The following is a 464,614-nucleotide window of genomic DNA, read 5'->3' as shown; positions in this document are numbered from 1 at the left end:
TCCTGGCAGAAGCCACTTGTGCAGAAGATCAACACAGCTCTTCACAATGGGAGAGGTTGCAGCTTTCAGGTCCCACTGCAGCGTCTAGAACAATTCCATCACGGTGCCCTGGGGCATATGGAGCCTGCACCTTTCACGTCTCCTGGAAATGGAGTTGGAGTTGAGAAACTTCTGGACCTCCTGTGGACTCCACATATCTTGAGGTGCCATGCAGCAGTGCCCTCTCTCTGAGCTGGGTACTTCTTATCCTCCATGCAATCCTGCTGCTGCTCCTGGTCTGAGTGCCACATGTGAATGAAAAGGGAGTGTCCACAGTGCAACTGCACCCTTCGAATGCTCCACCCACATCAAACGCTGAACTTATCATCACATCCCACACAGATAATTGTTACACTTGCATGATAGATGAGGACTTGGACTGTTTGTTCACACCCGACCTTTGGAAGTTGCCATTTTCCTTCTCTATCCCCATACCTGTTGATGCCATTAGCGTCCAGAAATCTAAAAATTTTTGTTTTGAACACAATTTTTTACCTTCCATAGCCCTCTGGGGTAGAGAAATCTAAACATTCACCACTTACTGACTGAAGACATTTCTCCTCATCTCAGTTTTAAATGGTCTCCTCTTACTCTGAGACCATGTCCTATGGTTCTGGTAAGATCCACCAGCCAGGTAAAAATCCATCCCGTTATATCCTGTAAGGTCTTGGTTTGTATTAATTAGGTGACGTCTTATTTTTTGAAACTAAACAATAAAGCCTCAAACTCCTTTCATAGGACAATCCCTCCAGCCCAGGGATTAGTCTGGTCAACACCCTTTGCCCTCCATTTATGGCAAATATGTTTTTCCTCAGATAAGGAGACCAAAAATGTACACTATACGCCAGATAAGGTCTCATCAAAGCTCTATCCAAATGCAGGAGAAAGTGAGGACTGCAGATGCCGGAGATCAGAGTCAAGCGGGTGGTGCTGGAAAAGCACAGTAGGTCAGGCAGAATTCAGGGAACAGGAGAATCAACATTTCGGGCATAAACCCTTCATCAGGAATCACCAGTGCTTTTTCAGCACCACACTCTCGACTCTGCACCAATGCAGCAAAATATCTTTACTTGAGTACCCAAATCGCCTTGCACTGAAGGCCTACATACTATAATTGTTTTCTGCTGCTGTAGGCTTAGGTTTAGTAGATAATGAACAAGCACACCCAGGATCTTCTGTACACTCACACTTCCCAACTTCTCAATGTTTAAAAAGAACTCTATCCTTTCTACCAAAGTGACTGTTTTAACATTTATTCCATTATATTTCATCTGCTGTGTTCTTGTCTATTCACTTGGCCTATCCAAGTCCCCTTGGGGCTCCCTGCATCTTTGTCGAGGTTTACATATTCATTGAATTCTATATGATCAGCAAATTTGAAAATATTACATTTGGTCCACACACTATGATTATTTGTAAAGACTGTGAACAATTGCTACTTCAGGAATGGTATCCCATTAGTAACAGCTTGCTATCCTGTGAGCAATGCATTTACTTCTGTCCTGTTTTCTGAGTTTCATTAACCGATTCTCAATCCATTTCAGCACATTATCTCAATTTTATTTACTTATATCCAGTGCGAGCCCTTACCCTTATCAACCCTGAGGGAAAAACCCTACTTAAATGCACATCTCTGTGACATTATGGGGCAATTTCTTTTATCATGACCAATCCACCTAATCTGGAAATCTTTGGACAGAGGGAGGAAACTGGAGGAAACCCACACACACACACGGGGAGAATGTGCAAACTCCACACAGTCACGCAAGGCTGGAATCGAACCAAGATCCCTGATGCTGTGAAACAGCTGTAATAACAGCTGTGCCACTATGTTGCCCGATATGCAATGACGAATCATCATAGTAGGCTAAAATTCTGGTTGAATGATTCCAGATCAACAATCTTGTCCACGCCTGTCAATAGGAAGGGAAAAGATGAGATTCTAAAGGGAGAATATAGAAAGTTAAGCAGAAATTTAAGAAGGAGGTCCTTGAGGGTAGTAACATCTGGATTACTCCCGGTCCTATGAGCTAATGAGGGTAGGAATAGGAGAATAAGCAGATGAATGTATGGCTGAGGAGCTGGTGTATGGGAGAAGGATTCACCTTTTTGGATTATTAGAATATCTTCTGGAGTAGAAGTGACTTGAACTGGAAAGCGACCAATATGCTGGCAGGGAGATTTGCTAGAGCTGCTTGGGAAGATTTAAACTAGTAAGGGGGTGGGGGGAGGATGGGTTGGTGGGGGGGGGGGGAGGAGCGTGGGGGCGGTGGGACCCAGGGAAAAGAGATCAGTCTGAGATTGGTACAGTTGGGAAAAGGAGTGAGTCAAACAGTCAGGGCAGGCAGGAACAAAGAAGAGAACAAGGTAGGACTGATCAATTAAACTGCATTTATTTCAATGCAAGAGGCCTAACAGGGAAGGCAGATGAACTCAGGGCATGGTTAGGAACATGGGACTGGGATATCATAGCAATTATGGACATGTGGCTCAGGGATGGACCGGACTGGCAGCTTAATGTTCCAGGATACAAATGCTACAGGAAGGACAGAAAGGGGGGCAAGAGAGGAGAGGGGAGTGATGTTTTTGATAAGGGATAGCATTATAGCTGTACTGAGGGAGAATATTCCTGAGAATACATTCAGGGACATTTTTTGAGTTCAACTGAGAAATAAGAAAAAGATGATCACCTTATTGGGATTGTATTATAGACCACCTAATAGCGGGAAGCTGAGAAACAAATTTGTAAGGAGATTTCAGTTAACTATAAGAAAAATAGGATGGTTATGGTAGAAGACTTTAACTTTCCAAATGTGGACTGGAACTGCCATTAGTGTTAAGGGTTTAGATAAGAGGAATTTTTCTGATTCAATATGTGGATGCACCAAGTAAAGAAGGTGAAAAACTTGACTGACTCTTGGGAAATAATGCAGGGTGTCAGTGGGGGAGCACTTTGGAGCCAGCGATCATAGTTCTATTAGGTCTAAATTAGTGTTGGTAAAGGATAGACCAGATCTAAAAGTTGATGTTTAAAATTGGAGAAAGGCCAATTTTGATGGTATTAGGCAAGAACCTTTCAAAGGCTGATTGGGGGCAGATGTTCACAGATAAAGGGGCAGCTGGAAAATGTGAAGCCTTAAAAAATGAGAAAACAAGAGTCCAGAGACAGTATATTCTTGTTAGGGTGAAAGGCAAGGTATAGGGAATGTTGGATGACTAGAGAAATTGAGGTTTAGGTTCAGAAAAAGATAGACAGGATAGATCGAGTGAATCCTTAGAAGAGTAAATGATTATATAAATGATTTGGATGTGAGCATAAGAAGTATAGTTAAGTAAGTTTGCAGATGACACCAAAATTAGAGGTGTAGTGGACAGCGAAGAAGGTTACCTCAGATTACAATGAGATCTGGATCAGATGGGCCAATGGGCTGAGAAGTGGCAGGTGGAATTTAATTCAGATAAATGTGAGGTACTACATTTTGGGAAAGCAAATCTTAGCAGGACTTAATCACTTAATGGTAAGGTCCTAGGGAGTGTTGCTGAACAAAGATACCTTGGAGTGCAGGTTCATAGCTCCTTGAAAGTGGAGTCGCAGGTAGATAGGATAGTGAAGAAGGTGTTTCATATGCTTTCCTTTTTTGGTCAGTGTATTAAGTACAGGAGTTTGGATGTTATGTTGTGGCTGTATTGGACATTGGTTAAGCCGCTGTTGGAATATTGCAAGCAATTCTGGTCTCCTTCCTATTGGAAAGATGTTGTGAAGCTTGAAAGGGTTCAGAAAAGATTTACAAGGATGTTGCCAGAGTTGGAGGATTTGAGTTGTAGGGAAGAGGCTGAATAGGCTGGGGCTGTTTCCTGGAGTGTCGGAGGCTGAGGGGTGACCTTATAGAAGTTTATAAAAGCATGAAGGGCATAGATAGGATAATTAGACAAAGTCTTTTCCCTGGGGTATGGGAGTCCAGAACTAGAGGGCATAGGTTTATGGTGAGAGGTGAAAGATATAAAAGAGACCTAAGGGGCAACGTTTTCACGTAGAAGATGGTGCATGTATGGAATGAGCTGCCAGAGAAGTTGTGGAGGCTGGTACAATTGCAGCATTTAAAAGACGTCTGCATGGGTATATGGATAAGAAGGGTTGAGAGGGATACAGACCAAATGCTAGCAAATGGGACTAGATTAAGTTCAGATATCTGGTTGGCATGGACGTGTTGGACCGAAGGGACTGTTTCTGTGCTGTACATCTATACAACTCTTCTCTCTGACTTCCGTGATTGAATAATATAGTTAATGCCTTAATACAGTCCCTTGGCATCAAATAGAAATTGACATTCAGCAAACATTTTCCAATCAGTGCGTTCAGTAGCACTAGGAACTGACAAAATATTTGACAATGAAAATTATTGAAGTGAACATAACAGAAACATCTCATTGCGTCATTTATCTTTACTTTGTACAAAACTAACGGAAATGTCAGTCAAATGCTGTTCAGGCAATGACAAGCCCAAACCATTCTTTCTTTTGAAGATTCAGCCAGATTCTCAGTTTTATGAAAGAAAGTGGCTGACAGACTTTTTTTGGAGAATTTGGCTGCAGCGAGGCTGATTCCAGTGTAGCAATCTGCATACAGTCAAAACAAAGTGTCTTTCGAAAGGTGTTCAATGACTAATTCGAGGGAAATTTTTCAAAATGCTTCTCAGGAAATTAGATCATTTACATCAAGTCTATGGTAGGGTAGATAGTTGATGGAATGTCATAGGAATGGATTTGAGTTGAGGAAGAAATATGTTGGCAGATTATGGAAAGATGCATTAAAAACAGAGTTAAAAATCACACAACACCAAGTTATCGTCCAACAGGTTTAATTGGAAGCACTAGCTTTTGGAGCTTTGTTCCTTCCTTGGAAGGAGCAGCATTCCAAAAGCTAGCGCTTCCAATTAAACCTGTTGGACTATAATCTGGTGATGTGTGATTTCTAACTTTGTACACCCCAGTCCAATACCGGCATCTCCAAATCAATAAAAACAGAGTTGACGTAGTGGGTGACTTTAATTTCCCCAGCATTGACTGGGACTCCCTTCAATTACAAAGCTGAGACGGGGCAGCATTTGTTAAGTGGGTCCAAAAGGGTTTCTTGAAACAGCATGTGTGTTGTCCAACTATGAATTCTTGTATCTGAGTGCAATCCTATTTAGTCTGTGCCAATTGCTACATTTCAGGTGCCTGTTACTAATACGAGGTGTGTCTCTAGCTGATCATTATCAGTGAGCAGCACACTGACACTAAATGACTATCACATTAGTTTCCCTTCTGCCATGTACATTTACATCAAAACATCATAAATTATTTGCTTTTAAAGATAATCATAGAAAGAGACATGATGGGACTGAGGTTTCTCCTACATAAGCTTATTACATCAGTCATCAGATGTAGAAAGGATCTGTATTTGCTACTTCACAGTTTGAACAAAAATCAAAATTATATCTCACTTTCATCTGGAAGTCTCAGGTTGGATGAGTAATGAGCATGAGCTGAGGATGATGTCCTTCCATTGAGCAAATTTAATGTCATTGCTTTCAATACATTTGCTCAGTGTTAACAAGAAATGCATTAATCTGTTTCTATGAAAATTTCGGTTAAGATGGAACAGGTTTAAAAACAGAGATGAGGAGAAATTCTCTCAAAGAGTCGTGAATCTGTGGAATTCACTCATATAGAATATGGTGAATGCTGGGACATTGAGTAATTTAAAGGAGGATTTAGACAGCTTGTTTAATTAATAATGGGTTGAAGGGTTATGAACAGCGAGCAGTAAAGTAGAATTAAAGCTGAGATGATGTCATTCATAATTATATTAAATGGGTGGGTTACTCTTCGCAGAGTTGATGTGGACTTGTTGGGCCAAAGGGCCAGTTCCCACACTGTAGGGATTCTATGATACAACAACATTAGTCAGCATCAATGACTGGAAAGTGCAATGATCTTTAAAGGTAATGAGAAAAAAAAATCAATAAAATAACCTGCGTGACTTTTTCTGTGGGCCCATCATTCTTTTTTTCTTCACCTTCTCCTCCCCAACTCAATCATGGCTTTCGTCTCATTAGTTGATACTTGATACTTGTTTTGAGTGATTGCTTTGTAAAGCATCTCTATTCAATCTGACAACTCACTTGACAGTTATTTCCTCATCCCATTCTCACCGAAAAACTTAAAGTAACCAGGCAAAGTTTCATGGTTTTGAGAAAGAGAAATCATGCTGAACTAATTTATCTTATTTATTTATACAAACGTCTTGTATGAATGAACCAAAGCTATGGTTAACAAATTTGCTGATGATATAATGATAGTAAGTCATGAAGAGGATGTAAGAAGGCTACATAAGGATGGAGAAGATTAAGTGAGTGGACAAAAGATTGAGAAGAGGAGTATAATGTGGGAAAATCTGAAATTATACATTTTGTCAGGAAGAATAGAAAGAAAGTAAAAATTACCTAAATGGTGCAAGAGCTCTGAGATACAGAGAGATGAGGGTGTCCTTATTCATGAATCACAAAAGTTTAACATTCAAGTGAAACAAATAATTAGGAAAGCTAATAGCATTTTATCACATATTGGGAGGGAAATAGAATACAAAAGGGGGTGATTTAGTTACAGAGGACACCACAGGCTCTGAGATAATATCCCGAGTCTTGTGTACACTCTAAGCCTCCTTATTTGAAGAATGATGTAATTGTTTTGGAAGTAGTTAAAAGGAGATTTGTGAGACTAATATCTGGAATGAATTGGCTGTTTTATGAGGAAAGGTTGAAACATCTATGTCTGTAGATGCTGGAATTTAGAAATGTGAGAGGGATCCTGATTAAAATACTTATGTCCCTGACAGGTCTTGACATGGTGAATGTGGAAAGGACATTTCCTCTTGTGAGAGAATCTGATTCTCAGAGTCACTATTTAGAAATAAGGGGTCATCTATTTAAGACAGAAATACAGCATTTTTTTTCTCTCTCAATGAGTCTGTAGGAACCCCTTTCTGGAAAAGTCATGGAAGCAAAGTCTTTGAATATTTTTAAGGCAGTGATGGTGAAATAACCACAGTGAGGCTAAGATCCTGTCACCAAGTCACCCTTTGCTTACATGTGCACAGTACATGAACTCTGACCAGCCAGCTCAAAATCAGTCCCTAGAGTGAGAGATTCTCTGAATCTCATGTTTATATCTCTCAACCAGGGCTCCCTGATCAGCCCAGAATAACATCTCCAATGAAAGAACTTATAATCAATAAGACCCATCTTGCCCTTGTTCCAATTCCTAAAGGTGGATTAATTCTTGATATACAAAGGAATGAAAGGATATTGGCATAGCCATAAGTGTGTAGTTGGGGTTAGAATTAATTCAGCTGAAAACGTGTTGCTGGAAAAGAATCCATGTTCTTACTAAATGGCAGGCAGGCCTGAGGGACCAAATGACTTACTTCTACTCTTAACTCCAGTGCTTATGTGTGCTTGGTGAACACCTCATCTTTCAATTAGGCACTTTCCAAGTCAAAACATGTATTCACATTTTTTCAGACATCAGGTCTTGATGATTGCTTTGATTTTGCCATTTCAAGCTCCTTTAGAACCAGCTTTCATTTTTCTCGACTTTATATTACCACAATTGCTTTGCTGCATCAACCTTTTAGTCCATGAAACATTCTTGTATTCCACTCAAGCACAGAAATCCACTTTAGTTATTTCCTCCCTCCTTCCATTTTTCTGACTCTATGCTTAATTGCTTAAAGCATTTTTTTTGGTCTGCTTCCAAATTATTGCTTAGCTCTGATTTGAATTTCCCATTTACAATTAAAATGATGAGCAAATATCGTAACACAAGCTTTACCACAGCTCAGGGCGAGTTTTCTTATGCAATCTTTTGCCTTTCATTTTATTAATTGTGCAAGTTAATCTGTTGAATCAATGTTTTGGTGAATCTCATTGTAAGTGAGACAGAAGTGCTCACCACTGCTGGGGATTTCTGACTTCCAAGCCTCTGGAACTATATTTAAAACCCTGTTTGCTCTACTGTGACATCTAGGAATGGCAGTTTGTTATTGTTTTCCACCTCTTTGGTTTGTCTGTAGATTTTGTTGTTGAAGGTGAAGTGTGTGGTATGGCATAGGTCCAGTAGCTTGATGATGCTGTCCTTGCTGCATCTGCTTACAGATTTGCCAAGGAGGTACACCAAAGACTAAATTACTTAGTAGAAGACTCACGTGACTCCATCCACTCCACCCAAGAATTCCTGAAGACCAAAGACATTAAGATAGAAGAGGATGAACTAATGGTCTCCTTTGATATAACAGCCCTGTTTATGTCAATCAACATTAATCTGGCCAAGGACTACACTATTAGAAGACCCAAAGACACATACTCCAAACACCACTAACTTCATCAGCAAGGACAGTATCATACTGGAGCTATGCCTTACTGCACACTTCACCTTCAACAACAAAACCTACAGATAAACCAACAGAACACCGATGGGATCTCCGATATCAGGGTTCTTAGCAGAGGCAGTAATGCAGTGACTCGAATAAACAGCTCTGCCAACCATACAACCCAAGCTTTGGGCCCGCTACATGGATGAGCCCTTTGTCATCACTGAACCAAACAAATTAGAGGAAACCTTCAAGACCATCAATAATACCCTTATTGGCATAACATTCACTAAAGAGAAGGAAAACAACAACAAACCTAATTGCTGTGTTCTGCACAATTGGAGCAGGCAACTAGGCAATGTGATAGATGTTGAGCAGCCAAGGAACAGGAGAAATCATCCAAAGTGAAGGGTGAGGATATTGAACAGGAGAAAGTTCTCCTTGTGGATGACAGAGCTCAGCTACATCAACAGCTACAAGACAGACAGGACTTGATTGATACCCAGTTCCCAACAATGCTAGGTGGGTGCAAAAAAACCATCGTGAACTGTTAAAGTTGTCACTCCAGCAGCTGGTTTGCATTGTGGGAGGGGCCTGCTAACTGGATTTGTTTCCTTTCTGTTCACATTTCTGTCTGGAGACCTCCCTCACTTCTCAGCTGCCACTCCATAGAGGTGAGAGGGGGCTAATATTAAAATCTGTTACTTTGCCAGAGGTAGCAGCACCCATGTGCCCTCATCAGCAAGTGACCCAACCATATTAAAGTTGCAAATGATGATGTCCCTATTGCTAATTGTGGGATTACGATCAGATCTGACTAGTGACACCGCACCACTCTACACACAAGGCTGGAGGTTGTGAGCACTTCTAGACACACAAAAATGTGCAGGTTAGGTGAATTGACCATGCTAAATTGCCCATAATGTTAGGTGAAGGGATAAATGTAGGGGAATGGGTCTGGGTGGGTTGCGCTTTGGCAAGTCGATGTGGACTTGTTGGGCCGAAGGGCCTGTTTACACATTGTAAGTAATCTTAAAAAAAAATTGGAAAAGCTATCTCACAGACTAGTCAAGCAATAGCCTGACACTGACATGATCAAGGAATCATATCTCACAGAAATACCTGAAAGAACACAATCACCATCCTGAATATGTTCTGTCCCAGTGGCAGGACAGGGACATCAGATGGCACAGTGGTAAATAGTCAGGAAGGAAATGCCGTGGGAATCCTTAACACTTACCCTGGACCCCACATAATCTCAGGTCTATTGATTACTTCCTATCCTCTGCCCAGAGACTGATGAAGAAGGCATCTTCCATTATGAACACCATTTGGAGGGAGCACTGAGAGTCGCAAGGGCAGAGAATGTACTCTGGGTAAGGCCTTCAATGAGAAGCACCATGAATGGTTCAGCAGCACCACTACTTGAGTCTGAAAGGAAGGAGCTTCTATATTGGGTCTGCAGCAAGTGGTTATGGAACAGACATGAGGGAAAATTTTACATGCGCCCATCTTCATCTGTCACAGATGCTGTGGGCTATCAACAGCATCAGAATTGTATTTAACCATTGTCTGTAACCTCACAGTCTGGCATGTCCACTGACTCTATCATACAATCAAACCAAGAGTCTAACTCTGGTTCAATGAAGAATGTAGGGGAGATTAGCAGGAGAAACACCAGACATATCTAAAAAATATGAACCTGGTGAAGGTACAATACTTTTTGCATGCCAAACTGTGGAAATAGCATAAAATTAACATGTCAAAGCTCTGAAGTCCTACCATATCCAGTTGTGAATCCTGATGGGTAATTAAGCAGCTAATAATCAACAAATATCCCCATCCTAAGAGATGGGAGAGTTCAACACAGCCCCACACACTTTTGGAGGAAACTGGCGCACCCAGAGCTAACCCTCACAGACACAGGGAGAATGTGCAAACTCCACACAGAGAGTCACCTGTGTGGGAATTGAACCCAGATCTCTGGCATTGTGAGGCAGCAGTGCTAACCACTGTGCCACCGTGCTGCCCACAAGCCCCTAGATATTAGTAAGAAGGACTTTGCAAAGTTGACAGGGTTGTATTTGCTGTTTTCATTTCCAGTTTCTAGATTAATGCTGGGTTGTCTGGTTAGGATTCCCTTTTGGTTAGGATTTGTAGGGATTTGATTCACTGAGTGATTCACTAGATTATTTCAGAGAGTTGTTAAGAGTCAAATATCTTGATGTGGGTCAGGAATCATATCTAGACAGACGAGGTTAGAGACATTACTGAGCCAGATGTGTGTTTCTGACAATGAGCAATGGTTCCACAGTTACAATTTGATGAGTTTTATTGTTCAAGATTTTTTAATGGTAAATTAAACTTTTAAAGCTTGCCTTAGTGGAATATAACTCATTTCCTAGAACATTAGCCTATGGTGGGATTCATGATCTAGTGACATTAACACTGCGCCACCACCTCCGAATCTGGCAAACCATTATTTCAAAATTAATATGGCTTTAGAAGAATTTTGTATTCCATTCCATATTAGCTGCTAGTCTTTTAATTCTTCTTTGTTCTCTTTTTTGATTTTCCATTTCCCCTGTCAACCATTATCTTCATCTCTTTCATCATCCAAGCAACTCTGGATTAACTTGTCCCGTGTGTTCCCTTTATGGGAATATCCTTTGACTGTGAGCAAACTATATTTTCTGTAAATGTAGGCCATTATTTGGTTATCATTTTACCTGACAATATTGGACTCCAAGTAGTCAATTTACATAGAACTTGGCTTTTCCTTAATGAAATATTTTTACTCTAGATTATGTCTTCATCCTTTCCATAGGCATCATAAACCAATGATTTCCGTCTGTCACCTAAATGGTCTCCCATTCATATTTGATCCACTTGGCACACCTCAATTCCAAAATCCAAGTCTAATATTGGACTGAAAATATTTGCTGGTGAAAATTTTCCTGAACACCCTACACGTAAAAACTCTTGTTCCTCTCCAACCTTTGCATTATCACTATATGTCTGTGATCTATTATTCTTGCACTATTTGCCAGTTTCTTTGAAAAGTTGTCCCTGTACATCTTCCCCATGTGTCGATGGGCTATAGACTGCAATGCAACTGCTATATTTTATCTCTTACACTGACCAAATGGATTCTGTCCTTGACACATGTCAACAATTTGTTCACAATTTGCTTTTATGCTTCTGGCTGGCATTCTTCAGATAAGAAGTGGTTAGTTTTTCACTTTTGACTGATAACAAAACTGTGCTATCATTGTGTTTAGGAGTCATGAGTCACTTAATTTGCCTTGTTTAATACTGTTTTGTCTGTTTCAACCACTTGAAAATACAGCAGATCATTGTAATAATTGTAAGATACCATTTCCTAAAGCGTTTTCTGCACATTTTTTTTGACGTACAGATTTTTGTTTTGCATCTGTGTAGAAAGGACTGTTGGAATTTATCCAACACTGAGGAACATTGCATTGATAGACATACGATGGGCTCAAATCTTTTGTTTTTAGGTTAGATATTCAGGAATAACATCTACAAAACTGGAGACCCAGGGTGTGGGTGGGGGCTTGTTATTGTAAGTTTGAAAATGGTAATGGTGACTGGCAGCTTATGTTAAATCTTCTAAATTATTTTGCATTTAATCAATAAAAATAAAAGTTGGGAAACCCATAACTTCTCATGCCTGCATTTTATGCCAAGGTATACATCTAACTCAAGGGGTTGCATGGTGGCTCAGTAGTTAGCACAGTTGCCTCATGGCACCAGGGACCCAGATTTGATTCCAGCCATGGGCAACTGTCTGTGTGGGGTTTGCATGTTCTGTCTGTGTCCATGTGGGTATCCTCCGGGTGCTCCAGTTTCCTCCCACAGTCCAAATTGTCCATTCTAAATTGCCCATAGTGTTAGGTGCATTAATCAGAGGGCAATGGGTCTGGGTGGGTTACTCTTTGGAGGGTCGGTGTGGACTTGTTGGGCCAAAGGGCCTGTTTCCACATTGCAGGGAATCTAATGGAAATTACAACGTAATTCTTAAAGGTAAAGACAACTCCAGGATTCTTGCTATCTTGAAGTAGGACTTTTGAGAAGATATAAGCCACACAGATATATGCAAAGTATCACTGATCCTGATGGCAGGTGGAAACTGTTGTACTTTGTGTTCTCTCATTAGTAGCTGAGTGTAACTTGAAAGTTCTGAGCAGTTTTGAGCAACTCTGATTTGTCAGGAGATCAAAGGATTCATTGAATTATATGTGTAACAGATACAAGGAATTGTGAGAGCAAGTCTAGAAGTGTAACATACTCCATGAAGTTCAGCTTGTATATCTTGTGACAGTATTATGAACCCTTGCTAGCTCAGTAGGTATAACGTCCATGCTGATCTGAACCTTAACAGACCAGACTGTTTAATTAGTTGTTCATAATCAGGAAGACAACAAAAACAACAAATCCATTTATATAGTGCTTTCAAAGCAGAAGTCATCCTAACATACATTTTATTGGAGCTTATCAAACAAACTTTAACACCAACTTACTTAAGAGCTTATAAGAGCAGATGATCAAAACCAGTTCTGAGGAAGGGTCCATGGATCCGTTAACTCTGATTTCTCTCCACAAATGCTACCAGACCTGATGAACTTTTATGGCAATTTCTGTTTTTGTTTCTGATTTCTAATATCCATAGTTCTTTCAGTTTTTATGGACCAAAACCTTGGATAGTGTTAATTTCTAAGAAATGCCTTATAAGAAGCATTCTTCTAAGGAGGAGTGCATGACTCAGATATTGGCTAATAGGGAAACAACCTGAGTCAGCGAACTCAGAGGTGATTGAAGAACTGGACTTGGTATGTGTTAGGATGCAGGCAGCAAAGTTTTGTAGGAGGAGTTTATGGAGGATGGAAGATGGGAGAACAATCAGGAGTGCATTGGAATAGTCAAGTCCAGAAAGTAGTGGCATGAATGAGTGTTTCAGGAACAGATGAACAATGGAAGGAATGGAATCGAGAGATGTTGTCAGGGGACTACAGTGGCTGTGATAACCTTATGACAAGGAGAGGAAACTCAGCCAGACTCATGCTGCGTCTAAAAGTTGCTCAGTAATTCCTGCCAGATATTATTTATTTTAAAATATTCAGTGAAGAAAGGTTAAGTTTCTATTGTCACTCATTGGATGCCACTTTCCCTTTTGGTTTCTAATGGGCAAGCATATTCCATGGTGACTAACATACTGCGCCCCAGTGGCAAGATAGCTCACTGAATCACCCACCAATCAACTCATTAAAAGTTAACAGGAAAGTGAGGGCAGATATCTCACTCTATCACAGACTTTGACATTGATGACCTGGGTCATCATAAGCTGCCAGATAATCAAATGTTGGCAGCTCCTGCATCCTAAAGACATCAGTCAAAGCCAACTCCTGGAGGGACTAATTGTGAGGTTGCAAGTCTGTTTTAATTCTGCTCACTGTGTGGAGGTCATGTGGAGAGTATTGTGGTGTTTCAGATGCAAGGACAAGTCGATCGCTTTCAGGTATCACCATCTTGCCCCCACATCCACGCTTTCAATTGCTCCCAGATTGCTGTGTGAATTATGATGTTGTGACAGTAATGAGAACCTGACTCAAGGGAGAGCAAACCTGACTGCTAAACATTCCTGGCTGCATCATGTTCACAAAAGACAGGAAAGGAAAGCAAAAGGGACAGGATGCACAAAGAGAAAATTGCCGAGGGAAAGGATCATTCTGGTAATTCAAGGACTGAATTGGCTAGAGCTAAGGAACGAGTAGGGTGTAACTCCGTTGCCTAAGCAATATGTGATTACCAGCTGAAATAGCTCCAAAGAGGTCAGTATCCCATCATCAGATCACTCTTCATTTACACATGAAGTGCTCTTACTTCTAGTACTGCCTTATTTGGAGTCAGCCCTTAGTAACAGAAGCTCTGACATTCCTCTTTTTACCTGCAAGTCAGGGGTCCCAAATTGGACCAGATTAACAGCCTCAGTCAGAATCTCATCTTCTATGAAGTCCAACCGTCTGATCTCATTGCCCTCACAGAATCCCTGCCTGTCTGAGTCAAGGACATAGTTGACTCTTTTTCTTGGAGAGACTTATGAAGTGTGTTAGTACTGGGGAAGGTTCCTCTGACTCAGCATCCAATGCGGGTGGTGTGTGACATACAGTAGCTCGCCTTTTGTGTCAGGAATGTATCGGTAGAATTTCACTTTCTTCTTTTGGTGGCAAAAGCACCGAGGCAGCAGCTCCATTCACCATGTCCATCTCTGATTAAGACGTGCCAATGCTTGATGAAGAAAGTGAACCCATGGGTTCTGGCAGCCTTTCTGACTGTTCTGAGGGGTAGGGCACATTTTGCTCCTGCACAGTTTGCAGGATTGAAGCATTCATAGGGTACTCGTTCAGGACTGTTGCACCAACCTGAATGTTATATGACACTGAACCTAGCCTCATATTGACCATGCTTCTTACCTGTGCAGGGCCATTACCTTGATTCTTGCATCAAACGTCATAACCTGTACTAACCTGTGTTTGGGACCATGTCAAAAATTTAAAACCATAACAGTCTACCACTGGGGGTACCACAGGTGGTGTATTTGCTAACGAGAGCTGGATCAAAGCATCCACATTCACTGCTCAGCCTCCCAGATGGTGTTCTAACTTGTAATAATAAGCATTTAATATTATACTCCACTGCTGAATGGGCGACATAGACTTCTACTCTTTGAGCAGACCAAGTAGGGTTTTGTGGTCTGTGACTGTCATGAATTTTTGTCCATTAGGGTATTGGGGGAACTTCCTGACTCCAAATATGGTCATAAAGCCTCCCTTTCTCTATCTGGAAATCCTCATCCAACTGCACTGCAAGAATGAAAAATCTTTGGCGGGTAGGATCAAGGATAACCCCAAGGCCTTTTACACGTATGTGAAAAACATTAGAATGACGAGAACGAGGGTAGGTCCGATCAAGGACAGTAGTGGGAGACTGTGTATTGAGTTGGAAGAGGTAGGAGAGGTCTTGAATGAGTACTTTTCTTCAGTATTTACAAATGAGAGGGACCGTATTGTTGGAGAGGAGAGTATGAAACGGACTACTCTAGAGGAGATTCCTCTTTTTACCTGTCAGTCAGGGTAAGCTAGAGGAGATACTTGTTAGGAAGGAAGATGTGTTGGGCATTTTGAAAAACTTGAGGATAGACAAATCCCCCTGGCCTGATGGGATATATCCTAGGATTATGTGGGAAGCAAGAGAGGAAATGGCAGAGCTGTTGGCAATGATCTTTTCGTCTTCACTGTCAACGGGGGTGGTACCAGGGGACTGGTGAGTGGACAATGTTGTGCCCCTGTTCAAAAATGGGAATAGGGATAACTCCGGGAATTACAGGCCAGTTAGTCCTACTTCGGTGGTAGGCAAAGTAATGGAAAGGGTACTGAGGGATAGGATTTATGAGTATCTGGAAAGACACTGCTCGATTAGGGACAGCCAGCACGGATTTATGAGGGGTAGGTCTTGCCTTACAAGTCTTATTGAATTCTTTGAGGAGGTGACCAAGCATGTGGATGAGGGTAGAGCAGTGGATGTAGTGTATATGGATTTTAGTAAGGCACTTGATAAGGTTCCCCATGGTAGGCTTATGCAGAAAGTCAGGAGGGATGGGATAGTGGGAAATTTGGCCAGTTGGATAGAGAACTGGCTAACCGGTCGAAGTCAGAGAGTGGTGGTAGATAGTAAATATTCAGCCTGGAGCCCAGTTACAAGTGGAGTTCCGCAGGGATCAGTTCTGGGTCCTCTGCTGTTTGTAATTTTTATTAATGACTTGGAAGAGGGAGTCGAAGGGTGGGTCAGTAAATTTGCAGACGATATGAAGATAGGAGGAGTTGTGGATAGTGAGGAGGGCTGTTGTCAGCTGCAAAGGGATTTAGATATGATGTAGAGCTGGGATGAGGAGTGGCAGATGGAATTCAACCTTGTCAAGTGTGAGGTTGTCCATTTTGGAAGGACAAATAAGAATGCGGAATACAGGGTTAATGGTAGGGTTCTTAGTAAGGTGGAGGAGCAGAGGGATCCTGGGGTCTATGTTTATAGCTCTTTGAAAGTTGCCACTCAGGTGGATAGAGCTTGTAAGAAGGCCTATGGTGTATTAGGGTTCATTAGCAGAGGGATTGAATTCAAGAGTTGTGAGGTGATGTTGCAGCTGTACAGGACCTTGGTAAGGCCACATTTGGAGTACTGTGTGCAGTTCTGGTCGCCTCACTTTAGGAAAGATGTGGAAACTTTGGAGAGGGTGCAGAGGAGATTTACCAGGATGTTGTCTGGAATGGAGAATAGGTCGTACTAGGACAGGTTGAGAGTGCTGGGCCTTTTCTCAGTGGAATGGCGAAGGATGAGGGGTGACTAGATAGAGGTTTATAAGATGATCAGGGGAATAGATAGAGTAGACAGTCAGAGACATTTTCCCCAGGCACAACAGAGTGTTACAAGGGGACATAAATTTAAGGTGAAGGTTGGAAGGTATGGGGGGATGTCAGGGGTAGGTTCTTTACCCAGAGAGTGGTGGGGGCATGGAATGCGCTGCCTGTGGGAGTGGCAGAGTCAGAATCATTGGTGACCTTTAAGCGGCAATTGGATAGGTACATGGATAGGTGCTTAAGCAAGGACAAATGTTCGGCACAACATCGCGGGCTGAAGGGCCTGTTCTGTGCTGTATTGTTCTATGTTCTATGTTCTATGTTCTAATGCATGGTTGATGTTCAGCTTTGTGAAGGGCAACCCTCTCACCAGCTTGGTGTATAAATCCTCTATCCGAAGGATTGGGTAGTTATCCAGTTGTGAAAAGCAGTTTGATATTTGTTTAAAATCCTCACAAATGTGTACTGACCGTCGGGCTGCACTTTCCGCACATTGACTTTCCAATTATAAAGCCAATTGTAGTGCCTGCTTGAAGTCCAGTTGGGCTTCAGCTAGTAGGGATTTTTGCATGGTTACATCATTAATCCTACATGCCAACCAGTTTGTAACAATCTCATTAAGGGTTATGTCAAGTTCACATGCTTCTGCCAGTTATCTTAACCCAGACAAAAGTTCCAACACGATTCCCCAAGTTCTCAAATTGCCAAGTAAAAATGACAGCGACTCAAAATTATAGGCGGCTCGGAATTGTAATATTCCTTAACTATCTTCATCAATTCTTGAAAGGTTTTAGTATCTGCCATCTCAGCGAAAGTTAATTTCCTAATAACTGAAAAAGCTGCGGGTCCACAAGTTGCCAGGAGAATTACTTGTTGCTTTTCATCTGCACAATGTCTTTGCCTGAAAAAAAAACATTCTTTTCACATTCTAGGCCCAGTCTTCAACAGCAGGATCGAATGAGAACAGCTTCCTAAACGAAACCATGACGTAAGAAATGCTTACTGCAACTCAAAGATGACTGCTGTGAGTGGATTTCTTCTGGAACGTGCTCTATTCCCATCGCCACTGAAAAAACTCCAGAAAGGGTAGAATCCCTTCACTAATCACCCTTTATTTACACATGAAAAGCCCTCGCCTTCAGTACTGTCTCATTCAGAATTAGCCCTCAAAGTAACAGAATTTCTGACACTCAAAAGACCAAAAGACATAGGAGCAGAAATTAGGCCATTCAGCCCATTGAATTTGCTCCACCACTCAATCACAGCTGATAAGTTTCTGAATCTCATTTCCCTGCTTCCTCCCTATAACCCTTGATCCCCTTGATACTCAAGAACCTTTCAGTCTTAGTCTTAAATATACTCAATGATTTGACCTCCAAAGCACTCTGTGACAATAAATTCCATAGATTCACCACTCTTTGGCTGAAGAAGTTTAGATTAGATTAGATTAGTGTGGAAGCAGGCCCTTCGGCCCAACAAGTTCACACTGACCCGCCGAACCCACCCAGACCCATTCCCCTACATTTACCCTTTCACCTAACACTACGGGCAATTCACCTAACCTGCACTTTTTTGGACTGTGGGAGGAAACCGGAGCACTCGGACGAAACCCACACAGACACGGGGAGAACATAGCTGAAAATGTGTTGCTGGTTAAAGCACAGCAGGTCAGGCAGCATCCAAGGAACAGGAAATTCGACGTTTCGGGCACAAGCCCTTCATCAGGAATGAGCAAAGTGTGTCCAGCAGGCTAAGATAAAAGGTAGGGAGGAGGGACTTGGGCGAGGGGCGATGGAGATGTGATAGGTGGAAGGAGGTCAAGGTGAGGGTGATAGGCTGGAGTGGGGTGGGGGCGGAGAGGTCAGGAAGAAGATTGCAGATTAGGAGGGCGGTGCTGAGTTCCAGGGAATCGACTGAGACAAGGTGGGGGGAGGGGAAATGAGGAAACTGGAGAAATCTGCGTTCATCCCTTGTGGTTGGAGGGTTCCCAGGTGGAAGATGAGGCGCTCTTCCTCCAACCGTCGTGTTGTTATGTTCTGGCAATGGAGGAGTCCAAGGATCTGCATGTCCTCGGTGGAGTGGGAGGGAGAGTTAAAGTGTTGAGCCACGGGGTGGTTGGGTTGGTTGGTCTGGGTGTCCCAGAAGTGTTCCCTGAAGCGTTCTGCAAGTAGGCGGCCCATCTCCCCAATATAGAGGAGGCCACATCGGGTGCAGCGGATGCAATAGATGATGTGTGTGGAGGTGCAGGTGAATTTGTACGGGGAGAACATGCAAACTCCACGCAGAGAGTCACCTGAGGTGGGAATTAAACCTGGGTCTGTGGCGCTGTGAAGCAGCAGTGCTAACCACTGTGCCACCGTGCTGCCCATGGTTTCTGCTTATCTCCATTCTGAAAGGTCTTCACTATACTCTAAGGCTGTGCTCTCGAGTCCTAGTCTCTCCTACCAATGGAAACATCTTCACAACATCTAGTCTGTCCAGGTTATTCAGCATTCTGTATGTTTCAATTAGGTCACCTCTCATCCTTCTAAACTCCATCGGCATAAACCCAGAGTCCTCAAACTTTCTCCATATATTAGGCTTTTCATTGCTGGGACCTTTCTCATGAACCTCCTCTGAACACACTCCAGATCCAGTACATTCTTCCTGAAATGTGGGGCCCAAAACTGCACACAATACTCCATCATTACATTTGCTTTTCTAACTACTGACTCAACCTGCAAGTTTACCTTGAGACAATCCAGCACTTGACCTCCCGAGTCTCTTTGCTCTTCAGACTTATGAATTTTCCCCAGATTTAGAAAATCCAATGCCTGTATTCTACTGATTAAATTGCATGACTTTCCCACATTGTACTCCATCTGCCAATTCCTTGCCCACTCTCTGAACCTGTCCAAATCTTTCTGCAGCCTCCCCACCTCCTCAATGCTACATGTCCCTCTACCTGTTCTTTTTTCATCTGCAAACTTAGCCAGAATGCCCTCAGTTCCTTCATCTAGATCATTAATGTATAAAGAGAAAAGTTGTGGTCCCAACACTGAGCTTTGCGGAACACGACTTGTCACCGGCTGCTATCCCCACTCTATGCTTTCTGTCAGATGTTTCCTGTTCCTTGGATGCTGCCTGACCTGCTACGCTTTTCCAGCAACACATTTTCAGCTCTGATCTCCAGCATCTGCAGACCTCACTTTCTCCTCGCTTTCTGTCAGATAGCCAAGTTTCTATCAATGCTAGCACCTTGCGTCTGACACCATTAGCCCAGTTTCCTAGTCAGTAGCCCCCTGTGCGGCACCTTGTCAAAGGCCCTCTTGAAGTCCAGATAGATAACATCCATTGGCTCTCATTGTTCTAACCTGCTCATTAAAGAATTCTAGCAGATTTGTCAGGCATGACCTGTCTTTGATGAAATCATGCTGACTTTACCCTATTTTCGCGTACACTTCCAAGTATTCCGAAATCTCATACTTCACAACCGAGGTTAGGTTAATCAGTCTGCAATTTTCCTTCTTTTGCCTTACTCATTTTTTATCTGTCAGCCAAGGCTTCCTGATTGGAATAGATTAACAGTCCAAGCAGGAACTGGTATTTTATGAGGTCCAACAGGCTGATCTCATTACAATCACTACACCAGTCAATGGGAAGGATGTGGGAGAAATTGCAGCGAGGTGAAACCTCATAGACTAGTTATTATGCGGACTTTATTCAGCCATCTACACACTGGGAGAGTGTAAAGTGGATGAGGGACAAGTATTCTTCCATTGTGTTCAGGAAAGGTTCCCACAGGAGTATGTGATGAGTCCAACAATAATAGAGGCACTGCAGGATCTGGTTCTTGAGAATGAGGAGGGCCAAGTATTTCAATTACCACTGGGGGGATTGCTTGGGAGATAGTTCAACGTAGTGTTTAAAAGCAAAAAGCATGAATCAGCTATGAGAGTTTTAAATTCAGATGAGGCCAACTTTCACGAGCTGAGACAGACACTATCCATGGTAAACTGGGAAATGCTGCTAATGGGTGAAGCAGCTGAAGAAAGTGGAGGATATTTGAAAAAATGTTTAATACAAAACCTGCTGAGAAGGAAAAGCTTCACTTTACAGAGAAACAAAAACAGTCATGGATAACTAAAAAGATAAGGGATAGCATAAAACTTAAAGAAAGGGCTTATAAAAATGTAACAAGCAGCATCCATCTACTGAATAGGAAATATACAAAGATCAACAAAGGACCACTAAGTAACTTATAAGAGCTTATAAAAAGGATTATGAACGAAAATTCGCTAGAGAAATCAAAATTGGTAAGAATAAATTTTATACTCACATAAAGGGAAAGCAGGTGGTCAGGAACAATACAGACCCACTAAAAGCTACAAGTGGAGATATTGGCAATGACTCTGGGAAAATGGCAGACATATTGAATAATTATTTTGCTTCAGTATTTATAGCAGAAAACGTGGAAGCCCTGAGGAAATTAATAGTGGATGGGGAACAGGAATTGAATTAAATTGATGTAAGTAGAACATTGGTGATGAGGAAATTAATGAAATTAGAGTGAAAAATGCCAGGGACCTAACAATTTCCTTCCTAATGGAAGTAGGGGTGCACGTGGTAGGTGCTGTAACTATAATTGTTCAAAGTTCCCTAGAGACCTGACTCTTCCCTCAGATTAAAAAAGTGCATATGACACTTCATTTCTTAAGAGGGGTGAAAGAGGAGAACCGTGGAATTACTGGCTATAATCAAAGATGGGGTAACTGAACAACTTGAACAATCAGTTAATCAGACAGAGCTAGCATGGATTCATAACAGGATTCATCACATGGCTGACAAACCTGATTGAATTTTTTGAAGAGATGCCTAAGGCAGGAGACAGAAGAATGTCTCTGGATATTGTTATAAGGAATTCCAGAAGACATTTTCTAAAAATCTCACATAAGAGACTGTTAATGAAGGTGGAACACCATGGAAGTGAAGGCAAATTACTGACATGGCTGGGAAATTGGCAAGTGGCAGGTGACAGAAAGTAGGGATAACCCATTATCAGATTGGCAGGATGTGACTAATGGTGTCCAGCATGGACCTGTGTTACAGTCTCAATTATTCATATTAGTTATTCATTCATTATTCATTATTATTTAGTACTGGATAACAACATAGAAACTCATATATCTAAATTTGCTGATGATATAAAGTTAGGTTGTATTATAGACAGTACAGAATAAACGTTTGTGAGAAGATTTGTAGCTCGGATGCTCGTTGTTGTGGCTCTGTTCTATTATAGGACAGGCCAAACAGAAAACAGCCAGGGAATTCCTAGAAGCATGGCACTCATCCACGAATTCGATTAACAGACACATCGACCTAGACCCTATATACTGGCCACTGCAGCGGATAGCTACTGACAACTGGAAGTGGCAGATTCAAACCAGTATAAATGCCGGAGGAATCAGCACAGAAGCGCTTCACAGCAGGCTCCCAAGCACTGAAGATGTCACCTAGAAAGGGGACGAAACGTTTGCAAGAAAAACTCCCAGCTCGGCGAACAGAACCACAACAGTACAGAATAAAATTACAAAGGAATATTGATAGACTGAGTGATTGGGCAAATTTGTGGCAGATGGAGTTCAATATAAGAAAGTGTGAGGTTATCCATTGTGGATGAAAAAAGGATAGATCAAGATACTTTCTAGATGGTATGAAGTTAAATATATTGGATGTCCAAAGAAATTTGGGGATTCAGGTGTATAGATCTTTAAAATGTCATGAACAGATGCAGAAAATAATCAAGAAATCTAATGGAATTCTGGCCTTTATATCTAAAGTTCAAGGATGCAGAACTTATGCTTATGTTATGCAAAACCCTGGTTACATTTCACTTGGAGTACTGTGAGCAGATCTGGGCACTAGATCTTAGAAAAGGTATATTGGCCTTAGAGAAAGTACAATGCAGGCTTACAAGAATGAGACCTGGACATTAAGAGTTAAAGTTAGGAAGGGAGATTATACAAATTAGGTCTGTATTCTCCAGAATTCAGAAGATTAAAGATTTCAAGGTATTAACATGAAAAGACAGGTAAATAAAGAAAAACTATTTCCACTGTTTGGGGATTCAAAAACAAGGGGCATAGCATGAGAATTAGGGCCAGAAAGTTCAGGAGAGATGCTAGGAAGCACTTCTAAGGGTGATAGATGTTTGGAATCTCTTCCACAAACAGCAGTGGATGCAGAATTAGTCATTACTTTTAAATCTGAGCTAGATAAATGTTTGTTAAATAAAAGACATAAGAGCCAATGACAGGTACATGGAGTTAGACCACAGGACAACCATAATTCCATTGAATGATGGACCAGGCTTGGGAGGTTGAATGGCTGACTACATTTTCTACGTGATCATTGTATACTATGGTTTGGAATGATTGTGTCAATTCTGAGTAAGAATAATCAACTGGTGGAGAGCCAACTGTAAAGGGGCAAGAACAGGTCTAGAGCTTTGTTGTGGAAAAATACATTAGCGGAACAATGGGCTACTTTCAAAGAGGAGATGGATCCGGCACAGTCAAAGTATATTCCCACAAAGTGGAAAGATAGAGTAAAACTCTTGAGCTCCCAGGATCTCAAAGAGATCAGAAATTAAATGAAAGAAACAATGTTCTTATAACATGTGACTGGTTGTAAGTACAATAGTGAACAAAGCTGTGTATAGAAGATTCATAAAGGAAGTGATAAAGTAAATAAGAGAACAAAGAGGGACCATGTAAATGGGTTGACAGTGAATATAAAGGGAAATACTACTATCTTTAAGAAGCACATCAATTGTAAAAGAATGATGAAAGCAGATGAGGCTTGGCTGAGTTTTCTAATGAATACTTTGCATCTATCTAAACTCATGAGGAAGATACTGTCTGGGCCTTGGTGACAGGAAAGGAAACTTTAGCAGGCTCGAAAATTGCTAAAGGCGAGATATTGGATAAACTGTTATTGACTGAAGTTGATAAGACAGTGGTGCTAGATGAGATACATCTAAGGATATTGAAAGAGATGAGTGGATATTGAAGAGGCACTGGCAATTAGCTTTCAATTTTCCCTGGATTTGTGAGGATGAATGAGGGCATGAGAATTGCGAACAATTTGCACCTTCAAAAAAATTGTTAAGTCAGACACAGTTCAATCAGCTTAACTTCAATGCTGGAGACAATTATTTAGGAGAGGATTAATAGTCACCTGGGAAAATGTGGGTTAATTCGGAAATATTAGCAGGGATTTGTGAAGTAAAAATTGTAGTCTAATAAATTTTCTGGAGCTTTCTGAAGAGGTAGTAGGGCGGGTTGATAAGGGGAAGTCTGTTATTATGGTGTATATGAACTTCAAAAGGTATTTGATACGTTAGCACACAACAGATTTGTCAAGATAGTGGTCGGTCATGAAATAAAAAAGTCAGCAGCAACATGGATACAAAGATAATTAGGGGATAGGAAAGCAGAGAATAATGGTTAATAAGAAGATTTGTAGCTCAGGTTGGTGATAAATACGTAAATTAGCTCGCTGACCTTGAAAGTTTGTTTTCAGAGGTTTCATCATCATGGTAGCCCAGAAATCTACCAACATACTTAAACAGTGACTAATGAAGCTAAAGGATTCAATAGATACCACCAGCAAAACTAACATAATTTACAAGATACCATGCAAGAACTGTAAAAAAAACCCTACATCAGACAAATTAGCAGGAAACTTGCCACCAGGATGCATGAACACCAACTGGGCACCAAAAGATATGAAAGTGTGTTGCTGGAAAAGCGCAGCAGGTCAGGCAGCATCCAAGGAGCAGGAGAATCAACATTTCGGGCATGAACCCATCTTCAGGAATCATGCCCGATACGTCGATTCTCCTGCTCCTTGGATGCTGCCTGACCTGCTGCGCTTTTCCAGCAGCACATTTTCAGCTCTGATCTCCAGCATCTGCAGTCCTCACTTTCTCCTACCAAAAGATATGACCCACTATCACTAGTTTCTATACATACAGACAAAGAAGGACACCACTTTGACTGGGACAACACATACAGCCCAGGATAGGCGAAACAAAGACATGCATGGGAATTCTTAGTGGCATGGCTTTCTAACCAGAACTCCATCAATAAACCCTATCTACCTTCCCTTTAAAAAAAGAACTGGAAATGACATCACCCACTTTAAGAAACAAGACCTATAAATAGAGAGATGGGACATGCCACCAGCACTTCACCAGAGACTCTCACTGATGATGTTACCTAGTATGGTGACAAAACGTCTGAAAACAAACTTTCAAGCTCAGTGAGCTAACCTACATACTTATCATCAACCTGAGCTAAAACTCTTCTCAAAAATCGTTATGGGCATACATATCCATCCATGACTTGCAGAAGTTCAAGAATGCAGCTCGCTATCCCCTTCTTAAGGACAATTATAGATGGGTAATAAATGTTGGCTTGGACACCAACATGTACATTCCATGAAAGAATATAAAGTAAAGAATTTTGCTTCTTCTGCTATTGTGTTATGATTGAGGCCAATAATTTCAGTGAAATGTACCAATAAAGACAAGGATGCATTTTGGCCTCGCGACTAAGATCTAAGCCCAGCTAATAGCCTGAATCCTCATAAGGTTTTTGAGTTTCCTAAGTTTTTCTAAGAAAAAAACATTTTAAAGTTAAATAATTACTTACTTAATTAATTAAGATTGGTATTCAAGAGTCAGTGGATTGGAAGATTCCTGGGTTAGACTTGCTCCTAACCTTAACACCCAGGTAAAGGAACACAATAAATTCTGCAGCTGTTATGCCAATGGATTGAATAGATTAATCTGAAGTGGTACTTATGCTCACTTGTCTTGTGCCATAGAGTCATACAGCATGGAATCAGACCCTTTGGTCCACTTGTCCATGCCGACCAAGTTACCCATACTAAACTAGTCCCACTTGCCTGTGTTTAGCCCATATCCCTCTAAACCTTTCCTATTCACGTACCTGTCAAATGTCTTTTAAATGTTGTAACTGTACCTGCATCTACCTCTTCCTCCAGAAGTTCATTCCGCATACGAACCACACTCTGTGTGAAAACTTGTCCCCTTGGTCCCTTTTAAATCTTTCTTCTCACACCTTAAAAATATGCCCTCTAGTTTTTAACTCCCCTGAAGGAAAAGATCTTTGCTATTCACCTTATCTATGCCTGTCATAATTTTAAATATCTCAATAAGCTCAACCCCTAATCTCATATGTTTCAGCCTATCCTTATAACTGAAATCTTCCAGTTGTGGTAACATCTTTGTTTTTTGCACCTTCTCCAAATCAATAATGTGCTTCCTATAGCAGGGCAACAAGCTGTACACAGTACTCCAAACGTGGCCTCACCAGTGTCCCTTACAAAAGTTTCATAAGAACATAAGAAATAGGAGCAGGAATAGGTCATTTGGCCTGATAAGCCTGCTCCGCCATTCAATAATATCATGGCTGATCTTTTCATGGACTCAGGCCCACTTATGCGCCCACTCACCATAGCCCTGGAATCCTTTACTGTTCAAAAATCTATCTATCTTTGCCTTGAAAGCATTCAACAAGGTAGCCTCAACTGCTTCACTGGATATGGAATTTCACAGATTCACAAATCTTTGGGTGAAGAGGTTCCTTTTCAACACTTCCCCTTATTTTGAGGCTCTGCCCCCTAATTCTAGTTTCACCTGCTAGTGGGAACAACCTTCATGCTTCTATCTTATCTATTCTCTTCATAATTTTACCTGATTCTATAAGATTCCCCCCCCCCCCGCCCCCAAGGATTGTTTAAATCTCCCTAAGGTGGATGAGGTAGCTACACTGGCAGGTAGGGCATTCCACACCCTTACTATTCTCTGCATAAAGAACCTACCTGTGACATCTGTCTTAAATCTATCACCCCTCAATTTGTAGTTATGCCCTCCTGTACAAGCTGACGTCATCATCCTAGGAAAAAGTCTTTCACTCTCTATCCTATCTAATCCTCTGATAATCTTGTATGTCTCTATCAAATCTCTCCTTAGCCTTCTTTCCAATGAGAACAGACCCAAGTCTCTCAGCCTTTCCTCATAAGACCTTCCCTCCAGACCAGGCAACATCCTGGGAAATTCCCTCTGCACCTTTTCCAATGCTTCCACATCCTTCCTTGTAATGGGGCGATCAGAACTGTACTCAATATTCCAAGGGTGGCAGCACCAGTGTTTTGTATAGTCGCAGCATGATATTGTGGCTCCAGAACTCAAACCCTCTACCAATAATACCTAACACACCGTATGCCTTCTTAACAGCATTATCCACCTGGGTGGCAACTTTCAGGGATTTATGCACATGGACTCCAAGATCCCTCTGCTCATCTACACTACCAAGAATCTTTCCATTGACCGAATACTCTGCCTTCCTGTTATTCTTCACAAAGTGCATCACCTCACATTTAGTTGCATTGAACTCCATTTGCCACATCTCAGCCCAATTCTGCAGTTCATCCAAGTCCCTCTGCAACCTGTAACATTCTTCCAAACTGTTCACTATCCCACTGACTTTAGTGTCATCTGCAAATTTACTAACCCATTCACCTCTGCCTGCATCTAAAAATGACAAACAGCAGTGGTCGCAAAACAGATCCTTGTGGCACACCACTAGTAACTGGACTCCAGACTGAATATTTTCCATCAACCACCACTCTCTGCCTTCTTTCAGAAAGCCAGTTTCTAATCCAAACTGCTAAATTATCCTCAATTCCATGCCTCTGCATTTTATCCATCAGCCTACCATGTGGAACCTTATCAAAGGCTTTACTGAAGTCCATTTATACCATGTCAACTGCCCTACTCTCATCTACATGCTTGGTCACCTTCTCAAAAAACTCAATGAGGTTTGTGAGACATGACATGCCCTTGACGAAACCACGTTAACTATCTGAAATCAAATTGTTGCTTGCTAGATGATTATAAATCTTATCTCTTATAATCCTTTCCAAAACCTTTCCTACAACAGAAGTAAGGCTCACTGGTCTATAATTACCTGGGTCATCTCTGCTGCCCTTCTTGAACAAGGGCACAACATTTTCAATCTTCCAATTCTCAGGTACTAAACCTGTAGACAATGATGACTCAAATATCAAAGCCAAAGGCTCTGCTATCTCCTCCCTAGCTTCCCAGTGAATCCTCGGATAAATCCCATCCTGCCCAGGGGACTTGTCTACTTTCACTCCTTCTAGAATTGATAACATTTGTGCGTAACTAACCACAACCCTTCCTAGTCTAATACCTTGTACCTGATTCTTCTCCTTTATAATATTCTCCTTTTCCTGAGTGAACACCGATGAGAATGTTCATTTAGCATCTCTCCGATCTCTACAGGGTCCACACTCAACTTTCCTATTTTCAACTGTAGCAACATTACGGCTGAAGAGCGACCAGAGTGGACTGCCAAATTGTAACTCAAAGCAACTTAAAATTTGTATAATTATTTTAGCACCAGTTTAACTTGTAAACATTATAAATAGAACATATTAAAACACTGGACAAATGCACTATGTTACGATTTTTATTAAAAAAAACACATCAGCACAAATAAAAAAGATTTTTCCATTCTATTTTCATGCAAACATCCTTAAATCAATTTATTGACAGGAAACATTTCACTCTTGGAAATTAAACAATGGATGCAGCTTGGCAATATTCTCAGTGTTATTTCCTGCTCCCTTGCATACAAGAAGTATAAAGTCTGTTTATACAAAAATAGCCAAAGTCATGGCAGCTCCAAGGAAATTCCCTGCCTTCCTTTTTGAATTAAACAGTGCTGTTGGTCCTTGAAGTTAAACATTTCTTAAATTTAACTAACATTTATATACATTTGGTATAAAGTGATAACAAGCTGTCTAATGTGTATGACAAGGCCAAGTCATTACACTAGAGAAGTGATTCAGTTGAAGATCACATTTAAAATTATTTGATCCAGGAGTTAAGGCCTTGTGCAAAAGAAAATTATTTTACTTGCTGAACCTTCATCCTAGATAGATGTCCCTGTTTACAGCTAGAAATCAAAATGGCAGTGCACAGGGTCCATTTATTCGCCTTCCTTTGGTATACTGCATTCTGGTATGCCCATCTTCAGACAATATATACACCCTCGGGGCAGAGGTGAAAGATTTCTTTTTGCACCGTGCGCAGTATAATCTTAAACCTGAATGTAAACACCACGTCAATTACTTTGGTACATTTCGCATAGGATGCCATGTTTTGCATCTCGTATTTAAAACTTCAGAGTCTACCATGAAGTTACAGTGTATACATGATAATAAAAGTAATAATATACATCAGCCTGCACTGTGGGATTACATCATCTTATAAAATTTGACTGAGATCTGTAGGCAGAACTAATCTTTAAAGACTAAACAATATCTGCATCAAAATATTCACAATTCGATTGAAATAGAGATTATTATTTTCATTTCACTAACAATTTGAAAACAACAATTGCAAATTAAAAAAAGGGTTAATTTTGATTTTGAATGATAGCGTGTGACATGTGATATTGATGTGATCATGCATCAAACATTAACTTCAAAGAAATGGCAATAAGAGGTGTTTAAAGAATGGTTGCACCAAAACTGCAAAAGTAATAAAGGATCGAAGGTATGTTCTTTTAAAACATGTGGTCTGACTTCTTGTATTGGCCACAAAGTGGATGGTTATGGGACTGCAGTCTTTTGCTTCAAATGCAGATCTTCAGCCTGCTGATAAAGATCTCCTGCATCTACTGTGGTTGAGGTGAAAAATGGCTCTGCTTTGCACATTTCTTTGTGGTTATACCTTTTCCTTTGTCTTCATTTTAAATTTAGATCTGAGTAAATCTTTGGCCTGCCCCCAGGGAAAGCTCATTGACTAAGCAATTCAAATCTACTGCTCTATCCCGACACTTTTATCCAGGAAAGTGAACATTTCTTCATCGGCAACAGATCAGAAAGTTGACTTTATAATATTTTGTTCCTAAGAGAAATATAATTGAAAGGTGAGCAATTTGTGGAGTAGTACACTAAAAGCCATAAAATAGAGTAGAAATAACGGTGATAGATATATGTGCTGTTAGATATAAAGCTGTAATGAGAGTTGCCCTGTTTCTCCACAGACTGTGCTGTACTAGTGTCTCACTGAGAAGCCAGTATTCATATTTATGAAATAAACATCCCAATTCATGCTTCCTAGTTTACGGCAGGTTATGGCCCTTCTAATTATCTTCTTCTACTATCGATTTTACCTTTTTAACATATGGATTACAATGAAATTATATTGGCGCTTTAATAAGAGGTCAGAAGTTCATTGAAGAATATGGGTTGCTGTGTTGCCCCTAAAAATATTAAATCCATTTTTGTCAAATAACTGTTCTTTATCTCAGCTCAGATGCCAAGATGAAGTCTACATTTTTTAGCTGGTTGATGCTGGCATATTGGTAATGTCACTTTATTACTAATCCAAATGCCAAGACTGCTGTTACAGAGACATGGCTTCAAATCCCAGCTATTATTGGTGCAAAAATAGAAATTGCTGGAAAAGCTCAGCAGATCTGGCAGCATCTGTGGAAAGAAATCAGAATTAACGTTTTAGGTCGAGTGACCCTTCCTCAGAACAGTGAGTTCTGAGGTAGAGTCAGTCAACCTGAAACATTAATTCCACAGACACTGCCCAACCTGTTGAGCTTTTCCAGCAGTTTCTGTTTTTGTTTCTGATTTACAGCATCCACAGTTCTTTCAGCTTTTATTAATGGTGGCTTTTGGTGGAATTCAAATTTACTTAAATTCCGGATTTGAAAGCTAGTCTAATGCTGACTGTGTAGCCATTGCCAATTGTTATAAAAAAATCTGGTTCACTAATGCCCACTAGGGAAGGAAATCTACCCCTTCCTGGTCTGGTCTACGTGTAACTCCAGGTATACAGCACAGTGATTCACTCTTAACTTTGCCCTGGAATGGTTTAGCAAGCCACTCAGTTCGAGGATAATTAAGGGTGGGAAATAAATGGCATACTTGCCTCTGACACCTAGATTCCATGCAGAAATACAGGAGCACACAGTAAAGTATAAATGAATAATCTAGGCTGACTCTGTGTCTCTCTCTAAATCCCCTATGACAGTAGATTAGGGGCAGTAGAAATCTTGCACTGGACCAGATTTCTGGAATTTTTGACACAAGGCTGTGATGATACGGCCTGCTAGATTTCTGAATGATAATTTTCCCTCCTTCAGTCCTTCAGTTTTGCTCTTTATTGCCTTCTATCATTCCATGCTTCCAAATTTGTCTTCTTACTTTATCAAAATATATACCTCACCATTTCTGACTTCTTTGTTTTCTGACCCCCAGTACTAATGCCTATTGTTCTTGTTATATACAATTGTTCATTAAATCACATGTCTGATGATCTAAATATTCTAGAAATAAACTGGTTGGAAAATTTGGAGTATGTACACCTGCTACCATTTATAAGATCACATTCAGCTGCCATCTTTAAAAAAAGTCTCGATTTAAGTATATGCTTACATTTGCGACTAAATGCGGAAAATGTTATGACAACCATTTTAAATCTACAAAATGAAAAAGCATCTGTCAAAGTACATAATCACTATAAAAACTGAGCAGGATCTTTATAATTGACATTACTAAGAAGACTCTACAATCACCAGGAAAAGTATCTTTTTGAAGTCCAGCAAAAAGGGGTGTGATCATTATTTGTTATAATTAAAATAACTGTCCAAAGGAGAACAGGTGTAACTTTGCGATGCTTAAAAGTAATCAGCTTGAATGATGCATAGAATATAAAGCATTTCAAATAGTTTAAAATATACAAATACATTTTTAGTAGTTTGAAAAACTGTTAAATATTTACAAAATATTAACAAATGCAGAGATTGGATAATATTTTTCTCATGCAAGACACTGTCAATGACTTTCATCATGAACACAATTTTACAACTTTTATTATGTCTGCCATGATATTGTTGGATTGTTGTAATATAGAAGATTTTGTTTTCTATTGTGCTTCTAGGGTTGGTTTGTGAACTTCTCACATCTTCTCTTTTAAAGGTCTTTTGAAAAATCCAGCCTGGAAAGAAATCAAAGTCTGTAGTTATTATGACGACAAATCATTACTTTACAGTAATTAAGATTTAAGAGTAGGCATTTATAGAATTAGTAAATGCTAGATTAGGCTTGCATGGTTTCCTCCTTCTACTGAAGAAGCCTGAGGCTTTTGGTGTACCTTTAAAAGTCAAATAAATGAATGTCGACATATTCAAATTAATCCAACCTCTGCCCTTTCCGTAATGACACAAGTTATGAGATTCCATGACAATGCCAGTAAAGCCATTGTGGCAGCAAGGGTTTAAACTGACCAGAAAAACCCTTCAAGGAAACAATTGTAATTCATTTCAAATCATAGTTGAAGCATAACAAGGTCAGTGATGCAGCTGTTAGAGAGCTAGAACTGCCACTGCAAGACCCCTCCTGTCTTACAATACTTTACGTTTTTATTACCACTGTCTCAAAGAGTATTACCATATCTCCCTTGCTGATTCCTGGGTGGAATGGGAACAGCAATATTAAGCAGGAAATTGGCCAGCTTTGCTGGACTGTGCCATCTACCAACATATCAATATGGCAGGTTGAGAACGGAGTGCCACAGCAATGGAGGATGGAATTTGATGGGTTGAAATATGCCACTGGAGAGCATAATTTTATCCATTCTTATACTAACATAAATTAACTGCAATTCATTTTGTAATGTCAACTTTTAATTGCTAATTGAATGTCACAGAAAAAGTATATATTTTGGGCAAAAGGACTGTATTTATCAGTCTGGCATTTTCCTAGATCCGGGACTTTGTTGAGAGGGCAGAGACTGCAAGTATGCAATGAGGGAAGGCCACAATCTAACACACTTCTCACAAAATGCAGAAATGGGCTGAACCAGAATATAAAATGGTGTATGATATTGTTGTGTGTCACTACCAAGAAGGCTTGGATTCAAGTCCCAACTGCTCTAGAGTTGTGTCATAACACATCTGAACAGATCTGAGAAATATGAATTCAAACTTCCAAACATTGTGAGTTCTTATTGCTTGGTAGCAGTGTCCCTACCTCTGAACCAGGAGACCCAGGTTCAAGTCCCATCTCCTCTAGAGGCGTGTAAAATTGTCTACGAATAGGTTGATACAGGAAATACAGAAACCTTTGGATTGTCGTGAGCAGAAAATGCTTAACATGACATGTATTTCCAAAATAGTATTGGAAGACATGACCACTGCACAGTCTTTATGGATAGAAAGTCTCATCTTCACACTGGTAAAAACTTACATCATGTTGAGTGGTCACTGTGCTAAATGAGACAGGTTTTGAAAGGTAACTCGAGACTGAGAATCCTTGAGATTATAGGTCATTAACAGCTGTAGAATTTTACTCCAACACAATGTGCAACCTTATAGCACTCTAACATTACCATCAACCCAGAGGATCAACCCTAGTTTAATGAAGAGTACTAGATGGTATATCAGGAGCAGTATCAGGCATTCCTAAAAAAATGAGGTGTCAACAGGGTGAAGTGACACAACGGACTACTTGCATAAGCAGCAAGTGAGAGACAAAGTTGAGCAATGTGCACCATCTACAAAATGTACTTCAGAAATACGCCAAGACTCCTAAACTAACACAACACCTTCCAAAATGGAACATGGCTGCTCTAGGACAAGCTCTCAAGACACTTAGCCTGGTCCGGTTATGACATGGGCTGCTTTCAGCAGAGCTCACCCACTCTCTCCTCCTCTCAGCTCTCATCAATAGTGAATTCTAATCAATGTGAAAGCAGACCATTCAGCCCATCAGGTCCACACTGACCCTCTGAATAGCATTCTACCAGACTCACCCCACTACCCTGTAACTCTGCATTCATGGCTAATCCCACTTAGCCTTTATATCCTGGGATGCTATGGGCAACCTAGCAAGGCCACTCCACCTAGCCTGCACATCTTTGGACTGAGGGAGGAAATAAGAGCACCCAGAGGAACTCAAACAGACATGGGGAGAATGTGCAAAGTTCACACAGACAGTTGGCCGAGCGTGGAATCAACCCAGGTCCCTGACACTGTGAGGCAGCAGTGCTAACAATTGAACCACCATGCTGCCCACTTATTGTCACTTATTCAGCTTTTCCTCTGTCCCAGTTTGCTGTCCACTACCCCCTATGGTTTACCCATACTTTTCATATCTCTCCCTCTCTGGACTCCATCTCCACCTATTTGTCACCTTTCTCCTTGCCCCCAACTTTATTTTCATAGCTGCTAACAATTCTGATGAAGGGTTGCTGGGCCAAGAATGTCAACTCTGCTTTCTCTCCACAGATGCTCCTAACTGTTGGGAAACTCCACTGATTTCTGAATTTATGGTAGGCCTCAGAGCCTGCAGATCTGGGTTCGGGTCCTACCCAATCTGGAGAGAAGTGTGTTTGAACAGGCTGATAGAAATAGTTATAATACAAGTTGAGTATTATACCAGATTCACTTACCTTCCACAGTGCAAATATTGCAAGTGCTAGAAGCAGCAGGCCAGCAAGAACACTGAGTATAATCACCCAGATTGGGACACCTCCATGGGATTCTTTCGATACAGTTAAAGTCACCTGCAAGTTGAAAAATTTCTATGAGCGTTTCAGAAAAATTAAGCTAAGGTTAAATATTCTGATAATGTCATTATTCTTCAAGGTTATCTTTACGCATGTCATTATTATTTGAATTAAAGTGAGATTGAAGGGAGCCACGCTTTTAAAACTGAATGAGAGTTATATGGCGAGTTTAAAAATAACTACATTGTATTCAATTTTTTAAGCCCCTTAATCATTTCTTTAACAACAAAAAATTCAGTTGTTTCCGGAACTTGCTTCCACAGTCTCTGTCCACTCTTCACATTCCACGTGGTGAATTTTAAACCTCTAATCAACCTTCCCTTTCTTGGTTTTGAGATTGTGCTCCTGACCGCATATTTTGCTCTTTGTGACATGGGTTTCTTCTGTATTTGACTGGTTAAAACTCACAACTCTAAACATACTGAAATCTTGCATTTAATAAAAATCAAATTGGTTGCTTGGAACTGAAGCTCTAGATCTCCCACAAGATCACAGTTTTGTTAGGGAATGGGTCTAGTTGGAGTTCAGCTAACGTGAAGGATGAGAGTTTGATTTCAGACAGTTTTTTTGCAGCTTGATGCTTTGCATAATTTCAGCACACAATGTCATATGCAACATGGAAGTCAACCAATGTTTATATTTGGTTGCGTAGCTGCCACCTTCCTCAATTTGTGACTGGATCTAAAGGGCTACTTTGCTAGAGGAAAGCCACAGGGTAAAAATGAGGTGTTGTTATAAACACAACATAGTTTATTGCATGATATCAATCAGACATAAGTTACACTAGTCAAATAGACATTGGCTGAGAATTTCCCACTCACTTTTCTAATTGTGCCAAGAAAATGTGCCAAATTTCCTACTGCTCAGGAAATATAAGTATTTTGCCCTATCAGGCATCTCAGCACCAATATGCCAGGTCTTCAAAAACTTTCGGCCTCTGGTCCTGAGGCAAGGTTGACCAAGTCCAACTTTGAAGGGGATCTAGAGGCGAAAAGATACATTTTATCTTTCTTTTCCTCACAGATGGGTATCCCAAGAGATGAAATTTGTGGAAAGGGGGTGGGGAGAATTTGAGGCAAGGGCATGGGCTGGTTGTCCATCATCTATGCCTCCACCTGGCCACCAGCTCTAATCGTTGGCAAGTCGAGGCCTCCTTGCTCAGCATTTAATTGCAGAAGGGACGAACAAGGCATGAATGTCTCTCCAGTGCAAACTCATCTAAATACTTTCCCTTCCTGTCACCTCTCCTATAGCAGCTCCAGGAATAACAAAAATCCACCCATTGTTATTAAATTTATTAGGAGACCTGCTACAACAGGTGAGACCCTTCCAGACTCTGCCTTTCTCTGTCTAAGCTCTTATAGCATTATTAGATTAGGTGGAGCTTAATATGGTCTTCAACATTAACCCTTTCAGAGTTATTGCCTAACACAACACTCTCCAGATTTGCAGTGAAATTACACCTGGTAGAGTAGGCCTGGAGTAGGAAATGCCTGGAACAGTAGTCAGAGGAGACGAGTAATGGGAGCAAAATCAGAAAAATACATGATGATCATATAACGAAGTTAGAATCACATGATTGCATGGAGGGAGGTGAAAGTGAGTTGAATTTTAACCTAGTGCTGAGAGACTGAGTGTATAGATTAAATTGCAAATATAGGGTCGTTGTAGAATGTTCTACAAAATCCAGCAGCATTACTTTAGGGGATTAGTGAGTTAGAAGCAAAATGCAGAAGAAAACTAGAGACAACTTTGACGGACAATCGGGAGTGGAGGGCTCACCAGCAAGGGTGAAGTTGAACATGGACATGGATAGGAGACTTTGTGTGGAGAATTGTTAGGTTAGAAATACGAGCGTTTGCTCGGAGCATAAGAAAATAATAGTAAGAGCAAGAAACTTGAAAGGGTTCAGAAAAGATTTACAAGGATGTTGCCAGGGTTGGGGGATCTGAGCTACAGGGATAAGCTGAACAGGCTGGGGCTGTTTTCCCTGGAGCCTCAGAGGCTGAGGGGTGACCTTACTGAAGTTTACAAAATTATGAGGGGCATGGATAGGATAAATAGACAAAGTTTTTTCCCTGGAGTCGGGGAGTCCAGAACTAGAGGGCATAGGTTTAGGGTGAGAGGGGAAAGATATAAAAGAGACCTAAGGGGCAACTTTTTCATGCAGAGGGTGATACGTGTCTGGAATGAGCTGCTGGAGGAAGTGGTGGAGGCTGGGAGAATTGCAGCATTTAAGAGGCATTTGGATGGGTATATGAATAGGAAGGGTTTGAAGGGATATGGGCCGGGTGCTGGCAGGTGGGACTAGATTGTGTTGGGATATCTGATTAGCATGGACGGGTTGTTTCCATGCTGTATATCTCAATGACTCTATGATAGTGTGGGAGTGACATGGGTATGCGACACTAATACTTCCCAGCAATAATCATTGCAGTGCTCATTATAGATGCTCATGGGAGTTCCAAAGACTTAACATTTTATCCCTGCTTCCTGGTCAATTGCCTCTTCCTGTCAGCATTGGACCAGAGTTCATATAATAAGACAAAGAACTGTGGATGCTGGAGATCTGAAGCAAAAACAGAAGTTGCTGTAGAAACTCAGCGGGTCTGGCAGTGTCTGCGAGAATAGAGCAAAGTTAACATTTGAGTCTGGTGTTGGTCTTCATCAGAACAGGACAGAGCTTGATGAAGTCAAAAACTCCTGCACACTCCTCCAAAACTGTTTGCTATGACTTGCTCCTGCTCTGGTGCCTCCTACCTCAACTTCAATAAAATGATTAAGTGACTGATGTCTCCTTGCTATCTTTAAGGGTAATGAATTATGCTAATGGAGAACTGTAGCATTATATTATGTCATGGAATGAGTGGCAAATTTTCCTCATGATACATTAGCCTGCTCTATCTACAATATTGATATTCCCCACAAAGAATATCCTTCCGCAGTGTTGTGAAACTAAATTTTCCTATTCTGTAGAATACCAAGAATAAGTCTATTTTCCTCTCATTTTAGCTTGTGAAAACCACCAGCTCCATATGCAACAGAAACAGCTTGAATTCCTTTGCTCTTATTCCTTTTATTTTGGATTCCCACCTCAACCTCACTTTATTACATTGTTTCTATTTCCATTGCATGGCACTGCTCAATCATGTCTATGTTCTCCACTCTCCCAGATTTTTGCATTTTTTTGTTTCTTTATTCGCAGGTATTTACTTCTCGTCAATTTAGAGATAGCGAGGACTGCAGCTGCTGGAAAGACAGAGTGTAGAGCTGGAAATAGCACAGCAGGTTAAGCAGCATCAGGGGAGCAGAAGAGTCGATGTTTCAGATCGGGGCCCTTCATCAGGATCTCTCTTGTCATCCAGCCCATCACTGCTCTTCATCGTGGATATTTTAATGTCACAGTCTAGGTTGGAATTTCCTCTGAACAAGCCCTTGACTATAATTGTGGTTCTATCTGCAACCTACAAAGTTGCCATTGTGAAACACATCACTGTCTAGCTATATTAATCTCAACTGCCCAATAGTCTTGACTGTTAATCTTCCCACCCACTGTGCTTACAGGCTATTAGACTTGGCATCCTCCTTCTGATTCCACTCATGCCACCTTTACTGTTCCCTCCAGAACATTCTGTCATGTACAAGATTCAAATCTTCCAGGGCCTTCTTCTTGATGGATTTATTGATGTGTTTACTTTGAATTAGTAGGCGGAATGAAGACCACATGGAAAAATGTTGCAAGCCAGTGTTGGCCAGTAGCTTTTCAGTGGAAAACACTGAGATTGGAACAGATCAAGGACCTCTCCCTTCACTTCCAACCCAGCACCCAGTTAACTCTACTGTACCAGTCAAGAAGACTGACACTGTTGTCACCTGGCAGGAACAATGTTCATTATGGTGGTGTTGTGAGAAGACCCCTAAATATTTGAATTGAAGAAGAGTCAGATTGGACTTGAAATGTTAACTCTGTTCCTCTCTCCAGAGATGCTGCCAGACCTGCTGAGTTTCTCCTGCATTTTCTCTGTGTGTTTTAGATTTCTACCACTTGTAACATTGTGCTTCTATACTTTCCGTTCTATCCATATAGTTTTTAATCAATAAATTACTGTGAATTATACTTTGATTTTTCTCAATTCTTATTTTGAGCTCTAAACTGTGTTCTATCACTTTTAGCCTTTCTTTAACTCTAACTGTCTACTGTTCACTGCAGTCCCACACTGAGATTCTCTCCTTTCCTTCTTCCCTCAGGTATCATACTGAATTATTCCTTCAACTTAGTGATTAGTTCTCCATCTCAGCTGACTGTGCCAACAGGGGAATTAGGTAAAAACAATGACTGCAGATGCTGGAAACCAGAGTCTAGATTAGAGTGGTGCTGGAAAAGCACAGCGGTTCAGGCAGCAACCAAGGAGCAGTAAAATCGATGTTTCGGGCAAAAGCCCTTCATCAGGAATATAGGGGAATTTCCAATGCTATTTGCTCAATTGTCTGCTATAAATTAGTGGAAGAGCTGCAAAGGCCTAGGGAAAATGATGTGATTTCATTTCTAAGGAACTTTATGGCTCACTTTCTGAGGTTACACTTATAAAGTGAACCTTTAGTGAGAGTCAGCTAATGTCAAATCCCAAATCATGAGCGTCAGCAATTATAACAAAGTAAAAAGGTATTTACTCACCATTGTTCTTTCTGTTGTTTTGTTTAGTACCACCAGTGATGATTCTTCAATTTTGAGTGTAGCAGTAATATTTAGGCCTATTGAATTAAATTTTGCCTGCAATGACAAAAGCAAATTAAGTCTCCAGACTCACAAAAACAAGTCCATTGACAGTTTGACTATATTCTGCCAAAGTGGTGTTGCTGAGGCTTGCAGAATGGCCAGCCCTCTGACTTGGCCACCAATATAGAGAGCCCGCTTACTATCATTATCAGACCAATGCTCATGTTGTCAACTCTTTGGCTTAAAAAAAATGAAACTCTTACTATCTATTTTTATGTAAGCTATGTTCTGAATACTTGGTAAGAAAAAAAGCAGCTAGAGCCAACAAAGATGAAAGTAAGAGAGCAAAAAAGGCAAAATACTGACAAAAGTAACATTGCAAGAAGATCCAAAATTTCAAGTGAGAGATCAAACTCTTTAAGGAAGCTTTCACGCATGATTTTCATAAATATAACTCAGTGCTAGGGTTTGATATGTTATAGAGGTATGTGAATATTGTAATGCAAAAGGCATCTTCAATGTGTTACGCAAGTGTTAATGAACAATTGCAATGCTTAGTTAATCCACTGCTTGTTGTCCTAATGGAAAAAAACAAACACAAGTATTCTTGATGAACATCAGAAAATAGAACAGCTGAGTAGCATTGCCAAGAATTCTCTTTATTTACAGATGCTGCTTTTGACAATGACAAAACAGTCACAACGTTCACAAATATTTAGGAAATAAATGTAGATGTTGATCTTGTTCCTATGTTTTGTGAGTAACACTGCTGATGCAGAAAATGATTCGTAGAAATCACACAGTAAAAATGGCAAATCTAATTAAACTGTAGTCATGCCAAGTAAAGAACATGAAAAGTAATTGTGTCACAATTATACAAAATAGAGACAATTGATCTGTAAATTCTATTGAATCACTGAATTGTCATGGTGCAGGAGTAGACCATTTGGCCCATTGTGTCTATCCCATTTCTATGACCTAGTGCCAATTGCCTGTCTTTTTTCCCAGTTCCCTGCACACCATTTCTATCCAGAATATAACATTTTTGGATCCTTTTGGTTGTGATTGGGATTGGGATATAAGGTTTCATTTTGAGACCACAACTAATATTTTGATATTTTGGACCATCAGAATTACAATTATTGCAGTTATCTAATTATTGGTCAATTTAATATCTGAGACATTTGCAGACTGAAATTATTTTTAAAAAGGACCAAAACTACTGTCTTAAAATGGCTACAGGCCTTATCTGACTGCATAGGTGGGCTAATTTTCATGAAATCAATACGGATTAAACAAAGAACACTATGAGTTTAAATGAACACTTTACCCTTTACCTGGCAATGAAACCAATCAGGACCCCATCTCAGACATGAAAATCTTCCTTATCTATTATTTGATTTACACAATTATGAGAATCTTCCAAGGTTGGGGATGAAACATCACCAATAATTAACAAGCCTGAACACCAATTAATTTCACAATTGGAATAAACAACCAGCCTGCTGTGAGGAACATAGAAACATTAGTAAGCTATCCTTGGGCCTACTCTGCCATTCAATAAAATCATGGCTGATCTGTGCATAACTCCATATAGGTAAAAACGAGGACTGCAGATACTGGAAACCCAAGTCTGGGTTAGAGTGGTGCTGGAAAAGCACAGCAGGTCAGGCAGAATCCAAGGAGCAGGAAAATTGCCATTTCGGGTAAAAGCCAACTCCATATGCATGCCTTGGGCCCATTTCCCTTGAGACTCTTGCTAAATAAAAAAATGTCCATCTCAGATTTAAATTTAACAACTCAATTAACGTTGATCGCCATTTGAGGAAGAGAATTCCAAATCTCCACTACTCTTTGTATGTAGGAGTGCTTTCTAACATCTCTTCTGAACATCTTCACCCTAATTCTTCAACTATCCCCTGGTTCTAGAATCCTCAAACAGTGGAAATAGTTTGTCTTTATATACCCTGTCTTTCCCTGTCAATATCTTGAAGACTTGGTTAGACTATGCCTTAACCTACTAAATTATAGAGAATAAAGGTCCAATGTGCCTAATCCCTCCTCATAACTTAAGCCATAAAGTCCAAGTATCATCCTTGTAAACCTGGGTTGAATTCCCTCCAGGGCAAACATCCAGTACTCCAAGTGGGATCTAACTAGAGTTTTGTATAAATGTAGCATAATGTCTACACCCCTATATTCTTTAGATATAGAGACCAGCATTCCATTAGCCTTTCTGTCTATTTTCTGCACCTGTTTGTGGCATTTCAAAGAGTGATGCACCTGAACCCTGAAATTCCATTGGAAATAGACAGTATTTAATTTTGAGCCTTCTGAAAAATACCCTGATCGATCCTTTATCGGTCTGAAATGGATAACCTCACACTCACTTGTATTAAAATCCATCTGCCACAGCTTTGTCCATTCACTTAATCTGTCAATATCCTGTTGTAATTTTATGCTGTGGTCAACACTGTCTACGAGGCTGTCCAATTTTGTCATCAGCAAATTTGGATATTTGGTTTTTTTGTGCCATGATCTGAGTTGCTCATGAATATCCTAAATAATTGAGGCTCTAACACCAATCCCTGTTGGACACTAGTCGCATCCTGCCAGTTTGAGTACTTACGCATTATTCCTGATGAAGGGCTCTGGCCCGAAACATTGAATTTCCTGTTCCTTGGATGCTGCCTAACCTGCTGTGCTTGAACCATCAACACATTTTCAGCTCTGATCTCCAGCATCTGCAGACCTCACTTTTTACTCCATTATTCCAACTGCCTGTTTCTAGCCACATAACTAATTTCTTCTCCATGCCTATAAGTTTCCCTCTCAATTTCATGGGCTTCCTCCTTACATAACAATCCCTTGTGTGAGACTTTGTCAAAAGCCTTCTGGAAGTCCCTATGAAAAATATCTATTAATTTACCTCTATCCACCACCCTTGTCAGCTCCTCAGGTTTGTCAGGCATGACATACCTTTCATGAATCCATGCTGACTCTGCCCGATTAACTGAAAGATTTTGAGATGATTAGTTATCATATTCTTGATTATAGACTCCAACAATTTCGCCATCACAGATATCAGGCTAACTGGCCTGTACTTTCCTGGTTTCCTTCTGTCACTGTTCTTAAAGATCTGTGTGACATGACCAAATTTCCAATTCAGAGGTACAGCTCTTGAATCAAGAGAATCCTGAAAGATTATGGTTAGGTCACCTGCATCGTACCCTCCTGCCTCCTTTAATATCCATGGACGGAAACCACCCATTCCTGGGGATTTGTCACTCTTCAATTTCATTAATTTCCCTATTATAGATGATTTACTCAAGCTAATTTCATTTTCACCCTCTTCCTGATCCTCAGTTAATTTCTTTTAGCAAGATTTCTAGCAAGCTATCTTCCTTTCCTGCTGTCATTACTGAAGCAAAATAATTGTTCAGCATGTCTGCCATTTCCCAACGATCATTGACAATGTACCCATTCTCAGCCTTCAGTTGGCCAGAAGTACTCTTAACCAGCCACCTTCCCTTTATATAACTATAAAATCTCCTCTTTTTATTTTTATGTGCTTTGCAAGTTTCCTTTCATAACCCTTTTTAGCTGCTGTTATAAACTGCTTTGTGGGTCTCTGTATTTGTCCCACTCTGTGAGATCTGTACTGTTCTTTGCATTTTTGTAAGCCTTTTATTTTAATTTTATGCTGTGTCTTACCTCCTTAGATGTCCATAGCTGTTTGTTTTTGGAGAGAACTTGCTTCTTTTTAGCATTAAATACTTCTTTGAACATCCTGCACTGTTCCTCATTGTTTTACCTCTTCACTATTTCCCAGGGTACTGTGGACAGTCTCTGCCTCATCCTATTAAACGTTTGCATTATTTAAATAAAAATTCTAATTTCTGATCTTTGCTGGTCTCTTACAAATGCTACATGAAACTCAAAAAATGTTATGATTACTATTTGACTTCACATTGTTCGTATTTATCTTAGAAGGTTGAATAGCAGGAACCCGGTTTATCTCATCTTACCAGATTGTAACAATAAAAAAAATTGTGAAATAATTTATTTCAGAATGGTAGCATTGCGTCAATTTATGTATTGGTGCTTCATATTTGTGGAATTAAAACTGTTAATTAAAATAATTGCATGAAAGAAACAAATTATTGAACTTCTTAAGGAAATTTGTTGGATTACAAAATGCTTTGAATAAATAACCTCATCCAAATATTTTCAAGATCTGATATTCCACTTTAATACTTATGTCTTTTAGTCTTTATGACTGTAATGTAAACATCTCAGATTGTGACTCCATTGAAGTATTTTCTTCGTCTCATTTTTTTGAAGAAAATGTATTTCCATCCCTTTTTTTTCCCAGATACAGAATGGGTTGACCAGACTGCAGAAAGACCACAATGGCAATTTTGGCAGAAATATGAATTATACTTCTGTTCATGCAAGCTTTGTAATCAGTGAATCCACTTTACTTACTTTAACAAAAGAAGGTTTCCATATTCTCAATGACATTTTAAACTTGATCAGACTTGATGGATATATAGTACAGGAGAAGTTAGCACATCCTTCATTATTTTCACATATCTGTTCGGCAATGTAGAAAAGGCAGTTGTCAATGAAATCATCAATGTTTGTCAGAGAATACCACTTTTCACTATTAGTTACCTTTAGGAAATAGAAGCATATAAAAATGGGATTTTCTGTTGTATACCATAATGTCAGTGCTCCATCTTGTTTTTTTTAATGATGAGCATCATTGCCACATCAGATCTAGAGTTCCCCTGTGCAAGCTGTGATAACTGCGTTTACAATTAAATTACTTACTAGGTTATCACAATGGTCATGAAGTGGTGGTTTTCATGCCTCTGTCCATGTTGAAATTCCCAGTGTGTGTAATTGATATGGCCCTGGGTTGAGAGTGTGGGCAGCGAACTCACATCCAGCATTCCTTCCTTGCTTATACCTTTGCAAGGGCAGGCACTTTGAACTCTTGCTAATTCTACATAGTCAGGGCTTTGATATTAGGAGACATAATTTATAGCATCCCATTGCAGTTGAGTTCCAATGGGTTGCCCAGTTTGGATTTGGGAATATTTGATGGATAAGTTCAATTTGTGATGATACCTTCGCAATTCATAATGTAATGTGTTAGGTAGGATTAACACTCAGGCAAATGTAAGATGGATGCAACACTAAAATGTTAGATAGAAATAGCTCTCAGGCTGATGTGGCCGGGGGCCCCCAGAGGGGGAAACAGACACGAGGTCTGAGGAAGATAACTGAACCAGTGGAAAAGTACTGAAAGAGCAGTAAAACTTGGGAAAACAGAACAAAGGGGCCATCTGGTACATAGCAAGTTGAGCTAACTGATAGCCAAATAAGGCATGTTAGAACACTGATAAGAGACTGGGGCCAATGACAAACTATAGAACCGACCATTACCAAATAAGGGAACGGTGCAGGAATAAGGGGGGTATAAGAATAGACAACTTAGAACAAAGGGTTAGAACGCCTTCTCCAGCAAGCCTGATACCTTGCTGTAACTCGATTCTCTCTCGAATAAAGCAGTCTGTTTCTTAAAATCCGTCCCCGTGTTCGTTTCGGAGGAATGAGACACCGGGTCAGATTTTAAGAAACAGACTGCTTTATTCGAGAGAGAATCGAGTTACAGCAAGGTATCAGGCTTGCTGGAGAAGGCGTTCTAACCCTTTGTTCTAAGCTGTCTATTCTTATACCCCCCTTATTCCTGCACCGTTCCCTTATTTGGTAATGGTCGGTTCTATAGTTTGTCATTGGCCCCAGTCTCTTATCAGTGTTCTAACATGCCTTATTTGGCTATCAGTTAGCTCAACTTGCTATGTACCAGATGGCCCCTTTGTTCTGTTTTCCCAAGTTTTACTGCTCTTTCAGTACTTTTCCACTGGTTCAGTTATCTTCCTCAGACCTCGTGTCTGTTTCCCCCTCTGGGGCCCCCCGGCCACATCAGCCTGAGAGCTATTTCTATCTAACATTTTAGTGTTACATCCATCTTACATTTGCCTGAGTGTTAATCCTACCTAACAAATGTGTATGAGAAGTTACATATGTAAGCAATACACTGATTAATAAGAGGCCTTATCTTTTAAAACACAAGTAACCATTAGTAAATTAACTAGCATTATGAAAGTGCTCAGATGCATTGCGGCACTTTGTCCAGTATTGAATTAACATTTAAATGTGCCATCAGGACCATACATCTTTATTTTTGCATTTATTTAAAGTCCATATATAAGTCGAGGCTTTGAAACAGTTGAAGGGATATCTAATGATTGAAAACACATCTGCTAAGTCTTCATAAAAATGGAGGATGCTTATCTATTTATACACCTGTAAAATTTCCATTGCTTTGAGTCAGGCAGGGTTTGTGCAATGGGATTTCATTCTGAATGCTTGGCTGAGCTCTCCAAGATTTGTAAATAGATTTTGGTCAGTAGGAGTTGCTAACAGCTGTGAGGTAGATGGCGAGATTGTGCTTTAAATAAGGTTTTGAATAGTCATTTGTTTATTTTGAAGCAAAAACAGAAATTCTTGGAGAAACTAAGCAGGTCTGGCAGCATCTATGGAGAGAAACACTCAGTGACTCTTCAGGAGAGTTCGAATGCCCATGGAAATGCCTCACTGAAGGCAGGCAGGCCTCCAAAGCTGCCAACTTTGTTTCAGTTTTGGCCTGTTTCCAGACTTGGGGACTCCAATACCAGCCCATCTTCTCTTCACCATTCTGCCAGTCTAGATACTACTGGGAAGGTGAGTTTGCAATATTGGGTTATGGCTCAATACATGATACTGTTTCCAGGATAAAACCCTGGGCTGAAATGCCAATCCTGGTATTTCTGTACCTATTGGCATTGTCTGATCACTATGTGCACTGCAGCAGTTCAGGCAGAAGGTTTGCCATCACCACCTTAGGGGGAGCTAGGGATAGATTAAACAAAAAAACCTTCTCGTTCTGGCTTCACCAACAATGCACATGAAAATAGTATCAGACAGATTACAATCAGGTCCTTATTCCAAAATATATTTGTCAACCTATTTCTTAAAATTTAGGTCACATAGTCATTTATACCTAGCTAACAGTTCACAACTTACATTTATTGGTTAAATTTTAGCTTGCAGAATTGCACAATACATTTTAATTTTAACTCTCAACTCTTAAATTGTTAATCCAGTATTATATGCACTCCTTTACCCTGTTCTATTGAATCGCACAAAATCTGACAAGACTGTAATTACCCCAACTGAGTTGATGAAGTACTCTTCCACTGGAGATGGTTTGTGAGGGTTTTTAGCTTGTATCTTCAAGGGATCCACGAATTGAGAGTCAAGGCAACTGACTGTATTATTCTGCCAGGTGGAACGGAAATAAATTGAAACATGTTTTGAAAAAAGCAAAGGTCACAGACATCTATAAGCACAACTTAGTGGAGATACTATTGGAAATGACATAGAAACATATCCATGGGAGGTGATAGTGAAGCAACCTTAATGAAGCCACATTAAACTATAATTATGTGGCTAAAATTAAAATTGTGAGATGTTGTGAAACCTCTCTTATTGCATTAAGGTATTGAGTCAATGGGTAGTTTTTGCTGTATCAGCCTGTAATTTTACTCTCTATTAAGATAAATACTTAAATTTAACTCAGCTAACCACTTTAATACCGCGGCTTCAAGAATAGTAGGGGATTTTAAATTTCCAATCGTATACTGGGATTGCCAGTGTTAACAAATTCCTCTCCATCTAATCCTTTAAGTGTGTGGAAGTACCTACCTGAGAAGGAGCAAAACTTGACTTTCATTTAGGAAATCAGGCAGGGCAAGTGACTGAGGTGTCAGTGGAGGAGAGCTTTGGAGCCAGTAACCATAATTCTATTTGTTTTAAAACAGTGATGAAAAAGGATAGATCTGACCTAAAAGTTAAATTCTAATTTGTAGAAGGCCAATTCTGACAGTATTAGGCAAAAACTTTCAAGAGCTGACTGAGGGCAGATATTTGCAGGAAAAGGACAACTGGAAAATGGGAAGTCTTCAAAAATGAGATAATGAGAATCCAGAGACAGTATCTTCACCTTAATGTGAAAGATAAGTTCAGTAGGTGTAGGGAAGGCTGGATGGCTAGAGAAATTGAGGATTTGGTCAAGAAAAAGATCACATATGTCACGTATAGACAGCAGGGATTGAGTGAATTCCTAAGAGAGTATAAGGGCAGTAGGAGTATACTTAAGAGGGAAATCAGGTGGACCAAAAGGGGATATGTGGTAGCTTTGCCAAATTGGGTTAAGGAGAATTCAAGGGAATTCTGCAAATACATTAAGGACAAAAGAGTAACAAGGGAGATATTGGGACCCCTTAAAAATCAGCAGGGCCGCTTATGTGTTGAACCATATGAGGTAGGTGAGATACTAAATGAATATTTTGCATCAGCGTTTACTGTGGAGTGGGATGTGGAAGCTAGATAATGTAGCAAAATAAATAGTGATATCTTAAAAAGTGTCCATATTACAGAGGAGATGGTATTGGATGTCTTAAAGTGCATAAAAGTGGATAAATCCCTGAGACCTGATCGGGTGTCCCCTAGAATTCTGTGGGAAGGTAGGGAAGTGATTGTTGGGCCCCTTGCTGAGATATTTGCATCATCAATAGCCATGAGTTAGGTACCAGAAGACTGGAAGTTGGCTAATGTGGTGCCACAATTTATGAAAGATGGTAAGGAAAAAGCAGGGAACTACAGACTGGTGAGATTGACTTCGATGGTGGGCAAGTTGCTGAGGGAATTATGCGGGACAGGATTTATATGTTTTTGGAAAGGCAAGGCCAGTTTAGGGATAGTCAACATAGCTTTGTGCATGGGTAATCATATCTCAGTAACTTAATTGAGTTTTTTGATGTAGCGAAGAAGATTGATGAGGGCAGAGCGATGAATATGTTCTGTATGGACTTCAGTAAGGCATGTTATGGACTAGGCCAGACCACTTAAAACATTCTTGACCAGGCAACCCACACCATAACTTTACAATTTGTTTCAGTAACTGTACAGTTCAAATTTTGTGAGAAGATTTGTAGCTCAGGTGCTCGTTGCTGTGGTTCTGTTCACCGAGCTGGGAATTTGTGTTGCACACGTTTCGCTCCCTGTCATGGTGACATCCTCAGTGCTTGGGAGCCTCCATTGAAGTGCTTCTGTGTTGTTACAAGCGGCATTTATAGGGGTTTGCCTCTGCCACTTCCGGTTGTCAGTTCCAGTTGTTCGCTGCAGTGGCGGGTATATTGGATCCAGGTTGATGTGTTTGTTGATAGAATCTAGGAATTCCCTGGCTGTTCTCTGTTTGGTTTGTCCTATAATAGCTGAAAATGTGTTGCTGGAAAAGCACAGCAGGTCAGGCAGCATCCAAGGAGCAGGCGAATTGACGTTTTGGACATGAGCCCTTCTTCAGGAATGAGGAAAGTGTGCCAAGCAGGCTAAGATAAAAGGTAGGGAGGAGGGACTTGTGGGAGGGGTGTTGGAAATGCGATAGGTGGAAGGAGGTTAAGGTGAGGGTGATAAGGTGAGGGTTTTTGTCCTATAATAGTAGTCTTGTCCCAGTCGAACTCATGTTGCTTGTCATCTGCGTGTGTGGCTACTAAGGATAGCTGGTCGTGTTGTTTCATGGCTAGTTGGTGTTCATGGATGCGGATCATTAGCTGTCTTCCTGTTTGTCCTATGTAGTGTTTTGTGCAGTCCTTGCATGGGATTTTGTACACTATGTTAGTTTTGCTTATGCTGGGTATCGGGTCCTTTGTCCTGGTGAGTTGTTGTCTGAGAGTGGCTGTTGGTTTGTGTGCTGTTATGAGTCCTAGTGGTCGCAGTAGTCTGGCTGTCAGTTCAGAAATATTCTTGATGTATGGTAACGTGGCTAGTCCTTTGGGTTGTGGCAGATCCTCATTCTGTTGTCTTTCCCTTAGGCATCTGTTGATGAAATTGCAGGGTATTCGTTTTTGGTGAATACGTTGTAAAGGTGTTCTTCAGGGCAGAAATGGCTAACACAAGGGGTCATAGTTTTAAGCTGGTTGGAGGAAAGTATAGAGGGGATGTCAGAGGCGGGTTCTTTACACAGAGAGTTGTGAGAGCATGGAATGCGTTGCCAGCAGCAGTTGTGGAAACAAGGTAATTGGGGACATTTAAGAGACTGCTGGACATGCATATGGTCACAGAAATTTGAGGGTGCATACATGAGGATCAATGGTCAGCATAACATTGTGGGCTGAAGGGCCTGTTTTATGCTGTACTGTTCTGTTCTATGTAGACTTAATTATGCTGTTCTGAATATACACAACAGTCCCAGTAAGCAAACTCCTTAAAAACCAGTATAAATGGAACCCATGCTTAAAGGTTAAAGTTAGAAGGGCAGAAGAAGAGAGAGAGAGTTTCCACACAGCTTGCTGTTGAACTCCCAACTCGTTCTTGACTGAACTGGTCAGCCAGAAAGCTGACCACTCCCCTTTCATTATACAGGTCACTTATAAAACATGACCACTTTGGCCTCTCAATTCCCTTTAATCTCTGTACCAAACCAGTCTAATCAGCACCAGGAGCAGTTTATTACCCCTCCAACAAAAAAAATCCAAGGACACAGTCACCTTGAGAAAAGGAACAGCTTTTAGAAAAAAGAAACCAGCTTTGTGACACCTCCCACCTTAAAAGAAACTGAACCATCAATACCAAAAGATGGCTTAATTTTTAAAACCCTTCAAAGTCCTGGTTAGTAGTCTAAACACACATATACCCTATTGAAACTATAAACATGCAAACATGCACAAACCACATGCAAATTCAGGCCATCGCACACCTGCCACTGAACACCTCCATATCTCATTTGAGTCTCAATGATGCATCGGCAATCACCTTTTCTTGACCTGTCACATGCACAATTGTCAAAATGAATGGCTGCAACAATGAGCTCCATCTAACACTCTGGCACTTTTGTCCTTAAATTTTTCCACAAATGTCGATGAGTTATGATCAGTGTATACGATTGTCTCAGGAGCATTGCTGGTAATATAAGCACTGAAATGTTGTAATGCCAACACCAAGCTTAAAGTCTCTTTCTGAACCGTTAAATATTTCTGCTGATGAACGTTTAACTCCCTGGAAAAATACCTGATGAGACTTTCTATTCCCACGTCATCCTCCTGTGGAGCAAAACACTGACATCCACATCACTGGCATCGAGAGCCACCTTGAAAGGCTTTGTCTAATCAGGTCTGGCCAATACTGGGACAGTGGTTAACACGGGTTTTAGGCTGTCAAATGCCTTTTGATAGTCCGCTGTCCACTGAAACTTCTTGCCTTTTTTTAACAATTTGGTGAGTGGAGCAGCCACTCTGCTAAAGTTCGGCACAAACTTATGATAAAATCTACTCAATCCCAGGAACTGTAGTACTGCTCTTTTTGTCCATGGTGTGGGAAATTCCACAATTACTTTCGTTTTTGTTTCCTGTGGGGCCATTCGTCCAGGTCCTATAACATGGCCCAGGAAGATGACTTGGGCTTTGGCAAATTCACTTTTAGCTCGGTTTACCACCAAGCCTGCCTTCTGAAGTCGACCGAACAAGTCTGATAAACGCTGTAAATGTTCCTTCCACGAGTGTCTAAAAATCACCAGGTCATCAATGTAAACAACACAGTTGGGTAATCTGGCAATGACCTTATTAGTCAGTCTCTGAAACATGGCTGGAGCATTTTCATGCCAAATGGCATGACTTTGAACTGATATAGTCCATTTAGCATTACAAAAGCTGGAACTGCTTTTGTTCTCTCTTACAGAGGTACTTGCCAGTTGCCTCTGAGCAAGTCCAACTCAGGGATGTAAGTTGCTTGTCCCACTTTTACAACATAGTCCTCCAACCATGGAACTGGATATGCACGAGTGTTTTTAACGGCGTCGACTTTGCTATGGTCCACACATAACTGTCAGGTGCCATCTGGCTTTGACACCATGACTATGGGTGAGCTCCAGTCACCGTAACTCACTTCAATCATGCAATTTTGGAGCATGCAATCTATGTCCTTCTGGACCTCTGCCAACTTTAAAGGGTTACTCCTATAAGGAGTTGCTTAATCAGAACAGCATCTCCTATCTCTACATCATGCACAATTAGGTTAGCACTTCCCAGTTTATTTCCGTATGTTTCCCCATGTGATAGTGATAACTCTTTCAAGTCATTTTGATCTTCTTGTGAAGGTAACTCAATAATTTATTCCAATTTTTGACAACTTCCTCATTGTCCAATTTGATTTAAGGAATGTCCAATTCAGAATCCTCTGAACCTGGTTCTTCCTTCTGTGCTGTAATCATAAACATTTCCTCTTGTTTTCCTTCCTTATTAAAATATCTTTTGAGCATATTCACATGACACATTCTGAGATTTCTTCCTGTCTGGAGTCCTTATCAAGTAATTCACTTCACTCAATTTCGTTTAGATTTGATAAGGTCCACTAAACCTTGCTTTTAAAAGTTCACCTGTTCCTGGAAGTAACACCAATATCTTATCCCTAATTGCAAAATTACAAATTTGCGATTTGTTACCCACTTCCTGTTTTATTGTATGCTGTGATACTTTTAAATGCTGTGTACTCAACTCTCAAGCTCTATTTAATCATTCTCTAAAATTTGACACAGTCTAAATGAGTGGTCTCTGAATTATTAATTTATCCTTAATCAATTTTAATGGTCCTCTTATGCCTCTATAATCTTGTGACCACACAATCATCGAAAATTCCTGAATAAAGGTGCTGTATTTCTTCAGTTGCTTGTGTCTCAACTAGAGTAGGCAGCACACCTACCGGTGAATCGGCTATATCATTTGCAAGGACAATTGTATTCCTGGAGCTGAGAATTTGTCCAGTACTCCTACCACAAATTCTCCACTCTTCTCTGGACTCTCTAACCTCATGTAACATAACTGAGCGCTGTTTGTCTCACCATGAATTCCTGTTACCAGCACCCTTTTTGGTAATAATCCCTCAGGAATGTGTATCTCCTCATCTTTCAGCATTACAGACTGAGAGGATCCTATGTCCCTTAATATTGTCATGTCCTTACCTATTACTCCTGGCCTATGTGAATAAATTTTACCCTTGCATATATATATTTTTAAGCAGATCTAGCACTTCTTCCTTATTCAACCTCTGATTTTCTTGTATATTCTGAGGCAGTTGCCTAACTTCCCTTGTGCTTTTTGTTACTAGTCCAGCAAAACATCTAGGCTTGTCTGGATTTCCGACATCTGGCTTTCTCCTAGTCCACCAATACAGTGATTTTGTGTGGCCCAATTTATTACAATGAAAACACTGGAGCCTTTTAACTTCTTTGTACCCCTCCAGGGGTTCTTTTTTACCCTGTGGTAAGTTATCCTTATGATCTTCACTGAGATCTAGCTTTCCCTTTCCACGTGAGGATTTCTCTTTGCCCCAATTTCTATTCCTCATGGACTGAAACTGATTCTGGAAGCCAAACCGTGTTTTATGGATCAGCTCATAATCATCAGCCACTTCAGCTGCTAACCTTGCTGCTTTAACTCTCTACTTTTCCATATGAGTTTGCATTACTTCCTCACTGAGCCTACCCTCAGCTTTTATCTCCAGCCTTTTAAGCTGACTTTCCTTTTTAAGTGTCAGTTTTTACAGTTCAAACACTCTCTCTTTTTCTTTCTCTGCTCTCTCTTTTTGCCCTCTCCTGCTGCTCTTTTCCCCTCTCTTCTGCTTTTAATTGTAACTCAAATTGAGTCATTTCTGCTGCCCTTTCCTTACCTCTCGCCTCTAACTCAAGTTGCTTCATTTGCAAATTAATTCTTGCCATCTCTATAGGTTCTGATGGTTTCTCCAGCAAGTTTGGACGCTGAGCTACTGCTGTAATTATCTTCCCATTCCTAACAGAAGCAGGCAGTTCCAATTCCAGCTTCTCTGCTAATTCCTGCAGCTTGGTCTTATTCACCTTTTGCAAAACGTTGAAAGTCACTGCATCCACATTCAGAAAACTTTTGGCAACTGAAAGAGCCATTACTATCCCAAGCTTTGTCTATCCAACTGAGCCAGCACCCAAAATAAAGACACTACAACCTACCACTCGCTGTTTAAAATCCCACAAAGAGCTCCCAAACAGTTACAGACTAGGCCAGATCACTCAAAACATTCTTGCACAGGCAACACAAACCATAACTTTGTAAGTTACTTCGGTAAGTGCACAGTGAAAGTTACCCACAGTAAGTTAGCTAGGTTGACTTCTAGGTTTTAAAACAGATAGAAATTTATTCACAAAATTACATAATGAAACACAAAGCACAGAATAAAGAACCCAACAGAGCTCAGTCTATCCAAACAGTCCTAATAAGCAAACCCCCTTGAAAACTAGTATAAATGGAACAGGCGCTTACAGGTTGAAGTTAGAAGGACAGAAGGGGAGAGAGAGAGAGAGAGAGAGAGAGAGAGAGAGGTTCCACACAGCTCACTGTTGAACCCCTAACTAGTTTTGGACTAATCTGCTCAGCTAGAGAGCTAACCACTCCCCTTTCATTACACAGGTCACTCCTAAAACTTGACCACTTTGGCCTGAAGCCTCATCTGTTTACACATAAACAAAAAGGTTTCTCAACACCCTTTAAACTCTGTACCAAACCAGCCTAATTGGCAATGTAAGTCAGAACAAAAAATCAATGACAGTCTCCTTGAGAAAAGAAACAGCTTTTAGAAAAAAGGAACCTGCTTTGTGACAGGCATTTGACAAGACTCCTTATGGTAGACTAAGGAGAGGGAGTACTTGGAATACAGGGAGACCTGGCTCTTTGGATACAGAACTCGCTCGAAGGTAGGAGACAGAGGGTGGTGGTGGAGGATTGCATTTTTGACTGGAGGCCTGTGACCAGCGGTGTGCCACAAGGATTGGTGCTGGATCCACTGCTTTTTGTCAGTTATATCAGTGATCTGGATGTGAAAAAGAAGGCATATTTAGTAGTTTGCAGATGACACCAAAATTGGTGATGTAGAGGACTGCAAAGAAGGTTACCTTAAAGTACAATGGGACTTTGATCAGTTAGGCCAGGGAGTGACAGATGGAGTTTAATTTGGATAAATGTGAGGTTCTGCATTTTGCAAAGGCATATCACGATAGGAGTTATATACTTATATTAAAGTCCTGGAAAGTGTTGCTGAACAAAGAGACCTTGAGGTGCAGACTCATACTTTCTTGAAAGTAGAATCAAAGGCAGATGGGTAGTGAAGAATTCACTTGGTAAGCTTGCCTTTACTGATCAGTGCATTGAGTATAAGAGTGGGGAGGTCATGTTGTGGCTGTACAGGACTTTTGGAATACTGCATGCAGGTGTGGTCTTCCTGAGATAGGAAGGATGTTGTGAAACTTGAAAGGGTTCAGAAAAGATTCATAAGAATGTTGCCGGGTTAGAGTTACAGTGAGGGGCTGAATAGGCTGGGACTATTTTCTTTGGAGTTGTGGAGGATAAAGTGTGACTTTATAGAAGTTTATAAAATCATGAGTGTTACGGATAAGGTGAATTGCAAGGTATTTTCCTCAGGGTAAGGGGAATCCAAAACTATAGGTTACAGGTTTAAGTCAAGAGGGGAAATACTTAAAAGCACATAAGGGGTAACTTTTTCATGCAGAAGGTGGTGCATGTATGGAGTGAGCTGCCTGAGGAAGTGGTGGAGGCTAGTACAATGGCAACATTTAAAAGACATCTAGATGGGGATATGAATAGCAAGGATTTAGAGGGATATGGGCCAAATGCTGGAAAATGGGACTAGACTAATTGGGGTTATCTAGTTGGCATTGATGAGTTAGACTGATGGGTCTGTTTCCATACTGTACACCTCAATGACTCTGGGAGGTTGGAGGCTGGGGATTGTGTGATGAGTCACTCACTTGCTGCCTTCCCAAAGCCTGTTCACCATCTCCAAGGCAGAAATCAGGAGTATGACGAAACACTCCCCACTTGCCTGGATGGGTCAGCTCCAACTATCCTCAAGAAGCTCAACATCATTCAGGACAAAGCAACCTATTTGATTGGTAACTCAATGGCATGGAAATAGATTGAAGTCACCCATATAAAAACGAAAGATAGCAGATATTGAAAATGAGAAATAAAAATAGAAAACTTTTGAAATACCCAGCAAGAGCATCCCCTTTGCAATCTTTGCAATTTCCAAATATTTATGGGATATTGTGTCGAGTTGCTGAGGCATTAGAATTTAAGCTAGGAGAAAGTGAAGATTGCAGATGCTGGAGATCAGAGCTGAAAATGTGCTGCTGGAAAAGCGCAGCAGGTCAGGCAGCATCCAAGGAGCAGGAGAATCAACGTTTCGAGCATGAACCCTTCATCAGGAATGAGGAGAGTGTGCCAAGCAGGCTAAGCTCCAGCTTTTTAGGTGACTTTTTTGAGATTAATTTCTCTGCTTCATCATATCATTATTGGAATGATTTGTTTGCAATGACTTTCACAGACCAATTCCAGATGGGTTTTTCCAATGATCGGCAGTGGGTTAATGGTTATCATTAAACTTCTATTTCCAGATTATTATTGAATTTAAACTCTGGCACCTGTCATGATGTGATTCAAACCCAGGTCCACAGAACATTGCCTGGGTCTCAGGATTAATAGTCTACTGATAATAGCATTAGGCCATTGCCTATCTGTGTATTAATACTTATGGCAGCTTTTGAATGATCACATAGGAAAGTCAGAAAATAGAATCCAAAATGAAGAATCTGTATAGATACACCATAACACCGTAATACAGATCAGAGATAAGCTACAGGATTTCAGTGCAGATCTCTGATCTATGTTTCTACTAATCACCACTCCATGCTAGGAAAACAGATACCTGAAAAAAAACCTATGATGATTAATAACTGGATAATTAAATAAATTTTCATATTCTAGAGTAAAAATGAGACATTCAGGCCTTGTTCACCATATTAATTTCACTGACTGAAAAACAAAATCAACCATCAAAGTATAAAAGGTAACTTACAGAAGAAAACGTAATTCCTGTCAAATATAGAAGAGTATTGTTCGCAGGAGAGGTGTATGGGAATGTTATAGTCATTCTAAGGTATGGAATTGGAAAAACCCCATCATTGTGGATCTGTGAGCAAAACAAAAAGATTTCATTTTAGGAGCATTTAATCTTTCAGAAGTGTTTTAATTAGTGGTAGTGACATGTCACATTGCTTTCAGGCAGAAATGATTGGTGCTTCAGGATCAGTTACTCAAACATTGTACAACATAGTTGTAGAGGTGAAATTCATTCTGTTGCTAGTTTTAATGAAAAGCAAGCATGGGTGCAAAAATATCTCAGTTATGTACACATTCAGTGCTCACCAATATTTTTATCTAGGCATGGAAAAATCTATTTAAGTTACCACTTTCTATTTCTAAATTTCAGTTTAGTGCTGTAGTCACATCAAAATTCTGTACACAGTTTCCCTCAGTGATGAAGACTTGGAGAGAAGTGGCAGATATGTGACTTTGACCAGTAGGTAATACAATTCTAGCTTCATTGATTTTGCTAGGGCTCACAACACACTTAGCACTTTCCACTGACAGTCTGCAATCTGTTTTATTGGGAAAAAAGATTAAAATGTTGCAAAATTTGATAGCCTTTAAATGTACGCGGGGATCATGATATGCTACTCATTGCTTTTGTTTGCTTCCACACAAATTCCATGTTGCACGATAATGTAACTGATTGTGGCAAATACTTCCATCTGACTTCACCTGACAAAGGAGCAGTGCTCCAGAAGCATGTGATTGCAAATCAACATGTTGGAGTATAACATGTTGTCATGGGACTTTTGATTTTGTCCACCTCAGACCAACACTGGCCCCTCTGCATTGTGGTGAGTAGTCCTTGCTAAGTGCATCAGTTAAATCCAGTCTGCATCTCTTAAAGGGGAGATGCATTCTGGCTGGGCCAGCAGGTGGAAATCATTCAATTAGCAATCTCAATATAGAAGTATTGTGAGGAGTTGAATTTTGCCCACAATGGTTGGAGGTAGGAGTGAGGACCAAGTTCCAAATCTAGCTCTGATGCAAATATTATTAAAACTCAGATTTTCATCAGGCTAAACCCTTGGAAATGTGGCTTGGTGGTGAATTAAATCCAAATGAGAGTTGGCTGGAAAACCAGCTATGAGTCCTTTGGGGAATGCCCAGTGAAGTTAAATACCATCTGGGTACTTAATTGGTCAATGGTGGTTTTTCCTAAGGATTGAAGATTCAAGGGACAGAAATCATTTCCCTGAGAACTGACAGCAACTCTCCATTGCAATTGTGTCACTGCGGGAGCAGTGGTAACTGCTGACAATGTACCCACCAGGAACCCAGGATCAGTGAGGGAACCAGACTGCTGGTGAACAAAGATAATGGGTGTGGGGAAGGATCAGACGAAAGGATTCAGGGTGGCTGCAAGCAGCATCTCCCCACCTCCTGATGCCAATCTATTCCTCAATTAGGCACCACAAGCCTTTTAATGAGGGGCTGTCTTCTCACCTCTATCCCAGAGTCCACAGGCAAACCTTTTGGGGTCCCCTGTGAGGACTGCCCTGCCAACTGCTGATCGAATACCTGTAACAGTGGGATTAGTGTCCATCCGATCGGCAGGAAAGACCTATTGGTCTGCCAGAAACACTGACACCCCAGGCTACCAGTAGGTGGTCTCCTCCAGTAAGCTGATCTGCACCCTACCCCCATCACAGTGAAGCCTGGAGGCTGCCTGAATATCCCAATTATTACCAACTTTTATAAGACTCTTAATTAATCTCATGACCTGACTGCTATTGTTTAATGCATTTACTTTGAAAGAGTGAATGTAAATCCGATGGTGTCACATGCATTATACAAGGCAATCAGAGAACCTTCAATGAAGTTCCAATGGCAACAGATGTGTCATAACTAGTTTTAGGTAGTTTTAACTAATAATATCTATCCAGCCAATGGAACGTACACTGATTGGTGTCATGACAATAAGCTGCCTCTTGCTTTGTAAGACAAGTGCTTGTTGTTAAAAGTCAATGGTCTGTTCTCTATCACTAGCCCCCACTGGACAGGCCTTAGACTGCTCATGGAAAGGAGGATTGGTGGGAGTATTATTGCAACCACTCAGAACCCTGTAAAAACATGGTGAGCTGTCATGGGCTTCGTTGCTGAAATATCTCAAAATAACAAGAGCTGAGAGAATTGATTTTATCCTGGAGAGGAAAAAAAATCCGAAGACACGTGAGTTTATCACTTTGAGAACATAGACCATTTGACAGTAGCTGAAACATATAAACCGATAAGCAGTCAGCAGCATTCATGGATGCAGTAAGACAGTAAAGGTAGCAATCCAGTGGAAAACTTTTACCTCCAAGCGGATAAGAGGAGCAGCCACATGAGAATAAAGTTAGCTACACTGAACAGAAAACATTTTTAGAGACAATGTTCTTAATTCTGTTTCAATCATTGTAAAAAATTATTTGAAGTTGGTGAAGTTCCAAACAAGTCTAATTATATACAAAACAACATAAGTACCAAGTGATAGATATAGCTAAGTGATTCCATAACCAAGGGCAGTTCTAAGCTTTGCAGTCATGCCACATCCAGTTATGACTGATCATGAACGAATAAAAAACAACTCACTAGACGAGGACGCTTCACAAACAACCCCTTTCTCAATAATGAGGGAGCCAAGTACATTAGTGCAAAAGAATAGCCTGAAATATTTGCAACAGCCTTCAACCAGAAATGCTGTGTCGATGATTTATCTCAGCTTAATCTAAAGTACTTAACAAGACCCATTGTGGCCGGCTGGTCCAGAAGAATTAGTCATAACTAGTGAGTTAGCAAGTTGGATGCAAAATTGGCTTGGTCATAGAAGACAGAAGGTAATTGTACAGGAGTATTTTTCTGCCTGGAGATCTTGTATTCTGCAAGGATCAGTGCTGGGAGCTCTCTTGTTTGCAATATATAATATATAAATGATTTGGATGAAAATGTAGGTGGTTGATTACTAAGTTAGCAGACAACATGAAATTTGCTGGAGTTGTGGATACTGAAGAAGATTGTTAAAGGATGCAGTTGGAAATAGATCACTTGGAAAGTTGGATGGTGAAATGGCAGGTGGAATTTAATTCAGCCAAGTGTGAGTTGGTGCATTTTGGGAGGTCAATTACAAGAGGATAGTATACAGTAAATAGCAGGACCCTTAGGAGCATTGATAAACAGAGAGATCTTGTGGTCCAAGTCCATAGCTCCACAAAACTGGCAACACAAAGATAAGGTGGTAAAAATGGCATATAGTATGTGTGCCCTCATTAATCAGGTCACTGAACATCAAAGTGGCGAAACCATGTTGCAACTGTATAAAGCTTTAGTCGGGTGCAGAATTCTGGTTTCTGCACCAAAGAAAGGATGTGGAGGATTTGGAAAGGATGCAAAGAGGTTTAGCAGGATATTGCCTGGATTGGAGAGCATTAGCTATAAGGAGAGGTTGGACAAACTTGGACTATTATCACTAAAGCATTGGAGGCTGAAGGGCAACTTATTAAGTGTATAAAATTGCTTGTGGAAGGTGGTAGTGAGTTGCCTTCTTGAACCAATGCAGTTCATGTGATGCAGTTAGACTCATAGTGTTGTTCGGTAGGGAATTCCAGGATTTTGATCCAGCGAATTGAAGGATAAGTGATATATTTCCAAGTCAGGACAGTGTGTACTTTAGAGGGGAATTTGCAGGTGGTGATGTTCCCACGTATCTGCTGTTCTTTGAGATGGAAGTGATTGTGGGTTCAAATGGTGCTGAGTAAGGGCCCTTGGACAATCTCTGAGGTGCATTTTGTACATGCTACACACTGCTGCTGCTAAGTCTTGATGGTGGAGGGAGCAGATGCAGTGCCAATGTAGCAGGCTGCTTTATCCAGGTTGGCATCAAGCTGCTTGAACATTGTTCCAGCTGCATTCACTGAGGAAAGTGGGAAGTATTCCATTCAACTCTTGATGGGTTATTTAAATGGTGGAGAAGCTGTGTTTCCTTGATTGCTAGCTTCTGGCCTGCTCTTGGAACCTCAGTTCGTATGTAGCTAGTCCAGTTCAGCTTCTGGTAAATGTAATTCCCCAGGCTATTGTGGGTGGCGCATTCAGTGATCTCAGTGAGTCTCTGTCTCAATGCAATCCCCAGGTCATCTCCTCTGCCCCGACTCTTTGCTACCTTCCCCCACCCTCCTCTCTGGCCTATCACTTCCATCCCCACCCCTTCCCCTATTGTACTCTTTGCTACCTTCTCCCCAGCAACACCCCACCCCCACCCCTACCCCCCCACTTATCTCTCCACCCTGAAGGCTCCCTGTCTCCATTCCTGATGAAGGGCTTTGGTCCGAAACGTAGATTTTCCTGCTCCTCGGATGCTGCCTGACCTGCTGTACTTTTCCAGCGCCACTCTAATCTAAACGCTGGTTTCCAGCATCTGCAGTCCTCACTTCTGCCTGATACCATCAATTGACAAGAGGCCATTTTCTCTTGCTGAGGACAGTCATTGTCAGTTATTGTGTGAATAAGCTCAAACCTGCATATTGTCCAGGTCTTATTGCATTTGGTGATAAACAGCTTAAGTATCTGAAGAGTTGTGAATGGTGCTGAACATTGTATAGATCTTGCATGGGTTCCGCTCCACTTTGATGGGGTCTCCTGTAGATGAAGGCTGATGAGTACACATTGAAATTGGATTGGTGAGCCTGTCACAAAGTCCCGATTTAATATGCAAGAGGAGGGCTTGTGATATGGTGGTCAATATTCCTACATCTATGTTGGAAACTTTGGGTCCAAGTCCCACTCCAAGGCTTGACAGCCAATGAAAGTGTGTTGAAAATACAGTTGCAGGTTCCATCCAAACTTCTGAATCATTCTGACATGCACCAGTAGTACACAGTAAGAGCAGGAGAGATTCTTGGTCAATCATATATGGAATTGGAGCCTCTATTCTCTCTGTCCAAGTGTCTTGGCTACATCTTACATGTATAAATGTCAATTATAGAGTCATAGAGATGTACAGCATGGAAACAGACCCTTCGGTCCAACCCGTCCATGCCGACCAGCTATCCCAACCCAATCTAGTCCTACCTGCCAGCACCCGGCTCATATCCCTCCAAACCCTTCCTATTCAATTACCCATCAAAATGTCTTTTAAATCTTGCAATTGTATCACCCTCCACCACTTCCTATGACAGCTCATTCCATACACGTACCCCCCTCTGCATGAAAAGGTTGCCCCTTAAGTCTCTTTTATATCTTTCCCCTCTCACCCTAAACCTATGTCCTCTAGTTCTGGACTCCCCGACCCCAGGGAAAATACTTTGTCTATTTATCCTATCCATGCCCCTCATAATTCTGTAAACCTCTATAAGGTCACCTCTCAGCCTCCGACGCTCCAGGGAAAACAGCCCCAGCCTGTTCAACTTATCCCTGTAGCTCAAATTCTCCAACCCTGGCAACATCCTTGTAAATCTTTTCTGAACCCTTTCAAGTTTCACGACATCTTTCCGATAAGAAAGAGACCAGAATTGCACGCAATATTCCAACGGTGACCTAACCAATGTCGTGTACAGCTGCAACATGCCCTCCCAACTCCTGTACTCAATACTCTGACCAATAAAGGAAAGCATACCAAACATCTTCTCTACTATCCTATCTACCTGCGACTCCACTTTCAAGGAGCTGTGAACCTGCACTCCAAGGTCTCTTTGTTCAGCAACACTCCCTAGGACCTTACCATTTAGTGTGTAAGTCCTGTTAAGATTTGCTTTCCCAAAATGCAGTACCTCGCATTTATCTGAATTAAACTCCATTTGCCACTTCTCAGCCAATTGGCTCATCTGGTCCAGATCCTGTTGTAATCTGAGGTAACCCTCTTCGCTGTCCACTACACCTCCAATCTTCGTGTCATCTGCAAACTTACTAACTGTACCTCTTATGCTCGCATCCAAAACATTTATGTAAATGACAAAATGTAGAGGACCCAGTACCGATCCTTGTGGCACTCCACTGGTCACAGGCCTCCAGTCTGAAAATCAACCATCCTCCACTACCCCCTGTCTTCTACTTTGAGCCAGTTCTGTATCCAAATGGTCAGTTGTCCCTGTATTCCATGAGATCTAACCTTGCTAATCAGTCTCCCATGGGGAACCTTGTCAAACACCTCACTGAAGTCCATATAGATCACATCTACTGGTCTGCCCTTATCAATCCTCTTTGTTACTTCTTCAAAGAACTCAATAAAGTTTGTGAGATATGATTTCCCATGCACAAAGCCATGTTGACTATCTCTAATCAGTCCTTGCCTTTCCAAATACATGTACATCCTGTCCCTCAGGATTCCCTCCAACAACTTGCCCACTACCGAGGTCAGGCTCATCTGTCTATAGTTCCCTGGCTTGTCTTTACTACCCTTCTTAAACAGTGGTACCACGTTTGCCAACCTCCAGTTTTCCGGCACCTCACCTGTGACTATCAATGATACAAATATCTCAGCAAGAGGCCCAGCAATCGCTTCGCTGCCTTCCTACAGAGCTCTCGGGTACACCTGATCAGGTCCTGGGATTTATCCACTTTTACCAGTTTCAAGATATCCATCACTTCCTCCTCAGTAATCTGGACATTTTGCAAGATGTCACCATCTATTTCTCTACAGTCTATATCTTCCATATCCTTTTCCATAGTAAATACTGAGGCAAAATATTCATTTAGTATCTCCCCCATTTTCTATGGCTCCACACAAAGGCCGCCTTGCTGATCTTTGAAGGGCCCTATTCTCTCCCTAATTACCCTTTTGTTCTTAGTATATTTGTAAAAACCCTTTGGATTCTCCTTAATTCTATCTGCCAAAGCTATCTCATGTCCCCTTTTTGCCCTCCTGATTTCCCTCTTAAGTATACTCCTACTTCCTTTATACTCTTCTAAGGATTCACTCGATCTATCCTGTCTATACTTGACATATACTTCCTTCAACTCAGATTCCTCGCATCTCCTTGGTTGAGCCAGTTGATTAAATGGCCAGTGTGACTGGGTTGGTGGTAACAACACTGGGTCAATGCCTGCTGTGGAGGGACGGATTCAGGATATGCCTCCTTTCCCTATCCATTGGGGAGGTCATCGCATTGGATTTGTCATCAGACAGACAGCTCAAGAAGAAAAAAAAATGTCAAGGCTCATGGAGTATCACCGTACCAACTTGGCACAAGGCAGAGAGGAAGTACCCATCCTTTCCAGTATGGATGTGGTGGCCCAAGTGTGATGCAATATTTGACAGCCAAGACTTTAACTTCCAAGGCAAGGCGGGTAGAAACCACTGAAAAGTTCACTTGCTCTCCACAAGTGAATAGAATCATAGAATCTTCCAGCACGGACACAAGCCCTTTGGCCCAAACAGGTCCATGCCGACCAAAATGTCCATCCACGCTAACACCATTTGCTTGCACTTAGAACATAGAACATAGAACAGTACAGCACAGAACAGGCCCTTCAACCCACGATGTTGTGCCAACCATTGATCCTCATGTATACACCCTCAAATTTCTGTGACTATATGCATGTCAGCAGTCTCTTAAATGTCCCCAATGACCTTGCTTCCACAACTGCTGCTGGCAATGCATTCCATGCTCTCACAACTCTCTGTGTAAGGAACCCACCTCTGACATCCCCTCTATACTTTCCTCCAACCAGCTTAAAACTATGACCCCTTGTGTTAGCTATTTATTCCCTGGGAAATAGTCTCTGGCTATTGACTCTATCCATGCCTCTCATTATCTTTTATACCTCCATTAGGTCCCCTCTCCTCCTCCTTTTCTCCAATTAAAAAGGTCCGAGCTCAGTCAACCTCTCTTCATAAGATAAGCCCTCCAGTACAGGCAGAATCCTGGTAAACCTCCTCTGAACCCTCTCCAAAGCATCCACATCTTTCCTATAATAGGGCGACCAGAACTGGGCACAGTATTCCAAGTGCGGTCTAATCAAAGTTTTATAGAGCTGCAACATGATCTCACGACTCTTAAACTCAATCCTCCTGTTAATGAAAGCCAAAACACCATATGCTTTCTTAACAACCCTGTCCACTTGGGTGGCCATTTTAAGGGATCTATGTACCTGCACACCAAGTTCCCTCTGTTCGTCCACACTGCCAAGAATCCTATCCTTAATCCTGTACTCAGCTTTTAAATTCGACCTTCCAAAATGCATCACCTTGCATTTATCCAGGTTGAACTCCATCCACCTCTCAGCCCATCTCTGCATCCTGTCAATATCCCGCTGCAGCCTACAACCTTTGTGTCATTTGCAAACTTGCTGACCCATCCTTCAATCTCCTCATCCAAGTCATTAATAAAAATTACAAACAGTAGAGGCCCAAGGACAGAGCCCTGTGGAACACCGCTCACCACTGACTTCCAGGCAGAATATTTTCCTTCTACTACCACTCGCTGTCTTCTGTTTGCCAGATAGCTGTATCTGTAATTCTGTATCCAGATAGCTAAGTTCCCCTGTATCCCATTCCTCCTGACCTTCTGAATGAGCCTACCATGGGAAACCTTATCAAATGCCTTGCTGAAGTCCATATACACCACATCCGCAGCTCGTCCCTCATCAACTTTTCTAGTCACATCGTCAAAGAACTCGATAAGGTTTGTGAGGCATGACCTGCCCCTCACAAAGCCGTGTTGACAGTATTTAATCAAGCCATGCTCTTCCAGATGGTCATAAATCCTATCCCTCAGAATCCTTTCTAACACCTTGCAGAAGACAGATGTGAGACTGACTGGTCTGTAATTTCTGGGGATTTCCCTTTTTCCTTTCTTGAAGAGAGGAATTACATTTGCCTCTCTCCAGTCCTCAGGTATGACTCCAGTGGAGAGCGAGGATGCAAAGATCTTCACAAGTGGCAAAGCAATTGCATTTCTTGTTTCCCAAAGCAGCCGAGGATAAATCTGGTCCGGGCCTGGTGACTTGTCAATCTTAATGTTTGACAAAATTTTCAGCACATCTGCTTCCTTTATCTCTATCCATTCCAGCATGCACACCTGCTCTTCAAAGGTTTCATTCACTACAAAGTTCATTTCTTTCGTAAAGACAGAAGCAAAAAACTCATTTAGGGCCTCCCCTACCTCCTCAGACTCCACACACAAATTCCCTATGCTATCCCTGATCGGCCCTACTCTTTCTTTGACCTTCTCTTATTCCTCACGTAAGTGTAAAATGCCTTTGTGTTCTCCCTAATCCGTTCTGCCAAGCCTTTCTCGTGCCCCCTCCTGGCTCTCCTCAGACTATTTTTGAACTCCTTCCTTGCCTGCCTGTAATCCTCTAGAGCTGAGCTTGACCCTAGCTTCCTCCACCTTATGTAAGCTACCTTCTTCGTTTTGACGAGAAGCTCCACCGCTCTCGTCATCCAAGGTTCCTTTATCTTACCACTTCTTGCCTGTCTCAAAGGGACATATTTATTCATCACTCGCAACAACTGTTCCTTAAACAGTCTCCACGTGTCTATAGTGCCTTTACCATGGAACAATTGCTCCCAGTCCATGCTTCCTAATTCATCTCTAATCACATTATAGTTTCCTCTTCCCCAGTTAAATATCTTTCCATTTTGCCTAATCCTCTCCTTCACCATAACTATGTAGAATGTGAGGCAGTTGTGGTCACTATCACAAAAATGCTCTCCCACCACAAGATCTGATACCTGTCCTGGCTCGTTTCCGAGCACCAAGTCTAGAACGGCCTCTCCCCTCATTGGCCTGTCAACGTACTGAGTTAGGAAACCCTCCTGAACACACCTTACAAAAACAGCTCCATTCAAATCTTCTGCTTGAAGGAGGTTCCAAACAATATTGGGAAAGTTAAAGTCACTTGTCCCTATCCTTCTTAACCTTTCCTATCCTTGTATTTGTCCAAATGCTTTTTAAATGCCTCAACTATTTCCCCTGGCAGCTCACAGATGGTGCATCACCATCTATGTAAAAATGTTGCCCCTCAGGCTCCCTTTTATTCTTTCTTCTTTGACCTTAAACTGATGTCCATGATTTCCCTGGGAAAAAGACTGAGTGCAGTCACCCTGTCCATGCCTCTCATGCTCCTTTACATTTCTATTAGATTCACCCTCAGTCTCCCATGCTCCAAAGAAAAAAGTCCTAGCTTGTCCAACCTCTGCATATAACTCAGACCATTGAATCCTGGCAACATCCTTGTAAATTTCTTCTGTACTTTTTCTAGCTTAATAACATCCTTCCTATAACAAGGTGGTCAAAACTGAACATAACACTCCAAGTGCAGTCTCACCAATGTCCTGTATAACTGCAACATAACTTCCTGACTTCTATACTCAGTGCCCTGACTGGTGAAGGGCAGTGTGTCAAAAGCCTCCTTCGCTGCCCTGTCCACCTGTGACTCCACTTTCAGAGAACCGTGAACCTGAACTCTAAGATCCCTCTGTTTCACTACACCTCTTAAGGTCCTATCATTCACCATGAAACTCCTACCTTGATTTGATTTTCCAAAATGTAACACCTCACACTTATCTATATTAAACACCATTTGCCATTTCTTGGCTTACTTCCCCAGCTGATCAAGATCCTGCTGCAATTTCTGATAACCTTCCTCTCTGTTCACAATGCCACCTATTTTAGTGTCATCAACAAACTCATTAATCATGTCTTATACATTCTCATCCAAAATGGACTTTTTTCTTTACAGCATGGGAGACTGAGGTTGAATATAATAGAGATGTATAGGATCATGAGACGCATGGATAGGGTGAATGTACTCTGTCTTGTTCCCAGGGCTGAGGAGTCAAGGACATCAGTTTAAGGTCAAAGAGGAAAGAATAAAAGGAACTTGAGGGTCAACTTTTTTACATATATAGTGATACACCATTTTGATAACAAACAGTAATGGACTCAGTAGTGACCCCTGAGGCACTCTACCAGTCACCGACCTCCAGGCCAACAAGCATCCTTCCACTATTACCCTTTACTTCCTGCCATCAAGCCAATTTTGTATCCAATTTGGCAGCTCCCCTTGGATTCAATATAGACTGCATCTACCACCCTGCCTTCGTCAATCTTCCTGCTCACTTCATCAAAGAACTCCAACAAATTTGTGAGGCATGATCTCCCACTCGCAAAGCTATGCTTACTACTCCTAATCAAACACTGATTTTCCAACTGCATGAACATATAAAATAAATTGCATGAAATATTACCTACACATCTTCTAGCAGGTAAACTATAGATACCTCATCACCTTCTCTTTCTGGAGAAGGGGGCTCATAAATAGTCAGTCCTTATGGGGGTTACAGGAAATTGAGCAAAATAATGTAAATCATTTAAAAATTTAGTGATCATAACTGAAATCTTTTAGCATCAGTTACCTCCTCTATCCTTGCATGTTTCCTGAATTTGACAGTTAATTCTTTGTAGTCTCACAGACAAAAATATGTCTGATAACATCCTTGTCATTTACACAACTTTCTGTCAAATATTTGCCACAACATAATGATGTGCTCTTTCTATATTCAAAGTTCACGTGTTATTTGACATATAGCTGGGGTAATGGAGGGACAAACAAGGAATTATGAACTTTCTGTGAATCTATAATAAACAAACGATAGTAAAATGCTCACAAACGGCTGCTCGATTTCATATCAGGTTAGTGCTTTATCTGCTACTTAATGAAAATGTTGCTCTTGCTTACCATATAAGTGATGTCTGCTGCATCACCAATCTCCTCTGTCGTTTTAATAACATCAGGAATTGTCTCATTGGCTGCTATTTTAAAATGGTCGTCCTTTATAGTCCTAAGATAAGAAAAAAACTTTTGAACACAAAACAAATGTTTGTTGGTTTTGTTTTGTTTTGTTTTTCAGTCAATGGCATGTTTACTTTGTCGTCTTGGTAAGATGTAACAATTTCAGTAACCGTGTGGCCAGTTTTGTCACTGAAACAGCCAATGTTATAAATTTGTGCTTTAAAGATAAACTCTCCAAACATACGTCTGTAATAAGTTAAAAATCACACAACACCAGGTTATAGTCCAACAGGTTTAATTGGAAGCACACTAGCTTTCGGAGCTTCGCTCCTTCATCAGGTGATAGTAGAGACTACTATAACTTTGTACACCCTAGTCCAACACAGGCATCTCCAAATCAAGTCTGTAATGGCATTGTAGGTTTAATTGATACTCTATCAATTCAACACACCAGCTAATATATGCTTTTTAATGCCTTCTATGCAAATATATTTTACTAGCTAAATATAACAAACTTTAAAACGATTAACAAAAATAAGTTTTAAGTTCTTACAAACATACAGTGCGATTATTAAACATTGATAGTGCCTCCTAGTTGATATGTTAGTGTGTAGGTCACTCCGAAATTGCTAACATTTATATGGAGTAGTATTCACACAACAGGCAGTCAAGATAATCATATGACAAATTTTGAGCTTGTTGTTTCTCATATAAATTTTAGTTCTGCCTTCATTCGCATCTTAAACTGATGTGGTTTCAGCAGACAGAGAGTTGTTACTGTTTTATCTTGTGCTTTAAGCCAATACTGATCCTTGTGCATTGAGATACCAGTCTGGAGTTTCTCTGGGCTGTAGGATTATGCACATAAACTGTCCCTGAGGCTGTTTCTTCCTTATCTCTAAGAGATCTCTCTTCCTGATATATTGTAAAACTCATTTTTATTTATAGAACAAATTACTGCAGATGTTGGAATCTGTACTGAAAACAAAAAAAACGCTGAAGATCACAGCAGGTCAGGCAGCATCCATGGAGAGAGAGCAAGTTAATGTTTTGATTTTGATGAAGAGTCATCTAGACTTGAAACGTTAGCTTGGTCTCTCTCCATGGATGCTGCCTGACCCGTTGTGATCTCCAGCTTTTGTTGTTTTCAGTTCTTTGTTTACATTTGTATATTGCAGCTTGCTAGTGTATTGTGTAAGACCTCTTCTTTTACAATGCTCATTCTAGACTGGTATCTTCTCTTATATTTAGTTGTTGCCAAACTTAATTTTATCAGTTACATTATCAACATTTACATGAATCTCAGCATCCTACAGCAAGTACAGCCTAGTTCTCTCAAACTGTAAGGACATGTTACCTTGAAAAGAGCAGTCCAGCTTCATACAATATTGGAACTGAGATGGTGACTTCATTGTCATGTAATGTTTCATTTTGTTCATTGCTGTCACTGAAATGTTAGAAATAGAATTTACACTTCACAAAATCTTTTCTTTTGTAGTTACAACTTAAAACAAACGTTAAAATTTTAAACTGGTATGTTTTACCTTAACAAACACACATAATTACAGCTCCAAACTATTTCTACTAGAATGCTACATGTTAATTTGTTGCAACAAAATATGATTTCATTCATATTTTAGAACCTTTGGAAACTGTATTCCAATGTGGTTAGTTTTCTAAGTCAGCATTATTTATTCAAGTAATTTTTAATGTGGAACTTTTATCTACATTTAAGCATAATACCATTTGTAACAATGCAACATTAAATGAAATCCATTTTCTTGTGCATTTTTCTGTACCTTGTTGCTTCCAGGTGTAAGTGAACATCACTGAGGAGATGAGAGGTATGGAACTCAAATTTCATTTTAAAAGAAACCTAAAAAAATGACAGAAGAGCAAAGAAATAAACCAGAACAGCACTGTCAGAAAAAAAGGTTCAGACAATTGCCATCAATTCCCATCAGCCTGTGCATTCTTATTTGATCGAAATTTCTAATCTCTTCTCTTCAAAAACATTAAAGTTATTGAACTGGTTTATGATCACTTTTCTTGGTCTTTCCTATTATGCTGGACTTTAACTTACCTGACCCATCATAGACAGGGAATTTCGGTAAGGAAATTGTGAACCTAGGAATCGATTTTGGAGGAAGAAGGGAAAGTTGGTCAGGGATAGGTTATGTTTTGATTTAGGAGGACAATGTCAGGAATGGGAATGTCAATGTCAATGCTAGGGTCCTTATGTGGGGGAAAAGTGGAAATTGGAGATCTGACCAAGGGTAACAGATGGGGTTCAGTGGCAATGATGGGAATTTGGAGATCTGTGGGAAGAAGAGACATGGTGTTTTTGGAGGGATCAGAGGAGATACTGAGTGAAAGGAGATCCCAACCATAGGAGCTTGTTCAGAGACCTAACAAACTTGAGGTTTGAAGATGTGGGGCTAGAGGCTAAAACCCTCAAGGAAGCTGGCTTTGTCAAAGAGGGTTATTGGTATCTGGGAAAGACATTAGAGGTCTGAGATGCAGAGGTAAGTTGGGAAGGTTCATAGACCTGGATGGAGATCTTGTAGGGAGCAGAGAGGCTAGATTAAGAAGATGGCGAAAAGATATGAATGTGTTAAAGTAGCTCTTGCCAGAGCTTGCAGCCCCATTATAATATCTAAAGCGTCATCCCAGCTCCTTGAAGTAGACATTTTTATTTTCTCACATTCCATAAGATTAGGAGCAGAATACATCATTCAGCCCACTGAATCTTTGAGAATAGCAATTGGGATGTCATGTTGAGATGGTAAAGAACATTGGTGAGACCTCTTCTGGAGTACTGTGTGTAATTCTGGTCGCCCTGTTATAGGAAGGATAGTATTAAATTGGGGAGGGTTCAGAAAGATTTACTAGGATGTTGCCAGGACTGGAAGGTTTGAGACATAAAAGCAGGCTGGATAGGCTGAGACTTTTTTGACTGGAGCATAGGAGGTTGATGGGTGATTTTATAGAGGTCTATAAAATCATGACAGGCACAGATAAGGTGAACGGCTCCTTAGAATGGGTGAGTTCAAAACTAGTGGGTGTACTTTTTAAGGTGAGATAAGAAAAGGACATGAGGGGCAACGTTTTTTACACAGTGGTTTGTGTGTGGAATCAACTGCCAGAGGAAGTGGTGGCTGAGGGTACAGTTATTACATTTAAAAGACATTTGGATAAGTACGTGAATAGAAAGGGTTTGGAGGAATATGGGCCAAATACAGGCAAGTGGAACAATTTAGTTTGGGAATATGGTCAACATGGACTACTTGGACTGAAGGATTTGCTTCCATGCTGTATGATTCTATACCTCAATGTGTCTGCTCCATCATTCGATCATGGCTGAGATGTTTCACAACCCTATTCTCCTGCCTTCTCTTCAAAACCCTTGATCCCCTTATTAATCAAGAACCTATTGATCTGTTTTAAATACACTCAGTGACCTGGCCTCCACAGCCTTCTGCAGCAATGAGTTCCACAGTGTTACCACTCTCCAGCGGAAGAAATTCCTCATCTCAGTACTAAAGAATCATTCCTTCATCTTGAGGCTGTACCCCTGGGTCCTGGTCACTCTTACTAGTGGAAACATCTTCTCCATATCTGCTCTAACCAGGCTTCTCCATATCTTTTAAGTTTCAATCAGATCCTCCCTCATCCTTCTAAACTCCATAGAGTACAGACCAAGAGCCCTCAACTGCCCCTCATATGACAATCCTTTCCTTTCTGGGATCATTCTTGTAAACTCCTGCAATAATGTTCTATTGCTGAGATGACTGACCATCACAAACTACAAGCATCTTCCTTTGTGGTTTGCGTGAGTAGACAGAGCAGAGTCCCCTCCCCCAATTCTGATTGACTGCAGTATTCTCGGGCTCCTTGTTGCCAGTTAGATGCTGCTTGGTGTCCAGGGCAGTCACCTTTATTTCTTCTTTTGATCTCAGCTCTTTTATCTAAGTTTGAATGAAGGCTGTAATGAGATTAGAAGCTTAGATGGCCTGGCAGAACACAACTGTGCATCAAAGAGTAGGTTTGTGTTGAATTAGTGCCACTTGATAGCTCTGTCAAGACTGTTTTACCACTTTCCTGATATTTGAGAGGTGACTGATGAAGCAGTAATCTGAATTGGATTTGTCCAGGGTACTGTGGACAGGACAAAACCGGGTAATTATCCACTTATTCGGGTAAATGCCATTGTAACTGTACTGAAATAGTTTAGTTAGGGACTTGACAAGTTCTGAAGGACAAGTCTTCAGTACTATTCCTGGAATATTATCAGGTGCCACATCCTTTTGAGTATCCAATGTCTGTCTTCATCCATTCCATGGTATCACGAGGTGTAAATCAATTTGAATCTTTATTGAATGACAGAAGATCCTCAGGTGCTTTGATAGGGTGAATGTAAAATGTTTGATTTCTCTTCTGAGAGAGTAGAGAACAAGGGGTCACAGTTTAAAAATTAGAGATGCACAGACAAGGAGTTTATTTATTGTACAGTGGCTCATGAGTCTTTGGAACTTTCTTCCACAAAAAATAATGGATGTAGAGTTTTTGAGTATTTAGTAAATCAGCGGTAGATAGATTCTTGGTAATCGAAGATATGAATGATTATCACATGTAGGCAGGATCGAACAGTAAGCAGATCAGCATGGTGTGGAGTATCACAGGATCATAGAATCCCTACGGTATGGAAGCAGGCAATTCAGCTCATCAAATGCACACTGACCCCCTGAAGAGCAGCCCACCCAGACCCTACCCAGGTAAACCTTGAGGTTGAGTGGCCTTCCCTGATCTGCTCCTGTTTCAAATCTTTGTCGGAAGGTTGGCATCTCTGAGGTTGCAAATTTTAATTGCAACTTGCAGGTCCTCTCTCCCTTTGGCCACTGATAGATCTACCCAAATTACTTTCTTGTAAGGCCTGGACCCTCCACAATTGTTAGGGTCAGTATGGTGGTGGTAGTTTGGAAGGGGGGAGGGGGTTCCTTCTGGCATACCTTTAGTGGCCCTGCTAAGCACGAGAGATTTTGTCTTCTGATTGACTGGTGACTCCAGATAAGTGGGCCTTCTACCCATGGGTGCTTAATTCCAGGAGAAAACTCAGCTGTGGCCTCCTTGTGTGACTGGCATGTTCATCAGATAACCTTCCAACAAAGATGCAATGTGGGACTCTCACTGGCTCTACAGCCACAGCAAGCTTACCTCAGATTACAACGCGATCTTGATCGGATGAGCCAATGGAGCTGAGAAGTGGCAGTTGGAGTTTAATTCAGATAAATGTGAGCTGCTACATTTTGGGAAAGCAAATCTTAGCAGGACTTATCGCTGAACAAAGAGACCTCAGAGTGCAGGTTCATAGCTCCTTAAAAGTGAAGTTACAGGTAGATAGGATAGTGAAGAACATGCTGGGTATGCATTCCTTTATTGGTCAGAGTATTGAGTACAGGAGATGGGAGGTCATGTGAGGCCAGTTTTAGAATATTGCGTGCAATTCTGGTCTCCTTCCTATCGGGAAAGATGTTGTGAAACTTGAAAGGGTTCAGAAAAGATTTACAAGGATGTTGCCAGGGTTGGAGGATTTGAGCTACTGGGAGAGGCTGAACAGGCTGGGGCTGTTTTCCCTGGAGCGTTGGAGGCTGAGGGGTGACCTTAAAAGAGGTTTACAAAATCGTGAGGGACATGGATAGGATAAAAAGACAAAGTCTTTTCCCTGGTGTGGGGGAGTCCAGAACTAGAAGGCATAGGTTTAGGGTGAGAGGGGAAAAGATATAAAAAGACCTAAGAGGCAACCTTTTCACGCAGAGGGTGGTACGTGTATGGAATGAGCTGCCAGAGGAAGTGGTGGAGGCTGGTACAATTACAATATTTAAAAGGCATCTGGATGGGTGTATGAATAGGAAGGGTTTGGAGGGATATGGGCTGGGTGCTGGCAGGTGGGACTAGATTAGATTGGGATATCTGGTCGGCATGGACGGGTTGAACCAAAGGGTTTGTTTCCTTGCTGTACATCTCTATGACTCTAAGATTCAAGAAGCACTGAAATTGTACATATGTCAACTACGCTCTTTTGAATCACGCACTAAAACACCGTCCAACTTCCTGTATTTACTTAAACCCAAACAATTATGTCAATTTCAATCCACAATTTGTGGTAATGTGTAAAATTGATAAAGCTCGTGGAATACATGCAAGCTATTGAACCATCAATAAACCAGCTATTTGCTAAAAAAAGGGAAATATTTAAAAAGTGCAAGTGATACATTAAATTGTGAAGAAATTTTATTGAAGTGATTTCTTGCTTTTGAAAGCAATGCACTGCCTTCTGGATAGCAAAACTGAACAGTTCCTACCTCTGCTCCAGGCATGAGAAATGGATATCCCACTTTACATGTCACATTGTTGGATTCTGATGGCATGCAATCATCATTTTGCTTTAAGGAAACCAAAAGACATGTAAATTCATTGTTTTCATAGAATAATTAAATCAGTTAAAATGCATTGATTATCGACTTTTTGCTGTAAAGTTGTCACTGTTCTCTTACTGTTTTATTTTTGTCCCTCACTAGAGGGATTCTTTGCATTATGAACTGCTGCTCAGTCACTACTTCACAGCTTCTGTCGACATTTCTCTGTAGATGAACTGGAATATATATGGGAATGGAAACAGCAGTTTCAAAGCTCTGCAAGGTACTGCAGAGTCATGCAGAAGCACCTGCAACTATCTTGTCTCTGGGACGCAATATCTCTCATTTAAAACAACTTTAATCCAAGTTAGTCTGATTTATGAGAAATAAATAGAAATCATTGTTGGAAAAAAGTTGATAATTTCATGTACATATTCAGTGACAACTTCAAATGAATTAAAAATTCATCATTCAGTGATATCAGAATAAACACTACAAATTATTCATCACCACTCCATTTATGATCACCTATGCGTAACTGAAAACTAATCTTCCATTCAGTTTTTTCACAAATGTAATACAAAATCAAGTCCAACTTAGTTGACTGTCAATATGGATTCAAAAATCAGGATATTATAAGTTTAGTGCTTTATACTTAAGACATGTTGGAAATTCAGATTTTCTACTGTTACCATCATTGTAAGCCCTGCAAAATGCAATGACTGAATTGAAAGTGATGGACTACTAGAGTATACCTCTGTAACAGCATACCTAAAGCTGTTTGAGACACATTAGAGCATGAAACAAAGACTCTCTAGAGTAATCTATCCTTTTAGTTTTCTTGAGAGTTGATGTTATTATTTACTTGAGTAGTTGTTTGATAGAGCCTTATGGCCTCCAGGATTTGCACTCATTCAAAGCCATTTTCTGCTGCCTAATCCACTCATCAAAGTAAGCTCTCAGAATTGAAGAAGGATTCCCAGCATCAAACTAATTATTTCACGAAATAATCTAATTTCAGCAGGCAAACAAATTTAGACCATTTATGCACATAGCTATAATCAAGCAGTGCTATGGAGGAACACTTAGATTTACAATTACAGGAGCTAAGGCACTATTATGTGAAGTGGAGAAAAAGAGACATGCCCTATTTATCACTCAGAAGGAAGTCTTCAACATTACCTGCTTGATAGCAACATAGTGCATTATTATTAATGACACTGCCAAATTATGAAACACTACATTGACCTCAGTAAACCAGAACTATTGGTCATATTTGACTCAAAGCTTAACTCTGTTCCTCCCTTCATTGCTGCTGACAGACCTGTTGAGAATTTTGAGCATGTTGTGTTTTTATTTGATACATTTCACAAACTCTTTAATTCTCCTAATGAAAAGCGAACCTTATAGTTCTTTTAATGCGTGCCTTGCATATTTATGCTGCAGTGTTTCACCAGTTCAGATTTCAACTAATCATTGAAAATATGTTGGTGTAGTGACATATTAAAAGGTCCCCAATTAAAAGTGCCTTCACTCTAAAGCCAACTACATCAGATGTGATCTCATATCTGTGAACATGGGATTGCTGCAGGATGGTCATTTGATTTGATTAGATTCCCTACAGTGTGGTAACAGGCCCTTTGGGTCCACACAGACCCTCCAAAGAGCAACCCGCCCAAACCCATTTGCCCACCTAATAACAACTCCTGACTAATGCACCTAACGCTATGGGGAGTTTAGCACAACCAATTCACCTGATCTGCACATCAATGGATCATGGGAGGAAACCCCACGCAGACACTGGGAGAATGTGTAAACTCCACACAGTCACCTGGGGCAGGAATCGGACCCAGATCCCTGAACGTTGTAAGGCAGCAGTGCTAACCACTGGGCCACCATGCCGCCCCAGGATTTGAGTGTCATTCTACTTGCTCCTGCTTTGCCTCTAGCTTGCAGGTAAGGTATCCAAAAAATAATAAATCTGACACTGACATAGGTCCCTGCATCTGTAAACCTTTGAGTTGTTAAGGGTGCCGAAAAATGGACATTTTAATAGTTGATTGTACTTCAGAATCTACTTAATTACCTGTAAAAGAGCTTTGGGAAAACTATCAATCATGAAAGGCACTATATGAATGCAATTTTTCTTTCCATTATCTTTGTATTGAAAGCAGAGATGAATTGATGCTCTCACAGGGTTGGAGATCAATAACACTGCAAGCATATTCTTTTTCCACCTCCCGATTAATTTTCACTCAGGTACACAGAATACTGCCATAAAGTGTAAATAATATTCGAAGTGAAGTTACAGAACCAGCATTCTCACGACATTTATTTCTGGCAGTGGTCAGGGAGTTTAACATTAGCAAAATAAAACTAGTAGATGACGCTTTCTTTATTGCAGATTATCAATCTCATTGTTCCCTGTGAAACACGGATCAATAGGAAAGCTGATCAGGGCAAAGGATCCCATTCAATTGGCATTGCATTCAATGCGTTCAACATTCACTCTCTCCACCACTGACACACAAGTGTACCATCGACAAGATGCACTTCAGAAACTTACCAAGTTTCCTTCGACCAGCACCTTACAAAACTGGAAGATTTACTATCTAGAAGGACAGAAGCTGCATTCACATGGGATTGACACCGACTGCGAGTTCTATTCCAAGGCAGGCACCATCCTGACTGGGAAATATGTCACTTTTCCTTCAGTGTCGTTAGGTCAAAATCATGGAACTCCTTCCAGCATCATTGTGTGTGTACCTTTACTGGAAGGACTGCAGTGATTCCAGAAGGCAGTTTACCACCAGCTTCTCCAGGGCAATTAGTGATGGACAATAAATGGCAGCATTGATGCCCATATTCAATAAACAAATCAAGAAAAAGACCTCTGTACCAATGCATACAGACACTAAGTTTATCAATAACACTATAGTTTCCTTACCTCAACTCCAGTGAAATATATATTTTTAGAAAAGGTCACAGTTATTCTTGAGTTGTAGGCATTTTCCTTTTGGTTTATTAATTTAATCGCCACACTGAACTTCTTCTGATTGGATTGAACGATGTGGGGTTTCATTCTGCAATTTAAGATCAGTATTTGTCATTTTAAGATAATATAGAAATACAATTTTTAATTGAAAAATTGAAGCAGTGGGGTAGGACGCAGAATATCATTGACCTTTGAAGAAACCATGGATTTATTAATTTCAGAGCTAAAAATGTGTTGCTGGAAAGGCGCAGCAGGTCAGGCAGCATCCAAGGAGCATGAGAATCGACGTTTCGGGCATGAGCCCTTCTTCAGGAATGAGGAGAGTGTGTCCAGCAGGCTAAGATAAAAGGTAGGGAGGAGGGACTTGGGGGAGGGGCTGTGGAAATGCGATAGGTGGAAGGAGGTTAAGGTGAGGGTGTTAGGCCGGAGTGGGGGTGGGGGCGGAGAGGCCAGGAAGAAGATTGCAGGCTAGGAAGGCGGTGCTGAGTTCAAGGGTTGGGACTGAGAGAAGGTGGGGGGACGGGAAATGAGGAAACTGGAGAAGTCTAAGTTTCTAAGTGGGGAATGGGTTGAGAAACTTATCAGCCAGGATTGGCCTAATTACTGCACTGTCTTATGGTCTTACGATATCTATCGCTGTGATCCCTCATTCTCCATGCCATCTTATCCCCAAATATCTACCCCTCCCATGGTGCCTCACACCCTCTGGGCCAACCTATGCTAGTTAATTACCCACTCCCTTGACTCTTTGTTGTCCATATAATAACTTAGTGCCATTTCACAATCTGTAACTACCACCTTTTGTCCTTATGTTTGTTATGCTAACTTACCTTGAATCCCTCATAGGAAGATCATAAAGTCCATGCAGAGTTGAGATTTAATAAAAATCCACTAAAGGATGTTATGTGTATATTGCATACTTCACTATATTGAAAAAAAGGGTCATTCATAAAAATCCATTTACTACATTTACATCATTTCAACTACATAATGTCTTATAACAACAAACATTTCATTTAAGTGACCAACCTCTTGTAACAATAAGCATTTGAAGTTAGAGTCAAGAGTGTGGTGTTGGAAAAGCAAAGCAGGTCAGGCAGCATCTGAAGAGCAGGAGAATCAATGTTTTGGGCATAGGCCTTTCATCAAGAAAGTGTTGATTTTGAATTTGAATTTGAATCTAGAGTTCTCTTTCAAGACATAAAGAACTATTTGGATTTGTCACTTGAGCAATGAAATAACAGGAACCTTGCTGCAATAATTGATGTAAAATAAGTTGTGCAACAGTAATTCAGTAAATGAGACAGTCAGGCCACACAAAAAAAACACAGTAAAATAGCCTTTTTTATGTGTAACACTCCAGACTTTTTTTTTTGAAATATGTAAAGTGCAGGAGTATAAAAATCCTTGGCATTTCCCTTTGAAAGTTGCTTTTGAGAGTACCCCTTGGCACTTTTCACAGATCGCCTTGATAGATGCCGATCTCATTTTTGCGGGTCCTCCTCTTGATGGTTGCTTTTCACAGTTTTGAGAGTTGATTTGTCAGGTTTGTTGACAGCTCCAATGAACTTGACAGACAATGACTTAAAATACTTTCTTTGCACATTCGTTCCTACTTTTAACAATTCCAAAGGTCAACTGAAGAAGGTGTCCCAGGATCAGACCAAATGGATACCCTATTTCTCTGAAAGGGGATTCTCATTATCCAAAGAAACGCACAAAGGTCAGGCCAGCTCTTGCCAGGGCTTCTATGTACACTACAATCATTGTAAGAAATAACAAAAATGTTATGTTCCCTGTGCATAAAAAGGTAGAGAGGAAATCAAGAGTAATAAGGTGAAACCTGAAATGATATTCGACATTTGTTTAACTAATTTATTTTGTAATCTTCCTTACTTATTATTCTTCAAGTCTGTTTGTGCTGTAAGTGTCAGATCATTGATGCATTCTTCATCTTCTCCACAATCCTTTGTGAAAGATACCTGATGAAGTACATTTTTAACAGTAGAATTACAGAATACATAAACAAACTAAGCTGCAGTGATTAGAAATTTGCTCAGTATGAGAAATAACCTGGTTGTGGAATGAGAAGCTATTTGGACCTGTTTGAGCTGAACAATAACTGCAGCTTTTTCAGCCCTTCTGGGGACACGTGTCACAATAGCAAAGCTGTACGCTAAATATAAATGTAAACAATCTGCATATAGAACAGTTTATCCTGCAGTACAACATGTAATTATACTTTAAAGACGTGAACTCCATCTAAAACCAAAAATACTGCTTCTGCAGCAAAATAAAAGAGTACCAATCAGCTCCATACATATCATTGCTACTCAGCCTAATTTAGCAGTACTAATCTTTTACCTGAAAGAGCAGTCACGATATGGAAACATGGCAAATAAAAAGTCCTTTTCCTTAAGGTAATATGGAATAGATATGGATTATATTACTGTAACTTTAACATTAAAACCATATTAAAGATAGCTACTTAATATTACCTGAGTAAGTGATGCCTACATTCCATGAATAAATAAAAAGATCTATTGGATGCCCTAAAATTAACTGGCTCAAAAATTACAACCTTTATGTAAGGTTGTGGGGTTGGATAATGAGTAGCATATCTGTTACATTTTAATTCAGAAATGTTGAGATTTTTTAAAAAATCAATTTTTAAAATATTCCGACCATTGTTGCTCGCTTTTATCTCTTGACTGAATGTTTCTGAGTTGATATAAGGTCTGTATTATTCATTTGCCATGATGCCAGCTGATGGTAATACTGGACAAATCTGATTCCAGAGTGAGGAATCAAATGCATTAAAGGTGTGAGTTAGAGTCTGTCTGTATCCCATTCTTGAGTCAGACTAGTTCAATTTCCAAAGTGGAATTTATAAAATTTATAAAATTTACATGGATTGACTGCCTGCAGATCATACAGGTGACCCCATTTTAAGAAAATGATTTATTTCTATTGAACAAAAGACTGACAAAAAAGACAATTGGGAAAGATCTTATTATAAGTAGCAAATGTATTTAACACTTTGTTCCAACATATCTTTTACAGACACTCAACCCCAGTGAAGTATCATTCCTATCTTTACTTAAAAATAATCAAACAACTGATGAGGTTATAAATATTTCCTTACAGCAACTTTTTGCTGATTTACCACATGATTCTTTCTTCAAAGACAACCTAACTTAATCACTTTTTCACTGAACTCTAAGGAAATATGTTTTGCCACTAAGTCCGACTGTTTTTAAGCTGCTTATCAGCGTATCGACCGGCATGGATCTTCTCTTCTAAATGGATACTGCTTCTGGCTACCTTTGGCTACCTCTTTCCCTTGTTCAAGAAAGGATCAAGACAAAAGATGGAAAATTATAGGCCAATTAGCCTAACCTCAGTTGTTGGTAAAATTCTAGAATCCATCATTAAGGATGAGGTTTCTAAATTCTTGGAAGAGCAGCGTCGGATTAGAACAAGTCAACATGGATTTAGTAAGAGGAGGTCATGCCTGACAAACCTGTTGGAATTCTTTGAAGAGCTGACAAGTAGGTTAGACCAGGGAAATCCAGTGGATGTGGTCTATCTAGACTTCCAAAAGGCCTTTGATAAAGTGCCACACGGGAGGCTGCTGAGCAAGGTGAGGCCCATGGTGTTCAAGGTGAGTTACTGGTATGGATTGAGGATTGGCTGTCTCACAGAAGGCAGAGAGTTGGGATAAAAGGTTCTTTTTGGGAATGGTAGCCAGTGACAAGCGGTGTCCCACAGGGTTCAGTGTTGGGGCCGCAGCTATTCACGTTCTTTATTAATGATCTGGATGAAGGGACTGGGGGCATTCTAGCGAAGTTAACTGATGATACAAAGTTAGGTGGACAGGCAGGTAGTACTGAAGAAGTAGGGAGGCTGCAGAAGGATCTAGACAGTTTGGGAGAGTGGTCCAGAAAATGGCTGATGGAATTCAACGTGAGCAAATGAGAGGTCTTGCACTTTGGAAAAAAGAATACAAACGTGGACTACTTTCTAAATAGTGAGAAAATTCGTAAAGCCAAAGTACAAAGGGATCTGGGAGTGCTAGGCGAGGATTCTCTAAAGGTAAACATGCAGGTTGAGTCCATGATTAAGAAAGCGAATGCAATGTTGTCACTTATCTCAAGAGAGTTGGAATATAAAAGCACCGTTGTGCTACTGAGACTTTATAAAGCTCTGGTTAGGCCCTATTTGGATACTGTGTCCAGTTTTGGTCCCCACACCTCAGGAAGGACATATTGACACTGGAGCGTGTCCAGCGGAGATTCACATGGACGATCCCTGGAATGGTAGGTCTAACATACGAGGAACGGCTGAGGATCCTGGGATTGTATTCATTGGAGTTTACAAGATTGAGGGGAGATCTAATAGAAACTTACAAGATAATACATGACTTGGAAAGGGTGGACGCCAGGAAATTGTTTCCGTTAGGCGAGGAGACTAGGACCCATGGACATAGCCTTAGAATTACAGGGGGTAAATTCAGAACAGAAATGCGGAGACATTTTTTCAGCCAGAGAGTGGCCTGTGGAATTCATTGCCGCAGAGTGCAGTGGAGGCTGGGACGCTAAATGTCTTCAAGGCAGAGATTGATAAATTCTTGATGTCACAAGGAATTAAGGGCTACGGGGAGAATGCGGATAAGTGAAGTTGAAATGCCCATCAGTCATGACTGAATGGCGGAGTGGACTCAATGGGCCGAATGGCCTTACTTCCATTCCTATGTCTTATGGTCTTAAGGCCTTATGGCCTTTATTTTTCTTCTGAATCATTAAAGAGACAAGAAATGGCTTTGAATTACAGGTCTACAACATGGTCTTTTTCAATCTTATACCAAATTTTCTGCCAACTTAGTTAAGGTCTAATTTCTGTCCTGTTTAAAGACCAACGGGAAATTATAGGATGAAATTTTCTGTGGTGAGAATTATATACATACATTTGAAATAGGAACAGAAGTAGGCCACTCAGCCCTCAAGCCTGGTCCACTAAGAAGGAAGATCATGGCTATTCTGTTTGTGTTTCAAATTTCATGTTCCCATCTAGCCCTGATAACCTTCGACTCTCTTGTCTAGCAAGAATCTATGATACGCAGGAGCCATGCTGCATCTATGATATGCTGGGGTGTACAAAGCTAAAAATGACACAACACCAAGTTAGAGTGCAACAGGTTTATTTGGAAACATTAGCTTTTGGAGTGCTGCTCCTTCATCAGGTATCTATGTAACAGGACCATAGACACAGAATTTATAACAGAAGATTACAGTGTCATGCAACTGAAATGATATATTGAGCAAACCTAGATTGCTGTTAAGTTTTTCCTCTTTTAGAATGGGTTTGCTGGTTTTGGTTCATTTCTATGTAAATCCTAGAACTTCCTTTAAATCACCTTCTCACGATAACTTAAGGTTTTATAAACAAAAGTGACATCTCAGCTCAGATAATGCATTAAATGTGTGAGGAGAGAGTCTGTCTGTATCCCAGTCTTGAGTCAGAGTGGTTCTATTTTCAAAGTGGAATTTATGAAATATTACATGGATTGACTACCTGCAGATCATAAAGGTCACCCCACTACACTAGTTTCTCTCTCTCTTTTTCTCTCTCTTTCTCTCTCTCTCTCTTGCACACACAGGCTTATACTCCACCACATTCACATGCACGCTTTACCAAGAATGCACACATGTAAATACGCACACTTACATGATTTGGAGATGCCAGTGGGGTGTACAAAGTTAAAAATCATACAACACCAGGTTTAATTGGAAGCACTAGCTGACGAAGGAGCAGCATCACGAGAGCTAGTGCTTCCAATTAAACCTGTTGGACTGTAACTTGGTGTTGCGATTTTTAACTTTGTTCTCTCTCTCTCTCTCTCTCTCTCTATCTCTCTCTAACTCTCGCTCTCATGTGTATACACACACACACAATTAAGTGTATGGGGAGAAATTATATTTGCAGATACATTCTATTTTGCTCAAAAAGTGCACAATCTACAGGCAGTCAATCCATGTAATATTTCATAAATTCCACTTTGGAAATAGAATCAGTCTGACTCAAGATTGGAATACAGACAGATTCTAACCTCACACCTTTAATGCATTGTCTGAGCTGAGATGTTACCTTTTTTTATAAAACCTTAAGTCACAGTGTCAAGATAACTTAAAAGAAGTTTGGGGATTTACATATTAATGAACCAAAATCTGCAACCCATTCTAAAAGATGAAAGACTTAACAGCAACCTAGGTTTGTTCAATATATCATTTGCATGACAGTAACTTTTGCTAGAAAGTCTGTGTCTTGTGGTCCTGCTGCACAGCTACCTGAAGAAGGAACAGTGCTCCAAAAGCTAATACTTCCAAGTAAACCTGTTGGATTATAACCTGGTGTTGTGATTTTTAACTTGAGCAAGAATCTAGTGCATGATGGCTCAGTGGTTAGCACTACTGCCTCACAGCGCCAGGGACCTGGATTCGATTACCGCCTGGGCGACCGTCTGTGTGGAGTTTGCATATTCTTCCTGTCTCTGCATGGGTTTCCTCCCACAATCCAAAGATGAACAAGTTAGATGTATTGGCAATGCTAAATTGCACATAGTGTTAAGTGCATTAGACAGGAGTATGTATAGGTTAGGGGTATGGGTGGGTTATACTTCAGAGGGTTGGTGTGGACTTGTTGGGCTGAAGAGCTTGTTTCCACACTGTAGGGAATCTAACCTAATCTATTCACCTCTGTGTTAAAATATTCAATGAACTCACATCAGCCACCTTCTAAAACAAAGGATTCTAATGTCATACAATCTTCTGAGTCAGAAAGAAAAGCTCTTCATTTCTGCCCAGAATGGGGGTTTCCTAATTCTTAAACTGTGTCCACTAGTTCTGGACTCAGGGACAACAGAGAACCTCCTTTTCACCTCCACCTCGTCAAGACCATTCAAATCTTACACACTTCAACCAAGCCACCAACAATCTTCTAAATTCAAGTGGGAACAAGTCCAATCTATCCAATCTCTCTCTTATAAACTAACCCTTAAATATGGCACAATATTGGAGATGTGGTCATACTAATGCCCTGTATAACTGAGGCATGTCATCCTTAAGTCTATGTACATTTCTGCTTGCAATTAAGGATAGCATCCCATTAGCCTTCTTGATTAAGTGTTGTAGCCACACACAAATATTTTGTGAAAATCTAGATCTCACTACACTTTGGAATTCCTCAGTCATTTTCCATTTATTTAATACTTTGCTTTATCATTCTTCTTACTAGAGTGAACAGCACATTATTCCACAATGTACTTCATCTGCCTGATTTTTGCCTACACTCAGCCTATTAATAGCTGTCTGCAAAATCCTTACGTTTTCTTCACAATGTACTTTCCTTGTCATATGAGTGTCACCTGAAAATTTAGCTACAATATCTCATCTACATCAACGACGTACACTGCGAAGAGTTCAAGCACCAAAACCTGTGTGAATCCACTCATCTGAATGATGAACCTGTGGAATTCTTTACCACAGTGGGCTAATGAGGCCGGATTGTGAAGTATACTTAAGGCTAAGATCAGATGATTTTAAATCATTAAGCGAGTCGGGGGTTATGGGCCTAAGATAGGAAAGTGGAGTTTCAGATTATCAGATCAGCCATGGCTTTGTTGAATGATAGGATGGACTTAATGAGTCAAATGAACAACTTCTACCCTTATGGTCTTTCCTAGTTGGACACAGCCTTCTGCAGCTCCTGTAGTCATTTCTGCTCTGAGTGGTAAATGGTGGGCCTGCCTAGATACTCTGGGAATTTCTCCTAGTTATAATAAAAACAAAATAAAAACAAATTCCATCATTTACTCCCAAGACCACCATACGCTTCATGGACTATCCAAGTCAACTCTTGCCAATCTCCGCCTCTCTACCCAACTTCGTGGCCTCTCAAAAAATCATGCCAATCTATAAGCTTTTACCCACACTATGACCACTTCAACTCCCTACATCAAATTAGTGTCATCTCATGTCTACCCACAATACACTACTAATCCCATTGCTCCTCATAAGACCTAACCCAATTTAAGTCAAACCATTCCCCTACTCACCACACTTTGCCCTTATACAATCAATGCCAACACACCCAGTATCAACCACGGACAGATTTAAGAGCTCTGCTGAGATGAATTGGACTTCTAAGTTTATATTACAGACTTCACTATCTTTAATGATATATCAGGGTTTACAATTTGTTTCATCAAATACGTTTCGAATAAGAAATGTTTGACTCACTTCAAAAACCCAAAAGATTGTAGAAGTTACAGAACATTAAATTACCAAAGCTTTCCTTTCATTTGATAAGCTGGTATCTAGAACTGGTCCTTCCTCTGGATTTGATAATGCAAACTCCACCAGAATCTCCACGGGGTTCAGAAAATCTGGAGCATCCTGAAAAATAGCCAAAGGCAAAGAAGTCACATTTGAGGATGGGCAGTCACACACAAACAGTAGTGACACACCAGGAGACACAGAGCAGTGGGACACAGAGCAGTGGGACACAAACAACAGCCATACACATTGATGTATCAAATGCAAGTATTATTTAAAAGTAGTCACATGATGAACACTAAACTAATGTCTGCTTAAAATAACACCACACTGGTCGGTATCCCATCACCAAATCAATCTTGTGAGTTCTTGACATTGATCCAGCTTCCTCAGATCCAGCTCTGAGTGACAGGCTTATATCTGTCAGCCAGGACTCCCTAATTGGGGCTGTTAACCTGGTCCAATCAGGGAATTCATATTCGATGAGGTCCACATGGCTGACCTTTGTTACAATCGCTACAATGCTCAAGTCACTACTGTTGAAAGGTCAGTGTACTGAAAGCTTGGAGATAATTTGTATCACCAATGAAAGAGGGTTGGGTCAAATGAGATGCAAACTTTTAGAAATCTTAAAGCTGACATCACCCTGGATCAAACCTTTCCACTTCCCAGTATAATGGAGAGTGGGGCTGGGTGACACATAGACATAGACATAGAACATAGAACGTTACAGTGCAGTACAGGCCCTTTGGCCCTCAATGTTAAGCCGACCTGTGATGCTCAACTAACCTACACCATTCCATTATTATCCATATGTATGTCCAATGTCCATTTAAATGCGGCGAGTCTACTACTGTTGAAGGCAGACCGTACCTTGCCCCTACTACTCTCAGACTGAAGAAACTACCCCTGATAACTGTCCTAAATCTATAACCCCTCAATTTAAAGCTATGTCCCCTCATGTTAGTCTTCACCATCTGAGGAAAAAGGCTCTCACTGATAACCCTATCTAATCCTCTGATTATTTTCTATGTCTCGATTAAGTTACCTCTCAACCTTCTTCTCTCCAATGTAAACAGCCTCAGTTCCCTCAGCCTTTTCTCATAAGACCTTCCCTCCATACCAGTCAACATCCTAGTAAATCTCCTCTGAACCCTTTTCAAAGCTTCCAGATTCTTCCTGTAATGCGGTGATCAGAACTGCACGAAATACTCCAGGCGCGGACTTACCAGTGTTTTGTACAGCTGAAGCATGACCTCATGGCTTTGGAACTCAATCCCCCCACCAATAAATGCCAACTCACCATATGCCACCTGAACAACCCTATCAACCTGGGTGGCAACTTTCAGGGATTTATGCACCTGGACACCAAGATTTCTCTGTTTATCTACACTGCCAATAATTTTAACATTAGCCCAATACTCTGCATTCCTGTTATTTCTTTTGAAGTGAATGACCTCTCACTTTTTCCACATTAAATTCCATTTGCTACTTCTCAGCCCAGCTTTGTATCTTATCTATGACCCTCTGTAACCCACACCATCCTTGGGCACTATCCACAACCCTGCCTATCACTAAAGGGGTAACACTAAGCAAACTTGATGGTATAAAAATAAATAAGTCGCCTGGTCCTTATGGAATGCATCCCAGGGTGCTGAAAAAAATGGTGCGAGTTATAGTAGATGCGCTAACGGTAATTTACCAAAATTCACTGGACTCTAGGCAGGTTCCGATGGACTGGAAGACAGTGAATGTCACATCATTGTTTAAAAAAGGGGGTAGACAAAAGATGTAAACCATAGTCCAGTTAGCTTAACACCTGTAGTCTGGAAAATGAGAGAGGCTATAATGAAAGAAGAAATAGTGAGACATCTGGATGGAAAGGGTTCCATCAGGCAGACACAGCATGGATTCAGGAAGGGAAGATCATGTTTGACAAACCTACTGGAGTTGTTTGAGGATTTAACAAATGCAATGGATGGAGGGGAACAGGTGAATGTTGTATACTTGGATTTCCAGAAGGCGTTCAATAAGGTGCCACATAAGAGACTCATCCATAAGATAAGAGTACATGGATTTGTGGGGAATGTATGAACATGGATAGAGGACTGGTTAACCAATAGAAAGCTGAGAGTTAAGAAAATGAGTGTTTCTTTGGTGGAGATCAGTGATGAGCAGGGTGCCGCAGGAGTTGGTGTTAGGCCTGCAACTGTTCACGATATGTATAAATGATAGGGAAGAGGAGACCGAGTATAACACATCCAAGTTTGCTGATGACACAAAATTGAGTGGAAAGGCAAACTGTGCAGAGAATGTGGATGGTCTGCAGAAAGATTTAGATAAGTTTTGTGAGTGGGCAAGGATCTGGCAGATGGAGTACAATATTGGTAAATGTGAGGTTATCCACTTTGGAAATAAAAATAGTAACTCAGAATATTATTTAAATAGTGTAAGATTGCAGCATGCTGTCGTGCAGAGGGACTGAGGAGTGCTCTTTTATCAATCGCTTAAAAGTTGATTTGCAGGTGCAACAGGCAACCTGGAAGGCAAATGGAATATTGTTTTTCACTGTTAGAGGGATTGAATTTAAGAGCAGTAAGGTTCTGCTGCAATTGTCCAAGGTGTTGGTGAGGCTGCACGTGGAGTATTGTGTGCAGTTCTGGTCTCCTTACTTGAGGAAGGATATACTGGCTTTGGAGAAGGCAGTGCAGAGGAGGTTGACCAGGTTGATTCTGGAGATAAGAGGGTTACCTTATGAAAAAGGCTGCGCCCCTTGGAACTGTATTCATTAGAATTTAGAAGAATGAGAGGAGATCTTATAGAACCATATAAAATTATGAAAGTGAAAGATAAGATAGAGACAGGCAAGTTGCTTCCACTGGTAGGTGAGACTAGGACTAGGGGACATGGCATCATGATTAGGGGGAGTAGAATTAGGACAGAGATGAGGAGGAACTGCATTTATTGAGATTGGTGAATCTCTGCCCAAGGAAGCAATGGAGGCAACTTCATTAAATATATTCAAGACACAGTTGGATGGCATTTGCATGGTAGGGGAATTAAGGGTTATGGAGATAATGCAGGTAGGAGGAGCTGAGACGATGGATAGATCAGCCATGATCTAAATGAATGGCAGAGCAGGCTCAACAGGGCAAATGGCCTACTCCTGCTTCTCTTACTATGAAACTATGAAACCTTGCTAGCCTGGAAACACTAAGGTCAGTAATAATAGTAGAATTTTACCTGTTTGAAATTAATTAGCTCATTGAAGCAAGGGGTATTGAACATGAACCTGAGACCCTGAAGGAGTTTCTGGCTCAGTATTGTACTCAAGGAGTTGCAATCATTTGAGTCATTGGGAAAAAAAGTTTGTCAGTTCTATAAAAGAGAATTATGATTTACTTGCCAACATGTAGAAGATGTGTTCAGCACAGCTATATAAAGGTAGAGTGATATTTCCTCGGATATTTCTTTCATGTATTTTCCTAAACAGCCCTCTGGAGGTACGGCGTGCAGAGTCTAATGTGATGTTGTATTCAATAACTGTAATGGAAAATAAAATGAAACATATTTACAGCTAAATCCTGAACTAGATGCATAGTTGATGCAAAGCCTCTGTTGACTGTTTATTTTCTATTATATTGCACTTATCAATCAACAAACAAAATGGAAAATTGCTAGATTACAGATGATTGGGTGATAGGTTGGACACAAATTTTATTTTTAAAGTCACTAATTAGTTCAGACATTGCACTTGCACTAACACAGTAAAAACAATCCTAATCATAATGGGAAAGTTAATATTTTACAAAATCTATGAATGAAGAGAGTTTGAATCTTTCCTGGTTTACACACTAGTTGATGTTAATTTACTCTGTCTAATACTGGAGCCCATTAGCACTAAATAGGCTAGTTCAACTGTGCTGCCAACAGAGTGATATCAGAAGAGATTATTAAAATGAGTGGAGAAAAGCTCTTCCTCTGTGTGAACAGTACATGTGAACAAACTCCTGACTATTTTACTGCCAGCTGATAACTTACCTGTCCAGGGTATTTATGCTGTATCATCTATAGGCATGTCAGCATTTGGTAAGAGATCACAGATGATGAACTAACATCCCAGAATTTCTCAATATTTATACACACCAATTTCACACATGAAACTCAGCAATTAGATGAGAAGTCATTTTGATGATTCATGAGATTTTAATCATGACTAGATTTTTCAATGGAAAAATTTCTCACAATCTAATTTATTGATTAATTATTAATTAACTAGATTCCATACATTATTTACAAACATCAAATAGCTAATCTATAGATTAAACTATTTATGTGATATTGTCTTGATTGACCAAGAGCTATTTGTGAGAATAGTAGAATTTGTTCACAGGCTCATTTACATTAGCTTTATTGCTAAATGAATTGATGTGAATAATGCAATTGCCAAAGACTTATTAGTCATAGTTCCTTCATTAAACAATATTTTGCTCTGGCCAAGAATATTCTATTGTACAGCGACATAAACTGTTCTTATGTACTCTATGATTGAATATAAGCCTTAGTTTACACACACTATCCAATTTATGGTTTAAAACAGATTGAGGTTTATTGTCAGGTCAGAAAATGCGTACTGTCATAAAAGGCAGACAAAACAAAAACAATCTTGAGCCAATGATGCTAATTTAAGAGTAGGCCCCAGCTACTTCCTCTCTTGCCTCCCTCAGCAACCTGAGATTAATCCCATCCAGTCCTGGGATTTGTCCACCTTAATACCCTTTAGCCGAGCCAACACATCTTCCCTCCTTATGTCAATGTGATCCAGAGTAAACAAACTTCTATCTCTAATCTCAACATTCATCATGTCTCTCTCCTCAGTGAACACCGATGCAAAGTAATAATTGAGAATCTTACCCATTTTCTCAGGTTCGACTCACAACCTTCCTTCCTTATCCTTTTGTGGACCAATCCTTTCTCTAGTTACCCTCTTAGTTCTTATATATGCATAAAAGGCCTTGGGATTCTCCTTAATTCTGCTCACTAAAGTTATTTCATGACTCCTTTTAGCCCACTTGATTCCTCGATTAAGATTGGTTTTACTCTCCCGATATTCCTCCAAGGCCCGTTCTGTTCTTAGCTGCCTGGACCTTATGTACGCTTCCCTTTTCCTCTTAGCTAGTTGCATGATTTCTCCTGTCACCCACGGTTCACAAGTCTTGCCTTTCATATCCCTTGTTTTCAAAGGGGCATGCCTATCCTGCACTATCTTCAACCTATCTTTGAAAGCCTCCCACCTATCAAATGTGGATTTCCCTTCAAATAGCTGCTCCCAATCTACATTTCCCAGTTCCTGCCAAATTTTGATATAATTGGCCTTGATCCGGTTTAGTACTCTTCTCTTAGGACCTCACTCATCTTTGTCTATGAGTAATCTAAAATTTACAGAATTGTGGTTACTATTCCCAGAGAAATCCCCCACTGCAGCTTCTACCACCTGCCCTGGCTCATTCCCCAACACCAGGTCCAATATAGCCTCTTCCCTCGTCGAACTATTGACAAGCTTTCCTGGACACTTCTTACAAATTCTGCTCCATATAACCACTGACACTAAGTGTATCCCAGACAATGTTAGGAAAATTAAAATCTCCCATGACCAGTACCCTGTTGCCTCTACATCTTTCCATAATCTCTTTACCTATTTGTTCTTCTACCTCACGCTCACTGTTGGGAGGCCTGTAGTACAGCCCCAACAATGTAACTACTCCCTTCTTATTTCTCAGCTCTAATCATAATGCCTCACTGCCTAAGCCCTCCATAGTGTCTTCTTTTAGCAGAACCGTGGTGTCATCCTTGACCAACAATGCAACTCCTTTCCCCTCTTTTATTACCTACTCCCCCACCCCGTTCTGTCTGAAGCATCTATATCCTGGAACATTTAGTTGCCAATGATGCCCTTCCTTCAACCAAGTCTCTGTGATCACAATAACGTCATACTCCCAGGCACCAATCAAAGTGCTAAGTTCACCTGCCTTACCCATTATGCTCCTTGCATTAAAATATATGCACTTCAGGCTGCCAGTTCTTTTGCATTCATCTGCTCTCTGCCTGCTCTTCCACTTGGTAATGCTAACTTCATGATCCTTCCAGTCTCTAGTTTCCACCTCACTGTCTACTAGCCTTCTCTTTTGGTTCCCAGCCCCCTACCACATTAGTTTAAAACCTTCACAACAGCAGTAGCAAAAACTCCCCCAATGACATTAGTTCTAGTTTGGTTCTGGTGTAGACCATCCAATTTGTAATAGTCCCACCTTCCCCAGAACTGGTCCCAATGTCCCACAAATCTGAAACCCTGCCTCCTAACCATCCCTCAAGTCACATGTTCACCCTGCCTATTCTTTCATTTTTACCCTGGCTAGCATGTGGCACTGGTAGCAATTCTGTGATCACTACCTTTGAGGTCCTCCTCTTTAACTTCTCTCCTAGCTCCCTGAATTCTGTTTTCAGGACTCATCTCATTTTTTACTTATATCATTGGTGTCTATATACATCAAGACAACTGGCTGTTCACCTTCCCTTTTCGGAATGCTGTGCAGCCAGTCGGTGACATCCTTGACCTGAGCACCTGGGAGGCAACATACCATCCGAGATGGACAGTATGTTTCAGCCACAGAACCGCCTATCTACTCCTATTACAGTAGAATGCCCTATGACTACGGCCCGCCGAGTCTTTTTCCACAGTGCCATGCTCCTGGAAACTGCTGTTGGTGGGTAGTCTCCTGTGAGTGCCTGCTGTTGGCACTGATTGGTGGATGATGTAATGTTTGGAGTCTATACATAGAGTTGTAGAGTCATAGAGATGTACAGCATGGAAACCGACCTTTTGGCCTAATTTGTCCACGCCGACCAGATATCCTAAATTAATGTAGTCCCATTTGCCAACATTTGGACCATAAGCCCTCTAAACTCTTCCTAGTCATACACCCATCCAGATGTTTTTAAAATGTTGTAATTGTACCAGCCTCCACCACTTCATCTGCCAGCTCATTCCATATGCACACCACCCTCTGCGTGAAAAGGTTGCCCCTTAGGTCATAAAGTCATAGAGATGTACAGCATGGAAACAGACCCTTGGGTCCAAGCCGTTCACACTGACCAGATATCCCAACCCAATCTAGTCCCGCCTGCCAGCACCCGGCCCATATCCCTCCAAACCCTTCCTATTCATATACCCATCCAGATGCCTCTTAAATGTTGCAATTGCACCAGCCTCCACCACTTCCTCTGGCACCTCATTCCATACACATACCACTCTCTGTGCGAAAAAGTTGCTCCGTATGTCTTTTTTATATCTTTCCCTTCTCACCCTAAACCTATGCCCTCTAGTTTTGGACTCCTGCTCCCTCGGGAAAGACCCTTGTCTATTTATCCTATCTATCTATCCCCCTCATGATTTTATAAACCTCTACAAGGTCATCCCTCAGTCTCCGACGTTCCAAGGAAAAGAGCCCCAGTCTATTCAGCCTCTCCCTATACCTCAAACCTTCTAACCCTGGCAACATCCTTAGAAATCTTTTCTGAACCCTTTCCAGTTTCACAACATCCTTCCCAAAATGGGGAGACCAGAATTGCATGCAGTGTTCCAGAAGTGGCCTAACTAATGTCCTGTACAGCTGAAACATGACCTCCCAATTCCTATACTCAATGCCCTGACCAATAAAGGCAAGCACACCAAATGACTTCTTGACTATTCTATCTAACTGTGACTCTACTTTCAAGGAACTATGAACCAGAACATGAAGGTCTCTTTGTTCAGCAACACTCCCTAGGACCTTACTATTTAGTGTATAAGTCCTGCCCTGCTTTGCCTTTCCAAAATGCACCATCTCACATTTATCTAAATTAAACTCCATCTGCCACTTCTAAGCCCATCTGATCAAGATCCCATTGTAATCTGAGGTAACCTTCTTCGCTGTCCACTACATCTCCAATTTTGGTGTCATCTGCAAACCTACTAACCACGCCTCCTATGTTCACATCCAAATCATTATAAATGACAAAAAGCAGTGGACCTAGCACCAATCCTTGTGGCACACCATTGGTCACAGGCCTCCAGTCTGATAAACACCAGCCTCTGTCTTCTACCATTGAGCCAGTTCTGTAGTTGTCCCAGTATTGCATGTGATCTAATCTTGCTAACCAGTCTTCCATAGGGAATCTTGTCAAATGCCTTACTGAAGTCCACATAGATCATGTCCACTACTCTGCCCTCATTAATCATTTTTGTTACTTCATCAAAAAACTCAATCAAGTTCGTGAGACATGATTTCCCATGCACAAAGCCATGCTGACTATCCCTAATCAGTCCTTGCCTTTCCAAATACATATAAATCCTGTCCCTCAGGATTCCCTCCAACAACCTGCCCACCACCAATATCAGGCTCACTGGTCTATAGTTCCCTGATTTTTCCTCACCATCTTTCTTAAATAGTGGTTCCACATTAACTAACTTCCTGTCTTCTGCCACCTCACCTGTAACTACTGATGATACAAATATCTCACCAAGCGGTCCAGCAATCATTTCCCCTGCTTCCCACAGAGTTCTAGGGATGATCTGATTAGACCTTGGGGATTTATGCACCTTTGTGCATTTTAAGCCATCCAACACCTCCTCCTCTGCAATATGGACATTTTGTAAGATCTCACCATTTATTTCCCCATGTTCTTTATTGGCATATCCCTCTCCAAAGTAAACACTGATGCAAAATACTTACTTAGTATCTCCCCATCTCCTGCAGTTCCACACATAGGCAGCCTTACTAAATTTAAGGGGCCCTATTCTCTCCCTAGTTAGCCTTTTATCCTTAATGTAATTGTAGAATCCCTTTAGATTCTCCTTAACCCTATTTGCCCTCCTGATTTCCCACTTAAGTATACTCCTACCACCTTTATGCTCTTCACGGGATTCACTTGATCTCTGCTGTCTATACCTGACATATGCTTCCTTCTTTTTCTTGATGAAAACCTTAGTTTCTCTAGTCATCCAGCATTCCCTACACCTACCAGCCTTGCCTCCACCATAAAAGGAATATACTGTCTCTGGACTCTTGTTATCTCACTTTTAAAGGCTTCTCATTTTCCAGCTGTCTCTTTACATGCGCACATCTGCTCCCATCCAAGGTTTGAAAATTATAGAATAATAGAACCATACAGCATGGAAACAAAACACTTTGGTCTGAACCAGTCCATGCTGAATATAAACCCAAACTAAACTAGTCCCAGCTACCTGTTCCTGGCCCTTCAAACCTTTCCTATTTGTGTATCCATCCAAATGTCTTTTAAACATTGTCATTGTAACCACATTCACCACTTCTCAGGAAGTTCATTCCACACATGGATCACCCTCTCTGTAAAACAATCACTTCTTTTACTTTTATACATCTCTCTCCTCTCACCTTAAAAATATGCCCCTTTGTCTTGAAATTCCCCATCTTAGAGAAAAGACAACTACCATCAACTCTACCTATACCTCTTATTAACTTCCATCAGGACTCCTCTTCTTGCCTAATACCATCAAAATTATCCTTCCTGCAATTTAGAAGTTTAACTTTTAGATCCAGCCTATCCTTTTCCATCACTATTTTAAAACAAACAGAATTATTCTCGTTGGCTGCCCACTGACACATCAGTTACCTGTTCTGCCTTATTTCCCAAGAGTAGGTCAAATTTTGCACATTCTCTAATAGGCACATTCACATACCGAATCAGAAAATTTTCTTGTACACACTTAACAAATTCCTCCCTATTCAAGCCCTTAACACTATGAGAGTCCCAATCTATGTTGGGAAAGTTAAGTCCCCTACCATAACCACCCTATTATTCTTACAGATAACTGAGATCTCCTTATAAATTTGTTTCTCAATTTCCCACCTACTATTGAGGGGTTCTATAGTACAATCCGAATAAGGTGATCATTCCTTTCTTATTTCTTGGTTCTACCCAAATAACTTCCCAGGTATATTTTCCTTAAGTACAGCCACAATGTTATTCCCTAATCAAAACGCCACTCCACCTCCTCTCTTGCCCCCTCCCCTTTCCATCTTTCCTATAGCATCTATATCCTGGAAGATTAAGCTGCCAGTCCTGTCCATCCCTGTGTCACGTCCCTATAATTGCTATGATGTCCCAATTCCTTATTCCCAGTCATGCCCAGAGTTCATCTGATTTACCTGTTAGGCCCCTAGCACTGAGTTTCATTTATCAGTCCTAGCTCATTTTCTGCTTTGTTTCTGCCTGCTCTGCTGTTTGACTTGCTGCTTTTCCCAACTGTACCAGTCTCTGAATGATCTCTTTCTTCACTATCTCCCTGGATTTCATTTCCCACTCCCTTACCAGTTTAAATCCTCCCAAGCAGCTCTTCCAGATCTCACCACCCAGCAAATTAGCCCGCTTCCAATTCAGGTGCAATCTGTCCTTCTCACATGGGTCACATCTACCCTAGAATGATCCAAAAATGTGAATCCTTCTCCCCTGTGCCAGCTCCTCATCCACACATTTATTTGCTCTATCCTCCTATTCCTACCGTCTCTGCCTCATGGCACTGAAAGTAATCCAGATATTACTACCCTCGAGGACCTACTTTTTAAATACCTGCCTAAGCTCCTAAATTCTCTCCTCAGATCTAATCTTTTTCTCTTCCCATGTCATTAGTTCCAACGTGTAGAATGACCTCCTGCTGGTCCCTTTTCCCTTTGATAATGTTCTGCACACTCTCTGATACATCCTTGATCCTGGGTGCTCGATTAAAAGTGAAAGTCCAGCATCTTCAGTAATTCTACCTATCACTACTCAGTGTGATATTAAAGTCCATGCAGCTTGTAATCAGATAGAAATGTTTAAATTGTCACAAACTTGTCTGTTTTACATTATTGGTCCCACTTTAAAGATCCTTGTAAACAGTTATGTTTTGCATAAGTCAGAACTGGGTTTTAGCAGCATTCTAAGATTAGATTAGATTAGACTTAGATTAGACTTACAGTGTGGAAACAGGCCCTTCGGCCCAACAAGTCCACACCGACCCGCCGAAGCGAAACCCACCCATACCCTTACATTTACCCCTTACCTAACACTACGGGCAATTTAGCATGGCCAATTCACCTGACCCGCACATCTTTGGACTGTGGGAGGAAACCGGAACACCCGGAGGAAACCCACGCAGACACGGGGAGAACGTGCAAACTCCACACAGTCAGTCGCCTGAGTCGGGAATTGAACCCGGGTCTCAGGCGCTGTGAGGCAGCAGTGCTAACCACTGTGCCACCGTGCCGCCCACCAGTGCCACCATGCCGCCCACCTGTGCTACCGTGCCGCCCACTGATCTCAAGATCTCAATTATTGCTGAAAATCCTTTCTTATCCCGGAAAGCTCATTTTATATTTGTGTGAATGTCAAATTTCTCCACTTAAAAAAATATTTTTAAGATTTGTTCGTGGTCCTTCAGCTTCTTCAGTAGTCCCAAGTGTAAGATGAAAATGTATTTTGTTCTCTGCAAAATGTAACCAGAAATTATGGATAATGGGCTTAAAAGAAATCCAGCCCATGGGAGTGAATTATGATTCAGGAGGTCTTAGAATCAGGAACCATAATGTGAAGGAGCCGGTGTTGGACTGGGGTGGACAAAGTTAAAAATCACACAACACTGCTGCTCCAAAAGCTAGTGCTTCCAAATAAACCTGTTGGACTATAACCTGGCGTTGTGTGACTTTTAACTAGAATCAGGAGGAAAGGTGGCCAGCAGTAAGGAGTTAGTGGTCACAATGTGGCCTTCTTCTGCCACAGCTATGATTCCGTAGAGAGTAGGGGGGCTATCTACTTCTTGAAGAGAAAGCCTAGGAAACTCTAACAACTTCCATGCAGATCCAGTATCCTCTGGTCCAGGAATGGCCTCCCTATCAGCAACCAGTAAGCCTAACCCAACACACCTTGCTGCAGTAACCATCTTTACCAGGACAGAGCTGATTCTGTGATTACTTGGAGATGGAATCTCCAACCTTAAAGGGGTGAGAGCCCTAGTGTCAGACGTTATTTGCTGGATGGACACAGAATCGGATCAGCTTTCCTGGAAACAGCTGAATCGAGGTTGTCCCTGGCTTTTCAGTGGATCAGCATTGTAATTAAATGCAGCCCAATCAATGCATTTTCATCCATGATTTGCTGTCTATGACATTGCTTCAGTGTGATTTACCGCTTTATCTGTCAGATAGCATCATTGTTGCTATCACTTTTACTTCACACTGATGTCAGGGATAGGGACTTTGATGCCATAGAGACTGTTAGATCTCACCAAATTACTTTTGAGATCAGCAGCAAGTTCTCTCATATCAATGTTGCCTGTGAAATCCAGGCCAGATATGATGTACATTACACTCTCTTTTTGCATAAGTCGATGTTCTGAGGAACTATATTTGATAAAGTGAAATACTTAAATCTCCTTGGCTTGATATAAAACAATGCTACAAGTCACATTAACATACCAATTGGTTGTGATGGCTGTTTACCAGACTTCAGGTTAACATTGAAACAAAGCTCTGCTGTAATACACACTGTTGGCTTCTCATCAATCACACAATTCTTGTTCTGGATATTGATCTTGTTGGGTTGAAATTTCAGTTTGCTAATCCTGATTTGAGCTATATCACGGGACCTAGTGAAAGATTTTGAAAACAGTCATGAAAATCATGCAGTATTTTCAATATCAGCAATTACTCACTTACTTAGAACTCATTCTGTGATTACTAATCAATCTCAGCATTTCAGAATCACAGCCGTGAAACAAACTACCGTAAAGGTTTTACAATCCAGCACTTAAAGCAATGATTTCCTGGATAACAGAAATGTAACCTACAGTTTATGAATCACTTTACTGCCAAGTAACCTCAGGAAATCATTTTGTAATGATAACTGACAGGTGTTGTTCAAACAATAGCATTTGTATTACAGGGGAAAGTGATGGTGGAAGACTCCATCACAAAAATATATTTCATTGACTTTGTACTTTTGGGACTCTGTGAATTTACAAATCATACAGAAGAAAGGCTCTGAGAATAGAGTCAATAAAAGGGAATAATTATAATGCAAAACTGATACAAACCAGAAGAGGGCAGCACCACCTAGTGCTCCAACTGTAATATCGATTAGACCATCATCATTTAAATCCATTTGCCCATCGATTGATTGGCCAAAGTAATTGAAGTCAACAGCTGGTGCTGATGCAGAGATGCGCTATTAAGAAAATCATTTGATTAGCTTAGTTTAAACCCATAATTTCCGATTTTTTTTTAATTGCAGTTATAAATTTTAGATCATAATGGTCTGAACCTTCTGGGAGCAGCATTCACTGTTGCATTGCTATACTCCCAATACCTTTCTTTAAAAAAAAAACGTCCTGCATCGCTCTTTGCAAGTGTCCAAGTTCCAATGCAGGAGCCTACAGTAATGTGCAGGGCAGCTTTAATCCGACTAAACCTTCACTGCGTAGCGGAAGCTAAGCCGTGTCACTTTTCATTGACTGCTGCAGGCAGTATTAATGTCCCAAAGCCTCATTGAGAGGCTAGGGAGAGAAGGTGTGTGTGTGTGTGTGTGTGAAGTGACTGGGTTAATGTGACAGGTAGGTGATGGGTCAGCTGGTATGTGAGGGTGAATTGGAAAGCTGGATGGCAGATCAGATGTTGAGGCTGGTTGGGGTCAGGGTTTGGGGCACCAGTTCAGGTGGGTATGGTGTTGATCAAGGGGGATGTTGCTGGGTGGTGGGGAAAGTTCAGGAGTTTTGGGGTTGGAGGCTCTTAACGATGAGTTGTGTGAGCTCAGTGTTGTTAGCTACAGGTTGGACCAGGATTTAAACCCTATGCCGTCTCCTGGCTACCTACAGTCGGAGGTTTTTGAGTCAGACACAGACTGAAAACTTTCCAGAGGATCTCCAGCCAATGGGTTTTAACCAATCCAGAAAATTCCAGGGTGGTTTGTGTTTTGGGAATTTTGAAGGGTCCCATACCGCAGGGGATGCTGACATCGTCAAATCACATGTCTCTTAGCCATTATGTAAATTTCTGGTTTAGCTGTTACACTTAAAGAAGTGCATGATTGAGTACTTTTGCTAAAAGCTTCCAATGGTAGCTACTAGTTCATGATTCGCATAAACACCCTTTAACTGTAATTCAAACAACTGAAACTAACAATGCCCTAATAGAGTAACATTGACTTCAATATAAAGCAAATAGATTAACACTTCTATCTTGGAAGTGAAGTAAGAACTAACATTGAACTGAATTTCTTTTAGTGTTGTACAATCTTCATCTTTAAAACACAATGAATAAACCTATTGGTATGAATTTCTTTCTAGTCCAGATTGAGGATGTGTAGCACCGATTTTATTTTAGTTTGGACACAATTTGTGGGAAAGGATTGGGCAGACCTTGACGTTGTTAAATAATGTAAACCAGATGATTGTACATTGACAGAACATGAAGAACATGACATTTCAGAAGGACAGGAAGCAAGGAATGGGTGATGGGGACCATATGATCCACATTTAATGTGGGAGTACAGATGGTAGATGCATTGGTTATAATATTTCAGAATTCCATAGATTTTGGAAGGATTCTAGCAGATTGAAAGCTAGCAAAAGTAACATATTTATTCAACATGAAAGTGTAGCAGAAAGTAGGCAATTATAGGGTTTTTAGCCTCACATTAGTCCGAGGAATGGTGCTGGAATCTATTATTAAAGAAATTAAAACAGGGTACTTAGAAAGTCATGATGTGATCAACAGATCCTTGTGAAAGGGAAGTTGTGTATAAAACATATCTTTTAGAGCTTTCAGATGAAGTAGCATTCACAGTGGATAGAGAGGAACTGATAGATATGGTGTACTTGGATTTCTTACAGGTGTTTAATAAAGTGCCAGAAAAAAGTTTTACACAATGTGTTGGCACGAACATATTAGTGTGGATGAAGGATTGGTTAGCTACCAGGAAACCAGCTAGGAATAAGTGGGTCATTTTCAGGTTGGGAAGCTGGAACTACTGCAGAGCTAGAAGGACCAGTGCCAGGTCCTGAACTATTTATAATTCGCAATGATTTCAATCAGGTGACTACATTTATGTTAATTAAATTTGCTTATGTCAGCAAGGTAAGTAGAAAAGTAAGTTGTTAGGAGGAGCTAGAGAATCTGCAAAGGGATATAGATGGGTTAAGTGATTGGGCAAAAAAAATAGCAGATAGAGTGTAACATGGATAAATGTGAACTTGTCTATTTTTGCAGGGAGAATAGAAGAACAGAATTGAAAAGTGCGGTGCTGGAAAAGCACAGCAGGTCAGGCAGCATCTGAGGAGCAGGAGAATTGATGTTTCAGGCATAAGCTCTTCATCAGGAATGCAATATGCTGTTTGAGTAAAAAGAGATTGTAGGACTCAGTAGTCCAGAGGGATTAAAAGGTTCTGACACATGAACCCCATTAAGTTAGTGTGCAAGTGCAGCAAGTGGATAGGAAGAGACAGAATGTTGCAGTTTATTGCAAGGCCAATGGAATATAGAAGTACAGTAGTTTTACTGGATCTACATAAGGCCTTGGTGAAACCACACCTGATGTACGGTGCACAGCTTTTATCTATTTATTTGTATAAATATGTAATGCTTTTGAAGCAATTTATAGAAGGTTCATTCTAATCATTTCCTGGAATAAGGAGCTTATCTTCTGAAGGAAGATCATACAGGTTAAGCCTATATCAATTGGAATTCAGGACAATGAGAGGTAATCTTACTGAAAGATAGATGGTGAGTGGATTTGGCAGGGTGAGTACTGGGAGAATGTTTCCTTATGTAAGTAAAACTAAAATGAGCCAATATAGTCCAAGATTAGGAACCTTCCCTCCATAGGAGAGAGATGAGGAGTTTCTTTTCTCTCAATAAGTCAAACGAGTGTACAATTTTCTTTCCCAGAAGGAAGCATAGACTGGGTCATTAAATTTATTTCAGGCTGAATTTGATGGGTTTTTCATTGACAAGGGAATCAAAGGTGATGGACAGCAGTCAGCAAAGTGAGACCAGAGTAGCCATGGTGTTTTAGATTAGTGGCATAGGTTTGAAGGATCAAATGGCTTATTCCTGCTCTTATATCCCTATGGTAGACAAGCAGGAGGCTGGAAGAGCACAGCAAGCCAGGCAGCTTCAGGAGGTGGAGAAGTCAATGTTTCTGGTTTTAACCCTTCTTCAGGACTGGGGGTGGGTGTAAGGCGAGCTGCAGATAAAGGGGGTGGGGGGACAGGGTGGTGAAGTGGGGATAGGTGGAGACAAAGAGAGAGTAAGACCTGATCGGTCGATGGGAGAGATGAATCTGGTGGGTGGCTGGGGAGGAATGGAAGGGAGATTGGGGAAGGGCTGGGAAGAAAGTCAGTGGATGGGAATAGAGGATATTAGAAATTGGAGAACACAATATTGAGTTCTCCAGACTGTAGGCTTCCCAGGCAGAAGATGAAGTGTTGTCCCTCCAATTTGTGATTTGGTTCATTATGGTAATGGAAGAGGCCAAGGACGGCCATGTTGGAAGGGGAGTGGGAAGGGGAATTGAAATGGGCCGTGACTGCGGGCCTGGCTGCAACGCTCGGCGAACCATTCCCTAAGTTTACATTTGGTCTCCCCGATGTAGAGAAGACTACATCTGGAGCACCATATACAGTAAACTAAGTTGGAGGAGCGGCAGGTGAACCTCTGTCTCACCTGGAAGGACTGTTTGGGGCCCGGGATAAAGGTGAGGAGGATGGTGGGCCAGCAGGTTTTGCGTCTTTTACAGTTGCAGGGGAAGGTACCTGGGGGCTCAGAGGAGTTGATGGGGAGAGTGACAGGAACAAAGAATTGGTAAAAGGAATGTCCCTGCAGAAGGTGGAGAGGGGTGCGGAGGGGAAGATGTCCTTGGCGTTGGGGTCTAGTTGGAGTTGGCGTAAGTGTTTAAGGATGATGCATTGCATGCAGAGATTGGTAGAGTGGTAGTTGAGGACAAGGGGGACTCTGTCTTTATTGCGTTTTGGGTGGGAGTATAGGTGGTGTGGTGGAAGACTGTCTGGATGACACAGAGAGTAAAAGTGCTCGAAATAGGTGGGCATCTGGGATGCTTGCAAGTGGAGTGTCTCCTCATCCGAACAGATGTGACCGAGGTGGCTGAATTGGGAGAACAGGACGGAGTTGTTGCAGGATGCTAGGTGGGAGGAGGTGTAGTCCAGGTAATTGTAAGAGTCTGTGGGTTTATAATAAACATCCATCTGGAGACTGTTGCCAGAGATGGAAATGGAGAGGTCAAGAAAAGAGAGGGAGGTGTCTGAGATGGGTGAAATGAATTTGAAGGTGGGGTGGAAGTTGTGGGCAAAGTTGATGAACTGCTCCAGTTCAGCCTGGGTGCTGGATGCTGCACTGTTGAGTCGTTCATATGATACTGAGATCCAGATTAGAAGGGCTTTTGCCCAAAATGTCGATATTCCTGCTCCTCGGATGCTGCCTGACCTGCTGTGCTTTTCCAGCACCACTCTAATCTTGACTCTAATGTCCAGCATCTGCAGTCCTCACTTTCGCCATATGACACTGAGAGATGACCTTGGTTCCAAAGATCAAAATGTAGTTGAATTGAGGAGAAATAAGTAATTGCAATGATGAGATGTCAATTTTGGGAGTAGATACCTCTAAATTAAATTAATATGCTCTAGAGCAGGAAAAAGTAATGGAGACTTTTGAGAAAGGTGCAGCAATAATGATGTGTGATTTTAATCTAGGTTTAGACTGGATGGAGCAGATTAGTAAAGATAGACCAGAAAAATTGTTCACAGAGTGCTTTCTGGTCACTTTCTTAGAACAATACATTCTAAAGCTAAGCAGCAAACAGGCTATTTTGAATGCAATGAGACAGGATTAATTAACAACCTCATTGTAAAAGAGCCACTGGTTAGCAGTGATTGCTGAAACATGATTGAATTTCACGTGTTGTTTGAGGAAGAGTGGGTCGAAGATCAGTCTGGTAAACATAAATAAAAGTAATTATAAGATTATGAAGACTGAGCTGATGAGAGTGACAGATTTAGGGTAAGGGGTAGGTCTATTGAGAAGCAGTAGAAGGCATATAAGGAGGTTTTTCAGAACACTCTGCAAAGATAATTCCCAATGAGAGAGAAGAACTGGAGGTGAGGGATGCAACATCTGAAGATTGACGAGGGAGATCCAGTAGATGTAGTGTACCTGGACTTTCAGAAAGCTTTGATAAAGTTCTGCATAGGAGGTTAGTGAGCAAAATTAGGACACATTGTATTGGGGGCAAAGTACTAACTTGGACTGAAAGTTGGTTGGCTGACAGGAAATAAAGAGTAGTGATAAACGGCTCCATTTCGGAATGGCAGGCAGTGACCAGTGGGGTACCGCAGGGATCCGTGCTGGGACCGTAGCTTTTTACAACATATGTTAATGATATAGAAGATGGTATTAGTAATAACATTAGCAAATTTGCTGATGATACTAAGCAGGGTGGCAGGGTGAAATATGAGAAGGATGTTAGGAGATTACAGGGTGACCTAGACAGGTTAGATGAGTGGTCAGATGCAGTTTAATGTGGATAAATGTATGGTTATCCACTTTGGTGGCAAGAACAGGAAGGCAGATTATTACCTAAACGGAACAAATTTAGGTAAAGAGGCAGTACAAATAGATCTGGGTGTTCTTGCACACCAGTCAATGAAGGTAAGCATGCAGGTACAGCAGGTAGTGAAGAAGGCTAATAGTATGCTGGCCTTCATAACAAGAGGGATTGAGTATAGAAGCAAAGAGGTTCTTCTGCAGCTGTACAGGGCCCTGGTGAGACCACACCTGGAGTATTGTGTGCAGTTCTGGTCTCCAAATTTGAGGAAAGACATTCTGGCTACTGAGGGAGTGCAGCGTAGGTTCACGAGGTCAATTCCTGGAATGGCGGATCTATCTTACGCTGAAAGACTGGAGTGACTGGGCTTGTATACCCTTGAGCTTAGGAGACTGAAAGGGGGTCTGATTGAGACAAATAAGATTATTAAAGGATTGGACACTCTGGAGGCAGGAAACATGTTTCCGCTGATGGGTGAGTCCCGAACCAGAGGACACAGCTTAAAAATACGGGGTAGACCATTTAGGACAGAGATGAGGAGAAACTTCTTCACCCAGAGAGTGGTGGCTGTGTGGAGTGCTCTGCCTCAGAGGGCAGTGGTGGCCCAGTCTCTGGATTCATTTAAGAAAGAGTTGGATAGAGCTCTCAAGGATAGTGGAATCAAGGGTTATGGAGATAAGGCAGGAACAGGATACTGATTAAGGATGATCAGCCATGATCATATTGAATGGTGGTGCAGGCTCAAAGGGCAGAATGGCCTACTCCTGCACCTATTGTCTATTGTCTATCTGTGGCCAACTGTAAAAGTTAAATATAACATGCAATTGAAAGAAAAAGAAGCATTCTCCAAGGATTGACAGGTCAGAAGACTGGACAAAATATTAAAACCAGCAAAGGATTACTAAAAACAGAGGGCAAAAAAACGGTGAAAGCTACATAGAAATCCAAAAAAAAGTAAGAGATTCTGCATGCATTCAAAAAGGGGGAAATGTAGGCAAAGTAAGCAGAAATCTCTACAGACAGTTGCTGGGGAATTAAATAAGGAAATGATGGATGCATTGAAAAGATGTGTCTGTCTTCATTGTAAATGAAAAATATTCCAGAAATAATTACTAATTAAGAGGTGAAAGGGAGGGAGGAAGTTAAAACAATTATAGTCACTCAGGAAAGGTATTGAGAATATTAAAAGAGTTAAAGTCTGACAAGTTCCCCAGTCCCGTTGGAAATGACAGAGTAATTAAACAGCCATTTTTATTCTGTCTCCTCAGAAGAAACGAAACAAAACTTCCGAGATACGCGAGAGAAGCAAAAGTCTTTTGGGTAGGAGGAATTGAAGGAAATTAATATTAGCAGAAAAATAGTGCTGGAAATATTAATGACACTGAAAGCTGATAAATCCCCAGGACATGATAATCTATGACACCAGACCCGAATAAATTTGAGTTCTGAACACAAATATTCACCTCCAATAATCTGATGTTACGTTCAAAACTAATAACAACTTGTATTGGTGTGGCATATTTAATTTGAAGTACATACCAAGGTCAATCCGAGGGGCATTATATGATAAAATTTGACATCTAGCATTGGCATTAAGGCAGATAAGCAAAAGCTGAGCAAAGTTAGATTTTCAGGAACACAATATTGGGAAGTAGAGAGCTTTCAGGGGGGAGTTTCAGCACAACATTCAGAGAATAATAAGGTATTTTCAAGTTCTAGCAGCATCAGACCTGTGAGTATTCTTTGTTGATGGTTGTGCCAGATCCATGGAAGATGTAGACTGCACCCTTGTGGCTGTCTTCTAAAGGTGCCCCAATGACAACATCATTGTAGTTGTCCAGGTTAAGATCTGAAACTGCAGTTATGGCTGTTCCAAAACGAGAACCACATGGTTGTTTCAATAAGTGGGGGCATTTCCGATCATCAGTTGTAACCTATTAAAAGGACCATTCAAAGTATTGCAAATGTTGGTTGGTCTAATATGCAGAACAATTATTAAATCATTTTTATGAGAGATGTTTCTGGCATTTTCACTTTTGAACAACAATCCAAAAAACCAATTAATACCGTTGAATGTTTATTGGCAAATACCTAAGAAATCAATCACCATTCACATCCCTACAGATAGATTAACTATATCTTTAGATGCGTATTGGCTAAGGGTCAAGTATTGAAGTACATGCTCACTCATGCACATACTTTGTTTGCAATATCCACATTTTTGCCTGTCAATTTCAAACACATAAGAGAGAGACTAGGTCAAATATTAGGTTGGGATGTGCTTATATGTACAGACCCCACAAAAGTGTCAATCAATCTACAACTTCAGGAAATGAGGTATGGCCAGGTTGTACTAGACACTATTATAATGTCCAGATTTGTTTTGCTGTGTAATCTTCTCAGGTCCATTGTTTGGAAACATCAATTTTTTTCAGCAGATCCAAGCAACTCACAGCACCATTTTAATATATTATTTTGGAAGCAGAAGCATAGAAAATACAGGATTTTGAGAAGTAAAATGTTTTTATTACTGCTTCATAAAATTTTAGCACTATTTAATGTTTCAGATATTTATTCACATCTAGTGTTTTCTGGTTCGGCAATATAACATGAAACTATAGTCCAGAAAATCATAGAGGTGACTTGATCCCAAACTAGAGACATTACAGTGTATTGTCATTTTTAAAAAAAAATCACTCACAGGATGAGGGTATTGCTGACTAGGCAGTGTTTATTGCCCATCTGTAATTGCCCAGAGGGTACTTAAGATTCAACCACATTGCTGTGGGTCTGGAGTCCATGTAGGCCAGACTGGCTAAGGATGGCAGTTTCCTTCCCTAAATTATATTCATTAACCAGATTTTTTTTTACAACAACAGATTCATGATCATCATTAGACTTTAATTGCAGATTTTTTTTTGTTTTATTATTGAATTCAAATTCCACCATCTGCCATGGCAGGATTCAAACCCAGGTCCACAGAACATCTTCTGGGTGTCTAGATGAGCAGTTCAGCAATAATGCCAGTAGGCCATCGCCTCTCCCATTTTATAGAGCCTTCAAAGCTACTCTTACTCTGCATATGATTAGCAATGAAAACTAAGGACAGAGGCATGGAGTGCAGAAACAAGAAGAATACAAAACTGACATGTTTGGGTGTGATCCTACCAGTCTGCAGAGATGGTACTGTGGATAGGTAAAAATTATACTGCCAGGCATTAGGTCAGCTGCAAGAGTGTTCCTGCTTCCAGAGACCTTCCTGGATCTGAGCTTCCTGTGACAGTGCCTACCTGCATAGCAGCAGGAGGTTTCTGTTCAATATGCTTAGAAAGGCAAGTAGTGCTCAGTTTCAGTTGCAGCATGAATTTGAAAAGCTGCATGTGGACTAAAATCTGATTGAAGATTTGTAGCTCAGGTATCCGTTGTTGTGGTTCTGCTCGCCGAGCTGGAAGTTTTTGCTGCAAACGTTTCGTTCCCTGGCTAGGGAACATCATCAGTGCTGTTGGAGCCTCGTGTGAAGCGCTGCTTTGATGTTTCTTCTGGTATTTGTATTGGTTTGTTCTTGCCGCTTCCGGGTGTCAGTTTCAGCTGCAGTGATTTGTATCTGGGGTCCAGGTCGATGTGTCTGTTGATGGATGTTCTTGCCGTTTCCGGGTGTCAGTTTCAGCTGCAGTGGTTTGTATATGGTGTCCAGGTCAATGTGTCTGTTGATGGAGTTTGGGGATGAATGCCATGCTTCTAGGAATTCTCTGGCTGTTCTCTGTCTGGCTTGTCCTATGATAGTGGTGTTTTCCCAGTCAAATTCATGTTGCTGGTTGTCTGAGTGTATGGCTGCTAGAGATAGCTGGTCGTGTCGTTTTGTGGCTAGCTGATGTTCATGGATGCGGATTGTTAGCTGTCTTCCTGTTTGTCCTATATAGTGTTTTGTGCAGTCCTTGCATGGTATTTTGTAAACTACGTTAGTTTGGCTCATGCTGGGTATTGGGTCCTTTGTTCTAGTGAGTTGTTGTCTGAGCGTGGATGTTGGCTTGTGTGCTGTTATGAGTCCTAAGGGTCGCAGTAGTCTGGCTGTCAGTTCTGAGACGCTCCTGACATATGGTAGAGTGGCTAGTCCTTTTGGTTGTGGCATGTCCTCGTTCCTCGGTCTATCTCTTAGGCATCTGGTGATAAAGTTGCGTGGGTATCCGTTTTTGGCGAATACCTTGTATAGATGTTCCTCTTCCTCTTTTCACAGTTCTGGTGTACTGCAGTGTGTTGTGGCCCTTTTGAATAGTGTCCTGATGCAGCTTCGTTTGTGTGTGTTGGGGTGGTTACTTTCATAGTTTAAGACTTGGTCTGACCCTTAGGACTCATAACAGCACACAAGCCAACATCCACGCTCAGACAACAACTCACTAGAACAAAGGACCCAATACCCAGCATGAGCCAAACTAACGTAGTTTACAAAATACCATGCAAGGACTGCACAAAACACTATATAGGACAAACAGGAAGACAGCTAACAATCCGCATCCATGAACATCAGCTAGCCACAAAACAACACGACCAGCTATCTCTAGTAGCCATACACTCAGACAACCAGCAACATGAATTTGACTGGGAAAACACCACTATCATAGGACAAGCCAGACAGAGAACAGCCAGAGAATTCCTAGAAGCATGGCATTCATCCCCAAACTCCATCAACAGACACATTGACCTGGACACCATATACAAACCACTGCAGCTGAAACTGACACCCGGAAACGGCAAGAACATCCATCAACAGACACATCGACCTGGACCCCAGATACAAATCACTGCAGCTGAAACTGACACCCGGAAGCGGCAAGAACAAACCAATACAAATACCAGAAGAAACATCAAAGCAGCGCTTCACACGAGGCTCCAACAGCACTGATGATGTTCCCTAGCCAGGGAACGAAACGTTTGCAGCAAAAACTTCCAGCTCGGCGAGCAGAACCACAACAATGCATGTGGACTGTTTGATGTGAGAGGAGGAAAGAGATGACTTTACAGAGGCAAGTTGAAGCAACTTTGCATTTGATGCTGTTGTAGAGATCACAGGCAACCAAAAGGAAGATGTGGGAGGGGGTAGTGTCTGCTCATTTTGCAGCTTTGCCATTGAATGAGGAAATCATGGAGACAGATGTCTACAATGCCCAAACTATACACGCACTAATGCCTTGCATATACGTTCCATCAGTTCAGCCCATAGTAGCACCCCCCTCTTTTCAGAGTAATGAAGGGCTTTTGCCCGAAATATAAATTTTCCTGCTCCTCAGATGCTGCCTGACCTGCTGTGCTTTTCCAGCACCACTCTAAGCTTGACTCACAGTGTGTGTTGTCGACCTCTATTGGAGCACCCAGTTTCTTGCGCTGCCATCCCATGAGCCTCTTTCTGCTGCCCTTATTGAATGGTAAAGGCAATAAAAGGCAGCCTTTTTATTCTCCATCTCCAGGAAGATTCCTGGCATTGCTGCACCTTTGACCCAACTGGAGTTGGGATCTGGAAATATTGCCAATGTGTGAATATTTCCAAAGAGGTGAACAGAGTAAAAAGTAGCCAAAATGACAAAAAATAGTAATTTATTGTCACTTGAATTTTTCATTAAAAAATGCAGTGAAATGTATTTAAATCATCACACCAAGGTGGCAATATTAATAGCAGAAGATGTAGATAAGCAAAATTTACAAAAAATTAAGACAAAGTCCATCTCAATTTATTTCGTGGCTCCTGGATTCAGGAAAAGACAACATCACTGCAAGACTGCTACGCTGAGTCTTAGTTTTTAAAAATTTCTAATTATGCTTCATTTTAACTATGGACTCCTGCAGACTTTATTCCTAACGTTCTGAATGCTGAGCTTGTTCTGGCTTCAGTAAGATAAAAACATTAAAACCAATTATAGAGGAACCTCGGTTATCTGAAGGACACAGGCAGGGAGTATTTTGTTCGGTTTATTGAATTCCAGATAATCGAAAGCAGTATAACATGTTTAGCTGAGCATCGCTGCCAGATAATCCGAGATTCGGATAATCGAATGCCGGATAATTGAATACCGGATAATCAAAGTTCCTCTGGACAAATTTTGGTCAGATACAAATATAAAAGGGTGAAAAGGAAAGAATAATTAATACCATATCGCCATGGCTGTGGGTCCACAGGAGTAGTGAGGTCCATTGCTTTTAAATAGAGTTACTTTCGGGGCAAAGGAGCTCCTGAATTATATAATGTGCAATCTAAATCTCTCAGCCAAGATTTGCTCGAAGTTGTCCATTCTGTCTATTTAACTTTAGCCATCTTGAGAAGGAGGCCCAATCTGGGGTAGGGGAGGAGGGGTTTGGGATTGTCTGAAGTAAAATAGTTGTTTATCCAGAGGGGATTTCCAAAGGAAGTATTCTAGACAGATATTTACATCCCTGCAGTGACGTTTACAACAATCAGCTCTGTCTCAACATGAACATTATCTTGAAAATAGAATTGGTTTACAAACAAATTTAATCCATTTCAATTTGGTTTATCAGGTTCTCTCACGAGTAAATCAGATTGGTCAAGACTGGAGGTCCAGTTATATGAAATTTTAAGTCGGCAAGTTGAATTTCTGAAAATGAAATTGACAACTTGCTTGCTTCAAGTTGTCTTGCTCAACATCTTGGAGAGTGAAGTAGGCTTGCATTATTTATGTGGTATCCTATGATTCATTAAAGAATTAATAGTTTCTGCAGTTTACTACTTTCATTTCCTGCAATTGCATTTAACAATAAATTTGAATTTGCTAATTAAAAAGCATTGTGCACATTCTGAATCTGTGAATGGTGTGCATTTACATCACAAGGATACTTGGATGACACAAATAAGAGAAGCAATTCTGGATTACGTTACTGGGATCTTTTTGAAGCTGTGCCACTGCTATTGCCTGCGTTATTAAGAATGATAAAGTAATTAGCATGGTCCTGCCTCATTACAGATGCCAGGGACAATTATATTCAGATTCATCGGTCCAGGACATTGGTTAGGCCACTGTTGGAATATTGTGTGCAATTCTGGTCTCCTTCCTATCGGAAGGATGTTGTGAAACTTGAAAGGGTTCAGAAAAGATTTACAAGGATGTTGCCAGGGTTGGAGGATTTGAGCTATAGGGAGAGGCTGAACAGGCTGGGGCTGTTTTCCCTGGAGCATCGGAGGCTGAGGGATGACATTATAGAGGTTTATAAAATCACGAGCGGGATGAATAGGGTGAATAGACAAGGTCTTTTCCCTGGGGTGGGGGCGTCCAGAACTAGAGGGCACAGGTTTAGAATGAGAGGAAAAAAATTTAAGAGGGACCTCAGGGGCAACGTTTCCACACAGAGGGTGGTGCATGTATGGGATGAAGTATGCCAGAGGAAGTGGTGGAGGCTGGTACACTTACAATTCAAAAGGCATCTGGCTGGCTACATGAATAGTAAGGGTTTAGAGGGATATGGTAAAAACCAGGACTGCAGATGTTGGAAACCAGATTCTAGATTAGAGTGGTGCTGGAAAAGCACAGCAGCTCAGGCAGCATCCGAGGAGCAGGAAAATTGACATTTTGGGCAAAAGCCCTTCATCAGGAATAAAGGCAGAGTGCCTGCGGGTGGAGAGATAAATGAGAGGAGGGTGAGTGTGGGGAGAAAGTAGCGTAGCGTACAATAGGTGAATGGGGGTGGGGATGCAGGTGATAGGACAGAGAGGATGGTAGGGGAAGGTAGCAAAGAGTACAATGGATGAATGGGGATGGGGACGAAAGTGATAGGTCAAGCGGGAGGGTGGAGTGGATAGGTGAAAAGGAAGATAAACAGATAGGACAAGTCATGGGGACAGTGCTGAGCTGGAAGTGTGGAGCTGGGGTGAGGTGGAGAAAGGGGAAATGAGGAAACTGGTGAAGTCCACATTGATGCCCTGAGGTTGAAGTGTTGCGAGGCGGAAGATGAGGCTTTCTTCCTCCAGACATCAGATGGTGAGGGGGCAGCGGTGAAGGAGGCCCAGGACCTCCATGTCCTCGGCAGAGTGGGAGGCGAGTTGAAATGTTTGGCCACGGGGCGGTGTGGTTGATTGGTGCGGGTGTCCCAGAGATATTCCCTAAAGTGCTCTGCTAGGAGGCGTCCAGTCTCCCCAATGTAGAGGAGACCACATCGGGAGCAACGGATTCAATAAATGATATTGGTGGATGTGCAGGTAAAACTGTGATGGATGTGGAAAGCTCCTTTGGGGCCTTGGATGGAGGTGAGGGAGGAGGTGTGGGCACAAGTTTTGCAATTCCTGCGGTGGCAGGAGAAGGTGCCAGGGCAGGAGGGTGGGTTGTTGGGGGGTGCATGGACCTGACCAGGTAGTCATAGAGGGAATGGTCTTTGCGGAAGGTGAAAAGGGGTGGGGAGGGAAATATATCCCTGGTGGTGGGATCCGTTTGGAGGTGGTGGAAATGTCGGCGGATGATGTGGTTTATGCGAAGGTTGATAGGGTGGAAGGTGAGCACCAGAGGCGTTCTGTCCTGGTTACAGTTGGATGAGTGGGGTCTGAAGGTGGTGGTGAGGGATGTGGACGAGATGCGTTGGAGGGCATCCTTAACCATGTGGGAAGGGAAATTGCGGTCTCTAAAGAAGGAGACCGTCTGGTGTGTTCTGTGGTGGAATTGGTCCTCCTGGGAGCCGATATGGCAGAGGCAGAGGGATTGGGAATACGGGATGGCATTTTTGCAGGAGGTAAGGTGGGAAGAGGTGTAATCCAGGTAGCTGTGGGAGTCGGTGGGTTTGTAAAAAATGTCAGTGTCAAGTCGGTTGTCATTAATGGAGATGGAGAGGTCTAGGAAGGGGAGGGAGGTGTCAGAGATGGTCCAGGTAAATTTAAGATCAGGGTGGAATGTGTTGGTGAAGTTGATGAATTGCACAACCTCCTCGCGGAAGCACGAGGTGGCGCCAATGCAGTCATCAATGTAGCGGAGGAAGAGGTGGGGAGTGGTGCCAGTGTAACTATGGAAGATAGGCACTAGTTCCGTAGTTACACCGGCATTCCTCAGGTCATGTCGTTGGCCTAACCATCATCCCTGCTTCATAATGTCAGAGATGTGCATCATCACTGATGACTGTACAATGCACAATACCAATTGCCAGTCCTCAGATACTGGAGCAGTCAATGTTGGATGCAGCAAGATTGAACAGTATTAATTAAGAAGTGGAAAATAACATTTATGACTCTAAACAGCTAAGAAATGACTATCTTCAGCAAGAGATGAATTAAACCATCTCCCTGATATTCTGTTGTAAAACAATTCCTGAAAGCCCCATTATCAACATCCTTGAAATGCATTGACTGGAATTGTAACAGAACCAGTCATATAAATATTTAATTTATAGTAAAAATAATGATATAATCTTTAATTATTGTTATAGAAGTACAAGTTGAGAAAAAGTCCTGCAAATAGTTTTAGATCTAATGCCTGATATTATCACTTTTTTAAAATCAAAGAATGAAGTGTTTAGTAAGCTGTCAGATAATGTGAGATTGTTCAACATTAAGCTCGTTACAGACATAATGTTACAACTGAATGAGTAGAACTTTGAATTGCAGAGAAAGGACAGAGACATAGAGCCATATAGCATGAAACAGATCCATTGGTCCAATTTGTCCATCCCGACCAGATATCCTAAATTAATCCAATCCCATTGGTCAGTATTTGTCCCATATCCATCTAAACCCTTCCTATTCATGTACCCATCCAGATGCCTTTTAAATTTTGTAATTGTACAAGTCTCTTTGACGGAGACTTAGCACACATGATCAGCGCTCTGAGTGGTTTTAAATTGAAACTGGGTCTATCGTCTTCTCAATTAAAAACAAAACTCTGCAACATTTCCTGAGTTTGGAGAGCATGCTAGAAAAAAAACACAAAGACAACAAAAAATGTATCCAACCAGAAAACCTCTGTGCATCCCAGACAAAGTTAGCAGAGGAATTCAACAATGATACTGAGCAAAAAAGTCAGATCAAGGAACAATGATTTCCAGCGATCTGTAAACAGAGAAACATGCCCATTCTAATCATCCTGTGCTTTTCAAGTGAAGGCTTACTTTGGCTCCTCGTACCTCTGTGAGATACTATGCTCATAAATGAAGATTATCAAGTCCAAATATTATACTTGCCTCACAGTTGAAGATAAAATTAATAATTAGACATAACAGAGAAACAGAAATTGCTGGAGAAATGCTTCATGTCTGGCAGCATCTGTGGAGAAAAACTAGAAATAATGTTTTGATTCCTGTGACCCTTCTTCAGAACTGGGCACTGGACTTGACACATTAACTCTGCTTTCTCTCCTTAAATGCTCCCAGGCTTGCTGAATTTCCCCAGCAATTTCTGCTTCTGTTTCAGATTTCCAGCATCCACAGTTATTTGCTTTATTTAATATTTATATATACTTGATTTTAGAAGTATTTGGAATTAAAACTGAACTATTTATATTTGTTCAGGGTTCATTGTGGGTGGCATTTAATTTAAAAAAAAGTGTTCTTAAGCTTATAAAGATGGGGCACTGCCATAGCGGAGAATTGTTTTCACAGGCTGAGATTGGAAAGTCAGTGCTACAATGTTGCAAACAACTCAGCATAACTTCCCATTCGGGAGCTTAGGATCACAGAATTAATGTTTAAACTTTATTGTGTCGTTCTGCTTATCCATTTTGAGCAACGTGTGTTTAAGACTTTCACAATGGTTTTACAAAAAAAAAGTGGAAGAAACTTTAGTCTCATTTACAAGCCTGAAACAGATGTAGTGTGTTGACCAATGCTTTCCAAATTTTTTAAAAAAAATTTCATCATGGGGTGTGGACAGCACTGGCCAGACCAGCATTTATTGCTCATCCCTAATATCCCGAAATGAGTTAAGAGTCATCCACGTCATTGTGCATATGGAGTCACTAAATCACACAATTGTTACAGCACAGAAGGAGGCCATTTGGTCTATCCTGCCTGCCTTGGTGCTATTACCTCGTGCCAACCTCTTGCCTCTTTCACATATCCGTGCACACCATTTCAATCCAACTGATTACCTAATGTCCTTTTGAATGTAGGACTTATACACTTAATAGTAAGGTCCAAGGGAGTGTTGCTGAACAAAGAGACCGTAGTGTGCAGGTTCATAGCTCCTTGAAAGTAGAGTCGCAGGTAGATAGGATATTGAAGAAGGAGTTTGGTATGATTTCCTTTATTGGTCAGAATATTGAGTACAGGAGTTGGGAGGTCATGTTGTGGCTGTACAGAATATTGGTTAAGCCACTTTTGGAATATTGCATGCAATTCTGGTCTCCTTCCTATCGGAAAGGCGTTGTGAAACTTGAAAGGGTTCAGAAAACATTGACAAGGGTGTTGCCAGGGTTGGAGGATTTGTGCTATTGGAAGAGGCTGAACATGCTGGGGCTGTTTTTGCTGGAGTGTCGGAGACTGAGGGGTGACCTTATAGAGGTTTACAAAATTATGAGGGGCATGGATAGGATAAATAGGCAAAGTCTCTTCCCTGTGGTGGGAGAGTTCAGAACTAGAGAGCACAGGTTTAGAGTGACAGGGGAAGTTATAAAAGAGACCTAAGAGGCAACGTTTCCACACAGAGAATGGTAAGTGTATGGAATGAGCTGCCAGAGGAAGTGGTGGAGTCTAGTACAATTGCAACATTTAAAAGGCATTTGGATGGGTATATGAATAGGAGGAATTTGGAGGGATATGGGTCGGGTGCTGGCAGGTGGGACTAGATTGGGTTGGGATATCTGGTCGGCATGGACGAAGGGTCTGTTTCCATGCTATACATCTCTCTGACTCTCTGAATCTAATTGAACCTATGTCCACCGCACTTCCAAGTGTGCATTCTGTACCCTAGCTGTGTGAAAAAGCTTTTTCTCATATTACCCTTGCTTTGTTACACATCACTTAAATCAATGCTCTCTTGACCTTTATTCTTTTGCGAGCAGAAACAATCTCTCCCTATCTACTCTATGCAACTCGCACACGATTTTGAAAAACTCTATCAAATCTCTTTTCAGTGCTCTTCTCTCCAAGGAAAAGAGTCCCAAATATTCAGTCTCTTTTTATAACTAACGTTCCTCATTTTTGGAATCATTCTCATAAAATGTGGAATGTACCACACAGATAGCAGACTTCCTTCCCTGAAGGTTAATAATGAACCAGAAGTGTTTTCAAGACAATTGACAGTTTACTAGCTTTATTAAGCTGGCTTTTTAATTCCAGATTTTGAATTGAATCTACATTTCACCATCTTCCACAATGGGATTTTAGCCCATGTCCCCATTGTCCTGGGGTTCAAGATGACTAGCCATTCCCACAATAGCACTATCTGAACTTTCCCACTGTGATTCCATTTATGGTTTGAAAATTAACATGGTCCATTGGTGAGAACTGGCAGAGCGAAGGGGGTGAGGTAAGGCCTAGGAGAACATGGGATAGGAAGAAAACAACTGTAAGGACGAGGGAGAGGGTGAAGCTCCTGTGGCAGCCATTGCTGATTTGCAGCTATAATATTTAAGTTTGTGACTCCAGTTAGGGTCCTCAAACCTCCCCCACTTTGGGAGACCCTGGTAAAGAGGCAAACCCCGAAGTAGGAAAATCTAAAACTGGGTCTTAGCATTTAGAAACATGACTTGGCCCAGCAGTCATCATCTGTCAAGTTGCTATTTTAAAAATGGTGAATATTGCATTACTTGGCTGAAGTTCTTGGCTCTGTTCATTACTCGCTGTTTATGCTGCAATCCTGTGTTGTAGCTTCACCAAGTTAACTTAATGCTGCTTCTGGCAAGCCCTCCTGCACTGTCCATTGAACCAGGGTTGATCGCCTGGCTTGATGGTAATGGTTGATTACCATTAATGCTGGCCACTACAGAGACACCCACATCCTATGGAAAACTATTTTAAAAAGAGTTGTGGAAATTTTCAAAAATAGTTCCTCTGAAGCAAGAGGAATGCTGTCTGGATTTCCGAGCAGTTATGAATGAAACCTTCCCTTCCTTTTTGCTGCTCCATCCCACCTCCCACAAGGAAAATTCCACAGCTAATGGAACAGATATGAGCTACGCAGTCCTGCTGCATCTATTTGTTAATGGTGGTGGATAATTGAAACTTAAACAACCACAGATCTCCCCGTCCTCAATGATGAGGGATGCATGTACATGAATACAAAAGGTAAGGCTGAAGCATTTCCAGCAAGCTTCAGCCAGAGGTGCCAAATGGATGATCCATCTCAGCCTCCTCCAGTGGTCCCCAGTCACAGATGCCAGTCATCAGCCAATTCGATTCACACCACATGATGTCAAAGAATGGTTGGAGTGAGTGGATACTATGAAGACTATGGGACCTAACAACATTCCAGCAATTGTACTGCAGACTTTTAGTCCAGAACTTGTTGCTGTCACAGCCTAGCTCTTCCAGTACAGTTACAATACTGGCATCTACCCAACAATGTGCAAACTTGCCCTGGGTTTTCCTGTGCACAAAGAACGGTGTAAATCCAACCTGGTCATTTGTCCCCCATTCGTCTACTTTTCTTCATCAATAAACTGATTAAACTTGTCATCAACAGTGCTATCAGCAGCATTTGTACAGCAACAACCTGCTTACTAATGCTCAGCATCGGTCCCATCAGGGCCACTCAGCTCCTGACCTCATTCCAGCTGGTTTGGTTCAAACATGGACAAAAGATCTGAATTCCAGAAGTGAAATGCGAGTGACTGCCTTTGACATCCAGGCAGTATTTGGAAGAGCTTGTCATCAAGGATCCCTACCAAATCTAAAATCAACAGGAATTAGGAGGAAATTTCTCCACTGGTTTGACATATGTATGACAAAAGGAGATGGTTTAAATTGTTAGAAATTTGTCATCTTAGTTTCAGGACATCACTGGAGGATATTCTCATGAATGACATTGTGGTTGAACCTGCACCAAATGGATCGCAACAATTCAAGAATAAAGTCGACCACCATCTTCTTAAGGGCAACAAATGGTGGTCCAAACAGTAACAGCCGCATCCCATGAATGAACAATAAAAATAATTGCTCTTCATACAAGGTGTTGGTCAAATGCAGATATACCCATGGCATCAATATGGATGGAATTTGAGAACTTTGAACCAGCCACAATGAAGGAATTGTAATATAGTTACATCTGAGAATGTTGTGTGCCTTAAAGGAAATTGCAGATGCTGATGTTCTGATGTATCTGCTGGCCTTGTCCTTCTGGATGGTAGTTGTTGTGTTTTTAGAAGGTACTGTCTAAGGAGTCTTGATGAGTTGCAGTATCTTGTAGGTGGCACACACTGCTGGTTCTGTGCGTTGGAGCATGTTTACACTCAATTTCAGGGGGTGTCAAGTGGGCTGAATTGCCCTGGAGAATATTGCACTTCTTGAGTGTTGTTGGCACTGCAGTTATAGTCATAAAGGTGTACAGTAATACAGCATGAAAACAGACCCTTTGGTCCTACTTGTCCATGACGACCAGGTTTCCCATTGGTCTGTGTTTGGCCTACATCCCTTTAAACCGTTCCTATTCATCTACCTGTCCAAATGTCTTTTAAATATGGTAACTGTACCCGCTTCGGAACTTAGAAACTTCCACTGGCAGTTCATTCCAAAAATCATCCTCTGTGTGAAAAAGTTGCCCCTCATATTGTTTTTAAATCTTTCTCTACTCACCTGAAAATTCCACTCTCTAGTTTTGAACTCTTCTACCCTAGTGAAAATACATTTGCTATTCACCTTATTTATGACCCTCATTGTTTTATAGACTTCTATTAGGTCATACCTCAACCTCCTGTGGTCCACTGAAAGAAGTCCATATCTAGCCTTTCCTCATAACTCAAATGCTGCAGCCCTGGCGACATCCTTGTTGATCTTTTCTGTGCCCTTGCCAACTTAATATCCTTCCCATAGTAGGGTGATCAGAACTGTACACAATATTTCAAAAGTGACCTCACCTACATCCTGTACAACCACAACATGATGTCCCAACCCCTATACTCAGTGGTTTGAGAAATGAAGGCAAACATGCCTACTGCCATCTTACCCACCCTATGTACCCGTGACACAACTTTCATGGAACTATGTGCCTGAACCCCTCAGTCTCTCTGTTCACCAACACTCCTCAGAGCCTTTCCATTAACTGTATAAGTCCTGTCCTTGTTTGTCTTACCAAAATGCAACATTTGTATGTATCTAAATTAAAATCCATCTGCCACTCCATGGCCCATTGGGATTACTTTGTACTCTTAGAGATAATTTTCTTCACTGTCCACATGCCACCAATTATGGCGTCATCTGCACTAACCATGCTTCCTATATTCACATCCAAATCGTTTGAATAAATGACGAACAACAGTGGATCCAGCACAGATCCCTGCAAAACATGATTGGTCATAGGCCTCCAATTTGAAGACAGCACCCCACCACCATCTGTTTCCTACTGTCAAGCCAATTTCATCTCGAATTGGCCAGGTCTCCCTGAATTCTACGTGAATCTAATCTGTCTACCATGTGGAACCTTGTCAAAGACTTTGCTAATATCCATCTTCCCTCATCTATCTTCTAGCAGAGAGTATTCCAACACACTCCTGTCCTGTTTCATGTAGATGGTAGCTAGGTTTTGAGGAGTCAGCAGGTGGGTTTCACTCCGCAGAATTTTCAAACTTCTGACCTGCGTTTTTTTGTTCATTCACAGTCTGAGGGCATTGCTCATTAGGTTAAGAGTCAACTACATTGCTGTGGATCTGGAGACACATGTAGGCCAGAACAGATAAGGATGGCAGTTTCCTTGCTTAAAGGACGTTAGTGAACCAGATGGGTTTTTTCAACATCGATTTATGGTCATCATCAGACTTTTAATTCAAACCCTGGTCCCCAGAACACGATATGGGTCTCCGGATTAAAAATCCAGTGATAATATCACTAGGCTCTTATTGCCACAGCATTTGTATAGCTGGTCCAGTTTCTTATCAACAGCAACCGCCCAGAATTGTAATAGTAGGGGATTCAGAGATAGTAAGACTTTAAATTTCAAGAATGGATGGTTAGACTCTTGGTGGAGTCGATCATTGCCTTGTATTTGTGTTACATGAATGTTACTTGCCACTTATTAACATGAATTGTCGTTGCTGATTTGATCACAGTGACTACTGAATAACCCTGAGTAACCCTGTGCTGCTCATTTCATGTCAGTCTTGGCAAAGGTTTCCAAAGCAAATATTAGACAAAAAAGATGAAAGAATTACTCATACTGTAAATCAGAAACAAAAAGAGAAATTGCTGGAAAAGCTCAGAAGATCTGGCAGCATCTTTGGAGAAAAATCCACTCTTACCTCCTATTTACATTTGTAAGAGGCCGAACACCTATTCTAAGGCAGTCACCAGGAACCGCAGAAAAATAGCTAGACCCAGTGTGTGGTCTGATATTTAACAAGTGTCCTTCAGATGCAGGAAGTTTTCAAAGGAACATATTTTATTTTTAACCTACCTCATTGAATTTCTCTGCACGGAGACCTGAGACAGAGTGACAACCACACTGCTGTTTTAATGGCTCAAGGATCATTTGATAGTGAAACTCATTCTAAAATAAAGAAAGAAATGAAGATTCAGATGCATGCTTCAATGCTACCTGAATTTGTATAAATGCATCTGAACAAATGACAAGCTCTTGCAGTTTACCAAGGCAAAGCTTGATGTCTAGGAGTCAGGTGAGTGGGACCATACTTTAAGACGTTATGATGCCTGTTCTGTTATTAAAAAATAGTTTGTAAGGTTATCGTTTCATACCTCGAAACCACAAATGAAAGAAGTGAGTAAATACTTCTGTTTTAAAAGTCTTATGTTATGCAGTGGAGTGGGAGGGTAGGCGCTAGGCCAGAGGTGGGAACCTTTTCATGTTGGAAGGCAGCATTATGTTAATTGTAATCTAATAAGGCCGCATCCAAGAAACTTCAATCATATATTCTTCAAAATTCACATTATTTTGTAAAAATCTAACTACTATGTATTAACTAACTCAAAAAAAAGAAAAAAATGTTAGTTCTAAAGTTAACTAACCTTTTAATGACTTTGTTGTGACTGCTTTTTGTAGGAAAACATTTGAATATTTGGTTGCAGCATGGAGGCCTGCAGTTTTAGCCCTTATGACAAACCAATTTTTTAATTGTGGCGGTCAGTCTAGGAGGATTATTTCGTTGAATTTTCTTTTACTCTCTGGTATTTTAAATAAATTCATTTTAAGATTAAAATAAAAATAATAAAGGACGTAAAAAACATATTAATAAAAAATAAAAGATTTGTTCTGCAAAATTTGAATTCATTCAAAAAGCCACACACAATGGCCTAGACGGCCTCATGTGGTTTTAAGGCCATAGGTTCCCCACCCCTGCACTAGGCTATCCCAAATCCTGCAACCCTCATTGTCCTGCATTGGCACATTACAATGACAGTAACCTCAGTGATGAAGACATTTAAAAAACAACTAATTAAGCCAGTGCCAAACCGAAAGGCCCACAATTGATTTAATTTATTATCAAACCAAATCAATGGTCACCACGGATGATAGCCTACAGCTCATTAACTAAACTCTACACCTTACAAGACCCTACTTTTTAAAATATTTATTCATGGAATGTTGGTGTCGCTGGCTCCAGCAATTATTGCCCATCCCTGATCCCAAGAAAGCAGTTGAGAGTCAAACATATTGCTGTGGGTCTGCAGTCACATGTAAGCCAGACCAGGTAAGGATTTCCTTTCCTAAAGGATGTTAGTGAACCAGATGGGTTCACACAATGATTTCATGGTCATCATTAGACTCTTCATTGAATTCAAAATCCACTATCTGCCACGGCAGAATTTGAACCTGGGTCTCCAGACTATTAGCTGAGCTTCTGTATTAACAGTCTGGTGATTATACCACTAGACCATTGCCTCTTCTGCCTGACCCTGTCTTCCTCAGAAACATTTACGTGTCTTTGAGGGCACTCATCACTGAGGCACACACACATCCTGGTGCAGTAGTCTCAGCTTACTGCTAGTACTGATGCTGCTGAACTGTCTAATTGAGCCAGCAACACTTACAGGTAGGTCGCTATCCTCAGTTGGAAGCCTCGTTCGGTGATGGTTTAGAAACTACTCACTGACAGTGACATGCTCCCACCACGGAAGTGAGGTCAGCTCCCGCTTTTGTTCCTGGCAGCAGGGTTTCACCATTCATGGAGAAATCAAGATTCAGCTCCTTGCTCCAGAATTGCATTTTGTTTTTATAAATCCTAGATATAAATCAAGTCTTGCGTTCAAAATCTGTTCAATGCTAACTCTGTTTCAACAGGGTATTACTGTTTCACAGTATGTAAATATTAAGAAGATAGAAGATATAAGGAACATTATTCTTAGTTCCCTTGGGAAGAATGTGTGCTTATGCCTCAGGACTTTCTCTCAATATTTGCTACACAGCGAGTCTTTTATATGGATTACATAAATCCTGCATTTCTTTTAGCATGAAAAAGATTACATGAGCTAGCACTCCTCAAAGCAAGGCATTACTTGTATTTTGCTACATTTGTAATTTTGTTCAAAAAAGGTTTTTTTTAAAGTTGCATGTGATGGGACGAATTGAGAAATTTTATTTCTTTCATGAATTTTGCCAAAAATAACTTCTATTTATATACCACCTGACATGCAATGAAAACTTCCATGACATTTCACATACTGAGTGGGGAGATAACAGATCAGATGTTCAAATTCTTGGTTTTTGAAGAGTTTCTTGAAGGAGGAAAGTGAGATTGCAAGACTGAGAATCATGGGGAAGGCAGTCCAGAAGGGAAGCGAAGGCTACTGATGGTTGGCACACTTTAAATCATCGATACTCAAGGGTCCAGAATTCAATGAGCTTGATGTCTTTGAAGAATTGTGGGGCTGAAGGAAATTTCAGGGATGGGGAGGGTGAGGTCTGGGAGGGATGTGAAAACAATTAGGAGAAATTTAAAATCAAGATGTTGCTTAACGAGGAACCAACATAAGTTAATACACACAGGGTTGTTAGGAAAATGTTACAGATAGATATTTTGACAGTGTTAGACTTGCAGCTTTGTCTTTATAATTCCCAATGAAATTACTTTGAGTTACAATATGATCCTTGGCCACCACTCAGAATAATATGGTTAAATGATTCATAGGGCAGAAATATTATTGAATGAGTTTGCTATTTTAATGTGGAATGATTGCATATTTAGCATTGGGTGTGATTTTATGACATGTGTAATTCTATGTTTACTTTATAACTGAGATGTGTATTATTTCAATTTATCACCTCTCTCAGATTGTAAACATAAACTCTTCCTTGCTCTTCTTTCTCAGATCCCATAAACATAGGAGCTCCAACAAGAAGAATATCAGTTAACGAATCTTTATCGACGTCAATGGCACACACAGTGCTGCCAAAGTATGAACCAATCTGAAAAAGAGGAATAACATTCAGGTCACACAAACAGAACATGTTGTTGCTTCTGTCTCTTTGACTTCAGACTTCTGAATTTTCTCCCCATTTAGAAAATAATCCATGCCTCTTTTCCTCCTTCCAAAGTGCATGACCTCACACTCTCCCACATTGTACTCAACCTGCCACTTCTGGGGTGGCACGGTGGCTCAATGGTTAGCACTGCTGCCTCACAGGGCCAGGGACCTGGGTTCAATTCACACCTCGGGCAACTGTCTGTGTGGAGTTTGTACATTCTCCCCGTGTCTGCGTGGGCTTCCTCTGGGTGCTCCAGTTTCCTCCCACAGTCCAAAGATGCGCAGGTTAGGTGAACTGGCCATGCTAAATTGCCCATAGTGTTAGGTGCATTAGTCAGAGGTAAATGTAGGGGAATGGGTCTGGGTAGGTTGCTCTCCAGAGGGTCGGTTTTGTCTTGTTGGGCTGAAGGGCCTGTTTCCACACTGTAGGGAATGTAATCTAATCATCCAGAAATACAGCTGACATTTCATTTATTCTTTTGCTATACTGCACTGGCTTTGTGGCTTTCAGGTTGCATATACCATGTATTGAAACGAGAGGTGGAAACCAGACAGCTGCAATAATATCTTATAATCATCTGTCACCTTTGCATGTAGATAAAGAAAATGTCAAATTATTTTGTAAAGGTGTCAGAAAAAATGATCCTAATTAAAGCATACAAAAAATGACCAACAAATTGTTCAAAGATGTTTATTTTAATGCTTTAAAGTGTTTGCCCTTACAGAAGCAGAGGGAGATGGGAAGGCAGAGAGTTTTAGGAAAAAAATTCCAGAGTGCAGAGTCTAAACAGTTAAACAATCCCAATGACAGGGTTAAAGAGAAGGAAATTGCAGAAAAGGGGTCGGCCCATTGTATAGCTAGAGGAGCTCACAGAGATAAATGAGATGGTGGTGTGCAAATATTTAAATACAGGAATGACAATAATAAGTTTGAGGTGCAGAAGTTTGAGATTCAATATCAAATTAGATCAGGAGGTTATGGGTTTTGGAATTTTATGATCGAAAATAATTATTTAGAGATGAGCTTGCGTTCTCATGGCATGGTGAATGGAAGGTTGGCCGGGAGGGGGGAGAGTAATTGTTTAAGTTTGGAGGCAATAAAGACATATTTGAAGACATCATTAGCAGATCAACTGAGGTAGACATGATGCTGGACCGGTGTTGGACTGGGGTGGACAAAGTCATAAGTCAAATGACACCACGTTATAGTCCAATGGGTTTATTTGAATTCACAAGATTTTGGCAGGTAAGGGGCAGCGCTTCAAAAGCACTTTCAAATAAACCTGTTGGACTATAACTTGCTGTCATGTGACTTCTGACTGAGGTAGAAGAGGCGATGTTATGGAGGCAGAGGTGGATGGCCTTGTGGCTGAGAGAGTATGGGGTTGGAAACTCAGTGCAGGTATAAATATGATGTCAACCTGTCAAACTTTCACCCTCAGCCTGGAACTACAACAGGTCACATAGCTCCTGACCATAGCTTATTGTTGTGAACTTCGAGAACAAAAAATGCTGGAAAATCTGAATAGGTCAGGCACATCTATGAAGAGAAACACAGTTAATATTTCAGGTCAAGACTGCTCATCAGAATGGAAGACAGACACACATGTCAGAATTTTTAAGCCAGCTAATGGAGGGAGGTGACAGGCAAACAAGATGAAAGGCTTGTGAGAGGGGGGAGACCAGGAAAAATTAAAACAAGAAGTTCATGGTGTAACAGTTGAAGAGAGCAAGAAAGGAACAATGACTGAGTCAAAATAAGGCATGGATTGAAACATAAAAACCATCTGAATGCCACATGAACAGACAAAGAAAGAAAGAAGATGAGGATCAACCCTGCTAAATAAAATTAAATTGAGGAGATATTATGATGTAAAGTTGTTGCACTGAATATTGAATCCAGAAGGTGATAGAGTGCCAAGAGGACAGAAGAACTGTTGCTTCATTGGATCACAGTAGCATGCCAAGAGCATTAAATTCAACATGGAAGAGAGATAGATAATTAAATGATAAGCATCTGGAAGCTGGGGTCATATTTGCTGATTCTCCAGTTCTGATCAAGGGTCATTGACCTGAAACATTAGTTTCTCTCCAAAGATGTTGTCTGACCTGCTGAGCTTTTTCCCCAAAGTATTTTGTTTGTGTTTCAGATTTCTGGTATTCATAGCATTTTGTTTTTGTTGGAAGAGCTGCACATGTTTAACAAGTTATGCAGTTTGTACCAACTCTATAATACAGATGACGCTCTCAGTGAGTTGATAATATGATTACCATAGCTATAGTCAACAGGCCTATCCCATCTCCCCTTTAAGATAACATGAGTTTAGAGAAAATACTAACTGATAATGTCATGATTTATTGATACTGTATAAGTGTAAGCAACAGGTTCCATGACAGAAAACACCAAAATATAGCAGTAGGTGTTTTGTTTTTGTGATATATGCATAACACTATTATTAACTGAAGCCTGTGTGAGAATATCATCTGATACAGATTTTCCTTCAATCCACACACAATGCTGATAAGTACATAACTCATTGTTCCTTTATATCCTGCAACTCCCAAAGTAATAGCAATTTGGCAGCATTATGAGTATAAAGACCATTGTGGTTAAACAAGGAGGTCATTACAAAATTCTCGAAATAACTAGGAATATGGAATGAACATGCATGTTTGTCTGAATTTCAACATTTTAAATAAGTTAAGTGAAAAATCTTAGCAATTTGAAGAAGGCAATTTAATAGATCTGAAATTCAGCTCCAAAATCTACTTAATGTGTCCAGACCACAGAACCAATGCTGTAATCCATTTTTAATCAGAAACATCTGTATATGGTTCTAACTGCTCCACTTCCTGTACCTCAAAGTGATATTCAGCTTTTACTGAATATCATGTCAATAATGTACAAAAGGCTTTGAATTCCTATGTGATCTCTCTGCACAAAGCAATGTAACATTTTACTTTTAGGTCATAAATGAAATTAGATTGTTACATGACAGTCTCCTGTTCTGAACTAGGATTTGGAAAAGACATATTAAATTTAGATAATTAACAGAAACAATGGAACCCCATACATTCCTTTTTATGTTACATTATAATATCTGATTAAAGTATAATCAGGAAACAACTCAAGTCACATGTTTAACATGATGTAGAAATTCTATCACAACTTTCAAAGGCATAATGCTGAGCACAATGGCGACACAATTGTTTAATGAAATACCTGTTCTCCTTTCAGGGTCTGTACAATGCTTGTTTTCTTTCCCTTTGAAGTATAAATAATAACTTGTCCGGTATGATTATATCGAGGTTGCCCAGCAACATACCACACATCCCCAGGAACTGAGACAGAGCTCAGAGAGTAACCTAAGTATTGGAAATCAATAGACTGTCATGAAATTTCAAGCAGAGATTGAGTATTTTGTAGAGATTACAAGAAGTGCTTCTGTATGGTGTGCAAACCATACCTGGTTTAATTGATTAATAGCATTATCCCAAGTAACTATTACTTGTTTCATAAGATGATAAAAACAGAAGGTAAAAATAAACTGAAACATCTTTTCTTATCAAACTTTGGAGAGACAGTGGCACAATGGTATTCTTGCTGAACTAATAATCCAGAGACCCCAGTAGCATTTTAGGACACAGGATGTGAATCTCACCACAGCAGATCGTAGAATTCAAATTCACAATAAGCAATCTGGGAATTGAAAGTCTAATTATAACCATGAATCCATGGTCAACTTTCATTAAAGTCCATCTGGTTCACTAATGTCTTTAGAGAAGGAAACAGCTATCTTTACCTGGTCTGGCCTACGTATGACTCCAGTAACACACCAATGTGTTTGACTATCAACTGCCCTCTGAAATGGCCCAGCATGCCACTCAATTGAAGCAAACCACTAAAAAAGCCTCAACGAAGGAATAAAGTTGGATGGACCACCTGGCATCGACCTTGGTACTGGAAATGACAACAGCAAACTCAGCTCCACTGACCCTGCTAAAGTCCTCTTTACCTACGCTTGAGAGCTGATGTCAGAATTAGGAAAGGTGTCTCACAGACAACTTAAGGAACATCTTGACATAGAAACATAGAAAACAAGAGCAGGAATAGACCGTTCTGTATGATCATGACTGCACATCCAACACAGTACTCTGTTCCCAGTTTCTCCCGATAATCTTTGATAACTTTAGTGCTAAGGTCTATTTCTAACTCCATCTTGAAAATGTAGTCATATTCACAGAACCACACCTGACATACAGTGTCTCAGGTTACAATATCACCATCCTTGGGTATATGCTATCTCATCAACAAGACAGATCTAGCAGAGATAATATAGTGGTATACAGACATGCTCAAGCCTTGGCCAGGTTAAGACATTATTATGTGCTGCAGGTTTTGTCAGGTGCAGTCAGAAAAGGTTTAAATTTCAGTACTGTCTGTTTATGACAAATTGATGAGGACAAATACAATAAATCCTTTAATTTGGGCTTGTCTTACTGAGATAAAACAAAGCTTTAGAAATCTGAAGCACAGAGGAATGTGGGAGTCCTAGTTCAGGTTTCTCTAAGGTTAACATGCAGGTTAAATTGACAGTTGAGAAAGCAAATGCAATGTTAGCATTCATTTCAAGAGAACTAGAATACAGCAGCAGGGATGTACTGCTGAGGTTTTGTGTGACTCTGATCAGACTGCATTTGGAATATTGTGAGCAGTTTGGATGGGAAAGCTCCTTCCACCTGTCCATCAGTTAACAGAAGAAGTTATATTTCAAAAAAACCCAAGTGGTGGAATTCAATGTTGTTGTTGAAGAGGGTTTTGCCCAGCACCATCAGGAGAACTGGTGGGACCCTGCATTACTTCCATGGGGTAGGCTTACCAGAACTAAGTAGGGTGAAAGTGGGTAATGCAGATGCTGGAGATTAGAGTCAAGATTAGAGTGGTGCTGGAAAAGCACAGCAGATGGGCGGCACGGTGACACAGTGGTTAGCATTGCTGCCTCACAGCGCCTGAGACCCGGGTTCAATTCCCGACTCAGGCGACTGACTGTGTGGAGTTTGCACGTTCTCCCCGTGTCTGCGTGGGTTTCCTCCGGGTGCTCCGGTTTCCTCCCACAGTCCAAAGATGTGCAGGTCAGGTGAATTGGCCATACTAAATTGCCCGTAGTGTTAGGTAAGGGGTAAATGTAGGGGTTGCGGGTTGGTGTGACTTGTTGGGCCTAAGGGCCTGTTTCCACACTGTAAGTAATCTAATCAGGCAGCTTCTGAGGAGCAGGAAAATCCCTGTTTTGGGCAATAGCCCTTCATCATATCTTACCAGAACTAAGTGCCTTTCAAAGCTATCAGCCAAAAACTTTTGCACTTACGGCAATACACCAACATTAGGCTGAGGAATTTGCCAAGGAACCTAAGTCACAGATTAGTGAGGGCAAAATAGGCAAAATATAGCTAGTAATATGATTAGTAATGTGAGAGGGATTGGCTGAGGGGATGGAACTCAGTGGGCCTCAGTTCTCAAAGCCAGGTTCTTCCATCAGATACTGGGTAGCTGATGGAAGACATTCCACCTATTTCTTCCCCTGAAATCCAGAATCCTGCAACCTTCCCATATGGTCAACAGAGCTTCCCATATGGCCACACCCTACCCTCAGAGTGAATACAATGGTGGCAGAATGAGGTCCTTGAATGGGTATCAAATGCTTACTCAAGCACTTCAGCTGTTATCCAGTCAGTAGGCTGTTCTAATAGGGATTTAATTGGGCAGTAGTGGGAAATGGCAGTGTTCCAATTGCACACTCTTCTGGCTAAATGTGCATTTTCCTTACCACCTGAATTGTGGCTGGGGGAAGAGACATTTATATCCACTCAGGAAAGAGATAAGTGGGTAGGGGTTATTACATCCACATCCATCTTATTGATACTAAGCACCTTTTGACTCAGGAAGTGGGAATACCACCAATAAACTGAAACTTCACCCGAAACCAACCATTCTTTTTAAATGATGATAAACTGCAATTAAACAAAAAATCTACTTCAGAATTTCACATTTTCACTAACCAATAAATGTATTTGAAAACATTGAAAGTCTGTATTTGAGGCTACATTACCATCACTGTACATAGCTCCAGACTATGTAAAAATTGTAAAAGTGCATTCCGCCACAGAATCCCACCTGAGGCTATATCTCAATGATTTTCTTACCTAAATATCCAGCAAGAGGTTCATTAACTTCTTTTGATTTGTTCAAAAATGATTCATTGTCTGGGATAATGGATTCATCGTTTTTTAGTAAAAGCACCGTTCCATTCCAATCGTAAGCTCCAACCGCTCCTAACATGATGCCATCCTATGTTTAGAATGAGGAAAACACGCATAAAAACTGTGATATAATTTAACTTTGGAAAATGTTATTGAATAATCAAAGCTTGAGTTGTTATGATAGCTACATTAACAACTGGAAAGATGAAACAGTAAATAATAATCAAAAGGGAGTTTCCAATTGCATGCTTTTGCACTGTCACACTGAATTCCTTTTGTTCTTCTTAGATAGCTTTTTGAGATTGAGGATGATTTACTATGACTTCATTTCAATGAGTTCTGAGGTGGCTGATACATCCAATGCATTCTCTCTGATGCTACAGCTTTGCTTCTATCTGTTTTGATGAAGTTCCTTAATGTGCTTCATACCTTCCTGAATGACCTTGATCCATTTTGATCAGTTACAAACCAGGGAAACTCATGGGTTAGATGTTTAGTCTCTTCAGGAATCCTGTGAGAACATCCCTCAATTGTTTCTGCTGTCATCCTAGTGGTTTCCTATTAGGACTGAGTTTCAAATAAAGCAATTGCTTCAAGAGTCTGTTGCCAGGCAAATAGAAATACTGTTTTTAAGTGATTAGCACCTCAAAGCTAGGCAGGCTGACTGGGGAGAGGATGCTGTGATTGGGCCCCTTTAGCTACTACCAAATTTGGAAGACCTTCTGAAGATACTAATGCTGGTGATGCTTCTCCAGTGCTTTGAAGAATCCATTGTAGGAGCATGGGGATTATCAGTCTCAGGCCTGAGATCCTGGTCCTCAAAACTATTTCCTTTAGTTGAGGCTAACTGATATGTGGAAATTGATTATGAATTTCAACGTCAATGTCTGTCTTTATCTCGAGGAATCTCACAAGACATGGAATATAGTGCTCGTTTTCAAGATCTCGCCTTCTATCTTAATGAACTGGGGTGGCCAGGTGTTGCTTTGAGGGAGCTCACTGGAAGATGGCCTTCATTTTACAAGTGTTTAGTGAACGGCCCATTTTCTTAGAAGGAGTCAACAAAGACCTGGAATTTAATTTCTGATGAAAGTCTGTAAACTGGAGCTTGGTGACTAAGGTTTGAAATGAATAGTTTGCTGGAACTGAGGTACAGTACTGATGCAAATGCACCTTTTATTTAATCTCATTTTGCTTTTGCTGACTTATTTCTACTGATTTTTGTTTAAATACAGTTAGCCACTGACAGGTTTGGAAAGGCGAGCTGCTTTTAAGCTGCTGTTATATTTCTATATGAGTGTTACTTACATGAGATGCACAAGTCTCACCATAACAACACCAAAGTTAGAATTTCTGACACTAGCACGCAGGTGACAGCATTTTGCAATTGGATCTACTTAACCATTGTATTTATTAATGTGGAAGTTTACTTCAATGTTAACATAGTTTCCACATTAGGAATTGATAGCACTAACATGACAATTAACATGCAAGAGATAGTTTTCTAAATTCCTAGTCTTAGTGAGGAGTTTTGCTCATTTGCAGTCCATATGAATAATTCAGTATGTGTTCCTTACAATTTACACTGGATGTAACGTCACGGATGAGTTCACTCCTGAAATCCTGATGGGAGACTTTCCAGTCCAAGAGCCAGTGGAAGACAATAAGTTGAGCAATACTGTGGTTAAATATGGTATGCACTTGTCTTTTACTGGTGAATTAATTCATGACAACCACATCCAACAGCTCAACATTAACCCTCACAGCAATAGCATGAAATGTTCCTAACAGTGGAACTCCGGTAGCTTCACTTTTCCTCAACATCTTTCTTTCTTTTTTCTTTCCTTTTTTTTACTTTTTTCACCCATTCATTCTTTCTTTTGTTAATTCTTTCATTTTCTCTTTAATTCTTTCTTTCTTTCCTCTTTTTTCACTTCTTTCTTTCTTATCTATATCTTTGCTGAACATGTTCGGTGATTTGCCTCTGCAGCCTTCTGTGGTACAGAAATCCACCCTGTGAGTGAAGATATTTCTCCTCACTTCAGTCCGAATTGGTCTACTGCATATACTGTGATGGTGGCCTATTATTTTGGATCTCTTGGCTGGGGTGAACATGATCCCTGCACCGAGCCCTGTCACAATTTTATATGTTTTGATGAGATCCATTCTCACTTTTCTAAACTCAATTAAATATAAGCCCAGTTCACCCAACGTCTCTTCAATGCTAGAAAAACACTCTGGCGAACTTGCCATTTACATATACTAAAGTATGCATATTTTTTCGTAGGTGAGGATATCAAAACTGTACAAAGTATTCCAGGTGTGGTCTCACTTAAGCCCTCCACAGCTGCAGTAAGACTGCCTTATTCATGTCCTGAAACCCTATTGCAACAAAGGCTGACATAAGTTCATAAATTATAGAGTCATAGAGATGTACAGCATGGAAACAGACCCTTCGGTCCAACCTGTCATGCCGACCAGATATCCCAACTCAATCTAGTCCCACCTGCCAGCACCTGGCCCATATCCCTCCAAACCCTTCCTATTCATATATTCATCCAAATGCTCTCAAATGTTGCAATTGTACCAGCCTCCACCACATCCTCTGGCAGCTCATTCCATACATGCACCACCCTCTGCGTGAAAAAGTTGTCCCTCAGGTCTCTTTAATATCTTTCCCCTCTCACCCTAAACCTATGCCCTCTAGTTCTGGACTCCCCGATCCCAGGGAAAAGACTTTGCCGATTTATCCTATCCATGCCCCTCATAATTTTTTAAACCTCAGCCTCCGATGCTCCAGGGAAAACAGCTCCAGCCTGTTCAGCCTCTCCCTATAGCTCAAATCCTTCAACCCTGGTAACATCCTTGTAAATCTTTTCTGAACCATTTCAAGTTTCACAACATCTTTCCGATAGGAAGGAGACCAGAATTGCACGCAATATTCCAACAGTGGCCTAACCAATGTCCTGTACAGCTGCAACATGACCTCCCAACTCCTGTACTCAATACTCTGACCAATAAAGGAAAGCATACCAAATGCCTTCTTCACTATCCTATCTCCCTGCGACTCCATTTTCAAGGAACTATGAACCTGCACTCTGAGGTCTCTTTGTTCAAGAACACTCCCTAGGACCTTACCATTAAGTGTATAAGTCCTGCTAAGATTTCCTTTCCCAAATTGCAGCACCTCGCATTTATCTGAATTAAACTCCATCTGCCACTTTTCAGCCCATTGGCCCATCTGGTCCAGTTCCTGTTGTAACCTGAGGTAACCCTCTTTGCTGTCCACTACACCTCACATTTTGGTGTCATCTGCAAACTTAATAACTGTATTTCTTATGCTCGCATCCATTCATTTATGTAAATGACAAAAAGTAGAGGACCCAGCACTGATCCTTGTGGCACTCCACTGGTCACAGGCCTCCAGTCTGAAAAACAACCCTCCACCACCACACTCTGTCTTCTACCTTTGAGCCAGTTCTGTATCCAAATGGCTAGTTCTCCCTGTATTCCATGAGATTTAAACTTGCTAATCAGTCTCCTATGGAGAACCCTGTCGAACGCCTTACTGAAGCCCATATAGATCATATCTACTGCTCTGCTCTCATCAATCCTCTTTGTTACTTCTTCAAAAAACTCAATTTTGTGAGACATGATTTCCCACGCACAAAGCCATGTTGACTATCTCTAATCAGTCCTTGCCTTTCCAAATACATGTACATCTTGTCCCTCAGGATTCCCTCCAACAACTTGCCCACCACTGAGGTCAGGCCCACTGGTCTATAGTTCCCTGGCTTGTCTTTACCACCCTTCTTAAACAGTGGCACCACGTTTGCCAACCTCTAGTCTTGCAGCATCTCACCTGTGACTATCGATGATAAAAATATCTCAGCAAAAGGCTCAGCAATCACTTCTCTGGCTTCCCACAGAGTTCTCGGTACACCTGATCAGGTCCTGGGGATTTATCCACCTTTACTCATTTCAGGACATTCAGCACTTCCTCCTCTGTAATCTGGACATTTTGCAAGATGTCGCCATCTATTTCCCTACAGTCTATATCTTCCATATCCTTTTCCACAGTAAATACTGATGCAAAATGTTCATTTAGTATCTCCCCCATTTTCTGTGGCTCCACACAAAGGCCACCTTGCTGATCTTTGAGGGGCCCTGTTCTCTCCCGAGTTACCCTTTGGTCCTTAATATATTTGTAAAAACCCTTTGGATTCTCCTTAATTCTATTGGCCAAAGCTGTCTCATATCCCCTTTTTGCCCTCCTGATTTCCCTAAGTATACTCCTACTTCCTTTATACTCTTCTAAGGATTCACTCGATCTATCCTGTCTGTACCTGACATATGCTTCCTTCTTTTTCTTAACCAAACCCTCAATTTCTTTAGTCATCCAGCATTCCCTATACCTACCTGCCATTCCTTTCACCCTGTCAGGAATATACTTTCTCTGAATTCTTGTTATCTCATTTCTGAAGGCTTCCTATTTTTAAGCCGTCCCTTTACCTGCAAACATCTGCCTTCAATCAGCTTTCGAAAGTTCGTGCCTAATACCGTCAAAATTGGCCTTTCTCCAATTTAGAACTTCAACTTTTAGATCTGGTCTATCCTTTTCCATCACTATTTTAAAACGAATAGAAGTATGGTTGCTGGCTCCAAAATGCTTCCCCACTGACACCTCAGTCACCTGCCCTGCCTTATTTCCCAAGAGTAGGTCAAGTTTTGCACCTTCTCTAGTAGGTCCATCTACATACTGAATCAGAAAATTGTCTTGTATGCACTTAACAAATTCCTCTCCATCTAAACCTTTAACACTATGGCAGTCCCAGTCGATGTTTGGAAAGTTAAAATCCTCTACCATAACCACCCTATTATTCTTACAGATAGCTGAGTTCTCCTTACAAGTTTGTTTCTCAATTTCCCTCTGACTATTAGGGGGTCTATAATACAATCCCAATAAGGTGATCATCCCTTTCGTATTTCTCAGTTCCACCCAAATAACTTCCCTAGATGTATTTCCGGGAATATCCTCCCTCAGCACAGCTGTAATGCTATCCCTTATCAAAAATGCCACTCCCCCTCCTCTCTTGCCTCCTTTTCTATCCTTCCAGTAGTATTTGTATCCTGGAACATTCAGCTGCCAGTCCTGCCCATCCCTGAGCCATGTTTCTGTAATTGCTATGGTATCTAATCCCATGTTCCTAACCATGCCCTGAGTTCATCTGCCTTCTCTGTTAGGCCTCTTGCATTGAAATAAATGCAGTTTAATTTATTAGTCCTACCTTGTCCCTGCCTGCCCTGACTATTTGACTCACTTCTGTTCTCAATTGTACCCATCTCAGATCTATCTCTTTCCTCACTATCTCCCTGGGTCCCACCCCTCCCCCCCACCCCACCTTACTAGTTTAAATCCTCCCGAGCAGTTCTAGCAAATTTCCCTGCCAGTATATTAGTCCCCTTCCAATTTAGGTGCAATCCGTCCTTCTCGTACAGGTCACTTCTACCCCAATAGAGATTCCAATGATCCAAAAATGTGAATCCTTCTCTCATGTACCAGCTCCTCAGCCATGCATTCATCTGTTCTATCCTCCTATTCCTGCCCTCACTAGCTCATAGCACTGGGAGTAATCAAAATATTACTACCCTTGAAGACCTCCTTTTTAAATTTCTATCTAACTCTCTGTAATCTCCCTTCAGAATCTCAACCTTTTCCCTTCCTATGTCGTTGGTTCCAAAGTGAATAATGACTTCTTGCTGGCCCCTCTCCCCCGTGAGAACATTCTGCCCCCTCTCTGAGACATCCTTGATCCTGGCACCAGGGAAACAACACACCATTCTGCTTTTTCTCTGCTGGCCACAGAAACGTCTGTCTGTACCTCTGACTACAGAATCCCCTAACACAATTGATCTCTTGGAAGCCGATGTACCCCTTGTTGCATTAGAGACAGTCTCAATACCAGCAACTTGGCTGTTCGTGCTATGTTCCCCTGAGAATCCATCATCCCCTACATTTTCCAAAACAGCATACCTGTTTGAAATGGGTATATCCACAAAAGACTCCTGCCTAGTTGCCTACCTCTCTTACCCTTCCTGGAGTTAACCCATCTATGTGACTGTATCTGAGATTTTCCCCCCTTCCTATAACTGCCATCCATCATATACTGTTGCTGTTGCAAATTCCTCATTGCTTCTAACTGTCTCTCCAACCTGATAAGATTCGCATCCAACAGCATTTATGGCAGATATAATCCGCAGTCACCCTTAAACTCTCTTTAAACTCCCACATCTGACAAGGAGTACATATCACTGCAAAGGCCATTTTTGCTCCTTCACAGTCTACAGACCCAGAAAATAACACCATCTTATTCCTCTACAAAACACTGCAACAGGTTAAATTAATAGTTATGGCTTATACTTAAGTTGAATCAAGAGACTTATCTCCAAATAATATAATCAAGAAAGAACCCACTGTACTCACCACTGCAGCCTTTCTCTTGGACAGACTTAAAACAATGATTAACTTATCTGATTCTGTTGTGAACTTCACCCAACAGTTCCTCCAAGATGAGTTGTGAAGTTAATTTTCCCAGACGCACTCCGATGTCCAGCGACACATGAATTCAAAAACAGCAAAGGCAGTAACTGTGCAGGTTTTCTCTCTCTCTCCCTCCCTCTCTCTTGCTCCTGCACTGTCCTCACCATGTGCTTCCTTTGCCTGTTCTTCTCTCTTTTAAAACTGCTGTTGTTTTGACTTTTTTTCCCCCAAAGTTCCAAAACAATGCAACAGCACGTAAAACAGTAATTGCTGCTCCTGGAATTCAAGGAAATCACCTCAAGTACCTAAAATACCTCAAAAAAGGAGCAGCTGTTACAGCCAGAAGTTCATAAGTTCATAAGATATAGGAGAAATTAGGCCATTTGGCCCATCAAATCTACACTACCATTCGCTGATATGCTCTTCACCCCCATTTTCCTGCCTTCTCCCCATAACCTTTCATACGCAGTGATTTGCCATTTGCCACATACCATTTGCCTTTCTACTTGCTCTGCTCCATGCTTGTTTCCATTGTGTAATGGCAAGAGATCTCTTTGAATTTGAACATTTCCAAATAACACAGACACATTTGCTTTTGCTTACCGAACAGAATAACTTCACATTTATCCATTTTATGCTACACTTGCCATGCTTTATCCACTCAGTCAACTTGTCTGAATTATTCTGAAGCCTCTTGATGTCTTCCTTACCAATCACACTCCCACCTCATGTTTTGAAATCAGCAAACTTACACTTGATTCTCTCAACTGAATCATTGATAAGATACTGGGAGCTGAAGCTCTGATCCTTGCAGTACCCTATTTGGTTTGCTTTTCACTCTGAAAACTATCACTTATTCAGACTCTCTGTTTTCTATCAGCTAACCAATTCAGAATCCATGCTATTATATTTCTACTAACTCATCCGCTCAGCATAATAACTTATCATGTGGAACTCTTATCAAAAGTTTTCTTACACTGCACTCACTGGTTCTATTTCATATATTTGATTAGCTATGTCCTCAAAAAACTTCTGTAGATTTGTCAAACATGGTTTCCCTTTCATAAGTTCACAATGAATTTGTGTGGTCCTAATAGTATTTTCCAAGTGTCCTACTATCAAATCCTTTTCAATGGACTCCACTACAACTGTTAGGCTAACTGGAGTGTAAATCCCAGTTTTCATCCAATTTCATTTTAAACAATAGTTTTACATTTACCACCATCCAATTTCCTGGACTGTTTCAGGATCTGTTGAGTATTGGACAATGACACATCCATTATTTCCATGATCATCACCTTTAGTATGCTGGGATTTAGATTACCAGGTCAGAATCATCGAGTCACAGAGATTTCCACATGGAAACAGATCCTTCAGTCCAACTTTCCCATGCTGACCAGATATCTTAAATTAATCTAGACCCATTTGCCAGCACTTGACCCATATCCCTCTAAACCCTTCCTATTCAAATACCCATCCAGACGTATTTTAAATGTTGTAATTATACCAGCTTGCACCACTTCCTCTGGCAGCTCATTCCATACACACACTACCTCTGCATGAAAATGTTGCCCTTTAGGACTCTTTTAAATCTTTCCTTTCCCACCTAAACCTATGTCCTCTAGTTCTACAACACCCCAACCTGGAGGAAATATACCTTGTTTATTTACCCTCTCCATTCCCCTCACAACATTATAAACTTCTAAGGTCACCCCCAGCCTCCGATGCTCGAGGGAAAACAGCCCCAGTCTATTCAGCCTCTCTCTATAGCTTAAACCTTCCAATGCTGGCAACCTCCTTGTAAATCTTTTCTGAACCCTTTCAAGTTTCATAACATCCTTCCTATAGGAGGGAGACCAGAATAGCGCACAATATTCCAAAAGGGGTCTAACCAGTAATCTTTCCAGCTGGATATTTACCAACTTGAATTTTTCCAGCACAATATCTTACTCGTAATTTCCTTTTTCCCATAAGACCCTTGCTTCCCTCACATTTCTGGGAATACCTTTGTGTCTTCTTCAGTGATGGCAAACCAAAAGTAGTTAATTACTCTGCAATTAGTTGCTTACATTTCTTGTTCTTCATTATGAACTCTCCTGTTTCAGTCAGTAAGGAATCTACATTTGTATTCAATAATATTTTTACATACATGCAGAAGCATATGACAGACAACAAACATTCCCAATTTTTACATGTCTGAAAAACCTCAGCAACATAGTAAAGGTTAGTCCTGTTCTTATTGCTTAATTCAGTAATAGATCTGTCGGAAAAACAAACAGGAATCCTGATTGTAGCAGTGTGCTAATTCAAAATATAGATTGACATAAGAGCTTAAGTCAAGGAAGGCACTCTTACCTCTGTATGGTGTGAACTGAACCCAGCTTGTGACATTTCCATCTCAAAAGAGGCAGCTTGCTGGTCACTAGTTGCTAATAAATTAAAAGTGATCATTAGTAAAGTCATTTATTTCACAGAAGCCTAAGCATAAGTGTATATGAGGGGAATGGCATGTTGCAATTCTACAACTTATTAAAACAAGTTACCTTCCTGTCTTTATTTGACTAGCTGATCCCAAAGTTGCTTATAGAACATTGGGCCAATTGGCCTCAAAAGTGAAGTTGAGTTTAACTCAGCCTGTAACTACAACATCTTTGCAGACACTCCCTGTATGAAGTTAAAAATCACACAACACCAGATTATAGTCCAACAGGTTTAATTGGAAGCACTAGCTTTCAGAGTACTGCTACTTCATCAGATGGTTGTCATCAGGTCATCATAACCATCTGATGAAGGAGCATCGCTTCGAAAGCTAGTGCTTCCAATTAAACCTGTTGGATTATAACCTGGTGTTGTGTGATCTTTAAACACCCCAGTCCAACACCGGCATCTCCAAATCATGACTCCCTGTATGAAAGTGGTGTAAATAGGTCTAGATTGAAGTCATTTCCATTGTCAAGTCAGGTTGCTATAGATGGTTCTTTGTTTGTCAGTTGTATTGTTCCAACCCTTAAACAGAAACCATTACTGAGATGTAATAAATAAAGGTAATAAATAATTGATTAAACAAACCCAAAAACTGAAGATGCTGGAAATCAGAAACAAAACAAAAAACAGAAGTTGCTGGAAAAACCCAGTAGGTTTGGCAGCATCTGTGGAGAGAAAGCAGAGTTAATATTCCAGTTTCAGTGACCCTTTTTCAGAATGCTATTAACTCTGATTTCTTTCCACAGATGCTGCCATATCTACTGAGTTTATCCAGCCACTTCTATTTAAGAAATAATTGAGAAGTTGTGACCAAGTGGTATTGTCACTGTAATTCACAGACACAGGCTGATACTTTGGGAACACGGGATCAAGTCCCATCACAGCACATGGTGAAATGTGAATATATTTTAAAAATATGGAATTAAAAAGCTAGTCTAAACCATTGCCAATTGTGGTTAAAGTCATGTTTTAAACATCTGGGTCTTATGCAACAGCCTGACATCGTCATATTCATGGAATCAGACCTTGCAGTTAATGACCTAGCCACCACTGTTGAGATCTAATCATCAGGAGTCCTGGGGAATTGATTAATTCTATAAAGTTTATTTATTTAAATCAGTAAAACAGATTACATATTATGAAATAGCTATTACAGCAACCAACTCTGTGAGTGCAGTTTGCAAACCCAAAGCAGACTAATAACACACATGCTGTACATGGGGTTATTAAAGATTAACCTCCTTCAAAGCAAGGTACACATACAGCCTCCACTACCTTTCCAAAAGAAAATTTAACTATTTACAAAAGCAGGTGAGCTAATGAATCTTTACACTGCATAGATAAATTACCGAAAATCTGAGATCACATGAGGTGCTGTTAATTTTTAAATTATACATGATATATTTTTGAGCTGGATTTCAAAACAGAAGCAGAGGGATATGGATGAATTCCATGATGGTTTTGTTTTAAAAGGTCAGAAAGTCAATTTTGAACAGTGACCTGAATCCATCAGTTTCATGAAAACATGTAGTTGCATTTTCAGTGTCTTGGAGAACCACTATATTTTTAATAGATTAAATATTTATACTGCTGCAAATGTGTTGCTGGTCAAAGCACAGCAGGCCAGGCAGCATCTCAGGAATAGAGAATTCGACGTTTCGAGCATAAGCCCTTCATCAGGAATGAGAGAGAGTAGCCAAGCAGGCTAAGATAAAAGGTAGGGAGGAGGGACTAGGGGGAGCGGCGATGGAGGTGGGATAGGTGGAAGGAGGTCAAGGTGAGGGTGATAGGCCGGAGTGGGGTGGGGGCGGAGAGGTCAGGAAGAGGATTGCAGGTTAGGAGGGCGGTGCTGAGTTGAGGGAACCGACTGAGACAAGGTGGGGGGAGGGGAAATGAGGAAACTGGAGAAATCTGAATTTATACCTTGTGGTTGGAGGGTTCCCAGGCGGAAGATGAGGCGCTCCTCCTCCAGCCGTCGTGTTGTTATGTTCTGCCGGTGGAGGAGTCCAAGGACCTGCATGTCCTCGGTGGAGTGGGAGGGAGAGTTAAAGTGTTGAGCCACGGGGTGATTGGGTTGGTTGGTTCGGGCGGCCCGAAGGTGTTCTCTGAAGCGTTCCGCAAGTAAGCGGCCTGTCTCACCAATATAGAGGAGGCCACATCGGGTGCAGCGGATGCAATAGATGATGTGTGTGGAGGTACAGGTGAACTTGTGGCGGATATGGAAGGATCCCTTGGGGCCTTGGAGGGAAGTGAGTGTGGAGGTGTGAGCGCAAGTTTTACATTTCCTGCGGTTGCAGGGGAAGGTGCAGGGGGTGGAGGTTGGGTTGGTGGAGGGTGTGGATCTGACGAGGGAGTCACGAAGGGAGTGGTCCTTGCGGAACGCTGATAGGGGAGGGGAGGGAAATATATCCTTGGTGGTGGGGTCCGTTTGGAGGTGGCGGAACACTCCCTTCGTGATATTTCCCTCCCTTCCCCTATCAGCGTTCCGCAAGGACCACTCCCTTCGTGACTCCCTCGTCAGATCCACACCCTCCACCAACCCAACCTCCACCCCCTGCACCTTCCCCTGCAACCGCAGGAAATGTAAAACTTGCGCCCACACCTCTACACTCACTTCCCTCCAAGGCCCCAAGGGATCCTCCCATATCCGCCACAAGTTCACCTGTACCTCCACACACATCATCTATTGCATCCGCTGCACCCGATGTGGCCTCCTCTATATTGGTGAGACAGGCCGCTTACTTGCGGAACGCTTCAGAGAACACCTCCGGGCCGCCCGAACCAACCAACCCAATCACCCCGTGGCTCAGCACTTTAACTCTCCCTCCCACTCCACCGAGGACATGCAGGTCCTTGGACTCCTCCACCGGCAGAACATAACAACACGACGGCTGGAGGAGGAGCGCCTCATCTTCCGCCTGGGAACCCTCCAACCACAAGGTATAAATTCAGATTTCTCCAGTTTCCTCATTTCCCCTCCCCCCACCTTGTCTCAGTCGGTTCCCTCAACTCAGCACCGCCCTCCTAACCTGCAATCCTCTTCCTGACCTCTCCGCCCCCACCCCACTCCGGCCTATCACCCTCACCTTGACCTCCTTCCACCTATCCCACCTCCATCGCCCCTCCCCCTAGTCCCTCCTCCCTACCTTTTATCTTAGCCTGCTTGGCTACTCTCTCTTATTCCTGACGAAGGGCTTATGCTCGAAACGTCGAATTCTCTATTCCTGAGATGCTGCCTGGCCTGCTGTGCTTTGACCAGCAACACATTTGCAGCTGTGATCTCCAGCATCTGCAGACCTCATTTTTTACTTAAATATTTATACTATTGTGTTGATAGCAGGAAAAGTAAACACCTAGATTCAGGTTTTTACTTGAGAAAAACTCAAGTGTTCAGTTCAGAAGGCACCAAAGAGATCTATCAGTTCAGGGAACCAGTCACCTTGGCTGATGTGTTTTGATTGAAGCTTTCATGCCATGAGAGTTTAGATAAAAATCTTCAAATTGTTAGAACTAAGAAACTGAGGCCATCAAAAATGTGAGAGGTTCATGTTGGCAAAGTCAGAAAGGAATCATAAAATTATCTCCACAGTTCAAGGAAACAAAATGGAGAAGGTCAGTTGACGTTTAGAACAATGAGATAGAAGTGATATTCCTTTGCGATTAAATGTCTATAGTGGATAGTATGAAACAGATTGAAACTTTGCATTGATATTTGTGCTAAGATCTTTCTAACTGTCATAAAACTCTCCATTTTTTTCATTGTTTGTATCATAAGACCCTTGTATGAATCTGTTTCAATGACTAAACATCATATTACCCAAGTGTAAAAATTAAACATATGATCTTGCAAGCCAGGTTTAATTCTGGTGTGTGACCTCCATAATAACATCAACAGCTGGGATCAGAACAATTTCCAATTGAGAGATACTTCTGCCATTTCTATTTGCATTGTTTTATTTTCTCTCATGGACTGTAGTTGCAGTTCCAGAATTTGCTTATCCTGACAGAACATTGCCAAGTTTTGCACTAGATTAGCTTTTGACTAATCTCAATTCTCAAGCTGTTTGAGTCATTCGACTTTTCTTGGCTACTGCTATTTTGTTTCTTCAAAGCTTCAAGTTCATTTTGAACTTCTGGTTTGTATCCTGAATTTTTCAAAACTTCAAACTTTTCACCTTCATTATCTGTGGTAATGGCTGTCTGGCCTTTCCAAATGTGGTTTTCTTTTTGCTTTCATTGCAGCCTGGACCTCTTCAACTTCCTGCTTTAGTGTTGTTGGTTTACTCTGCATCCTGCCTGAGCTCTTTCACTGCAGCATCATTGCTAACATGTACTTCTGAGAGGACTGTCTCATGAGTGACTGCAGGTTCTTATTTAATGTGCTGTGCATCACCACTTGTTTTTCAATATTTTATTTTCTCCACAATTGCTGTGAGCACAAATCAATCTTTCCATAGCTATTCAGGATAAGCATGAATCCATATAAAATTCTGTAAATCTCTTTTTTAGATTAGATTCAGTCTGACCATTGTGGCACAGACAGTCTCACACAGGATAGCTCACGCCTTCAGTGCATTACCTGGGCCGACATGACACAATTGTTAAAGTTCACTTGAGAATGTAACTTTAAAAAAGTTCTGTGACTTACATATGAAAGAACTGAAACCAACATGTTTTCTTCTAAAAGATGAGAGACTTAACAAACAATTCAAGTCTTTTTCAATATATAATTTCAGTTTCATCATACTGTAAACTTTTGCTATCTATAAATTCTGTGTTATACAATCTTATACTCTTATACAACCACCTGATGAAGGAGCAGCACTCTGAAAGTTATTACTTCCAAATAAACCTGTTGGACTATAACCTGGTGTTGTGTGATCTTTAACTTTGTAAACCCCAGTTAACACTGGCTCCTCCATGTCAGGGTGAGCTTGATTTGGAAAAGCTGAGTTTCTCTAGACTTTCTGTGAACCAGCAATCTGTTCACCGGATTGCTGACACACAGCTTGTAGTTCATCCTGCTTCCTTTGTTTCTCATTTAGCTCTTCATTCAACTTTGTCAGTTACTGAGATGGTGCTTTCAACTCGTTGTTATGCCTTTTCCTCTTGAACTTCCATTTTTCTCTTCCTAGACTTTCATTAGTCATTAGTTGTCTGACAACAAATAATTTGAGTTTTTACAAATGTGATGATATCGATGTTTCTATGATGCTAACAGTGTGAAACATGTGACCACTCTTTGTCTAGTTGCCTACTTTGTAATGTTCTGGTTTATTGATCACTCCATGTTTGTGCCCCTGGCAGCATACTGATGATCTCTTTGTAACTCTGAAAGTACTTCTTGTGTCCGGTCTGTTTAGGTCAGTACACAATTCTTTTCAGCTGCATCACCGTTGCTCTGATGCACTGACTTGATCAAAAGCCTTTTCTGCTATTTGCCTTGGCAAATTGATGAAAAGCCAAGCATTTCCTCCATGTCTGGAGAAGATAACACCTTCCATATGTCTTGTTATGTTTGGGTGTTTTAAAGATTGTGTCAACTGTCAAGTTTGTACTCAAGACCTTTAAGTTTTATTAACCCACGAGGATTGTTTTGCAATTTAAGTGATCCTTCAGCAATGCTGTGAAGGTATAAGTCTGCTGTTTGTGGAACAGATCATTCAGATTTTCCATGGGCTGAAATTGACCATTAACTCGATAATTCTGTTTGTTGACTACCCATCTGAAAGTCCCATAATAAGCTCTTTCCTCTGTGTCTGCTCACAAAGTAGTCTGTGGATTCTGCAGCAAAACAGAAATAGCTGGAGAAACTCAGCAGGTGGGGCGGCATCTGTGAAGAGAAAGCAGGATTAACATTTTGGGTCCAGTGATCCTTCTGCAGACATTCTGGGAAGATTTCTGTTTCAGATTTCCAGCATCCATCGTTCTTTGTTTTTGTAACTACTGATTGTCGAGGCTCTGTCATAGTGAGACATGAATTCAGTTATTAAGTATATCTGACTCTCAAGTGGTCTTTTTATGGTGATCCATCATTTTTTTGGTTTATTTTAGCTCTTCTGCTGTTAAATAAGTGTCAACCTTTGCTCAGCAAAATAAACAAACCTGTTCAGGCTACATACAGGTTCCCATGAGGCTGAGGGATAATCCCTCATGCAAAGGCATTCTCACACACAGTTCCTCTGCTTTTGACTCTTTTTGACAATCCTGAAGTGACTCCATGATATGATTTTCCTTCCCACCATCACTTATATTTGGCACAAACTAAAAATTGTACAAAACCCTGCTGTTGCTCCCAGGCTTGCTATCTGTGAGAATTCCTCAATGTGATTGACTGTTTAGCCTGCTCCGTGGTATCCATATTGTTGGATCCTGAAAATCCACTCTAGGCAGTGCCAGAAATAAATCTACGTCAGGAAATGTGACTCCATGCCACAGAACTCGCTTGATCTTGTGGCACCTTTCTGCAAATCAGTGGATTTTGCCACTTTATTGCTCACTGCAAAGTCCAGGTCACCACAATAGAATCATAGAATCCCTGTTGTGTGAAAGCAGGTCTTCAGCCAAAAGTCCACACTGACCCTCCGAAGAGCATCCCATCAAGACCCATCTCCCTACCTTATCCCTGTAACCCTGCTCTGAATAGCTGTAGCTCTTTTTTAACAAATGTATGTCCTTTATAACTAACAAAAATATTATATTAATTTAGCATTTATTTATTTTCCTCTTGCATTGCTTTCAGAGTGTTTTGAAGGTTAGCTATAAGTTCCCAGAAACTATAGGCCAATCCTGAGGGCTTGACAACCATACATTGAGTTCCTTTGTATTTCTAACAGCAATCTGAATTATCAGAAAATGTGATTTGATTGAGGGCTGATGTAGGATTGTTCTTTGAATTAAATCATTGTTGCTCCCATACAATTTGAAGCAAACTATATTAACCTTTGCTTTGTTCAACAATACCTGAAAATTGTTGATTTATCTTACAAAACATGATTTAAAACTGGAATAATAAATAGGGAGAAAATAGCATGGCCTACCTTCCAAAGCAAAGATTTGTTCTCCAAGGGCTTCTGCTATTGTCACCAGTGCTTTTTCATCTGATACATTGAAAAAATGTTTATCTTTAGGTGAACTTGCGATAAACTCTATTTCTTTTAGAAATCTGTCAGCACTCTGATTTCCTCTGTTGTAGCTGCCAAGCACCTAAAGTAGAATGTAGAAATTGGTTAAAACTCACAGAATGCAATGTAGTTACTGAAATGACAGCCCAACATTTGTATGGTGTAATTAGATAATTATCAGAATTTCAGATTGACATATGCATTTTTGATGAGTACAGAGTTAAATTTAATACGTAGTCTTTCAATCCCACTAATAAGTCTGTTGGCCTGGTTATTATGGAATTCTAAGATAAGCCCAAGAAATATTGATTGAATATCTTTACTTTGCATTAGACACTGGGTAAGGGAGATGAGACAGAAACTGAAATGTATGACAAGCAATGTTGTTATTCAATAGAAAGGAGATGAAGTCTAAAAAAGGATTTTAGCAATTTTCCAAACTGAATATTGTCAAACATTCAGTGTCCAATACCAAACTGGGACTTCTTCCTCACATTTCTTCATGCACTTGCAGGACAAGGGTACCGTTGGCAGGCCAGCATTTATTGCCTGCTCCGAGCTGCTGTTGAACTGATTGGCTTGCTCAGCCATTTCAAACAGCAGTTGAGAGTCAACCACATTGCTATGAGCCTTGAGTCACATGTAGGCTATACCAGGTGGGGATGGTTTTCCCTTCTGTGAAAGACATTAGTGAATCAGACGGGTATTTCCTGACAATAACAATGGTTTCACGGTCATTAGTAGATTCTTAATTCCAAATTTCATTTTTGAATTGAAATTCTGCCATCTGCTATGAATTTGAATATGGGTCAAATTAGCTGAGTTTCTTGGATTAATAGTCCAGGAATAATATGCCTTTGCTGCTTTCTTTTATCACTTAAAACATTGTCCATCTCTGCACCAAACATCTCTTGGAGTTCATCACTTTCCATCAGCCTGTTGAAGTATACATTTTTAATTTGTTTGGACTGTGGGCTGCTTAAACTAACCCACAAAAATAACAAATGTTTCCTGTAACATTATGAAGTGTATGGTAATCTGACCTCTCCAGGATTTGGTTTCTACTGATGGAAACTATCAACAATTAAAAATGCTACCATATGGTGATTTCCATGAATTAGAACAAAGTATAAAGAAAATTACAGTACAGGAACAAGCCCTTCAGTCCTCCAAGTCTGCACCGATCCAGATCCTCTATCTAACCCTGTTGCTTATTTTCCAAGGATCTGTATCCCTCTGCTCCCTGCCCATTCATGTATCTGTCTAGATATATCTTAAATGATGCTATCATGCCCGCCTCTACCACCTCCACTGGCCACATGTTTCAGGAAACCACCACCCTCTGTGTAAAGAACTTGCACCTATATTTCCTTTAAACCTTTTCCTTCTCACCTTGAACTCGTGACCCCCAGTAATTGAGACCCCCCCCACTCTGGAAAAAAAGCTTCTTGCTATCCACCCTGTCTGTACCTCGCATGATTTTGTAGACCTCAGTCAGATCCCCCCATCAATCTCCATCTTTCTAATGAAAATAATCTTAATCTACTCAATCGCTCTTCATAGCTAGTGCCCTCTATACCAGGCAACATCCTGGCGAACGTCCTTTACACCGTCTCCAAAGCATCGGCATCCTTTTGGTAATGTGGTGACCAGAACGGTATGCAGTATTCCAAATGTGACTGAACTAAAGTCCTATACAACAGTAACATCATCTGCCAACTCTTGTACTCAATACCCCGATGAAGGAAAACATGCCATATGGTTTCTTGACCACTCTATCAATCTGCATTGCTACCTTCAGGGTACAATGGACCTGAACATCCAGACCTCTCTGTACATCAATTTTCCCCAGGGCTTTTCCATTTACCATATAGATCACTAACGAATTGGATCTCCCAAAATACATCACCTCACATTTGCCTGGATTGAACTCCATCTTGCCCGGATTTCACTACACAACTCTCCAACCTATCAATATTCTGCTGCAGTCTCTGACAGTCCCCTTCACTATCTGCTACTCCACCAATCTTAGTACAATCTGCAAATTTGCTGGTCAGACCACCTATACCTTTCTCCAGATCATTTATGTATATCACAAATAACAGTAGTGCCAGCATGGATCCTTGTGGAACACCACTGGTCACAGGTGTCCATTTTGAAAAACTCCCTTCCACTACTACTTTGTGTCCTGCTGCCCAGCTAGTTCTCCATCCATCTAGCTAGTACACCCTGGACCCCATGCGATTTCACTTTCTCCATCAGCCTACCATGGGGAACCTTATAATACACCTTGCTGAAGTTCATGTATATAACACCTGCAGCCCTTCCCTCACCAAGCGACTTTGTCACTTCCTCAAAGAATTGTATTAAGTTGGTAAGACATGACCTTCCCTGCACAAAACCATGGTGACTGCCGCAGATAAGCCCATTTTCTTCCAAATGGGAATAGATCCTATCCCTCAATATCTTCTCCAGCAGCTTCTCTAACACTGACATCAGGCTCACTGGTCTATAATTACCTGGATTATCCCCGCTACCCTTCTTAAACAAGGGGATGACATTAGCAATTCTCCAGTCCTCCGGGACCTCACCTGTGTTCAAGGATGCTGCAAAGGTATCTGTTAAGGCCCCAACTATTTTCTCTCTCACTTCTCTCAGTGGGGATTTGTCTACTTTAATGCCTTTTAAAATACGCAACACTTGCTCCCTCCTTATGCCGACTTGACCTAGAATAATCAAACATCTATCCCTAACTTCAACATCCACCATGTCTCTCTCCTCAGTGAATACCGATGCAACATTCGCATTAAGAAGCTCACCCATTTTCTCTGACTCCACGCATAACTTCTCTCCTTTGTCCTTGAGTGGGCCAACCCTTTCTCTAGTTATCCTCTTGTTCCTTATATGCGAATAAAAGGCTTTGGGATTTTCCTTAACCCTCTTTGTTAAAGGCATTTCATGACCCTCCTAATCCCTTATTTCAGATTGGTCCTACATTCCCGATAGTCGTCCAAAGCCTTGTCTGTTTTCAGTTGCCTAGGCCTTATGTATGCTCGCTTTTTCCTCTTAGCTAGTCTCACAATTTCACCTGTCATCCATGGTTCCCTAACCTTGCCATTTTTATCCCTCATTTTCACAGGGACAACAGTCTCTCCTGCACTCTAATTAACCTCCCTTTAAAAGCCTCCCACATATCAAATGAGGATTTACCCTCAAACAGCTACTCCTAATTTACATTCCCCTGCCGAAGTTTGGTATAGTTGTCTTAACCAATTTAGCACTCTTCCTTTAGGATCACTCTCGTCTTTGTCCATGAGTATTCTAAAGCTTATGAAATTGTGATCACAATTCCCAAAGAAATTCCCGACTGAAACTTCAATCATCTAGCCGGCTAATTCCTCAACACCAGGTCCAGTTTGCCCCTTCCCGACTTGGACCATTTACATATTGCTCTAGAAAACCCTTCTGGATGCACCTTGCAAATCCTGGTCCATCTAGACCTATAACACTACGTGAATTTCAGTCAATGTTGGGAAAATTAAAATCTCCTGTCACCACTACCCTACTGATCCTACATCTTTCCATAATCTGTTTCCTCATTTGCACCTCTAACTCACACTCGCTGTTGGGTGGCCTATAATACAGCCCCAACATTGTTACTGCAACCTTCCTATTTCTGAGCTCTGCCCACATTGCCTCACTGCTCGAGTCCTTCATAGTGCCCTCCATCAGCACAGCTTTGATATCCTCTCTGATCAGTATTGCAACTCCTCCATCCCTTTTACCTCCTTTTCTATCCTGCCTGAGGCATCTATATCCTGGGATATTTAGTTGCCAATCTTGCCCTTCCCTCAACCAAGTCTCAGTAATAGCAATAACATTATACTCCCAGGTACTAATCTAAACCCTTAGTTCATCTGCCCTACCTACTACACTTTTCACATTAAAACAAATGCACCTCAAACCACCTGTCCCTTTGCATTCATCACCTGATCCCTGCCTACTCTTCCCCTTACGCTGACTTCATTATCTAGTTTCTTATTTAGTTACTACCTCCTTACAATCTACTAACTTCCTCACTAGGTTCCCAGCCCCGCCACATTAGTTTAAACCCTCCCCAACAGCATTAGCAAAAGCACCCCCAAGGACATTGGTTCCTTGCCAGCTCAGGTGTAGACCATCTGATTTCCAATAGTCCCACCTCCCCCAGAACCGGTCCCAATGTCCCAAAAATCTGAACCCCTCCTCCTGCACTGTCTCTAAAGCCACTCATTCATCCTGCCTATTCTTTCATTTCTACTCTGAGCACGTGGCACTGGTACCAATCCTGAGATTAGAATGGTGCTGGAAAAGCACAGCAGGTCAGGCAGCATCTGAGGAGCAGGAAAATTGATGTTTTGGGCAAAAGCCCTTCATCAGGAATGCCATAAAGGTCAATTTTCCTGCTCCTCTGATGCTGCCTGACCTGCTGTGCTTTTCCAGCACCATTCTAATCTTGACTCTAATCTCCAGCATCTGCAGTACCCACTTCCGCCTAACCCTGAGAATACAACCTCTGAGGTCCTACTTTTTAACTTAGATCCTAACTCCCTAAATTCTGCCTGTAGGACTGCATCCCGTTTATTATCTATATCATTGGTGCCTATATGCACCACAACACCCTTCCCCTTCAGAATTGTAGTAGGTTTTTAACGAGACAAAGGTTCATTTGCAAAGTCATCTGCCATTCAATTTTAACTGGACGGGGATGTTCAATGTTCTTTAGCAAAGCACATGTGAAAAAGCTCCTCATCTCAGGGTAATGAACAATCTACAGTAATTGTTATTCTGAGAATAGAATTAACTGACTTTATACCTCCTTAAACTGCCAGTGGACGTAATGGGATGTGAGGTGACCTCTGCTCTCAAAGGGAGGAAATCCAATTGGCCAACAGCTCTAACAGCCCCAGGACTGAGCAGTGTGTGCTGCTGGAATTGCACAAAATTGCCAAAGAAAAGACATGATGACCAGTCTCGGGCAAGTCCAAGGTTTTGGACATGTAAGTATTAGGAATCTAGGGAGGGATATAGGGGGTAGGTTTTTTTAAACCCAGACTAATAGATGCATACTGGGGATCAAGATCATTTCCTCAAATGTGCACAGTATGTTCCTAAAATGGGTAAACCTCTCCTGCCCACCATTAAATGGAAGGCCAGTAAAATCAAACAACCTGTCCACTCTTGTCCATCTGCTACCAACAAGAGAGTTATAACCACCAAAGTGTATTAACGACCTTAAATGAGCAATAATCAGCCACTTATGAGTTACAACATGCCTAGGGTTGGGCAACATCATGGGCACCTGACCAGTCACCTGCCCCTCCCCCTCCTTACATATTGAGGCTAGTTTGGGTACGGCTGGGAATATGGTCCCAGAAGAATTTTGTACTTTCCCTGAATAACATCACGGAAAACACATCTCATGAGGGGTGTATTATCCAACTCAGAGAATGTGGTCCTCGCAATAGATCAAACAGTATTAGAGAATAAACGTAAGATAAAAAAATTAAAGGAAGGCATATTTTTTCCATTGACAACAAGAGTGAGCAACAGTGTTTAAGTTTTAAAAGGATCTATTTTGCAAAATTTTGATTTCTTTATCCTTGTACAGCATGTGGCCATCACTTGCAAGCCTGATGTTTGTTGCCCGTTCATAATTGCCCTTGAACTGATTGGTCATTTCAGAAGAAATTGCTGTGGATCTAGAGTCACATGTAAGCCAGACCAGGTAGGGATAGCTAATCCCTTTCTCTAAAGTACATAAGAAAACCAAACTGGATTTTACCATAAGGATCACCACTACACAATTACCGTTACACCAACATTAAATTCCAGATTCGGTTGAGTTTTAAATTTCACCACACTTCATTTGAATCCATGTCTCTAGAACATTAAAACATAATACTGTGGATGCTAGACATCTGAAATCACCACAGTAAATATTGGAGAAACTCAGCAGGTCAGGCAAGATCTGTGGATAAAGAAACAGAGCTAACATGTTAAGTCTGATATAACTGTTCTTCAGAACTGAAAGAGTTTGAAAAAATAGTGTTTGTTATGCTCTTGAGAGAGATGGAGTAGGACTGAGTGGAACTAATGGTGAAGGCATCGAGGGTCAATGACTTAGGGAATGTGAATACTGGTAAAGGAGAGATAGAAATGTAACCATGTAATTGATAGATGTGCAAATTGGAAATTGGGTCCGCTGTAGTGACAGCAAAGTCAAGAAGACACAATTAAAATACAGCCAGAAGAGGACAGTTATAACTAAAATGGAGAACAGACGACATCCTCTGAGGTTGTGGAACTCAGTATTGAGTAACAGAGGCTAGGGCCAATGCAATATGTGTTGTTCCTCCAACTTGTGCTAAGCTTCACTGGAACACTGTGGCAGATTAGAACAGAAGCATTATCATGGGAGCAAGATGGTTTACTGAAAAGGAAAGCACTTATAGAGGAGAGGTGCTCCATAAAATCCTCATCCAGATTGCATTTGCCTCATCATTGTGCACCATGGAGTGCTTTGAGAGCAGCAAATATGGTAAACAAGTTTGAAAGAAATATAAGTAGAATATTGCTCCACCTGGAAAACATTTTAGGGCCTTGGACGGTGAGGAGGAATGGGGAGGTGTTATATCTCCTGCAATTGCATGGGAAGATTCATGGGGGAATGAAGAAGCCTCAGAACTGATGAGGGTGTCACAGAAAGACCAGATCTTGTGGAAAACTGATCGTGGAGGGGAGGGAAAGATGTCTCAGGTGTGACATATTGTGGATGGGTGGTAGAAATGGGGAATGGTGATTCTTTGAATGGTGGAATCGAAAATGAGGATAAGGAAACCTGACAGTTGTTCTGGGAGAGACCAAGGTGAGAAAGCAGAAGTGTGGGAAACGGACTAAACATGACTGAGAGGCTGTTAATCATCATGAGGTGAATGATCAGTTGAAGATAACGGAGGACATGTTGGAGGCAGCCTGATCGAAGGTGGCATCATCAGAAAAGGGGTAACCGAGATGGAGAAACTGGGAGAATGGCTTGCAGTCCTCATAGGAAGCAGAGTGTGAGGAAGTGTAGGCCAGGTAGCAGTTGGAGTTGGTGAGTTTGTAGTGGATATTGGTGGCCAGCCTATCCATAGAAATGGAAACAGTGAAGCAAAGGAAAGGAAGGGAAGAGTCAGAGATGGACCAGGTGAAGGTGAGAGCAGGGTGGAAAATGGAAACAAAAACTGAGCGCAGGAACCAATTGCAAAGCCATCAAAGGTGAATTGGAGGAAGACTTATGGATGGGGGGCCAGGTAGGACTGGAACGAGGATTACTTCACACACTCCACACATAGACAGGTATAGCTGGGACCCAGCTTCTTTGGGACCAGAAGGAAATGTCTGAGAGATGGTGCTCAGCCTCTACAAGATGGAGATGAGCATACCTGCTGTCAATGGCACCATTCTTATTGGCAGGTTCAACAATGAAATTCGGGAGTGCAGCAAGTTCAGAGGAAGACAGGTTAGGTGAATGAGATGAGCAGACAAATTCAGATAGGGGATATAAAGTTGGCTGTTTTCAAGGATGAGATCAAGTACAAGTAAAAGGGTAAAAAATGAGGTCTGCAGATGCTGGAGATCACAGCTGCAAATGTGTTGCTGGTCAAAGCACAGCAGGCCAGGCAGCATCTCAGGAATAGAGAATTCGACGTTTCGAGCATAAGCCCTTCATCAGGTAAAAGGGAGCAGTCAAGGTAAAGGGGCATACTGAAAATGACTGAAAGGGTCTGTGTGATGGGAAGAGGACTCCTCTCCAAAGAAGAGGGCACAAAAGCGGAGACGATGGATGAAAATTTCAATGTTGTGTCATGCCTGAAATTCATTGAGATCAGGGTGCAAAGGGATAAAACTAAGTCCTCTGCAGAGCACAGATCATTTGCATTAGAGAGGGGAAGGGCAGAGGGTATAATAAATACACAGCAAGGGGTGGGGTTGGAAGAAGAAATGGAGTCAGAGGAAAGGGGATGGGAGGAAGAATCCAGAGGGATTAGATTACTTACAGTGTGGAAACAGGCCCTTCGGCCCAACAAGTCCACACCGACCCGCCGAAGCGCAACCCACCCATACCCCTACATTTACCCCTTACCTAACACTACGGACAATTTAGCATGGCCAATTCACCTGACCTGCACATCTTTGCAATGTGGGAGGAAACCCACGCAGACACGGGGAGAACGTGCAAACTCCACACAGTCAGTCGCCTGAGGCGGGAATTGAACCCAGGTCTCAGGCGCTGTGAAGCAGCAGTGCTAACCACTGTGCCACTGTGCCATGTTTTAGGAATGACAGAGCCAGTGAGTTCTTGTGGCTGTGTTCCCTCATATCCGAAAGGAAGAGAAAGTATTGTTTTGAGGCATTGAGTGAGATATAGAATGAACTGGACTAGGGTGTAGGGCAATTTTGAAATAGTGAAGTGATTCTGATGAACAGCATAGTTGAGAATGTATGTGTGGCAGCACATGGCATTGAGAGTGGATCTCAGGCTGTGGCCAAAACAGTTGTCCAAGGAGTATTAAATGCCTCAGTAATAGCTGTCATTCTCGAAACTTGAGGGAGGAAATATCAGTTGGAATATGTGTGGGTTCAGGCAAAGATAGTTACTGAGGAAGGAAACTAGCTGGGAAAGTGACTTTTAGTGAGTTTTGAGAAGATTTGTAGCTGAGGTTGAGGTTCGTATTGAGGAAAGTGACGTTTTGGAAACCGTGTACTGGAGATAATGAGAACTGCAGATGCTGGAGAGTCAGAGTGGATGGAGAGTTGAGCTTAAAAAAGAACAGCAGCTTAAGCAGCAACAGAGGAGGGAATCAACATTTCAGGTTGAAACCTTTCATCCCTTCCTCCTCTGACACTGCTTGACATGCTGTGATTTTCCCAGGTCAACTGTCTATTCATGTTGGCAAACACTGTCATCAAACATCAGAAGCAAAACAGAAAGCAATGAAGGTGAACGATCCAAAATATTAAAATGGAAATCCAGTTAGAGAGAAGAGCAGTATTTCTTCAATAAGAGCATACCTGAAAAAGAAGTGGCAGTGAATTAAACCACTCAAATAAAAGAGGAAGAAGAGTGATTGGAACAGGTGTTGAAGATGCCAAAAGCAATAGAAACACTGAAATGTTAACTCAAATAAAAATAAACCGAATGCTTTATCCAGACATATTGCTCACAGACAGCATCACTGATGGATGGAAAATCAAGCAACAGTGGATTCTGATTTTCTAAACCATGTTCACTGTGAGTGCTGCTTCTCATTGGAGCCAATCAGGCAACTGGTATGAGTATATCAGGTACCTACCGCAATTGCAAACCTCCGAATTTTATCCTTTTCACAGTTTTCAATCACATTTTGTAGATTGTAGCTGTCATGTGATTCACCATCAGTTACCACAACCATCACCTTTGAAACTCCTTTTCGCATTCCTCGTGCTTCTGTGAATTCTTTTGTCCTGCAGTGAACACAATTGATTGTTATTATTCAGGTTTACAATGTTACAGTCAAAGTAATTTGAATTAATTTGACCACTTAGATATTTTTGAAACCAAATCCCCATTTGACAATTACTAGACCATCTTGATTATAAGCTTCCCTTTCCATCATTTTAACAGTGAAGACTGATGCAGGGATAGGAGGGTGAAGTCGACACCTTTCACTTTGATAAATATAGTACACTCCTCCTCCAACAGTATCTCTCGTGTTATTTCTAAGAAATGATATGTGTGCTCCTTCAACCGCTGAACTATTGTATGCTAACATTTACACATTCTCTACAAGAAGCTGTGATCCTATGTTCTCAGAGTACTTCAAATGGCTTGATTTCTATCTCTGGCATGTGGAGCTTTTATTTAGAACTTGCCAGCAACAGAGATCATCACATTTTTCCTCAGTACCACATCACACAGTAACTAAGGGAAATGATTCTTCCCTCATGGTCAGATTATTTACTCTGAGCTGTATCCAATTAGAACCCAACAGGAAACTCTAACCACTTCAGTCATTTCCTAAGAAATCTCACCACTGATAACTTGTAATGATCATGTCAGAGCTAAGGGGAAATAAAGAACCATTTATGTGTCTTAATCTGCCTTTTGGAATGATACATTTCCAGTCTTTTGGAAGGATTGAATTCGTGCTTTGCTGAGAAAAATGCACATTTTGTCAAAGCTTTTCTTCTTCCACTCTTCAGGAGAATTTGCAAGAAATACCAAAACAAAGATAAAACAGCATTTAAGTAGGAGAGGAGAGTGCTGATTAGGTGCTATAAAGACCAAAAATACTTGCCTAATGCTCATTCCTGAGTTTATATGTCATACAGCAAGAAATGGTCTGATCAGGGCTGGTATTATCCCATAGGCTGGCATTGTTGTGCCCTGTTTCACCATCAGACTTGCATAGTGAACAAATAGCTCAGACCCTGGTTGTTGAAGATAAAATCAGTCTTACAGCACATCGAATGGTGGGTCTCTCAACATGTATTTTGACCAGTGAAGGGAGGTTTGTGATCGACCAGAGTAGACGATGCCTTGAGCAATTTCTCAACTATGACTATAAGGCAAGGAAGCTCATTTGTTTCAGTGTAGAACTTTGAAGACTTGCAGTATTTCAATAAACCAACTCACCACCACCTTCTCAAGGGCGGCTAGGTACAGGTAATAAATGCTGGGCCAGTAAGCGATGCCTGTGTCCTATGGGTGACGAAACAAAATGTAAATGTCTTTATCTTCTATTTCTCCAGGTGGATTATGTTTACCTCCATGACAAAGCATGTTTTCAAAAAGGAACATATAGTCTACGTGCTTTCGTAAATGTCTATCGAAAGAAGGTAATGAGTTCATAAAGCAACTTAGTACCGTCAAGAAACAGTAGTCAACAAGTATGTTAATTTGACAGCTGGGAAAGCTCCATTAAAACTAAAGGATTGTTGTTAAAATGTTGCTAATACTCTTCAGGAAATGGCATCAACTGCTCCAAACTGATCGTATCAATGTGAAATCAGTCCCATATAATACAGTTAACTCTGACTGTCCCTTGATGATGAACAGCAGATACTAAGCAGGTTATTTCATTGCAACACTTAGCACATAATCTCAATTTTTATTTCCTTGGGGAATATGGCCCTACTGGCAAGCCAGCATTTTTATCCATTGCAGATTCCACTCATGTAAGTGATGGTGAGTTATCTTCATGATGTTGTAGTTCCATGCTGTGTAAACCCACTTGCAAGGCTGTTAGGGAAGGGTTTGGTAGGCTTCTGATGCACTAACATTGAAGGAGCAGTGGTAATTCCAAGGTAGTATAATATGAGGCTTTGAGAAGGAACTATAACTGACAATTTCCCACACATCCGCTTTTCTTGTTCTTCTGGTTGTCAGAGGTCATGAAGGACCACTGAATAATGTCACCATCTGCCATGGTAGGACTTGAAACCAGGTCCCCAGACTATTACCTAGGTCTCTGGATTAATAGTTCAGCAATAATAGCACGATGCCATCACATCCCCAAGGTTACCATAATGCAACACAGAGATAAGACCATGAGACCATAAGACATAGGAGTGGATGTAAGGCCATTCAGCCCATCGAGTCAAATCTGCCATTTAATCATGGCTGATGGACATTTCAACTCCACATACACAAACTCTCCCCATAGCCCTCAATTCTTCGCAAGATCAAGAAATGATCAATCTCTACCTTGAAGACATTTAAAGTCCCGGCCTCCACTGTGTTCTGTGGCAAAGAATTCCACAGGCCCAACACTCTCTGGCTGAAGAAATGTCTCCTCATTTCTGTTGTAAACTAACTCCCTCGAATTCGAAAGTTGTGCCCACAGGTCCTAGTCTCCCCGCCTAACAGAAACAACTTCACAATTTCCCAGCATCCACCCTTTCTAAGCCATGCATTATCTTGTAAATTTCTATTAGATTAGATTAGATTAGATTAGATTACCTATAGTGTGGAAACAGGCCCTTCGGCCCAACAAGTCCACACCGACCCGCTGAAGCGTAACCCACCCAGACCCATTCTCCTACATTTACCCCTTCACCAAACACTACGAGCAATTTAGCATGGCCAATTCACTTAACCTGCACATTTTTGGATTGTGGGAGGAAACCGGAGCACCCGGAGGAAACCCACGCAGATCTCCTCTCAACCCTCTAAACTCTAATGAATACAATCCCAGGATCCTTAGCCGTTCATTGTAAGTTAGGCCTACTATTCCAGGGATCATCCGTGTGAATTTCTACTGGACATGCTCCAGTGCCAGTTTGTCCTTCCTGAGGTGTGGGGCTCAACATTGGACACATTATTCTAAATGGGGTCTAACTAGAGCTTTATAAAGTCTCAGAAGCACATTACTGCTTTTGTATTCCAAACTCTCGAGATAAATGATAACATTACATTTGCTTTCTTAATCACGGACTCAACCTGCAAGTTAACCTTTTGAGAATCCTGGACTAGCACTCCCAGATCCCTTTGTACTTTGGCTTCATGAATTTTTTCACTGTTTAGAAAATAATCCATGCCTGTATTCTTTTTTCCAAAATGCAAAACCTCGCATTTGCTCACATTGAATTTAATCAACCACTCTCCTAAACTGTTCTAAATCTTTCTGCAGCCTCCCCACCTGTTCTTTACTACCTGCCTATCCACCTAACTTCGTACCATTGGCGAACTTCATCAGATGCCCCCAGTCCCTTCATCCAGAATATTAATCTATAAAGTGAACAACTGCGGCCTCAACACTGAATCCTGCAGGAAACCACTTGTCACCCGCTGCCATTCTGAAAAAGAACCTTTTATCCCAACTCTGCCTTTTGTCAGACAGCCAATCCCCAATCCATGCCAGTAGCTCATCTCAAGCATCATGGGCCCTCACCTTACTCAGCAGGCTCCCATGAAGTACCTTATCAAAGGCCTGTTGGAAGTCTAGATAGATAAAATCCACTGGGCTTCCCTGGTCTACCTACTTGTTACCTCTTCAAAGAATTCAACACGCTTGTCAGGCACAACCTCCCCTTACTAAATCTATGCTGACTTGTTCTAATCTGACCCAGCACTTTCAAGAATTTAGAAATTTCATTCTTAATGATGGATTCTGGAATTTTACCAACAACCGAGATTAGACTGATCAGCCTATAATTTTCCATCTTTTGTCTTGATCCCTTCTTGAACAAGGGAGTTACAACAGTGGTTGTATTATTATTAATGACTTGGATGAGGGAGTCGAAGGGTGGGTCAGTAAATTTGCAGATGATACGAAGATTGGTGGAGTTGTGGACAGTGAGGAGGGCTGTTGTCGTTTGCAAAGGGACTTAGATACGATGCGGAGCTGGGCTGAGGAGTGGCAGATGGAGTTCAACCCTGCCAAGTGTGAGGTTGTCCATTTTGGAAGAACAAATAAGAATGCGGAATACAGGATTAACGGTAGGGTTCTTAGTCAGGTGGAGGAACAGAGGGATCTTGGGGTCTATGTACATAGATCTTTGAAAGTTGCCACTCAGGTGGATAGAGCTTGTAAGAAGGCCTATGGTATATTAGCGTTCATTAGCAGAGGGATTGAATTCAAGAGTCGTGAAGTGATGTTGCAGCTGTACAGGACTTTGGTTAGGCCACATTTGGAGTACTGTGTGCAGTTCTGGTCGCCTCACTTTAGGAAAGATGTGGAAGCTTTGGAGAGGGTGCAGAGAAGATTTACCTGGATGTTGCCTGGAATGGAGAATAGGTCGTACCAGGATAGGTTAAGAGTTCTCGGCCTCTTCTCGTTGGAATGGCGAAGGATGAGGGGTGACTTGATAGAGGTTTATAAGATGATCAGAGGAATAGATAGAGTAGACAGTCAGAAACTTTTTCCCCGGGTACAACAGAGTGTTACAAGGGGACATAAATTTAAGGTGAAAGGTGGAAGGTATAGGGGAGATGTCAGGGGTGGGTTCTTTACCCAGAGAGTGGTGGGGGCATGGAATGCGCTGCCCGTGGGAGTGGTAGAGTCAGAATCATTGGCGACCTTTAAGCGGCAATTGAATAGGTACATGGATGGGTGCTTAATCTAGGATAGATGTTCGGCACAACATCGTGGGCCGAAGGGCCTGTTCTGTGCTGTATTGTTCTATGTTCTATGTTCTCTGTTGGTTTTCCAATCATCTGGGACTTTCCCTGACTCCAGTAACTTTTGAAAGATCACAACCAACACCTCCACTATTTCCTCAGCCACCTCCCTCAGAGCTCTAGGATGTAGCCATTCGGGGCCAGATGATTTATCAATATTTCAACCTTTTAGCTTTTCTGGCACTTCCTCTTTTGTAACGGTCACCATACTCAAGTCTGTCCTCAACTCTCAAGTGTTGGGATATTACTAATGTCTTCCATTGTGAAGACTCATGCAAAGTACTTATTACGTTCTTCAGTTATTTCCTTGTCTCCCAGCACTAGCCTTCAGCATCAATTTGGAGTGGTGGAATGTCTACTTTTGCCTCTCATTTGTTTCTTATGTATTGAAAGAAACTTTTACTATCATTTCTAATATTACTGGCTAGCCTACCTTCATACTTGATCCTCTCCTTCCTTATTTCTCTCTTTGTTGTCTTCTGTTTGTTTTTGTAGCCTTCCCAATCTTCTGATTTCCCAGTGCTCTTGGCCATTTTATAGGCTCTCTCTTTTTCTCTGATACATTTCCTGACTTCCTTTGTCAACCATGGTTGTCTAATCCCTCCCCGGATAATCTTTCTTTTCTTTAGGATAAACCTCTGTACTATGTCCTCAATTACACCCAGAAACTCCTACCATTGTAGCTCTACTGTCTTCCCCACTAGGCTCTGCTTTCAGTCAATTTTTGTCAGTTCCTCTCTCATGCCCTCATAATTACCTTTATTTAACTGTAACACCATTACGTCTGATTTTGCCTTCTCTCTTTCATGCTGTAGACTGAACTCTACCATATTATGATTGCTGCCTCCTGAGTGTTCCCTTGCTTTAAGATCTTTTGTAATGTCTGGCTCATTATATAGCATTAAGTCCAGAATAGCCTGTTCCGTTGTGAGCTCCATCACAAGCTGTTCCAAAAAGCCTCTCTGTAAGCATTCCATGGATTCCCTTTCTTTGGATCCACCGGCAACATTATTCACCCAGTCCACCTGCATATTGATCACTGTGACCCTGCCTTTCTGACATGCCCTATCTATTTCCCGGTACATCCTGTGCCCCTGGTCCTGACCACTAATGGGAGGTCTGTACATAACTTCCATTATGTTTTTTTTGCCTTTGTGGTTCCTCAACTCCACCCACACAGACTCTACATCATCTGACCCTATGTCATTCAGTGCCACAGATTTAATTTCACTCTTAACTAACAAGGCAACCCGCCCCCTCTGCCCACCTCCCTGTCTTTTTGATAAGTTGTAAATCCTTGGATGTTTAACTGTCAGTCCTGAGCTCCCTGCAACTATGTCTCAGTGATGCCTACCACATCATAATCATTCATGATGATTTGTGCCATTAATTTGTCTATTTTGTTACGAATACTACGAGTTTTCTGGCAAACTACCTTAATGCTAAGTTTCTTATCCTCATGATTTCCAACATGTCTAGTAATATGTCCTAAGTTAACCTTCCTTTTTGCTCCATTCCTAGTCTGCCTTGAACTTAAACCCTGCACACGTACTAACCTGCTGCTTATCTTTCAACTTGACCCCATACTCCCTGTTGCTTTCCCTTTCCCTTCCCCCGACTCTCAAGTTTAAAGTCCGAGTTTCCTTTTCGCTGGAACACTGTTTCCAGATCGGATCAGGTGGAGCCCGTCCCATTGGTACAGATCCCAGTTCCAAAACTGATGCCAAAGTCCCATGAAATGGAATTTCTCTTTTCCACACCAATCTCTTAGCCATGTATTTACTTCCCTAATTTTCTTATCCCTATGCCAATTAGCACGTGAGTCAGACAGTAATCCAGAGATATGACCCTTGAGGACCTGTTTTTCAATTTCGTTCCTAGTCCTTGATAATCCCCAAACAGGTCCTCCTTCCTAGCCTTGCCTATGTTGTTAGTGTCAATGTGGACCACAACAATTCGATCTTCTCTGTCCTGCTCCAATATCCATTCAAGTTGGCCAGAGGTGCGCTGCACCCTGGTACCGGGCAGGCAACACACCATTCAGGACTCCTGATCTAGCTTGCAAAGGTTACTATCTGTCCCCCAATTATGGAATCCCCTCTAACAACTACTCTTCTTTTTGCTCCCCCCTCTTGAATGGCCTTCTGCACCATGGTGCCGTGGTCAGCTGGCTTATCCTGTCCACAGCCCTTTTTCTCACCCACACAGGGAGCAAGAATCTCATACCTGTTGGACAAGGTGATGGTTTAATCTGCTGCCTCTGTGTGTTACTGGTGGGGTGAGTGAATGTTGAAGATATAATATTTTCATCAGTAATCATTCTTGTCATTCTGTAGTATTTACCACTTATACTTAGTCCTTGCTAAGGGTTGTTTGCGGTCGCTCCTTTGCCTTAGCTTTGTTTTGGGGCTAACTGGTGGCTTGTGGGAGAGGAGACACCACAGTAGAATATCATCAGAAAGCTCTTATATTCGCTTCTAGACAACAAGAAGGTTTACTGCATTTTGGAAATTAGTACAACAACATCAAAGCTGTTTTATGCAAAGGGAGGTCACCCTTACTTTTCCATGTCTTTGAAAACAGCATTAGAACACTGAATTTGACTTGGGTATGGTTTGTTAAATCAGATGAACATTATTTAAGGTAAATTGTAACTGAGACTTAATGTTTTTTGCAGAGTAGTTACCAAGCTTAATTAACTTTTCAAGTAATAGAAAATATAAAATAGCTTGAAACTGCAGGACTAAAATGTGTAGATAGTATTCTTCTAAGAAACAACTTCCGTTATCAAACCACTTACACAGGTTATCTTCCCTGGCCATCTGGATTTGTTGGCTTTAGAAGGAATCTCTCATTTGAAGAAGATAAGTTAAAAAGTGACTAGAATCAAACACAATGGATAAAAGTTTGAATAAACAACGGAATAACATCCTCCCTATAGTAGGTTGACCAGAATTATATGCAGTCTACCAGCTTTACCAATGTCTTACACAGCCATAACATGACTTCCCAACTCCTGTACTCAATGCTCTAACCAATGAAGGCAAGCCTGCCAAACACCTTCTTCACCAGCTTATCTATGATGCTACTTTCAAGGATTTATGTACTTGCACTCCTATATCTCTCTGTTCAACAACACTCTCCAGGGCCATACCATTAACTGTGTAAGTTCTGCTCTAGTTTATTTTACAAATATGCAATACTTCACATTTATCTAAATTGAAGCCCATCTGCCACTCTTTTGGCTCACTGGTCCAGTTGCTCAGGATCCCGTTGTACTCTGAAACAACCTTTGCTGTCTACCGCACCACCGATTTTGGTGTCATCTGCAAACTTACTAACCCTATATTCTCATCCAAACCATTTATATAAATGATGCACAACAGTAGACCATTAGACTAGATTAGATTACTTACAGTGTGGAAACAGGCCCTTCGGCCCAACAGGTCCACACCGACCCGCCAAAGCGCACCCACCCAGGCCCATTCCCCTACATTTATCCCTGCACCTAACACTACAGGCAACTTAGCATGGCCAATTCACCTAACCTGCACATTTTTGGACTGTGGGAGGAAACCGGAGCACCCGGAGGAAACCCACACAGACACGGGGAGAATGTGCAAACTCCACACAGTCAGTTGTCTGAGGCGGGAAATGAACCCGGGTCTCTGGCGCTGTGAGGCAACAGTGCTAACCACTGTGCCACCGTGCCGCCCACAAATGGAATCCTTATGGAATCCTTATGGATCCTTATGGAACACTGCTCGTTATAGGCCTCCAGTCTAATATGGACTGCTTTATTATCTGGGCAGTCATGAATGGTACTGAACATTGCGCAATCATCACTGAAAATCCATGGAATATGGATGAGTGATCTACTAAATACACGTAAATCAGAATCGATGTCGAGAGTGTGGTGCTGGAAAAGCACAGCCAGTCAGGCAGAATCCGAGGAGCAGGAGAATTGACATTTCGGACAAGCCCTTCATCGATTCATTCCTGATGAAGTGTTTTTGCCTGAAACATCAACTCTCTTGCTCCTCGGATGCTGCCTGATCAACTGTGCTTTTCCAGCACCACACTCTCGACTCTGATCTCCAGTATGTGCAGTCCTCGTTTTGTCCCTTTAATCAGAATTAATGTTTGATGTGTTTTATAAGGTGTTGCAACGTAGTTTATCTGTTACTCATACTCGCTTCATATTATGTTTGGAATGTTAGAACATCTGGTCTAGCCTACATGTCACTCAAACCCACAGCAATATGAGTGACCATTCACTATCCTCTGAGAAATTTGGGATGGGCAATGCATGCTGCCCAAGCCAGTAACAGCCACATCCCATGAATGAAGAGAGCATATGTGTAACAGCATCTTGCCAATTGCCCACATATGTGGACTGTCATCTTAGACCTGTAGCTTTAGGAGTCTGGCTGTCTTAATTAGACATTAAAAAATGGCCACTCCAGGAAGGTAATGCCAGGGTCTGTTCTGCAAACATGGAAATTATCCAAAAGCATGAATATAATTCATCAAGAAGATTCCACCTGTTAATTCTTTACGATGCACCAGGCTAATTTTGTTGCATTAATACAATAACAAAACATATGTGACTTAAAGAATGGCAGATAGTCTTTTGTGCATTTTAATCTGTTCATTACTGGGCAAGTCATGTGAACAGAGTTGCTGATTACTAGGCTAATGAAAGTCAGATACCAGGAGTATCAGACTGCACTCCTTCAACTTGTAAGTTCCCATGTGTGTACACATACAAAATTAGCTACAGGTTTAAGACCTACTGACAAAATTAACTGAAAAGAACATGGAGCATTACCGTTGCATTAATCACTTTATTAAGTTAATAGTTATTGCCAATGCTGTACTAATAACCAATAGATACAGTACAATAACTAACACCAATCACAAAAAGTTAAAACCAAGGTACCCACCATGGAAATAATCAGTGACTACACTTTTGACCATTCCTGTTGCATTCAGAAGTTTCTACTCTCCAAGAACTTAGAACTTTGCATCCTCTTGAAAAATTGATGCAGATCTGTATAGTCTGTGCCGACAGTGTATACTCTGTTCACTTCCAAACTGCTTGTCTTGTTTTTTTGAAAGAGTTAACATAATGGCAAAAAGCTCATTCCGAATGAGCATTGTCGCCTAATGTAAAGGAGATAATGTGCTGATATTTTTCCTGATCGTGAATGTTTTCCCTGACTTTGCAGAGTTTAATCACTGATCTCCTTATTTGTCTAGCAATACTTTATCTCATGGAAATAATGCTTTTGACAATGCAGTGTTCTTCAGACAGGCCATCCATGTCAGATCATACTTTCGAACATCATGGCAAGATTCTTCAAAGAACACAGCACTTGCAAAGAACTAATTTGGCCATTCTTTTGTAAAAGTTGTTTCCAGACAAGTCATACTCATTACTCAAGTGACACTTTTTCACAAGAAAGACTTGAAAAACTTCATGTTTCCTGTCACAGGTGGTGCTAATTGCTTCAGTCTGCCTTTCACTGTGAACTGACAAAACGTCTCTTTTTACTCCAGGTTCCTGTCCATGTTGCTCTCAGCTCACAAATGTGGTGCCACTGAAGGATTTGTCCTCTAAAGCTTCAATAGTGAATAGTTTCAGAGCCTTGTTGAGTAAGAGAAAGCTAAGCATAGCCACTTCATTTGAAATCTCATCTTCCCCAAAAGAGTATGAAGAGTATTTTGAAGCAGACTTCCTTACCAACACTTTGAAGTATTTTGCCACAAGTTTCCTATATTTCATCAGGATAAAAACCAAGTTGACATATAGATACTTTGTCACAATATGAATCAGTGGAGCGCATTCCAAAGAACAAAGAACACTCCAGCACAGGAACAACAGTTGCTAACAGAAGACGCTAACTGCTAACACAACAACGCCAACACAAGATGCCTTTCTAAAGTAAAAATCTTTTGCCACCTAAATATTCCATATCCGTCTATTCCCTATCTATTCATATCTCTGTTAAGATGTCCCTTGAATGTTGCTATTGTATCAGCCTCCAACACCTCCTCTGGCAGCACATTCCAGGCACTCACCACTCTCTGTGGAAAAAAAACCCTGCCTCTCACATCTCCTTTAAACCTAATCCTTTTTACCATGAACCCATAGCCCTAGAAATTGTCATTTCTACCCTGGGAAAAAGACTCTGAAGATCCATTCAATCCATGCCTCTTATAGTTTTATAACAGGTCACCCCTCACCCTTGAATTTTCAAGTGAAAACAAAGCAAGTTTGTCCAATCTCTCATCATGGCCAATAACCTCCAAACCAGGCAACATCCTGGTAAACCATTTCTATACCCTCGACAAAGCCTCCACTCCCTTCTGCTGGTGTGGCGACCAGAACTGTCTGCCATATTCCAAATGTGATCTAACTAAAGTTCTATACAGCTGGAACATAACTGGCCATTTTTTCTCCTCTAAGCCACAACTGATGAAGGCAAGCATCATCAGTTGCCTTCTTGACCACCTTATGTTGCCACTTTCAGGGAACTGTGGACCTGTATACCAAGATACTTCTGTATGTTATTGCAATGAGGGATTCTGCCATTTAGTCTATACTTTCCTCCTGTATTAGATCTTCCAAAACACATCATCTTACATTTGTTTGCATTAAACTCTATCTGCTATTTCTCTGCCCAAGTCTCTAGCTAATCTATATCCTGTTGTATCCTTTGGCAATCGTCCTCACAATCCACAGTTTCTGCAATCTTTGTGTTGTTCGCAAACTTACTAATCAGGCCAGCTATATTCGCCTCCAAATCATTTATATTTATTACAAGCTACAAAGGTTCGAGGCACTGATCCCTGCGGAACACTACTGACCACAGATCTCCATTCAGAGAAACACCCTTCTAGTGTAGATCTCTGTCCTCTTTGAGTAAGCCAGTTCTGTTTCTATCTTACTACAGAGTCATAAAATCATACAGTGTGGAAACAGTCCAACTTGCCCATACCAACCAGACAATCTGATCTAGTCCCATTTGTTAGCATTTGGCCCATATCCCTCTAAGACCCTCCTATTCATATACCTATCCAGCTTTTTAAATGTTGCAATTGTACCAGCCTCCAGCACTTTCTGTGGCAGTTCAATCTATCCACGCACCACCATCTGCATGAAAATGTTGCCCCCCTTAGTTCCCTTTTAATTCTTCCTCTTCTCACCTTAAACTAATGCCCTCTAGTTTTGGACCCCCTTACCTTTGGAAAAAGACCTTGTCTATTTACCCTATTCATGCTGCTTATGAATTTATAAACCGCTATAAGGTCACCCCTCAGCTTCTGATGCTCCAGGAAAAAAATCGCAGGCCATTCAGTCTCTCCAATTTGACTTCACATTTTGCACCAGCTTGCCGTGAAGGACTGTCTCAAAGGCCTTGCTGAAGATCATATTGACAACATCTACCATCCTGCCCTCATTAGTCTTCTTTGTCACTTCCACAAAAAACTCAACCAAGGTTGTGAGACACGACTCCTCCACACACAGCCATACTGCCTATTGCTAATAAGTCCATAATGTTCCAAATGTGTGGAAATCCTATGCCTAAGTATCTTCTCCAATAATTTCCCTACTATTGATGTAAAGCTCATCGGCCTGTAATTTCCTGGATAATCTCTGTTGTTCTTCTTAAATAAAGGAACAATGTCAGCTTTTTTCTGTTGTATGGAACGTCTCCTGTGACTGAAGAGGATAGAAAGATTTCTAACAAGGCTTTGGGAATTTCCTCACCTTTCTCCCTTGGCATTCTGGGATAGACCCCATGATGTTCTGGACATGGACCTGCCTTAATAACTTTCAAAACAACCTACACATCTTTTTTTTAATATCGTCATGCCCTGGAACATCAACGTACCGCTCCAGAGATTCACCATCCATCAGGTCCTTCTCCTTTATGAATATCGATGCAAAGTTTTCATTAAGGATCTTACCCACATCCTCGAGCTTCATGTATAACTTCCCTCCTCCCCTTTCCCCAGTTATGCCCCTTGCTCCATATATAGGTATAAAATGTCTGAGGATTTTCCTTATTCCTGTTGGCCAAAAATATGTCATGGCCCCTGTAAGCCCTCCTAACTCCTTGCTTGAGTTATTTCCTGCTATCCTTGCAGTTGTGGGCCAGAAACCAGTCCGAGTCCTGGAGCAGGGAGCAGAGTGAGTGCAGGCCGTGTCACAGAGTGGGGCATAGACGAGTGTGGACCGAGACTCAGAGCGGGGAGCAGAGCGAGTGTGGGCTGAATCCCGGAGCAGAAAGCAAGCGAGTGTGGGCTGAATCCCGGAGCGGGGAGCAGAGTGAGTGTGGGCTGAGTCTCAGAGCGGAAAGCAGAGTGAGTGTGGGCTGAATCCTGGAGCGGGGAGCAGAGCGAGTGCGGGGAGCAGAGCGAGTGTGGGCCGAATCCCGGAGCGGGGAGCAGACCAAATATGAGCCGAATCCCGAAGCGGGAAGCAGAGCGAGTGTGGGCCAAATCCCGGAGTGAGGAGCAGAGCGGGTGTGGGCCGAGTCCCGGAGCAGGGAGCAGAGCGAGTGTGGGCCGAGTCCCAGAGCAGGGAGCAAAGCGGGTGTGGGCCGAGTCCTGGAGAGGGGAGCAGAGTGAGTGTGGACCAAGTCCCAGAGCGGGGAGCAGAGCGAGTGTGGGCCGAGTCCCGGAATAGGGAGCAGAGAGAGTGTGGGTCGAGTCCTGGACCGGGGAGCAGAGCAAGTGTGGGCCTAATCCCGGTGCGAGGAGCATAGTGAGTGCGGGCCGAATCCCAGAGCGGGGAGCAGAGCGAGTGTGGGCCGAGTCTCAGAGCGGGGAGCAGAGCGAATGTGGGCCCTGTCTCAGAGCAGGGAGCAGAGCGAGTGTGGGCCGAGTCTCAGAGTGGGGAGCAGAGCGAGTGTGGGCCGAGTCTCAGAGTGGGGAGCAGAGCGAGTGTAGGCCAAATCCCGGAGCGAGGAACAGAGCGAGTGTGGGCTGAGTCCCGGAACGGAGAGCAGAGCGAGTGTGGGCCGGGTCCTGGAGTGAGAAGCAGAGCGAGAGTGGGCCGGGTCCCGGAGCAGGGAGCAGAGCGAGTGTGGGCCGGGTCCCGGAGCAGGGAGCAGAGCGAGTGTGGGCCGAGTCCCGGAGCGGGGAGCAGAGCGAGTGTGGGCCAAATCCAGAGCAGGGAGCAGAGCGAATGTGGGCCCAGTCTCAGAACGGGGAGCAGAGCGAGTGTGGGCCGAGTCTCAGAGCAAGGAGCAGAGCGAGTGTGTGCTGATTCCCGGTGCGAGGAGCAGAGCGAGTGAGGACCGAGTCCCAGAGCGGGAAGCAGAGCGAATTTGGGCCGAGTCCGGGTGCGGGGAGTCGAATGAGTGTGGGCCGAATCCCAGAGCAGGGAGCAGAGCGAGTGTGGGCCGAGTCTCAGAGTGGAGATCAGAGCGAGTGTGGGCCGAGCCCCGGAGCAGGGAGCAGAGCGAGTTTGGGCCGAATCCCGGATCGGGGAGCAGATCGAGTGTGGGCCAAGTCTCGGAGCGGGGAGCAGATTGAGTGTGGGCAAAGTCCTGGAGAGGGGAGCAGAGCGGGTGTGGGCCGAGTCCCGGATCAGGGAGCAGGGCGAGTGTGGGCCAAGTCCAGGAGCGGGGAGCAGAGCGAGTGTGGGCCAAGTCCAGGAGCGGGGAGCAGAGCGAGTGTGGGCCGAGTCCTGGACAGGGGAGCAGAGCGAGCGTGGGCCGAGTCCTGGACAGGGGAGCAGAGCGAGCGTGGGCCGAGTCCGGGTGTGGGGAGCAGAGCGAGTGTGTGCCGAATCCCAGAGCAGAAAGTGGAGCGAGTTTGGCGGAGTCCCAGAGCGGGGAGCAGAGCGAATGTGGGCCGAGTCTCAGAGAGGGGAGCAGAGTGAGTGTGGGCCAAGTCTCAGAGCTGGGTGCAGAGCGAGTGTGGGTCGAGTCTCAGAGTGGAGATCAGAGCGAGTGTGGGCCGAGCCCCGGAGCAGGGAGCAGAGAGAGTTTGGGCCGAGCCCTGGAACGGGGAGCAGAGTGAGTGTGGGCCGAGCCCTGGAGCGGGGAGCAGAGCGAGTTTGGGCCGAGCCCTGGAACGGGGAGCAGAGCGAGTATGGGCCGAGTCTCAGAGTGGGGAGCTGAGCGAGTGTGGCCCGAGTCCCGGAGTGGGGAGCAGATCAAGTGGGGGCCAAGTCCTGGACAGGGGAGCAGAGCAAGTGTGGGTCAAGTCCCGGATCGGGGAGCAGAGCGAGTGTGGGCCGAGTCCTGGAGAGGGGAGCAAAGCGAGTGTGGGCTGAATCCCGGAGCGGGGAGCAGAGCGAATGTGGGCCACGTCTCAGAGTGGGGAGCTGAGAGAGTGTGGGCCGAATCTCAGAGCGGGGAGCAGAGCAAGTGTGGGCCAAGTCCTTCTGCGGGGAGCAGAGGGAGTGTGGGCCGAGTCCTGGAATGGGATGCAGAGCGAGTGTGGGTCAAATACCGGAGCAGGTGAGCAGAGTGAGTGTGTGCCGAATCCCGGAGCGGGAGTAGAATGAGTGTGGGCCGAGTCTCGGAGCGGGGAGCAGAGCGAGTGTGGGCCGAGTCCCGGAGCGGGTAGCAGAGTGAGAGTGGGCCGAGTCCAGGAGCGGGGAGCAGAGTGAGTGTGGATCGAGTCCCGGAGCTTGGAGCAGAGCAAGTGTGGGCCATGTCCCGGAGTGGGGAGCAGAGCGAGTGTGGGCCGAGTCCTGGTGCGGGGAGCAGAGGGAGTGTGGGCTGAGTCCTGGTGCGGGGAGTAGAGGGAGTGTGGGCCGAGTCACGGAGCGGGGAGCAGAGCGAGTGTGGGCCGAGTCCTGGACAGGGAGTAGAGCGAGTGTGGGCCGTGTCTCAGAGCGGGGAGCAGAGCGAGTCCTGGATGGAGGCCAGTGTGTTAAGGCAGTGTGACCTCATGTTCTGAAGATTGCTGGGCACGGAATTGTAAAACGACTATAACTTGAGTACTTTATAATCACTTTTTATTCTCATTCTGGATTTTTAAACTCTGTATTCCCATGCTAATCTTTTTTTAGCTATTTCAATTCTGTGACAATACTTCAAGTGTCTGTACCTAGGTGCCCTGTACCTAAGATGGCGCTAAACAGGTGACATTACAAACATTTAACTGCACTCATTCAACAATAAAGGCTGTTCTAATCCTGTTCATTCTGGGTTCCTCCTGTATTTGGTTTCGTTCACCATTCGTGTGCCTCCTTTTTCTTTTTAACTAAGCTAACAATTTCTCCTGTCATCCAAGGTTCCTGAATCTTGCCACCGTATCCTTCATTTTCACAGGAACATGCTGGTACTGAACTTGAATCAGCTGGCCTTTTAAAAGCTTCCCACATACCAGATGTAGATTTACCATCAAATAGCCACCCCCAATCTCAGTTTCTAATATTGTGGTCATTAGCCTTTTCCCAGTTTAGTACTTTCGCATAAGGGCTACTCTTATCCTTATCCATAACTGACTTAAAACTTACAGAATTACTGTCACTGTTCATGAAATGCTCCCCCACTTCAATCACCTGGTCAGGTTCATTCCTTAACATCAGATTGAGTTTGGCTCCTTCCCTCATTGGGTTATTTATATATTGTTTCAAAATAACCGTCCTGAACACACCTAACAAATTGCCCGTATCCAAGTCCCTACCACTAGGCAAGTCCCAGTTAATGTAAGGGAAGTTAAAATCAATCACCATTGTTGTTTTCCCATTTTTCCTTAATCTGTCCTCTTATCAGTTCCTCTATTACCTGCCAGCTGTTGGGAAGCCTGTAGTACAATCCTATCAAAATGACTGCAGTCTTCCTGTTGCTGAGCCCTGCCTTATGGCCTTGCTGGATGATCCCTCCGAGGTGTCCTCCCTCAGTACCGCTCTGATATTCTCTACAATCAGTAACACACCTCCCCTATTTGTTTTACGTCCCTCTCTATCTCACCTCAAACATCTAAATCCTGGAATATTAAGCTGCCAATTTTATTCCTCTCTCAACCAAGTCTCTGTGATAGCTACAACATGATAGTTATATGCACTAATCCAAGCTCTATGTTTATCTGCCCTGTCTATCATATTCTTCACATCTATTCCCTCCGCGTTCAGTAACCTCTCCTTGTTTGTTCTTCCTCCTAGCTTTACTGGCCTTCGGCTCTGACGCCTCCTCAGTTGTTTTACTCACTGATGTACCGCTCCAGTTCCCAGCCCGCCTGCCACACTAGTTTAAATCTTCATAACTGGCATTAGCAAACCTCCCTGCCAGGATATTGGTGCTTCTCCAGTTCAAATGTTCTTGTACAGGTCCCACCTGCCTGAAAGATCCCAATGACCCAAATATCTGAAGTTCTCCCTCCTACAATAGTTCTTTAGCCACTTATCTAATTATACTATCTTCCTATTCCTAGCCTCACTGGCACATGGCACAGGAAGTAATCCCAAGATTACAACTCTAGAAGTCCTGGTTTCAACTTCCTACTGAACTCCCTTTGCAGAATCTCATCTCTCTTTCTGCCTGTCATTAGTACCAACATCTACCACAACTTCTGGCTTCTTACCCTCTCCTTCAGAATGTCCAGTGTCCAGTAAGAGATGGGTATCAGTGAGGTAATATCCCATCCTAGAGTCTTGCTTACAACCAGAGAAGCACCTATCTGTGCCTCTTGATATAGAATCCCCCTATCACTACTGCCCACTTGCACTTTGACCCTTCCTGCTTTACAACAGAGCCAGTCGTGGTGCCACTGATTTTGCTGCCCCGCTTATCCCCTAAGAGAGCATTTCCCCACCATAGCTGCAACAATACGGTATACCTGTTTGAGAGGGAAATGGCCGCAGGGTGTTCCTGCATTGCTTATCTTCCTGTTGGTCACCCAGCTTTTCTCTGTGTAGCCCTTACTGGTGGTGTGGCCAACTTGCTCAATGTGCTATCCATGACATCCTCAGCTTCGTGGCTGTTCTATAACATGTCCGCCCACAGCTCCAGGTGCTCCATTCAACAAACCAAGAGCTGCAGCTGAACACAGCCCCTGCATATGTGGTTACCATAGAGACTAGAAGTATCCCTAATTTCCCACATACTACAGGAGGAGCATTCCATGGGCCTAGTTCTCCTGCCATTGTGAACCTTATCGACCAAATCAACCTTATCAATCTCAGAAAAAATCCAGGAACTGATTATATTGCCGTACCCACTTGTCACCAAAGTCAGGTCTCTCTATTCCTTGCAGACTGAAACTGCAAAATATAAGTACTTCATCTCTCTCCAGATATGACTCACTCAGTCTGCAAACCTGCCTCCTGAGCAGCCAAGCCGCAATCACTTTTTGAGTCATATTGTCACTTCCAGAGCTCTGTCCCTAGATTCAATTCTACCTTTGCTCTGACTGACCCCACTCCTCAGCTATACTTCTGCTTTCGCTGTTCACCCCCATAGTCTCTCTGACTAATCCCACTCCTTAGGTATGTATCCCACTGTTGCTGTGCATCCCCTGGTTCGATCTGTTACCGCTGCTGTCACTGCTCAGACTGACCTACGTCAACAAAGTCACTGAATTTGCTTATTTGCCGGGTTCTGCTCACGGATATGCTTAAGTAAGCACAGAGCTTGAAGATGGTGTTTTTGCATTTACATGATGGCTTTTAAACAGCATACCATGTTGTATTGCGCAGTTTAAGAGCCAAATGGGTGATGCAGTGGCTCAGTGTTGCCTCACAGCGCCAGGGACCTAGCTTCAATTCCTGCCTTGGGTGACTATCTGTGTGGAGTTTGCACATCCTCCCTGTATCTGTGTGGGTTTCCTCCAGCTGCTCTGGTTTCCTCCCACAATCCAAAAATGTGCAGGTTATGTGAATTGATAATGCTGAATTACCCATAGTGTTCAGGGATGTGTAGGTTAACTGCATTAGTCTGGGGCAAATGTAGAACATAGGGGAATGGGTCTGGGTGAGTTACTCTTCAGAGGTTCAGTGTGGATTTGTTGGGCTGAAGGGCCTGTCCCCACACTGTAGAGATTATACATAAAGCAGCTGGCTGCAACAATATCCTTTAGAGCAACTTCCAATTTTTGATGGACATGGTTTTCCATAACTAACATTTCAAAATGCAGAAAATCTCCCTAGGCTGAGATAGAAGCATTGACTTTTTATATTACTTTCAGTTTTGATTGGTCCTGATGTTTTCTGGCTGTCTTGATAGTAATAAGAATGTAAGAAACACAAGTCATTAAAGCAGGTGGAAGCCATTCAGCCCATTGGCCTTGCTCTGTCATTAAATCTGATCCGATAATAAATGCTGGATCCATTTCTCTAATTTGAAATATGTCAGAATTAAGAGGTAACACTTGCCGTACCCCTGTTTGAGGCTTCAGTTGTCAACAAGAGAAAGATAATTTAATGTAATCCAAATGCTTCTGCACAAAATATTGTGCTACAACGTTCCAAGTGTTTTGCCTTTTTTTATCCACATATGAAGTCTCTCACCACAGAGGAGTCACCTATGTTTCTTTCTCAATTTTTACACTGCAGTAGTTGATACTACTATAAGATTGGTAGTGCCTCATAATATGGTACAATATATAGTTCAGCGACAATCTGCTTTATTGCTTTGAGGTTACGTAGCTGATTTTTAAAAAATGGTCAATGATTACATACCTGTAGTTTGAATGTTAGATTTAACTCTTTGTGATAAAATATGCTGATTCACATCTCCCCTTTCTAAGGACTGCCTGCACCTTCACATCAGCACAAAGTGATGAGAAAGAATGGTGCTGTCCCTTCTTGGTTTTTGCTACAATTTTACATGTTTTAAACAGTTAAGATTGAACAATGTAATCTCTTTGTCATTATGAATTGGTGAATAGCAGTTAATGTCATGGTGTGGGTGTGATATTGCAGCTGGGTGCTTTTACTGTGGGCGCTCATTGACCTACATATATTTTTGAGTGACTGACATTGATGTTAACCACAAGAAAACAAATAACTGCATCTGCTGAAAACCTGAAACAAGAACAGAAAATGCTGGAGAAATTCAGCAGGTCTGACAGCATCTGGGGAGAGAAAACAGAGTTAACTAGTGACCAGTTCTGAAGAAGGGGCCCTGGACTCAAAACGTTAACTCTGCTTCCTCTCTACAGATGCTGCCAGAACTGTTGATATTAGCCACTATGGCTAATAGGACAATATCAAGTCAAGGATGGTGTCAAAACATCACAGGACAGCTATGACATCTTTTATAAAGCCAATTGCTGTCCTGGAAATGATTTCATGGCAAACATTTAAATAAAGAGGCTGATAGAGTAGTACACGGAACTACCTGGTCTCTCATGGTTGATTTTGATTTCCTGTGTTTTATATCTCCACATTGGTCAATGTGTATTAACAAATAAACAGACAGTTCCCTCAGGCTAGGTTGCAGTGCTGCCAACATTACAAACTTCAAAGTATCAGATCAAAGGCCATCCAGCAGCAGAACAGAGTCGGGTGTGCTGAAAGCTGAACTACCCAATACAAAACCAGATAATTGGCCACCCTTCCAATGACAAAAACATATTGTTCCCTGGTGACAAAGACAACTATTATTTTCATTTGTCTTGAAGGACAACACTGAAATAACTAAACAAGATAAATTCCAGTCCTATGTGAGGTAATTATTTGAACAGCAGTACTAATACTAACTTACTATTGTCAGCTGAATTTAAAGGCTCAGAGTCAAAAAGTATGGCGCTGGACAAGCACAGTCAGTCAGGCAGCATCCAAGGAGCAGGAGAGTCGAGGTTTCAAGCATAAGCTTGATAAGTCAACTCTCTTGCTTTTTGGAAGCTGTCTGACCGCTGTGCTTTTCCAGCGCCACACTTTTTGACTCTGATCTTCAGCAACTGCAGTCCTCATTTTCTCTTCCCTGAGTCTAAAGGCTGATTCTCATTCCTAACCAACAAATCTATTCTTATTCTCAAACTCTTTCATTGGTAAGAATATGTCACTTTACAAGACTAGGATACGTCAATATTTTTCATTTAAAAAGCAATTTCTATAATAGCAAAGCAAATTTCCACTCCAAGGCTCCCAATGTAGTTTTCTGTTCAAATACTGTTAATAAAAATATTCACCCATATGCAGAGGTGCTGAAGTTGACAGTTCTCGGTCAATGCATCAACATGAACAATCACACTACAGTGTTTGCAAGATTTGAAGTGTCTATGAAAATGAATTATTGCCCTGGTGCTGATTTGTAAATGGCTTTTAACTACTTTTTCCCAAATGTGGTAGTTCTGTTCTTATGCAATCTCGTGTTATAAGAGCATCGCGTAATAGCAGCACCATTTAAACTAATGGGACCAGAATCACATAATAACCATTATATGCTTTAGAAGTTCACAATTTAGAAACAGTGTCCCCACGTCATCAATTGCGTTGCAGCGAAAAGCACGATAGAGCAAAATGGCCTCTGGTTGTACAGACTCTGGAATAAGTTTGGTAATTCTAGCTTTTAATGCTGAGATCATAAAATGTTTTGTACAATCATGGAGTCTGGAGATCAGGACTCAAAACCATCAGGAAAAAACATATAATTGCTGAGGCAGTAGCTAGCGTATAAAAATAGCATCTTTGAATCTTTACACTTGAGACTACAGAGTGGCTACATTCCGCAACATAGGAAATTAGGTTACAAGATGCATCTGGAAGCAATGCCACATGTATCCCTATGGTCAAAGGGCATTCATTCACTCTTATGGCAACATTTATTGGATTTCTTATTGTTTCATTTTCAATAAATTAAAGCAATAAGATAGAAATCCTATATTCAAATGCCTTAAGTAATTCTTTTCTAATATTTTGAAAATAGAACAGGCCAACAATGCTGAATGTATGGTTTTATTCTTGTGCCCCTCACATTTACTGAACTTTCCCAATGCTGATATATAGATGCATGTCAGAAATTAAACAGGTTGCAAAAGTATTAATGAGATAATGGACAAGAAATATTCTGATTGTTATGTGTCACATTCTTTGAGTGTATGCAACTAAGCACTTCTCCCATTTGAGTGAAAAGATAAGAAAACTAACAAATAATATGATGGGGAAATGGAATGTCTTAATTCTAACTTAGTACTGTTCTCATTGACAATTTACAATTGTTGAATTCAGGCCTACTACTTGACATTTCCAAGTTCCAGTATCAGGAGGATTTCATCCCTATCCAAAAATAGACTGCATGTATTATAGCCTTCAACAAACTGCCAATTTATTCAGAAAAAGAGTACAACAAAAGGCTATCCTTCTTGTGAACTTAATTGTCTCAACTGTAACTTTATCCTCTTAAAAAATAGCACTAGCTGTTTCTCAGGCCTGTTCTTCACAAGCTAGAAGACAAATTGATACATCACCAGCATTTTTTTCATGTTTAATAAGGCATTATAGACTGGCACAAAACCAGAATGCTTCAATTTTTTTTAATTTAAAAAGCAATTTCTATCACATAAGAGTAAATTTTGCATTCCCAATATTGATTTGTGTTCTAATGTCATTGATGAAAAACAATCAAATTTTAAAACTATCATATAAGCTGGAAGACAACTTGGTATAACACCAGCTTTTGTTTTCCTTTTTAATAAGCCATTAGAGATGGCAGCAATAACCTAGATCTACCTGGAGTGCTTATGTCTTGGTGCACTTTACAGCAGGAGGAAATGCACCCTGAGCATGTGGATACAATAACAAAGTGGAACATTTTGAATGGGCAACTGCAAAAGTATGGTTGAAAATGGGTGCAAGGGGGAATGTCGTCAGTGAGAAAAATTGACTGTGGCAACAAAATCACAGAATCCAACAATGGTATGTACTGACTGTTATTTGACATTTAAGACTGAAGAGAGTTAGTAATTTATTGGCCATCTTTTTGAAAACCACTGCAGTCCATCTAATTGAGATGCACATAGAGTGCTGTTAAGGAGGGGGTTTCATGATTTTGAATGAGTGAAAACGAAAGAACAGTGATATATTTCCAAGTCAGAATGCTATTTAACTTGGAGGGGAACTTGCAAGTGGTGGTATTCCCATGTCCGTGCCCTTGTAGGTGGTAGGTGTTGTGGGTTTGGAAGGTGCTGTGACATGACAAAACACTCCTGCTCTTTAGAAAGGCAAGGGAGACTGGAAGAAGGGCAATAGTTAGTTAGCATGGTGGTTGCTGAGGAGAGGCGTAATAATGATGGCTTTCTGTGTGAAAAAATATAATTGGATTCATGTCAGCAAGATGAGGGATCAGCAGGAGTGAGAATAGCCAACATGCCAGTATTTTGTGCGTCATATACAGATGCCAGAGTTATCTCAAGTATGCACCTTAATGTATTTTGTCAGATTCAGCAGATCAGCCACTCCTTTTAATGGGTTTGAGGTTTATAATTTGAATTGTAGCTTGACTTGGCCCAATATCTAAGGGGATGATTCAGATCGCCAGGAATCGTAAATGAAAGTCCTCACACTCTTCTGAAATGTATGATGAGCAATCACATGATTACATCTCTTAAAAACAACTTGAAAATGCCCTCTTTAATTGACAAATTCAGCACTGTATCTTTTCTATCAAAAATTGTTTATTTTTTAACCCTCTTAAAACATAAATTAACAGACACTGACACTTTCTTTCAAATATAACCTTTAAAATATCAATTCATTTCTTAATTTAGAACGTGCATGTAAAAACTGGCTCCACTTTTCTACAAGTTGGTCCAAAATGTGAAGTACGTGGAGCTGACTGACACACTCTCCCGGAGGAGGAAGCTCCATAAATATCCCCATCCTCAATGATGGAAGAGCCCAGCACATCAGCGCAAAAGTAATATTGAAGCATTCCCAACAATTTCAGCCAAAAGTGCCAAGTGGATGACCCATCTAACCTTCTCCTGTGGTCCCCAGCATCACAGATACTAATCGTCCGCCAATTCGATTCACTCCATGTGATGTCAAGAAACAGGTGGAAGTACTGGGTACTGTGAAGGTTATGGGCTCTGACAACATTCTGGAAGTAGTACTGAAGACTTGTGCTTCAGAACTTGCAGTTCACCTTGGCAAGCTCTACCAGTACAGTTACAACACTGACAATATGGAAAATTGCCCAAGTATGTCCTGTATACAAAAAAAGTGACAAATCCAACCTGGCCAATGACCGCTCTATCAGTCTATTCTCGATCATCAGTAAAATGATGGAAGGTGTCATCACTGGGCTATCTAGCAGCACTGGCTCAATAATAACCTGCTCAGTGACACCAAGTTTGGGCTCCTCCAGGGCCACTCAGCTTGTGATCTCATTGCAGCCTTCATTCAAACCTGGACAAAAGAGCTGAATTCCAGAGATGAGGTGTGATAACAGCCTTTGACATCAAGCCTGCATTTGCATGAGTGTGGTATCAAGGACCATAAAAAAACTGGAAACAATGGGAATCAGGAGGCAAACTCTTTGCTGGATGGAGTCATATCTGACACATAGGAAGATGGCTGCAGATATTGGACATCAATCGTCTCAGTTCCAAGGCTTTTCTGCTGGAGTTCCTCAGGGTAGTGTCCTACGTCCAATCATCTTCAGCTGCTTCATCAATGACTTTCCCTCCATCATAAGGTCAGAAGTGGGAATGTTCACTAATGATTTCACATAGTACCAGCCATGGTTCCTCAGATACTAAAGCAGTCCATGTTCAAATGCAATAGAATTGGGACAATATCCAGGCTTGGGCTGACAAATGGTCAGTAACATGTGCACCACACAAATGCCAAGTAATGACCATCTCCAATAAGAGGTAATAGAACTGCCACCCTTCTCCACCCCCACCGTTGACATTCAATGGTGTCACCATCACTGAATCTCCTGCTATTAACATCCTGGGGGATTACTATGGAGCAGACACTCAACTGGATAGAATATATAAGTACAGGGGTTCAAGAACAGGTCAGAGGCTAGGAATACTGTGGCGAGTAACTCACCACCTGACTCCCAAAGCCTGTCCACAATCTACAAGACACAAGTCAGGAGTATGATGGAATACTCCCCACTTTCCTGCCTTCTTAAGAAGTTTGACATTATCCAAGCCAAAGCAGCCCATTTCATTGGCACCAAATTCAAAAGCATCCACTCTCTCCATCACACTCAGCAGCAGCAGTATAAATGCTACAAGATACGACAAGGTACAAAATTCACCAAAGATCCTTAGACAGAACTTTCTAAATGCTTGACCACTTCCATCTATAAGGACAAAGGCAGCAGTTACATGGGAACATCACCACCTCCAATTTCATCTCCAAGCCATGCACCTCCTGCCTTGGAAACATATCACCATCCCTTTCCTCCCCAAGGGCATTGTGAATCTACCCACATAGACTACAGCAGTTCAAAAAGTGAGTTCACCACCATCTTCTCAAGGGCAACTAGGGACAGTGCAATATATAATTAAAAAAATGAAAGAATTGAGGAGATTAGAAATCAGGGACATAAACAGAAATTGCTAGAAAAACTCAGCAGGTCTGGCAGCATCTTCAGAGAGAAGCACAATGGCACAGTGGTTAGCTCTGCTGTCTCACAGCACCAGAGACCCGGGTTCCTTTCCACCTCAGGCGACTGACTGTGTGGAGTTTGCACATTCTCCCCGGGTCTATGTGGGTTTCCTCCGGGTGCTCTGGTTTCCTCCCACAGTCCAAAAATGTGCAGGTTAGGTGAATTGGCCATGCTAAAATTGCCCACAGTGTTAGGTGAAGGGTAAATGTAGGGGAATGGGTCTGGGTGGGTTGCGCTTCGGCGGGTCGGTGTGGACTTGTTGGGCCAAAGGGCCTGTTTCCACACTGTAAGTAATCAAGTCTAATCTAATCTAAAAAAAATCTAAAAATCAGAGTTAACACTTCATTTCCAGTTACCCTTCTTCAGAACTATGGTAGGTAGTAAAAGGTTGGTATTTATGCAAAAGATGGGGTGGGGGGGGGCAAAGAGTCAATGATAGAGGGAGATAGAGCTCAAAGAGAGAGAAAAACAGTTGGACAGACAAAGGTGTGGGTAAACTTGAGTCTGGGAGAATGGATAGCTGCTTTAGGAGGCAGATGATAAATGCTGGCCAGCCAGAAATGTCCACATCCCATGAGTAACCAGTTTCTTCCCTCCTCTTTTAGCCTTGTTGTGCAGTTGGCTGATCCAGTTCAGTTTCCGATCAATGGTATCTTTTAGGATGTTAATTGTTGGAGGTTTGATGATGATAATGCCACAGGAGGAATGGTTATGCTCTTGTTTGCTAGAGATGGAAACGTTCCTAGCATTTATGTAGTCTGAAGGTTTCTTGCCACTGACAAGTTTGGATATTTTCCAGAACTGCATGCAGTTACAGACTGCCTCATTATCTAAGTTGATACATCTGTATGTCAAATTTAAGCTCTGACGACTGCTGAGTTGGAAATCTATGTTTCATTCTGTAACGCTGTAATCTGGTTATGTTAAAGGGTGGCTTGCATATGATCAATATTTTTAATTGTAGATTTTGTAAACTTGAGACAAGACCACTCTATTTGATTTCTATGTTCTGTGTGCCCAAGTCAACAAGTTAAAAAGAGGATATCCTGTAATTTAGACGACCTAAATGCTGGAAAGTTTGGAAACAGATTTCTTACAAATTGACTGAGGTTTAGCATTCAAAAGAATTGGACAGCAGTGAGAATTCCTCTAATGAAAGATTCGCAGGATCTTAAAAAAAAATTAACCTTCCTTTGTTAAAATACCTATTTCCTAGTACACACTTAAATGATACATTTTTGGCAACACTGAAATTGACATCATTCGACTATTCTGTACTTTGAAGTTAAAATCAAAGGATGCAAACCACAGACAAGAAAGGTGTGGAAGTAGCAGTATATCAAAACAGAGACCAAAAACAAAATTGATGCAACCCTGGATAATAGCACAGATAAGATAAATTGCTTGTCTGGAGACCTCTTGTTCATTGAAAGCAGTAGCGCAGCAGGCCCGTGGGGATCAGTCCATAAAAGGTCTGTTTGTTCCAATACTTCAGTAGCTGCACATCCTTGTTTGGAAGAGTGGAGGATCTGTTTCTAGTTGTTAACTCTCTCCAGAATTAGCATTCAACTCTAAAAGGCCTTAACTGTGACCCTACTAAAATTTTCACAGCTTTCACAGACTCCAACAGTGCCTAATCACAAGGGTGGAAGAGAACTGTTAAATTGGTCAGGAGCCTCACTGTAATAATATGTTGGCTGCCCCGTGTTAGTCCTGTTGTTGATTGTCAGCTCATCTTACTGAGGCCTTCAATTTCCAGAGTTCCTGATGCTATTTAAAGACAGGCTGTACCACTAAATGGGAAGATGCACTTTGGCTGCATGTAACCTGAAAGCAGCCAAAGACACCGATTGTTCAAATTAAACAGCTCAACGCTTGGCTGCTGTATCTGAAGGGGATTATATCACAGACTCTGGAATACATTCACAGAGAAAAAGGTCTTTGATTTTAGTTTAGTGGAGCTTCTCATTCCTGTTTGGTCTGATATATTTAAGCAATGGCTTGATTGAGAATTCATGAAATATTAGTTTACAAACTGACACACAAAACTGTTACAGACTACAGGGGAACCTAGAACTCGGGAATCAATTTAAAAATAGTGGTCTCCCATTTAAGATGGAAATTAGGAGGAATTTCTTCTTGCAGTAGGCTGTTCGTTTTTGGAATTCTCTTCCCCAGAGAGCCGTGGAGATAGGGTGATTGATTATATTCAAGGCTGAGTTTGATAGATTTTTAACTGAAAAGGACATCAAGAGCTATTAGAAGAAAGGAAGAAATAGAGCTAAGGCCATAAAAACTGCAATGATCTTATTGAATGGCCCATTAGTTTCAATGGGTCAACTGTGTCACGGATCATTGAAGGTAGCAGAGCAGGCTATGAGGCCATTAAAAAAGCATACAGAATACTTGTCTTTCTTAAACAAGGCATACAATACAAAAGCAACAAGGATGTGCTGGGATTGTACAAAACACTGATGAGGACAAAACTAGAGTTATGGCCATCACATTATAGAAAGGATGTCACTGCACAACAGAGGGGATTCACCAGCAGCTGTCTGGGATGGACAGTCTGAGCTGTGATAAATGATAGGGTATGCCCGAAATCAGTTCCTTGGAGTCGTGAAGATTGAGATGAGACCTGACAGAGGTATATAAGATTATAACAGGCAGAGATAGAATAGGGTGGATAGGAAGGTATTTTTTCTGTTAGTAGAGAGGTCAATAACCAGAGCACATAGATTTAAGGTAAGAGGTAGAACGCTAAGACAAGAGATTAGGAGGGATTCCTTTGACTCGGATGGTGATGGGGGTCTGGAACTCACTGCCTGGAAAGTTTCTCGTAACATTTAAGTAACATTGAGATATTCACTTGCGTTGCCATAGCTTCTAAGGGCCTACAGATGGAAAATGGGATTATTCTAGGTGACTGACTCTGGCACAAGGGGCTAAATGGCTGCTTTCTATGCTGTAAATACCTATCAGTAGGAGTCTCTCTGAGCTCCTGCTTCTATTTCTTATGGTCTTATGTTCGCCAACATCACAGTGTTCTCCAATACTTGGAAATAGATTTTCCTCCAAATCCCCTGGTTTCTGCACTGAAATATGGATACTTGCACTTTGTAAACTTACAATGCTTCTAATTTTCAAAAGTAAGTATTGAATACAATGTCAATATTTGCAAGCCAATGTAATAGCCACACTTTCTAAGATGTATTCATAGAATAATATGAAACCATGCTGGGGATATTTGGAAGGAGAACAATCACAATACATTAATACAATTGTGTAATTTCATTGTTTTGGACAAAGTGCTTTTAAAGCATTTCCATGACATGTATCAAATCTTAATACTGATAGAATCATTGTAATATTCTAATTCACTCCTTACCAGTTTAATAGAAGATGCAAAAAGTGGACAGATTTATTAAGGATGACAATATGTTAATGTTTACAGAAGACAATATCTTTGCAGCTCTCATTTAAGTTACTCTATTTATCATACAGATCTTTTGACTACAGGTGGTGAACCAAACTGAACCACAACAAAAACCTCATACTAAAAATGTATTCTTATAGAGCTTTGCCTGAAAAACTTTAGTCATGCTTAAATATCACCATCAGTTCTCTTCATGTAAACTCATATACATTAGAGAGCAACTATAAGCTAGTGATTAGGATTCAAAGCACTAACCTGGCATACTCAATTCCAAGGGCTGTCTTTGTCTCATTTCCACCCCACTGCTTTATCTCTTTAGCAGCTTCCACAAGATCCTCTGTTGTGCTGTACTGATTGAGACTGACTTCATGTGTGACTTGATGGCCATATTGCATAATTCCAACCTAAATTATTTGTGCAAAAAATAACATTACTGCAATAAAATCATAAGCATCCTTCAATTATTATAAATTCAGGGAAAGCACAACAAAACAGTAGACCAGTTTCTTACATCAGCAAAATAATTGTAAGGCATTTTGCTGTCCTTGTGGTATTTTGCAGTATTGAACATAGTAACCAATATTAGATTACTTACAGTGTGGAAACAGGCCCTTTGGCCCAACAAGTCCACACCGACCCGCCGAAGCGCAACCCACCCATACCCCTACATATACCCCTTACCTAACACTACGGGCAATTTAGCATGGCCAATTCACCTGACCAGCACATCTTTGTGACTGTGGGAGGAAACCGGAGCACCCGGAGGAAACCCACGCAGACACGGGGAGAACGTGCAAACTCCACACAGTCAGTCGCCTGAGGCGGGAATTGAACCCAGGTCCCTGGCGCTGTGAGGCAGCAGTGCTAACCACTGTGCCACCGTGCCGCCCATATATTGAGTTACAGAACAACCTTGGTTAATGTGAACATCAATTATTCGAATTTCGGATTATCCGAACAAGATCTCAAGGTCCCAGTATGGTTTTCTTTGCTTACGATCAGATCAGTTATCCAAACAATCAGTTTTACGAACAAAATACTCCTGCCAGTCTCATTTGGATAATCGAGGTTGTTGTGTATACTGTTTTAAGACTGTCCACCATATTCCTCAAACATCTCTCAGTTACACCACCTCTGTTGTGACATAAGACAATTGGAGTTCCTCTTTGATCTTGGCCTAGAGCCCAGGGTCAGCATTATTGTAACCATTCACTAGCTTGGTCGAATTGGTTGCAGCTACTGGCCTTGGATCTTGTTCCTTTCATTTGAGAGGCTGAAGGTGGGGAAGTAACACTACTCTGGGTGTTTTCTCCAGTTCCACCCCTCTGCCACCATGGCCCTTGTAGAAGGCATTTGTTATAGTACCACATATGAGTCATTTCGTGGAATGTTTCTTGTATTGGAGCAAGTTCCACCTCAGAGAGCTGCCAGCCGATCAAATTACAAGTTAGGTCCTCGGTCACGGCTGGGACTACAGATAATCCCCTGATTATAAGTGTGAGGATCTCAGGGTCAGATAAGGGTTCAAGCCTTATGCCAGGGGCTGTAATCAAGATCCCATGGAGAGCATAGTGTGCATGAAGTGGCCGGATCCAAACTTGAAAAAGTCAGTGGGGATAGGATAAGCTGGGGGTGTGCAAACATTTTGGGAATGCTTTTAAATTGGACAAATGAGCCTCTATGTGAGGTGCCCCCACTTTTCCCACCCAGAACTCAAGAACAATGACTTATTGAGCTTACCCCATCTTAAGCTCTTGCCCCTTGCCTCAGAGTTGCCACCAGGCGTGAGCAGCTCCTAGGCAACCATTTTGTGGCCATTTAAAAGCTTCAGTTCAGGCAAGGCCAAGTGACCTAAGTCTCACCTGCATAGCACCCACCTATAAATTTCCGACAGGTTGTGGATGAATGGGTAAGTGGCATGAATAATGTACTTCCAACCCACAAACCCATTGACAGAGAACCGTAAAATATTGGTCCCAGATTTTATTGCAAGAGAAAAGATTAAATGTTACAGATGAGTTCCCAAGTTACAGTTTTACATTCAGAAAACATAGCATCAATTATTTTTCAAATTAAAGTGACATATTCTTAATGAAGGGATAAGACTGCTTTAAGAGCTCAGTGTGACTCCTCAACTTAAAGTCTTAAATTCTGACGTGTGGTATTTGGTCTTTGGCTTTGGAGTATATATGCTTGAATATCTTTAACAATATTATATTCCGGTCATGTGGTGGCATTGCTGAAACATACAGAAAGTGACTGGATTTCATGAGGATGCAGAGATAAATAAAACAAAATCAGCAGAAGGTGATGGAAAGCTGCCATACTACTGACAGCAAAAGATAATCCAGAAGGTTGTTGTAGGAGTTTCCTCCTGGAACAAGCTGTCTTGTCGAGCTTCCTGTATAAGGAGCAGCAGCTGATGAAGACCAGATGTTCAAAAACTGCATTTATAGCATGCAGAGAGACAGTAACTTGTAAGCCACAGCTACAATACTCTTGTTTCTGCTCTTACAGAGCATGTAGTGCTTATGCTAAAGGTAGCACCATGGTACAAGAGACACAGCTTTCTGAAAACAAATTATCGAACAAACATTGGGGATAATATTTACAATAACAAACACAACAAAACCCATGTTTCTTAATTCCATAATGGTATGGGATCAGAATACATTTCCTGTATAGTTATGTTGATTTATTAATCTATTTATGCAGGAAAAGAATTAAATTGGGCAACGAAATGAGTGCTGGATTGACACCACCTAATATCATCTTCACAATTTCTTTGCATGCACAATTTTCATCTCAAGTACGCAAGAGATTAAGCGCAATTCAATTCAAATGAACTGGAACACATCCTACAATGCCCTTTGTATGGTTCTAAGCTTTCCTAACCATGGGCACTACGCTCAGCAGGCAGGACAACTGGTGACATTAATTGATCCAAGAAATTGAGAGCAGAAAATTAACTATTGTCATAGAATCCCTACAGAGTGGAAACAGGCCATTTGGCCCATCAAGTCCACATGGACCTTTTGAAGATCATCGCACCCAGACCCAGCCTCCTACCCCTGCAACCCCATATTTCCTATGGCTAACCTCCCTAGCGTGCACATCCCTGGACACTACAGGCAGTTTACCATAAGCAATCCATCTAACCTGGCTGTGGGTGAAAATCAGAGCACCTGGAACAAACCCACGCAGACGCAGGGCAAATGTACAAACTCTGCACAGACAACTGCCCAAGAGTGGAACTGAACCCGGGTCTGTGGCACTGTGAGGCAGCAATGCAAACCTCTGAGCCACTGTACCATCACTTTGTTTCAAAAACATTGTCTGCATTGCTGTAGTGACAAATAATTCCCTCCAACAACAAAAGGGGTTTTGTGCTGGCAGCAAAATCATTGCTATAACTCACCGAAATCATACTGACTGAAGGAAATAAAGCAGGGACAGCATTGAGGCCACTGGATACCTATCCCATCCCCACAATCAGCTTCATTACAAGATGACCTGTCCCTGTGAGATCAAGAGCTGCCATTGATGCCACGAAAGAGCTGGCCTGCCATCTAATTTTCTACCTTTGGTCTGCAGCGATACAAACTAACTCTTGATGGAAACATGCCCATACAATAGGCAATGGTGATCATTAAGCTTTGCTTTAATCATTCTTTACCTCAGATTCTCCTGATGATATTGCTTGGCTGATGTTTTGCTGACATGTGGTGGTCATGGCCACTGACACCTCTTTGAAATGGTCATCTTTCATATTGGAACTGAGGGAGTGAATATTCACAGCATATTCACAGTGAAAGGATAGAACAGAAATGTGCTATCCTGCGCTAACCTCTTGAAAAATAGTGTATGACAAATCCTCTTCAGTGAAAGGTATCTGCTATCCTTTTCTGGTCTACATGTGACTCCAGTCTAGAACCCCACTCAGTTACAGCTCGATCTACCCAGGCTATGGGGATGGTCAATAAGTATCAGCAGCATCCACATCTCAAGAATGGCCTTTTCAATCAGAAGGAACTCATTCTTTTCTCTAAGTGAATATTTCTTCCATTAGTCACCAGTCTCAGTTATGGCACCACGGCAAAATACTGAGACAAACATTTATCTCATAAAATGGGAAGAAAGATCAGGGAATGCTTTTGTGAAGTAAAACTAACAGAAATGGAAAAATAGAAAATATCTCGAATAGTAAGACCAATGCTCAAACAATACAAAAACAAATAACTTGAAGGAAAACATTCAGCAATTGGCACTGAGAAAAACACTTATAGGTCACAATATAATGTGTGGGGAATACACATAACCGACATAGGCTGCGCATGGATATTCAGAACTGCCTCATCCCTTGCTGTATTTCTCTTATAGCAAGAGTGAAGGGAATAGAAGCAAACACAGGAGTTTAAAAGCAGGCTACTTCCGACACTCAAAGAGCACTTGTGCAATCAAATCAATTCCAGTTACTTATGGCAATTGCATATTTGGCACTCTTTAGATCAGCAAACTGCTGCTAGAAAAAGTTCATTTTTCCTGGGTTCCAAGCTCATATTCAAATCGTAAAGTTTTAGACAAGACAGCAGTTACTGACTGTGCTAAATTCACTTATTAATTACAGAAAAACACACAGTCTTGGAGGAGTGCAGCAGGCTTATTTCTCCAGCAGAAAGCTATGTGCAGACTGAGTTGGACTGGAGGAATGCGGTTTTGTCTGTCTGAGAAGGACCGTTACAAATGCCTTGTATGGTATCAGTGTCTGTAATGTTGTTTTATGATGTAAAATTGCTCAATGAATTATCTGTCAACCAAGAACTTCGGTTGAAAAGACGGAAGTGAATGTTCAATGATGTTAGGCTACATTGGGCAAATAAGTTAAATAAAATTAAAACAACTGAAGCAGTGATGTGAATATAGCCTTGATGTCATTTCCAGAAGTTGATATTTTCTTTCAAAAAGGTATTATTCCATTATCTTATGGCACATACTAATTTTCCATATTAATTTTGAACATAAATCACTTGGGTTCTGCAGTTTTGGACTATGTCATTGTTTTGTGCAACAATCAGTTGAAGTGGCTTTATCAAAGATTTTTCCTCATTTCGCAAATAACAGGGAATTGAGAGAAAGTGGCGCATCATTACTGCAAAAAACACAGCATGCCCAGCACAGAACTAAATATAAGACATTACTCCAATGAGTGATTCAGACATGCTGAAGAAAATGAATGCTTTCTGTTATAATGAGACATAGGTACTGTTTAACTGATGCATGCATGCAGCATGTTCATCACAGACTTCAAAAGCTTGGCTCTGTTACAGCATAAACAATATTGCACTTCTGCAAATTTCAAGCCAGATGGTAAACAAGCAGCCCATGGTATCTTGTTATTTGGCAATTTTCTCTTCATTCATGTTCTGTTCATGCTGCTATGTGGCTGAGTTTAAACATACATTTGTACTTGTAGGGATAGTAAGGGCCACAGAAAGAGAAAGAATAAACCTCCAATTAGGCTTTGTTGGTTAGATTTTCTGCTGGCAATGAGCAGCTCTGCTTTGTAGTATGTAATATGGTGGATGGGTGATAATATTTGAATTTGTATCCAGTGGCATTCAGAATGTCAACCATGGCTTTATGTTATAACCATAATCTCTGCATTATCTGACCCAAATGCAAATTGGCATTGGACAAATCTGATTAGAGAGATGAATACGTGACTCTAAAGCTGCTTTGGGAGGACTGAGTCCAATTTGTGGGACACTGGCATCAATACTGAGGAAAGTGGAACCTGTTCCATTGAGATGGCCCCTATCTGACCTGTGCTAGAGCGGTGTTCTTGCCTTCCAGTCGCGGGTCAGGTGAATTGGCCAAGCTAAATTGCCCGTAGTGTTAGGTAAGGGATAAATGTAGGGGTATGGGTGGGTTGCGCTTCGGCGGGTCGGTGTGGACTTGTTGGGCCGAAGGGCCTGTTTCCACACTGTAAGTCTAATCTAATCTAATCTAATCTAATCTATATAACTAGAGAAGTAGAGGGGTCAGAGATTGGTTAGTCATGTCTTGGGGCTGCTCACTGAAGTTGGTCAGTGGTCTGGGGCAAATACAGTACTGGTTATTCATATGTCAATCATTGAGGAGGGTTCAAGGGGGAGGGTTACAGGACTACTACCAAAAGGATGGGGATTCAAGGCTGAAGACGACTCACTCTGTATCCACCTTCCAAAAAGGGTCATGCACTACCACTCTCACTACTGCCTACATCGACCGTCATTTGCTGTTATCCACCCCAATACATGACATCACGAGTATTGCATGCCTTCTGTGCTGCCTCCCCATCTGCACCGGGTGTACATTCAGAGTCTGTCCCAGTGCCTTCAAAACTAGCTTTCCTGCTTCAGTGAATAAATCCTTTTTGGGATTACTTGCAGCAGAGACTGTTATGATTCTTGTATAAATTATCTTTCAGACCAGTTGACTAAGTAGTAAAACCAACACAAATATTTAAATAAAACAAGTATATGTCTGACCTGGGTTTGCTGAGGTCCAATTTCAATTTTTTCCAGCAGTTTTATAAGGAAGTTGTTAACACTAGTCCAAGGATATATGCTGTTCGAACCATCAAGTACAATCACAATGTCAAGCCGTGACTTGCAAGCTGCAATTACAAGTTGTTGCACTTTTAAATTAGAAACTAACATTCAACAATATTTTTAAAGAGCAGTACAATAACAAATGCAGACAACTTTGAAATTCAAGCACAACTTGGGTATGCAAAAGGGAGATTAACCAAATGTGCTGCCAGTGGGTTATCTCACCAACCAATGACAGAAATTAGAGTTATTATTTTTGTGTGGTTGCAATGACACTTATGGCTTACAAGCTATGTGACTATTCCGTACAATTATTTTGCTTTTGGTAGTATGTGGCATGTAATGGTTACTCCTTACTCTATCTAAATGCATTATGGTTTGTACAGCAACTACACTGCCTAGGACCGTAAGAAACTATAGAGCATTGTGAACAAAGCCCAGTCCATCAATCTTCCATCTGTTGACTCCATCTACACTTTTCATTGTTTTAGGAAAGTAGCCAATATCATCAAAGACCCTCCCACCCCAGTCATAATCTCTTCCAATCTCTTCCATCAGGCAGAAGATACAAAAGCTTAAACACATGTACCAACAGATACAAGAACAGCTTCTTCTATGCTGTTGTTAGACTTCAGAATGGGCCTCTCAAATTTCGCATCTAATGTTGATCTTGCTTTTTGTGGACCTCCTTTACAACTGTACCCCTGTATTCTTTGTCCTGTAGAATCGCCCTATGATCTTCATATGTTATGGTCTCCAAGTAGTGCACGCAAAACAAGACTTTTCACTGTACTTAGGTACATGTTGCAATAATAAATCAAATCAAATCAAATCAAATCAATATACTCAAGAGTAACTTTTGCCCTACCATGGTGATTTTCCAAAACCTCTTTCATTCACACTATTGTGTATAACACTGTTCCCCAAATGTACATCTCCCACATGTATTGACTATTCCACTCAAACTGACTTGCTTCACAATCTCTTGCGCATGATTGCTGATGTTATTGTTACATCATGAAGTACATCACCAACGTATTGCCATGTCCATTCCCAATATATTACAGGTAACACAGGCCTGAGGTTTGAATTTCTGTTGTCGACAGGTGAGACATTCCAGTGGAAGCATGGACTTACCAAATTGCCTTAACACTAGTTTGTTCAAACAAAATCGTTTAAGATAATTTATCACATAAAGAAAAACACAGTTACCAGAATTGTTCAGAAAAACAAACCTGTTTTATTCCATCATCCCATGTAATAAGAGATACTAGGACACAAGACTCCTACCAGGAACTTTTGTGGGAAAGTTGAACTGTGCTACAATCAGATCCACAGCTCATCCTGTAGACTATTAGAGTCCTCATGCAGCAATTCTGCTGTACGGACAGTTCTGCTAGATTTCTGCAATGCAATAGTGGTTTGCAAAATGCTGATGTTTTCGGTCTGCCACAGTGACATCACATGGAGTCTCCATGAGATGAATATCTTCCATGTGGTGTAGGGAATATTCCTGATGAAGAAGAATGATGATGAAGAAGGAAAGAGTATTAAGCAGAGTCTCAGCCCGATCTTTTCAACTCTAGCTCACTCAAGAGCATTTCAGCCGAACATTCCCCAATCCTTGTTCCCATGGCTAACATATGTCCCTGTCCTTTAGCACACTCCCACTTCCACCAGTTAAACATGCACAGTGAGGGAGCAGCCTTGCAATGCAGCTTGGTCCAGTTTATGTGCTTGAGCTCCACGGTGCACCATTTAAATAAGTGCTTGCTGTAAGATGCTTGGATACATGCCATGATGATGTGAAGGAGATTACACATGTCAGATGCCAACTGACTGTGGATGTGGAGTGCATGTAGTTGCTGCTCATACAGCGTGGCCTGAGACTTAGGTGCCAGGTCTTCAAGATGGAGTTTCAGAGGAGCCAGCAGTGAGCAGGAGTTGCCAGGTACCTGCTCTGATTGGTTGGAAAATGTAGTTTTTCGATCTCAAGAATGGTCTCACGCAACATCTTGCTGGATTTTCTCACACCGCCTGCTGTAGCCCATGTAGTTCAGGGCCTGGGAAGATGTTGCACAATATGCAAATTGTAAAATAGACATTAAGATTGAACATATTGCGTTATCTTGAAATTTAAAGCAATTAAAATCAATGGGAAATGAAATGGCCAAGTACAGAAGTGTTTGTAAAATGCATAAATATGGTATTACTAAGGAAAAAGCATTTAAAGACCAATATGAGTCAGTGCTGATAAATGTTTATGTTCATGCTCATACATCTAAATTTAAATCTTAAAAAAAATTGAAAATCCAGGGGTATGTATGCCTCCATTCATGTTGTTGCAGCAGTATTATAAACATGTTAGTAAAGATCTTTTTCAGATAAAACCAAAAATACAAATATTGCAGGAGGTCTTCTGTGATGTCAAAGGTTTGCAGTGTTGACAAAGCTGACAGAAATCACAGGGCAGCGGCCTGTCAAATTCAGGTTCACCTTAAGTTCATGAACTGAACTGAGTGGAGAAATGTGTAACATGTTCTCTCAATGGAGAAGAAATATTATGTAATCTCAGCAAAACTGCAAAGAATATCCATCTCCTGCTCCTTGACTCAGTATAATTCAAAATCATTCAAATGTTCTCTCTCTAAATCAAAAAAGAGATATGGTATGACACTGAGTCATCTGACAGATTGTACCACTGAGCACAGTAACACCAAACTGGCTTCTGTTAAAGTCAGACCAGCCTATTTGGTTTGTCCTGAATATACATTTACATATTCATTTTCAATTTAGAAGGAAATGCATGGAAAGCAAACTTTTAAGTACTGGCTGGAAGAACAGAGTATAGGAGTTGGATATATCAGCAATTTTAATGCAGAGTCAAGCCGTGCCAATTCCCTGAAGTGTTGTCACTTCTGTGTAATTTTTCACAAGGTATATTTTTCAGGAGTGAAGGTTACTTGCTAGGAAATGGTCTGATAGCAACTTATCCACGTTAGTGATCCCTTTTTCTTAAATTTGCAGTTTTTCCAACAGCCAGGGACCCCTCTGACAGCACAGGGGGTCTACCTAAAGCAGATTGGCTGCACCAGTTCAAGGAGGCAACTCACCCACCACTTTCTCAAGAGCCGTTAGGTATGGGCAATAAATATTGGACTGTTCTGCAATCTAAATCCCATGAGTGACTAAAAAAATCCTGGAAAATATTTGACTTTGTTGGGTAGATAATATGCTGTTGCAGCATTGGAACAGATAATTGAAGAAGCACAAGTCTTCAGTTGCCAAGTGAAATGTTCAGGTTGTAAGTTTGCTCGCTGAGCTGATAGATTTGACCTCAGATGTTTTTTCACCATGCTAGGTAACAGCATCTGTGAGCCTTTGATGAAACGCTGGTGTTTTGTCCCACTTGCTATTTGTGTGTCTTGGTCTGTTGTGGTGGGTGATATATCACTTCCAGTTCCTTTTCTGAGAGATTAGTCAGTGGGGTCCAAAATGATATATTTGTAAATGGAGTTCCGGTTTGAATGCCAGGCCTCTAGGAATTCCCCTAAGTGTCTTTGTTTAGCCTGTCTCAGGATGGATGTATTGTCCCAGTCAAACTGGTGTTCCTCTTTGTCTGTGTATATGGATACTAGTGATAGTTGGTCATGTCTGTTGGTGGCTAGTTGGTGCTTATGTATCCTGGTGGCTAGTTTCCTGCCCATCTGTCCAATGAAATGCTTGTTGCAGTCCTTGCAGGGTATTTTGTATATGATGTTTGTTCAGCTGGCGTTGTTGGTACGTGGTCCTTTAAATTCATCAGGAGCTATTTCAGTGTGGTGGTCGGTTTGTGGGCTACCATGATATCTAGGGGCCAGAGTAGTCTGGTCATCATCTCTGAGATGTCTTTAATGTATGGCAGGGTGGCTAAAGTCTCTGGCTGTGTTGTGTTGTCTTGTTTAGGCCTGTTCTGTAGGAATTGGTAGACTGTGCTTATCGGGTACCCATTGTTCCTGAATACATCATATAGGTGTTTTTCCTTGGCTTCTTGTAGTTCCAAGGTAATGCAGTGTGTTGTGGCTCATTTGAATAATGTCCTGATGTCCTCAGAACACCTCTGAAGAAGGGTCATCAGACCTGAAACACTAACTCTGATTTCTCTTCACAGATGTTGCCAGACCTGCTGAGCTTTTCCAATAACTTCTGTTTCTGAATCTGGAACATGGCTGCTATGTACGATTTTGCGAATAAAACCTTCTTCAAACAATTGCTTGTCTAATTTGCGAAGCATGTACATTTTCAGGAATTTTATATTATGGAATGCATCATAAATATTCATAGTTCTTGAATATTTTGTAGGTTTGCCTGATCAGTTTCTGGATCCCCTGAGGTGTTCTCAGCCTACAGATGGGCAAATCCATCATGCAAACATTACATAAACTGAATTCAATTATCGCTTCCTGGGTGATAGTGGTGAGACCAGAACTGATCTCAGTTCTTTTGGGTAGGAGAGCAAGAGAAGCATTCAGCGTAGATTCCCACTTCTAATTGTTGCTGGCAATGTATGCACATGCATTCTGCATGTCAATAGACTTGACTACAATCCTCCCATTATGACAAAACTCACTTTTATTTCTAACCCATAGCTAATTGTCTTTTTGGATGAAGCAGAGAATAACAACAACCTAACAACCATAACCAATTTAGCCTAAGTCAGCATAATCAGCAGGGGCAGGGAAACATGTGGGATAAAGCTGTTGAAAGTAATGTTCTATGTAAAATTCTCAGCAAGACCTGTTTTCATCTTTGGTATTGCTAATGTACCCATCCACCAACTATAATTAGCTCATATGGAAGTTGTAAGCATATAAGAGACAAGGACACTGAAGGGATATTTTCCTCACAGTAATTCAATGAGACATTGTGAGGTGGAAGTTAATGGCTCCTTCCTCCTTTGAGTCTTAGAATGGCTGGCTAATCTAGGTGTACATCATCCTCTGCATGAGTCCCCTCATTTAAGTTGGGGACAGGGAAGCCAGAGATTGGCTTTGCTGCCATGAATACAACTGCTGAAAATGTGTTGTTGGAAAAGCACAGCGGGTCAGGCAGCATCCAAGGAACAGGAGATTCGACGTTTCGGACATAAGCCCTTCTTCAGGAATCCTGAAGAAGGGCTTATGCCCGAAATGTCGAATCTCCTGTTCCTTGGATGCTGCCTGAGTGGCTGTGCTTTTCCAGCAATACATTTTCAGCTCTGATCTCCAGCATCTGCAGTCCTCACTTTCTCCTGCCATGAATACAAGCAAGGATCATGTAAGGGCATCATCCTATTGCCACTGGGAACCAAGTGTTGGGATCAGGCCATCAGGCAGTCTGTCTCTGGGCTCAGATAAGGTGTTTAGATTAGATTAGATTAGATTACAGTGTGGAAACAGGCCCTTTGGCCCAACAAGTCCACAACGACCTGCCAAAGCGCAACCCACCCAGACCCATTCCCCTACATTTACCCCTTTGCCTAACACTAGGGGCAATTTAGCTTGGCCAATTCACCTAACCTGCACATTTTTTGGACTGTGGGAGGAAACCGGAGCACCCGGAGGAAACCCAAGCAGACACGGGGAGAATGTGCAAACTCCACGCAGGACCCTCTTGCCTGGGCACCCAATAGTGCATGATGGACTGCACTACTGACAGAGACTGACCTCACTATAAGAGTCACCCTGCCTCCTCACTGTCTTCCATACCCATGATGAGATATACATAACTTGTCCCTGAAGCACCACCCTCCCCCATTCACCTTCTTCTTGGGCCTCCATTGTTTGCTGTTGCTCCTGCTCACCTGCTGTCTGAAAACCATGGCCTCTGCATTCAATGGCTATGCTGGAGTTGTAGAGCTGGTGGTCCACTAATTGGGCATCAACTCTAAAGGCAAGGTCTTAGCCTTCAGAAGCACAAACACACCCAAGATAAGATAATGACCAAGCAGGAGACATTTAACTTCACTGGGGCTTCTGGAACTAGATGCGGAGATGCTATCATTGGCTTTCTGGCCTGTGCCTGACACTACTATAAATCTACTCCCCTGTGCTGTTCTCATAGAAAACAAACATCTGGAAAAGGTGGAACTTGTTTTGTCATTAATGTCGATGTAGAACAAATGGATTAGCTCTGTAAAGGCCATGTCATTAAAATGAAAGGCTGGGGATGAATTCAATTTTAGCCCTATCTAGACATTTTGTAAACATGCAAGTAGAGTTTTGCCTCATTGAAGTCACAGCAAAATCCATGCATTAAACATGATTTCAACAAATATTAACTGTGGTATTACTAAAGTTGATAAATTGGCATATGGCAGAAACAATATTAGACTCTTTTGTTTTTGCTTAGTATTCCATTACTGTCAGAATGAATTTCACTGGGTAAGTGGTTATTAAAAACATTTGAAGGGAAATCTACTTGAAAAAAAGAGATTGGAAAAAAAAATTATGTTAAAATCAATTCCAAACATTGTTGAGGAAAAGTTTCTTTGTGCTGTAGTTTGTTATAAAAATTAAAGATTCAAAACGCTAAAAATACACTTGTAATTTGCTATGACTTGTACAAAAACCTGATGCAATAAATGAGCCAGAGCATTACCAAAACAAAATATATGCATGCTGGAAATCTGAAATAAAAATAGAAAATGCTGCAATACTCAGCCACTCTGCCAGTATCTTTGGAGAGACAGAAACAGATTTTCATGAATGTCTGAATACAGCTTTTGTCTCTTTACTTCTCTTAACACCACTCCCTTTGGCTACCAATCTACTCCCTATCACAGAGCTTTCATTCTTTTGTCTCCCTCCTGCTTTCTATTTGTAGATATCCAATGACAGTTTTAACCTTTCTGAGTCCTGATGATTGCAGTGATTGAAAACTTTAACTCTGAAACTGAATCTGAAATATTAACTCTCTTTCCCTGTCCACAGATACTGCCAGACCTACTTAATGTTTCCAATATTTTCTGTTTTCTTTTGCATTTGAGTGTTAGTTTACTTCTGGGTCACTGAGCAAGTCTCTATCAGATTACTTAATAAAGATAAGTTTCTTGAGAGAAAGAATATTCCCTAATCTTGTGTTAATTCATCAATTCAAAGTCATTGGATTGATGCTATTTGCCTTTCTTCAAATTTTACTGGCTTGAACATCATTTCTCAATGTAAGAGCCAAAAAAAGGCCAAGTAAAAGGATCAACATTTTTGTTAAAGCGCACATACATACAAATACATCTAAAAGCTGCTACTACAAACATGGCAATGACATATGCAAGTATCTTCTGAGCAAGCATTTTTTAACATCATTGTTTGTTTTTTCAGCAAGTCCCCTTATGGGAAATGTTTAATGAAAAATAATCAAACAATCTGTGGGTTGCTTTTATTCCTGAATATGGAGACTATTTCTCCCTAAATTGGAAATTGTGCTGAACACAGATGCCATATATGTTCACTTTATTGAAATCTGTTAAGTCATACAGAATCGAGCTCTTTGGCTTACATACCTTTCACTGTAGGCGCTATTGTGTTTACAGCTTGGAAAGTGGAGCTTACACTCAAACAGGCACCAGCTGCATAATATAGACCTCCACATTTGTAAGAATAAAGTGGTCCACATGTCTGAAAGTTTTTTAAAAAAAGCAACAAATATAGTTTAGAATATCAGTAAAACAGTTTATAATCTTTTCCTTCTCCATCCCCGAATTTCCTTTTACTCCCAGTGATTGAAACTTGGAAAAGTTTGTTGGAGCTTAATATCCTCTTGTAATTTACGAATTGTGACCATTCTAAAAGTGTGTACCTAGACAGTGAAGTTAGACTATTTAACCATGGAGCCAAAATCCATTTTATCTGACATTAATACAGGACACTAAAGCACTTGCACATAAGAAATCTCAGAGGTAGGTGGAAGGCTACAGTTTGCTGGTGTTAATTACACGAGGCCATGGGGTGTGGGCAGAGTGGCATAACTTAGAGTGAAAAGAATGAGGAGCCATGAGAGGTGGGTAGGGGGATGGCAAAGTGGCATTGGTATAACCTTTTTGGATTTACCATTCAAAAGGTTCCCTCATCCAGCCTGCAATTCATGATATCTCAGAGGGACCATAAATTATGATTTCTTGAAAAGTTGGCTGAACTTCACAAAACTGAAGAGGGTGAGCAGATACCTATTCCTGAAATCCTCAGATGCAGCTGGAAAGATTGGTGTTTCATGGTACAGGCCCAGACCTGCATCAGATCACACCCTTATCCTGCCTTGACAAAACACAGACTGGGAATCCTACAATTGGCTTCCACAGCCCACACTTTTAAAGGTTGATAGAGTCTCTCCAACACTGTAAGAATCCAGCCTGCTGTGTTTTTGGGGATGTCAATGAGGAGGAGAGTTCAGATGATAAACAGGTGGCGGCCAAGGATACAGGGCAACCTCGATTACCCAAATGACACAGGCAGGGAGTGTTTTGTTCGGATTATCGAATGTTCAGATAACACAGTTTGCCCAAACATTGGGACCTTGAGATCTTGTTCGGATAATCCGAAATTTGGATAATCGATATTTGGATAATCAAGGTTGTACTGTGAATGCTTTTGATAGTAGAAAGGGTTCTCTAGCTGTCATCTAATTTGTTAAGAATGGAATCAGATGTTCCACTCCATTCATTGGATATTGAAGGAGAGGCAGTGGAAGAGGAAGGTGGGATGAATTGTGGAGGGAGGTCAAGAAGCGTGAAGAATTTTGTGTTAACATTGCGTGTTATTTCTGATTTTGCTATGGGCTATTTTGATACTTACCAGAGCAAGCTCCTGATGTAGGTATGTATGGTTTCCAAAAAGTTGAAAATGGATTTGAAGGACCATATCCATACTGAAGGACCTTGGGCAGAAAGACAGATTGAAGATGGGGAGGTAGTTTGCAATGGTACCTTAGTCCAAATATGGGCAAGAGAACTGAACTTCAGAGGTGAGAGGAAAGCAATTGTCCTTGACTGAGTGTGGCATCAAGGAGCCCGAGGAAAACTAAGAGTAGGGGGAAAGTTCTCCACTAGTTGAAGTTATATCTACTGAAAAGGAAGGTGGTTTTTGGAGGTCAGTCAAATCAATTCCAGGATATTCTGCAGGAGTTCCTCAGGGTAGTGTCGTCAGCCCAACCATCTTGAGCTGTTTCATTAATGACCTTCCCTTCATCATAAGATACTGGATTCATTTTTGAGCAGCACATTGGCTGCAGAGGTTCAGGAGGCAACTCACCACCACTTCTTTCAGAGCAATTAGGAATGGATAGTAAATGCTGGCCTAGCCAGCAACGCCCATATTCTAAGATCAAAATAAACAAAGAATAATTTGGAGAAAATTGCCAGGACATGCATTTCTGGTCTCCTTCCTATCAGAAAGATGATGTGAAACTTGAAAGGGTTCAGAAAAGATTTACAAAGATGTTGCCAGGGTTGGAGGATCTGAGCTACAGGGAGAGGCTGAATATGCTGGGGCTGTTTTCCCTGAAGCATCGGAGGCTGAGGGGTGACCTTATAGAAGTTTACAAAATTATGAGGAGCATGGATAGGATAAATAGACAAAGTTTTTTCCCTGGGGTCGGGGAGTCTAGAACTAGAGGGCATAGGTTTAGGGTGAGAGGGGAAAGATATAAAAGAGACCTAAGGGGCAACTTTTTCATGTAGAGGGTGGTACGTGTATGGAATGAGCTGCCAGAGGAAGTGGTGGAGGCTAATACAATTGCAACATTTAAGAGGCATTTGGATGGATATATGAATAGGAAAGGTTTGGAGGGATATGGGCCAGGTGCTGGAAGGTGGGACTAGATTGAGTTAGGATATCTGGTCGGCATGGACAGGTTGGACCGAAAGGTCTGTTTCCATGCTGTACATCTCTATGACTCTATGACTCTATGAGTCAAGTCTGGAAAACAAGTTCCTATGAATTGCCCCAAAATGCAGAAGAACCTTTATTGCTTGTTTCATAAGTCAAATACATATCAGCTCAAATTGCACCATTTTGTTCATGTTATAGTTTTTTATATTAAACATCAATGGGAGTAAGCAATGACTGATATCTTTCACTATTTTCCTGCCAATTCATTGAACACTTTCTCTATAGTTATATCGCTTGACGTTGCAACACTTTTGTTATAATTTTTCATTTTGTATTCAAAACCTGTCATTGTGATGGGTGCAGAGTTCACATCTTGTACTTGACAGAAAAAAAACTTTCATGTATTTTTGTTTCTTTATGCATTCAGTGGAATTAAAGCAACTCTTATTTGGTAGTACCATAAATACATTCAAAATGGAACTTAAGTTTCTTACCAGAAAGCCTGCTTTAGGATTTAATGTCAATGACATTCCCAAAGTCATATTGTCTTTAACTTCAGTGATGTTAGGAACAGTTAAAAACTCTGTAAAAAACAACAATGGAAATAGTGTGACTATGAGTTTTCTGCATAATTGTACAATTTACAATATTGTTGAGAACTATCAGATGTTTTGCAGTCTGGTTATGTTCTATCATCTATAGACTTACTTAGGACATTTTTGCTCTCAGTTATACAAGGAAGGTAAGAAAACTGAAGGAAGTCACCTAGGACCATTACTTCTCATTTTATCTCATGATTTCCTATATGGAATTAATGTGTATTATGTTGGAGTACAATTCCATAGTTTTCATTATGTCCAGTACCTGCTCGAAGTGACCACCATTTTATCTGAGATTGCATTTTAAACTTTAACCGGAGGGTAATATTATGAACTCATTCATCCTCTCTATACATGTGCAAACATGTACAGTTCTGGTAAAGAACAGATTTTGAGGAATAAATCATGCAAACAGACATTTTATTCAAGCTAACATGCATGTTAAATACTTGGACAAAGGCACTGAGGGACTCTGCTGTAAGCTCTTCCATCTGCCTCAGATCCTCCAAGATGGTTCTCAGTACTTGCATATGCATGTAAAGATCAAAAACATCAAACTTATTTTTATAAATGTATTCAAAGATCCAAGTCCACAGGATCCAGGGGTCAGCTTTTGTGAAGTATCTTTCCCAACATTGTCAAACACCCATTGATCATGTCCAAGAAACTGATACAGAGACATTGTGACTATGTAACTTGACTCATAGTCCAGATCCTAAATTAATGATCCAAAGACAAAAAAATCAAATCCCTCCATGGTGACTGAGGAATTAAAATTCAGCTAATAAATAAATCTCAGAACCAAAGTGACTATACAGATAGTTCTTCTATTATGCAGCAGTTGCGTTCTTGTGCAACTTGCACTACAGAAAAATTGTGCTTTAGAGACAGTGCTTGAAGTGTTGGCAATGTAATCATATTACAGTCAAGTTTGCACTTGAAAACAGTGTCCCCAATTCATCAGTCATGTTACAGCAAATTCATGTTAATGAAACTCGTGTTCTCGCAGAATGACCTGTAGTAATGGTATATATGAAAGTATTGGATTGCTGTAAGGCCCATCTGGTTCACTAATGTCCTTTAGGACGGACATATAAACTATTTCATGCCCAGACTGGGCCTATATACCATGTTAGATTCTTGGAAATGGGACAATCTTTCAATCACCCTCTGAAACGGCCTGGCAGATAGTCTAATTATATCAAACTGTGTTGAGAATAAGAATGAAGCCAGTGGGCCACATGACATTGACCAAGATACCGAGAGCAAAAGCATGTCCAGACCAGTTAAACCTGCACCCCTCCTCACTTATATCTGAGTACCTGTGCCAAATTTGAGAAAATCATTTTACACATTGGCCAACCAACAGTCGAGCATAGACATATATAACAGAATTATACCAATGTTCCAGGAGACCAACATCACCAGCCTGCAATATGTCCAGCTGGACCAAGCCACCAGAAATTTTCGCACAGTGGCACATAATTGGGAGTGGCTTTGGTTGTCCTCACTGTACCTCTAATTTGTTGCAGTAAATTTCTTTACGCATTTAGGTAAAAACAGGGTAAAAACAAGGAATTCAGATGCTGGAAACCAGAATCTAGATTAGAGTGGTGCTGGAAAAGCACAGCAGGTTAGGCAGCATCTGAGGAGCAGGAAAATCGATGTTTTGGGCAAAAGCCCTTCATCAGGAATAGAGCACATTCTTGATTCCTCTATTCCTGATGAAGGACTTTTGCCCGAAATGTTGATTTTCCTGCTCCTCGGATGCTGTCTGACCTGCTCCTTTACACGTTTGGCCACTTATGGTTTTTTTTCTTGCACAGCCATGCATATACAATGAGTTAAAGGCTGCTTATCTGCAGCCTAGGCGGTAAACTTCAGATTGTGTGCAGCTACATGGCTGAGGGGGAGTATTTGTCTGAATCTGAGAGCATCAAGTCAAACATAGCCAAGAAAATCTGATAATCAATCCTCCCTACACCTTCTGCTTGCTGTGCATATTAGTTATTACATTGCATGGTCCTAATAAAATTGTTGCAACTGGAATATAGATCCACAGATTTGTTATGGTGCAGAAAGAAGCCATTCAACCCCCCATGACTACACCGACTCTCTGAGCATTTTAGTTTACTGCCACTCTCCTGTACTTTCTCCCTTGCCTTTCACATTGTTACTATTTAAATAATCATCCAATCCCCTCTTGAGGATTTCAATAGAACTTGCCTCTAATGCACTTCTAGGTATTTCATAATCAATTACTCATTGAGTGAAAAGACTTTTTCTCATATTGCATTTGTTTTTCTTGCAAAGCACTTCAAAAATGTGCCTCTGGTTCTTCATCCATTTATGGCTGTGAACAGTTTATCTCTCCCACGCTGTTCAGACTCCAAAATAATGTTGAAAACTTCTATGAATCTTAGCCTTCTCCTCTACAAGGAAAACAGGCCCAATTTTTCTGATCTTAACTTGTAACTGAAATATCTCATCCCTGGAATCATTATTGTAAACCTCTTCAATGTGTACTTGAATTATTCACATCCTTCCTACAGTATAATATCATTAGACTTGGCTCCATACAGGTCCAATCAAGAGAAACATGTGAAAATATGAAATATGAGTGCAAGTATACCATTCAGATCAATGTGTTAAATATATAGGGTCTGCCTTTATGATGCTAGCCTCTCTCTAGCTACCAGCTCATTCCAACCACTTCAGATTTGTGATTATGTTTGTATTAACACTCTTTCAATATTGAGGCAGAGAAGCTAAAAAGTACCAAAGTGAAAAATGAGGTGTTAGTCCTTCACCTTGTATTGAGCTTCATTGGAACACGATAGAAGGCCAAGGAAAGAAACATTAGCATGACAGCAAGATGGTTTATTGAAATGGCAAGCAATTGAAAGGTCAGTGCCATTTCTATGGACAGAGTGGAGCTGTTCCAAAAAAATAGTCACCCAGTTTGTGTTCGGTTTAACTATTGTAAGGGAGATTGCATTTTGAGCAGTAAATAGTCTAGATTGCAAAAAGGTTTAAATAAAGTGCTGTGACACCTGAAAGGTGTATTTGGGCTTCGGATTGTGAGGAGGTCAGAGTTACATGATGTTATACTATCTTCAATTGCATGAGAAGATTTCATAGGGGAGTGAGGACATTTTAAGAATAATGGAGGAGTAGACCAGGGTGTCACAAAGGGAATGGTCCCTGCAGAATACAAACAGTGGAAAGGAGGGGAAGACAAACTTACAAGATTCTGTGAGGACTTCACAGGGTAGTTGTTGAGAAAATGTTTCAACTCATGAGGAGATCTGAAACTAGGAGACATTGTTACAGAACAAAGGGATAAGGAATTGCTTTTACCAGAGGGTATGAATGTCTGGAATTTTCATCCTCAGAGAGTTGTGGAGGCTAGATCACTTAAAGAGGAGGTAGATAGTGGTTTGAAATTTTTGTGAGTTGACAGCTTTGCTGAACTGGCACGACTTGAGGCTTGGAGCAGACCAGCCATGCTCTTATTGAATAGTTGTCAAGGGTTGAGGGGCTGAATGGCCTGCTCCTATTCCAATTTCTATTTTCTTATGTTTCATCCTCTTGCCAAAGGTGCAACCTCATCTATGCTGTATGCCATCTTAAAAATTCACTGCATCAATTTCCCAAGGCTTCTCAGTCAGCACCTTCTAAATCTGCAAATTCTTTCCTGGGAAACAAAGAATACCTGTGCATACGAGCACCATCATTTGTAATTTCCCTCCAAATCACACACTATCCCTACTTGGAACTATGTTACCATTCCTTTACTGTCACTGAGTCAAAACCCTGGAACTCTCTGCAAAAGCGCAGCAGGTCAGACAGCATACGAGGAGCAGGCGAATCGATATTTCAGGCATAAGCCTTTCCTGACGAAGGGCTTATGCCCGACACGTCAGTTCTCCTGCTCCTCTGATGCTGCCTGACTTGCTGTGCTTTTCCAGCTCCACATTCTTGACTCTGATCTCCAGTATCTGCAGTCCTCACTTTCTCCATGGAACTCTCTCCCTAACAGCCCTATGGGCCAACCTACATAACACTGACTAGAGTGATTCAAGAAGCCAGTTAACACGACCGATTAGGGATGTTCAAAAATGCCAGCCATCCCAGCAGCGCTCACATCCCATGAATGAATAAATACAAATAATTAATTTAACTGAGATTAATGAATGATTAAGTGGCATATAGAGAGTATAAAAACAATGGGCAGCTAACTACTTTGGCAGTTTTTTGGTGAGGTTGTGGAGCCTCCTTCTGAATTGCGAGAAATATCCTGTGGTTCCAAGAGGTGGTATTCAAGGTCAAAGCCAGCTTTCTCTGTACAGCCCCTCCTCTTCATTGTGATGGTCCCATGATGGGTGACTGATTTGTATGCCAACCCATTATCATTGTAAAACTGGTTCATTTCACTTACTTATATATAATTTCCCAGATAGGACAAACTTTGGTGGGATTTTTGCCATCAAGAAGGTAAATGCTATGGGATGGAGATATATACTTGCAGCAACAGAGAGTCAGCTAGGGGTGTAAAGGTCAGTGCACTTGGGTTCTTGAATGAACTTTGGCACCTTGGCACTGCTACTTTTGTTTGCGTTGTCATATTTATCAAGGCAGCAGGGGAGGAGCAGTAAACAAGCAGACCAAACAAAACTGGTGGGGAAATAAAGCTCTACTGGCATTTACTGAGTGTAACAATTAGCTTAGGAAATGGAGCTGGAACTGGTAATGCAGCAGTAACAACCTCACTGCCTGGTAATTTTGCTGTTTTACCAAACTGGAAAAAACTATCCTCTTGCTATTCCAATCTTTTTTTCTGAAGGTTGGATATCTTAGTCATTTTTGTGGTTAAGAATCTCCTTATTTCCTGCCGAATATAGAAGAAGCTCTGATTGCAATATCTCCTGCTTTAGAACTCAGAATTTTTCCAAGATCTCAGTATTCAGTACAGAAGCAAATAGTTAGAACCAAAGTCTCAGTGAGTATGAAAACCAAGGACTGGATTAATTATTTTCAAGAATAATATTGTAGCAAGAAGTTGACTTGAAACTGGAGCTATAGAAACATATTTTATTCCTTTCCATGTGCATTGAATGACTAGCCTGCAGAGACTGAGTGTAGGCAACCTATTATTATGGGGTTTGTTAATTATCATTGGTTCTACCTTGTGCAATTCAATTATTGCTTAAGGAGCTTCAAAACTATTCAGATTCAGTGATGGGATGGGGACTTTTGAATCCTCACCACCTTGTGGATGAGCCATTAAAATGCCCCAGGTTGTTCACTAAAAAAATCGCCATTTCTGTTTTTAATAGAAGCTTTTTAACAGACATCTAAACCATCTGTCTAAAGGCAGCCAAGTCTGACTGCACGTAAGCTAATAGGGCGACCTCATAACGTCAGCATTCCCTGACAGCTAGTTATTCAGCTCTTCATACCCTTCAATTCTCGATTTTGTCACACAAGTAAACTGAGCAGTTTAACTTGCCTGTTTTTGATTTGCTTGGTCAAATATACCACTTTTAGTCACACTTAGAGCCAAGTGCTTTGTGAACATAAATACTTTCTCAATGATTTTATGAGAGAAAATATATTTTCATTTACCAGCTAAGTTTAGCTTCACACATTCTGGATTGCTGGTTTTGAATGCTGGACATTTGTAGACATCACCAGTTCTGTTTATGGGTTGTCCTTCCCAGGGAGAGCCAATAAGAAGCCTGAATACAAAACAAAATAACAGTCATGATAAGTTCATATAATACAGATGTACACGGTAGTGCAGTCAGAAATTCTGACCATTAAAATACATATTGGACTGACAAGATAACACATTTTCTGTTCCAAACACCAAATAACTCACAGGGAGAAAGTACCTGCTGACTTCTATTTGGCCATTACTAAGTCCCATATCAATATTAAATTTGGTGCTGATTAGTGACCAAATGGACAGCACTTGAGCCTGAATCTTACATTATTTTGGCTGAGTCAGAGGTGGTTTTGTGTGTTTTGGAAGGATTTTTGCCATGAGGCGTGGCAAAATGTCTCTAGGTGAAGGATGCATGCACCTGGTACCTGTGGATCGTGGTCCCTGGTGTTCAACATGGAAGTCATTCAGAGCAACTGAAACTGTGTTCTTGTTTAATTGTACAGCATGGAAACAGACCCTTCGGTCCAACCCCGTCCATGCCAACCAGATATCCCATCCCAATCTAGTCCCACCTGCCAGCACCCGGCCCATATCCCTCCAAACCCTTCCTATTCATACACCCATCCAAATGCCTCTTAAATGTTGCAATTGTACCAGTCTCCAATTTGGCAAAAAGTGAATCTGAATATGAATGAGGCAAATTGAGCTTGTAACCATGTGCTTGACAATCAATAATGCCCACCAACTAGCACCTCATCATTGCTTTATGAAAACCTCACCACATTGCTTGTGAAAAGTATAAAAATAAAGCAAAGTTTATCCAGATGTTGAAATGGGCCTTGAGATGCTTCTCAGTCAATTTTTTCACACATTTCACCATATCCATATCGCATAGGCTCCTGTAATATTCTCCCATTAAAATTAAGTGGCCACAGATAAATGCATTGCAGCCTTGATAAAGCAGCATTTGCTTTATTTAAGAGTACTAAACACAGCCTGGTCAACAGTTTGGAAGAATTAAAATAACTGCCGCTTGAATAAGTAGAGGTGAGAACCTGTCAGTGAGCAACAAGGTTCATAGGTGCATAACACCTCAGCTTGGTGAGGACATCACACTGTGGTTGGATACCCAAGCTAGTAATATGAGGACAAAAACAGAAATTCTGGAGTAATTTAGTAGGTCTGACAGCATCAGTTGGAAGAAAGCAGAGTTAATGTTTCAAGTCTGGTGACTATTCACCAGAGCTGAAAATGTGTTGCTGGAAAAACGCAACAGGTCAGGCAGCATCCAAGGAGCAGGAGAGTCGACATTTCGGGCATGAGCCCTTCTTCAGGAATGAGGAAAGTGTGTCCAGCAGGCTAAGATAAAAGGTAGGGAGGAGGGACTTGGGGGAGGGGCGTTGGAAATGAAAGGTGAGGGTGATGGCCTGAGTGGGGGTGGGGGCGGAGAGGTCAGGAAGAAGATTGCAGGTTAGGAAGGCGGTGCTGAGTTCGAGGGATTTGACTGAGACAAGGTGTGGGGAGGGGAAATGAGGAAACTGGAGAAATCTAAGTTCATCCCTTGTGGTTGGAGGGTTCCTAGGCGGAAGATGAGATGCTCTTCCTCCAGCCATCGTGTTGCTATGGTCTGGCGATGGAGGAGTCCAAGGACCTGCATGTCCTTGGTGGAGTGGGAGGGGGAGTTGTGGTGTTGAGCCACGGGGTGGTTGGGTTGGTTGGTCCAGGTGTCCCAGAGGTGTACTCTGAAATTTTCTGCAAGTAGGCGGCCTGTCTCCCCAATATAGAGGAGGCCACATCAGGTGCAGCGGATGCAGTAAATGATGTGTGTGGAGGTGCAGATGAGTTTGTGGCGGATATGGAAGGATCCCTTGGGGCCTTGGAAGGAAGTAAGGGGGGAGGTGTGGGTGCAAGTTTTACATTTCTTGCGGTTGCAGGGGAAGGTGCCGGAAGTGGAGATTGGGTTGGTGGGGGGTGTGGACCTGACGAGGGAGTCACGGAGGGAGTGGTCTTTTTGGAATGCTGATAGGGGAGGGGAGGGAAATATATCCCTGGTGGTGGGCTCCGTTTGGAGGTGGCAGAAATGACAACGGATGATATGATGTATATGGAGGTTGGTAGGATGGTAGGTGAGGACCAGTGGGGTTCTGTCCTCCGGAAATGTCCAGATAATGTCTGGGAGGGGAATGAGGGAACTGTTAAAATCCACATTTATCTCGTGTGGCTGCAGGATCTCAAGGACGAATATGAGGTGTTCCTCCTCCAGGTGTGTGGTGGTAAATGTTTTGGGAGTAGAGGAGGCCCAGGACCTGCATGTCCTTGATGGAGTGTGAGGGGGAGTTGAAGTATTCAGCCATGGGGTGGTGGGTTTGGTGACTGCGGGATGTTCTCTGAAATGATCTGCAAGAAGGCATCCTGTCTCCCCGATGTAGAGGAAAACACACCAGGTGCAACGGATGCAGTAGATGCTATTGATAGAGGTACAAGTAAATTTCTGATGGATGTGGAAGGATCCCTTGGGGCCTTGGACAAAGTTGAGGGGAGTGGTGTGGGTGTGGTGGCAGTGAAAGATGCCAGGAGTGGGGTGTGGGCTTGTGAGGTGTGTGGACCTGACAAGGGAGTCACTGAGGGAATGGTCTTTTCGAAATGATGATGGGGTGGGGTTGGGGAATGTATCTCTGATGGTGGGGTCTGTTTGGAGATGGTGGAAGTGGTGGAGGATGATGTGTTGTATATGAAGGTTGGTGGGGTGGAAGGTGAGGACGAGGGGGGATTCTGTCCAAGTTGTGTTGGGAGGGGGTGGTGTTCAAGGGTGGTGATGCATGAAGTGTCGAACATCAATTAGAAGAAGCCTTGAGAGTGGCAAGGGCACAGAATGTATTCTGACTTAAATGTCCATGAACAAGAGTGATTTGATTGCATCACTGCTGATTGATCTGGTCGAAGCCTAAAGGACATAGCTGCAGACTTGACCTGTGGAAGGTGATGAGGGAACCAACTAGAGGGAATAACCTACTTGACATTGTCCTCTCCAATTTACCTTTCACAGTATCGGTAAACTGCTGTAAACTCATTATCGAGAATAAAATCCCATCTTCACACTAAGGACAAGCTCCTCTGTTGTGTGGCACTATCACCGTGTTGAACAGAACAGACTTCCAATGGATCCAGCAACTTTAAGGCACAAGTCTATGGAACATCAGCAGCAGAAGAAATGTATTCAGCCAGAATATGGAATCTCATAGCCTGGCATATTCTCCACTCTACCATTACCATCAAACCAGGAGATCATCCCTGGGTCAACAAAGAGTGCAGGAGAGCACACCAAGTGCAGCACCAGGCATGTCTTCAATGAGGTGTGAACTTGCCAAAGCTATAACACAGGACCATTTACACATAGAAGTAAAATGCAATAGACAGAACTAGGTGATGCCATTACAGATGGATCAAATCTAGGCTCTGCATTCCTGCCATTTCCATAGTGAATGGTGGTGAACAGTTAAACAACTTCAAGAAGAGAGGGGGTCACAAATATCCCCATCCTTCATGATAGGACAGACCAGTGAATCAGTGAAAAACGTTAAAGCTAAAATAAACACAAAGAACTGGGATGCTGGAAATCTGAAACAAAAACAGTGCTGGAAAAGCACAATAGGTCTGGCAGCATCTGTATCGAGATAATAAAGTTAACATTTTGAGTCCAGTTCTGATGAAAGGTCATGAGACTTGAACATCAACTCAGCTTTCTCTGTACAGATACTATCAGACCTACAGTGTTTCTCCAGAATGATTTGTTTTTTTTTAAAAGGCACAGCTGATGATTTACATCCTTGTTCAGCCCGAAGTGCAGAGTCAATTATCCATCTCGGTCTCCTCCGGAGGTTCCCAGCATCAAAGGTGCTAGTCTTCAAGCAATACAATTCACCCTAAATGATACCAACATATGGCTGAGTATAGAAAAGTTAAGTGCACTCTATGGATACCACCTAAACTCTGGAAATTAATCAGTTATAGCGATCGAGTCATTGAATCATGCACATGGAAACAAACTCTTCGGTCCAACCAGTCCATGCCGCCCATGTTCCCAAACTAGTCCCACTTGCCTGCACTTGGCCCATAGCCCTACAGACCTTTTCTATTCATGAACTTATCAAAATGTCCTTTAAATGCTGTAACTGTAGCTGCATCCACCACTTTCTCTAGTAGTTCACCTTCTGTGCCCCTCATGTCCTTTATAAATCCTTCTCCTCTCACTTTAAAAATATGCCCGTAGTTTTGTACTCCCATATCTTAGAGAAAAGGCTCTTATCATGTCCTTCATGATTTTATAAACCTCAATAAGGTCAACCCTCAACCTCCCATGCTCCAGTGAAAAAGTCCCAGCTTTTCCACTCTACTTTTATATCTCAAACCCTCCATTCCCGGCAACAGCTTGGTAAATCTTTTCTGAACCCTCTCCGGCTTAATAATATCCAGAACTGCATACTAATCCAGAAGATGCCTCATTAACGTACTGTTCAACCTCAACATGATGTCCCAATTCTTATACTCAAAGGTCTCAGCAATGAAGGCAAGCATGCTAAATGTACTTTTGACCACTCTGTCCACCTGTAATGCAAATTTCAAAGAATTATATACCTGAACCCCCCAAGTCTCTCTGTTCTACAAGAGTACCATTAATTATGTAAGTCCTGTCTTTGTTTGTTTTACCAAAATGCAATATCTAAATTTTATCCAAATTAAACATTTCCATGCTGTAGACCCCTATAACTCTATACACTCAGTCTGCCACTCCTCAGCCCATTGACCCAATTGATCAAGATCCTTTTATAATCTTAAATAACCTTCTTCACTGTTCACTATACATCCAATTTTGGTGTCATCTGCAAACTTTCACTGTCCAATAATTTGTCCCAGATCCATGATGTAACAGAAGAATTTGAATATTGTGTATGAGGGTGAAAACAAAGCTCTTGGACAATCAAGCACAGGAACCTGAATGCAGCTCTAAACATTGTGGAAGCATTTTGCTGTTTCCATGGGATAGTTATTGACTTTCCGATGAAAGTAGTAGCCGTTCTGAATTGAGTGCCTCTGGTTGCAGGCTTCTCACAAATGTTCGAATTATAATGGATTTGAACTCTGTTGGCATTTGAGAACAGAAGAGTACTTATTTCCAAGGAGAGAGTCTGGTCTCATAAATGGCATGATTCCCAACTATGTACTGATTCCTATCTCTATAGAGTTTTCAAAAGGCAGTTAGAAATAACCCACCATATTTTAGAATGTGGGAGCTAGTTTCCACCCCAAGCTTATTGATGTAGATGATGATTAGGAAACAGTAATATGCAGGATTTTTAAAATATGTGCTGAGATTGAAGAACAGATACGATTTTTTGAATGGAGATGTATTAATGATGTCCCCACTGAGGAAAGGTTTCAGCATACAATCTCAACTAATAGTAAAAAAAAATAAACAAATTCACTGAGGATTGGGATTGTATTGGGCGCAGATGCTTTGTTATCTATTACTCTTTTGCGATAAAATGTGACATTGTATGAAGTAACTGGAGGATGGTTCAGGTATTTTTATAAACCTGTATAAGGTCACCCCTCAGACTCAGCTAATGCAAGCAAAATAGCCCCAGCCTATTCAACCTCTCCCTACAGGTCAAACCCTCCAATCCTGCAAAGTCCTTGTAAATCTTTGCTGAACCCTTTCAAGTTTCAAGAGACCCAAACTGCGTGCAGTGTTCCAAAAGCAGCCCCCAGACCCTGACGCGACACCACCCACTTCCTCACCCCTGCTCTGCAAAGACATTTCCCACCTCCTGGAACCTACGCCCCTCCTCACTTCCAGAATGGTACAGAATATGGCAGCTAACTGATGTGAAAAATGGTGGCACAATTTGCCTATCCTGACTGTTCTACACTAAAATGGTCCTACCAGAGGACAGTTCTGTATCTCTGGAGAAGCACTAATCAGAATCTCCTGCCAGAAGTACTGCATTCTTTCATTTCATTAAAAAAAAGGCGCCCAGTGGCATTAGCTTTTCGGTCCCGGGAAAATCCCCAGCACAAAGAGCTACAATGAACAAATAGATGACATTTGACACATTATAGGCACAATGCATTTTTTTTTTGCATGGAAACGTATTAACAATATCCCCACTGAAGAAACATTAAAGAGTGCAATCTTAGCTAATAGTAAACAACTTCACTGAGGACCAGGGGACTGTATTGGAGCACCAGATACTTTGAGCTTCCAAAATTAATGCGTTACTCTCATGCTATAAAATGTGGCAATGGATGAAGTCATCAGAAAATGGAACAGATATGTTTGAAAGTTGTTTCGATCCAAAAAGACCACTGTCAGAATGAAGGCCACTTGAATCTCATTTGAGGACACTAATTTGCTCAATAATTAAATACAATGGTGATTTTTGCATTATGACTTGTAGTTGAACTAATTAAAACAATCATGCAATTTTACATTTCAGGACTATTTCATAAGTCCTGTGCATCTTGGACATCAGCTTAATGAACTGCAGTATTGCAGCTTGTTCACAATACCTTGTTCACAACCTTTTTGTGCAGAAGCTTTTATTAATCCATTCATGAAACGTGGGAATCACTGGCTGGTCCAGCATTTGTTGCTCATACCACATTCTCCTTGAGAAGGTAGTGGTGAGCTGCCTTCTTAAATTACAGCAGTCCATGTTTTGTAGGTAGATCCACAATGCCATTAGGGAGGGAATTCAAGGCTTTTGACGCAGCAACACTGAAGGAACAGCAATATAATTCAAAGTCTGGATGGTGCATGGTGCATGTTTCCATGTATTTGTTAGCTGTGCACTTCTAGATGGTAGTCATTGCAGGTTTGGGAGGTGGCGTCTGAGGAGTCTTGATGACTTTCTGCAGTGTATCTTGCAGATAGTAGACATTGCTGCTACTGAGCATCAATAATGTAGGAAGTGGATGTGGTTCAAATTAAACAGGCTGGTTTGTCATGGATGGTGTCAAGCTTCTTGAGTATTGTTGGAGTTGCACCCATCCAGGCAAGTGGGGAGTACTCAATCGCACTCCTGACTTGTGCCTTGTAGATGATGGACTGGTTTTGGGGAGTCGGGAGATGAGTTACTCACTGCAGTATTCCTAGCCTCTGACCTGCTCTTGTAGCCATTGTGCTTATATGCCAAATCCAGTTGAGTTTTTGATCAATTGTGACCCACAGGATATTGACAGTAGGGCATTCAGTGATAGTAACACTATTGAATGTCAAGGGATGATGAGTAGGTTCCCCTCATTGGAGATAGTCATTGCCTGGCATTTGTGTAACATGAATGCCATATGCCACTTGTCAGCCCAAGCCTGTATATTGCCCAGGTTTGCAACATTTGAACATGGACTACTTCAGTATGTGAGGAGTCGTGAACGATGCGTAACATTGTCCAATCATCAGCGAATATCCTCACTTCTGACCTAATGATGGAGGGAGGGTCACTGATGAAGCAGCTGAAGGGCATTGGCCCTAAGACACTGACCCAAGGAATTCCTGCAAGACATGTAATGGAGCTGTGATGATTGACCTCCAACAACCACAAGCAGCTTCCCATGTGCCAAGTATGATTCCACCCAGTGTAGAATTTTCCCCCGATACCCATTGACTCCAGTTTTTCAGGGGGGCCTCAATACCACACAGAAATATGATGTCTTCACCACTTTTTTTTCCATTTTCCATCCTTTAACAGCTGTATTCTTGTCCCCAAAACTTTCACACAAAATTTCCCTACTTTACTGATTCCTTCAATGCTTCTAAAATCTCCACAGGACCGGTTTTCAGTCAGCAATGAAGAACCTGCACACATTATTCACCTCAATGACAGGTGTCCAAGTTATTTTGCTGATTTTGGAGTATAGGCTTATTTTAATTCAGTGTCTAATCCACAATGGCATCTTTTGGAATTGTCATGTTTGATAATACAACAAATAAGGCTCTCCAATGATGCGCACAGGGTAATTCAATGACCTCTACTGGCGAGTTTGGTGACAAGGGCATTTAGTCAGATGGAATGGGAACATGGACAGTTTTACATAACAACCAATAGCCACTACTACCTTGGCATTTGCAATATTAAGGTGTGATGCTCCATAGGAACCCTACTATCTGGATGCATCATGCCCTAGTATGGGCAACTGCTCTGCCCAGGACCATAAGAAGCGACAGAGAGTTGTAAGCACAGCTCAGTCCATCATGCAAGCCAACCTTCTATCCATTGACTCCATCTACACTTCTCATTGCCTTGGGAAAGCAGTCAACATACTCAAAGACCCCTCCCTTCAAAGAGAGGTTATAATCTCTTCCAACTTCTTCCATAAGGCAGAAGATACAATAGCTTAAACACACGTACCAAAAGATTCAAGAACAGCTTCTTCCCCGTCATTATTAGACTTCTGAATGAACCTCTCAGATTTCAGATTTCATATTAATCTTGCTCTTTGTGCACTTTCTTTGCTGTTGTAGTATTGTATTCCTCGCTCTGTTCGATTACTCTAACGTACTTTGTATGGTATGATCTGCCTGCACTGTACGTAAAACAAAGCTTTTCACTGTACCTAGGTACATTTGACAATAATAAATCAAATCAAGCTTTCCTTGGTTGCACATTCCGGGTACCTACCACCCATTATGTAAAACAAATTGTCTCGCACATCATCTTTAAACTTTTCCACTCTCACCTTAAACCTATGCCCATAGTATTTGACATTTCTACCTTGGGAAAAAGACACCAACTATCCCCACACAACCAGACCTCCCACAACTTTACATATTTCTATCAAGTCACCCCTCAGCCTCCTTCGCTCTAATGCAAACAATCCAAGTTTGTCCAACCTCTTCTTCTGGCTAATACTCTCCAATCCAGGTGCCAATCTAGTGAACCTTGTTTGCACCCTGTCCAAAGCCACCATGACCTTCCCTGTGCCTCCATTTCTTGATTTTAAATAACCACCAAACTTTAAACAGACGATTGTTCGCAGCAAACTGCGCAGCCTTCAGGGCAACATTGACCACAACACTGTACAACCCTGTCATGGCAACCACTGCAAGACATGTCAGAGTGTTGACATGGATACAATCATTACCTGTGGGAACACCACCCACCGTGTATGCAACAGGTATTCATATGACTCGGCCAGCGTTGTTTATCTCATACGTTATAGGCAAGGATGCCCCAAGGCATGGCACATTGGTGAGACGCTATGAATACGGATGAATGGACACATCAAACAATCGCTAGACAAGATTGTTCCCTCCCAGTCAGGGAACATTTCAATAGTCAGGGACATTCGGCTTCAGATCTTCGGGTGACCATCCTCCAAGGCAGACTCTGGGATACGCAATAACACAGAGTGCCTGAGCAGAGGCTAATAGCCTAGTTTGGTACCCATGGGGATGGCCTCAACTGGGACCTTGGGTTCATGCCACACTACAATAAACACACATACTCATGCAGGACCTCTCTCATACACATACTCTGTCTCATATACATACACACATACACCGCCCACACTCACAGGCACGCATACACCTTCTCACAGGCTTATATTCCATCACACTCAAACACACACTTCACTAAGCATGCAGACAAGCGAACACACACTCTCTCATTCGCACTCACACTCCCATGCACACACTCACACTCTCTCTCATGCATACACACACATGTAAATCTGTGGGGTGAATTTGCATTTACAGAATTATATTTGCAGAAACATTCCATTTTTCTTAAAAAGTGCGCATTCTGCAGGCAGGCAATGCAGGCAGTCAATATATGTAATATTTTGTAAATTATATTTTGGAAATAGGACCAGCCTGACTCAAGACTGGGATACAGACGGACTGTAACCTCACACCTTTAATGCATTGTCTGAGCTGAGATGTCACTTTATTTTATGAAACCTAAAGTTATCTTGTGAATGTGTCTTAAAATAAGTTCTGACATATACAATAGACAATAGACAATAGGTGCAGGAGTAGGCCATTCTGCCCTTCAAGCCTGCACCACCATTCAATATGATCATGGCTGATCATCCTTAATCAGTATCCTGTTCCTGCCTTATCTCCATAAGCTTTGATTCCATGTCCTTGAGAGCTCTATCCAACTCTTTCTTAAGTGAATCCAGAGACTGGGCCTCCACTGCTCTCTGGGGCAGAGCATTCCACACAGCCACCACTCTCTGGGTGAAGAAGTTTCTCCTCATCTCTATCCTAAATGGTCTACCCCGTATTTTTAAGCTGTGTCCTCTGGTTCAGCACTCACCCATCAGCAGAAACATGTTTCCTGCCGCCAGAATGTCCAATCCTTTAATAATCTTATATGTCTCAATCAGATCCCCTCTGTCTTCTAAACTCAAGGGTATACAAGCCCAGTTGCTCCAGTCTTTCAATGTAAGGTAGTCCCACCATTCCAGGAATTGACCTCGTGAACCTACGCTGCACTCCCTCAACAGCCAGAATGTCCTTCCTCAAAGTTGGAGACCAGAACTGCACACAATTCTCATTAATACATATTAATACATATTAATGCAACTTGCAACCCATTCTAAAAGATGTAAGACTTAACAGCAAACTAGGTTTGTTCAATATATCATTTCAGTTGCATGACACTGTAATCTTTTACTATAAATTCGGTGTCTTACAGTCCTGCTCCACAGCTGATGAAGGAGCAGCGCTCCGAAAGCTAGTATTTCCAAATAAACCTGTTGGATTATAACCTGGTGTTGTGTGATTTTTAACAAAGCCTCCATCTCATTCCTATAGTGTGTAACCAGAACAGCACCAGACCTTCTGCATGGGAGCAGCTAAAGCCCTGTTGCTAGCTGTTTAAGAGCCTGAGTGATGTTTCCTATGGTAAGCCTTCCATAAGGAGGTGATGTTGGCCTTTCACTGACTGTCCTGTCAACAGACAAAAGACCCTGTTGCTTCCATTAACTCCCTCTGCACCTTATCTGCAGCTGTAACACTACATTCTGCACTCTGTTCTGCTACCCTGATGCACTTTATATGGTACAATCTGCCTGCATAGCACACAAAACAACATATATCACTGTATCTCCATGTCTGAAATCAAATCAAATCAAACCAGTAAGGATAAAGTAGAATGCATAAATCGGCTAAAATAAATTAAGGTTGTGAAATAAAGATTGGGAAATTCAGGTGGGATTAAGGAAAGAAGAGATGTACAGAAAAATAGGAATATTTTAAATTTTCAACACCCACATTCTTCTGAGGAAATGATGCATCATATTTGTCAAGTTAATTTCCAGAATAGAGAAGTTGCTCAGCAGTTGTCATCTTTTAACACACCATTAAATACACATTTTGTTCTGAATGGACCATCTTTAACTTTACCAGGCATTTTTAACTCAATATAAATAAGCAATTGCCACAGAGCTGTGCTGTTTGATTCATTTCAGTATTAGGACTATTGGTGTAGATCGCAATACTGTCTTCTACGGCACCCTATGTTTCTCTCCCACATTTAATTGCACATGTGTAGATGTTTGATTATACAGTTCAATTTAAGTAGCAATAATGGTGAGCAGCGATTGCCTTATCAATAGCTTTATTTTAAAACCTGACTCCGATTTTGTTTCCTCCTTTGTATCTTCTTAGCAACTCCCACACCCTGTCCCTTCTCTCAAATTTGTAGTCTATCTTTGTATAAAGTGCTGCTTTTGTGGGGAGTATCTTATAGACATTGAATGTTATTTTGCACAACAAGCCTTAAGCTTTAATGAAAGAATGAAAAATCAAATAAAAATGCAGACTGCTCATTGGGTTATGTAATAATTACAGCATAGGATGGGGGTGGTAAGTAATTATTTCTTCCACGTGTTTTCTTCTTAACATGCCAAGTTTGCTATGTATTTTAAAGAGGTATTAATTAAAATTTAAGTCTTGTTTGATTATCTGTGGATCAGAGACAAAACAACAGGACGTATTAATTACGCATCAACAGTATCTGACAGATGTTTTCTTTCATATAGGCAGGAATAAAACAAAATAACTGACACCACAGAGGGGAAGAAAGCGCTTGCAGTCATTAAATGTGCAATTTTTTGGTACAGTACTACAATATTTCAAACCATCGGTTTTATGAGACAACATGAAAAATATGCATTGCAAATAATTCAGTCTATGCAGTAAAAAGACAAGGGCCGCAAATGTATGAGAACATCACCAGCTTCAAGTTTCTCTTCAAAGTGCACACTCCCGTAACTTGGAATTTTATTGTTGTTCTTGTGACTGGATCAATATTGCAGTAGTCCCTTTCTGACAGCATTGGGTTTACCTCGCACCCAATAGACAGCAGCAGTTCAGAGGGTCTCTCAATGCCAATTTCTCAAAGGTAATTAGTGATGGGCAACAAATTATCATCCAGACAGTGACTTCTATGTTATGTGAAAGAATAATTTTTGAAAGATGCAACACATTGCCGTTTTAATATACTTTAGACTAGTAATCCAATGGTGGGTGTCTGATGCACTGAAATGACTCATGAATGAATTCCTTATATCGTGCATATGGATACTGGTATCTTGCTCAGTGACTCCTGGAGTGTCATGAAATACTTAAAGCACCAGAAAGTTATGTGAAAGAGATGACCACGATATCCAGGCAGGTCAGTATACCTACACAATGCCACTGCAGGTGGGTGCTGCTGGTTAAACGCATGTTATTGTGCCTATCTCCCCATTACTTCAAACAGTGCCAATGTTTAGAACCTCTATTTTTTCAAAAGTAGAACAGATTCTAAAACTGTTAAAAAGCAAGCATTGCTTACCATTTCCCTTCATCGTTTTCAAACTGCTTAACAGTATATCCAAACATATCGTCTTGGGAACCAGTAAATACCAAAGGATTTTTCACATCAACATTAAATGATCTGGCCAGTTGCAATATACCTGTAGGGAAAGAAAACAATAAAATAAATCCACGTATAAGAGGAAACATTGCAAATTATTTATACTTTAGTTAAATGTACAAAAACATGGCAACATTAAATGCAGCATAGTGGAGGCCAAATCAATGGGCCTGGATGAATGGTCTAAATGGAAGGATGAAATGGAAGAATGAAAGACCTTTCCCCAAATCCTTAGGATTGAAGCATCTGTTATGGGTGAGCCAGGCTGTATGACTGGTTAGTGTACATCGGTGACAACCATCCTACTATTTCATTGGAAAGCAAACCACTCCAGAGTCAAACCACTCCAGACACCAGAGTCCATTCAGAAAGCTAGAAGCTGTCTGTTTTTCAGTCTTCATCTGCTAAAACACAGAGGTGCTACAATATATCATAACTAATCCTTTCTAGCATCAAATATCTTGATTAGAACATTCCCAAAGAGCACTCAGAACCTGACTTGAGGTCTTGCCAGCTGAAAACAGACAGTTCTCAAATAATTAGCCTTCTCATTTATAAAATAAGGAAATTGTGCTTGAAGCAGTTGGAGGTCAAGTATATGGAGATGCTTTGCATTTGAATAAAAGAAGTAAAAATTATTATTCCCAGAATGGTATCCTTGGATAGACTGTTTTAGAAGGAGAGGTTGAATACGTTAGGCCTGTTTGGTCCTCATTGAGGTTCAGGCAAATTAGAAGTGATCTTATCGAAACATACACGTTTCTCAGGGAACTTGACAGGGAAAATGTGGAGAGGTTGTTTTCCCCATCTGAGAGTCTAGGACGAGAGGGCCTTCTCAATTGAAATTGAACGGAAGTATTGGCCGCAGCCAGGAACTGCTAGTATTCTGAGTGGTGGCACCATCTTTAAAGCCCAAATGAGTACTTCGTCATATGATGGCTGTCCACAGCTGCCCTGCACAGTTTGTTTCCCTTCTCCTGGACATGTTGGACAGTGAGTAATTGACACCCTCATGTGTTGACAAGAACCTAGAGGTTCTGCTGCATGGGATAGAGTGTGATGTAAGATGCTGATGAATGCTTGAAATCCAGAGGGGCAGATGAACTGGAATCACAGGTTAGTGTTCTGACTTTCCACGTCAAGAATTGTCGTCCATCTGGTTTCTATCCGATGAGTAGGAGAATGGGAAACTGCATATCCATTAGGTGACAAGACATAATAATGAGGATGTTAATGCATGAAAATTGACATTTTGATGCTCACTAGTGAGAATTTCATTTTGCCATTCAATACTTGGTTGAACAATATTTTGCTCTTGAAGTCAAGAACTCCTCACTTCTGATCTCATATGATTTTGCCAACTTTCCTACTTTGTTCAATGTTTGGGGAAAATTCCACTTAAGATTTCTAAAAGCTTTTCTAACATCAAAGTAAAACAGGATCATTTCAAATGTAGAATGGCAGTTTTTCTTCCCTAAAGGTCATTAGTGAAATGGATATGTGTTACAACAATTGATAATGACTTAACGATCACCATTAAGAGACAGAAGATCTTATCAAATTCAAATTCCACCATCTGCTAGAGTGGGATTTGAATTTGGATCCACAGTACATCCCTTGGATCTCTGGATTATTAGCTGAGTGACAATGCCTCAATGCTGTCACGTCGCCTGAACCATTTTTAGAATAGTACCCTTTATTTTATACAGTCTCTCTGCGTTCTTTGCACTGAACTGTATCACCTCTCACTTCAATGCACTGAACTTCACCTGCACCAATCTGCCCAATCCACCATTCCATCAATGCCCTTTGAAATTCGAAAATGTCCTCGGCACTTTACAACCCTCCAAGGTTTGGTGTCATTGCAAACATCAAAATTGTCCCGTGAACACCAAGATATACATAAAAGCAAAGATCCTTAAACCAATCGCTGGAGAACTCCACTCCACTCTGAAAAGTGCCAATTGACCATTCCTCTTTGTTTCCTATAACTTAGCCTATTTAGTATCCATGTTGTAACTATCCGTTTTATTCCATGACATATAATGTTCCTCACAAGTCTGCTATATGGCACTGCATTGAACACCTTTGGAAGACTGTGTACATGACATCAATCATCTTTCCTCCATCAATCTACTCTGTGACCTCTTCAAAAACACTCCTGCAAATTGGATAGGCGTGATCTTCCCTGAACAAATGCATGCTGACTCTTCCAAATCAACCCACATATTTCCAGGTGACGCTTACTTCCAGCCCAAACAATTGACAACAAATGTTTCCCCCAAACTGGAATTAAACTGCCTGGTTTGTAATTGCTGGGTTAATCTTTACAACCACTTTTTGAACAAGGGTTAAATGCTCACAATTCTCCAACGACACCTATGAATCCAGGAAAAAATAAAATAGAGTCATAACAGTCATAGGGATGTATAGCATGGAAACAGACCATTCAGTCCAACTCGTCTACGCTGATGAGATATCCTAACCTAATCTAGTCCCATTTGCCAGCAGCTGGCCCATATCCCTCCAAACCCTTCCTAGTCATGTACCCATCCAGATGCCTTTTAAGTGTTGTAATTGTACTAGCCTCCACCACTTCCTCTGGCAGCTCATTCCATACATGTACCACTCTCTGCGTGAAAAAGTTGCCCTTAGGTAACTTTTATATCTTTCCCCTCTCACCCTAAACCTATGCCCTCTAGTTCTGGACTCCCCCAACCCAGGAAAGAGACTTTGTCTATTTATCCTATCCATGCCCCTCAGTATTTGTAAACCCCTATAAGGTTACCCCTCAGCTTCTGACTCCCCAGCCTATTCAACCTTTCCCTGCAGCTCAAATCCTCCAACCCTGGCAACATCCTTGTAAATTTTTTCTGAAACGTTTCAGGTTTCATAACATCCTTCTAATAAGAAGGAGACTAGAATTGCACATAATATTCCAAAAGTGGCCTAATCAATGTCCTGTACAGCCGCAACATGACCTCCCAACTCCTACTATCTACTCACTGCCCAATAAAGTAACGCATTCCAAACGCCTTCTTCACGATCCTATCTACTTGCAACTCTATTTTCAAGGAGCTATGAACCTGCATTCCAAGATCTCTTTGTCCAGCAAAGTCCCTACGACCTTACCATTAACTGTATGAGTCCTGCTATCATTTGCTTTTCCAAAATGCAGCACCTCCCATTTATTTAAATTAAACTCCATTTCCACTCCTCAGCCCATTGGCCCATCTGATCAAGATCTAGTTGTAATCTGAGGTATCCACTATCCACTACACCGCCAATTTTGATGTCATCTGCAAACGTACTAGCTAAAACTCTTATGCTCACATCCAAATCATTTATGTAAATGACAAAAAGTTGTGGACCCAGCACTGATCCTTGTGGTCATAGGCCTCCGGTCTGAAAAGCAACCCTCCACCACCACCTCTGTTTTCCACCTTTGAGCCAGTTTTGTATCCAACTGGCTAGTTCTCCCTGTATTCCATAAGATCTCTATGACTGTTATGAATCTATTTTATTTTTTTCTGGATTCATAGGTACTATTGGTTGATTGGAGAATTGCAAGCATTTAACCCTTCTTCAAAAAAATGTTTGTAACATCAACCCAGCAATTACGAACCAGGCAGTTTAATTTCAATTTGGGGGAAACATTTGTTGGCAGTTGTTTGGGCTGGAATTAATCATCACCTGGAAATATGTGGGTTAATTTGGAAGAGTCAGCATGCATTTGTTAAGATCCCCAGTCTCCCATGGGGATCATTGTTGAACGCTTTGCTGAAGTTCATATAGATCACGTTCACCGCTCTGCCCTTATCAATCCTCTTTGTTACTTCTTCAGAAAACTCAATCAAGTTTGTGAGACATGAGTTTCCACACTGAAACTGTGTTGCTGGTAAAGCGCAGCAGGTCAAGCAGCATCCAAGGAACAGGAGATTCGACGTTTTGGGCATAAGCCCTTCTTCAGGCTTATGATTTTCCACACCCAAAGCCATGCTAACTATCCATAATCAGTCCTTGCCTTTCCAAATACATATAAATCCTGTCCCTCACAATTCATTCCAACAGCTTGCCCGCCACCGACGTCAGGCTCACCGGTCTATAGATCCCTGGCTTTTCCTTACCACCTTTCTTAAATAGTGGTACCACATTAGCCAACCTCCAGTAAAGACAAATGCAAATTATTCATTTTACACCTCAACCATGCTTTTTGCTTGCATGTGTACATTCCCTCTTTGGTTCCTAATTAGTCTAACTCCTCCGGTTTTTATCTTTTAATAATGGTATGCTTATAAAGAATTATCCTTTATGTTAGTTGGTAGTACTACATCACATTACACTTCCATTTTTGGCATCCCCTCTGAACTTCATGCATTCTGCTTGGTTTTCAACTGTATTTACTGCCTGATATCTTAATTTAATTTATAATTCCTTTGACTTCCAGGAAGCTCTGGATTTATGATACATTTCTCTTTTGAAGGAATGTACATTGAGTGTACCTAAACCATTGATTTGAAGGCATCCATTGTTCAGTGAGAGTTCATTCCACATTAACTTTTGTTACCAGTCCATCCAGTCCAGCTCTCTTCTTGCTCCATGGTAGTCCTCTATTTTCCAGTTGAGTATTGTTGCTCAGGATTGACCTACCATCATTGGAACCCTTATGATACAACAATCATTGTCACATGTTTTACTTGATTCATCTCTTTCTCATAAACCAGGTTTGTTGGAATTTTTGAATCCCAGAGCTCAGATGTCTGCATCCCGTAATGCTTCCTAGACATGGGCACATCTGGCTGATGAGAGGTTTCCAAGACTCCCCAGGACAGGAATTCCAAATTATACAAACAATGCAATTGCACCTTTTTGTTTTTTAGCTATAGCCAATGAGATTATGTTCTTGACCCCTCTGGGACATGTTCTCTCTCCGGAACTACAATACTCTCCTTAATCTCCATCACCCCTCCTCCTTTTCTTCCTTTCCCATCTTTCCTGAACACCTTGTACTCAAAAAGATTTAATGTCTAATCCTGCTCCTCTCTGAGTCAGGGCTCCATTAACACTACTTCATATTTCCATTTCGCCACCTGTGTCTGCATCTCAATAATCTTATTTACCATCCTCCACATATTCACATACATGCTCAGTAATCTGAATTGCAAGTTTATTATTCTCTTTTTTATTCGATCTAATAGCCTACTATTTCTTATCCGAGTATTATTTGCTTTTCTATGTATGTATTGCACACATTTTGGCACTCCTCTCCAGTATTGTCTCCGGGTTTCCACTCCCTTGTCAAATTCGTTTAAATCCTTCCTAATTGCTCTATCAAATCATCTTGTAAGGAAACTGCTCCTGGAACTGTTTAGTTGTAAATGCTCTGACATGTACTTATTTCCCAGCACTAGTCCAATGTTAAAAAAAGCTAAATGATCTCAACAAGCCATGCATTCATGGCTTCCTAAATTCTACCCTTTTATTTCTATATTGACTTATATGTAACAACAAAAGCATTTCAGAAATTAACAATTTTGAGGTTCCGTTTGCAAATTTTCTTTCTGGCTTCCTAAATTCTGAATGCAGGACCATACCTCTCATTTACCTATGTTATTATCACTGATATAGACCTACAATTAAATTGGTGAAAGAAAAAATAGCAATATGAAATGGTATTTTGACTGCAGAGAACAGAAGGACAGCTCCTGAGCCATGAAGCACTGAATACTTCTCTCTCTCTCTCTGTAATTTATTCTCTGCTCTGAGTTGTTCATTTACCTAAGGATTAAATAGGTGTAGGCAGGCAAAATGCCTCTGTCATTTGTAACTGGTCACTAGTCCATTGAATAATCAACTTCATATTGCCAGCAGTAGCTGCATCAATACACCCCATTCTGCTCCAAATCATTGGCAACTTAAACTCCAGTTACTGCTGGTTCAAACAGTTATTTACATGATGCCTGCAATAGGTGTCAGGTTATCGGGTTTTCAATGGCAGACACCATTCCAAATTGATTTCAATACAGATCTTTCTCATTTCAGTCCTCAGTTTTCAAAACACAAAATAGAAAGACAAGGCCCTTACAAAGTGAACAAATGATTTTCTGAGGTAAAGAATGACAAGCGGAGAGTACTTACTGCAGTTTTTGTGAAATCACGGACACACTATTTGTCCCAGGAGAAAGTGAGGACTGCAGATGCTGGAGATCAGAGCCGAAAAAGTATTGCTGGAAAAGCGCAGCAGGTCAGGCAGCATCCAAAGAGCAGGAGATTTGACGCTTCAGGTATGAGCCCTTCTTCAGGAATGAGGAAAGTGAGCCCTTCTTCAGGAATGAGGGCACACTATTTGTCCCAGCCAACCGGTTTTCATCTATTTCTGGTCCTGATTGTCAGCTGTTCTTTCTCCCTGGCATACTACTACCTATTCCTGTGTCTGTGTAACTGTTGTTCTCCACTGATCCTTTCTCTTCATCTACCTTCAGTCTTTAGCATATATACCCACCTTTTCCTAGCTACTATCAGTTTTGAGGAAAGGTCAGTGGACTTGAAATGTTAACTCTGCTTTCTCTTCACTGATGCTGTCAGATCTACTTAGTCTTTCCAGGATTTTTGTTTTAGATCTATAGTTCTTTGGTTCTGTTCAGTTGGATAGAAACTTAGTTAAACTTCACTTGGAGTACCATATGCAGTTTTTGTCTATCTCAGGAAACAATATTAATGCCATAGATAGCGTGCTGCAAAGATTCACCTATCTAGTTCCCAGGATGGTGGGACTGTCCTGTGAAGAAAGATTAAACCAATTGGGTTTGTGTTTTCTAGAGAATTGAAAAATGAGGGATGATCTCATTATAAACTACGCAATACATATGGGGACAGAGAAGGTAGTTGCAGTTAGTGTGTTTCTATGGATGGGGGAATCTAGAACCAGGGGCACAATTGAAAAATTCAGGTGTTACTATTTTGGAGCAAGAGGTGGAGAAAATATTTTACTCAGAAGATTGCAAATCTTTGGAATGTACTAGCTACCTCAGAGGATTTTAGTATTTCAATCTTTTAGTACATTAACAAAGAAGTTCATAATTTTTTATTAATGGTGTAAAGGGTTATGGGGATAGTGGGGATTAAAGGATGATCAAGCCAGGATCAAATTAAATGGTGAAGCCATTAAATGGTCAGTCAACTCAATGATCTGAAGAAGGGTCACTGGACTCAAAACTTAACCCTGCTTTCTCTACATGGATGTTGCCAGACCTGCTGAGTTTCTCCAGAAATATTTGTTTTTATTTCAGATCTAAAACATCTGTAGTTCTTGTTTTATTACAGGTTGAATAGTCTACTCCTGTTCCTGTATTACTATTTTCCTATTGTAGATATATGCAAAATTTTGACATGTACATGTATCAGAAACAGAGAACATTATCGATGCCTGCTGTTAACACAATAAAAGAAAACTTAATGATTCAATTAATGAGATGTTCATACAGTTATTTGGCATTCAGTAGCATTGCATTTGCTATTCAAAACTCTATTTTTCTACATTAGTACAATGCTTGAAACTGATTACACCTTGTGAATAAGCACACTCACAAGAGAACAAAGAAAGCTGCTGTAAATAAAATGTTCTCTCTGCAGATAAGAGAACTGAAATCACGTATGGAACAGATAACAAAACATTTACTGCCCCAATGCTGTTGTCATTGTTTCCAAGGATAAACATAAAATATTGGATTACAGTGTTTTCCATGTTTTACTCGAACTTTTCTTTTTTTTGTTGAGTTATTATCCTGTGTCTATTGCATTAATTCTCAGCATGAAAATGCTGGCAAACAAGAATAATTTGTCGAAGTAGACTCTCAGTATTCATAAAACATACTTTCAAAGCATGAGTGATCTTCCATTAGAACAAAGGATGTTATATTTACATGTAAATGTCCTCTAACTGTAGCACCTTGCCAGAAAAAAGTTCTTTGATCAAAATGATGTTTGAACTAAGACTTTTGTAAAATGAAGTACACGTTTAATATATATATATAAAACATATAAAATGTATTTATCTGTCTGTCATCAATGTCTAAGGAGTGCATGCAATAAATTACTTTGAAGTCCAGTCCTATAATGTACAAAAACATGGAAGTGATTAGGATTGGTTCCTGGCAATTCTTTGTTTGGATTACTCATGCAGATCCATGCTCATGAGAACAAATCAAACGTGATTTTTATGCAAGCAATCTAATTTAATTTGATGACAGCACTTAACTGCACTGAAACTGTCTTGCAGATACATCCATCATACAGCAGCTAGTTCTGCCGCATGCAAAGAGATCGGAAGAAATCAATCACAATATCAAAGCAATAAAAATTGGCTCAGTCAGTAACACTTCTGGCTCTAAGATAGAAAGTGCAGGCAAAAATCCTATTTCATGATTAAAAGACAAGGGCATGCAAGTTTATTAACCGTATTCCATAACTGAAACTATGGCAGAGTGGGACTACTCCAATTGAAATTCCTAAGACTCCGGGCATTTATCAGTGCTCTTTCCATATGTTAGAAAGATGAGTGGGAGAGGGTATAACAGACATCAGGGAGGGGATTCCAGGATGTTGAAGCAGCAACACTGAAGGAGCAGTAATATATTTTCAAGTCAGGATGGTGACTGTCTTGGTGGAGAACCTGCAGTTGGGGGTGTTACCATGTATTTGCTGCCCTTATCCTTTCAAATGTAGTGGTCATGGATTTTGAAGGTGCTGTCTTAGGACATTTGGTTAATCTCTGCAGTGCATCTTGTAGATAGGACACACAGCTGCTGCTGAACGTTGATGGTGAAGGGAGTGGATGCTTGTGGATTCGATGCCAATTAAGCAGGCTGCTTTATCCTGAATAGTATCAAGCTTCTTGAGTCTTGTTGGAACTGCATTTATCCAGGCAAATAGGGAGTATTCTATCACACTCTTGACTTGTGCCTTGCAGATTGTGAACAGGTTTGGGGAATCAAAAGGTGAGCTATTCACCACAGTATCCCTTGCTTCTTGACCTTCTCTTTTATTCACACTATTGAGATATCTAGTCCAGTTCAATTTCTGATCAATGGCAACCCCCAGGATTTTGACAATGGGGAATTTAGTGATAGCAACACTACTGAATGTTAAGGGACTATGCTTATATTGTCCCTGTTAGATGTGGTTTTTGCCTGGCATTTGTGGCATGAATATTATTTGCCACTTTTCAGGCCAAGGCTGGATATTGTCCAGACCTTGCTGCATGCTGTTTAACCCCTGTTGATGCAGTCAGAATTTCTCCACCACAAGAAATAGAGTTTTGTATTGAAAATGATCTCTTGTTAATACAGGAAGGTTTTCCTGTTTCACATTTAAAGAATCCCATCAAGTTAACAGTGATCAATAAACTAATGCCTTTTTAAGCTACTAGCAGTTTCTTTACCTGGGTATCCACTCAAAAGGAGTGAAAAAAGTGGCTCATCCCCAACAAGGATCAGTTTTCCATTAGCTACAATGGATTACCACAGATAGATTACCCTTGTTATTATGGTTAGTCTCATGAGATCTTAAGGAGCATATTCGTTTATTTTCACTTTGTTAGAAATACAAGTTCTTAGCTCTTGATCTGCTGATACTTCATCCCTAGCTGTTTTGTTTCACAGATTTTGTTGCCCTCTGGTGATCTGCCATTGATGCCCACTCCAATGGGCAGGTGAATGGAGCAGTCCCCAAGTCTATCTTATCAAGGCCAAAAATGAAACCTATATAATTGTTCTTATTCTGATCCACATGCTAGGAACCTATACAGATCAGTTACCTGCCCCCACCCCCCATAAGCTTATATTCAGTGTAATTTTCCTTACGTAGTGAACAAAAGAGATTAATGGGCTGTTGGATGACTGAGGTCCTTGAATCCTTCCCCTTTCAGAAATATCACCTCTGAAGAAGGCAAATTCATTATACATCCACCCTCAACGCCTCAGCAGATACACCAGGGTAGAATTCCAGCAGATTCTGGTGTCACTTGAAATCTGGCCCTCCAACCTTTCTGAAAATATAGTTGTTTTCTGGTGCTATAATCGAAACTGGCATTTCAGAGTGGATGGAGTGCTTAATATCTATTGGTTGGAAATTAATGATAGCATCTCTAAAAGATGGCACGAATGATACCAAGCAATACTGGATTCGGGATGTGGCCAATACTCATCTGAGCCTAAATAAAAACATGAACTAGTCACTTATCTCATTTGGTCTCTGCAGGACAAGTGTATGCAAATTGGTTGCTGCATTTTTCTGGGAAAAAGTGAGGACTGCAGATGCTGGAGATCAGGGCTGAAAATGTGTTGCTGGAAAAGCGCAGCAAGGTCAGGCAGCATCCAAGGAACAGGATTTCTATTTGGATAGGGTGATTGCCCTTCAAGTGTAATTTATGGTCTCCACAATGTATCTTAAGAGCATGTAAGGTATTATATGAATTGAAGTTCATTCTTTAGGTTTTACCTAAAACAAATGAAATGACTAAGTTATCTTCTCCAACAATTAAAATGTATCAACCTTGAGAACTGAAACTAGCACTGTCAGCTAAGGCATTTTTAAAGGCTTCTTTCCAACTGCAATTGAAAATTTCGATGCCTGATCAGTAATCTATATTTTAAGAATCTCTATCCTCATTGAGAATATTAATGGGCTTTAAGTACACAGACAGGATCACCATTACAATCAAATAAAAATAATCACTGCATCTGCACTGAAGAGTGCTACATACAGATTTATGGCCACACAGTTATGAATGAAAATTTTCAAGTGAAATGAAAATTAGCTGTCAATCCAAGCTGAGCTATTTTGCTTTGAAATTAAGGACTACAGATAAATGCTGACCACCCAGAGAGTTTTCAAAACAGAAATTACCAAAATATAACCAAACTATAAAGTCCAATCCCTTTCAATATAACTAAATTCATTTTAGCAAGGAACAAACTTTAAGTCTTTCATTTTGCATAAAATGAAAGGCAAGTAATTGTAAGTTAACACTGAAACAGAGTTTGAACATAGGATAATTAGAACACAATTTGGTGACTGCTGAAAGGCAGTTAGATTCCTCTGGTCCTCTGGTCAAATTACTTGAAAACATGTTTGAAAAACTCCAGCCAAACAACATCAGAGACTGTTCAAGGTTTTGTGCCCTCTGTCCATCTGTAAGTTAATATCTTGGTCAGGCATTTTGAAGAATTTATCACCATCATGACTAAATTGCTGTCTTAATATTATAACTTGTTTTAAGTTGATGAATTGCTTCAGATTTGACTTAATGTGACTTGTTTTGAATAAATCTTATACATTTTTGTGTTTTCACTGCAGATTTGCACCAGCTGGGAGCACACATTGGGAATTTTGATGTAAAATTTAAGTTTTTTTTTCTTCCTGGTGTTTTTTACTCCCTTTTACTTTGATGTAGCAACGGTAAAATGCCATAATCCTACAACCCACAGAGCTTCTCATTAGAGAGAGGTAATACACTCAGGGTGGTTTAGGCTGAAGATAACAACACCTCAGGTGAGGGAGACATTGAGAAGAAGAAGCAACTTCAGTTATGATTTGGAGATGCTGGTGTTGCACTGGGGTGTATAAAGTTAAAAATCACACAACACCAGGTTATAGTCCAACAGGTTTAATTGAAAGCACTAACTTTCGGAGTGCTGCTCCTTCCTAACCTCAGTTGGTGTGGGAACTGAACTCATGCTGGGGGTATTAATCTGCAGTGTTACACAACCAACCAGCCAACTGAGTGAAACAACCCCTTTTCTCTGCTATAGACCTCTTTGACTCTATGATTAATTCAATGGTCCTCATAAGATTTCTGTTCCAGTAGGATTTTTAATAAAACCTGAGAGAAATGGAATTCCAATATGTTGTAGTTGTTCATGAATGTGATTTGTTATTTCTTCAGTTTTTATCTTAACGTTTTTTATTTGAAGGCAATGTCACTCAGTGTGTCACAGAATAGCATAGAAAAGAGGGACATGTACCAAAGCTCTTTGTCTTGCATTCATCAGGACCAACATGTGAAAGAATGCTATATATCAAATGATCACAACAATTTATACTGCAGGAGATAAGTGGCATTGATTGGTTGGCAAGTTAACTCTGATTGGCTGAAGTTATGCCATGGGGAGAGCAACCGGAAGGTATGGACAGTTAAGATCCATAAGTCTCCAATATTTCATGTTAGATGATCTCTATAATCAGAGTAATGTGACTTTACTTCTTGTTAGAATTCAATTCAAAACAAATTGATTTTATTTCAATGACGATTCTATTTAAACTTTTTATTTATTCATTAATAACTTTAGGATTGCCTTTTGGGCATTAGAAAGTATGTGAAGATAATGCGCTTTAACTTAGCTTGCATATTATCCCCTTCCCATACAGCACTAAATAGCATCAATCTTTAATAGTTCAGATAAAATTACGAATTCAAATAATGTTTTTCTATAAGACAAAGCACCATTTTAACAAGGATGTATCACTTTCAAATTATAACAGAAATTTGATTGATTGTAAGTGTTTTTGGATGTTTGGAGGCCGTGAAAGGCAACAAAAAATGTAAATCTTCCTTTCTTTGAACCTGTAACTTATATTTTGGATCGATAAGCTGACCAATGTTTTCCTTATTAATGTTTGATTATAGAAATGGTTTTCAATTGTCATGTTAAGAATCTTAAAATGATAATCTCATAGGCTGCTCAAGTATAAGCAGAAAACCTCGAATAATCAGAATTGGTGTTGACTGCATTACATTTGGATCTAGTGCTCAGTCTGCCCAAACTCCGTTCACACTCAGAGGATCAAATACAAGAGAACGTTATGGATACACATTAATTGCCATTTTACTTATTTAGAATAGACAAGAAAGAACGAGGCTATTTACTGAACTAATTCACGCCGGTGCTTGTACTTTGCATTAAGTTCCTGCCATTCTACCTACCTAAATTCAATCTTTGGCATAAATCTTTTTTCTTTTCCTGTCTCACACTCATCTAGTCATCGTCTCAATGCATCTAAATTTGTTGCTCAACCACTTCCTGTGGAAGTGAAGTTCACATTTTAGTTGCTTATTGTTCTAATGTATTTGTTCATAACTACCTTATGTTTGTGTCTCAGAGTTTTGGATTCCCTCACAATTGGAAATATTCTCTCCATCTTCTTATATCATGGAAGTCAAACTGTATGATCAGGATTCTACAAATATATAGTACAACTTTATTTGTAATTTTATACTCCACCATACTACAGTCCATTCCTTCATCACTCCCAACACCTCCACTCCTCCCACAGAACCTGTCACACAACCACAAATAGTAAAACTTGTCCTTTTATCTCTCTCTTCACTGTCAAAGGTGAAGCAACAATTTACTTCAACTTCTTTCAATTTAGCATGCAGTATCACTGCTCACTGTGCAGTCTTTCTTCACCGGGAGACCAAATGCCAACTAGTGATGACTTTGAAAAGCACTTATGCTCAGTTTGTAAACAAAATCATCGTTATCTGGTTGTTTGTCATTTCAATACACCAGCTTCTTCTAATGCTCACGTTTCTGCCCTAGGTCTGCTACAATGTTCCAGTGAAGCCCAAAGTAAGCCAGAGGAACAGTGCCTCACTTTACAATTAGGCCTTTACAGTTTTCTGGACTCCATATTGAGTTTAGATTAGATTAGATTCCCTACAGTGTGGAAACAGGCCCTTTGGCCCAACAAGTCCACACCGACCCTCCGAAGAGTAACCCACCCAGACCCATTTCCCTCTCACTAATGTACCTAACACTACGGGCAATTTAGCATGGCCAAATCACCTGACCTGCACATCTTTGGACTGTGGGAGGAAACCGGAGTACCCGGAGTAAACCCACGCAGACATGGGGAGAATGTGCAAACTCCACACAGACAGTCGCCCGAGGCCAGGATTAAACCTGGGATCCTGGTGCTGTGAGGCAGCAGTGCAGACCACTGAGCCACAGTGCAACAATTTCAGGTGTCGGATTTTTCCTCATTTTGATACTTTTCAACTCTAAGTGCCTGAATCTTGTTTTCATTTATTTGCTTTCTATCACTGACCATCTTTACTCTGATATTAGCACTGACTCTGGAACAATACTTTTGTTTTTTTTAAATTGAACCATTAACGTTGCCTTTTCTTCTCTGAAATCTTTGATCTTTAATCAGCTATGAGCTAACCAATAGAACAGGTGTAAACCAATGTGCCACACACAGATGTAAAGGTTGACTCATGGAATGGAACATTGAAGGAGAAATAATAGAATAACCACAACATTGGTTTGAGAACAAGAAGGTGACATGGCAAAACTGGTCAAGACACACGTTTACTAAATAGTCTGCAAAGTGTGATTTTTAAATTGTTAGGGCTGTGCAAAAACTGTGGTCTGTGTTTGTGTGACAGTAAAAATACCTCCTTCACTTCAGCATTGGAGATTGGTAAAAATGTTGGAGATAACAATCTCAGACAGCAGTCTGTGTTTATTCAAGCATAATGTTCAAACTGGGGTCCAGAGAGTATAACTTTGAACAGGACAACGATGTCCTAAAAAGCAATTAAATGAGCCTCAAACAGGCTTTAATTGATATAGATGACACAGAGATAGCAAGGAATAGGTTTAAAAACAGACTTTAAAAACAACTTGCTGCTGCAGTGGATAGAGCAGTTTGGTCATTTACTCCTACGACATACCAAGAAAACTGTTGAGGGATTCATCACTTGAGCCAGATACCTACATGTGGGTTTATAAGAAATCAATATCTTTGTGAGTGTATACTGTTGTCTAGTAGTTTAACAAAGATATATCATATTTAGTGTCATGGTATCTACATTGTTTTGTGTTATTGATATCTGGACCAGAATGTTAGGTTCTATAGGCAAAACACTTTTGGAAGACTGCATGCAATTCTGTCGCATGGCTATTTGAAAGATGTTGTGAAACTTGAAAAGGTTCAGAAATGATTTACGAGGATGTTGTTGGGGTTGGAGGGTTTAAGCTATAGGCAGAGGCTGAATAGACTGGTGCTATCTTCCCTGGAGCATCGGAGGATGAGGGCTGACCTTATAGAGGTTTTTAAAATCATGAGGGGCATGGATAGTGTGAAGGGTCAAGGTCTTCACCAGGGTAGGGGAGTCCAAAGTTGGAGGGTATTGGTTTAAGGTAAGAGGGGAAAGATTTAAAAGGGACCTAAGGGGCAATGTTTTCAAGCAGAAGGTGGTGCGTGTATAGAATGAGCTGCCAGAGGAAGTGGTGGAGGCTGGTATAATTACAACATTTAAAAGGCATCTGGATAGGTGTATGAATGGGAAGCATTTAGAGGGACATGGACCAAATGCTAGCAATTGTGATTAGATTTATTTAGAATATCTGGTTCACATGGATGAGTTAAACTGAAGGGTTTCCATGCTATACATCTGCATGACTCAATGACCTTCAAAACATGCAATATGCATTACATAGAAGGTCAAGGGTGGCAAATGTATGGGAACATCACAATCTAGAAGTTTCCCTCCAAGTCAACTTGGTACTATATCACCATTCCTTAACTGACACTGAATCAAAATCCTAGGACTCCCTTTCTATGTATGCTGTAGATGTACCTACAACACAAGGCCTCCAGCAACTGAAGAAGGTGGCTCAGCATGGAGGGCAGTTAGGGATGAGCAATAAATGATGTCTTGCATTGGATACCTACATTTCATGAATGAATAAAAATGCTGTTTCAGAGATAGTGAGGAAGTTTTTGTAGCTGTATCATTAACTAGTGTTAGAGCTAGAAACATTAAGGAGAAGGTGGATCAACCTAATAGAATGCACATTCATTAGTGCAAAGCAAACAGCTGAATTTATCAAAATAAACATATCCTTTGTTCCATACACATTTTAATGAACAGTAATGAGTTTCTGTGCATTACACACATTCCAATTTTAAACTTTGCTGCATATTGGATGGAAGTGGAAAATTCTTATTGTTCAAAGTTTGTGAGAAGATTTGTTGCTCAGGTGCTCATTGTTGTGGTTCTGTTCGCCGAGCTGGGAATTTGTGTTACAGACGTTTCGTCCCCTGACTAGGTGACATCCTCAGTGCTTGGGAGCCTCCGGTGAAACATCACAGAGGTGCCTCACAGGAGGCTCCCAAGCACTGAGGATGTCACCTAGACAGGGGATGAAACATCTGCAACACAAATTGGTAAAAACAATGACTGCAGATGCTGGAAACCAGATTCTGGATTAGTGGTTCAGCAGTTCGGTGAACAGAACCACAACAAAAACTTATTGTACCTATGCACTGAATGCAGTGAACATGTGGCCTAATGCTGTTACAGTACAATGCAATGGAAGTGGACCATGGAAGAAACATAGTAGAGAAAAATGCAGGATGTGGACTGATGCTATTTAGCCAATATTCCAATTTCATCGAGTTAGTAAATTAACCATATTTTAGACAGCCTAGAGCAGTCAGAAAATCCCAGTTTGCTGGGATTTACAGAAAGATTTACAGAAAGAAGTCATGAGTCTGCAGCAAATTACTAATTCACTTGATTCGACTTTCCTGCCTTTCCATGTAATTCTGCGCATTTTTCCTTTTCAGTTAGCTGTCTAATTCCCTCTTGAATCTTTCAAGTGAACCTGTCTTCGCCATAGTCTGAACTTGTGAATTCCAGACATCAATCACTCTGCATGAAATAAATTTCTTCTCATGTCACTTTGACCAATTAATTGAAATCTCTTCCTTCTTATTCGTGGTTAAAAATCACACAAAACCAGGTTATAGTCCAACGGGTTTAAGTGGAAGCACACTAACTTTCCTTCATCAGGTGGTTGTCAAGGAGCGACACTCCAAAAGCTAGTGCTTCCAATTAAACCTGTTGGTATAACTTGGTGCTGTGTGATTTTTAACTTTGTACACCCCAGTCCAACACCGGCATCTCCAAATCATTCTTATTCTTGAACAGTTTCTCCCAACTCTATTTAGACTCCCCATGATTTTGTAAAGTTCTGTTAAATCTCACTCAGCCTTCTTTTCTCAAAGGAGCACGGTCTTAACTTCTCCAATTTATCATCATCACTGAAGTTCGTCATCCCCGGAACCATTCTCATAGGCCTTTTCTGCACTCAAAACAAATGCTTTCACATCTTTCCAGAAGTGCTGTGGCTAGAATTGGAGACAATACTCTAGTTGAAGCTAAACCAGGGCTAAAATTAGGGAAGAAATTCAGTCTGTCTCGAACAAGTTACAGTTGCACATTAGTTCTACAATTATCTGAATTATGCACAAAAATTGTGATAAAGGCAATGTTTGACTGAGATCACAAGCATTGTAATCAATATTGGGACCATTCAGGTTTAAATGTATTAACTACAGAATCCATGTGATGTAATATTGTGAGGGAGATGTCATTTGAGTACATTTCTGCAAATTACAGACTTCAGAGTTGCACTATGATGCTGCTTTAGTTGACTGGAAATAAAGCTGCATTTTGCGTGATTACTGTTAAGAATGTCTACAATGAAATGTTATTCGGAACATTGGCAAGACCTCTCCTGACCAAATAAAAACACACTTTTTTCTATTATAGTTAATTGCACAGCATTTATGAATAGAGTAAAGGAGGGCATGATTCTGTGTTTGCTGCTGAAAAGGTTTCGGAGAGACTGATAACATAGGAGAAAAAGATGTTACCTTGGGGACAGGATTCCCCTATATGGGATCAATAGTAAAGCACAACACTGGGATATAACTTAATTCTGCAAAGTGCTCACAGAAAATCGGCCCAAAAATAACAAAGCCTAAAAGTAGCAGGAAAGAGATAAGTAAAACCACAATGCCTGTTTGTTGTTATATAAATTGAATAAATATTAAATCTTGCAGTACTGAAATCAGTTCCTTGGTCAATTTCTAAATGCCAGATTACTGGCTGATGAAAAGATGTTTACAAAACAAACACATATTGAAGGCAGATGTAATATGAACCTTGGGTAAAATTACCAAGAATAGGCATGGTAATCTAGCCAGTCTTGCACTCAGAGTTTGGAGACTACACTTTATCACAATAACATAATGTGCTAGCAAACTGTGTGCACAGTGGGTGAATTTTTCTAGCTCCTGTTGTGCAAGATATCTGGCCCACTATAACCATATATCAAATTTCATGAACTGTGCCACCATAATTTTCCAGTGCACACCAACAATTCATTGGGTAGTTGCGAGCTAATTGTGTCTCAGAACATTTGCTCTTGGGCTACTATGCATCCTTATTTGTATACCGGAGACTAATACCTAGAGTTCCTCCTTTCAATAGTACTGGCTCCGTTCCTTGCTTTCAAACCAAAGTTTTGGTTTCAAGTTCTAATCCATGGAATTGATGTCATTGCAAGTTTGATGCCATTGCAACAAGAGGGAGTGTTGCTCTTTGTGTAGTTCCATATTTCTGATAAGACATTGTAGATATGCCCAATCAAGTCTCACAGTCGATTGTAAAGGTAAATTCAATGGTGCATATACGCAAGGCATTAGAATTAGGCGAATGAGAATAGAACCATTTGGCAAGTTATATACATTACTGAGGAAGTTAGCAAAGATAACATGGAGAAAGGTGATGAAGGAATTAAAGCTAAGGATGAGAATGTTAAAGAAAAGGTGTTGGGGGAGTGATGTAGGTCAACTGAGTCAGAAACCAAAGGTTGATAAGACTTGGTACAGGATAGAATATGATATTATATTTGGGATTCAGACTTTGAAAGCCTAACCATTCTTGTTGACATTACTGAATGGATTGCAAGCTCACCTCTTATCATAGTTTAGAGTCATAAACACGAGTGATGTGTGGGCCCAGAGTTCACTAAAGCACAGGGAATTGAGAATTCAGCGGTTCACCTCAATCTACTAAGCTTTAACTATGCAGCATGCATGGCTGCCACTGCTTGACAGAATTGTTTTGCAGTCATGTGGGGAGTAGGTCATGGTAGTTCTATACCTTGATGGGCTGTGAAGCCAGTTCTGAGAAATGAAGAGGGAGGCCAATGGTGGGTGCGAAAAACTATCATGATGGAGGGGGTCAAGTTCAGGAGCAGGTAAAGAATTGAAAAGTGGGAAGGGATTCTAATTATGTGGCCTGGGCTGTGGTGTTGCAGGTAGGGGTGGAGGTCAGGTGGTTAATCTCATATATCTGTGTAGAGTAGTGGTAGTTTAAAGATGGAGGTTTAAAGATGTGGGAGGGAGGGAGATTGGTTTAGAGATTCTGAGGAAAGGATTGTAAACTTGAGTTGGGAGGTGAAATGTCAGAGGCTCAGGAAGACCAGGCATCCACAGGTACATTCCGAAAATTGGACTAGAACGAAGCACTTCAGCCTCATTGTCATATTTAAAGTGCCAACCTTGGTGTTTGGCCTCTGCTAACACTAGGAGTGAGCAAGGTGAAGTAGAGATTCTGATTTTTTTTACAGTTTACCATAAGACCCTGTGGGAAAAAAAGATCTGCCACCCTCCTCACCCTCAGCGTGGCCACATAAAGAACACAGAATCTGGCCTGCAAAACATAGAGATCAAGCCTGCCAACACATACAGAAACGGCCCAGATTGCCCTAATCTTGGCCAAACAGGCTAACATAGAAACCAGATATGGCCAAGTTACCCCCAGACCAGAGAATACACTTTCTATGACAGCTTTCACAATCAGTTCCCAGCCTAGATTAGTACTGCAGTCCCAATACCATAAAGTTAGGCTCATTTCCCATTGAAACTGATACCGCATAAGCAAAGAGGCAGACTGAGAGATCTCGGAAGGCTTCGCTTGCAGGAGGAACACAATGGACACACCTGAATGCCAGGAGAAGCGACATTTACACATATTCGCGCAGATTGGAAATACAATGAAGAATCCTTTGGAAGAACCCTCACCCACTCATGGAGATGCTGGAATCTCCTTTGTCAATTAGAGTCATAGAGTCATAGAGATGTACAGCATGGAAACAGACCCTTCGGTCCAACCCGTCCATGCTGACCAGATATGCCAACCCAATCTAGTCCTATCTGCCAGCACCTGGCCCATATCCCTTCAAACCCTTCCTATTCATATACCCATCCAAATGCCTCTTAAATGTTGCAATTGTACCAGCCTCCATCATTTCTTCTGGCGGCTCATTCCATACATGTACCATTCTCTGCATGAAAAAATTGCCCCTTAGGTCTCTTTTATATTTTTCCCTTCTTACCCTAAACCAAGCCCTCTAGTTCTGGACTCCCCCACCCCAGGGAAAAGACTTTGTCTATTTAGCCTATCCATGCCCCTCATAACTTTGTAAACATCTATAAGGTCACCCCTCAGCCTCCGACGCTCCAGGGAAAACAGCCCTAGCCTGTTCAGACTCTCCCCATCTTTCAACCCTGGCATCATCCTTGTAAATCTTTTCTGAACCCTTTCAAGTTTCACAACATCTTTTCGATAGGAAGGAGACCAGAATTGCATGCAATATTCCAACAGTGGCCTAACCAATGTCCTGCACAGCCGCAACATGACCTCCCCCAACTCCTGTACTCAATACTCTGACCAATAAAGGAAAGCGTACCAAACGCCTTCTTCACCAGTCTATCTACCTGCGACTCCACTTTCAAGGAGCTATGAACCTGCACTTCAAAGTCTCTTTGTTCAGCAACACTCCCTCAAACCTTACCAGTAAGTGTATAAATCCTGCTAAGATTTGCTTTCCCAAAGCGCAGCACCTCTGAATTACAAATGAATTGCTGCTACCGAGCGCTTGATTAACTTCTATTCAGTTTACTCTTGTTTTAATCTCTTTACAATTTTCACCATTGTACTGTAACTGCTTTACAATGATCACCGTTTTGTTGCACCCCTATAAAGACTGCCTGCGTTGTCCACTGGGAGAAGAGGACTCTGGCCATCTGTGCAGAGAAGTAGTTCTGTATCAGCCCGGTTAATTTCTCTTCTGTGATATCGCTTTGTTCAATAAACTGCTTTTCAATTTCACCGCGGTCCTTGTTTGTGGCCTCTGACTCATTGGGCTCAATCTGTCCAACAGCCTCTAAGATGTAGGAGCAGAAGTCGGCTATCTTGACTCTGATCTCCAGCATCTGCAGTCCTCACTTTCGCCTAGTTGATTTTAACCTTACTGCGAATCATCTTGCAAGGATGCCTACCTTGAAGATGTTCTCCTCCTCTCTCTAAAAAGATCTCAGTGAGTCTCTCTCTCACTGCAGCCCCCAGGTCATCTCCTCTGCCTGAAGCTGTTCAACCATGTCCTGAAACAGACTCACTACCACAGCCACATCTGCTTCCTCAGTGCCTACTGCAAATCTTCCTTCTCACCTACAGCTCCACCATCCTCTCCAACCTATCACCTTCATCCCCAGCTCCATCTACCTATTGCACTCTTAGCTACTCTCTCCTCAGCCCCAACCCCCTCCCATTTATCTCTCCACCTGGAGGCTCCCAGCTCATTCCTGATGTCAACTTTCCTGCTCCTCGGATGCTGCCTGACCTGCTGGTTTTTTCCAGCACCACCCTAATCTTGACTCTGATCTCCAGCATTTGCAGTCCTCACTTTTGTCATTCAGCCATCATGTCTGCTCTGCTGTTCCATGACATCATGGCTAATCTGATCATCCTCAACTGCACTTCCCTGCTTTCTCCCTAAAGCCCTTGATTCCCTGCCTGATTAAAAATCTGTCTATCTCAGTCTTGAATATATTTAATACCTCAACATGAACTGCTCTCTGTGGTAAAGATTTTTCTAGATACACACCCCCTCTCGTCCTAGACTCTGCACAAGGGGAAACGACTGATCCCAATCTATCCAGCAAGTCCCCTAGGAATCTTGTATGATCCAATAAAGTCATCTCTCATTCTTCTACATTCCAATAATACTGTCCCTCTGTGCCCAGTCTGAATCTAGTGAACATTTTCTGGATTGCCTCTAATATTATTATATCTTTCCTTAGATAACAAGCCCAAAACTTTTCACAGTATTTAAGGTGTGGTATGACTAGTGCCTTGTATAGTTTTAGAAGAACCTCCCAAGTTTTATACTCCATTCCCTTGTAAATTAACATCTAGATTCCATTTACCTTCCCTACTATCAAGTGAACTTGGATGCTAGATTTTTGTGGTTCATGGATGAGGACTCCCAAATCTCTAGCTTTCTGCAGTCTTCACCATTTAAATAATATCTAGCCCTTCCATTCTTCATGCTGAAGTGCATAACCGAATATTTCCCCATACCGTATTCTACCTGACAACTTTGTGCCCCCTCACACCTCCATCCCTACCAAACCCACACCTTTTCTGGAGTTACTAATACACTTTGGTTATAGCTATGAATGAAGACCAAAAGATCCAAGGCTAAGCCTGTAATTGTTGCACATCCACATGACACACATTCAAGTGGGATCATAATTAGATTACTTACAGTGTGGAAACAGGTCCTTCGGCCCAACAAGCCCACACCGACCTGCTGAAGCTCAACCCACCCAGATCCATTCCCTACATTTACCCCTGCCACTAATACTACGGGCAACTTAGCGTGGTCAATTCACCTAACCTGCACATTTTTGGACTGTGGGAGGAAACTGGAGCACCCGGAGGAAACCCACACAGACACGGGGAGAATGTGCAAACTCCACACAGTCAGTCGCCTGAGGCAGGAATGGAACCTGGGTCTCTGGCGCTGTGAGGCAGCAGTGCTAACCACTGTGCCACCATGCCGCCCATAATATGTTGACAGGAAATAAGAATTTGAGTAGACTTTGCCTTTTCTCATCCAGTAGGACAGCAATCAACTGTCAAAAGTCTTCAAGAGCCTTAACTGAAATCACCAAACCCGTCAGTACTGAGAATCTTCATAACTTTGTTCCGTGTGAAATGTTTACTAACTCAGCTACTAAACAGCTGGGTGCTAACAATGTTCAAAAAACAATATCAGACAGGATTGTTTACACCTTAGAGATGTACTATATGAGCTTCTCGCACTGCAACCATTGTCGAAATGCATATGAAATATTGACTAGTCTTTTTTTGCACATACAGGAAAATGCCTTAGGTACGGTGTGGCTGCATGACTTGATTCCACTCTGTTGGTAATGAACCCAGCTCACAATTGGGTTGTAGCCAGTGTAGGCAGTCTGCTTTCATCACAACTGGGAAGACAACACCCTGAGCACTGGAGCTGGTCCGGAGAAGGTTGTGCTTCTTGCACATGGGAACGATTAGAGAAATCTGCTTTCATCCACTTGTTATAATGAGCGGAAGGAATTGCAGAACTATTTTGAAGTCTTGACAATGACAAGGAGCAAGGGAGATTTTAAACGAAATCCAAACGCGGAACTTTTGTTTTAAAAAAAAACTGTACGAGCCTTCCAATTGATTTATCTAGCTTTTTACACGTCAATCCATTTGTCACTGTACGCTGAAGGGTTTATTCCCTTTCAAAATGTTCAAAATAATACGCGGAAATCCATTAATAATGCTCCTTAAGTGGGAATTAGAGCAGTCATTCAAAATGCTATCAAGTGTAATGAGTTGGCAGGATGCTTCACTGAACAATAACGGTACTGCTCGGAACAGAGATACAAAATAAAAGCAGGATCTTGTTCGGACAACTAGAGACTATTAAATGTGAAGCAGCATTCGCTCGGTTTGATCGCCTCATTGGTTGTTCTATCTTTTTCCATCTTACATAGAAATAAGGCGGTGAAAAAAGAAACATACTTGGAAAAAATATTTCTTATCCACCGAAAGAGAGAAAGCATTCAGTATAATCAACAGTAATCTTCACCGCATTACAGATTGACAGATAAACTATAGTCGTCTACTGTGTACAGCAAAATTAAATCTTAACATCATTGACAGACTTCATAATCTCCTGTAACTCCGAAATTCAAGGATATATCTTCTTACCTACGAGCAGAAATAGAGCAGTGGTGTGGAGCTTCGAAAACATGGTTGATTTCTTTTAACAGCTCAAAGATCAGGGAGAGAGCGTTTTTGACCTGAGACCGGGAGAAATGATCCGTCTGAATTCAACTTGTTTCAGTGACAAGTTCTTAAAGTTCAGTGGCAGTTAGCGCAAGAAATATGAGGAAATCTCCAGGCATTTCCTGTTTGGCTGAAATGACAGAGGATAAAACTCGACTCCACACTCTGCATTTGGAATGATGACCATGCAGGCTTTTGGATGGATTGGAAATTGCCCGCGGGCTGCAGGGTAGAGGCGCCTTAAATTTCACTCACATGTTTGCATCGAGCACACGATTAAAATCAGTGCCCGGATCTCAGATCTTACTGTAACTGGGGGTGGGTGAACTGATCCAACCAGTATCACAGGGCTCAAGTTGAAAGAGTTCCCCAGAGTGAATGAAAGGAGCAATTCAGAAAGTCTAGAGATGTATGACCAACATATGAAAACACACACAGTCCCGGCTATTATAGCCTCGTTAAACTCTGCTGATTTATTTTAAATTCCCTATCCTTGATCGCAGACTCACTTACTACTAATGAACGTCACCAACATTATTAAAAAGGCGAGCGCGTTTTCCTTCAGTACTTTAAGAATTGAAATAAATTTTATTTGTGGCCAAGTGACAAAGATTTACAGGAAAAAACAGGTTACCAGTGATTGGTATCCGCACTTTAAGCGAGTAGGTTCTTCCCTCAGAGATAGTGAGCACTGTCCCTGTGCGGCGCCAAGTTATTAGAGAAAATACGTTATTGGTGGGAAAAGCTTAATGTTTAGACATGCCTGAGAAATAACAGCATTTGCTGTTACTCCATGAAGCTGGTTCTGGAAAAGTAACGACCTCGGTCAAGAGGCTAGAAAAGGGGAGGATTAACTTCAAAACCAGAGCTGCACGGTGGTACAGGGAGTTCTGTGAAAGATGAAACCGAATATCTGAGTTGATCTAATTTGCAGGAAATCCCGAATGGAGTCCAAACAAATGGACTCAGAAATATTTGCTGTTTAACGGAAGAGTGATCCATCAATGACGGGAGGTAGGAATTAGTTTGGGGTTCTGCCTAACTGGGGGTCTATATGAATACATTACTGTTTATATTTCAGAGGAAGGAAGTTTCATTTTTCTACAGAGATGGGAAGATATTCTCTCTCTCAGAGGGTGTCTGTGGAATTTTCTTCCCCAGTAAACTGTGGAAGATAGGTCAATGAATTTGTTCAAGGCTGAGTAGGGTTTTGGATCAGGTCAAGGATATAAATGGAACATCCAGGAAAGTGGAGCTAAAACCAGATCAACCAGAAATTTGTTGACCACGGAACAGGCTTAATGGGCTGAATGGCCTATTACTGCTGCTTTCACCTGCAGGAAGCAGTAGCTGAGAGGAGGTGCTGCATTTGTCCAATTGTGTGGGACTGATGTCAACACTTTTCATGCTAAATGGTTAAGTTCTATCCGAGACTAGACGAAGGGTTGGATGATAGTCTCAGTCCACCAATCTTCTGTCCAAATTTGTAAAAAATGGCTCATGTGGGCCATGATTTTTACAATGGGGTCAATCGCCTACATTCCTCTGACCATTGCCAATATGAGATAACCGAACCACTGTCGTTCATTTTCAATGCTGAGAGGCTGCAGGGTGACTTGGACATGCTGGCTGAGTGTGCAAGTACTTGACAAATGCAATACCATGTGGCTCAATGTGAGATCATCTGCTTTGGTGGCAAAACTAGAAAGACAGATTATTATATAAATGGCAACAGTTTAGGAAAAGGTGAGGTGCAATAAGATCTGGGTGCCACGGTGAAGCAGTTGTTCAAACGTGACATTCAAGTATGGTAGATGGTGAGGAAAGCTATGGCATGCTGGTCTTCAAGGCAAGAGGATTTGAATATCAGAGTAAGGATATCTTGTTGCAGTTATACAAGGCCTTGGTGAGGCTACACCTTGAGTATTGTGTGCAGTTTTTGTTTCCTAGTCTGAGAAAGGACATTCTTGCTACTGAGGGAGTCCAGTGAAGATCCACCAGATTGATTCTCAGGTTGGCAGGACTGATATATGAAGAAAGGCTGGATTGCTGGGCCTGTACTCGCTGGAATTTAGAACAGTGATGGGGGGAATCTCATAGAAGTACATAAAATCGTGATTGGACTGGACAGGCTAGACGCAGAGGAATATTCCTGACTTTAGAGAACTCCAGAGCTAGGGATCACAGTCTAAGAATAAGGGTTAAGCCATTCAGGACTGAGATGAGGAAGAATTTCTTCACTCAAAGAATTGTGAATCATGGACTTCTCTATCACAGGAAGCTTTTGGGGATGTTGTTAGATATATTCAAGAGGGAGCTGGGCATGGCCCTTATGGCCAAAGTGATCAAGGACTATGGAGAGAAAGAAGGAGCGGGATTCTGAGATTGTATGATCAACCATGATCATATTGAATGGTGGTGCAGGCTCAAAGGGCCAAGTAGCCTACTCCTACCCCTACTGTCTATGCTTCTATGTTTCAATGGTGTTACCATCACTGAAACCCCACTATTAACATCCTGGGTGTTACTATTGACCATAACTCAACACAGCACAGTGGCACAGTGGTTAGCACTGCTGCCTCACAGCACCTGAGACCTGGGTTCAATTCCCAACTCAGGCGACTGACTGTGTGGAGTTTGCACGTTCTCCCCGTGTCTGCATGGGTTTCCTCCGGGTGCTCCGGTTTCCTCCCACAGTCCAAAGATGTGCGGGTCAGGTGAATTGGCCATGCTAAATTGCCCGTAGTATTAGGTAAGGGGTGTATGTAGGGGTATGGGTGGGTTGCGCTTCGGTGGGTCGGTGTGGACTTGTTGGGCCGAAGGGCCTGTTTCCACACTGTAAGTAATCTAATCTAATCACAAACAATATCAACATAGTGCCTACAAGAGCAGGTCAGGAATGCTGCCATGAGTAACTCACCTCCTGATTTCCCAAAGCCTGTCCATCATGTATATAGCACAAGTTAGGAGTGTGATGGAAAATTCCCCATTTGTCTGGATGAGTGCAGCTCCTACAACACTCAGGAAGCTTGACACCATCCAGGACAAAGTAGCCTGCTGGATTGGCACTACATCCATAAACATCTACTCCCTCCACCACCAATACTCAGTAGCATCAATTTGTGTACTATCTACGAGAAGCACTGCAGAAAGACAGCATCTTACAAACCTATAACCTCCTCCATGTAGAAGGACAAGGGCAGCAGATTCATGTGAGCACCACCACTGCAAGTTCCCCCCCAAGCCAGTCACCATCCTAACCTGGAAAAAAAAATGCTATTCTTTCACTATTGCTAGGTCAAAATCCTGGAATTCCTTTCCTAAGAACATTGTGGGTCTACATCACATGGACTGCAGAAGTTCAAGAAGGCACTTTCTCAAGGGCAACCACAGATGGGCATAATGGGGGGCCTGCCAGCAACACACATTTCCCAGGAGTAAGTAAGACAACTGGGACTGCTGTATCACTGGCCAGGCAAGAGGTAGTAATTCTGGGGAGCATGAATCTTCTGTTACTTATAAGGTGATAGGATCTGCATCTCTCAGCACTGTCACTTAGCCAGTGCCCTTTTATTGCATTTCTGCCAGACTGCGAACCACAGCACTATATCCATGATAAAGTGGATGCTCAAGGTCAGCATCCATGGTCATCTGCAGAGTCCCCAAGTGTAAATTAACTACCTTTTATTAGCCATGCTGTAGTCACTCTGTAAGCACTGCTTAGAAGTACTAGGTCAAACAAAGACAGTGTTTAGACAGGAAATAGATGAGTATATCAAGGTGAATAGCTCAGATTTTTGTGCACTACATCCCCTATATCATGCTCCCTCTACATCACCTCTCTCACCTTTGCTGCCTATGTTTCATTTCCAAATTATGTTGCAGCCAGTAGGTACTCCCACTTTAGTCTCAATTATTGAAGCAGATTTTAATCTGAGAAAGTTAAAAATCACACAACACCAGGTTATAGTCCAAAAGGTTTAATTGGAAGCAAACTAGCTTTCGGAGCGGCGCTCCTTCATCAGGTGATTGTTCGGAGTGTCGCTCCAAAAGCTAGTGTGCTTCCAATTAAACCTGTTGGACTATAACCTGGTGTTGTGTGATTTTTAACTTTGTACACCCAAGTTCAACACCAGCATCTCCAAATCATTAATCTGACAGACTGCCTTACTCAGTTTTCTTCGTTGCTACATCTCAGCATCACTCCCTTAAAAATCCATAACCTTCAAAACACTTTAGGAACTAACTACATGAGTAAGTCAATTGATTCTGCACCAGCAAAAGTAAGTCAAAAACACTTCACTTAGAAATTGTATGGAAACCCTTTAAGGAGTCCTAATCAGAGATTACTCAGGCAATTGAATGCCCATTCTCCTGAGAGTGATCGATAGAAGATGTGACTGGACTACTATCTGTTAAAAATAATGATTTTCCATTTAAAGCCTATTTGACTATGAAGTGAGATTCTGACCTCATAGCATTTCCCTCAAATAATGCTTACATCTGTTTCATAACATTGCCAACAAGTACCTCTAAACTATTCTCTGGCCTCCATAATTACTGTTTTTGCAGAGCTCTGTTACAGTCATAGAGTCCTATAGCACAGAGACAGGCCCTTTTACCCAAAATGGTCCATGTCGACCAAAATGTCCGTCCACACTAACCCCATTTCCCTGCACTTGGCGCATAGTCTTCTAATCCTTTCCTACTCATGTATTTGTCCAAATGCCTTTTAAATGTTGTTAATGTACCCGCCTCAAACTATTCTGCTGGCAGCTCATTCCATCTGTGTACCACCCTCTGTTTAAAAAGTTGCTCCTCAAATTCCCATTTATCATTTCCCCTCTAAACTGATGCCCTCTAGTCCTCAATTCCTCCACCCTGGGAAAAAGACTGAGTGCATTCACCCTATCCATGCCTCTCACGATCTTATACACGTTAAAAAGTCCCCCTTCAGTCTCCTATGCTCGAAAGAAAAAAGTCCTAGTTGTCCAACCTCTCCATATAACACAAACCATTGAGTTCAGGCAACATTCTTGTAAATATTTTCTGCACTCTTTCCAGTTTAATAACATCCTTTTTATAGCAAGGTGACCAAAACTGAACACAATACTTCAAGTGCGGCTTCACCAAAGTTCTGTACAACTGCAACGTAACTTCCCGACTTCTATACTCAATGCCCTGACTGATGAAGGCCGTTGTTCCAAAAGCTGTTTTCACTGTCCTGTCTATCCTGACTCCACTTTCAGAGAACTATGAACCTGAACTCCAAGGTCCCTCTGTTCCACTACACTCCTTAACGCCCTACCGTTCACCATGAAACTCCTACCTTGATTTGATTTTCCAAAATGCAAGACCTCACACTTATTTATATTAAACTCTATTTGCCATTTCTCAAACCACTTCCCCTGATGATCAAGCTCCTTTTGCAATTTCTGATAACCTTCCTCACTGTCCATGATACCACCTATTTTAGTGTCATCAGCAAACTTAGTAATCGTGCCTTGTACATTCTCATCCAAATCATTGATGTAGATAACAAACAGTAATAGGCTCGACAACGACTCTTGAGGCATGTCACGGGTCACAGGCCTCCAGTCTGACAAGTAACCTTCCACGATTACTCTCTGCTTCCTACCATCATGCCAATTTTGTATCTAATTTGCCAGCTCACACTGGATTCCATGTGATCTAACCTTCAAGAACAGCTTACCATGTGGAACCTTACCAAAGGATGATAAAGTGAGCACTGCAGATGCTGGAGATCAGAGTCGAAGAGTGTGGTGCTGGAAAAGCACAGCCGGTCAGGCAGCATCCAAGGAGCAAGAAAATCGACGTTTTGGGCATAGCCCTTCATCAGGAATACTCGGATGCTGCCTGACCAGCTGCGCTTTTCCATCACCACATTCTTTGGAACCTTATCAAAGCCTTTACTGAAATCCATATGAGCCTACGTCTATCATCCTGCCCTTGTCAACCTTCCTGAACACTATGTTGGACCAAGTCTGATTCACCAACAGAAAGAAAATATGCCATTACCCCTGAAAATTCAGTGGCATTATCATCACTAAATCCCTCATTATCAAAATCCTAGGAGATACCTTTGATCAAAAATTGAACTGGTCCAGTCACATAATGAATAAATGAATGATTCATTGTCCGGTATATCCAAGGAGATACAATGAAGAGTGCTCTGTTGCCATAATCTGGTGTCATTTTGAGAATGAAAACAAAGCACTTAAGTCAAGTTCATCTTCATGCCAGGGTTTGAAATATGACTGCAGGACTTCTGCAAGGCCCATGCTTCAGGTGTACCACGGCCAGGAGACCCTGCCTCCCCATTGCTGCAGCCAACACCGTGGCGCCATTCCAGTAGTCCACACATTGGATTGATAAGCCAGGAGTCACTATTACAACATTCTGGCCAACCTGACTCCAGTGAAGCATCCACCAAGAAAAACGTTGGACCAGAAGCTTTGAATTCAGGTTTGGCAGCCGACACCAGGTGCTTATGTAACCTCCCAGTCTGCATTGACTCATTTCAATGGAGTATCTAAAAGCTTTGGCTACAAGGGCAGGTCAGAGGTGAGGAATTATGCAGTGTGTAACCCACCTATTACTCCCCAAAGCCTGTCTACCATTTACAAGGCACAAGTCAGAAATGTGATGGAATACCCCTCACTTGCCTGGGTGAGTGCAGCTGTAACAACACTCAAGAAGCTTGACACCATCCAGGACAAAGCAGCTTTCTGGATTTGCACTCCATCTGACATCTCTGACATTTACGACCTCCACCATGGTGGCAGCAGTGTATACCATCTACAAACTGCACTGCAGTGATCCACAAGAGCTCCTACAGCCTCTATCATCAAAAAAGATAAGGGCAGCAGATACTTGGGAATACAATCTACAGATTCCTTTTTAAGCCACACACTATACTGACTTGGCACTAAATTACATTTCCTTCAGTATCACTGTGTCAAATCCTGGAATGCCATCCCTAGTAGCACTGAAGTTGTCTCGGCATCACGTGGATTTCAGTAATTCAAGAAAGCAGCTCACCACCACTTTCTCAAATTAATTCAGGATGGAACATGGAGCATCTGCAGACCCATGACTTAAGAAAGGACTGTAATATTTAACTTTTAACTTTATTTCTTTATTTTTTCTATTTTATACTAAGAACTGTAGTGTTGAACTTTTTAACTTATTTCTTTACTTTTCCAGTTTGTACCTAAGATTTTGTACCTCATAAAGTCTTAGAGTTAAAAAGCATGGAAACAGACTCTTCAGGCAACTTATCCACGCTGACCAGATATCCTAAATAAATCTAGCCCCATTTGCCAGCATTTGGCTCATAATCCCTTTGAACCCTTCCTATTCATACATCCATCAGATGTCTTTTAAATGTTGTAATTGTACCAGCCTCCACCATTTCCTCTGGCAGATCATTTCATACATGCACCCTCTGCATAAAAAAGGTCCCCCTTGGGTCCCTTTTAAATCTTTCCCCTCTCACCTTAAACTTTTACCCTCTAGTTTTGACTACATAACTGGGGGAAAAAGACCTTGTCTACTTATCCTGTCCATGCCCCTCATGATTTTATAAACCTCTATTAGGTCACAACTCAGCTCTGATGTTCCAGGGAAAATAATCCTAATCTATTCAGCCTCTCCCCATAGCTCAAACCCTTCCCTGGCAACATCCTTGTCTGAACCCTTTCAAGTTTCACAACATCCTTTTGGCTGTGTGACAGAAACACACAGAATTGGGATAAAAGTGTCCTTCCCAGGATGGCAGCCAGTGACAAGTGGTGTTCCGTAAGACTCAGTGTTGGGGTCACAACTTTTCACTTTATACATTAACGATCTAGATGAATTCTAGCTAAGTTTGCAGATAATACAAAGATAGGTCGAGGGACAGGCAGCACTAAGGTGGCCTGGAGGCTGCAGAAGGATTTGGACAGGTTAGGAGAGTGGGCAAAGAAGTGGCAGATAGAGGGCAACGTGGGAAAGTGTGAGGTCATGCACTTTGCTAGGAAGAGTAAATGCATGGACAGCTTTTTAACTGGAAAGAAAATTCAGAAATATGAGTGCAAAAAGACTTGGAAGTTCTGATCCAGGATTCTGTCAAGGTAGTATTGTAGGCTGAGTCAGTAGTTAGGAAGACAAATGCAATGATGGCATTTATTTTGAGAGGATTAAATGTAAAAGCAAGGATGTACTTCTGAGGCTCTCTAAGGCCCTGGTCAGGCGGCGTTTGGAATATTGTGTGCAATTTTGGCCCCTGTATCTCAGGAAGGATATACTGGCCCTGGAGCATATTCATAGGCCATTCACAAAAATGGTCCCAGGAATGAAAAGCTTAACATATGAGAAATGTTTGAGGACTCTGGGTCTGTACTCAATGGAGTTCAGAAGGATGGAGTTGGGGGGGGATTCTAAAAGATAGAATACTGAATGGCCTGGACAGAGCAGATATTGGGAAGATGTTTCCATTGTTAGGAGAGACTAGGACCCAAGGGCACAGCCTTAGAATAAAGGGGAAACGTTTTAGAAAGGAGATAAGTAGAAACTTCTTCAGCCAGAGATTGATGAATCTATGGAATGCAGCCAGTTGATTGAATATATTTAAAACTGAGATAGATAGGTTCTTGAGGAACAAGTGGATCAAGGGTTATGGGGAGAATGGAAGAGAATGGATTGAGAAATGTATCAGTCATGATTGAATGGCGGAGCAGACTCGATGGGCTGAATGGCCTAATTTCTACTCATGTGTCTTGCGGTTTTATAGCAGGGAGACCAGAATTGCACACAGTATTCCAAAAATGGTCTAATCAATGTCCTGTACAGCCGCAACATGACCTCCCAACTCTTATACTCAGTGCAATGATAAAAAAAATGCAAGCATACCAAACACCTTCTTCACTACCCTGTCTACCTGTGACTCCATTTCCAAGAAACTATGAACCTGCACTCCAAGTTCTCTTTGTTAGGTATCTTTGTATGAGGATGGTGCTGGGAATGGCGACATTGCGCACTTTTTCACTATTCTCCTGTACCCTGTACTTGAGTACACATGACTATAAAATCTAAATCTAAATCTAAATAGTAAATGTACATTCCTTGAAAGAATAAACAAAAACATCTTTCATCTCTGTTCTCACTAACTGATATCCTCTATGTCCTCCAATTTTAAATTACTTAATGATCATGGCCTGCCCAGAATGTAAATTCCTGCATTCTACACCCACAACTCCCCCTGCTATTAACTTGCCATGCCTTTAACTTTGAGTTTGGTGTTTTTGTCTATCCGCAAGTCTCCACTTTTAAGATCTTGCCCAAATGTTGGATTATTCATTTTTAAGCTAAATGTTGTTTTTGAAGAATTTCTTGATGGATGTCACCTCACAGCTCTCAGTGACTTTTTCACACTATCATTCGCTTATCACCTTATTCATTATGCAACTGGGCCCTTTGATGTTCTACCTGAACCATCAATGTACAGGAGAAGTGAAGTTGCAATGTGCAGGAGAGGTCAATCCCTGCCACCGCCATGACTTTCCAGCATATGAGATGCTGGCACTATATATTCAACCTAGTTGGTCAACATTTCAGCCACAGTCAAGCAGAAATTACCTCCCACATTATTTCTTTCAGAAACAAAAATGTCTCAGAAAGGGTCACTAGCACATTGTTTTCCAAACAGGATCCTGGAGTTTCTGGTGGACAGGAAGCTCAGGGGAAAGTGCAATGACTTTTGCACTCCGCAAGAATAAGTGCCATCATCTCCTTTCTGTTGCCTCATACTCACTCTAACTCTGCCACTGCACATATTCCTCACCAATGCTCATGGGCTACCATCTCAATATTGCATTCAGGAGCTTCACGCAAAGGCTCCCAAACACCTCATCCTCCACAGCTACTAACCCATCCTACCCTCTGGCTAAAAAAAACTATGCAGCACACAGAGGCTGACAGAGCTCAAGTATTGGAAAGTGGGTGAACCCAAAGAAGTGAAACTAAGAACCATACAATCAATTTTGTGTTGATGGACGTGCTTACTGTGTGTTCTTGTATGCAAAACGGCCTGGCAGGAGCAGATTAAAAGTGTTCCTGAGCTTCAAGATGAAGTCCTGAACAGTCAAACTGGATTCTGAGTTGGTCCCAGATTGGCCATAATAATGTGGTGAGGCTCGTGATTTATTGATGCTGACTTTGGTGGACAAAAGGTGCAAGACAACATTGCCCATGGAGTATCCAAGAACGTGTTGTTGAAGGGGTATTAAAATAGAAGGCTGGAGGAGCAAATGGCAACGAGATCCATCAGGTCTGACTTTCCATTTTGAAATTGTCACCATCTAGTTTCCTAAAAGAGGGAGAGAGAACTGAGAGTTGCATAGAAATGAGACAACGGAATGGAAATAATATGATTGCAACTTTTTATTGAGATTCTAATCTTGGCTGTTGAAACTTTAGAAGGAAAATCTGAAATTCTTTTCTTGTCATTGTGAATCAGGGTTCTTCAACCTGGTCATATTTTTACCCAAATTATACCATTGCCCACGATGCTGAAGACATGGGGAAATTCAGCCCTACTTTTGTCACCTCTCATAAGATTTTCCTTCCTACATGTGAGATACTAAACAAAATAAAGTCAAAGCATTGAATCTTATGGGATCTTGAACTTTATGGAGCATGGTGAGAAATCTGGCAAGATCGCATGAAACGTTCAGCAAGGATTTTCTCAATATTGGTAACAACAAGTTGTATTTTCCAATAGAATTCTGGGCGTCGAGACAAGATTCTTGTTGGGATAAGCAAATTCTTATCATCGGGAATTAGATTAAATTAGGTTAGATTCCCTACAGCATTTTTGCTCCTTATCACTGAATCTTGTTTCATTAATATGCAGGTTCCTATTCTGCCACACATCAGATAGAAACTAGATGCCAAGAATTCCTTCAGAGTGACTCCAGCTTAATTCTTGCACCCCAGGCCTCCATCTTGGACATCACGCACCAAAATCTTAACACATTCACCAAGGGCTTCAGCCACACGTGCTCTTGTTATTTGAGACATGTCAAACTCTCCATATTGTCATGGCACGCAGATAGATGCCATTCAGTCCATTGAGTCTGCACTGACCCAGACACAGCGAGAAAGTGTGAACTCCACACAATCAACGAATGCTGAAATTGAACCCGGTCTCCTGCGCTGTGAGGCAGGAGTGCTAACCTGCCGCCACATCTCTTAGAGTGCTTACAGTGGGGTTCTGCAACTTCATGCTGCCCTCCATCTCTCCAACAATGTTACTGTAGGGGTACTTTGTGTGCAAGGACAGGCCACCAGCTCACAGACTGGACCTGGCTGCATTTCAAGGCTGCACACTTGCTTTCCAGCATACGACCAATTGCATCATTGGATTCTCACCGGCTCTGTGCCTTGCCATGCATTGTCTTTTAGCACAAAGTCAAAGCCAGGCAGCTTGTCATGGCTGTCAGCAGCCATGAGTCAAGGGATGGATATGTTGCTGTATAACCATGTTACATTAGTATTATACACTTGTACCATGTGCAGTGGATAATGCAGCACTGATACTGCATGTGTCTCAATCAAATGGCCAGTCAGAGGGAAGTAGAGTCACAGAGTCATGCAGATGTACGGCACAGAAACAGACCCTTTCATCTAACTCGTCCATACTGACCAGATATCCTAACCCAATCTAGTCCCAGCTGCCAGCACCCAGCCCATATCCCTCTAAATCCTTCCTATTCATATACCCATCCAGATGTTTTTTAAATGTTGCAGTTGTACAGACCTCCACCACTTCCTCTGGCAGCCCATTCCCCCCCCCCCCCTCCCACCACACACACACACACACACACACACACCATCCTCTGCGTGAAAAAGTTGCCCCTTAGGTCTCTTTTATATCTTTCCCCTCTCACCCTATACCTATGCCCTCTAGATCTGGACTCCCCTATTCCCCTACCCCAGGGAAGAGACTTTATCTTTTTATCCTATCCATGCCCCTCATGATTTTGTAAACCTCTATAAGGTCAGTCCTCAGCCTCTGACACTCCAAGGAAAACAGCCCGAGATTATTCTACCTTGCCCTATCGCTCAAATGCTCTAAACCTAGCAACATCCTTGTAAATCCTTTCTGAACTCTTTCAAGTTTCACAACATCCTTCCAATAGAAAGGAGACCAGAATTGCACACAACATTCCAAAAGTGGCCTAACCAATGTCCTGTATAGTCACAACATGACCTCCCAATTCCTGTGCTCAATACTCTGACCAATAAAGGAAAGCATACCAAACGCCTTCTTCACTATCCCATCTACCTGTGATTCTACTTTCAAGGAGCTATGAACCTGCACTCCGAGGTCTCTTTGTTTAGCAACACTCCCTAGGACTTACCATTAAGTGTATAAGTTCTGCTAAGATTTGCTTTCCCAAAATGCAACACCTCACAGTTATCTAAATTAAACTCCATCTGCCACTTCTCAGTCCATTGGCTTATCTGATCAAGATCCTCTTGTAATCGAGGTAACCTTCTTTGCTGTCCACTACACCTCCAATTTTTGTGTCATCTACAAACTTACTAACTATACCTTTTAAGCTCACATCAAAATCATTTATACAAATGACAAAAAGTAGTGGACCCATCATCGATCCTTGTGGCACTCCATTGGTCACAGGCCTCTAGTCTGAAAAACAACCCTCCATCACCACCACCCTCTGTCTTCTACCTTTGAGCCAGTTCTGTATCCAAATGGCTAGCTTTCCCTGTATTGAATGAGATCTAAACTTGCTAACCATTCTCCCATGGGGAACCTTGTCCAACACCTTACTGAAGTCCATATAGATCATGTCTACTGCTCTGCCCTCATCAATCCTTATTGTTACTTCAAAAAACTCAATCAAGTTTGTGAGATATTATTTCCCACTTAACAAAGCCATATTGGCTATCCCTAATCAACCCTCGCCTTTTCAAATACATGTACATCCTTCCTTCAAACAACTTGTTCACCACCAACATCAGGCTCACTGGTCTATAGTTCCCTGGCTTGTCTTTACCAACCTTCTTAAATAGTGGTACCAAGTTAGCCAACCTCCAATCTTCTGGCCTTACCTGTGACCATCAATGATACAAATATCTCAACAAGGGCCCAGCAATTACTTCCCTAGCTGCCCACAGAGTTCTACGGTACACCTGATCAGATCCTGGGGATTTATCCACTTTTATGCGTTTCAAGACATCCAGTACTTCCTTCTCTGTAATACGGGCATTTTTCAAGATGTCACCATCCATTTCCATACATTCTATGTCTTCCGAGTCCTTTGCCACAGTAAACATTGATGCAAAAAACTCATTTAGTATCTCCCCGTTCTCCTGCAGCTCTACACAAAGGCCGCCTTGCTGAACTTTGAGGGGCCCGATTCTCTCCCTAGTTACCCTTTTGTGATATTCTTGTAAAAACACTTTAGATTCTCCTTAACCCTATTTGCCAAAACTATCTCATGCCCCCTTTTTGCTCTTCTGATTTTCCTCTTAAATATACCCCTACTGCCTTCATACTCTTCTAAGGATTCGTTCCATCTATCCTGTCTATACCTGACATATGCTTCCAAGTAGTGTTAAGTTATATGAAGGGTGACACCTATCAGTCGCGGGTCCCAGGACACTAAGTCAAGGGAAGCCTTTGATATCAGTCCAAAAGTTAGTCACCATCAAGCAGATGCTTTGTGGGCTGTCACAGTCAGAACTATCTCATTGTAGGCAGTGAGGAGCCAAATATCAGACGCCCTATTACTGTCTTTTCAAATTTGGTCATATCACAAATCAGTTAAATAAAACCAAAAGAACTGCAGATATTGTCATTCAGAAACAAAAACAGAAAGTGCTGGAAAAGCTCAACAGGTCTGGCAGGATCTGTGGAGAGAAATCAGAGTTGATGTTTTGGATTGAATGGCATTTGCTCAGAACCCTGAGGTATACCTGAGCTGGAAGAAAGGGAGGGATAAAGTGATTTGAAAATAGGAGGCGCAGTAATTGGTCCCAACTGACTCAGTAAGAGGCACAGAGGCCATGTATGGCTGGCGCTGTTGGGAGATTGCATCGTTAAGAGTGTGAGTGAAGATGTTGCAGGCAATAGGAAATATGGTTGGGCATGAGCCTTGGTGGGAGATGTGTGCAGTTGCAAAGATGGAATGAGTATCATGTAACAGAACTGAAAGAAGATCATAGCAAGTACCCTGGCAAAACGGAAAAGATCTTGACCTTTGTCTTACAAAGCTGGGTGATGAGAGCACACTGGCATGACAGGCAACTCTGGAGAAGGCCTGCAGGATCTGCTGAAGTGGTCCATCAGGATCCCAAGGCCTTGTCCAGAAAAAGGGTGCCAATTTCCTCTTCAGTGCCATGTCGGAGGCAAATGTCCTGAAGAGTGCAGGGCAGCACCAAAATGCAAGTGGGTGTATATAGACCTTCTAAAGATGGCATCTTGGTGAAGGGTGACAGTTTATTCTGGGATACCTGGCGGCAGCAAGTTTTTCTGGCCATTGTTAGAATCGGGCTGGCACCAGTTGAGAGGGGCATTGTACGGGCATGGTCGGTAGTTAATGAGTCAAATTGAGGAAAATGGCATGAAAAAACTTGCTTGGCCTTACAAAGTGAAACCATCCATGAAATTCAACAAAAATGACTCTTAGCCAAAAAAATGGTAAGATTCAGGCCATAGCTGTTTATCTTATTTTTATATTGCAAAAGTGCTGATTTCCCCTTCTGTTGGCAGGCCAAAACTGGGGAATAAATTATGACAGTTAGTTCAGTTCTTAAGATAGAATGTTTAAAACACTAAATGTTGGTCCTGTTTACTTAACAACCATTTCATAACACCACTGTAAAGTGCATACAGGAAAACCTAACTTTAAGGCAGGACTTGTGGATTGGGAGTTACTTGAGGAGACAAAAGGAATAATTCTTTAAATTTTGTGGCCAAGCTAAATATATGCTGTGGTGTGGAGTATGCTGGTTTTAAAAATAATGTTTTACCATGACTGCAGTCATCTATTGCTCCATTGCTGAGGAGAGGCGAGCAAAAAATAACCAATATGTACAGCTGTTCAACTCTCTCTGATAATGTCTTTCTGTGTTCCCATTTTCTGGCTTTTCTGCAAATCATAATTTGCTATCCCAATATAGTGTTGCTTTTAATATATATGTGTGTCTGCTGTGCATAACTATAATCTGCCAATGTCAAGCAAGATAATATTCCATATGTAGTCAAATATTATTTTATAAACAGTTAGAAGCAGGTACATTAGGAGCTTACTAATCACCCAATCATCTAACTAAATAAAACAGACTACTACTTCTTCCATCTTGGTGAGGTTCATGAAAGAAAGACTTGCAGACCATCAACTTGCTCACATATTTCAAATTTCTTCATGAATAACAACATTCTTTCCATTTCAAAGAAATGCCATGGGATTTTCTGCAGAATTATCCCAGTTGAATTGGAGAACACATTTTCTTTGGAACACATGGCCCAAGTGTCATATTTGGATTGTGGTCTTAGATTAGATTAGATTAGATTATTTACAGTGTGGAAACAGGCCCTTCGGCCCAACAAGTCCACACCGACCCGCTGAAGCGTATACCATCCAGACCCATACTCCTACATATACCCCTTCACCTTGGAGATCACACACAATTTCTACCAAAAAGTACCATGTTAAATGTGATATTACACAGTGTTTTTTTCTCCACAGATGCTGCCAGATCTACTGAGTTTCTCCAGCAATTTCTGTTTTTGTTTCAAATTTTCAGTGTTCTTTGTTTAATTGTGAATAAAATATTAACCATCTTATTTACACTTCCAGTCAACAACACTTTCCGTTCGCTTATCTTTGTCATACTGCTATGTCAACTTTATGTCTGTGATAAAGCCCAACATTGTCATTTTCATTGGAAGAAGCCAATATAATTTATTCATGCAGTAAGTACACTCAGACAAAAGTTGTGGTTCCCCTGGATTTCACTGTTCAGTCCAATGAAACCAGTATGGTTCACAACTGGGTGTGCAGAGAGGAAAAGATATTTCCAAGTTGAGGTATCCTTGAAGGATGTGTAAGAAGCTTTGTCTAGTATGCAGGGGCCAAGTAGGTGAGATGCTATAATTGTACCGAGTCACTTAGGTGGGCATTGCCAACATACTGTCTGCCCTTGAGCCTTGGTGCAGCCAAAATAAAAGATTTGCCTCACCAATTTGTCAGAAGACAATACAACAAGACCATAGACTGAGGAGCAGAAATAGGCCATTAGCACTTCAAGTCTGCTTGACATTAACTGTCATCACAGCTCATCTGATTCTCCTCAAATATAGTTTCCTACTTTTTCCTCAGGTCTTCAGATTCCCTCACTGGTTTAAAATTCTCTATGTCAGCCTTGAATATTCTTGGTTATAGTCCAACAGGTTTAATTGGATGTACACTAGCTTTCGGAGCGACGCTCCTTCATCAGGTGATAGTGGAGGGCTCGATCGTAACACAGAATTTATAGCAAAAATTTGCAGTGTGGTGTAACTGAAATTATACATTGAAAAATTGATTGTCTGTTAAGCTTTTCATCTGTTGGAATACAGTGATTGTTTCACTTCTTTCATGTGTAAATCACAAAACCTTTTTTTAAAAGTTACATTCTTGGGTTAGCTGTTAACAATGGTGATAGCTAGACAATATATTGAAGGTGTTAGCCCCATGTGTTCTCTGTCTATGACCTGATGTTTAGATTGATTCCAATCTAAAAGTGAGATAACAGAGTTTTACATAAATTCATGCAGTTTTTGAGCTCAGACTTCTACATGAATGTATGCAGTTTTTGAGCAAAATGCAACGTGACTCTGCAAGTACAAATTCACCACACAAAAAATATGTGTGCATGTGGGTCTTTGTCTGTGTGTGTGTGTGTGTGTGTGTGTGTGTGTGTGTGTGTGTGTGTGTGTGTCTGGGGTGTGGGTTGTGAGTGTGAGAATGTGTGTGTGTCGTGGGTGCAGAGTGTCTTAAGTCTGTGAGGGGGTGCATGTGTGAGTGTGGGAGTGTGTGTGTCTACAAGGGTGTGCATGGGTGTCTGTGTGTGTATGTGAGAGTGTGTGTGTGCAGGAATATCTGTGTGTGTGTGTGTGTGTGTATCACAATGGTGGTCACCTGTAATGTGACATGAAAGGTTCATGTCACATTACAAGTGATCACCACTGCACTACACACACACACACACAGATATTCCTACACAGTGTGGGAGAGTCTAGAACAAGGGGACATTATATCAGAATAGCTGGTCACCCTTTGGAAACAGAGATGAGGAGGAATTTCTTCCTTTAGAAGTTTGTGAATTTGTAGATTTCTTCACTGTGGAGGGCTGCTGAGTTGAGGCTGCTAAGAATATTCAAGATTTGGAGATGCCAGTGTTGGACTAGGATGTACAAAGTTAAAAATCACACAACACCAGGTTATAGTCCAACAGGTTTAATTGGAAGCACATTAGCTTTTGGAGCGACGCTCCTTCATCAGGGGAAACAATCTTTGCACATCTAACCTATTAAGTCTGCTAAAGAGTCTTGTATGTTTCAACAATGTTGCTTTCGTGCTTCAGAACTCCAAATGAGTACAAACCAACTGTACTCAACCTCAAACAATAAGACAGCCCCACGTACGTGGTAATAGCTGAAAGAACCATCTCTTCCAGTAATGTCAATATATCTTTCCTGAGAAATAATCTAAAGATTTCTGGAAGATTAACACCAAAGCATCTATTATTTCTGTAGTAACTTCCTTTAACATCTTAGAATACATCCCATCAGGGCCACGGGACCTATTAGTCTTTAGCCTCATAGGTTTCTCTATCATCTTTTCAGCAGTGATAGTTTTATATTTACTTCTGTTCCTCCTTTTGCCTTCAATTATTTGGTAAATTTGGAATGCTATTCGCTAATAGTTACAAATGCTAATACTATAGTTGGCAAACTTCCCAGATGTCTATTTTAACAGGGATGGGCACAAAGAAGTAGAGTGACCACTAGTTGGCTATGCTATTGAATTAATTGGTTGCCAGCACTCACTTGGTAGTGGGCAGCATCACAACCACTCCCTCTTCTAGGAATGTCTTTTGGCTGTAGAGAATTGTTGGGTATCTGTCCCATACCTTCTGCTCCCACTTTAAGAACACGCCTCCCTTCCAACCCATCTCGAGAGGTCTAGTAAAATTTAGCCCAGGTTGTTTGAGAATCTGTAATTAAGGCTGTCTTTTTTTTTAAAGAATGTGACTGATATTTTTTCTCAAAAACACATCTGGAAAAACAAAACATACCGTTCATGTCTCCATCAAATTACAGTTATTAAAAACGCTCAAAGAATTTCAGTTAAAAGATCAAAAGGACAACATTCTGCTTTTGCTGTGTCAGAGAGTCTGACAGCAATGTTGGAAAGATCTCTTCCTTCATCCATTGACCAAGGACTGACAATGGGGTTTACGCTCAATTTCAAAAGCAGAGAATTATTCAGGGAGATCTTTGATGAATGGATATGAAAGATCGAGGAGACTTGGCCATATTGTGTTTTAGTTACCACATTAACTAACACAGGCCAAAAATGATGCAAATTTTAAACCATGAGAAACTGCAAATCAAATTCCAGACTAATATTCACAGCTTGAAGAGATAATGGATCAATTGGAGATCAGGTCACAGGTTGTATGGTTACACATCTGTGGAGACTGGACAAGAGCAAGTAAAACTAAACCATTTGGAGATGGAAAAATGCCCTCAGAAATCTAATATAAATAAATGATGTTTGCATCAAAGATTAAAACAAAAGTCCTATGGGAAAGAAATCCACATGTTGGTGTGCAAATGAAGGTTTTAGATGCTGCATGTGAAGGATTAAATGCAGAGAAACCTACCAAGAAATTTAGCAAAGAAAAATATTTTAATCAGTATGAAATGCAGAAAGACGTGTGCTTACATCGCACTTGTCACAACCAGTAGTTATCTCAAAACAGTATATAGTCAATGAAATGTAGGAAGCATGGCAGCTAATATTGACTAGATAATATGTTGTTGATGTTGATTTAAAAGATTATTGGCCAGGCTATTGCTTACTCTCCATAATAGTGCCATGAGACTTTTTTTCTGTTGATTTGAGAGAGCAGATTCCCTGCAAAGTGCACTGCATTGTAAAGCTTAATTTTTGCTCAAGTCCTGAAGTGGGACTTAAATCCAGAATCTTGTGATTTTTCTTATTCTTTCATGGGATGTAAGCATTGCTTACAGTGCCAGAATTTCTTACATCTGTGAAGCACAAGTTAGGAATGATAAGGGAGCTTAAGGTGAAGGAACCCTTAGGAGGCAGTGATCATAATATGATTGAATTTACTCTGCAATTTGAGAGGGAGAAGATAGGTCAGAGGTAATGGTTTTACAGCTGAATAAAGGCAACTGCAGAGGCATAAGGGAGGTGCTGGGTAGAGTTAACTGGGAGAGGAGACTAGTGGGAAAGACAGTGGAACTGCAATGGCAGGAGTTTCTGGGAGTAAATCAGGAGACAAAGCAGAGATTCATCCCGAGATAAAAAAGGCATGGTGCAGGGAGGATGAGGCAACCATAACTGAAAGGGAAGTCAGGGATAGCATAAAAGCAAAAGGGAAAGCATATAATTTGGCAAAGGATAGTGGGAAACCAGAGGATTTGGAAGCTTACAAAGACCAATAGAGGGCAACAAAAAATATAAGGAGCAGAAGATTAAATACAAAGGTAAGCTAGCTAATAATATGGAGTTTCTGTAGCTATCTAAAGGGTAAAAGAGATGCAAAAGTGCATATTGGGCTGCCGAAAAATGACACTGGAGAGATAATATTGGAGAATAAGGAAATGGTCGAGGAACTGAATAATTACTTTGCATCAATCTTCATGGTGGAAGATACGAATAATATTCCAAAAATTCAAGAGAGTGATGAGGCAGAGCTGAGTACAGTGGCTGTCACCAAGGAAAAGGTGCTACAAAAACTGAATGGCCTGCAGATGGATAAATCATCTGGACCAGATGGACTACATCCCAGAGTTTTAAGGCAGATAGCTGAAGAGATAGTGAAGGCATTACTGGTGATCTTTCGGGAATTACTAGAATCAGGAAGGGTACCAGAGGACTGGAAAATCACTAACACACACCCCTGTTTAAAAAAGGAGTAAGGCAAAAGACAGAAAGTTATAGACTAATTAGCTTAACCTCAGTCATGGGTAAAATCCTGGAATCCATTGTGAAAGATGAGGTTTCTGAACACTTGAAAGTGTATGGCAAAATAGGGCGAAGTCAGCATGGTTTCATCAAGGGTAGGTCATGCCTGACAAATCTTCTAGAATTCTTTGTGGAAGTAATGAGCAGGTTAGACCAAGGAGAGCCAATGGATGTTACCTATATGGACTTCAAGAAGTCCTTTGACAAGGTGCTGCACAGGACGCTATTGAGTAAAATAAGGCCGATGTGTTAGAGACAAGGTGCTAGCATGGATAGCTTGGCCATCTGGCAGAAAGCAGAGAGTGGGGATAAAAGGGTCCTTCTCAGAATGGCAGCCAGTGACAAAAAGTGTTCAGTAAAGCTCAGTGTTTGGACCACAACTTTTCACTTTATACATTAATGATCTTGGTGAAGGAACTAAAGGTATTCTGGCTAAGTTTGCAGACTATACAGAGATAGGTTGAGGGACTGGTAGCATTGAGGAGGCAGGGAACCTGCAGAAGGATTTGGACAGGTTAGGAGAGTGGGAAAAGAAGTGGCAAATGGAGTACAATGTGAGAAAGTGAGAGGTCATGCACTTTGCTAGGAAGAATAAAGGTATAGACTCTTTTCTACGTGGGGAGAAAATTCAGAAGTCTGAAGTGCAAAAAGACTTGGGAGTTCTAGTCCAGGATTCTGTCAAGGTAAACTTGCAGGTTGAATCAGTACTTAGGAAGGAAATGCAATGATGGCATTTATTTTGAGAGGACTTCAATATAAAAGCAGGGATGTACTTCTCAGGCTCGACAAGGCTTTGGTTAGACCACATTTGGAGTATTGTGTGCAGTTTTTGGTTCCACATCTCAGGAAGGATGTACTGGCCCTGGAGATGTTCATAGGCGGTTCACAAAAATGGTCCCAGGAATGAAAAGTTTAACATATGCGAAATGTTTGAGGATTCTAGATATATACTTGATAGATAAGGGGGGATCTAAGTGAAACATACAGACGATTGAATGGTCTGGACAGAGCAAATATTAGGAAGATGTTTCTATTGTTGGCAGAAACTAGGACCAGAGAGCACAGCATTAGGGTAAAGGGAATATCTTTTATAACAGTGATAGGAAGAAACTTCTTCAGCCAGAATGTGGTGAATCTATGGAATTCATTGCCACAGAAGGCTGCCATTGAGGTCAGGTCACTGAGTATATTTAAATCTGAGATAAGACAGGTTTTTGATATCAAGGGGTTGAAGGGTTACAGGGAGAAAGTGGGGGAAGGGGGTTGAGAAACCTATCAGCCATGATTAAAGGGTGGAGCAGACTCGATGGGCTAATGGCCATCTACAACAATGTCTTATGGTCGTATGGTCTAAATGTGATGGTGTACCTCCACTTGTCTGGATGGTTGCAGCTCCAACAACACTCAAGAAGCTTGACATCATCCAGGAGAAAATAGCCTACTTGATTGGCATCACACCGACAAATATTCAGTCACTCCCTTACTGAAGATTAACTGTAGCAATGCGTACTACCTACAAGATGCACTACAGAAATTTGCCAAAGATCTTTAGACAACATTTTCCTTGTGAGGACAAGGGTACTCACCTCCGTCCAAGGCTCCAAAGGATCCTTCTAGATCCAATGGAAATTTACTTGTCCCTCCACAAAGGTCATCTACTCTATCCATTGCGCCTGATGTGATCTCCTTGACGCTAACGTGCAGGTTGTTTCAGAGAACACCTCTGGGCGACCTGCACCAACCAAGCCCACCACCTGTGGTTAAACGCTTTAACCCCCCTCTCACTCCATCAAGACCATGCAGGTCCTGGGCCTCCTCCATCGCCAAACCCAAACTAGCCGATGCCTGGAGGAAGAATGTCTCATCTTCCACCTTGGGACCCTACAGCCACATGGGATTAAAGTGGATTTTATCAGTTTCTTAATTTCCCCAACCCCCACTTTATCCCAATTCCAAGCCTCCAACTTGGTACCTCCCTCCTGACCTGTCCATCGTCTTTCCCTTCTATATGCTCCACCCTCCTCTCTGACCTATCACCTTCTCCCCCACCTTCATCTACCTATTGCATTCCCAGCTACCTTCTCCCCAGTCCCACCCCCCTCCCATTTATCTCTCAGCACCCCCTGGTCCACAAGCCTCATTCTTGATGAAGGGCTTATGCCCGAAACATTTATTCTCCTGCTCCTTTGATGCTGCCTGACCTGGGCTTTCCCAGCACCACACTCTTGACTCACTTTCTCCTACAAGCAAGTCATAATCCTGATTTGGAAATATATCGCTGTTCGTTCACTGTCACTGGGTCAAGATCCTGGAATTCCCTCCTAGTAGCAGTTTGGATTTACCTACGACAGATGGACTGGAGCAGTTCAGGAAGGCAGCTCACTACCAACTGAGTAGGAATAAAAGCCAACCCAATCAAATATGCCCATGTCCCACAAGCCATTTTTAAACAAATTACACCCATAATGCTGTTGAGAAGCGAGTTGCAGGATTTGTATTCAGCAATATAGGGAGAGAGCTTCAATAATGTACTTCACTGAAAGTCCTTAAAGGGAAGATGTACTTTGGTTACAGATAGAAAGGAAGGTGCCTGAAGAAGGAAGGGAACCTATAAGCCCAAACAATTTGGTGTGCACCTTACTCAACACAAGAGGTTCTTTAGTCCCCAGATTTACTATGTTATTTCACTTCATTTCTTTCTCCTCATTTTTATAAACTTCTCAACTCTCATTGTTACAGTAATCTGTACTTCCCAACAATGCATATTTGTCATTCCCCATAGTTACTCTTACACTATAATAAGTACATTCTCTGTACTATCTCACAAGGACATCACAAATATACAAGATACAGGACAAAGTCATGCGCAATTTCTGATTTGAGGTCTCAAACATAGGGTCTTGAATCCACCAATGTCTTCTTTTCCAAGTGGAAGAAAGCTTGTAACATGAGTTTTCCATGGGGTAAGTGAGGAAGACACTGTACAGGATATCTGGCAACTTACACTCATTTGACCTTATCATTTTTGTCTCACCTATAAACACATGGTTTTCACCAGTCACTCTCTCTTTCTTTTCATATACTGACAATGTGGACAACTCTCAACCAATTCAGCAAGAGGTATATTCAATATTATTACGTCTGACACTAGCAGCATCAAATTATTGTATAAGGCCTGAAAAAGTTAACTCTGAAGCTGTTGTGTAGCTCTGTCATTGGATATAGTCTCTGGGATGAGTTTGTCAGTTCTCGCTGTCTATTGTATCTCGTCTAGTCTGTTCACATAGTTAACCTGTCAGGTGTGGCATATTGAATCTATCTTGGTCTGATGTAACTTTTTAATCTTACTCATATTGTCACGACGTTGGTGTGTAAAACTGGTAAAATTGTAAAATAAATTGAAAAGCAGTGCACGGTGCCTTTAAGTGCTTTGTCTGAGCTTAGAAGTTTGCAAGCATTGCACAGATAGCACCCGAATTGAAACATTTTGTATCAAAAAGTCAAGCAGCATTTTTACCCATAAAATAGTTTAAATTCAGACTTGGAGAGTGTGATGCTGGAAAAGCACAGCTGGTCAGGCAGCATCTGAAGAGAGGACGTCCTGCTCCTCAATCTTGTCTGACCGGCTGTGCTTTTCCAGCACCACACTCTTCGAGTCTGATCTCCAGCATCTGCAGTCCTCACTTTCTAATAGTTTAAATTCAGCTAATTGATTTAAAAAAAGACACTTGGAGACTAAGATCAATTGAATTTAAAATAGATTGTTTTTACATCTGGAAGCCAATCAAATTATATGAATTTAATTTGTCATGGGGTATATAAAACTGGGATTTTTGAGAATTGCAGAGAGCTACCTGCTATCTGACGGAAAAGCCAAACTGAAACGCCAGTGAAAGCAAGTCAGCTGTCTGAGAGACAAACCTGGCTTTCACACAAAATTATTAAGTTCTCTAATAAGACCCATCAAAGGTACCACAGTATTTCCAGCTCAAAATCCTCACAGGAGAATCATCAGAAGAAAGGCGTTTGTGACATGAGATTAGCAGAAGGAAGATTGGGGATAAAGTGAAGAAGACAGAGGCTGTGCAAATCTGGAGAGATTATGTTTTAATTTATTGTTCTTATTAATTGGAATCATATAAGTGGAACCTGTGTTATTGAAACAGCACACCTATTCATTCATAAGGGAATAGGTAGTTGTTAGAAGAGATTTATTCTGTTTGTCAGTAATTCTGTAAATTTGTTCAAGGTTGGAGTTAGATAAATAATTTATTACTTGTTAATTTTACTATGAGTGAAAGGATTTCATTTCATTGAAACACTCCTTTATAACAGATTGAGGGTGAAAAATACACTATATCCCTTGTCATCCCTTCTTTTTCAGATTGCAAAGTGAGGTGATCCTCTCTGGGTGTTTAGGTTTTAATTATCAGAGGGGTGTTGACTCCAGGAAGTCAGGGTCAAACTGAGTGCTGTCTAGTTGAATTGTTTCCTAAGACACCTAATATTTAGTGCGTTGATGGTCAATGCCACTCTAGTCATAGTCCTCTCCACATTGTTCTTCACCTGCTACATTTTTGGCTGTCCAATAGATGGGAAAAACTGGTCTATCATGGCAGTAAAGTTATGCAGCATATGGAATGCAACCATGTATTTGAATGCTATGTCAAAGCTGTGCTGTGTTACTCCTCTTGAGGGCTTCGGGAAACCAAAGCAATGTTTGATCTTACCAGCTGTCTGCTTAATGACGTTTCAGTGGGTACCATGGATCTTGCTGTTGTCTGATCTGCAGCTGTGTCTGGGTTCCCAACATGAATCATGAGCTGTGCCTGAACGGATATCCTTTATCGCTCAGTTACTGGCTGAGATCAGACACTGCACAGTCAAATTTCTTGACTTAGAGATTTGACATTTTGATGAATGACAGATAACTTACCATGCTCTGTAGAAATGTTCAGTTTGCATGAAACTTTTAATCCTGTTTGCTGCTGTTTAAGTGAAATCACACACTGACCTGAGTGTGGAACAACATTTGAAATACTTGTGGACCTGCCACACAGCATAACACAATTGTTACAGTGTACCGTAGTTGGTTTTGTCATTCTTTAAATATTACATCATAATGTGCAGTGGGATTATTTTTAAGCATATTCATTCAAACTGTGCAAAATGCTTTCTAATTCTTGGAAACTTGACACAACCATGACAATCAAGAATTTGTAGTCACTGTTGAATTATACATGATATTGTAAGATACGCATGTGATGGTTGTAGCATAAAGAAGTAACTGTTGGAGAAGATCCTGTGTGACATCGATGTTAATCCTGCTAGTTGGATACAGCAGATATTGGAAATTGGGATAGGTCAGTGTACATTTCAGAAGCAATTTGCCTAATTTTCCTAATTTCATTTCAAAGTAAGGAAAATTGGATGAGTTCCATTGAAAACATGCACTCTAATCTCTCCTGACTCTCTGCTGCTCATCATGGCCATGCAGTCTGGTAGAACTGGTCTCAAATGTAAGAATATCAGATTTTAAATGCCAAATTACGTAGATGTTACAGAAATCTCAAATAATCAGAAATCACAGAATAGATGTGGTGTTCCATGTACACCATCCCAGTGATTTTTTTTTACAAATTCTGAAAGAAGGAAAGATTTAAACCTGTCACAGAATCGTCGCAGTGTAATAAGAGACCATTTGGCCCCTCTATAAAGCATTTCCTGTATTTTCAAAGATTCTGAAGCATTTTACAGCAAAATAATTATTTTAGAAATGAAGTCACCATTAACGTAGGAAACATGTCAGCCAATTTGCATGCTGAAAGGTCCCAAGTATTAATGTGAAAACAAGCAGATAATGGCTTGGACTTTCAATGCCCACGCAGTCATCATTGCAGTGTGGATTGGAGTTACACATGGGGACCCTGCAGAATATACAATGTATCAGACTACAAAGGAATTGCCTAGGGAATGGAAGTTCTGTTCAGCAATTTCTCTTTGCCTGGAATTCTGCAAAAGTATCCATTTGAATCAGGATATTTGGAGAGTTTCGATGAAATTAATTAGTTACTGAGGAAATGCAAGACTATTAAACGCACAGTCTGAGTAAACTATTGATTAACCTCAAACTTGCATCAGATACCTCCAACTACACCTCTAACAGAACACATACTCCCTCTAACTCTGACTTGAGATCCAACCCTGATTCACACCTGATCCAGGACGCTGGGACCCAACCAATACCCGGAATCTGTGTGAGATTGCCATTCTTCGGAAAATCCAAAACGTTTTGTAATGGTGATCATGGGATAAGCATTAGTCAAGATACTGGGTGTCACTCAGCTACTTAGTTCTTCAAAATATTGGCAATATTAACATTTAGGTATTTAATTAGAACTTCTCAGGTAGCCATTTTCTAATTGCAAAATGTTGAGCCAATCAAGTTGAATCTTCCTCAACCTATTCCACTCCATCAAGCTTGGGTCCAAGCCTTTTATTACGATCAGTGGTAACTGAACCAGCTGTTTCTCCTAAGAGACCAGAACCGAAGTTGTACTCAGCAGAGCTGAGTATGATGGCCATCGCCAAGGAAAAGGTGCTAGAAAAGCTGAATGGCTGAAGATGGACCAGATGGACTACACCACAGAGTTCTAGGGAGATAGGTGAAGAGAGATAGTGGAGGTTAATTAGTTGTGATCTTTCAGGAATTACTGGATTCAGGGAAAGTCCCAGAGGAGTGGAAAATCGCTAATATGACACCGCTATTTAAAAAAAAGGGAGTAAGGCAAAAAATGCAAAATTACAGACTGATTAGCCTAACCTTAGTTAGTTGTGAGTAAGATTATACGCTTAATGGTAAGGTCCTAGGGAGTGTTGCTGAATAAACAGACCTTGGAGTGCAGGTTCATAGCTCCTTGAAAGTAGAGTCGCAGGTAGATAGGATAGTGAAGAAGGCATTTGGTATGCTTTCCTTTATTGGTCAGAATATTGAGTTCAAGAGTTGAGAGGTCATATTGTGGATATTGGTTAGGCCACTGTTGGAATATTGCATGCAATTCTGGTCTCCTTCCTATCGGAAAGAGGTTGTGAAACTTGACAGGGTTCAGAAAAGATTTACAAGGATGTTGCCAGTGTTGGAGGATTTGTGCTGTAGGGAGAGGATGAACCAGTTGGGGCTATTTTCCCTGGAGCATCGGAGGTTGAGGGGTGGCCTTATAGAGGTTTACAAAATTATGAGGGGCATGGATAGGGTAAATAGACAATGTCTTTTCCCTGTGGTGGGGGAGTCCAGAACTAGAGGGCAGATGTTTAGGGTGGGAGGATAAAGATGTAAAAGAGATCTCAGGGGCAACTTTTTCACACAGAGGATGGTACATGTATGGAATGAGCTGCCAGAGGAAGTGGTGGAAGATAGTACAATTGCAACATTTAAAAGGCATTTGGATGGGTATATGAATAGGTAGAGTTTGGAGAATATGGGCCGGGTGCTGGCAGATGGCTCTAGATTGGGTTAGGATATCTGATTGGCATGGATGGGTTGGACCAAAGGGTCTGTTTCCATGCTATACATCTCTATGACTCTATGACTCTAAGTGAGGATTGCAGATGCTGGAGATCAGAGTCGAGAGTATGATGCTGGAAAGCACAGCAGGTCACGCAGCATCCAAGGAGCAGGAGAATTTATGTGTCTTGATGAAGGGCTTTTGCCTGAAAAATTGATTTTCCCGCTCCTTGGATGCTGCCTGACCTTCTGTGCTTTTCCAGTACCACTGTCTCGATTCTATGGCAATACCTTTACTTAACAGAGTCAACTTGCCAGCCAAATCAGCACTCTGTTCTTATGTCATATCAATGTTTGCTTTTCCCTTGAATTGATATTCTTGCTGATTGTCCTGATTAATGCACAGTGAAAAGCATTGACGAAATGTGTCTTTGTTTAGCAATAAATAAATCTTTGGAATTTATAAACAAGAGCTTTTGTTAATTCATTCCAGGCAAACCTCCCAATTTCAATTTCCAAAGTTCTAACTATTGGGCAGAAAGTTAGTTATCGGGTCTAAATCACCCATCTGCAGCCTGGTTGAAATATTAATTGTCACCTACTCAACACTCTCCAGCAGTTCTTGCTTCTTTTTCTGCCAATTTCAAATTTCTTTCCCCTCAATATTTTTGTGTGAGAAGATTGCTAACAAACTGTTGAGTACACTGACTTCCAAAGTTGCAACTGCAACAAGGAGAATACAGTTAATTCAGCATCACCAAAGTAAATACCAAGCAATGAATGGTATATTTAGTGTATACTTCATGGAATAAATTTTATGTATCCCAGTTACATGCATGAAGATGAAGAGGCCTCATAAAACTTTGCATTACCTTACTGCCCAACCATGAACCATCTCCTGTGTTATGGTGAATAGGGCAGGCATCATGAAACCAGTCCATCCTTAGGCTTTTTGAGACCATAAGTGATCAATCAATAGCCACTTAAGGGCTGCATCCACCTCCAGTACAAATGTAAATGCAACATAAGGGTGGAAACAAGTGATGGTGTGTGATGGGGGTGGCAAGCGGTATGGGTGGAAGGTGAGGGAGCCAGCAGCATTCAACTGCATAGATTACAGTTAGGAAAAAAGGCACAGGCTCACCTCCTTCAGGAAGTCCTTTAAGATCAGACCTTCACTTTAACCCTCCTCCTAATCCTGGATCTCTCTAACACTCTTCTCACTGACTTCTACTAGACAGGCCCATTCAAAAAACTGGACTGTTAGCCCTCCGAGACAATGTTTCCTAAAGTATGGAGGAAAAAGTTCCATTCTGATTCAATTCAGTCTGTGGAAAAAGTCATTTTTGAGTTGGCAAACTCACGATCAACATTTCTGCTGGAGGACAGTAATGGATGTGCAGGATATACATCTTGATGTAAGATCCATCTACTTTGCAGTGATTTCTTCCTCACTAATCCACCTTCTCGTATGATTGTCCATGCTTTAATGAGGCACATTTTGGAATACCCATAGTCCATTTATGTAACAAACACAGACTATTTCTTTGAGCTGGTTAACTCAATAATTATACCTTTCAAAGTCATACATTTTGTAATGGTTATAAAAAGTCTGTACATAAGGTAGGCTAATGTGGTGCCACTATTTAAGAAAGATGGTGAGGAAAAGACAGGTAACTATAGATCAGTGAGCCTGACATCAGTGGTGGGCAAATTGTTGGAGAGAATCCTGAGGGGCAGAGTTTATATGTATTTGGAAAGGTAAGGACTGATTAGGGATAGTCAACATGGCTTTGTGCATGGGAAATTATGTCCCACTAACTTGATTGAGTTTTTTGAAGAAGTAATGAAGAGGATTGATGAGGACAGAACAGTGGACATGATCTGTCTTGACTTCAATAAGGCATTTAACAGGGTTCCGCATGGTAGACTGGTTAGCAAGGTTAGACCACATGGAATACAGGGCGAACTAACCATTTGAATAAGGAACTGGATCAAAGGCAGAAGACAGAGGGTGGTGATGGAGGGTTGCTTTTCATACTGGAGGCCTGTGACCAGTGGTGTGCCACAAGGAGCAATGCTGGGCCCACTGCTTTCCATCATTTATATAAATAATTTGAATGTGAAAAAGCGAGATAAACTTAGTAAGATTGCTGAATACATTAAAATTGGAAGTGTAGTGGACAGTGAAGAAGGCTACCTCAGAGTACAACAGGACCTTCTTTAGTTGGGCCAATGGGCTGAGGAGTGGCAGACGAAGTTTAATTTGGTTAAATGTGAGGTGCTGCATTTTGGAAAAACAAATAAGGGCAGAACTTAGACACTTAATGGTAAGGTCCTGGGGAGCGTTGCTGAACAAACAGACCTTGGAGTGCAGGTTTATAATTCCTTGAAAATGAAGTTGCAGGTCGATAGGATAGTAAAGAAGACATTTAATGTGCTTGTCTTCATTGGTCAGTGCATTGAGTGTGGGAGTTGGGAGGTCATGTTGTGGCTGGGCAGGACATTGATTAGGCTCCTTTTGGAATACTGTATGCAATTCCAGTCTCCCTGCTATTGGAAACATATTGTGAAACTTGAAAGGATTCAGAAAAAAATTTACAATGATATTGCCAGGATTTCATGTTTTGAGCTATAAGAAGAGGCAGACTTGTCACGGACTATTTCCCCTGGAGCATCAGAGACTGAGGGATGACCTGATAAGGTTCATAAAACCATGAGGGGCATAGACAAGATGAGTAGCCAAGGCTTTTTCCCAGGGTGGAGGAGTCCAAAACTAGAGGGTGTAAGTTTAAGGTGTGAGGGGAAAGATTTAAAAGGAACCTAAAGGGCAACTTTTTCACACGGAGAGTGGTGTGTGTATGGATTGAGCTGCCAGTGGAAGTAGAGGTGGCTTGTACAATTACAACATTTAAAAGGCATCTGGATGGGTATTTGAATAGAAAGGCATTGGAGGGATATGGGCAATTGCTGGAAAATGGAACTAGCTTTATTTGGGATATCTGGTCAGTGTGGACAAGTTGGATCGAAGGGACTGCATCCATGCTGTACAGCTCTGTGACTCTAAGCACAACTAAGATGTCTATCTGAAGGATCTGTAGTAAATTTCACCAGTCTGATAATCCAGATGAAGCCATATGAATTTATTATAAATAAGTTTAACTCATTTGAATTCAGTCATAAAATTTATCTTCAAATCAAAAGCACTGCTAGGAGTGAAAAGTCTGTCTCAGCTCATACAAATATATCCTTAAAGAATGTGAAGAGAATGTATTTAAAAATGTGTTCCAGGTTGCCAATGTGTTACTGCAGGTATTTGGATAAAGTACCTGGAATCACACAGAAGCAAATTATAATTAATCATCAATATCCTCAATTATAAACCTTCTAATAAACTTGAAGGACAAACGTAAAAATTGTTAATTTCTTAGACTCCATGGTGATTACATTGGAGCAAGAAAATAATAGACAGAAGGTTTGAAAAATGTGGTGCTGGAAAAACACAGCAGGCCAGGCAGCATCCGAGGAGCAGGAGAATTGACGTTTCGGGCATAAGCCCTTCTCAGGAATGAGGCTGGTGTGCCAAGCGGGCTGAGATAAAAGGTAGGGCAGAGGGAATTTGGGGGAGGGGTGCTTGGAATACGATAGGTAGAAGGAGGTGAGGGTGAGAGTGATAGGCCGGAGAGGGGATGGGGGCAGAGAGGTCGGGAAGAAGATTGCAGCTCAAGAGGGCGGTGCTGAATCCGAGGATTGGGACTGAGATAAGGTGGAGGGGGGAAATGAGGAAGCTGGAGAAATCCACATTCATCCCGTGTGGTTGTAGGGTTCCTAGGCTGAAGATGAGGCGCTCTTCCTCCAGGCGTCGTATGACCAAGGTCTGGCGATGGAGGAGGCCAAGAACCTGCATGTCCTTGGCAGAGAGGGAGGGGAAGTTAAAGTGTTCAGCCATAGGGCGGTTGGGTTGGTTGGTGTGGATGGAGGATGCCTGGAGGAAGACCGCCTCATCTTCCACCTAGGAACCCTCCAACCACATGGGATGAATGTAGATTTCTACAGCTTCCTCATTTCCCCTGCCCCCACCTTATCTCAGTCCCAACCCTCGGACTCAGCACTGCCCTCTTGACCTACAATCTTCTTCCCGACCTCTCCGCCCCCAGCTCCTCTCCGGCCTATCACTCTCACCCTCACCTCCTTCCACCTATTGTATTCCCAGTGCCCCTCCTCCAAATTCCCTCTGCCCTACCTTTTATCTCAGCCCGCTTGGCACACCAGCCTCATTCCTGAAGAAGGGCTTATGCCCGAAATGTTGATTTTCCTGCTCCTCAGATGCTGCCTGGCCATTTGTGTTTTTCCAGCACCACATTTTGCAACTCTGGTGCTCCAACATCTGCAGTCCTCACTTTCTCCTAATAGACAGAAGGTATCAACAAACACTATTTTAAGAAAGACTGGCATACAATTCTATGTGCAGAAAAATAATCATCCTACACTTATCTTCCGTTGACTTTGAGGTCACAATTATTGTATTACACATGCATAAATCTGGAAGATTTCAATAGTCTCCCAATGAAATAAGTCAGCTCCTGACTCCTCAAAGCCTATCATCTACATGACACAAGTCAGGATATGATGAACTACTCCCCACTTGCCTGGATGAGTGCAGCTCCAACTTGTAAATTGATACCATGCAGGATAAAACAGCCAACTTGATTGGCATCACATTCACAAACATCCACTCCCGCCATCATCCACACTCAGTAAGCAGTGTGTGCTAACTACAATATGCACTGCAAATATTCACCGAAGATCCTTAGACAGCACCTTCCAAAACCATGACCACTACCATCTAGAAGGACAAGAGCAACAGATATCATTTGCTTCAAATTTCTCATGAACTGATGGAATTCTAGAAGAAAATTTTATCCCAGGAACATACAGACAGGTAGAGATTATTCAACACCTCAAGGCTGTTCTCTCATTTTAATTATACCATGACTGATTGGAACCTCATCTCTACCTGTTGCCTTTTCTTCATTTCCATTGATCACCATATCAAACACCAATTATGGTCACACTCTTAATAATTTCAATTAATTTATCATCCATTATTTTTGGGTGAATACATTGTTTCTTAATGTCATAACCATATGTCTGGCTCTCAATTTTAAATTATGTTTTAGCACAGCATTACCATGCTAGAGGGAATAGATTCTCTGCATACACCCCATGAATCCCTTTATCATTTCAAACATCTCAATTGGATCCCCATTCAACTTTTGAACTTGCTCTTGTAATTCTACACACAAGAGAGGTGATGACCTAATGGTAATATTTGTGGGCTGTTAACCTCGAGACCCAGGCAATGTCTGGGAACCTGGGATTGAATCTTGCCACAGCAGATGGTGGAATTTAAATTCAAGGGAAAAAAATCTGGAATTAAGTGTTTAATTATGACAGTGAATCCATTGTCGATTGTTGGAGGAAGCCATCTGGTTTCCTAATGTCATTTAGAGATGGAAACTGCCATCATGTGATTCCAGATCCACAGCAATGTAGTTGTCACTTAACTGCCCTCTGTACAATTAGGATTGGACAGGAAATGTTGGCCTAGCCACTGATGCCCTATTCCCATTACCGAATGAAAAAAAACACAGCAAAAAGCAATTAAGGACTTTTTAAGTTTATTAATATAAAATTACATTTCCTTCAGTTCAATATATTCACTGTCTGTTAAATAATGTCTAATTTATAAGGTGGTCAAGTCTGCAATTCACTCACTTGAAGGGGTGTGGGAGACGGTAACTTTCATCACATTAGAAAAATTACTTGACTCTGCACATCAGGTGTTGTACACCACAGACCAAGGGCTGGATGGTATAATTAAACTGAATAGGTTTGTTTCTCAACTGGAAAAGACTCTGAATGGTCTTCTGTGCTGTGCATCACTCGATGTTTTTCCCTTGGACTTTATCCATCGCAACTTAATCTTCCCTATTGTCAGCTTCTCTGCAGGATTGGAGCAATTTACACAGCCCCACCTCGAAACAGAGGAACAACAGCAGTAGAGGCATCAGTTGCCTTCCAACCACATGCCACTCCATTGGACAGAGGAGATACACACAGAGTTCTTCTGTAAGAGAGGCAATACAGGCTGGGATCAGCTTCTTGGACTTCACAGAACAACAGTTCCTGAGTATCTAACCTTCACTGCAGATCTTCATTTTAAATCTACAACCCCCTTGAGGAAGACTTCCTTCATAACAGACCAGGTGGGAACACATTGTTGGGGGCAGCAAAGCAGATTTCATCAAGCAGATATCAAAGGGGAACCATCCAGTGGTGTGCTGTGCTCTCTCTCCTCCTGGAAGCAGAGTTATGAGTGTGAGAAATAGATTGTATAGAGAGGAGGGATTGACATTATTTAATGGAGGGTAACTGTCAGGCATGGGCATATGATGTCAAGATGAAGGTAGAAGTGGGTGTCAGCATTTAAGTTAGGATTGTGATGATATTCCTCCACCTGATGATGGGGGAATAAATGAATCTGCAAGATTGCTTGTTCCAAGGAGAGCTATGCAAGGAAAATACATTGCAAGGTAGAATGTGGAGCATGGCATCTGAGACTGTGTTTTTCATTACTCTTTGCTTTCCTTCTTGAACCTCTTAGGCACAGTATCCAGACTGGAAGAATCATACCATTCTGTTAACTTCTCTGGCCACTTCCAAGCATGCCTGCTTGGTTTGAAGAGCTAGCCTTTCTTCCTGCCCATGGGAAATGTTGCTTATGCTTTCACATCCTGCAGCTGGAAGGGAAGAGAAGAGTCAGGGACACAGGGGTTGCCATCCCACGTCTGCTTTCCATTCCTGTGGTTTATGAAGTTCCAAGAAGAAATGATTCCTGCTGGGGTCCTTTTAATAGAAATCTTTCAATTGTCAGTGGTGAATTATCATCATGTTAGCAGTTTGTGATTGGCTAGGAAACATGAATGTTAAGGTTATAGCTAAGTTAAAGAACTATTGAAAAATATATTTCCCTGACAAACAAGTTTCTGTCCCAATACCATGAGAGGGGTAATTTCATATTACTCTCTTCACAAATATTTCCAACTGATATTCTCCCCTTCATAGCTGATCTAGTTCCATAGACACCTATTTTTATTTGACATTATGCCCATTAGTACAATATCCCATATTAAATCTCTAAGTGATTATCAGCAGGCACTTCACTTACAGAGACACCACACTAAAACTCAATGTAGTCTTTATCACAGCTTTTTGGATTTGTTCTTATGATGTGGGCATTGCTGGTAAGATTACTATTTGTTACCTTTCTCTAAATGCTCTTGAGAAGATGAGAGTGAGCTGTGTTTTTTGAACTGTCGCTGTCCACATGGTGTAGATACACTCACAGAATTGCCAAGCTGGAAATTTCAGGATTTTATCTCAGCGACAGTGTTGGAATGGCAATATATTTCCAAGTCAGGGTCTTGAGATACTTCAAGGGAAAATTTCAGGTGGTGGTATTCCCATGTATCTGTTTCACTTGTCCTTCAAGTTGGTAGAAGTCACAAATTTTGAAAAAGGAATAAAGTAGGCATGGCGAGTTGCTGCAGTATGAGATTTTGTGTGACACTGTGGCCACGGTGCTTTGCTGGTGGCCAACGTGATGTTTAATGTAACATTGTGCTGTATTTGGGTGTGATTTATATATGTATTAACATTATTTATTTTATAGGTTTTATTTGAACTAGTGGCATGGAGGTTTTGATCTCTGAGTAAGAAGGAGTTTAACATGTTAGTATTTCTGGAATTTTTATTTAGAGAGAGTGTTGCTGAAGTGATGATGGGAGCTTTTTTCATTGTGGGAGTTTTCTGATCATACAGAGTAAACAATGAAAATCATCATTTTTTTTTAATTAGAAGATACGGAATTTTGTTTTTTGCTTGGGGTAAATAAAACCTAGAGGTTGGAAAACATTTTTTCAGAGTTTGCAGCATCCTTGATTGAAGTTAGATGAAAGAAACAATTTTTTTTTCCCTGAAGAAAAGAATTACTCGCAATTCAAAACAGTTAGGAAATTGGTTCCTTTCTGTACCCTTTCTCCATTTAATTAATTTTCAGCTCCTCTCTTCTTCCAGCCAATGTGCATAATATTACATCTTCCCACACTCTGTTCCATCTGCCAATGCATGATCAAGAAAGTTGCTGATATCACAGAAATCAGTAGGATGGCAAATAATGAGAAGCATACCCATAAACAACAGGAGAAAATTCACAGACTGGTTAGGTGGGCAAATCAGTGTCAAATAAAATTCAAAATGCACTTGGGGAGGGCTAACAAGTCAAGGCACTACACTATGAATAACAAGACCATGGAAACTACTTAAAATCCAAGGGAAGTTGGTACGCATATCCACAGATCCCTGAAGGTAGCAGGATAGATAAGATGGTTAAGAAGGCTTATTGGATACTTACCTTTATTAGCTGAAGCATAGAATGAAAGGGCAAGGAGGTTTTACTGGAAGTCCATAAAATGCTGATTAGGCCACAACTGCAATACAGTGTGCGTTCTAGGAAGGATGTGATTGCATTAGAGAGGGTGCAGAGAAGATTCACCAGGGTGATGCCTAGACTGGAGGGTCTGGGCTATAAGGAAAGTTTGGATAGGTTGTTGGTGTTTTAATGGAGCAGCAAAGATTGAGAATAAACTTGATAGAGGTCTACAAAATTATGAAGGCATGGATAAGATGTAGAAGGGTCAATGCCAGGAGTCCTAGGTTTACGTTAAGAGGTAGTAGGTTAAGATGACAGTTGAAAAGAATATTTTTACTCTAGCAATCACTGGCTGATCAGGTGGTTGAGTCATAATCTCACAACATTTAAGCAGTAGGTAGATATTCACTGGCATAACCACAACCTGCACGGATATAAACCAAAAGCTAGGAAATGGGATTAGATTTGGGTTGACAAGTGTAGACATGATGGGCTAAATGGCCTCCTTCTGTGTTGTAACCATAATGGCTGTCTGAGTCTATGCTTTGCTGGGAGTCCAGCCTCACCATTGTTACCTGCTATTGGAAGTCCCACTCCATAATAATGATGGATGTAGTGGCTAATCAGATTCTGCATAGTCATCCAGGCAGGTGTGCAATTGTCATTGCCTTGGTAATGGCTGCGAATGCCAATCAGCTCTTTGTTAACTGTTGTAGCAGTTCGATACAATTGCGTGCCTTGCTAGGCCATTTGGAGGACAGTTAAAAAGTTAACCAGATTTCCGAGTGCCTGGACTCACATGTAAGTCAGATTGGGTAAGGAATCAGATTTAAAAACTGAAAGAACTGTGGATGCTGTAATTTTTCAGAAACAAAAGCAGAAATTACTGGAAAAGCTCTGGCAGCGTCAGTGAAGAGAAATCAGAGTTAATGTTTTGGATCTGGTGACCCTTCCACAGAGGAATACTCTGTATAACTCAACTTTCTGCATTTTATTTAATCAGCAAAAGAAACTGTATCTTGCTGTACAATATAAACACTTTCTGCAACTGGTAGATTAACTATTTATAAAGGGGGAGAATGTGAACAGGAAGACCTAGATGAGTTTCTAAATTGAGTACTTGACCCATCAATGAAAATTAACCTCCACGACCTTTGACGATTTATGATTGTTATTTTTATTTTCAATATAAATGATGAGTTCCAGATTAGGCTGCAATGGTAATGTAATGGTTAAACATATTTTTAAAAAATCCTCCTCACTATCTTTGTCAAATCATTCAACATATTTTGTTTCACTTATTGCAATTATGTCTGCTTATCCGTCAACATTTTGAGTGCAGTTTCCTGCTGAATGTTACTTTGAACTGAATTTGAAGAATCTTCAAATATGGTCTGGATAGGGTGGAGTGCTGAGCTCAGATTCCTTTCAGAAACGCCCAGTTTTATGATGCCAAATTAAGGCTTGAAAGTACTCTTATCAGTCTCTGCTCTGGAGCCATGACTTCATTAGAAGCAATGATTTGAATGACTGATGAGGGAGATAAGAATGGGAGGGTAGCAGTAGAAGGCAGGACGGTCCACTAGCTCATGGGCAATCTCTTAGTGCTTTCATAACTCAGCCACTACCTTTGCATTGTCTCTGTAGGTTCCTGAACATTTACGAGGAGAAAGTGAGGTCTGCAGATGCTGGAGATCAGAGCTGAAAATGTGTTGCTAGAAAAGCACAGCAGGTCAGGCAGCATCCAAGGAACAGGAAATTCGACATTTCGGGCATAAGCCCTTCATCATTCCTGATGAAGGGCTTATGCCTGAAACATCGAATTTCCTGTTCCTTGGATGCTGCCTGACCTGCTGTGCTTTTCCAGCAACACATTTTCAGTCCTGGACATTTACCTCAAGCAGGCATGGTGACAGTACACATGCAGTAGCGCCATCTAAAGAGACACGATAAAGATGACAGCAAAGTATATTTAAAGGAGCTAACAAAGAAAGTGTCATGACAGAGTCTCAATGTGCCAGTTTGACACTTTACTTCACTGCTATTTTCTTGGAATTAAAGCTGTGATTTATATGGGCTCAGAGATATTGTTGGCCAGATGTGGGAGGAAGAGATTAGAAGTGCAAAAAGAAGAGATTAGAAGTGAGCGGCAGAACAGCAGTTTTGTGTTCTTGAATGCTGTCCTCATGTGAGGCCTACATGCTGAGTGAAGAGCAATAAATTTTCTTAAATGTGACAAAGAGAAGTTTGTAGGAGAGAACCTCCTGTCTTAGACAGAGGCTCATGTTCCATGTGATCCAATGTAATTATGACCTAGTTCCTTTTATGAATTCTATAGGTAGCTCTCCATAGGGCAAAGGTATGGGTTCCAAGTTAACAGGAGTGTTGGTAAAGGCAATGCATTTTATGTGGCGTACAAGGTTTTTGATAAAGTGCCTCATAGCAGATGGGCCAAGAAAATAAGAGCCTAAGTTCTTTCTCAGTACCTCTTTCTACCATGAACATATAGCAAATGAGTTTTGAGAAGATTTGTAGCTCAGGTTGAGGTTCTGAAATGGTAATGTCATTTTACCATTTACCACTCCCTGAGAAATCAACTAGCCAGAAAACGACATGACCCTCTCTCACCAGTATCCCTTCATACAGATAAGGAAGGACACCACTTCGACTGGGACAACACATCCATCCTAGTTCAAGCCAGACAGAGACTCACACAAGATTTCCTAGAAGCATGGCATTCCATCTGGAACTCTACCAACAAACACATTGACTTGCGCCTTATTTACCACTCGCTGAGAGAAAAAAGACAGGAGATGACATCACTATAGGAAGTGACATCACCAACCCAAAGAAACCTAAACATATAGATAGAAAGCAGGAAACATAAATAGAAAGCAGGAAACATCAGCAGTGCTTTGTCCAGAGGCTCACTGAAGATGTTACCTAGGATGATGACAAAACATCTGAAAATGAACCTTCCAGCTCAGCGAGCAAACCTACATCCATTTAATAAATGAATATTTATATCTTTGCTTTCCTCCTCCCCTCAAGTCACCTCGGGCCAAAGTTTTAACCTTCAACTATTTTCTTGGTCCTTTTTAAGGATAGATTGGATGAAAGTGCTGCCTCTTGGAAGGGAAGCACTTTGTCAGTTTGGAGTTTCAGCTTCTAATAATAATCTGAATGTAAAGACAGTGCTAGTACTTTGACAAGCTGTTCTGTAATGGATGACAACATCTCTGGGTCCATGGTAAGAATTACTCATTCTTCAAGTCATGGAAAGTCTACCATGTTCAAATAGACGTCACACCTCAATGTAGATCAAGGTTCCTGGGATGTCAAGAAACAGTTGTGTCTAATCATAACCACAAGGTAATTTGAATAATCCAATCTCGGGTCACCCATCTGCTGTGTGGCAAACACTTCCTGCTGCTTTAAGGACAATGCACGAGGCCCTTATTGAGGAGAAGATTCCACTTAAATAGGTCATTTTTACACAAAATATCCTCTGGGACATTTTCTCATAAAATGAATAAAGAGAACAATTCTATTGGGATTGATGACATCTCTATATTTTCATTTTCGGGTTTTGCATTCAGTTGACAGATGGTGTTTGATTTAAACTGCAAGAGGTACAATATCAAATCACTTCAGGAATCCAGGTGAGTCAGCAAAAAATGCAAAGGTCCCCATGGTTTAGAATTTTGACTTGAACTTAGAAATGGTAAAATCTAGATTCATTTAAAAATGCCACTTATGTCACAACTGTACTGTTCTCAACACAGCAGGAAAGTTCCAGATGCACTTGAAGGCTGAAACCCAATAGACAAGCAGGAGGCTGGAAGAACACAGAAAGTCAGGCAGCATCAGGAGGTGGTGGAGTCAACATTTTGGGTGAAATCCTTCTTCAGGATTGGGGGTGGGGGTAAGGGGAGCTGCAGATAAAGGGGTGAAGATGGAGAATTGGGGGTGGTGGAGTAGTGAGGTAGGGATAGGTGAACATAGGTAGAGAGTATGACATGAGTGGTTGATGGAAGGAATGAATCCCGTTGGTAGCTGGAAGGAAGGGCCTATTAGAGGAATGGAAGGGAGGGGGAGGATCTGGAAAGGGAGTCAGGGGAAGGGAAGGGCGGTTACTTGAAATTGGACAACTCAATGTTGAGTCCTCTGGCCTAGAAGCTGCCCAGGTGGAAAATGAGGTGTTGTTCCGCCAACTTGTGGTTTGATTCACTGTGGCAATGGGGGAGGCCGAGATGGTCATGGGAATGGGAAGGGGAATTGAAATGGGGTGACTGGGAGTGCAGGTCGGTCCCTGAGGGGGCCTAAACTCTTTTAAAATGTTCCTGGATCTGCATCTTAGGTGCTGTAAGTTATAGGGATATGAGATTAGAAAGGGCACCTGGGTGTCATTGGATTGGCATGGAGAAGATGGGCTGAATCGTTCTATGTGTTAATGATCATTTTTCAAAGTTCTGTTGACTCAGGAATGATTCCTATGGATTGAAGAATACCTAATGTAATCCCATGATTTAGGAAGGGAGGTGGAGAGAAAACAGTAAATTATAGACCAGTACACTGGACAAAGGTGGTGGGAAAATGCTACAGTCCATTATATCAGATATAATAGCAGAGCATTTGTAAGATAATGACAAGATCAGACAGAGTCAGCATGGACCTACAGAGGGGAAGTCATGCTTGACAAATGTGCTGGAATTGTCGAAGGATATAACTGATGGGTTGGATAAAGAAAAGCCAGTGGATGTGGATTACTTAGATTTTCACAAGACTTTCGAAATGGTCCCCCATAAGAGATTACCATGTCAAATCAAAGCATATTTAATTGGAGGTCATGTAATGAAATGGACTGAGAATTGGTTGGCAGACAAGGAAACAAGTTATATGAATAAATGGGTCTTTCTCAGAGTGTCAGGCAGTGATAAGTGGAGTACTGCAGGGATCAAATATTCACAATATATATTAAATATTTAGATGACTAAACTAAATGTAAAATCTCCAAGTCTGTGGATAACACAAAACTGGATTGGAGGGTGAACTGTGAGGAGGATACTGAGAAGCTTCAGTGTGATTTGGACAAGTGGGCAAATACATGGCAGATATAATATGTGGATAAATGTGAAGTTATCCACTTCGGTAGCAAAAACTGGCAGGCAGATTGTTATCTGAATGGCAGTAAATCAGAAAAGGGGGAGGTGCAATGAGACCTAGGTATCCTTGTACAGTCTCTGAAAGGAAGCTTGTAGGTCAGCAAGTGGTGAAGAAGGCAAATGGCATGCTGGCCTTCGTAGTGTGAGGATTCAAGTACAGGAGCAGAGATATCTTGCTGAAAATGTACTGGAGATTGATAATACCACGCTGAGAGTATTATGCAAAATTTGGTCTCCTTATGTGAGGAAAACTGTTCTGGCTATTATGGGAATATAAAGAAAGTTTACCAGAGTGGTTGCTGAGATGGTAGGGCTGTTGTACGGGGAGAGATTAGGACTATATTCAGTAAAGCTTAGATGAATGAGTGGGGCATCTCATTGAAACCTCCAGAATTCTAGCAAGTTCATATAGGGTAGATGCACGAAAGAGGTTTTTGAATACTGGTGTGTCCAAATCCAGGGTTCACAGTTTAAGAATAGGCGACAGATGAGAAAGAATTTCTTAATCCAGAAAATAGTGAACCTGTAGAATTCTCTGCCACAGGAAACTATTGTGGACAAAACATTGAAGACTTTCAAGAAAGTCAATATCGTTCTCATGACTAAAGGGGTCAAAGGATATTGGAAGAAAGCCAGAATGATCGACCATGATTATATTGAATGATGGACCAAGCTTGAAAGGTAAACCGGCCTAATAGGCCTGTATTTTATACTTCTACTTTTCTATGGCATTTAATCTCAAGATAAGGGCTAGGTCATTTAAGACTGAGATGAAGAGTGATATCTTCATCAGAGAGCATGGAATCGGTGAAATTCTCTCCCCAGTGGATTATGGAAACTTGATCATTGATCATACTCAAAAAGGAAATCAATATATTTCTGGAAATTACAGATATCGAGTCATATGGTATTAGTGCAAGTAAGTGACAATGAGTTAAGTGATCAGCCATGATCTAATTGAATGTCAAAGCAGGCTTGACAGGGTGACTGGCTTATTCCTGTTCAATGTCACATCCTGAACATGAGTTAGCCAAAACCTGATCAATTAGCCCTGATTAGTCTCTTCCAGGAAGCTCTCCCTCAACTGGCTTTTGGCTATTTTTGTACTGGTCTGTGGTAAATGTGGTTGATCTTCATCATCAAATTGCATTATGGTTTTGCCCACTGCTGCTTGTGCAGTGTCCAGAAAGCTATAATGATTTCCCTGTTGTTGTCAGGGCATTCTCATCATTGCTTGAGGATTCCACAGCTTTATTCCATGCTACTGCCAATATTTTAAATCAGCCTGTTCTGATGTGAAAAAGACACACCTCTGGAGAAGGTGGGACTTGAATCCTGGCATTTTGCTTAGAGGTAGGGACACTAGCATTGCAATGCAGAAGGACTTACACGCTACTATATCCTGCTCATATTCTGCATCGTCCTAGTGCTTAAGAGTTCAGTACCAGTGCCAGTAAACACAGTTGCAGTTGGAAACCCTCCGAGAAGCCAATCTAATAATTCATTTCAAACAAGGAGTATAAATTGCTGTTAAAACAATCTGTGGATTTATTGAAAATGAAGCACTAATGTGTATCATTGTGACCCTTGTTTTGGTCACGTACCATTTGAATATTAAACTCTTCATGACCGTTTCTTCTTGTGATGATTCTTGGCATTCTTACCAGTAATAGCAAAGCCCGCCCTGGAACCACAGTAGATAACATTATCACTGCGGGGAAGTCTATTGTCAACCTATCAGACCGCACCCTTCGACCGGAAGAGATTGAAGTCCTGAGTAGGGGTCTCAACTTCTGCCCCACCACCAAAATGGACCCGTTGGTTCTGGCAGCAGACGTAGAGGAGTTCATCAGACGAATGAGACTCCGGGAATTCTTTCAAGGTGCTGGCAGTGATCCCACTGTGCCCACTGATGAACTGGAACAGTCATCACAGGGATCTGTAGAGGAGCAACCAAAGAAGGTGTTCAACATGGACGCCACCGGAGGGCTGCTGCCCTGGGCTTGACATGTATGCTCAAACTGTCAGGAAATATATATATGCCAGATTCATCAGCCGTACCCAAAAGGTAGAGCAAGACATCACCCGTTCACAACGCAATGCCATCCAGGCTCTCAAAACCAATTACAACACTGTCATCAAACCACAGATAAAGGAAGAGCCATTGTCATTCAGAATAGAACAGATTACGACAAGGAGGTGTACCGACAACTGAAGAACCTGGAACACTACAGGCAACTACCAGCTGATCCGACCAAAGAATACACCCGAGAATTAAACACACTGATCAGAACTTTGGATCCAGTCCTTCAGAGTTCCCTACGCGCCCTCACCCCTCGTACTTCTCATGTAGATGACTTCTACTGCCTTCCAAAGGTACACAAAGCCAACACACCGGGACGTCCCATCGTGTCGGGCAATGGGAACCTATGTGAGAATCCCCCTGGCTATGTGGAAGGCATATTGAAACCTATTGTACAGGGGATCTCCAGCTTCTGTCGCGACACTACGGATTTTTTACAGAAACTCAGTACCCACGGACCAGTCGAACCGGGAACATTCCTCGTCACAATGGACGTTTCTGCACTCTACACCACCATCCCCCACAAGGATGGCATTGCGGCAACAGCCTCAGTACTCATCACCAACAACTGCCAGTCTCCAAAAACCATCCTACAACTCATCCGCTTTACCCTCGATCATAATGCCTTCACCTTTGACAACCAATTCTTCATCCAGACACACTGAACAACCATGGGGACCCAATATGCCAACATTTTTATGCACAGGTTCGAACAAGATTTCTTCTCTATGCAGGATCTCCAACCAACATTGTACACCAGGTACATTGATGACATTTTCTTCCTCTGGACCCATCGCGAGGAGTCACTGATAAAACTACACAGTGATATCAACAAGTTTTATCCCACCATCAAACTCACCATGGACTACGCTTGACTGTCTGTCTCATTCTTGGACACATGCGTCTCCATCAAGGATGGACACCTCAGCACCACGCTCTACCGCAAACCCACAGACAATCTCACAATGCTACACTTCTCCAGCTTCCACCCAAAACATATTAAAACAGCCATTCCCTATGGACAAGCCCTACACATACACTGGATCTGCTCAGATGAGGAGGAACGTGACGGACACCTGGAAGTACTCAAGGATGCTCTCACAAGAATGGAGTATGATGCTCAACTCATCGACCGCCAGTTCTGACGTGCCACAGCAAGGAATCGTAATGACCTCCTCAGGAGACAGACACGTGCTGCGACTGACAGGGTACCCTTCGTTGTTCAGTACTTCCCAGGGACTGAAAAATTACAACAATCAACAGACAGGAGGGTTCCCTCCCAGTTGAGGAACACTTCAGTGGTCCAGGACATTCAGCCTCGGACCTTCGGGTGACCATCCTCCAAGGTGGACTTTGGGACAGGCAGCAGAGGAAAGTGGCTGAGCAGAGCCGGATAGCTAAGTTCGGTACCGATAGGGAGGGCCTCAACCGGGACCTTGGGTTCATGTCACACAGGTGATCACCATTGCACGACATACACACACAGATATTCCTATACACACACACACACACTCACATACACACGGACACAGATACACACAGACGCGCACACAGACACCCACACACACCCTTATAGACACACACACTCCCACACTCAGACATGCACCCCCTCACAGACTTAAGACACTCTGCACCCACTACACACACACACACACACACACACACACACACACACACACACACACACACACACACACACACACACACACACTCTCTCACACTCACAATCCCCACCCCAGACAGACACACACACACAGACAGACAAAGACCCACATGCACACATATATTGTGTGGGGTGAATTTGTACTTGCAGGGTTACATTGCACTTTGCTCAAAAACTGCATACATTCATGTAGAACTCTGAGCTCAAAAACTGCATGAATTATGTAAAACTCTTGTTATCTCACTTTTTAGATTAGAATCAATCTAAACATCAGGTCATAGACAGGGAACACATGGGGTTAACACCTTCAACATATTGTCTAGCTATCACCATTGTTAACAGCTAACCCGAGAATGCAACTTTAAAAAAAAGGTTTTGTGATTTACACATGAAAGAAGTGAAACTATCACTGTATTCTAACAGATGAAAGGCTTAACAGACAATCAATTTTTCAATGTATAATTCAGTTACATCACACTGCAAATTTTTGCTATAAATTCTGTGTTACGATCAAGCCCTCAACTATCACCTGATGAAGGAGCAGCGCTCCGAAAGCTAGTGTGCTTCCAATTAAACCTGTTGGACTATAACCTGGTGTTGTGTGATTTTTCTATTTTTGTGACGTATCATGTGACCCTATCACAACATGAATTATGAAGCAAGCGATCAAGTTGTTGCATGATGCCATGTTGCAAAGCAAAGGACTGAATCAAAAAGAATGAAAATGATGAACCTGGTAATTATGATTCCCATCGTCAAATTGAATTATGAGGTATGTATAAAGGATCAGATGGCCTCTTTGGGATGTTTTTGTGTGTCAATCACTTTAATTGGCCATGATCATGATGATATAATGGTCATGATACTAAACAAGTGCCTGGAAGTGGTGAATTCAAATTCAGTAGGAATGTGGTCAAATTTATCTTAGACCAGGAAATGACAATGCAAGTTTTTGGAATGCCTTAAAAACCTAACTGACCTTGGGTAATGAGAAATAGACACTAAATATTGTCTTGTCAGTGTTAGTCACAACTTAAAGACACATAAGTAAAATACTAACTATCAGTTAGAGGAAAACTCGTTGAGTCCACAGTAAGAGATAAAATTAGCAAGCATTTAAAAATCTCACTAGTTGACAATTGAAAATCAGCAAACTGTTCCTGACAATTTGAGGATGCAGCAAAGCTGTCATAGGATCCAAGGTAGAATGAAACAAAGAATGATGAATACTGGATATCAGAAATATACAAAAAACAAAATGTTGGTGAAACTCAGCAGCCCAGCAGCATCTGTGGTGAGAAAACAGAAATAATATTTCAGGTCTAGTGACTCTTTTTCACAATTATATTGAAGATGTTCTGAAGGGTCACTGGACATTAATTCTGTTTTCTCTAACCAGATGCTACCAGCCTATTGAATTTCTCCAGCAACTTCTGTTTTTGTGTATTTCATAGACTGTAGGTTGTTTTGTCAGTTTCAAGAATTGGGAGTCCAAGCTAGAATTTTGGCTAGCAAACTGAATATATGACTTGGAGGTACTGGTGTTGGACTGGGGTGGACAAATTAACAATCTCACAACACCACGTTTTAGTCCAACAGGTTTATTTGGAAGCACTATCTTTCAGACCACCACTCCTTCATCAGGACAACCACCCGATGAAAGAGTGTCGCTCGGAAAGCTAGTGCTTCCAAATAAACCTGTTGGACGATAACCCGGTGTTGTGAGATTGTTAATTTGTCCACCCCAGTCCAACACCAGTTGACTATAACTGAATATAATTATGTTCACCACATTACAGGATGAATTGTGATCACACCAGGGAGGACACAAAAGATATTAACAAGGGTGTTAGCAGGATTTCAAAACTTTGGCTGGAGTTGTTTCTTTAGAACTATGGAGACCAAGGAAGATTTAATTGAGGTTTACAAAATCAGGAGGGTTAGGAAGTACCTGTTATTCCTTAGCAAAAGGATCAAAAACTAGGAAGCCTAGATTTAATCTAGAAGTATTAGAAGGATGTTAATTCAAAATTAATAAGGATGCCATATCTGCAGCTTGTTACAGAGGCAGAAACTCTTATCTGATATAAAAAATACAATACGTTTAAAATATCTCAACTTGCTCAGTTATTGACTTGGGGAGAATTGCCATTCGATGAGAACTCATTTCATTATGTCGTAAATATTCATTATTCGAAAAATTCCTGAAATTTCATTTGGTTATAATGAACTCTTCCATTTCATTATCTCAACTTACCTACACGTGGGATTGATATTCTTGAACTATTAAAGATTGAGTCCTTGAAATCTTGATCTCTTTACTCATCACTCTGGCTGAAAGAAATGATGGGCAGCATAATGGGTATTGCAATCTTGTAAGAAACCAGTCAAAACTGAAGCTAGTGTGTAAAAATGACCTTGTCCAGCCAGACCTCAAAGGAAATAGATTAATCAAAAGTGAAGGCATTAAAGTTTAAGTTGTTTACTGCCTCCTTTGCCCCACTCCTGAATCAGAACAATGGGAAACTGTTGATGGCTTCTCACTCAGGTTTTTGAATGAAAATGTAATCACAACTTGACGAGCATGTATTAAAACTCCTCGTGTAGTCTCAGCACTTCATCGATCTGGGAATCATAGCAGGTCAGTTTCAGGAGATACCAGGGTGAATAAGTGACCTCAGCAAACTTAACCGACATTTATCGGATTGGATGGCTGGATTGTGCATCATGGATTTTTAGCCACGCCTTATAAGTGGGTTAGGAGCTGGGAGTAGAATTGAAATCAAAATTGTCACTTGCACTCAAGTGGAAGGATACAGGAGTAAAATGAAAAGTTGCCATTCCCGGCTCCAAAGGCGTCTAGGTACAAAATCTTCAGTTCAAATCAGAAAGATAAAGAAATAAGAAACGTTCAACATGGCAGTTCTTTTTTAGCCGAAGGCCTCCAGATGTTCCATGCTGGGTTCTTCCCACGAGGGCTCACATTCCTCCATGCAAGAGAAGTTAGGAATAAGACAGGATTGTCAATACGTTCCCAGCCCCTCTCAGTTTTCCCAGAAGTGACTTCAGTGCTCAGACAAAATACCCCGCAGTGGCTGATAGCCATTGAAGGACATCAATGAAACAATTAACACATATTTTCTAAAGGCTATGCAATTCTAATAGTGGTGCATAGGAGTCTTGCAATTCAGACAAAGGTACAGCACAGAAGTGGAGTTAAATTAAAATAAAATATCTCAATATTGAAAATGCAGATCTGCAAATTTGAGGGAAGTCAACCACAGGCAGTGGCTTGCAACTGCATGATTCTCACTAAGAAATTGGAGTCACAGATAATGTTGGTGGTGAAGACTGTTTCCCTCAGCCTACTTCAAGCCTCTGTTTCATCCAACCTCCTTTGTCCCATTCACCTTACCAGCATTTGTGAAGGATACTAGGCACCCTTCCAGTCAGTTACACAGAATTGCTTTTCAGCTTCCTGAACCTGTTCACTTCACTTAATTGCATTGCAATCATGAAAGTACCTTTTCATTAGGTATTTCCTGAAATGTTTCCTACTGCTGCAAAGATCATGTTTATGTCTTGAAAGAGTTCCCAATCTCCAAAACTAATCAGAGATTGGAAAATACAGCTCAATCCCAGTCTCCCCTTGTAACTAAAGTCTCTTATCCTTGGTATTATTCCAGTGATCTAATTCCTGTAATGGACCAGGAGCACTGTGACTTCCCCTTTGCCATGATTAGATTAGACTTACAGTGTGGAAACAGGCCCTTCGGCCCAACAAGTCCACACCGACCCGCCGAAGCGCAACCCACCCATACGTTTACCCCTTACCTAACACTACGGGCAATTTTAGCTTGGCCAATTCACCTGACCCGCACATCTTTGTGACTGTGGGAGGAAACCGGAGCACCCGGAGGAAACCCACGCAGACACGGGGAGAACGTGCAAACTCCACACAGTCAGTCGCCTGAGTCGGGAATTGAACCCGGGTCTACAGGCGCTGTGAGGCAGCAGTGCTAACCACTGTGCCACCGTGCCGCCCATAAATTCTGAATGCTATTTTGATTAGTTTTATACAGAAAGGTTTGAAGCGTAAGTTACCTTTAAGTATTAATCTTTAAGGCAAACTAAATTAAATAGCTTTAAGAAGAAAGAATATTCACTACAGTCCCTTGGAGAATGTGTGTTGACGCCCAACATTGGTATTGCCACTCAGGATAAACAGGAACAATTGGATTATTTTATCTTATGCTGGAGGTTTTCCAGGAAATATCCACACCTTCAAGAGATGGAACGTACTTTCCTGTGAGTTTTCAGGAAGGAGACCCACAAACAGATTTGACTCGCAACACTTTTGACTAAACTTCAGATTGAGAAAAAAAAATAAAGCCCATATTAGCATGGAGTCAATAAAGAGTTGCACAAAGACCTCAGGTGGGAATGTGGCAGGATGAAATAAGTCTTGACATTAACTCTGTTGAGACCCCAATATGAGATGGCAAATTGACAATGGTGGAAATTTCCAGGGCGTCCATATTGAATCATCCTCAAGGATAAGCTTGTTTCTGTGCCTGGGCCAGTTAGGAAAGCTCAAGCTGTCAGAGGAATAACTGCTCCAATGGTATATTGGGCCTACAGGACCAGCCATTGTTATTAGTGGCCCCTCCTTTGGGCCATGAAGCCTCCAAAATCCAAGGAAACTGCAAGGAGGCTGTCTTCATGGTGATGCTGATGGTGATGGGAGTGGGAAGGGGAGTGCTGGCTGCATTGCAAAATGGTGATGATTATTCTTTTAATACAAATTGCCTATAACTGGCCCACTCTGCTCAGCAGGCAGCCAAACACTGGCTTTTTCACGATGGGACATACCTTCTCATGATTTAAACCCCCTCAGGCTTCCCTCTTGCTTTCTTCCTCCTCTATCACTGTCTTTTTTACCTTCTCTCCCATCTGCAAACAGATCTGCATGTTAGTTGTCAGGGGAAGCCAGGAAGGGTTTTGTTGAGGCTATACATGCTGGAGAAGAATTAGCAGTTTTCTTATTTGAGTCAAGAAATGTGGCTTATTCGCAGCTAGACATATAGGCCAGAGCTTTCTTAGTGTAGGTGGGTTTTCAACAGGATGGCCCAACAATGTCTCTCCTTCCTCAGGAAGCTGAGGAAATTTGGCATGACGGCGATTACTCTTCCAAGTTTTATAGGTGCACATTGAGAGCATTCTGTCGGGATGTATCACTACCTGGTATGGCAACTGTACCATTCAAGATGAGAGACGGTTATAGAGATTGGTGAACTCGGCCTGGACAATTACAAAGGCCAACCTCCCATCTATAGAATCCATCAACCAGGCCGGCTGTCAAGGAAAGGCAGTCGGCATTCTCAAAGATCCATCCCACCCTGGCAATCCCACAAACTCTACCATCAGGGAGAAGGTACAGAAGCCTGAACACACACACACCAGCCGGTTTCAAAACAGTTTCTCCCCTACTGTTGTTAGAATACTGAATGGACTCATAAACTCTTAACATTTGCCTGTACCTGTGTTTTTATTTTTGCTACTGATTACCTATTTACTTATCTATGCTACTTAACTCTGTGACCTGCCTGTATAGATCACAAGACGAAGCTTTTCACTGTGCCTCGGTACACGTGACAATAAATTCAATTCAATTCAATTCAATGTAAACGTATGAATCAGCAGCACAGGTAGGCCATTTGTCCCCTTAAATCTGCTCCACTATTCAATCAGATTATGATTGATCTGATTGTAACCTCAAATCTGATTTCCCATCTACCATTGATAACTTTGTGCCACCTTACGTATTGAGAATCTATCTACTTCTGGCTTAAGCAAATTCAAGCAATCTGCTTGCATCATCTTTTCAGGAAGAGACTTTGCAAAGATTGGGCTGATTAGCCATGCAGGGCAGCACAGAGGCCGGCAAAGCTCTGAGCATTGGCCTACAATTGTTTAAGAATAGGCTATTGAGTCCCTCGAGTCAGTTCAAACATTCCATTCGATCATGACTGAACTCTACGTGAACTCTATTTATTCATTTTGATTCTATTTAACTTAATACCCTTGCTAACAAAATCTGACAAACATAATTTTGGAATGTACTGTTGACCTCGATTCATTGAAGTGTAGGGGGTGGGGGATGGGAGAAGTTCACGATTTTGACTAACTATTTTGAAGGGAGAGGTCATTCCTGACATCACTCCACAATCCCTACCTATTTCTAAAATTCATGATCTGCACTCTCCCACATAAGGAAATAGTTGTGTCTATCTGACCTTTTAATTTTTAAGATTAATTTAACCTTCCCAATTATAGCCTTCTGTCTGGAAGGAAATACCTCAATTGAATGAGTTACTGAAACTGAGAGTGAAATCCCTTCATTCATTCGTTCATTCTTAACTTTTATCCCACTTTGAAAGTATAATGTTCACCAACCTACAAGCATGTTCTATTCATTTGAATTGCTGTTCAAAGTAGACAAATAAATTATCAATCTCTTTGGGTGAAAGTCTCAGTGATAACCTAATTTTACCTCCTGCCAATTGTGGTAATAAGGATATGAAATTCAATTTGCCATCTACTGTAAAGCTAAGGGATCTCCCAAGTTGCACTGATTTGAATGGACACACAAATTGGACATTTCCTACTTTGATGGCGACTCTGCAAAACCATTGGAATGACAGAGGAACCTGTTAGTTCTTTTGTATGTAACCATCATGACAGCTCTCAGGGTGCCTGGTGCCAGCCTTCAGAATTTGGTAGCAATGATCACATAGTATTAAAGTATTGAAGGCCTTTTCTTTTGACAAATGCTTCAGTTTGGTCCACAGGATGCTTTCAAAGCAATGTAGGTGCAACCTATTGTGCCTTGCACCTGGGAAAAGTCAGTGATGGTGGAGAATCCCATTGTCTGAGCAGCTTGACTGATGGCATCAGTAACATTTTTAAATCAGTTAATCTAGACTGATCACAGTGCAATTCCTCAAGAACATAGATACCCAGACTGTGATAGGGCTATGCACTTGACTGACTGTGACCAAATCTTCGGACTGGAATTGGATAAACCGCTTAACACTATAGACTCGAGTAACTCATTCTTGACTTGACTGCAAGAACCATTCCATCCCTTTAAGGACTGTTCTCCTTTGATATGGTCACTTAATGGAGCACATGCACTGTATTGTTGTGTAAGTTGCAGACACATGCTGCAGCTCTGATGTTGACACAGCACATTGTTGCACAATGGCACAGCCGCCCTTCTAACTGTTCAATATTTCAGGATGAGAACCTGTCTAACTCTTCCCTGTATTAAAGTCAATGCAAGCACAAGGGCTGGCTGCTTGTAACTGAGCACAGAATTTGCTGTGTGCTGAGAAGCAATATGTATCACAATGAAACTAGAAGTCCATACATCAATGCTGAAGCCTGTGAATGGGCACTAAGAAAGAATCATGAAGTATATAGAGGCTGGTGATCTTCAACAAGTCCAAAATGAACGACCAGTAAGAAAGCAAGATAAGAGTCATAAGATGTGTCCTTTGTATGAGATATGTGTGTGTCCCTGTGTGCAAAGTGATATTGCATAAACATACAAGTTGTAGGTATCTCTGAGTTCCAAATGTTGAAGGGCTGAGATGATGTATTGGTTAATCCAAGAGGAAGTATGGTCATCTAGTGAAGCAGGTAGTTTGCCCACACTGACTTGTGTGGCGGAAGAGTCAAAGAGGATAATATCAGGAAGTTGTGGTGAAGTAGAGCCAGATGAAGGCCAGGATAAGCAATCAGTAGCTGCATTTGCCAGGTATCACTCTGCCTTACTTCGGGCATTTGTATTGTTTAGTTTCTCAGGGATGGAGAGGAGGATTGAAAATGCAGGAGATAAGTTGGGATCATAATGAGATGCAAATGCTTGGAAATAAAGTTTTGTCACTCAATAGAGGGATTCTGAAGTCTCCATTTAAAGCTTTACAGGTGAATCATGAAACCTTCTCTTCACATTGAGATTTGGATTTTTCTGTTTCTCTCTGTAGTTTCTATTGTTCATGTTGCACTAGGGATTGGAGAATTTTCTCTTGCTGATATGAATTATTAAATAAAAATGCTTACAAATAAATTGGGTCAAGTAATCAATGACTAAGATTATTTAATTGGCATTTGTCAATCTTTTAACTTTACACTGTTATATTCCACTCAGAGTTATAGTGTCCTACATCATGGAAACAGATCCTTTGGTCCAACTAGACCTCACCGACCCAAATTAATCCCAAACTCAACTAGTTCCACTTGCCAGTATTTGGCTCATATCCTTCCAAACATTTCCTATCCATGTACTTGTCCAAATGTCTTTTAAATGTTGTAACTATACATGCATCCATCATTTCCTTTGGCAGTTCATTCCACATACAAACCACTTTCTATGTAAGAATGTTGCCCATCATGTTCTTTTTCAAATTTTCCCCTCTCATGTTAAAAATATGTCCCCTAGTTTTTGAACTCACTCATCCTAAGGAAAAGACTTTTGCTGTTTAATTTATCCATGCCCCTTATGATTTTGTAAACCTCTATAATGTTACCCCTCAACTTCTTCCTCGCCAGTGAAAGAAATCCCAGTCTATCCAGCTGATTTTTATAACTCAAATCCTCCAGTCCTGGCAACATCCTGGTAAGTCTTCTCTGAACCCTCTCCAGTTTAATAATATCCTTCAAATAGTAAGGTGACCAGAACAGTACAAGTACTTCAGAAGAAGACTCAACAACATCCTGTACAACCTCAACATGACATCCCAACTCCAATAGTCAAAGGTCTGAGCAATGTAGGTAAGCATGCTAAACACCTTCTTAACCACTCTGTCTACCTGTGAGGCAAATTTCAAAGAATTATGTACCTGAGCCCCTAAATCTCTGTTTGTCAACACTAACCAGGGTACTACCATTAATTGTAAAGTCCTGCCTTTGTTCATTTTACCAAAATGTAATACCTCGCATTTGTCCAAATTAAACTCCATCTGCCACTGCTCAGCCAATTGGCCCAATGGATCAAGATCACTTTTTTAATCTTAGGTAAGCTTCTTCACTGTCCACCAAACCACCAATTTGTGTGTCATCCACAAACTTACTAACCGTGCTTCCTATATTCTCATCTATATTTGTTTATATATATGACAAACAAAAGTGGACTCAGTACCAATCGCTGTGGAACACTGTTGGTCACAGGTCACCAATCTGAAAACCAACCCTCCATCATCATCTTCTGTCTTCTACTGTCAAGCCAATTTTGAATCCAATCGGCAACCTCATCCTGAATCCCATGTGATCTAACTTTACTAATTAATCTACCATGCAGAACCTTGCCATAGGCCCTACTAAAGTTCATGTAGCCAATGCCTAGCACTCTGCTCCCTTCAATCTTTTTTGTTACTTCCTCAAAAAACTCAATAATGTTTGTGAGACATGATTTCCCTCACATTTCTTTATAGCATAGGCATTGACGGTTCCTCTGTTTGCATGCAAATAAGGTTGACTATAAAGAATGATTTTGCAATGCTATATGTATACTTGTCTAAAGCATAATTGAAAACTTTGATCAAGAACATCAATTTCCTGCATCTTTCTCTAATCTAGATCTAATATGAACTGCTGTTATAGTGGTTGCACTGACTTCTTTCCTTTTGAGTTGGAGCTTAAGGTTTATCATGCGATCACTAGGCCTATGTGGTCATTTGTATTTAGATTCTCATCCATTTTACATACATAGATGCTTAAAACATGGAAAAATGCTTTCCATTGGCTGATGGCGAAATGACTCAGGGACCCAAATTTAAGATTTCAAGCAAGAGATGCAGAGGGGACTTTCTAATAAGCTAGAATTTGCAGCCCTTGAGGATGATGGAAACAGGAATAATCAACGATTTCAAAGGAAACTGGATAGACACTTGATAGAATAAAGCTGCTAGATTATAGGAATTGAGTGGGGGAGTGGGAGTGACTGTATTTCTGTGCAGGGTGCTGAAATGGACATGGTGGGCTGAATGGCTTCCTACTATGCCATAAATGACTCTACAATTCTAATATTCAATTCTAACTTTAAAGCATGTGCAAACCATCTGCAAACCAATGCATTTTTCAGGCTGTTGGATGGAGACAATCAGAAAACTTCCAACAGTCTCTGATTCATCAGAAACAGGTAGAGACAATTAAACGTAATAGAAAATGGAGATACTGACCTGCAACCTCTATATCACCAATTACAATTCAATATTACAGGCAGTAAAGATACTGGTTCAAATCAATGGGGCCATTTTGATTTTATGCAGATAGAATTCTATTACATAGCTGATATTTTAACATTGGCACGAGGAATAAGTGGTTGTGGTTTCCCAGAAAGTTGAAAATGGTGAGACGCTGATCTCCTGGAAAAAAAGTTAATCTATATAAATGTTCAAACTGTTTTCACTTTAGCCAGACAATGTTTCTTGCACCCCAGAGACTCCTCCACCACTCAAACCCATTTCCCTTCACCTCTCCCAATGCCTTCCTCCCTCCTCTCACTAACTTTGCATTGCTCATTCCTGTGCTACATTCAGCCTAGCTGGTAATCTCTGACCTGTCTGATTCATGATGGCCTGACCAATATGGTTAGGAAGTTGAATGGAGATGTATTAAAATCAGCTGCCTGCCAAGAAAAAGGGTACATACAAAAGAGAAGTTGATCAAGTGTGGAGAGGGAGAGCGAGAGACAGAGATAGAGAGAGAGAGAAAGATTACATTTTCCTCAATATATTTTTTTGACTCCAATGATTTTGCAAGGATTCTGAAAACAACATGCATTCAGCTCACCACATCCGACTTATTACTGTAGAAGTTTGCAAATCTATTCGTCTCTAATTTCCAATAAAAAAAATTGTGGTAAATAATGTCATCCTTGAAAAATGATCTTTTCAGTGTTGTTACAGCAGTATGGTGGCTCAGTGGTTAGCAGTGCTGCCGCACAGTGCCAGGGACCTGGGTTCCATTCCAACCTTGGGTGACTGTCTGTGTGGAGTTTGCACATTCTCCCTGCGTCTGCATGGGTTCGCTTCAGGTACTCCGGTTTCCTCCCACTGTCCGAAGATGTGCAGGTTAAGTGAATTGGCCATGCTAAATTGCCCATAGTGTTCAGAGATGTGTAGGTTAGGTGCATTAGTCAGGGGTAAATGTCGGGGAATAGGTCTGGGTTGGTGACTCTTCAAAGAGCCTGTTTCCACACTGTAGGGTTTCTATGATTCTACTGTTACATAGAAAGCCATTTCTTGAAGTAAGGCATTATAGTCTTTGGATAATAGTATATTTTAATGAGTCTAATTGTGTACCTTCTGGAAATCATGTTTAAGGAATATAAGAGTGACAAAGGACTCTTTGGTTCATGTGAACAACAATGTTATGTTTCCATCTGATGAAAGCAAATGTGAATTCACTGAGGGCACTGGGAGTTTTCAGTTCAAAGTAGCAGATCTGGAAAAATAATTACTTGGAATCATCACAGCATGTGTTGAGATACTGCAATGATCTTTGGAAAGAGCAGGGTACATACAAACTAGAAGTTCACCCAAGTGTGGAGCTAAACACTCACCAAAACTGTAAATGAGCAATTCATTGATAATATGCAGAAAGGGTTAGAAATCCAGCTGACTTTTCACATTAGCTCATTTCAGAGAAACCAAAGCTTCTGCATTTCACCATCAAATGATGAACATTTTCCTGGATATAACCACCACAATCTTCACCAAGCTTTTCAGTCAGAACATTACACAATGGATAAGCTGCAATTGGAGGAGTGACTTCTCAGTATCTATTGATGCTTATCGCAGGGGATCTGTCAAAATGATACCTGTAATTCATGTGCAGTAATTTGCACCTATACAGCCAATGTTTGTTTGCAACACATCATCTGAGTAGTAATGCTGTCTGGAGCTTTGTTGCAAATGTCATCTGTCTGATGAGATGACAAATTAAGGTTCCACTGAACGTTTTGGTTGGATATAGAAGATCTTACAGCACCTTTTGAAGAAGAATTGGAAAGTTCTTTCTGCTGTCCCAAATTATCTGCTCATTATTTCTTTCCTCTTTGTGGATCTTGCTGATTGGTGCAATTATCTATTTCATTTTCCTACATATAAACAGTTACTACATTTCAAATGTACTTCATTGGCTTTAAAGGATATGCTGAACTCATGGAAATATGTGCAGGTTATTTCATTAAGATTTTGCAGGAATCATGTTACAGAATTATTGCCACTGATTGTTAACGTTCACCACACAGACATGGAGGGATTTACAGACACACCCAGTTGTTGGTTTCCATTTCCTTTTCTCAAATTCTGTAAATTGTTATAATCCAATTAAGGACTGTGCCAAATATGTGATTGTTGTGCCAAATATGTAAACATTTTAAGCTGTGGTACTTTATAAAGCCACGAGGCAGGTTTTGTGACCTTTTTATATTCACAGAAGTGGAACATTTTTTCAATTTTTGAAGAAGCATGTCTTCTTAGTTTCAAAAGTTAAATTAGCTTCTGACTTGGAGAGAGTTCTGTAAAGGAATTAGTTAATTCAAGATGTTAACTGTTTAAAGGCGAAAGGCAAAGTTTAGCCAGAGGAATCAGGAAAGTGTATTTTGAGAAATAAAGAAGTCCTGTTTATATTATGTTATTGAAATCAATGGGCTGTTAATTATTTGAGAAGAATTTTTGATGAATCTACTTTGCAATGTGAATGTAAAAGGAAACCAGAAAACTACAAGTCATAGAGTCATAGAGTCCTACAGCACGGAGACAGGCCCTTTGGCCCAAACTGGCGACCAAAATTCCTTCGTTCCTGATGAAGGGCTTTTGCCTGAAATGAGGATTTTCCTGCTCCTTGGATGCAGCCTGACCTGCTGTGCCTCTCCAGCACCACTCTGATCTAAACTCTGGTTTTCAGCATCTGCAGTCCTCACTTTTGCCCTGGTGACCAAAAACCCCATTTCCCTGCACTTAGCCCATATCCTTCTAAATCTTTCCTATCCATGTATTTGTCCAAATGCCTTTTAGATGTCGTTAATGTCAGCCACTTCCGTTGGCAGTTCATTCCATATGCGTACCACCCTCTGTATGAAAACGTTATCCCTCAGGTTCCCTTATATTCTGTCCCTCTCACGAGAAGGTTGAACTTTTCATCAACTTCACTAACACCTTCCATCCTGACCTTAAGTTCACCTGGACCATTTCGGACATCTTCCTCCTCTTCTGGACCTTTTCATCTCCATCTCTGATGACTGACTCAACACAGACATCTACTTCAAATCCAATGACTCCCGCAGTTCCTGGACTACACCTCTTCTCAACCCCACCCCTGTAGAAATGTTATCCCTTACTCCTAATTCCTCCACCTCCTCCGAATCTGCTCCCAGGAGGAGCAATTCCACTCCAGGACATCTCAGATGGCCTGCTATTTCAAGGACTGTAATTACCCCTCCCACATGATCAACAATGCCTTCCAGTGCAATTCCACCACTTCCCTCACCTCCGCCCTTGAACCCCACCCCTCCAACCCGCAACAAGGATAGAAACCCCCTGGTCCGCACCTGACACCGCACTAATCTCTGGATACAGCACATTATCCTCTGCCATTTTTGCCACCTATAGTCGGACCCCACCACCAGACATATATTTCCCGCCCTACCCCTATCTGCGTTTCACAGAGACCATTCCCACTGTGACTCCCTCATTAAGTCCACGCCCCCTAACAAGCCACCCTCTACACATGGCACCTTCGTTGTCACCACAAGTGGCGTCAAACCTGCACCCACACCTGCCCTCCTCACCTCCATCCAAGGCCCCTAAGAAGCTTTTCACATTCAGCAGAGAGTTTCCAGAACATCCACCCACCTCATTGACTAAGTCTGTTGCTCTTAATGTGGTCTAATCTACATCAGGGAGACAGAACGCCAACTCACAGAGCATTGCAGTGAACATCTCTGGGATACACGCAACCTAACAATCCCACCCCAGTGTGGCCGACCACTTAAACTGCCCCTCCCACATCGCCAAGGACATCTAAATCCTGGCCTCCTCCACAGCTAAATCTAAGCCACCCGACTCCTGGAGAAAGAACGACTCATCTTCTGCCTTGGGAGCTTTCAACCACACTGCATCAACATCAATTTCTCTAGATTCCAACTCTCCCCTTCCACTTCCTCATTCCAGATCCAACCCTCCAACAAGGCACCGCCCTCTTGATCGGCCCTACCTGTCCATCTTCCTTCTCACCTATCTGCTCCACTATTTGCTCTGACCTATCACCTCACCCCCCCACCTACATCCATCTATCACCTTCCCAGTAACCTTCCCCCACCCTTCTATTTATCTCTCAGTCCCCTTACACACACACACACACACACACACACACACACACACACACACACACACACACACACACACACACACACCTGATGAAGGGCTCATACTCCCTGCTCCTCGGATGCTGCCTGACCCGCTGTACGTTTCCAATGCCAAACTTTTAAAATCTTAAACTGGTGCCTTCTAGTTCTTGATTCCACAACCTTGGAAAAAGACTGAGTGCATTCACCCTATCATCACCTCTCATGATCTTATACACTTCTTACGCACTACAAAGTGCAAGAAAATGTAGAAATACTGACAATAAGAACTAAAAATAAAAATTATCTGAGATAGACAGGAACTGACTCATAACATTAAAGGTGGTAATATAGATTAGCATCTTGTGTCAAAAGGTATCTCTTGAAATGTTTTACTCTACATATTAACCTTTATTTATATCTTGGATGCTGTCTAATTTTGTGCAAAATGCATTGAATTGTATGGTTTTCTATATCACCCCTTCTAAGACGTTTTGCATAACTCACCACATTAATTTAAAGTCAACTAAACTAGCAACATAAAAGTCACAAAGTTAGTCATGTTGATAACAGCTCTAATCAGATAAGATTAAACTAATAATTTCTGATCTTATCAGTTTTGAAGGTGTCATGCCAGACTCAACACATTAATTCTGTTTCTGCCTCCATGCCTGCTGCCAGATCTGCTGAGGTTGAGTCCAGCATTCTTTATGTTTGTTTTAAACTTTTCAATTGTTTCTTCCCAATGAACTGAAGCACTCACATCTATTACATCCATATTTACTGCAATGAAATGAACTGTCTGCAATCCAGTTGAATCAAATGTAATTTAGTGGAAGAACATGATGTTGTAAAATTGAAATGATGCATATCATTGAATCACCAAGTAAGGATCAAAATATAATGTTGTACATTTTTATTAACTGGGGCAGAGTCTGAAAGAACAAGGTGGTGATATTGAATCAAACAGAAAGTGTTGGATAAACTCAATAGGTCTGACAGCATCTATGGAGAGAAATTTCTGTTTTTGTTTCTAATTTCCAGAGTATGCAGTTCTTTATTTAATTTTAATTGCGATGTTGTTGAATTTGAATAATTCAGCTGTAAAAGACACTTGTTAAATGTCAGTGGAGTACTGTTAATGTTGGTGTAATATTATAGGAATGACTATTTTAGTTATTTTTTTGAAAGTACTACACTGGCTCTGTTGGTGATGGTCATCTTGTTATTTAATTTCATGTTTCGTAATCAGGAAAACTGAATCCAAAAGAATGCCTGTAGAAACATGTGATATTAGATTCTCTACAGTGTGGAAACAGGCCCTTCAGCCCAACAAGTCCACACTGCCCTTCCAAAGAGTAACCCACCCAGTCCCATTTCCCTCTGACTTTGGGCGGCACGGTGGCACAGTGGTTAGCACTGCTGCCTCACAGCGCCAGGGACCTGGGGTCAATTCCCGCCTCAGGCGACTGACTGTGTGGAGTTTGCACGTTCTCCCCTTGTCTGCGTGGGTTTACTCCGGGTGCTCCGGTTTCCTCCCACAGTCCAAAGATGTGCAGGTCAGGTGAATTGGCCATGCTAAATTGCCCGTAGTGTTAGGTAAGGGGTATATGTAGGGGTATGGGTGGGTTGCGCTTCGGCGGGTTGGTGTGGACTTGTTGGGCCGAAGGGCCTGTTTCCGCACTGTAAGTAATCTAATCTAATCTAAGTAATGCACCTAACACTATGGGCAATTTAGCATGACCAATACACCTGACCTACACATCTTTGGATTGTGGGAGGAAGCCCACACAGACACAGGGAGAATGTGCAAACTCCGCACAGACAGGTGGGAATCGAACCCAGATGCTGTGAGACAGCAGTACTAACCACTGAGCCACTGGGCTGTGTAATTTTGAATGGAAGTGAAAGAAATGAAGCTCAAGCTGTCTGTATCTTACATTTACAGATTTCATTTTCAGGAGCCATGATGCTTTCTTGAATTCATTCATGGGTTGAGAGTGGTGAAGAAAAGGTGAAGGGATAGCTCTCTTGTGTCCTGGTGACAGACCTCAGAGCTTAAATCTGAGCCTTTAGCAATGTAAGAAATTTGTTCTATCTATGGCATACTGCATCCAGTGTTTAGCATGTGTGCAGTCCTGTATTGTACCATCACCAACTTGGTCACTCCTTTTTGGTAGCTGCTGTCCCTGAAATGACTGCACTGCCATTGACACAATGCTGATCACCCAGCTTGGTGATAATGGCAAAATGAGTGGAATACGAGGTCATGAGGTTATAAATTGAGGCTGAAAACAGTTCTGCAACTGCTGATTGCCCACATGGCACTGACCAACCAATTGTAATGTCTGCCTGTCTTCACATATCCCCACTTCACCTTTGTGCACCTAACCCCACCTCCTGTTATCTGCAGTTCCCCCTACACCCACCTCCAATCCTGAAGAAAGTCTGCACCCGGAAACGTTGACTTCTCCACCTCCTGACACGGCCTGGCTTGCTGCATTCTTCCAGCCTCCTGCCTGCCCACATGCCACAGTATCCTGGTTTGAGTTATTAGATTAGTTGTTAATTTCTTCATTCCATATGGAGGTCACACATACAATATAATGATGGCATCATAGTGTAAAGACAGGAATAACAGCACAGGAACCATGAAGTGGTCACTCCTACCAATACTTCTGTGCTGTACCATTTTTATGGCTCTACGATTCTACTGTTCTACGTATCTCTTCAACTATAGACTGTTTTTTTCCCTCATTAGACATGCAACTTTCAAAGGCAAGTGATCGCTTCTTTCTTCTGGCTGCACTGAAGACCCACTGTCTGTGATATTTACTGATTTTCAGGAAAGCAGATTAACTGATCTCAAAAATAGCTCCCAATCCCCTTTTGCTGTTGGCAAACAAATGCCAATTAATTATCTTTCACCCCAACTCCTTTTTTTCACTCACAAGTAAGGACATAGTTCATGGCACAACATTTTATAACTTGTCTGCAGTGAACTTTGAACAGTCCCAGGGCTATTCCCTCCAGATTGTATATTACTGAGCCTATAAAGGTTTGACTGGGTGGTGGGTCAGGACATTCCCAGTGACAGACTTGGCTGTGATATGTGATTTGGTATATATAACTGTGGCTTGACTAGTCAGTTGAACAGGGCCAAGTTGTTCATTTTGGACACAGGAAAACAACAGAACAGAATGTTATTTAATTGGAAAGACACTGCAGAAAGCTGCAATAGAAAGGTGCATGAAATGCAGAAAGCTAGCACACTGGTGCAGAATGTAATCAGGAAGGCTAATGGAACGTTGACCCAATTTTCGAAGGGGTTGGAGTGTAAGAGTAGGGAAGCCTTACTGGAACTGTACAAAGTACTGGTGAGACTACATCTGGAACATTGCAAGCAGTTTTGGTCCCTTTATTTAAGGAAAGGCATCACTTCATTGGTCGCAGTTCAGAGAATGTTTGCTAGGGTGACTCCTGGAATGGAGGTATTGTTGTATGAGCAAAGATTAAACATTTTGGGACTTTATTCACTGATGTTTAGGAGAATGAGAGGTGATCTCATTGAAATGTATAGCCTTCTTAACGGGAATGACAGGGTAAATGCTGAGGGGATGTTTCCCCTCATGGAGAGTCTCGGAACAGAGGGCATGGTCTCAGAATAAAGGTGTGTTAAAATAGAGATGAGGAGGAATTTCTTCTTTCAGAGGGTTGCTAGTCTTTGGAATTCCTTGCCACAGAGAGCTGTGGAAGCAGAGTCTCTGTGTATATTTAAGATGTGGAGGTGCCAGTGTTGGACTTGGGTGGACAAAGTTAAAAATAACACAACACCAAGTTATAGTCCAACAAGTTTATTTGGAAGCACTCGCTTTCAGAGTGCTGCTCCTTCATCAGGTGGCAAATGGGGCAGGATCACAGGACTCAGACTTTATAGTAAAAGGTCAAAGTGTCATACAACTGATGCAATGTTTTGAACAAACCTAGATTGCTGTTAAGTCTTTAATCATTTAGAATGGGGGGAATGTAGATTTAGATTCATTAATATGTAAATCCCACAACTTCTTTCAAGTCACATTCCCGAGATAATTTAATGTTTTATAAGAAAAAGGTGACATCTCAGCTCAGACAATGCATGACATATGTGAGGTTCAAGTCTGTCTGTACCCCAGTATTGAGTCAGACTGGTTCTATTTCCAAAGTAGGAATTTATAAAATATCACATAGATTGACTGCCAGCAGATTGTGTGCTTTTCAACAAAATAGAAGGTATCTGCAAATACAAACCTGCAAATGCAAATTTACCCCATAGACATATATGTTTGTGTGCATGTGTGCATATGAAAGAGAGAGAGCGAGAGTGTGTGTGGGGGTGGGAGAGGGAGAGAGTGTGTGTATATGTGTGTGAGAGTGTGTGTGTGCTTGATAGTGTCTGTGCTTGTGTGTGCCAGAGTATAGGCCTGTGAGAGGGTGTGCGCGTTAGTGTGAATGTGTGTGTGTGTGTGTGTGATAGAGATTGTGTGTATGAGAGAAGGTCTGTGTGGGTGTGATCATGTGTAAGAGTGTGTGAGTATGTGCATGTATGTGGGCTTGTGTATGAGTGTGTGTGAGAGAGTATATAGTGTAGTGGGGTCACCTGTAGTGTGAGATAAAACCAAGATCCCAGTTGAGGCCATCCCCATGGGTACTGAACTTGGCTATCAGCCTCTCCTCGACCATTCTGTGTTGTTGCATATCCCAAAGTCTATCTTGGAGGATGGTCACCTGAGGATCCGAGGTCAAATGTTCTTGACCACTGAAGTGTTCTCCAACTGGGAGGGAAAATTCCTTCTGACGATTGTTGTGTGGTGTTCATTCATCCATTGTCATAGCGTCTGCTTGGTCTCACCAATATACCATGCCTCCTTGTGATATTTCATAAATTCCTATTCTGGAAATAGAACCAGTCTGACTCAATGTTAGGATACAGACAAACTCTAACCTCACACCTTATAGTGCATTGTCTGAGCTCAGAAATGTGACTTGAAAGAAGTTCTTGGATTTACATATGTGCGAATCAATCAAAATCACATCCCCATGCTCAGTGATTAAAGACTGAACAGCAATCTAGATTTGTTCAATACATCGCATCAATTGTATGACACTTTGATTTTTTACTATAAATTCTGTGACCTATGATCCTGCCCGACTAGCCACCTGACAAAGGGACAGTGCTCCGAAAGCTTGTACGTCCAAATAAACCTTTTGGCCTCTAACCTGGTGTTGTGTGTTTTTTTTTACTGCGTATATTTAAGGCTGAGATAAATAGATTCTTGACTGGTAGGGGAACCAAGAGTTACAGGAAACGGGCAGGAAAGTTGATATGACAAATATTGGATCAGATATGATCTTATGAATTGTGGAGCAGGTCTGAAGGGCCAAATGGCCTACTCATGCTCTTATGTCCTATGGTCTTCTCCAAATCTTGTCATAAACCTCCGGGTATGAATAAAGGCTGGTTTGAGCAGGCAGGGTATGTCTTTGTTCTTTTGGTGCCAAGATTGATTCCTAGTCATCTTTCCTGGTGGTTTTTCCAGAAAACATTTTTGACAAGTTTTATTCAACTTTTCTGCAGTGGTTTGATAGACCTCAATCTTGGCATACCAGGCCATTTCTAAGGCCAGTCAAAGTCAATCGAATACCTTGATGTGGATCTGAAGTCACATATAGGCCAGACCAAAGGATGGTGGATTTTCTTCCACTGGCAAAAGAAATGGGTTTCTATGAAAATCTTAATTTTATACTAAGATGAGCATTTTATTACATTTATAGATTTATAACAAAGAATGTCAACAGGCTGCCATCTGCTGTAAATATTATGCAACTACAGATGGAAATACAAGCCCTTGTCAAGTTGTTCATTGATATCTCAATTACTGAATACATTTGAATCCAAATCAAACTGCACATGCCGCGGGGTGTAGAGTGTTTTACTTCCCCTGCAGATTCTATGTTGATTTAGTCTCTGCCCTCCCCTTCACCTTTTTGATCACTTAGCATTGCCCTTTGTTGAGAAGAACGCTACTTGTTACTAGCCTTTCGGGTGTTTCCTTTCTTCCTGGTGCTGGAATATAAATAAAGATTTCTGCACTCGTTGTTCTTCACTGTGCATACCCACCCACACACAACATGGGTGCTGGAGAAAATAAACACTATTGCTGTTTGCTGGTAGTGTGGGGATACATTTTTTAAAAATATGTTCTATGTTTCAAAATATTCCAAACTTGCTTCCTGTCCTTGGATGAATTCCATGGACTTTCCTTGCCAAATTTCTCCATAAACTGTCTCAAAGGAAGCTTATGGAGAGTCAGCTGTTCTGATAGATCAGCCACATAAAACTGTATCTTCCGATTAATAACTAAGAACAATTGTGACCAAATCGATGGACTATGCTATCTCATTCATTGAAAGAAGAGGGGGAAACTGAACTCAAACAGGAAAGGTATCGAATTCAAACATATCTTTGCAAATCAGTCTGGCTTTCATATTCTATATTTAATATTAGTCTTGAATGAACAGACCTGGGTAATATTAATTACAGCAACAATTTCACTTTCATGTGATTTAAAATAACATGCCAAGTAAAAATTTAAACATTTTGGTGTGAAACTTATCAGAAAAGAGCTAAGTTTCTAAATGAGCTAATAGAGAATTTCTTCTGTGAGGCCTAGTGAGGTTCCTCACATGATTGCCTCAAATTCACTTCATTATTAGGTACTGTGCTCCTGTGGCGTCCCTCTCATCTGAGAGCGGCGAGAGCTGGGCGGAAGTAAAGTCGGAGCTCAAAGCCGGTCAGGAAAGTAAGTGATTGTTATTTAAGAACTTACCTCGACGCCAACAGTCTTTTCGCAGTAGAGAGCGGCGGGAGCTGGGCGGAAGTAAAGTCAGAGTGCAAAGCTGGTCGGGAAGGTAAGTGATTGTTATTTGAGTAGGTGTGTTCTAGACCCCAGATCCTACAAAGTAGGGCCTCTCTCCCACCCTCCTCCTCTAACTTGAATTAAAAGTCCACAAACTTGCCCCAAAAAGAGGGTCCAAGGGAGTTCCTGTGGATTGAAGAGTGAGGCTTTAGCTCAGGAGTCTTTGACAAGGAGGTTGAGTGAAGTGATTACGCCACAGTTGAAGAGGGTGAAGCATTACTGCCAAGCTGATTCAGTGCACTACGTGCTTGATGTGGGAGGTCAATGACTCTGGTGTGTCTGGCTCGTATAAGTGTGGGAAGCTTGTGCACGTTCAACCACTGACAGAGCATATTGCAGCGCTGATGAAAGAACTCGAGAACCTTAGGCTCATCTGAGAGAATGAGATCTTTCTGGACAAGACCTTCAATGAGGTTATTACACCAATCATACCAGAAGAAAGCAGAAGAGAGCAGACGATGAGGAATGCAGAGAGGAGATAGGTGCAAGAGACGCTGGGGGAAGTACCTGTCAGGAACAAGTTGAATCTTTTGGAAACAGTAGAGACAGATGACACTGCCAGTCCGCGAGGCGGCCAGGTCTGTCAATCAAAAGTTGGTGTGAAGACAGAGCGGAAGAGTCGGACATCACACAGAGCCATGGTAATAGGGGACTCCATAGTGAGAGGAACTCTCCGGGGTTTTTGTGGCAGCAGGCGGGACTTAAGGATGGTGTATTGCCTTCCTGGTGCCAGGGTTAAAGACATCACAGACAGAGTGCAGGACATCCTCAAGGACGAAGGTGAAGAGCAAGAGGTGGTGGTATATGTCAGCACAAATGATGTCGGGAAGAAGAGGAGGAACATACTACAACAGGATTTCGGAGAACTAGGAAGAAGGCTGAAAAGCAGGACATCCAGAGTGGTTATCTCCAGTTTGCTTCCAGTTCCTCGGGCTGTTGAGGCCAGGAGCAGGGAGATAATGGACTTGAACGTGTGGCTGGGGAACTGGTGCAGGAAGCAAGGATTTAAATTCATGGATCACTGGGGTATGTTTTGTGGTAAGCATAAATTATATAAGAGAGACGGTTTGCACCTTAATAGGTTAGGGACCAGCATTCTGGCAGACAGGTTCGCTACTGCAACACAGCTACGTTTAAAGCTGGATGTTTAAGAAGGAAATTGAAGGGAAAGTCAGAACAAGAGAAGTCAAGAATGACAACTGTATCAATGAGGCAGAAAACTCAGAAAGGGATCATGCTGTAAGGTTGAGTGAAATAGGAGTTGATGGGAAGGGTGAGGGCAGTGACAAACTAAGAATACTATACATGAATGCACAAAGCATGAGAGATAAGATGGATGAGCTTGAGGCTCTTTTGGAAATTGGCAGATATGATATTGTGGGGATAACTGAGACATGGCTACAAGTGGACAGGGCCTGGGAAATGATTATTCAAGGTTACACATGCTTTCGCTGATGGGCAGAGGGGGTGGGGTGGCCACGTTCATAAGGGATGATATTCAGTCCCTTGCGTGGGGGGAACTAGAGTCAGGGGATGTAAAGTCACTGTGGATAGAGCTGCGAAATACTAAGGGTAAAAAGACCTTCTTGGGAGTCATCTACAGGCCCCCAAACAGTAGTCTGGATGTCGGATGTAAGTTGAATCAGAAGCTGAAATTGGCCTGTCGCAAAGATGTTACTGCAGTTGTTATGGGGGATTTCAACATGCAGGTAGACTGTTGAGGTATTGGACCTCAAGAAAGAGACTTTGTGGAGTGCCTCCAAGATGGATTCTTAGAACAGCTGGTGCTGAAGCCTAGCAGGGAGAAGGCAATTCTGGATCTGGTATTGTGCAACGAACCAGAATTGATCAGGGACCTCGAAGTGAAGGAGCCATTGGGAAGTTGTGACCATAATACAATAAGCTTCAACCTGCAACTTGAGAGGGAGAGGGTACAATCGGAAGTGACAATATTTCTGTTGAATAAAGGGAACAATGGAGCTATGAGGGAGGAGCTGGCCAAAGTTCAATGATGCAATACCTTAGCAGGGATGACAGTGGAGGAACAATGGCAGATATTTCTGTGTATAATGCAGAAGATGCAGGATCAGTTCATTCCAAAAAGGAAGAAAGATCCTAGGAGGAGGCCTGGGATGTCGTGGCTGACGAGGGAAGTTAAGAAAAATATAAGTTTAAAAGAGAAAAAGTATAACATAGCAAAGATAAGTGGGAAAACGGAGGACTGGGAAGCTTTTAAAGAACAACAGAGGAGTACTAAGAAAGAAATATGCAGAGAAAAAATGAGGTACGAAGGTAAACTGGCCAAAAATATAAAGGAGGATAGTAAAAGCTTTTTTAGGTATGTGAAAGGCAAAAAAATAGTTAAGACTAAAATTGTGCCCTTGAAGACAGAAACAGGGGAGTATATTATGGGGAACAAAGAAATGGCAGAAGAATTGAATTGTTACTTCAGATCTGTGTTCACTGGGGAAGACACAAGCAATCTCCCTGAAGTAACAGTGGGTGAAGGACCTGCACTTAAGAGAATTTATATTTGCCAGGAATTGGTGTTGGAGAGACTGTTAGGTCTGAAGGTTGATAAGTCCCCGTCTACATCCCAGGGTACTGAAGGAGGTGGCTTGAGAAATCATGGATGATTTGGTGATTATTTTCCAGAGTTCAATAGATTCGGGACCAGTTCCTGTGGATTGGAGGGTGGCTAATGTTATGCCACTTTTTAAGAAAGGTGGGAGAGAGAAAGCAGGAAATTATAGACCAGTTAGTCTGACCTCAGTGGTGGGAAAGATGCTGGAGTCTATTATAAAGGATGAAATTGTGACACATCTGGATAGTAGTAACAGGATAGTCAGAGTCAGCATGGATTTATGAAGGGGAAATCATGCTTGACTAATCTTCTGGAATTTTTTGAGGATGTAACTCTGAAGATGGACAAGGGAGATCCAGTAGATGTAGTGCACCTGGACTTTCAGAAAGCTTTTGATAAAGTCCCACATAGGAGGTTAGTGAGCAAAATTAGGGCGCATGGTATTGGGGGCAAAGTACTAACTTGAATTGAAAGTTGGTTGGCTGATAGGAAACAAAGAGTAGTGATAAATGGCTCCATTTTGGAATGCAGGCAGTGACCAGTGGAGTACTGCAGGGATCAGTGCTGGGACCGCAGCTTTTTACAATATATGTTAATGATGATATTAGTAATAACATTAGCAAATTTGCTGATGATACTAAGCTGGGTGGCAGGGTGAAATGTGAGGAGGATGTTAGGAAATTACAGGGTGACCTGGACAGGTTAGGTGAGTGGTCAGATGCATGGCAGATGCAGTTTACTGTGGATGAATGTATGGTTATCCACTTTGGTGGCAAGAATAGGAAGGCAGATTACTACCTAAATGGAATCAATTTAGGTAAAGGGGCAATACAAAGAGATCTGGGTGTTCTTGTACACCAGTCAATGAAGGTAAGCATGCAGGTACAGCAGGTAATGAAGAAGGTTAATAGCATGCTGGCCTTCATAACAAGAGGTTCTATATTGAGTAGAGAAGCAAAGAGGTTCTTCTGCAGCTGTACAGGGCCCTGGTGAGACCACACCTGGAGTACTGTATGATTTCTGGTCTCCAAATTTGAGGAAAGATATTCTGGCTATTGACGGAGTGCAGCATAGGTTCTCGAGGTCAATTCCTGGAATAGCGGCACTACCTTATGCTGAAAGATTGGAGCGACTGGGCTTGTATACCCTTGAGTTTAGAAGACTGAGAGGGTATCTGATTGAGACATATAAGATTATGAAAGGATTGGACACTCTGGAGGCAGGGAACATGTTTCCGCTGATGGTGAGTGCTGAACCAGAGGACACAGCTTAAAAATACGGGGTAGACCATTTAGGACAGAAATGAGGGAAACTTCTTCACCCAGAGAGTGGTGGCTGTGTGGAGTGCTTTGCCCCAGAGGGAAGTGGTGGCCCAGTGTCTGGTTTCATTTAAGAAAGAGTTGGATAGAGCTCTCAAGGATAGTGGAATCAAGGGAGGAACAGGATACTGATTAAGGATGATCAGCCGTGATCATATTGAATGGTGGTGCAAGCTCGAAAGGCAGAATGGCCTACTCCTGCACCTATTGTCGATTGTCTATTGTCTATCTATTGAGTCTAATTCTCCTGCTGACTGTAAGTTGGGATATCCAGGGATCTCTGCTATTGACACTACCTTGAACACCTGTTGTGCACCAGTCTGGAGCTGCCCTACACTATGCAAATAATGACATATCAGCCACAAATCAATGCCTCTAACAGCACATAGTGGCATGGTTTTCACTTCATTGCACTTCCTGTCCCAGTCACTGTTAATACACTGGGTCATACAGCTCACATTTTTCAATAAATGCAACAGTAATCATGATAAAAATTCATAGTAGGAGATTGTAACCGGTGTGTGGTTACTGAACCCTTCCCATCCCAACCCCACAACATCCACAAAGGCATCATTGCATTTAAGAACATGTTGCTTTGTGCTTACAGTTCAAGGTGAGAGGGTATTAATTCTATGTCAAAGGACACTCTTTGAGGTCGTCATGTGTTTTTGGAAAGTAAAATGACACTGACTCCATCTGCTTCAGGAATAGTCCTAGCAAATTTCCATTTATAGGTCACATTTCGGAACTGAGATATCCTGAAGGGCAATATAGGTCACACTGGACACTGAGAGTCTCAGCTCAGTTAAGAACAATGAAAACAAATGTGTTGGAGAAACTCAGTAGGTCTGGCAGCATCTATTGGGGTAGAATCAGAATAAATGGTTTGTGTCCAGTATGACTCTTCTTCAGAACAGTTAAGAGTAGTTATACTCATCTTACCACTGGAATTCAGCTCTTTGTCCATGTTTTAACCAAGGCTGTAATGAGATCAGGAGCTGAATAACCCTGGTGGAACTCAAGCTAGGCGTCTCTGAGCAGATTATTACTGAGCAGTTGCTGCTAGATAGCACTGTTGATGACACCTTCCATCACTTTACTGATGATCGAGAGTAGATGGGGTGATAATTCACCAGGTAGGATTTTACATGCTTTTTGTATATAAGGGAAACATGGCTATTTTTCTACATTGTTGTGTAGATGCCAGTGTTGTTGCTATACGAACAGCTTGGCTACGGATATTGAAAGTTCTGAAGCATAAGTCCTCTGTTATTCCTGAAAAACTGTCATAGCCAATATCCAATGCCTTTGACCATTTCCTGATATCACATGAAACGAACTCACATCCCAGGTGATGCTGGGAACCAGCAGAGGAAGCTGGGATGGATTACCTACTTGGTACCTGCAAACGCTTCAGCTTTCTCTTTTGCACTGATTTTCTGGGCTCTCCCACCATTGAGGATGGAATAACATGTGGCACCTCCTCCTATAGTGAATTATTTAATTGTCCACCCCAATTTATGTCTACCGAGTTTGGATTTGATCTGTGATCGTGGACTCATAAAGTTCTGTCCTGCGCTTACTATTGATGCTGTTCAACATGCAAATGCTTGATCATATTGACTCCTCATTGTTAGAAATGTCTGATACTACACTTGGTAAGTCCTCCTACACTTCTTATTGAACCAGAATTGATCTCCTGGCTTGACGGTAACATAAGAATGGAGGATATGCCGGGCCATGAGATTGCAGCTTAAGTTTGAGCACAATTTTGCTGATGGACCGTAGTGCCTCATGCATGCCCAGTCTTGATCTTTTAGATATGTTCAAATTTCTGTGCATTTAGTATGGTAAGAGCACCACACATCGTAATTCTCAATATGAAGGACTGTGCAGTGGTCACCCTTATTGATACTGTCATGGTTGAAAAGTGTGGCGCTAGAAAAGCACAGGAGGTCAGGCAGCATTCGAGGAGCAGGAGCGGTCACGCTTCGGGCATAAGCCCTTCTTCAGGAATGTGGGTAGGGAAGGGGGCTGAGAGATAAATGAGAGGGTGGGTGAGTGGAAAGCAGTTGTGAAGGCAATAGGTAGATGCAGGTGGGGGGGGGATTGTGATAGGTCAGTGGGGAGGCAGGAGCGAATAGGTAGGAAGGAAGGTGGCACTGGGCAAGAAGGTGGTGCTGAGTTGGAGGGTTGGATCTGGGATGGGGTGAGGGGAGGGGAGATGAGAAAACTGGTGAAATCGATGTTGATGGCATGCGATTGCAGGGTCAGAAGGCGAAAGATGAGGTATTCTTTCTCCAGGCATTGACTGGTTTGGATTTGGCAGTGGAGGAAGTCCAGGGCTTGCATGTCCTTGGGGGAGTGAGACGGGGAGTTGAAGTGGTCGCCTTGAGGGCGATGGGGTTGTTTGGTACGTGTGTCCCAGAGATGTTCCCTAAAACATTTCATGAGTTGCTGTCCTCACTCCCCGATGTAGAGGAGACCACGTCAAGAGCAACAGACACAGTAGATGAGGTGGATGGATGTGCAGGGAATTCTCTGCCGGATGTGAAAGGAACCTTCAAATCCTCCCACTTTCTTCAGACCAAAGGGGTAACCATGTGCATCCACATGGGCCCCAGCTATACCTGCTGCTTTGTTGGATAAGCAGAACAGCCCATCTTCCACACTTACACCAATGCCATCACCCACATTTTCCTCAGCTACATTGATGACTGTATTGATGCCACCTCAAGATCCCAGAAGGAGGTTGAATAGTTCATCAACTTCACGAACAACTTCCACCCTGACCTTAAGGTCGTCTGTACCATCTCGGACACCTCCCTCACCTCCCTTGACCTCTCTGTCTCCATGTTGAGCAACTGACTCAACACAGACAGCTTCAAACCTACCCACAGCTACCTGGACTACACTTCCTCCCAAACCCCACCCCCACCCCAGTAAAACCGTGATCCCATACTCTGAATTCCTCCACCTCTGCTGTATCTGCTCCCAGGAGAAGCAGGTCCAATCCAGGACATCCCAGATGGCCTCCAATTTGATGGACTGCAATTTCTCCTTGCACATGGTCAACAATGCCCTCCAGCGCATCTCCTCCACTTCCCCCACCTCCCCCCTCGAACCCTATCCCTCCAACTACAACAAGGATAGAACCCTACGGCCCTGACCTTCTACCCCACTAATCTTCAGATATAACTCATTATCCTCTGCCATTTCTGCTGCTTACAATCAGACCGCTCCACTAGAGATGGTGCAGAAGAGGAAGAGATATGGAAGATGGACAGTTCCACGTACCCAACGAAGAGGAAGGCGTAGCTGGGACCCATATGGGTGCCTATGGCTACCCCTTTGGTCTGAAGGAAGTGGGTGGATTTGAAGGAGAAGTTGTTGAGGGTGAAGATCAGTCTACCAATCGAATGAGTGTGTCAGTGAATGGGTCAATGGGAGTTTGGAGGGTTTGGAGGCCTTTGCCAAGGTGAATGGAGGTGTGTAGGGACTCGATGTCCATGGTGAAGATGAGGTGTTGGGGGCCGAGGAACAGAAAGTCATGGAGGAGGTGGAGGGCATAGGTGGTATCCTTTTTTTAGATTAGATTACTTACAGTATGGAAACAGGCCCTTCGGCCCAACAAGTCCACACCGACCCGCCGAAGCGCAACCCACCCATACCCCTATATTTATCCCTTACCTAACACTACGGGCAATTTAGCATGGACAATTCACCTGACCCGCACATCTTTGCATTGTGGGAGGAAACCGGAGCACCCGGAGGAAACCCACGCAGACACGGGGAGAATGTGCAAACTCCACACAGTCAGTCGCCTGAGGCGGGAATTGAACCCAGGTCTCTGGTGCTGTGAGGCAGCAGTGCTAACCACTATGCTACCGTGCCGCCCAAAGTCTGTAAAAATCCCTTCTGTAAAAATGCAATCACTACCTCTCAATTCTTCCACCTCCGCCATATCTGCTCCCAGTTGGAACAACTCCACTCCAGGACATCTCAGATGTCTCCTATTTCAAGGACTGCAATTTCCCCTCCCACATGATTAACAATGCTCCTCCACTTCCTACACCACTGCCCTCGAACTCTACCCCCCCCCCCCCACGTCCTCACCTTCCACCAAACTCCGGACACATCGCATCACCCTCCGCCATTTCTACCACCTAAAAACAGACCCCACCACCAGAGATATATTTCCCTCCCCACCCCTAACTGCTTTCTGCAGAGATCATTCCCTCTATCACTCCTTCGTTAGGTCCAGGCAACCCATCCTCCACTCTGGGTACATTCCCTTGCTGCTGCAAGAGATGTAAACCCTGCGCCCACACCACCCCCCCTCACCTCCATCTAAAGCCCCAAAGGATCTTTCCAATCCAGCAGAGATTGTCCTGCATGCCAAACACATCATCTACTGTGTCCGTTGCTCTCGATGTGGTCTCCTCTACACTGGGGAGACAGGACACCATCTCACAAAGCTTTGCGGGAACATCTCTGAAACATGCAACAAACAACTCCACTGCCTTGTGGCCAACCACTTCAACTCCCCGAACCACTCCCCCAACATGTCCTGGACCTCCTGCAGTGCCAAATCGAAGCTACTTCTCAACTGGAGGAAGAATGCAACAACTTCTGCCATGGGACCCTCCAACCACACAGAATCAAGATCGACTTCAACACTTTTGTTATCTCCCCTCTGCCCACCTCATCCAAGATCCAACCCTGCAACATGGCACCGCCCTCTTGACCTGCTCTATCTGCACACCTTCCTTACCACCTTTTCTTTCCACCCTCCCACCAGACTGTCTCAATTATCCCCCTCATCTGAATTCACCTACTGCCATCCTACCTACCTTCCCCCCAGCAACACTCCCACCCTCCTATTTATCTCTCAGTCCCCTCTCCCCCCTCCAATGTCCCTGACTAAGGGCTTATACCCAAAACATTGATTGTCCCGCTTCTCGGATGCTGCATGACCTGCTGTGCTTTTCCAGTGCTACATGTTTCAACTCTGACTCTCCAGCATCTGCAGTCCACACTTTGTCCCAGCTCAGTCAGGAGCGCTGCTGCTAAGCTTTTAGGTCTCTTATCATCTGACTTGGGGTAATTTATAATGATGAATAAGGAAATGCCTGAGCAATTAAACAACTCCTTTAGTCTGCTTTCACAGAAGAAGCCAAAAATACATTTCCAGAAAGTCAAGCAAAGTAAGAGTTAATTGGAAAGGAGGAACTGAAGGTGATTAATGTTAGTTTAAAAAAAAACACTGGCAAAATTAATAAGGCTGAAATCTGATAAATCTCCCAGGCCAGAAAATCTACATCTGAGGCTGCTTTGGAAATAGTAGATGCACTTCATAGAATCCCTACAGTGTGGAAGCAGGTCATTCAGCCATCAAGCCCACACCAACCCGCTGATGACTATCCCATCCAATCCCATGACTAATCTATCATTATAGCCTACACATTATGGGGTATTTCCATGGCCAGTCCACCGAACCTTTGGACTGTGGGTGGAAACCAGAGCATCAAAGGAAATCAACACAGACTCAGAGATTATGCAAACTCCACACAGGCAGTCACCCGAGGCTGGAATTGAACCCGGTGCTGTGAGGCAGCAGTTCTAACCACTGAGCCACCATGATACCCATGTTTGCTGTCACCTTACAGACTGGAGAATGTCTAATGGAACCCCACTATTTAAAGAGGGTGAGAAAAGGAGCAATCATAGATTTGTTGGTCTAATAAGCAAAATTGGAGTCTATTATTAAAAAAAAATAACTGACACATAGAAGGTGCCAATATTAAAAGGAATGGAAGGGAAGGGGAGGGGCTAGGAAGGGAGTCAAGAGATGGGAAGGGAGGTTATTTGAAACTGGAGAACTCAATGTTGGGCCCTCCAGGCTGTAGGCTGCCCAGCCGGAAGATGAGGCGTTGTTCCTCCAATTGAGGTTGGATTCATTGTGGCAATGGAGGAGTTCAAAGATGGTCATATCGGATTAAAATAAACGGTTCCTGGGATGTCCGTTGAGTTATCTAACTTCAAATAACCTCCCTTCCTATCCCGTGGCTCCCTTCCCAGCCCGTCCCCCTCCCTTCCAATACTCTCAGCCACCAACCGAATTTATTCCTCCCATTGACCAACCAGGTAGTACCCTCTGTCTGTCTTCACCTATTCCCACCTCACCACCCTAACACCCGCCATCCCCTTATCTGCAGCTCCCCCTATACCCAGTCTTGAAGAAGAATTACACCTGAAACCTTGACTTCTCCACTTCCTGATGCTGTTTGGATTTGTGGGATGGCAGGCTTGTCAGAGGAGTAGGATTGAATTGACTGGGCCTGTTTTCACTGGAGTTCATAAGATAGACAAATGTTCTCACTGATACACATAACATTCTGACAGGGTTGGACAAAGAGGTAGTGATGATGCTTGCCCAACTAGGGCATCCTGAACAAAGCATTACCATTTCAGATACAGTGTAGTCCAGCTGGGGCTGAGGTCAGGAGAAATTTCATCACTCAGAGGGTGGTGAACCTGTGAAACCTTCTCCCACAGAAAGCTGTGGAGGCCAAGTTACGAATACATTTTAGAAATTAATAAGTAAATTTTCCAGGGATCAAGGTTTCTCAGCCTATGAGAAGAGAGTGAGAGTATGTCATTGAGATAGATGATCAGCCATGGTCCTGTTAAATGGTGGAGTGCTCCTATTTTCTACATTTTCTATGCATCATGTTTCACAACATTCAGTGCACTAAGCCCATAAGGCACCAAACAGTGATCTTTAACAATCATTCTCATATAGGGAGGTGAACCCTGATGGTATTATCACTAGACTATTAATCCAGAGACAAAGGTAATGTCCTGGGGGAGAAAGTGAGGACTGCAGATGCTGGAGATCAGAGCTGAAAATTTGTGGCTGGAAAAGCGCAGCAGGTCAGGCAGCATCCAAGGAACAGGAGAATCGACGTTTCGGGCATAAGCCCTTCTTTAGGAAGCCCTTCTTCTTCATTCCTGAAGAAGGGCTTATGCCTGAAACGTCGATTCTCCTGTTCCTTGAATGCTGCCTGACCTGCTGCGCTTTTCCAGCCACACATTTTCAGTAATGTCCTGGGGACCTGGCTTTGAATACTGCTACAGCAGATGGTGGAATTTGAACTCATTAAAAGGCTGGAATTCAGAATCTAATGAGGACCATGAATCCATTGTTGATTGTTGGAAAAACTCATGGATCATCTGGCCTATGTGTAACTCCAGATCCACACAACAATCTTGAACTGCTATCTGGGCAATTCGGTATAGGCAATAAATGCTGGCCTAACCAACGATGCTTTTATCTGTGAAAAAATGGGAAAAAAACCCCACAACATTCAAGGTGTTTCATCTCTCCCTGATACTCTGAACAATGCTGGAAGCCTCCCATGGTATTCACATACTTCCAGTTATTTACAGACATGACGCACATCACCCCAGTATCTTGGAACACACTGACTGACAATCCACCTCTTAAGACAAGGTGTCACAGAAAGAAGGGAGCAGCAGAGCAAAGATGAGGGCAGGCCGACCCGGAACTCCTGATCTCCCTGGAAGAGGTTGTTCTCCATACTATTTGGTGGCTGTTGCAGCATGAATGTGTATGTGAATTTTCAGAATGATAACACATGCCAACCTTATTCCCCTTCTCAATCCCATTCCATTTATGCTGCCTTCTAGCAAATAATGCAAGCCATTGATGACGTAATCCCCCACCCCATCCCTTCAATCCTCACCCCAACCCTGCCCATCTGTATTTTTGTCTTCAGAACCATAGATCTAATGCCTGGCTAAATATTGCAGGCTCACAGGAGACAAGAGTACATGTCTGATGAATAAGCAGCATCAGTCCGATACTCACAACTACGAGCTGGAATACTGGGAATGAATGTTCTTAAAATTGCAGAATAAATATGGAAACAACTCATGGTGAGCCCCTGGAAAATGGATGGAATGGGCTGCGCTGGGTGGCAATGCTAATCTGTATGATTGCCAGTCCTTATAGAATGCAACAAAACTATACAGATTTAGATCCACATATGACATTATCATCCTAGTGATCTGGGAACCATTGTTGGGCAATGCTGATAGTTGGTTTCATGATGTTCTTTGTCACAACATATCTGTCAATTTATGTGCGCAGTTCACATGCACAGCCATGTTTGCCAACAATAGCCATATTGGTAACCAAGCCACCTGTGATTTTTCCTAGTGGCTAAAATATGGAGCAAGAGATGTGGGATGGAGTGGAATGAAAACAGCATTGTTACTATCAGGGTTGTGGACATTCAATGGTATGATGCACAGTAATTCATGCTAAGGAACACAGAACTTGGGAAAAGGACTAATCCCCTTAGGTCTGCTCTGTAATTTAATAACATTGTTGCTGATCTGATTACTCTACCGAACCACATAATTGCTTATCAAGAACCTATCCACCACTGCTGCAAAAATATTGAACTATAGACTCTCAGTAATCAGAGAGAGATAGAAAGACAGACATGCACAAGCATTTCAGAAAAGTCTAAAAATAATACAATGATAACAGTCGGGGATTTCAATTTCCCCAATATCAATGAGGATAGACAAAGCATGAAAGGCTGTGATAGGGTCATGTTTTAAAATATATCCAGGAGAGCTTTTAAACCCAACACATAGTAAGTCCAACATGAAAGAGGGTAGTGCCAGATGTGATTTTAGGGAGAAAAGTGCTAGAAGTGTCAGTGGGGGAGCATTTCTGTGACAATAGCTGACCACAGCTCAGAAAATTTAAAGTAGTCATGAAAAAAGGACAAAGGTGGGCTGGAAATAAAGGTTCTGAATTGGGAGAGGGCTGCTTTTAATATAATAAGATATGATCTGAGCAAAGTGGACTGGGAAAACCACTTGTAGGGAAATCTACATCAGACAACAGACGGAATCTTTCGAGTACAGGGCCAACATTTTCCTGTCAAGGTGAGGGATTGGATCAGAATTCTCGTGATGTCGAGAAATGTACAGAATTGGAAATGAATAAAAAGGCTCAAAGAGGGCTCAGAACACTAAGGCATAGAGGAATATAGAAAGTACAATGGGTTACTCAACACGAAATAAAACAAAGGAAAGTGAGGAAGTAGCATGATGAAACACTGGTGGGTAAAATAAAGGAAAATCCAAAGGCATTTTATACATTTATTAGGGGCAAGAGGATAACCAGGTAAAACATGGGGCCCATTAGGGACTTAAATGACAAATTGTGGGAGGAGCTAGATTAAGAGGTGAGATTGTAAAAATGTAAGTTGTACTGTATTCACATTATAGAAGGACAATGTAAATAATAAAGAGATTGCAAAGAAGAGGATATTGCCTGGTTTGGAATTACTTAGCTGTGAAAAAAGACTATATAGGTTGGGGTTGATTTCGGACAAGATTGATTGCGACCTACAAAATTATGAAGGGAATACATAGAATACATAGACAGAAGTCTTTCTCTGTAGTAGAGGGATAATGAATCAGGGGATATAGATTTATAGTAAAGGACTAGGTTTAAAGAGCGTTGATGGAAGAAGACTTTTTCACCTAGAAGGTAATAGATTGAAGTCACGACCTGAAAGGTTGGTAGAGCCAGGAACTATTGCCACATTGAAGAATTATTTCGATGACCATTGAAGTGCCATTGCCTATAAAGCTGTGGGCCAATTGTTGTAAAGTTGAACTTGAGCAGATAGATGCTTGATGATTAATGTGTAAAACTCAATAGTAAATATACTTTAATAAATAATATAATGAATTACATATGTGTTAAAAGACTTTGTTTTCCTTGCCTTTTGAGTTGATTTATTTCTGCGACATGTACCTAAGATTTTTTTTTTGTTTTGTGAGCAGTATAGGCAGACTATAGCAAACCAGGACATATAGATCATAGGGTGCTTAAGCAGAATGAGGCATACAAGGTTATGACTGCACAGGAAGTGCACAAAGCAAGATCAGCAAGATCAACATTATTGAAGTTACAAAGGTCCATTTATCAATCTAACAACAGCAGGGAAAAAACTGTTCCTGAACCCGTTGGTACATGTGTTCAAGCTTCTGTATCTTCTGCGTCAAGGACAGATTGTAGGAGAGCATTACTGGGCTGGGAGGGGTCTTTGCATGATTGTAGTAGCCTTTCCGTGAAAAGTATAACAAGAAGTATAAAAGGTTGACTTCCATTATGGTCTGGCTGGGCACACAAACTTCTGTAGTTTCTTACAGTGCTGGGCAAATCAATTGCTGTTCCAGGCCATTATGCATCTGGATAGAATGCTTTCTATCTAAGTTAGTGATGGTCCTTATAGACATGCCGAATTTCCAAAGCCGAATGAGGAAGAAGAGCATTACTGTGCCTTCTTAACCATCTCATCTGTGTAGGTAGTCCAGGACAGACCAGTGGCTATTGTCACTCCTAGAAACTTTACTCTCTCAATCCCCTCCATCTCAGCTCCATTGATGAAGATAGGGATGTGTCCTCCTCCTTTCTTCCTGAAGTCAATGATCAGCTCTTTTGTTTTGCCGACACCAAGCCCTTCATCTCTTTCCTATATTCTGGCTCATTGTTGCTTGATATCTAGCCTACCGGAGTGGTGTCATCAGCAAACTTGTAGATGGTGTTTGTATGTAATTTGTCTACACAGCCATATAGTAGGGGTCTGAGAACACATCCCTGGGGGACTCAGTAGTCGATGAGGCACGTTACATGTGTTTTGTTTAGTACTGGGATGACAATGGTCTACTTAAAGCTGGTGGGGACTTCAGGTTTTAGCAGGGAATGGTTAAAGATGTCAACGGAAACGTCTGCCAGCTGGTCTGCACAGGATCGAAGTGCCCCATTAGGGACTTTCTATGGGCCTATTGCTTTCCTCTGGTTTACTCTCAGGAGAACCTGTCGGACATCTGCAGCAGTGACAGAGGGAACAGGTGTGCCTGGGGCTGGAGGGTCACATGACACCACGCCACTGGCATTCCGCTCGATTCAAGCATGAAAAGCATCGAGCACATTGGGGGTGAGGGGGGAGATGTTTTTGTCCGCTATTTTGTTCTGCTTCATTTTGTATCCCAGTTTGTTGTGAAGGCCTTGCCACAGGCAGCAAGCTTTCATATGGTCAGTTTGGCCTCTAACTTGGTCCAGTACTGCATCTTGACATCTCTAATGGTTTTGTGGAGGTCATATCTGGATTTCTTGTATAGGTTTTGGTCATCCCACTTGAATGCCACATGCCTGGTCTTCAGTAGGCAGTGGATTTCCTGATTCATCCACGGATGTGAAGAGAGTTTCCAAGTTTCATGACCCTCTGTAAGAGCCATGGATAGAATGCATGGCCTGAGCTTTTATCCCGGAGTAAAAATGTCAATTACTGAGAGACATAGTTTAAGGTAAAGGGGGAAAGTTTAAAGATGCTAGAGGCAAGATTTTACACATAGGGTGGTAAGTAACTGGAATGTGCTGAAGCAGATACAACAGCAATGTTTAAGAGGTATCTTAGCAGATACATTTATAGGCAGGGAATAGAGGGACACGGACTGCATCAAGACAAAAGGTTTAGAAAGGCATTGTGTGTTGACAGTCTTGGTGGACCGAAGGGCCTCTTCCTGTGCTGTGCTGTCTTTGTTTGTTCTTTGATTGTACTGGAGATGTGGTTTCACCAATACCTTTTTTAACTGAAAAACATAATCCCCCTAGTTCTTTATTCAATTCTTACTGACCTGTGAGTCTGACTTTGGTTGTGGATAAATTGTTAGAGCTGATTATAAAATATAGGATTTATGGACATTTACTGAGGCAAAAATTTATTAGTGATAGTCAGCATGGTTTTATGCAAGGAAAATCATGTCTTACAAACTTGATTGAGTTTTTGAGAAAGTTACCAAAGTGATTGAAGAGTGCAGAGCAGTAGACATTGCTTATTTGAATTTTAGTACAGCCTTTGATAATGTTCCATATGGTAGATGAATCAGTAAAGTTAAGTCAAATGGGCTTCACAATGAGCTTGCCAATTTGATACAAAATTGACTTAATGTCAGTAGATAGTGAGTAATACTGAAGGGTTACTTTTCGGGCTGGAGGCCTGTGACTAGTGGTGCTCCACAGGGATTCATTCTGGGTCCTCTTTAATTTGTCATTTATATAAATAATTTGGATGAGAATATAGAAGGCATGATTAGTAAGTTTACAGACAATACCTAAATTGGTGGCATTGTATACAGTGAAGAAGGTTTTCTAAGATTACACAGGGATCTTGATCAAATGGACCGATGGACCGAAAAATGGCAGATGGAGTTCAATCTGGATAAAATGAGGTATTGTATTTTAGTACAACAAACAGGGGCTGGTATTATACAATTAGTAGGAGGGTCTTGGGTAGTGTTGTAGAACAGAGGGACCTAGAAGCACAGGTACATAAATCTATCAAAGTTGTGTTATATATAGACAGGATGTTTATAAAGGTGTTTGGCATATTTGCCTTATTTGCTCAATCCTTTTAGTATAGGAGTTGGTGTGCTATGTTGAGGTTATGCAGGACATTGGTGAGGCCTCTTCTGGAATATTGTGTCCTGTCTGTTTGCCCAATTATGGAAAGGATTTTATCAAACTGGAGAGGGTTCTGAAAGGAATGTTGCAGGATGTTGCTCAGTATGGAAGGTTTGTGTTGGAAAGAAAGGCTGGATAGGCTGGAATTGTTTTCACTGGAATGTAGAAGGTTGAAAGATAACCTGATAGAAGTTTCTAACATAATGAGATGTATAGATAGCATTGATGGTAGTTGTTTTTTTTCTCCCTAAGATGGGGAATGTCATGTCCAGGGGGCACATTTTTTAAAGTGAAAGGAGAGAGATTTAAAAAAAGACATAAAGCAAATGTTTTACACAGAGAATGGTTTGCATGTGGAATGAATTTCCTGAGGGATTGGTGGATGTGAGTACAACTACAATGTTAAAACTCATTTGGATGGATACATGAAAAGGAAAGGTTTCGGGAGATATGGACCAGGAGGAGGCAGGTGTGACTAGCTTACATTGGCATTATGGACTGGTTGAACTGAAAGGTCTGTTTCCATGTGACACTATAAATGAAAACATTTTATCAACTTTCCTAATTATCTGCATACTAAATGTTTTCAAGTGACACATTAGGATATCCAGATCCTTTGTATCTCAGAGCTCTGCAATCCCTCACCATTTAAATAGTATGCTTATTGTTTAATGGAATATTACTAGTTTCTGAACAAGATCATGACTGGACTACTAAAATTGGAAGAGAATTAAATATTTGTAAATAAATATTCAGGAATAATCTCTTTTTAAAATCTATTTACTATTGAACTAATTCAAAACTCTACTAGCCATGTTGTTCAAATCAAAATGTTCTCCCATCTGCCCTGAGGTCACTGATCTTTGATTGAGTATTTAGCAAGTTTTCAGAAGAGGTGTAGCTCAGGTTGAGGTTCTGGATGTAGGTTTGCTCACTGAGGTGGAAGGTTTGTTTTCAGACGTTTCAGCATCATACTAGGTAACATCTTCAGTGAGTCTCTAGATGAAGCACTGGTGGCATGACCCACTTTTTATTTATGTGTTTAGGTTTCCTTGGGTCAGTAATGTCATTTTGTGTGGTGATGTCATTTCCTGTGGTGATGTCATTTGCTGTTCTTTTCCTCAGATGGTGGTAACTGGGATCCAAGTCAATGTGTTTGTTGATAGAGTTCTGGTTGGAATGCCATACTTTTAGGAATTCCCGTGCGGGTCTCTATTTGGCTTGTCTTAGGATGGATGTTCCAGTCGAAGTGGTGTCCTTCCTCATCTGTATGTAAGGATTCTAGTGAGAGAGGGTCATGTCGTTTTGTGGCCAGTTGATGGTCATGTATCCTGGTGGCTCGTGTTCTGCCTGTTTGTCCAATGTAGTGTTTGTTACAGTTCTTGCAAGGTATTTTGTAAATGACATTAGTTTTGCTCGTTGCCTGTTTAGGGTCTTTCAAGTTCATTAGCTTCTGTTTTAGTGTGTTGGTGGGTTTGTGGGCAACCATGATGCCAAGGGGTCCGAGTAGTCTGGCAGTCATTTGTGAGATGTCTTTGATCTGGGGGAGAATGGCAAGGGTTTCTGGACGTGTTTTGCCTGCTTATTGGGATTTTTTGCTGCAACACCGGTAGACTGTGTTCATTGGGTACCCATTCTTTTTGAATACTCAGTATAGGTGATTTTCCTCTGCTCTGTGTAGTTCCTCTTTGCTGCAGTGTATAGTGGCTCATTGAAATAATGTTCTCATGCAGCTTCATTTCTGGATGTTAGGATGGTTGCTTCTGTAGTTCAATGTTTGGACGATTGCTTTTGTAGTTCAGTATTTGGTCAGTACATGTTGTAAACAAACCCCAACAGTCCATCTTCCGCAACTACCTTTTCCTCCGCTACATCGATGACTGTATCGGCGCTGCCTCGTGCTCCCACTAGGAAGTTGAACAGTTCATCAACTTTACTAACACCTTCCATCCCGACCTTAAATTCACCTGGACTGTCTCAGACTCCTCCCTCCCCTTCCTAGACCTTTCCATCTCTATCTCGGGCGACCGACTCAACACAGACATCTACTATAAACCGACTGACTCCTACAGCTACCTGGACTACACCTCCTCCCACCCTGCCCCCTGCAAAAACTCCATCCCATATTCCCAATTCCTTCGTCTCCGCCGCATCTGCTCCCAGGAGGACCAGTTCCAACACTGCACAGCCCAGATGGCCTCCTTCTTCAAGGACCGCAGATTGCCCCCAGACGTGATCGACGATGCCCTCCACCGCATCTCCTCCACTTCCCGCTCCTCCGCCCTTAAGCCCCGCTCCTCCAACCGCCACCAAGACAGAACCCCACTGGTTCTCACCTACCACCCCACCAACCTCCGCATACAACGTATCATCCGCCGTCATTTCCGCCACCTCCAAACGGACCCCACCACCAAGGATATATTTCCCTCCCCTCCCCTATCAGCGTTCCGCAAGGACCACTCCCTTCGTGACTCCCTCGTCAGCTCCACACCCCCCACCAACCCAACCTCCACCCCCGGCACTTTCCCCTGCGACCGCAGGAAATGTAAAACTTGCGCCCACACCTCCACACTCACTTCCCTCCAAGGCCCCAAGGGATCCTTCCATATCCACCACAAGTTCACCTGTACCTCCACACACATCATCTATTGCATCCGCTGCACCCGATGTGGCCTCCTCTATATTGGGGAGACAGGCCGCTTACTTGCGGAACGCTTCAGAGAACACCTCTGGGCCGCCCGGACCAACCAACCCAACCACCCCGTGGCTCAACACTTTAACTCTCCCTCCCACTCCACCGAGGACATGCAGGTCCTTGGACTCCTCCACCGGCAGAACATAACAACACGACGGCTGGAGGAGGAGCGCCTCATCTTCCGCCTGGGAACCCTCCAACCACAAGGTATGAATTCAGATTTCTCCAGTTTCCTCATTTCCCCTCCCCCCACCTTGTCTCAGTCGGTTCCCTCAACTCAGCACCGCCCTCCTAACCTGCAATCTCCTTCCTGACCTCTCCGCCCCCACCCCAATCCGGCCTATCACCCTCACCTTGACCTCCTTCCACCTATCCCACCTCCATCGCCCCTCCCCCAAGTCCCTCCTCCCTACCTTTTATCTTAGCCTGCTTGGCTACTCTCTCTCATTCCTGATGAAGGGCTTATGCTCGAAACGTCGAATTCCCTATTCCTGAGATGCTGCCTGGCCTGCTGTGCTTTAACCAGCAACACATTTTCAGCTGAAACCCCAACAAATGCCAATTTTCTATTGATTTACTACTTTCCTTTTAAATACATAGAGAAGTGGTACTATCTATTGTAATATTCCTAGCTCTCTATCTCATGTTCTAATTTCTCCACCATTAAACTTTTCATCTTTCTTTGCTCTGCTTCATATTCTATCCACTGATCTTGTGGGATTATTTATTTTTTATCATTCAGTTTAATACCATTTTTAACTTTCTTAGTTAGCTGCAGGTGATATTTCCTTCTGTTAGAATCTTTCTTTCTCACTGGAAAATATATTTTCTGCGTAATCGGATAACATTTCAGTTCATCACTACCTTCTCAAGGGCAACAAATGCTGGTCCAGTGATGCCCAGATCGTGTGAAAGAATTAAAAGGATGTCTGACATTATATCTCTGCTGATCTACCTCTTAACCTAATATCCCAGTGCACCTTATTCAACTATGTCTTCCCAATTTTATCAAGTTTTGATCATTCTACCATTTGGTGTCAAATTTTCAGCTCCCAAGGCTCTTGCCCTTGGATTTTTCTCTGTAAACCTCTCCATCTCTCCACCTATCTTTCTATAATTAAGATGTCCCTTAAAGGTTTCCTCTTTCTGAAGTCCTATTACCTCCTCTTATGATTCTGACCATAAGAACATAATACATAGGAGCAGAAACAAAGCCATTCAGCCCATTAGGTCTGTTCCACTATTCAATCATGGCTGATAAGCTTCTCGACCCCAGTCTCCCGCATTCTCCACATAACCTTTGATCCCCTTAACCAACAAGAATCTATCTATATCTATCTGAAAATTACTCAATGATCTGGTCTCCACAGCCTTCTGTAGTAATGAATACCATAGATTTACCACTCTCTGGCTGAAGAAGTTTCTCCTTATCTCCATTCTAAAAGATCTTCCCTTTACTCCAAGGTTGCGCCCTTGGGCTCTAGTCTCTCCTATCAAGGGAAACATCTTACCAACATCCACTCTGTCCAGCCATTCAGTATTCTGTAAGTTTCATTTAGATCCCCCTGCATCCATCTAAATTCTGTTGAGTATCGTCCTAGAGTCCTCAAAGGTTCCTCATATGTTAAGCTTTTCATTCCTGAGACCATTCTCATGAATCTCCTCTGAATAAGCTCCAAGGCCAGTACAACCCTCCTGAGATATGGGAACCAAACTTGTGCACAATACTCCTAATGTGGTCTGAGCAGAGCCTTATAGAGCCTCAGAAGTACATCCATGCTTTTATATTCAAGTCCTCTTAAAATAAAGCCAGCATCTGGTGTCAAGTTTTGTTTGATGATCCTTGTGAAGCCCTTTGAGATGTTTTGTTCCTTTAACAGCACTACATTGCTGTTCTTTTGCTGAAGGGCAGATTTTATGCACATCCAGATCTATCACAATCTTAGTCATTTGTATTGACATTTTCTTTGGTGGCAATGAGTGGAATAGTGAAAGTTTTAATAATGAACCATTTATTACTGACTTGCTTCTGGTTTCAAATCTCTCTTCTCAATTGTGATGATGCGATAGTTTCTTTAGGGAAATCTAGTTGTGAAAATAAGTTACACATCATTTGAACAGAAAAACAGATGTATCCATGCACAGAGTGTGATGAATGCACATTACTGTTAAAAAATACAAATTCCTAACTAAAGGCTCCACTTTTGTAAAATTAGCATAGCACAACATGTTATAGCTTCTTTGCAAAGATAATTCCTTTCTGTCAAGTTCTGTGTGTTGCTGATGGCAACAGATAGGTTTGTTTGTTTTGTACACCTTTCAACAGACCTTTTGTCGAATGACAAATATTCTATTATAGGTACTCAGACATCTAGATCAAGTAATCTTTGTTATTTTTATATGATTAAGTAGCATTTTGTCTTTCTATCACCAGATGGCAGTGCCACACTGCACTCTTAGTTACATTTTGCAACTGAAGATCATCCAGTTACAAGAAATTCAGAGCAGATAATTAACAAGCTATGCAAGAATAAAGCACATTTGTTAATCTTTGCTTAGAATTCAAGTCTAATAATGTTTATCTGTTCTCTAGGCATTATTTCCAAGGGTTGGACTCCAGTCTCTCATTGAGTTGGTTCCCAGTTATGGGTAATAGACCACAGTTGTTTGCATTGCCTTCTGCAGGATGGCTGACTAGGACATTCCCCCATTCTTACCCTTTACAATCAGGAATATTGGAAGGGTTTACAGATTGACAATCAAGCTGTTTGACCATATTATGAATGCATGTTGCATGGTCAACAAGTCTAGGCATGGGACCCACAGCTTCTAGCTGAGAAATAAGGATGTTACCACTGTATCATCAGATCTCCCTAACAATCTGCTATTTTTAATTAAGTGAGCACCCCAAAAATATTCCTTGCACTTATTCAAATGGTGTTGAAGTATATGAATAATAAATATATTGGAGTGGTAAAGCACACCGGCATTCTTGTGCTGTGTCACAAGCCACAAACAGCGTGAATTGCGTGCAGAGTGTCAAACAGTGGATGTCTGTCAGGACCCAAGCTGACATAAGCTATCAGTGGCACACACAGAATAGGAGCATCTGTTGGTAGGGAGATGAGAAAAATCAAAGGTTAAATAAAGATATGTCCCAATGATTCACCTTAATCCATCAGTCAATAAGCTAAAAGCTCACTTCTCTGCTGCCCAGAAAATAATTGCTGATTAATTGATGCAATTAGTTCGTACCCATTCTGCAAAACAGGATAACAGTAGACAGCAGCTTGCTTTATTTCGAACTCCCAATTGCTTTGCTAATTATTAATTTCACCCCCTTAGTGCATTTAGATAAACAGCAGAGTGTAGGTGTTAAATTATGAAGACAAGAAATTTTATCCAAACACATTTGCCAGCTAATAATTGACAGACCTCATTTCCAGTGAAATGCAAGGTGACAAATTCTTAAAAAGCGACATTGATAATTTTATGTGGACATGCAGATTTTCGTGGACATGTATTATTTACTTACCAGCTGAGGGCTTGCCAGTGCTGGGAATAGTCCACTTTTGGTGCCAACTTACTCATCAAAACTGTCACTCCCATGAACTAACTGTGAAATGATAAAGATGACTTAACTCTGTTCCAGTAATGGGGCAATTTTCAGCTACAGCAGTAAAGAAAAAAAAATGGCTGTATCTTTAGCTATTCTTAACGATGAGGGAGCCCAGAATATCAGGTCAAAAGTCAAAGCAGAAGTATTTGCAAGTATCCTCAACCAGAAGTGCAAGTTAGATGATTGATCCTGGCTCCCTCCTTCAGTCCCCAGCATCACAGGTACTGGTTTCAGCCAATTCTATTCATTCCATGCGATATCAAGAAATGACTGAAGGCAGTGGATACAGGTAGTTCTCCTATAATGTGCGTTTACTAAACACGATTTGTCTGTAATGTGGTTTGTGAATTGACAACCTTTTTTTTAATAAAGCAAACTCCCGTTCCCTGTTATGCAATTCTCATTCCGAGGTGTCATGGTGTGTGGAGGATTGGACACCAAATCAGCATTACGTGATCTCTTAGTCCATGCATTTTCTCATGAAGTGATGTGTGCAAGGTACGGTAAAATGTTCATGCTAGTGGACTTGGAAAAGTATCATGAAAACGTCTCTACAGCCTGAAGACAAGACCCTGGGAGCAATCTGTTAATTTAAAAATTTAGAGAGTTGAGATAAGAGTGAAATTTCACTGGAATTGACTAACAGTAAAGGGACAGTGTTGAGGAGAGTTTGAAGCTTCGCTTTATTGTTTGTATTAAGTATTTTTTCTATCTTTTCATTTAAAAAATATGTTTAGATGTTAAACATTATCTACAGGCTCATGTGGATCTGTTCCAATGACTAATAACTATGGTAACCAACTGCAAAAAAATACAGGACGGGGCTTAGACATGGTCAGTGAGGAAATTCTGCACATAATGAGTGAAGGAGAGAAAGGTGGATGGCACACACTTATTTTTGGAGCATGTCCTGATGGGGTGAGTAGGCTGTGCAGAAGACATTCAGGGTTAGTCAGGTCAGATGTTAGCGAGGGTGAGAATGAGTGGGGAAAATGTTGTAGGAAAAGGTGGGCACAGTAGCAGAGGTAGTGTGAATGTGAGGTATCAATGAGAAGATGGTGACACTTTCACTGTTAGAGTGGAGAAGGTCATTGGTCTTCTTCTTACGTTCTGTGCATTCATAGAACATAGAACATAGAACAATACAGCACAGAACAGGCCCTTCAGCCCACGATGTTGTGCCGATCACTGATCCTCATGTATATACCCTCAAATTTCTGTGACCATATGCATGTTCAGTAGTCTCTTAAATGTCCTCAATGACCTTGCTTCCACAACTGCTGCTGGCAATGCATTCCATGCTCTCACAACTCTCTGTGTAAAGAACCTGGCTCTGACATCCCCTCTATACTTTCCTCCAACCAGCTTAAAACTATGACACCTCATGTTAGTCATTTCTGCCCTGGGAAATAGTCTCTGGCTATCGACTCTATCTATGCCTCTCATTATCTTGTATACCTCAATTAGGCCCCCTCTCCTCCTCCTTTTCTCCAATGAAAAAAGCCCGAGCTCAGTCAACCTCTCTTCATAAGATAAGCCCTGTAGTCCAGGCAGCATCCTGGTAAACCTCCTCTGAACCCTCTCCAAAGCATCCACATCTTTCCTATAATAGGGCGACCAGAACTGGATGCAGTATTCCAACTGCGGTCTAACCAAAGTTTTATAGAGCTGCAACAAGATCTCACGACTCTTAAACTCAATCCCTCTGTAAATGAAAGCCAAAACACCATATGCTTTCTTCACAACCCTGTCCACTTGGGTGGCCATTTTAAGGGATCTTTGTACCTGCACATCAAGATCCCTCTGTTCCTCCACACTGCCAAGAATCCTATCCTTAATCCTGTACTCAGCTTTCAAATTCGACCTTCCAAAATGCATCACCTTGCAATTATCCAGGTTGAACTCCATCTGCCACCTCTCAGCCCATCTCTGCATCATGTCAATGTCCCGCTGCAGCCTATAACAGCCCTCTATACTGTCAATGACACCTCCAACCTTTGTGTTGTCTGCAAACGTGCTGACCCATCCTTCAATCCCCTCATTAATAAAAGTCATTAATAAAAATTACAAACAGTAGAGGCCCAAGGATAGAGCCCTGTGGAACACCACTCACCACAGACTTCCAAGTAAAATATTTTCCTTCTACTACCACTCGCTGTCTTCTGTTGGCCAGCCAATTCTGTATCCAGACAGCTAATTTCCCCTATATCCCATTCCTCCTGACCTTCTGAATGAGCCTACTATGGGGAACCTTATCAAATGCCTTCAGATCGTTGAGACTGCACTGTCCTGGATGGTAACCCTGGTCCAGGTTGGTGTGGTTCCAGTAGAATGGAGCCCTCTGTAAGCCTGGGAGTAAAGGACATCCTGCCTCTGCATCACCTCATCCCATCAGCAGCATCTCCATGTCCCTGCACAAAGAGAGGCACCAATTTTTCCATTGTCTGCCACATCCAGGGCTAACGTCAGGAACCGGGCAGTGAGGCAGCGCAATGACAGCTCTTGTCTGGGTGCACAATGTCTTTATAAAGATGGCGCTGTACCATGGATGTTGGTCAATTCTGGGATATCCAGGAAGTGGTGAGTTGATTTGGAAATGGCACATGGTATGATAGTGCAAGAATGTGTGAGGGGGCACCAAAGGGTGGGGTAGGCAATTAATCAGGCAGGTTTTGTAAAATAAGGTGATAGACATCCTCATGCATCATGATGTGAACCATCTGCAAAACTTAACAAAAGTGACACTTAATGAAAGAAATTAAAATTCAGCCCTTGATCTAGTAAGGTAGGTTTCATTCTGGGATCTGCCTTGTACAGTGTTACCATTGGATGGCATCAGAAGACTAGTTAGACTGTAGTGTAGCCAGCAGGTATAGATGCCAATTGTGAGTAATTGGTTTAAGTTTCTGATATGTTGCACTATATAGTACAATAAAACAGGTCAGTTACAACAGGTCAAAATTTACTTAAGCTGGGCTATTGTTTGTGTGATGTTAACTACTATTTTTGTTTCGATTTTTGAGTGTATTTTTGGTGTTTCGCCTGTAACCCTGTTATTTCTATTGCATAATTTTCTATGACACTGTGTCACACGGGAATGCAACAATGGCATTATAGAACTATCTGCACTGCAGAATTAGCTGCACTCTGAGCCAAACTGTTTCAGAACAGTTATCACACTGACATCTACACGACAACATGGAGAATTACTCAGGTAGGTCCTATCTCCAAAATGTAGATCAAATCCAAACCAACCACTTACCATCCTACATTTTGGAAAGGCAAATCTGAGCAGGACTTATGCACTTACTGGTCAGGTCCTGGGGAGTGTTGCTGAACAAAGAGACCTTGGAGTGCAGGTTCAGAGCTCCTTGAAAGTGGAGTCGCAGATGGATAGTGAAGAAGGTGTTTGGTATGCTTTCCTTTATAAGTCAGAGAATTGGGTATAAGAGTTGGGAGGTCATGTTGCGGTTGTACAGGACATTGGTTCAGCCACTTTTGAAATATTGTGTGCAATTCTTGTCTCTTTCCTATTGGAAAGATGTTGTAAAACTTGAAAGGGTTCAAAAACGATTTACAAAGATGTTGCCAGGGTTGGAGGATTTGAGCTACAGGGAGAGGCTGAATAGGCTGGAGCTGTTTTCCCTGGAGCGTTGGTGACCTTATACCAGTTTATAAAATCACGAGGGGCATAGGTTTAGGGTGAGAGACAAAAGATATGAAAGGGACCTAAGGGACAGAGGGTGGTGTGTTTGTGTGGAATTGGCTGCCAAAGGAAGTGGTGGAGTCTGGTACAATCACAACATTTAAAAGGCATCTGGATGGGTATATGAATAGGAAGGGTGTTGAGGGATATGGACCAAGTGCTGGCAAATGGGACTAGATTAGGTTCGGACATGTGGTTGGCATGGATGAGTTGGACCAAAGGGTCTGTTTCTATGCTGTACATCTCTATGACTCTATGACTCGATCAGTCCAACCTCCATCATCAATAAAGTGATGGAAGATATTGCCTGTGTTGCTATCACGTGGCACTTGCTTCAAAATTACTGTTTAAATTTGGATTCTGCCAGGGCCTCTCAGCTCCAGACTTCAGGGTGGTAAAAACAATGACTGCAGATGCTGGAAACCAGATTCAGGGCTTTTACCCAAAAGGTCGATTTTACTGCTCTTCGGATGCTGTCTGAACTGCTGTGCTTTTCCAGCACCACTAATCCAGTTCCAGACTTCATTTCAGCCATGATTCAAGTATGGATAAAGGAGCTCAACTCAAGAGCAAAAGTGAGAATGACATTTAAGGCAGTATTTGACCAAGTGTCACATTAAGAAGCCGTGGCAAAATTGAAGTCAATGGGAATCAGGGGAAACCTGTTTTCCATGCTTTGGACACTTCACCAGTTGATGTATTAAAAACTCTTTACTAAAGCACTCTTGTCAGTGAGACTGTCAAAGGGACACAGAATTGACTTTGCAGTTCAACTTGATTTTATTCATAAAATATTCCTCAATAAAACCTACATTCCCACAATATTTACTCTCCATCGAGCTCTATCCATCTGGGATTATCTATATGTTTGGGTTGGGCCATCGAAATCTCCTTTTTCTCTAATGTAAGGTTGGCTCCCATCCATGCAGGTGGGTCTAGCAGGTCATGGTGATCATCTCTGGGGTGTTCTTGGGTTGCCGCATGGTCTCCTGTCACGTTCACGTAGGGAGTGTTTTCCAAGTGTGTGTGTGTGTGTGTGTGTGTGTGTGTGTGTGTGTGTGTGTGTGTGTGTGTGTGTGTGTGTGTGTGTGTGTGTGTGTGTGTGTGTGTTTATCCTCTTTTCCACGGACCTTCTTTAATACTCTGTGGCCTTTGGCCAATCGGGTCACGAATGGATTTCAAAACATCTAATGGGGTCGTGCCAATATCCTTCACAGTTGCCTTCTAGGGAACATAGAACATGGAACAATACAGCACAGAACAGGCCTTTCGGCCCACGATGTTGTGCCGAACATTTGTCCTAGCTTAAGCACCTATCCATGTACCTATCCAATTGCCGCTTAAAGGTCACCAATGATTCTGACTCTACCACTCCCACAGGCAGCGCATTCCATGCCCTCACCACTCTCTGGGTAAAGAACCTACCCCTGACATCCTCCCCATACCTTCCACCTTTCACCTTAAATTTATGTCCCCTTGTAACACTCTGTTATACCTGGGGAAAAAGTCTCTGACTGTCTACTCTATCTATTCCCCTGATCATCTTATAAACCTTTATCAAGTCACCCCTCATCCTTCTCCGTTCCAATGAGAAAAGGCCTAGCACTCTTAACCTATTCTCGTACGACCTATTCTCCATTCCAGGCAACATCCTGGTAAAACTCCTCTGCACCCTCTCCAAAGCTTCCACATCTTTCCTAAAATGAGGCGACCAGAACTGCACACAGTATTCCAAATGTGGCCTTACCAAGGTCCTACACAGCTGCAACATCACCTCATGACTCGTGAATTTAATCCCTCTGCTAATGAACGCTAATACACCATAGGCCTTCTTACAAGCTCTATCCACCTGAGTGGCAACTTTCAAAGAGCTATGAACATAGACCCCAAGATCCCTCTGCTCCTCCACCTTACTAAGAACCCTACCGTTAACCCTATATTCCGCATTCTTATTTGTCCTTCCAAAATGGACAACCTCACACTTGACAGTGTTGAACTCCATCTGCCACTCCTCAGCCCAGCTCCGCATCATATCTAAGTCCCATTGCAGCCGACAACAGCCCTCCTCACTATCCACAACTCCACCAATCTTCGTATTGTCTGCAAATTTACTGGCCCACCCTTCAACTCCCTCTTCCAAGTCATTAATAAAAATTACAAACTGCAGAGGATCCAGAACTGATCCCTGCGGAACTCCACTTGTAACTGGGCTGCAGGCTGAATATTTACCATCTACCACCACTCTCTGACTTCGACCGGTTAGCCAGTTCTCTATCCAACTGGCCAAACCTTCCACTATCCCATGCCTCCTGACTTTCCGCATAAGCCTACCATGGGGAACCTTATCAAATGCCTTACTAAAATCCACGTACACTACATGCACTGCTCTACCCTCATCCACATGCTTGGTCACCTCCTCAAAGACTTCAATAAGACTTGTAAGGCAAGACGTACCCCTCACAAATCCGTGCTGGCTGTCCCTAATCAAGCAGTGTCTTTCCAGATACTCATAAATCCTATCCCTCAGTACCCTTTCCATTACTTTGCCTACCACCAAAGTAAGACTTACTGGCCTGTATTTCCCGGGGTTATCCCTATTCCCTTTTTTGAACAGGGGCATCACATTCGCCACTGTCTAGTCCCCTGGCACCACTGTCAATGTGACAGTGAAGATGAAAAGATCATTGCCAACAGTTCTGCAATTTCCTCTCTTGCTTCCCACATAATCCTAGGATATATCCTGTCAGACCCGGGGGACTTGTCTATCCTCAAGTTTTTCAAAATGCCCAACACATCTTCCTTCCTAACAAATATCTCCTCTAGCTTACCAGTCCGTTTCATACTCTCCTCTTCAACAATACAGTCCCTCTCATTTGTAAATACTGAAGAAAAGTACTCATTCAAGACCTCTCCTATCTCTTCCGACTCAATACACAGTCTCCCACTTCTGTCCTTGATCGGACCTACCCTCATTCTCATCATTCTCATGTTTCTCACATACTCATAAAAGGCCTTGGGGTTATCATTGATCCTACCCGCCAAAGATTTTTCATGCCCTCTCTTAGCTCTCCTAATCCCTTTCTTCAGCTCCCTCCTGGCTATCCTGTATCCCTCCAACGCTCTGTCTGAACCTCATTTCCTCAACCTTATGTAAGCCTCCTTCTTCCTCCTTACAAGACATTCAACCTCCCTCGTCAACCAAGGTTCCCTCACACGATCATCTCTTTCCTGCTTGACAGGTACATACATATCAAGGACACGTCGTATCTGTTCCTTGAAAAAGTTCCACATTTCGACGACATCCTTCCCTGACAGCCTATGCTCCCAACCTATGCTCCTCAGATCCTGTCTTGCAGCATCATATTTACCCTTCCCCCAATTGTAAAACCTACCCTGTTGCATGCACCTATCTCTCTCCATAACCAAGGTGAAAGTCACAGAATTGTGGTCACCATCACCAAAATACTCACCCACTAACAAGCCCATCACTTGTCCTGGTTGGTTACCAAGTACCAAATCCAATATGGCCTCCCCTCTGGTTGGACAATCTACATACTGAATTAGAAAAGCTTCCTGGACACACTGCACAAACACCGCTCCATCCAATCTACTTGATCTAAAGAGTTTCCAATGGGAAGTTGAAATTGCCCATGACTACTACCCTGTGGCTTCTGCACCTTTCCAAAATCTGTTTCCCAATCTGTTTCTCCACATCTCTGCTGCTACTGGGGGGGCCTATAGTAAACACCCAACAAGGTGACTGCTCCTTTCCTATTTCTGACTTCAGCCCATAATACCTCCAAAGGCAGATCCCCCTTGAACTGCCTTTCTGCAGCCGTTATACCATTTCTAATTAGCACTGCCACCCCCCCCCCTCCTTTTTTTAACACCTCCTCCAATCTTACTGAAACATCTGTAACCAGGAACCTCCGACAACCATTCCTGTCTCTCTTCTATCCACACTTTTGTGATGGCCACAACATCATAGTCCCAAGTACCGATCCACACCTTAAGTTCACCCACCTTATTTCTGATACTCCTTGCGTTAAAGTATACACACTTGAGCCCATCTCTGTGTCCGCAAGTATTCCCTGTCAGTGCTACCTTCTCCACAGCCTCCCTACATTCTTGGACATCCTGAAAAACAGCTAACCTACTTGCTGGACTCCAAGTCCGGATCCCATCCCCCTGCCAAATTAGTTTAACCCCACCTGAAAAGTGCTAGCAAACCTATCTCCCAGGAAATTGGTGCCCTTCTGGTTCAGGTGCAACCTGTCCTGCTTGTACAGGTCCTACCTTCCCCAGAATGCAGTCCAATTGTCCAAATACCTGAAGCCCTCCCTCCTACACCATCCTTGCAGCCTCTCAACTGCACTCTCTCCCTATTCCTTGGCTCACTGTCACGTGGCACCGGCAACAACCCAGAGATGATGACTCTGTCTGTCCTAGCTTTTAGCTTCCAGCCTAACTCCCTGAGTTCCTGAATGACCTCCCCATCCCTCTTCCTACCTATGCTGTTGGTACCAATGTGCACCACGACTTCTGGCTGCACACCCTCCCCCTTAAGGATTCTGAAGACATAGTCCATGACGTCTTGGACTCTGGCAAATGGGAGGCAACAAACCAACTGAGAGTCTCGCCCATGTCCACACAACTGCCCGTCTGTCCCTCTAACTATAGAGTCTCCTATAACTAGCGCTCTCCTCCTCTCCCCTTTCCCTTCTGGGTCTCGGGTTCCTTCTCCATTCAAACTTCTTACCTTCCCAGAAGCCTCTGTTGACGACTTCCGGTTCCTGCTCCTAGTTGAAAAAAAACACAGACTGTGAAAAGAAAAAAAGTTAATTTAAACTGGTCTCCGCTCACCTTCTGGCTCCCCTCTCTGTGCGTCCACTGTAGCACTGAGCTGAGGTGCAAAGATCTCAGGCACTGGCTGGAAATCAAGATGATAGAAAATCTGATCAATGTTGCTCCAATAAATATGGTAACTGGTTCCCCTTGAACCTTTAACCTCTTTGATCTTGGTTTCTACTGTCCTCTATAGCTGATATCTGTTGGCTGCTGTTTAAGTTAGTTTGCCAGTTTTCTGTTCAGCCTGATTTCTCTGGCTGTGGGTCAATTTAAAATGTTCAATTTTGGGCATATGGTTCCTTGACCACAATCTCCACTAGTTGGAATCAGGCCTGGTATGTAGAAAGATGGCTGTGGCTGTTGGAGATCAATCATTTCAGCTTCAGGATGGTGTCATAGTGCCAACTATCTTCAGCTGCTTAATTAATGAGCGTCCACCCATCATAGATCAGAGATGGTGATATTTTGTGATGATTGAATAATGTTTGATACTGTTTATAACTTCTCACGCTTTGAAGAAGTTATGTCCAAATGTTGTTGACAATATTCAAGTTCTGGTTCATAGGTAGCAAGTATCATCTGCACCATAAATATGCCAGGTACTGACCATCTCCAAAATGAGAGAATCTGCCCATCATCTTTTGATGTTCAATGGCATTATAATCACTAAATCCACCAGTATGAACATCCTGGGGGTTATCATTGATCAGAAATTAATTTAAACCAGCCATATAAATGGTATGGCTAAAAGAGCAGGCCAGATGTGGGAAGCCCTGCAATGAGAATCCTCCATCCGTCTCTTCGAAACCTGTCCACCATCTACATGATATAAATCAGGAGAGTGATGGAATAACGCCATTTACCTCATTGGGTGCAGCTCCATTAAAACCCAAGCAGCTTGAAGCCATCTAGGACAAAACAGTCTGTTTGATTGGCTATATGTCTAACACCTTCAACATTCTTTCCCTCTACCACTGAAACATAGGGGCAGCAGTGTATACCACATACAAAATACATAGCAACTCACCAAGTCTCCTTTGACAGCACCTTCTAAATCTGTGACCTCTACTATTCAAAGGACAGATGCAACATATATAGTGGAATACCACCAACCATCAACCCCACACCGTCCACTACCTACCTGCCCCCATCCTCTCACATGCCAGTCCAAATTAGTAATATATCAGTGCACAATACTGTTGATAGGTCAAAGTCCTGGAACTCCTTCTCCATCAGCAAGAAGCAACTTACCCTCACCTTGTCAACAGCAAATAGGGATGGGCAATAAATGCTGGCCTCAGAGTGATTCCCAAATCCTGTGAATTCATAAAAAAAAGTCAAACTGGCTGTCCATTGTGCACGTTTTTTAAGGAAGTAGTTCATGCAACCAGAAACCAAGTATGCAGGTTATAACTGTGGAGCCTTGTTTGGGGTTGAGGTTTTGATAGCTTCCAATATCCTTGTTCCACAATGATTGTGGTAAAGGCAGGGAACTTCTGGATTCATTCTTTCTCATCTCCTTTAGCTGCCTGGTTTCCTGAGGCTTTCAAAAACCAGCTAATCATGGTTAAAAATCAAGTCACTAACTATTAGAGGGAAAATACTTAAATGTAAAACCTTCCTCTTGTGATTATATTGCTCAACTGCCCTCTCACTTCCTCTGCATTAGAATGGGAAGTGGGTAGGCTCAAGATATGTTGGACTTGTATTTTGATTTTCTGGCAATGTAATCTCCCAATTAAATCAAACCCACCTCTGACTGCAGATTAAAATTCCCCAATGATTGTGAGGTCAAAGCTAATACATTACTCAGTTAACAGAAATATATGGAAATTTTCCAGCTCAGCCATCCAATGGTAATATATGTTTTATTTTTTAAATATTGCAATCTATATTTTGAAAACAGATATTTGCGTTTTAAGGAATAAAGCAAAAAGTAGAGAAATGATCTAGCTAAAGAAATATCTTCATATATTTTAAAAATATTGTGTTTTCATCATTTTTCTTAATTACTGAATTCAGATTTAATGCAAGCAAAAATATTTGGAAACTTCTTTTTGTGTGATGGTATTCATTTCATGTTGTGTTTCTTTTGCTGGATTGGCTTTAATACGAAACTCATTAATTTTAGCATTTGAGTACCTTTTCCCTACTTCCCCCATTTCCAACATACCAGGCCTTTTCATTATACTGGCTGCTCCCACACAATACCCACTGTCAGACACTAATTGTCCCCATTAGCAGCGATTCATTTCTTGATGAAGGGCTCCTGCCCAAAATGTCGATTTTCCTGCTCCTCAGATGCTGCCTGACCTGCTGTGCTTTTCCAGCACCACTCTAATCTTGACTCTGATCTCCAGCATCTGCAGTCCTCACTTTCGCCGAGCTATTCATTTCCCCAGACTGACATTTAACCACTCCATTGTCTGTCCAACTGCTTTTCTCCCTCTTTGGATTCAATCTCATTTACTCTAACCCCCATCTCCCCCACCCTATCTTCTATTTAAAATCCATCCTTTTACTAGCTACCATCAATTCTGAAAGAGGGTCACTGAACCTAAAACATCAACTCTGATTTCTCTCCACAGTTACTGCCAGACCTGCTGAGATTTTCCATCAATTTCTGTTTTTCTTTCAGATTTCCAACATCGACAGTTCTTTCGATTTTTTTTTTGACTGGTCTAGATTGTTTGATTTTGATCGCTGTTACAATGAAGCAGCTATGACGACTTTCATTCCTGGGGTAATTTTCCAATCAACAAGATTTCAACGTTTTTACTTTTCAAAGAAAAACTATTTGCTGAGCTGAGATCTAGGGGTGTGATCTGTAAGCTCTCCAGCACATTCAGAGAAAAATAGAGAACATTGAACTGCATAGAATTCAATACCTAGGTCTCTGCATAAGGATCAAATAGCAGAGCAAAGAGCTGTCTAAAATCAATTGTTTGCTACTGGGATGGGTCGATAAATGATGTACCACAGCATTTTCAACAACAACTTGTGATAAATTTGATCATCATCTGTGAGAATTCACAACCAAGTAGTCTATTCACTTAGATATCAGATCTTGTAAAGATGTATCTGATTTTGACATGAATTGATTGCATTTTGTGTGATTTAAAACAATTATAACTGCAAGAAAATAAATGCTAATTGCTGGTCTCAAGTCTGATGATGTAACAATTTTCAATGAAAGTAAACTGATGCATAGATAAATGTTTAGATATAGCAAAAATATATTGGCGCTGCAATTTGAAATGCATTGGTGAGTGTACTTTTCTTTTATTCTTTCAGGTAAAAATTTAAGAAAACCTGGGTTATTTTTCCAAAGCTGTATCATGCTGTCTTGATGCCTTGAATTGTTACATGTCTGACAATGATTTGGAGATGCCAGTGTTGGACGGGGGAGGACAAAGTTAAAAATTACACAACACCAGGATATTGTTCAACAGGTGTATTTGGAAGCTTGTGTTTCCAAATAAACCTGTTGGACTATTACCTGGTGTTGTGGGATTTTTAGTCGCATCTGACAATAGAAGTTTTCACTGGCTTGATGGATTAAAGGGCCTGCTCCTAATCAGGAGGCCCGCAGTTCAAATCTCAGTGTTGTCTTTTGTGACTCATTACTCATTTGGTTTACAATGCAGAATGATTCCAATAATGTGGCTACATTTCTTGCACCGCTGGAGGTTACCATGAAAGCCGTGCTCTCTCAATCTTGCTCCTCACCTAAAGGGGTGGTGACCTGTGGGTTAAGTACAACATCAGTTGTCTTGCTGCAATGAAACAACAACCTTTGAAACAGTAAGTACTCTCATTTCGGAGAAAGTGAGGACTGCAAATGCTGGCAATCAGAGCCGAAAAGTGTGGTGCTGGAAAAGCACAGCAGGTCAGGCAGCATCTGAGGAGCAGGAGAATCGATGTTTCAGGCAGAAGCCTTCATCAGGAGTGTGGGGGTGGAAAGGGGCTGAGAGATACTCTCACTTATACAGGCTCAACAAAAACAAGCTCATTGATAAGTTTAATATTTCAATTCTAGCATGTGTTGACAATAAAAATATTCATTACTTTCAGCAAATATAAAGGGCAACTTGTGCACATATAGAATTACTAAAATTGAAAACTTCTCAGAAGAAACTTCATGGAAGGATAATCAGCCTTAAATGGGCCTTGATCTAAAGAAGGAGATATTATATTGATTGACCAAACCTTTGACTAAAATGTATTTTTTTGAACCCTAGCCAGTACCAGCCATGACCCTCTGAAGTGGGATAAATCTAAGTCCAGAGAGGAAGTCAAAGAGGCTATAATTGGAAGAATAGAAACTGCAGGACAGTGGTAATTTCTGCATGTGATGGATACGTGCCCTTGTCATTTTCCCACCTTCCAACCTGATCTACCTAATGTCTTATACTCAGCACAATTATTTGTTTTAATTGAAAACAGAGTTACATTGTATGGTCATTATCCTCAGAATTCAAACTTATGAGAGCTAGACTTTCACAAATGAGATAGAAAGCTCCACAAATGATTGGAAACGTTCTGCCCCAGAGGCAGTTCAGTGGTGGTCATGTAAGTGGAAAAATTCTGAGGTTGAATAGTGGGTTGGTCTGCCTGAGGATTCAGCTTGGTTTTATAACAGGCTGTTAGGCAGACTAGCACTCATTCCCCATTTCTCACTTCCTTCTTATGCCCTCTTCTTGCTACTTCACATTGCCATGTCTTCCTGTGCAAGCTCATATCACATGCTACCTCAGACACTCAATATCAATGGCATAATTACTGACTTGGTATTCATTATGTAGTGGTATGGTCATGGGTTTGGAAACTACTGTCCAATGAGCCTTGGTGAATTCTACAGTACATCTTACAGAAATGACACACAGCTGCTACTGAAATTCAGTGATGGAAGAGTTAATATTTTTGGATGCATTGCCAGACATGCAGGCTGCTTTGTCTCGGATGGTACTGAATTTATTAAGTATTGTTTAAGCTGCACCCATCCTGGCAAGTGGGAGGTATTTCATCACGCTCCTGAATTGTGCCTTGTCGGTGGTGAACAGGCTTTGGGGAGTTAGAAGGTGAGTTCTTTGGAGTATTTTGGCCTCTGACTTAGTCTTGAAGCCACAGTGCTGACATGGCTAGTCCAGTTCAGTTTCTGTTCAATGGTAACCTCCAGGGTGTTGTTAGTATGGGATTCAGGGATAACAATGCCAATGGATATCATGAGGCGGTGTTAGATTATTTCTTTTTGGAGATGGTCATTGCCCAGCATTTGAGTAGTGCAAATTTTACTCATCACTTCTAAGCCCTAACCTGGGTATTGTCCCGATGAAAAATAAAGAACAAAGAACAATACAGCATAGGAACAGGCCCTGTAGCTCATCAAGCCAATGGCAGCACATGACACCTTTCTAAACTAAAATCCCTTTGCCTGGAGCCCTGCCTACTCATTTATCTGTCAAGATGCCTCTTAAACATTGCTATTGTATCTACTTCTACCACCTCTTCTGGCAGTACATTCGAAGCATTTACCATCCTTTGTGTAAAGAACTTGCCTCTCACATCTCCTTTAAAGTCTTTCCTTTTTGCCTTAAAACAATGTCCACTATTAATTGAATTAGTGCTGGATTTAGGTATACACTGCTTCAGTATCTGAGGAATTATGAATGGTACTGAGTATTGTGCAATCATTGGGTGAACATCCCCCTTCTGAACTTATGATGGAGGAAAGGTCATTGATAAAGTGACTGGCCTGGGGAATTCCTGCAGAGATGTCCTGGAGCTGAGATGACAGACATCCAACAACCACAACCATCTTCCACAACCAGTGGAGGGATTTTTCTCTCATTTTTTGTTTATTCCAGTTTTAATAGGGCTCCTTGCTGCCACACTCAGTCAAATGCAGACTTAATGTCAAGGGCTGTCAATCTTACTTCATCTCTGTCATTAAGCCTTTTTGTCTATGTTTGGAACCCAATCTGAAAAGGTAGTGTTTGCTAATGCTGTTGATGAGGCTTTCCATCACTTTACTGATGATTGTGATAAGACTGATGGTGAATAATTAACTGGGTTGGATTTGTCCTGATTTTTGTGTACAAAACATACATCGGCAATGTTCCTCATTGGATAGATACCAGTGTTGTAGCTGTACTAAAAGACCTTGGTAAGGGTTCAGTAAATCTGGAGCACAAGTCTTCAATACCATTGCTAAAATCATGGAAGGCAAATGCAAAGATGGCATTTATTTTGAGAGGACAGCACGGTGGCACAGTGGTTAGCACTGCTGCCTCACAGCGCCAGAGACCCGGGTTCAATACCCATCTCAGGCGACTGACTGTGTGGAGTTTGCACATTCTCCTCATGTCTGCGTGGGTTTCTTCCGGGTGCTCCGGTTTCCTCCCACAGTCCAAAGATGTGCAGGTCAGGTGAATTGGCCCTGCTAAATTGCCCCTAGTGTTAGGTGTAGGGGTCTGGGTGGGTTGCGCTTCGGCGGGTCGGTGTGGACTTGGGCCGAAGGGCCTGTTTCAACACTGTAAGTAATCTAATCTAATCTAAGGACTTGAATATAAAAGCAGGGATGTATTTCTGAGACATGATAAAGTTCTGAACGGAGCACTGTGCGCAGTTTTGGGCCCCATCTCTCAGGAATGGTATACTAGCCCTGGAGCATGTTCAGAAGAAGTTCATGAGAATGGTCCCAAGAATGAAAAGCTGAACATAAGAGAAACGTTTGCCGACTCTGGGTCTATACTCAATGGAGTTTAGAAAGAGGTGGGGGGATCTAATTGAAACATACAGAATACTGAATAGCTTGGATACAGCAAATGTTAGGAGAGACTAGGACCCGAGGGTACAACCTTACAGTGTAGGGAAAGCCTTTTAGAACGGAGATAAGGAGAATCTTCCTCAGCCAAAGAATGATGAATTTATGGAATTCATTGCCACAGAAAGCTGTGGAGGCCAGGTCACTGAGCATATTTAAGACTGAGATAGGCAGGTTCTTGAGTTTCAAGGGGATCAAAGGTTACAGGGAGACAGCGGGAAAATGGTGGTGAGAAACTTATCAGCCATGATTGAATGGCAGAGCCAACTCGATGGGCTGAATGGACTAATTTCTCTTCCTGTGTCCCATGGTCTTATAGTTTTATCTTGTCAGAACCCATAACCTTTGCAATATCCAGCGTCTTCAATTATTTGTTGATATCGTGTGAGTGAATCGAATTGTCTGAAGACTGGCATCTCTAACGCTGAAGACCTTTGGAGGAGGCTGAATTGGATCATCCACTTGGCACATCAGGCTGAAAATTGTTGTAGGTGCTTTAATCATCCTTTCTTCACCGAGGTGCTGACTTCCCCATTATTAAAGATGTGGAAGTTTGTGAAGACTCTCCTCCAGTAGTGTTTAATTGTTCACTACCATTCATGACTAGATGTGGCAGGACTGCAGAGCTTAGATCTGATCTGACTATCATTTGCTGCTTATCCTGTTTGGCCTGCAAGAAGTTCTGTTTTATAGCTTAATCAGGTTGACACTTCATTTTCACATATACCTGGTGCTGCTACTGACATACCCTCCTGTACCCTCCATTGTTCCAGATTAATCCCCTGGTTTGACAAAAACAACAGAGTCAGAGGTATGCTCGACCATGAGATTGAAGATTGTGTTTGAGTATAATTTTATTGCCGTTGATGTCTCACAGTATCTCTTGAATTGCTAGATCTGTTAAAGTCTATCCCAATCAGTATTGTGATAATGTCAGACTTCATATGGGGGGTATCCTCAATATGAAGATGGGACTTTGTCTTCACAGGACTGTGGTGGTCATTCTGACTGATACTGAAATGGGCAAACACATCTGCGGCAGGTAGATAAATAAGGATGAGGTCAAGTAGATCTTTCTATCTTTGGTTCCCTCATCACCTGCTGCAGGTACAGTCTCGCAGCAATGTCCTTTAGAATCTAACCAGCTCAATCAGTAATGCTGCGGCCACGCCACTCTTGGTGGTGGCCATTGAAACTCCCCACCCAGAGTGCATTCGGCATCCTTACTATACTCAGTGCTTCCTCCAAGTGCTGTTCAACAGTGGAGAAGCATTGATTCTTCAATTGAGAGAGGACAGTACAAGGCACTTGGCAGGAGGTTTCCTTTCCCATGTTTGAGATCTGGAGTTAGTCTGTTGAGAACTCTCAGGACAATTGCTTACCACCTCTGTCTGTGGATCCACCTCAGCGGTGTCTGTTCTGATAATTGTATAGGACATACTCAAGAATGGTTATTGTCTTGACTGAGATGTCTGCACAGATATGATTCAATGAGTATGATTGTCAGAGTGCTGCTTGACTAGTCTGTGAGATAGCTCCCCCAACTTTGGCACACTATGTTGGTGAGGAGGACCTTCAGAGGAGATAGGACTATGTTCGTTGTTTTCATTCCTGGTGCAATATCCAATGCCATCCATCCAGTTCATTCTTTCTTTCTTTTCTAGTAGTTGATACAAGCGAATGACTAGCTAGGACATTTCAGAAGGTAATTAAGAATTAACCATATTGCTGTGGGCCTAGAGTCACACATAGCCAACAGCTGCCTTCCTAAAAGACGTTAGTGAACCAAATAGGTTTTACTGATAGTCGACAGTTGTTTTATAGTCATTGCTAGACTTTTGATTCAAGATTTTTATTGAATTCAAATTTCCCTGTCTACTGTACTGCTATTCATACCTCATTTCCCCAGATCATTAATTCTGATTTCTCCTCATTGATTATGTCAGACATTCTGCATTTTTGCAGCAACTTCTGTTTTTGTTTCTTTTATCCATGTTTGGACCAAAGTTATAATGATGTTAGGAAATGTGTAGCCCTGATAGAAACCAAATTGATCACCAGTGAACAAATTATTCCATTGTAAGTGCATTGACAGCAATGCTGACAATCCCTTGCATCACTTTAGAGCTGGAATTGTCCTGATTTCTATGGCCTAACATGGTTGGGCGATGTTCTACATTGGTTGAGTAGATATCAGTGTTGTAGCTGTACTGGAATGGGTGGCTAGGGATGTTGCTAGTTAAAAACTAGTGGAACACTACTGGTCTTCAGTACTATTGCCTGAATTTGTCAGGGTCCACAGCCTTTTGAGTATTCAGTGACTTCAGAAATTTCTCGATACTGCATGGAGTGAATCATTTGGTTGAAAGCTGTCATCTGTGATGCTGGGAACTTCAGGAACAGGATGAAATGCGTCATCAACTTGATACTTCTCATTATAGATAAAAACAAATGATTCAGCCTTATCTTTTGCATTGATGTCCTGGGCTTTATATCATTACAAATGAGGATATTTGTGGTGCCTCCTCCTTCCGTGAGTTGTTTAGATGTCTGTCATAATTCATGACTGGCAGGATTGCAGAGCTTAGATCTGACCCAAGGGTTGTGGAGTCACTTAGCCCTGTTTATAGCATCACTTTTTAAAAAAATTTTCATGGGGTGTGGGTCTTGCTGTCTGGACTAAGATTTATTGCCTTTTCCTAATTGCCCAGAGGGCAGTTAAGAGCCAACTTCAGTGCTATGGGTCTGGAATCATAACTAGGCCAAATTAGGTAAGGATGACAGAATTGTTACTTCCTGCAGAGCATTAGTGAAGTAGACGATATTTTTACAACTGAGCATTTACATGGTCTGAACTAATGACGATGGAAACATGGGGTATACACCAGGCCATGGGGTTATAGATGTTGCAATTTGAATACAATTCTGATACACCAGATGCCCTATAGCATCTGGCAGATGCCCATTTTGAGCTGGTAACTCTGTTTGAAGTCTACTCTATTTTGCACAGTGTTAGTATCGAGCAACAGATTGGAGGACATCCTCAATGTGAAGAAAGTCCCATAAGAACTGTACTACAGACATACTTAATGATATAGTCAAAGATGGGCCCATCTGTGATAGATAAATTGGAGAGGATGAGGTCAGGTTGGTTTTTTCATGTTAAACATGGAGGAATATTGATTCTTCTTCCAGGGGAGGGAGTGGGGAGGCGATAATCAACAGAAAGGTTTCTTGTCCATCCAAGACTTCAGCAGGAAGCTGTGTGTAGTTTACACTTCTAGTTGAGGATTACCGGACGAGTGAAATCTGGGTGAACCCACTGCCTCCCCTACAGAAAGACTAGTTGTAGCTGTAGCTTTTCTAGCCTTCAGCTTTGACTGCTTTACTGTTACAGAGGCCAGTCCTGGAAACTCTTAGCTCCACCTCCACCTCTGAAGAGGAAGCCACTGAATCCTCAGAGCATGCAAGGGCAAAGCTTTCACCTGCTCAGGGACTGTCACTTCGCTGGTTACGCTTTCTGGATTTGGCTTGAGAACACTATCCCAAACACAATCGCGAACACAATAAGAGAGTAGACAGCTGCTCAGTCACAGGCAGAAGACATTCTCAGCCATTACTGACCTTGTCAAAATGCTTAGGCTGGCACAGGGCTCTAAGAAATGCTTCGTAAACTGGATCGAAGCCTGGAGCAGACAACACTATCAGTATTGTCATGATTCTGGCATGTGTGTGTCTGTTTTCTCTCCTTGGTGACTGCAGTGGAGACCCAGGTCCAGCACACTATGTTTGCTGATATGTGCATAGACCTGAACACCATCAGTTTAGATATGAGAGCTCAACATCAATGACAACTTGAGAGGGGGGATGAGGGCCACATTTGACCACACTCCAGCTGGCCCTTCCTCTTAGGCAGACTGAGTGGTGCCAACAAGCACCTAAAAGAAGAAGTAATGACACACCAACACCCCAGCAGCTTATTCCAAGGTCAGTTCAGAGGAGACCGGCAGCTCTAGCTCCCCCTGTCACTGATCTGAAAGCCTACAGCAGTTCAAGCTTACAAAAGAGGGTTGGTCTGGATATGGGCAGGACACTCTCAGCAGGCCTGGATGCATTACATCCAAAGGTATGAGGAACAAACCATTCAAGTCTTCCAGGCCAAAAGGGCCATTATAGAGTAGGCTGGGGAAGCTGGGACTGCACTTAAATGTAGTGGGAAGTAAGGAAGACAACTTACTGAGGCCACATAGGTAGCAAAAGTGCAACATCATTGTAAATAATTTGCCTTTGTTATATGTTCACTTGCGTTATTAAAATGTCTGCTTCGGTATAATTTTCATTGTCAGACCTGGTTATGCCACACTGATGTGAGAGTTGAGCTGTCTCTTTCAGTGTCCCAATCATGAAGGAAATTGTAATCACTCATCCCTTACAATTAACTGACTCCTTGACTGCAGAAAGCCTCAGACGTCAAAGATCATTGAATTAAAATGTTGTTGACAGCAGCCAAAGCATTGCACTTTAATGTGGACAGCACTGAGGTAAAGCAATGTAGAGGGATTATGCTAAGCATGTCTTGTACACATCTTCCACACTTACCAGTACTTTGTCAGTAGAAGTAGGTGATCAGTGATGATTCTACACATCTTTGCAGAAAAAGGTTTATTCTGTATATCAGTTTTGCAAGAAAGCACACTGCCAATTAAAGTTGGGAGATATACAATGGGCAGCTCACCTGTCCACTCTCCCTCAGTGCAGTGGGCTGTTGACAGAAGCTGCAAAAACCTTGCCTCTTGCAGGTTCAACTGTGTCCTAGAGGCTGCTCAAGCACTTCAGAACAACTTTGCAGTTTACAATCATTCTGAAACATTGAAGGAATACTGAGGATGGATGGGTCCAATGTGGATTCCTCAGGATTTCTATCAAGCTTCTGCTTCGCATGAAAGACTTCACTGCACAACACTTGAATATGATATCCTGATGTACACTTTAAGAGCTACCTAACCTTGGAACCGTATGATGTTAGTGTAGTCTGTCATTGCTGCTTTCATCTAGATGGTCAGAGGGACAGATACATTAAAGTAGAATCACTTAAAGGTATCAAGTGCACATGGATAATAAGATATTTATTCAGCAAAACAAATAGTAAAGACTGCAAAAATAACAAGGTTCACAAGTTGTTTGCACTAAGCAGGGTCTGGTTGTTATCTTGCTAATGGAAAGCTAAACAATTAAATGAAGTCCAGCTTCAAAACTTGTTTCCTTACAGTTAGCCCCGATGATGCATGGCTCTGTCATGCTCCCCTGATCTCCTGGTGAATATTCTGATCTACAATGTTGTCTTGAACCTGCGAAGACTGTTAGTATTAAGACTGCACCCAGAGCCTTGTCTCTTGACTGACATGTTGTCTTCAGTTCCTTTTAGTGTACAGATACAGTTCTGAGTCTATAAGCAATTGCATGGTAGTACCAAACTTAAACATTGGCAAAAGAAGACGAGATGTCAAAGCTTTTCATCTTTTTGATGGACTCATCAGAACTAGAACACAAGAAACAGATTTGAAGAAAATCTTCTTCTCATGTTATGTAGTGTCCCTTTTTAAAGTCTATTTCTTGCATCCTAATTCTGCAGAGTGCACCGCAAAAAGCTTTGACATCTTGTCTCTTTTTAGTAATGTTTAGGTTCTGAGTCTATTAGCCCCAGCTGATCGCAATTATAGTTATTTCTTGAACCACAATCATGTTTTCATTTTTTTTGCAGATTTCAAAAAAGAAAGAGACTGCCTTGGAGTCAACCATTAGCAGACATCTTTCAAAGTCTAAGATGTTAAAGAGTCAGATTAGCTGACACCTGTCATCTGTTACCACATCTCACAAGGGCATTTTAATCAACCTGACTGTCTTAGTTCATGGATAAACACACAGTATTCATTCAGTTAGCGTCAAATACAGGGAGCTATTAAATACTTCGTGAACATTCCATCGTATTATGAAGACTATTGAAATCCCCAAAAGTTTAAAAACATATCCTGTCAGGTAGTGATCATTTCAGACACATGCTATTCTTTGAATTCACAGTGTTGCATTATTTTACCATATTTTTATTATCAGTTTCCATGGATTATTGTTTCATATTTAATTTCACTAGTTGTATTCAGGTAATTTGTAAAATTTGCTCTGTGTTTTATTGATATAAATTCTATTTTATTCATAACTTTTATGCTAAAAACAATTTCCATTAAGCACATAAATGCTGAATTTTGGTATCTTAATAATTTGGATATTAACACAGAAAGCTTATTTAAATCCATAAGGTGAAAATTCACTGCATCAACAGTCTTGTTAGTGAAGAATCATTACAGATTTCCAATGTCATAAACTATTTTGAACCTTCAACCAAAATCATGTTTATAAAATAGATGTGCAATATTTTGTATTTAATCTAAAATGTATTTTAAAAGAAAGAATTTTAAGTCAAGAAACAACTTGAACTTTTAATTGTTACTATTTCTAATGGAAATATATATGTCTACATAAACAGACTGTACAGATAAAAACTATGTGAAAACTCTCAGTGCTTCCAAATTTGTGAATCCATTGATTTAGTGTATTAAGTTGAAGGTATATGACTTTAATAGTTTTAAGATTGGACCATTGAAAGTTAACCAAAAGCATTCTGCAACCTTGAACAAACATTACAGTTACATTTTAACTTTGAGATTGTGATGAATGTTGACAGTATTGCTAAATTCTGAAGTCTAGTCAAGTAGCAAGAAGATGCTTGAACAGGGACCGTCACACGAGCTCAGCATGATGCCCAGTCGTCACCTCACATCGCACATTATTGAATGAATCTTCCTTGACTGTGAGCAATTTTTGCACTTTGCAATGTATTGATGCGTGCCATGGCCGTGTCATTGATTTGAACCTAATCCATGTGTCGCCCAGTTATTGTGTTGCCATGATTCATTTAAAAAGCAAACGTTTTTTATTACAGTTGGCTGGCTTTCACGATAGGGTGGGCAGACTATATGGCAGATATTTCCCCTGTGCAGTTTTACTCATTGCTAGAAGGAAAATGAGTGAAAACATTAGTCTTTGGTGCAAGTCTTAGTTTTGACAGTTTTAGCTAGAGGGTTTGGATTCTTGATCCATTTACTGCTTCCTGTCCAAGATCTAGTTGGTGCATTATTTTCCATGTCTCTTTCAATTTACAGAGATCTATATGATGTCCATTGAGAAAAACAGAATATATCAAGCCCTTTTAGCAAGAAGAAAATGAATTGAGGCTAGGATTCTCTCATTGTGCTCTGTTGGTTTTTCTCCTCATTATATTTGATGCCTGCAGCCTGGCTAAGTTAAAGAAAGTGCTTTAGAAAGCTCAGATGGATTTTGTTTTGTGCAGACAGGATGATTCTGGGCATCAAAGGCAGCCCTTGTTGTTTGAGATGATGGAAGAATAAGCTTTGAATTACTGCAGGTCACAGCATTACATTTTTTATAAAAGTGATTGAAATTCCCAGTCAAGCACTGAAATGCAACACAGTGAAAAATGAAATGGAAATGGATTTAAGCAATTTATTTTTGTTGCTGATTTGTACCTATAAATCAAGATATCAATTCCAACTAGGTTGTGCATTAGGATACCTTGGCTGTGATTTTTAAACTTCTTCAGTCTATTTGTAACTGTGCGAGATATTTCTTCTCACTGCTGTTGGTATTAATGGGAGGTCTGTGCCTGTTGCAGTGGAATATTCCAGTCGCATCTGCACTGATCAGTCGTACATCATGCAGGAGTTGGACCACATAAATTTAGGGCAGGTTCCCTCCAAATCAGGCTGTGATATTTTCCTATAAATTTCCCCCAAAATGTAGCTATTACAGAAAACATAGAACGACACTTTCTAAATTGTACAGGTAAGGTGAAGATGTTGGCCTATGAATTTCTGATTTCAATAAGGAGTCATCAAGAAAGGAATCAAAACAAAAAAATCGAAAACATAAATTTTGCCAAAGTTTTATATTATGAATAGGAATCTCAGCAGTGTTATAGTGCAGAAGGAAGCCATTCAGCCCATTGGTCAGCTCCAGCTGATGAATATTTTAACTTAGGGCCACTTTCCTGTCCTTTTCCTGTAACCCTCCACATTGTTTCTATTTGACTAATCATTTGAATGCCCTTCTGAATGCTTCAAATGAACCTGCTTCCATCACATCCCATGCAGTACATTTCAGACCTTAACCATTTGCTACATGGACACATTGCCTCTCATCTCATATTTTTTCACTGGCCCCAAAATGTTAACTCTGATTTCTCTCCGTAGATGCTGCCAGACCTGCTGAGTTTTTCCAGTAATTTCTGTTTTTGTTCCTGATTCTCAGCATCCGCTGTCCTTTTCATTTTCTATCTTCCCACATCCATTTTAAGATTAGTTTTCATTCCTTCTAAGAACTAAAATGTATTGTTTTTGTAAAACAGTTCTCCTATAATGTGACGGTTGCGTTCTTGTGTAACCCTGCATTATAGAACAATCGTGCTTTAGAAACAGCACATTTAACTTGTTGGCAATGTAATCGCATTATTGCCAACACACATTTTAAAGGTCTTATGGTTTAGAAATAGTGTCCCCAATTTGTCAATTGTGTTGCAGTGAATTTGTGTTAATGAAATACGTGTTATAGTAGAATGACTTGTCATATTTTGAAATGGATTTTTTTAAAAAATAGAGCTTGACCTAAATGTTTTTAATGTATTTTGGAACAAAAATTTCAACCCATAGATTGTTTCCAATGTACAATGTGAATTTTATATCAGGAATTTATTGTTGAACTCAAAATTAGCATAACTTATTTGCTTTTATCAAGGAACTAGTTACATTTTGGTTGCACTGTATGTGTGTTCTCAAAGGTTGTAAGAAAATAACTCTCCAGAGGCCACTATCCTGTCACCAAGTCACTCTTTATTCACACATGGAGCGTGCTCACCATTGATCCTGCTTCCTCAGAGCCAGCTCTCAGAGTGACCAGAAACTCTGTAAGCCAGGGCTCCTTGATTGGACCAGGTTAACAGCCCCAATCAATGAGCTCATATTCTATGAGGTCCACTTGGCTAACCTTGTTACAATCTTTGCATCCATCCCCCTTTGAGTTCAAAGGCATACACCACTTCTTTTTTTTGTAGCTGCTCCTGGGGCATTTTAGCACCAGGCCAGGTTCCTTCCACTCTGCCTTTGATAATCACAGGCACTCACCTCTTGCGGCTGGACCGACTGGAAAAAGATCATCCTGTCCTTCAATTGGCAAAGGTGTCGAGGGAGTGATGCCTGTTGGGTCCATCTCAGATTCCAAGGTATCATCAATGCTCGATGGAGAGGGAGAACCCATGGGTTCTGGAATGATCAGAAAGGCTGTTGAGGATCAGGCACACTTTGATTCCACATCGTTTTGGTTTGCAGCTTTCTTATAGTCCACATGCTTGTTCAGGACTGTTGCACGTACCCAAACTTTATACATCATTGGATCACATCATGTGTCGATCATGCCTCTTACCCAGACAAGGCCATTCCCATGATCCCTACACCAAACCTCGTCTCCTGAGGTAACTGTCCCTGCCACTTAGTGGAGCCTTGTATTCGGTGTTGGTGTTCTTGATGCTGTTTCACCTCTCCTTACTCCACCAGCTCTGGGCAGATCAGATTTGACCGGGTGCAGAGTCTTCTCCTCATTAGCAACTTTGCTGGAGCTATCCCTGCATTTAGCTGAGGGGTGGTTCATTCATCAAATCGGGCCTGGGACAATTCGGTATATAGTGAAGCTGTGGACTATAAGCTTTAAGCCTGACATCAAAGGTGGGAATGCTGTCTCTGGAGCTATCCTTACATATCAATCCTAGGAATTATTCAAATTCCCAGCTGGTAAATGATGGCCTGTTACCTGTGAACCAATACTTGCAGGAGTCTGTGTATTACAAAAGCTAGGCACAATTTTTCTCTTGTCATCCCCATGTTTGATGAATGAACTCTGTGCACATCCAGGCATTTTTAGTGTGCATCCACAATGAATAAGAACATTGTGTCCATGAAAGGACCTGCATAGTCAACATGTAACCAATTCCAGGGTTTACCTGCCCGTTCCCATGAATGTGGGGAGCTGCTGGTGGCAATTTTTGCCCTTGCTGGCATTCTGGACAGTGCCCCACCAACACGGCTCTGTCTGCATTCAATCCTGGCCACCAAACATAACTTCACACTAACATCTTCATTTTGGAAACTCCTGGACGACCCTGGTGGAGCTCAGCCAGTATCTGGTGGCGATCCTTGCTCGGGACAATCATTCTTGCTCCCCATAATAATGTCATCCTCTACTGTGAGCTAGTCTGTCTGGGTCCAAAAAGGTTTGAGGTCGGGTTGTAATGGCCCATTGATTGCCCCCATCATCACCAGCTGTTTCAGTTTTGCCAGGACCAGATCTTTTTGCTCCAAAGTCTGACATTGCTGTGACTGGAAGTGTGTAAGAAAATTGAAAAATATTATGGACCGTTCCAGTGGTGGTACCTTTCACTGTTCCTTTAGCCATGCACAACTTTTAGATTCTGAAAGGGACTACTCTGAAGGTAAAAACATGATCAAAATCATTGCATAACTCTCTATTGTTTCAGCCTGATCAAGCATGTGCTGCAATGGCTGATTATAATCTGGTATTTCAACTAATTTATGTAAAAGAGTATGATATTTGGTCACTACATTAGTGTTCAAATCATGCCACTATTTTATGGGCATGTGTAATGGGAACAGGAGGAGGTCATTTAGCCCTCAAACTGGCTGCATATTTCTATAAGATCATGGCTGATCTGATTGTAGTTGAGAGTGTGGTGCTGGAAAAGCAAAGCTGTTCAGGCAGCATCCAAGGAGCAGGAGAATTGATGTTTCGAACATAAGCCCTTCATCAGGAATGAGGCTTATGGGCCAGGAGGGGGGTGGGGTTGGGGGAAATGTAGTTGAGAAAGTGATAGGTAGATGAAGGTGAGGGAGAAAGTGTTAGGTCAGAGAGGAGGGTAGAGTGGATAGATGGGAAAAGTGATAGACAGGTCAGGAAGGCGGTGTCGAGTTGGTGGCTTGGGACTGGGATAATGTTGGGGGAGGGAAAATGAGGAAACTGTTGAAAAGCACATTAATCCTGTGTGGTAGCAGTGTCCCAAGGCTAAATATGAGGCGTTCTTCCTTCAGGCGTCAGGTGGCAAGGGTTTAGCAATGAAGAAGGCCCAGGACCTGCATGTCCTTGGTGAGGTGGGGGGTGGGGGTGGGGGTGGGGGGTGCAGTGTTGAAGTATTCAGCGATGGGGTGGTGGGAATAATTGGTGTGGATGCCACAAAGCTGTTCTCTGAAACGATCCGCAAGTATGCGTCCTGTCTCCCCAGTGTAGAGGAGACCACATCAGGTGCAATGGATACAGTAAATGTGATTGATGTAGGTACAGGTAAATTTCTGTTGGATGTGGAAGGATCCTTTAGGGCCTTGGATAGAGGTGAGGGGAATCTCCCTCCTGACAATCTCATTTGTACCTACACAAATCTTGAAATCTTGGTGTGACATCTTGAAAAATGTCCATACTACAGAGGAGCAAGTGCTGTATACCATGAAACGCATAAAGTGGATAAATCCCCAGGACCTGATCGGGTGTACCCTAGAACTCTGTAGGAAGCTGGGGAAGTGATTGCTGGGCCTCTTACTGAGATATTTATATCATCCATAGTTACAGGTGAGGTGCAGGAAGACTGGAGATTGGCTAGCATGGTGCCACTGTTAAAGAAGGTTGGTAAGGACAAGCCAGGAAGCTATAGACCAGTGAGCCTGACGTCGGTGGAGGGCAAGATGTTGGATGGACTCCTGAGCGATGGGATGTACATGTATTTGGAAAGGCAAGGACTGATTAGGGATAGTCAACATGGCTTTGTGCATGGGAAATCATGTCTCACAAACCTGATTGAGTTTTTTTAAAGAAGTAACAAAGAGAATTGATGAGAGCAGAATGGTGGATGTGATCTATATGGACTTCAGTAAAGCATTCGACAAGGTTCCCATGGAAGACTGGTTAGCAAGGTTAGATTTCATGAAATACAGGGAGAACTAGCCATTTGGAGACAGAACTGGCTCAAAGGTAGAAGACAGGGGGTGGTGGTGGAAGGTTGTTTTTCAGACTGGAGGCCTGTGACCAATGGAGTGCCACAAGGATTGGTACTGGGTCCTCTACTTTTTGTCATTTACATAAATGATTTGGATGTGAGCATAAGAGGTACAGTTAGTAAGTTTGCAGATGACACCAAAATTGGAAGTGTAGTGGACAGCAAAGAGGGTTAGCTCAGATTACAACAGGATCTGGACCAGATGGGCCAATGGGATGAGAAGTGGCAGATGGATTTTAATTTAAATAAATGCGAGGTACTGCATTTTGGGAAAGCAAATCTTAGCAGGACTTACACACTTAATGGTAAGGTCTGAGGGAGTGTTGCTGACCAAAGAGATCTTGGAGTGCAGGTTTATAGCTCCTTGAAAGTGGAGTCTCAGGTAGATAGGATAGTGAAGAAGGTGTTTGGTATGCTTTCCTTTATTGGTCAGAGTATTGAGTACGGGAGTTGGGAGGTCATGTTGCGGCTGTACATGATATTGGTTTGGCCACTGTTGGAATTTTGCATGCAATTCTGGTCTCCTTCCTATCGGAAAGATCTTGTTTAAACCCGAAAGGGTTCAGAAAAGATTTACAAGAATGTTGCCAGGGTTGGAGGATTTGAACTATAGGGAGAAACTGAACAGGCCTGGGGCTGTTTTCCCTGGAGCATCGGAGGTTGAGGGGTGACGTTATTGAGGTTTACAAAATCATGAGGGTCATGGATAGGATAAATAGACAAAGTCTTTTCCCTGGGTTGGGGGAGTCCAGAACTAGAGGGCATAGGTTTTGGGTGAGTGGGGAAGGAGATAATAGACACATAAGGGGCAACTTTTCACACAGAGGGTGGTACGTGTATGGAATGAGCTGCTTGAGGAAGTAGTGGAGGCTAGTACAGTTGCAACATTTAAAAGGCATTGGGATGGTTATATGAATAGGAAGGGTTTAGTGGGACATGGGCCAGGTGCTGGAGGGTGGGACTAGATTGGGTTCGGATATCCAGTCTGCATAGACAAGTTAGACCGAAGGGTCTGTTTCCGTGCTGTATATCTCTATTACTCTCTGACTCTAAATTTTTCCACGAAGCCCACATTACAACCAAATTTTGTGGCTTTTTGGAGATGAGTCATCCCCATCCTCCATTTTAGAATGCAAAGCCTTTTCCAAGGATGCCGACCTTGAAGAAGTTATCCTCCTCTCTCTACAAAGATCTTAGTGAGCCCCTCTCTCACTGCACCCCTCCAGGTCATCTCCTCTGCCCTGAAACCCTTATAACGTGACACCTAGCGGAAGACTCTGATCTCCAGCATCTGCAGTCCTCACTTTCTCCTAGTTGATTACTACCTCCCTTTATTACTCAAGGCATTGAATTCAAGAACAGGAAGGTTATGACAGAATGTATCACATATTATTCAGGCCACAGTGTAGTACTAGTTACCACTCTGTAGGACATATGTGATTGCATTGGAGAGAATGCAGAAAAGATTCTCCAAATGTTGCCTCAGCTGGAGTAATTCAGTAATGAAGAAAGACTAGATAGGTTGTGGTCATTTTCCTTTGAGCAGACAAGGCTGAGGGCAGAGGAAGCAGGGATGTGATTGAAGCTTACAAAATTATAAGAGTTTTGAAAGCGTGGTTAGCAAGAAAGTTTCCCACTTAGTTGAGGGATCAGGAATTGTGTGCTTTGTTTAAGGTAAAGGGCTGAAGGTTTAGCGGGATTTTAAGAAAGATATTTTTCTCCTAAAAGGCAGTGGTTATCTTGTACTCACTGACTGAAAAAGTGGTATGGGGAGGAACTGTCAAAACATTTAAGAAGTATTTACATGATCACCAACACACATATGACCATGTGCTGGAAAATGGGATGAGAGTAGTGCTTGATGACTAGCATGGAGTAAAGGCTAAAGGGCCTGTTTCTGTACTGTGAAACTCTATGACTCTATAACTCAAAGAATTCAAAGAATCAGTTTGCACCTCTTTTAACTTACACATTATCTACGGTGTTTGCTTCTTAACATAGATGATGATAGTAAGCAATATTAACTCCCCTCCAGATCAGTGACCAAATAATTTTTGTTTAATTCCTGTTTTCTTGTTGCACCAAGATGCTTTGAAAATCACGTAGACAGTAGCCTTTACTAAAATGCTCACGTTAGCGCAGAAGCACACGAAAATGAGAATACTGTTAATCTAAAGAATGATTATACTAAAAAACATGTGAGATTGGAGAAGTAAACATTGCAATGCTGTAACTTCTGACCTCAGTTTTTTTTTGTGTACATTGATTAATTAATCATTCTGCCAATGAACTAACAAATATTGACCTTACACAGTTGAACAGCATTTATCTAAAAGTCAGTAATCCACATTGATTGCTTAATGGAACATCAGACCATCACAAATTTGACAGATTTATGTCGCTCAGCAAAGTCAATGTGGAATAGATATGCTGATCTCATTCACAGTATGCTGTGAACAAAATAGAGGTGAGACAATATGTTATGTATCAATGTCTTGTATTAATTATTCCCAGTATGGCACAATGCTGTTCTGTTAAATATCAGTTATTCCATATGGTTAACTTAATTAAATACCTAGAGTATAACTAAACCTGAACACAGTCTCATGAATATATCATTTGTATCTGAGTGATGTTTTCAGTCCAACCAAAGTGATAACTCACCTTCCTCCTCCTCTCCAGATATTTACATACACGTTGGAGTTGAGACTACAGCCAGGTCAGGAGGGAGAAAGTGAGGACTGCAGATGCTGGAGATCAGATTCGAGAATATGGTGCTGGAAAAATACAACAGGTCAGGCAGCATCTGAGGAAGCCTGTCCAAAGTGCATGGAGACTACATTCACTGCATTACTGTACTACTATCATCTACAGGTCTATTCACCTCCTTAAGAAACTCAATTAAACTCAGCAGATCTCCCCTGACAAATCCTTGCCCTGCCAAGTTGACATGACTTCAGTGCCCTATAACTGATGCTAGTTTCACTGGCCTAGCCAGTTCCATTGTTTAGTCTTACCACTCTTCTTAAATAAGTGTACCACATTAGCCATTCTCCAGTCTTCTGTCACCTCTTCGGTGTCCAGAGAGGATTTCAAAGTTAACATCAGGACCTTTGCAATCTGCTTGCTTGCCTCTCATAGCAACCTAGGGCACATCTCATCTTGGCTTGGGAACTTAGCTATTTCAAGCCCACGAAAACTGTGAGTACCTTCTCCCTGGTAATTGTAACTTTTTCAAGTATATCACAGTTCTCTTCCCTGATTGCAATACTTACCCTGTTCTTGTCTATCATGAAGATTGGTGTAAAGTATTCATTTAAAACCTTACCTCTGTTTTCTGGCACCACATAGTTTGCAGTTCGGTTACTCGATGCCACTCTTTCCTTGGTTATCCACTTGCTCCTGATCTACTCATTGATGGCCTTTTGATTTACATAGAATCAGAGAGACTTTCCAGTGTAGATAGAGGCTATTTGGCCCATCAGGTTACACTGATCCTCTGAAGAGCACCCATGTCTCCACCCTATTCCTGCCATTATGCAGTTACCATTGCTAACCCACCCAGCCTCTCACTGTTTTGATGTGGATTTCCATTCAAGGAGATGCTCCCAGCCTTTGGCCAGGTCCTGTCTTATCATACTGAAATGAACCTTAACTGAATTCAAAACCTATATTTCAAGTTCACCTCTGTCTTTTTTTTAATAACTATTTTAAATCTTCCTAAGTCATGGTCACTATCATAGAAATGCTTTCACACTGACTTTTACCATTTTCCTGGCTTTGTTCCCTGAAATTAGGCCCAGCACCATCCTCTCTCTTGTTGAACTTTCTACATTTTGGCTTAAAAAATTTCTCTTAAATACTTTATAAAAATTCCACTCACCCCTTAGTCTTTCACACTCAGTCTTTCTAGTTAACATGACAGAAGTTGAAATCCCCTACTATTATGATGCTATCAGTTTTGATATTCTCCGTAAGTTGCCTACATTTCTCCCCTTCTATCTCTCCCAGACCTTGAAAATCTATCATACACTCCCAACAATGTAATTGTTCCCTTTTTGTTTTTAAGTTAAAAGGCTTTTAAGACCTTTAAGAGCCTTGTAAGATATCATCCCTCCTTATTGCAGTAATTGACTCCTTGATTCATATTGCAATACTACCACTTCTTTTATACCCCTCCCGGGTCTCACCTAACAATTCTATGCACTGGAATATTGAGCTGGTAGTCCTGTTCCTTCATCAACCATATCTCCATGACAACAATGATATCATATCCCCATGTGTTAACCTACATCCTCGCCTCATCTGCCTTACTCACCCGGCACCTTACATTAAAATAAATGTCATCTAAACATCCCGAGTTTCCTTGTTTCTTATTTTGACTATCTATAACCTGCCTACCAGACTAATTTGACTTATCTTCTATATTGTATGGGCTCCTAGTTATCCTATTTCTTTTCAATAGGACTAAAAGGACTGAGGTCAGGTAAATTTCGTCAATTTAAGACTGAGAGGTGCGATGAGAGTGCTACTTTTATAGAATCTTCCAAAGGTAGATTTAAGACTATGAGAGTAGGAGGAGACCAGTCATTATTCAAAGTTGTTCTACAGCTATTACATCATGGCTGATCTGTATCTTTGTACCACCTACCACCTCCCTTCTATAATAGCCTTATCTGACAAAACATAAAAATCTCAGTTTTTACATTTTTTAAAACTTACACAGGCTCAAATATCTTTTAAAGGGGGAGAATTTGAGACTACCACTACTCTTTGCATGGAGAAATGCTTTCTGAGGCCATCCAGTCAGGGCTGGCTCTAATTTTAAGCTTATGTCCTGTTGTTCTGAGTCATTCCTGAACAAGAAGTAATTAATGTTGACACTACCAAATCCTTTAATGATCCTAAACACATCAATTAGATCACTCTTAATCTTTTGATCTCAAGGGAATGTATGCTTATCTCATGTGCAACATTATATCATAATTTAAACTGAAAGCACACAACTGGGCATAAGAAGTTAAAAAGTAGTAAGTGTTGGACAATCTCTGGTAGCATCTGGAGAAAGAAACAGTTAATATTTTCAGTCCAATGAGACTTGAAACATCACTTCTTTCTCTCTTCACAGGTGCTGCTGGAACTGCTGAAAGTTCTGAGGTCACAAATAAAATAAACTTTTGGTCCTTGTCCCAAGCATTTCCTGGTTGGGAATATTAGAAGATTGCAGCAAACTTAAGAATATGACAAGACAGGTGCCAACTTGGGTAAAGCAAGCCCTTCCCTAGCTTAAGAAGTGAATTGATCTCCAATGAATTGTGAATATGCACCAGTGATCTCTGCTTCTTGGTTGGCTAGATTGGATTCCTGGTAGTAGTTTTCTACCAATGTACAGGTAGAGAGTAAGCAGAAGAGAGTAGGTTATCTAGTTGATGGTGCAAGTATGAATCCAAATGAGTATACACCTTCATTCAAAAAGAGTATAAGGTGCACTCTGCTTCGGTTTTCACCAAGGAAAGGAAACTTGTAAATGAAAGCTTAAAGGAGCTGGGATATAGTCTTGACCAGCTCAAGATTAATGAAGTTGATGTGTTAGAAACTTTTGAAAATATTAAGTTTGATAAGTCTCCAGGGCCAGACCAGATTTATCCTAGGCTGTTCTGTGAAGTAAGAAAGGAGGTTGCTAAGTCGCTGGTGAGGATATTTGCCTCCTCACTCTCCACAGGAGTCATACCGGAGGATTGGAAGGAGGCGAATGTTGTTCCCCTTTTCAAGAAGGGTTGAAATTCCTGGCAATTACAGTCCAGTCAGTGTTACATCTATGGTCAGCAATGTTTTGGAAAGAATTCTGAGGGATAGGATTTATGACTATTTGGCGAAGCATAGTGTAATTAAAGGCAGTCAGCATGGCTTTGTGAGGGGCAGGTCATGCCTCACAAATCTTGTTGAATTCTTTGAGGAGGTGTCAAGACAGGTTGATGAAGGTCGAGCAGTAGATGTAGTGTATATCGACTTCAGCAAGGCATTTGATAGGGTTCCCCATGGTAGGCCCATTCATAAAGTCAGGAAGTATGGGATACAGGGAGATTTGGCTATCTGGATTCAGAATTGATTGGCTGACAGAAGGCAGAGAGCAGTTGTAGAAGGAAAATATTCTGCCTGGAGGTCAGTGTTGAGTGGTATACCGCAGCACTCTGTTCTTGGGCCTCTGCTGTTTGTAGTTTTTATAAATGACTTGGATGAGGAGATTGAGGGGTGGGTTAGTAAATTTGTAGATGACACAAAGGTTGGAGGCGTCGTCGATAGTATAGAGGGCAACTGCAGGCTGCAGCACGACATAGACAGGATGCAGAGCTGGGCAGAGAAATGGCAGATGGAGTTCAACCTGGATAATTGTGAAGTGATGCATTTTGGAAGGTTGAACTTGAATGCTGAATATAGGATTAAAGACAGGATTCTTGGCAGTATGAAGGAACAGAGAGATCTGGGTGTGCAAGTACATAGATCCCTCAAGGTTGCCACCCAAGTGGATAGGGTTGTTCAGAAAGCATATGTTGCTTTGGCTTTCATTAACAGGGGGATCGAGTTTAAGAGCCGCAAGGTTTTGCTGCAGCTCTACAAGTCCCTGGTGAGACCACACTTGGAATATTGTGTCTGGTTCTGGCCACCTTACTATAGGAAAGATACAGAGGCTTTGGAGAGGGTGCAGAGAAGGTTTACCAGGATGCTGCCTGGACTGGAGGGCTTTCCTTATGAAGAAAGGTTGAATAAGCTCGGACTTTTCTCTCTGGAGAGAAGGATGAAGAGAGGAGACCTGATCAAGGTGTACAAAATAATGAGAGGAATAGATAGAGCCAATAGTCAGAGACTTTTCCCCAGGGGAGGATTGGCTGGTATGAGGACTCATAGATTGAAGATGTTAGGAAGAAGGTATAAAGGAGATGTCAGAGGTAGGTTCTTTACGCAGACAGTTGTGAATGTATGGAATGCGTTGCCAGCTGTGGTGGTAGAAACAGAGTCATTGAGGACATTTAAATGACTGCTAGACATCACATGGATAGCAGTGAGTTGAGGGGTGTGTAGGCTAAGTTACTATATTTTACATTAGGATTAAATCTCGGCACAACATCGTGGGCCAAAGGGCCTGTTCAGTGCTGTACTTTCCTATGTTCTATGTTCTAAATAACCTCAATATCATTCAGTTTAAACTCAATGTCACAGAAATGTTCAGAAAAATAATCTGTCAACAATAATCCTGGAATGAAGGACTTGTATGAGGAACATTTGAGGACACTGTGTCTGTATTTGTTGGAGAAGAGTGAGAGGGATATCTCACTGATACTCAAAGAATACTGAGAGGGCTGGATAGAGTGAGCATGAAGAGGGTTAGAATACAGGGGTGAGGATATACTGCTGAGACTGCATAAGGCTCTAGTCAGACCACATTTGAAACATTGTGAGCAGTTTTGGCCCCATCTCTTAGGAAGGATGTACTGGTGTTGCAGGTGTTCCAGAGGAATTTCACAAGAATGATTGAGGGGATGAAGGTCTTATACGATAAGCAGTGGTTGACGGCTTTGAACTCAATAGAGATTAGAAGGATGGGGGAAATCTCAGCTTCTTGGTTGGCCAGATTGGATTACTGGTAATAATACGTTTTCCATCAATGTACAGACAGAGAGTTAGCAGAAAAGGGTTATCTAGTTGATGGTGCAAGTATGAGTTAGGATGAGTTTACACCTTTGTTCAAAGCGTTGTCCAGGTTGAGAGGCCAGGATACAGTGGACATGGGGAAGATGCTAGGATCCAAGGGCACAGCTTCAGAGTGAGAGGCCAACACTTTAGAGCAGAGGTAAGGAGGAATTTCTTCATCCAGAGGGTGGTGAATCTGTAGCACTCTTTGCAACAGTTGGCCATGAAGGTCAGGTTATTCAGTGTATTTAAGACAGAGATAGATAAGCTCTTGATTCATGAGGGAATCGAATATTACAAGGAGAAGGCAGGAGAATAGCATTGAGAAAAGTACCAGCCATGATTGAATGGCGGAGCGGACTCGACCTAACTTTGTTTCCTGTAATTTTAGGAAGAAGAACAAGGAAAAAAAGTGTAACACAAGGAGAGTGAAGGAGTTAAAACCAAGGACATTATGGTTGAATATAAACGACTAACAGTCATTCCGACAAATGTGGATTAATTAACAAAAGACAGTTTAGATTTGTAAAAACAAAATGTTTAACTAATTAGATTGATGATTGATAAGGGAAATGTGATTGATGTTGCATCCAAGTCAACGAGCCTTGCAGAATCAGAACTGTTCTGGAAATCTTCCAAGCCAACTCCTGAGGCTGGAGATAAACCACCCACCAGCACTGTTCCAGTGTTCAGCCAACACTGATAAAAAGCACAATCTGCTTAATAATGACACTAAAACAGAAATTGCAAGATCAGTCTGAGAAACAGATCCTAAAGAATAATCAACTTTCCAATGGAATGAAGTTTAGCAAGTTCACATTAAGTATGGGCTTGAGTCATTGCTTTACTTTGCTTAATCTATATTAATAATCTGGACTTGGATATTCAGGACGCAATTTCAATATTTAGAAATGACACAAATCTTGGAGTGATTGCGAATCGTGTTGATGTGATAGACTTCAAGAGGACATGGAAAGGCTGGTGAAGGGGCAGCATATGGCAAATTGAATTTAATGTCGAGAAGAATGAAGTCCTGTAATCTTAGGAAGAAGAACAAGGAAAAAAAGTGTAACACAAGGAGAGTGAGAAGAACAAGGAAAAAAAGTGTAACACAAGGACATTATTGTGAAGCTTTGTAAAACAAGTATTCATCTCCAAAGAAGAATTGAACCCAATTTTGGACACTCTAGTTTAGTAAGGGTGTGATGGTTGGGATGCAGAAAAGATTTGGAAGATTAGTTCCAAGAATGTGAGACTTCAGTAATATGGATGAATTGGTGAAGCTGGTGTTGTTCTTTATTAGGGAAGAGAAGGTTCAGAGAACATTTGAATGAACCATTCATAAACATGAAGAATCTGGACAGAGAGGATAGGTAAAAACCATTAACATTGGTGGAAGGATGAGAAGAGTTAGACACAGATTTACAATGATTGACAAAAAAATAGAATTGACAGTAAGGAAAGCTTTTTTTAACCAATAGTTGATTAGAATCAGGAATACAATGCCTGTGAGTGTTGCAGTGGAATATTCAATCATGGCTTCTAAACGTAAATTGAATAATTAATTGAATTTTTAAAAACAATTGCAGGACCACAGGGTGATGGCTGTGGGAGGGATCAGTTGATTTGCTCTCACAAACAGCTGGCAAAAGACCTCCTTCTATTCTTTTTAATTCTACGATGTTTTGCACAAGCACTCCACATTTTTATACCCAGCCATCAGGACTAGAAATACTCTGTGGCTACCGTCATATTATTGGTCACTCCAAGTAAACATGCATCAGGCAGAAATAGCTCTGATAACTGATGCCCCAATTAACAATGGAAAGTCATATCAAATTTGCATTTACAAAGTTCAAGTTTTGATTCTGGTCCATCAGGCCAAACCACATTGAGCCCAATGGATCACCACTGCAAGATTGATTTCATGCAATGTGCGATTAGAATTGAATAAATCTATAACAAATCTGGTATAGAAACTTCTATGTTATGAAGCAAAAAAACAAACAATTTATTTCCTCTAGAATGCATCTTCCAATAAACACTGCCAAGAAAAGTTCATGTTATAAATGAGAAACTAGATTAGCGAATCAGAGCACATATTAACAAAGGAGAAAGTGAGGACTGCAGCTGCTGGAGATCAGAGCTGAAAATGTGTTGCTGGAAAAGTGCAACAGGTCAAGCAGCATCCAAGGAACAGGAGAATCGACGTTTCGGGCTTATGCCCAAAACGTTGATTCTCCTGTTCCTTGGATGCTGCCTGACCTGCTGTGCTTTTCCAGCAACACATTTTCAGCACATATTAACAAACCCAATTCATGATGGTCCTGATTTTGTGATAATTAAAATTCAACACTGCAATGATCAAAGATTAAGAGAAATACAAATCAGGCAGTCTGACCTCCATGCCTCATCTCTATTTCATGCTTAATACAAGCAGAACAGCACATGATGCTTACACAATTCACTCTTACTCGATTATGTTAAAAATCACACAACACCAGGTTATAATCCAGCAGGTTTATTTGGAAGAACAAGCTTTCAGATCACTGCTCCTTCATCAGGCAGTTGTGGAGGTTAAGAGCATGATCTTATTCTCCACAACCACCTGATGAAGGAGCAGCGCTCCAAAAGCTAGTGCTTCCAGATAAACCTATTGGACTATAAACTGGTGTTGTGTAACTTTGTACTCTCCAGTCCAACACCAGCACCTCCAAACCATTACTTGATTATGAAATACTGTTCAATGTCTGCTCAGGTTTTTGTTTTTTTTGTAAGTTGCTAGATCTTTGACTGTTGTTTCTGATTAAAGTGCTTGCATTGCTAATCCGATGATGAATCATTCACACTGCTGACTAAAAATTGTGCTATAATGCAAGTGTTATCAGTGAGCCATGTGCCACTGTAAATCATTACAAGATTGAAAGATATCTCTTGAATAAATGTTCCCATTGCAGTCTTGTTGTCTAACTTAATCATATTCAGGATCTAATCAATCCTTCTGCTATGGTATTATCTATATTAGGAATGCGTGAAAAGCAGCCTTCAGTTCTGGCCATCTGATCATCAATGTTCAGGCAATTTCATTCTATTTACTGCTCTATTTCAAACCCCCAGTTTTGGTTTTATGGGTCTGGAGGTTCAAAAAAAAATTGTTTTAGCACATTGCCTCATCAATCAGTAATTGTTAATACCAGGATCTGAGGTTATGGCAATGAAACCAGTAATGAAGCTTGACATTTGCACACAATATTAATATAAGGATCCCACAAAGCCAAAGAGCCATGATTCGAACTTGGAGTGAAATTCAGACAAATTTGAACAAGGCAGTGGGATCAGCATGAAGGCTATCCAATGCTATTGATCTGAGGTCTATATGAGTCTTATGGGAGGGAGCAGGACCTCTCAGGGTCTGAATCATGTCATGTGGGTTCTGAAGGAGCATTGCTTCGCCTCAAGGATTCAGAACAAAAATAAAAATGTAACATACATAAAACATGGACATAGGACAGTACAGTACAGTACAGGCCCTTTGGCCCTCAATGTTGTGCCAAGCTTTTATCCTATTCTAAGATCCAACTAATCCATATGTCCTTCATTTTACTATCATTCAAACGCCTAACCAACAGTCGCTTAAATGTCCCTAATGTCTCTGCTTCTACTACCATTGCCTGCAGGGCATTTCACGCACCCACCACTCTCTGTGTAAAAAAAAAGTGAGGACTGCAGATGCTGGAGATCAGAGCTGAAAATGTGTTGCTGGAAAAGCGCAGCAGGTCAGGCAGCAACCAAGGTGCAGGAGAATCGACGTTTCGGGCATGAGCCCTTCTTCAGGAATGAGGAGAGTGTGCCAAGCAGGCTAAGATACAAGGTAGGGAGGAGGGACTTGGGGGAGGGGCGTTGGAAGTGCGATAAGTGGAAGGAGGTTAAAGTGAGGGTGATAGGCTGGAGTGGGGGGTGGGAGCGGAGAGGTCAGGAAGAAGATTTCAGGTTAGGAAGGTGGTGCTGAGTTTGAGGGTGGGGACTGAGACAAGGTGGGGGGAGGGGAAATGAGGAAACTGGAGAAATCTGAGTACATCCCTTGTGATTGGAGGGTTCCTAGGCGGAAGATGAGACGCTCTTCGTCCAGCCATTGTGTTGCTATGGTTTGGCAATGGAGGAGTCCAAGGACCTGCATGTCCTTGGTGGAGTGGGAGGGGGAGTTGAAGTGTTGAGCCATGACCCATGTTGGGTTGATTAGTCCGGTTGTCCCAGAGGTGTTCTCTGAAACACTCCGCAAGTAGGCAGCCTGTCTCCCCAATATAGAAGAGGCTACATCAGGTGCAGCAGATGCAGTAAATGATGTGTGTGGAAGTGCAGGTGAATTTGAGGTGGATATGGAAGAATCCCTTGGGGCCTTGGAGGGAAGTAAGGGGGAGATGTGGGAGCAAGTTTTGCATTTCTTGCAGTTGCAGGGGAAGGTGCCGGGAGTGGAGGTTGGGTTGGTGGAGGGTATGGACCTGACAAGGGAGTCACGGAGGGAGTGGTCTTTTCGGAACGCTGATAGGGGAGGGGAGGGAAATATATCCCTGGTGGTGGGGTCTGTTTGGAGGTGGCAGAAATGATGATGGATGATATGATGTACCTGGAGGTTGGTGGGGGGGTAGGTGAAGACCAGTGGGGTTCTGTCCTGGTGGTGATTGAAGGGGCGGGGCTCAAGGCGAAGGAGAGGGAGGTGGAGGAGATGCAGCTGGGGGCAAATTGCGGTCTTTGAAGAAGGAGGCTATCTGGGTTGTTTGGTATTGGAACTGGTCCTCCTGGGAGCAGATGCGGCGGAGACGAAGGAATTGGGAATATGGGATGGTGTTTTTACAGGGGGCAGGGTGGGAGGAGGTGTAGTCTAGGTAGCTGTGGGAATCGTTCAGTTTAGAGTAAATGTCCGCCGTGTTGATTCGGTCATCCGAGATAGAAATGGAGAGGTCTAGGAAGGGGAGGGAGGAGTCTGAGATGGTCCAGGTAAATTTGAGGTCGGGGTGGAAGGTGTTGGTGCACTTCCACACACTTCATTTACTGCATCCGCTGCAACCGATGTGACCTCCTCTATATTGGGGATACAGGCTGCCTACTTGCGGAACGTTTCAGAGAACACCTCTGGGATACCCGGACCAATCAACCCAATGTGGGTTGTGGTTCAACACTTCAACTCACCCCCCTCACACTCCACAAAGGACATGCAGGTCCTTGGACTCCTCCATCGCGAGACCATAGTAACACGATGGCTGGAGGAAGAGCACCTCATCTTCTGCCTAGGAACCCTCCAACCACAAGGGATGAACTCAGATTTCTCCAGTTTCCTCATTTCCCCTCCCCCCACCTTGTCTCAGTCCCCACCCTCGAACTCAGCACCACCTTCCTAACCTGCAATCTTCTTCCTGACCTCTCCGCCCCCACCCCCACTCCGGCCTATCACCTTCACCTTAACCTCCTTCCACCTATCGCATTTCCAACGCCCCTCCCCTACGTCCTTCCTCCCTATCTTAGCCTGCTTGGCACACTCTCCTCATTCCTGATGAAGGGCTTTTGCCCGAAACTTCGATTTCGTTGCACCTTGGATGCTGCCTGAACTGCTGTGCTCCTCCAGCACCACTAATCCAGAATCTCTGTGTAAAGAACCTACCTCTGACATCTCCCCTAAACCTTCCTCCAATCACCTTAAAATTATGCCCCCTCATGATAAACATTTCTGCTCTGGGAAAAAGTCTCTGACTGTCCATTCTGACTATGCCTCTCATCATCTTGTATACCTTTGTCAAGTCACCTCTCATCCTTCTTCACTCTAATGAGAAAAGCCTTAGCTACCTCAACCTTTCTTCATAAGACATGTCTCCAGTTCAAGCAGCATCCTGGTAAATCTCCTCTGCACCCTCTCTAAAGCTTCAACCTCCTTCCTATAATGAGGCAACTAGAACCGAACATAATATTCCAAGTGTGGTCAAGCCAGGGCTCGATAGAGCTGCAGTTTAGTCTCATGGCCCTTAAAATCAAACCCTTTGCTAATGAAAGCCAAAACGCAATATGTCTTCTTAAAAGCACTTTCAACTTGGGTGGCAACTTTGAGGGATCTATGGACGTGGACCTCAAGACCCTTCTGTTCCTCCACACTGCCAAAAATCTTGCCTTTAACCATGTAACCTGCATTCAAATTCGACCTTCTAAAATTAATCACTTCACACTTTTCCAGGTTGAATTCCATCTGCCACTTATCAGCTCAGCTCTGCATCCTGTTAATCTCCTGTTGCAACTTACAACAGCCTTTCACACTATCCACAACTCCAGCAACCATTGTGTCATCGGCTAACTTGCAAACCCACTCTTTCATTTCCTCATCCAAGTCATTTATAAAAATCACAAAGAGCAGAAGTCCCATAACAGATCCCTGTGGAACACCACTGGTCACTGAGCTCTTGGCTGAATACTTTCCATCTACTACCACCCTCTGTCTTCTATGGGGCAGCCAATTCTGTATCCAGACAGCCAAATTTTCGTTTATCTCATGCTTCCTTACTTTCTGAGACTACCATGGGGAGCCTTATCAAATGCTTTGCTAAAATCTAGTTACCTTCAACTAGATTTGGCACTCTGGGTATTGCTTCACCTAGCTAGCGAGCCCCAACTAAACCCCTGTTCAAGTAAGAGTTAATATTATAATCAAGATCTGATAATAGTCATTAGGTATGTTTGAAATTACTTTTTTCAAGGCTAAAACTTTGCAATCTCAACTATGTTAGATTGCACATTTTAAATTCGCCACTGGTCCTGTCTTTGATTAATCTCTGCATGCTGCACTACGAGTGGTCCAAGTGACAGTCCCCAATTAATTACAATTCCATGCAGGATAATTCCCTTCCATAGGTGGTTATGCTCCTAGGTCATGCTCTAGTTCTTCATCCTCACTCATGATTTGTTGTAAAATGCTAATTTAAAAGGGTTCCTTCTATTGTAGATGCCTTTTACTGATCCAAATGTATTATGTTTTAAAAGGTACCAAATTAATGAGACCTTTTTGACTCAAAGAAAAAATGAATTTATCCACTGTTAATCACAAGAAAAGGTCATTGAGATGTAGACACACACATACACACACACACACACACACACACTTGAACTGTGAGTTGAATAAAAAGATAATGGTTAAAACATTATATGAATTCCATATATAATTCCAAACGTTATATGTGTTCCATGAAAAATAGATAGTGAAACATTGCTGCCACTAAGTTGGATGATATTTTAAAAAAACCGCTTGGATAAATACATGAATAAGAAAGGTTTGGAGGGATATGGGCCAGGAGCAGTTAAGTGGGACAAGTTTAATTTGGAATTATGCTCGGCATGGACTGTTTGGACCTGTTGTTGGACCTGTTTGTTTCTGTTTATCTGACTCTATGATGATAGTAATGCTGACATTAGTATGAAAAGAGTTGCTTTTGAGATTCTCGGCCTTTGTCCTGTTTTCTTTTTGATGGTGACTTCTCAGCTTCCCAGCACTCAACCTGAGATGGGTCTACCTTTACCTGGGTTGCAGTAGTGTCTAAGAAATGTTCTTGAGCTGTGACCTTCACAGCCCACTGACCTACACTGGAACACCAGCCACCCATATGTACAGACAGGGGATTGCATTTGACATTTGACCTTTGTTTGTGTTTTGCTGTGAATGAAGTCTATAGTTTTGGACATAAAACATAGGAGATAGCTTTTTTTCTGAGAGAGTTAGTCAGCCCCTGTTACTTCTGTTGTCCCAGGAATTCACAGGCCAGTTTGTTTTGAATTGCTTCTCTCTCTTTGACAGGTTGCTGTTTGAAGGTCCCTTGGCACTCTTTCTGGTGTGACATTCCATGCTTACATACAGGTTTTGGAAGACTGATGATAAATTTACATCCTCAATTATCTTTTAGCTACCTTACTGTCATAAAAAATACAATTAAAATGTCTGTATGTCCACAGTAACTAATCCATAGTTGCGATTAGTTACTGTGACCATGGATAAAGTTGGTAAAATCAATACTTGTTGTTCTTTGCTAGTTGCAATGAGCAGCAGGCTGCTATCATACAGTGAAGTGATTCTTTGTAGAAGTTTGATACATTGCAATAACCTCAGAGAACAGTTTAGAAGTTAAGAGTTAACCAAGTTGAGAAGGGGTGAGAATCGTTTTTTGAGTAAGATCAGCAAACTGTTTCCCAAAATGATATTTATGAACTAATTGGGTTTTTATTATATTGTATTAGCTTCACAGTCAATTTTACTGATACTGAATTTTGGTTCTTTTTCTGATCAACCTGTTCAAAGATGTTGTTTCACATGCTCCAGACCTCCATTAAGTCACAATGTCAGGATCATAAAGTCTATTGGAAAATACAAAGCTTTGATTCTGTTCTCAGGTCTTCCCAGATCAGCTGTATATTAATAGGATTTTCATTGTTTAATGCCAGATTTTCAGTATCTGGAGTGTTTTAGTCTCGTTTTGAGCTTTTATCCATGTTACCAAGTGAAATTAGTGCTACTTGGCAATATTTCAACTTCTCTTCACAGAATGACCTTTCCTGATAATTGTTGTGTGTATTGGGATTCCCACAGAAAAAAAAAATCAAAAGGAAACTATGTTAAAAAAAATTGCAGTATATTCCTGATTTAATGGATTGTCTAATTGCCTGAAATCCTCTTATTAAGTAGTTGCTAATGTCCCAGAGAGCTGTTCTCTCACTAGAGGGAGATAACTCATGGTGGTTTAACCTGAGGCTTACCATGCCTCAGGTGAGGGGAAGGGTTGAGAAGGAGAGACTTCCATGGCTTTGTGGATTGGACCCACACTGTTAACATCTCTTTGCACCACAAACTAATAGTCAACCAATTGAGCTAACCAATCTACTGAGTATGTCAGCATTCAACATTTATTTAGTAGAATTACAGTACACATTTCGAGTTGAAAATAATTTACATAATAGCATGAATGTTTGGAAAAGAAAGTTTCTTTGCGACTTAATTGGCTTGTGAGAAATCAAAATTTTGTAGAACTAGTGAACATTTTGAAATATGAGGAGAATGATTGCGTGTATCAATACATCTACTGCTGAAAACAAATGTATTTCAACTGGAATAATATAATGTACTGCACTGTACTTCATTTTTGATGAATATTCAGCTGTACTTCCACTTAAAGTGATTTTTCCCTCTAATTTTGTTAACATGACAACCTTCAATCAGGATCCAGTGCCATCAGAAAATAAAAATGCAAATAATTAACATCTCCCCATTTTTCTGTCATATCATGTCTTTTGGACTTTTATGCGTTAAATATTCCAGAAGCTTTTATATATGATATGTACATATTTGTATATTAAACAAGACAAAAATGTTTTTATTTTTATTAAAGTTTACTAAATAATATTTGTAAGTGCATCATTTAGGAACTGTGCTGACAGTATAACTTTATTCTTAGGCTTGTAATCCTTTTGGAAATCTACAACTGATCTTTTCAGGAAGGTTGTATTCATAGTCACGGGATCCACAGTTGGCCAACTGCTGACCTTGTAAGTGCTATCCAGCTGAGGACGATGTGGATAAGAGACAAAATGATGGAAGAGATCATCAACTGTGCTACTAAGCAACACTTGCAAGTAAATGACCTGCTTGTAGATGCTCCCTTTTTCACTTTTCATGACGACTGCTCATCTCCTGACCTCATTACAACCGTGGTCCCAACATAAAGGAAAAGCTCCATAGTTGAATGAGAATGACTTTCCTGGATAACAAGGCAGCATATGGTGTCAAGGAGTCAGAACATAACTCAGACCATAACCTCACAATGTATTTCAGTTGTGAAACTTATACCAACTAATATTTATTTATTTTCCTTATCTCCTCAAATATTTAGCATAATGGATCTCAATACTCAAAAAAATCATCTGCTTCTGACGGAATATCGCTGAGTTGAGACATTAAGTCTGTGTGCAGAATCTATGTCCTTGAGGTGGATTTGGAAAAAGAGGGGCATTTGATCATGTGGGAGTGTGCAGCCTGTGGATCCCACTGACATTAATGAAATCTGACATGGGAAGGATCATGGACAGCCTTCCTGTGAGATGTGTGTCACACTGTCAGTGCTGATTGTGTCCTGGCTTGTACCTTCCCAGGGACAATAATTTTGTTGAGTAGGTGAACATTGCCTCAGCATCTGACAGGACTGGAGAAATATTTCTGTGATGCACTGGGTGCTGAACTTAATTAATTGGCCATTCTAAGATATAACTTTTCTAATAGCAAAAGCCATAAGACCATTAGTGCTCTGCCAGCAATATCTGAAGATGCCTCTGTCACATATTAAGCTTTATGAAGAAGATGGAGTCATGAAGTTATGCTAATAGTCCCTAGGATTGTAGGAATTAAATACTTTCCAGGAATTATTGGTTTGTTGACCATTTAAAGGTCGATGCATATTTCGGGTTTGACATCTCTTTTGTATTATACAATAACCAGGTTTGTTTTTCACAATGATGAATCAATTTGCTCAGGAAGCAAATTTCAGTGCCTGTGACATTTCAGAATAGATTGCAATAGCAGCCATCCGTTTGAAGTTTGAATGTTTTCTGAAATTTGGTATTTTTGTATCTGCCTTGATGGGTGCAAGATGTTAAACTTTGACAGCTTGTCTCTTTTTCCAACAATGCTAAAGAATACATATTAAGAAACTTAGTGCAGAGAACTGTATGGTTTTGGAGAAGGAATAGTGAGATCGTGCATAATAAAATGGCAACAGTTCAAGTTGAGAAGAGAAACAAACAGATGGTGGTATAAAAATAATTTTTAAAGTCTTAAAAAGTGGGAACCTGAGTTCACAAAACTATAAGAAATTAACTGAATGTTAACACTGGATATGAATGCAACTGTTAGTGGGAACTCCAGCAACAAAGGGGCGACAGTGAGGGAGGGCACTGGGCACGGCAGCTGTAATGGTTAAACAGACCTTCCCTTCAGAAAAAGGCATCCTTTGACCATCATGGGGAAAAAGATTCAGGCAGACAAAGGATTTCCTTACCCAAACGTAAACCATGGGCTTAATTTCATGTAAATACTGTGTCTTCCACATTAGACATTAATTTTCCTTCATGCTTATAATGACCTGATGCCAGTGGAATAAAGAATCCCTCTTTCATGATCTTTGAACTGTCCATATTTTCAAGTCCAAAATACTGTGCTATTGAAATTTTCAAAAGAGCACAGAACTTGAAATGTTAACTCTATTTCTCGCCCCACAGATGCTACCAGAACTGTTGATGTTCTTCACCGTTTTCTGTTCTTGTTTCAATCTCAGGTTACATTTCTTGCATTGTCAGCAGGATTCCACAAAGACATTAAACCTTGCTGGATGAGTTTGAAAAGCGCTTGGCTGACGTGGAGCTGATGGCAGAGGAGTTGAAATGGCAGTGTTTCAAGAGGGAAGTCAAAACCACTCTGTTATCATTAGTAGGCTCAGGTATTGGCAGGGGAAATTACATCTTTTAGCTAAAAAAAGGTAGATGCTCCCCACATGCTTTCCCTTGATGCTACAGAGGAACCTCAATAATATTCCGGGTCGGATATTCTACTTGCTGTTGAGTAGGAAGTTGAACAGATTCTGGAGAAGCTCAGAAATACTCATGATCCAGCTATTGAGGACTGGATTGAAGATGCACAGCTGGTTATCATGACCAGGGGGATCAATATGAATGAGCATGTGGAGTTCGTGATAGAACACTTTTGTAGGTAAATCTATTGGAAAATACTGGCAAGAGGCACAGATGTTCAAAGGAAGTCTTCAGAGGACCTTTGAGATACTGACAATGGCTTTGAGGGCAGTAATAGTCTGATACAACATTTATGAGAACAAATAAGTTGAAGGGGAGGTTCTGGTCTCCATATCCCTGGTAGCTGATGCTGATGTTGTTGGACCACATCATCCTCCTGGATGCCTCCTTCACTTTGATCAGGGACAGGATACTGAAGGACTGCCTAGCAGAGAGGGTTGGGAACCTGTGAATAGAGGCTTCACAGTGACAAAGCTCAATTGTCTTTTTTTGATGTAATTGATCCATCATCTGAACCATAGGGATATATTGGACTCCTTACAGCAGGAAAGAGGTCACTCTCAGGGAGATGGCTATCAGAGTGGATGGGGATGTGGACCTCAGGCTGGAGAGGCAGGGGAACTGTTTGATGCAACAAATGTAATTCCGGTTATGGCTTCCTATCTCCACGGTAAGCCTCACAGCTGATCCCACCCAGGCAAGGTTCCGAGAGATGTTGGAGTTGTGACAGGGCTGGACACATCAAATGACATTGTCCTCAATAACCACTGAGGTGTAAAGAGCCCTCAGTAGAACAATCTTCCCTTTTCACTTCCCATAACTATACAGGAGAAAGGAGAGCAGGGACAGGGAGAACGGTGGTGAGCTTCCTTCAAGAAAAGACCTGGTGTAATATAGTATGACAAGTAATTGCCCTGCAGTGGGTGAAACATTTTGAATAGTCGAAGTGCTTTGCTTGATTGACAGAGGAGTGGAGCTTTCAAACGTTAATCAGCGTTTTTTTTTTCTATGAGCATCTGTCTAAGGTGCATGAGCTGTTTGATGTCTCTTCCCTCTTCCAAACCTTTGCTTTACAGGGGTCAAGCATCTCCTATCATGACTACAGTGAGCTGTCCCTATCTGACCTCAATAGCTTGTGGTTGCTATAGTTCATGACTCAATCAATACTCCAGTGGATGGAAGGAAGTTGAGAATACCAATGATGTTGGAGCTGAATAAGGTCAGAGATATGCAGGAGTCTTCAAAAAGCATGTTCGGTGATTGCTATGAGCAGCACATTACAAGGTTGGTAGATGGGGTACAGGAATCTTTGATTGTCTTCAGTGATTGACCATCTATAGGCAGGATGTTTTTAAACTGAGAGAGGGCAAAAAAGATTTACAGGGATGTTGCCAGGACTAGACAGTTTGAGTTATAGGGAGAGGCTAAGTAGACTGGGGCTGTTTGCCTTGGAGCATTGGAGACTGAGGGGCAACTTTATAGAGGTTTATCAAATCAGGAAGGGCATGGAGAGGGGGAATAGCCAAGATCTTTTTTGCAGAGTTTGGGAGTTCAAAACTGGAGGGCATTGTTTAAGGTGAGGAGGACAAGATTTAAAAAGGATCAGAGGGGTAACATTTTCAAACCGTGTGTGTATGGAACAAGCTGGCAGAGGAAGTGGTAGAGGCTGGTAACAATAAAAATAATAATAATTTATTGCTACATGTATTTTGTAAAATAAAGTCAAATGTAGAAAAGTGCCATAAGCTGGTGCCATATTAATAACTTAAATTGTACAAATAAATAAATCATACAAAGTTAGGACAGATATCGTTTTTTGTTCCCAAGTGGCTATGGGATGCTGCTACATTCCACAGCATATCCTGAGGCTGCACCACCACGGAGGAAACACATTAAATCAGCTCCTACTGCCACTGACCAGACACAGAACATCACCTCTGCCCAAGGCCGCCTCATAGCCACCAATATTCCAGCCATTGCCATCGCCAGGAGACTGACCCAGCTCTCGAGGACCAGGGCCCATCTCAACTTCCGAGAACTGACTGACTGTCCAAATTAACTCCAAGCGTCTGCGAGATCATTCACTCCGCCATCATTGCAATGCTGCCAAAAAGTCAGAGGAAAGGCAATTGAGACCGGATTAATTTAGGATATCTGGTCAGCATGGACAAATTGGACCAAGGAACTGTTTCTGTGCTGTACATCTCTAATACTATGAAAAGAACAGAGACAAATTCTTCAACAATTGTGATTGTCCTGGCCACGAGAAATGGATTGGACCTGCTACCCATCACTCCTTACAATCTCATTCCACCACCACAGCCGCAGGAAAATGAAAAGATAAATTTGATCTGAAAGTTGAATGAACAAAAACCAAATTAACAAAAATGAAAGATGTGGGAGTGGATGGTCTGGGAGCCTGAACACGTCCTACCCTGCCACCTCTGCCATCTTGAAAAACAATTACAATTACAACATTTTAAAAGCATCTGAATGGAACATGGACAGGAAGGTTTTAGAAAGATTTGGCCCAAATTCTGGCAAATGGGTCTAGGTCAGATTGGGATGTCTGGTCGATGCAGGTGAGTTTCTGTGCTGTATGACTTCATGACTCTATGATACTCAATGTACATTAGCCTGTACTAAACTTGCACAAGTAGCAGGGAATCGCGTTGTTCCTTTCTCTGCCCACACCATCACTGTTCTTAAAGGCTCAGGCTAACTGACTGGACAGCATCAGACATTGCTTGAACACAACATGTCACATGTAGCAGCCCATTTTGGGAGGGACATTTGGCACTGTGGAAGGATTGGTTACATATGCTGATTGCTAATTTCAGAGACAGAGATATCTATCTTCAAACAAGAACACTCACAGGTGTCCTCAATCCTGCCACTGTCATGGAGACTAGACAGATTGGAGAAGACATCTCAAGCCTCATTTCAAAGATGAACATTGGTGAATTGGAAGAAACCCAGAGAGGACACTTGTTTCTATTTTTACCAAATATGGGACATCTTTCAGTAAAGCTGATGAAAACATTAGGCGTTGTAACCAGGACAGCCAGATGATTATGATAAAAGATAAACGTCCAGCAAAGATTCCTAACTGTGGGATCCCACCCAATCATAAGGAGGAAGTCTGCAATGACCTGTAGAAGTCTTTGGACTGGAGCATCAACTGAAAGTTGTCAAATCCATGCTCATTCCCCACAGTCTATCAGGAACAATATTTGAAAAGCTGAGGATCTATGTCGATAGATTACTGGACACTGATAGTAAAGTTTCATCAGGATGATTATTTTCTGTCGAGGGTTGAGAAAGCATTACAACTGCTCAAAGGTGTAATTATTTCTGTAATGTCGATTTGGTTCATGGTTATAACCAGTGAGCTAAATTTGAACAAAATATTGAAAAGGAGGTATTCCAAACAGGGACTGGAAACTTCACAAATACACAAGAATGCAATCTGCACCCTATGATGCCCTTGTCATTTGCATATGAGTGATAGATAAAGCAATTGGCAACTTTAATTTCCTGTCTGTTTACATGGATCATGATGGTATATTTATCGTCAGCTTGATATTAAGAAAAATCTTGCTAGAAATATCAAGAACATAGAACATGGAACATAGAACAATACAACGCAGAACAGGCCCTTCCGCCCTCAATGTTGTGCTGACCTGTGAACTATTCTCAGCTCGCCCCCATACATTATCTCATCATCATCCAGGTGCTTATCCAAGGATTTTTTAAATCTCCCTAATGTGGCTGAGTTAACTACATTGGCAGGCAGGGCATTCCACGCACTTACCACTCTCTGAGTAAAGAACCTGCCTCTGACGTCTGTCTTAAACCTATCGTCCCTCAATTTGTAGTTATGCCCCCTCGTACAAGCTGACATCATCATCCTAGGAAAAAGACTTTCACTGTCTACCCTATCCAATCCTCTGATCATCTTGTATGTCTCTATCAAATCCCCGCTTAGTCTTCTTCTTTCCGATGAGAACAGACCCAAGTCTCACAGCCTTTCCTCATAAGACCTTCCCTCCAGATCAGGCAACATCCTGGTAAATTTCCTCTGCACCTTTTCCATTGCTTCCACATCCTTCCCAAATTATGGTGACTAGAACTGCACATAATATTTCAAGTGAGGAAGCACTAGCGTTTTGTATAGTTACAGTCTGATATTGCAGCTCCAGAACTCAATCCCTCTACCAATAAAACATAACACACTGTATGCCTTCTTAACAGCACTTTCAGCAACTTTCAGGGATCTATGTACATGGACTCCAAGATCCCTCTGCACATCCACACTAGCAAGAATCTTTCCATTGAGCCAGTACTCTGCCTTCCTGTTATTCTTCCCAAAGTGCAAACCTCACATTTATTTGAATTGAACTCCATTTGCTAGCTCTCAATCCAATTCTGCAGTTTATCCAAGTCCCCTGCAACCTATAACATTCTTCCACACTGTTCACTACACCACCGACTTTAGTGTCATCTGCAAATTTACCAATCCATCCACCTATGCCTGCATCTAAGTCATTTATAAAAATGATAAACAGCAGTGGTCCCAGAACAGATCCTTGTGACACATCACTAGTAACTGGACTCCAGGTCGAACATTTTCCATCCACCACTACTCATTGTCTTCTTTCAGAAAGCCAGTTTCTAATCCAAACTGCTAAATCACCTTAAACAGTCTACCATGTGGAACCTTATCAAAGGCTTTACTGAAGTCCATGTATACCATGTCAACTGCCCTACCCTCATCTACATGCTTGGTCACCTTCTCAAAAAACTCAATGAGATTTGTGAGACATGACCTGACCTTGACGAAACTATGTTGACTATCTGAAATCGAATTGTTGTTTGCTAGATGATTATAAATCTTATCTCTTATAATCCTTTCCAAAACTTTTCCTACACCAGAAGTAAGGCTCATTGGTCTATAATTACCTGGGTCATCTCTACTGCCCTTCTTGAACAAGGGCACAACATTTACAATCCCCCAATCCTCTGGTACTAAACCTGTAGACAATGACGACTCAAAGATCAAAGCCAAAGGCTCTGTTATCGCCTCCTTAGCATCCCAGAAAATTCTCAGATAAATCCCATCTGGCCCAGGGGACTTGTCTACTTTCACTCCTTCTAGAATTGATAACTCCTCTTTGTAATTAACCTCGATCCTTTCTAGTCTAACATCTTGTATCTCATTCTTCTCCTCTACAATATTCTTCTTTTCCTGAGTGAAAACAGATGAAAAATATCCGTTTAGCACCTCTCTGATCTCCACAGGGTCCACACACAACTTCCCACTTCTGTCTTTGACAGGCCTTATTCCTACCCTAGTCATCCTTTTATTCCTCACATGCCTGTAGAAAGCTTTAGGGTTCTCCTTTATTCTATTTGCTAAAGACTGCTCGTGTCCTCTCTTTACTCTTCTTAACTGTCTCTTTGAATCCTTCCTAGCTGATCTGTAACTCTCCATCGCCTCATCTGAACCAAATTGTTTCATCAACACATAAGCCTCCTTCTTCCACTTAACAAGAGATGCAATTTCTATTGTAAACCACGGTTCCGTTTCATATCACTTCCTCCCTGCCTGACAGGGACATACCTATCAAGGACACACAATATCTGTATCTTAAACCAGCTCGACATTTCAATTGAACCCATCCCCTGCATTTTGCTGCCCCATTCTATGCCTCCTAAGTCTTGCCTCATCACATTATAATTGCCCTTCCCCCTATCTATAACTTTGCCCTTTCCATCGCTAAATTAAATGTAACCATATTATGGTCACTTTATCCAAAATGCTCACCTACAACTAAATCAAATACCTGTCCTGCTTCATTCCCAAGCACCAGATCCAGTGTGACCCTCCCCTCTTATCGGCCCTTCGACAGACTATGTCAGGAAATTTGCCTGTACACATTGGGCAAAAACTGATTTATCCAACCAACTAGAGTTATAACATTTCCAGTCATTATTGGGGAAGTTGAAGACCCCCATAATGACCACTCTGTTCCTTTCACTCCTACCCAGAATCATTTTGCCGATCCTCTTTTCCACATCCCAGGAACTTTGCGGAGACCTATCAAAAACCCACAGCAGTGTGACCTCTCCTCTCCTGTTTTGAACCTCAGCCCATACCACCTCAGTAGACGGGTACTCGTCAAAAGTTAGATTAGATGGCCTACAGTGTGGAAACAAGCCCTTCGGCCTAATAAGTCCATACCAACCCTCTGAAGAGTAACCCGCCCAGACCCATTTCTCTACCCTATATTTACCCCTGACTAATGCACCTAACTACTATGGGCAATTTAGTATGGCTAATTCACCTGGCCTGCACATCTTTGGATTGTGGGAGGAAACCCACACAGACATGGGGAGAATGTGCAAACTCTACACAGACGGTCGCCCGAAGTGGAAATCAAACCCGGGTCCCTGGCTTTAAAATAAATACCTGCCTGGTTCATTACCAAGCACCAGATCCAGTGTAGCCTCCCCTCTTGTCAGCCCTTCGACATACTGTGTCAGGAAACCCTCCTGTACACATGGGACAAAAACTGATCCATCAGACCTACTAGAGTTATAGCATTTCCAGTCAATGTCGAGGAAGTTAAAATCCCCCATAATGACCATCCTGTTCCTTTCACTCCTACCCAGAATAATTTTGCCAATCCTCTCCTCCACCTCCCTGGAACTCTGCGAAGGCCGATAAAAAAACTCCAAGCAGTGTGACCTCTCCTCTCTAGTTTCTAACCAGCCCACACTACTTCAGTAGACAAGACCTTGTCAAAAGTTCTGTCAGCCACCGTTATACTATCCTTGACTAACAAGGCCACCCACCACCCCCCCCCACCCCCCACTCTTTTACTGCCTTGCCTGTTCTTAATGAAAGATGTTAACCCTGGAATCTGCAACATCCATTTCTCACCCTGCTCTATCCATGTCCCCGAAATGGCCACAACATCGAAGGAGAAAGTGTGGACTGCAGATGCTGAAGATCAGAGCTGGAAAATGTGTTGCTGGAAAAGCGCATCAGATCAGGCAGCCTCCAAGGAGCAGGAGAATCGACGTTTTGGGCATAAGCCCTCCTTCAGGAATTCCTGAAGAAGGGCTTATGCCCAAAACGCTGATTCTCCTGCTCCTTGGATGCTGTGTGACTTGCTGCGCTTTTCCAGCAACACATTTTTCAGCACAACATCGAAGTCCCGGGTACCTATCCATGCTGCAAACCCATCTACCTTATTCCGGATACTTCTGGCATTGAAGTAGACACACTTCAAACCAGCTTACTGTCTGCCAGCACATTCCTGTGACAGTGAAATGCTGTCCCTGTCCTCTCTACTCTCATCCTCCTTTGCACTGCAACTACACCTCCGGTTCCCATCCCCCGGCTGAGCTAGTTTAAACCTACCTGAATAGCACCAGCAAATTCCCCACCCAGGATATTCGTATCCCTCTGGTTCAAGTGAAGACCATTCTGCTTGCACAGGTCCTACCTTCCCCAGAATAAGTCCCAATTATCCAAGCACCTGAAACCCTCACTCCTGCACCGTCCCTGCAGCCATGTGTTCAGCTGATATTTCTCCTTATTCCTTGCCTCGCTATCACTTGACACGGGTAACAAACCTGAGATAACAATTCTGTTAGTTCTAGCTCTCAGCTTCCACCCTAGCTCCCTGAAATCCTACCTTACATCCCTATACCTCTTTCTACCTATGTCGTTGGTACTTATGTGGACCACGACTTGGGACTTCAGGACTTCAGGACCCCAAAGATATGATCCAAGACATCATGGACCCTGGTCCATGCCCGTTTGTCACATTTTAACTCAAATCAGAGCAGTGCCAGCTTTACCAGACAAAATGATGGAACCTTGAGAATTTTGTTTCCAAGGAAGATATTATTCTTGATGATGAGTAAATCAGAAACGGTAGTATTGGAATGGACTGGCCAACAGCAAAAAGTGAGGACTGCAAATGCTGGCAATCAGAGTTGAAAAGTCTGGTGCTAGAAAAAGTCAAGCAGCATCCGAGGAGAAGGAGAATCAACATTTCAGGCATAAGCCTTTCATCAGGAATGTTGGGGATAGAGGAATAAGGAGGCTGATAGCAGGGAGGGGTGGGGCTGGGGGGAGGTAGCTGGGAAGGTGAAAGGTAGATGCAAGTGGGTGGCGATGGTGATAAGTTGGAGGGGACGGTTGAGCAGATAGGTTTGAAGGAAGATGGGCAGGTAGGACAATCCAAGAGGGCAATGACAAGTTAGAGGGTTGGGTCTGGAATGCACTAGAGGGCATTATTGGTTATTCGGGAAGGGAAATTGCAGTCATTGAAATAGGAGGCCCTCCAGGATGTCCTGGAGTGGAATTGCTCCTCCTGGGAGCAGATATGGCTGTGGCGGAGGAATGGGAGCTAAGGATCACATTTTTCCAGGACGGGGTGTGGAAGGAGGTGTAGTCCAGATAGCTGTGTGGGTCGGTTGGTTTGAAGTAGATGTCCATGTTGAGTTGGTCACCAGAAATGGAGATGGAGAGGTCCAGGAAGGGGAGGGAGGTGTCCAAGATGGTCTAGGTGAACTTGAGGTCAGGGTGGAATGTGTTTATGAAATTGATGAACTGTTCAACCTCCACGTGGGGCCATGAGGTGGCACTGATACACTCATCAATGTAGTGGAGAAAAAGGTGGGTGGGATGTCGCTAGTGTAACTGCTGAGGATGGACTGTTCCATGTACCCAATGAAAAGTCAGGCAAAGCTGGGGCCCATGACAGTGCCCATGGCAACCGTTTGGGAGAATTGAATGAATTGGGAGAATCACTGAGGTGATGAGTTTGTGGATGGTCTTGGAGATGATGGTTTGGTGGTAGGAGGTGAGGTTGTGGTCGAGGGAGCCATAGGAGGCATTCGTGAGTTGGTACCTGTTTTCAGTGATGTAGAGTTTGGTGCACCAAACTAACATTCGCCACCCCCCCCCCCCACCCAACTTGTCCGTTGGTTTAATGGTGAGGTTGGGGTTGGAGCAGATGGAGTTGAAGGCTGCATGTTGTGAGTGTGAGAGCTTGGAGTGAGTGAGAGGTATGGACAGGTTGAGGTAATCAATGTCGCGTTGGCAGCTGGAGATAAAGAGGTTAAGGTAGAGTAAGAGGCCAGCATAGAGTGTCAAAGAGGATAGAGTATGTTGGAGGCAGGAGCAGGGGTCCTTGGAGAGTGGGTGGAAGCCATGATTGAATACGGAGACACAGGTTGTGGAAGAAAAGTTCGATGTCGTAATGCATGTAGAATTTGTTGACCTGAGAGGGTAGCGGAATGAAGGTGAGACTTTTACCGAGGATTGATCATTCATCCTCAGTGAGGGGGAGATCTAGGGGGAGGGTCAAAACCTGGCAACGCTTGGGGGCTGGTGTGGGGCTGGAGTTGGGAGTGCGGCAGAGACTGTCTCTGGAGTGGGTGCGGTCATGATACCATTGGTAACGTCACCAAAGGAAGTGATGTACTTCATGGTGATCAGGGGGCGGAAGCAGTACATTCAGTGGTATCCTCGGTGCCGGAAGTAACGATATGTATGACACTCTCAACCTCTTCATCTCCAACTGAAACTGTGATATTAGCACCTCAACCCACTCCAAACTTTCACCCTCACAAGGTGCAGCCCTCCACTCCCTCTCCTCCAACCCCAACTTCACCATCAAACTAGCGGACAGGGGTGGTGGGGGGTGGGGCGCGTTGCAGTGGTAATTTGGTGCACCAATCTCTACACCGCTGAAGGCGGGCACCTACTCATGGACACCTTCGCCTACTGCCACGACAACCACGACCTCACCACCCATCACCAAACCGTCATCTCCCAGATCATCCACAACCTTGTCACCTCAGGGGATATCCCATTCACAGATAAACCTCATAGTCTAGGAACCCCACACCGCCCACTTCTACTTACCCAAACCCCACTAACCTGACTGCCCCAGTTGACCTATTATCTCCACTGCTCCTGCCCCACTGAACTTATCTCCTCATATCTTGATACCATCCTGTCCCCCTTTGTCCAGGAACTCCCCACATACATTCTGAACACACCCATGACCTCCATCTCCTCCATGGCCTTCGATTCCTCGGTCCCCAACACCTCATCTTCACCATGGACATCCAGTGTCTATACACGTCCATCCACCATGACGACAGCTTCCAAGCTCTCCATTTCTTCCTCTCCCACCAACGCAACCACCGACACACATTTGACTAGCTGAACCTGGTCCTCACCCTCAACAACTTCTCTTTTGAATTCTCCCACTTCCATCAGACCAAAGGGGTAGCCATGGCATGGGCCCCAGCTATACCTGCCTCTTCTTTGGATACATGGAACAGTCCATCTTCCGTAGTCACACTGGCACCATTCCCCACCTTTTCCTCTGCTACATTGATGACTGTATCCCATGAGGTGGTTGAACAGTTCATCAACTTCATGAACACCTTCCACTCTGACTTTAAGTTTACCGGGACCATCTTGGATATCTCCTTTCTCTTCCTTAACCTCACCATTTCCATTTCCAGCAACTGACTCAATGCGGACATCTACTTCAAACCCACTGACTCCCATAGCGACCTAGACTACACCTCCTCCCAAACTCCTCCTGTAAAAACACAATTCCTTACTCCCAATTCATCTGTCTCTACCGTATCTGCTCCCGGGAGGAACAGTTTCACTCCAGGACATCTCAAGTGGCCTCCTCATTCAAAGACGGCAATTTCCCCACCCATGTGACCAACCTAATACCCTCCAGTGCATCTCCTCCACTTCCTGAATCCTTGCCCTTGAACCCACCCTTGCAGATGCAACAAGGATAGAACCCCCTGGTCCTCACCTTCCATCCCACCAGTCTCTGGGTATAGCCCATCATCATCTGCCATTTCCACCAGACCCCACCATCAGAGATAACATTTCCTCCCACCCCAATCAGCATTCCTTAAAGATCATTCCCTCCGTGACTCCCTCAGTCTACCCGCCCCCCCACCAACCCACCCTCCACTTCCAGCACCTTCCCTTGCTGCCCCAAAAGGTGTAAAACCTGTGCCCACAGCTCCCTCGTTACTCCATCCAAGGCCCCAAAGGATCCTTCCACATCCAGCAGAGATTTTCCTGCACATCTAAACACCTCATCTACTGTGTCTGTTGCCCTCGATGTAGTCTCCGCTAGATTGGGGAGACAGGATGTCAACTTGCAGAATGTTTCAGAGAACATCTCTGGGACACACACACCAAAAGATCCCACCGCCCTTTGGCCGACTACTTCAACTCTCCCTTCCTCTCCACCAAGGACATGCAAGTTCTGGGCCTCCTCCAGCGCCAAATCCTAGCCACCTGACACGTGGAGGAAAATCATCTCATCTTCTGCCTTGTGATCCTCTAATCACACAGCATCAATGTCGATTTCACCAATTTCTTCATCTCCCCTCCCTCAACCTTATCAGAGATCCAACCCTCCAACTTGGCACCACCTTCTTGAACTGTCCTACCTGTCCATCTTCCTTCCACCTATCTGGTCCACCCTCTGCTCCGACCTATCACTATCACCGCCCCCCCCCCCCACCCCCAACACCTTCATCTACCTATATACTTCCCAGCTACACTACCTCCAGACCTAACACCCCTATTTATCTCTCAGCTCCTTTCCCCTGCTCCCCACATTCCTGATGAAGGGCTTATGGCCAAAGCATTGATTCTCCTGCACCTCGGATGATGCCTGACCTGCTTTGCTTTTCAAGCACCACATCTTTTGACTATAGCAGGAAGGGAACTGAGTGGGTTCTTTGGTTTTGTGAGTTTCTATAGGAGGTGAATGCAAGGCTATACACAGTTGGCGCCCCAGCCCATGACTCAGAGAGTGCTGCAGGAGTGGTTGGTGATGGGTAAATGAGACATGATGTTACTGAAGCATCGCTGGGAGCTGTTCCTCAATATGTGACATGGAGAAGAGATGGGCTCATTAGTGAGACTTTTGCAACCTTATCGTATAAAAAGTTTCCCGAATCTAATCACAGGTTCTCTCTGACACTGTGAACTACAAATCATATGGTAGTCAGCCTGACACCACAAACATTGTGAGGACTATGGAGACCCATGTAATGTAGCCTACCAAACTGAGTCGAGGGTGAGTACTTGTTCTCACATCGTAATCCCATGCCACTAAAAATGAGGTTACCGAGAATGGGTCAGGGATCTTGGAATTGGTTCCTAGGTGCTATTTTTTAAAAAAAGCCCATAACTCCATTCTGACACACTTGAAAGCCTGAAACTCCAGGCCATGTCCATGAGCCTTCAAATGGACTTGGCTCTTGTCACGCTACAGAGGCCAACATCCGAGCTGAATACAGACATCAGGAGTCAAATGTCTTCACTGTCCTGAACCTTTAAAATACACAGACATGTCAGGAAGTTGTGTGAACTATCGGAAATTGTGCAAGATGCTTTATGAAAAATGTTGATAAATAATTTATCAGGAATGCCTTTGACAAACCTATCACACTTGGGTCAAGAGATCATGTGATGTATCTGCAGAGGAATGGTAACATAGAATAAAGAATAATAATTTCTAAAAACTAAATAAAATCTTTTGCACTGAACAAAATCCAGCCTCACAGACAAGTTTTTGAAATCCCAGAAGTGTAATTAAAACAAAACATTGTTTATATTTGTTTTACTTTAAATTAGAAATGCTGGATATGTGAGTAACTGACCTGATATTTGGCTCATTTATTGAGGATTCTTGGCTTTGAAATATCTCGAGGCAGAACACTCAGCCAGTAAGTTTAATATCAAATATTACTAGCATTGGCAGATTTAAGTAGAAGAGATGACTCTAAAGAGTAAAAGGCGATTACACTAAAGCATAAATGGAGCATTAACATTTTAAAATCCTCAACACTTTAATCTAATCTAATCTTAGCCAATCCATTTTTTTGTAAATGAAGGCTAACGTTTAAAGCAGCCATTTGTATTGCATTCAGAAGCATTTGTTTAGATGTGTTTGTCACATGTTCAAATTAAAATGGATATTAAAATAGACTCATTAAATTCCTTGCTGCAATGTATTGATTTTGTTGAAATGTTAAATAAAAAGGCAGGCATTACAATTCAAGAAGATTTTAGAATTTCCATCAGATTACGGTTTAAGTAGAAATTACGGAAAAATTGAAAGTGGCCTCATTACAAAGCACTTACAATGCTTCTGAGATTGATCTTCACATATATTTTTCTCCAGATTCAGTCTGTTCCTTCTATGACTACATAGAATAAAAATGGGGTGTAGGGGGAGGAGAGAAAAAGCAAGGAGCATAAATAAATATAGTTTAAAATAATTGTGTCTCACATGAAATGATTTCTCTTCAAGAGGAAGGAAAATTGGTGAGCAACCTTTTGATTCTGTGACCCATTGGCTGGTGTGCACACTTTCTAACTGATGAAATGATTTCTGGAGGTATGTCCACATGCTGAGCTCTGTTTAAGCAGCATGAAACAATATTCTGAATTGAAAATGGCTGGGCTGTCAGGTTTAACTGTCTGCTAAGAAGATTTGTGTGTAAAAGAGAAACTTGCAGCTTTATGTAAATTATGCAGTGTGTTGTGGATGATGACAGATTGTACTTTCACTGACTTCTAAGCAGGTTTTGCAATGAATTTTAACCAGGATATTGCCAATATCTTACTATCCTTGGTAAAATGTAATATAGTACAGTGCATTCTTATTTTTTTGAGATATAAGCTCCATTTAATTTTGAAGCAATATCAAAATAGCATTAAATATTTAAAATTATTCAGTGTACTTTACAACACTACATTTGTCATGATGAAAAATATTATTTTTGAAACTAAGCAAAAAATATACAACAAAGGTTTATTTCACATGTGAAATATTTGTTAACAGAAATATGTCTGTCACTCAAGGGCAAGTGCTTATGTTGCCATGGGAAACATTGAAGAAGCATTTGTCTTCTTTTGACAGGTGAATCCAATAGGGTGCTTCATTCATTGTCAAGGAGTGAGGCATTGGGGGGATGCAATAAATTGTTCCACCTTTGTAAGAGCCAATCAGCATTTTTTCCTCTTCTTTGGAATTTCTGTACAATTTAATCTATAAGTCAGACTACAGTGTTCTTATTACATATCCACCTGGGAGTATGACCTGTGCTTCCACTTTAACAATATATTGTTACCTTTCCATTCAGGAACCTGCATTCTCTCAAAAAGCAGCTCATCAATTTTCCTTCTTTTTGAACCAGAAACCATTTCATTTGAAACATCTTTATTTAAACTGCATTTATTTATGCTTCTTGCTTTCCTTTTCATTTACGTTTTCTTTTCTGTGCTCATGGGAAATATAGATGTTCTCTACCTCACAGAAACATTGCAAATGCTTTGTAAGAAGGCCACTTTCAATCTGTCAGTACTTTACACATTACTATACATAAGTGTGCTGTATCTGCTGACCTTATTTAAACATTTCCAAAGAGAACACAACATATAATAGGCATTTGAAGGAGAAAATTTGCTCAACATATAAGGAGGTTGCTGTAAACCTAAGGTCCAAATCTCCCACCCATTACCTACTCTGAATGGCTAGGATTCGGCAGTAAAAGCTTTTGGTGGATACAGTCATCCTGTTTCTCCCTCATGATTGTCTGAATGGAAAATATTCTAGACCTTGAGCAGCAGTTAAATTTACCTAAGATCTGCCACTTAACATGATTGATAAAGGAATTCTTATTATCATTTACTTCCAATATGCATCTATTATGTTTTGTGGAATTTTGAAAGCCAACAGACGAGAAGACTGTCCCAGCTACATCGGTCATACAGAGACACAGCATGGAAACAGACTGTTTGGTCCAACAGGTCCATGCTAACTGGTCTAGTTCCATTTGCCTGCATTTGGCCCATATCCCTCTAAACTCTTCCCATTCATGTACCTGTCCAAATATCTTTTAAATGTTTTAGTGTACCACTCTCTGCACTTCCTCTGGCAGCTCATTTCATACACACACTACTCTCTATGTGAAAAAGTTGCCATTCAGGTCACTTTTAAATATTTCCTCTTATCTTAAACACATGCCCTTCAGTTTTGGATCCCTCTCTTCCCATCCTTGGAAAAAGATCTTCTCTATTCACCTAACGTTTGCTCCTCATGATTTCATACATCTCTATAAGGTTACCTCAGCCTCCAATGCTCAGGGCAAAAAAGTTGCAGCCTATCCAGCCTCTCCTTATCACTCAAACTTTTCAGTCCAGATGTGAAAACGCCAGTGTTGGACTGGGGTGGACAAAGTCAGAAGTCACATGACACCAGGTTATAGTCCAACAGGTTTATTTGAAATCACAAACTTTCGGAGTGTGGAGGTGAAGATGTCTGATGGAAGGATTACACTCCAAGGCTTGTGACCTAAAATAAAATTGTTGGATTATAACCTGGTTCCACTCCAGCAACATCCTTGTAAATCTTTTCTGTACCCTTTCTAGTTTAACAGCATCCATCCTACAGCTTACTCTGATCAATCAAATTAATCACAATAGTTTATTTCTGCTAACTGCACTTTTGAGGAGACCCTTAATATCAATTTGTTTACCTAGAACAAGAACGCTAATAAACTCTAATTCACACACTGATCACTGTACGTTCCACAATGTATAAATTGAACTGTATAAGTTTTTAAACGAACTTTCAATCATTTGATGCACAAAAAGGTGTTGAATGAGGCATTGATTAAAAATACTCATTTTTGTGTTAACTTCTCTCTGTAGCTGTATTCATAAAGATGCACAAAGTTACCACTCTCAATCCATGTTAAAGATATTATTAATCCAAAATACATTTGTTGTTAAATTGCAGTCCAATCCCAATGCAATGTTTCAGTATGTATTGCAACAAAGCGGAGTGGAAATTAATGCATTCCCTTTTTTAGGCGTAACACCAGACTTAGAGTGACATTGCACACCTAATACTGAAGGCCCCAGGCAGGCCCAATATTGTACCTAAGTGCTTGTATAAGTAAGAGAGTTGGTCTGGTAAGGTGGCAGTGGAATACGGCTTCAGAGACTGGGGCTCATCCACTCCGCCCACTTTTCTTTTTATTTCTTTCCTTTTATTCTCTTTTGTCTCGTTTTCTTTTGCTCAATTATTTTAATTTACTTACCTCTTGGTGAAGGTCTCAGTCGTGGCAAAAGCATCGGTGAGCAGGCCTGGTAATGTGGGCTGGTGGCAGTGACGTCGGAGATGATGTTGGATTCACAGAGGCTTTTGGATTGACAAGGTGGTCCCGGCAGTGACTCATGGCAGTTGTAGTGGAGGTGAGTTTGGATTCCCGGTGCCATCTGTCTCCAGCATGGATTCAAGGAGGAGGCGGTGGAAGTGAGTTTGGGCCCAGGAGGAGGCCATGCAGCATCAACAGTGGCTGCATTGACAAGGAGGGCCGACGGCAGATTCATGACGGAAGTGGAGGTGAGTTTGAGTTGGTGCGGTATCAGGCGGAATTGTTGGAGTCTGCTTTGGCAAGGTCAAGTGAGGACTCATAGAGGTGAGGGTATCAGTGGAAGAGAGATGGTGCTGAAGTGTGCCGACGTTACTTCCAGCAGCAGTGCAGCAGTGAAGGGGAGTCATGAGAGTACAGTGAAGTACAGTGAAAGAGACTCATGGTGCATTGAAGTAGAGATATGGTACAGTGAAAGAGACTCATGGTGCAGTGAAGGGGAGACATGATGCAGTGAAGGGGACTCATGGTGCAGGGAAGGAGAGACATGGTACAGCGATAGAGACTCATGGTGCAGTGAAGGAGACTCATGGTGCAGTGAAGGAGACTCATGGTGCAGTGAAGGGGACTCATGGTGCAGTGAAGGAGAGTCATGGAGCAGGGAAGGAGACTCATGGTGCAGTGAAGGGGAGTCATGGTCCAGTGAAGGTGAGTCATGGTGCAGTGAAGGAGAGTCATTGTGCAGTGAAGGAGAGTCATGGTGCAATGTTGGAGTCTCATGGTGCAGTGAAGGAGACTCATGGTGCAGTGAAGGGAGTCATGGTGCAGTGAAGGAGAGTCATGGTTCAGTGAAGGAGACTCATGGTGCAGTGAAGGGTACTCATGGTGCAGTGAAGGAGAGTCATGGAGCATGGAAGGGGACTCATGGTGCAGTGAAGCCGAGCCATGGTGCAGTGAAGGGGAGTCATGGTGCAGTGAAGGGGAGTTGTGGTGCAGTGAAGGAGACTCATGGTGCAGGGAAGGGGACTCATGGTGCAGTGAAGGAGAGTCATGGTGCAGTGAAGGAGAGTCATGGTGCAGTGAAGGAGACTTTGTGCAGTGAAGGGGACTCATGATGCAGTGTTGGAGACACATGGTGCAGGGAAGGGGACTCATGGTGCAGTGAAGAAGAGTCATGATGCAGTGAAGGAGAGTCATGGTGCAGTGAAAGGGGGTCATTGTGCAGTGATAGAGATTCATGATGCATTGAAGGGGAGTCATGGTGCAGTGAAGGGGAGTCATGATGCAGTGAAGGGGAGTCATGTTGCAGTGAAGGGGAGTTATGGTGCAGTGAAGGGGAGTCATGGTTCAGTGAAGGGGAGTCATGGTGCATGAAAGGAGTCATGATGCAATGAAAGAGACCCATGGTTCAGTGAAGGGGAGTGATGTTGCAGTGTAGGGGAGTCATTGTGCAATGAAGGGGACTCATTGTGCAGTGAAGGGGACTCATGGTGCAGTGAAGGAGAGTCTTGGTGCAGTGAATGTGAGTTATGGTACAGTGAAGGAGAGTCATGACGCAGCGAAGGGGACTCATGGTGCAGTGAAGGGGAGACATTGTGCAGTGAAAGAGACTCGGTGCGGTGAAGGGGAGTCATCATGCAGTGAAGGGGAGTCAAGGTGCAGTGAGAGGAAGTCATGATGCAGTGAAGGGAAGTGAAGGTGCAGTGAAGGAGACTCATGGTGCAGTGAAGGGGAGAGATTGTGCAGTGAAGCAGAGTCATGGTGCAGTGAAGGGGAGTCATGATGCAGTGACGGGGAGTCATTGTGCAGTGACGGGGAGTCATTGTGCAGTGACAGGGAGTCATGATGCAGTGACGGGGAGTCATGGTGCAGTGAACGGGAGTCATGGTGCACTGAAGGACACTAATGGTGCAGTGAAGGGGATTCATGCTGCAATGAAGGGAAGTCATTGTGCAGTGAAGGGGTGTCATGGTGCAGTGAAGGGGATTCATGGTGTAGTGAAGGGGAGTGAAGGTGCAGTGAAGGAGTCTCATGGTGCAGTGAAGAGGAGTCATGGTGCAGTGAAGGTGAGTCATGATGCAGTGAAGGGGAGTGAAGGTGCAGTGAAGGGGAGGCATGGTGCAGTGAAAGGTGTCATTGTGCATTGAAGGGAAGTCATTGTGCAGTGAAGGTGAGTCATGGTGCAGTGAAGGGGAGTCATGGTGCAGTGAAGGAGACTCATGGTGCAGTGAAGGGGAATCATGGTGCAGTGAAGGGGAGTCATGGTGCAGTGAAGGGGAGTCATGGTGCAGTGAAGGTGAGTCATGATGCAGTGAAGGGGAGTGAAGGTGCAGTGAAGGGGAGGCATGGTGCAGTGAAAGGTGTCATTGTGCACTGAAGGGAAGTCATTGTGCAGTGAAGGGGAGTCATGGTGCAGTGAAGGAGACTCATGATGCAGTGAAGGGGGGTCATTGTGCAGTGAAGGGGAGTCATGATGCACTGAAGAGGAGTCAAGGTGCAGTTGTACAGACTCATGGTGCCGTGAAGGTGACTCATGGCGCAGTGAATGGGGGTCATTGTGCAGTGAAAAAAACTCATGGTGCAGTGAAGTGGAGTCATTGTGCAGTGAAGGAGACTCATGGTGCAGTGAAGAGGAGTCATGGTCTAGTGAAGCAGAGTCATGGTGTAGTGAGAGGAAGTCATGATGCAGTGAAGGGAAGTGAAGGTGCAGTGAAGCGTAGTCATTGTGCAGTGAAAGTGTGTTATGGAGCAGTGAAGGGGATTCATGGCGTAGTGAAGGGGACACACGGTGCAATGAAGAGGAGTCAAGGTGCAGTGAAAGAAAGGCAAGATGCAATGAAGGGGCGTCATGGTGCAGTGAAGGGGAGTCATGGCCCAGTGAAGCGTTGTCATGATGAAGTGAAGTGGAGTCATGGTGCAGTGAAGGGCGTCATGGTGCAATGACGGGGAGTGATGGTGCAGTTATACAGACTCATGATGCAGTGAAGAGGGCTCATAGTGCAGTGAAGGGGAGTTATTGTGCAGTGAAGTATCTCATGGTGCAGTGAAGGGGAGTCATGGTGCAGTGAAGGGGAGTCATGTTGCAGTGAAGTAGACTCATGTTGCAGTGAAGGTGAGTCATGGTGCAGTGAAGGGGAGAGATGGTGCATGAAAGAGAGTCATGATGCAGTGAAAGAGACCGATGGGGCAGTGAAGGGGAGTCATGGTGCAGTGAAGGAAACTCATGGTGCAGTGAGTGGGACTCATGGTGCAGTGAACGGGAGTCATGATGCAGTGAAGGGGTGTCATTGTGCATTGAACAGAAGTCATTGTGTAGTGAAGGGGAGTCATGGTGCAATGAAGGGAAGTCATTGTGCAGTGAAGGGGTGTCATAATGCAGTGAAGGAGACTCATGGTGCAGTGAAGGAGACTCATGGTGCAATGAAGGGAAGTCATGGTGAAGTGAAGGGGTGTCATGGTGCATTGAAGGGAAGTCATTGTGCAGTGAAAGAGCGTCATGGTGCAGTGAAAGAGTGTCATGGTGCAGTGAAGGGGACTGATGGTGCAGTGAAGCGTAGTCATTGTGCAGTGAAAGTGTGTTATGGAGCAGTGAAGGGGATTCATGGCGTAGTGAAGGGGACACACGGTGCAATGAAGAGGAGTCAAGGTGCAGTGAAGGAAACTCATGGTGCAGTGAGTGGGACTCATGGTGCAGTGAACGGGAGTCATGGTGCAGTGAAGGGGTGTCATTGTGCATTGAACAGAAGTCATTGTGTAGTGAAGGGGAGTCATGGTGCAATGAAGGGAAGTCATTGTGCAGTGAAGGGGTGTCATAATGCAGTGAAGGAGACTCATGGTGCAGTGAAGGAGACTCATGGTGCAATGAAGGGAAGTCATGGTGAAGTGAAGGGGTGTCATTGTGCATTGAAGGGAAGTCATTGTGCAGTGAAAGAGCGTCATGGTGCAGTGAAAGAGTGTCATGGTGCAGTGAAGGGGACTGATGGTGCAGTGAAGCGTAGTCATTGTGCAGTGAAAGTGTGTTATGGAGCAGTGAAGGGGATTCATGGCGTAATGAAGGGGACACACGGTGCAATGAAGAGGAGTCAAGGTGCAGTGAAAGAAAGGCAAGATGCAATGAAGGGGCGTCATGGTGCAGTGAAGGGGAGTCATGGCCCAGTGAAGCGTTGTCATGATGAAGTGAAGTGGAGTCATGGTGCAGTGAAGGGCGTCATGGTGCAATGACGGGGAGTGATGGTGCAGTTATACAGACTCATGATGCAGTGAAGAGGGCTCATAGTGCAGTGAAGGGGAGTTATTGTGCAGTGAAGTATCTCATGGTGCAGTGAAGGTGTGTCATGGTGCAGTGAAGGGGAGTCATGTTGCAGTGAAGTAGACTCATGTTGCAGTGAAGGTGAGTCATGGTGCAGTGAAGGGGAGAGATGGTGCATGAAAGAGAGTCATGATGCAGTGAAAGAGACCGATGGGGTAGTGAAGGGGAGTCATGGTGCAGTGAAGGAAACTCATGGTGCAGTGAGTGGGACTCATGGTGCAGTGAACGGGAGTCATGGTGCAGTGAAGGGGTGTCATTGTGCATTGAACAGAAGTCATTGTGTAGTGAAGGGGAGTCATGGTGCAATGAAGGGAAGTCATTGTGCAGTGAAGGGGTGTCATAATGCAGTGAAGGAGACTCATGGTGCAGTGAAGGAGACTCATGGTGCAATGAAGGGAAGTCATGGTGCAGTGAAGGGGGGTGAAGGTGCAGTGAAGGAGTCTCATGGTGCAGTGAAGAGGAGTCATGGTGCAGTGAAGGAGACTCATGGTGCAGTGAAGGGGAATCATGGTGCAGTGAAGGGGAGTCATGGTGCAGTGAAGGGGAGTCATGATGCAGTGAAGGGGAGTGAAGGTGCAGTGAAGGGGAGGCATGGTGCAGTTAAAGGTGTCATTGTGCATTGAAGGGAAGTCATTGTGCAGTGAAGGGGAGTCATGGTGCAGTGAAGGAGACTCATGGTGTAGTGAAGGAGACTCATGGTGCAATGAAGGGAAGTCATGGTGCAGTGAAGGGGTGTCATGGTGCAATGAAAGAGACACAAAGTGCAGTGAAGGTGTGTCATGGTGCAGTGAAGGGAAGTCATTGTGCAGTGAAGGTGTGTCATGGTGCAGTGAAGTGGATTCATGGTGTAGTGAAGGGGAGTGAAGGTGCAGTGAAGGAGTCTCATGGTGCAGTGAAGAGGAGTCATGGTGGAGTGAAGGGGAGTCATGGTGCAGTGAAGGGGAGTCATGGTGCAGTGAAGGGGAGTCATGATGCAGTGAAGGGGAGACATTGTGCAGTGAAGGAGACTCATTGTGCAGTGACGGGGAGTCATTGTGCAGTGACAGGGAGTCATGATGAAGTGAAGGGGAGTCATGGTGCAGTGAACGGGAGTCATGGTGCAGTGAAGGAGAGTCGTGGTGCACTGAAGGACACTAATGGTGCAGTGAAGGGGATTCATGCTGCAATGAAGGGAAGTCATTGTGCAGTGAAGGTGTGTTATGGTGCAGTGAAGGGAAGTCATTGTGCAGTGAAGGTGTGTCATGGTGCAGTGAAGGGGATTCATGGTGTAGTGAAGGGGAGTGAAGGTGCAGTGAAGGAGACTCATGGTGCAGTGAAGGGGAATCATGGTGCAGTGAAGGGGAGTCATGGTGCAGTGAAGGGGAGTCATGATGCAGTGAAGGGGAGTGAAGGTGCAGTGAAGGGAAGGCATGGTGCAGTGAAAGGTGTCATTGTGCATTGAAGGAGACTCATGGTGCAGTGAAGGGGAGTCATGGTGCAGTGAAGGAGAGTCATGGTTCAGTGAAGGAGACCCATGGTGCAGTGAAGGGGTCTCATGGTGCAGTGAACGGGAGTCATGGTGCACTGAAGGGGTGTCATTGTGCATTGAACGGAAGTCATTGTGCAGTGAAGGGGAGTCATGGTGCAGTGAAGGAGACTCATGGTGCAGTGAAGGGGACTCATGGTGCAGTGAAGGGGGGTCATTGTGCAGTCAAGGAGACTCATGGTGCAGTGAAGGGGAATCATGGTGCAGTGAAGGGTATCATGATGCAGTGAAGGGGAGACATTGTGCAGTAAAGGGGAGGCATGGTGCAGTGAAAGGTGTAATTGTGCATTGAAGGGAAGTCATTGTGCAGTGACAGGGAGTCATGGTGCAGTCAAGGAGACTCATGATGCAATGAAGAGGAGTTATTGTGCAGTGAAAGACACTCATGGTGCAGTGAAGGAGAGTCATGGTGCAGTGAAGGAGAGTCATGGTGCAGTGAAGGGGAGTCATGGTGCAGTGAAGGAGAGTCATGGTCCAGTGAAGGGGTGTCAAGGTGTAGTGAAGGAAAGTCATGGTGCAGTGAAAGGGGGTCATTGTGCAGTGAAAGAGATTCATGGTGCATTGAAGGGGAGTCATGGTGCAGTGAAGGGGAGTCATGGTTCAGTGAAGGGGAGTCATGGTGCATGAAAGGAGTCATGATGCAGTGAAAGAGACCCATGGTTCAGTGAAGGGGAGTGGTGTTGCAGTGTAGGGGAGTCATTGTGCAATGAAGGGAAGTCATTGTGCAGTGAAGGGAAGTCATTGTGCAGTGAAGGGGACTCATTGTGCAGTGAAGAGGACTCATGGTGCAGTGAAGGGGACTCATGGTGCAGTGAAGGAGACTCATGGTGCAGTGAAGGGGAGAGATTGTGCAGTGAAACAGAGTCATGGTGCAGTGAAGGGGAGTCATGGTGCAGTGAAGGGGAGTCATTGTGCAGTGAAGGAGACTCATGGTGCAGTGAAGGGGAGTCATTGTGCAGTGACGGGGAGTCATTGTGCAGTGACGGGGAGTCATGATGCAATGACGGGGAGTCATGATGCAGTGACGGGAGTCATGGTGCAGTGAACGGGAGTCATGGTGCAGTGAAGGGGAATGGTGGTGCAGTGAAGGAGACTAATGGTGCAGTGAAGGGGATTCATGCTGCAATGAAGGGAAGTCATTGTGCAGTGAAGGAGACACATAGTGCAGTGAAGGTGTGTCATGGTGCAGTGAAGGGAAGTCATTGTGCAGTGAAGGTGTGTCATGTTGCAGTGAAGGTGTGTCATGTTGCAGTGAAGGGGATTCATGGTGAAGTGAAGGGGACTGAAGGTGCAGTGAAGAGGACTCATGGTGCAGTGACGGGGAGTCATGGTGCAGTGAAGGGGAGTCATGGTGCAGTGAAGGAGAGTCATGGTCCAGTGAAGGGGTGTCAAGGTGTAGTGAAGGAAAGTCATGGTGCAGTGAAAGGGGGTCATTGTGCAGTGAAAGAGATTCATGGTGCATTGAAGGGGAGTCATGGTGCAGTGAAGGGGAGTCATGGTTCAGTGAAGGGGAGTCATGGTGCATGAAAGGAGTCATGATGCAGTGAAAGAGACCCATGGTTCAGTGAAGGGGAGTGGTGTTGCAGTGTAGGGGAGTCATTGTGCAATGAAGGGAAGTCATTGTGCAGTGAAGGGAAGTCATTGTGCAGTGAAGGGGACTCATTGTGCAGTGAAGAGGACTCATGGTGCAGTGAAGGGGACTCATGGTGCAGTGAAGGAGACTCATGGTGCAGTGAAGGGGAGAGATTGTGCAGTGAAACAGAGTCATGGTGCAGTGAAGGGGAGTCATGGTGCAGTGAAGGGGAGTCATTGTGCAGTGAAGGAGACTCATGGTGCAGTGAAGGGGAGTCATTGTGCAGTGACGGGGAGTCATTGTGCAGTGACGGGGAGTCATGATGCAATGACGGGGAGTCATGATGCAGTGACGGGAGTCATGGTGCAGTGAACGGGAGTCATGGTGCAGTGAAGGGGAATGGTGGTGCAGTGAAGGAGACTAATGGTGCAGTGAAGGGGATTCATGCTGCAATGAAGGGAAGTCATTGTGCAGTGAAGGAGACACATAGTGCAGTGAAGGTGTGTCATGGTGCAGTGAAGGGAAGTCATTGTGCAGTGAAGGTGTGTCATGTTGCAGTGAAGGTGTGTCATGTTGCAGTGAAGGGGATTCATGGTGAAGTGAAGGGGACTGAAGGTGCAGTGAAGAGGACTCATGGTGCAGTGACGGGGAGTCATGGTGCAGTGAATGGGAGTCATGGTGCAGTGAAGGGGAGTCGTGGTGCAGTGAAGGAGACTAATGGTGCAGTTAAGGGGATTCATGCTGCAATGAAGGGAAGTCATTGTGCAGTGAAGGTGTGTCATGGTGCAGTGAAGGGGAGTCATGGTGCAGTGAAGGGGAGTCATGGTGCAGTGAAGGTGAGTCATGATGCAGGAAAGGGGAGTGAAGGTGCAGTGAAGAAGACTAAAGGTGCAGTGAAGGGGAGTCATGGTGCAGTGAAGGGGAGTCATGGTGTAGTGAAGGGGAGTCATGATGCAGTGAAGGTGAGTCATGATGCAGTGAAGGGGAGTCATGGTGCAGTGAAGGGGAGTCATGGTGCAGTGAAGGGAAGTCATTGTGCAGTGAAGGGGCGTCATGGTGCAGTGAAGGAGACTCATGGTGCAGTGAAGGGGAGTCATTGTGCAGTGAAGGAGACTCATGGTGCAGTGAAGGGGAGTCATTGTGCAGTGACGGGGAGTCATGATGCAGTGACGGGGAGTCATGATGCAGTGACGGGAGTCATGGTGCAGTGAAGGAGACTAATGGTGCAGTGAAGGGGATTCATACTGCAATGAAGGGAAGTCATTGTGCAGTGAAGGAGACACATAGTGCAGTGAAGGTGTGTCATGGTGCAGTGACGGGGAGTCATGGTGCAGTGAATGGGAGTCATGGTGCAGTGAAGGGGAGTCGTGGTGCAGTGAAGGAGACTAATGGTGCAGTGAAGGGGAGTCATGGTGCAGTGAAGGGGAGTCATGGTGTAGTGAAGGGGAGTCATGATGCAGTGAAGGTGAGTCATGGTGCAGTGAAGGGGAATCATGGTGCAGTGAAGGAGACTAATGGTGCAGTGAAGGGGATTCATGCTGCAATGAAGGGAAGTCATTGTGCAGTGAAGGAGACACATTGTGCAGTGAAGGTGTGTCATGTTGCAGTGAAGGTGTGTCATGTTGCAGTGAAGGGGATTCATGGTGAAGTGAAGGGGACTGAAGGTGCAGTGAAGAGGACTCATGGTGCAGTGAAGGGGAGTCGTGGTGCAGTGACGGGGAGTCATTGTGCAGTGACGGGGAGTCATGATGCAGTGACGGGAGTCATGGTGCAGTGAACGGGAGTCATGGTGCAGTGAAGGGGAATGATGGTGCAGTGAAGGAGACACATAGTGCAGTGAAGGTGTGTCATGGTGCAGTGAAGGGAAGTCATTGTGCAGTGAAGGTGTGTCATGTTGCAGTGAAGGTGTGTCATGTTGCAGTGAAGGGGATTCATGGTGAAGTGAAGGGGACTGAAGGTGCAGTGAAGAGGACTCATGGTGCAGTGACGGGGAGTCATGGTGCAGTGAAGGGGAGTCGTGGTGCAGTGAAGGAGACTAATGGTGCAGTTAAGGGGATTCATGCTGCAATGAAGGGAAGTCATTGTGCAGTGAAGGTGTGTCATGGTGCAGTGAAGGTGAGTCATGATGCAGGAAAGGGGAGTGAAGGTGCAGTGAAGAAGACTAAAGGTGCAGTGAAGGGGAGTCATGGTGCAGTGAAGGGGAGTCATGATGCAGTGAAGGTGAGTCATGATGCAGTGAAGGGGAGTCATGGTGCAGTGAAGGGGTGTCATGGTGCAGTGAAGGGAAGTCATTGTCCAGTGAAGGGGCGTCATGGTGCAGTGAAGGAGAATCATGGTGCAGTGAAGGAGAGTCATGGTGCAGTGAAGGAGACTCATGGTGCAGTGAAGGGAAGTCATTGTGCAGTGAAGGTGTGTCATGGCGCAGTGAAGGGGATTCGTGGTGGAGTGAAGGGGACTGATGGTGCAATGAAGAGGAGTCATTGTGCAGTGAAGTGGGGTCATGGTGCAGTGAAGGAGAGTCATGTTGCAGTGAAGTAGACTCATGTTGCAGTGAAGGGGAGTCATGGTGCAGTGAAGGAGAGTCATGGTTCAGTGAAGGAGACCCATGGTGCAGTGAAGGGGACTCATGGTGCAGTGAAGGGGGGTCATTGTGCAGTGAAGGGGAGTCATGATGCACTGAAGAGGAGTCAAGGTGCAGTTGTAAAGACTCATGGTGCCATGAAGGCGATTCATTGCGCAGTGAATGGGGGTCATTGTGCAGTGAAAAAAACCCATGGTGCAGTGAAGTGGAGTCATTGTGCAGTGAAGGAGACTCATGGTGCAGTGAAGAGGAGTCATGGTCTAGTGAAGCAGAGTCATGGTGCAGTGAGAGGAAGTCATGATGCAGTGAAGGGGAGTGAAGGTGCAGTGAAGGAGACTCATGGTGCAGTGTAGGGGAGTCATTGTGCATTGAAGGGAAGTCATTGTGCAGTGAAAGAGCGTCATGGTGCAGTGAAAGAGTGTCATGGTGCAGTGAAGGGGACTGATGGTGCAGTGAAGCGTAGTCATTGTGCAGTGAAAGTGTGTTATGGAGCAGTGAAGGGGATTCATGGCGTAGTGAAGGGGACTCACAGTGCAATGAAGAGGAGTCAAGGTGCAGTGAAAGAAAGGCATGAAGCAATGAAGGGGCGTCATGGTGCAGTGAAGGGGAGTCATGGCCCAGTGAAGCGTTGTCATGATGAAGTGAAGGGGAGTCATGATGCAGTGAAGAGGGCTCATAGTGCAGTGAAGGGGAGTTATTGTGCAGTGAAGTATCTCATGGTGCAGTGAAGGGGAGTCATGGTGCAGTGAAGGGGAGTCATGTTGCAGTGAAGTAGACTCATGTTGCAGTGAAGGTGAGTCATGGTGCAGTGAAGGGGAGAGATGGTGCATGAAAGAGAGTCATGATGCAGTGAAAGAGACCGATGGGGCAGTGAAGGGGAGTCATGGTGCAGTGAAGGAAACTCATGGTGCAGTGAACGGGAGTCATGGTGCAGTGAGGGGGAATCGTGGTGCAGTGAAGGAGACTAATGGTGCAGTGAAGGGGATTCATGCTGCAATGAAGGGAAGTCATTGTGCAGTGAAGGAGACACATAGAGCAGTGAAGGTGTGTCATGTTGCAGTGAAGGTGTGTCATGTTGCAGTGAAGGTGTGTCATGTTGCAGTGAAGGGGATTCATGGTGAAGTGAAGGGGACTGAAGGTGCAGTGAAGAGGACTCATGGTGCAGTGACGGGGAGTCATGGTGCAGTGAATGGGAGTCATGGTGCAGTGAAGGGGAGTCGTGGTGCAGTGAAGGAGACTAATGGTGCAGTTAAGGGGATTCATGCTGCAATGAAGGGAAGTCATTGTGCAGTGAAGGTGTGTCATGGTGCAGTCAAGGGGAATCATGGTGCAGTGAAGGGGAGTCATGGTGCAGTGAAGGGGAGTCATGGTGCAGTGAAGGGGAGTCATGGTGTAGTGAAGGGGAGTCATGATGCAGTGAAGGTGAGTCATGATGCAGTGAAGGGGAGTCATGGTGCAGTGAAGGGGAGTCATGGTGCAGTGAAGGGAAGTCATTGTGCAGTGAAGGGGCGTCATGGTGCAGTGAAGGAGACTCATGGTGCAGTGAAGGGGAGTCATTGTGCAGTGACGGGGAGTCATGATGCAGTGACGGGAGTCATGGTGCAGTGAAGGGGAATGGTGGTGCAGTGAAGGAGACTAATGGTGCAGTGAAGGGGATTCATGCTGCAATGAAGGGAAGTCATTGTGCAGTGAAGGAGACACATAGTGCAGTGAAGGTGTGTCATGGTGCAGTGAAGGGAAGTCATTGTGCAGTGAAGGTGTGTCATGTTGCAGTGAAGGTGTGTCATGTTGCAGTGAAGGGGATTCATGGTGAAGTGAAGGGGACTGAAGGTGCAGTGAAGAGGACTCATGGTGCAGTGACGGGGAGTCATGGTGCAGTGAAGGAGACTAATGGTGCAGTGAAGGGGATTCATGCTGCAATGAAGGGAAGTTATTGTGCAGTGAAGGTGTGTCATGGTGCAGTCAAGGGGAATCATGGTGCAGTGAAGGGGAGTCATGGTGCAGTGAAGGGGAGTCATGGTGCAGTGAAGGTGAGTCATGATGCAGGAAAGGGGAGTGAAGGTGCAGTGAAGAAGACTAAAGGTGCAGTGAAGGGGAGTCATGGTGCAGTGAAGGGGAGTCATGGTGCAGTGAAGGGGAGTCATGATGCAGTGAAGGTGAGTCATGATGCAGTGAAGGGGAGTCATGGTGCAGTGAAGGGAAGTCATTGTGCAGTGAAGGGGCGTCATGGTGCAGTGAAGGAGAATCATGGTGCAGTGAAGGAGAATCATGGTGCAGTGAACGAGACTCATGGTGCAGTGAAGGGAAGTCATTGTGCAGTGAAGGTGTGTCATGGCGCAGTGAAGGGGATTCGTGGTGGAGTGAAGGGGACTGATGGTGCAATGAAGAGGAGTCATTGTGCAGTGAAGGGGGGTCATGGTGCAGTGAAGGAGAGTCATGTTGCAGTGAAGGGGAGTCATGGTGCAGTGAAGGGGACTCATGGTGCAGTGAAGGGGTGTCATTGTGCAGTGAAGGGGAGTCATGATGCACTGAAGAGGAGTCAAGGTGCAGTTGTAAAGACTCATGGTGCCATGAAGGTGACTCATTGCGCAGTGAATGGGGGTCATTGTGCAGTGAAAAAAACCCATGGTGCAGTGAAGTGGAGTCATTGTGCAGTGAAGGAGACTCATGGTGCAGTGAAGAGGAGTCATGGTCTAGTGAAGCAGAGTCATGGTGCAGTGAGAGGAAGTCATGATGCAGTGAAGGGGAGTGAAGGTGCAGTGAAGGAGACTCATGGTGCAGTGTAGGGGAGTCATGGTGCAGTGAAGGGGTGTCATTGTGCATTGAAGGGAAGTCATTGTGCAGTGAAAGAGCGTCATGGTGCAGTGAAAGAGTGTCATGGTGCAGTGAAGGGGACTGATGGTGCAGTGAAGCGTAGTCATTGTGCAGTGAAAGTGTGTTATGGAGCAGTGAAGGGGATTCATGGCGTAGTGAAGGGGACTCACGGTGCAATGAAGAGGAGTCAAGGTGCAGTGAAAGAAAGGCATGAAGCAATGAAGGGGCGTCATGGTGCAGTGAAGGGGAGTCATGGCCCAGTGAAGCGTTGTCATGATGAAGTGAAGGGGAGTCATGGTGCAGTGAAGGGGCGCCATGGTGCAATGACGGGGAGTGATGGTGCAGTTATACAGACTCATGATGCAGTGAAGAGGGCTCATAGTGCAGTGAAGGGGAGTTATTGTGCAGTGAAGTATCTCATGGTGCAGTGAAGGGGAGTCATGGTGCAGTGAAGGGGAGTCATGTTGCAGTGAAGTAGACTCATGTTGCAGTGAAGGTGAGTCATGGTGCAGTGAAGGGGAGAGATGGTGCATGAAAGAGAGTCATGATGCAGTGAAAGAGACCGATGGGGCAGTGAAGGGGAGTCATGGTGCAGTGAAGGAAACTCATGGTGCAGTGAACGGGAGTCATGGTGCAGTGAGGGGGAATCGTGGTGCAGTGAAGGAGACTAATGGTGCAGTGAAGGGGATTCATGCTGCAATGAAGGGAAGTCATTGTGCAGTGAAGGAGACACATAGAGCAGTGAAGGTGTGTCATGTTGCAGTGAAGGTGTGTCATGTTGCAGTGAAGGGGATTCATGGTGAAGTGAAGGGGACTGAAGGTGCAGTGAAGAGGACTCATGGTGCAGTGACGGGGAGTCATGGTGCAGTGAATGGGAGTCATGGTGCAGTGAAGGGGAGTCGTGGTGCAGTGAAGGAGACTAATGGTGCAGTTAAGGGGATTCATGCTGCAATGAAGGGAAGTCATTGTGCAGTGAAGGAGACACATAGAGCAGTGAAGGTGTGTCATGTTGCAGTGAAGGTGTGTCATGTTGCAGTGAAGGGGATTCATGGTGAAGTGAAGGGGACTGAAGGTGCAGTGAAGAGGACTCATGGTGCAGTGACGGGGAGTCATGGTGCAGTGAATGGGAGTCATGATGCAGTGAAGGGGAGTCGTGGTGCAGTGAAGGAGACTAATGGTGCAGTTAAGGGGATTCATGCTGCAATGAAGGGAAGTCATTGTGCAGTGAAGGTGTGTCATGGTGCAGTCAAGGGGAATCATGGTGCAGTGAAGGGGAGTCATGGTGCAGTGAAGGGGAGTCATGGTGCAGTGAAGGTGAGTCATGATGCAGGAAAGGGGAGTGAAGGTGCAGTGAAGAAGACTAAAGGTGCAGTGAAGGGGAGTCATGGTGCAGTGAAGGGGAGTCATGGTGTAGTGAAGGGGAGTCATGATGCAGTGAAGGTGAGTCATGATGCAGTGAAGGGGAGTCATGGTGCAGTGAAGGGGAGTCATGGTGCAGTGAAGGGAAGTCATTGTGCAGTGAAGGGGCGTCATGGTGCAGTGAAGGAGACTCATGGTGCAGTGAAGGGGAGTCATTGTGCAGTGACGGGGAGTCATGATGCAGTGACGGGAGTCATGGTGCAGTGAACGGGAGTCATGGTGCAGTGAAGGGGAATGGTGGTGCAGTGAAGGAGACTAATGGTGCAGTGAAGGGGATTCATGCTGCAATGAAGGGAAGTCATTGTGCAGTGAAGGAGACACATAGTGCAGTGAAGGTGTGTCATGGTGCAGTGAAGGGAAGTCATTGTGCAGTGAAGGTGTGTCATGTTGCAGTGAAGGTGTGTCATGTTGCAGTGAAGGGGATTCATGGTGAAGTGAAGGGGACTGAAGGTGCAGTGAAGAGGACTCATGGTGCAGTGACGGGGAGTCATGGTGCAGTGAAGGAGACTAATGGTGCAGTGAAGGGGATTCATGCTGCAATGAAGGGAAGTCATTGTGCAGTGAAGGTGTGTCATGGTGCAGTCAAGGGGAATCATGGTGCAGTGAAGGGGAGTCATGGTGCAGTGAAGGGGAGTCATGGTGCAGTGAAGGTGAGTCATGATGCAGGAAAGGGGAGTGAAGGTGCAGTGAAGAAGACTAAAGGTGCAGTGAAGGGGAGTCATGGTGCAGTGAAGGGGAGTCATGGTGTAGTGAAGGGGAGTCATGATGCAGTGAAGGTGAGTCATGATGCAGTGAAGGGGAGTCATGGTGCAGTGAAGGGGAGTCATGATGCAGTGAAGGTGAGTCATGATGCAGTGAAGGGGAGTCATGGTGCAGTGAAGGGAAGTCATTGTGCAGTGAAGGGGCGTCATGGTGCAGTGAAGGAGAATCATGGTGCAGTGAAGGAGAATCATGGTGCAGTGAACGAGACTCATGGTGCAGTGAAGGGAAGTCATTGTGCAGTGAAGGTGTGTCATGGCGCAGTGAAGGGGATTCGTGGTGGAGTGAAGGGGACTGATGGTGCAATGAAGAGGAGTCATTGTGCAGTGAAGGGGGGTCATGGTGCAGTGAAGGAGAGTCATGTTGCAGTGAAGGGGAGTCATGGTGCAGTGAAGGGGACTCATGGTGCAGTGAAGGGGTGTCATTGTGCAGTGAAGGGGAGTCATGATGCACTGAAGAGGAGTCAAGGTGCAGTTGTAAAGACTCATGGTGCCATGAAGGTGACTCATTGCGCAGTGAATGGGGGTCATTGTGCAGTGAAAAAAACCCATGGTGCAGTGAAGTGGAGTCATTGTGCAGTGAAGGAGACTCATGGTGCAGTGAAGAGGAGTCATGGTCTAGTGAAGCAGAGTCATGGTGCAGTGAGAGGAAGTCATGATGCAGTGAAGGGGAGTGAAGGTGCAGTGAAGGAGACTCATGGTGCAGTGTAGGGGAGTCATGGTGCAGTGAAGGGGTGTCATTGTGCATTGAAGGGAAGTCATTGTGCAGTGAAAGAGCGTCATGGTGCAGTGAAAGAGTGTCATGGTGCAGTGAAGGGGACTGATGGTGCAGTGAAGCGTAGTCATTGTGCAGTGAAAGTGTGTTATGGAGCAGTGAAGGGGATTCATGGCGTAGTGAAGGGGACTCACGGTGCAATGAAGAGGAGTCAAGGTGCAGTGAAAGAAAGGCATGAAGCAATGAAGGGGCGTCATGGTGCAGTGAAGGGGAGTCATGGCCCAGTGAAGCGTTGTCATGATGAAGTGAAGGGGAGTCATGGTGCAGTGAAGGGGCGCCATGGTGCAATGACGGGGAGTGATGGTGCAGTTATACAGACTCATGATGCAGTGAAGAGGGCTCATAGTGCAGTGAAGGGGAGTTATTGTGCAGTGAAGTATCTCATGGTGCAGTGAAGGGGAGTCATGGTGCAGTGAAGGGGAGTCATGTTGCAGTGAAGTAGACTCATGTTGCAGTGAAGGTGAGTCATGGTGCAGTGAAGGGGAGAGATGGTGCATGAAAGAGAGTCATGATGCAGTGAAAGAGACCGATGGGGCAGTGAAGGGGAGTCATGGTGCAGTGAAGGAAACTCATGGTGCAGTGAACGGGAGTCATGGTGCAGTGAGGGGGTGTCATTGTGCATTGAACAGAAGTCATTGTGTAGTGAAGGGGAATCATGGTGCAATGAAGGGAAGTCATTGTGCAGTGAAGTGGTGTCATAATGCAGTGAAGGAGACTCATGGTGCAGTGAAGGAGACTCATGGTGCAATGAAGGGAAGTCATGGTTCAGTGAAGGGGTGTCATGGTGCAATGAAAGAGACACATAGTGCAGTGAAGGTGTGTCATGGTGCAGTGAAGGGAAGTCATTGTGCAGTGAAGGTGTGTCATGGTGCAGTGAAAGGGATTCATGGTGTAATGAAGGGGAGTGAAGGTGCCGTGAAGGAGTCTCATGGTGCAGTGAAGGGGAGTCATGGTGCAGTGAAGGGGAGTCATGGTGCAGTGAAGGTGAGTCATGATGCAGTGAAGGGGAGTGAAGGTGCAGTGAAGGGGACTCATGGTGCAGTGAAGGTGTGTCATTGTGCATTGAAGGGAAGTCATTGTGCAGTGAAGGGGAGTCATGGTGCAGAGAAGGAGAGTCATGGCCCAGTGAAGCGGTGTCATGATGAAGTGAAGGGGAGTCATGGTGCAATGACGGGGAGTGATGGTGCAGTTATACAGACTCATGGTGCAGTGAAGGGGACTCATAGTGCAGTGAAGGGGAGTTATTGTGCAGTGAGGTATCTCATGGTGCCGTGAAGGAGAGTCATGTTGCAGTGAAGGAGAGTCATGTTGCAGTGAAGGGGAGTCATGCTGCAGTGAAGAGTAGTCATGGTTCAGTGAAGGGGAGTCATGGTGCAGTGAAGGGGAGTAATGGTGCATGAAGGAGAGTCATGATGCAGTGAAAGAGACCCATGGTGCAGTGAAGGGGAGTCATGGTGCAATGAAGGAGACTCATGGTGCAGTGAACGGGAGTCATGGTGCAGTGAAGGGGAGTGAAGGTGCAGTGAAGGGGTGTCATTGTGCATTGAATGGAAGTCATTGTGCAGTGAAGGGGAGTTATGGTGCAATGAGGGGAAGTCATTGTGCAGTGAAGGGGTGTCATAGTGCAGTGAAGGAGCCTCATGGTGCAGTGAAGGAGACTCATGGTGCAGTGAAGGGAAGTCATTGTGCAGTGAAGGTGTGTTATGGTGCAGTGAAGGGGATTTATGGTGTAGTGAAGGGGACTCATGATGCAATGAAGAGGAGTCATTGTGCAGTGAAAGATACTCATGGCGCAGTGAAGTGGAGTCATGGTCCAGTGGAGCGGAGTCATTGGTGCAGTGAAGGGGAGTCATGATGCAGTGAATGGGGAGTCATAGTGCAGTGAAGGGGAGTCATGATGCAGTGAAGGGGAGTGAAGGTGCAGTGAAGGAGTCTCATGGTGCAGTGAAGGTGAGTGAAGGTGCAGTGAAGGGGTGTCATTGTGCAGTGAAAGTGCATCATGGAGCAGCGAAGGGGAATCATGGTGTAATGAAGGGGACTCATGATGCAATGAAGAGGAGTTATTGTGCAGTGAAAGAAACTCATGGTGCAGTGAAGGGGAGCAATGGTCTAGTGAAGCGGAGTCATGGTGCAGTGAAGGGGAGTCATGATGCAGTGAAGGGGAGTGAAGGTGCAGTGAAAGAGACTCATGGTGCAGTGAAGTGGAGTCATTGTGCAGTGAAGGAGACTCATGGTGCAGTGAAGAGGAGTCATGGTCTAGTGAAGCAGAGTCATGGTGCAGTGAGAGGAAGTCATGATGCAGTGAAGGGGAGTGAAGGTGCAGTGAAGGAGACTCATGGTGCAGTGTAGGGGAGTCATGGTGCAGTGAATGGGAGTCATGGTGCAGTGAAGGGAAGTCATTGTGCAGTGAAAGTGTGTCATGGTGCAGTGAAGGAGACTCATGGTGCAGTGAAGGTGTGTCATTGTGCATTGAAGGGAAATCATTGTGCAGTGAAGGGGAGTGAAGGTGCAGTGAAGGAGACTCATGGTGCAGTGAAGGGGAGTCATGGTGCAGTGAAGGGGAGTCATGGTGCATTGAAGGGAAGTCATTGTGCAGCGAAGGGGAGTCATGGTGCAGTGAAGGGAAGTCATTGTGCAGTGAAGGGGAGTGAAGGTGCAGTGATGGAGACTCATGGTGCAGTGAAGGGGAGTCATGGTGCAGTGAAGGGGTGTCATTGTGCATTGAAGGGAAGTCATTGTGCAGTGAAGGAGAGTCATGGTGCAGTGAAGGGGTGTCATTGTGCAGTGAAGGGAAGTCATTGTGCAGTGAAAGAGTGTCATGGTGCAGTGAAGGAGACTCATGGTGCAGTGAATGGGAGTCATGGTGCAGTGAAGGGGTGTCATTGTGCATTGAAGGGAAGTCATTGTGCAGTGAAGGGGAGTCATGGTGCAGTGAAGGGGTGTCATTGTGCAGTGAAGGGAACTCAATGTGCAGTGAAAGAGTGTCATGGTGCAGTGAAGGAGACTCATGGTGCAGTGTAGGGTAGTCATTGTGCAGTGAAAGTGTGTCATGGAGCAGTGAAGGGGATTCATGGTGTAGTGAAGGGGACCCATGGTGCAATGAATTGGAGTGAAGGTGCAGTGAAAGAAATGCATGATGCAATGAAGGGGAGTCATGGTGCAGTGAAAGAGACTCATTGTGCAGTGAAGGGGAGTCTTGTTGCAGTATAGAGGAGTCATTGTGCAGTGATGGGGACTCATTGTGCAGTGAAGGGGGGTCATGGTGCAGTGAACGGGAGTCATGGTGCAGTGAAGGGGAGTCATGGTGCAGTGAAGGGGTGTCATTGTGCATTGAAGGGAAGTCATTGTGCAGTGAAGGGGAGTCATGGTGCAGTGAAGCGGTGTCATTGTGCAGTGAAGAGAAGTCAATGTGCAGTGAAAGAGTGTCATGGTGCAGTGAAGGAGACTCATGGTGCAGTGAAGGGTAGTCATTGTGCAGTGAAAGTGTGTCATGGAGCAGTGAAGGGGATTCATGGTGTAGTGAAGGGGACTCATGATGCAATGAAGAGGAGTCATTGTGCAGTGAAAGATACTCATGGCGCAGTGAAGGGGAGTCATATTCCAGTGAAGCGGAGTCATTGGTGCAGTGAAGGGGAGTCATGATGCAGTGAATGGGGAGTCATAGTGCAGTGAAGGGGAGTCATGATGCAGTGAAGGGGAGTGAAGGTGTAGTGAAGGGACTCATGGTGCAGTGAAGGTGAGTGAAGGTGCAGTGAAGGGGTGTCATTGTGCAGTGAAAGTGCATCATGGTGCAGCGAAGGGGAATCATGGTGTAATGAAGGGGACTCATGATGCAATGAAGAGGAGTTATTGTGCAGTGAAAGAAACTCATGGTGCAGTGAAGGGGAGACATGGTCTAGTGAAGCGGAGTCATGGTGCAGTGAAGGGGAGTCATGATGCAGTGAAGGGGAGTGAAGGTGCAGTGAAAGAGACTCATGGTGCAGTGAAGGGGAGTCATGGTGCAGTGAAGGGGTGTCATAGTGCATTGAAGGGTAGTCATTGTGCAGTGAAGGGGAGTCATGGCCCAGTGAATGGGGAGTCATAATGAAGTGAAGGGGAGTCATGGTGCATTGAATGGAAGTCATTGTGCAGTGAAGGGGAGTCATGGTGCAGTGAAGGGGTGTCATTGTGCAGTGAAGGGAACTCAATGTGCAGTGAAAGAGTGTCATGGTGCAGTGAAGGAGACTCATGGTGCAGTGTAGGGTAGTCATTGTGCAGTGAAAGTGTGTCATGGAGCAGTGAAGGGGATTCATGGTGTAGTGAAGGGGACTCATGGTGCAATGAATTGGAGTGAAGGTGCAGTGAAAGAAATGCATGATGCAATGAAGGGGAGTCATGGTGCAGTGAAAGAGACTCATTGTGCAGTGAAGGGGAGTCTTGTTGCAGTATAGAGGAGTCATTGTGCAGTGATGGGGACTCATTGTGCAGTGAAGGGGGGTCATGGTGCAGTGAAGGTGACTCATGGTGCAGTGAAGGGGAGTCATGGTGCAGTGAAGGGGTGTCATTGTGCATTGAAGGGAAGTCATTGTGCAGTGAAGGGGAGTCATGGTGCAGTGAAGGGGTGTCATTGTGCAGTGAAGGGAAGTCAATGTGCAGTGAAAGAGTGTCATGGTGCAGTGAAGGGGATTCATGGTGTAGTGAAGGGGAGTCATGGTGCAATGAATTGGAGTGAAGGTGCAGTGAAAGAAATGCATGATGCAATGAAGGGGAGTCATGGTGCAGTGAAAGAGACTCATTGTGCAGTGAAGGGGAGTCTTGTTGCAGTATAGAGGAGTCATTGTGCAGTGAAGGGGACTCATTGTGCAGTGAAGGGGGGTCATGGTGCAGTGAAGGTGACTCATGGTGCAGTGAAGGGGACTCATGGTGTAGTGACGGTGAGTCATCGTGCATTGAAGGGTAGTCATTGTGCAGTGAAAGGGTGTCATGGTGCAGTGAAGGAGAATCATGGTGCAGTGAAGGAGAATCATGGTGCAGTGAAGGAGACTCATGGTGCAGTGAAGGGAAGTCATTGTGCAGTGAAGGTGTGTCATGGCGCAGTGAAGTGGATTCATGGTGGAGTGAAGGGGACTGATGGTGCAATGAAGAGGAGTCATTGTGCAGTGAAGGGGGGTCATGGTGCAGTGAAGGAGAGTCATGTTGCAGTGAAGTAGACTCATGTTGCAGTGAAGGGGAGTCATGGTGCAGTGAAGGAGAGTCATGGTTCAGTGAAGGAGACCCATGGTGCAGTGAAGGGGTGTCATTGTGCAGTGAAGGGGAGTCATGATGCACTGAAGAGGAGTCAAGGTGCAGTTGTACAGACTCATGGTGCCATGAAGGCGACTCATGGCGCAGTGAATGGGGGTCATTGTGCAGTGAAAAAAACCCATGGTGCAGTGAAGTGGAGTCATTGTGCAGTGAAGGAGACTCATGGTGCAGTGAAGAGGAGTCATGGTCTAGTGAAGCAGAGTCATGGTGCAGTGAGAGGAAGTCATGATGCAGTGAAGGGGAGTGAAGGTGCAGTGAAGGAGACTCATGGTGCAGTGTAGGGGAGTCATGCTGCAGTGAAGGGGTGTCATTGTGCATTGAAGGGAAGTCATTGTGCAGTGAAAGAGCGTCATGGTGCAGTGAAAGAGTGTCATGGTGCAGTGAAGGGGACTGATGGTGCAGTGAAGCGTAGTCATTGTGCACTGAAAGTGTGTTATGGAGCAGTGAAGGGGATTCATGGCGTAGTGAAGGGGACTCACGGTGCAATGAAGAGGAGTCAAGGTGCAGTGAAAGAAAGGCATGAAGCAATGAAGGGGCGTCATGGAACAGTGAAGGGGAGTCATGGCCCAGTGAAGCGTTGTCATGATGAAGTGAAGGGGAGTCATGGTGCAGTGAAGGGGCGCCATGGTGCAATGACGGGGAGTGATGGTGCAGTTATACAGACTCATGATGCAGTGAAGAGGGCTCATAGTGCAGTGAAGGGGAGTTATTGTGCAGTGAAGTATCTCATGGTACAGTGAAGGCGGGTCATGGTGCAGTGAAGGGGAGAGATGGTGCATGAAAGAGAGTCATGATGCAGTGAAAGAGACCGATGGGGCAGTGAAGAGGAGTCATGGTGCAGTGAAGGAAACTCATGGTGCAGTGAACGGGCGTCATGGTGCAATGAAGGGAAGTCATGGTTCAGTGAAGGGGTGTCATGGTGCAATGAAAGAGACACATAGTGCAGTGAAGGTGTGTCATGGTGCAGTGAAGGGAAGTCATTGTGCAGTGAAGGTGTGTCATGGTGCAGTGAAAGGGATTCATGGTGTAATGAAGGGGAGTGAAGGTGCCGTGAAGGAGTCTCATGGTGCAGTGAAGGGGAGTCATGGTGCAGTGAAGGGGAGTCATGGTGCAGTGAAGGTGAGTCATGATGCAGTGAAGGGGAGTGAAGGTGCAGTGAAGGGGACTCATGGTGCAGTGAAGGTGTGTCATTGTGCATTGAAGGGAAGTCATTGTGCAGTGAAGGGGAGTCATGGTGCAGAGAAGGAGAGTCATGGCCCAGTGAAGCGGTGTCATGATGAAGTGAAGGGGAGTCATGGTGCAATGACGGGGAGTGATGGTGCAGTTATACAGACTCATGGTGCAGTGAAGGGGACTCATAGTGCAGTGAAGGGGAGTCATGGTGCAGTGAAAGGGAGTGAAGGTGCAGTGAAGGAGACTCATGGTGCAGTGAAGGGGAGTCATGGTGCAGTGAAGGGGTGTCATTGTGCATTGAACAGAAGTCATTGCGTAGTGAAGGGGAGTCATCGTGCATTGAAGGGTAGTCATTGTGCAGTGAAAGTGTGTCATGGAGCAGTGAAGGGGAATCGTGATGCAGTAAAGGGGACTCATGATGCAATGAAGAGGAGTTATTGTGCAGTGAAAGAAACCCATGGTGCAGTGAAGGGGAGACATGGTCTAGTGAAGCGGAGTCATGGTGTAGTGAAGGGGAGTCATGATGCAGTGAAGTAGACACATGTTGCAGTGAAGGTGAGTCATGGTGCAGTGAAGGGGAGAGATGGTGCATGAAAGAGAGTCATGATGCAGTGAAAGAGACCCGTGGTGCAGTGAAGGGGAGTCATGGTGCAGTGAAGGAAACTCATGATGCAGTGAATGGGACTCATGGTGCAGTGAACGGGAGTCATGATGCAGTGAAGGGGAGTGAAGGTGCAGTGAAGGGGAGGCATGATGCAGTGAAGGGGAGTGAAGGTGCAGTGAAGGAGACTCATGGTGCAGTGATGGGGAGTCATGGTGCAGTGAAAGGGAGTGAAGGTGCAGTGAAGGAGACTCATGGTGCAGTGATGGGGAGTCATGATGCAGTGAAGGGGAGTGAAGGTGCAGTGAAGGAGACTCATGGTGCAGTGAAGGGGAGTCATGGTGCAGTGAAGGGGTGTCATTGTGCATTGAACAGAAGTCATTGTGTAGTGAAGGGGAGTCATGGTGCAATGAAGGGAAGTCATGGTGCAGTGGCAGTGAAATAGACTCTTGGTGCAGTGAAGGGGAGTCATGTTGCAGTGTAGAGGAGTCATTGTGTAATGAAGGGAAGTCATTGTGCAGTGTAGAGGACTCATTGTGCAGTGATGGGGACTCATTGTGCAGTGAGGATGACTCATGGTGCAGTGAAGGGGGGTCATTATGCAGTGAAGGGGAGTCATGATGCACTGAAGAGGAGTCAAGGTTCAGTGAAGGGGACTCATGGTGCAGTGAAGGGGAGAGATGGTGCATGAAAGAGAGTCATGATGCAGTGAAAGAGAGTCATGTTGCAGTGAAGTAGACTCTTGTTGCAGTGAAGGAGACTCATAGTGCAGTGAAGGGTACTCATGGTTCAGTGAAGAATACCCATGGTACAGTGAAGGGAAGTCAGGGTGCAGTGAAGGGGAGAGATGGTGCATGAAAGAGAGTCATGATGCAGTGAAAGAGACCCATGGTGCAGTGAAGGGGAGTCATGGTGCAGTGAAGGGGACTCATGGTGCAGTGAACGGGAGTCATTGTGCAGTGAAGGGGAGTCATTGTGCAGTAAAAGGGTGTCATAATGCAGGGAAAGAGACTCATGGTGCAGTGAAGGAGACTCATGGCGCAATGAAGAGAAATCATTGTGCACTGAAGGCAAGTCATTGTGCAGTGAAGAGGACTCATTATGCAGTGATGGGGAGTCATTGTGCAGTGAAGGGGAGTCATGATGCACTGAAGAGGAGTCAAGGTGCAATGAAGGGGAGTCATGGTGCAGTGAAGGCCACTCATGGTGCAGTGAAGGGGGGTCATTGTGCAGTGAAGGGAAGTCATTGTGCAGCGAAGGGGAGTCATGGTGCAGTGAAGGGAAGTCATTGTGCAGTGAAGGGGAGTGAAGGTGCAGTGAAGGAGACTCATGGTGCAGTGAAGGGGAGTCATGGTGCAGTGAAGGGGTGTCATTGTGCATTGAAGGGAAGTCATTGTGCAGTGAAGGAGAGTCATGGTGCAGTGAAGGGAAGTCATTGTACAGTGAAAGTGTGTCATGGAGCAGTGAAGGGGATTTATGGTGTAGTGAAGGGGACTCATGGTGCAATGAATTGGAGTGAAGGTGCAGTGAAAGAAATGCATGATGCAATGAAGGGGAGTCATGGTGCAGTGAAAGAGACTCATTGTGCAGTGAAGGGGAGTCTTGTTGCAGTATAGAGGAGTCATTGTGCAGTGATGGGGACTCATTGTGCAGTGAAGGGGGGTCATGGTGCAGTGAAGGTGACTCATGGTGCAGTGAAGGGGACTCATGGTGTAGTGACGGTGAGTCATCGTGCATTGAAGGGTAGTCATTGTGCAGTGAAAGTGTGTCATGGAGCAGTGAAGGGGAATCGTGATGCAGTAAAGGGGACTCATGATGCAATGAAGAGGAGTTATTGTGCAGTGAAAGAAACCCATGGTGCAGTGAAGGCGAGACATGGTCTAGTGAAGCGGAGTCATGGTGTAGTGAAGGGGAGTCATGATGCAGTGAAGGGGAGTCATAGTGCAGTGAATGGGACACATGGTGCAGTGAACGGGAGTCATGGTGCAGTGAAGGGGTGTCATTGTGCATTGAACAGAAGTCATTGTGCAGCGAAGGGGAGTCATGGTGCAATGAAGGGAAGTCATTGTGCAGTGAAGGGGTGTCATAATGCAGTGAAGGAGACTCATGATGCAGTGAAGGAGACTCATGGTGCAATGAAGGGAAGTCATTGTGCAGTGAAGGGGAGTCATGGTGCACTGGCAGTGAAAGAGACTCTTGGTGCAGTGAAGGGGAGTCATGTTGCAGTGTAGAGGAGTCATTGTGCAGTGATGGGGACTCATTGTGCAGTGAAGGGGGGTCATGGTGCAGTGAAGGTGCCTCATGGTGCAGAGAAGGAGACTGATGGTGCAGTGAAGGGTAGTCATTGTGCAGTGAAAGTGTGTCATGGAGCAGTGAAGGCGAGACATGGTCTAGTGAAGCGGAGTCATGGTGTAGTGAAGGGGAGTCATGATACAGTGAAGGGGAGTCATAGTGCAGTGAATGGGACACATGGTGCAGTGAACGGGAGTCATGGTGCAGTGAAGGGGTGTCATTGTGCATTGAACAGAAGTTATTGTGCAGCGAAGGGGAGTCATGGTGCAATGAAGGGAAGTCATTGTGCAGTGAAGGGGAGTCATGTTGCAGTGGCAGTGAAAGAGACTCTTGGTGCAGTGAAGGGGAGTCATGTTGCAGTGTAGAGGAGTCATTGTGTAATGAAGGGAAGTCATTGTGCAGTGAAGAGGACTCATTGTGCAGTGATGGGGACTCATTGTGCAGTGAAGGGGAGTCATGGTGCAGTGAAGAGGACTCATGGTGCAGTGAAGGGGGGTCATTATGCAGTGAAGGGGAGTCATGATGCACTGAAGAGGAGTCCAAGGTTCAGTGAAGGGGACTCATGGTGCAGTGAAGGGGAGAGATGGTGCATGAAAGAGAGTCATGATGCAGTGAAAGAGAGTCATGTTGCAGTGAAGTAGACTCTTGTTGCAGTGAAGGAGACTCATGGTGCAGTGAAGGGTACTCATGGTTCAGTGAAGAATACCCATGGTACAGTGAAGGCGGGTCATGGTGCAGTGAAGGGGAGAGATGGTGCATGAAAGAGAGTCATGATGCAGTGAAAGAGACCCATGGTGCAGTGAAGGGGAGTCATGGTGCAGTGAAGGAGACTCATGGTGCAGTGAAGGGGACTCATGGTGCAGTGAACGGGAGTCATTGTGCAGTGAAGGGGAGTCATTGTGCAGTAAAAGGGTGTGATAATGCAGTGAAGAAGACTCATGGTGCAGTGAAGGACACTCATGGTGCAATGAAGAGAAGTCATTGTGCACTGAAGGCAAGTCATTGTGCAGTGAAGAGGACTCATTATGCAGTGATGGGGACTCATTGTGCAGTGAAGGGGAGTCATGATGCACTGAAGAGGAGTCAAGGTGCAGTGAAGGGGAGTCATGGTGCAGTGAAGGCCACACATGGTGCAGTGAAGGGGGGTCATTGTGCATTGAAGGGAAGTCATTGTGCAGTGAAGGGGAGTGAAGGTGCAGTGAAGGAGACTCATGGTGCAGTGAAGGGGAGTCATGGTGCAGTGAAGGGGTGTCATTGTGCAGTGAAGGGAAGTCATTGTGCAGTGAAAGAGTGTCATGGAGCAGTGAAGGTATTCATGGTGTAGTGAAGGGGACTCATGGTGCAATGAATTGGAGTGAAGGTGCAGTGAAAGAAATGCATGATGCAATGAAGGGGAGTCATGGTGCAGTGACAGAGACTCATTTTGCAGTGAAGGGGAGTCTTGTTGCAGTATAGAGGAGTCATTGTGCAGTGATGGGGACTCATTGTGCAGTGAAGGGGGGTCATGGTGCAGTGAAGGTGCCTCATGGTGCAGAGAAGGAGACTGATGGTGCAGTGAAGGGTAGTCATTGTGCAGTGAAAGTGTGTCATGGAGCAGTGAAGGCGAGACATGGTCTAGTGAAGCGAGTCATGGTGTAGTGAAGGGGAGTCATGATGCAGTGAATGGGAGTCATAGTGCAGTGAATGGGACACATGGTGCAGTGAACGGGAGTCATGGTGCAGTGAAGGGGTGTCATTGTGCATTGAACAGAAGTTATTGTGCAGCGAAGGGGAGTCATGGTGCAATGAAGGGAAGTCATTGTGCTGTGAAGGGGAGTCATGGTGCAGTGGCAGTGAAAGAGAATCTTGGTGCAGTGAAGGGGAGTCATGTTGCCGTGTAGAGGAGTCATTGTGTAATGAAGGGAAGTCATTGTGCAGTGAAGAGGACTCATTGTGCAGTGAAGGGGAGTCATGGTGCAGTGTAGAGGACTCACGATGCAGTGAAGGGGGGTCATTATGCAGTGAAGGGGAGTCATGATGCACTGAAGAGGAGTCAAGGTTCAGTGAAGGGGACTCATGGTGCAGTGAAGGGGAGAGATGGTGCATGAAAGAGAGTCATGATGCAGTGAAAGAGAGTCATGTTGCAGTGAAGTAGACTCTTGTTGCAGTGAAGGAGACTCATGGTGCAGTGAAGGGAAGTCATTGTGCAGTGAAGGGGAGTGAAGGTGCAGTGAAGGAGACTCATGGTGCAGTGAAGGGGAGTCATGGTGCAGTGAAGGGGTGTCATTGTGCATTGAAGGGAAGTCATTGTGCAGTGAAGGAGAGTCATGGTGCAGTGAAGGGAAGTCATTGTGCAGTGAAAGAGTGTCATGGTGCAATGAAGGAGACTCATGGTGCAGTGAAGGGGAGTCATTGTGCAGTGAAAGTGTGTCATGGAGCAGTGAAGGGGATTCATGGTGTAGTGAAGGGGACTCATGGTGCAATGAATTGGAGTGAAGGTGCAGTGAAAGAAATGCATGATGCAATGAAGGGGAGTCATGGTGCAGTGAAAGAGACTCATTGTGCAGTGAAGGGGAGTCTTGTTGAAGTATAGAGGGGTCATTGTGCAGTGAAGGGGACTCATTGTGCAGTGAAGTGGGGTCATGGTGCAGTGAAGGTGACTCATGGTGCAGTGAAGGAGACTGATGGTGCAGTGAAGGGTAGTCATTGTGCAGTGAAAGTGTGTCATGGAGCAGTGAAGGGGAATCATGGTGTAGTAAAGGGGACTCATGATGCAATGAAGAGGAGTCATTGTGCAGTGAAAGAAACCCATGGTGCAGTGAAGGGGAGACATGGTCTCGTGAAGCGGAGTCATGGTGCAGTGAAGGGGAGTCATGATGCAGTGAAGGGGAGTCATAGTGCAGTGAATGGGACTCATGGTGCAGTGAAGGGGAGTCATGGTGCAGTGAAGGGGTGTCATTGTGCATTGAACAGAAGTCATTGTGCAGTGAAGGGGAGTCATGGTGCAGTGGCAGTGAAAGAGACCCTTGGTGCAGTGAAGGGGAGTCATGTTGCAGTGTAGAGGAGTCATTGTGTAATGAAGGGAAGTCATTGTGCAGTGAAGAGGACTCATTGTGCAGTGAAGGGGAGTCATGGTGCAGTGAAGAGGACTCATGGTGCAGTGAAGGGGGGTCATGATGCACTGAAGGGGAGTCATGATGCACTGAAGAGGAGTCAAGGTTCAGTGAAGGGGACTCATGGTGCAGTGAAGCGGTGTCATTGTGCAGTGAAAGAAACTCATGTTGCAGTGAAGCGGAGTCATGGTGCAGTGAAGGGGAGTCATGGTGCAGTGAAGGGGAGTCATAGTGCAGTGAATGGGACTCATGGTGCAGTGAAGGGGAGTCATGGTGCAGTGAAGGGGTGTCATGGTGCAGTGAAGGGGTGTCATTGTGCATTGAACAGAAGTCATTGTGCAGTGAAGGGGAGTCATGGTGCAGTGGCAGTGAAAGAGACCCTTGGTGCAGTGAAGGGGAGTCATGTTGCAGTGTAGAGGAGTCATTGTGTAATGAAGGGAAGTCATTGTGCAGTGAAGAGGACTCATTGTGCAGTGAAGGGGATTCACGGTGCAGTGAACGGGTTTCATGGTCCAGTTAAGGGGACTCATGGTGCAGTGAAGAAGACTCATGGTGCAGTGAAGGGGTGCTACGGTGCAGTGAAGGAGACTAATGGTGCAGTGAAGGGGCGTCATTGTGCAATGAAAGAAACTCATGGTGCAGTGAAGCTCAGTCATGGTGCAGTGAAGGGGACTCATGGTGCAATGAAGAGGAGTTAAGGTGCAGTGAAAGAATGGCATGATGCAATGAAGGGGCGTCATGGTGCAGTGAAGGGTGTCATGGTGCAATGACGGAGAGTGTTGATGCAGTTATACAGACTCATGATGCAGTGAAGAGGGCTCATAGTGCAGTGAAGGGGAGTTATTGTGCAGTGAAGTATCTCATGGCGCAGTGAAGGGGAGACATGGTGCAGTGAAGGAGAGTTATGTTGCAGTGAAGTAGACACATGTTGCAGTGAAGGTGAGTCATGGTGCAGTGAAGGGGAGAGATGGTGCATGAAAGAGAGTCATGATGCAGTGAAAGAGACCCGTGGTGCAGTGAAGGGGAGTCATGGTGCAGTGAAGGAAACTCATGATGCAGTGAATGGGACTCATGGTGCAGTGAACGGGAGTCATGATGCAGTGAAGGTGAGTGAAGGCGCAGTGAAGGGGAGGCATGATGCAGTGAAGGGGAGTGAAGGTGCAGTGAAGGAGACTCATGGTGCAGTGAAGGGGAGTCATGGTTCAGTGAAGGGGTGTCATTGTGCATTGAAGGGAAGTCATTGTGCAGTGAAGGAGAGTCATGGTGCAGTGAAGGGAAGTCATTGTGCAGTGAAAGAGTGTCATGGTGCAGTGAAGGAGACTCATGGTGCAGTGTAGGGTAGTCATTGTGCAGTGAAAGTGTGTCATGGAGCAGTGAAGGGGATTCATGGTGTAGTGAAGGGGACTCATGGTGCAATGAATTGGAGTGAAGGTGCAGTGAAAGAAATGCATGATGCAATGAAGGGGAGTCATGGTGCAGTGAAAGAGACTCATTGTGCAGTGAAGGGGAGTCTTGTTGCAGTATAGAGGAGTCATTGTGCAGTGAAGGGGACTCATTGTGCAGTGAAGGGGGGTCATGGTGCAGTGAAGGTGACTCATGGTGCAGTGAAGGAGACTGATGGTGCAGTGAAGGGTAGTCATTGTGCAGTGAAAGTGTGTCATGGAGCAGTGAAGGGGAATCATGGTGTAGTAAAGGGGACTCATGATGCAATGAAGAGGAGTCATTGTGCAGTGAAAGAAACCCATGGTGCAGTGAAGGGGAGACATGGTCTAGTGAAGCGGAGTCATGGTGCAGTGAAGGGGAGTCATGATGCACTGAAGGGGAGTCATGATGCACTGAAGAGGAGTCAAGGTTCAGTGAAGGGGACTCATGGTGCAGTGAAGGCCACTCATGGTGCAGTGAAGCGGTGTCATTGTGCAGTGAAAGAAACTCATGTTGCAGTGAAGGGGAGTCATGGTGCAGTGAAGGGGAGTCATGGTGCAGTGAAGGGGAGTCATAGTGCAGTGAATGGGACTCATGGTGCAGTGAATGGGACTCATGGTGCAGTGAAGGGGAGTCATGGTGCAGTGAAGGGGTGTCATGGTGCAGTGAAGGGGTGTCATTGTGCATTGAACAGAAGTCATTGTGCAGTGAAGGGGAGTCATGGTGCAGTGGCAGTGAAAGAGACCCTTGGTGCAGTGAAGGGGAGTCATGTTGCAGTGTAGAGGAGTCATTGTGTAATGAAGGGAAGTCATTGTGCAGTGAAGAGGACTCATTGTGCAGTGAAGGGGAGTCATGGTGCAGTGAAGAGGACTCATGGTGCAGTGAAGGGGGGTCATGATGCACTGAAGGGGAGTCATGATGCACTGAAGAGGAGTCAAGGTTCAGTGAAGGGGACTCATGGTGCAGTGAAGGCCACTCATGGTGCAGTGAAGCGGTGTCATTGTGCAGTGAAAGAAACTCATGTTGCAGTGAAGGGGAGTCATGGTGCAGTGAAGGGGAGTCATGGTGCAGTGAAGGGGAGTCATAGTGCAGTGAATGGGACTCATGGTGCAGTGAAGGGGAGTCATGGTGCAGTGAAGGGGTGTCATGGTGCAGTGAAGGGGTGTCATTGTGCATTGAACAGAAGTCATTGTGCAGTGAAGGGGAGTCATGGTGCAGTGGCAGTGAAAGAGACCCTTGGTGCAGTGAAGGGGAGTCATGTTGCAGTGTAGAGGAGTCATTGTGTAATGAAGGGAAGTCATTGTGCAGTGAAGAGGACTCATTGTGCAGTGAAGGGGAGTCATGGTGCAGTGAAGAGGACTCATGGTGCAGTGAAGGGGGGTCATGATGCACTGAAGGGGAGTCATGATGCACTGAAGAGGAGTCAAGGTTCAGTGAAGGGGACTCATGGTGCAGTGAAGGCCACTCATGGTGCAGTGAAGCGGTGTCATTGTGCAGTGAAAGAAACTCATGTTGCAGTGAAGCGGAGTCATGGTGCAGTGAAGGGGAGTCATGGTGCAGTGAAGGGGACACATGGTGCAGTGAAGGAGACTCATGGTGCAGAAATGGGGAGTCATGGAGCAGTGAAGGGGATTCACGGTGCAGTGAACGGGATTCATGGTCCAGTTAAGGGGACTCATGGTGCAGTGAAGAATACTAATGGTGCAGTGAAGGGGTGCTACGGTGCAGTGAAGGAGACTAATGGTGCAGTGAAGGGGCGTCATTGTGCAATGAAAGAAACTCATGGTGCAGTGCAGCTCAGTCATGGTGCAGTGAAGGGGAGTCATGGTGCAGTGAAGGGGGGTCATTGTGCAGTGACGGAGAATCATGGTGCAGTGAAAGGGAGGCATGGTGCAGTGAAAGAGGCTCATGGTGCAGTGAAGAGGAGTCATGGTGCAGTAAAGGAGACTCATGGTGCAGTGATGTGGAATCATGGTGCAGTGAAGGGGAGTCATTGTGCAGTGAAGGAGACTCATGGTGCAGTGAAGGGGAGTCATGATGCAGTGAAGGGGAGTCGTGGTGCAGTGAAGGAGACTAATGGTGCAGTGAAGGGGATTCATGCTGCAATGAAGGGAAGTCATTATGCAGTGAAGGGGAGTCATGATGCACTGAAGAGGTGTCAATGTGCAGTGAAGGGGACTCATGGTGCAGTGAAGGCCACTCATGGTGCAGTGAAGCAGTGTCATTGTGCAGTGAAAGAAACTCATGGTGCAGTGAAGCGGAGTCATGGTGCAGTGAAGGGGAGTCATGGTGCAGTGAAGGGGAGTCATTGTGCAGTGAAGGAGACTCATGGTGCAGTGAAGGGGAGTCATGGTGCAGTGAAGGCCACTCATGGTGCAGTGAAGCGGGGTCATTAGGCATTGAAGGGAAGTCATCGTGCAGCGAAGGGGAGTCATGGTGCAGTGAAGGGAAGTCATTGTGCAGTGAAGGGGAGTGAAGGTGCAGTGAAGGAGACTCATGTTGCAGGGAAGGGGTGTCATTGTGCATTGAAGGGAAGTCATTGTGCAGTGAAGGAGAGTCATGGTGCAGTGAAGGGAAGTCATTTTGCAGTGAAAGAGTGTCATTGTGCAGTGAAGGGGTTCATGGTGCAGTGAAGGTGACTCATGGTGCCGTGAAGGAGACTGATGGTGCAGTGAAGGGTAGTCATTGTGCAGTGAAAGTGTGTCATGGAGCAGTGAAGGGGAATCATGGTGTAGTAAAGGGGACTCATGATGCAATGAAGAGGAGTCATTGTGCAGTGAAAGAAACCCATGGTGCAGTGAAGGGGAGACATGGTCTAGTGAAGCGGAGTCATGGTGCAGTGAAGGGGAGTCATGATGCAGTGAAGGGGAGTCATAGTGCAGTGAATGGGACTCATGGTGCAGTGAAGGGGAGTCATGGTGCAGTGAAGGGGTGTCATTGTGCATTGAACAGAAGTCATTGTGCAGTGAAGGGGAGTCATGGTGCAGTGGTAGTGAAAGAGACCCTTGGTGCAGTGAAGGGGAGTCATGTTGCAGTGTAGAGGAGTCATTGTGTAATGAAGGGAAGTCATTGTGCAGTGAAGAGGACTCATTGTGCAGTGAAGGGGAGTCATGGTGCAGTGAAGAGGACACATGGTGCAGTGAAGGGGGGTCATGATGCAGTGAAGGGGAGTCATGATGCAGTGAAGGGGAGTCATAGTGCAGTGAATGGGACTCATGGTGCAGTGAAGGGGAGTCATGGTGCAGTGAAGGGGTGTCATTGTGCATTGAACAGAAGTCATTGTGCAGTGAAGGGGAGTCATGGTGCAGTGGCAGTGAAAGAGACCCTTGGTGCAGTGAAGGGGAGTCATATTGCAGTGTAGAGGAGTCATTGTGTAATGAAGGGAAGTCATTGTGCAGTGAAGAGGACTCATTGTGCAGTGAAGGGGAGTCATGGTGCAGTGAAGAGGACTCATGGTGCAGTGAAGGGGAGTCATTGTGCAATGAAAGAAACTCATGGTGCAGTGAAGCTCAGTCATGGTGCAGTGAAGGGGAGTCATGGTGCAGTGAAGGGGAGTCATTGTGCAGTGACGGAGAATCATGGTGCAGTGAAAGGGAGGCATGGTGCAGTGAAAGAGGCTCATGGTGCAGTGAAGAGGAGTCATGGTGCAGTAAAGGAGACTCATGGTGCAGTGATGTGGAATCATGGTGCAGTGAAGGGGAGTCATTGTGCAGTGAAGGAGACTCATGGTGCAGTGAAGGGGAGTCATGATGCAGTGAAGGGGAGTCGTGGTGCAGTGAAGGAGACTAATGGTGCAGTGAAGGGGATTCATGCTGCAATGAAGGGAAGTCATTATGCAGTGAAGGGGAGTCATGATGCACTGAAGAGGTGTCAATGTGCAGTGAAGGGGACTCATGGTGCAGTGAAGGCCACTCATGGTGCAGTGAAGCAGTGTCATTGTGCAGTGAAAGAAACTCATGGTGCAGTGAAGCGGAGTCATGGTGCAGTGAAGGGGAGTCATGGTGCAGTGAAGGGGAGTCATTGTGCAGTGAAGGAGACTCATGGTGCAGTGAAGGGGAGTCATGGTGCAGTGAAGGCCACTCATGGTGCAGTGAAGGGGGGTCATTAGGCATTGAAGGGAAGTCATCGTGCAGCGAAGGGGAGTCATGGTGCAGTGAAGGGAAGTCATTGTGCAGTGAAGGGGAGTGAAGGTGCAGTGAAGGAGACTCATGTTGCAGTGAAGGGGTGTCATTGTGCATTGAAGGGAAGTCATTGTGCAGTGAAGGAGAGTCATGGTGCAGTGAAGGGAAGTCATTTTGCAGTGAAAGAGTGTCATGGTGCAGTGAAGGGGTCTCACGGTGCAGTGAAGGGGAGTCATTGTGCAGTGAAGGTGTGTCATGGAGCAGTGAAGGGGATTCATGGTGTAGTGAAGGGGTCTCATGGTGCAATGAATTGGAGTGAAGGTGCAGTGAAAGAAACGTATGATGCAATGAAGGGGAGTCATGGTGCAGTGAAAGAGACTCATGGTGCAGTGAAGGGGACTCATGGTGTAGTGACGGTGAGTCATCGTGCATTGGAGGGTAGTCATTGTGCAGCGAAGGGGAGTCATTGTGCAGTGAAAGGGTGTCATTGTGCAGTGAAGAGGACTCATTGTGCAGTGATGGGGACTCATTGTGCAGTGAAGTGGGGTCATGGTGCAGTGAAGGGGACTCATGATGTAGTGATGGTGAGTCATCGTGCATTGAAGGGTAGTCATTGTGCAGTGAAAGGGTGTCATGGTGCAGTGAAGGAGACTCATGGTGCAGTGAAGGCTAGTCATTGTGCAGTGAAAGTGTGTCATGGAGCAGTGAAGGGGAATCATGGTGTAGTGAAGGGAACCCATTGTGCAGTGAAGGGGCGACATGGTGCAGCGAAGGAGAGTCATGGTGCAGTGAAGGGAACTCATTGCGCAGAGAAGGGGAGTCATGTTGCAGTGAAGGGGAGACATGGTGCAATGAAGAGGAGTCATGAGCAGCGAAGGTGAGTCATGGTGCAGTGAATTGAACTCATGCTGCAGTGAAAGGGCGTCATGGTGCAGTGAGTGGAAGACATGGGTGCAGTGGAGGGGAGTCATTGTGCAGTGAAGGGGATTCATGATACAGTGAAGGGGAGTGAAGGTGCAGTGAAGAGGAGTCATGGAGCAGCGAAGGGGAGTCATGGTGCAGTGAATTGTACTCATGCTGCTGAGAAAGGGAGTCATGGTGTAGTGAAGGTTAGTCATGGTGCAGTGAGTGGAAGACATGTGTGCAGTGAAGGTGAGTCATGGTGCAGTGAATGGGAGTCATGGTGCAGTGAATGGAAGTCATGGTGCAGTGAAGGGGAGTCATTGTGCAGTGAATGGGAGTCATTGCAGTGAAGGAGAGTCATGGTGCAGTTAAGGAGAAACATTGCCGTGAAGGAGAAACATGGTGCAGTGAAGGGGAGACATGCTCCAGTGAAGAGGAGTCATGGTGCAGTGAAGGAGACTCATGGTGCAGTGAAGGGGAGTCATGGTGCATTGAAAGAGACTTATGATACAATGAAGGTGATTCATGATGCGGTGAAAGTGATTCATGGTGCAGTGAAGGAGAAATATATTGCAGTGAAGGAGACACATGGTGCAGTGAACGGGAGTCATGGTGCAGTGAAGGAGACTCATGGTGCATTGAAAGTGAAGGGGATTCATGATGCAGTGAAAGTGATTCATGGTGCAGTGAAGGGGAGTCATGGTCCAGTGAAAGAAACTTAAGGTACAGTGAAGGGGATTCATGATGCAGTGAAAGAGACTTATGATACAGTGAAGGGGATTCATGGTGCAGTGAAGGGGAGTCATGGTGCAGTGAAGGGTTATCATGGGGCAGTGATGGGTTATCGTAGGGCATCGAAGGAGAGACATGTTGCCGTGAAGGAGACTCATAGTGCAGTGAACGGGAGACCTGCTCCAGTGAAGGGGAGTCATGGTGCAGTGAAAGAGACTCATGGTGCATTGAAAGTGAAGGGGATTCATGATGCAGTGAAAGAGAGTAATGATACAGTGAAGGGGATTCATGGTGCAGTGAAGGGGAGTCATGATGCAGTGAAAGGGATTCATGGTGCAGTGAAGGGGAGTCATGGTGCAGTGAAGTGGAGACATTGTGCAGTGAAAGAGAGTCATGGTGCAGTGAAGTGGACTCATGGTACAGTGAAGTAGGAGTAATTGTGCAGTGAACAAACTCATGGTGCAGTGAAGGGGAATCATAGTGCGGCGACGGGGAGTCATGGTGCAGCGAAGGGAATTCATGGTGCAGTGAACGGGACTCATGGTGCTGTAAAATTACTCATGGTGCAGTGAAGGGGAGTCATGGTGCAGTGAAGGGGAGTCATGGTGCAGTGAAGGGAGTCATGGTGCAGTGAACGGGAGTCATTTTGCAGTGAATGGGAGTTATGGTGCAGTGAAGAGGCGTCATGGTGCAATGAAGGGGAGTCATGGTGCAGTGAATGGGAGTCATGGTGCAGTGAATGAGAGTCATGGTACAGTGAAGTGGGGTCATGGTGCATGAGGGGAGTCATGGTCAGTGAAGGGGAGTCATGGTGCAGTGAAGCTTCGTCATGGTGGAGTGAAGGGGACTAATGGTGCAGTGAAGGCCAGTCATGGTGCAGTGAAGGGGATTCATGGTGCAATGAAGGGGTGTCATGGTGCAGTGAAGTGGAGTCACGGTGCAGGGAAGGGGACTAATGGTGCAGTGAATGGAAGTCGTTGTGTAGTGAAGGGCAGTCATGGTGCAGTGAAGGGGATTCGTGGTACAATGAAGGGGTGTCATGGTGCAGTGAAGGGGAGTCATGGTGCAGTGAAGCGGAGTCGTGGTGCAGTGAAGGGAATTCATGTACAGTGAAGGGGAGTCATGGTGCAGTGAAGGGGAGTCATGGTGCAATGAAGGGGTGTCATGGTGCATTGAAGATGTGTCATGGTGCAGTGAAGGAGACTCATGGTGCAGTGAAGGGGAGTCATGGCGCAGTGAAGGGGAGTTATGGTGAAATGAAGGAAATTCATGATGCAGTGAAGGGGAGTCATGGTGTGGTGAAGGGGAGTCCTGTTGCTGTGAAGTGGAGTCATGGTGCAGTGAAGGGGAGTCATGGGGCAGTGAAGGGAAGTCATTGTGCAGAGAAGGGATGTCATGGTGTGGTGAAGGAGATTCATGGTGCAGTGAAGGTGTGTCATGGTACAGTGAAGTGGAGTCATGGAGCAGTGAAGGAGAGTCATGGTGCAGTGAAGGAGATTCATGTTGCAGTGAAGGGGAGTCATGGTGCAGTGAAGAAGAGTCATGGTGCAGTGAAGGGGACTCATGGTGCAGTGAAGGAGACTCAAGGTGCAGTGAAGAAGAGTCATTGTGCAGTGAAAGGGAGTCATTGTGCAGTGAATGGGAGTCATGGTGCAGTGAAGTGGGGTCATGGTGCAATGAAGGGGAGTCATGGTGCAGTGAATGGGAGTCATGGTGCAGTGATTGGGAGTCATGGTGCAGTGAAGTGGGGTCATGGTGCATGAAGGGGAGTCATGGTCAGTGAAGGGGAGTCATGGTGCAGTGAAGGGGCGTCATGGTGGAGTGAAGGGGACTAATGGTGCAGTGAATGGAAGCCATTGTGCAGTGAAGGGCAGTCATGGTGCAGTGAAGGGGATTCATGGTGCAATGTAGGGGAGTCATGGTGCAGTGAAGTGGAGTCATGGTGCAGTGAAATGATGTCATAGTGCAGTGAAGGGGTGTCACGGTGCATTGAAGATGTGTCATGGTGCAGTGAAGAAGAGTCATGGTGCAGTGAAAGGGAGTCACGGTGCATTGAAGATGTGTCATGGTGCAGTGAAGAAGAGTCATGGTGCAGTGAAAGGGAGTCATTTTGCAGTGAAAGAGACTCATGGTGCAGTGAGGTGTGTCATGGTGCATTGAAGATGTGTCATGGTGCAGTGAAGGGGACTCATGGTGCAGTGAAGGGGAGTCATGGTGCAGTGAAGGAGAAACATATTGCCGTGAAGGAGACACATGGTGCAGTGAAGGGGAGACATGCTCCAGTGAAAGGGAGCCCTGGTGCAGTGAATGGGAGTCATGGTGCAGTGAACTGGGGTCATGGTGCCATGAAGGGGAGTCATGGTGCAGTGAATGGGAGTCATGGTGCAGTGAATGAGAGTCATGGTGCAGTGAAGTGGGGTCATGGTGCATGAAGGGGAGTCATGGTGCAGTGAAGGTTAGTCATGGTGGAGTGAAGGGGACTAATGGTGCAGTGAATGGAAGTCGTTGTGCAGTGAAGGGCAGTCATGGTGCAGTAAAGGGGATTCATGGTGCAATGAAGGGGTGTCATGGAGCAGTGAAGGGGAGTCATGGTGCAGTGAAGGGGAATCGTGGTGCAGTGAAGGGGATTCATGGTGCAATGAAGGGGTGTCATGGAGCAGTGAAGGGGAGTCATGGTGCAGTGAAGAGGACTCATGGTGCAGTGAAGGGAAGTCATTGTGTAGTGAAGGGAAGTCATTGTGCAGTGAAGGGGTGTAATGGTGCAGTGAAGGGAATTCATGGTGCAGTGAAGTGATGTCATAGTGCAGTGAAGGGGTGTCATGGTGCAGTGAAGGGGACTCATGATGCAGTGAAGGAGACTCATGGTGCAGTGAGAGTGTGTCATGGTGCAGTGAAGGGGAGTCATGGAGTAGTGAAGGGGACTCATGGTGCAGTGAAGGGGAGTCATGGTGCAGTGAAGGGAGTTATGGTGAAATGAAAGAAATTCATGATGCAGTGAAGGGGAGTCATGGTGTGGTGAAGGAGATTCATGGTGCAGTGAAGGTGTGTCATGGTGCAATGAAGGGGAGTCATGGTGCAGTGAAGAAGAGTCATGGTGCAGTGAAAGGGAGTCATTTTGCAGTGATTGGGAGTCATGGTGCAGTGAAGTGGGGTCATGGTGCAATGAAGGGGCGTCATGGTACAGTGAAGGGGACTCATGGTGCAGTGTAGGGGACTCATGGTGCAGTGAACGGGACTCATGGTGCAATGAAGGGGAGTCATGGTGCAGTGAAGGGGAGTCATGGTGCAGTGAATGAGTGTCATGGTGCAGTGAAGTGGGGTCATGGTGCAGTGAAGGGAAGTCATGGTGCAGTGAAGGAAGTTATGGTGCAGTGAAGGTTCGTCATGGTGCAGTGAAGTGACTCATGGTGCAGTGAAGGGAAGTCATTGTGCAGTGAAGGTTCGTCATGGTGCAGTGAAGGGGATTCATGTTGCTATGAAGGGGTGTCATGGTGCAGTGAAGGGGAGTCATGGTGCAGTGAAGGGCAGTCATGTTGCAGTGAAGGGAATTCATATTGCTATGAAGGGGCGTCATGTTGCAGTGAAGGGGTGTCATGGTGCAGTGAAGGTGACTCATGGTGCAGTGAAGGGGAATCATGGCGCAGTGAAGGGGAGTTATGGTGAAATGAAAGAAATTCATGGTGTAGTGAAGTGGAGTCATGGTGCAGTGAAATAGACTTATGATACAATGAAGTAGAGTCATGATGCAGTGAAGAAGATTCATGGTGCAGAGAACGGGAGTCATGGTGCAGTGAAGAAGAGTCATGGTGCAGTGAAGGGGACTCATGGTGCAGTGAAGGAGACTCACGGTGCAGTGAAGAAGAGTCATGGTGCAGTGAAAGGGTGTCATTTTGTTGTGAATGGGAGTCATGGTGCAGTTAAGTGGGGTCATGGTGCAATGAAGGGGAGTCATGGTGCAGTGAATGAGAGTCATGGTGCAGTGAAGTGGGGTCATGGTGCATGAGGGGAGTCATGGTCAGTGAAGGGGAGTCATGGTGCAGTGAAGGTTCGTCATGGTGCAGTGAAGGGGACTAATGGTGCAGTGAATGGAAGTCGTTGTGCAGTGAAGGGCAGTCATGGTGCAGTGAAGGGGTGTCATGGTGCAGTGAAGGGTTGTTATGGTGCAGTGAAGGGGACTCATGGTGTAGTGAAGGGGACTCATGGTGCAGTGAAGGGGACTCATGGTGCAGTGAGGGTGTGTCATGGTGCAGTGAAGGGGAGTCATGGTGCAGTGAAGGGGAGTCATGGTGCAGTGAAGGGAGTTATGGTGAAATGAAAGAAATTCATGATGCAGTGAAGGGGAGTCATGGTGTGGTGAAGGAGATTCATGGTGCAGTGAAGGTGTGTCATGATACAGTGAAGTGGAGTCATGGAGCAGTGAAGGAGAGTCATGGTGCAGTGAAGTGGTGTCATGGTGCAATGAATGGGTGTCATGGTGCAGTGAAGAAGAGTTATGGTGCAGTGAAAGGGAGTCATTTTGCAGTGATTGGGAGTCATGGTGCAGTGAAGTGGGGTCATGATGCAATGAAGGGGAGTCATGGTGCAGTGAAGGGGAGTCATTTTGCAGTGATTGGGAGTCATGGTGCAGTGAAGTGGGGTCATGGTGCAGTGAAGGGGCGTCATGGTGCAGTGAAGGGGTGTCATGGTGCAGTGAAGGGGACTCATGGTGCAATGAAGGGGAGTTGTGGTGCAGTGAAGCGGATTCATGTACAGTGAAGGGTAGTCATTGTGCAGTGAAGGGGTGTCATGGTGCAGTGAAGGGGAGTCATGGTGCAGTGAAAGGGAGTCATGGTGCAGTGAAGGGGAGTCATGGTGCAGTGAATGAGTGTCATGGTGCAGTGAAGTGGGGTCATGGTGCAGTGAAAGGGAGTCATGGTGCAGTGAAGGAAGTTATGGTGCAGTGAAGGTTCGTCATGGTGCAGTGAAGTGACTCATGGTGCAGTGAAGGGAAGTCATTGTGCAGTGAAGGGGAGTCATGGTGCAGTAAGGGGAGTCATGGTGCTATGAAGGGCAGTCATGTTGCAGTGAAGGGGATTCATGGTGCTATGAAGGGGTGTCATGATGCAGTGAAGGGGTGTCATGGTGCAGTGAAGGTGACTCATGGTGCAGTGAAGGGGAGTAATGGTGCGGTGAAGGGGAGTTATGGTGAAATGAAAGAAATTCATGGTGTAATGAAGTGGAGTCATGATGCAGTGAAATAGACTTATGATACCATGAAGTAGAGTCATGATGCAGTGAAGAAGTTTCATGGTGCAGAGAACGGGAGTCATGGTGCAGTGAAGAAGAGTCATGGTGCAGTGAATGAGAGTCATGGTGCAGTGAAGTGGGGTCATGGTGCATGAGGGGAGTCATGGTCAGTGAAGGGGAGTCATGGTGCAGTGAAGGTTCGTCATGGTGGAGTTAAGGGGACTAATGGTGCAGTGAATGGAAGTCATTGTTCCATGAACGGGCAGTAATGGTGCAGTAAAGGGGATTCATGGTGCAATGAAGGGGTGTCATGGAGCAGTGAAGGGGAGTCATGGTGCAGTGAAGGGAAATCGTGGAGCAGTGAAGGGGATTCATGTACAGTGAAGGGGACTCATGGTGCAGTGAACGGAAGTCATTGTGCAGTGAAGGGAAGTCATTGTGCAGTGAAGGGGTGTCATGGTGCAGTGAAGGGGTGTCATGGTGCAGTGAAGGGAAGTCATGGTGCAGCGAAGTGATGTCATAGTGCAGTGAAGGGGTGTCATGGTGCAGTGAAGGGGACTCATGGTGTAGTGAGGGTGTGTCATGGTGCAGTGAAGGGGTGTCATAGAGTAGTGAAGGGGACTCATGGTGCAGTGAAGGGGAGTCATGGTGCAGTGAAGGGAGTTATGGTGAAATGAAAGAAATTCATGATGCAGTGAAGGGGAGTCATGGTGTGGTGAAGGAGATTCATGGTGCAGTGAAGGTGTGTCATGGTACAGTGAAGTGGTGTCATGGTGCAATGAAGGGGAGTCATGGTGCAGTGAAGAAGAGTCATGGTGCAGTGAAAGGGAGTCATTTTGCAGTGATTGGGAGTCATGGTGCAGTGAAGTGGGGTCATGGTGCAGTGAAGGGGTGTCATGGTGCAGTGAAGGGGACTCATTTTGCAATGAAGGGGAGTTGTGGTGCAGTGAAGCGGATTCATGTACAGTGAAGGGTAGTCATTGTGCAGTGAAGGGGTGTCATGGTGCAGTGAAGGGGAGTCATGGTGCAGTGAAAGGGAGTCATGGTGCAGTGAAGGGGAGTCATGGTGCAGTGAATGAGTGTCATGGTGCAGTGAAGTGGGGTCATGGTGCAGTGAAAGGGAGTCATGGTGCAGTGAAGGAAGTTATGGTGCAGTGAAGGTTCGTCATAGTGCAGTGAAGTGACTCATGGTGCAGTGAAGGGAAGTCATTGTGCAGTGAAGGGCAGTCATGGTGCAGTGAAGGGGATTCATGGTGCTATGAAGGGGTGTCATGGTGCAGTGAAGGGGAGTCATGGTGCAGTGAAAGAGACTCATGGTGCAGTGAAGGGGAGTGAAGGTGCATTGAAGGAGTCTTATGGTGCAGTGAAAGGGAGTCATTGTGCAGTGAAGGAGAGTGAAGGTGCAGTGAAGGAGACTCATGTTGCAGTGAAGGGGAGTCATGGTAGTGTTAAGGGGAGTCATGGTGCAGTGAAGGTATGTCATGTTGCAGTGAAGGAGACTCATGGTGCAGTGAAGGGGAGACATGGTGCAGTGATGGAGTGTCATGGTGCAGTGGAGGGGAGTCTTGGTGCAGTGAATTGGACCTGTGGTGCAATGAAGGAGTCTCATGCCTGGCTAGTGGGCCCATGGACAATGTCCCATGATAGACCACTTAACTCGAAAGATTGTAAAGGTGGAATCTTTTTTCTTTATTTCTTCACTTTTCTGCCTTTGTAGTCTATGTCTTGGTTTATTGTTCTGTGTTTTAAGATAGTGCCAGAGAGTGGCGCTAGTCTACAACATTTTTCACTGTATTACACGGTGCATATGACAATAAATAAATCAAATCAAATGAAGCGTATCAAATCTATTGGTTTGTGTCATGCCATGACAAGTAGATTGCAGTCCTGTTGGTTTAAATTTGGGTCCTGTCTTTCTGGACACAGTCAGCAGCCATATGGCGGCCAGGCACAAATTGGCAACATTTTTGGTGTGTTGGACTTCCACAGTGTTGGATGCAGTGGTGTTATGGAGCACAATGTTACTGGTTTAATGTCTGATTTTTAAATACATGAAAAATATCCCCAGTTGTGTTTGTCAAGCATGTTTATCGTGCAGATCATTGATTTTTGAAATTGTGCTCAGTGCATCCATAATAACAAGTATAAAAATGTCCATTCATAAGCTAGTATATTCAACTAAGTATGGTGCATCAAGGATGGTAAAGATAGACTTGTTGCTTTTAAAATTGTGATCAGCCTGATTAATGTTTTTTATTTGTAAACGACACCTGGATGTACTGCACATGAATTTTCTCAAAACATTCAATAAATTGCCTCACAAAAGGCTTTGTGTGAAAAAGTCTTAGGGATGATTTGAGTGGAAATGTAACAGGAAATTCAAAGAAAATTACATTTATTTATACAGAGCTTTACATGATCGCAGGACATTCCAATGCACTTTGCAGTCAATGAAGTACTCCTGAAGCACACTCACTACTATAATATAGAATATGGAGCAGTCAGTTTGCACACAGAAATTTCCTGCAGAATTTTCTAAGCAGGTGCTGCAGTGACAGGACAAAGGTTCAAAATGATCTAGCTTGGGATCAATGTTAGGCTCATTTTAATTCTTCCCATATCAATAATTGGTACTTGGTGAATAGCAAAGTCATTTTTAAGTTTTGCTGATGACATAAAAGCAGGAGGCTCAGTAAATGTTTTGGTCTTTCAAAAAGTCTTAGAGAAATGTTGCATGTGTTTGAGAACAAGTTGCAAGAATTGGAATATGCAGTTGATGGATGCCAAGGATGGACAGCACAGCAGCATTTATGGATTCGGGTTACAATTCCTGAAAGTGCATGTGCCGGAATGAATATCCATAATTCAAATCCACAACAAGGAATAACAAAATAATGAATTTATGTACAATATTGATTAGACCATCATTAGAATACTGCCTGCATTTTTTAGTGCATTATTATATGGAGCAGTCAGTTTGCACACAGAAATTTCCTACACATAGCAATGTCAGACTGAACTGATATCTGTTCCTCTTAGCAGGTGCTGCAGTGACAGGAGAAAGGTTCAAAATGATCTAACTTGGGAGACAGGCCATTCAGCCCAACAAGTCCACACTGACTCACCCCCCTACATTTCCCATGGCTAATCTACCAAATCCACACATCCTTGGACTGTGGGAGGAAACCAGAAAACTCAGAGGAAGCCCACACTGATATAAGGAGAACTTGCAAGCTCCGCACAGTCACCTGAGGATGGAATCGAACCCAGGTCCCTGGCATTGGAAGGCAACACTGCTAAGCACTGAGCCCATTATATGCTCCAGACAGTGGAATCCCAAAAAAAGGACATGTTTGGGATCAAGAAATTGCCTATAACTAAACTGTCGAGTAAAAAGTGAGGTCTGCAGATGCTGGAGATCAGAGCTGAAAATGTGTTGCTAGTTAAAGCACAGCAGGTCAGGCAGTATCCAAGGAACAGGAAATTCGACGGTTCGGGCCAGAGCCCTTCATCAGGAATGAGGAGAGTGTGCCAGGCAGGCTAAGATAAAAGGTAGGGAGGAGGGACTTGGGGGAGGGACGATGGAGATGTGATAGGTGGAGGGAGGTCAAGGTGAGGGTGATAGGCTGGAGTGGGGTGGGGGCGGAGAGGTCAGGAATAAGATTGCAGGTTAGGAGGGCGGTGCTGAGTTCGAGGGAACCGACTGAGACAAGGTGGGGGGAGGGGAAATGAGGAAACTGGAGAAATCTGAGTTCATCCCTTGTGGTTGGAGGGTTCCCAGGCGGAAGATGAGACGCTCTTCCTCCAACCGTCGTGTTGTTATGTTCTGCCGATGGAGGAGTCCAAGGACCTGCATGTCCTCGGTGGAGTGGGAGGGAGAGTTAAAGTGTTGAGCCACGGGGTGGTTGGGTTGGTTGGTCCGGGCATCCCAGAGGTGTTCCCTGAAGTGTTCCGCAAGTGACGCCCGGACCAACCAACCCAACCACCCCGTGGCTCAACACTTTAACTCTCCCTCCCACTCCACCGAGGACATGCAGGTCCTTGGACTCCTCCATCGGCAGAACATAACACGACGGTTGGAGGAAGAGCGTCTCATCTTCCGCCTGGGAACCCACCAACCACAAGGGATGAACTCAGATTTCTCCAGTTTCCTCATTTCCCCTCCTCCACCTTGTCTCAGTCGGTTCCCTCGAACTCAGCACCGCCCTCCTAACCTGCAATCTTCTTCCTGACCTCTCCACCCCCACCCCACTCCGGCCTATCACCCTCACCTTGACCTCCCTCCACCTATCACATTTCCATCGCCCCTCCCCCAAGTCCCTCCTCCCTACCTTTTATCTTAGCCTGCCTGGCACACTCTCCTCATTCCTGATGAAGGGCTCTGGCCCGAAACATCGAATTTCCTGTTCCTTGGATGCTGCCTGACCTGCTGTGCTTTAACCAGCAACACATTTTCATCTATAACTAAACTGTAGCAAGCTCCACATGTATATCAATAAACAAAGCTTTAACAATCAACCAAAATAATGCAAAATATCAGTTAGGCATAATTTCCAAGTAAATACTTTCGTCCAGAAAAGCATATTCAATTTTACTATCTCAGAGAGCTTGAGAGAAAAAGACGCAGTTATTCAAGTAAAAATCAAAGAGAAAATAAAAGCGTGTTCTCTAACTCTAAAATTAGGTCACCTGACCTCCAAATTGCTAGTTGACCTCTACCAGGAAAGCTGAAGTAGGTTTTTCTCCCCGTATTGCTTCTATGCTTTTCACACACTACAAAGAACTCCCTCTACAATGGTACTTTAATTGCCTTCTTATCTGCACTGTGGGATACAGGTACAGATTGTCTATATATGCTCCCTGGCATTTCCACATCAGTAAATGGGGTAATCATGATCTCATTCGGGAAATTATGATTGAAGTACCTCTCAGTATTTGGAAATACTATTCTTCAGCTTAGAACAAATCCATAATCCTTGACAATAAAATATTCTTGCATTCTTAATGTTTCCAGTGTAGCTAGAACTCTGCAAACATAAAAGTGATTGCATTTTTCAATGTAGTCATACAATTTGCTTGTGCCTTTTCTGATAAATTTTGTATTTTGCAAGGCAAAGAATGTCAGAATTATAGCACTGGCATCTAATGTTATCAATAGGAAGCTCAAAGTTAGTATAATATAGGTTGGATGCAGATTGAATCATTGGCTAAATTTGACCAAAATTCTGCTATCAGTTTCAAAAGGTTTCATGGACAGTTTCTGTCTGTGAACAATTTCTTATTTTATAATGTTCATTACCTATGTCCTCACAAAGTTGAAAAATGTTATGCTGGAAAATCACAGCAGGCCAGGCAGCATCCGAGGAGCAGGAGAATCGACGTTTCAGACATAAGCCTTTCTTCAGGAATCTATATCCTCACAGTACCACTCTTTTGTGATCTCCCTTTCACCAATGGTGTTAGTGTTTACTGCTGCCAGAACTTTCTGGGTTTCCTGTTGTTGGCACCATTCTTAAAAGTCATGTTACACACGAGTTCCACTGCTGCAAGTCATTGACTTGCTCGTCACAGTTCCACATGAGAAGAATTATGCCCAAGGTGACCAATGGAGACAGGTGTGCATCCCTCCTTGATGATAGGGACTTGCTTGTCCTGATGGGTGAGTTGTTGAGAGAGTAGTCCTCTTCCCTCAGGACTACAAAAAGAGATGATGACACCTGACCCTGTCAGCCTGGTCTGAAGAAGCCACCCACTAAGGTTAGTGAGGTTTCCATGGCATGGAGGAATGCAAGGATGAAGAAGGGCATTCTCCATTCCAAAGGATAAGTTCCACCATCTTCTTTCTGCTATCTCAAAGTTCACTCTAACTCTGCCACTGAACCAATCTCCCATCAAAACCACTCATTCAGATCACCTCAATACTTTTCCCCCACTTGCATCAAAACTAACATCTGTACCAGTCACTTCCATCTCATTCTTTTCTTTCTCTCCTGGAGAAAATGGCTCACACTCGGATAGAAAGAGCTAAAATGGGTGGTGGGGTGGCCAATATTTGTCACCTTACCCCAGACAAGGAGAAATTCCTTGAACACATGGGTGAGGCTAGAGATCACTCATGCAGGAGTGTCCCGACCTGTTCCGGCATTCAAGTAACATTCACTGTCAGGTGGTGTGCTGCTCTCCCATTACCAGAAATCCCAGCATCCATGCTGGGCTGCACCATGTATAGACCCAGTTGCCTCCATGGGCAGGTAGGTGAACACCATGGAGAGCCCTGTCCAGTACCTTCACTGGCTGCCGGATTTGCGCACACCACAGCACTCTACCATTCTAACCACTGGAGCTCAGCACTAACAGCAAGGTGACAAGTTTGGAGTAGGAGAAAAGGAGCCCATGGTCTCACCTTGCACCACAGTAACCCATGCACTTCAATGAGTTATTGTCTCTCACTACCTAATATGTTGAGTTGGCCCTCCATAACTCTTTTCCTCACTGCATCCTAGTGTACTGCGTCCAAACCCCACTTCCTCAACTTTTCCCCTTGACTTTCAGTGAACAATCACCACTGGCCATAGCCCACCTACCTGACTGATGTGTGACCATACCTCTGATAAATATCTGTGCAGCTCCCCAACTGACTTACTACTAATTCCCAGATGAGTTGCTTTGGACCTGCAGGGCTGACAGTGGCTCACTCTCCATACACCAAGAAAAGAGAATCCCTGATGCTGAATGCCCCCTGCAACTGACTGATTCTGACAAGTCTGTGATCTATTATGTCATTGAATTGCTGTGCTGGTACTTACTAACAGAGAACAGTTCCCTTGGACAACTACTCTGATTAGATTTGAGACAGAAACTTTTGTTTGCCATATAAGTTACTGCACATGTTGCAGGTCTGACATTGATGTAGTATTGTGCTTTTCAGGAACATGTCTGCCTCCTTAACTGATCATTGCTGGTACTCACAGCAAACAGCTTGGTTTTGTTTCTGCACTAAAAGGCAAGGCTAATCAGATGTACTATTTTAATGAGGTGTTAATATACAAAAGGCAATGTAAAATATTTAGGAGGGCACAAAGTGTGTGAACACAAAGAAAGCAAGCCCTTGGGGTGATACATGAGATATATACCTACCTCCAGTCTGGCAATGTCAATACAACGTAAAAGATAATGTCACCATAGTCTTACCAAACTGTAGAGTGGCTCTCTCATCAGAGAGAGACAATTGACACTTCACGTCAGCTCTGATGAAGAGTCATCTAAGCTCAAAATGCTAGTTTGCTTTCTCCATGGATGCTGCCTGACCCGTTGTGATCTCCAGCAATTATAGCATCTGCAGTAACTTGCTCCAACAGAGATAATTGGTGGTGGTTTAACTTTAGGGTCACCATGCCTCAGACAAGGGCCCAGCTTCATAATAACCTTAACCAGCGCAGGAATTGAATCTATGCTATTGGTGTCACTCAGCATCACAAACGAGGCATCCAGCCAACTGAGTTAACCAACCCATTATTACAATGCATCTGTGAGCTCCAAAATGCAGTATAGGAGAGGAAAAATGTGTTATAAGTATACCCTGACAATATGGGGAAGTTGGTGCTTGATTAATACCAGCCTTCCTGGATGATTGATGTTGGCCGTCCCAGACTGTGGAGCATATCCTGAGATGTTGGGAAACTCTGGCCAAGATGTGTATTTGAATAAAACATTTCTTACGGTAGACAGCTAAACACTTAAATTTTCATGTTGCTGCTAGTTTTTCTTCCCTGTGTGGGAAAACAGTAACATGCATTTCAATGAGGCTAGATTAGGTAATGGTGAGATGTTAAAGAGTGCAAATCTGCTCCTCAGTGCTCACTACTGAGATATTTTGTCATTATTGAAACCAAGTATACAAAATTGTATTTTCTTTTTTTCAACATTGAAAATTTAATTTTTCCTTTTTTCCATATTTTCCCAATTGTGAATGCCCACAATATTCAGGGGCTAGGAAAATTCACCCACTGTTCTTTTTTTCTACCGTTTTCAAACTCCAAGAGTAGCATCACTGTTGTGCCAATGTGACATTCTCCTGTTTCCACACTCAGGTATTTTGTGTTGGCCTGTGTCAGATTACTAATTCTAATAAGAGTTGTCATATGACATAGTCTTTTGCCCGTTAGACCGTTGATTGAAAATCCCAAAATCATTTAAGCTAGGATTATGTCAATTTTTGGACTGGAAAAATCTTCATCTTAGCATTATGAACTTGCGATAAAAGTTTTGCCTACCATGTCCATGCTGACCATGATGCCATTAGATGCCATAGATGTGACATATAAAGTTATCAAAGTGACCAAACATAAAGAACTGAAAGCAGCACAAAAGCTAAAGAGCAAACATCAGTATCATTTCCAGATAAAGGAGGAATGTACTTTGATTAATTTTCGGCAAACACACAAACTAATTTGACTTGGGAACTGGAAAACATAATTGAGCTTCCAGTTTAATGACTGAACAACAGTTTTTTGCTTTGTCAGATTTAGATTATGAACACTTAAAACTGAATTCTATTTTTGTCTATTTTGTAATTGTGCATTGTTTTGAGACACAGATTTTCTTCTTATTACAGAATAAATGTGAATATGTTATATTTGCCTAATCTGGCTCCTTTTGTCAAATTTACAGCTCCTTTTGAATCCACTCCATTGGAATAAGCATCTTGACTTATTATTTCATTAGTCTATCCTTGTCTTTATAATTCTGTATCCAATATTCACTCTAAATTTTGTATTCCACATCCAAATATCTGAGATTTCCACTTTCGACAGAATACGATGGAGAGGAAGGATTGCAAATAGTAACAATCTGCAAATAACTAAATGGAATTCTATAGACTATACACAATCTATGTGTCTCCTGTTACCACCAGCTATTTTATCAACAGTGTTTGCTAAGAGTTTTAGGTCTTCATATTTGTCTTTGAAACTCCCTTTTCAGATTGTTTGCATTGGCTAATGCATGTTAAATGTGGCATATTCAAAATACATACTCCCTGTAAAACAGACTTCCGACATAGATTGCAAAAGCTGTGCTACCAGTACGATCCTTATTACCCACTCATACATGATTGCTCTGCTTAGATTTTATCCTTGGTTAACAGTTAAACTAACAGCCCAGCAATCCTGGACACCAAAACGTGCAGAGTTTATGACACAGCCATCAGCAACCTCAAAGGAAGTGAAAGGACCCCATAAATCACTTTGATGTGTTATTTTTTCCCTAAGGAAGTGTAATAGAAGCACTTGAGGTATTGCCATCTGGTAGGAGCTCTGTTGAAACTGTTTATATAAGCTGTTTCTAGAGAGATAGTATGGCGTAATAGCAGATTTCCATATACTGATCAAATATTTGAGTCCAAGCAACCAGCTGTTTTCAGGATGCCATTAAGTGACTAGAGTGCTGCAACAGTGGATCTAAACAGCTCATCAGGCCAGCCAATAGACTGGCATTCCCTAGTCAGCCTGTGGTCTCACAGCAGCAGTCTGGTTATTTTTCCCTTGCTTGATAAGTGCTACACACTGTGCACAGATTGCATTAATCCCGCTTTGATTTTTTTTTGTCTGAAGAGTTTTATTAATACAGAATTCACAACAACAAATTAATGAACTTTTCAGTTTGTCTGTTGCTGGGTCATTTTATGTATTTAGTGTCACCAGTGTTTTTGCTGATAAAAGACTGAAGTGTGCATTACTGTGTGACTAGGCTGCCCTGGAATGGCACTCAGAATTATTTGTTTTCACTCCATTTGATCAATGCTTTGCCTTTTCCATACATGTTCTATACAAAATATCAAATTTATTTTACTTTCCCTTTTAAAGAATTATGTGGACTTACAGTATTTAAAAGCCCTTCAAGAATATGCTTTATGTATTCATTTTGTTTTCACAAATGTTGGTTTTCTTTAAATCATTTACGAAAGTTCATTTAGCTGATGGGAGCACTAGGAACAGCTGCAAAGTCAAGATTTTTCTTTTAAAAAGGAAAAATATTCCAGAACTTTGGCATAAGCAGTGACATACACTTTTAAAAAAATAATGAAATAATAAGAGGAACCCTGGAGTGATCTGTTATATTTTCAAAGAATCTTTGGCCTTCAGTTCAGATTTTCAGGGTTATTCAACAGGGGGATGGAAACTTTCATTAATTCAGCAGGGGGATGGGAAACTAAATTGTAGTTTGAGTTTCTAGGAGGTTGAGAGTAGTGAGGTCCAAAATAAGGTTTCAGGTTCGCAAGATGGTACCGGCAAGCAAGAAGTTGGTTTGAAGTGTGTCTACTTCAATGCCAAGAGCATCCAGAATAAGGTGGGTGAACTTGCAACATGGGGTTGGTACCTGGGATTTCGATGTTGTGGCCATTTCAGAGACATGGGTAGAGCAGGAACAGGAATGGTTACTGTAGGTTCTGGGATTTAGATCTTTCCGTAAGAACAGAGAAAATGGTAAAAGTGGGTGGCATTGTTAGTCAAGGACACTATTATAGTTGCAAAAAGGCTATTTGAAGACTTCTCTATGAAGTAATATGGGCTGAGGTTAGAAAGGGGAAAGGAAAGTAACCTTATTAGGAGTTTTCTATAGCTCTCCAAATAGTTCCAGAGATAAAGAGGGTAGGATAGCAAACATGATCCTTGATAGGAGAGAGAGTGACAGTTAGTTGTTATGGGGACTTTGACTTTCCAAATATTGACTGGGAATACTATAGTTCAAGTACTTTAGATGAGTCAGTTTTTGTCCAATGTTTCCAGAAACAGTATGTGGACAGGCCAACAAGGGGTGAGACCACTTTGGTTTGGTACTGGGTAATGAACCACCCAGGTGTGAGATTTGGAGGGAGGTGAGCACTTTGGTGACAGTGACCACTATTCGGTTATGTTTACTTTAGTGATGGAAAGGGATAGGTACAAACCGCAGGGCAAGAGCTAGAGCTAGGGGAAAGGCAATTACAATGTGATTAGGCAGGATTTAGGATGCATAGGATGGGGAAGGAAACTGTAGGGGATGGGCACAATTGAAATGTGGAGCTTATTCAAGGAACAGCTACTGCAGCTCCTTGGTAAATATGTACCTGTCAGGCAGGGAGGAATTTGTTGAGCACGGGAGCGGAGATTTACTCAGGAAGTTGAATCTCTTGTCAAGTGGAAGAAGAAGGTTTATGTTAGGATATGAGCATAAGAGGTATAGTTAGTAAATTTGCAGATGGCATGAAAATTGGAGGTGTAATGGACAGTGAAGAAGGTTTACCTCAGATTACAATGATCAGATGGGCCAATGGGCTGAGAAGTGGCAGATGGAGTTTAATTTACATATATGCGAGGTGCTGCATTTTGGGAAAGCAAATCTTGGTAGGATTTATACACTTAATGGTAAGGTCCTAGGGAGTGTTGCTGAACAAAGAGACCTTGGAATGCAGATTCATAGCTCCTTAAAAGTGGAGTCGCAGGTAGATAGGATAGTGAAGAAGGCATTTGGTATGCTTTCCTTTATTGGTCAGAGCATTGAGTACAGGAGTTGGAAGGTCATGTTGTGGCTGTACAGGACATTAGTTAGGCCACTGTTGGAATATTGCGTACAATTCTGGTCTCCTTCCTATTGGAAGGAAATTGTGAAACTTGAAAGGGTTCAGAAAAGATTTACAAGGATGTTGTCAAGGTTGGAGGATGTGAACTATAGGGAAAGGCTGATTGGCTAAAGTTGTTTTCTCTGGAGTGTCGGAGGCTGAGGGGTGACCTTACAGAGGTTTATAAAATCATGAGGAGCATGGATAGGACAAATATACAAAATCTTTTCCCTGAGGTGGGTGAGTCCAGAACTAGAGGACATAAGTTTAGGGTGAGAGGGGAAAGAGATAAAAGACACCTAAGGGGCAATCTTTTCACGCAGAGGGTGGTACGAACATGGAATAAGCTGCCCGAGGAAGTGGTGGAGGCTGGTACAATTGCAACATTTAAAAGGCATCTGGATGGGTATATGAATAGGGAGGGATATGGGCCATGTGCTGGCAGGCAGGACTCAACTGAGTCGGGATATCTGGTCGGCATGGACGGACTGGACGAAAAGGTATGTTTCTGTGCTGTCCATCTCTATGACTCTATGATTCCATGTGAAGGCTCAGTTAGGGCACTTGAGAGTGACAAGTTAACCAGGAAAGACCGAAAGAAAGAGCTGAGAAGAACTAGGAAAAGACATGAGAAGCCTTTCGTAGATAGGATCAAGAAAAACCCTAAAACTTCCTATAGGTATATCAGGAATAAAAGAATGACTAGAGTAAGATCAGGATCAATCAAGGATAGTAGTGGGAATTTGTGCGTGGAGTCAGAGGAGATAGGTAAGTGCTAAATAAATAAGTAGGGTTTAAACTAGGGGGATGGGAACCTGAGGTGTAGTTGCAGAGCACAGGAGGATGAGAGTAGGGAGGGCATGGACAGGACTTCACGGTCACAGGAATGTGCTGGCAGACAGCAAACTAGTTTGAAGTGTGTCTACTTCAATGCCAGAAGTATCCAAAATAAGGCAGGTGAGTTGCAGCACGGATAGGTACCGAGGACTTCGATGTTGTGGCCATTACTGAGACGTGGAAAAAGCAAGGTCAGGAATGGATGTTGTAGGTTTCAGGATTTAGATCTTTCATTAAGAACAGGGAAGGCAGTAAAAGAGGGGGAGGTGTGGACTTGTTAGTCAAGGACGGTATAATGTTGGCTGAAAGAACTGAAAGAAAGGGTGATGGTGGTATAGTGGTGAGCATAGCTGCCTTCCAAGCAGTTGATCCAGGTTCGATTTCCAGCCATCACAGTGTTGTGGTTTCTAAACTGAGCTTTAAGTGAAAGCCACCGGGGTGAAACCAGAACATGAACGCTTCATTCTGTGGTAAAACAGATTGCTCCTTGCTTGGGGGCGGCACAGTGGTTCAGTGGTTAGCACTACTGCCTCACAGCGCCAGGGACCCAGGTTTGATTCCCACCTTAGGCGACTGTGCAAACTCCTCACAGTCATTCTCCCCATGTCTGTATGGGTTTTCCTCCCACAATTCAAAGATGTGCAGACCAGGTGAATTAGCCATACTAAATTGCCCATAGTAGTTAGGTGCATTAGTCAGGGGTAAATATATGGTAGGGGAATGGGTCTGGGTGGGTTACTCTTCGGAAGGTCGGTGTGGACTTGTTAGGCCAGAGGGCCTGTTTCCACACTGTAGGGCATCTAATCTAACTTTTGACGAGGACTTGTCTACTGAGGTGGTATGGGCTGAGTTTAGAAACAGGAGAGGAGAGGTCACACTGCTGCGAGTTTTTGTAAGGTCTCCTTAGAGTTCCCGGAATGTGGAACTGACCCCACCACCAGGGATAAATTTCCCTCCCCACCCCTTTCCGCCTTCCGCAAAGACCGTTCCCTCCGTGACTACCTGCTCAGGTCCACGCCCCCCTACAATCCACCCTCCCATCCTGACACCTTTCCCTGCCACTGCAGGAACTGCAAAACCTGCACCCATATCTCCTCCCTCACCTCCATCCAATGCCCTAAAGGAGTCTTCCACATCCATCGAAGTTTTACCTGCACATCCACTAATATCATTTATTGTATCTGTTGCTCCCAATGCGGTCTCCTCTACATTGGGGAGACTGGACGCCTCCTAGCAGAGCGCTTTAGGGAACATCTCCGGAACACCCGCACCAATCAATCACACCACTCTGTGACCCAACATTTCAACTCCCCCTCCCACTCTGCCGAGGACATGGAGGTCCTGGGTCTCCTTCACCGCCGCTTCCTCACCACCAGATGCCTGGAGGAAGAACGCCTCATCTTCAGCCTCGGAACACTTCAACCCCAGGGCATCAATGTGGACTTCAACAGTTTCCTCATTTCCCCTTCCCCCACTTCACCCCAGTTTCAAACTTCCAGCTCAGCACTGTCCCCATAACTTGTCCTACCTGCCTATCTTCTTTTCCACCTATCCACTCCACCCTCCTCCCTGACCTATCACCTTCATCCCCTCCCCCACTCACCTATTGTACTCTATGCTACTTTCTCCCCACCCCCACCCTCCTCTCACTTATCTCTCCATCCTTCAGGCTCTCTGCCTGTATTCCTGATGAAGGGCTTTTGCCCGAAACGTCGATGTTACTGCTCCTTGGATGCTGCCTGAACTGCTGTGCTCTTCCAGCACCACTAATCCAGAATCATACTTTTTCATCTCTAAACATGACTCTTGCTATGCAAACCTGGTTGTATTCCCAAACACAATGCTTTGAAAACTTCAATTTATCCAAGGATTAGTTATATCCGATTATGCATCAAATACACTTTACTTGTGGAATTGTTGACCGACGTTGTCTCCTGCCCATCCAATGAATCAGTGTTGAAATTTGTATATGGATGCTTAAATACCTTCATGGCATTACCTTTACATATTTCTGTAACCCCCTCCACCTCTATGAGAATACTGACCTCTAGCCATCCAATCTGCTCCTCACTGTTCCTCGGGCTCTGATCTGTTGTGTAAATGCCTCTACCCTTGGCTAAATAGTGGTGCTCGTCCTTCAAGCACCTGGGATGTTCTCTCCACCTTTCTTTGTCTTCTTTTCAAATTTTCTTTCAAAATGCTTTTGATTAAGCTGCCGAATGTCTCATTTGGCATCCATGTTTTTCTGATTATGCCTCTGTGACACATTGTAACATGCTGCAGTGGAAAATTTTCTCATGTTGATAGACTAACATCTTTGCTTTAATCCCAATGAAGCTACATTACATACAATATTGCTTTACCATCCCTTTTATAATGAACATACAAACACAGAATTATGAGAAGGAATTGGCCATGTGGTCCCTTTAGTATGTCATGCCATTCAATCAGATCATGGTGGATCTGATTAGTATTGCTTCCCATCTACCCTGTTAACCTTACACCCACTTGCTGATCAAGAATCTATCTAGCCGTCTGCCTTAAAAATGTTCGCTGATGATTACACAATGTTCAGCACCATTCATGAATTCTCAAATACTGAAACCGTTCATCCCCAAATGCAGAAAGACTTGGACAAGATCCAGGGTTAAGTTGATAAGTGGCAAATAAAATTCATACCACACAAAAGCCAGGCAATGACTATTTCCAATGAGAGACAACTAATCATTGCCCCTTGATATCCAAATACTGAACCCCAATTATCCTAGAAGTTATCATTGACCGATTCCAGCCCCGGGTGACTGTCTGTGGGAATCTTTCACATCCTCCCTGTGTCTGCGTGGGTTTCCTCTTGGTGTTCCAGTTTCTCCCACAATCCAAAAATGTGCAGTTAGGTGAATTGGCCATGCTAAATTGCCCATAGTGTTCAGGAATGTGTGGGTTAGGTGCATTAGTCAGGGATAAATGTGGTGTAATAGGGAATGGGTTTGGGTGGCATACTCTTCAGAAAGTCAGTGTGGACTTGTTGGTTTGAAGGGCCTGTATCTACACTGCATGGATTCTATATAAAAAAGAACTGCACTGGACTAGAATATAAATAAAATGACCACATGAGCAGGTCAGTGGCTAGGAATCCTGCAGTAAATAACTTACCTCCTGACTCCCCACAGCTTGTTCAACATCCACAAGATACAAGTCATGACTATAAAGGATTACTCCCCACTTACCTGGATGAGGGTAGATCCAACTCAAGAAGCTTGATGCCATTCAGAACAAAGCAGCCTGCTTAACTACCAAATATCAAATAACATCCACTCCTTCCACCACCAATGGTTGAAAGCAGCATTGTATGCTATCTGCAAAGGTGCCCTGCAGAAATTCACCATGGTTCCTTGGACAGCACCTTCCAAACCTATGATAACTACCAGCTAGAAGGACAAGGGCAGGCAAATACACAGGAAAACCATCACCTGCAAGTTCCCATCCAAGCCATTCACCATAATGACTTGAAAATACATTGCCATTCTTCAGTGTTAAGTAAAAATCCTAGAACTCCTCCCCAATGGTTTGAGAGTTTACCTACAGCACACGGACTGCAGTTGTCCAAGAAGGCAGTTCACGATCACCTTCTCAAGGGAAACTAAGGACTGAAAATAAACATTGGCCTAACCAGTGACACCCATTGCATGAGTGAATTTTAAAAAAAAGACAGTCCTCCTCTCATGCATTTTTAGGAAGAGTTCTGTCCTTCTGCAAGAAAATTTTCCACATCTGTCTGAAATGGGTGACCACTTATGCTATTTCTAAATACTCTCACTGAAGGAAGCATTCTCTCTACATCCATGCTGTCAAGACTCCTAATGACCTTAAATGATTCAATGAAGTCACCACTTGTTCTTCCAACATCTAGTGGAATCCTAGTCTGTCAACCTTTCATCATAACTCATTCCATATATTAGTCGAGTATATCTTCCCTGAATTGCTCTCAAATCATTGACATATTTCTTTAAATAAGGAGATCAATATGTTATACAGTACTCTTATCAATGTTCTCTGTAACTGAAGCATAATCTCCTTATTTTTATAATAAAGAAAGGAAGCACTGGAGAAAATCAACAGGTCTGGCAGCATTTGTGAAGAGATAAATTGAATTAAGATGTTAAGTCCAATGATGCTTCATTATTCCTTAGTAAGTTTGCAGATGGCACCAATATTGGAGGTGTAGAGGACAGCAAAGAGGGTTACCTCAGCTTACAACAGGATCTTGACCAGATGGGCCAATGGGCAGAGAAGTGGCAGATGGAGTTTAATTCAGATAAATGCGAAGTGCTACATTTTGGGAAAGCAAATCTTAGCAGGACTTATACACTTAATGGTAAGTTCCTAGAAAGTGTTGCTGAACAAAGAGACCATGGAGTGCAGGTTCATAGCTCCTTGAAAGTGGAGTCGCAGGTAGATAGGATAGTGAAGGTGGCGTTTGGTATACTTTCTTTTATTAGTCAGTCTTTTCCCTGGGGTGGGGTTTCCAGAACTAGAAAGCTTAGGTTTAGGGTGAGAGGGGAAAGATATAAAAGACACCTAAGGGGCAACGTTTTCATATAGAGGGTGGTACGTGTGTGGAATGAGCTGCCAGAGGAAGTAGTGGAGGCTGGTACAAATGCAACATTTAAGAGTCATTTGGGTGGGTATATGAATAGGAAGGATTTGGAGGGATATGGGCCGGGTGGTGGCAGGTGGGATTAGATTGGGTTGGGATATCTGGTTGGCATGGACGGGTTGGACTGAAGGGTCTGTTTCCATGCTATACATCTCTATGACTCTATGACTCTAAGATTGAGGTGAAAGGGAATGAGGACCCTTAAGCAAACTAGAAATAATGTCACATAGCTGCATATTACTAAGTACAGTAACACAGAGTGCATGAAGTTTGAAAATTCAGGTGAACTCTTTGTCAAATAAACACAAACATTCCACTCTCCGGCAGAGCACATGAATACAATATTTGGAAAAAATAGATGAGTTTTTATCTACTGTGACCACAAGTTCAAGCCTGGTATATGTATAATTACCATGTTTCAAAATATTTAGCATTGATGTTAAAGTAGTGTTAGTTTGAAGTCTAAATATGAAAAAAGTCATTGATTTTGTCTCCAATTAGTCTGTGCTAGTCATATGTTATCCATTATAGTAAAAACATGTATTTTCCACAGAAATCTTTGATGTGGCACCTGATCAAATGTTTTTTTTATAAATCTAAATATAGAATATCTATCAATTCTTTTTCCTATCTACAGCACATGTGATTGGAATTTATAAAAGCAGGGCAGGTGAGAACTTAGACTTCCCACCTTTCCTGGAGATGTTACAGCTGCAGTTAGAAACATTAGAGTGTCTTATCTGTTGAACTCTAACCAATAGCACATGAGATGGCAGGCAGGCCACTTGGTTGGTGGCCAGATGTTTTCTTTCACAACGGCCACTCATGAGCACTTAATAGTTTCCTTTCATCTCCACTGGGATTTTATCCAAAGAAAGAGAGGCAATGTCCAGCAAACCTGACAAGTCTTGGTAACAGTGATGAGGTGTACTCATGTTATTGACATCCTGTACCCATTGTTGACTCCCTTCAAGGCAGAAAGTTGCAGTACAAAGGGACTTGGGGGTAGTTGTGTATAAAAACACAGAAAGCTAGCTCGCAGGTGCCAGGTTGATGGAATATCGAGCCTTGTTTCAAGGAGGTTGCTGTGTGAAAGGTGGGAAATTTTACTCCAACTGTACAAGATGCTGTTGAGACCACATCTGGATTATTATGAGCAGTTTTAATCCTCTTATTTAAGGAAAGATCATTCTATTGAAGGCAGCTCAGAAAAGATTCACTAGGATGATCACTGGTATGGAGGGATCATATTATGAGCAAAGGCTTAAACAGCTGGGACTCTACTCAATGGAGTTTAGAAGGATGAGAGGTAATCTCACTAAAACATTTTGGATTCTTAAGCAGCTTGTCAGGGTAAATGCTGAGACGGTGTTTACACTGATGGGAGAGTCTAGGACCAGAAGGCATAGTCTTAGAATAGAGGGGCTTTAATTTAAGATTATGATGAGGAAGAATTTCTTCTCTTAAAGGGTTGTGAGTCTTTGGAACTCCTTGCCACAGAGATATGTAGGGACAGAGTCCTTGTATATATTTGAGGTTGAGATAGATAGATTCTTTATCAGTAGGGGAATCAACGGCTATGAGGAAAGGGCAGGAAAATGGATGTGAGAGATCAGATCAGCCATGATTCTATTGAATGGAAGAGAGGCTTGATGAGCTGAACCTACTACCCTGTTCTGATTTGTTATGACCTTATGAATTTATGGATTTGCCAAGGTAGCAGGGATTATTTCAATCCCCTCACATTTGCAAGAGATCCACCCTCCATGGCTGTCAACTTCAAAATCCTGTAAAGCTCCACAGACCACTTCTAATAACTTTCCAGAATTCATAAACAGATGTCATTTCAACCTTCTGATTTCTCATAAATTAATTTCTTCTATTATCAACTGTATTTTTTCTCTTTTCATTCTGTCCTTTCCCATCTATATCACCGACATAGCTTTTGTAACTTTAACAGTTTTCTGTCTCAAACCATTTCCTTTTCATTAAGGATGCTCAATCTCTCTCTATCTTCCTTCCCCAACAAGATGTGCTGAGTACTGTCCAGTCCTTTATTGAATAGAGACTGAACCATTGAGTCCTCAACAACTGCCCTTCATCCCCGGGATCTTTCCTGTAAACCTCCTGTGGACCCCCTCCAACACCAGCGCATCCTTCCTTAGATACAGGACCTAAACTGCTCACAATATTCCAAATATGGCTTGACCAGAGCCTTATACAGCCTCAGTAGTTCATCCATACTCTTGTATTCTAGCCATCTCGAAATGAATGTTAAAATTACACTAGCCTTCCCAACTGCCAATTGCATGCTAACCTTAAGAGAAACATGAACTAGGAATACTAAGTTCCTTTGCTTCAGATTTCCAAAACGTTGACCAGTTAGAAAATAGACTACACTGCCACTCTTCCTACTAAAGTGCATGGACTCATACTTACCCACATTATATTCCATGCGCCACTTCTTTGCCCACACTTCTAGCTTGTCCAAGTCTTTCTGCAGCTCCCTACTTCCTCAACACCACCTGTCCTTTCACCTATCTCTGTGTCATCTGCAAACTTTGCATCAGTGCCCTCATTTCCTTTGTGTAGATTGTTAATGTATAATGTGAACAGTTCTTGTCCCAACACGGACCGCTGTGGAACTCCCTAAACACTGGCTGCCATCCTGAAAAAAATACTTCTTTATCCCAACTCTCTTTCTTCTGCCAGTGAGACAATCCTCTATCCATGCAAGGACTTTGCCCCTAACAGCCATGGGTCTTATTTTATTTAACAGCCTCCTGTGTGGCACCATGCTGAAGGCCTTCTATGTCTCCTTTTAAAATTGACTACTATCCACTGAGTGTATTGATTCTGGCAGTCACTGTTATTACATTTGCAACTTTCTGTAAGACATTATTCCATGTTATCAGTTTCTCCACCTTTATTGTATGTGTCCTGATTATATGTTTTCCATTTTCCTCACCCGATCCATGCCTTTTTCTACACTTCCACCAATTCCTCAACTTCTAATGTGATGCCATCATCTTCTACTCTTCACAGCACCCCACATGTTTTTGAATAACCTGTTTTCTCTGTGATCCACTTCTCAATTATCTACATCATCCTTTCGATTTCCTAAAGCACCTTCCAATCTCTCTCCTTCCCATAGCACCTAGTTATATAAATGTAGGAGATGCAACACCTACTTTTTCACTTTCTCCCATGAAATACTGAACTTTTAGTCATCTGTCATTTTAATCATGGCCTTATTCCCACTCTGGCGTTTTACATTTCTCCAATGAAGTTCAATGTAAATATGAGAAACTGCAAATCAATGCTCATATTATTGAATAAAGGCACATTTTCATCTTGCGCTCATTACAACATTCCACAAGAATTCAAGGGGACAACCAACACTTCATGAAAGAAAAGCAAAGATTGGTTCGCAAGTAGACTCTGATTGGTAGAGACTTTCTTAACCGATCAATGCTCTCCTCTCATGCAATATAAATGCTGATTTTCACTTTGAATTTGTCTTCTTGCAAAAAGTCCTGATGAGTTCAAGATGAAAAGTTTTGACAAAATGTATATTATTTTTCATTAAGCTGTGTGCTACCAAAAGATTACTTCAACTTTCAACTCACCCATTTCTAGCTTTCTGAGCTTAAACTTCAGTTCCAAAATTTCAGATCATAACCTGTGCCTTTTTCCTCTTGATAATTTTGGAAGGCAGTTGTTGGAAAGCTTTCTGTTCGCTTGTTTTATAGTTGTACTATTCCCATTACCATCTGCTTTTGCCTTGCATCATTAGCATTTTCAATCAATCCTTCCTCCCTTCCACCACATGACAGATCTCCATTTGAGTTTTGAAAACAACAAATGTTAGAGATCACAGTGGATCAGGCAGCACCCATGGAGAGAGAGAGCAAGCTAATGCTTCGAGCCAAGATTACTCCTCATCAGAGCTTGCTCTCTCTCCGTGGATGCTGTCTGACCCATTGTGGTCTTCAGCATTTGTTGCTTTCAGTTCAGATTCTAGCATCTTCAGTAATTCGCTCCTTCACTTGGGTTTTGTTCTGCCATTCCTCCTTTTCATGCTTCAACTTGTCAAAACCTCTTACATTTCCAATTATTTCCAGATCTGATGAAATGTCATCAACTTGAAATGTCTTACTTTCTCTCTACAGATGTTGCCAGGCCTGCTGAGCATTTCCAGAAAATTCTATTTTTGTTTGAACTTCTCCTTAGATTGTTCTTGGGATTTGACTCAGATTATTCACTGAAGTAACATTTATTATACACATTTACATCTAATTCATGATTACTGCAATATTGATGACTTTGGATAAAATTTATTCTACTGATTTCAATAAATAATAAAGCATTGCACTTGATTCTCTTCACCTATGTCAAGACAGGGTATTTCTTTATTTGGAGTTCTGTGATTATTTAGTCTTCTCAGTATAAAGTAAGTACTGAATAGCTTAAAAGTCAATACTTGCATCTTTGCAATTACAAATGCTAGACTATATTTATTTATCATTGCTGAGTATTACATTATTTCTTTGATCACAATAAAATCACCTGCTGTTTTAAAAGAGAGAAAAATACATTCTAAAATAAATTGACTTATGTACATAATGCATTTGCTGTCAACATACATCTATTTTAAATCTTGATCAGCAAAATAGCTCACCTTAGCAATAGTATGCTTGAATATTCAATTTCTTTGTGGTCACCACTATAACCTTGTAAATTGGTAGTGTTGATTATTTACTTTGTTATGTAATTTATTATGGTACTCATGTACGTTTGTATGTGCAAAATCAATCAGGTACTTAGCATGTTAATTGTGTCAGCTCTACTCAGGTACAAATATCCAATGGTTGGTAAGTAATATTGGAGTAATGTATCATTTTAAACTTCATACGATTATAAAACTTTAAAAAGCCACTGTTCACATGAACTTCATATTTGAAAAGATCATCCATTGATTTAGCAGATAAGTCATAGATAGCCAGGGTTGAGAGTGTGATGCTGGAAAAGCACAGCAGGTCAAGTAGCATCCTAGGAGCAGGAGAATTGATGTTTCAGGCAAGAGCTCTTCATCAAGATGAAGGACTCTTGCCCGAAACATTGATTCTCCTGCTCCTCAGATGCTGCCTGATCTGCTGTGCTTTTCCAGCACCACACTCTTGACTTTAATCACCAGCATCTGCAGTCCTCACTTTCTCCATTGATAGCCAAGTACAGTCTCTGGACTGGAACAAGTTGGCCTCAGCTAGAGTGGTTTTGGCTTAATTTATTAGTTGAAAATGGAGTGAATTTGGATTGGATTGGATGTCGATTTGGAACCCTACCTAATTTTACAAAGCATTTACTTCAGTGGGAACAAAATCAGTGGAGCATGAAACCTACATTTATTTCTGATATCCCTTTAACTGACAGAATAGTCACACCTAGAATCTTGCCTACTTTAACTATCTATCACTTTGTCTCACCCTGAACTGGGAGAAGATGCCAGTACATAAATTTTCTTTAAGTTTTTTTTCAAAAATCACAAATAATAATTCAAATGAGACAATCTCTTCTACATGCAAAACCATTTCTCTCACAATGAAGACAAAATAATGACAACTTCAGTGTAGCAGTGAGGCAGAAACCACAAATAATACATAATTTACATGTTGAAATAGCACAGCATGATGGTGCAGGAAACAGTACCATCTGCACAATTTACATGTACGACATAAAATCTTACATATTTCAATATTCTTAGTGCAAAGTACAGGGAGGATTTTATTTAATAGCTTAAGGAAATGAAGGGAACTAATTCAAATGACCAGAAATATTGCAGCTATTTTTCAATGTACGAGCCTGACTTTGGATTGCTCTGTGAGGCATCACTCAATACAGGCATCACAGCAGCACTGTAAACATCATTTGGACAAGCAGTTTTTCTGCTCAACTTGTTTTGATGTTGATGCAAGTGGACTTCCTTCCGAAGTGAAATGATCCGCACAGTTTTTGATCAATGATGCTGCGGATATAATGGTAATCACTCTTACAGCTTAGGTAGCACTTTCCAGAAATTGCATCTTTTTTAAAAAAAAACAACCTGCATATTCACATGGAACTGGATAAGTCTTTGCTATCATTAGATAACTGCATTTGTTCAATGTCATAGTAGCCTGAGCAGGAAGGAGATTATAAGGATTTGGCATGCTTTTACATGTTTATCAAGAAAACATTTTACTGACTACAGAATGTCCATTTACATTAATTAAATCAGTTAACTCTAAAAGTCTACTGTACCTAAATGTGTTCATTCACAGTTGTGATGAACGGATACATTTAACTCTGTGATACTTAAGAATCTGTAGGTTTTAGAGTAAGACTATCTTGTGTGGAAACAGGCCATTTCACCCAACAAGTTCACATAAACCCTTCAGATAGTAACCCACCCAGACCACTTCCTTCCAGCTAATGTATCTAACACTATGGGCAATTTAGCATGGCCAATACACCTAACCAGCACACACTTGGATTGTAGGAGGAAACTGGAATACACAGAGGAAACCTACACAGAAGAATGTGCAAACTTCACACAGACAGTCACCCAAGGCAGGATTCAATCCCAGGACCCTGGCATAATGAGGCAGCAGTGCCAACCACTGAGCTACTGTGCTGCACCAACAGTCAGGTTCTCATCTGAGACAAGACATTGCTTCCTTTGTAATTATACATAGAAATTGGAGTCTGATTATCATTTTGCTTTTCTTTTCCCTTCCAGCCTATCACCATCACCCTCACCCCGCCCCACCTCCATCTCCCTATTGCCTTCCCAGCCACCTTGCACCTATCCCCACCCCCACATGCCAATTTAGCTCTCAACCCCCTTCCCCCTCAACATTCATGATGAAGGGCTTATGATCAAAATGTCAATTTTCCTGCTCCTCAGATATTGCCTGATTAGTGATTTTCCAAGCACACTTTTCAACCTTGAGTATAGGGGTTGGCATCTAGGTCACTTTTGGAATATTCGGTTCCATTCTGGTCTCCCTGCTATAGGAAAGATGATGTTGAGATTGAAAGTGTGCAAAATAAATCTACAAGGATGTCACCAGGGCTGAAGGGTTTGAGTATAGGGAGAGGCTAAGTAGGCTGGGGTTATTTTCCCTGGAGCATCAGAGGCTGAGGGGGTGACCTTATAGAGGTTTATAAAATCATGAGGGGCATGGATAGGGTGAGTAGCCAAGGTCTTTTCCGCAGAGTGGGGGAGTTCAAAACTAGAGGGCAAATGTTTAAGGTATGGAGGGAAAACTATAAAAGTGACCTAAGGGGCAATTTTTTTATGCAGAGCGTGGTACATGTATGGAATGAGCTGCCAGAAGAAGTGGTGGATTACAATATTTAAATGGCATCTAGATGGGTTTATGAATAGGAAAGATTTAGAGGGATATGGGCCAAATGCTGGTAAAGGGCACTAGATTAATTTAGGATATCTGGTCAGCATGGACGAGTTGGACCGAAGGGTCTGTTTCAAGCTGTACATCTCTTTGACTTTTTTAGGATGAAAGTGAATGGCAATCTATTCCAGAGAGTTGACTGCTGCCTGATTCTGTGTGTAACAGTCAGATACCATAAACTGCTAGCTTTTCACCTTTGGCCTGATAGAATTATAGCTTCTTCCCCCAGAGTACCAACCCTGCCATGTTTGTGAAGTTACAACCCTACCTAAAAAAAATTCTACCCATTAATTTTTAAAAGATGCTGAGGTGAAAACAAAAGTATAATTAAATTTTTATTTAAAACATTGCTCAAAAGGAAACCAAGGAAGAGAAAAACATGTGCAAAAGGCTAAGTAGAACGAAAGTCTTTTTGTGACCAATTCCAAACAATATTAGGTGCTATGCATTTGCAGGTAATCTGCCAATGAGTCCAAGTATGGAACTCATACCAAATTATCGAGATACGTTTTTAATCTATTTATACAAGCAGGTACCTATGCATTTAACGGTGATTCAACGACATTTCTTTGAAGAAAATTGTGTATATAATTTGAAAAGAAGAATAAATCGCATGGCAATGGTGAAAGAATATTGGAGTTGGACCAATTTCATTGATCTTTCAAAGTGCTGTCAGAGGTGTTGTCAGCTAAATGGCCTCCTACTGTGCTCTCTGATTCTCGAGCTAAAGCACACCACAGTTCATCCACTAGGGGGACCCCAAGGACCTTTATGCACCAACATTCCTCAGAGAGCCTTGATGTTAAATGTAAGAAAATCCCCGATGATCTGTTCACTAACTACTTGTCGTGAGTGGAAGAAACAAGAATGAGAAGGCATGGATTTAAAGTGATGCATAAACCAAACAAAGATGATTTGAGAAAAAAACTTTTTCGCACAGAAGTAATTAGGATATGGATTGGACTGTCTGGAAATATTGCAGAGGCAGGTGCAACTGAGCCATTTGAAAGGGCTTTGGATTGTTATTCAGACAGTATTTGGGATATGGGGAAAAGCCAGGAGATTGGGATTATGTAAAGAGGTAACAGTCTAGTGGAACTTATCACTGGACTGTTAATCCAGAAGTGGAAGTAATGCTGTGGGGCACTGGGTTCAAATCCTGTGATGGCAGATGGTGGAATTTGAGTTCAATTTTTAAAAAATCTATAGTAAAGCATCTAATGATGACCATGAAGCCACTTGGAACTGTCAGAAAAACCCATAATGACATTACTAGTCAGGCCTACATGTGACTCCAGATCCACAGCGATATGGTTGACTCTTAACTGCCCTCTGGACAATAAATGCTGGCCTAGCCAGCAATGCCCTCATCCTGTAAATGAATGAAATGTAATCGAGCCAGTGCAGGCATAATGGGCTTAATTATATCAGGTTGGGTTTTGTCTTCACTGCATGTACCAAAAGCATTTCACGAGTGGAGCATGAAGAAAAAAATTAGATCATCTCATTATGATTCAGTTGAAACATATTTTCATGTGTGTTAACCATTCCACAATATAAGCTTCATCGTCATCAAAGTCAACTAATCCTAAGTGTAATTCCTTCCAGGGAAAATGCGGTTAATTGTGAAGACGCAACACCAGAATCCAACATTCAGTTAATAGATATTAGTTTATTCATTGCTCAACTTGGAATTTGATGATGTGATGAAATCGAGAACTGCAACTTTATATTCTTAACTAAATGATTTCCACAGGGGAATGTAGCCCAAAAGTTCACAATTCCTGATTTTCACAGTATTTTGTATTGCTACATTCTATTGACAAGTTTTTAGATGTTGAATATTATGTTCGTGAATTGGCAGAAACAGTGGGGTTAGCACAGTGGACAGATGGTTGTACTCATCACCTGGACAGAAAACATTGCCAGTGTGTGTCAGAGAGTATTCTTGTCAATAGAATGTAGCAATACAAAATACTGTGAAAATCAGGAATTGTGAACTTTTGGGCTACATTCCCCTGTGGAAATCATTTAGTTAAGAATATAAAGTTGCAGTTCTCGATTTCATCACATCATCAAATTCCAAGTTGAGCAATGAATAAACTAATATCTATTAACTGAATGTTGGATTCTGGTGTTGTGTCTTCACAATTAACTGCATTTTCCCTGGAAGGAATTACACTTAGGATTAGTTGACTTTGATGACGATGAAGCTTATATTGTGGAATGGTTAACACACATAAAAATATGTTTCAACTGAATCATAATTCAGTTCAGGGCCAAATCAAGCATAAACATGATGTCGAGGTGCCAGTGTTGGAATGGGGTGGACAAGGTCAGAAGTCACATGACACCAGGTTCTAGTTCAACAGGTTTATTTGCAATAACAATCACAAACTTTCAGAGCGCTGCTCCATCATCAGGTGAAGTGGGTTTATTTTCCCTTTGGTAGCTGCACTGTGGATCTTTCTGTCAATTGTACTTGTTAGTTGGTGGCCTCATTGGGCTTGCTACTGAATCTCAGGGCTTGTGGAAGAATTCTCAGACCCCCATCTGCCTGATGAATTCCTCTGTATTCGCTGTGAGACCAATTGGGTCTGTTTTGGTAGTGGGGTAAAACTTGAAGCCTTGGCTAAGAACTTTGATTTCATCTA

At 42.4% G+C, this 464,614-nt stretch overlaps 1 protein-coding gene and 1 long non-coding RNA gene across 2 annotated transcripts; one reads left to right on the top strand and one right to left on the bottom strand.

Moving 5' to 3' along the window:
* Positions 1 to 28,434: 28,434 nt before the first annotated feature.
* itga1 (integrin, alpha 1) lies at positions 28,435 to 244,568 on the bottom strand. Its single transcript, XM_060822674.1, has 31 exons — positions 244,263 to 244,568; positions 220,217 to 220,337; positions 207,329 to 207,441; positions 201,596 to 201,684; positions 198,779 to 198,893; positions 191,197 to 191,324; positions 184,922 to 185,070; positions 155,883 to 156,033; positions 146,422 to 146,587; positions 139,253 to 139,326; positions 130,300 to 130,444; positions 127,322 to 127,464; positions 123,896 to 124,039; positions 121,073 to 121,165; positions 106,281 to 106,484; positions 99,032 to 99,162; positions 98,415 to 98,584; positions 89,291 to 89,427; positions 85,894 to 86,004; positions 79,448 to 79,533; positions 77,504 to 77,639; positions 74,503 to 74,583; positions 69,940 to 70,016; positions 69,498 to 69,587; positions 68,087 to 68,189; positions 56,355 to 56,468; positions 46,569 to 46,679; positions 43,776 to 43,883; positions 39,246 to 39,341; positions 34,454 to 34,567; positions 28,435 to 31,999 (listed from the first exon to the last, which is right to left on the bottom strand). The coding sequence occupies exons 1-31, from the start codon at positions 244,303 to 244,305 to the stop codon at positions 31,961 to 31,963; spliced, it is 3,582 nt and encodes a 1,193-aa protein (XP_060678657.1). The 5' UTR covers positions 244,306 to 244,568; the 3' UTR covers positions 28,435 to 31,960.
* A 564-nt stretch (positions 244,569 to 245,132) lies between these two features.
* LOC132818846 (uncharacterized) lies at positions 245,133 to 364,004 on the top strand. Its single transcript, XR_009645029.1, has 3 exons — positions 245,133 to 245,354; positions 278,143 to 278,410; positions 363,959 to 364,004. It is a non-coding gene; the product is annotated as an uncharacterized LOC132818846 (long non-coding RNA).
* The last annotated feature ends 100,610 nt before the right edge of the window (positions 364,005 to 464,614 follow it).

The sequence above is a fragment of the Hemiscyllium ocellatum genome, chromosome 1 (assembly GCF_020745735.1).
Source record: "Hemiscyllium ocellatum isolate sHemOce1 chromosome 1, sHemOce1.pat.X.cur, whole genome shotgun sequence".
NCBI lineage: Eukaryota > Metazoa > Chordata > Chondrichthyes > Orectolobiformes > Hemiscylliidae > Hemiscyllium > Hemiscyllium ocellatum.
This window is presented reverse-complemented; position numbering and strand designations above follow the sequence as displayed.

What these genes read in the sequence shown, in the direction of transcription:
- itga1 (XM_060822674.1), bottom strand. Translation starts at nt 244,305, where the DNA reads ATGTTTTCGAAGCTCCACACCACTGCTCTATTTCTGCTCGTAG. An exon ending in ACAGACTTGAAGAATAATAA is followed by an intron (nt 77,640 to 79,447) that starts GTAAGGAAGATT and finishes CTTAAATTGCAG; the next exon opens with AATGAAACCCCACATCGTTC. An exon ending in CAGCAGACATCACTTATATG is followed by an intron (nt 56,469 to 68,086) that starts GTAAGCAAGAGC and finishes TTTTGCTCACAG; the next exon opens with ATCCACAATGATGGGGTTTT.